The sequence below is a fragment of the Balaenoptera borealis genome, assembly GCF_965194805.1.
Source record: "Balaenoptera borealis genome assembly, chromosome: 3".
In the NCBI taxonomy this organism is placed as follows: domain Eukaryota; kingdom Metazoa; phylum Chordata; class Mammalia; order Artiodactyla; family Balaenopteridae; genus Balaenoptera; species Balaenoptera borealis.
The window spans coordinates 120328513-120827085 of record NC_138866.1 but is presented as its reverse complement, the minus strand read 5'-3'; the positions used below and the strand labels follow the sequence as shown (position 1 = coordinate 120827085).

General features: G+C 41.2%; 2 protein-coding genes and 2 pseudogenes across 15 annotated transcripts; 2 read left to right on the top strand and 2 right to left on the bottom strand.

Annotated features, from left to right (window-relative positions):
• Positions 1 to 39710: 39710 nt before the first annotated feature.
• HCN4 (hyperpolarization activated cyclic nucleotide gated potassium channel 4) lies at positions 39711 to 83438 on the top strand (the record flags this gene model as incomplete). Its single annotated transcript, XM_082385808.1, has 8 exons — positions 39711 to 40495; positions 64879 to 65302; positions 73726 to 73887; positions 75948 to 76166; positions 78197 to 78343; positions 78448 to 78688; positions 79030 to 79194; positions 79312 to 83438. 8 exons carry the CDS (start codon positions 39711 to 39713, stop codon positions 80769 to 80771), a joined length of 3603 nt encoding a protein of 1200 aa, XP_082241934.1. The 3' UTR covers positions 80772 to 83438.
• Positions 83439 to 93308: 9870 nt separating this feature from the next.
• LOC309625786 (sorting nexin-4 pseudogene) lies at positions 93309 to 99260 on the top strand (annotated as a pseudogene). Its single transcript has one exon. The product of its transcript is annotated as a sorting nexin-4 pseudogene (transcript).
• Positions 99261 to 99639: 379 nt separating this feature from the next.
• On the bottom strand, positions 99640 to 347810 carry NEO1 (neogenin 1). 12 transcript variants are annotated; one of them, XM_082386912.1, is made up of 29 exons: positions 347706 to 347810; positions 346748 to 347069; positions 276934 to 277251; positions 268662 to 268937; positions 265631 to 265784; positions 252260 to 252396; positions 210538 to 210692; positions 209054 to 209174; positions 165175 to 165394; positions 158203 to 158357; positions 153747 to 153895; positions 153232 to 153370; positions 146375 to 146424; positions 145256 to 145403; positions 142279 to 142389; positions 141005 to 141199; positions 134542 to 134637; positions 131798 to 131973; positions 131579 to 131717; positions 129595 to 129702; positions 127568 to 127762; positions 123750 to 123818; positions 118923 to 119070; positions 114423 to 114661; positions 113752 to 113844; positions 110122 to 110280; positions 105264 to 105527; positions 103055 to 103191; positions 99640 to 102260 (listed from the first exon to the last, which is right to left on the bottom strand). In XM_082386912.1, the coding sequence occupies exons 2-29, from the start codon at positions 346875 to 346877 to the stop codon at positions 102177 to 102179; spliced, it is 4365 nt and encodes a 1454-aa protein (XP_082243038.1). In that variant the 5' UTR covers positions 346878 to 347069; positions 347706 to 347810; the 3' UTR covers positions 99640 to 102176. The 12 variants fall into 12 exon arrangements, with proteins under 12 accessions (XP_082243038.1, XP_082243044.1, XP_082243034.1 ...); XM_082386918.1 differs by lacking the exon at positions 347706 to 347810 and adding an exon at positions 333963 to 334071 and having other exon boundaries at positions 346748 to 346848; XM_082386908.1 differs by lacking the exon at positions 347706 to 347810 and having other exon boundaries at positions 346748 to 347229.
• Positions 347811 to 475907: 128097 nt separating this feature from the next.
• On the bottom strand, positions 475908 to 484195 carry LOC309624907 (ADP-ribosylation factor 4 pseudogene; annotated as a pseudogene). The gene has a single exon. The product of its transcript is annotated as an ADP-ribosylation factor 4 pseudogene (transcript).
• Between the last annotated feature and the right edge of the window lie 14378 nt (positions 484196 to 498573).

The following is a 498573-nucleotide window of genomic DNA, read 5'->3' as shown; positions in this document are numbered from 1 at the left end:
CCTCAGAACTATCTCAGTGCTCCTCTCTGGCACCATCATTCACCCCAGGTCTCTCTGTCCACTCAAGCCCAAGCCAATTCAACAGGGACAAAGGCTCTTCCTCTACCTCTACCTTCCCAAGCCATTTACCTCTTCACCATTTCTCTTTTAAGCTATCCCACATGCTGTAACCAACCTCTACACCAACTCAACAATGAGCAAACTTCTCTGTTAGCCCCGATGCTCCTTGCTGGTGCCACACAAAGTTGCTGGCGAGTGGCCTTGATATGTTGGCCGTATACATCCCCACGGTAATGCTCCAGCATCAGAAAGGTCAATTTTCAAGAGCTACTCAGTGGCCTCAAGAATTCTACAAGTCTACATTTCCTGTCCAAGGTCTGGGGATGCCTACAAGAGGCACTGAAGCCAAGGAGGCTGGCATAGACATGGATGAAAGGTACTCCTTCACCTCTCTCTGTGCAATGCACAAATTCTCTACAGGACAGATTGACATATTGTATGTGGTCCACATTCCCTTAGTTAACTCAGGCTCATCATGTGACTTCTTTTAGCTTTAGTTTCCTCATCTGTAAAATTGGGATAACACCTGCCCTGGCAAAGACCGTAGATCAGCTGGTTCAGCATTCATTTCAACCATGTTATCTCCTGCCTCACTCTACCACAGAGGCTGGTAAGTGAAATACTTGAATTGTAGTTTCTTTTTCAGATAGAGGTGGCCATGACATGACACAGCTCTAGCTGATGAGATGCAGGCAGAAGGCCCCAGGGAGGCCTTCCCTTCTAGAATAAAAGGCAATGCCTGATAAGGGGGAGACTTTTTACCTCCCTCAATCCCCTTTTTTCTGCCTGGAACATGGATGGGAGGTCTAGAGGTGCAGCATCCATTCTATTTTACTCAAGGAAGAAAAACACACTAATGGTGGTAAAACATTGTAGAGAGAAGAAAACTAGTTCTTCATAATGACCTTGACCAGCCATACAGTCCTGAATTTTCTAACCTGAACATATTCATACAGGAAAAAAATAAACTCCTTACTTGTCTAAGTGGAAGGGTTTTCTAATGCTCATGGCCAAAAGCATTGTTAATACACTTACATCACAGGTTTGTGATGAGAAACAAAGACAGTGTATGGAAAGCCTCAACAGTACCTTCTGCAACTGTTAATACAGACCCCTGTGTGTGAGCCTATTGCTGTTTTAACAGACTAGAAACTTACCAAAGACAAGGCCCAAGAAAAGGGACTGGGCACACAGTGGACATAAATACAGACTGAACTGAACTGAACTGAAATGAACTCTCTCTTGGGCAAAATGTTACATACAGATATACCTGTTTTGGGCTTCGCTTTATTGCGTTTTTTACAGATTGAAGGTTTGTGGCAACCCTGCATCAAGCAAGTCTATTGGGACCATTTTTCCAAGAGCATTTGCTAATTTCATGTCTTCTGTGTCATGTTTTTGTAATTCTCACAATATTTCAAACTTTTTCATTATTATTATATTTGTGATGTGATCAGTGATCTTTGATGTTATTATGCAAAAAGATTGCTACTTGCTGAAGGCTCAAGTGATGGTTAGCATTTTTAGCAATAAAGTATGTTTCATTAAGGTATGTACATTGGTTTTTTAGACACAATGCTATTGCACACTTAGTAGACTACAGTATAGTGTCAACATAACTTTCATGTGCACTGGGGAACCAAAAATTCATGTGACTCACTTTATGCGATATTTGCTTTATTGCAGTGGTCTGGAACCAAACCCACAGAATCTCTGAGGTCTGCCTGTACTTAGGGGATCTAGCAGAGGGTGGATGCATCAAGCAGTTCAGTGCAACGAACATAAATCATTCTAAGTATTTTGTGCAGAAGGAGATTTAACACAAGGAATTAGGTATGTTTTGGGAAGAGATTTGTGGTGTGGAAGTCAGGGTTCTGCCACCAGGCTGCTGAATAAATGAACACACCACTGAAGCTATCAGGAATGCACTACTGCTGCCAATTCTACAGACACCACTGGACTTTAATCCCACAAAGCTGGACACTGGACAATGGAAGTCTGAGTCTAGCTGCTGCCATAGCCTTTAAACCCTATCAACCTTGCTTACCACCGGCAGCAGTAAGATGGCCTCCCCCTCACTTCTTATTTCCAAGTATAATTTGAGAGCATTTATTGGCGACAGCTACTTTGAATCCAGGAGCTTAGCTGCAAAGGAGTCTAAGAAACATAGCTTTTATCTTTTTCATCAATATAACTAGAAGGTAGAATGGAAGTTGAGAGGCCAATCTTCCCCAGCAGGGAAATGGCGAGGAGAGGAGAGGAGAGGGGTAATAGGAGGGGAGGGAGGGAAAGATGTGATCTGTGCTTTTCCTGCAGTTCTGTTGGAGGCACCAAGGAAAGGGGACCAACCATGGTATTTTCTAATCACTGATGATTTTGCAAGAATAACTTCTGACAGGCCAGCTGACAGCTCCTGGGAAAGGAATAAAGCAGACCACATGCTCATATGTGTCTCATTCTCTTAGTGAAACAGAAACAAATAAGCATGAGCTGGGGGAAGCCATACCAAGGAGAGCAGCCTCTGTGAATTGACATGCTCCTGTCACTTTTCTTTTGTCTGGCTCCACTGCGCTTTAGAGGGTTTGCGAAGGGAAGCCAGGGGAGGGGAGAGAGGCTGGAGCTGCCCTTTTAGCATGCTCTCTCATCCTGGGCTTGGTCAGGGAGACACTGCCTGTCTGAGACTTCTCTGGAAATTCTGTGAGGACCTCTGCTCACCTAGCATCTCTCCAACCAGAGCCCAGAGTTGCCATCATGGCTTCTGCAACACTGTGTGCCAGGCCCTGTGCTGACTGCTTTGTGTATGGGTTTCATTCAATTGTCAACAAACATTCACTTAACAAATATTGGAAAGGTGGAATGCCTTTCGTGTAGTAGGCTCTGGTCTAGATGAACAAAGGAAACAAGAATATCTGCCCTTATGATAGATGTAAATGAGAGTCAGTCATGATATAAATGAGAGTCCTCAGATGCGGGAATTTTCCCATTTCTTTATTTCCACAGGCCAGAATAAATCAGTCTCTGAAGCACCTCAACCCTTTAACATATAAAGAACTGCTCACCACGTCTACCCCAACGCTTTGGTTCCTTTTCCCTCACTATTGGGCCATACTTGGATCTATTCTTTTATTATTATTATTATTTATTTTAAACTTATTTATTTTTGGCTGCGTTAGGTCTTCGTTGCTGCGCGGGCTTCCTCTAGTTGTGGCGAGCGGGGGCTACCCTTTGTTGCAGTGCGAGGGCTTCTCATTGTGGTGGCCTCTCTTGTTGCGGAGCATGGGCTCTAGGCGCACGGGCTTCAGTAGTTGTGGCTCACGGGCTCTAGAGCACAGGCTCAGTCGTCGTGGCGCGCAGGCTTAGCTGTTCCGCGGCATGTGGGATCTTCCCGGGCCAGGGCTCGAACCCGTGTCCCCTGCGTTGGCAGGTGGATTCTTAACCACTGTGCCACCAGGGAAGTCCCTGCTCTGCTATTCTTGGTGGAGTATTGACTCACCCATTATAGCCATCTACCTACTGACCACCACTCTTGTGCCATTCCAGCCTTCCTCCAAATCAGTTTGACCTACTGCCTCGAAGGTACATGCCACCCATGACACAGTGGGGCCTTCACTTGCAGAAGGACCCCCGGATGTGGGTCTTCTGCTTGTGTGAGCATTCCTCAGAGAAATTCTCCCATTTTCTGAGTGAGAGGAAAAATGGCTGGTCAGAGAGGCAGCTGTAAAGCCTGAGGACACTGCCTCAGTGGGGCCTGATCTATATCATCGTGAATTCCAACTGCAGCTGGATAAAGAGGAAATGCACCCTGTTCTAATAGTGGTGGTCACCATCCTCCTGCATCCTCTCTAGATGAAACTAGCCTGCGTACAAGCCCATGCTGAAACTCTGAAACTCAGAACCATCAACACATTAAAGGAGAAAATTCATACGACTTTCTTAAGAGATGCAGAGAAAGCAGTTGATTCAATACCCATTCACAATAAAAAACAAAAATCCTCGTAGTGCAATAAGACTAGGAGGGAGCATCCTCAACCTGATAAAGGATACTAATCAAAAAGTTACAGCAAATGTGTTAGAAGCATTCCTTTGAAAGTTAGGAATAAGACAAGGATGGCCACCAATATGACTTCTTTTCAGTAAGGTACTGTGAGTTCCTAGCCAGTGCAGAAGAAAAAAAAAGATCTTGGAAAGGAAAAAAACATACCTCTAATAAAGCATAAGGCAATTAGTACAGAGCTGTCAAAATGTATTTAAAATGAAGAAGCAAAACCATCATTATTTACAGAGAAATTTGCGTTAGAAAATTATTTGCATAGAAAAATCCAAGACAATCCACAGTAAAATTATTAGAACTAAGAATAGAAGATGAAAATGCTCAAATATCAATTTCAGTCATATACAGTAGCACTAATACTTATAAAATATAATTTAAAAATACAAGTAAAACAGCAAAACAAAAACAAAACTAATAATTAAGAATAAACCTAACCAAAACATTCAGGGCATTTAGTGGAGAAAATCACAAAACCCTATTGAAAGATTTTAAAACAGACCTAAGTGTGTGTGTGTGTGTGTGTATGTTATGTTATATGTTTTATATATATATGTTTATATATATATAATATTTATATTTGAGTAAACCCAAAATTGTAAAGATGGCAGTTATCTCCAAATAAATATCTACAATCAATATATTTTCAGGCAAAATCTCAATAAGGTTTTCAGTGAAACAAGACAATTTGATCCTAACATTTACCTGGAATAGTGAAGGATAAAAAACAGCTAAGAAAGATTTGAAGGAGAGACTCCCCTGACCAGATATCAAGATTTAGTCTAAGCTATGGTAGCTAAGAGGGTGTGTTATTGGAATAAACATTGACAAATTGAAAATCCTACATAATAGAGAGCCCACCAACATGTCTGTGCCTATATGGATGTTTCATGTATTATACGATAGAGTAGAATTTTGAATCAGAAGTAAGTGGTTGGTAAGTACATTGGTTATACTCATGTAAAAAATTAGAACTGTAGCTCATACCATACACAAAAATAAATTCCAGATGGATTAAAAGATCTAACTGTGAAACGCAAAACCTTAGAACTTTCAGAGGAAAATATAAAAGGGTATCTATGTGACCTTGGAGTAGAAAAGGATGTCTTAAGTTAGGGAAGAAAGGCATCAACAATAATAAAAATAAGATAAATTCAACTACATTAAGAATAAAAACTTTTGCACAAAAAAGATAACTACTGAGAAATCAAGTTTTTGACTGGGGGAAGAGCTATGCAATACATAAAACCAACAAAGGGTCAGTATATAGACTATACAGAGAATTTCTACAAATCAATGAGAAAAGGACCAACCATGCAAAGGCGAAAAGGAAGCTTCAGTGGCCAATACAAGGGAAAAGATGTACAGCCTCACAAATAATCAGTGAAATGCAAAATTAAAACAATATGGCGTATCATTTCATACTCAACAGATGGGTAAAAATTAAGAAGTCTGATGTATACAGCAGAAACTAACACAGCATTGTAAAGCAGTTATACTCTAATAAAGATGTGTAAAAAAAAAAGAAGTCTGATGCAACACAGACTCTTACACAACTGCTTTGGAGAGGAGCTGCTAAATATAAGATGCGTACATCCTAGAAATCAACAATTATTTTATTACCAGCTATATAGAAATCCAGCTATATACATGTGCATGAGAAAACATAAAAAATTTTCATTTTAGCATAGTTTGTGTTAGAGAAATGTTGGAATCGACATAAATGTCCATCACCAGAAGAATAAATGAATAAATGTGATATAATCAGGATCAACATAGATAAATCCTACAAAACTGTGAGTGAAAGAAAGCAAATTGCCAAAGGATACTTAGGTGTGATACCATTTACATAAAGTTTAAAAATATGCAATCCACAGGGAGATCAGCTCAGTGCTTTGTGACCACCTAGAGAGGTGGGATAGGGAGGGTGGGAAGGAGGCGCAAGAGGGAGGGGATATGGGGATATACACATATAGCTGATTCACTTTGTTATACAGCAGAAACTAACACAACATTGTAAAGCAATTATGCTCCAACAAAGATGTTAAAAAATAAATAAATAAAATAAACTAAAATAAAAATATGCAATGCAGTACTAATTATCATTTACAGATACGTACCTATGTAGTTTAGATATTAAAACGTTCATAGGAATGATGAACACCAAATTGAAGCTAGTGGTTACCTCTGAGGAGAAAGGGAATTGCAGACCATTCATGAAGGCTTCAGCTGTATCCATAATATTTTATTTCAATTTATTAAAAAGGTCTGAAGAAAAGATGGCAAAATGTTAATATTTGCCAAGCTGAGTGGTAGGTACATGGATGTTTGTTCAACTATTTTATATACTTTTTTTGGTTCCTGAACTTATCTCCTAATTTTTAAAATTATATGGAAAAGAGCTACCATGCAGGTCAAGCCATAAATTCTCAGTAACTCTTCTGTCATCTGTCATCCCAGTCACGCTTGATCGTCTAATCCCCAGTCTTCCTGGTGTAACCTGACCTTAAATAGAACCCTCTTTGTGGAAGGGAGGGTTGGAACAGTCCACATCAAAATAGCCATACCATGTGTTGCATGCACAGCTGGAATCCTGGAAAGGACTCATTAGTCCTTTACTTCAGGTTCAAGTGCTATTATCCAGCTTTTATGAAGCTGGTTAGGAAAGTTACTTGCGTCTGGGGCCCTTCATGGGTGTTCTTGCTGCCTTCCTCCTGCACTCTCCGGGAGAAGCATGTGGCCACCCTCCCAGGAGGCAGGCATATCTCTGCCTCCCCCCCATCTTCTTGTCCTTTTCCATTTCATTTTATTATTTTTAACTTTGTATTAGGAAAGATTTCAAACATATAAAAAGTAGAGTGACTGGTGAAATGAACCCTCATATCATCACCCAGCTTCAACAACTATTAATATTAATACTTTGCCAATCTTATTTCATCTATCTCCATGATTTTTTTTTTTTTTGCTGCAGTGTTATAAAGCAAATCCTAGACATCATTTCATCCATAAATACTTGTGTTAGCAGATGATTTTTAAAAATTACCATAATACCCTTACCACACCTAACCAAATTAATAATAATACCTCAATCTTCTAATATAATAATATAGTATTACTTTCAGATCTGAACAAGTCCCTGTTCTTTAGAGGTTCCCACATATTTCAAACACACAGAACATAAATTTATTAAGGATCACAAGGGCACCTCTACCACTCTGGATACAGCACTGAGGTCTGGCACAAGTGGCCCAGAGCCCTAACATCCACTCTTGTAACTAACCAATTCAGGTCCCAGAGAATGGCTTATCCACCCTTCTTGCCCCAGGGCCTCTAGGTTAAAGGTCTGCATTCAAACACTCAGTAGGCTTCTGAACTATGCTGCTCTTAAGGTTGGAGGTGTGTCCACTGCCTGCAGGATTTTAGAAGCAGAAGCACTTAAGTAGAGAAAAGACAAATTAACTTGTCAAATCCTTCCTCTTAGAGAGCATGAATGCAGTAGATTTTGTGTAATGAAGTATCCTTCCTAGTAGTGCCAAGAGACCATTTTCTTGCTTCTCTTCATATTCTAGTTCATGGTTCTGGAGTCACTCATGAATTACAGTATTTGCAATAGTTGTATATGGTGACTGAGGAATATTTTGCAAAATTAAAGAATTCATGTTACTCTTAAATTTGTATGTTAGATCTAGATGTGATACCCCTGAAGTATGATGCTGATTCTTAACTCTGGCAACTAGAAAGACAATGAATGCTAAAATTTTTAATTGTTTTTTTTTTTGGCTGTGCCACAAGGCTTGCGGGATCTTAATTCCCCGACCAGGGATCGAAGCTGGGCCCCGGCATTGAGAGCGCCAAGTCCTAACCACGGGACCACCAGGGAATTCTCATGAATATATTTTTTTAAATTTTATTGAAGTATAGTTGATTTACAATGTTGTGTTTAATTTCTGCTGTATAAAATTCTGAATATTTTTAATAAAAATACTTAAGATATAATAAAAAATTTAAAATAAAATTTCAGCTTTAGCTAAATAATTTGGATTTAAACTCCTGATATATGATTTGTATTTTTTCCTTTTAGTTCAGTAGATAATTTAGAATATTTCAGACCAAGGGTTGCAAACATTTTCTGTAAAGATCCAAATACTAAATAGGTTACATATAGCATACAGTCTCTGTCCCATATTCTTTGTTTTTGTTTGTTTGTTTATTTGCTTTTACAACCCTTTAAAAATGTAAAAGCCAACCACAATGAGATATCACTTCATAGCCACTAGGATAGCTAAAATAAGACATACAGACAATAACAAGTGTTGACAAGGATGTGGAGAAATTGGAATCATCACACATTGCTGGTGGGAATATAAAATGTACAACCTCTTTGGAAAACAATTTGGTAGTTCCTCAAAAAGTGAAACATGACCCAGCAATTCTACTCCTTGATGTAGACCTAAGAAAACTGAAAACGTATGTTCACACAAAAACTTGTGCATGAATATTCACAACAGCATCATTCATGATAACCAGAAAGTGGAAACAATCCAAATGTTCATCTACTGATGAATGGATAAACAAAATGTGGTATGCCATGGTATGATAAAAAATACATTTGGTCTTTGTCCCCCGTTCCTGGCACAGAGCTCCTAAAACTCTTGGAATGTCCTGAGTGATAGGAATGTCTTCTGTTGTTCCTTAGAGCCCTTTTAGACCACACCTGATTTTATGCTAATGACGTGACTCAAGGTGGGGGTCTCTAGATGGCTTCAGCATGGGAGCTGGTCACCCAAAAGACCAAACACATGATTAGAGGGTGAAAACTTTCAGCCTCATCCCCTGACCTCCAGGGAGGTGTGAAAACTCTTGAACAAGGAGATTCAGAGAGCTTCTGGGTTAGTGAATACATTGACATACTGAGAAGATGGCGCCCCCTAGAGAGGGCATGAAAGCGCCATGCCTCACTCCGGACCCCCTATACCTTGCCCTATGCATCTTTTCCAATTGGCTGTTCATTTGTATCCTTTATAATAAGCCAGTCATTATAAGTAAAGCATTTTCCTGACGTCCATGAGTTGTTCTGGTGAATTACTGAAACTGAGGGGTAACAGCTCCTGAATTTGTAGTCAGACAGGCAGAAGTGTTAGTACCCTGGGCACTCTGTTTGTGGCTGGCATCTGAAATGGGGGCAGTCTTCTGGGACTGAGTCCTTAAATTCTGAGGTCTGTGCTAACTCAGATAGTTAGCGTCAGAATTGAACTGAACTGTTGACATGCAGTTAGTATCTGAGAATTGTTTGTTTTTGGTGTGGGAAAATGACATGTACTTGGTGTCAGAGAAAAACTCCACACATTTGGTATCAGAAGTGGTATCAGAAAACACCACATCTATATCCATACAATAGAATATTATTCATACACACTACATATATGGCACATGCTACAGCATGGATGAACCTTAAAAACATTATGCTGAGTAAGAGAATTCAGGTAGAACAGCTCACATATTGTGCAATTCCATTTATATGAAATGTCAAGAATAAGTAAATTCATAGAGACAGAAAGTAGATTACTGGTTGTCAGGGATTGTGGGGATGGGCGATGGGAAGTGACTGCTAAAGGGTACAGATTTCTTCTGGTGATGATGAAATGTTCTGGAATTAAATAGTGGTAATGGTTGTATAATTCTGTTAATATAATGAAAACCACTGAATTGTACACTCTAAGAAGGTGAACTTTATGGTATGTGAATATCTCAACAGAGCTGTTATTTAAAAATGTAAAAACCATTTTTAGCTCAACAGCCATACAAAAACAGGCCAAGAGCTGAATTTGACCTGCAGACTGGAGTCTGCTGACTCCTTTTTAGATGACAAAAACGTTTTTTTGAAACATGAGAAAAATAATTTAAATTTCTGCTCTTAACCCAAGCTGTGTAAATGTAAGGGATGTTCCTGATCCAATATCTAATCTATTTTCAAATTTTCTTGATTTTTTTTCAAAATGTCTTTAACACATTCATTCTCTCCTCCCAAGGTTCTGTCCTGTCTTGTGTCTCCCTCCAGAGCCGGTAGTTGGTCCTTCCCTATCCATTGTTTCATCTGATTCCATACCAATGGAGGAAGAAGAGACATGGGGAGAGGTCCTGGATCAAATATCTAAAACACAAGCAGACCTATCACACTGTGGAGATTCAAAAGCATAAATCCTCCGTATTTTATGGAATGATGTAATTAAGGGGATGATGGGAACAGGGTAAGGGTGGTCAGGGGTGGTGATAGTGGGGAGGATGTGTTGGTGGTGCCGGTGGTAGTGGAGGACAGAGTTCTGATGCAGATAATAGCAGTCCATAATGGGACGATTACCAAAAGGGAGATTTTGAGAAGAGTCCCTTTTTTCCTAGCAATTTTGCTATTTTCTCTCATTTTAGAGTTGGCCTGGAAAATGAGTCTTTGCCAGGGTCTGGGCAAGTAGGAGTCTGCAGTAATATTTAGAGTTCTATTTTGTGATTTTATGGAACTGCTGAAAAGGTCAAGGACATTTCTTTAAATGCCAATGGCCTGAGGGTCCAATTACCCAGGGGAGGACATGCTTGGAAGAGAAGCTTTGTGAGTCTAGCAGAATGGTGTGGGAGGAGCTCAGCGAGCAGGGACCCAAGGAGTGGCCCCAGGCTTCCCAGGGAGAGGGTCCTGGACAGGGAAGCAGAGGGAGGATGGGCTCTTGCAGAAGCTGTTGCTGCATCCCCCCGTGGACAGAAAAGCCCAGTAGAGCTTCCCTCTCTGAGTAGAGCACACTGCCCTCTCCGCCCTCCCTCTAATGCTGGGTCCACAGAGCCTACCGGAGCCTAAGGAGCACCTTTCTCCCAAACGTCAGACTGTGGAGTCCCCAGGGTCCTTTGTGCAGATCCCTGGGACTGACCTAAGGAAGGCCACGTGTTCAAACCCCTGAGCAAGTGTTTTCAGACTTCAGCGAACATAGGTCTCTTCTGGAGAATGTATTAAAAATGCAGAGTCCTGAGCCCCACATGGATTCAGAGATCTTACAAGGAGCAGTATTATTATTTTATAATGGGAAAGGAAGTTATTTTCATGGGAGTTAGGCAGCTTCCTAATATGCATATTCCCAGGCCCCCAACCCCATTGAATCAATACCTGGAGGAAGGGATGCATGGAGGGAGGTGATGGGACCCAAGAACTTGCATTTTCAGCAACTTCCCCGGGGGATTTTGAGGCTGGTCCCCTCCAGGCCTCCCTCTAAGAACCAGTGCATTTGACTGGAGAATCCTTCGTCCCCTTTGGATCTCTCCTTCAGAAAACTATGTCTGTTGAAGTACCAGGTGGGCAGCAGGATAACAGGGCTTTGAAATCAGACATATCTGGGATTGAATGCTGGCTCTGTCACATTCTGTATGACCTTGGGCAAGTTACTTAACCCTTGAGCTTCGATTCCCTCATCTGTAAAACAGGGATACTAACGCCCAGATCTGGGGGTCACGGAAAGTATTCACTGAAATCGTGAAGGCAAAGAGGTTAGCCCAGAGCCTGGCACATGCTAAGTGCTCTGTAAATGCAGCTCAGTTACTATTATTAAGGCATCTGGGAGGCTTCAGGTAGAGCTTCTGGTCCTGGCCATCTGTTTCCCTCTGCACACAGGGCTGGCAGTGTGTGGGTGCATGTGTGTGCCCATGTCTTTGATCCTCCTTGTTGCACCTCACCCCCGACCCATCACTACTATGCCTACCAGCTGGGAGCTCAGGGATGCTGGCCCAAACAAGGCACTGGGATGTGTTTTGCCAATATCCCATACCTGGTCATGGCCAGCTCCTCAGAAGGGGCATTCTGTGCTTATACACAAGGCTGATTTGAACACAGATGCAGACCGTGGCCCCATGGGACCCTGCGTTCAGGGTTTTCCCCCTGGCCTGAAACATTTGGAAGCTGGAGCTTACTCTGGACAGATGTGGCCAGGGTCCCATGCAGGGTCCTTCTCCCCTGATCCACTCTGCTCTCAGGACAGACTCTGGGGAATCAGTCCTTTCGCTGAGGCCAGTGGCAGGCCTGAGGACTTTCACCTTGTCTTTGGCATTCTCCCAGCAAACAGGGAGCTCCCCAGAGTTGGCCTGAAGGGACGTGTGTGGACTTAGCTGGGGAGGGGGATTGAGGTTCCCTCCCTCAGCCTGCATTTGGGAGCCTGGGACTGGAAGACAATCCCCACCACCTTTCCCACCTGCCACAAATAGCTCCTGCTCAGATACAGTGGTCTTGCTGTTTGAAAAAGGAGCTGCGAAGACTCTACACCTTGTCATGGCTTGTTTTCAGGCTACCACTTATTGAGTGCTTACTAGGTGCCCAGAGCTTACATTTCCTACCTCTTATAACCTGTACCATAACCCCGTTGATTAGGTACTATTATCATCTTCATTTTACAGGTGAGGAATCAGGACCTCATAGAAACTGTTTAAGATCCAATAGGTAGGGAATTCCCTGGCAGTCCAGTGGTTAGGACTCTGTGCTTCCACTGCAGGGGGCCTGGATTTGATCCCTGGTTGGGGGACAAGGATTCCACAAGCCGCGCGGCGCAGCCAAAAAAAAAATATCCAACAGGTCGTAAATGGTGACACTTAATTCAAACTTCAAATCCCAGGCTTCTGTCTTTGGACTTTATTCCAGCTGCTAAGTAAAGCTGACCAAGATGAGAGGATGCCAGGGCAAGATGGTAGGTGTGGGTTACCAGGGCCAACATCTGGGGTGACAGGTAAGAGCAGTCCATGAGTCAGGATGACAAGTTAGGAGGTGTGAAGGAGGGAAGGAAATACATCCAGCTTGTCTGTGGCCCTAGCAAACCAGAGCTGGTGAGAGTAATATTCACAAAACTTCTGTAATAGGACCTGCAAATATATCCCATAGTCCTCCTGGTGAGAGAGCAGGTGAAGTAGATACCTACTCTCCATCCCCCCTCTCAGCTTCTGGGGAGGGCCCCCCTTCTCCTAGTAAATTGCTCCTTCCCCCTGTCCACTGTAGGGTTCCCATGGGAGCTGCCATTTCGTTATTTGGTCCCCTGGCCATAGTTGAGAGCGCCAGGGGCAGGAGCACCCAAGCTGAGCCAATCAGACATCTTTGCTGGGATTTTTTGAACTGGTACTGAGATAAAGAGCCCATCTCTCTCCAGGAGCTACAGGTGTTAGGGGAGAAGCTCAGGAGGTGTAGGAAGCTGATCTGTAGTCAGATGGAAGCAGAGACAGGGATAGAGGCGTAATGTGGAAGGCAGATTCCTAGCCGCATTCGAGACTTGAGTTCAAACGTTCCTGAGGCCCAGTGGTATTCCTGCTCCCCCTAGATTGACTGTTCAACACTTCTTTTGGTTGGGATGTGTTTGCCAATATTCCCATACCTGACCCCAGCCAGCTTCTCATAAGGGACAACCTGGCACCACCACATATACCAACAAAGTCCCTTTTTGTGCACAAGTTAGTATGAACTGGGTTCTGTCCCTTGCCACCAAGAGACCTGATCAATCTATCCCCTCATCCATCACCACTGCTTGAGGAAGACACAGCCAGCATGCTCCAGAAAGCTGGGGCAATGAAGCCAACCAGAGGGGCCCAGGTGCTTGATGGTGAGATGGGGCCAAGTGCAGGAGAATCTCAGGCCTGGAACAGCTGGCCCCAGTTCTGGGCTGCAGAGCCCTGGTCAGAAGCCAATCTTCTGGGCCAGGCTGGCTCCTGGTACCCAAAATGGAAGCCAAAGGGGCTGGGCTTAGAGGTGGCCTCTTTAAATTTGTCATCACTCAGATGCCTGAGCCAGAAATGATGCTTTTCTTCTGACCTGGGCAGCAGGGCTGAATTTCAGGGAATCACTGTGAAATGCACTGGGCTTTCCCTGGGAGTCCAGGGCCTGGACAGATCCTTCAGGAACTCCTCAGCCAGACGTCCCTCAGAGCCAACATGGTTGGGAAGCAAAGAAAGGATGGGAGGGAGAGAGGCAGGGAGGAGAGGAAGAGGGGGAAATAGGTACTCTGAGTAGGGAGAAGAGAAGAGAGACAAGGAAGAGGAATCTGCAGAAAAATCTATCTTTATTTCTTTTATCAGCAGTTCCCAAGAGGTGCTTCCCCCTTTCCTTCCTCCAGCAGACACCGTGGACTTTATTTGCCTTTTAAGAAAGAGCTTTTCTGCTCAGCTAGAAGGAGTGGTCAGGAGTGTAGGGCTGAACAGCAAGGCTCAGCAAGGCTCCTGAGTACCCCTCTGGGTCTCAGCTACCCCCAGGGGCTTTAGGTCCTAGGGGAAGGTCCTAGAGGACGCCCATTTTAAGATGGAGAGAGCTGGACCCTGAGACTCTGCAGCTGGCCCTCCTGTCCATACTGGAGACAGAGCTGAATATTTTGGCCTCAGTTTGCTGCCTGTGAAATGGGGATGGTGTGAATAGGGTCCAACCGCTGTTGTCCTAGTGGTTCTCCTGTTGAGGGTTCAGGGCAGTAAAGAAGTGCCTTGCCATCTCCCGCATACTCACTACCCTACCCCAGTCTCCTTTTGGCTTACACTAAACTTCCTGTTGTGTTTTCTCACGGGAGGGTCACAAGAGTCCCCAGAGGAAGGCCAAGCAATCGCCAGCATCTCTACATCTCTACATTTCTGGAAGGATATGTAGCCAAAATGGGAGGCTCCCTTGTTCAGAGCTGCTCAGCACATCCCCAGAGAACAGAGTTCTGCCCACTGCACCATTCTGCCCTCTCCTGCAGCCCTGTGCCCACCTCTCTGCGGCCCCGCAACTTGGCATTCCCGACCTAGTCACACATCTTTCACCGAGCATTTCTAGCTTTTGTCATGGGCTAACTTTCTACGCATTATGCTCAGTCTCTTTGACTAGAGTGCACTTGCAGAGGTTCGAGGCTGTGTTTCACCGTCTCTCTGTTCCACTGTCTCTCTGTGCTCCCACCCCTCGCCCCTTCCCCTCCAAGAGCAGCCCCTGCCTGAGGACACAGTGGAACTCTGAAATATTAGGGGAAATGCAGGCTGACTGGCGGAGCATGCTGTGCTGTGAAAAGCTGTTTGGACCCCATCCTAGCCCCTCTCCGCTTCCTCTCTAGCCTTTCCAGACACCCCTGAGGTCTCTTCAGGGCACACCAAAAGCTGGTTAAGCCCCAGGGTGCTTGGGAGGTAGGGAGGGGAGAGGAGACTGTTCATTAAAATTCATATCAAGAGAAATAACTAATCAGAAGCCGTTTGTGGCTTAATTGGTTTTAAACTTCAGGAAGATTTCTCATTAGCCTAGGGGTGACCTCTGCAGAGCAGCCCATTTGGGAATTGGAGAACAACAGGTGGCGGGGAAGGAGGGAATGAGAGCAGAAGCCCCTTCCCCTGCCCCCTTCTCCCCAGTTGGGCAATAAGAGATGGTTCTGCACTTCCTGCAGCAAGCTCCCAGGGCCAGGCTAGGCTTTGCAATCTTTCTTCCTTCAAGTCCCCCTCTTCCAGGAAGCCTCCCCTGACTAGCCAGGGGGATAGCTCCCCAGACTTGAGCTCCTTCTGCACTTACAGTCTGTGCCATATAAGCTGGGTACCTTTTAAAGCAGTTGATTGTGTTTCCCAGCCGGAGAGCTTCCAGAGAGCCGAAGCTTCCTCCCCATTCTCCTCCTCATCTCCTTTCCTTCTACTTCCTCTGCTTCCCTTCCTCCTCCCACTCTTTCCTCTCCTCTCCTTCCTCCTCTTCACCTTCTTCCCTCTGCTCACCCACATTCTCCCCCTTCATTGTCCTTCCTCCCCAGTCAACTCCCCTTCTGTGGCTAAGGGAAACATCAAGTTAGTGACCAGCACAAAGGGATACTAAAGCCCCCATTATTTTCATCAGCATTCCAAAAGCTACTTCTCAAGTCTGGCCCCCATTCCGACCTCTACCAGATTGCTGCCTTCTGCCCAGGAGGAGGAGGGGGGTTGGAAATCCATTGTACTCAGAGAGATGGAGGAGCTAGAACAACTTTGCTTGGAGAAAAGAAGATTGGGGAGGCCATAGTGACCCTACATATCTGTGAGGGGCTGGCTCAGCAGAGTGAACAGCCTTGTCTTGTGCAGGCCAGGAGGACAGAGCTAAGGCTGGCACTGGACTCACGGCTGTCAGAGGGACAAAGAATCAGGCCCAATGTAAGGAAGAAGAGTAGTGAGCATCCACTGGTTTTCCACAGGCTTCTAGAAACAGCATTCCTCCCTTTGCAGATCCTACCCTCCCACACTCCGCGTGGTTCCAACATGGCTACCTTCAAAGTACTCTGTCTCCCATCCTCTGGTCATGTGACAAAGCCTGGCCAATCATGATTGTCCATGGCCCTGCCCCCAGTGATTGGCTCAGGATGGGCATGTGACCCAAGGCTGGCCTGTCTTAATCCTCCCCTGGGAATTTATATGCGGTCACTGGGAGAAAGAAGCTCTCTTCTGGTTCACTAATATGTGATGATATATGCTGAGAGTTGTTGATTGCCTTCTCCCCAGTCACATGGAAAAACAGAGCCAAGAGCTACAGAGGGAGAGAAGGAAAGTCCTGATAACATTGTTTGGATCTCTAGAGCCCTTGAGGTCACCTCCATTCCTGCCCTTACCAATTTCTTGGGCCAATAAGTCCCTTTTTTGGTGAGCCATTTGAGTTGAATTTCTGTCACTTCAACTCAAAGAGTTCCTGACTGATGTAAGGATTTTCTCACAGTCAGAACTGTGCAAATGGGGGCTGGGCTGCCTCAGGACATGGCAGCTCTCCAGGCAGAGCAGGACAACCTCCTGCCAGGGACACTGTAGAGAAAATTTCTGGATCCAGTTGTGCCAGATAACAGCTAACATTTATCGAGTGCCTGGCGCTTTATAACCGTTACCTCAGTTAATCCTCACAACACCCCTATAGGGAGGCATTATTCCCCCCATTTTATAGATGAGGAAACAGAGATTCAGGGAGGTTCATCAACTTGTCAAGGCGGCACAGATCCAGGGTGAAGAGCAAGTCTTTCTTGACTTTAGGACTCATGCTTCTTCCTGCAAGCCCAGAGATTCAGAGGACTATTGCCCACACCCCACCTCAAAGCCTGGTCACCTCTGGAGGGGGCAGATGCAGACCCGGTTTCTGCAGTCAGTTCAGCAGCTCCTAAATAGGACAGTCGATAGAGGCACAGTGCTGTGTCCAGGTGAGCAGAGAGGCACATGGCCCCAGCTGGCTCTGGGGACAGGCTGCTGGCAGAACCACGGGAGTGGAAGAAACCCAGAGGAGGGGGGGAGGGCCTCAAGAGAGGGGGCAGGCCAGCTGGAGGCAATTCTTCCTCCAAAGACCTGGATGAGGGGCTCTGCACCTTTTTGTGTATCACAGATGCAGGGAACAAAGATACATGTGCAAGTATGTGATGTTTTGCACACAATTTCAGGGGCTTCGGAGACTCCCCTGGAGCAATGCGTGGAACCCTAGTAGCCCAGTTAAGAACTCTTGATCAAGAAGCATGAAAAGTGCTCAGGGGCCTGCCCCAGGCCAAGTGGCAGTAGCAATAACATCTCAGAATAACGGATCTACCACAGACGATTATTTTAGCCAGCAAGTCTAACTAGGGAAGGCAACCAAATGTCTTTGTCCCATTTCCCTTAGGACCCTGCCCCCCACTATCTTACTGACCCAAAGTTCTCCTACCTCCAAGACTGTTCCTGCCCAGGGGAAGGTGGAGGGATGTATCTGATGAGCTTCTTCAGTCTGAGATGGGGAGGGCAGCTGAACGCCCCCGCATGTTTTCTCAGTCCATGTCTATCCCAACCTGCAGTGCCATGACTTTTGACCATCGATCCATTCTCCCCAAAGTTTTGCAGGCGGCAGAGTGACATGGGCAGCATTTCTTCCCTCCAGAATCCAACAGCCAAAGATCCACAGAGTAAGGTCTAGACCTGTGTGGTCCAACAGGGTAGCCACATGTGGCCATTTAAATGAAAATGAATTAAAGTTAAATGAAATTTAAAACTCAGGTTCTCACTCAGTCACACAGGCCACATCTCACATGCTCAATAGCCATGTATGGCTAGTGGCTACTGTACTGGGTAGTATGGATATAGAATATTCCCATCACTGCAGAAAATTCTATCAGACAGCACTGGTTTAGACAAACAGATTCTGAACAAAGACATAGACAGAACCACAATCCAGGAGTCAGGCTGCCTTGGTTCAAATCTGTACTCTACCATTTAGTAGCTGAGGATCAGGGTAAGTTCCTTAACTTCTTTGATCTTCAGATTCCTTCTCTCTAAAATGGGGATAATAATAATGCATGCCTCATAGGGTTGTCATGGTCATTAAATGAGATGACCCACATGACAGTTTAGCACGGTGCCCCGCACATAGTCAGATGAACTGGATAGCTTCAGTGTGCCCCTGCAGACCCACTCTCTGTACTTTTCCACCCTACTGTGGAATGCCTGAGAAGCTGACCTTTTGGACTGCATCAGTGGATTTCCTTGCCCTCTGGCCTCTGGTTGGATTTGGTGATTGGAAGACACCATAGAAGACCAGAGGGCAGGTTGGGGTATTTGTTCCATGGCACCCTCCCTGCCAGGCCACTGTGGGTGGGCTCTGTCCCTCTGTGAGAGCCCACAGCTTCTGTCAGGTGGCCCTCTTTGGAGAGGTCCTCACTCCAGGTTCCAGTAACTGCTCCTTCCATTTGTCCCTTCAGGCCCAGGGTGGAAGCCACTTCTCGCTGTTTCTCAGTGGGCTGCTGCACTGTCCCTTGTTGGTTTCCCTTTATAAATACTCTTTTTAAATTTTTATTTTATTTTATTTTTTTATTTATTATTTTTTAGCTGCGTCGGGTCTTAGTTGTGGCATGTGGGATCTTCGTCGAGGCATGTAGGATCTTTCCTTGCAGCACATGGGCTTCTCTCTGGTTGTGGAGTGTGGGTTTTTTCTCTTCTCTAGTTGTGGCACACAGGCTCCAGGGCACATGGGCTCTGTAGTTGTGGCGCGCAGGCTCCAGGGAATGTGGGATCTGTAGTTTGTGGCACGCGGGCTCTCTAGTTGAGGTGCACAAGCTCAGTAGTTGTGGCCTGCGGGCTTAGCTGCCCCATGGCATGTGGGAGTCTAGTTTCCTGACCAGGGATAGAACCCACTTCCCCTGCATTGGAAGGTGGATTCTTTACCACTGGACCACCAGGGAAATCCCCTATAAATACTCTTTATTAACCTGTCCTCCATGACCTAGTGTGAATACGTCTTCTCTGTCCTGCGGGGCCCCTGACTGACACAGAGGCTCCTGTCTTGGTTAGCCCTCCTGCTAGGGCTAGGAAGGGGAGGAGGAGGAGGATCATGGATGTCCCTTTTTCTCCATCTCTGCCTCTGCCTCCAAACTTTCGTTTCCCAGAAGAGACTGAGTTTCCGGAGCTATCCAAAGGAAGTGTGGAAGGAATGGCTCAGGGTGAGCTGATGAGGCAGGAGGGGCGAGTTGCTAGTGAGATGGAGAGGCAGCAATGGGAGGATGGAGGTGAAAAAGGAGAGAAGGGAGATGAGGAGACATCTAGGACCTCCTAGAGAAGCTTTGGCTTCAAAACAAGACAAATTCGAGGTTGAAGAGCAGAACCCAGTTTGACTTCCTGGGGGTGGGAGGGCCTGCTGAGAGGGTCCTGGAGCTCAGGCCTCTGCTGTGGGGTCCACACCTCCCCCATCACATCCCCTCAAACAGGACAGTGGGTCCTTTCCTTCCCAGGGCCTCCCTCTGGAGCCTGACACCCCTGCCTGAGCCCCCTGTATCTGAGCAGACTGCCCTGCTTATCTGTCCCCTTAGACTCTGAGCTGTGACTCTTATCTGGATGTCTGGGCCCCTGGAGCCGGGCATTCTCAGAAAAGCAGGAGACAGAGCAGCACAGGAATGCTGGGGGTATGCCCCTAAAGAGACACTATCTAACAGGGTGTCTGCTCCCCACCCTAAGCTCCCCCCACCCAACCCATCACCCCAAATCTGTGCTTCCCTAGCCAGGTGCACCTCCCTCATCATAACTGCCCATCTCTTCTCTTGTCATGGCACTATCTAATTACCATTATATCACCAGCATCTAGCAACTTGCTTGACACATAGTAAGTATGCAGCATATAGTAGGTGCCCAACCAATATCTATTTATAAGAGAAGCTGCCTTTCCCCTCCCTGCCCAGAGCAGAAGACCCCAATCACACAGGCATGGAGGGTGGAAAGAGCCCTGCAGGGTGGGAGCCAAGAGACCTGAATCATGCTTTCACTCCATCAGCCTGGTGGCTTTGGACACTCCCTTCTCTTTCTGGACCTCAGTTTTCTTATTTGAGACTTGGACTTGATTGGACTTGAAAATCTACCATTCTTGTGCCAAGGAAAGATTTTGTAAAGTATCATGATTAATACATAAAGATGATTAATACATGAAAGTTTTGAATCACAGTCATAAACCTTGGCGTGTTGTTAGCCTTTCTTTTTTACTCATGGCCAAGAACCATAGGTATTTTTATCTACCCTCCCCATTCTAAAAAGAGTCCATCTCCTCAACCATCCACGTAAGGCCTCTGTGCCCACAAAATTAGGTAATTGATTAATTCACTCCCACTCTCATTTCATTCAACAAATATTTATGGAATGTCTGTCATGAGCCAGGGATGAATTGTGTATTTCCTTCACTGTCTCTGTGGGAAGCTCAGAGAGAGCTAGTAGGTACCAAAGATGGCATAGAATTTCATATGGGCATGGAGGTGGGTCAGGGGAGGGCCCTCCCTCATCACCTGCCCATTTCACTCCTTCTGTTGTTTAACAAAGGTGCTCTTCTTGGGAGAGATGGCCCTGTTGCACTGAGCAGAGGTCTGGCTGCTTCACAGGCTTCCCATGGGGCAGGTGGTGACATCTGATTCAGGGATTAAAAGCTCAGAAGTCTGGAAAGAGCAGAAGGCCAGGTAACCTCCAGACCTTTCCACATGGCCCAATGGAGAACCACTCATATCCATCAACTACACATACCAGCCAGATGTAGGTAGGAAGCATCATTAGGTTCCTCTCCAATGGGGCTGACCTGGAGCAAAGCCTCTGAGCCCAGGAACTGCCCAAAGGATTTTCCTGAGTCAGACTCACTGATGCGTGGAGGATGGACCGACAACCTAAGGCAGGATGAACGTGTTCACCTTCCTACTCAGGGTTGAATGCTAAATAGGACCCACCAAGGACTCTGGCTAGAACTGAAAGGGCCTTCCCTCTGAGTGCTGGGTTCTGGTCTGGCAGCGTGTCTTTCTCCCACATAGCCATGGAAACTATCTGACAGTGTCCTCGTTCTTCTGTCCACAGTCTGTTGGTACAACCATAGCTTCGTACAATGTGGCAAACACAGCATTCACATAACCAGAGTCACAGCCACAGCAAACAGCAGTCTATTCCTTCCAAGAATCCCTTGGATATTTCAGCCTTCCTAAAACCTCCTCTCTCCCTTTGGTCTTAGGTACAAATGGGCTCAGAATAGTTTGTCCGCAGGGTGAAGAGGAGGGGAAACTTTCATTTATGTCATCCGGGTTGAAGATGCCAGCTCAAGGGTGGCGGGCTGTCTGTGGACCCCAGATGGGGAATGTAGGGCAGCTCCTCCCGACGTGTCCCATGGGCGACACCTAGCAGCACTGGGCTAGGTGCATTGCTAAATTTGGCCAGGTTGTTTTCCCTTTGGAAAGAGAAGCTGCTGAGGGCAGCTGGAGAGAGTACACCCAACCGCATCCACTAGCCCCTCAACAGCTTCCTCCCTCAGGCTCAGGTTGGGGTCCTATGGCTGCTTGGCAATCCTTTTACAAAACAAGTGTTATTCAACTTACCAAAAAAAAAAAGGCAATACAAACACATCATAGAAAATTTAGAAAGTCAAGGTAAGTAAAAAGAAAAATCACCCTTGATTCCACATTGCACCACCCAGAAACAGCCACTGCTAACTGGTATATATTCCTACAATCTTATATCTGTCCTTATATAGACATATTACATACTCTTTTCAAAAATCAGATTGTTGGGTTTATACTAGTTTTTCAATTAATGCATCCCGAATACTTTTTCATTTCATCAAATTAATTTTACTTTTCAATATCATTTTGAATGGCTGTATACCATTCTATTACATGAACCTGCTTTATCAAGTTGGGGTATAAATTAGATAAATATTTCATAAGTATTTTTTTTCTTTTAGCTGCACCATGGGGCTTGCAGGATCTTAGTTCCCCGACCAGGGATCGAGCCTGTGCCCCCTGCAGTGGAAGTGCAGAGCCCTTTCCCCATCATAAGTATTTTTAATTAACCACTTAAGACCATCTGAAGTAACAAGAAATGCAGTATCTCTCACTTGGGTTCGTCCTCCACACTGAATTGCTCAAGCACATCAAAGACTTCCTCAAAAGGGCGGTTCATCCAAGGCCAGGTGACAAGAGCACTGGAGCCTCTAATTAGCTGTGGCTTCTCTTGCTACCCACAACATGTCCCTGTAGAATCTGGTCCTGTATAGTCTCAGTGACTTTGTCCACCAACACAGTGATGTTCTCACTGGTTCAGATTTCTAAGAGTTTTCTAAGGTAATTCTCCAATGGAGGAAGACCCCCAGTGTTCCAAAGTGCCTAGGATGGGAGAAGCTTCCAGCCCCATATACACACCAGCCAGAAACCTGCCAACTTAGTGCCTGGCACTGAGCTTGGACAATCTGTCAGTTCCCGCCACCAGTGGACCTTATTCAGAACCATCCTTATCTATCAGAGAGGGTCTGACCATGTTGATCCCCAAGGGAAGGGGTGAAGTGTTTCCAATCCTTTCCTTTTGGAGGCTTTTTGCCCTATATGGATTTGCCCACCTCCTTCTCAGCAACCATTCTTGAGAAGTTAAACGAGTTTCCTCAAGTTTCCTCTCTGCACCTCAACTTTTTGCCGGTTTGTCATGCATTCGTTTACTTGCCTCTCATAACAGAACTATCCTTCCTTCTCTTCCAAGCTAAACTCATGTCTTGCATAGGCTCTTGATACTGCTTCCTTCCCCTCCTATATGTCCTCTCCTTATTATTTATCCTGTCTGTATCATACATCTTCAATCTCTCCCTCTTTACTAAGTTCTTTTCCTCCCCAAACAGACAAATTCCTCAAGACTGCAAAACCAACAAGCAAATAAACCCTTCTCCAATCTTAATTTCCCTGCAGCTATGACCCAACTCTCTCCTTACTTTTCTGGCCAAATTATTTTATTTTATTTTATTGGAGTATCGTTGATTCACAATGTTGTGTTAGTCTCAGGTGTACAACAAAGTGATTCAGTTATATGTATATATTTATTCATTCTTTTTCAGCTTCTTTTCCCATATAGGTTATTACCCAAACTTCTAAAGAGAAGAAGTGAGAATCTACTGTTACTGTCTTGACTCTTCAAACCCACACAACCTGGGCACCTCAGCCATCATCCACTGAGATCACTTTCTCAGGGGTCAACGCTAATCAGGGTCACCATGTATCCCAGTTTACCAGGAATAATCCTGGTTTATCCTTGTTGTCCCAGAGTCTTCTCCAAGTGTTCCAGTTTAAACACTAAGTGATATGGTCACCTTACCAGTAACCAGCTACAACCAACACAGCCCACGGCTCCATCACAGCCATTCTCCACAAACTTCCAGCAACACTGGCCTCTATTGACTATGCCATTCTTGAACTTTCCTCCTCCTCTGGCTTACTTGACACCTCTCCACTGGTTTCTCACCCCTCCTTTCTGTTGTACTTGCCCTCATCCACATCCACTGCATTCACTTCCCCCATAAATGCTGGAGCTTTGCAAGCTTCTGTTCCTCTCATTTAGCATTTACTCTCCTTCCGAATTTCACCCGCACCCACAGCTTTAGCTCATCATCCCTGCCTTAGCCCTCAATTCAGTGCAAATCTAAAGACTTCTGGGAATCATGGTGGCTTAAATGCAGGTTTACAAAACTACCCTCTCCGAACTTGACAGAAATGAACAAAAAGAAACAAAAATGAGGCCTGAAACCGTGGCAAGATTCTCCTCAGACACAAAAGAAGATTTAAATAGAGACAGACCTTCCTCTTGCCCTGATATAAAGATATATATTCCCCCTAAATTAATTTATAAATTCAGCACTTTCCTAATCAAAGTACCAGCATGATTTTTAACATGATCAAATAATTTTACAGTTAATCTGGTAAAAGAAATAGCTAAGAGAATTCTAAAAGAGATGAGCAGTAGAGGAGAGAGACTCCCTTATCTGTTTTTTAAAAAGATAACAGAAAAAAAAAAAAAAAGATAGTACATTGCAGTAATTTGGAGGCGTGGGGCAAGGAGTGATACTGGAATGGCAAAAGGAAAGGAAATCATGGAACAGATATAGAATTCAGAAATGTATATAGAAATGTAGTAAATGAGAAAAGAGACATTGCTAATTAATGAGGGAAGATGGATTATATATGTATATGAAAATGTATTTATGGACGAGAAAATGTAAGTGAATATTTCTTGAGGTGGGGAAGAGCTCTTTAAGTATGTTGTCTAGGTCAGAGATCATAAAAGCAAAGTCTGATATGCTTCAATATATAAAACTGAAAATTTCTGCATGGCAAACACTTCATAACAGAAGTTAAATAACAAATGAGGTGAGAGGGAAGAAATATTTGTAGCAATAAATGATAGAAAAGGGAATATTCTCCCCAATATAGAAAGTGCTCCTTCAACTCTATAAAGAAAAGATGAAAACTGGGCTTCCCTGGTGGTGCAGTGGTTGGGAGTCCGCCTGCCAATGCAGGGGACACAGGTTCAAGCCCTGGTCCGGGAAGATCCCACATGCCGTGGGGTGGCTAAGCCTGTGCGCCACAACTGCTGAAGCCCGCGAGCCACAATTACTGAAGCCCGTGCGCCTGGAGCCCGTGCTCCGCAGCAGGAGAGGCCACCACAATGAGAAGCCCGCTCACCACAACTAGAGAAAGCCCGCACGCAGCAACGAAGACCCAATGCAGCCAAAAATAATAAATAAATAAAATAAATAAATTAAAAAAAAAAAAGAAAAAAAAAGAAAAGATGAAAACTAAATGGAAAGGGGGAAAGGGGATGAAAAGGGTTTGTAAGTCATTATTTGCTTAATCAGCCACCTTGTATAAAGGCAGGGAGGGTGTAGTCAGCTGGAAGAGCGACAGAGCACAAATGTTATCAAACCCTCCCAGTCTGGGACTATAAATAAAGTTCCATTAACATCCATCACCCAAAGTTCCTGCTGTTTCTCTTCCAGCACCTACAGGACCTCTGCCCTCTTCCTCCTCTGCCACAAGTATTTCTGGGAGTTCCAAAAAGGGAGGCCACATATGCTGAGGCATCACCCCGTCAGCCACAATCCCCATATGGCTTCTCCGGGATTCTTCCTCTCCTGTCCTAGTTCAGTGCCGGCTGCCAGCAAAGCCATTCCGACAGTGACCTGCGTGTGACTACTGCTCTGAGGAGGCACCTCCCTCCTAATGTTCCCAAAGCCACCATTCCCTGGAACCAGAGGGCACTGAGCCCCAGGTAGAGGTGAGGAGGATACCTCCTCTATCCCGCCTCCCTGCTAACACCAAGGGGATTAATCCAACTCAGGAGGAACGGGGGTGGGGAAGGGGGGCGGGCACAGAGAGGGAAGAGGAAAAAGGACAGCATGAGTTTCCTATTGCTGCTGTAACAGATGACCACAAACCTGCTGGCTTAAAACAATACACTTTTATTCTCTCACAGCTCTGGTGGCCAGAAGTCTGAAATCAGTTTCACTGGGCTGAAATCAAAATGCTGGCAGGCTGCACTCCCTCCAGAGGCTCTAGGGGAGAATCCTTGCCTTTTCCACCTTCTAGTGTTGCACTGTGTTTCTTGGTTCTTGGCCCCTTTCTCCATCTTCAAAGCCAGCAGCATAGCATCATGCTTCAGGGGTCACGCTGTCTTTTTGTTCTGTGTCAGATCCCCCTCTGCCTCCCTCTTATAAGGACACTAATGATTGCCTTGAGGGCCTACCCAGACAATCCAAAACAATCACATCTGCCAAGTGTCTTTTGTCACATAAGTTAACACTCACGGGTTCCAGGGATTAGGACGTGATTATCTTTGGGGACTATTACTCGGACCCCCACAGGGGTAGATGCCTTTACATCATCCTCCAGACTGCTCATCTCTTTTCTTCCTAGCCCCCAACCACCTTCCCCATTTTAGGAAAATAGCCTCCATGCATATTTATAGATGCAAATATATGCTAATATTGGGGGTGTTGTCCATACAAGGAGTATCAGATCCCCAACCTGGCAAACCAAGTAAGTGCCCCATGATGGGGGTCAGTCCTGGACGTACATGGACAGTGGGTGGCAGGTCAGTGCTACAGAGTGAAGCCTCTGAAAAGGACAAAGCACCCCATCGGCTGATCACAGACAGAGTCACAGCAAAGAGAGGGCTTGGGGCACCAACTGACTGGAGCCCCTTTTCTACAGTCCCGTGGCTGACCTTGTCTGTCTCCCCACCAAGTGCTGATGGTAGCAGCATCTTTACGTTTATCATCTTGTTCCTCTACCTTTGTTGCCATTGCTGCTCCTTCACCAACATGCTGGGCCCAACTCAAGGCTAGAAAAAGATGGACATTGGATGTAGGTTCAGGCTGATATCCAAGAGTCAACATAGGATGATAGCCTGGGCCTGACCAGAGAGTCCTAAAACAACCCTAAGGGAGATGGTTCTGAGACGGGCACACATAAACAAACAGGAGACAGGACTAAGAGAGCACTGTGGGATGGGGTCTGCCTCCAAGGACTGCCTTTGAAATGTGGTGGGCAGTGTTTTAAAGTCATCACCGTAATTGTCAACAACTGACATCTCCATAATCACCAGTGCAAGGGTGTCCCCATCACCATAAGCAGAAAGCCTATGAAAGTACAGGGCTGTAGAGTGCCAGGGTAAGGAGGGTACTGATGGGAGGGAAGGCTGGGGAATTACTGTCAGCCAGGCTGAAAAGCAGCTTACTTGCCAGATTAGAGAGTTTGGGTTTTATTCTAAGTCCAGTGGAAGTCATTGAAGAGTCTTCAGCAGACATGGCCAGTTTTACATTTTGGAAAACCACTCTGGTAGCATCATGGATAATGGATTCTAGCTACACAAGGCTCGAGGCAGGTAGGTCAGTTAGGAGGCTGCTGTCATAGCCTAGGCAAGAAATAATTTAGAGTTGTGTCAGTTGTGTCAGTGGGCATGGTAAGAAGTAGACATATTTGAGAGATATTTATGAAGGAGAAATAGCAAGACTTTTGAATTGATTGGATGTGGGAGGTGAGGGGGTGGAAGAAGATGTCAGGAATGATGCCCAGGTTTCTGGCTTTAGCCACCAGAGGGATGCTGGTATCATTCACTGAGTGGGAAGAACAGGGGGTCTTTGGAGAAGAGCACGTGGAGGGGGAGGTGCTTGTAAGACATCCAAGAGGCCATTGATCAAACAGGTCTGGAGTCCAGGGGAGCGGTCTGGGCTGAAGGCAAGGATGGGAAGTGAAGCCAAGGGCCTTGGTGAGAGTGTCCAGGGAGAGAGATCACATGAGAAAAGAAAGGGCTCGCAACAGAGTCAGGAATAATGCCAACAGGTGAAGAGCCAGCAGAGGAAAGCTTCCTCCTCACATAAGGGAAACTGAGGACTGGCCAGGGATATAGAAAGAAAATCAGAAGAGTATGTATTCCTGAAGTCAAGGGAGGAGAATGGGGGGAGGGGAGGTGGTCAGTAGCATCACATGATGCTCAGGGGTCATGTAGAGACAGGAATGCAAGGTGGATTTGGTCTTGCTGAAGACACAATGGGTAGCAAAGCCTGGTTTCCGTGGGCTAAAGAATGAGTGGCAGTTGAGAAAGGAAGGCATGTGAAGTCCACCCTTTTAAGAAGATTAGATGTGATGGGAAGGACAGAAAGGGACAGTGGGGTTCAAGGAGGACCTTTTTTGGAGAGAAAAGATTTGATCAGGTTGAAATGTGGATGGGAAGGATCCTGCAGGAAGAGGTTGGACACTGGGGAGAAGTGGTAACTGATGGACAGGATGAAGACAAGGCAGATAGGAAAATACAATGGGGTTGCCAGGCAGGCAGCACCGAGGCACACTAGATGATGAACTTGAGGAAGAGCAAATCTGGGCGGCTCTGTGATTTTTCCCTGATTGCCTCAGCAGGGCTGCTGTAGCCCATGAACCTCAGAGAGGGCTGGTGGTTGCATTGATCCAGGGCTGGAGTTTCCAGGTGGATAAACAAAAAGGATTGTGGGGCTGGAACAAGGGAGCAGAGGACACTGGAGGTGAAGGTTGAGGTGATGGATCTTGGAGTCTAAGCTGGGGAAGGAAGGGACTGAGGCAGGAGGTTGGTGGACAGAGCTTGCTCTACCCTCAAAGAGCAGGTGTAATGGGGATACCCAGAGAGGGTGGAAGGAGACGAGGCTGAGGTCGGACTGGGGAGCCTGAATTTCAGATTGTAGAAGGTGGAGCGGCGCTACGTGTTGGCCATGGAGTGGGTAGCTGAAATTGAGAAGAAGGGCTCTGAAAACCCAGAGTCAGGGCCAAGGTTCAAGCGCAGCCCTCTCCAGGACTTAGGTGGGGAGGAAGCCAGGTGGCAATGATCCCTGGGTGACAGCCCTGAGGGGGCTGGGTGTGGGAACCTCAGAGGAGCAGGTGGGTGGAGGAGTTTTATGGGTGGTAGAGGTCCCAGTGGTCTGGGAGAAGCCGTAGGGAGTAACCATGTCACTTCCTGACCACGGGGCAGGGGTGGTCTGGGAGAATGAGGAGCCATCCCTCAAGGACAGCAGAGGAGGGGGTCTCTGTGAAGAGGCTGAAGGGCCCTTCCTCTCAAGGGGCCTGGCAGAGAATTTCCTTTCTGAACATGACTCAAGAAGCGTGTGAGACAAGGGGCCATCAGAATAGCCTGCAGAGTTAGCACAGCAAGAGAGGACAAAGACTCCTTGGCCAGAACTGTTTATGACCCACGTTGGTCAGTGAGAGCCTGACCGAAAGCTGCAATGACAACCATAGCCCTTGGAATCGTTATAGCTCTTCTGTGCTCTCCTTTGGTAGAAAATCATGTCCTGCTCATCCCCAATTCCCAGTGCCTTGTGGGGTGGGGTGCAGAGAGGAGATGAGTTCCCCAAATGCCCATGGACTGAAGGAATTCTTCCCAGTAAGTCCCAGCCAACTGGAGTACAGGGACCTCTTTTTCACTAAAAAAAAACACTTGACTTTGAAACTTCAAAATACATCTGACATGGGAGCAGTTGTGATTGAGAACATTGCCAGTGGTGGATGAGGGTAAGAGACTGGGTCAGACACAACTGCCAGCAAACCCTGGCTCTTCCTCTAACCGTGGGAGTCTGGACAAATTAGTCAACTCCTTGAGCCTCAGTTTAATCATCTGTAAAATGGGGATAATACCACTTACCTGACAGGCCTCTAGCAAGGATTACATGAGCTAATCCATACTAAGTACTTGGCGTGGTGCCTGGCACAGAGCTAGCTCTCCTTAAACGTTAGTTATCATGACTATGAATTCAATTATGCTTTAAAACAAATGTGTGTTTTTACTCATCACACTAACACCCACACATGGGGTAAATGGTTGTTCATATACATGGAAGGCGCATTTCTTAGTCAGCGGGCTGTGCTTGGGGAGACTGCGGAGGTTCAGAGACCCCCCTGCAATAACTTGGAGCCTCACAGGTCAGTCCATGTTAGCCCTTATCTCACTCTGCGATCTGATCTCTCCCCAAGGCAGGCATTATCGGGGAAACCGAGGCCTAGAAACTTGCCCCTGGACGGACGGACAGCAGTGCCCAGCAGAGCTGGGCGGGAACCGGCCTCACTCACCTCCCTCTTGCTTTCTTCCTGTGGCAGCTCCAGCCTGTTGGCGTTTCCACAGACGCTGGGCCTGTGTGTTTGCAGTGTTGCTGCTGTCACCGCCAACCGCGCTGTCGGCCGTGGGAGTGTGGGCCTGGGCTCCAGGAACTGTTGTCCCAACTCTGCCTGTGGTTCCAGACTTAGTCACGTTTCCTCCTCAGCCCCTACCCAGTCCCTGCCCAGTCCCTGACACAACATCTGTCACAGTGAGTGTCACAGCCTTTGTCACAGTCTCTATCACAGCGTCTGCCATAATCCCTGTCACAGCCCCTGTCACAGCCCCCATCACAGCCCCGTCACATTCTCTGTCACAGTCTCTGTCACAGTCTCTGCCACAGTCTCTGTCACAGTCTCTGCCACAGTCTCTGTAACAGTCTCTTTCACAGCCCCCATCACAGCCCCGTCACATTCTCTGTCACAGTCTCTGTCACAGTCTCTGTAACAGTCTCCTTCACAGCCTCTATCACAGCCCCGTCACATTCTCTGTCACAGTCTCTGTCACAGTCTCTGTCACAGACCCTGTCACAGCCCCCATCACAGCCCCGTCACATTCTCTGCCACAGTCTCTGCCACAGTCTCTGCCACAGTCTCTGTCACAGTCTCTGTCACAGCCCCTGTCACAGCCCCCATCACAGCCTGGTCACATTCTCTGCCACAGTCTCTGTCACAGCCCCTGTCACAGCCCCACCACAGCCCCGTCACATTCTCTGCCACAGTCTCTGTCACAGTCTCTGTCACAGTCTCTTTCACAGCCTCTGTCACAGCCCCATCACAGCCCCGTCACATTCTCTGCCACAGTCTCTGTCACAGCCCCTGTCACAGCCCCCATCACAGCCCCGTCACATTCTCTGCCACAGTCTCTTGTCACAGCCTCTATCACAGTCCCTTCACATTCTCTGTCACAGTCTCTGTCACAGTCTCTGTCACAGACCCTGTCACAGCCCCCATCACAGCCCCGTCACATTCTCTGCTACAGTCTCTGTCACAGCCCCTGTCACAGCCCCATCACAGCCCTGTCACATTCTCTGCCACAGTCTCTGTCACAGTCTCTGTCACAGTCTCTTTCACAGCCTCTGTCACAGCGCCATCACAGCCCCGTCACATTCTCTGCCACAGCCCCTGTCACAGCCCCCATCACAGCCCCATCACATTCTCTGCCACAGCCCCTGTCACAGCTCCCATCACAGCCCCGTCACATTCTCTGCCACAGTCTCTTTCACAGCCCCTATCACAGCCCCGTCACATTCTCTGTCACAGTCTCTGTCACAGTCTCTGCCACAGTCTCTGTAACAGTCTCCTTCACAGCCCCTATCACAGCCCCGTCACATTCTCTGTCACAGTCTCTGTAACAGTCTCCTTCACAGCCTCTATCACAGCCCCGTCACATTCTCTGTCACAGTCTCTGTCACAGTCTCTGTCACAGACCCTGTCACAGCCCCCATCACAGCCCCGTCACATTCTCTGCCACAGTCTCTGCCACATTCTCTGCCACAGTCTCTGTCACAGTCTCTGTCACAGCCCCTGTCACAGCCCCCATCACAGCCCCGTCACATTCTCTGCCACAGTCTCTGTCACAGCCCCTGTCACAGCCCCATCACAGCCCAGTCACATTCTCTGCCACAGTCTCTGTCACAGTCTCTGTCACAGTCTCTTTCACAGCCTCTGTCCCAGCCCCATCACAGCCCCGTCACATTCTCTGCCACAGTCTCTGTCACAGCCCCTGTCACAGCCCCCATCACAGCCCCATCACATTCTCTGCCACAGTCTCTGTCACAGCCCCTGTCACAGCCCCCATCACAGCCCCGTCACATTCTCTGCCACAGTCTCTGTCACAGTCTCTGTCACAGCCCCATCACAGCCCCGTCACATTCTCTGCCACAGTCTCTGTCACAGCCCTTGTCACAGCCCCTTCACATTCTCTGTCACAGTCTCTGCCACAGTCTCTGCCACAGTCTCTGTCCCAGCCCCTGTCCCAGCCCCTATCACAGCCCCTGTCAGTCTCTGTCACAGCCTCTATCGCCCTCTCCCTGACTCTGACTCTGCTCTGGACCCTGCAGGGTGGCCTGTGGGGCTCAGCTTTCATTACACAGCGGAACTGTCTCTCCCTGGAAGGCGTCCAGCAGAAGCCTCATGTAATAGCAGGTTATCCTGATGTGCAGGGCTTGCGGGAGTGAGGCTGGGCCATGGGGTTCATACAAAAGATGTGCTTTGCAGGGAGCTGGAGAGCAGATCTCCCCAGCAGCCGCCTGGCCCTGGCTGTGGCTCACTCCCTGCCCCCAGGGGTCGGGGGTCCAGGTCTCTGTCCCTGGGAGGATGACTAAATGATCTCGTGTGACCCCACTGTGAGCCTCCAAGAGCAAGGACTGCCTCTTATTCTTTTCTCACTCCCTCACTGCCGAGCTGAGCATAGGGCTGGGCTCCCAGGGCACCACCCGATGGTCATGCCCAAAGTCCTGGCTTGTCTTGAGTTGGTTCCAGTCACTTCCCTTTGCCTCCAGAACGAAGCCACCAAGGGTCCTTGTGCTCACTGCTCTGGACCACCAGGGCTGCGGTCTCCCAGACCCATCCAGTGCACGGGGTCCCCGGTGCCTGGCGCTCCCACCTCTCTGCCTCCACTCTTCCGAACCACATGTGCCTTCTTCAGAGACCAATTCAAACATGACCCTCTCCCCTGCTCCCCTCCTCTACGCCCTTCCCCCTCCATCCTCTGCTCTCCAGCCACTTGTCCACATCACAGGACCCTCATCCCTGCCTTCCAGATGGGAGTTTCTGTATCTGTCTTATTCCAGCCACAGCCTGAGGTGCCTGGAACTTAGGGGCTGGACCTTATAGCATCATATAGAAGGTACTCCACAAGTGGGCTAGATAAATAAACGGGTGAATGATTGAATAAATAAAAGGAGTGATGTGAAATTGGCGGAAGGAGAAAATGTAGAGGGGTGGGGAAGAGGACGGAGGGCATGTCAGGGAGGACAGCATGGGCAGGGCTTGGCGGTGGGGGGGGAGCCCAGTGCTCATGGGGGGCTGTGAGCCCACTCCTTGGGCCACCTCAGGGTTCCCGAGTGAGCCCCATCTCCCCAGGTCTCCTCACTCCCCCTCCTTCCACCCTCCATCTTGCCCCATTTGCCAAGCCTCCTCCCTCTTACCCCTCTCCCAGGCCATCCTGTCTCTTCCTTCCCTCCCTAACACCTCCAGCCCAGGCTGTTGAAACCACCCCCGGGGCCCCTGTCTAAACTCACTTCAGCCCTGATAGATGGTGAATTCCAGACATGGGGCAGAGGAGAGTCTGGTCCTTATTCCTTGGCAGCTCGGCTCAGCCGGCACCTCGGGGGCCTCCTCCTCCCCCAAGTGCCTCACTCTCCAACCTGGCTCCGAGTCCAGGTGGCCCAGACGTCCTGGAGCCCCAGCAGGACACAAAGACACAGTCCAGGACTGGCTGAGCCGTCAGCACATCTTTCTTCTGCCTCCCTGGGAGGAGAGGGGTATGGTGTCCCGGCCAGGGCCCTGGCAGAGCGCTGGGGGAACAGCTGGGAGTGCAGGATGGGGAGACTGGAGAGATCAAGGGCAGTGGAGCCAGGGTTGGCCTGGAGATGAAAGCCCTTTGGGCTCTGTTGGGCTCCGGGCACTCCCAGATGGGGTCCTGCACAGAGGCAGGGTGTGGAGAACAGAACAATATAATAGTTCACACTCGCAGATCCTAAAGAAACCAGGTAGAGCTGAGAAGAAAGCAGGCAGCAAGCCCAATAGGAAGTTGAACCTGTGGGGGCTTTCTTTCACTAGTGCCTTAATGTCACTGGGGAAGGGTGGGCATGTGGGCTCCCGGGGCATTTTTGCAGCCAGAGTCTGGAGGGGACGATGTTGGGAAGGAGGGGATCAGAAGGACCCAATACCCTCCTTCTATGGGGACAGCAGACTTCCTCCTAGGGCAGGCTTAGGGCAACAGCTTAGTGGTCCCTTAAGGTGGACCTTTACTCTAGCCCTGCCCTCTGGTGATGCCTCGCTTACCCCACTGAGAGAATGCAGCAGGCCTCACCCCTACCAGGCTGTTCCACTCACGGTTTCCCCCATAACATACACACACACACACCAGTAGAAAACCCTACTAGAAAACCCAGTCCACTTTCCACCTCCTCCAGGAAGCCCACCTTGACCATACATACTCAGGAGGACAATTGCTCTGAGCTTCTGAACCACTTACTCTGACCCTTGATTACAAACCTCTGAGATAGCCTTTCGCTGCCTCAACCAGACTGGGAACTGCCCATGCTCTGCCTTCTTGGCCTCCATCCATGTGTGGCTGTGCTCAGGGACGGAGGCTGAGACTGGGTGGTTGACTTGTTCTTTTCATACATCTACATCCAACTGGGCCAGCTCCCTGTGTGCCCCGTCCCCCTTCCCGTTTCTTCATCAGGAACCCTCAAGACAGGAAACCCGAGGGAATGTAGTGAACTCTCAGGGGCCTAGTCCCCAGGTCAGGACTCCCAGCAGCAAGTTGATATGTCCCTGCTGCAGCCCACAGAGCAGACCTGCCTCAGAGCAGAGCAGAAGGTGCACTGGGAGGATGATATCTACGCTAAACAGAAAGATGAAGTTGCACCTGTGTCTGGTGGGGGTCTCGAGCACAGGGTCAAGGGTGTGACCTCTGAGTCAGTTCCCTCTGATCCCACTTAGGCAAATGCCCATCCCAGAGAGAAGAAAGTCTGCCTTCTGGACACCTGGCCAGGGCATATCGAGGATGGAGAATTCAGAAAAAGCAATCCTGTATAGCAAGACAACCCTTTCATCCCAACAGCAATTAAGATGAATATGACCTAAAATCAGATTCCAAAGGCCAAGTGTCTCCCCCTCTGTTGGCTAACAGTGGTTTCATTCAATATTCCATTGTTCAGGGTTTATTGAGAACCGACCACATATGAGAAGCCATGCTCGCCACATTCGTTTTCTCATGTAGTCTTTATAATAACTTAGGAGATACATATCATTAAACCCATCTTACACACGAGGAAGATTGAGGCATACACAGGCAGTAAATGACAGACATATTTCATTCTAGAGCTTTTGTTTTCCAGTTTCATGCTCTATCATTTATAGCAGGGGATCCCAGACTTTTGGAATACACAGACCAATAACATTTCAAAAATGACTTTGGGAACAAACACAGGACCCTGTGCCAACATTTTATTTAGCCAAGGACACAAAAAATACCCTCTCCCAGCACTATGATTTCATAAAAGGGCATTTTAACACAGAAAATGCGACAAGGATATAATGGTAGAATAAAGACAGCCTTCTAAGAAAGGACAGTTGGCAATCTTACCCTAAAATATCCTACATTGTTCTCTCTTTTTTTGGTTAAATTTCAAGCAGAACTGGCCAAAACCTTGGCATTACACAGTGTGGGAGCCAAGAGCTGCCTCTTTAAGCAAGAAAAATGCCCTCAGACCACGAGCAAATAAACTTCCAGAATTTCCCATCCCCATCTGCCCATCCAGGTTGCCACCAAGTAAGACCTGAGGATGATATATAATAATCAGCTACATCCCCACCCCACCCCCAGCAGGTCATCTGAATCTCACTGACATTCAGCGTCCCTTCCAGGGAAGGAAGCCCATCTTTCCCAGCCCCTTCTCTCTTAGACCCAGCTCTTTTCTGGGTTTGCATTCCAGGAATACCCAGGCCCCCTGCAGCCTGGCAGGAAGCACATCTGTCTCCCAGAGGTACTCAGTTCCCCATTGCAGATGATAGCCACAGATCTTCTCCCTATCTCAGTCTAAAGGCAGGGCCTTTCCCTTGCTAGGGTCCCCAGGTCCTGTGTATTGTGTTACAAGACCAACCAGAGCAGACCTCAGGCTTTCTAGGCAGTGCTGGAAAGGAGAGGGTGTGAGACCTGAGTGGAACAATGGGGAGAGCACAGAACTGGGGGGGGGGGGGCTCCGTTCTTTACCTCCTCTCTGCTTTAGCCATGCTAGACTCAGAATTGCCTCTCCCTCCGGTACATGGGCCTGTTCCCACCCCATCTGTGTGAGTCACCTGGGCAGCAGAGAAGAGCCTGACCTGTGGAGCCCTTGGCTGGAGTTCCAGCTCCACCATTTTCTTGCTGTGGGACATTTAGCAAGTCACTTAACCTCTCTGTGCTTTAGTTCTCCTGCTTGCAAACAGGAGTAAGAATGTTAGGTTTAGGGACTTCCCTGGTGGTGCAGTGGTTAAGAATCCTCCTGCCAATGCAGGGGACACAGGTTCGACCCCTCGTCTGGGAAGATCCCACATGCCACGGAGCAACTAAGCCTGTGTGCCACAACTACTGAGCCTGTGCTCTAGAGCCCATGAGCCACAACTACTGAAGCCCACGCACCTACAGCCCGTGCTCCGCAGCAAGAGAAGCCACCGCAACGAGAAGCCCGCACACTGCAACAAAGAGCATTCCCCACTTGCCAAAACTAGAGAAAGCCCATGCGCAGCAACCGAGACCCAACACAGCCAAAAATAAATAAATAAATAAATTTATTTAAAAAAAAAGAATGTTAGGTTGAGCTATGTGAAACTGGAAAAATTTGACCATATTTGGCCCACAAAAATTTCACGTGGTTTAACAAATGAAGTGTGAACTGTAAAGTGCTGGATACATGTCTCTCATCAAATCTGACCCCTCCTCCAGGAAGTCCTCCCTAGCTATCCACAAGCCTCAGTGAGGTCCCCCTCCTCAAATCTCATTGGTTGAGGCATGATTTAGTACACACTTCTTTTCTGTCTTGAGTTTTATCCTCTTTCCTGAACATGAGTGTAGATTCCCCACAACTTGGATCCCATCAAGGGCAAGATCTGGGTCTCCCTCTCTTCTTTCCCCCAGATTGCTGGCATGCCACAGCTATCCTCCATTATGGTTTTCACAGAGAGGAGACAGGAGAGACCAGGCCTCACAAGGGGTTCCCATGTGCCTGCTTTATCAAACGGTCATTTCTTCACCCAAGGGTGGTCCTAGATGGTCCTGAATGGCTGGTGTTAATTAAATTGAGAGGAAGTGAGGTGCTAGAGGGAGAGGAATTAAGGGACCCTGATCCCTGGCCAGCCTGTGGCACCAGTGTCCCAGGAAGCGGAACCCTGGTTGTATCCAACATCTACTTCAAGGAGCCCCATTCAGTGGCATTAACTAACTCCCGGGGTCCCTCATTCATGTGTTGAGTTGACATTTATGGATTTTCTCTCTGTCCCCCCTGAGTTGGTGTGGAGGTCCCTGAGATGAATCAGACCTATCCTCCCCTCAGGGAGCTCAGTCCTGAAGGGGACACAGACTGCACTGTGTAATCAGTGCTCAGGTTGATGGGAGATCCTGGGCCATGGGACCCCAAAGGGGGGACATGGCCAAGATTTGGGTGGCCAGGAAGAGGTTTCTAGAGGAGGAGATGTCGCTACCATGGGTCACTGGGAAGCCTGTCTGGGTAGGGCAGCCTAGCTCCTGGCTGACACAGAAGCCCAAAGAAGTGAGTTAAATGGAGGTCTTCCTCCTGTGGCTGGCACACCAGGGCAGGCAGGGCTCACCGCTGGTTAAGAACACTCTTTCTCAAGGAGACCCAAGGACGTTCAGGGATTAGGCCTCCCAGCATCTGTGCAGAGAACTGTCAGCTCAGAGCTGCTCAAAAGTAGAAATGCCAGCAAGCAGTGATGTCATCACCCTAGTCATTCCCTCTCCGCATGGGAGGTCCTGTGGTCCAGTGGGTAGACAGCAGAAAAGCTCCTGCCAGGCTGCCCCCAACCCCCAATCTTGCTTCCAAAATTTCTGCTCTGAATGGGGTGGGAGAGATGGTCACTAGTGGGCTAAGAATGAGAATAAAAAATTCTTTGAAGAAAAACTTCATGTTATTCCTCAGAGAGATGGCAGGGCTAGGGGACCTTTTTGCCTCCCTCCTGTCAGACTTCGCTGAAAATCCACCTCAACATTAACCCAGACTCCAACCTTCCCCAGCCAACCCCTTTCCTCTAATGACCCATCCCCACTTCTGAGCTAATCTGGCATGTTGGCCCTGACAGGATCTGAGTAACCCCTGCGCCATCTTGGCAGCCCCCAGGCCAGGGAGAGGGGGTCTGGCAGCCCAGCCTGTGTGGATGGGGGTTGGGCTGTCAGGCTGTCCTAGAGCGCTGGAGAGGAGCAGTGCTGGTGGGATTTGTCCATAAACCCGAGGCTGCACACAGAGAGAGGACCACAGCCGGGATGGCCGGCTGCCCTGGGGGGTGGGGGTGAGGAGCGGACTCAAAGGGAGTGGGAGCTGTGCAGCTGCTTGGGGGTAGGGGGCCTGGGTGGAGCAGGAACTCCCCTAGCGTTGGGTGTCACAATTTGGATGAGAACCCAGGGAGAAGGAGGTCCACAGCTAGCCCCAGAGTGCCAGGTCGCCCGGAAGAGCCCGCCTGCTGGCTCCTGCTGCAGCCGGCTAGTCTCCGAAACCCGCATCGGAACCACCCCGGGAGAGGTGCGTGCGGGATCGGACCCCGCATCCATGACTGCTGCAGGCTCATTTCCTCGAAGTCTTACCTCGAACGGCTTGGGTCTCACCCGCGCGCCCTGTGCCTCCCGGAGTTCCCCCACGCCCTCCTGGCCGGGTCGCTGCGAGGCTCCGCAGGGGAAAGACCAGCGGGGGATTTGCCCCCTCCTGTGTCACAGGAAAACCCCAGGAGCAGCCCCGACGCAGTGCCTTTCCCGGAAACCCCCCTCTCCAGGCGCGTTGCGGGAAGGCCCGCAGCTCCGCATGCAGACGACCCGCCTCCCCGGAGGAGGGTCGGAGACCCAGCTGAAAAGCATAACCGCCGGGGAGAGGCGAGCCCCGAGCTCGGAGAAAGAGAGATTGGGAAACCCCGCCCCACACCCCTGTCGGAACCCTAGGCTTGGGATGGGCTCCCAGCCTTTGGCCAAGGAAAGACACTCGAGGGTTGAGGATTAAGGACGCCTCTCACCTCAACCCCTAAGTTCCGGCGAGGGTCCACCCTGCGCCCCCCGCCGGGCCCGCCTCCACCCCCCTCCCGGCCCCCGGTCCCCGGCCCGCGCGCCACTGCCCCTTTAAGAAGCCCAGGTAGGCCGGCCCGGCTGCGGGAGCCGCTCCTATGGCAACCCGCGAGCTGCGGCGGCTTCATGAATATTCCGGGGCGCGGGAGCCGGGCGCTGCCGGAGGGCGCTCCGGGGGAGGCGGCCGCTGATGTAAGCCCGGCGGGCCGCTGGGCTCCGCTCGGCTGCAGCGGGAGCCCCGGGACGGGCCGGCCGGGCTCGGCCAGAGGAAGCGAGGCGAGCTCGCGAGTGGCTGGCCACAAAGCACGGGCGGCGGGACAGACGGACAGCCCGCCTGCCCGTGGGACACACGCCCCAGAGGAGTGCTGGTCGTGCGCTCTGCGCTCCGGCGCGGTTTTCCGAGCGCCGCGGCCGCAGCGCCGCTTCAACCCGCGCCCATTGTTCCCCGCGGGGGCGGGGCGCCTGGAGCCGGGCCGCGCGCCGCGCCCCTGACCGCGGGAGGGAGGGAGGGAGCGAGAGAGAGCGGGGTCCCCGCGCCCAGCCCGGCCCAGGAGGAGGCGCAGCGCGGCGAGCCCCGGGACCCGGAGCCGGACTGGGAGCCTCCTCGCCGCACGCAACCTGCCCAGCATGGGCGCCTGAGGCGGCTCGGCGCCGGCGGCGAAGGACAAGTCCCCGCGGGCGGACTGACCGGCGGGCGGACCTGCAGCCGGTCCGCGGCGCCGCACCCGTGCCCCTGCCCCCGGCCCCTGGAGCCATGGACAAGCTGCCGCCGTCCATGCGCAAGAGACTCTACAGCCTTCCGCAGCAGGTGGGGGCCAAGGCGTGGATCATGGACGAAGAAGAGGACGCCGAGGAGGAGGGAGCTGGGGGCCGCCAGGACCCCAGCCGCAGGAGCATCCGGCTGCGGCCGCTGCCTTCGCCCTCGCCCTCGGCGGCCGCGGGCGGCACAGAGCCCCGGGGCGCGGCCCTCGGGGCGGCAGACAGCGAGGGGTCGACCCGCGGCGCGGGCAAGTCTAGCACTAACGGCGACTGCAGGCGCTTCCGCGGGAGCCTGGCATCGCTGGGCAGCCGGGGCGGCGGCGGCGCCGGAGCGGGGGGCGGCAGCAGTCACGGGCACCTGCATGACTCCGCGGAGGAGCGGCGGCTCATCGCCGAGGGCGACGCGTCCCCCGGTGAGGACAGGACGCCCCCGGGCCTGGCGGCCGAGACCGAGCGCTCTGGCGCCTCGGCACAGCCCGCAGCCTCGCCGCCGCCGGCCCAGCAGCCGCCGCAGCCGGTCCCCGCCTCCTGCGAGCAGCCCTCGGTGGACACCGCGATCAAAGTGGAGGGAGGTGCGGCCGCCGGCGACCAGATCCTCCCTGAGGCCGAGGTGCGCCTGGGCCAGGCCGGCTTCATGCAGCGCCAGTTCGGGGCCATGCTCCAGCCCGGGGTCAACAAATTCTCCCTGAGGATGTTCGGCAGCCAGAAGGCGGTGGAGCGCGAGCAGGAGAGAGTTAAGTCGGCCGGGTTTTGGATTATCCACCCCTACAGCGACTTCAGGTAAGGGGGCCCGGCGATCATCCTGTGGGTTGCCTGAGCCGTCGCAGGCATGCTTCCTCTCTCTCGGCCCTGCCTCTCAGCCGGAGTTAACTTTCCTTCCTCGCGCTGGGAGCTTGAGGCGTCTCTAGGCTCTGAGACACCCCCAGACTTCCTCTTGCACGCTCTGAGAACTTTCCTCTGTGCTCAGGCCTCCCAACCTCGTCCTCTCCGGGTCTGGGCCGCATTAGAGGCAAGCTGAAAAGGTGTTCTGAGCCTGGCCTAGCCCTGCCCGCAGCCAAGATGAGGCTTTACCACCTTAAGCCCCACATTCCACCTCCCTCTTCTGGGCTGCAGAGTCAGGGTGGACATTCTAAAGGCTGCTCCAGGTCTTTAAGCCTGCAAAGCAGGGCGCAGAAGAGAGACAGACCTTTTGGCAGCTGGGCCAGCTCTTTGGGCGCTAACCCCAGGCATTAATATCTGCCTTCTGGTGTCCTGGGAAGCTGCAGCTGGGGAGGGAAAGCTGAGCTCCTGGAGGATTGAAGTCCAGGATAAAAACCTTCTGCACCCACCTTAACCCTGGCCCAGCCCCTCATGCCAAGTGGTGGGCCTGGAGCAGGCACCCTGGTCAGCTGACATCCAGACTAGCAGGAGAGCATGACCTTGCTTGTAGTGGTCAGTGAAGATGCCTGGTGTCCTGACTGATGAGCAGTTGTCCTGTGCCCCTAAGCCCGTCCTGTGCCCCATTCTCACCCCAGCAGCCCAAGCTCCAGCAGCTGCTAGGTCTTTCATGGGTCAGTGGTGGGTCCCCAAACAAATGGTGTGACTACCAGTCAGGGAGAGGGACCCCACCCCCTCCTCATCACCTGAGTCAGATGCCACTGAAGAGCAGATACCACTCGGGGCCTGTGGGGGTATCTGTGCAAAAAGAGATATTGGTGATTGCCTCTAAAGTTGGGATCAAGGATGCCTCTACCCTAATCAAGATCTTGGGGTCCCTCAGTGCCTCTCTGGGCTTTCCTGATACACAGGATTGAAGTGAGGGTCTGAAAAATGTTCACGCTTTTGAGCTGGGTTTGATTCATCCTCTCTCTCTCTGGGCCCTGCCCCCTATTTAGCTCTCTTCCCTGCCTACCCTGTTTGCCTGCCAATATAAATGAGCATTTTGCCAACCCAGAGCCCTCTTTGCAAACTTCAGGGAAGCTAGGTTTGTAATGAGAGCAAAGCCGTTTTCCATCCAATGAGAGAGATTTCTGGTGCTGGGAATGACCAGTCAGGCAACACTCAAGGGCTTAAAATAGGTGGTGAACGGAGGGCCCCTACCTTTTCCTTTTTTGACAGATTGCTCTGCCTAACCCTAATATCCAGGGTTCCCATTCCCAGAGGGCATAGGGGGGCCAGAGGACAGACTAAACAGACAGCCACCGACCTCAAGTTGTGTGAGCCGATGTGAGACCCTCTCATGAGGAACTGTGGCTGGTTCCCGGTGCCAGGTTCCTAAAGTGTGACCTCCCCTCTGGTCAGTACTAGGACCTGAGGATCCCAGCCTGAGCTAGGGAGGAGTGGGCAGGCGCTGTTGTCTCCTGCACCCCCTGGGGGTGCCCTGGGCTCCTCCTCTCTCTGAACTCCCTGGTTGTGATGGCAGGTAGGCCATGTCAATATCAACCTCCCTTCCTTCACTCAGCTCCCCTCTGGCTTTGTTGTCTGAAAGCCTCTGTTCAGGGTTCTCACCACCAGCCTCATTGTCTGGGGTGGGAGGCTGCAAGAGGCCAATCCGAGGCATGCCTAGCTTCCGTCGACAACAGGCATTGATCAAGCACCTTCTGGGAACTGACCCTTGCCCTCCCAGTTGCCCCTTACCTTGGATGGTGAAGGGCTGGGGCCCGGCTGATTGCATCTATGGGAACCTCTCCCGCCTTCCTGATCTTACTCTGCCTATCTTGGCATGTCTATCTGCAGTCCCCTTGCTGCAGAATCTCCTACTAACTGCAGGCCACCCGGGACATGGCAGAGGGGAGGGTGGTAGGGATAGGGAGGTGTGGCTGCAGCAGGATTGATAAACGGGCAACAGAAAAAGGGTCAGACTGGGCTTTGAATCTGGGTTTGTGCAACAAACAACGGGAACTGGTAGCTGGAAGCATACACCTTCTGTGTGCAGCCTGATGCTGGGTGAGGTGTAAAAGAAGAAATCCAAGAAAGACTATCTGTGTGTGTGTGGAGGGGTTGTGGTCATGCCTCTAGGACAAAACAGCTGGTCTCATCTTCACAAGGTCAAAGAGGCAAGGACTTGGCCAAGTCTTCTAAGCTTAGAAAACCCACCAACTCAACCCAGCCTCACCTCCCTGCCTCCCCCTCCCCCCCGCCAACCCAGCACCCTAAGGCTCAGTCCCTCAAGTTTCAGCCACTAGCCTTTGGCTTCTATGTGGAGCCAATCCCCACCGTCCAGCACAGGCTTCACAAAAGCTTCTGCAAGCATTGCTCAGGCCAGTTGAGGGTTTATTCATCATTTTCATGGGCAGGAAGCATTGATCCAACAGAACTGGTTTAATAAAGAATCGCCCATGATAGATTGAGTTTGCGGTTTGGAGTTCAGGGCTTGCTGTCATGGGTTGCTTCTGGCATCTCCTGTTCTTGGGGAGGGGAAGGTTGGGTGCCTTTTCCAAGTGCTGGACTGGGCTACACTCTGAGGGACCCACGTAACTTGGGCCACGTATATAGTAGGCTTTTCTTGGCTGCCTCTGCCTCTCCTCACCACCCCCTTGACGCACACACGCCATGCCCTGGCTACCCCCATGGCTCCTCCAGTCTCCACGAGCTTGTCTGGCCTCCCCTCCCCTTGCACTCCACATTTGCCTTTTGAACCTGTATTTAGGGTTTGGTAAGGGAAGAGGCCAGAACGTGCAGCCCCTCAGGATATTGGTCCCCAGGCTCCTGCCCAAGGCTGGTTGGGCTCTTTGGTCCTGGGTGGGTCCTTTCTTCCACATGAGGCATGTCCTAGAAGCCAAGCTTGGTGGTGGGAACCTGGAACAAATAGAAAATAGTATCTGTGTGATCTTGATTTTCTAAGAGGAGAGGAAAGGAATGGGGACCCCCACTGAAGATGTATCAGGTTTTGTTCCCAGAAGCTGGTCAGGCTTTCAAGTATCAGGCTCAGGGGTTTGTCCTGGGTATGTGACATCTAGGTGTCTGAGCAGGTATCTTGGGGCTGTGGGGTGGACATGGGGGCTGGCAGGGAAGTCTCTCTGTGGGATGTCAGCTCTAGGGCTACTCCTGTGCCCCAAACTCTAGCTTGGCCTTGAGAGTGGAAGCAGGCAGAAGCTTGACCCTGCTTATCCCTCTCCCCCTTCCCTTTCCTAGCCTGAGCCTTCTGAAGCTGTGAGAAAGGGAAGGAAACAGAGGGCCCTAGAGGGTCCTTTACTTGCGGACAGAAACAGCTGGGCTCCGAAATCATGGAAACTGGGCCAGTGGCTCGGTAGGTCCCAGGGTTGGCCTAAAACTAACTTCCTGTGCTGGTCCATGGCCCCAGGCACTGCCATTGCCCACCTCACATCACTTCCCAGCTCTGTCTGCTATGGGGCCCTGCTTGGGTTATGAGCCTTCTCTGAGCCTCAGTTTTCCCATGTAGAAAAATGGGAATCCTGTTGCCTATGGCCATGTCAGACACAGATTGTCCAACTGTGGTCACCTGGTGGAGGTGAGGTGCACTGTCAGAGACCAGTGATGCAGTCGTGAACCACACCGCCCTGCCCTCACTGCTGCCTTCCCTTAGTTCTGAGCAGACCAGACGGGCTTCTGACCTTGGCTCAGGCCAGTGGTTATGAATCTGTGTCAGAAAACTAACTGAGAACCTGCTGGAACCTATAGAGTCTCTATCCAGAAAGATACACGTATCCAGACACTCAATATTACACTCAATTTCTGGCGTCTGTGGAACCCCTAAGTTGAAAGCCATCTAGGTTGTGAACCCCACTCTGAGCTATCCCAGAAGAGAGTCCTGGCCTGGGAGGGGCAGGTGCTAGCCTCCCAGAGCCTTCCCTGGGGCCCTGTAGTCTGAGGCTTGGGCTTCCCATTGCCTGCAGGATGGAAATGAAAACGGGGGCAGAGTTAGATGCCCGGAGAAGGAAGGGTGCTCTGCTGGGGGACTAGTTACTTTTCTGTTTCCTCAGTGCCATGCCCATCTCTTTCCCTTCCAACCATGGGAAGGGCTGTTCGGGTAGGTGGTGAGGAGGAAGAAGGCAGCAGCTGGCTCTGGGTCTGGGGGGTTCTGGGGCCTTCCTGGGGGCATTGCCCAGGAATGCGCTTCTGCTATCAGTGTGAAAAGCCAGGCCAAAAAGGTGCTGCAGGCCCCTGTGGTGCTAGGGGAGGGGGAAGGGTGCCTTGGTGCAGAGGGGAATTCCAAGGTGAGCTGCCTGGGCGGTGCTGTCAGCTGGCACAGTGGGCAGCGGGATTCTCCAGTGATGAGAGAATCTCATCACCTGCTAAGACTGGAGCAGGTGAAGGATGTGCTGCGAAGGCCGGCATCCGGCTCGGGGCCGAGGTGCTCCTGGGATGCCAGGTGCACAGAAACCCGATGGGGCCAGAGGGCCAGGACCCTTATATTGCCCGGGTGGAAAGGCCTGGGCTCCAGGTCCTCCCCGTTGCAAGGCTTCAGTTCCTGGTCTGGACACTGAATGATGAGGCTGGGGGGCCTCTCCCCTGCCCAGCCCTGCTCCATTTGTTCCCCTAGCTGCTGTGAGCCATGAGGCTTTGGGCTGTCAAGTGGCCTGTCTTACACAGTGCTGGGCTGTCTGCCTTCCACGTGTCCTCTTCTCCCATGCTTTAGGGCCCCCGGGTCTTCTGGGATGCCCTCTCAGGCCACTGCAGCCACCATCGTCCATCTCTCCATCCCTGCCCATCGCATGGCGTTAGGATGGAGCTCTGTGTTTGTTACAATGTAGTGTTTCTCACAGTGTCATGTCATCCAGCTCACCTGGGGATCTGTTAAAATACAGATTCTGACTCATTAGGTCGGGGGTGGGGTCTGAGATTCTGCATTCCTATAAGCGCCCAGGTAATGCCGCTGGTGCCCAGCCCAGAACCATGCTTGGAGTACTGAGGGTTCAGACCATGTGTTGTTCCACGCTTAGCCTGGGCTCCCTGACTGAGTTCCTGGAGGCCAGAGACTCTGCCTTCTCCTCTCGGCCTCTAGCAGAAGCACGGCAGGGTGAGTCCTGTGAACTGGGATGAGCGGCTCTCAGCCACAGAGGTCGGTGCTAACTTGGGGGAGTCGGCCTTCCTCCCTTCCCGCAATGCTGCTTGGACCCTGCCGGTCCTGGATGCTGGCTGTTGCGGTGGGGTGAGCAGGAGGAGGCCAGGGGGCCAGAGGGCCCTCAATCCATCCTGTCCCACTGCTTTCGCAGCTTCTCTCCCATTCAAAGGGCCAGAGGGGCGGCCGGCTGGAGAAGTGGCAGGGAGTGCAGTGACTGCTGTGCTGCACTGGGATTTCTGGGAAGGGACAGATGTTGTCAGTGAGAGAGTCCGGAGGGGCCGGGCAGGAGAGCTGGTGTGAGGCGGCTCTGACAGCGGCTGGCTGGGAGGAGGACAGAGGCATCCAGCGGGAGCAGCCACCTTAGCACCCGGAGGTTGCGGTGGGGAGGGGGAGGTGCCTGAATCTGCATGCCCCCTCCCCCGGCCCAGACTATGCCTAGCAGCCCCGCTGTGGGCTGGGCTTGCCTGTCGCTCCTCTCTGCCCCTGCCCAGCCTGGAAGGCACCAGTCTGCCTACAGATGACAGGGCTGACAAGTGTCCTAGCAGCCTGAGTGGCCCGTGTGCCTGCCACAACACTGGCCACCGCGGGGGAATTCACCCAGAGCAGAAGGTCCAGCCCCAGTCCCCGGGGGGACTTGTCATGTAACTGAGGAGGCAGCCAGCTCCAGCACACACACACCTCTTGGCTCAAGGGCTCTCACAAAGCTGCTGTTGCCAGTTGCTAATTAATAGAAGGGCTACAGGAGGCCAGCCAGGCGGTCCTGCTTGGGCCCAGGGGATGTTGAAGAATCCACATTTCCCAGCCAGAGCGGGCTGTGGGGAGGGCAGGGGCACTGCCTTGGCTTCAGAGAGGATGTTCTCTGCCAGCCAGGCTTTACTGAGAAAGCATTGCCAGGGCCCTGGAAATCTGTGATCCCAGAGCCTAGGAGGCCACTCAGAGACACTCTCTATCATCAGCACCTGCCCAGAGCAGGGGTGGGAGGCGGCACAGAGAGGTGGTGAGCTCCCCGTCACCGAGGGCACTCAAGATGGGACAGCAGGACTTACAGCAGAGGTTGCTAAACAGCGTCCTGTGGACCATATACAGTACCCAGATGTGTTCTGTTTGGCCAGCACAGTGTGTCGTAACAAGCCTGAGGCAATGTTTAAAACGGAAAGATGTAAGGCAAAAATTTGGCTTTCTAGCGTCTCTTGAAAAATTAGAAACTCTGGCAGCTCTGGCCCCACAGTGCCACCCACAGCAGGGAGCTGGATCACACTAGAGGCTTTAAACTGGCTTTTGCTCTCTACTTGCCCACAGTCCTCACCTGTCCCTGTGGTGTCTGGCCATGCCACCCCTGCACATTTAGCCGCCTGACCCCTTAGGCTTCTAAGTGATGAAACTAAACAGCGGCTCAGACCAATAGAGACTCAAGCCAGGTGGACTCACAGATCAATAACCACCATTTATGAACCATTACCATGTGCCAGACTGTTCTAGGAGCTTCTTTTCTCATGTTTTATTTATTCTTCGTAGTGGCTCGAAAAATAGGTTCCATTATCCCCAGTTTACAGATAAGGAAACTGAAGCTCTGATGGGAAAAAACAAAAAAAAAGATTTGCCCGAAATCACACAGCTATGAAGCACCAGAACTGGAATTTGAACCTGTTCTCTAGGACTCAAAACTCACACTTGTCCTTTCTCTCTGTTCCTTCTTTCTTTTCTTTCTTTCTTTCTTTCTTTTTGTGTGTGTGTGTGTGTGTGTGTGTTAGCTTTTAAAAGCTAAATTACCAAAGTAGTTCAAGAAAACATTCTCCTGAGAATGAAAACATTGCAGATAATGCTGGACACATATTATCTGTGTGGAGGGGCTCAGCGGGCACAGGAAATTTAACAGGTCTCAGAATACCAGATCTGGACAGGGCTTGGCAAAGCTCCTGGCCTAAAGCCTTTATTTTATACATGGGGAGCAGAGCACCAGAGAGGGAAGGTGACTGGCCTAAGGTCAGAGAGTAAGTCCAAGTCAGAGATGAAACCAGAACCCAAGAGGGTTATGTAACATATGGCTCAAAGGTCTTAAGGCTCCACAGTCTACTCCACCCCCAGCCAGAGGGGTCCAGAGAAGGCTTCTCCTGAATGGTCTCATCCCTGGAGCTTTGTCTTGTCTCCCCAGCCCCATGCCTGAATTTTGAAGTGTTAGGTATTTTCAGGGTCCCGTCTTAATTTAAGCTCATCAGTGAGAAGGGAGTCTTTCCATACCTGAAAATGCAGCCTCTGGAGGCTGAGACGTGCCTGTCCTAACCCCCAACTCTGGGGCTGCTGCTCCTGGGGATCCAGATCAGGATGCTTGCCCACGTGCTCCCCCGACGCCGCGGCATGTCCTGGCTGGCATGGAGACCTTTGGGATTGTGGAGCCACATCCAGATGCCATTGACACACCTGTTCCTCGGTAGGAGTGTTTGGGGTTTAAAGGGGAAGGGAACAAATAGTCAGCGGTATCTGTGTTCTCTCCACCAGAGAAGTAGGTGGTCATGTGGTCTGTTCATTACATCTATCGGAGAAGTAAGGAAGGGGAGTCAGTCTCTGGTTTAGGGCTCAGTGTGTGTCCAGGGCCGAGACTCAGTCTATGCTCAGGATCAGGGTTCAGCCTGGGACCAAGATAAGGCTTTGGTCTGAGGTCAGGAACTGGAGCCCTTGAACAAAAGCTTTGAGCCAAGCCCAGTGCCTCCCTGAGGCACCGGGGCTGGGGGCAGAGTGGGCATGTTGCCCACTCCATCCTATGCCCCCCACCCAGGAAGCCCTCCCTTCCTTTAAGCTCCCTGAGCTCCTACGCCTCTTAGCATCCCGGCCAGCTGCCCTTGGTCTTCTCGGGGAGGTAAAGTACAAATTGTAAATACACAGCGGTGCCACCGCTACCAACGCCAGAGCCACCAAATCTCACACGTGACCACTCCTGCCCTGCTCTGGTCTCTTATTGTTTTGGGGCTGTGTCTGTCTTTCCAGCCAGGCAGCCAGCTCGTGGCTCCTGCAGAGCGGCGCTCGGGGCTGGACAGAGAGGTGTGCTGGCTTGGTAGAGGGACTCTCTACTCCCCATTGCTCCCCCAGCTCTGGGTTCCCACAAATTGCGGAGCAAGCAGTGGGGCCTCCAGTCTGCTCACCGCAGCTGTGGGGGCCTGATAATTGGCTGCTGATGATTTTGTGTCTGTCTAAGCATTTACCCGTGTGGGTGGATGTGTTATGTCTGCACGAACGAGGCTTTCAGAAATTAATACATAATACGGGGCTGGCTAATACATTATCTTCTGGGCTTGGGGAGGGGCAAGCTAAGGGAGGTCGTACCCTCTGGGAGACCAGACACTGCATTCCATGACTGTTTTCACCCATTATGATGGGGGTCACTCCCCACCTGGCGAAGAGGAGAGTAGGACTTCAGCTCCTCTTAGGGTCCCCCAGTCTGATTAGGGGGAGGGCAGACAAGAGGTAGACCAGTTTGGACTGATGGTCAGGGAAGGCTTCTGGAGGAAGCAGAGCTGAGCTGGATCTGAAGGAGAGAGAGAACCATTCTGCACACTTTCTTGGAGGCGAGTGTCTGGGAGCTTGAGCCGCCTGGCTTGGGGGGGTGTTGGCAGACAGTGAGGATTACTCAGATTACTCAGAACCTGCCGTTTTGGACCTGCACTCCTTAAGCTTTGCCCTTGGGGACTCTGACCCCACGGCCCCCCGTCTTGCCCCTGATGCTGCCTGAGTACGCGTGTGTGTGTGTGTGTTTGCATGTGTTTATATGTGTCTCTCTCTGGCCTCTCACCCTGGGTCCTTGAAACCCAGGGGAGCTCTCCCAAGCCCTGGCCCCAGCTGTACAACCTCTGAAAAGACTTCCTTCTTCTGCCATCCTAGGCCCAGAAGGCAGGTGTTGCCACTGCAATAATGTCACTGAGTGTGTGGCCTGGAGCCCAGAAGTAATTACACTGTGGTTCCCCATCGCAGGCTGGAGCAGCCCCTGTCAATGATTAACCCGAGTCCCCGACCACTTGACGCCAAACCCAGCCGTGGGCTTCTCCCACCTACAATTTGTCAGATATGATACGGGGCACTTATCCCCTTCCCCAGGGACAGGAAAGACCCTCACCCTCAGGTCTCATCAATGTCACTGGCAACTTTTAGGAGAAACTTGGTCCAGCAGGGGAGACTCTGCAGCTGTGGCCTGTCCTCATGCAACATCGGGGCTGGCCCAGCCTGGAGCCCTGGGCCTCTCATCCCAGCGTTCCCAGCTTGTAACTGTCCACCCCTCCCACGCTGAGTTCACCCTCCTGACCCTCATCCTGTTCTGCAGTGTGACCTCAGCAAAGTCCTTTCCTCTCTCAGTGTCCAGCGTCAGGGCTCAGTCTGAGGCTGAGAAGGGAGCAAAGCTAATTGGCCAAATAGGTATTGAACCCGTAATCCTGACCCCATTAGTACACATTGAGCCAGCAGGGCAGGGACAGCACCGCTGACAAGTAGAGCTGATGAGAATCTCCCTCCCTCATTCCTGAGACTCTGCCGAGGCCCATCCAGCCGTGATCTTGGATTTACGGGGCCCCTGTGCTCCCAGAGTGTGTGGGGGATTCCTTACCTCCTGGCCTCTTTCTGCAGAGTTTCTGCCAGCCCCTATCCTGGGGCTCAGGGCGGGGGGCTCCTTAGCATGTTGTGTGCTTATGCTGTAACCCGTCAACCCCTGTGGGAGTGGAGATCAGGCTTTCTTTTCTTTGTTCCCTGGGCAAAGGCCCCCACCCACTCCCTCCTCCCAGCCACCTCTTGTAGGGGGCCACTGTCCCCTCCTGGAAGCTCCAACCTGGCCTTGGAAGAGTTCAGATGTGAGGATCCATGGAGACCACAGGTCACACTGGACAACTATGGTTGGAAGAGTCCAAGGGGAAGACCAGCAGGACCATCACCTTTGGAACTGGCAGGGGAAGGAAATGTGGCAATCTGTCCCAGAGGCTCTGGGGAATCACCCTCCTGCCATGTTGCACTGAAGCTTCTGCTGACAGAGCCGAGGGGGCTGGCTGTGAGTAAGAGGCCAGTTGAAGACTTGGCTCTGCCCCATCCAGCTCTGTGGGCTGAGCTGAGCCCTCACCACCCTGGCCCTGCTTTCCTCATCTGAAAATGGGACCAGAGATTGGGTTTTAACATGACCCCAAATCTGAAATTGGTGGCTGTATAGAGTCACGTGGGAGCTTTATGCAATTATGGATGCCTGGGTCTCCGTGGGTGAGGCCCCGGGCGGGTATAAGTTTGGGGAGCACCCAGGTGATTCTGCTTCTGTCACTTCAGGAGCCAATGAGCTGGCACCCGTAGGGCCCCTTCTGCGCTAACAGTCTGCGGTTCTCTGACTGCACGGCATTCACCGTAGCCCTTCAGCGCTCCCCAGAGCCTGGGAGTGAAGTACATCCAAGCCATCCATGATGGGCCCCTCCCCAGGGAGTCGTTCCCTTTTCTTCCTCGCAGGTTGTTAGCAAAGAGAACCATAAAACTCCGGGGCTGGCAGGACCCCAGGGAACATGCCCCTTGCTTAATGTCCTTGTCAGACTGTGTTTTCCTGGAGGGAAGGTGGAGTCCTGTCCGGCTCAGGTCCCCAGAGCCCAGGCACTCCCAGGAGACCCACAGCCTAACAAGAGGGCCACGTAGAGACCCTCCCAGAGTCAATATTTAGCCACCTTCTATGGGACAGCCCTCCCCTGGTGTCCTCATTAGCCCTGTCCGGCACCAGTGCTGCTTGGCCTTAGGGAGTTCTGCCCCAAATGCATCCCGTTTCCTCCTTCACAGGAGCGCGCCCTTCCCGCAGGAGCAGGTGAGCTCTCCTACCTAATTTCCCCTGAGCTTGTGCTCACGTGCTACTCCACAGCAATATTCCATTTTTGCTTCATTCTCCTAAGTGGGGAGAGCAGTGTTTGAGCCTTTTTTGTTTCTTGTAAGCCCAGGTGAAGAAGTTCTCCAATTGCTGGTCCCCTCCACAGTTTTCCCCAATAGTCTTGTCAGCTGAGTGAAGCTCAGAGAGGTTAGGCCACTAGCCTGAGGGAACACAGCATCCTGGCAGTTCCGGGCGGCTGTAGAGCAGGTGACCTCTGCTGTATAGTTTGATGTGTGTGCGTGTGTGTTTGTGTGCACACTCTTATGCTCGTGTGTCTCTGTGAGTGCACAGATTTAGGGTCTCCAGAGGAGGTCTAAGACCATGAGAGAAGCAATGGGTTGACGTCTTGGTGTTCCTTATGGCCAGGCCTGTGCTCAGCTGTGCCACTGAGAAGGTGCAGTTAACAATCCTTTTCCTGAGGAGCTCTTCCTCCGCAGCCTTCATGGATCCCCATGTCCCCAGAAGAGTCCTGACTACTCAGTCTGGCATTCAAGATGGTCCCATCTTTTCTTCAGATCAGTATTGGGTTGGGGGAGGGGGTGTCTTGGTTTTCTGAGATGTGCATTCTTCTCTCAGCAAGCTTTGCATCTGGCCAGCTGCCCTTGGCTGGCCTCTTTAGCCTCTGCACTGCGGAGATCCATGGAATCGGCGTGTCTTTAGAGATTGTCTGGCTCCATCCTCTCATTGTACCAATGGGGACACTGAGGCAGGGATTGTGAGAGGCAGGGCATTGTTCAAGGGCACACAGCAAGTTAAGAGACTGAGATGGGTAGAACCCAAGACACTCGGGCCCCTGGCCTAGCTTCCTTCTGCTGTGTAGCAGGGACCTCCTTCCTGCAACCACAACGCCAACCTTCCTGACCAGTGGGCACTCTCAGGCCCCCTCCTCTTTGGGGCTTTTGTGCCCAACAAGCCATGCTGCCCCCCACCCCCCAAGACTGAGCGCTCTTTGACGTGGGACCAGTCCACACACTTCTGGATCCCCATAGTCCTCAGATCGGGACCTGCATCTTAGTGGTTACAAGAATAATAATGATGATGATAACAGCCAGTATGTACTGAGTATTTGCATTGTGTAGCATATTATTAATATTATCTCACTGAATTCTCTCAGAATCCTGTGGGGTGGGATCAATGTACTCATTTTGTACATGAGAAAACAGATTGAAGGCTCCCATCCCCGCGCCCCACTGGATTGCACTTTGAACCATGGGAGTGGAGAGCTGGCAATTTTGGAGAGAAGGGATTTGGAGATTCTGCCATATGGGACTGTAGAAATCACACGCTCCCCAGGCAGGGAACCCCAAACTGAGGGTGTGGGAGCCCTTCCCTCGGGATTGGGTGTGACTAGTGGAAAAGAAGTGCGCGGATTCTGCCAACATCCCCGGGTGGTTGGGCACAATCCCCACGGCCTCCCTCTGATCCCCAATTAGAGCCCCCAGGTGCCCCTCCTCACCTTGAAGGGTGGCGGCCCTGCAGACCAAAGAGAAGGGGGGACTAGCCTGCGAGCTCGGGAGGCGGGAAGGGGCATCATGGCCCAGTGACAAAATCATTGGACTTGGATGCTGCTGTCTCCACCGAACTCGGTTTTCCCTTGTAAGTGCCCCTCCCCCATCTGCTGCCTTCATATTGACGGTTTTTGAGTTTTATTTTTTGTTTTCGGTCTTATTTTTCCTTCCCTTTTTTTGTTTTTGTTTTTCCTGCCATCCCTGTCGTAACTTTTTGTGTTAGAGGGTTTCATTATCGCCTCCTTTGCCCAAGTTGAAACAGGGACCCATCATTGTGTCTGTTCCCAGAACAGTGCCTTGGTCACGTCACAACCCCCAGACATTTCCCTGCCCCTCCAAGTACCCCCAAGCTGTGTCCATGAGGGGGTGTGTGGGCGGAAGTAGTGGTGGAAACCAGAGACAGACACCGGTGCTTGAAGGGGTTTTTAAATTATATTTAAAACAATTGTTTTGTATAAATAAAAGAAAATGGGAAGTGAAAAAAAGAAAACAGATTTCAGAGAGGTTAAGTGATTTGTCCAAGGCCACACAGCCAGGTGTTCAAACACTAGAGTGCTTAACTACTGTACTGTCTGCTACAGCTTAGCTACTCCAAGTGTGGTCCCTGGACCAGCAGCCTCGACATCACCTGGGAGCCTGTTAGCAATACAGGTGTCAGCCCTCACCCCACACCCAGAGAATCCGAGTCTGCATCTTGGTTAAGATCCCCCGGTGATTTGTGTGCAGATTACAGTTTGAAGAAGCACTGTGCTACGTGACTGAAAGATCACAGAAGGCAAAGGGAAGATTCTGGCAGTTCCAGCTCTCACACAGCTCACCTTTTCCTTGGGGAATGGCCGAGACTAGCCCTCACGTTGAGGGACTAGGGCCTCAGCCCAGGACGGTGACTGACCAGGGAAGAGGCAGGGGTAAAGGGTCATTTTGTTCGGGTCTTCAAAAACAGAAGCAAAACCAAATTTTGTTGTTCCGGTAATAGGTCATCCTTATAGAAAAGTGAGAACCTAAAGATACGCCAAAATCCCAACCACCCCCCCCATAAACCCAGCGCTAGCTAGATGCCCTTGGCTCTGAATCTGTTTGGGAGGCCGCTTCAGGCGGCCGAGGGAGCAGCTACCTGGGAGCCCTGTGATTCTGAGTCAGAGATTTTTGAGGTGGGTTAAAAATAGAGCCCTAGTGGCCAGGCGGGGGTGGGATGCAGACAGCCATTCATCTGCTGTAGGGGGGAGACCCCAGGGTCGGGGAGGAGCAGGGAGGGGAGGGTGGGCGTTTCCCCTCAGAGGCGCGAGCGGAGGGCGGTGGAAGGCAGCGCTTTCCAGCGTGAGGGGGCGGGGAGGCTAAAATGCCAGACTCCTGCGCCCCGCCCCCCTCGGGTGGGTGGAGCGTGGGGAGGGGGCGGGGCCGCAGCTCTGCCTCCGAGGAAGATAAAAGGAGAGCCTGGACGCGCAGGGGTGGGGAGGGGTAGGTCGACGCTTCCCAGCAGCTTTACTGATTGTGAGGGAGCGAAGGCAAGGAAGGTGGCCCACGTGTGTGCGTTCCCACGTGGGTTTTGTGGGCAGGCACGTGGTCTCCTTTGCCTATTACACCTGCCCTTCAAATGGCCTCCCTCTGTCTCCTCCTCCTTAAGCGCCTCCCAGGAAAAATGCTCTTCCTGCCCTCGCGTCGGACAGCACCTTTGTCTACACGGGCCGCCTGGGAGTTCCCCGGGGACCCGTGTGTCTCTCCCCTGACACACGTTAGAAGACTCTTTACAGCATGGGACACTGGTCGGTGGTTACTGGTGGATTTATTTTTCTGATTAAAAGGTAATATTTGCCCATTATGGGGAATTTAGAATATAAAGGTGTAATGGAGAAAACAAAAATCACCCGTAATCCCACTACTTAGAAATATCAATGTTAACATTTTAGTGTATTCTTTTTTATTTTTATTTTTGCTAGTCTCCACCACCGCTCCCCCCCAGCAGCCTTTAATCCACCCATTTATTTAACAATAAGACAGTTTTGCTGAGGACCCCCACTCCTCCCCCTCCGGGCCCAGCTCTGCGTTTACATCTTGGAAAAGGAAGAGAAGTCATTTCTGCTCTTGGGGAGCACACAGCAGGTTTGGGGAGATGAGACTCATCCTGGGTCCACAAGGTGGGGACGATGTCGGGAGATTCTAGGGGAGAAGTGGAGCTGCCTCCTCTTGCCCTCCCCTCCCCTCCACCTCCTGGATCTCTGGGCCAAGCCTATTGGAAAGAAGGGAGCATCCTCAAAGTCCCCAGCGAGGGGGCGTGCCTGTAACAGAGGGGGCTTAGTGTGTTGTGTCACCTTGGGCCTGTGCTGGTCAGGCTGGAAATACAGTCATGGCCTCTGTTGACTTCTGTAGCCTCGGTGTCCCCCCACCAGCCCCCTGTCATCCCACTGTGTCAGAACCCCAACCCCATGTTTCTCCTGGCCTGTCTCTTGTTCATCTACCCCCCCCCCGCCCCCTTCCAACTCCTCCCTCCTCCTCTGTGGCTTTCCCACCATCATCTTCACCAGGTGGGGGCCATTTGCTAGTGGATGTTGCTGGGAGTCTTCGTGCCTTGGGTGTTCGGATGGGATAAATTCCTCCCTGATCATCGGAGGCCTGTGACAGCCTTGTGGGAAGGAGCTGGGGTGTCAGAGGGCTGTCCATTTTGGGTAGCTTCTCCTGGGCCTCCTGCCACTCAGCCTTTGGCTCCCAAGGGATTCAATCATTCATTTATCACTCTTCCGCCCATTCCCATATTTCCACCCATTCCCATGTTTTTTGGACCTACCTCATAAAAAGCACTGTGCCAAGTTCAGAGAGTCAAGTGGCCACAAGATAGACAAACATGCAATTCCATCATAGTGTGACAAACACTATGCTAGGGCAGCACAAACAAGGGACACCTAGCCAGATTTCCTAGGAGACAAAGATGGCCTCCCAGGAGAAGTGATGGCTCCTCTGAACCAAGTGGCCTGGGGTGAGCAGGGGTGGGGAGGAGAGCTCCAGGCAGATGACAGTATGTAGGAAAGCCCAGAGGAGAAGGGAAGTGCGGTGTGTCTGGGGCACTGAAAGCTGCTGAGTGTGTCTGGAGCAGAGCATCTCACACAGGGGAGGCATGGCGAGAATCAAGGCAAGAGAGGAGGCTGAGTCCAGATCAGCAAGTGCCCAGGAATGACAGTGAGGAACTTGGATTTTAGCTGGGAGTGTGGAAGGACTTTGGACTTGGCAAAGCGTGGAGAGGTTGTGGACCCTACCCTGGACCCTGAGGTCTGTGGGGTCCTGGGAGAGGCAGAAGCCCAGTTAGGAAGCTGCTGAAGTAAGCCAGGTGGTGAGTTGATGAGCCGTGCCAGATCCCACATGACTGAGTGTTGGAAGGTAAACGAGATGGGAGAGTCGAGGATAATCCCCAGGTTTCTAGGCTAAGCATTTGGATGCCTGGTGGTATCACATGCTGGAAGCACAAGTCTGTGGGGGAAGCTGCTAAGTTATATCTGGCTATGTCAAGAGTGAAGTTCCCATGGGACATCGAGGTGTAGATGTGTAGTCAGCAAGTGAACACATGGCTATGGGGCTCAAGGGAGAGGTCTGGTCTGGAAGCCAGTGGAATAATGAAGCCTTGGGAGTTGGTGAGGTCACCCAGGGAGAGAGTAAGGAGGGAGAGGAGGTGGGGGCCCAAAGGAACAAAAACGTTTAAAGGTCATGCAGGGGAAGAGGAGCTCCTGCAACGGGAGGGAAAGGAGAGGCAGAACAGAGAAGAGCCAGCGGAGCGGGGTGTCTCAGCAGATATGGCGCACAGCGTCAGATGATGCAGAGGGTCAAGACGGAAACAGACCAGAAAGTGTCCGCGGGATTTTGCAGCAGGACGTGTGCATCGGCAGTGTTGCTGGAGGGTTGAGAGGCGTGTTGGGGACGGACGTGGAAGTGGGGAGAGAGTGGGGATGGTGACACATCTTTCAGGAAGCTTGGTTCTGAGGGGAGAAGAGATAAGACAGTAGGGATTCAGGAGAGATTTTATTTTTTTAAGTGTAGAGAGCTTAAAAGCTGATGGGAAAGGATGAGTAGAGAGGGAGATTGAAGATATGGGCGAGAGAGAGGATAACCTGTAGATTAAGCTTCCTGGGGAGGAAAAAGGGAACAGTGTCAAGAGGGCAGGTGGAAGAGTCACTGATTCCCTTGTGACTGGGGAAGGGAAAAGTGGTGAGGAAGAGACAAGCAAGGGAGTAGTCTTGTGGTGGGAAGAGGACGGGGACATTCTGGGGGCTTCTGTATTCTCTGTGAAGTAGAAGTGGTGTTATCTGCTGGGAGGGAGAGGGGAAGTGGTAGTTTCAGAGCTTTGAGGAGAGAGGAGATAATTTGGAAAAGCTGCTGTGGGAAATGGGTGGGAAAGGTCGTTAGGGTCCCCTGGAGGATGGGCTGGTAGAGGTGAGGGCCCAGCTGAGCATGGAAACCCTGATGAGGAAATAGAGGCACAAGGAACTAAGGCACTTGGTATTTAGTAGGACTGGTCTGAGGTCTGAGGTTTTCTGCACAGCCCCCCATGTAAACAGGAAAAGAGCTGATGATGGTCCTGAGCTAGTATTGTGATCTGGTGAAGTGGGTGCCAGAAGGACGGGGCGAGAGAGGTTGATGAGCAGGACCATTATGCCTGGGGGTGATGGGAGGAGGCAGGAGGGTTCTCATGGGAGAATTAGAGGGTCAGCCAACTTCAGGCTCCTGGGACACTAAAGAATAGACTTAGCATGATTGGATAAAAGAGCTGGAAGGAAAGGAGGTTAGGGTGAGAGAGCATTGAGATTAGAGATGGACCAACTGGAGATAGTGACCCGATCCAGGGTGTGCTCTTGGAATGGACTGGAGTGAAGACACTAGAGGCAGGACTTCAAGCCACTGGGAGGCTGGGTGTTTATTGTTGGGCTGACGGGAAGGAGTAGAAGTCACCCATGATGATGGCAGGGTTCGGAGTGGAACAGAAGGTTGTGAACCAGGTGCCAGCATCACCAGGGTCCCCAAGGGTGGCAGATGGATGCTGGAAAGATGGGCAGCAAATGACAGGATGCTCAAAGGATCTCGTAGACATTCCTACCACAGACAGGAAGGGGCATCGGTGTGGGGGGGGGAGGGTGCTCACTCCACCCTCTGGGGTTTGGGAGAGTGACACAACTAAGGTTCGCTTAAGGGAAAAAGCAGACGGGTTAGGGAGTGAAGAAGCTGGGGATGAAGATGCCGTGGAAGAGAGCACAGGAGACAGGCTTGGGAGGGAGAGGTGGACTAGGAGTAGGCACAGGGTTTGGGAGAGAGAAAATACTACCAACCAGGTTTATATTTGTATAGAGTGGTTAGAAGTGGGACTCTGGAGTCAGGCTGTTTGGGTTTGAATTCCTGATCCACCATATACAGTAAATTTCTCAACTTCTTGTGCCTCAGTCTCCTCAACTGCAAAATGGGCATAATTATAGTATTTACTTCATAGGGTTTTTATGAGAATTAAATGAGATAGTCTATATAAGGGACTCAGGTGAGTGCCTGGCAAATAGTAAGTGCCCAACAGATGTTGATGGCTGTCCTCCTCCGTTCTCATCGTCTTCATGAGCAGCTTGGGCAGTTATCTATGCTGGGCCTGGAATGGAGGGTGAAGCTCCCAGCTCCCATCCATTTCTCAGACACAAAAGACTCCTGGCTTCCTTGTTGATGGGCTAGAAGGAGAGTTCGGTGGTGCCTGATGAAAGGGGCAGGATGTGACGACTGCTAACATAGACACACTGCACAGTTAGGCGAAGCTCATGGAGAAGGAGGCAGTTGAGCTGGGCTTTGGATGAGAGAAGGGATTTCAAAAGATGGGGGTTCAAGAGGTAGGGGTGGTTCTCAGGAGGAGGAACCAGGAGGTGGATGGAGATGGGGCCAAAAGTTGGGTGTCCAGTTGACTCCTGTGAAGGAAGTGGAAGGGAGAAGAGGGAAGAGGGGTCAGGGGATGCCAGACCAAGGAACTCGAACCTTCTTCTGTAGTCAGTGGGAGTCTACCAAAGGGGGGTTCAAGCGTGGAGTGACATAATCATAATGCTATTCGGCCAGATAACCCAGAGAGCATGTGGCTTGGAGGGAAAGAGGGAGGAGGCTGAGGCCAGGTGGGTGGCAGGGGGCAAGGGTCCAGATGAGGAGTAGTGAGGAACTGATCTAGGACAGAGCAGTTGGGGACTGATTCAGAAGCTGTCATTGAAGAGGCCAGACAAGACTTGGCCACTGCTTGGGGGGCCTGCAGGGGTGGGTGGGAGGAAAGAGAAAGCAGCTGAGGATGGCTGTGAGGTTTCCAGCCCAGGTGATTGAAATGCTGACTGTGCCATTCAGCTTTGAGGAGAAAGATGCTGAGCTCAGCCTTGGACTTGTTGGGTGGAGGGGCCAGCAGGCCCTCCAGGTGGCAGGTGGGAATGCAGTCCGGTGCTAGGAGCGGTCTGAGTGGGAGCCGTCTGCGCAGAGGGGAGGGTACAGGATGAGGCCGTGGGTGTGCTGCTCACCCAGGAGAAAGCACGGGGGACCCTCCCGCCCCCCCATCCTGCTGCCAGCACTGCAGGGACACAGGCGTGTCTGGGACAAGGCTCCTGCCCTCAAGGAATCCACAGTTTTCTAGGAGATCCAGAGCCAGAGCTCAGGCTGGGCTGTGGCTCCATCAGTGAGAGGTCGGGGAGGCCCAGAAGAGGTAGCACTTCAGGTGAATGTTGAAGGATGGAAAAGATCTTAATGGGCAAAAACCAGACGTTCTCTTTCTTACAGCTGACAGGATTCCCAGTGGATATCATTTGTGTCAAAATGTATGCAAGTGGGTGTGCAAGAAAGTATGCCTGTGTGAAAATGGATGTGTGTACGAGGACAAAATTTAACAGGGGTGTGTAGATGAGAGTGTGTGTACAAATATGTGTTCATGTGTGTGTGAGAGAGAGAGAGTATATGTGCTCAGAGGCAAGCATGGGCAGGTGTGGGCAAGAGGAAACTAAAGGAGGTCATCCCTATTCCGGGACTCCCACTTCTGCCTCCGTTTTATCACCCTTCACATCCTCTTCAGCCTCCAGGGAAGGAGAGGCCCCTTGGTCTGGTCCTTGAGTCTCCGAGTTCAGGATCAGGAGCCTTCTATCTTCTCTTCCCTCAGCTCCCTTGAGGCCATAACCTTCCACTCAGACCATGAAATGTTCCAGGTATCCGTGTAATGGGCTGTTGGGCTTTTTGCCACCCCCTTCCTTCTGCCTGTGGGCCCCCCCGCTCCTCCAAAGCTGGCCCACAGGCCACTGCCTCCTGCTGAGAGGCCATCACCTGCCTAGATGGATCTGTTGGTCCAGTTAGAAAGTAAGGTCTAGAATTGAGGGAGAACAGACCTGGGGTCCAGGGACAGGGCTTCCAGAGCCCAGTTGGTGTCTTGCTGGCTAGGACTTCCTCTCAGCTTAGAGAACACCGGGATGGGGAGGGTCATCTGGCTTTCGGGAGACCAAGGCCTCTAATTCAGGGCTGTGCCAACTCCAGCATGCCCGAGTCTGGCCATCCATTGCTTCCCCCCAGGGCCTGCCACCTGCCACTATGGATGCGTAGCCTGGATCGTGGGATTTATTCATGAATGATTCTAGGGGTAGTGGGGGCCAGGGGAGCACTGGGCCTCCAGGTTGAGGCTTTGGAAATGTTAACTAGTCCCTCTTGGTGGACCTTACTTTTCCTTTCTACAGGATGGGTACAACTGTGCCCGATTGACTGCTGATGACTGGGGTGCTTTTAATGCTTGAAAGGTGTGTTAGTTTCCCCACCCAGAAAGTACCTTAGAAGGCCTGGCATCAGGAAGATAAGTCCCCTTGAAACCTCTTTGCAACCTTCTCTTCTCTCTTGTCTCTGGGGCAGGGGCCGTACCTGCTGTGGTAGGCTACCTCCACAGTGTGATGCAAATGTGCCAGAAAGGCTCGTCCACCTCCCCACATCCCACTGAGGTGCCTAAAATCCCAAGAGGTCAGACTCTGGAGTTCCACAGACCTTTCTGAATTAGGGGTCTGCTCCTTACTAGCTGTGTGATCTTGGGCAGATACTTCTCTCTCAGTGTCATCATCTGTAAAATACAGATAATAGCAGCCACCTTAGTGCTGGTGTGAGGAATAAATGAAGTAATGCATTAAAAGCACCAAGTAAGTGCTTGATACATGTGAGTGTTTTGGGGTCTTTTTGAATAGAGCCTTTTCAGTCACCAAGGAGTCCCCCATTGAAAATGTGCAGGGACATAAAGGAATCACTGGAGATGCTTCTGATCACTAGGACTGAGGGAGAAGAGGGGTCAGAGAGCTGCGGATGCAGTGGGGAGGCTGTTGCTACTTCCCCTGGCTGGGCCGGGACCCTAGGGCTGGCAGGCACACCGGGAGCTGTCCGTGGTGCTGAATATCAATTTTTGCTCTCTGCCGGCCCAGCTTTCAGAAATCTGCAACCGTCTGGCAAAGAGTAAGGAAGCATAGTGTACAAGGCCAAGGTCAGCTCCCAAAGCCTAACTTCTGTTACCTCCTCCAGGAGCACTTTATGACCTCATCCTTCTAGGCCACCAGGAGCCCACTTTTTCAGATGCCTGGGCTGCTGCCTGGGATGGTTTCTTACATCATTGCCCAACTTGTCTTCTGTCTAAGCCTTGGACCATGAGCTCCCTGAGATCAGGGCATCTCTGTGCTGAGGTAAATAGGTTCTGCCGTCCAATTATCCAGGGAATATTGTGGGCCCTGACTTCCACCACTGGCTGTTATGGAACCATTATTAAGTTCCCATCCACCCACCCCCTGCAGATGCTTTGCTTTGGCTCTTCCCTGGAAGATTTCATCTACCTCCCTCACCTCTTTCCTGTGAATTTTTTGACTTGAATTTCTTATTTACTCATTTAAAAATATGGGCTAGGCATAGGTCAGAGCATTTTACAAATATCAATTCATGTCGTTCTTATAACAGTTCCACTAGTTAGGTAATGTTATCCTCATTGAGCAGATGAGGAAACTGAGGCTTGGAGAGATTAAGCAACTTGCTAGCAAATGATGGAACCAGGAATCAAATTCAGGTGGGTTGGCCTGAGAGCCTGTGCTGCTTTCTTCCCACCATATTATGCTGCGTTTTGAATATCTCTTTGATGCTCCAGGACAGTGGTGTGTGGGAAGAAGTGCTCCAGTGTTCCGGCCCCAGCCCAGATCAGGCACCAGAAATATTCCTTAGCATCTGGAAACTCATGATTGAAACAATTAGTCAGAATGCAAGGAAATGGGTGTTTTTGTCTCATGTAATTTGGTTTTGTGAAGACCACTAAATGGAAACATTCTCCTGTTAATTACTGTCTCAAATTTGGTCTGTAATTGAGGGAACTAGAGCTTGGGAGAGTGTAGAAACCCGCTGGAGTAGCAGGCCTGCCCGAGTCAGCATTCCAAGCTGCCTTGCACCCGCTCTGTTAATTTTAGAAACTCTCCCAGTCTGGGTGTATTATTAGCTTTATGTACAGAGGCCACAAGGCTCTCAGTGGCCTTTCTATGTCACAATTTTTTGTTTTGTTTTTCCCAAGAGATTAAATAAAAGGAACGATGGCCATGTGTACATAGGGGTGTTTGCACACTGTGTGTGTGTGAATGAGGATACCTGTGTATGGCATCTAATGAGTGTCTGCAGCTGTCTTTGAAGGGTGTGCATGAGGCTGAGTGGAGAGTGTACACAGCTTGAGAGCAGCATAGAAGCTGAAACCATTCTCCCAGGGCCCACAAGTCATTATCAGGATGTGCTGTGTTCTGTGTAGTGGGTGTGAAGGCTGGGGTGGGTTCTCCCAGATGGCACAGGGGGAGTACGGCTGATGAAGGGGTGGCGGGCTGTGGGGCAGGGAAGGAGCTATAGTTGACCTCTTGGCACCAGACTTAGAATGAAAAGCCTTAGCCCAGTGAGGCTCTGACTTGAAGTCCCGTCTTGATGCCCTGAAGAACTTGGCTTTCAGAGGAGCTGCCAGAAGCTGCCTTTCCGGAAGCCACACTTCCCTGAGCTGTGTGATGTGGGACAGCTCTCTCGCCCACCTTCACTGAAGCAGGCCCTGCCTTCTCCTTGACTCAGAGCACCATTCTGAGGCTGACAAAGAAAGCAATTTGCTGTGAAGTAATTTTTTTCAAACTTGGAACTCTTCAGGCCGGGGCACTTTGGTTTTGCAGTGGGACCCACTGAAGACTCGAGGAAAGCTTATGTTTTTGTCTCCCACTCCCTTCCCCCTGGCTTCCCTGCAGTAGAGAACTAAAGATGGCTGAGAGGTTATTTCTCTTGGGAGAAGACAGGCTTATTTCTGCCCAACATAATACCTTTATCTGTCATTGTGTAACTGTCTAAATTACTAGCAGAGAGAAACAGCTCTGCAGTGCAAGTTTTCAGTTTTAGGGCCAGCCCTGGGGTGGCTGGTTCTTGGGCAGGGTCCCTGGTCATGCCTTCTAGACATAGGGTCTCGCCTACCTGTGCTATCTGCATACTCCAGAGGGGCCCTGCTGGGCCAGATAGGAGACCTGTGAGTTGGTTTTTACCTCCTCATATTGCTTAACCTCTCAGAGGCTTCACTCTGAGGGTCCCTCCCCACCTCCCCAGGAAATATTAGCAGTTGCTTTGAGGCCTTAGAAGAAGTGATGCTGGAAGCCCCCACTGGTCTCATTCTGTTGAATTGAGTGGTACCTCACTGGTGCCTGAAATCCCCCCGTTAACACTGCCTGTCACTTTGCTGTACACCTGAAACTAACACAACATTGTAAATCAACTATACTCCGATAAAAATTTTTGAAAAAATTTTATCACAGAAACTTTGTTAACTGAAATAATTATTCTACCAAATAATGTTTAAAGGAAACTTTTTAAGAAAAAATGAGAAAACATTTGCAATATTTTATTGTGGTTAATATATTGATTATTCAATCAGTATTTATTTAAATGTGTACTTGAACATCAAAAATATCTACTTTGCTAAATATAAATTATTTGCTGGAAAAATAAAATAAAATTGTTGAAATATATTTTTAAAAAAAAGAAAAACACTGCCTGCATTTGAAGATATCACTGACCTTCCCTACCGCTGTGTTAGAAGTAAACCTCTGGGGGAGAGAGATGGTCAGACATTTTCTGACTATAGGGGATAGACTAAAGGGAGGCCCCCCGAGAGCCAGTGTGGGAGAAGGCCAGATCAGAATTACAGGACCGAGTGTGGAGGCCCCGTCCCTCATTGCACAGTGGGGAAACTGAGGCCCAGAGTGGGGAGGGCACCTGGCTGTCAGTGACAGAGCTAGGACTGGATCCCACGCCTCCAGCCTCCCAGGCTCCTGCTGTGCGTCTGGACCTCCCCTGTTCTCTGGTCACGGTCTGTGGCATGTCTGCCTGCCAGCCTGTCTCAGGCCACAGTTGACCCTCAGGGAGGATGGAGCATCCTGGCCTGAGCCTGGGACGGTGCGGGGTGAACTACTTCTGCTCCTAAAACAGCCTCTTGCCTCTCTCTGGATGTCATCATTTAGTTTGCTTTTCAGCCTCTCACTGGGGCATGGGGATTGGAGTAGGAGGCTTGTCATCGGAGATCTCACGGAGGGGCAGGCAGAAGGCATCCCCAAGGATGACTAAGGAAGAACCTGTTTCTATGACAGTCACGACATCTTGCCCTGGTACCCATGCACCTATCTCCCGCAGGGTCTCAGAACCTCTGAAGACCTCTCTCTCCCACCTTTGCTGTCTCTGAGCTTTCTTGTAGTCTGTAATTCATTCTCTCTCTCCTCCTATGACTGACCTATGTGTCTCTGGGCAGATTTTACTGGGACCTGACCATGTTGCTGCTGATGGTGGGAAACCTGATCATCATTCCTGTGGGCATCACCTTCTTCAAGGATGAGAACACCACACCATGGATTGTCTTCAATGTGGTGTCGGACACGTTCTTCCTCATCGACTTGGTCCTCAACTTCCGCACAGGGATTGTGGTGGAGGACAACACAGAGATCATCCTGGACCCGCAGCGGATTAAGATGAAGTACCTCAAAAGCTGGTTCGTGGTGGATTTTATCTCCTCCATCCCCGTGGACTACATCTTCCTCATTGTGGAGACACGCATCGATTCGGAGGTCTACAAGACTGCCCGGGCCCTGCGCATCGTCCGTTTCACCAAGATCCTCAGCCTCCTGCGCCTCTTGCGTCTCTCCCGCCTCATTCGATATATTCACCAGTGGGAAGAGGTGAGTGTTCAGATCCAAACCTCTTCAGGGAAGAGGTATCTTCCCTCTAGGGGAGTGAGGGACCAGCAGGTAACCTCAGATAGTTGGATGTGGGCTGTCGGATTGTAGCAGGCACATCTCTTCCAGGAGGACAAATATTAGTAACTTCTTGACTTCTTATTATGCGCTAGATACTACACGAATCACTTCACAGGCAATATCCCATTTAAGTCTCTAACAACCATAGAGGGTACCATATAGGTAGGTATAAGTACTCATATTTTACATGAGGAAATAGAGAAATAGGAAGAGATTTATATAGTGTCACAGAATTATTAATTGGTGGACCTGGACTCCAGAGCCTGCATTGTTAATCACTGCACTGTACTGTGGAGGCTGCAAACTCAGAAGCTTGTGGGGGCCAGGCAGGGAATATGAATGGGTGGAAAGGGCCATTTGGAGGACAATAGGGAGTGTGGTGGACGGGGGAAAACTGGAGAACATATCTTCCATCTGTATCAGGCAGCCTCTACTCAGCTCTAGCCACTGTGGCCAAGTGAGAATGGGCTCAAGGTTGCTAGATCTACAGATTTATCATGAGAAGCAGAAATCTGGATTTTTGTGCAAATTTTGTTGGCAACTGTCTTAGGTTGGGTTCTTCTGGTGCAGACCCTGAGATGAGGATTTGTATGAAAGTGATTTTTTTTTTTTTTTTTGATGGGGAGCAAAGTGTTTCCAGGAAAATCTGGTAAGGGACTGGGGAAGAGGGGCAGGGAAAGGAAGGAAAGGAATAGGAAGAAGAGGAATTAGGAAGGAAAGGAATAGGAAGGAAAGGAAGGAAGGAAGCCAAACAAGGATGACACCAAGCAAATCCTGTGGGGAACTCCAGGATGGTGTACACCACACCTGGGAGTTGCCCTAATCAGGGCAAAGGAGTTGGACTTTTTATATCCCCTCACCTGTCAGTCACTGGCTCAGGACCCTTCCAGCCCTTGGTGCTAGCAGGCAAAGTGGTTTCCTGCAGCCAGGCCTCTGATAAAGAGCCACAGGTGCTAGCTGTAGGGAGTGCAAGCCTGGCGCTTTCCTGGAGTTGTGTGAGCACAAACTGTAAAGGGATCCTAGGGGCTCTGGGCAGAGCACTGACTATAGAAACTGAATAAAAAATTGTAAAAGAACTAGGTGGCCAACACCATTCTGAACAAACCTAACTCATCTGTGGGCTGAATGCAACCATCTATGGGAGAAAGAGAGGACTGCAGGCTGGGGTTTGAAAAAAGCAGGTGACCTTGTGAGGCTTTCCGCTACCACCAAGTACCACCTTTTGGAGGCAGCTGCAGGCAGGCCAGCCTGGATGTACCAGGGTGGGGGGAGATGTGTTCTGTGAGACTGTCCGCCTTGGGGTCTGGAGCGGGCTGTGTGGCCTAGGGAAGCTTCCGCAGAGGTGCATTTCTTGCCATGGCTCACTGCTAGTCTCCTGGTCTCTGCACGATTGGATGGAAATTCCCACACTCAGGACACGAATCCCCCACCCCACTCCCAGCAGCAGCCTGGGCCCTGGGCAACAGCACCCATGGCTGAGAGTCGGGGCACTGGCAAATCGAGGTCAGAGGTGTCACGAACACCTGTGCTGCAGAAGTCCCTACACCAGCCTGGCAGAATCACTTCATGGCAGAAATTCTCTTTGGTTTGGAATTTGAATTATTTCTGCTGGTAGGAGGAGCCAATGACTTGTCCAAAGTCACGCAGCAGACCTCTGGCAGAGCCAGATCAGACCCCAGTTAGCACTCTTGACTCCCGGCAGGGACCAGGTGTGGTGGAATGCGTGTGGGCTTTAGGGCTAGGATGACACGTGAGACCTGAATTAAAATCCAGCTCCACACTGCCAGCTGACTGACCTTGGGGCCACCTTATCCCCTGAGCCTCAGTCTCTTATCGGCAAAGTGGGTAGAAGTCGTACATTCAGTGGATTGTTGTGAGGATTAAAAGAGATAATGTTTGTAAAACCCTTAGTGTGAAACTGGGTGCAGAGAACTGTTTAATAAATGCCCCTCCCCATTCAGTTGCCTTAGCAACCCCCTGTGCTTCTATAGGGTGTTTACTTTTCTCAAATACTTTCTACCCATGATTTCATTGGTTGCTCAAACCTCGCTGACAAGGTCAACAGGGCAGGATTTATTACCTGTATTTGTCAGGTGAGGAAACCGAGGGTGGAAGGGTCAGCTGCCCCAGTGGTAGGATCTTGACCCAGGCCTCCTGACTCCTAGTTCCCTGCCCTTCCCACTTTCTCAGGTGGCCTGAAAGGAGGCTGCCTGGTCCTGTTACCGCTCCCTCTGTTGGGGACGACTCCCCGCTGAGACTGGGGAGGCAGGCAGTGTAGGGTCGAGGGGTGGGGTTGACTGGGTTTGAGGAACCTGGGGGACATGTAGGTGCAGAGAGGTTGGACGTGGGTCTGAGCTCAGGGCTGAGAGGGGACAGTGCCTGTGGGGGTGAGGGTGCTGGTAGCCAGGGCCCCTCTGAGTGGCTGCAGAGGGAAGATGGAGGCATATTTCCTGGAACGCCCTGAGGGGCTTGTCTCTTGGTTTCTGTCCCAAGTGGAAATTCAGAACCTCGTTGGCTCCCTCAGTCCCCGAGAAACCCCCAACCTTCTGTGTGTCTTGGACTTAACAGCTAGACAGACTGCTGTTAAAAGCAGAGTAGTCCCCCTTTCCCTTCTATAGCGTCGGTTCGTGTCTCCAGGCCCCAGCCCACTGGGGGCCAGCCTTGCTCCCCACTTACACCCGGGCCCTGGAGGCCATGGTATTTTGGGGAGATTTGGCAGAGTTGCCGGTGGGTGGGAAGGGTGGGCCCTGGGACAGGAGCTAAGCTCTTCTTTTACTGTCCCCACTGCCCCTCTGGCCTGGCCACCCTCTGGGCTATCCAAAAATGGCCAGGCAGGCTCTGACCCTGGACAGAGGCCCCAGGTCAGGACCCTGAACTGGACATCGCTACCCTGTCTTGTGGGCAGGAAGGGAGATCCCAGGAGGCCAGATGGATGACTCCCCGCCCCCTCCACACATACACCCTTATCTTGCCTAGCAGCTGGGAAGGAAGTTGCTTTGAGCTGCTGTCTGCTGGGCACACTGCCCAGCTAGGGGCTCCCCCCGGACCCCTGGGGTTGGATTGGGGTTTCCCAGCTGGCCCCAGGAACCCTGTCTCCAAACCCTCAGTAGCCTGCCCCACCCTCGGGGCTTCTCACAGCCTCACCTTGGCCTGGAGGCAGCAGCAGGGAGACCCTCGGAGGCCTCAGGTCTATACGAGACCTGGGGAGGGAGGTGTTTCGTAGAGAAGACCCTGCTCTATCTCCTCCTCCAACTCCAGTTCATGTGAATCTCTTCCCTTCTTTAGGCCTCAGTTTCCCCGACTGTCAGATGTACTCTGATGTCCTCAGAGGCTGGGCCTCAGTCCCCACTCCAACCTCCCTCGGCGAGGATCATGTTAGCTGGTCATTCTGAGGACACGGTGGTGGTGCTGGGTGAGGGCTGGGGAGTCGGCCTCCCATGGGGAGGGAAAAGCTTGCCCAAGATCCCCTGGTGAAGCTGCAGAGATGCTGGATTCCTGACCCTCAGCCTTCAGCTGCCTCCCCGAGCCCAGCTCAGCCCAGCCCAGCCTCCCCGAGCCCAGCCCAGCCCAGCCCAGCCCAGCCTCCCAGGCGAGAGTTCCCGAACGTTAGTAGCAGCTCTTGGGAGTCAGCGTAGGTGGAGGGTCTCGGCAGGCGTAGACGACTGTCTCAGAGGACGCCAGCCTCTGCCTGCATCCTGGGCGATCTAGGTCAGCATCTTCCCTCCCAAGCCTCTTCCAGCCAAGCCTCTTCCCTCCCTCTGAGGTGCGAGCTTGTTACAGGCATGGAGGCTATTGTTAGAAACCGTGGTTGCCCCCCTTCAGATATTCCCCTGCAGGGCCCAGCACCCCAGTGACCCATCCCAGAAGCGTCTTCTTTCCCTCGGCAGCATCTTGGCGTAATGGGAGGGGCTGGAGGCAGGAAGTCAGGCCAGGGGGGCTGTGCAGCCCCCAATGAGTCTCCTCTCCCTGTGGGCCTCAATTTTTCCACCTCTCTCAGTACTGGGAGTTTGGGACGACACAGAGGCATGGTCCTGGGGGGCAGGAGCTGGTCCTCTCTACGGGCCCTAGGAAGGGACCTAGCGTGACCCTCCAGTTTGTACCCAGGATACGCATGCACCAGCCACTCTCTCAGGACCCAGATTGCTGTTCTCAATGTGGCCACTTGTTCCTGAGACAAAGGGAGGAGTTTGTTCTTCTTCCCCGAGGAGAAAACAAATCCCAGGAGGGAACTCAACAAGGCCCCAAGAAGAGGACTTGGCAGAAACTCCAGTTTCTGGTCTCTCCCCAGGACTGAGAAATCAGCTCTTTATTTTGAGGGCTGGGAAAGAGACAGAAGGAAAGGGACCAACATGTGCTGAGTACCTCCTGTGTGCCAGCTGTGGACGTCCTCTCCTGATCCCCAAGACAGCCCTGGGAGCTGGCAGTTATTGACCCATTACACAGATGAGGAAACTGAGGCTCAGAGCAGAGAAGGCACTTGCCCAAGGTGGGAGACGGTGAGAGACATGTCTCCCTGCCGTTACCCTGTGGTCCAGAAACTACAGAAGGGAATAGGAGTAAGAGCTTCCCCCAAGTGCCATGCTGGGCACAGAGAGCAAGCTGTCCAGGCCACCTGCCTGGCAAGCCTTGTGGGGCCCTTGAAATGAAGACAGTCAACCCCGAAAGTCAGAACCAACATCATAAAAGGGGGTTTTAATGAGGTATAAAGAGCAAGACAAATATTTGCGCAGTGCAGCTGACTTGCGGGTGGCCTATGGCCCCAGCCCACAGTGGGGACACACGGGTGTTTAGCAGCCTCTCCCAGCAACATCCAGCCTTGCTCTCAGCAACCACGCCTGGGTGCTGTAGAGTGTTGGGGGTGGGGTGAGTGTCCACCGTCTGGGGTACCCTCCTAGCCTGAATGGATATATCCCCCACCAACTCTTTGCAGAAAGCTCAGACTTTGCCATGCTGGTGCCCCTGGCTTTGTGTGTCTGAGAGCCATCCACAGTACCCCTCACCACCACCAGAACTACCACCACCCCACCCCTACAGGACACTCCCAGCATCTGCATCATTCAACCAATATCAGGCACGCCACCACCACCACCACGCTCTCTGAGGATACATGAGTCTGTGCCACCTGCAGGAAAAAGCACCTTTTTTTCTTCCTGCGAAAGCAGGTTCCCTGTGGGCTGTGCCTGCCCAGACTGGGGCTTTTTTCGAATGCCACTGTGTATACTCGTGGCAGCCCTGATCACCATCATCCCCACCACTGTCTTCATCACCTTCACCTTCGTCACTTAAGCACTTCTCAGTTCCTGAGACCCTACCATGTGCTCTGCATACTCGTTGCTGAGATCAGTATAAAGGCAAAATTATACAAGGACCTGATCTTGGAAGAAAATTAGTTACAAAGAAAAGAAAAACAAGGATGATAGAAAAAGGAAAGAACACATTGCATTCAAATGTGCCAACCTTGATCTGGTCTTTAAGACCCAGAGTAATACACAGAAAGGAGCAGTTATTGCAGGCTGTGGAGTCTGGGATGCTTTCTAAAAGTGGTCCAAGTCTTCCTTCAGTGTGGTATCTGGTTTTGGCTGTTAGAACAAGATACCACAGGCTGGGGGGCTTAGATGACAAATATTTATTTCTCACAGTTCTGGAGGCTGGAGGGATGAGATCAGGACGCTGTCATGGTCAGGTTCTGGTGAGGGCCCGCTTCCTGGTTTGTAGATGGCCGTCCTCTTTCTGTGTCCTCACGTGGCCACATATCAACTCTCCTGTGTCTCTTCTTATGAGGGCACTAATTCCATCCATGGGGGCCCCACCCTCATGACCTAATCATCTTCCAAAGGCTCCACCTCCTAATACCATCACATTGAGAGTTAGGGCTTCAACATAGGATTTTGGGGAGATTTCAGTTCATAGGAGTTGGGAAATGAAGGAACTTAATAATAATGATTCCCCCCCTCCACCCCACGTGTATGCGTTCAGGGCCCAGAGCACTTTCTTAGCCAGTTTAATTTCTTGAACCGCCCTGAGAAGTGGGGGCAGATGTCTAGCTTTGTTTTAGTTGAGGGGACGCTGAGGTGTGGAAGGAGGTGAGGACAGGTGTTAGCCACCTCTGAGACTAGGCAGTCCCATGTCACTTGCCCCCCGCATCCCCCCAGAGTTGGGGAGCTGGTGGCATTCTGGTCAACCAAGACTTTGCAAGGTTAGTGGGCCCGAGGTCATAGAGCTACTGTGTTCACCTAAGCAGCTGCTTTAGAGGCAGAAGTGGGATCTTCCCTTGGAGCCACAGCTGGGGCGCTGGTACTCAGGAGCTACCTGCCCTGCCTGGTCTCTAGTGCCCACCCCTCCTTATACAGAGACGTGTCCGCTAAGCTGGGCAATGGCATGCTGACAGCCCTGGGGCTGGTTTCTGGGCCCCAGTGGGGCTGGGCTGCCAGGCGCACAGCTCTGTCTACAGTATTACGCTGTGCACCAGGCTTACAGAGGTGAGATGCCGGAGAGTCCCGCCTGGCCCTGGGTCCAGCTTGCTGTGTGGATCTGGCCACATCACCTGGCCACTTTGGGTTTGAGTTGTTTTATTTACAAAACGGAGCTACTGAAAACCACCCTTCCCGCCCTGGGCCAATCTAATAATTTGCAGGCAGCCCTGGGTTCAAATCTGCCCCTTCTGCTGCCACCATGACCAAGGGCAGGTCCGTTTACTTCTCTGAGCCTGGGTGTAAAAGGGTTAACAACATTTTCAGCAAAGGTTTGTTGTGAGTTTGAATGAGATGATGACTGTGGGACTGTGTGCCCGCCCCCTCAGGTTCGGTGTTACTGTCTCTCTGTTGCCAGGGACACAGGGGTGATGGGACAAGCTAGAGCTGCCATCCTCCAGGAAACTTTCCAAGGTCTGTTTCATCCTTTCAGCTGGTACATCCAGAGTCATGCTACTAAGGGGGCCACAGGTGGGCGCAACCCAGGGGGTGATAGACAAGTAGTATTCATCTTTGGTTTCTCCAGACCAAGACCCAGGCTAAGCCTATATTTCAGAAGGGGAAACTGAGGTCTCAAGTATCAGAATATCCTGCCACCAGCTATGGGGCTGTTGCTAAAAGACCACTAGACAGGGGTTGAAATATCTAGGGTCTGTTTCTTTGGGTCTCAGGTTCCCCCATCTGAAATGCGCTTAAACTAGGTCTCTGTGGCATTCGACAAGTCTTCATGTTTGGCCCAAAGCCCCTCTCCAGGAAGGATCTGTACCTGGGAATAATATGGAGGGCAGAACTGGGGGTTCGGGCATCTCCAGAGTCTCCCAGGCCAGAGGCAAGGCCAGAACTTCCAGAGACCTCCCTCTAGACTTCTTTCCATTTCTGTCCCCTCCCCATCCTGTCACCATGGTGACCCCTGCTGAAACCGGACCAAGAGGCAGCTTGGGGAGGAGGGAGGTGGGGCACGGATGCTGGGATGTACGCACCCTTGGCACTGCCCAGCCACACCTCAGCGTCTCGCTTGGAGCCACAGGAGTGGAGATACATGGGTGGCCATGGTTGCTGTACCTTATTAAACTGTACAGGAGAGCATTACTACTCATACATGTTAACTAATCATAAGGATTAATTATTAATAACTTATCAATTAATAATGGTTTGCAATTTATTGAATACTTCCATACCCAGTACTAAGCACTTTATATGTATAATTTAATCCTTTTGACAACCCACTCAAGGTAAGAAATTTTATCACCATTTTCCAGATGAGGAGACATGATCAGAGAGGTTCAGGAACTTTCTCAAGGTCACACAACTAGGAATTGGGTAGGAGTTGGGCCTGGGATCAAGGTCTGTGTGAACTTGGAGCCTAGGTGTCTGTACTGCTCCCCCTGCAGTTCCATGGCTGCCTTTGGCAGAGCCCGCTGCCCCTGGGGGGTCCTGAGAGTCTAGTGACAGATTTAGGGAAACACCATGTCCCTGGTGTGACCACAGACCCTAGTACCCCGAGGAGCCTCTGGTGGGCTGGCTCTTCTTCGTGTCGTCCTCACAGCCCAGGTGAGCTGCCCGTTTCCAGGCTGTATGGGGCTCTACGTGCCCTCCCTTCACGTGTCCGGCCTGGGTGTCTGGACTCCCCACGGGAGCCCACCCCCGTATCTGCACGGATCCCAGGTGGAGTCCCTCTGGAGCCCACAGCCTGCAGGCTGCTTCTCCCAGGGCCAGCCTGATGCCTTCCCGCCCTCGCCACGGCCGGGACCTGCACCAGGCTGGGCGCGCTGCCCAGTGTGTGCAGAGCATCAGGGCCTGCCAGCAGCTGCGGGGTCCGCCCGGGAGCGGGCCGGCCCCCAGCTAATTGGGCCAGTCTCTTCCCTCTGCCCGCAGATCTTCCACATGACCTACGACCTGGCCAGCGCCGTGGTGCGCATCGTGAACCTCATTGGCATGATGCTCCTGCTCTGCCACTGGGACGGCTGCCTGCAGTTCCTGGTGCCCATGCTGCAGGACTTCCCCGACGACTGCTGGGTGTCCATCAACAACATGGTGGTGAGTGCCCAGCCCTCGGCCCTCCCTCCGGGTGCGGGGGGAGGGGACCGACGAGGTGCAGATGGGCAGAGCAGGTCACGTAGGGCCCTCTACTGAGTCCGGGAGCCCTTGGCTCTGTGCTGCTACCTCTGCCACCTTACAGCCTCCACTGCAGTCGGGAGCCTCGCTATTTGGCCCTGATTGCACCCAGGGAGACTAAGACCAGGGCTTCCTCAGATTGTATCAGGTGTGGGGATACCGGGCTGGTGGCTCCCGCCCTCCTACCTCTGCTCCCCGAGGCTGACCAACCATTAAAAGCCAGCCTAGTCCTAGGAAGGAGAAACCAGTGAGGGGCACTGTGGGCAGCCCGCATGGACTCCCAGATCACACGTGGCTGCCACTTCCTGCTCCAGTAGCAGAGCTGGGCTGTGCCTCTGCCCCCTCCTCCTGCCCCACCCCACAGACACGCAGCCCGGTCCTAGGTGGGGTCCTGAGCAGGGAAGGCAGGTTCGATGGCGCCTCATCCCCTCCCTGCCCCTCCACCCTGTGGGTGGGTGAGAGGAGCCGTGGGGCAGGGTTCCCCAGCCTCCTGTGAACAGGGCACGCTCCAGGCAGGGTGGCGGGTCCCCTGGGCCTATGGGCCTTTCTCTGGCTCTTCGAACCCCTGCGTCCTCCTCTCACTCCCAGTCAGTTTGGTTCGGTCTCTAGGCAAACCCTCAGGGCCCCAGGGGAGGAAAACTGGCTTTGAAAGAGGTGAAAGAGACCCTGAGGCATCTTTCAGCATCAAACAGGCCTTTGCAAAACAGCCTTTTGATGAGCTAAGTGTAAATGAATCGGCCACATGGATTGAATTTCCCGGTCCCCAGAGGCTCAGCGGTAAAGCCAGAGCCCTGGCTGGAGGCAGCTGGGGGCTGCCTGGGGGACGGGGAGCCCAGGCCCCCTCTATCCCTGGAGATCAGTCCCACAGACCTCCCACCCTCTGGAATGAGAGCCCCTAGACTAGCTCAGCTGTGTCCAGGATGGTCTGAGTGACCTTGAACTTGGCACGCAGCGCCTGTGCCTTCCTCCAGGTGCTGGGAACAACCTGGTGATTGCGGAAGTGCTTAGGGCTCTAGGCAGGGGTTCTGGGCGTCATGCGCATGGGTGGCTTTCCACATTCATGCTAACGCATCTGCCTCGTGAGCAGAGAGCACTGGGGAGGTGGGTTTATCCGGTGGCCCCTTCATTTGGGGCAGTTTCCTCTGTGGGAGGGTGACAGGCCCACACATGCCTTAAGTTCAGGAGGTGGCCCTTCTGAGCGCAGCGTTCCCACACTGAGCCTTCCTTGAGACACCGACTGGCTTTGGAGACAAAAATAGCCAGGAGCCTCGCTCCCTTTCTCCCTCCGCCGCCCCCAGCACTGTGTGTGTTTCAGGCCATCCACCTTTGGGGTGGGGGAGGGTAACTAGTGGCCGCAGCCCTGGATGGATGCAGGCCGGGTTCACACAGGAGGCGACTTAGCTCGGCGGCTCTTTAACTTTGCTCACCCAAAACGAGGACAGCGTTTTCGGCTCAGTCTGCCCGAGCTCGTCCCCCCAGGGGAAGCATATCTGGTTTTATAATTGAGGTCAGTGGGGAAATGGGCTTCACTTGGCAGTAGTTTGGTGCGGAGAATGGAGCTGCTTCGGCGAGCTCAGGACAGCAGGGTGGCCCAGCCTGGAGCCCTGGCTGCCGGGGAGGCTCCAGGCTGCCCCCGGGCTGAGAGGTCCCGGGGTGTGGAGGTGGTGGGGTGTTAGGCTGGCGCCCATCCCTTCGCTGGGGCTTCTGGTCTGAGCCCTGCCCCTCCACTGCCAGAGAAAGGTCTAAGTGAGGGATTCACTTGGTCACCATGGGCAGCCAGTGTGGGCCTCCCTGCCCCTCACCCAAGGCTTTCAGCCAACAGCAAGGTTGTAAGCCCAGGCCTCAGCCACTGGGAAAGTTAGGCTGAGGGGTGGGAGGCAGCAGGGACTTTTCTAGCTCCTCGTGAGAAGGGCCCGCCCTCTCCTTGGCCCGGGTCCATCCCACCCCTCCCCCAATCTGTCCACCTTTGCGTCTGTCCACAGAACAACTCGTGGGGAAAGCAGTACTCCTACGCCCTCTTCAAGGCCATGAGCCACATGCTGTGCATCGGGTATGGCCGGCAGGCCCCGGTGGGCATGTCGGACGTCTGGCTCACCATGCTTAGCATGATCGTGGGTGCCACCTGCTACGCCATGTTCATCGGCCACGCCACCGCCCTCATCCAGTCTCTGGACTCCTCCCGGCGCCAGTACCAGGAGAAGGTAGGCTGGAACGCTGGGGTCCACCCTGGGCTCTCTCAGGAGAACCTGCCCGTCGCTCCTTCCCACAGGGAGCACAGGCTGCCAGCCACGGGGCCCCCGAGGGTCCAGCCCCCTGTGATGGGGGCTCCCGTGTGGGTGACAGAGGGGGGGGGAACCCCTCCTAGGTGAGAACTACTTCAGCTCCCCAGCCTTAAACCTCTAAGTGTCTTTTTATTTGTACCCTGCTTTACTCCTGCTGAAACTGGGGGCTTGTCTCTCCTGACGGAGGGCCCCTTTCCCTCCTGACCTCCCCACCCCGTGCCCACTATCCCCTCCAGCCTCCTCCTCTCTGAGGGCCTTCCCATCAGCATTGAAACTTGCTCTGTCTCTCCCTTCTTATAGATGTCTGTCCCTCCACCGTCATCGGGCTTTGCCTGCTATCTTTTCTGCTGTCTGCCTCTTTTTCATGGACAAATTCCTAAAACCAACCGACCAACCAAAAAACTCGCATTGTTTATGGCTGCTGAATCCACTTGCTTCTCTCAGCCCACTGAGTCTGAGGTTACCTCTACCCTCCGTGTTGCTGAAGGCAGTGGGTCCTTTGGGGTCCTTGTCTTGCTTGGCCTCTGACAGTTTTGACTCCCTGCTTGGCTTCGCACTTGTTTCCATGACCACGCACTCTCCATTCTCTTCCCTGCTCTCCTTGGCTGGCTCGTCTTCTCAGTCATCCCACATTGGGCCCCTGGTGGCGTGGGCCCAGCTCTCTGCTTCTCTCTCCCCCATCTTCCTAGGGGCTGCTCTTTTCCCACCTCACCCTCACCCCACGCTCTGTGTCCATCTCAGTGCAGTGGGACCCAAATAGTATAATCAGCCCCCACCTCTTTCCTCAGCCCCAGACTACCTGATGCCTCCCTGGACCTCAGCCTCACCATGTCCAAAATGAGAACAGTCTCCCGCCTTCTCCACTGCAAACCTCCACTCTCGTCTGTCTTGTTAGTGGATACAGTGGCGCAGACGCCCAGGCCAGAAACCAGGAGCCATCTTTGATGCTTGTTAATGGCTGCCCCCGTTGTCACCTCCCTCCCCTTTATCCTGGCCAGCCCCTGCCTGGGTCACGGCAGCTGGAAGAACGTTAGGGAACTTCAGCTCCCAGCTCTCAGTTCCTTTTTGTCATCTCTCTGCAGCCGTGTCCCCACCTCTTTGGAGCGCTAGTACGTGAAAATAGACTCCCGTTTCTGATTGTTCCTGGGGTACAGGGACTTCCCTTACATCTCAGTGCGGGGAAAATCTGTTCTTGCCTGATTGTGCCTCCTGTGCCAGCCATGCTCCTGAAGATCCCCGCTCTCCACCCACAATCCAGGGATGGCTGGAGCAGCACCCACCATCACCCCTGGGGTGAACAGGAGCGTTTCTTATTTGGTTAAGCCCTGGGCACTTAGGTTCACAAATCTCTTGTCCCCAAACCTCTTTTTAAGGCCCCTGGTCTACCCAGCCCCTCTCCTGGGCTGGAGTTGCTCTTCAACAAAAGACAGCCTCAGCCGAGGCCATGTTTGGATACATGCCCCACCTGATGGGTCAGGCATCCTGGCTTCAGCCTCCAATCCCTCTAACCCACTGCAGCCCATTCTGCTGCCTCTGCCAGTTTGTTCCAACTGCTGGGAAACAGCTCCTTCTAGAGTCTGTGGGTGAGCCCTCTCTGGTCCACAGTGTAACACAGAAGAGACCGACATTTAGAGGAAACTCGATCGACCTCCTGGTCAGTGGGCCTCCTGTAGCTGGGAGGTGGAGAGTCCCTATTGTCCCCCGGCCATCTTCACAGTATTGAACGTGGTGAGGACTGGACGCTCTGATGGCGCCCCTCCTCCACTCCAAGCGGCTGGGAGTCAGGGCCACACCCACACCGAGGACCTCAATCTCACAGGTCGGCCATAAAGGCCCACAGGGTCTGTGCCAGCTCTGGTCACCAGCAGCCGAGACAGGGTGGTGCGAGCTGGGGCAGTGGGGCCGGCTGGCTAGGAGGTAACGCCCTCTCCCTCTCTCCTGGGACTCAGTACAAGCAGGTGGAGCAGTACATGTCCTTCCACAAGCTCCCGCCCGACACCCGGCAGCGCATCCACGACTACTACGAGCACCGCTACCAGGGCAAGATGTTCGACGAGGAGAGCATCCTGGGCGAGCTGAGTGAGCCGCTGCGGGAGGTGAGCTTTGTGGCTGCCGGCCTGGGAGGGGGTCCAGGCCTTCCTGCTGGGCGGCTCCCCTCACCTCCACCTCCCTTTCTCAATCCACCCTGTCTGGGGAGCAGGAGATCATCAACTTTAACTGCCGAAAGCTGGTGGCCTCCATGCCGCTGTTTGCCAACGCGGACCCCAACTTTGTGACCTCCATGCTGACCAAGCTGCGCTTCGAGGTCTTCCAGCCGGGGGACTACATCATCCGCGAAGGCACCATCGGCAAGAAGATGTACTTCATCCAGCACGGGGTGGTCAGCGTGCTCACCAAGGGCAACAAGGAGACCAAGCTGGCAGATGGCTCCTATTTTGGAGGTGAGGCAGCCAAGGGGCCCTGGGGGGACAGGGCAATGGGCTGGAGAGACACCGAGGATGACATCGCAGACCCTCACGCCACTGCCTGGAGGTGGGTGTCCGTGAGCCCAGGACAGGGGTGGTCCCAGAGACAGGAAAGACAGTCTGTCACCCATTTGGTTGGGGGCTGGCATCCCCGATGCGGTCACGGCCTAGGGGTGGGGCCTTGTGAGCCTGTCCAGCTTCTGTCCCAGACAACAGGGCCCCAGGTCAGGGTGGGTGGGGTGGGGGATCCTTTGGAGTCTGCCGGGGACCCCACCACCACACCCCCTCCCCCCCCATGACTCCTGCCGTCCTGGCAGAGATCTGCCTGCTGACGCGGGGCCGGCGCACAGCCAGCGTGAGGGCTGACACCTACTGCCGCCTCTACTCGCTGAGCGTGGACAACTTCAACGAGGTCCTGGAGGAGTACCCCATGATGCGGCGGGCCTTCGAGACGGTGGCGCTGGACCGCCTGGACCGCATCGGTGAGGCGGCCCGGCGGGAGGAGGGCGGGAGGGCGGATTTCCCCCGCCGCACAGGCCGGGTGGGCTCCCCTCTCCTCCGACCCTACCCTGAGCTCCTGCTCTTGTTCTGTGGCCCAGGCAAGAAGAACTCCATTCTCCTCCACAAAGTCCAGCACGACCTCAACTCAGGCGTCTTCAACTACCAGGAGAACGAGATCATCCAGCAGATCGTGCAGCACGACCGGGAGATGGCGCACTGCGCCCACCGCGTCCAGGCCGCCGCCTCTGCCACGCCGACCCCCACGCCCGTCATCTGGACCCCGCTGATCCAGGCGCCGCTGCAGGCCGCCGCCGCCACCACCTCCGTGGCCATCGCGCTCACCCACCACCCGCGACTGCCCGCCGCCATCTTCCGGCCTCCCCCGGGGCCCGGGCTGGGCGGCCTCGGGGCCGGGCAGACGCCCCGGCACCTGAAGCGGCTGCAGTCCCTGATCCCGTCGGCGCTGGGCTCCGCCTCGCCCGCCAGCAGCCCGTCGCAGGTGGACACGCCGTCTTCCTCCTCCTTCCACATCCAACAGCTGGCTGGATTCTCTGCACCCGCCGGACTGAGCCCGCTCCTGCCCTCGTCCAGCTCTTCGCCGCCGCCTGGGGTCGGCAGCTCCTCCTCGGCACCCACGCCATCCGCCGCGGCCGTGGCCGCCGCCACAGCCGGGTTTGGCCACTTCCACAAGGCGCTGGGAGGCTCCCTGTCCTCCTCGGACTCTCCCCTGCTCACCCCGCTGCAGCCGGGCGCCCGCTCCCCGCAGGCCAACCAGCTGGCGCCCCCGCTGCCCGGGGCCCGGGGCGGCCTGGGACTGGCGGAGCACTTCCTGCCGCCCCCAGCATCGGCCAGGTCCCCGTCGTCCAGCCCCGGGCAGCTGGGCCAGCCTCCCGGGGAGCTGTCCCCGGGTCTGGCCGCCGGCCCACCAAGTACGCCAGACACACCCCCGCGGCAGCCTGAGCGGCTGTCCTTTGCGGCAGGGGCCTCAGGGGAGGCCTCTCCTGTAGCCTTTACCCCCCGAGGAGGTCTCAGCCCCCCTGGCCACAGCCCAGGTCCTCCAAGAACTTTCCCAAGTGCCCCTCCCCGGGCCTCCGGCTCCCACGGTTCCTTGCTCCTGCCTCCGGCATCCAGCCCCCCGCCACCCCAAGTCCCCCAGCGCCGGGGCACCCCGCCCCTCACCCCGGGCCGCCTCACCCAGGACCTCAAGCTCATCTCAGCCTCCCAGCCGGCCCTACCCCAGGACGGGGCACAGACTCTCCGCAGAGCCTCCCCGCACTCCTCTGGGGAGTCCGTGGCTGCCTTCCCGCTCTTTCCCAGAGGCGGGGCCGGCAGCGGGGGCAGCGGGGGCCTCGGTCTCCCCGGGAGGCCCTATGGTGCCGTCCCTGGCCAGCACGTCACTCTGCCTCGGAAGACATCCTCAGGTTCTTTGCCACCCCCTCTTTCTTTATTTGGGGCAAGAGCCACCTCTTCTGGGGGGCCCCCTCTGACTGCTGCTCCCCAGAGGGAACCTGGGGCCAGGTCTGAGCCAGTGCGCTCCAAACTGCCCTCCAATCTATGAGCTGCGCTCCCTCCCTCCCTCCTTCTCTCCTCTTTTTTCTCCTTTCTTCCTTCAGGTTTAACTGTGATTAGGAGATATACCAATAACAATAATAATTACCATTAAAAAACCCACACCAGAAAAACAAAAGACAGCAGAAAATAACCAGGTATTCTTAGAGCTATAGAATTTTGGTCACTTGCTTTTATAGACTATTTTAATACTCAGCACTAGAGGGAGGGGGGAGGGGAGGGGAGCAGGCAGGGCCCAAATGCAAAAGTGAGAGGAAGGCAGGTGGGTTCTCTGGGGCTTGGCAAGGGTGGGGGTGACCCATGTTTGGGGTTCCTAGAGCAGACTTGTCATTGTATTCATTTTAGGGCAATAGCCACCACGGGGCCCTTAGCTGTGAACCTGGAGCCCCACTCTGCTGGGGGTCATTTCATTCCTCCAGGAAGGGCTGCCCTTGGGTTTGTTCCTGGGGAGCCGCAGTCGCCTGAGTCCTTGGGACAAACGGGCCAGGGCCCTGAGAGTCTTGCATTTTTTCTACTGCAAACTTAGCAAGATATGTATATGAATATGTATATGTATATATATGTAAGATGTGTATATGTATAGTTATGTAGTGCTCTGTAGAGCCATGTAGATAGCCACTCACACGTGTGCACATGTGTGTGCAATCTAGTTTAACCCCATGTTAAACACCCCCATGCCAGGACACCCAGGTCACCTTACATCCAGCAACCTGCCTTGGCCCGCAGGTTGGGCACCACAGGGCCTGGGGGGAAGTATTCTCTCCAGTCCTCAGGGAAGAGGACCCCCCGGGCCTCTCAGCAGGCCCCCTCTCTCCCCATCTCTGGTCTCAAATCCAGTCCCAGCCCGACCTCCCACGTGGAAGCAGAAGACTCCAGGCCGTGCCTCTCCTTTCCTGTAGGGCCTCAAGCACATCCCATCACCTCTGTGGCCCTCAGTTTTCCCATCTGTACAGGGGGAGGTGAGGGAAGCTTCTATTTATTGAGTCTGCTCTGTGCCAAGCACTGGTTTAGCACTTTACACACGTTAACTTCTTCAATTTTACAAAGGCCAGGAGGTGTAGTTACTTTGATTCTTCCCATTTCACAGATAAGGAAACCAAGTTTTGGTAATTATTCCAGAATCACATAACTACAAGTGACAGAGCTGGGACTGATCTGAGATTGTAATCCAGGCCTACCTGAGGCCAAAGCCGATGTTCCTTTCATTAGAAAATTGTGTTGAGAGGGGCTGAATTCGACAGACCAGATTTTAGAGGTAATCAGACCTGACTTCGAATCCCAGACCTGCCACTTCTTAGCTGTGTGACCTTGGGCAAGTTAGCTGAGCTTTCTGAGTCTGTTTCCCCATTTGTAAAATGGGAATACTTATGGTACCACCTCACAGGACCTATGAGGACCAGATAAGAAAAGTAGTACGTGTGAAATGCCCAGCCCAGCGCCTTGCACATACCATAGTAGGTGCTCAGTAAATCATGTTTCTTCTGCCCCATTCTGATGTGCCCAGCGCATTGCCCCAGCGAGCTATGGTGAGAGCCTGGGGAGCTTTGGCTGCGGGCTCCAGGGCTTATGATCTCAGGACACAGGAGGTGGCTGGAACTTTCTAAGGGCCTAAGGAAGGTGTGTGGCCAGTGGTGGGCTTGAGCCAGGCCTCCAGGTGTGGGAAGAGTTAGAGGGCGGGAAGGAAGGAGGGAGGGAGGCAGGGGGTCGGATGGAGTGCACAGTGGGGACATGACTGAGGTGGATGTGGAGTTGTGGAGTCAGGGGCTTTGGGAAGAGATCCAGAGGCTGGATGGTCAGAGGGAAGGCCTTAGATGACAGGCTAAGGGGACTGACCTTGATTCTGAAGGCAACTAGGAGCCAGAAGCAGGTCCAGAGTGGGGGCCATTGTGAAAGCAGCTCAGACAGACACCTGCCAGAGCCAAGGCCAGTGGTCTGCCCACTGCCTAAAGGGCAGGAGGAGGTTAGGCTGCCAAAACCTGATTAATGAGGAGGGCTGGTACTGCCTTGTCCATCTAGAACCCTCCTCCATACTCTTAAGCCGGAATGTTGACAAGATCAGGTTTTGTCCTGGGATGTGGACAAAATTTCTCCATAGATGGGTCACAGGGAGTGTGAGGCAATAATCCAGGGAAGAAGAGAGTGAAGGATCCTGGGATCTTAGGGAGAGACGAGGAGCCACCTGGTCTTGGTCTCTACTGGGCAGGAGAAGCCCCCTTGGGCCCAGGGAGTTCTCAGAGCTGGAAGTAGCAGTACACTCAACTTGAGTTCTGCACCCACCTCTGCCCCCCAAGGAAGGCAGCAGGACTTGATCCAAACTCAGTCTAGTCCTGGAGGGGGCAGGGGCGGGGAGGGAATAGGAGTTGGGTGGAGGGTCCAGGCCCATGAGTAGTGGGGACCCTCCCTTGCCATCAGGGCTTGTCCTCACCACCCTCTACACACACACGCACGCACACACACACACACACACACACACACACGAGTTTATAAAAAGCTCTGACTCAGCCCAGCCACTCCAGAGACTGGGAAAGCCAGGTCCGGTCAGTGGGCCCTCCCATCCCCAATCCCCCACAAGCAATTTTCAAATCTTCCATTTTTAAAACAGAAAACGGTAAATGCGCCAAGTTGTATATTTTATTTAAATAAAAAAATTTCAGTAGATGCTGCCTTCTTCTAGGGCCCAGGGATTGGGATGGGGGGAATTCGGAAGCCTCAGGAGCCAGGCCGTGGAGGGCAGTGGGACATGGTCCCTAGAGCGCGGGGCGCTTGTGTGCACAAGCCTGTGCCCGCAAGAGCAGGGAGGCAAAGCTGCAAGGGAGTGCGAGGTCTGGCTGTGGACAGAAGCTCGCACTGTGGGCGGGGCTGACGAGAGTCATTAAGGAGGAGGGTGAGAAAGAGAGTATGTGTCCTTTGTCTGCTGGTGTGGGTGCAAGACCCTGACTCAGGTCCTTCCTACCGCAGCTGTGGGGCTGCAGAGTCCCTGGGACTCCTTGGTGCTCCCTGAAGGAGGAGGGTAGTCAGTGTGCGTGTGAACTGCAGTTGGATACTGAAGAGGGAGATGCCCTCTTAGCTTGATTAGATGGGCCCTCAGAAGATGAAGGGTGGCTGGGGGACAAAAGGTGACCAGGCTGGGGGGCGGATGTCATGGCCAGGACAAAAGGTTGCTTTTCAGAGCGGCCATAGAGGGGCCACAGCCCATGGGCTCCTGCTGGGGTTGGGGAATCTGAGAGGCCTCACTGTTAGGAGGTGTGGCACCTACTCCCCACTGCGGTAGGAGGGGTAAGCCTGACCCCCAGACCCTCTGCAAAGCCTTCAGATGGCCGCCTCCCCCACCCCTGGCCACAGAGGGTCCCCGAGGGCCCTTGGAGCTGGACCTCGCCGTGTAGGAGAGAGGCAGTGATCCTCCGCTGGAAAAGCGAAGTCCCAGGGGCTCCCAGCGTGGCGCAAAGATTGCTGTGTAGCCCGCGCTCCGGAGGGGAAAGTCCTCAGAAAAGGGCAGGGAACCCGTCCCCATCCCCATCCCCATCACTGATTGCTTAGTCGATGCTGTTGCCACGGTAACCGGCCTGGGAGTCCCGTTGCTAAGGAGGCAGCTCAGCAGGCCCTGCGTCCCCATGACAACTGCCCCCTGCGGCCCAGGCAGCGGTGGGTCCTCGGGGACGTGCAGGGGGAGGGCACGGCAGGATGCAGGCCTGGCCTCTGGGTCTATGGGGAGGACTTTGTGGACAGACAGCAACTGGGGGGTGGGAGGGATTAGCTGCGGGCCCAGCCAAACCGCAAGGGGTAGATCCAGGAGACTCACCCCCACCGACCCTACGCTGGATCCACCCCAGGCCCACACAGGACCTTGTTCCTCCACTGGGGCCTGGAGCAACACCAGTCACTATCTTCTCTGTTCCCTGACTTCAAAAGGTCAGCAGTCTGCTTAGTAAGCACCTACTGTGTGCTAGGCACTTGGTGCTTTCCTGTTCTCTTATTCCATCCTCACAACAACCCTAAGGGGGTAAGAATTAGCCTCAATTACAGTGAGCCAAAGGGCACCGACTCAAACCTTGTCCCTCCCATTGGTGGTACGTACCAAGGGCTGGGTGGTAGGAGCAGTCTGTCTGTGCAGGCAAGAAAAGGTGCATAGTCTGTAGAGAATTTAAAAACAAGAATAAAAATGACTAAAAGTGGTTTGCTTCCTCTTATCTTTCACCATCACCAGCTACCAGCGATTCTGAACAGTCAGTGATAAAATACTCCTCCCCACCATGGCAGACAGCCAGCCCCCCCTAGAAATGCCACCGAACCCCCTGCTTTGACTCCAGCGAAAACCTGCCATGCTTAACAGTTGCCAGCACCGGGGGAAGGTCTGAAGGCATCCTCTCTGCCCTAGTAGGGCTAAACCAGATTGGGATTTTTAAAAGAACATTTAGAAGTTTCATAAAATCCCTCCCTTGACTCCATGTCTCTTCCCAGCTGCCGCTCCCATCTTCTCAGCCAAACTTCTTGAGATTTGTCTGGACTCCCCACCCTCATTTCCCTTCCTCTGAGTCACATCTTCTTCCACTGCAATCTGGCTCCCACCTCTTCTACACAGAACAGCTGGGTCCTCCATGGCCCTCACTGTGAAATCCAGGGCGGATTCCTCGGCTTTGTCCTGCTGCCCTCCCAGCAGTGTGCGGCCTGCTGACCAGCCCTCCCCAGCTTTCAGGACCTGCTCTCCTCTCGCTGCTCTGCCTTTCTGTTCAGCCTCAGCCTCAGAAGTAAGGGTTCTTTCTCCTGAGGCTCAGTGCTTCTGGGCCCCTGGCTGTGACCCCCATCTTCTCACTCCACATGTGCTTCCTGGAAGCCTCACCTGTGCCCATGGCTTCCCCAGATTTCCCCCTCAGTTCAGGCCCCCACATCCCCTGAGCTTCAGCCTGGGTGTCTGCTGCTGCTGCCCCCAAGCGGTTCCTCACCCTTTTCTGGTCAACCATGATCCTTTTACTCTTTCTTGAGTTTGCAGCTCCCAGTGCATTACAGAGTGAGTCCTCTCCAACCCGGCCCTCCCCCTGCTGATTTTGCATTTTCAGTCTTCTCTCGAGGGTGGAATATTTCATACACACAGAAGAAGATACAGATAAACACGATAAATACTTAATATTAAAAATGTGATAAACAGCCATGCACCAATCACTTGGTTTAAAAAATAGAACATAAGGCATACCTTTGAAGGCATCTGCTGGTCCCCATCTGAATCCCTCTCTCGCTCTCCAAGAGAAACCACTCAGCTGAACTTTAATTTTAGCACCCTGTTACTTCTCATGATACTTTTTACTACAGAAATAAAATGTCTCCAAACAACGTGCTCAGTTGTGTACCAAGGTGGAAGGGTGGGGATTGGAAGTAGTTGTCTTTGTGGGGAGGAGAGTTTTGTCCACAGTATTGCTCAGAATTGCTGATGCACGGGGATGAGCAGCAGCAGATTGAGTTAGTCCGTTTTATTATTGTTTTAAATTTCTTTACAAATAACGTACCTTTTCATTGACTGCACCGGGGTGGGCCATACCTCTTCCACTTTCATATACCACTGAATGTATTGTAAATTTTCAAACTTTATGTAAGTGGCATCCTGCTGTATGTATTCTTTAGTAATCTGCTTTTTTTTCATTCAGTCCTGTAATTTTGAGAGCTTGTTGATGCATGGAGCATAGTGTACTCATCTTTACTGCTGTATAGCATTCTGGTATCTGAATACGACACCACTGACATATGTGTTCTTCGGGAGACAGATATTTCAGTCATTTCCAGTTCTCACTATTCCAGACACTGTTGCTACAGACGTTCTTGTTTGTGGCTCCTGGTACAGATGTGTCAGAGCATGTAAGCTCCGCATCTAGGAGTGGAAGAACTAAGTCATAGGGTGACTTAATCTTCACTTAACAAGATAATGCGAAGCCGTTTTAACTAGTTCTAACAATTTACACTCCCACCTGCAGGGCATGAGAGTTACTCTTAATCCACATTCTTGCCAATGATTACAATCATCAGACTTTCTTATTTTTCCCAGTCTAGTGATATCTAATTGTGTTTTAATGTGCAAATCCCTAATTACTAGTAAGGCTGAATTTTTTTTGCATATTCATTTGCCATTTATGTTTCCTCTTCTGAGCAATATTTTTTCATGTATTTCGCCTGATTTCCTGTTTTTGTCTTTTTGTTGATTCGTAAGAGTTTTACACACATACATCTATTTGTTCATTGTATGTGTTGTAAATATCTTCTTCCAGTGTATGGCTTATATTTTCTTTCTTTTTTTTGGTGTTCTTTGATGAATAGAAGTTTTACATTTTAATGAGATCAAGATTAGTGATTTTTTTAAAAAAAGTCTAGTACTTCCTTAGTGCCTTTTTTGCTGGTTTAAGAAACCTATCTTCCTCTGTTGTTTTAAAGATATTCTTCTATATTAATTTTTAAACCTGTGAAGCGTTGCTTTTCACGTTTACTTAACCTACTTGACCTAGACTTTGGGTATGATGTCAGGACATGGTTCAATTTCATTTTTGCCCCATATGGACAACCAATTGTTCCTACCAATTTACAATGTTACTTATATATCACATCTGGGTCTATGTCAAAGCTCTCTATTCAGTACCATTAGCTTGTCTATCCTTGTTCAAACTGTCTTAGCTACTGTGGCTTTATAAAGTGTGTAGATCTTAGTAGAGCCACCTTCTTCTTCTTAAGGCATATCTTGGCTACTCTAGTCTCTTTGTGCTACCATATACTTTGTACAATCAGTTTGTTAAGATGCATGAAGAACTCAGTGGACTTCTGCTTTGAAATTACATGAACGTTATTATTAAAATTTGTATTCCTATGGATGAATGGGGTACAACTCTCCCCACATTTGGGTCTTCTTTAATGTTTCTTTTGTATTAGGGCAATTAGCACTAGTGACCCCAACAGAAAAAGCCCAAAATTTCAACGGTTTAACACAATGAAGATTTATTCCAGCTCAGGTAAATTCCCCTTCAGGCCAGGCAACCACTATCCTTATTGATACCAACTTGATCCTGTGGTCTCCAAGATCACGTGGAAGAAGAAGAGAGAACTGGAAGAGATGACGGATTCTGAACTACTTCTCTCCGGCCGTGACACACCTCACTTCCTCTCATGCTCGGTCATCGCCTGGCCACAACGTAACTGCAAAGGAGGCTGCTCTATATGGGGGGAGCACATGGAATATTTGCTGGGCATTAACTGTCTCTGCCAAATCTTTCACATGGCTTTATAGTTTTCTTCATGAAGGTTTGTGCATTTTGTTAGATTTATTCCTAGTACCTTTTATTTTTGTTGCCATTGCTAATGTATCTATTTATATTTAACAAAAGTCACCACTTTTCAGTGTACAGGTCATTGGGTTTTGACAAGTTTACTCAGTCCTTAGAACCACTTCAACAGTTAAGATAATGAACATTTCCGTCACTCCTCCAAATTCTCTCCCGTCCCTTTGCAGTCAGTCTCCTACTCCTGACTCCTGGCAATCTGCTTTCTGTCACTAAAGTTTTGCCTTTTTTAGAATTTCATATAAATGGAATCATAAAGTATGTCATCTCTTGTGTCTGGTTTCTTTCATTCAGTCTAAAGCCTTTAAGGCCTGTCCATGTGGTTGTGTGTATTGTGGAGCAACCTTCCCTGGCACAAATATGCCAGGATTTGTTTATTCCTTTACCCACTGGTGAACAGTTGGGTTGTTTCCAGTTGGGCTATTAAGAATAAAGCTCCTATGAACATGCACGTTCAAGTCTTCACGTGTACACGGATTTTCATTTTTCCCTAGTGGCACTGTTGGGTCATTTGGTAAGTATACGTTTAAACTTTGTAAGACACCACCAGATTACCTTCCAGCGCTGGAATACTGCTTTGCATTCCCACCAGCAACTGCATGAGAGTTCCAGTTACTGCAGATCTTTGCAATACTTGATCTTGTCTTTTATTTTTACCATTCAAGATGGTGTGTTATGTTAACTCCTGGTTTTAATTTCCATTTCCATAATGACTAAAGATGCTGAGCAGCTTTTTTGAGCGTTTGTTTGCTATCTATATGTGTTCTTTGGTAAAGTGACTGTTCAAATCTTTACCCATTTGTTTTCACTGGGGCATTTGTTTCTTATTATCAAATTATAAATAATATATTCAAGATACAAGTCCTTTATAAGATATATGTTTTGCAGGTATTTTCTCCCAGTTTATGGCTTGCCTTTTCATTTTCTTAACCATGTGTTTCAAAGAGTAAATATTTTTAATTTTGATGATGTTCATCTTATCAAACTTTTCTTTTATAATTAGTGTCTTTTGACAAGTGAATTAAAAGGGTACACTAAAAAATATTTACTTAACACAAAAGAACGCAGTAACAAATTAACAGAGGGACAAAAAATAAATACCTATAGAAAACAAATAACAAATTAACATAAAATGTAAACAGATTAAGCACTCAAAAGGCAGAAATTGGCAGGATGGATTTAAAAAACGATATAAGTTTGAGATATATATCTCTCTCAAAATTATATCACATAGTTTTAATATATAAATACATAATTATAAATATATTAACATTAGTCATTAATATATTAATGAGAATGCTATTTGTTGATATATTAATATATATTATATATTTTATATGTATTATATATATAATCCAGTTATGTACTGTTTATAACAGACACACTTGATATTCAAAGACACAATAGGTTGAAAGAATGTGATAAGATGTATCATATAAACATCAGCCAGAAGACAGCTGGAGTGGCTATACTAATATCAGACAAAGTAGACTTTAAAACAAAATTGTTGCTAAAGACAAAGGCTATTTTAAGATGATAAAAGGATCAATCTGTCAAGAAGAATTAACAATTATAAACATATATACACCTAACAGCAGAGCCCCAAAATTCATGAAGCAAACCTGACAAAATGGAAGGGAGAAATAAATAGTTCAGCAGTAATAGCTGTAGACTTCAATACCCCATTTTCAATAATGGATAGAAGAACTGGATAGAAGACCAGCAAGGAAATAGAAAATCTGAACAATATAAACTAACAGGCATCTAGAACTCTCCACCTAATGACAGCAAAACTCATACTCTTCTCAAGTGCACATGAAATATTTTCCAGGGTAGACTATGTGTTAAGCTACAAAACAAGCCTCAGTAAATTTAAAAGGATTGAAATCATACAACATGTGTTCTCTGACCATCATACAATGGTGTTAGAAACCAACAACAGAGGGAAATTTGGAAAATTCACAAATATATGGAAATTAACACACTTCTACAGAACAAGTGGGTCAAAGAAGAAAGCACAAAAAATATTAGAAAGTAAATTCAGATGAATAGAAACAAAAACACAACATACCAAAACTTAGGGGGTGCAGCAAAAGCAGTGCTCAGAGAGAATTTTATAGCGGGAACCTCCTATATTTAAAAAAAGACCTTAAATCAATAACCTAAACATTCACCTTAAGAAACTAGGAAAAGAAGAGCAAACTAAGCAAAGCAAGCAGAAGGAAGGACTTCATAAAGATTAAAGCAGAAATAAATGAAATAGGTAATAGAAAGACAACACAGAAAATCAGCAAAATCAAAAGTTGGTTCTTTGAAAAGATGAACAAAATTGACAAATTTTGACAATTTGACCATTGACCCTCTTGGAGACAGTAAGGCAACTGAGTACATTTCCAAAAATGATGTAACAGAAATATGTACTCTCTTTGCAAAACACACATGCTTTTGTATAAGGTGGATGGACACAGTATTAAAGTGCTGTCAAAACTCTTAGCTAGAAGAACATTCTTCCCCCTGGTAATTATGACTCTGGGATAGAATTGCTGTTACCGAACCAAAATTTGGGTCCGCTCACCCACAGCATGCAGTAAAGCCAATCTACAGGCACTAGGTTGTGGTGAAGGAAAGTGTAGCATTTACGGTAAGGTGCTGTACAAGGAGTCCGGGACAGTTAGTGCTCAAAAAGCCCGAACTCCCTGATGACTTTCAGCAAAGCATTTAGCATCCCAGCGTATGTGATCAGCTCATGTACAATCCTCTAACTGGTTGATCGTGAGGTAACAGGGTGGTGTCACAGGGGTTAACATCAGTCCTTAGGTGCTAGTAGGTCTGGGGTCTACCGTGCTCCTGGTCATCAAGTAGTTAATTTCTTCCATTTGGTGGGAGTTTTAGCATCTGTGAAACAACTCAGGAAATGTGCATCAGATACTGTCATCTAGGTACTTCAGAGAGGAGTTAAAGCAGAGGATATGGGGTAAGGGTCTGCCCCACAGGGAAGGCCCCATAGGGTCCCGCTCGGTTACCTTGCCATTTTGAAACTTCCCAAGTAACAAATTTTTTGATTTCTGTGAACTTGAAATTGCAGTTTCTCTGATCTGACAGTCCATAAAAAAGATCTGAATAAGTGTTTCAAGGAAAGTTTTCCTTGAATATATATGCAAATATTTCAATGTTACCTCATTTGGGGGACATCAAATTAACTCTGTTAATTCTTTTTTTTTTTAATAAATTTATTTATTTATTGTCTGCATTGGGTCTTCGTTGCTGGGTGCAGGCTTTCTCTAGTTGCGGCAAGCGGGGGCTACTCTTCGTTGTGGTACGTGGGCTTCTCATTGCGGTGGCTTCTCGTTGCAGAGCATGGGCTCTAGGCGCGTGGGCTTCAGTAGTTGTGGCTTGCAGGCTCTAGAGCGCAGGCTCAGTAGTTGTGGTGCATGAGCTTAGTTGCTCTGCGACATGTGGGATCTTCCTGGACCAGGGCTCGAACCCGTGCCCCTGCATTGGCAGGTGGATTCTTAACCGCTGTGCCACCAGGGAAGTCCAACTCTGTTAATTCTTTATCGAAGAAAATAAACTTGCTACTTGCACACACACACACACACACACACACACACACACATAAAGAGAGAGCTTGACTGCCAAAAACCAAAGGACAGAGATAGAGAAGACTCAAAGTACCAGCAGGAATGAAAGATGGAATATTACTATTAACCTTTAAGAAGTGAAAAGGGACATAAGGGAACTCTATGAACAACAGTACACCAACAAATCAGATAACCTAGATAAAATGGACAAATTCTTAGAAACACACGAACTGCCAAAACTGAATCAAGGAGAAACAGAGAATCTGAACAGACCTATAACAGGTGGAGAGATTCAATTCAGAATAAACTTCCCATAAAGAAAAGCCCAGGACCAGATGGCCTCATTGGTGAATTCCATCAAATGTTTAGAACCACAAACACCAATCCTTCACAAACTCTCCCAAAACGTAGAAAAGGAGGGAAAACTTTCTTTACTCGATGAAGCCAGTATTACACGGATACCAAAACCAGCTAAAAAAGTACAAAAGAAGAAGACTACAGACTGATATCCCTTATGAATATAGACACAAAAATCTTCAACAAATTCTCAAGGGAGGTGAGGAGTTCTACATATTTTTAAAATACAGCAGTGCCAGTCAGGCTTCCTTGGTTTCGTTTCCTGACAGGTGGATTTCTCCTGGGCCACCCTCTCACAAGTTTCCCTTCCAGGTCCCAGGGCTCCTCTCCCTGCTTCCAGGTTCCTGGTATTAGGCTTTTCCCCAGGGAAGCACTAGCTTCCCTTTTTGTTTGCCACTTGGGTTGTTTCTTGTCCTCTGTTGGGGAAATTCCTTACTTTCTTTTGAGCAAATAACTTACAAGTCTTTCTGTTGTAATTTCACCAGTATCTGAATCTTTCCTCCTTTTCAGATCTAGTGCAAGCAGTGCTGGAAGAAACTCTGTTTCCTTTCTCTAGTGAATTCCCCACCATTCTCACAGGTACTTACTCTGTGACTGGCAGAGGCTGCAGTCATGGTTGGAAGTTCCTTCCTCACTTTGCCAGATCACTTGGTCAGGTCTCCTAGCACTTTTCATGCTGGATGGTAGTTTCTGTCTGTTAAATGTCTGTGTCCTCCTCTAGACTGTGAACACATCAATAGAGACAGTCGTACTCATTCCGCATCCTCAGTGCCTGGCATGCAGTCAGCCTTCGGGAACCTTTGTGAAACCATGAATGATTTCCAGCTTCTAGGGTGAGGAACTGGCCCTAGAAGCTGACTGGCCCGTAATATTCCTTCTCTCACACCACCCACCCACCCACATGGAGATCCATTTGGCTTTAGTTCCAGCCAGGTTCCCTCCTGTGTGTTGGTCTAGAATGTTCATCAGCTGGTTCTCTTGCCATTTCCTAGGCAACTTTGTCTATGGGAGGCTGATCCATCATTCTGCCTTCGAGAATAGATCCAGCCCTTCCTGTCCGCTTACAGAAAGCTGCCCAGAATTCTCAGCTGGGGTTTGAGTTTATGGAAAAAACTCATCTTATTCTGAACTCACTAGGACTGACCCCCACCTGTGGCACCTGGCCAACCAAATGCAGCTCGACTGGGCCCAGCATTACCCTTGCGGTGTCCCAGGGATTTGGGGGAGCACAGCAGCAGCTCTGTGCATCCTCCATATCCTGGGGCCCCGGCACCTAATCCAGTGACAGGAGGCCTAGCACAGTCCTGGAAACCCCAGCGCCATGCAGGATGGCTGGGATCTGTTCTCAAGGTATCTGATGCCCATGTGAAGCGGGTTAGCTTCCTACCTCTGCACTGGCCTCCTCCTCCCTCCAGATAGAAAGCCTCATTAATTCCTAGACTCAGCTCAGCCTTACCTCTGCTGCAAAACCTTTCCGAGTACATGCTCTCGGGAAGGATTAGGATTTTGTCAAATTCCCCCAGCACTGGGCCACAGTGACTGCAAGTCCATCTTCCTCACCTGTCAAGTTCGTTGAGTCAACACCTCTAATGTGCTAGGTACTGGGACGGAGAATACCAAAACAAGCATGATTGCTTTCCTTAAGGAGTTCACAGTGTATTAGAAGAGACAGAGGACAGGAACAGGAACCATCAGGTTCAGCGGACTGAACGGTTAGGCTGGGTGTTTAAAGATAAATAGAAATTTACAAGGCAGAGAAAGCCAGTACTGAGGGTAGGGGGTAGGGAGATAATTTGAGGCAAAGGGAATAGTACAGAGGTCAGACTGCATGGCTTACTCTGTAAGTGCAAATTGGTCTGTATTGCTAGGGCCAAATTTGGATCAAAGGGCAGAAAGTGGCAAATAAAAGCCAAGAGGTAGACAGGGCCACACTGGATTCTATTTTGCGGGGCAGGTGAGAGGGGAGCCATGGCACAATGTTGAGCAGGGGAGAGAGGCCAGATTTGAGTTAGAAAAATCAAATCAGGCCACGCTGAACCGCAGCCATGGAGCACACACCTCCCGATCCCGAGCGGCTTCTGCAGCCTGAGCCCCTAGAGCTGGGCCACCCCGACACTGGGCTGGAGTCTGTGGTCAGTGAGGAAGCGGAGGGGGCCCGGGACGAGGGCCCCGGGGACGGCACAATGACAGAAAATAATTTTTGGTTGAAGAAGCTAGAAATTAATGTTTCAGAAGCAGAAAAGCAAACTGGAAGAAATGCCATGAACTTGCAAGAAACATATACTGCTTACCTCATTGAAACAAGGTCAGTTGAACATATTGATGGTCAGAGTGTCCTAACAGACTCACTATGGAGGCGGCAGAGTGAATTTGAGTTGTTGAGAAACTACCTTTTAGTTTACTATCCACATATTGTTGTGCCACCTCTACCAGAAGAAAGAGCAGAATTTGTTTGGCATAAACTCTCTGCTGACAACACGGACTAGGATTTCATGGAAAGACGACGAAGTGGTTTAGAAAACTTCTTCTTGAGAGTTGCTTCATATCCCGTCCTCTGTAGAGACAAAATCTTCTATTTGTTTTTAACACAGGCAGGTAACTGGGAGGAGACTGTGAATGAAACAGGATTTCAGCTGAAGGCAGACTGCAGGTTAAAAGCGCTTAATGCAACATTCGGAGTGAAAAACCCAGGCAAGAGATTTACCGAACTAAAACACTACAGTGATGAACTACACTCTGTCATCGCATATCTTCTTCGAGTCAGAGCGAGAGTAGCAGATCGACTGTACGGTGTATATAAAGTACATGGGAATTACGGGCGAGTTTTCAGTGAGTGGAGAGCCATAGAAAAAAGAAATGGGTGATGGACTGCAGAGTACTGATCATCATAGGGATGTGTATGCATCTTCTACTGACGATATTTTGGAAGATGAAGAACATTATGCAGATCAGTTAAAGGAGTATCTTTTTTTATGCAGAAGCCATGCATAAAATGCGGGCTGTGTGCAGGAAACATGAACTTATGCAGTATGACTCGGAGATGGCTGCTCAGGACTTAGCATCCAAGAAGCAGCAGTGTGAGGAACTGGCAACTGGGACCCTGAGAACATTTTCTTTGAAGGGAATGACTACCCAGCTCTTTGGTCATGAAACTCCAGAGCAGAGAGACGCCAGAATAAAGGTGCTAGGAGAACAACAACTTAACTCTAAAAATCTGGAAGGCAGAGAATTTGTCAGAAATGCTTGGGCTGATATTGAACGCTTCAAAGAACAAAAGAACCGTGATTTAAAGGAGGCCCTCGTAAGCTATGCAGTCCTGCAGATCAGTATGTGCAAAAAGGGAATTCAAGTTTGGACCAATGCTAAGGAATGCTTTAGCAAGATGTAATCCTGTGAAATGAGTTTCTCTTCAGTCAAAGTGCCCCAAAACAGAAACACAAGTAAATAAAAAAATTTAAGTTCCTACCAGTATACGCAAAAAATATATAATAATTGAGTAAATTCAGCTTTAATTTGATTGTTGTGTTAATACAGCACGAAAGGATGTATTTGAATGAAGATTAAATATTACAATTTGAGGTTTTGGGGACTGGTGCTGATTCTGAAACATTAATTAGATAGAATATACCAAAAAATTGTCAGGCTTCTGAACCAATGACTGAATATCAAGATGTTAGGTAATTTTTAGATGTTCATTTTAGTGCCCACTGTTTCAGATCTGCTTATGTAGGGAGGTAGGGAGTTTTTTCCTAAGGTTGAATTCTTATCTTTATTTGGTAAGACCCACTAGTCTGTTATAGGGGGGTTAATTTTTCTTGCCTTATAGTTGAGCTGTTTGGTTTGACAAAGCTCAGCAGAAACGTAGTGTGACATCTAAGAATTTCTCCCACATTCTTTAATGCCCCCAAACATTGCATACACTAGAAAACGCCTTCAATGTGTGTTTTACCAGAATTTTGATACTGGTCAAAAATTTTACACTGCCAACAAAGAAGACTCAACTTCTCAGATATATAGTGAAATGCATTGTTGTGATCTAGGAATTGGTGTATAGCAAGTTTTAATTGAGTATGTTACATACAAGCATTAAATTCTCAGATAATTCTTAACCTCCGTGATGAGCCTAAATTTACTCTGCCTGGCTCTCTACACATGGCATTTCAGGGTACAAGGTGTAGCATTTCAATGTATAAGATATACGTAGTGAACATACGTGTTAGTATCTTCGTTATTAACATCCTTTTTTATTGCTTGGCTGTAATTTTTACAAAGATAAATTATATTGCTTTTGTGTGTTTGTGGTATATGTTCAGAAGCTAAGCCATCCTTGGTATTTTGCTAGCTTTGCAGAACCCTACCTGTGTACTCATTATTACTAATTATGTAAAAACAGATTTCCAGTACCGTTCAGCGTTTGACATTTTTACATGTTTAAAATGTTGCTGAAGTTTTGTACTGTTTGCCAAACTCATGCAATAAATAAATGAAGTATTGTGATATTTAAAAAAAAAAGAAAGAAAAATCAAATCGTGTGGAGGCTGGATTGCCAGTGAGGCTGAGGTGGGGGGATGGGTCGATGAGGAGTCTGTCCAATAGATGACCAACAGGAGCCAGTTTGGAGACACTTGAGAGACAGAGCTGCAGGGTTTGCTGAGCCATGTACTGTGGTGTTGAGGGAAGAGTTTAGAATGGCTCCCGGAATTCTCCTTGGCGAGACCAGCTCCACAAAGGTAGAGCCACTAATGAGGGGCAGGCACCTGTATGCACACCTGTGATGGAGTGATGGGGCTTTGCTGCAGGACACTGAGGTGGAGGGTGTGGAAATGTAAGATGACTGCAACCCAGACACCAGCTGAGGTCAGTCTGCCTACTTAAACCTGGATAAGGCGGATTGGGATTCCCATACCTTGATGTGGGAAAGGTCTTGTGCCCTCCTGTGCCCCGATTTCTGCGAACTCTCAGGTTTAAACTCTTTTGGTCACTTCTGGCTCTGAGCCAATCCCATTTTTGGTCACCCTCAATCACCATGCCAGACTTGTGGTCTATCCATCACCACGTCGACCCAGATGCCCCTTTCTTTGAAGGGAGAAAGCCAGTAATTTGTGCAAGGCCTTGTGCACATGGCAGACGTTATACAAGACTTGGGGAGTTGGATGGGTTTACGTCATGGAGATGCAAAGAGCAAACCGCACTAAATTACCTCTCACATCTTCTCATTTCAAAACATTCTTTGGGGCACTTTAAGGGCAGCCACTTCCCACTGCGGGCATCCTCCCACCTGCCCCTCATTCTCTCATCTTCTTGTTGATATACCCGCTGCCTCTCCACCCCCAATTATTTCAGGAAATTCCAAATTCTTCTCACTATAGCACAGCAAGAGCTCCCTCTCACCCCTTCTGAGCTTAGTTCTAGGCCCATGTTTTCATTTCACAAACCAGTCAAATCCATAGTTGAGTAAAAGAGCATCTTGAGATGAACATCATCCACTGTGCTCAGAGGGTAATTATAGTCACAGATAACATTTTTTCAACATTACATACTTTTAAAAGATTATGGAAAATGTAAAGTACTATTTCCTTGAATTACTCTCTCCCACCTCGTCCCCTCTCCCCCTCCCTGGTGAACTCTCTCCTTTGGTAGCTGGAGACCCAAGGTGAAGAGTCAGGCACCTCCTGTCTGACGCCCCTCGTCTATGGGTAGGGCTGGCCCTGCTTTTCTGTCCCCTGCCCCATGCCCCCTCGCCATCAGTTTGACGGCTGGTTCAGTGCTGTTCTCCAGTCTCTCCTGATGACACCCCACTCCTGGCAGGAAGGTGTCTAAATTCGGGAGGGGCTGATAGACTGGGGAAAGAGGGCATTTCTTCTTCATATAGAGCTTTGTTCATAGTGTTTGTCTTAGAACCAACTGGAGGACAGTCCTTGCACCCAGTTCATCATTGTGGTATCAGCCTCATTTCTTATAACTGTGCCAGGCAGACAGGTCTTTGTTATCTTTCAAGTTCACCCCAGGACACCAAAGGGCCATGGCTGCTGGAATGGGAGGGTCCTGGCACCAGTAACACTAGGGACCTACAAGGATCCCTCTAAGGGAGCGGGAGTGGGCGTGTGTATGCGGGAAGCCTTCCCACACACTCCAGGCCATGAGTCCTCCAGCCTGTCTATCCATCCTTCTGGGAGACAAGCATCTGCTATTGTCAGAATCTGCCCTTGGCATTAGGCCTTCATAGAGTGAGAAATTGTGTCCCCACTGAGTCCACAGCCCAGTGGAAAAAGACTCAAAACAGATAAATCACTGTAAAATGTGCCAAGAGCTCCGTCTAGGGATGCAGCGGAGGGTCCCCACCGGTTCTCTGGCGGTTAGAACACGGGGGTAGTGGTGTTCCGGATGCAAAGACTGAAAGGCGTGTCCCAGGTTGCCTTCCTCTGCTAGACACCGGGTGCACAAGGAGACAGCGTCTGGCCTGGGGCTGCGGCAGACTGGCACAGGCTCTGGCACTGGGAGCTGACTCCACCCTGAGGCCAATGGGGCATGGCTAATGGGAATGATGGGATTTGGGTTTCATAAAGTACACTCGGCTGCAGAGCAGATGAAGTCCTGGGGCTGAGGGAGCAGTTAGTAAGGAGGCTGGGCTCTGTATCCAGCCCTCACACTACTCCACACTCATGGAGGGCAGGCCTATGGCTGCTGTGCTCCCCACTCACTATTCTGAGCCCAGACTCTCACACACTGTGAGAAATCTTACAGAGTGTTATGGACCGAATGTTTGTGTCTCTCCAAATTCACATGTCGAAATCCTAATCCCCAGTATGATGGTACTTGAAGGTGATTATTAGGCTATGAGGAGCCGAATAATGGGATTAGTGCCCTGGTAAAAGAGACCCCAGAGAACTCTCTCACCCATCTGCCACATGAGACACAGTGAGAAGACAGCATCTATGAACCAGGAGGTGGGTCCTCACCTGACACCACATCTGCCCTTTCCTTGATTTTGGACTTCCAAGCCTCCAGAACTGTAAGAAAATAAGAGTTTGCTATTTAAGCCCCCTAGTCTATGGTATTTTTGTCACAGCAGCCCAAGCTGAGACACAGTGAACACAGTCACAAGTTGAAACAGCCTGGGAAAGGTGGGGCTCCTTGCAGACACCCGCTCTAGGCATCACACACCTGTGCGAGGTGGGGGCGGGGAGGCCCGGGCCTAGCGTGGGTCCCAGGCTGTGCGCCAACAGGACGAGCTGCTGCGCAGGACGCTGCCACAGCAGGGACGCGGCCTGCACACCATTCAGGAACGGCTGCGCTTTTCTGCCTGGGTGGGGGGGGCCGGGGCACCTGGCTCTTTCTGACAGGTGTCGTCTTTGATCCTTCGGGCTCTCAGTCCCTGCAGGGGAGCAATGGTCATGGGGGTGGGGACAGGGACAGGGCTCGTCTTTGGGGCTGGAGGACACCCAGATCACCGCCTGGCTCACCCGCTACAGCGCCCTGGGCGCCCCTCCGAACTCCTGCCTTTACAGTGACGAGGGCAATGGTGAAGTCCACTTGAGGATGGGAAACGGGACCCCGAAGTTCTGTTTTCCTAGGGAAAAAGGAAAATAACACTTTGTCCAGACCAGAGTTTGATTGGATTAAAAAAAGTGTATTGGATTTCCAATACTAAATAAAAACATGAAATTGTTTTTCAAAAAGCCATAGAGTTTACAGCATCAACTACAGAAAAGGCCAAACAAGTGTGTACAGAAACTAGTCCCCAGCAGCCCTCCAGGTCCCTTTCCAGCAGGTGACAAGGCAACAGACACATTTGCTCCAAATCCTCCTGAAGGAATCTGCTGGTCTGCAGCTCTACTAGGACATTACAAGACACACAATGGTTTAATTTCAAAAATCACAGGAAAATGTAAGAAAATGTATTAAACTGTGAAAAGGTGCAATACAGAATAACTTTCCTTTTTCTTAATTTAAAAAAATCCCCCAACTTTGAACAGTTATTTAAAAATAGGCCCCTCCCCCCACCCCAGTTCTGTGGCAGTATCCAGGTGCCAAGGCCCTGAGGTAACCGAAGTATCAGGGTTCATGGGAGGGGACGCCCCGAATACCGAGCATGTTTCTTTGGGCAAAAGGTAAGACAGTTTCTGGGGAATCTAGCCCTCCTGGTGTCCAGAGTGCTCTGAGTGCTCTTTTCAGGATCAGTTTAAGTGCACTGGGTTTCCAGAATCCGGCCTGGCACTATCCTCCGTGACCAGCTAGCAGGGCAACAGGAGTTCCAGCATTGCACTTTTCATTGCCCCCAGTTAAGAAATAGAGTTCATCTTCTAGAAAAGCAAATGTGTGATAAGACCTAAATAGGGGAAATAACCAAGGTACAAAGGCAAGTGGGGTGCCTGTGTGGCCAGGGCAGAGCACAGGCCCCGGGGCAGGCGGGTCCGAGCGCCCACTGGTGTTCTCAGCAGCTGACCTCTTCTTGGCTACAGAACCAAAGCTCGATCTGCCTTCTGCACTGCCTTCCACACTCTCTTCTGGGGATTTGTTGGGGAGTAGGGGAAGATGCCTGAGGGTCAGTCCTGTATTTTTTCTTAATAGATTCTTAATATTAAACCAAAAAAAAAAAACTCAGCTCCTTACATTTTTAAGAAAAAGTACACAAGAACCTCCTGCAAAGGCAAAGGCTTCTTGTGTGGCCAGCCTCTCAGCACACCTCAGAGACCTCCTGCTGCCCTGTTCAAATCAGGGGCTTAGCTGAGCTGCTGGGATGGTGTGCGGGAGTTGGGGAGGCCGCTGTCCCCGTCCCCTGCTACGTACAGAACAATGTTCAGAAAGAAGTGGGGAGCCCCACTGGTGCTGCACCCCCTGCCTGCTTCATTCTTGCTAACGCCTTCCCCACGGGGCTCTGAGGCGTGGAAGTGAGAGCTGGACTGGCTGAGGACAGGAACTAGGGAGAAGCAAGGAGTCCTACATGGGAACAAAGCTCCCTCCTTAACTTCCGACTTCCCCGAAGGGAACACACGGTAACAGCAGGAAAGGGTCTCTATCCTCTTCTCTGATTTCCCAGGAACTCGGCCAGGCTCGTGCCCTGTCCTACATCACTCCTGCAATACAGCGCCTGACTCCTCAGCGTGGACATTCTTATCAGGATATGACCAAGACACCAGGGCGGCTACATCCTCGAACCCACCTATTGCACAGAAGAAATTTTTAATTAGATCCAAATGAAACTCCAGTTGCAACTTAGTGACAATAGAGATGGACATGCCAGGACAATGAAGAAGATGCTTCCATTCTCTGCAGGCTTCTGGAAGAAAGTACAATGACTGAAACATTCACAGGACCTCAGCAGCCCCTCAATTTCCAGTTCCCAACCCCCCCAGCCCCCCCCACCCCAATACTGCAACTGCACAGAAAGCAACAAACAAGTCTTTTCAATGTTACATTTCATTCAGATAGATCTGTAATCTCACAGTGATGAGAGGAGAAAGTCAGGCCTTTAATAATTATAATAAAAAAAATAAAAAAGCTTACAAACAGCAATGCAACATTTCCTCCCCCCCCCTCAAAGTGATGGATTAACAGCTGGTAGAGGATGCAATGACTCAGAATCAAAAATAAAAACAAAAACACAAAACAAGCCAACCCCTGGAACAACCCACACTGTCAATGACTTTCCATACATAATTCAAACAAGTAGTCAAATGTCAACCACTTGTGGAGAACACCACAGACTTCCTTGGTTGTTGATAGTGTTTTTCTTTTGAAGGTAAAATAAAATAGGACACAAATAAAATTGTACATAAATGCCAACATCTACACTCCATAAAGGCGATGCCGTCGCAGCATGAAGACACAGCCTGACCACAAAGTGAAACAGAGGTTGCACTTCTTGCCTCTTCCCTGGACACAAAATTTTGGCCCATGGTGCCCAGTCCTGCAGGGTATCGGCAGGCAAAGGGAAGCTGCCTTGACATGGCGTCTTCCAGGCCGACCAGGAGAAGGCAGGCGGCCAGGCCTGGAGCTGGCCCCACGCGGGGGTGCTGGCTGGGCGGCCTGCTCACTCTGTGTTTTCAAGTGCTGTCCTCTCGTGCTCTGTACAACTCCTTGTTTTCAAGGCTAAGTCCCAAGACTTCTAGACTCAGGTCCGGAGTCACGTCCCGGTCCAGGTCGTCATGCTGTCGTGATGGCGTTCAGGTCCTTCATCAGTCCTTCCAGGTGGGCCATCTCTTTGGTCAGCTCATCTGGTTCATAGCTCTACAGAAAAGAGAACACTGTTACCAGGCACAGTCCAAGCAGCCGTCCAGAAGGAGGGCCCACAGAGAGACGTCAAAGCGTCAAGTGGTCAGTGACAAAACTGCCTGAGAGACTGGACCACCCAAGCCCCTGCTGGCCCGGCAGCATCAGAGGTTGCAGGATGTGCCCAAGCCAGCAACCACCATTTCTTTCCACTGCAGAATACCTTTCCTCCAACCCACACTGCCAGGGTCACGAGGACCTCACAGGCCAGAGGCCCCGCCACTCGTCCCTTCTAATCTCTGTTGGACCCAACACAGTTGGTATGTCCCCTGTACCTCTGGGCCCCAAGCTCTCCTCCTAAGAGAGTCCTGTACCTGGAAATGCAGAGGCAGAACATACTTATTGGAGTGTGGGAGTGAAAGATCAAGGAGAGACCCTGTTGGTTTTTGTTTTGAGAGCAACCATTCAGGCACTTTCCTCTCCAGCATCCTGCTCAGGAAAGGTCATGAAGGGGGACTAAGGGGAAAAAGAACACGTGGATGGTTCAAACCAAGACAAGAGGACCAGAGAGACAGGACACAGTTAAAAGGAAGGCAGATGGGTGGGCTGGTGTGACAAGCTAATCCAAGCAGATCAAACCCTCAGCACAGTCCCAGCTCACAGGAGCTGCTCAGTGCTCGCCTGATGAGTGACTGAGTGACTCTGCCTCACACTTCTGGGCCAGCACAGAGTATCAGCGTGCCCAGTGCACTCTCAGGCCTTGGGACATGCACCTAGTCATCCTGGCGGGGCTGGTGGCCCTGGGAACTCACACTCTCGGAGTCTTCCAGCATCCTTGTGGTCTCCTGCACTTCAGGGGCACTGGGAACCACCACTGGCATAGGAGGCCGGCTCCTTCCTAAAGTCCCGATGGAGGCCGTCTTCACCGAGTGAATGTGATGATTTAGAGCTGAGGGGGAAAGGGCACCATCAGGTGTATGGCTGAGCCTGCTCCCCTAGACCTCACAAAGGTACCCAAGGTCCAAATGCTGCTAAGGGTGAGGGACGCACCCAGTCCCAGGGCAGGGATCCTGCTCTGAAAAGGCACTGGAACAAGATGGCAGGAGGGAGAAAGAAGGGCATCCAAGAGGCCAAATGTTCCATTTGGCTTTAGAAAGCTCATCTCCTAGTCCAGTTGCTCTCAAAGTGTGGTGGCCCAAGGGCCCCTGGCAGGATATCTGGGAGGTCAAACCTCTTTTCATAATAACGCCAAGACAGTTTTTGCCCTTCCACCAATGGTACAAAAGCAACAGTGGGTAAAACTGCTGGAGCCTTAGCACAAATTAAGGCAGTGGCACCGAACTGTAAAGTTATTCATGGACATGCATACTTGTAAGTTTAAAAAGAGCCAGTTTAAGATCATCGTTAATGAAGTAGCAAAAATTATGTTATGAAATCTCAACCTTGATTACACATCTTTTAAATATTCTAAAATGAAAATATGGGTAAAATACTTCTGCTGTACACCAAAGCATAATAGCTGTCCTCAATAAAGGCACTTGTAATTGAGTTGTGAGCTGAACTGCTGCTTTCTTCACGAAACATCAATGTTAGTTCAGAGAAAGACTGACACACAAACCGGTTATTCAGACTTGAGCATTTGGCAGATATTTTCTAGAAAGTGAATGAAGTCAGTCACTTCAGGGAAAACAATGGACAGTATTTACTTTCAATGATAAAATTTAAGTTTAAAGTGAAAAATTAGAATTTTGAAAAACTTGTATCTGCCACCATGCGCTTGAGAGTTTCCCAATACTTACAGACGTTGGTGATATTAATGAATGTATTTTTAGATACTGTTTAACAAAATGTATCAAAATGTATCAAAATTCGGAGGATCCGTATAACTTAGTGAACCATTACTTTCCAAAGACCAATATGTGATGTTCAGTACCACGCATTCAAAGTACAAGATATATGGATTTACTGGAACAGAGTACAAGTAATTATATGGTTTCTGATTCCACATTACAAACAAACCTATAAGAAACTACAACTTGTTGAGTTTTGCTGTAGTATCAAAAAAGAATATTCCACAGTTGTCTGAAAAGGTGATAAAAATAATCTTCCCTTTTCCAACTACATATCTGTGAGGCCAGATTTTCTTCAACCAAAACAACATATTGCAACAGATTAAATGCGGAAGCAGGTGTGAGAATCCAGCTGTCTTCTATTAAGCCAGACATTAAAGAGATCTGCAAAAATATAAGACAATGCTACTCTTCTCACTATCTTTTTATTTTGAAATATTTTTCATGAAAAGTATGCTATTTATCTTAACATGATAGATTTACTGCTATTTTTAAATGAATAGTTTTAAAATCTGTTTTGATTTCTAATATAGTAAATAATGATAGGTACAACCCATGTGAAGAAAAGCTCTTGTGCAGCTTCAACAGCTTGTAAGAGTTAAAAAGCGTCCTGAGACCAGAAAGCTTGAAAACCAGTGATTTGTTCTGAAACAAACCATCATAATAGAGAAAAATGTTAAAGAGTAGGAGACAGAAAGCACGCCTTTGAGGTGAGAGGGCTTTTGTTGAGCTGGGTGAACTCGAGGAGTTAACTTTCCTTCTGCAGGGTTATTCCTCCACCTTAAGGTTCTTCCTTGTTTCCAAGTCTTGGCCTCCCTGACCCTTCTCCAGCTGGCAGGAACCCTATGGAGTGAGGCAACTCTGGGAGGAGGCTGGGCGGACCAGATCTGTTGTTCATACCCATGCCACTGGCTTTTACCACCAAGGACTCTGCACCCAAAACACAATTCAGAAAGTCAGCCCTTGCTCCCCGCCAAATTATTCTCTGGTTTATATATGTTCCCAAAGGAGGAGCCCTTATACTCCCTGCGAGGGGCAATGCACCCTGCGACACTAAATTGCAGGGATAAGCTTGGAGGACATTTGCTTTGTTACTCTGCAAAGAAGAGGTGACTTGTGCCATAAGCCAGAGCCAAAGGGCCCCTCCAGTGGTGCTGCTGTCCCCACTCACCTTGCTGGGATAGTAATGGTGTGCTTGGCAATGCTGGATCATAGGTGGGAGGACCTGGGGGAGGGATTGCTGGCACAGCAAAGCTCTTCAGTGGGTGGGAAGGGCGAACGTGGGCTGTAGGAAGACTCTGGCCTGAATCTTCCTCTTGGGAGCTGGCCAAGTAAGAGGAGCTGGTAGCACCTTCAGGATCCTGGTGATCAGTACAGCATGTTTGAGACGAGGAGGCTGGCATGGTGTCAGTGCTGGGGGTGTTTCGAACAGATTCTACAGCAGGAAAGTCCAAATGTTAGCATTTATTTTACCATTGAACATATGCACATTCCAGGGTTCTGGCTACCTCTAAGGGCTCCTGAAACCAGCTCAATAAGCACTTAGGATCAATGCTAGTCCAAGGGAACATGAATTAGCACCACTGTCAAGGCTAAGTAAGAACAGTCTAATCTAAGAGTCCCCAACAATTCTGTCAACCAGATGCTGGATTTGTTTCACCTACACAACCAAGTGGTCACAATTTTATAGATTTAAAGTTCTTCTCAGTACTCACTATGGAGCACATATCAAGGTTCCTGAGACGTTGTCTACTAAGATGTAAATAAGAAGAAAAGAAGGGACTTCCCTGGTGGCACAGTGGTTAAGAATCCGCCTGCCAATGCAGGGGACACGGGTTCGAGCCCTGGTCTGGGAAGATCTCACATGCCACGGAGCAACTAAGCCCGTGCACCACAACCACTGAGCCTGTGCTCTAGAGTCCGCGAGCCACAACTACTGAGCCCATGTGCCTAGAGCCCGTGCTCTGCAACAAGAGAAGCCACCGCAATGAGAAGCCCACGCACTGCAGTGAAGAGTAGCTCCCGCGCGCCGCAACTAGAGAAAGCCCGCATGTAGCAACCAAGACCCAACGCAACCGTAAATAAATAAATAAATAAATAAATAAAAGGAAGAAGAAAAGAAAATGGAAAATTTCACTCACTGATTGACAGTCTCAGAGACTAGCCTTTCACAGACAACATGTCTTACCACCAAGACTGGCTGGGTACCTGACCAGGACCAGCTCCGCCTGCGAGGCCTGGTGGTCACTGCACGCTCTCTGGCTACTGTGCACACCCTCCCCAGAGCAACAGCCCCACAGCTCAAGTGAGACCTGGACAACCAGACAGTCCAGAGGTCTGTAAATGGCTTTAAGATCATGCCATGAGGTATTTGGGGGTCCAGAGAAAGAAAAAGCCTGGAGAAGGGGAAAACTCAAGAAGAACATGACAAACATCTCAAAATATGTGAAGAGGGGGCTTCCCTGGCGGCGCAGTGGTTGAGAATCTGCCTGCCAGTGCAGGGGACACGGGTTCGAGCCCTGGTCTGGGAGGATCCCACATGCTGTGGAACAACTAAGTCCGTGAGCCACAACTACTGAGCCTGCGCGTCTGGAGCCTGTGCTCCGCGACGGGAGAGGCCGCGACGGTGAGAGGCCCGCGCACCGCGATGAAGAGTGGCCCCCGCTTGCCGCAACTGGAGAAGGCCCTCGCACAGAAACGAAGACCCAACACAGCCATAAATAAATTAATTAATTAATTAAAAAAAAAATGTGAAGAGGGGTCAGAGTTGTTCTGGAAGGCAGCATGGGGGGTAGAAAAAGCACTGGCTTTGGAGTCAGATAGACCTGAACCCTAACCTCTACATACGAGCTGAGCGAACTTGGCAGTCACCAAATCTCTGAATCTGTTTCTTCACCTATAAAAATAGGGAGAATAACACATAATTCACCGAGGATTAATTAAGAAAATGTATGTGAAGTGGTAGACACAGGGTTTGAGTAATTGATAAGGTTCTTTTCTTCGTAAATTACCCGAGTGCTTACTCTGAGCCAGGCACCATGTTAAGTGCTTTATACTCATTGGCTCATTCAATCCTCCTCGTAACTCATTAGACACTGGGAGGTTAAGCACGGCCCAAGGACACAGAACCGATGGGGCAGGATTCCGAATCCCTGCCCGAGTCCCAAGTCCATGCTCCAGCCACTACACATCACACTGCTCTTCCATGCCCAATACCACCCGTCCCCCGACTCTGCAGGGGCAGAAGCAGCACCAAGTCCCAGGGACACCATATGAGGAAGACCTTTCAAACAGTGTGAGCTGGTGCAGATCACCATCCCCACCCTGAGGAGGGGTCTGGAGGATACCAGCTCAGGGCCATAGGCTGCACCAGGTAGCCTGAAGGAGGGCCTCCCTTGATTCCTAGAGTCCTCAACCTTATCAAGGAAAATAAATGCTTTTAAGCAGTAATGCATGAGCAACCTGCAGAAATCCAACCTTTCCCTGCCTTTGTTGCTGAGATAGCAATGAATCTGTTCCCTTGGGCTCTCAGGAGATGGGCCATGGCAGTCATGAGTGCTACTCCCTTAACTTAAAGGCCTTGGGTCCCAGCAATGAGGGACTCATACACCCTCCCCAGGTGTTGAGAGCCTGGCTGTGATAACCCTCCCAGGCCTAGGTCACTTCTCGTCCTTTCCAGGGTGCACTGAGGATCCCACTTCTTATGCTTGCTCAGGTCAGCTATCGCCACACCTGGGGAGCTGCTGGTCCCACCCTGTGTGATCCTGGGCCGGGTGGAAGCTGGTTAGCGAGGGTAACAAGGATGAGGAGAGAGAGAGCAGGCTCTAGCCTGGACCATGTCAGATTGTACTGGCAGATATGTTAGGTCAGCTCTGGGCACACAGGCCTACCCTGGATGCCTCAACTGCCTTAATTTGATGCATACGCTTCTGAGGGCCAGAGATGGTGGGAAACGTGAAAAAGGAAAAGAGGGTTGCCTACATGAATCAGAGTGTGGAGCAACTCCAGAGGGCACCAGCACACTGTATTCTCTGTGAAGGGTGTGCCCTGAAATTGTGCAACACCTCTGGCCCACGAGGGAAACTATGCTGTAACTAAAACTTCTGCTTTGGTGAGGGACCTACTTCCTGACTGACCTCTCAGAGTTGTCTAAGACACACAAAGTGCACAGTGGCCGAGCGCTTGGGCAAGTGGAAAGCACGCTTTCTGCATCAGGTGGTAGTGACATAGTAAACGTCCAAGGAAAAGACACAGCCAATGCCCTCTAGAGCAAAGACGGCCCTGGACAAGGTCTAGTCATGCCAAGCCCATATCTACAGGTCTGTGGTAACACTGGGCTCTAGAAACACAGGAAAACACAACAGGAGGAGAACTTTGATCACTTCTAGATACCTGCTCTACATTTCAAATCCATCTTCAGTGGCTCCATTACAAGTTTTACCTTCTTTTATCTCCTCTGGTCATTAAAACAAGGAGCCCTTTAGTGGTACAAATAGTTACTTTTCCTCTTTTTGCTTTCTGCCTGAATCCATACAGAACCAAGCTTTTATCAACACTGGACCACTTGGACAAGGGGTGGGCGGGAGCCCTATGCTTCTTGCCAACCTTCAACCCCCTCCTTGTCCAAGAGGGAGGAGGAGGGGGCTGATCTGACTGGGAAGACCCTGCCATGCACTTAGGTAGGCCCATATCCCAGCGGGTGAGGTCTTTCTGCATTAAAAATGGAGAAACAGAGTCAGGACACAAAAACCACTTTCTAAGAGCAGGTTTGGAGGGCTGCTTTCTTGTCTGTTCTATCTGAGATTATGTCTGTGAGGCAGCCTTTGGTTCTCCATAGCCTCCTGTAGACTGTCTTTCCCTAAAGGCAGGACCCCACACCTGGATTTGGAGGGAGGGAGAGGCCAATTTTAGACATGAGTTCAAGCAGCATTCTCCAAACCAAGTAAAGGTTTGGGAGTAGATAACTTTCAGAGTTATCAGGCATCTCTTAATAAGCTTTGACCTCCATTTGATGCTTTGGGTATGTTTATAATGGATCAAAACGTAAAGGAGGAAGGGATGTTACTGGCAACCCAAGCTTCCAGCATGAAGTTTTGAGGTTCTTTTAAAATGGAATTCACTTGAAATTCCCTATTTTCCAGAACTACCAAAACTTAGTTCTACTAGTAACATATGTAAATATTAAAAGACAAGTTTCAGATGATGGAAAAAGAGTACATTGTATAGATGAGAAATGGTTTTTTTTTGCACCTTAAAACTGAGAAGATGGAAATTAATTTTCAATTAATGAGGAACAGTATTTATTCCATTTGCTGTCCTCTCACCTTCACTTTTTCTTCCTTAAAACTGTTTTGATAAAGCTGTTTCTTAAGATTTCCAAACTGGGGCATGTTAGTCTGGCAATGTATATCTTTAAATACACTGCAGATCGTCAGGCTAATTTCCTATCTATTTTTAGAGATGATCTATGCCTGTGAGCCCTTTCTAATTTCAGTCATCCACTAGGCAACCTGAGGTTTACAATATGCATAAGCTCAACATGGCCACTGGCCCTGCTGTCCCAGGTGTTGCTCTTACTTTGGAACACGGCAGAAGTAAGTAATTAAGACCCAACATTAGAACTACCTTATAGCTGCCCTAAGAACCTTCCCAACATTAGGCAAAGGCAACATCTAGTGTCTGAAAATCACCCAGAATACATTTTCCTTTCAAACTGGAGGATTAAAAAAATAAACAAACTGAAAATATGACAGAATTAAGATGCAAGGTGAGGAAACAAGACATGGTTATGTGATTAGAGTTACGTTTTTACCAAAACAACACCTTGCCCTAAGCACTTAAAACTTAGGGGAAAAAAATGGAGTGAATTTTATAGAAACAAATTTGAGTCAGTAACAGAAACGTTATGATAAACAAATAACACTGAAAAAAAATTCCAAATCGTTCTAAGCAGGGCAAGTCCTCCCCATTGCAGCCTGCCGATGCTTTTCGGAATGCTTTCCGCCTGGGGCTCCATCCTCATCTCTCACCTGTGGAATTGGCCCTGTCTGAAAGGGACATGGATGTGCCAATGGGCCATGAGCTGCCCGGGTGGTAGAGATGACTGCGAGCTGGAGAAGCGAGGCTGCTGGAGTGGAAATGATGGTGAGGGTTATCGAGGGAATGGATGGGATGGGCACTAATCACAGCTGTGAATGAACACAAGACAGAGAAATGCTTAACATGCTTGCACAGACACACACATATCACAGTTCAAGAGCAGTTACCCCGCGCCCCCCTCCCATACTGTACGACCACTTCCTTGGCTTTTTGGTGGCAGCTGGCTGAATTTGGACAATTAGCCATGGGTTTTACACTTGCTTTAAAAAATCAACACACTCCTATGCATACGTCTCTAGATATACACAGAAAGAAAAAACCCTGAAGATTTTTACTAAAATGTTAACAGTGATTATCTTGTGGGGAAGAGTGGTGAAGAATTTTTTAAAAAATTTCTTTTGGTTTATCTTTATTTTCCAATTCTTCTACAATAAATATGGATTATATGAGTTATTATATGAGTTATTAAAAATATCTACTTGAATATGTCATAAAATATAAATCCATAAGCAAACAAATGGTGGTTCGGGTATCTATTATTTTTTTCTCTTGCTTAAAAAGACAGAAGTCCCTTTTCCTTTGAGTATATTCCTAATTCATTCTGTCTTTTCTTACTTGCTGAATGAAGCATGAAATAGGTATTTATAGGCTGAATGAATAGTAGCTGTTTAATCAGTTTTCATCTTAAAAGGAATGCAAGTGGAACTGAACTCTTACGGTCCAATCTAGAACTAAAAGCATGAAACACAGGCCTAGGGCACCATCTCTTCCTGCTTCCAGTCTGGGAGCTCAGCCACATCCATTCACATATTAAAAGATAAATGGATTTTTCCTAAATTGCCTCTTTCCTTCCCACACTGGCTAAGGAATTCAATTTGCTGCATTTAGCAAACAAATCCAAATTTTCACACAGATGTTCCACATACAACTTTCTATGAAGACAAAGTGCTTCTTTAATGAGGCTTCATTATCGATCCCACAGATGCAAACAAACAAAATCAGAAGCCCAGTTGGGATATAAACTTTTCTTAGGTACTCCCTTAGAGTAGCTGGAGAAGCAGAATGTTTAACATCAAGATAACCAGCTCTAAATCCCCCAAACAGGTAAGCAGGCAGGGTTGGCTAGAAACACATGGGATCTTTTTATTCTTCCCTTTAAGCAAGGACTTCACAAACTTTGTGATAAAACTTAATTTGCCTCTGGAGTCTATTAAAATGTCTTGTCACCAAGAATCTCCCTAGATCTTTGGGGAGCCACTCAACATGACTTTGGTGAAGAAAATCCCAGTCAATAAAATAGAGGCCTTTATTCTGCAGCTTTCTCTTTGCCACGTGCAAACAAGCAGGTGGCACAACCAGCCAGGGACCCTGGAGCAGTGCTACCCCTCCCCCGCTCAAGGCCTGGGAAACTAATCCGGGGCTTTCCCTGCCTTCAGGGATCAGAAGCTGCAGGTGGTCCCTTGGAATAAAACACAACTTGGAAAACCTGGCTGAGGAGAGGTCTTAGGGCACCTTGGCAGTCAGCATCTCCTCCAGGGGAAGACAGGTAGTTTTCAGAAGTAGGGCGTTTCAGAATCAATGTTTTCCAGAATTAAGGCTAGGGTGAGGGGAAAAGCCTCCTGATTTTTATCTAAGAAGTGCAACTTGAAAGTGTTTTAGGTACAGAGAACTCTCACAAAAGAAAAACAAAGTTGACTTTAAGGCATTGCCAGTTTTTCCAAATTAAGTAAATTAAAAATGTGAAAGTGCCTGTCTAGAATACAGTTGGCAATCATTAGCTATTAGCTGAATCAGAATCCAATGCTTCTGGTGCAAGGCCTTTGATGGAACCTCATCCTGACACCACCAAGCCTTTCTCAACAGTGCTCAGACATTTAAAGCCATGGTAGGTGGATGGGGGATGCAGACTCCAGGGAATCCCAGCTTGTGAAAAAGGACTGAAGCCACGTGGGGAAAAGCATATCTCTAAACCTGAAGATCACAAGTATATTTGGGAACCTGGTTTCAGATTCTTGAATTAAAGAATCCACTCACTCATCCAACTGTTGAGGCACAAATTAAGTAATACTGTACATTTATGCATACTCCTTCCCACACCAAAAAAAGAAAAAAAACAGGAATGCCATCAACTAATACAGCACATCTTTTCTGTGTAACATATTTAAAAGTAACAAATCTAGGAATAGGGGTAGTCAAATTTTACAAGTTTTAAAAATAAGCCAGTTCAGGCAAGAACTAAAGTCTTATATAAAACAAACAAGTAAGTAGACAAGCTACCATCTTCTTATAAATCAAAAGCAACTGGAATGGAATAATTTACTCTTTTTGGACACTTCTAAACCTGGGGAGCCCGTCCAGGGCACCTCTGATGAGAGGGAAACCGGTTTTCCTTGCACACTTCCAAGTACAGGCCCCTCTTTTTTTTTATCATGGACCCTAAGCAAAAACTACTTTGTGCAGAAATGACCTATTAGCAAATCGGCCCTTTCCCTTTCAAAGCTGATTTTTAGAATCTCATGCAAGTGACAGCGTGTGTGCAGACATTTACACTCTCAGGGATTCCACCAGTTTCCAAGTATATGGTGCCATCTTCTGTGTGTAGGATATCTGTGATTATTTAAAATCTCTGTCACTTGTTAACAGGGACGGCTAACAGTTCTGAAATGGGACATCTTTTAAGAAATGAATAAAAATCCAAAAGCTCATTTAGGTTAAACTAAAAAGTGATCTTTCAGGATCTGAATCTAGGCATCTGACAGTGTTAATGTTTACTAACCTACTGTTCAGTCCAGAGCAAATAACTTCAAGATCAAATAGTTTTTTAAACTTGATATTGGTAGGCAGGTGGCTTCTTATCTCTCTAGAATGGCACAGAGGACCCTCAACCGGAAGTCCCATTGTGCCAGCTAATCTGAAAGGCTTCCCCACCTTGAAAACAGTAACAGGGAGAAGAAACACTAGTTTAAAAATATAATTGGTCTGTCCCATTGCTTTTTGGTTTTTTAATCATGACAGTTAACTTATTTTGAGTTTAAAATATTATTAAAGGAGGCTGGGCAATTTTCATGCTTATGAAAGTGAAGCATGGGTCAGATAAGGTTGAAAAATATTGCTTTAAAAACTCCATGCTGTCCACCTAAAACTCCTCTAAAATATAACGTCTATTAACTAAAAAAAAAATTCCGCAGGTGCCTATCAACACTGATTATGTATCGGGAAGCCTAAGGAATACTGTGACATCTAGCCATCTTCAGCCCCATCTCTCCTGCAGAGACTCGATGTACTTTTAAAGAGACTGGTCACTTCCCTAATGCCTGGGAGACTTGTGGAAATTGGCTTCTTAGCTTATTTGCACTGAAATTAAAGAAGCTACTTGCAAGAATAAACATTAATTGCAAAATATGGCAAATGTTTGATACTTATTCCCTCAAGGTGCCAAAGCTTTGGTAGATTATTTTTTGTGTTAGGATCAAGTGAGGTCAAAGAGATCATTGATAGTTGTTCCCCAACATGACTGGATAGATTGGCAGCCCTCGGGAAAAGACAAGCTTTTAACTTACGCTGGGGTGGCTGGGAGTCAAAGGGCATCATCATTTTTGGTCTCATTCCCCGCCTTCCAGCCAGTGTAGACATGCTGTCCTCTGATTCATGCCCTAGACATTAAATATGGAGGCTGGTTACAAACACGTGCCCTAGGCCAACGAGCAGCCTCAGCAGTAAAACATGTTCAAGTGGGGGATTCAGGACTCACAAACAACAATGGGACAAGGTGTTTCTGCAGAAAGTGAAATAAAGAGGAAAATGACCATTAGCGCATTACAGGAGTCCCTGTTGAGTCAACTCAGTTTACACAACGCTGACTACCATGCTTCACTGCAGGTCTGTGAGGAAGAGCAGCCAGACCAAGAACATGCTGAACACCACAATGAGAGCTGGGGTCCAACTGAAGGGACTGAATGAAATGCACAGACATAGGCTAGGTTGTCTCAAATGCTTGAATGTCAGGTTGGTGAAGCATGATGAGAGACGTAACAGAGCTAGAAGACTGTCTCATCTGGGTATAGAACCTCTCCCCCCTAACAAGCTAGCTATTCTTCATCAGAGGTTGATTCTGTAACACACATTTCTTTAACCCTAACCTCGTATAGGAATCACCAAATTAAGGCAACCTTACAAAATGGAAAATGGTTTAAATGAAAATAGTCTCCAAACATTTGGGAAAAACCTGCACCTCTATATGAATTCCGCCTTTGATGGATGTTGCTGTCCATGGAGTTGTCAACCGGTGTGATATCTTGAGAGTTACGAGGAATTGGAGTATCAGTCATGATGGGGTTTGGGTCTGGAGACTTATCAATGGGTTTCAGCTCCAGTCTCTCATGATGGATCCAGAGGTCTGGGGGTTTGACATCTTTGGAGTTCCCTTTGTACTTGTGGGAGCCATTCACTGATTTGCAAGCAGCTCGTTTCCTAGGTACAAAATTAAGAGGATTTTTAAAAGTAACTCTTGAATATTATTAGTCAAAAGGTTTGAATGATTAAAACTTCCCTTCTGAGAGATGCTTCAAGCAAAATCAGAAACAAACAAACAAGAAAAACAGAGTCAAGAAGTTTCCTTCTGGGAATAGTAAGTGTATCTCTGCTTTGTCCACATATATTTAGAGGTATGTACATGGGCATATTTGAATATTGCCTTGTGACTTTTTTTTTGAGTATAAACAGATTAGACAGCATTTTTGAATCAAATAATCTCTAAAGCAAAAGGTTTCTCCCCAAGTTTCCAATCAATAGAGAAAGGACCCCATTAACTAGAAATATAACAATGGAGTAGACATAGAGTCTGCTTATAAAGGAGGAAGGGAACTACATTTTAGGTAACTCAAACTAGGACCACCAACTGGGTAAAGTCAAGAATGGGGATGACAGTGTCGACTTTTCTGTGCCTTAGTTTCTCCGTTAAGTCACTCACCCAACTCAATAAGCATTTATTAGGTACCTACTGTATGTCAGGTCCTATGCTGGATTGCTGTACCCTCAGCACTTCTGGCCAAGTGAGGAAGACAGACACTGAACTATTATTTTTAAATGTTCTGAGCTTAATGAAATGCCAAGTGTTATAGTAACCTCTTAATAGCTGGACATACAGTGGACAGGAAAAATGTGAAGGAAAAAGTGACATTTAAGCTAAGACCTAAATGGGACAGGGCAGAAGGTGCATTCCAGGTGGTAAAATCAGATTATGTCAGAGCCCTGAAGCACACAGCAACAGCCTGGTGTGTTAGAGGGACTGTAAAAAGTCCTGAGTGGTGGGAGTGTATGAACCATGGGGAGAACGATATGAAATGATGCTGGCAAGATGGGCAGGGATTAGATCATAAAGGGCTTTTAGAGCCACGCCAAGAGTCTGAAGTTCCCTCTATGAGTAAAGAGAAACCCCTAAATGGTTTTAAGCAGCAGAGTAAGGAGATGAACTCTGAGTTAAAAATTTAAACCATCTGGGATGTGAAGAATGGATCTGAGGGGTAGGGGACAAAACAGGAGGGCCATTAGGATGCAACTGCAATGATCTCAGCCATGACTGATGGTGGCCTGGGACAGTGAGAATGGAGGAAAGAGGGAGATTTGGCGGTCATTTAGGAGCCCAAAATGACAAGACTTGGTGAAAAAATGGATGTGGGAAAGGATAGGAATAAAGAAACAAGAGAAATAAAAGATTATGCCGAGGTCTCTGGCTTAACCCATTTACTAACACTGGGGAGAAGCAGGTTTGACAGAAAAGATTATAAATTGTTTTGGACATGCTAAGTGGCTCTGAGACACTAAAGATGAAACATAAAACAGGTAATTGGTTCTGAGACTGAGGCAAGCCTGAGACTCAGAAGAGAGAGGCCTTGGCTAAAGAGAGAAATATGGGAGTAGCTGAAATTCAGAAGTAAATGAAGCCAAAGGAGCAGGTATCACTAGGAGAGAGCGTAGAAAGAGAAGAGAGTAATTCTAGGACCAGGCCCTGAGGAATGTCTGTATTTGATGGCTGAGTAGATTGGAGAGGCTGCGAAAAAGAACACACAATCACGGAATTCAAGAGAATGTTTCAAGAAGGAAGGAGTAGTTGACTGTGTTCAGTGTTGAGAGATTAAGATAAGGACTGAAAAATTTCCTTTGCCTTTAGCAATATGGAAGTCACTGGTGACCTCAGCAAAAGCAATTCTGCTGAAGCAGTAGGGGCAAAATTTGGATTAGAAAGGAATGAAGTATGAATGGGCAGTGAAAAAATGGACAAGTGAGTGTAGACAAGTATTCGAGAAATTTGTGGTGAAGGGAAAGATAGAGATTTGTAAGTGGTTGGTGGTAAGGACCACGCAACAGAGGAAGGGTTATAATTATTTCTTAAGATAGAAGAAGTTTGAGCACACTTACATGCTGAAGGGGCAGAGCCAATAGAGAGTGAGAGGTTAGCTGTGCTGGAGAGAGGGACAACCACAAGTACAAGGTCTCAGAAAGCAGGAGACACTGGGATCCAGACGGTAAGTGGAGAACTGGTCTCCGACAGGAGGAAGGGGGAGAAAATGATTATTCCCAACATGGAAAGGTTTTTAGATTTGATGGTGGTACACTGAGGTAGTTCTTGTCTGTTGAGAGTGAGGGGGCTATAGAGGGATGTGCTGAGAAACTACAAGGGGCTAGACTCTAAATACTCTGTCAGCTTTGAGGTTGTAAGAGTCTATAAACAACTACAACTGAAATGGGAGGTGCCTCAGGTATTAAAGAGGAAGAAAAGTACTAAGAAAAGCTCACATATTTTCGATGGTCAATGGAACACTTGGAAAGCAGGTCACTGGGGGAGGAGGAGGGGAAAGCTCTATGAAGACTTGATACAATTCTTTTAACCAAAGGGACACAAATTATAGGACCTGCAGATGCAAATACAGAGTACAGAGCCTATTACAAACTCATTTTCCTACCTCTCAATCTGAAGACTAAGTACTTTATTTTTTATTTACTTTGAATTTTAAATCCCCCCAAACATTAAGGAATTCTGTCATTTTGTTTTTTCAGATTCTTTTAAATAAAGATCTCAAGATGTCTAAAACTAGATGTAAAATCAAGTCCATAAAGATAAATGGGAAATGCTGGAAAAGAAGCTTATAGAAAAGTTGTAGCATAGAAAAATGTAATCTCTGAGGTTTTAAAGAGAAACAGTTTTCTACAATCAAAGGTAGGTAGGGAAAGCTGTAAGAGGCAGCAATCAAGAGGCTTATAAAGGGAGCCCCCATTCTCTTGGAAAAATGATGAATGTAAGCTATAGAAAGCTATTTTATTTGGGCAAAAGAAAGATTAAAAACATCACATAACCTACAGAAAATGACATAAAGCCATTACTAGTAGCAGTTAGATGGTAGCTTGTACTTGCCCTCTATTTTGAAAACAAACAGATTTATCGTTATTAAATACACGCATCCTTGCCTTGGGCAGACCAGGTCTGATGATAATCACACAGACATGAATTTCTCTTTTCTCTTTATGGAGCAATACCTCCATCTTACGATCCTTTAGGATACTGCAACTAAAGTTGTTCTATTACCCATACTGTGTTTTTGCTATTAGGGGTAACTCAAGAATCTCCTTTTTTATGGCATCTGTCTTGCTGGCCAGAGATAGGAGTAGAATATGACCTAGGGTCAAGGATTCTCTCAGGTTCAGGAGTGTAGGCTGTTATCAAGCACCACATTATGGAATCACCTTGCTATCTCCTCTAGACAATTAGCCGCAAGCCTCAAAATCCCAGAGGCGTTCAGAGCTCGAAGCCACCTGACCTCTCTGCTAATGTGATATGCTGATTCTAAGTAATCCTTTCTCGTTCATTTAGTCAATACATCTCTCCACCGCATTCCCCCCACCCCACCTCCTGCAGTCCCAACCTCAACTTCTACACTTGGTAGCACTTCTTTAAAAATACTCTTAAGCTTAGATTTAGAGTCTATGGTCTATGGTCTCCGTCCATCTCAGCTGACATTTGTGCCATGAAATTCCACAAACTCCTGTGCATCTGGTTCACTGTGTGCACAGAGACAGACAGTCTTCCAAAGGGGCCCCCAACAAGGCTGGACAGTGTCCACTTTCCTCTCCAGATCGATTGTCTACTTGGCTCTGTGACTTGAGAGGCTGAGTTAAATGAACTATATCTACATGGTAACTCTGTCCCTGGCTTCCAGTTGCTTTGGCAGGTAGAATGCACAGGCCAGACACCGGAAGGTAGGAGGTATTTTCTCTCCTGCCCCCTCACTGCTGGGCTACAGGTTGGCAGTAGTTACACTCCTGCCACCCCACACGGTTCCCGTCGCAAGCCCTCTCCCGCTGCTTCAGATCCCTGAAAACAGCTCTCTCTTCATCAGAAAAACCCCTCGCCCTTTTAAGGGTGATGGTGGCCTATCACTGCTGCTGGCCCTTGAACGCTGCTGCCTGACGCTAACCCCACCTAGGACGTTGTAAATGGTCCCTTCATTAAAGCCTCCCTCACCCCCTTTCAGTGTGCCACCTCTTTCCTGCCAGGACCCTGAATGACACACACTTAATAAGAGGAACCATTCTGCATTTCCTTTAAAAATATTTAAAACGTTGCTTTTCACATATTTTATGTTTTAACTCTGTGTACAGCTCCAGATACAGAAGTCACATAGAAGCAAAAGAATACATACAAAAAAATGTATGGGCTACAACTGGGGCTCCTTACTTTTTCTGGTGAGAAGTGGTACGCCTGGTGCAAAAGACAGCGACGATCACGACCACCACGATGGTGATGACGCCAACGGAAACGATGATGACCAGCAGCATGTTACTGTCTAGAGGAGAGGTGGGGCTTCCATGAGGGCTGTTACTGCCTGGAAAGGGAGAACCGTACGCTTGCTAGCATTAGAGAATTCTAGCATAAGGTCAGGCTACAGAACCGTCATGTGAGTATAGATACTTCTGTGAGCTTCTTGATGACAGTCATCACCGTGCCTTGTATAAAAGTGCCTCGTGAACGCGGTCATCTCCACTAGATTATGAAATCTAGAGAGCGGAGTTTCTGCCCTATGCACAGTACCTTGCACAAAGCTGGTGTTCAATAAAAGTTTCTCAAGTTATACTGAACACTGTGCTTGGACAAGTAAGGGCGTCTGTCTCCTGGTGTCTTATGTTGTATGTAAATTCATTTTATAGAGCACCATTTGTGAATCATTTTAGTTTTCTGACTTGCAAAACTATTTTAAAAATGTACATTCATAGAAAACAAAAGGTTTTTTCCAACATATAGATGTCTGCCATCACAAAAAAATTACTTGAAAAATAATGTCTCTCTTTTTATAAATACACAGTCTATGCAGAGTTAATTTTCTTATTCAGTTTTAGGAAAAAGTAAGTCTGTATATATGCATTAATTTGACAAATATTTATTGAGTGGTTACTACGAGCCAGGCATTGTTCTAGGTACTAAGGATGCAACAGTGAACAACAAAGATAGGTAGGGGTGGGGGCAGACAATAAACAAATAAGAAATTATTAGTTTGTAATAAGTGCTACGAAAAAATAAAATGAAGGTATATGATATAGAGTGACTGGGTGGCTATTTTAGATTGAATGGATGGGAAACGCTTCTCTGAGGAGATGGCATTTGGGCTGAGGTTTGAATGACATGAATGATCCCACCATACAAAGACCTGGAGGAAGAACATTCCATACAGAGGGAATAGCTAGTGGAAGGATCCTATGGCAGGAATGAGCTTGGCATGTTCAAGGAAGAGAAAGGCAGCCAGTATTGCTGAAGCAAAGAGAGATATGCAAAGTTAGAAGGAAGTGAGCAGAAAAAACATGAAGGTGAGGCTGGAGAGGTGTGCAGAGGCCACATCATTCAGGACCTTGAAGAAACAGATTTTCTTCTTCTTCTCCCTATTATTGTTCCCTCACTGCTCACAGGATGAGGCTCAGCTTTTTATCAAGGCCTTTTGTAGTCTTGTTCTTCCATTTTCTGAAACATAGTTCTTTGCTTCCCACCTCGTTATAAAAGTTATGCATGTTCATATTATAAAATATGGGAAATCCCTCTACACAGATCTAACCACCATGGATATATGACATCTTTTCTTCTAGTTACTCTCTCTTATTGCCCTAATAATCAAGCTGTACAATAACAGAATGAGCTGTTTTGCTTAACTATTGCTAGTGACTAAGTATTTAGTCACTAGAAGAAGTACTTAAGAAGAGTCATCCTACCCGTCTGGGATGTTGTGGAAGAAATTCCTACCATGAAGGTATGGCCTAGGAACCTGTGTTCTTAGAAAAGCTCCTAAAGTGATTCTCACATACAACCTGGCTTATAAACTTACGATCTAATCCAAACTATACTTATTGTGGGAATCCCTTCCATAACACTGGATTAGCGGACCTTTCACTTTTGATTCTATGATTTTATAGGCTACTAAGCACAGTCCTAAATGTGAGATAATTTTGACAGCTTAAGAGCTTATTCTTCTACATTTGCTTTAATCACTTTTGTCCTTCATTTCTGAGAAAAAAGTCAGCAGATAGACAACTTAAATTGTACACACTGACCTTCAACAAAATAACATTTTTATATTTGGGAAAGACTATGGAACTGGGAGCCAATACAATTAGACCATACTAGGGCTTTACATAAAACTTTTATTAACAGCAGTGCTGAGTTACTGGGTGGGCAAGTGGTGGGGCAGGCACTGCAAATCAGAGGCTGGGGAGCTGGGGTGTGGGAGGCAAGCAGAGGTGGTGGCGGCAGTTCTTTCCTGCATTCAACACAGACAAATTCTCATTTAATTGCAGTTGACCTCTAACTTCTGAGCTGGCCAAAAGCTCCCTTTTAAAATAGAGTAAGAATGAGCTGCCAATGGGAGCATCAACCCTCCTACCAGGGACATTAAGGCTCACCTGGACTATTGCAACAGCTTCCAAACCACTCTTTTCTGACTTCATACTCGTGACACCCAACTCACTCTCTGCTGTCGTAAGGGTAACAGTAGTAGATACTCAATAAGTGGAAGTCACAGTTTACCAGTAGTATCAGACATCTTACGTATGTTACTTACATGAGGAAGCTCACATTTCTTAGCATCAGCGCTTGAGCTTTTGACAGGCTGGTTCTAACCTACCTTCTCTAACACGAGACTCTCTATCCTGTCTCTAGGCAGTGTGATCCCTGGAGAAAGCAGGTTTTTAAAATTTTTTTTTAACATCTTTATTGGAGTGTACTTGCTTTACAGTGTTGTGTCAGTTTCTGCTGTGTAACAAAGTTAATCAGCTATAAGTATACATATATCCCCATATCCCTTCCCTCTTGCATCTCCCTCCCGCCCTCCCTATCCCACCCCTCTAGGCGGTCACAAAGCACCGAGCTGAGCTCCCTGTGCTATACAGCTGCTTCCCATTAACTAGCTATTTTACATTTGGTAGTGTATATATGTCAATGCTACTCTCTCACTTCGTCCCAGCTTATCCATCCCCCTCCCCGTGTCCTCAAGTCCATTCTCTACGTCTGTGTCTTTATTCCTGTCCTGCCCTTAGGTTTGTTAGAACCATTTTTTTTTTTTAAGATTCCATATATATATGTGTTAGCACACGGTATTTGCTTTTCTCCTTCTGACTTACTTCACTCTGTATGACAGACTCTGGGTCCATCCACCTCACTACAAATAACTCAGTTTAGCTCCTTTTTATGGCTGAGTAATATTCCATTGCACATATGCGCCACACCCTCTCTATCCATTCACCTGTCAACAGACACCTAGGTTGCCTCCATGTCCAAGCAGGCTGTTTTAAACTGTCATGCCTCCACACGTGCTTTTATTGCGTCCTAGGATGTTCAACCCCCTCCTCAACATTTAGCAATCTTCTCTGTGCCTTTTAAAATCTGGGTCAGAGATCATCTGTTCTACAAAGCTTTCTCTTTTCTCTATCAGGTAGTTTGTTACTCAATCCTCCTGCTCCTACAGCCTGTTACATAGAACCTGAACCTTTAGAAATATGTGTGAATAAATGAATGAATGCATAAATGAAAGATAAGACAAAGAAATAATTGCTTTTCTCACAGCCTTGAATATTATACTGTGGACAGCACAAAAATGTAACATATGCATCCCAGGAGGAGAAACTCATAAAGTCCTAGAACTCAGAGCCTAAAAATTTCTTGAGGGCTTCCCTGGTGGCGCAGTGGTTGAGAATCTGCCTGCCAATGCAGGGGACACGGGTTCGAGACCTGGTCTGGGAAGATCCCACATGCTGCGGCGCAACTAGGCCCGTGAGCCACAACTACTGAGCCTGCGCGTCTGGAGCCTGTGCTCCGCAACAAGAGAGGCCACGACAGTGAGAGACCCGTGCACCGCGATGAAGAGTGGCCCCTGCTTGCTGCAACTAGAGAAAGCCCTCGCATAGAAACGAAGACCCAACACAGCCAAAAAATTTAAAAAATAAATTAATTAATTAAGAAAAAAAGAATGAGGTTCTCATTTAAAAAAAAAATTTCTTGAAGCAAGCAAATTTGTCTGGCTCTCCTAAGAACTGGCTGATTTCACAGAAGTCTGGGCAATACCACTTTTTATTTAAATAGATACTGGAGACTGAGATAATTTTATTTCCACAATTAGATCAGGAGTTTCCAGAGGACTAGAAACTCTTTTCCTTTCTCTTCCATATGTTTCTTTTTTTTTTTTTCTTATTGGAGTAAAATTACTCTACAAGTGAGGAGACAGTAAGGGTCATTTCTAGTAACTACTTTTGTGGACATTTTGCCATCCTGGATTCCCACATCTGGTATAGAACCCCATGCCTTTCAGGCTGCGTGTGACAGTGGAAAGGGCACAATCTGAAGTCAGAAGACCTGGGTTTTGGTTCTAGGACTTCCAGAATATGTGGGTGGATCCAGGCACATTACCTCTCCGCTGAGTCTCTTAATGTATAAAATGGGAATAATGATACTTGTTCTCCCTGCCTCACCACGGTGTTATGAGGATCAAATGTGATTTCATGTGTGAAAGTAACTTACAAATGGTGACGTTCAGTAGAGAAGTAGGTGTCATCATTTAAGTAATTAGAAAGCATCAGCTCTTAGGATGGCTTGGAGACTGGTAATAATTTTTTAGAATTCCCAAACTAAAAACACTGCAGTAAGTAGTGTGGGGAGAAATTATTGATTCCAAAGCATTTCTCTGCCTTGTTCTAGATGATAGCTAATCCCACTAAAGGGTTTATTTTTGAAAGCAAGATTCTAATTATTTTCTAGAGGCAGTGGGCAAAAGGAAGACTTGTTTGTTTAGAATTATTTTAAGCTGGATATGTGGGGAAACAATTTTATTTCTGGATCCTATAATGAATGAGCTTACAGTAATTCAGCAAACATTTGCCAGAAAATGCCTAAAGCCAGCTCTATTAAATAAAAAGAAATGAGTAACATGCTATAATCCACCACACAGGAGCTACAAAAAACATTTTAAGATTTCAAGCACAACTGCATCATGCCCATAGGAGGCCAAAAAAGCCACAGGAAGGGCTTTACCGCTCATCGGAGGTTTGTAGTCGGATCCTAGGTCTGGCAGACGGCTTCCTTTCCCTGCAGACCCTGAGGCTGAAGAAGAAGAACTCATGTCAATAACAACCCAATCCATTGGTGTGACAAGTCTACTTCACAGCTAGTGAGTGTTTTCTACAAAAAAAAAAAATATTTTCAGTCTACTCTGTCCATGAGAAAAGGAAGTAGCACGCACACAACAGGGGAAAATATAGCCTATTTGTGCAAAACAAACTAAGGTATAGCTTTCTATGCAATGAGGCATCTGAAAGGCTGACACCCTTGTTCCATGGCTGTATCTAGGGTGTAACAAAGCTGCCCCTTGCTGTTAAGGTTTCTCTAGCCCAGGAAACATTTGCTGAAATACTACCCAGAGCACTTATGGCAAAAGTAGCTTCTCGTGGAAAAGGGACTAAGGGGACCAGTTAGGCTAACTTCTGCATTAAAGAAATGGACTCTTCCAAGGGACCGGCTATGTTGATCTGGCCTAGTGGGTGTCAGTAGTATTTGGATTCTTTTCTCAAAATATAAAGCTGCCTTTCCAAATATAAAGTTACTCTAAGCGGGAGCAGGAAGGCAACTGGACGTTCAAACTGGGTTCTCAGTTCTCGCTCAGTCAACCTAAATATCCAAAGATAAAAAAACAGTCTTCCCTCTAGTTGCTCACAAAAGACACTGTCTCCTAATCCATCATCATGGAACATAACAAGTGAGGCTGCTGACCTTGGGCTTGGGACCACCTCATAAGCAGGCCTCAGAAAACACAAATATCAGTTTTTTAGAAATTTATATTCTTGGTCTTGAATTTTATTCTTCACATTTATAGAAAAAGCTGCCTTGTAAAGCAAATATAAGGAGTCCGTCCCCAGTAAAGCAAAGGTATTCCTCAATCCAAAGTCTGGGGCCAGAAGGCAGTCTCATACTTCTTTTGAAGAAGTTTGCAAGAACTGCAAAGTAGAGCTGTTCCACATAGTTAATACAGCACAGTGCATAACAGACTGCCTGCACCGGAACACTGGCTCCATCATGCACTACCTGTTTGACTTTTGGCAAGTTATTTAGCTATTATTTTTGGGTTTTAGTTCCCTCATTGTAAAACAGTGATAATAGTGGTACCTACTTCATGAAATGGTTGTGAGGATTAAATGCAAATTTAATCCTATAAAGTATTTTGAATACTGCCTGACACACAGTAAATGTTCAATAAATATTAACTACTAAATAAATCTTTAGGGAAGAATACTATCTTATCCTTTGCAGAGGTAAAGAGCATGAAGCTTCAGAAAACACTTATAAATGAGAGTTATTTCTACAAAATAAAGCTTGACTGGAAATGCGTAAACCAGACGTGTTGCTGTAAAACATTACAGCTAATATCAAGTACTGCTATAAATTATCAGACTTGGAGGAAATGGAAGAAATTAAAATCTGAAGGTTTCTGTATGTAGTTCATTTAACGAACTACATTCATTTCATTTCTAGAAATGAAATCAGTATTTTCTATGTTTCCAGAAGCTCAAAACCCCCGAAGGTAACAGAAGTTCTTGGGTATCCACAAGGGCATATTCTAGAATTTAACTCACAGTCCTTGACCCTTTCCCATTGTCCATACTCATTACTTTATCCCTTTACTTCTGATGCCGTCATTCCTCCCAAATGGCACACACCATATGTCAAGATTCCAGTTTTTCTTTTCACTGTGATAAGCTGGCAGAGATGAAACAGCCCTTGTAAGGCTCTTCATATTTAAGTGTACTTATTTGTCAGGTAGCCCACATTTAAGCCAAACTATCCAGAGTAACATATTATGTAAATAATCGCCAATGAACACACTTTGCCAAGAAACCGATTGGCTTAATTCCTATATTTCTTAACATTTTTCCTTTATATTTAACCTATGAACAAGAAATTCCAGGGATTAGTCAAACACCAAAAATAAATATGGGCAAAGAATTTTAAATACCAAAGGTGCGGTGTAGCTGAGAATTGCACCCTGGCTTATGGGGTGAAGTGAGGGAAGAACAGTGAGCACATTTATATTCTGTGCATATTCAGTATAGTTACTTTTTTATTCTCATGCTTAAGTCAAAGGTTCTACCATGATTAGGGTGCCTTACACACAGACACACACACACAGACACAGAGGTATGTTTGCAGTTTCTCTAACATACAACAAAAGGCTCATTGAATGCAAACACATTTCCAAAGCCCTAAAACTTGAAACTTCAAATTCTGAATCTTCCTTGCCATTAACCAAGATCCAAAGACTGTATTTCTAGTAACTACTCCTAAAGAATAAAAGCAACCATCAAATTTACTTTTACTGCTCTTAGTATAGAAAACAGGTACCAACTTTAGCTGACTTCCCAGAGATGAAAATCACAAAGTATAGTTACCTCTCCACCATAGCAATTGCAGTGAAGAGACTACACTGACAATTTCAAGAATGGTGACACTGAGGCCCAAGCTTCCTAAACTTCCACTGTAAACTGTCTCTATCCTCTTTTAAAATAAGCAGATATATTTAAGAGAAGAAATGGAAAAACAGCTCTGAATTAAGCTTACAACAAGAGAATAGAGACCACTAATTTTGTCACAGATAATCATACAATTCAGTAGGGTACATCTGTAGATTTTCTGTTGAGGGGAGGAAAAGAGGGTATTCACTGAATTTGATTAAATTTTTCACTTAGAGATGTTAATAAAATTCTAGATGCTACAAACATGACAAATTGGTATGCTTGTTCTCATCATGGCCCAAATCCCTATCTGTGTCACAGAATTTCAGTATCTTAGCGCAAATGATAATCTGGCCCACATTTAAGGCCAATCTCCTACAGCTGCAGAAGTCTGACTCAGTTTTTTTCCTGCCAGTCTATTTAGCTCCTAAGGATCAATAGATTCCCCAACTTTTCAGATACTCCAAGTGCCACAAACATGGACTCAACTCTACTGTGGCCAATAAATATTTGATTTTTAACACATGGTACTGGTACTGATTTTCAGGAAAAGGAAAAACCAAAAAAACCAAAAAGCTAATAATAGGTCACAAAAGAGAGGAAAGGAAAGAGAGGCCATCTACTCATTTACCTTGATCATTAGCCATTTTATCAGAGGAGTCCGCTAACAGGCCAAGCACAGGGGAAGAAAAAAACAAGAGCAAGGATCACAAGCTTTGAAGATGGGACAGGCAGAATTTTTAAAGGAAAAAATAAAACCCCACAAACTTCCAAACACGTTGAGTCTTGTTTTTCATACTAACAGAAAAGAAATCCATGTATGGTTTCCATACTTCCAGACTCAGTCCCCGACTTACTTTTATTCCTAAGCTTACTTGGTTCAATATTTTACCTTCACTTTCTTATCTAGAGTTTTCTCTAAAGGGCCCCTTTTAGTCTCTTTCTCTCTACAAAGGTCCATGAATAAGCCTTTCAGGTTAAGAGCCTGCATGTGTTGAAAGAGAATCATCCATCACAATAAACATGCTACTCTGCTGTATGGGAACCAAGAGAATCCCATCTGATCTGACTGGTAAGAACTTTTAGATCACTGCGATTCATCTGCCTCAAACAGCCCGAAGTCAAGAGTTCCCCTGTAAATTATATGGTTAGGTCAGTAACCTAGGGAACACTGATTTGGTAGTCAGTGGGTGGGATCATTTTGAGATAAATGCTCACACTGTGGCTCATAAGCACACCATCAGGACTTCCTGTATCATCCACAGTCTCTACATGCTAAAGTGACATGTGCATGCATAGCTCCACTCAAGAGACACACAATGAAACACTCTGTTTGGGAGGCTTTACCTTTGGGTGTTCTGAACTGGACAGCTTCAGACATGGGCCCCATGCCCTTTGAGTTCCGAGCTTGGATTTTGAAGTAGTATGGTGTGTCAAGTGTTAATTCTTGTATCTGGTGAGTCAGCCTGTTTCCCACAACAGGCTCAATAACCCAGTCGTGTATCTCTGCATTCACATCCGTACTGTAATATATGATGTAACCTATCCAAAGGAATTAATGGGAAAAGAAATCTTATTCCTGCTTTTTCTTTTGCAATCAGTTAAGTCAATAAAGATATATGTTACAGCATATACAAATAGAGAACTAGTTACAGATTAAATTAGCAATGGTAAAATGCATTTTAAATGCTACACTAAACATAATATAGAGAAAACCACAATTTCAACAGTGCCAGACTGTAAATTACCATCTATATCTGCAGCTGAAATAATAAAAGTAAAGATAAAAATATAGGGTTAAATATTCTCATAAGCTAGGAAATTATATAAGGAAAATAACCTAATCATCATTCCAACATCCTATACTTCAAGGGTCTACAATTAACTCAATGCAGTTTTGAAAACTAGTAACTAGTAACGTCCTGACAATACTATATATATATTTTTTTAAATTTATTTATTTAATTTATTTATTTTTGCCTGCATTGGGTCTTCGTTGCTGCGTGTGGGCTTTCTCTACTTGTGGCAAGCAGAGGCTACTCTTTGCTGTGGTGTGCAGGCTTCTCATTGCGGTGGCTTCTCTTGTTGTGGAGCATGGGCTCTAGGCGCATGGGCTTCAGTAGTTGTGGCACGCAGGCTCAGTAGTTGTGGCTCACGGGCTCTAGAGCACAGGCTCAGTAGTTGTGGCGCACGGGCTTAGTTGCTCTGTGGCATGTGGGATCTTCCCGGAGCAGGGCTTGAACCTGTGTCCTCTGCATTGGCAGGTGGATTCTTAACCACTGCGCCACCAGGGAAGCCCCACGATGCTATTTTAACTCTCACCAATGTGATTTCCCAGGAGAAAAACTCCTAGGAGATGCGCAGCCACCTCTGCTAAATTCTCCCAAACTTGGGGTGGGTAAAGTCACAGTGAAACGTCACCTGATATATCCACCAGAGGGCACTCAATCTCCATGGTTGAGGCAGGAAGAACCACAACCACAAGCCTACCTGACCTACACAGTGCAAAAATGCACTGCATCATTACTGGTTTTAAAGACAAAACAAAATGTAATCCATGTCAAGTCATGCTTAATTCCTTTATGGAAGAGGCACATTCTAAAACCTAAATTAAAAATTTCATAAAGACTTGGGATTTATGGAAAGGGATTCCTATTGAAAGCCAAGGCAGGGCAATGCTAAGAAAGGCCTTCAGTTTCCTTAGGCTGCCTTATTCATACAAAGAAACTTCAGGAGGCAAACTCCTACTCCACAACATACACCTACCTGGAGCAGAGGCAGGTTTTCCCTCCCTGATAAGGCCAAGGAAGGCATAGTGCCCTCTACTCTGAAAAAATTCAAGGTCCCTTCAAAGGCCTAAGCCAACTGGGACTTTTAACTCTAGTTGTAAGAGCACAGGAAGCTGAAGTAGCAGCTCTGGGTGAAAAAAGAAACTAAAAGCCTAATGGGTTTTTTTGGCTTCTGGGTAAAAGAACTGAGTTTATATTTATTGGGTATTATCCTGTAGAATTAGGCAGGGTCTTTAATCTCAAAGCTGGTCATCTAGTCAGAGATAGAGAAGAACAGCTTTCCTGAGGAAAATAAATATGTCCATAAGTTCCACTATAACCAAAGGCTGTCTAGTGCAACCCATGACCTTCAGACTTTCATGCAACATGGGTCAGAACAACCAGCTAGTGAATCATTTTTATGTCACTAAACAGCACGTCCTTGCTCCACCTTCCAGGACCATCATGACTCACAGCACCTCATAAAATGGCCAAGACAGCCTTAAGACCCCCACTTCTCCTAACAAGGAGGCACTCTCCTGGAATGCTTCTGCCAGGCAGGGACAGGGAACAGTCACACACTCAGAGTCATCTTAGGCCTCTTACCTGTAATTTTGCCATTGGCTTCAGAGGGAGGCTGCCAATTTACAATTATGGTCCTAGGTTTTCCCTCTTTACTCACAACTGTCACATCCTTGGGTGGAGAAGTAGGAACTACAAAATAATAATACTTTCAGTAATTCCCATCCATTTCAATTTAATTCACCCTTTCCTCAACCCTTTCCATTTAGAAGGCACAATGAGGGGCAGAGGCAAAAAAGATAAAGCCTCCTGGCTTCAAAGAATTCATTGTCTATCTATAAATAGCTCCAATGAAAAGAAGAATATGCAAAGTACCAAAGAGGAAATACCACACCATGAGGATACAGAATAGGCATCCAGATGGGGAGGTCAGGGATATACAGGCTAGTTAGGGAAATCAAAAGACATTTGTAGTCCCTGCTTGATAGATCAGGAGACTGAAAATGAGAAATGTTATATAATGTGCCCAAGATGACATTTTCCCCCCAATTTGGATTGTTTTGTTAGAATACTTTTAAGTATAAAGTAACTTTCTCTCTACCTATAGTTGGCTCTCTAAACCAAATACAATGTTTGAAAACCACCATTCCCCCAAAGAATAAATGATTTACAAATTGATGCTTTTTTTTTTATGTTAAGTTTACGCTGAAAAGATACTGTCAACTATTGAAGGTTACTGCTCTGAAATGTAAAGCTGTTTATGGAACAGAAAAACCAATAAAATAAAAATGACAGTGCATCTGTATTTCCATGTTATGGCTGAAAACTTTTAATGTACTAGTTGGAAAATGAGCAAAGTAAGTATATCCTTAAATTTACTCTTCTCTTCCTAAAATACTGGAATTCTCCTAGTATAAAACGGAAGGCAGCCCAGTGAAATGCAAACTCCTGATGGAGTATCATTTATTACCTAATGGGCTGGAATGAAAGCACAAAGATATTCTTAAAACTGGCGAAGAAAGCAAACTCAAGGTCTATTTAAGCTTTTGTGCATTATATTTCTTTCTCTCCAAATCTATCCCCTTTTCTCTGCAGGAAATTCAACCAACTGTGAAGATAAAAAGACATTAGGGCCAAACCCAGTCTACAGAGACTTTATAGCTCCATTTTTTCCATTATTCATTTAAAAGAGAGAAAGAAATAGAAGGGTGGAATAGACAGAGCCTCCCAACGGTAACACACCTCCCCATGCTAGGGAAGTACAAGGGGCAGAAGGGTAGGTCTATAAGTGAGCAAAAAGCAAGCAAAATCTTAAAATTGGATGGCTTGCTTCCCCCTTGATTTACTTAGCTGTCTTTTTTCTTTCATGTTTACTTACAGACAAAAACCCTAAGAATACTCCAGTGGGAGATTTTATAAGACACTAACCAGTTCGCAAGAAAGCTCCTAGGGCAGGCTTGTGGGGCTCTGGTAAAGTGCTGAGGCTCTAGCAAGCATAGCATTGGTGAAAGGCAGGCCACTTCATCTTTTCTATCTCAATTTCCCAGTAAGGCAAGGTTAATAACCGTTAATTCCTTACATCTACACAGTGCTTTACAATTTACCATGTACTTTATTTACAGGGTACTTTATTTTACCCTATAAAGTAGGAAAGGCAGAGATCACCCCTCTTTTATAGATGGAAGAAATAGATTCAGAGAGGCTGGATGACCTGCTTATGATCACAGTCAATAGATGGTTGACCTTGGAATTGAACTCAAGTCTCATGACTCCTAAAATCTAGTACACTTTGCATTATATTGTCCTGCTATTTGCTGATGTTCTTGTACACGATGAAAAAACATAATTCATCAGCTGAAAAAGCAAACACTGAACTCCAGCTGTAGCTGCTCACTGTGTTCTGTAAATATGTCAATTCATGCACTCAATTCTTTCCTTGGGTAGTAAAAACAGGTGATGAGATGTCTTATGACTTGAGATATGGCCCAACATTAGCACGGACTTTCACTGGCTTTCACATCTTGCAAAGAGAAGAAATGCCATGTGACAAAGTTCTGACAACACATACCTAATTCAAAAGTGGTGCCATGTGCTGTCATACTCCATGTGCTTGATCTTCGACCTTTGGTCACCATCACAGAGAATTCATAGAGCGTATTTGGTTTTAAACCAGTCACCAAATAACTCAAAGTCGTTGCATTAGCATTCTGGAAATATATGAATCAAGAGCTTCAGAGTCAGAAAATATCAAGAATTAGGTTTTCAACCAGAACAAATGTGCCAGTACCTTATACTTGGTGTTTGCTGGGATGTTGGTTTTCCATCGGACTGTGTAGTATCGGGAGTCTGTAATCTTCTGGTGTTTGGGCAGTGAGTTGTCTGCCCATGTAATCCTTATGGTGTCATGACTCAGAATGGAAGCCTGAACTCCCACTGGTGGCATCATGGGAGTAGGATCTGGCACTGGAGTGTATGGAGCATTAATAACAAATAAATCAACTTCAGAAGTGTCTGGGTAAAAAGTAATTAAAAAATGGAAGTGGCATTTTAACATAAACAAAAATAAAAGAAAAGGGAAATGCAGGGTAATATAATGGAATGAAAGGTGAGAAATGGAGAAAGAGAAAGAGAATCCAGAGTTAACAGATAACCACCATTCATTTAAAAGAATATTTCCACTTGTGTTCTTTCAGGAAAAAATTGCAGGAAAGCATCTAGAGAAACAGTAATTAACTATTTTCTTCTCCTGTATTCTGTATATATATTGAATAAGTATATAAAATTTGGTAATCCAGTGATTATATTAATGTATTCAAACTTGAATTTTCTTTTTCCTAAGAAGTTTTCTTTAAATTACTTGAAAATTCTACCTCCTGTCCAAAAAGGATCAGTAAAAGATGAAAACTGCTTTTAACATCAAGGGTATTCTTTCTAAACAAATAACACAAAGCTCATGATCTGTTTTGATATTTCAGTGACTATGGTTGAATTTTGCGGACATGGCTTATCAATGGGTATCACTGGACATGTAGGGGTCCCTACTCTAAAACATGAGTCCTGAATATCAGCCAACAGCAACTTAGTCTGGCCTTGGTATTGGGCGTATCTGATACCCATGCAGGGTCCAGTTCAGATCTGCTGATGTCCTGGGTCTAGAAGAAGTGCAGCAACATGGCTCACATGCAAATAAAGCAAAGGGAACTCAAGGGCATTACTCTTCGTAGAGGAAAGGTAAGCTGACGCCACGCAGGAATATTTCCACACTTTCTCCAGTAGACTTAGAACAACCCACTGATGAATCCCAATCAGTTATGGGAAATGCCAGTTATTAAGGGTCTAAGTGACACAGCCTTTGAACTTTAGAAATCAGAGCACTTATTTGATAGAAAGGAAAGTCTATACTCATGTGCTGTCCTGCACCATATGCAACAGACACATTGTCTAAGCTTCATTGTCAAAACAAAGGCCAGAATGAGCACAAAGGCACCATGAGCCCACGGCAATAGAGCAGCATCCATTTGGGCTTTCCCAACTCTTGGCCAGTTTTCTAAGTATATACACACTGATTTATTTTAAGTGAAGGTTTTAAAGTGGGTTTCCCACATAGTTACAGTGACTAGTCCTTTCTATAACCTAAAATCTGAAATGGCATGGGCCTCGTTTATGAATAATTGCCAAGCTAAAGAAATAGTCTCCATTTGTGTATTTCCTACACAATGAAGACTAAAAATAACACAGGAACAGCATACGTTATAATCAAGGGCTTTGTTCAAAGATCAGGACACATGCCAATTAGTTACAGAAAAGGCACCTTCAGGTGCAAACATCACCAAGACTTCTTTGAGAACTTTTTTCTTATTTGTAACAACTCTTGGAAAAGATAACTAGGTTACATGACTTATGAACATTTCCCCTTGTATATTTCTAGCCATGCTATATTTTTAAGTCACATAAAAGAAAATAATTCCGAATTTGTTTTTTTTCTATTATAGACTGATTTAAGAAAGTAGCAAACCGCTTAAATATTCTTTTTCACCTTAACTTTTTTTCCTTTCTGAAATACCAAAGCTATCTTTAAGAGAACTTATAAATTGTAAGCACACAGGAGCAGAAGACAGGACAGAACTATCAAATATGTAGCAATGGTGCTGGTGTTTTTAAGTAAAAGCATAAAAAAAGGGGACAGATTATCTTTTTAAAACGAATAATGCCAAATCCATACTACTATGCAAAGTATCCAGAATACATAGCAGGCAATACAGATTCACAATTTTGAGAAACAAATAGAAAAGAGCATTTCTGAAAATGATAAATTCTTCGGTTTTCAGTACCCTTTAGAAAACTTTGCAATTCTAATATATTCACTTCAATGAACTTTCTCATTCAAATCTAAATCACGTTTTACATAATCTACAGAAATTTTACATCATTCTTTTAAAGATATTTTAAATAGATTAAATTACTAAGAAAAATAATAAATATTTGGTCTCTTTTGTAATAAATGTACAGTTGATCAAATGTATAGTACATATGACTTCATACTTTCTATAAATATAAAAAGCACATAGAAAAATACCGTCCCAACTAACTCAGGTGACTAATAAAAAAAATGTTGGATTCATCAGTCATATACATTTATTCCATCAGTAACCTATATATTTCCTCAGAGATATGGAGATCCTTTCATTTTTTTTCTCATTTTAGTTATAACTCACATGACCAAAAGATGAAAAATCATTTTTATTTCTCTCACGACTATGCTTTCTAGATCCCAACATATTAAAAACATGTGTTACACATTTACATAGATTTGTTTACATGACAGGACTGTTAACATTTTCTAAAAAGCAAAACAGGGATTCTTAGAACTTTCCATTTTTGAAGCCCATTTATTTTCCTATTTGAAGCCTGTACCCTAAATTGCCATATACTTTTCCTTTCACTGATACCTATGGGGTAGGCCTCATGCCAACATTCTACTTAAGCTGCTGGAAAAAATGCTGAAGACCAGAGATGCACGGGGTACCTTACCTGTGTGAGGTCTGGTCACAGCACTCTCATAGAGGGGGATACCTTCACCCACATTGTTAAACGCTTTCAGGGTAATCACATAGTGAGAGCTGGGATCTGAAGGAAAGAAACAAGTGGAAGCACTTAAAAAAATTCTCACTACAGAATTAAAAAAAATTCACGGGTGACGATGCATAATCTTAATTGCAAAAAAAGCCAGGAAAGATTTTTAAATTTTTTATGTGGGATTATTCTGGGGGTGGGGAGGTATGGAGATGGCAGCATACAGAGTATATAGAAAAACTGGCTGGGATAAACTTCCTGGAATTAGTCCCAGGAGTCAGGTTGACTGTTCCTGAATCCTCTCTTGGCTTCAACTAATCAATGGTTTAGTGATGTTATTGTATAGTGAAGAGCTTGGATTAAAATGAATAAATACGATTTTCATGTGCTGGAAGACCATAGGTGGAGCTTGGAATCAAACAAATCCCTTTTCTTCTCAGGAGGACAGCAATTGGAACAGTCAAGCTAGACAAGTAGGAGATAAACTGTTAACTCAGTAACTGCTGAAGATCCTTAACTCTCTGGGGTGCCTCCAAATCCAGGAATGCCAACTTAATCTAGCCTTCATGCAGACTTCTTGGTTGGAAAAGACATGGCCCAGAATTTCAACCAGCTAGGAGGTGATGCTGCAGGAAACGTAAGACTGAAAGAAACACTCCTCCAGGTGATCATATAAAATGCTGCTAGTTAGACTTGGTGAAAAAGAGAGGTATTAAATAGTTGGAATAGTATTCATTCTCCTACTGGCTAAGGCAAATCAAGAAGACTCTATCACATTCCTGATCCAGGCAAGGTTTAGTATGGGTACTTCAAAAGTCTAGCTTCAGAAATGAAGACTTGGGCTCCACTGAAGTGTTGCAGGGGGAGAAGCTGACCCATAACACTCACTTCTGGCAAAGCTGGGTAGATTTCCAAAGTGGCCACACCTCAAGTGGCCTGCATTACTTTAAAAGCTGCTTGGTGGCCCGTCCTCTAGATACCAGTGAGCAATATGTAAAGGCACCTGGTCTTCCAATGTGAGAAAGAATTGACAACAAATGGAATCAACAAGACTTAGTACTTGACTGGCAGGAAAGGGTGCTGATATGGGCAACATGGTGGAAGGTGATGTCATTCACTGAGATTGGGGACAGAGGCAGAGCAACTACGATACACATTTTCCAGACTTGATTCTAGGCTCCCTTCTATTCCTACTCTTCACTCTCTCCCGATGTGCTTTCATTTATTTCCTTGGTTGGATTAGCATGTATGTGCCATCAAGTGCAAACTAGTCCTGACTTTTCTTCTGAGCACCGGACCTCTATGTTCAACTGTCCGTCTGGATTTCCACATGGATGTCTCAAATCTCTCTCTCTCTCCCCTTTCTCTGCTCCTTCAGCTGCTCCAGTTTTCCCTAGAGTTCATAAATGGCATGACTATGCATCCTGCTGCTCAAGTCAGAAACCTGGGAGTCATTAAGACCTCTCCCTCCTCCCCTACGCAAATGATCAAGCCTTGGTGATTATACCTACTTGCCTCTCACCACTCTGCCTTGCTCCCTGAGCTCCATCTTTACTGGCCATCTCAGTTCACTGAGCACTATGTGCTCTCTTACTACTGGGCTGCAACATGTGCAGCTGTCCCTTTTGCTGGGGACACATGCCACCCTTCTTTACTTAGACAATGCCTATTCATCTGAAAGGACTCTTCCCAGACTGGATTAGCCTCTCTAGTTACGTAGCCTGTGGCACCTCATTTCTCTTCCTCAGCACTCTAAACAATTTCAATTATTTAGAAATTGTATTATTTCTAATAATAGGGATCATGTCTGTTTGATTCTTTGCTCTGTCTCTAGCACAGGGTCTGGGGTATTTGCTGATTGATTGAAAGTTTGCAGAAGATACTAATTTTAATTTTGATTAAATTATGATAGAATATGGGACATATCCCAGTGCAAATACCCATCAAGCAGATGTTTCTATGGATCTGAAGCTCAGGAGAGAGCTCTTGTGTGAATAAATGAATTCCTAAAAGTATTTCTCAACTGCTGACTTTTGTTCAATATTATATGCATCTAAGCTCTATCTGTGATGATAAATACAGCAAGCTTATTTTACTTTACGCAAAATTAATTTTTTGCTACTTCTCAATGTACACTCTCTTTACTAATAAAATCTGTTTACTGTTTTCAGCACATGCAGTGCTCCTTCTCATCTCTTCTTTTCAACCACTCTTCTGACTCAGTCTTTCAAGTACAGGTCAAGCTTCTTCCCTGACTGCTCTACTGTGCCGTACCACCTTTTCCTTCTCTGAACACACTTCACTTCAACTCATCTCATTGTTTCCTGTGTTTTACATTTCTTCTCCTATTAGACTGAAAGCACCTGAAAGTCAAAGACCACGTACTGCCTGCACTGCAGAGGATTTTCATTTCAGTAGTTTCATAAAGGAAACAGTAGGAGTGGGTCACCACAGAGATATTTTTATCCTATCCTATTCTTTTGCTCTCCTACAATTGCCTTATAAGACTGTTCGTGTGGGGAACACTTCCTAGGTTAACTGTGCTGTTTCTTCTTGAAAGGAAAAAGAGAAAGGCTACTCTGTTTTTGAATAAAGCATTAGATTGCTGCTTATTTTCTACCAGAAAAGATGAAGGTAAGTAATTTGTTAGACACCTAAAATTGTCCTTAGGAAAGATATTTACAAAGAAATGATGTGAACAAAAAAGTTGTTCAGGGAAGATTCTGAATTAAAAGGCAAGTCTTTCAAAGAAAGATCTCAATAATGATATAATCCAGTTTGGAAAAGTAATTATACCTACCCAAATCAATTCATTTTATATTATAAAATATTACCTATATCTCAAAATTTTGGCTTTGTAATTCAACTTCGAGGCATAATTAATATAAACTAAAATGTACCCATTTAAATGTACACTTTTAATTTTGACAAATATATACACCTGTGTAATCATGACCACAATCAAGATAGATAATATTTCCAACATTCCAAATAATTCCCTTATGCCCCTTGCAGTAAATTTCCACCACCCCAATTTCCAGGCAACCACTCATCTTGCTGTGTCACTATAAATAAGTGCTGTCTATTCTGTAATTTCATAAAAATATAATAACACAGTATGTATTCTCTTGTGTTTGGCTTCTTTTGCTCAGCATAATGTTTGTGAGATTTGTTTTGTTGCGTGTATCCATAGCCTATTTCTTCGAATTGCTGAGTAGTATTCTACTGTATGGATATAGTATAATTTACCATTTACTTGTTTACCCCCTTTAGATTATTATAAATAAATATATTATGAACATCTGTGTAGAAGTCTATGTGTAGATATGTGTCTTTACTTCTCTTGGTTAACTATCTATGAGTGGGAATGTTGGGTTGTATGGTCAACATTTTAAGAAACCTCCAAACTGTTTTCTAAAGTGGTTGTACCATCTGATATTCCCACCAGCAACCGTGAGTTCCAGTTCTGCATCCTTGCTGATATCTGGTATTATCAGTCTATTAAATTTTAGCAATTCTAGAGGTTGTGTAGTGATATTGCATTGTGGCTTTATTTGCATTTCTCTGATGATTAATGAAGCTGAGAATCTTTTCATGTGCTTATTGTCCACTCATATATCATCTTCTTTGGTGTACTGTCCATCCAAACCTTTTGTCTACTTTTTTACTGGATTGTTATCTTCTTATTGAGTTGTTAGAGGTGCTTTTTTTTTTGTTTGCTTGTTTGTTTTTACATCTTCTAGACTGAAATTCTTTGTCAGGTACTTGAATGATGAGTATTTTCTTCTAGTCCCTGGCTCACCTTTTCATCTTATTGGTGTCTTTCCAAGGAGAAGTTTTAAATCTTGAGGAAGCCTGATTTATTAAGTTTTTATTTTTAATTTGTGCTTTTTTGCATCCTAAGAGATCCTTGCTACCCCAAATTCATGAAGATTTTTTTTCTGTTTTCTACTAGAAGTTCTATAGTTTTAACTGTTGTATTTAGATCTGTTTTTGTGTATGGTATGAGATAAGGGTCAATGCAGGTTCTTTTTTCTTTCCCATACAGATATCCAATTATTCCCACACCTTCTGTTGAAAAGACTATGCTCTTCCCACTGAATTATCTCAGTATTTTTGTCAAAAATCAATTGACCATATACATATGGATCTATTTGTGGACTCTATCCTGTTTCACCTACCTTTTACATAAACACTATCACAATGTCTTGGTTACTGTAGCTTTATAGTAAGTCCTGAAATCACGTAGTGTGGGTCTTCTAAACTTTATTCTTCTTTTTCAAAAGTGTTTGGCTATTCTAGCTCTTTCAATTTTTCATGTAAATTTTAGAATAAGTTTATCAACGTCTAGAAAAAAGCCTACTGGGATTTTACTTGGGATTGCATTGGAGAGGACTGTCATTGTAATATACTGTTTTCCAATCCATGAACATGGTATCTCCATTTATTTAAGTCTTCTTTAATTTCTCTCAGCCATCATTTTCTACTCTTCAGTGCACAGATCTTCTATATATATATATATATATTTAAAGTTTATTCCTAAGTACTTCATATTTTTGATGCTATTAAGTGGTATTGTTATTTTTTAAAATTTTTACTGGAGTATAGTTGATTTACAATGTTGTGTTAGTTTCAGGTGTACAGCAAAGTGAATCTGTTATACATATATATCCACTCTTTTTTTGATTCTTTTCCCATATAGGCCATTACAGAGTATTGAGGAGAGTCCCTTGTACTGCACAGTAGGTCCTTATTAGTTATCTATTTTATATATAGTAGTGTGTATATGTCAATCCCACTCTTCCAATTTATCCCTCCTCCCCCTTACCCCCTGGTAACCATAAGTTTATTTTCTACATCTGTAACTCTATTTCTGTTTTGTAGATAAGTTCATTTGTACCCCTTTTTTTAGATTCCACATATAAGCAATATCATATGATATCTGTCTTTCTCTGTCTGACTTTACTCACTATGACAATCTCTAAGTCCATCCATGTTGCTGCAAATGGCATTACTTCATTCTTTTTTATGGCTAATATTCCATTGTATATATGTACCACATCTTGTTTATCCATTCCTCTGTTGATGGTGGTATTGTTAATTTAATTCCAATTTCCAATTGCTTATTGTTAGTATGTGGAAATACAACTGTTTCTATATATTGACTTTGTATCTTGTGACCTTTTAAACCCAGTTATAGTTTTAGTAGCCTTTTTAATAGATTTCTCAGGATTTCTACCCCAGTAACAATGAGCATGTATAGTGCTCAGATACTGGTTTCTAAATATCATTTATAAAAATCAGGAGCAATAGCTGATTCAAGGGCAAAGGCTAGGAAAATACCAGATAAGCCTGTAACATCTTACTGTGTCAAAAAGAAAGTGCTCAAAGAAAGATGGGAGATGTCAAACGGACAGAGAAACTAGTCATAAAGAGACTCCCATTGGCCATTCTTTCACTATGGAAGAGAAGGAAAGCTCTTTCTTATCAAAGAATGCTAATAAATGTAGAAGAAATAATGGAATTAGGAAATCACCACTTGGGAAACACCACAGTAATAACTGTTAACTAAAGATTCTAAAACTAGTGAGTAAAAGTTCGACAAGAAACAAGATATTTACAAAGATTCAAGGTACCTCCCCTACAAGGTACTTTTTAATTATGAAGGAAAAAAATAATAACTTTATAGTGGAGAAATGTGGAAGATACCATTTTAACCAAGCGGTTAAAGTTAACATCACTAGCATTAGACTCTCATGTCCCTCCTGATATGATGTACTGACAAGAACACATGCATCTATGTCACTCCTTCCAAAAATGCATAAGCTAAATGTAATGAGGAAATATTACACAAGTCTAAACTGAGGAACATTCTATAAAATATAAATGGTCTATATGTATTTTTCAAAAATGTTATAGTCATGAAAGTCAAAAAAAAAACAAGGAACTGTTTCATATAAAAGAAAACTAATGAGAAACAATAAATACAACATGTGATCCTGCAACAGAAAACAATGTTTTTCTTTTGTTATAAAGGACATTAATGAGACAACTAGTAAAATATAAAGTCTATAGATAGTTTCACAGTTAATTTGCTCATTTTGATAACTGCACTGTGGTTATATTAGAAAATGCCCTTATTTTAAGGAAATGCAAATTAAAAGTAAATATGAGTGGATAGAGGGGCATCATGTCTGCAACTTACTCTCAAATGGTTCTGAGAAAAAAAAAAAACAGGTACATATAGCAGATAAAGCATATGTGGTAAAATGTTAACCTTTGGGGAATCTGGGTGAAGGATATATAAAAATTCTTTGTACTATTTTTGAAAGTTTTCTGTAAAAATAAAATTATTACACAATAAAAAGTTAGAAAGAAAGAAATCACATGTGCGATTACTTCCTCTACTTAGCACACATACCCAGATTTTCGATGGTGTAATAGCGTTGTTTATAGTCCACTTTTATGGTCTGGGCATGAGGGCTGCCAATGCCATAACCAATGGCATAACCTCTGACCACAATGTTCTGATTCTCCGGAGGCGTCCAGCTTACTACGATGCTAGTGACAAGTGGGCGGACGTGAAGAGAACTAGGCACTTCGGGGACACGAGTTTCTGGGAAGGAAAATAGAAAAGCAGGATGATATCCAGGGCCACTTTCCTTTAGAATATTTCATCATGCTTGGGAAATGGTGTTCAGCCTTCTGCCAAATTATTTGGGGCTTAGTTTTTTCCATTTTGCCCAAGAATTCAAAGAGAATCTGTATGTACAGTAAACTATGGCCCATGGTTTTACTGCAGTCTAAGAAAACAAACTCAAACAGCCTGAAATACAAAACACTGCAGTATTAATTTGGAAGGGAAGAGAAAGAGATCCAAGAACGTCTTCCCAATGGAGAAAAACAAATAAATTGTCTTTCAATTGTTACCCATTCCTCTTGGTCCTACATCTGATTCCCAAACTCTACCAGGTGGAACGAGAAAGGCACAACATCAACTAATTAGAAGCCTGCTGTCAACAGGTGATCAAGTATCATATTACAGCAATGATATCAATTATTTACTACCCAAAGTAATATGGTAAGTCAGAAAATATGAAACTTTAGAACCACAAATTGATTTAAAAGGTGGGAGACTAAGAGGCTTTAAAAGGTGGCAATTTACAGTATTGTTCACATACATTATTTCAAGGCATAAATTTCTACCACTATTTAAAAATTAGTAAACAAAGAATTAGAGTAAATACCCAGGTCTTTTGTCTTTTAAGTGCAGCACCTGTCTCTGATAAAGGTACATACACACACCCACATGGAGTTACTGAATAAACAGGTGAGAAAAAGGGGAAGGTTTCCAGGACTAAGGGAAAAGGGAAACTGTAACTGAAATAAAGGCACAATTTATGCGGTTCAGCCTTAAATTTTAGATCATTTATCTACTTGATGGGCTTGGTAAAAAACCAGACTTAAAGCACTTGTACATTTTTACTTGTGCTGGTTCTGCTTAAAGGGACGGTTCTCTCTAAAAAAAAAAACATTCCAGGAGACTTCCTGTATTACAGGAATGACAGCAAGATAAATCCACTAAAGTTCACAGATTTAAGCCACATACACCCAAAATCTGTGCCTTTCCAGTTTGACTCATTTGACTTCGATTAGTACCTAGCCTGTGCCAATCCTGCCGATTGTTGTTCTTACCATCTAAGTCACTTTCAAAAGTTTCAGCAGACAGCCAGTCAGTAGCAGGGCCTGTACCATTGATTGTTAGAGCAGCCACTCGGAAATTATATTCAGTCCCTCGATCAAGACCTGCAACCCAAAGGACAGAAAAAAAAAAAAAGGGCTGAAACAAGAGCTTTGGAAAAACAAAAGATCAGCAATCTCTCATTAAAGCAAATACCTCATCCACCAACTTAATACAAAGCTACTATCTTGATAACATTTCAGTTAAAGTTAATACAGAACAAGCAATACATAAATACTGCACAGAGGAGCTCCTACCTCTGAAGTAGAGGCTAAAGCCCACACAATCCAAGAGGAAAACAAAATGAGTAAAGCTCCCAGGAGACTTCACATCTTTTAAAAGAGCCTAAAGGCATCTTAGAGATCACTTAATGCAATCCCTTCATTTTGTTACTAAGGAGGCCAAGGCCAAAAAGAGGCCAAAGGAATGAAAGAGTTACAACAAAGGAACAAAGTCAGTTGGTGTCAAAAGACACCAAAGATCAGAAAATAATGCAGAGGTATAACACCTACCAGTTTACCTCTGTTCTCTGGGCCACCCCATAACCACAGTAGAAAAAATTTTAAACATCAAATATGGCCTAGAAATCTATTTCTCAACAGCCTATTGCCCATAAGTATATACTATAAGTAAAAGAGAAATAAAGCCTTTCTACTATGCGATCTTTCATATTTACTATCAGCTAACAAAGTACCTGATAAGCCAATGTACCAAAGGCAACAAAGATCTACATGTAAAAGTCTACCTTACAAAGTGGGGTAACAGTCAATAATATGGTCAGCTAGTCATATATTCATGCTTCCATTTTTTTCTCTTTTTATTGTGTTAAAATACATATGACATAAAATTTATCATCTTAGTCATTTTTAAGTATACAGTTCACATGCATACATTTTTAGAGCACTTAGATTCTAGATATTGTGATAGGTCTTGTAAGGGTTATGAAAAATTATCCTACCTCCCCATATTCAAATAACAGCATCTCTGGCAGCAACATAGTATAGAAACTCCAAAGAGAGAGCTACTGAGAGAGAAGTTGGCTGATGCAGGATGAGCCCTTGCTCAGTTAATCAATCCTGTCACGTGGTGTGAGAGGAGAGATGGGAGGTTCTGTTCTCTGCAGGCCCATCCTGATTCTGTTTGTCCACAAGAAAGCAAGAAGCAAGACAGGAGGAGAAGCAGAACGGCTGGGGCAAAGTCAGTTTACCTCTCTGTCTCCTCCCTGCACACACTGAACAGAAGTGCCAGAGTGGGCTACACAAGCATTTGTAACTTTAACAGACAACAAACATGGTTCAATTGAGGACCTGGAAGGATTCAACCAATCAGATTATCATTCCCTCTCCTCTGGGGAGTTGGAATGTAAAGAGAGGGAGAGAGCAAGTGAGAGAGAGAGTGCACATAAGCAGATGCAAGTGAGAGAGACACGTGAGTATAGAGGCTGAGCTCCTCTCCCTCAAGATAAACTAGAGAGCTCATCGACTAAAACCAAGGCACTCAATTCATATTATAAAGATATGGCAGAATGTGTTTAGTGCTGTAAGTGGTACAAAAAGAAGACACAACAATTACTTCTGGCTAAAACTTAAAATCCTATAATTTGTTGTTCAGTACAGGATCTTGGGAACGCATACTGTTCTCTAATACTTATCAGCTTCAAGTTAATGCTTCAAGAGAATAATGATCTCCACTTTTGCTCATCATTGTATACTCAGTGCCAGTACCTGCTAATAAAAGTTCAATAAAGTCTATTAAACGAATGAATCTAAATATGATTTTAAAATGCAAGAATTTTCTTGAAAAAGAAAAGGCTATTTTTATGATGAAAGTGGTACTCTGCTTATACATCAAATGTTCCATTGAGAAAACGAATAGTCTCCTCATGGGCAAGGACTGTATCTACTTTTATTGATTAGAAACAAGAAGAGTGCCTGGTATACAATAAATATCTACTATTAAACATTCAAAATAAAAGCCTTATCTTTGGGAAATGTTATTTATCTGTGTCTGGAGTAAAATCTGACTGACTTTTAAGAACATCTGTGACCAATTTTGCTGTAATGCTCCTTTGGTGAGACTTCTCAGCAACACCCCTACAGCCATATTTACCTGCTGCAGCTTAGAGCTGTGTGGTTCATAAGAGGAAACTAGAAGACTGAAAGATACTCTTGAAGACAAACATTCACCTTTTCCTATTTTGAAAGAAGTCAATCTAATCCATGAGGTGAGGAATACAGAGAAAACTTGCTGGTTTACTGGAGTACAGTTTTTCACTGTCACTGGCTCTCCAATTTTCAGAAACCTATACCTATACAGATTATATGGATGAGGGTTCATTTTTATCAGGTGTGCCACTTGCTCTGTGCACACAAAGGGAGAACTATACAAAAGAGCTATCCTTGACAGAATTTTCTACAATTTTATCATGTCTGTAGAAGCAAGAATGATTATTGCATGGCTGTGGCTATTCACAAATGTTGTTTCAGGCCACATATACCTGAGTGGTGTCAGTGTTACAGAAGTCATTTTGTAGGCCTCTGCTACCAACTAGACTGAGTGGATTCTTTGCTTATATAGCTTTGTTTTACCTTTCTTTCAGATTACAAAAGAGTTATATATATGGGTATGTGTGTGTGTGTGTATGTATATATATATATACATATATATATTCAAAAAAGAAAACATGGAGAACACAGAAAAACACAAGTAAGGCAATGAAACTCAAACGCAATTTCACCAGAGATGGCAGAACCCGTAAGAGTGTTTTCCACTAATTTTTATCGTCAGAAGTAGACTGAACTCTTACAAATTGTTTTAAACCATTTTTGCTTTGTGTAAGTCAATGGCCCAGAGCAGTCATTAGACTAGCACAATTCAATGTTTGAGAGAGACACCAGCTCCTAGCTTTCGCCTATGTGCAAAGCAGCTTACCTTCAATCAGCTGTGACAGCTGTGTCCCAGTCACCAAGGTCTCAGTGACATCACTCTTTCGGGAGGCCTTTCGGTAGCGAACCTTGTAGCCAGTGATCTGCCCGTTTTGTGTGGCCGGAGGAGGTGGCTGCCAGTGAATCACAATACTCTGGGAAAGACAAGGTTATAGGGAAAAGACTGAATATATCAAATCTTGGTCCTGTTTTATGTACTATTACTCTGAATCCAGTGTGTAAGAGATGGAACCATAAAAGCAACAGAGTGTTCAGACAGAGTTTTACTAAGTTATTTAATAATCACTCAAAGATAGTGTTTAATTTTAAAACCATCAAAGATCAAATGGGAAGACTGTATTTGTGGGCAGTATACGCTGGGCACTTGATTTATTTTGCCAGAGTGAAGACATTGGGCAAAAGTCTCAGGAAAGTTTTTGAAGGAAAACATAAGGTCAGAGGCATGTGGATTAGGAAGTAAACTACTGTTAGGTGTAAGGTTCTCTTCTACCTCCACTGCAGCAACAGCGAAATTAGACAATTTCTGTCTAAAACTTTTCAAAGAGGGGACTGTTAATCAACAGCTGGCTGTTTCTTAAAGGAAAAGGAGTCCCATAGTCCTTGTTGAAAGAACTGACTGTCTCAGTTGTCTATGCAGCCCAGGAGGGGTTCTGGGCATCTGAGAGGCACACATGGCCTTCAGTGCACAGTGAACTTGACCAGGAGGGACAGCTTCAGCAATGCAACCATCTGACAGACGTCTGCCTTTGATTCACACTGGGCTCACCTCACAGTACTAAACAGGCTATGGTATCATAAACAACAACTTACTTCTTTCTACCTGTCACCAAGGTTCCGGATGGTTAACATCTAGGATGTCATGATTTTCATAATAATAGCAATGTACTTGAAGAAAGGCTAAAGTAATTTTTGCACAACAGAAAGGCAGTAAAGTTGAACAGAATAAACTAGAGTTGGCTTCTAAGCCCAGCTTTAAACTGGCAAGTGTAATATCTATGTTACTTTATTTCTTTGCTTGATTATGATTGTTTTGATACGGAATCTCCCTCTCTATTTGCCCTTCTGAGGAAAATAGAAAATGAACAACAGCAATATAAAGTTTTACCTTTGAATTTCTTACTTCTAAAGACAGATTCTGAGGAGCAGCACTGGGAACTGCACAGGCGAAAAAAAAAAGAAAAGAAAAAAAAATTTCAATCACTCAGGCATCACCCATCATGTGACTGTTCTTGGCTGGACTTTATACAAATGCACATCTGAAACACTGATATACAACCTGAAGGTCTAACCCAGCAGCCAGTGCCCTCATGTTGATAGTATCTGGACAAGGTGTGGGGCCATATTTGATTCATTTAAAATAATGAGACCCCTTCACATATGCACCCATACCCAAGTCAGGCTGTACCTTTGGGAAGTCAGGTACTTATTTCAAGGATATGATAGAGACTGTAAACTTTTCTAGACCCCAAATACATTCTGAATCTTTAACGTATTCTTTTGAATATTCTTGGGAGTAGCATATCTTTATCTTGGGATACATTTTCTGGAAACAAGTCTAATGACTATGGCAAGTGAATCAACTGGGTAATATCACTATGAGTCCAAAATGTGATGTACACAAATCAATGAGCTTGGCTTTCTTGTGGGGTCCTAAACTGGTTTTAAAGACAATTTCCAAGTAGAGCAAAGAGATGTTTAAGCAATGACAGTCCAGTTAAGAAACCATCTGGCTTCCCAAGGCAACTATGCAGCAGGGAACACTCATTCAGATGTGAGAAGTTTGGGACCGTTGGTTAAAAAACAGCTGTATAACTTTAGCTTCTCACATATTAGAACATAAGACAAGGGTATCTCAAAGTTTATGGTCCACACACCCTCCAGTGTCTCCTTTTGTAGTAATTATAGGAAGCAAAGAAAATTTAAGTAAACCTGATTAGTTTCTTCTCCATCACAAAATGCTAACCTTGGCTTTTCTCTCCTAATCCATCCATGGAAATTTCTCCCTCCCATTCTCTGACATTTGGTGACCAGGCGTATAACTAAGTGCCCACTGCGCTACAGGCTTCTGGAGGACAGAGACTATTTCTTATTCGCTGTTGAATCCTGTGCTAACCACAAAGTACATCAGGCCTCAACCAAGAGATTCAGGCACAGAGGGTCTGGAGAAGGACTTAGGAACCTGTGTTTTGAAAAAAGTCCATGGATGGTTTTGATCATCTCCCTGTTAAGAACCTCTGACTTAGCTGCAAAGGCACCAACATAATTGTTGTTGCTGTCTTCTTCTTCATCATCATCACCACTGCCACCATCATAGCTAAGATCTGCTGCGTGCTCCTACACGACAGGTACTTAATCCTTAAAACAATCCTACAAAGGAGTTTCTATTATTATTCCCATTTTATAGATGAGAAAACTATAGATGCAGCTCAGGAGAGTTAACTTGCTCAAGGTATTTGTTTCAGCTGGTGTAGGAACTAAGATTTATCTTACTCCGAAGTGCTGCCCTTAACCACCATGCTGAGACACATTCAGTTCCCGTGACAGGCACTGTAGTCAGCATGCCAAGCCACTTAATGCAGTTAAAAGTGGCTCATGGGTAGATTTAAGAGCCTACCTCAAAAAACAGGGTAATGTAGTTGGCTAACCAAACTACAGTTTGCATTTATTTTTCCCAACTTTTTATCCTGAAAAATTGCAAGCACAAAGAGTGACAAGAAGAATACAATGAACACCATGCATTCTTTTCCTGGATTCACCATTTGTTAATATTCTGCCAAATCTGCTTTATTTCTCTCATTATATTTATACAAACATGTTTATCTATCTACATATTGTTTCTGGATGGCTGAGAGACAGTTACAGTCGTCATGATATTTCACTCCTAAATACTATAGTATGTATCTCCTAAGAACAAAAACATTCTCCAACAAAATGATAATACAATGATCACATTAAAAATCTAATCAACACAAAAATATTACCTAATATACCTAACAACATATCTAATATTTAACCCTGACTGATACTATACCAACCTAACATTAAGTAATTGTACCAAGAGTGTCCTTTTTAGCTGTTTTAACTCCCAGAATCAAAGATCACACATGTTTTATTTTATTTCATGTGTCTTTACTTTCCTTTAATCTAGATTCTAGAATGACTCCCCTACCTTTTTTGTTTCTTTCATGAGACTAGTATTTTCTAAGAATTCAGGACAGTTTATTTAATTATTTGCAGAATGTCCATCAATTTCAATATGTCTAGTTATTTCATCATGATCATATTTAAATTAAACATTTTTGGCAGAGATACAACATAGAGGTGAAGTTATATCTTTCTCGATGCAACATATCACATGATGTCAGTCTGCTCCTTTGTTGGTGATGTGATGTCTGACCACCTGCTTAAAGGAGTCAAACTATAGCTTCTAAGGCATGCTTGTTTATATATAAGGGCTATAGATATATACACACATTTTTAAGAAAAAGACATTTTTGTTAACACTTGGATTTAGCTGAGTTTCAGGACGTAATACATACACTAAGTGCAATAAACTGCTATTTTCTGTTCTACTCTAAAAACATTTTTTAAAAATGCTGGTCTTGACCAACTCAATCTTGTTGGCAGGCTGTACTTTGAAAACGACTGCTTTAGGGTCATGGGTATAAGCAAATATTCAGTCACAGGTGAGAAATAAACTGTCCCCAAATCCTGAGGAATTTAAAAGACCTATTTGTATGCACCCAACATAGGAGCACCTCAAAACATAAGGCAAATGTTAACAACCATAAAAGGGGAAATCGACAGTAACACAGTAATAGTAGGGGACTTTAACACCCCACTTTCACCAATGGACAGATCATCCAAAATGAAAAAGAATAAGGAAACACAACCTTTAAATGATCCATTAAACAAGACTGACTTGATACTTATAGGACATTCCATCCAAAAACAACAGAATACACTTTCTTCTCAAGTGCTCATGGAACATTCTCCAGGATAGATCATATCTTGGGTCACAAATCAAGCCTTGGTAAATTTAAGAAAATTGAAATCGTATCAAGTATCTTTTCCGACCACAAAGCTATGAGACTAGATATCAATTACAGGAAAAAAATCTGTAAAAAATACAAACACATGAGGCTGAACAATACACTACTAAATATCCAAGAGATCACTGAAAAAGTCAGACAGGAAATCAAAAAATACCTAGAAACAAATGACAATGAAAACAAAACGACCCAAAACCTATGGGATGCAGCAAAAGCAGATCTAAGAGGGAAGTTTATAGCAATACAATCCTACCTTAAGAAACAAGAAACATCTCAAATAAACAACCTAACCTTACATCTAAAGCAATTAGAGAAAGAACAAAAAACCCCCAAAGTTAGCAGAAGGAAAGAGAACATAAGATCAGATCAGAATTAACTGGAAAAGAAATGAAGGAAACAATAGCAAAGATCAATAAAACTAAAAGCTGGTTCTTCGAGAAGATAAACAAAATTGATAAACCATTAGCCAGACTCATCAAGATAAAAAGGGAGAAGACTCAAACCAATAGAATTAGAAATGAAAAAGGAGAATAACTGACTTTGTATTTCTGACACTGCAGAAATACAAAGGATCATGAGAGATTACTACAAGCAACTATATGCCAATAAAATGGACAACCTGGAAGAGATGGACAAATTCTCAGAAAAGCACAAGCTTCCGAGACTGAACCAGGAAGAAATAGAAAATATAAACATACCAGTCACAAGCACTGAAATTAAGACTGTGATTAAAAATCTTCCAACAAACAAAAGCCCAGGACCAGATGGCTTCACAGGCAAATTCTATCAAACATTTAGAGAAGAGCTAACACCTATCCTTCTCAAACTCTTCCAAAATATAGCAGAGGGAGGAACACTCTCAAACTCATTCTATGAGGCCACCATCATCCTGATACCAAAACCAGACAAAGACGTCAAAAAGAAAGAAAACTACAGGCCAATATCACTGATGAACATAGATGCAAAAATCCTCAACAAAATACTAGCAAACAGAATCCAACAGCACATTAAAAGGATCATACACCATGATCAAGTGGGGTTTATCCCAGGAATGCAAGGATTCTTCACTGTATGCAAATCAATCAATGTGATAAACCATATTAACAAATTGAAGGAGAAAAGCCATATGATCATCTCAACAGATGCAGAAAAACCTTTTGACAAAATTCAACACCCATTTATGATAAAAACCCTCCAGAAAGTAGGCATAGAGGGAACTTACCTCAACATAATAAAGGCCATATATGACAAACCCAGAGCCAATGTTGTTCTCAATGGCGAAAAACTGAAACCATGTCCACTAAGATCAGGAAAAAGACAAGGCTTGCTAAAAAGACAAGGCTTCTCTTTAGCCACAGCAATCAGAGAAGAAAAAGAAATAGAAGGAATCCAAATTGGAAAAGAAGAAGTAAAGCTGTCACTGTTTGCAGATGACATGATACTATACATAGAGAATCCTAAAGATGCTACCAGAAAACTACTACAGCTAATCAACGAATTTGGTAAAGTAGCAGGATACAAAATTAATGCACAGAAATCTCTTGCATTCCTATACACTAATGATGAAAAATCTGAAAGAGAAACTAAGGTAACACTCCCATTTACCACTGCAACAAAAAGAATAAAATACCTAGGAATAAACCTACCTAAGGAGACAAAAGACCTGTATGCAGAAAACTTAAGACACTGATGAAAGAAATTAAAGATGATACAAATAGATGGAGAGATATACCATGTTCTTGGATTGGAAGAATCAACATTGTGAAAATGACTATACTACCCAAAGCAGTCTACAGATTCAATGCAATCCCTATCAAACTACCAATGGCATTTTTCACACAACTACAACCAAACAATTTCACAATTTGCATGGAAACACAAAAGACCCCAAATAGCCAAAGCAATCTTGAGAAAGAAAAACGGAGCTGCAGGAATCAGCCTCCCTGACTTCAGACTATACTACAAAGCTACAGTAATCAAGACAGTATGGTACTGGCACAAAAACAGAAATATAGATCAATGGAACAGGATAGAAAGCCCAGAGATAAACCCACTCACATATGGTAACCTTATCTTTGACAAAGGAGGCAAGAATATACAATGGAGAAAAGACAGCCTCTTCAATAAGTGGTGCTGGGAAAACTGGACAGCTACATGTAAAAGAATGAAATTAGAACACTCCCTAACACCATACATAAAAATAAACTCAAAATGGATTAAAGACCTAAATGTAAGGCCAGACACTATCAAACTCTTAGAGGAAAACATAGGCAGAACACTCTATGACATAAATCACAGCAAGATCCTTTTTGACTCATCTTCTAGAGAAATGGAAATAAAAGCAAAAATAAACAAATGGGACCTAATGAAACTTAAAAGCTTTTGCACAGCAAAGGAAACCATAAACAAGACAAAAAGACAACACTCAGAATGGGAGGAAATATTTGCAAATGAAGCAACTGACAAAGGATTAATCTCCAAAATTTACAAGCAGCTCATGCAGCTCAATATCAAAAAAACAAACAACCCAATCCAAAAATGGGCAGAAGACCTAAATAGACATTTCTCCAAAGAAGATATACAGATTGCCAACAAACACATGAAAGGATGCTCAACATCACTAATCATTAGAGAAATGCAAATCAAAACTACAATGCGGTATCACCTCACACCAGTCAGAATGGCCATCATCAAAAAATCTACAAACAATAAATGCTGGAGAGAGTGTAGTGAAAAGGGAATCCTCTTGCACTGTTGGTGGGAATGCAAATTGATACAGCCACTATGGAGAACAGTATGGAGGTTCCTTAAAAAACTAAAAATAGAACTATCATATGACCCAGCAATCCCATTACTGGGCATATACCCTGAGAAAACCATAATTCAAAAAGAGTCATGTACCACAATGTTCACTGCAGCTCTATTTACAACAGCCAGGACATGGAACCAACCTAAGTGTCCATCGACCGATGAATGCATAAAGAAGATGTGGCACATATATACAATGGAATATTACTCAGCCATAAAAAGAAACGAAATTGAGTTATTTGTAGTGAGGTGGATGGACCTAGAGCCTGTCATACAGAGTGAAGTAAGTCAGAAAGAGGAAAACAAATACCGTATGCTAACACATATACATGGAATCTTAAAAAAAAAAAAAAGAAGTGGTTCTGAAGAACCTAGGTTTAGGACAGGAATAAAGACGCAGACATAGAGAATGCACTTGAGGACATGGGGAGGGGGAAGGGTAAGCTGGGATGAAGTGAGAGAGTGGCAGGGACATATACACACTACCAAATGTAAAACAGATAGCTAGTGGGAAGCAGCCGCATAGCACAGGGAGATCAGCTCGGTGCTTTGTGTCCACCTAGAGGGGTGGGATAGGGAGGGTGGGAGGGAGACACAAGAGGGAGGAGATATGGGGATATATGTATATGTATAGCTGATTCACTTTGTTATACAGCAGAAACTAACACACCATTATAAAGCAATTATACTCCAATAAAGATGTTAAAAAAAAAAAAGACCTATTTGGCAGGCAAATATGATTACTAAGTAGAGCAAGCCCAGCCTTCCAACAGCCCTGGGATGGTCTGTGCTATAAACAAGCAATAATATTTACTTATACAAAAGCATCTAGTAAAAATAAAAATACGGAGAAACTATTTAGTACCAGGCACTACATGTTCTATGCTCTCTCACTGGATCTTTATAGCAACCCAATGAAGTTGGTATTATAAATTTCACATATAAGGAAACATGCTCAGACATGTGAAGTGACTTGACCGAAGTCACACTACTAGAACTGGTATCTGAACCAAAGCTCCTTGACATCAAAGCCCATGATGTTGCTACTATGCCACCAGCGCCCCCAAGCATGGTATTTTGTTCCAGAGGAAGAAAGACTCACCATCTGAAAATGTCTGAACAGCAACATCTTGTGTGGAGACTCCAGGACCATGTTTATTGTAGGCCACCACTCGGAAACTATACTCTGTATATTTTTTCAACCCGTTAATGGTGTGGGAGTGACTTGAAACATCAACATCCTTGAATAAAATAAAACAATTTATATATACACAACTCAAGCCAAAAGAAATGCTGCAAAATAAATAATTAACTATACAAATTCTATATTTGACATAATGCAGATTTTTATCCCTTTTACAGAATATTATTTAACAGTTACAGCAAATTAATCATAAGCACTGCAGTTTGCTGAGAAATACTCCTTGATGTTTAGGAACCCTTGCTGGCAAAAACTACAGAATAAACCTTTGTACCAAGAAACAGAATCTATCAACTTTTCATTTCTTATACATATTTTTTTCCTCAGATTTCTAGACAAACAGGTATTGAGTTTTGGAAATATATTTCAACTCTACTATTCCAATCAATGCATTAAAAAATGGCTTCATATTATACCTGTTCTTTGTCAGTTCCTTTTTCCATGTAGTACAGTTTGTAATTCTGAATTTCCCCATTTCCAGACAATGGTGTTTCCCAGGTGACAGTAATGGAAGTAGGTGAAGTTGCATACGCTCGGATGTTAGGTGCTGGGCCAGGGAGCTGAACTAGAAAGAAAATTTCAAGACAGTAAGACATAAATAAAATTTACTGCATCCTTCAAGACCATTCTCAGCAATAATGGCACACTATGTTGTTTTTTTATTTTATTTTATTTATTTATTTATTTTTGGCTGCATTGGGTCTTCGTTGCTGCACGCGGGTCTTCTCTAGTTGCAGAGCAGGGACTACTCTTCATTGCAGTGCGCGGGCTTCTCACTGAGGTGGTTTCTCTTGTTGAAGAGCGTGGGCTCTAGGCACGCGGGCTCAGTAGTTGTGGCTCGCAGGCTCTAGGGTGCAGGCTCAGTAGTTCTGGCACACGGGCTTAGTTGCTCCGCGGCATGTGGGATCTTCCTGGACCAGGGCTCGAACCTGTGTCCCCTGCATTGGCAGGCGGATTCTTAACCACTGTGCCACCAGGGAAGCCCTGGCTATGTTTTTAAAACAATAAAAATGACGAAAACAAGTGATCTGACTGAAGTGGTTTCAGGATAATATATAATTAAATGATTTCCCTCTTTATGACTGAAAAACCAAAAATTATCTGTGAAGTATCTCAAATTTATTCAAAGAAAAAAGTGAACAGTGCAGAATTCTTCTTGTGGTTTATAAAATCCTAGTTTTGCAGTGGGACTGCAGCACATAAAAGCAAACATCACAAAAAGAGAGCCTTCTTTTGCCAGGCTCTGGGGATACAATGAATGATGGACAGAGTCCCTGCCCACAAAGAACTCCCAGTCTAGAGGGAAGTCAGACATATAAATAGTTACAAAGAAGGTCGTAAGTGCTGATAGATTAGGTAACGTCTGTAATGAAAACTGAAAGAAGAGAGTACACAATTCTGCTTTGGGTGGGGATGGTTAGGAAAGGGAAGGATTGGTGAGGACTTCTGGGGAGCAGGAAGAATGAGTAGTTTTCTCAGACACCAAGGGGGAAATTGATCCAGTCAATTTGGACATAACAGGTGAGGAGACAGTGTCATGTGGTTCAGGTTGAAACAAAGAATAGATATGGGAGAGAGAATGCTGCAAAGGATGACAAGAGCCAGATAAAGGAGAACCTCTAAGGTCCTGCTATGAGTTTGGATTATTTCTTGTAGGTGTTAGGTAATTACTGAAAAATTATGAGCAGGAACATGACATGACCAGATCTGCATTTAAAAAGAACATGTGAACACATGCACGGAAGAAAAACAATAATGGCACAAGACTAGATAAATAATAATTTAAAAAATAGCCACCATTTATTGAATGCTTGCAATCAGTCCAGCATTAAGTGCTTTACATTTATTTAAATTACATCTTATTTAATCTGTGCACTAACCCAAATGAGACGGATACTGTTATCATCCCTACTTATGGATGAGGCTGAGAGGTTAAGAACCATTCCCAAATGATGGAAAAGTTGGAGAGTGGTGGAGCTAGGAGCTGAGCACTTCCTCGTTCTAAAACGTGGACTCAGGAAAACCAGTCAGGGGATTATGACAACACCCTCTGTGGGATGATGTGACTGGAAGATCCCATGATTGGTTGACTGATTGTCTGCCCAGCTCTAAATCCTACAACAGCTCACATCCTTTTTTACTATATTCTTTTTGTCTGACTGACAGGTTCCAGTCCCAACTTATACACAAATCCTGGCAGGTACCTATATCTACACCTTGGTGGATACTCTATATCTGAAAACCATTTCTCTGGTGCCAGTGCTTCTGTAACAGACATCCATTAGATTTAAGGAAAGGGGAAAAAACTAACAAAATGTAAAACAAACTGGCTTGCTTAAATAACAGCATGACAGCTTAAGATTAGTTTTCCTACCAAAGCAGAGAAAGCTGAATACGGTTTTCTGGCAGTTGTTTGCTTTATTTAGGCATGAATCATGTTATTCACTTAAGAGCATATTTTGTGCAGCCTAACAGGTGGGATTTGTCACACTTCTGCTGCTATGGAAAACTTTCCCCTAACTTTTTAAAAGGGAAGGAGAACAGAACAAATTCCCTTGAAATCACTTTCAGTATATTCATTGGCTAAATGTAGGCAAAGATGATCCTAAAAAAGGCGCTAGTAAATTCTTTCATTTCATCTGTACAGTGGCATTAAAAAATGGAAAAAAATTTAAGTTGGTTTGAAAAGCTAAAAATGTAAACTATTTTCCCAGGGCTGACTCCAACACTTACGGCCCCTCCCACCTGCCCCCAGGCTGAATACCTCCAGATAAAATGCAAATCTCTCTCCACTAACTCCTCTTTTGCCAAAACATGTTATAGTCACTCTCTACCCCTAAAATACTCTCACCAGAATCTGTTGCCCCTTCCATCTATATTCTTATTTAGCTACTTTCTTTTAATCGAATTCCTTGAATAAATGATTGTGCTGCCTACTTTCCCTGTGATGACTGTACATCACATTATTGCCCGTTTACTTGTCTGGCGCTGGTACCAAACTGTAAGATCCTTGTGAACAGAAGTCAAGTCTTACTCATCTTTACATCTTGCTGCCTAGCACGGTGCCTGGCACATGACAGGCACTCAATAAATCTCTTCTTTCATCTCTAACTTGACAATGCCCCTTGTAGTCCAGTGGTTCTCAATAGTTTGACTTGTAAGTTCTGAAATGATAATGAAAACCACAGGCTCTTTCCCAAGGAAAATGTGAACATGTACAGACACACAAATACTTTCATGTATCTTCAGAAGGTTCATGGCTCCAGGATTGAACCCTTGCACTGAATCAAATTCAGTGGTCTTTTCCTTCATTTTCATCATGACTCACCTTGCATGTGCACTGTTGTCCTATTTTGGGGTTGGGTCAAGCAGTGTCCTTCCCCAAGAATGCTTGCTCTAAGCCAAATGCTTTAAGGCCAACCTCAGGTCTCATCTTTTCCTAGGAACCTGACTTAATATACCTAACTTTTACAGTAACTCTTCCTTGTTCTGTATCCCATTATCTCTCATGAATGACGCCTGTATGTGAGAGTTAATGAAGGAAAATTGAGTTTTGCTTCGTGGCTTGAGTTTGAAATCTAATAGATTGTTCCTGCTCTCATCTGAACACAGTAACCATGAAATTCAACATCCTTTCCCTGCAGCGAGAACACATTCTTTCCTTAAATCAACGCCCCGGCTCGCTATTGGCCCTCTTGTTGTTGCTTGGGTTTGATTCCTGATCTTTAAGCTCTATTACTGAAATGATCAATGGCCTCCTATCTTGACTGCTCATTCTTTAAGGGGAGAATTCCTATCTTGTCCATCCCCTGCATCTCTAATAGTTTGTGCAGTGCCTGGTAGGGGAGGTCCTCAGTAACTGTTTGATGGGTGAATGATTTGCTACAGCATTAGAAAGTGAAGTTCCACAGCTTCTTGACTTTACTTATTCTACCCATCAGGCAGAGTCCTTGAATTATTTCCATAGTTTCAGCGGTAAATTCATTTAATATGTTTAGTTCCCTGGTCAGTAGCTTTCACGAATTTATCTCCCATGCTCCCTAGCTGAAGTAAAATTTTTGTTACTGCAAGTTTGTTAATACAGAAACACTAGTGCAGTTAACAGTAAAAGAAATCTGGAGAAGGCTCCAAGGAAAAACAGTGGCTCATGTTAAAATGTAAAAGTGTAGAAGAAAGCCTCATGAGATAAGCATTAATTCTGATTTGACTGCTTCTTGTCATTTCTGGCCTATAGTTTAAAACCAAAATTTAAGACACAGAAGACACTTATAAGATAAATCAACTTGACACCCATTTCAGTTGGAGAAAATCTTAAGAAATGTAAGTGGAAGTAACATTATTTAGCACAAAAGACAGCAGGTCCAAAGTAAAGCCCTGAAGAGATTCCAAAGAGTGTGGTATGTATAAAGATCAGGGCAATCCTGTTGATAACAATTATCAAATAGCTACTTCCTGTGTGAGGCACTGCATTAGATATGGTGGGAAATAAAAGGATAACAAAGACTCTGTCTTTGCCATAAAATTAATGAGATATATTCATAACCATAATTCAAGGAAGAAAATGATAATGTATCTTAGGACTGTCGAGATACAATATTAGATAAGATCAGAGGGAAGATTCTAAGAAGGCATCTGAGCTAGGTCTTAAAGGATCAGTAAAATTTGGGTGTCTATCAGCAGAATTATATTGTCTTACACTATTTGCTACTGCTTGATATGAATTAATTTGATCTCCCGTAACTATTTTGTAAGGACCTTGAACGTGAGGAACTGTTATCTTCTGCACTCCTATGGTATGCCAGGCTATACATAAGGTAGCCCTTCATACAGGCCTCCCTACAGGTGGGGCTGACAGAGAGGTGGGAGACTTACCCTCAGGCTGTGTTTCTACTCGTAGTGGAGCTGAACTCTCTCCGGAGCCATGTTTATTTTGAGCCATAACTCTAAAGATGTACACAGTCGCTGGCATTAGGTTTTGGATGGTTACCTGCATTTCTCCGGGGCGACTGGTATTTTCAACACGTTCCCTTTGGAGAAAGAGGGATCAATTAGGAAAATTTCCAGAATGTGCAGTTTCATTTTCATTGTAATGCCTATAGATACTGTATGACATCAAAATCTTAATAAATCTAAGTCAAATTAACTCTCAAAAAAGGAAACTTTTGGGGGTGGAACAGTGCACAGAATATGGACACTGGCAAAGAGCAATGTCATACATGTCTGATAAATCGCTGATGTTCTTGCTTAAACATTACTGATATTGCTGGCCATAATCACAACTTCCTTTCAGAAAAGACACAGAGAGTCTTCTTGGTGCCATCTCAAATGGGGCAGCTGGTCACCAATTCTGTACGCTTTAGGAATCACTGAATTTTAAGGGGTTATCCTCAGGGAGACATATAGAAGGTGATTATAGGTATGACCCAATTTTCACAGACAGTATCAAAGAATGCTGTGTACCTTCTGGATAACAGACTCTCAATAAAAAGAAAATTAGAGATTATTACTTTCAAAACTGAGAACATTAAAAATTCAAATGAATCCAGGCTATAAAGTAAGCTAATCATGACTCTGATTTTTATAATTTATTTCTTAAAACAAAAACTCTTCTTGAATGATTTTCAAACTGATTTGAAATGTTTAACAAATCTTATCACAAACAGTACAAATGGCCAGTGGTCTAGTGTTATGAGATGAAAACATAAAAACAGTTATCAGTTAGGTTCTTTAAAAAGGTGGCCTCCAGGCTCTATTTTGGGGGTCTGTGTGTCCACACTTGGGCCCATAATTATGCTCAGTATACTGTACTCACTATAACAAAAACCAGATTATATTTGCTTTCAACATATATTGTAAAGGAAAATACTTGTTTTAGACAAATAGCTGGTCTTTAAAAATTACTGATCATGTGAGGAAAGATCTGTGTCTATCTTGAGAGAGCAATAAAAGGGCCCAAAACTACTCTGTGGAAGAAATTATTTTAAATTACCTAATAATCTGTTGAATTAAATTCTTACTTTAAAATACTGATAATTTTCCCTGAAGCTACTGATTAAAATTTGTTTAGTTCTACATGACCATATGCCAATTTGTCTGCTTGTGTGTGAACATTTGCATTTCGGAGATGTAAGCGTTTTTCAGTAGTTTTCTATAGTTCTTTAAACTACGTTATTTTAATTAAAACAAACAAACAGTACCCACACACAACGTATTTATAAAGGTTGTCTGTCTACAGTCAGTTAGGTCCATTGGAAAAGAATATCATGGTAACAAAAGTTATTGCTCAGAGACACTTGACATATCTATAGATATTATTTTCTCTTCAGCTAAACCTCTAAATCACAAGATTTAGAAGGAGAGTATCAACTGATTTCTTATGCTGTGAGGTTTCTGACACTTGATCCAATCACAAATGCTGTCTAAAAGGAAGTATGGTATTTGACACTTCATTAAACTAACAGCTCCACGCCAGAGCAAAGAATAGTCTGTTGCGCTCACTGTACATGAAAGTTTAAACAAGTTCTCTCTCAGAAGGACAGACGGGGGGAGGGGGGCACTATCTTATTTTAAATCAAAGTGAAAGAGTGTCTCATCCATGTTCACATACCACAGAAGCACTAGCAGAAGGCTCACACACAGAAGTAGCATCGCAAATGTGTGCTGAATGAATGAATGGAAATTTGCCTTTTGATGTGTAAATCTGATATAGTAATGATATCACGTTTCTTTTTGTTTGTTCCTATGTAAAAGGGGAAAATACCTAGAACAAATTTCTACAGAAGCATTACAATAAGAAAAAATCAGTAGTAGGTATGATTCCCTAGGATGAAACATCTAGCACCTGAAAAGGCTTCTAACAGTAGATTGGTCTGAGGTCCCAGAACCAAGTCTGTCTAGAAAAAAACTTTTGACTTCAGGAAAGATCCAGGGTGAGTTATGAAGGACAATTCTCATAAATGTGTGAGGTTATCATGGGTCTTAGGTTAGAATGTCTTAGTTAAGAGTCAAAAGAGAAAGGAAAAGATACACTTTATACTAAGACAGTGCTGGGCCAGAAGTTAGGAGCTCCAATTCTAGTTCTGGCAACACTACTAGCTTGCTAGGGGATCGCGGGAAAGTCACCAATTCTTTCTGGGCTTCAGTTTCTTCATGTATTAAATGAAAGAATGAGCCCAGGGTGGTGAACTTTTTCTTAAAGGGCTTGATAGTAAATATCTACAGGCCAAGATGCCAAATGAAAAATATTACCAACCATCTCCACAGTTAAAAATCCAAGTATAACTTTAGTTGGTCCTCCCTATCCACGGCTCTGCATCTGGGAATTCAACCAACTGTGGATCGTGTAGTACTGTACTACGGATTTACTGAGAAAAACCCACATATAAGTGGATGTGTGCAGTTCAAACCCGTGTTGTTCAAGGGTCAACTGTAGTTACTTGTATAACCTATTAAAATGTAACCGTTTGAAAATGTAAAAACTATTCTTAGCTCTTGGGCCATAAAAATAAAAAGTTTGATTTGGCCCAGGGTCTATAGTGTGCCAGCTCCCGGAGTAGACTAACAGATACGTAAGGCTTTGTCCAACTCTAAAATGCTATTAATTTCTGGAATAACTTACTCTGTACTTTCCATTTGGTGGCTAACAGAAAATACTGCTGTTTACATTAAAGGCATTGAAAAAAAAAGGTGAGCATTTCATAGGTGAAATGGCAGAGGAAGGACCCTTTGGAATTTCGGGAAACTCAGGTACCCAACAGAATTATATAGCTCATGACCAAGGCACATAAGGCCACCTGGTGGTTGAATTATCAAATGCAGGAAGTAGGGGAATTTGTAAATGCAGGCAGCGGCATATATCCTCACATCGAAACGTTTTAAGTCTATGAAGATAATGTATTACCTTCATTTTTTAGATTAGAAAATTTAAACTTATAAAGGTTAAATAAATTTTGTTTATAAAACAAGTAACAGGGATCTAGTCTTTGACTTAGTGTTATTTCTATTCCTTCATTGCTTCTATTCAGAAATCATAATCTTAAAGTAATAAAGCGACAAAAATTATTATTACAATCTCCAAGAATATTCCTTTGAAATATTCCCCAGATTTATTCTGTCTGTTCCAAGTCACTGCTGTCATCTTCATCAGGGCCTACTGCATGCCTAGATCAACCTAACTACTACTGGTCTGTCTCCCTGACTCCACTGCTTTTCCTCTCTAATCTTATGCAGTGCTCTCCAAGTACTGCTAATAAAAGCTATTTAATAAAACCACAGTGTACACTTGCTCAGGAGTCTAAAATGGTCCCTTCTTAACTGATTATGTCAAAATTCCAACACTTGGCTCCAAACTTCCACTTTATTGTAATCTCTTACTAATTCTGACCAAAAACTCTAGGCCAGAGCTTTCTTACTTTCCCATCCTTCCAACAACAGACAACACAAATTAAATTGGATCTTCCTTGCATCTCCTCTTTCTTCACATATACTTGCCCTGTGCTCCTGCCCCTGCCAATTTATCTTCTACATTTTTTCAATTCCAACTTCACTTATTAATCATTTCTGCTTATTTCAACACATGATTCACTAATAAGTGATAGATTTTCATTAAAAACCAAAGTATATATAATTAAAAAAATTAGAAGTCCTAGTTTTTCTCCCTCCTTAAAACCTGTTCCACCCTGAGACCTAAAGGTGGCATGTAGACCTGTATCTTGACATTTTGGGCAGGATAATTCTTTGTTTTGGTGGGTGGAGGGGAGCTGTCCTGTACATTGTAGGATGTTTATCAGCATCTCTGGCTTCTACTCACTAGATGGCAGTAAGCATCCCCTCCCATCTCAGTTGCAATAACCAAAAATGTCAGCAGACATTGCCAAATGCCCATTGGGAGATGGAGGGCAAAACTGTTCCTGGTTGAGAATCACTAATCTAGGCATTTATATACACATCAAAATACATAGATATAAGTCATTAAAAAAATTCCTGCATCATACTTCATATGGATATACATATATTAAACTATATGCCCATTCCTCTACCAATGGACATTTACTTTCTTTCCTTTTTTTAATCCTTACAAATAATGCTACAATAAACATTTTTTATGAGTGCCCTATGTGTATGTATATTGGCATATCTATAGGACAGACACCTAGAAGTGTAATTGTTGGGTTGAAAGGAATGTGCATTAAAAAATTTTTTTAAAATTCTGCCGAATCACCTTCTCCAAAGGCTCCTCTAATTTATACTGCCACCAAGAGCCTAGATTGGATTTAATCCCAACATTCATCTCACTTAACACTGGATATTATCAACTTAAAATTTCTGCCAGCCTTACAGGTGAAAAATGGTAACTCATCATTTTGTATTTCCAAGATTGTTAGTAATGGTGAAAACTTTTTTTTTTAACTTTAATGGGCTTTCCACTACATTCTTTGAGGCACCTACTTATACCATCTGCCTCATGAGATATCTTTTACTTGTGACTTGTAAAAGTTCTTTATATAGACTGGGTATCAATACAATCTTCTACAAATGTTAAATTTTTTCCCAGCTTACCAGTTGATAATTTGATTTTGTTTATTATGTTTTATCACATGGAATTTTACAGTTATATAATAAACTCTGTCAATCTCTCCTATATGGTTCCTGAATTTTCTGTCTTCCTTTAAAAGATACGTTAAGTGATGAAAATAGTTTCTATATTTTCTTCTAATAGACTTAGAAGTTTTAAAAATACGTCTTGATACATCTATAACTTGTTATACATAAGACAGAGATACAACTTTTATTCCTTCTATTAAATGGAGGTTAATTATCTCAACATTATTTCTTGAATAATTATTATTTCTCCATTCATTAGAATTACTCACTTAACAAGTATCTATTTAGTGCTACTTATAAGCCAGGCTCTGTTCCAGGTGATGGTGATACTCCACTGAACAAGACAAACACCATGAATGCGTTAATAAGAAGAGAAAATTTCTGAGTATTAAGTGTTCTGAAAAAACACAACACAAAAGCTAAAAAACAGAATACAGTGGTATGTTACAGTGATGTTCTGGTAAATGTTTAACAACTGGCTCTGGTTTGTAGCACTTCTCACTGTAAATACTCCCTCTATGCCCAATTTTGAGCTACTGAGCCATGTCATCAGGTTTGCAAAATTTCCTGAAAATTTAACAACTGGCTTGGGAACAAGCCACCAAGTGCTCTGCTGTGTGCAGTGACCAAGGGGCTAAGCTGGGTGGGTAGTCATGGAAGACCTGAGAAGGGATCATCTGAGGATGACGGACAAGAAGCCAGACAGTTATTTGTGAGGGAAATGCAGTTCTGGTAGAAGGAACAACAAGGGCAAAGGCCTTGTGATGCACATAAGCTTGCTTCTGAGGAATTACTAAAAGCTTTTTTCCTTCTGTGAAATCCCATGATGTTTGCAATGCGATCTAAAAGCCTACTGGAAACATTTTAAGACAGGTGCTGTTTGGTAGTAATATCTTGCCTTTCTGGGACTAGCTCTCTGTTTCCTTATCTTTGTAACTCCCCAAACATCCAGTGCGGTGTTCGGATGAACATTCTATTACCCTGGGAGCAGCTCCACCTATCTGACTCAAATTATGTCACTCAGATGTCTCAAGAGTGTTAAACCAAGGGGTACTGACTTGACGAAGGTGCCTATACTTGCTGAACTTGCCAGTCTGGTATTAAATACAATATATATCAAATGTAAGCACCCTTGTAGAAATACAAGCTTTATTTCATGGGTTAGGGCTGTAACCAAAACAGATTATTTTAGTTTTCTTATTTTGGTGTGAAGTAACAGCACAATGAAGGAATCTACTCAGCAATACTCAGAGTACACAGTCAGCATGTGGCATGGTACCTCCCAAAGAGTTTATACCCTGGTTGGGAAAACAATACAAATACACATAAAATAACAGAAGAGTAACAACTATGGTAGTATTAGATCATGTGTTATCATAATTAAGTGCCAATATCAGTGGCACATACATACAAGAGAAAAGCTGTATGTGCTGAAAAAGGTAGAGAAAGATTTATGAGGGCTTCATGGGGCTTAGTCTGGGCCAAGAAAGATTAACTGAATTTTAGTTTTAGTTGAAAAACCCTTTTTTCAAGGTGGAAGTGACTGAAGAGAACAGACTGGGAAAAAAGGCTGCATAGTGACAGGAATTAGACTGGTTTCATTAGAAAGTGAGCTAAACTGGGGTTAAAGGAAAATAAGGTTGGATAGATAAAACAAAGGTAGATTGTGGAGTAAAGCAGCCTGGTGATTCTGGAGAATCTCCAAAAGCAATGGAGAGGCAACGTGAGTTCCTGAAAGAGGTGGAGATGGAGAGAAATTTAATGAAATGCTGTTTTAGGAAAATGAATCACTAAGTACTCTTGTGTCATCAAGGAGACCCCCCCCCCCACCCCACCCCAGAGCTCAGCAGCCCACATCCAGGTAAGGGTGCAGACAGATATTCATTAAGATTACTTTAATAACTACCTTAATTTCTAGAATTTGAAAGTTCTAAGAAAGACATAGCCTATGGGTTGTGCTTGACTGAATCTTATGAAAAACTGGTAGCCCTGGTTACATTTTAATACTTCTAACTTAAATAACTCTCTCCCCAAGTCATCCCAGAGAGGCAGGAAAGAATACCAGGACTTCACTCTGTTTAGGAATTTACTTTTAATGACCTAAAACTAGGTCATCTCGGTGATCATATATTCTGGACTGAAAGTTGGTACAGATTCTACACAGTAAAGAGTCAGGGTGGGGACGTCTGGTTTTGGGTGGACAAGATGCAACCAACCGGCTCCAGACGTACAGGCACTTACCTAGCAATCCCCTCCTTGGTGTAGAAGACAGAGTAGGTAAGGTTGTCCCCGTGAGGATCTGATGCAGGTGTCCGCCATGTCAATTTGATGAAGCGGGTAGAGACCAGGGAGGCCACGACATCCCGAGGAGCTGAAGGCAGTGGTCCAGTTGTGGCTGGTGCTAGATGGTCAGTAGTGGCACTGGTCAGTGAAGTGGGAGGTAATGTTGGGATGGCAACATCTTGTCATGTGCAAATATTGGGGAATATGAAGGGCAAACCACGACGGTTTTAAAAAAGAGAACAGAAAAAACAAAAAACAAAAAAGAAATAAACAAAACCACGATGGGAAATAAAATAAAATGAATGAACATAAAAAAGGCCATTAAACTGAAGGCTAACATGCAGGCCAGGGGTAACTACTGAAAACTAATGGGCACTAGTCAAGGCACATCACTGCAGAGCAAGCAGACTTTCTGGTCACTATAATGGTTGTGGGCAAGGGACAGGGAGTGTGACAGCTAAGAATAAAACATTTCACAGAAGGACACATCAGTGCCCAAGTAATTTTCTTTAATTCTGAAAGCAGCATGCAACATCTGTCGAACTTTGCACATAAAAGTCTTATATATAATAAAACCTCAATATTTTTTTCCCACTTTATCAAAATATGGAATAATGTGTGTAGTATGGATGGGCCTAATTACACTCAACATAGGCCCCAGACTATCATGACCTCACTGCAGAGCTGTGTGTGCCTTTAGCTCTGCAGGAGATTCAAGACCCAGATCTTCAACTGGAGTCTAATATTAAAGTTTGCTCACTGTATTTGGCAATACCCAGGGAAGTCTGATAACCTTTCTCAATTCACTAAGTTATAGCTCATTTCATCTTATCAATTCATTTGACTACAACAGTATAAAATTGTGCATCACAAATTCCAAAGTCACACAAATATAATACTTATTAGGTAGCATATCTGTTTGGTACAGTCCTCACTGCAGTAATAGATTACGACGGCTTGCAGACCTCAGGGACTTGATGGGACAGATGAAGCAGTGGCAAATCAGAGCTCTGCAAGTCGAAAGCCTCTGTCTGTATGCCCGGAGTCAGCCCATTCTGTTGTTGGACACTTCTGACTTTAGAAGTCCATTCCTAATATTAACCTAAAATCTCCTTCACCTTGGAGTATACGTTTAATCTCACAATTTTCAACTGACGGAATTTATTAGAATTCTGTCATAACCTTAATGGGGATATTAGAAGAGGGGCAGAGAGGAAAGCATGACAATTCTGGATCTCGTTTTCAATGAAGTGGTAGGACAACAACCTCCTGAAAATGTCTATGATTACAGGAGAATCTTTTAAAGTGAGGCAGTCTAAATAAATATGCCACAGAGAATAAATTCTCCAAGGGAAACGCAGAGGAAGACCAACGTAAAGTCTCTAGACAGCTACCATTTATTGAGCACTTTCTACATGGCACTCTAGCTCTTTACATGGACTCATTCAATCCTTACAACTCTGTGAAATAGGTACTATCATTGTATCTCTATATTATATATGGAGACTGACATTTAAAAAGGCTAAATCACCCTTCCTAGGAATAGGAAGTGGTGGAGTGTTAAAATCAGCCATGGTTTCTAGCTTAAGAGGCCTCTGGATTTAGCCAATAGAAGTTTTTAGTCCTTGTTGTGCCACTCAGGGTTATGGGAGCAGTCAAGGACTCTTGTTTGTTTCTGTCAATTCCCCTTGCCCCCAAGTCCCGTGAAGGCAATGCAAAGGGCCCAGGATGAATGCCTGCACATGCAGTAGGTGTTACAGGAGAAAAACCCTGAGCTTGTGGGATTTACCACTTTCATAGCAAGGGAAAGCAAGCTCCAGACAAAGAATGGACCTGCTGTGGATATCTTTTTTTTTTTTTTTAACATCTTTATTAGAGTATAATTTACAATGGTGTGTTAGTTTCTGCTTTATAACAAAGTGAATCAGCTATACATATACATATATCCCCATATCTCCTCCCTCTTGCGTCTCCCTCCCACCTTCCCTATCCCACCCCTCTAGGTGGTCACAAAGCACTAAGCTGATCTCCCTGTGCTGTGTGGCTGCTTCCCACTAGCTATCTATTTTACATTTGGCCGTGTATATATGTCCATGCCACTCTATATATAATTTAATTCTGTTGTGTCTGGAGACATACTTTGTATGGTTTCAGCCTTTTAAAAGGTACTGAAACTTGTTTTCTGTCCCAGCATATAGTCTATCCTGGCAATTGTTCCATATGTGCTTGGAAAAAACCTGTATCTGTAGTTGTTGGGTGGAGAGTCTACGATGTCAGCTAGGTCAAGTTGACTGACAGGATTGCTTAAGTCCTCTATACTCTTTCTAATTGTTTTACCAGTTTTTGAGAGTAGGATATTGAAATCTCCAACTGTTATCATTGATTTATGTATTTCTTTGAATATACCAATTATAAATGCATATACATCTAACAAAAGAGCCCCAAAATATATGAATCCAAAGAAATCTGTGAAAACCTCAAATATTTGGAAATCAAAAAACGCACTCCTAAATAACCCGAGTCAATGAAGAAATAGCAAGAAAAATTTTTAAAAAATATTTTTAACTGAATGAAATGAAAATACAACATATTAAAAATGAAGGGATGCAGTTAAAGCAGTGCTTAGAGGGAAATTAAAATACCTTTACTAGAAGATAAGTCTCACATGAATTACCTAAGGTTCTACCTTACTGAAGAGTGTAGACCTTAAGCTTTTTTTCTTTTCTTAATATAGCAGGTTAAGCTTTTTCACACACACAAATAAAGGTAACCATGTGAGGTGATGGATGTGTTAACTAACTTAATTGTTGGAATCCTTTCACAATGTATATGTATCAAATCATTATGTTCTACACTTTAAATATATTACCATTTATTTGTCTATTATACCTTAATAAAGCTGGAAAAAATTAAATTAAATTTTAACCACATTCTTAAAAAAATACAAGGGTAAGAAATTAAGAGAAGATGTAAGTTACCAAAATAAAAAATAAAAGAGGGGACAATGTTATGAATCCCACAGATATTAAAAATTATAAGGGAATATTATGAACAAATTTATGCCAATAAATCAGACAACTTAAAGGAAACAAACACGTTCCCAGGAAGACAAAAATTACCAAACCTACTCAAGAAGAAATACAAAATCTAGACAGAACTATAATAGATAGAAAAATTTAAATAAAAATCTTCCCACAGTGAAAAGTCCAAGCCCAGACGGTTTCACTGGTGAATGCTATCAAATATTTAAAAGAAGAATTAATACTAATCCTTCACAACTCTTTCAGAAAAAGAGTAGAAACACTTCCAACTCATTTTGTGAGGCCAGTATTACTCTGATATAAAAGCCAAAGATACCACATGAAAAGAAAACTACAGAACAACCCTCGTGATCATAGATACAAAAATCTTTAACAAAATATTAGCAAACCATATTTGGTAACATATTAAGAGGATTACAAACCATGATCAAGTAGAATTTATCAGGAATTCAAGACTAGTTTAACATCCAAAAACCAATGTAATATATTAACAGACAAAAACCTGATAATAGATGCAGAAAAAGCATTTGACAAAATCAAACACCTATTCATAATAAAAACTCTCAACAAATTAGGAAAAGAAGTAAACTTCCTCGACCTAAAAAACCTATGGTGAACATTATACTTAAATGGTGAAGGAATAAATGCTTTTTCCCCAACGTTGGAAATAAGGACGTTAGCTCCTGCTTCTTATATTAAGCATTGTACTGGTCCAAGCCAGTGCAAGAAGGCAAGAAAAAGAGAAAAACTGAATAAAGATTAAAAAGGAAAAAGTAATACTGTTTTTATTTGTAATTAATAATTAACTGAGTAGAAAACCCTAATGAATCTAGCAAAAAAAAAAAAAAGCTACCAAAACAAATAAATATGTTTAGCAACGTCACAGGATACAAGGTCAATATATAAAAACCAACTCTATTTCTCTATACTAGGAATGAACAATCCAAAAGTAAAATTAAGAAAACAACTCCAACTACAACAGCATCAAAAAAGAATAAAATATTTAAGAATAAATTTAATGGAAGAAGCGTAAGATTTGTACCCTGAAAACTACAACTCATTGCTGAGAGAAATTTTTTAAACTCTAAATAAATAAAGATCTAAATGAAAAGATCTAAATAAATAAATGTTCATGGATTAGAAGACCTAATGTTGTTAAGATGATAAGCTGCCCCTAAAATTTAATATTAAGATCTGCAAAAGATCTAGAATAGCCAAAATTATTCTGAAAAAGAAGCAAATGGTTGGAGGACTTGGATTACCCAATTTCAAAACTTACTATAAAGCTCTAGTAATTGAGACAGTCCAGCATATGAATAGGCATATAGATCAGTGAAAGAGAATTGAGAGTCCAGAAGTATGCCCCTATATTTGTGGTCAACTGATTCTCAGCTAAGGTGTCTAGAAGTTTCAATGTGGTAAGAACAGTCTTTTCAACAACTGGTGCTGGTACAACTACATAACCCCATGCAAAGCAATGAACTTAGATCCTTACTTAACACCACATACAAAGATTAACTCAAAACAGCTCCTAGACTTAATAGAAGAACTAAAACTTCTGAAAAAATATACAGGGGAAAGTCTTTGTGTCTTGGGTTAGAAAAGTATTCTAAGACATGATAACAAAAGCACAAGATACAGAAGAAAAAAACAGATAAGTTATATTTTATTAAAAATAAAAACTTCAGCACATTAAGGAAAACACAACTAAGTAAATGATAAGCCAGAGACTGGCAGAAAATGTTTCCAAAGCGTGTATCTGATGCAGGACTTGAACATATAATTCAGAATATATATTCAGGATCAGAATATATAATGAACTTTTATAAATTAGTAAGAAAACAAGCCAATTTAAAAATGGGCAAAAGACTTGAAAAGTCATTTCACCAAAAAGAACATACAAATGGCTAATAAACATGTGAAAATGTGCTCAACATCAATGTCATTAGGAAAACATGAATTAAAATCACAATAAGACACTACTACAGGGACTTCCCTGATGGCGCAATGGTTAAGAATCCACCTGCTAATGCAGGGGACACGGGTTAGATCCCTGGTCCAGGAAGATACCACATGCCGTGGAGCAACAAAGTCCTTGTGCCACAACTACTGAGCCTGTGCTCTAGAGCCCATGAGCCACAACTACTGAGCCCACAAGCCACAACTACTGAAGCCTGTGCGCCTAGAGCCCGTGCTCTGCAACAAGAGAAGCAACCGTGATAAGAAGCCCACGCACTGCAACGAAGACCAAACACAGCCAAAAATTAATAAATTAATTTAAAAAAAAAAGATACTACTACACACCCACTACAACGGTTACAAACAAAAAAGGTACACAGTACTTAGTGTTGGAAAAACTGGAATCCTCATACATTGTTGGAAATGTATTAATTCTTTCAATTGATGAACACGAATTGTCTCCATTTATTACTTACATCTTTAATTTCTTTAAAAAATGTTTTATAGTTTTCTGAGCGTAAGTTGTGAACTTCTTTTGTTAAATTTATTAAGTATTTTATTCTTTTTGATGCTATTATACATTAAATTGTTTTCTTAATTTCAATCTCAGATTATTCCTGCAAGTATATATAAATACAAATGATTTATGTATACTGATACTGACTTGCTAAGCTTATTTATTAGTTCTAATAGTTTACTCATGGATTCTTCATGATTTTCTGTATACAAAATGATGTTATCTGTAGAGAGTTTTACATATCATACTTCAATAATACTGTTGAAAAGAATGAAATGGCTTAGACTGACTAGTTGCAACAACTAAACAATATTTTTTTTCTAGTGTAAAATAGCAATAGTTACTGAGTCCTAGGACCTTTCTGTTGCTCAAAGCACCTGAGCTTAAAATCAACCTATCTGAAGTCATCACAAAATTAAAATGTCCAGAAACTACTCAAAGGTTTCACAGGTATGCCAACTGATTATCAAGGATCCTAAAGCATAAGTGAACTATACAGATATCTAGGCCAAATGTAGTAAAAATCTGTTACTTAAAAAAAAAAAAAAGGTCTGATTATATTAAGAATTAGGCTGGTTGCTTTTCCTTCTGCCACCAGAGTTCATTTGTGAAAATAAAAGATCTGATGATGTGCTCACTTTGGCAGCACATATACTAAAATTGGAACGATACAGAGAAGATTAGCATGCTCCCTGCACAAGGATGACACACAAATTCGTGAAGGGTTCCATATTTTTAAAAATTCTCTAGAAGGGATCAATAGCAGAATAACTGAGGCAGAAGAATGGATAAGTGACCTGAAAGATAAAATAGTGGAAATAACTACTGCAGAGCAGAATAAAGAAAAAAGAATGAAAAGAATTGAGGACGGTCTCAGAGACCTCTGGGACAACATTAAACGCACCAACATTCGAATTATAGGGGTCCCAGAAGAAGAAGACAAAAGGAAAGGGACTGAGAAAATATTTGAAGAGATTATAGTTGAAAACTTCCCAAATATGGGAAAGGAAATAGTTAATCAAGTCCAGTAAGCACAGAGATTCCCATACAGGATAAATCCAAGGAGAAACACGCCAAGACACATATTAATCAAACTATCAAAAATTAAATACAAAGAAAAAATATTAAAAGCAGCAAGGGAAAAACAACAAAAAACATACAAGGGAATCCCCGTAAGGTTAACAGCTGATCTTTCAGCAGAAACTCTGCAAGCCAGAAGGGATTGGGAGAACATATTTAAAGTGATGAAGGAGAAAAACCTACAACCAAGATTACTCTACCCAGCAAGGATCTCATTCAGATTTGACGGAGAAATTAAAACCTTTACAGACAAGCAAAAGCTAAGAGAATTCAGCACCACCAAACCAGCTTCACAACATATGCTAAAGGAACTTCTCTAGGCAGGAAACACAAGAGAAGGAAAACACCTACAATAACAAACCCAAAACAATTAAGAAAACGGTAATAGGAACATACATATTGATAATTACCTTAAATGTAAATGGATTAAATGCTCCAACCAAAAGACACAGACTGGCTGAATGGATACAAAAACAAGACCCGTATATATGCTGTCTACAAGAGACCCACTTCAGACCTAGGGACACATACAGACTGAAAGTGAGGGGATGGAAAAAGATATTCCATGCAAATGGAAATCAAAAGAAAGCTGGAGTAGCAATTCTCATATCAGACAAAATAGACTTTAAAACAAAGACTATTACAAGAGACAAAGAAGGACACTACATAATGATCAAGGGATTGATCCAAGAAGAAGATATAACAATTGTAAATATTTATGCACCCAACATAGGAGCACCTCAATACATAAGGTGAATACTAACAGCCATAAAGGGGAAATCAACAGTAACACAATCATAGCAGGGGACTTTAACACCCTACTTTCACCAATGGACAGATCATCCAAAATGAAAATAAATAAGGAAACACAAGCTTTAAATGATACATTAAACAAGATGGACTTGATATTTATAGGACATTCCACCCAAAAACAACAGAATACACTTTCTTCTCAAGTGCTCATGGAACATTCTCCAGGATAGATCATATCTTGGGTCACAAATCAAGCCTTGGTAAATTTAAGAAAATTGAAATCATATCAAGTATCTTTTCCGACCACAACACTATGAGACTAGATATCAATTACAGGAAAAAATCTGTAAAAAATATAAACACATGGAGGCTAAACAACACACTACTTAATAACCAAGAGATCACTGAAGAAATCAAAGAGGAAATAAAAAAATACCTAGAAACAAATGACAATGAAAACACAACGACCCAAAACCTATGGGATGCAGCTAAAGCAGTTCTAAGAGGGAAGTTTATAGCAATACAATCCTACCTTAAGAAACAAGAAACATCTCAAATAAACAACCTAACCTTACACCTAAAGCAATTAGAGAAAGAAGAAAAGGACTCCAAAGTTAGCAGAAGGAAAGAAATCATAAAGATCAGATCAGAAATATATGAAAAAGAAATGAAGGAAATGATAGCAAAAATCAATAAAACTAAAAGTTGGTTCTTTGAGAAGATAAAATTGATAAACCATTAGCCAGACTCATCAAGAAAAAAAGGGAGAAGACTCAAATCAATAGAATTAGAAATGAAAAAGGGGAAGTAACAACTGACACTGCAGAAATACAAAGGATCATGAGAGATTACTACAAGCAACTATATGCCGATAAAATGGACAACCTGGAAGAAATGGAGAAATTCTTAGAAATGCACAACCTTCCGAGACTGAACCAGGAAGAAATAGAATATATGAACAGACCAATCACAAGCACTGAAATTCAAACTGTGACTAAAAATCTTCCAACAAACAAAAGCCCAGGACCAGATGGCTTCACAGGCGAATTCTATTAAACATTTAGAGAAGAGCTAACACCTATCCTTCTCAAACTCTTCCAAAATATAGCAAGAGTGAGGGACACTCCCAAACTCATTCTACGAGGCCAGCATCACCCGGATACCAAAGCCAAACAAAGATGTCACAAAGAAAGAAAACTATAGGCCAATATCACTGATGAACATAGATGCAAAAATCCTCAACAAAATACTAGCAAACAGAATCCAACAGCACATTAAAAGGATCATACACCATGATCAAGTGGGGTTTATCCCGGGAATGCAAGGATTCTTCAATGTATGCAAATCAATCAATGTGATACACCATATTAACAAATTGAAGGAGAAAAACCATATGATCATCTCAACAGATGCAGAGAAAGCTTTCGACAAAATTCAACACCTATTTATGATAAAAACCCTCCAGAAAGTAGGCATAGAGGGAACTTACCTCATTATAGTAAAGGCCATATATGACAAACCCACAGCCAACGTCGTTCTCAATGGTGAAAAACTGAAACCATTTCCACTAAGATCAGAAACAAGACAAGGTTGCCCACTCTCACCACTATTATTCAACATAGTTTTGGAAGTTTTAGCCCCAGCAATCAGAGAAGAAAAAGAAATAAAAGGAATCCAATTGGAAAAGAAGAAGTAAAGCTGTCACTGTTTGCAGATGACATGATACTATACACAGAGAATCTAAATATGCTACCAGAAAACTACTAGAGCTCATCAATGAATTTGGTAAAGTAGCAGGATACAAAATTAATGCACAGAAATCTCTTGCATTCCTATACACTAATGATGAAAAATCTGAAAGGGAAACTAAGGTAACACTCCCATTTACCATTGCAACAAAAAGAATAAAATATCTAGGAATAAACTTACCTAAGGAGACAAAAGACCTGTATGCAGAAAATTATAAGACACTGATGAAAGAAATTAAAGACGGTACAAATAGATGGAGAGATATACCATGTTCTTGGATTGGAAGAATCAACATTAGGAAAATGACTATACTACCCAAAGCAATCTACAGATTCAATGCAATCCCTATCAAAATACCACTGGCATTTTTCACAGAACTACAACAAAACATTTCACAATCTGTATGGAACACAAAAGACCCCGAATAGCCAAAGCAATCTTGAGAAAGAAAAACGGAGCTGGAGGAATCAGCCTCCCTGACTTCAGAGTATACTACAAAGCTACAGTAATCGAGACAGTATGGTACTGGCACAAAAACAGAAATATAGATCAAGGGAACAGGATAGAAAGCCCAGAGATAAATGCACTCATATATGGTCACCTTATCTTTGACAAAGGAGGCAAGAATATACAATGGAGAAAAGAGAGCCTCTTCAATAAGTGGTGCTGGGAAAACTGGACAGCTACATGTAAAAGAGTGAAATTAGAACACTCCCTAACACCATACATAAAAATAAACTCAAAATGGATTAAAGACCTAAATGTAAGGCCAGACACTATCAAACTCTTAGAGGAAAACATAGGCAGGACCCTCTATGACATAAATCACAGCAAGATCCTTTTTGACCCGTCTCCTAAAGAAATGGAAATAAAAACAAAAATAAACAAATGGGACCTAATGAAACTTAAAAGCTTTTGCACAGCAAAGGAAACCATAAACAAGAGGAAAAGACAACCCTAAAAATGGGAGAAAATATTTGCAAATAAAGCAAATGACAAAGGATTAATCTCCAAAATTTACAAGCAGCTCATGCAGCTCAATAGCAAAAAAACAAACAACCCAATCCAAAAATGGGCAGAAGACCTAAATAGACATTTCTCCAAAGAAGATATACAGATTGCCAACAAACACATGAAAGGATGCTTAACATCACTAATCATTAGAGAAATGCAAATCAAAACTACAATGAGATATCATCTCACACCAGTCAGAATGGCCATCATCAAAAAATGTACAAACAATATATGCTGGAGAGGGTGTGGAGAAAAGGGAACCCTCTTGCACTGTTGGTGGGAATGTAAATTGATACAGCCACTATGGAGAACAGTATGGAGGTTTCTTAAAAAACTAAAAATAGAACTACCATATGACCCAGCAATCCCACTACTGGGCATATACCCTGAGAAAACCATAATTCAAAAAGAGTCAGGTACCACAATGTTCATTGCAGCTCTATTACAATAGTCAGGACATGGAAGCAACCTAAGTGTCCATCAACAGATGAATGGATAAAGAAGATGTGGCACATACATACAATGGAATATTACTCAGCCATAAAAATAAATGAAATTGAGTTATTTGTAGTGAGGTGGATGGACCTAGAGTCTGTCATACAGAGTGAAGTAAGTCAGAAAGAGAAAAACAAATACTGTATGGTAACAGATATATATGGAATCTAAGAGAAAAAAAAACAAAGTTCATGAAGAACCTAGGGGCAAGATGGGAATAAAGACACAGACCTACTAGAAAATGGACTTGAGGATATGGGGAGGGGCAAGGGTAAGCTGTCAGAAAGTGAGAGAGTGGCATGGACATATATACACTACCAAAAGTAAAATAGATAACTAGTGGGAAGCAGCCACATAGCACAGGGAGGTTAGCTCGGTGCTTTGTGATCACCTAGAGGGGTGGGATAGGGAGGGTGGGAGGGAGGGAGACGCAAGAGGGAAGAGATATGGGAACATATGTATATGTATAACTGATTCACTTTGTTATAAAGCAGAAACTAACACACCATTGTAAAGCAATTATAATCCAATAAAGATGTTAAAAAAAAAAAAAGAAAAAAAATACACTTTAGTTATAAATGAGATTTTGTTTAAGGCCTTTTACAGATACTGAGATACCTATTTTTTTGGTTTGTTTTCTGTGATGTAATATTTTATGTTACATCAATTTGTTTTAATGTTGAAGTGTACTCATATTCACCTCCTTGGTAATGTATTGTTATCATTATTTTATTTTGCCATTGTATATGTTTTGCTAAGATTTTATTTGGGACGCTTGTATCTATATTCATTCAAAAGGCCAGGTCAGGTGTTTCTATTATGATTAAGCTGGCTTTCTAAAAGGACACGAGAAATTCTATATTTTTTCTGTGCTGTGCAAGAGTATAAATAATTAATATGAGAGTAATATAAAAATTATCCATAAAGCAATTCAGATCTGGAGTCCTAATGCGGAAGGATATTCATCAACAATTCTAAAAAATCCTGGTTGTTATATTTAGATTTTCTACTATTTCTTGAGTCAGTAATTATTCCTTAAAATCATTCATGAGAATTTAGATCAATATAGTAAAGTGAGCATGCTCATTACCTTATGGGGAGGAAAATAAAGGAAAAAGTGTAACAGGTGTAACAAGTAGATCAGAAATGTTGCAGAATGCATGAAAGCAAGACAGAAGAATAGAGCAGATATAGGGAGCCAAGTGCTACCCAACATGCTGTAGGGCAGCGGTCCCCAACCTTTTTGGCACCAGGGACCGGTTTTGTGGAAGACAATTTTTCCACAGATCGGGGCGGGGGGGAGGGGGTGGTTGGGAGGAGATGGTTCAGGCGGTAATGTGAGCAATGGGGAGCAGCAGATGAAGCTTCACTTGCACGGCCCAGGGGTTGGGGACCCCTGCTGTAGGAGACGCTGTCGCAGAGATGAGCGTGGTCCCGTGTAGTCCCAATGCCATAGTCAACAGGTGGGTATAAAAAGTGGAGGAGTAACTCCTCAGGGTGATGAAGTGGGAAGCAGTGCTCAACCTCCTCCCTCTGCCCCTCCCCCCCCACACTGCTTGCAGTGTGGCCCAGCAGTGGGAAGCCCTCAGAGGTTCTGGTTCACAAGGCGCCAGCCCACCCCACCCGGTAACCCTATCGTTGACCAAACTACACAGAAAAGCATAGGCAGAGAAACAGAGGGTCTTACAAGCCTTGCAAAATATGAATTCGCTGTTTTTGTAGGTTAGAAAATAGTCAGACATCAGTAATAACATTTGGTTAACCTGCTTTGAACCACCAGGAAAGATCGATACTTAATTGCATTAAAAGAAGGAACAATATCCACAGGTAAAATTGCAAAAAGAAACAAAAACAGCAAAAAACACTTTTCAATAAGTAAAATAAATATTGTCAGTGATGATCAAGAAGACCATTGCATTCACAGAAAAGAATCAACTCGACTTCTGCCTTAAGATTGAAATTTCTTCACAGAAAATCTCTTTGCCAATACCTAAAGAAATGAGTAAAAATTAAGAAACAAGCTACCTCTCTCCCATTACAAAACGTATCAGGAAGGAAGGAAGGAAGGAAGGAAGGAAGGAAGGGAGGGAGGGAGGGAGGAAGGAAAGAAAAAGAGAGGAGACCTAATTCAATTTGAGCAGAGCTGGGGATAAACTTGACTGCTCCTATGTCTGTTTCAATCCCTAGAAACCATTCTGGTGAAGAGACATAAACCTGAGAAATTTTACTAATACTCCCAAGTCTGGAGAGATGAAAACTGAGGAGGCAGCTTTATCTTTTGACTTTTCTGATCAGTAAGTAATAGAAATTACTGGGGAGCAGTGAAAGCATGAGATATATTGCTGGGTGGCCTCATCCAATTGCCAGAGTAAAAACACTGATGATAGAAAAGATTTTCAAGAATAAGCAAAAAAAAAAAAAAATCTAAAAGAGTAATGTGAAAAGTATATTGGTGTTGACTTTTAGGAAGGTGAGTTGCCACCCTCTATCAAACTAGAAATGATATATCCTTCCAGGAATTTATGCTAAAGAAATACTTGCACTTGTGCCCAAAGATGCAGAGATGATCAATTTCCATGTTGTTGATAACAGCAAAGTTGCTAACATCCTAAATGTCCATCAACAGAGACGTGGTTAAGTAATTTAAAAGGCTACCTTCCCAAGGAACACGGTGAAGCTGTAAAATTGGCTGAGTTAGATCCACATGTCAACACTAGATTTACCATCAACTCATTTGCTTAAGTGAAAAAGGAAGTTCCAGAGCAGCATGGATAATATTATCTCACAGGTAGATTTTCCCACATGACACCGAAGACATAAATACACACATATGTAAATGCCTCAGTGGGGGAAAACAATGAACACTCAACCCTTGGCGGTGGTTATCTTTAAGAAGAAGAGTTCAAGAGATATGGAAAGGGGGATTTCTTGGTTTTGCTGTACTTAATTGTTTGATTTCTTTCTATGACAATATGCTCATGTTTCACTTGTATAATATTTGCTTAATAAACATAAAACATGCTAAAAAAAAAAAAAAAAAAAGATCTGATGATCACATCACTCCCCCAAACTACCTACAGAATAAAGTCCAAACACCTCAGCACAGTGTTCAAGGTCCTCTACAGATTGGTCCCATCCAGCTTTCCAGTCTCATTTCCAGGACATGCTGTGCTCTACGTTTGCCTGGTTACTGAACAAGAATGGACTTTCCAGGTCTGTACCTATGTTCACACCACCATTAGGTTTAGAGCGATGAACAACATGTAAATCTGACTCGAGTCAAAGACAACTGGGAAATTTGTTTGAGAAAAGGTATTATACCTTGAAAATTTGAACATCAAAAATGCTGTTAGCTTTGACCTGCTGCTCAAACGCTTGGCAGTAGCTTCACGCTGGCACTTTCACTGATACCTAATGATCTCAATCAGCTCTTAAGTGGAACTAACTGAAGTGATCTATGTGAGATCCTGAAGGATTTTGTTTCTCCTGATCTAGCTTTTTGTTACTTGAATTAATCATCAGAGCTACTCTTCATTTTTCTGAGAAATCACTTTCAAAATCCAGCTACATTGTGGTTGATGGCTCCAGTTTAATGATACATTAGATTTGTGACAAAGTGTCACTTCTAGTACATTATAATTATGAGCTTAACCAATAGATCTATGCACTTAAAACAGTTTCTAGGTAGAGATCATTAAATTCTGTGCTGGGCACGTTGCTCTCGGTTAAGTGGATCCAGTTATCCTAATTTGACACCCACTCATACCAGCCAAGTGAGCTGTGAGCAGGCACATTTAAGTTTTCTTTTGAAACTCTGCTTTGAAATTTTCAAGATTTGTTTTAAAAATTTGTTTCTTTTTCATAATCTTTCTTTGAAGACAGATTAGTTTTAGAACTTCTTTCAAAATCTTCTCAACTCCTTCAGAAGTTAAGAAAGTATCTTGGGGAAAATGTCTCTTTTGCTGCCTCCACATTTCCTTGTGTAAAGGAATTACTTTGTATTCCCCAAGAACATCCACAGCAGCATTATTCAGAATTCAGTGTTCAGAACTGAGTCAGATTTACATGGTGCTTATTGCTCTAAACATAACAGCGATGTGAACACAAGTACGGTTCCACAGAGTATTTCTTTGCGGAAACAATCATATTTGGAAGATTGTGGAGATTGGCCATGCTTATCAGCATGTTGAAGACTCACAGCAATTTTGTAGGAGAAAAACCAGTTCAGTTTGTTAACCTAGCATTTCTCATTCTTATTTGATCATGAAATCCCTTTTCCCCCAAACAGTAATCCAGTTTGAGCAATACTGAACTAAATGATACGTGAGCTGGTACCTAGCAGAGAGATCCTTTACAAGAGCCCCTGCCTGAAAACCTCCAGTCATTGTTCAACTGCTTCGGTAGATAATCTATTTCATATTTTTTAATTTAAAAATCAAAATGCGATAATAAGCTTGTTATAAAAGTTATTTATACATTACATAAATATACAAAGTATAAGAATCAAAGTTTCACTTTTCATCATCTCCAAAATACCACTGTTAAAAGTCTGGTGCATGTTCTTCCAAATATTTTCCTTTTCATGATACACTTATACATACACATAAGTATGAGAATGAAATTATACCAAACATGTTGCTTTCCAAACTGCTGTATGATATAATGTATCTCTAAGAGCTTCCCATTAGTATATATAAACAGACCTGAATATTCTCAATTGCTGCATATTATTCTAAAATACAAATACATCACAATTTTATTCATCATTTCTTTATGTTGCTTACATTTATGCTGTTTAATTAATTAATTAAGGCTCCTATGGGCAATGTTTCTTAAACTTTCCTATACATGTATCTTTGTGTACAGGTATACACATTTCTGTAAGACAAATTCCTAAAAGCGAAAATGTCAAGCCAAAGGTTTGTAAATGTGAAAGCTGAGAGATGAAGGTTATTTTGGCTTCAGTTTTAGGACAAAGGGCCAAATACATTTCTGGGTCCACCACTTTATTAAAATACCCCAGACAACAAATAGGACAAGAAAGAGGAACACAAACTCCATTTTGGACGAAACTGAGTGATATCTGTAATCCCAACCCAAAATATATGAAAAAAGAAGGGAGAGAGAAGAGAAGTAAATTAATTAACGGAGCAAAGTCAATCTAAGTGCCTCCAGAGGGACACACTGTTGAGACTCAAACCAACCGACCTTGAGGAACTGGCAGCACTTCAGGAGACAGGGATGATGTGGGGGTAGAGGACTTAAGAGCTTTTAAATTTCCAATTCACCCCTGAAGATGGGAGGTTTACACTCAGGAGAAACTAAATCAGAGAGGCTGTGGGCTCAGAGGAGACCATCAGAGGGATTAAGACCACATACTAAAAACATGGAACTGCCTATCTCCCTCCTCAACAGGTTCCAGTAGGTTGGCAACCAGGTAGGCTTACTATCACTAGGTAGAAGACTGAAGCATCCCTCTCTGAATAAACTGAGCAGAAGCAGAGAAGACTCAGAAATACTGCTATCCAGTGAGGTCCCAGCAACAGTTATAGAAAAAAATTGGCTACCCAATTATTCTATAATAAAGCTCAGCAGTTAAAAAGCTTTACCCCCAAAATGGAAAACAGGGTATTTACACAATCTCAAGGTGTAACATCTAAAATATTTATTAATTACAAAGAGAAAAATTATAACTTCCCAATGGAGAAATCTGGCAGAAACCACCATAACCACATGATCAAGTTGACATTACCAAATAATAAGACATATTGATATCATGTACCCCTGATTTGGATGTATTGAAAAGGGCACATCAATTCTGTAGTATTTGTCCCCAAAAAAGTCCATACCTTAATGTAATCATGAGAAAACACCAGACAAATGCAAACTGAGAACATTATACAAAATACCTGACCAATACTTTTTGAAAGTGTCAAGGGTAGGACAGACGAGGAAAGACTGAAGACCATTTGCAGATTGAAGGAGACCAAGGAGATGTGACAACTAAATGTAATATGCAATCCAAAAGTGGATTTGGAACAGAAAAAGGGCATTAGTGGAAGAACTGGTGAAATCAGAACAAACTTTGTAGTTTGGTTAATAGTTAACTGATGTCAATTTCTTAGTTTTGTTTACAGTATCAAAGTTATACAAGATGTTACAGTATCACAGTTATATAAGATGTTAACATTAGATGAAGTTGGTGAAGACTATATTATAAGAACTCTGCACAATCTTTGTAACATTTTTGTAATTCTAAAGTTACTTCAAAATAAAGTTTTAAAAAAGGCCCATTTATATAAACAAAGCTTTCAACACTTTTTAAAATACAATACTTTCAAATATGAATGAATTTCCAAAGACTACTTTGACAAGTATTTGGGGGTAGTTCTCTTATTTGATCAAATTTCCCCAGTTTTTTCTTCTGTTCCCTTTATAATATGGTTCCAGAACCTTTTTATAAACTCTCAAAACAAAGTTGCCAAAACATACACAAAGATACTATCTATTTCTGTTCTTGTAATAAAAATTAAGAAAGCTTCCTGGCATCCATATCACACTGATGAAATCTACAGAGCCAGCAGTAACCTAAAAGCCATATGATTTCTCATACGTGGTACTAAGAAGAATTTCACTATCCTATACTGCAATTATGTAATTATTTAAAATTAATTATATACTGCTTGTACAGAGCTATATGAAAAGAATGTTCTGTGTAGAGCTGTGTTAATAGTGATTATATTAGCATTAACTTACATGAACCTTTAGGCACAGTTCAACAAGATAGTTGAAAAGAGAAATTTATATTTGTTAGCATCATTGCTTTTCCTTAATTCTGGCAAACTTCTGCTCCTCCAAGGGTTATTTCAGATATCATATTTTTCCATACTAGAATTTCCATTTAGTTCTTTTTTACATTTCCATTTCTTTACTTAACTACCATTTGTTTCCTCACTATGTTCATATTTTCCTTTATATCTTTGAACACATTTATAATAGCTGCTTTAAAATTCCTTGTCTGCTAAGTTCATCATGCCTTCCATTTCTGGGTTTGTTTTCTACTGACTGACTTTTCTCCAGATTGTGGTTCACATTTCATTTTCCTTTTTTTTTTGGCCACTAATTTTGATTATATGCTAGACATTGTGTATGCTACCTGTTGGTTGTTTGAATTTTGTCATTTTCTTAAGTAGAGTGTTGAACTTTGTTCTGGCAGGCAGTTAACCCAACTTGTTCCTTTCAAGGTGTGTTTTAAGCTGTTAGGATGGTTCTACAGTAGCCTTGAACCTAGAGCTGTATTAGCCCTATTCTTAAAATACAGCCTTTCTATAGTATCTGCTGAATACCTGGTGTGTTTTATGAGACCTCTCTCTACTCTAGTTGAACAGAATGTGAATATTTCTCACCTCTGTGTATGCTCCAGTAATTTTTCAGCTTTCCAGCAGCTGTTCTTTCCTTAGTAGGTGTTCTTTGGACTGTGGAGAGTTTTGCTCTGTTTATGTGCAGCTTAGTATTTAGTAAAAGACCCAAGGGGAACCCTATACAGTTTTCTTGAGCTTCTTTGCACATCTTTCTTCTCTCCAGCAGCCTGCCCCACAAATTACACTACCTTTCTAGCCCTAAACTCTGTTCTCTGTCTCCTTAGCTCACTGAGACTGCTAAGCTGCCTGCTCCCCTCTCCCAACCCTGTACTCCAGTCTGGAAAGTGCTTCCAGGAAGAAAGCTGGGGGTCATCTCTTAAGGATTATGGTCCTGCATATTTTCAAATGTCTAGAAACATTTATTTCATTTATTTTGTCCAATTTTCTAGTTGTTTACATGAGGAGGGCCAGTCCAATACTGGTTACTCTGGAATGCATACTCAGAAAAGTATAACTTCCAAGTACTTTTAAAATATTAAAATAATACCCTTACAAAGAATTGTAATTAAAAAAACCCATTGTATTAAAAGCATTTCTAAGCTCTGATCATTATAGGAAACATTTATGTATTTTTACATTAATTGTTGTATTCATTTGTTTCCTTTGCAGGAACTAATATCTACTACACATTCAATAAATATTTGCTCAGTGACTGAATAAATAAAAACTAAGGAAACACTTAAGAACAAAAATATGTAATTGTGGGGATATGAAGGACTTTAAAATATACGTTTACATCATAAAGAAAACTTCTGAAGCTGAATTTCTAAAGAGGACTTATTTAATTTACGTGAAAATAAAAACTTTTAACTACAGAAAGCTAGGCAGTTTCCCCTAACATTCTAATCTAAGTAATTCTCTTATTAGCCAAAAAAAGCCAAAATGATGTTTGTGTGTATATAAGTAAACATATGCTATTCAACTTGCAAATTAATCTCAAATTATTTTTCTCTAATTGGTAAAAGTTTCACCCAACTTCTTTGCTTTATCAAATAAAAGTTACATGTATTCAACACTCAATTTCACAAGATAGGTCTTCAAGCTTTCTTATTAGTAAGTAGTTTTGAATTCATATAACGTTCTAGAATTCCAACTCCATTACACCATAAGCACAGTAGTTGGCCCAGGATAGGGTTAATGAAGTACTCAATGGTTGTGCTAATGAAGCCCAACCTGCACTCTGGATTCCTGAACAAAAGGAAAATTGTTCTATGGCTACAGGAAATACTTCTCATCCCAGTCAGGTTCCTGGGAGTGGATGAAGGAGTGACCAGGATGAAAAGTATCACCACCTCAAGAGCAAAACCAAGAAACAGCTGTCCTAATGATGCATGAGGCACTGGATTCTTGTAAAAATGCAGTTCATAATTTCTCAATTTTTCAATAATTCTTTTTCTTCCGCCTCTTGTCTTACCTTACACATTAAGTCTGGTCTCCAAAAAAAATTAAAAAAAAAAATGACAGTGAAAGCATCCTGGCATTTCAGATAGTAACTATAAGGTAATGTCACCATAGTACCATTGGGCCAAAGAGATAAGCTATTTTTATAATTGCCGTTGGAAAGTCAATCAAAATTGCCATAAGTGCTTGTCCCATTCTGAAATTATCATAAAAATATATGTATGAATGTTCAAGTATCACAGTGTTCATCCTTAAAATTTCTCTACTGGGTCCTACTTCACAATTCTAACAGAGAAGTTCATTTTCCCCCACTGTAGATACCTCAAACAAAGCAATCAAAAAATCTTGAAAGCATAGAAAAACAACGAGAGTCCAATAAAAAAACAATCTGTTCCTTCAGATTAAAAACATCCAAATGAAGCATTTACACGCAATGGGGAAACAACAATTATATGAGACTATTAATCACAACACTTTATTAAAAATAAAAACACTAACACAATGTGAAAAGAGCTGCAAATTATTTGCTCCTGAGAGTAATCTGTCACATAAAGGAGTCATTGAAAAATATGTGGCAGTTATAATGAGTTCAAGGCTGTATACTGGTTGTTCCCAATGGTATCTCTCAACAGATTAGGCATATTTCATGAAAGCTCATTAGTGAGAAGCATAAGAAAAAGATTTCTCCCCCCTTCTCAAACTAATATAATTCATTGTTATTTTCAAATTTAAAATATAATAATATTGAATTAAAGAAAGCTAAAGCAAAGGAGTAATGCTACACCACGGTGGTGATTTAGGCTCAGCATCCTCTTGTACTGTCACAATCTGATTTATAAACACCTGCTTTCAAGAGACTCATAAAGAAATAGCTGTAGCTCCGCTACCTATTGCCCTATCCCATTCTGCTGGATGCCCCCACGTGGGAGTTAGTGTTAAGAATCTTAAGATTTTTATAGATTCTAAAGGTTCAAAGTACAGCTTTAGAAAATAGAGGCAGATTTTAGTTGAAAGGAAGGAATAATTTTTTAAACATAAAATTCTATTCAACAGTAGAATGGGACGGATGTCTTGTGAGAAAGAATTCCCTATCACTGGAAAATAGTTAAGGGTGACTGTAAAAACAATCACTGTATAGGTAAAATTTGTAACTCTAAAATTCTATGAATTTCTGAAACAGTAAAAAATGGTCTTCCCAATAAATCTCAAGGATTCTATGCTTAACACATCACTTGTTTGAAATGGCACAAATCTGATTGTTATGTACTATTAAAAAGATACTTTATAATCAAATTGCTTTGTGAAATTGTGACATGAATTTAAGAATTGACAAATATATACTATTCTCCTTCTGGGTTTATTGTGACAGAGACTGACTTATTTGATGCCTACTTTTGATCTATGAATCATGTTCCATATTATGATTCATATTATTTAACTTCTAGAAGCAGAAATCAAAAGGTTTATTTCACATGCAAACAACTTCCAAATATCTTGAATCTCCTTTATATATTTACGCAAATTCAGATACCTTTATCCATACCGGTATAATGAGGAGCCTCTAATTAATTCTAAAACTATTTGTCATTTCCCGAATATTCATAAATATTAATCCCAACAGCAGGATTAAAGTGGATATGCTCATGATCCCTACTCATATTAAATAAAATCCACACAAATACTTATAAGTCAACAACCCTGATGTAGAAATTGATTTAAAAGGATCCATTTATAAATTAAAGACACAAATTGAACTGAATAAATACACATTATTTATTAATAATATTTACCAAAATGGTACATATCAGGCAATGCTGGGAATCATAAAGATAAATGACACAAATGATAGAAGACACAAATCCTTTTCCCAGCGATCTTACAGTTTAGTAGAGAAGAAATTGTATGCATCAAATGACTATATTATATATAAAGTAGGAAGCAGACAGTGTTAGGAAGGAGATCAAACAAATGTAAAATGAGGTAAAAAGTAAGATCTATTTTTGCTGGAATATTGTCAATAGCACTGCAGCTGAGGTGGCATTTAAAACTGGATCTTAAAAAATATACAGGATTTGGTCCTGCTAGAGGGAATTTTATCTTATGAACAAAGCAACTTAAGTGATAAAGTATAAGGTAAGTAAGGAACTGAACTTAATTGAGCTTGGTGGGGTAGAAGCTATACGTCCACAGAATTACCAGTGTTTAAATGGATCTGTCAGTCAGAAAGGCTAGGCTCATATCCTGGTTCTCACACATATATTAAATGTGTTATCCTAGGCAGGTTATTCTGTGGTTTTTAAACTTCATTTTTCTTAAGTATACATACAAATAATAACAACGTCCACTTTACTGTGTTGATGTAAGGATTAAAAGAGATAATATATTAAAAGCATTTAGCATGTTCCCTGGCACAGAGTAAGTGTTCAATTCATATTAACTTACTATTATCAGTAGTAATAATTGACCTATTTTGTTAATTGAAAGTGAATGATATTGGAACAAGTTGAGCTGAACACACATATTTACCTTCCCTTCCAACCAAAATCCCTTGAAATTACAGAAAAAACTACTTGAATAAGAAAATATGCCATCCTTAAAATTAAAATGTTGAGGAATTCTCAAAAGATATAAAGTGGTTTGGTGAAAACAAAAGAATAGAGAAAATCTACAGCCAAACCTCACAGAGGAGAAAATAATTTTCAAACGAGCATGAAAGAGTAAGACCAGACATGTTCCATAGATTAAAGACATGAGAAAGCACGTGGGTAATTAAGTAAAAAACTATCTTTGAAATACCTTGGCCAGATATGTTTTCTCTTCTGCTCATACCAAGCCACATATTGCCTTGGTTTTACCCTTGATCTAAAATGTTAAAACCCCTTCCCCAAAAAGAGTACTTGGGAGAAACTTTTATGAATAGACTCTACATAGGTCAACAACAGGCAGACAAGGATAAAGATAAATACGTATAGAAAGCTAAAGCATCTGGAAATAACACAATAAAAGAAGTTTACAAAACTCAAGAAGTAATAATCAAGGGAACAGAATAAATCAGGAAACAGGAGAAAACTTCAAAAGATGTTAAAGATTTGAATACCATAAAACAAGAATAAGTCATTATTTTAAGAACTTTTAGATATCTTAGAAAATAAAAATAAATGCAGGAGAGATGTCTGGTTTTGGTTCTGGCATGTAAAGAGCTTGAAAGTCATCATTCCTGTCCTTACAACATGAAAAAGCTGGGGAAACTTACAATGAATGACTTTTCTTGGATTTTCCGAGCTTACAAGGCAAACTGCTGCCCCCAAATCTGGTGAGACAGGTGCATCCAATGACATACAGCAACCAAGATCTGCTTACAAGAATCAGAAGCCACTGGAGCCATAAACTGGTAGGAACATTTAAACGGTAATTTTGAGGAACTGCTGGAGGTTGAGAGGAGACTAGTGTCAGAATAAGAAATTCCTAAGGGCCACAGTCTTAGTATTTTTATGGGCTTTCCCTATAGGAACTCTACCAGGTTCTCACCAGGAGGATGCAAAAAAGATCCCCTCCTGTCTCAGGCAGGGGCTGTGAAGGAGTAACCAACCATTGTGAAACATGCTGAGAGCCTTTTCCATAACAAAAGCCTACTTTCCAGAGGAAAAGATTTTGCTGGAGAACAATTCTGAAACCTTTATTCCAGTTGGAGGAAAGGAAGTCCTACCCCCTCCAACTTCTTCTAGCTTTCCTATTTCACCTAAGGGGAGAGGGGGGAAATACAACAACCGACAGTCAACACGGGACAGAGCTTCCATGTAGACTGGGAACACTATAGGCAGGGAAGGAAGCAAGGAGGAAAAAGCTATACCACTACAGAAACACCTGTGAAAGTCACAGCCATGAGACACAGGCCCACTTAAAACCTGAGACTTAACCAAAAGATTATAAAATAATGGTCCTCCTTCTCCACAGCATAACATCACACAAATGAGGCTCAGGTATAACAGTGGATTATAGGTGAAAGAACTGCAAGAAACGCTCTCTCTGAGGAACAGAAAATAGGAAAGTTTCAAAGTCAAGAGTAGAAGCCAAAAAAAAAAACCAAGTACGCCTCGGAATTTGAAGTGTGTTATCTGTAGCTACAACAAACATTAAACACAACTCAACTCCTAACTAGATTAACATAAATTCTCACACTAAAGGCCTATTCACCTTAGTTCCCATTACCTGATACAACATGCCCAACTTTCAGCAAGAAATTACAAGACATGCCAAAAGACAAGGAAAAAACCCACAGTCTGAAGAAACAAAACAACCCTCAGAACAACAGACACAGATGTTGGAATTACTGGGTAGGGAATTTGAAATAATGTTGACTAATACACTAAGGGCTCTAATGCATAAAGCAGATAACATAAAAGAACAGATACATACGCAGATAGAGAACTCTAGGCACAAAGATAGAACTCTAAGAATCAAAAGGAAATGCTACAAATAAAAAACAGTAACAGAAAAGAATGCCTTCAACAGGCCCATCAGTAGACTTGATATGGTTGAGGAAAGAACCAGTCAACTTGAAGATAGGTCGAAGAAAACTTCCCAAACTGAAATGAAAAGAGAAAAAACCAAAACAAACAAACAAAAAATCCAGAAACTGTAAGGTAGTATCAAAAAGTATAACATATGGCTAATTGAAATGCCAGAGGAGAAGAAAGAGAGAATGGAGCAGAAGAAATATTTAAATAATGCCCAAGAACTTTCTAAAAACTAATGACAAACACCAAACCACAGATCCAGGAGGCTCAGAGAAACCAAATAAGATAAATATTTTTAAAATTCATACCTAAAACACATATTCAAACTGCTGAAAACCATGGAGAAAGAGAAATTCTTGAAAGAAGTCAGAGGAGGAAAAAAAAAATCACCTTACCTGCAGAGAAACAATAAAAATTACAATGAACTTCTTGTCAGAAACCACATAAGAGAGTAAAATGAAATATTTAGTGTTGAAAGAAAAAAAATAACCACCAACCTTGAATTCTATATCCAGCAAAACTATCCTTCAAAAGTAAAGGAGAAAGAAACACTTTGTCAGCAAACAAAAATAGAGAACTCATTGCCATCTGACCTGCCCTGAAAGAGATGTTAAAAGAAAGTCTTCAGGAGGAAGAAAAATGAAATAGGCCAGAAACTTGGGTCTACATAAAGAAAGGAACAGTGTGAGAGAAGGAATAAATGGAGGTAAGATAAAAATCTTTTATTTTTCTTGATTGATTTAAAAGCTAACTATTTGCTTAGAGCAATAATATGGGTAAGTGAAATGAATGACTACAATACACAAGGGATGGGAAGGAGGAATTGGGAATACTGTTACAAAATACTTGTAGTACAAGTGAAGTGTTAGTAGTGTTATTTGAAGATGGACTTAAATTAGTTTAAAATGTTTATTGTAAAATCTAGGGCAACCACTAAAAAAATATTAAAAGAAGTAAAACTGACACACAAAGAAAGGAGATAAAACAGAATCATATAAAATACTCAAAACCATAAAAGGCAGAGAAAAGAGAGGGGAAAGAAACAAAAATGCAATGAATAGTAAGAAAACAGAAACACAGTAGATATTAATCTGACCACAGTAATAATCATATTAAATGTAAATAATCTAAATACATCTGTTAAATGACAGGCTGTCAGAATGGATTTTAAAAAAAACAAGAAACACAACTACATGTTGTCTACAAGAAACTCACTTTAAACAAATTCAGATAGATTAAAAGTAAAGCGACAACTACCTCACACCCATCAGAATGGCTACTATAAAATGACAACAACAACAAAACAGAAAGTAACAAAGTATTGGTAAGGATGTAGAGAAAATGGAACCCTTGTGCACTGCTGATGAGAATGTAAAATAGTAGAATGGTATAGCTACTGTGGAAAACAGTACAGAGGTTCCTCAAAAAAATTAAAAATAGAATTCAAATGATCCAGCAATTCCACTTCTGGGTATATACCCAAAAGAACTGAAAGTAGGGTCTCAAAGAGATATTTGTACACCCATGTTCACAGCAGCATTATCCACAATAATGAAAATGTGGAAGCAGCCCAAGTGTCCATGGGTGGATGAATAGATAAGCAAAAATGTGGTAAACATGTACCATCGAATATTGCTCAGTCTTTAAAAGGTAGGAAATTCTGACATATGCTACAACATGGATGAAGCTTGAGGACATTATGCTAAGTGAAATAAGGCAGCCACAAAAAGACAAATATTACGTAAAAATTTCTGTTTGCCAAGGTGAAAAGAGTTCTGGAGATGGACAGTGGTGATGGTTGCATGACAATATGAATGCCAACGAGCTGCGCACTTAAAAATGGTTAAGACAGGGCTTCCCTGGTGGCGCAGTGGTTGAGAGCCTGCCTGCCAATGCAGGGGACACGGGTTCGAGCCCTGGTCTGGGAGGATCCCACATGCCGCGGAGCAACTGGGCCCGTGAGCCACAGCTGCTGAGCCTGCGCGTCTGGAGCCTGTGCTCCGCAACAACAGAGGCCGCGCGCGATAGAGGCCCGCGCATCGCGATGAAGAGTGGCCCCCGCTCGCCGCAACTGGAGAAAGCCCTCGCACAAAAACGAAGACCCAACACAGCAAAAATAAATAAATAAAAAAAAAAAAAAAAAAAAAAAGGTTAAGACAGTAAACGTTATATGTATTTTACCACAATAAAAAATTGGGAAAAAACACTTGCAGAAGATAAGATAGAGACAAGGAAGAAGAGGACAAGAATAGCTAGAACAAAAAACCAAATTCTAGTTTAGGATAATATTCAAGGGATGAAGCAGCCATGAACAGGAAGCAGATTACAAATTCTCTTCTTAAGCACTGTCAAAGGAGGCTGAGTTACAAACATCTTTTTGTTACGGATTAGAACAATGACTTCAAAATTTTGAGTAGGAGGATCCCTTCTTACATAAACATATTTTTGAAGAACTTCATGTGTTAGTGGTTATTGTTTAAATATCTTTTCTTTATAAAACCACATAATTAAAGGTTACAATGAATTCAGTGGAAAAAAAAGTAAAGAGATGGAAAATGATATACAATGCTAACACTAATCAAAAGAAAGCTGGAACAGCTAGCTGTATTAATTTTAGACAAAGTGGACTTCAGAAAAAGGAAGACTGCCAGGGATAAAAAGGGATATTACACAATAATAAGGTTATCAATTCTCCAAGATGACATAACAATCCTAAATGCATATGCTTCCAACAAAAGAGTGCCAAAATATATGAGGCAAAAATTGATAGAACTGCAAGGAGAAATAGATAAATTCACTATTAAAGTTAGAGAGTTTAAACACTCTTCTGTCAGTAAATTATAGATCAAGCAGGAAGAAAATAAGTAAGGATATAAATGATCTGAAGAGCATCATCAATCAACTTGATCTAATTGACATTTATAAAACATTCCAACCAACAGTAGCAGAATGCACATTGTTCTTAAACTTAGATGAAAATTTACCAAGAGAGACAACATCTGGGCCATGAAACACATTTTAACAAATTTAAGAGAATAGAAATCACACAAAGTATGTTCTCTGACCACAATGGGGTTCAACTAGAAATAAGTAACAGAAATAAATGGAAAACCCCCAAATATTTGGAAATAAACACACCTCTAAATAATCCATGGGTCAAAGAGTCATAGGGAAAATGAAAAAAATACTTTGAGTTGAATAAAAATACAACTTATACAAATTTCTGGGAGGCAACAAAAGTACTGAGGGAAATTTATAGCATTAATGCACATATTAGAAAAAGAAAAAACATCTACAATCTATAACCTAAGTTTCCACCTCAGGAAACTAGAGAAAGAAGAGTAAATTAAACCTAAAACAAGCGGAAGAAAGGAAATAATACAAATTAGAGCAGCAAGTAATGAAAATGAAAACAGGAAAACAACAGAAAAAGTAAGACTAAAAGCTGCATATTTGAAAATATCAGTAAATCAAGGAACCTCTAGCCAGGTGCCAAGAAAACAAAGCTGCAAATCACTGATAATGGATATGAAAGAGGGGCCATCACTACTGATCTCATAGGCATTAAAAGGATAATAAGGGAATACAGATCTTCCTCGACTTACAATGGGGTTATGTCCTGATAAACCCATTCTAAGTTGAAACCACTGTAGGTCAAAAATACATTTAATATGCCTAGCCTACCGGACATCATAGCTAAGCCTAGCCTACCTTAAACGTGCTCAGAACTTTTACCTCAGCCTAAGTTGGACAAATTCATCTACCACAAAGACTAGTTTATAATAAAGTGTAGAATATCTCATGTCATTTATTAGATACTGTAATAAAAGTGAAAACCTGAATGGCTATATGGGTAACAGAATGATTGTAAACGTACTGGTTGTTTACCCTTGTGACTGCATGGCTGACTGGGAGCTGTGGCTTGCTGTTGCTGCCCAGCACCATAAGAGAGTATCGTGTGGCATATTGCTAGCCTGGGAAAAGATCAAAATTCAAAATTCGAAGTACAGTTTCTACTGAAAGTGTATTACTTTTGCACCACTGTAAAGTCGAAAAATCTTAAGTTGGGGACTGTCTGTACTTCAAACTCCATGCCCACAGAATTAAGGAAACAGACCAATTCCTTGAAAAATATAAATTATGAAGACTCACACAATTAGAAATAGATAACCTCAATAGCCCTATATCTATTAAAGAAACTGAGTCAATAATTAAAAGCCTTCCGTAAAGAAAGAACCAGCCCCAGATGGTTTCACTGGTGAATTCTACCAAACACTCAAAGGATAAACAACATGAATTCTCCATAATCTCTTTGAGAAAACAGAAACAGAATACTTCCTAAGTCATTCTATAGAGAAAGCATTATCCTAATATCAACACCACATGGATATTGCCAGAAAACTACAGGCCAATATATCTCATGAACACAGATGCAAAAATCCTTGAGAAAATATTAGCAAGCAAACAAACAAATAAATAAATGGGGGGAGAACAGACAAATCTCCTGTGCAGGAAAACTGCAAATAGTTTATGTACTCTGCTACAAGAAGGTGGAGCATAGCTCCCTACTCCTTAAGTGTGGGCTGTGTACCGTGACTTCCTTCCAAAATGTATAGTATGGAAAAGGGAAAAAGGAGTCACTTCACAGTGGACATACCTGACAAACACTACCTCAGCCAGGTGATCAGAGTCAACACACACAGTGATCAGTCATATTGATAGTATATACCTTGACATGATGTGATGAGAATGGAAATTTACCTCTTTGGTCCTCCTCCCCAAAGTCCATATTCCCACTATAATCATGAGAAAAGTATCAGGCAAATCTTAACTGAAGGACATTCTACAGAATACTTGACCAGTGCTCCTTGAAACTTATCAAAAATAAGGAAAGTCTGAGAAACTACCACAGCCAAGAAGAGTCTAATGAGATGTGATGACTAAAGGTAATGTGGTATTCTGGATAGGATCCTGAAACAGAAAAAGGACATTAGATAAAAACTAAGGAGCTCTGAATAAAGTATGATCTTTAGTTAATAAGAAAAAGCATCAGTGTTGTTTAATTGTGACAACTATATCTTACTAATGTAAGACATTAACAACAGGGGAAATGGCATGGGATGTAGGGGAACTCCTTATACTATTTTCCTAACTTTGCTATAAATCTAAAACTAAATTCTAAAATAAAAAGCTTATTAAAAATATAGGCAGATAAGCAAACTGGACTCAAAGATAAAATTAGTGGACTAGAAAGTAATTCTAGGGATTTTGCCAGAAAAAAAACACTTAAGGACAGGAAGTGGCATGTAAAGGGAAAGTTTAAGAGGAGTTAACAGAATAAGCAGCAAGAGCAACAAATGTCAAATACATACCATCATAAAAATTTTCTGGACCTAAACAGATGTCTGTTTTAAAGGGACCACTCAACACTGGACAATATGAATTGGGAGTGGAGGAAGAAAGAAATCAGCATCATGAAACTGCAGAATTCAAAGGGTAAAAATTCCAAAAGCTTACAGAGACTAAAGCTTTAGACTACTATCTAAAGATGAACAAGAAAGATTCCCAACAGATTCCCATTCATTGCCAAAATACAATGAAACCTTAAAAGAGAGCAAATAATACATTTTCAAATATGCAGTCTTGAAAATTTACTTCTCACACATCCTTTCTGAAAAATTTACTGTAACATATACTTTAGAAAAATAAATTAAAAACAACAATTCCAAGAAAGCATAAATTGTAATCCAAAGAATATAACTGGGGGGAAGGTACAATAAATGAGCAAGAAGGCAGTGAAAGCAGCGTGATGACGTTTTTTAATTATCTGGTGAGGGTAAAGATATCATGATTAACCCTAAGTGCTGCTAGAGAAAAATATGGGTAAATATCAATATGTATGTCAAATTTCAAGGATAACTATTTGAAAAATAGAAACAAATTAAGGTGGGTTGGCAGGACTCATACAGATGATAAGTGTAAACCTGTCTATAGTCAATAACCATAAAATAAAAGGAGAACAAACGTTTGAAAATGAAAGACTAGAAAATATACATCAGGCAATGCTATTAAAAAGAAAGCAGGTATAGTAATGTCAGTATCAGACAAAACACAGTTGAAGGCAACAAGAATTAGGGCCTTCAATGAGTGTTTCCTGTTGATAAAATAAATACCATGTTGTTTTGATTCTAAGATGCACTTTTCCCACTTTTTAACATGTCTGAAATCAGGATGCATCTTATAATCCATGGTGTCTTAGATTTGATGAAACACAGTAATCCACCAGGAAGATAAGTTATGATTCCTAATGCATTGACAATATAGTTTCTGAATATATAAGGCAATGATAGTTAGAAACACAAGAGCTGCATAAATCTATAATCATACCTTTCTTAGAAATATATTTTCTTAGAAATTGGCAGATTCAGTAGACAAAAATTAGGTGAAGCTCTAAAGGATTTTACAACCATACTTAACAATGATCTAATATTTACGAACCATAATATCCAGCAAACATAACACCCATAGAACTGTCACCAAAAAACTGACCATGCATTTTATCACAAAAAGAATCTCAAATTCCAATGAATTGAGAAATGCAGTCATCTGCTAACAGTAAGGGAACAGTAGATTTAAAATAACTGCTATACAGGGAAGGAGGAGGGAGTAGACGAGAAAAACTTAAAAGGATTTCCCAGCAGTCTGAGGCCCAAATGAAGCTGGTACGTATGAATTCAGTACTGGTCTTCCTGGTTGTGAGAGAATAACATACTCCAAAATAAAATAATGCAAAACTATCCAAATACCTGAAACGTCCATTAGCACCGTTGCTGAATAGCTAAGAGACTGGTTAGGGGCACAATGCAGTGTGAACACATACTCACAAAAACAGCTGGTCAAGGCTACTTATTTTGAGTATTCAGTTTCAAAGAAAGGGAATAGAGTTACATGTGAATGTTCCCACAGACTTTAAAGCTCCCCCTCTGAGGAACTAAGTCCCAAAGGTAGAGCAGAACTAATCTGATACCAGAGGAAGGCACTCTATTGGACAGTTTTCGTAGGCATATGTTCTGATAAGCAGCCCTGGCAGTGAACTGCTGCTTTAAACAAATGACTTATATAAACAATTGAAGGAAGTTATAAAACAAAATGAACACAAAACATTCCTCCCATTCTTGTGTGCAGGAGAGATGTTTCAATTTTAAGGAAGTCATCTGACATTTTCCTGACATCAAAAGCACTCATTAAAAAAGGTGTGCCAGTTGCTGATGACGCACCTATCACAGCAGTGAGCCCAGAAAAAAGACAGCCTTCTCTCCTTTCATCCTAAATCAACAAGGATGAATCTTAACAAGATTCCAAAACCCAAGAGGAAAGGAAAGACAAAATGTGTAAAGGTATTTCTGCTCATTACCCATTTAGACTAACAAAAAGGGAAAACTGACTGTGTTCCAGTGTGCTTAATGATTAACATTAACTCTAATCATAACCAGTTTTCCAAGACATTTGAGTATTAGCATTTTTTAAAATTCAGATTCAGAAGTCCAAAGTCTAACCGTTTTTATTTCCTCTGATTGTGTAAAAAGTAACAGAATACAAGTAGTACCTAATCCAAATCTTTAACAAAACTACTTGACAAGAAACTACATCTACTCAAATTTGTAAAGGGGTGTAAACTGAAGAGGAGCTCTAAAAATTAGGAGACAATTGTCATCAGACTAGAATCCAGCTAAAAAGTCAGGAAACGGTCAGGAAGAAACCGTGTAAGAGGAAACTCAGAGAGTAATTCTGCTGGTGAACAAAGGCTGTTTTTTAAAATATGTATACAGCTAAAATATTAGGACATTATAGTAGTTATGAGGCAGTAGTAGCATTTAAAATGCTAATACTATAGACAACATTTCTCAAAATGCATGTCAAATTATACTATACTTTTTATGTCTGGTGATCTCTTAAGCATGCATCAATCAGGAGATATTCTCAACATCAACAACACTAAAATCTAAAATGAAAAACACTCTGATCCAGTACTGAAACTATATGAAATCAAGGCTATAAGCAGCCAGATTGTCAGTGATGTCTTTTAGACCCAAATGATATTCTGCCAACTATGACATTACTGTGTAATTTAGCATCTTTTAAACATAGCTACCAATTAAAAGATATTCAGACATACTATCTTCCTTCTGGTGTTTTAGCACTGCATAATGGATTCTTTCTTTATAACAAAATAATAGCGACAATTCAAATTCAAGCCTGCTCTTTGATAATCTCTAAATCCATTTTGTGTCCAGAAAGGTCATCTGCAAAACTTCTACTTAACTGCTAAACACCAAAAATTATAATTAAGGCACTAAGTTATTACCTGGACCTCACAAGTCCTGGTCTTAAATTCATGACTTTTGACATAGATGAAATGTTAAACATTAAACAAACTAATCATACTTTAATTTCTATTTCTACCTCCCCAGAACTATCTAAGAACAGAGCAGCAATTACAGCACAACTCAACAGTAATGGGGACAAACTTTCCTAACCTAAGTAGACTAAGATCATAACCTTGATTTATACAGAGAATCTCTCTACTTGTATTTAGTGTAAAGCTTCAATTTTTTCCTCTCCCTTATCTTAAATATCCAAAAAAATCACAAATCTTATCCTATCTTCTTTGTAGAAACATCCAGCTGACATTTAATAAATATTTACCATGTATGAGCCATTGAGAGATAAAAAGAATTTCTCTTTCCACTGTCACCACCTAGTTGAGGGTCTCAAACATCACATCTGATTTGGTAGAAAATTCTCCTAATCAGTATCACAGATACGATTATTTTTCTCTCTAAACGCATTCAACACATTTCGAATACACTAATCCTCCTAAAGTGCTACTGTTTCTTCATGTACCTGAAAATTGCTAGGGTCTTCCAGCTACTCAAAAAATTCCAACCTTTTGACTTGGTATTAAATAATCTGTTTAGACACATCTTCCAGGATGTACAATCTTGTATTTATACTTTTCTGAGAATGCTGAACTGTACTGCTTTCTCTTGTTCAAATGCAGTTTGAGTCTTCTTACTTATACACCTGAAATGTCATTCTTTTTTCCCCTTTGTGTAACATTACCAATCTAAAATCCCATTCATCCTGCTATGCTCAGTTTAAATGCCATATTCTTCAAGAAGCCTTCCTTGTTTGTCAAATCTAGCAGAAAGCATTTCTTCCCATTCAGAATTACAGTACCACTTTGGCATTTAGCACAGCTTGTACTGCAGTTCTTTAGATTCATAATCCAAAACCTCTACCCTATTAACTATTTAGAACCTTTTAGATTCAATAAATTAGCAATAACTGGAGTGACTTTAGAACATATTGTCCACACCCAGATAACTTGGAGAGTGAAAAAAAGGCACTTTTGGTAATTATGTTGGGACAACAGACATAAACTAGGACTGTCCCTGGCACACTAGATGCATGGTCATCCTTGCAAAATGATATACCTGACCAACCTTATCAATAAGTGTAACCACAGTAGACTGTAGATTTAAAAGACTAAACTTGAAATTCAAAGAACGTAAATGATCTCTGTCTTAAAAACATTAAACTAGGGACTTCCCTGGTGGCGCAGTGGTTAAGAATCTGCCTGCCAATGCAGGGGACATGGGTGCGATCCCTGGTCTGGGAAGATCCCACATGCCGTGGAGCAACTAAGCCCGAGCGCCACAACTACTGAGCCTGCGCTCTAGAGCCCGCAAGCCGCAACTACTGAACCCACCCGCCGCAACTACTGAAGCCCATGCACCTAGAGCCCGTGCTCTGCAGCACGAGAAGCCACCGCAATGAGAAGCCCGCGCACCACAATGAAGAGTAGCCCCCACTAGCCGCAACTACAGAAAGCCCGTGCACAGCAACAAAGACCCAACGCAGCCAAAAATAAATTTAAAAATTAAAAAAAATACTATTACCTTAAAGTTAGAGTACTTACAATTTACAAAATACTTCACATATATTATTCTATTTGTCCCTCAGGTGTGTGCTATGCAGAGATTATTGTTTATACTTATAGATAAGAAAACCGATGCTCATAGAGATTACCTCATCTTAGTAGGGTTGGGACATAAAGCCAATACTTCAGATTTTGAGCACCAGGTTTGTTTTGTTACACTCTGTGGCAGGTAACATAAAATTATTAGCTGGCAATGCCTCAATCTTTTTGCAAACAATGTATCTATTTATTTCAATACCTAGACAGAAAGAGTGTTCTGAAAAGCATCTTATACATTTAATGCACCTATTTCTAAAACAACTGCATTTAATAGATTATTTGAGTGATGTGGGGCCTCAGAGATCATTTAATTCCTTAATTTTAAATAAAATTTAAAAATCACAGAATTTCAGTGCCTGATCCAATCACTCAGCAAGTTAATGGCAGATAAGAACCAGAACCCAGGCATTGACATTAGATGCATTTTCAATATTAGAAAGTTCCTAGACATGGAATTCATGCTAAGAAGTCAAATTTCATCACAGTTGTCTTGAGTTAAAAGTTTTATTAAAGTTATAATTACTGCTACAAAAAAGCAAAATAACTGATTAGAATTTATCCTTTGATTAAAATCAACACCTACTATCACACATTCTAGTGCTTCAGATTTAAAATATTCCACTAATGACTAACAATTTCCTGTTATCTAGCCAACTTTTAATCATGCCAGGTCATTAGTCACTTATTCCAGAACTTCTACTATTCAATATTTACCTCAGATACTATATGGAATTTTTTACAAATGTTTCTGTCAAAAAAAAAAGTAAAGCTCAGTAACCTTATCTACCACAGCCATAATATCCTAGAAGTCATTTAATTAGTTGGTAAAATATGAATTTCCTTTACTACAAACAAGTTCATATTACTCCCTTTTCACCAACCCATTTTCCCTTACTGGAACTAAAAAACTGCCAAATATCAGACTTGACATGAATGAATGTACAAAGAAAAATCGTACTTGTGTTTTTATATTTCAGTCTTACATGATAGTTTTGGAATCTATTTTTAAATTCCAACTGACACGAAGAAAGGATAATAAAAAGTTAACAGACAAAAACACATTTTACCTTAATTCTTATTACTCATACTTGCAGTACTTTATATGCCAATACTTAAAAAAATCATTCAACAGATGATTATAAGACAAAGTATATTAGCATAAAATGACATAATTTGAACTAGCAGCAAATAAAAATAATACTGTTATGTTGAGTTAAAATATTTTAAAAGCCACAATCTTCTAAAATCAAGAGTTGCTGTTCCTAAAAATGCATAAGAGTAAAGTTAAATACTAAAAAATGCATTTAAAATGTTTTAATTAAGGAAGTATGTTTGACATCCAACTCAGAGAAACAGAGAATAGAATGGTGGGTGCCACAGGGTTGACGGATGGGGGAAAAGGGGAGATGCTGGTCAAAGGGTACAAACTTCTAGTTTAAGAGTTATACGTTCTAGGGATGTAATGTACAGCATGGTGGCTATAGTTAACAATTCTGTAGTGTATACTTGGAAGTTGCTATGAGAATAGAACTTTAATGTTCTCACCATAACAACAACAAAATGGTAATTATGTGAGGTAAAGGATGTGTTAACTAACTTTATTGTGGTAAACATTTTGCAATATATACATTCATCAAATCATCACATTGTACACCCACTGTTCATCTTAAACTTATACAATGTTTTATACGTCAATTATACCTCAATAAAGCTGGGGGGGGAGGAAGTATGTTTGAGACATACTCATTCTCAAATTCTATTTCCCAATTTGATTAGAAATACTGTTTTCTAGTGTTGCTGCACAGATGTTTTATATATTTTAACTATAATTATGAAATTTCATTTAATGTTCATAGGTGATAATTAACTTAAAAGCCATGCTGTCCAATTATATCACAGGCCAATTATGGCTGCTTCAAAGTACATTCTTGCAGCCAAGCACTAGCCGAAAGGCTGATGACCAGGATTTATAACTAGACACTTCCAAGAAGAATCAGAAAATTCCCTCTACAAAAATAAGACTGTGTAAAAGATGCTCAAATACTTTCGGATTATTATTAAACAAGGTACGGGAAGATAAGCACCATCGCAACAGGTTTTCTTCCACTTTCCATAATTTACTCCATGGTGCTTCTAGTGCCTAAGTGTCGCAGAGGCAGCCATGAAGATGTGGTAGCAAACTCTCTCTAGTTCTTAGTTCTTCACTCATAGCTCCTCCTTGGTGTCAGTCGTCTTTGCGCATCTCCTAGTTATCCACATACCGTGTTTAACTTTCTTCTCTTGTCCTTTTATCTTCACCCTCCTGCCCCTTCTTCTGCCTTTTTCCACCTACCCACACTTATTTATAACATTTAAAAAAAAAATAAATTTATTTATTTATTTTTGGGGCCGTGTTGGGTCTTCGTTGCTGTGCCCGGGCTTTATCTAGTTGCGGCGAGCAGGGGCTACTCTTCGTTGCTGTGCACGGGCTTCTCACTGCGGCGGCTTCTCTTGTTGCGAAGCACGGGCTCTAGGCATGTGGGCTTCAGTAGTTGTGGCACACAGGCTCAGTAGTTGTGGCTCGCAGGCTCTAGAGCGCAGGCTCAGTAGTTGTGGCGCACGGGCTTAGTTGCTCCGCGGCATGTGGGATCTTCCCAGGCCAGGGCTTGAACCCATGTCCCCTGCATTGGCAGGTGGGTTCTTAACCACTGCGCCACCAGGGAAGTCACTACCCACACTTATTTAAATTTAGAAAGTTTTAAGTAAAACAGACTTTCACTGACCAGAAATAACTCAGAATCACAAACTATCAGGGCTGAAAGATACATATCATACAGTCCAGTGTTTGGCAAACTTTTTTCTATAAAGGGCCAGAGAGTTAATGTTTTAGGCTTTGTGGGGCATATGGTCTCTGTCTAAACTACTCACTTCTGCCATTATAGAGTGAAAATGACTGCAGACCGAACATAGACAATCTGTGAACAAATGTGTGTGGCTGTGTCCAGTAAAACTTATGCACAAAACCAGGAGGTTGGCTGGATATGGCCTGTGGGCCACCGTTTGCCAACCTTACTCTTGTCCATCCTCCTTTGAATAGTCCTACATCAACAATTCCCAAATTGCACCCTTTAAGATGTTAATGAGTCTACTTAAAAAAAAAAAAACAAACAAAAAACTCCATGGTCAAATAGGTTTGAGAAATGCTATATATACTCTTGGAGATTCACAATGCTATGAACACAAAGGAAAAAAGGCTACAAGTGGGCCAGTCTCCATCCTTCTCCTGCAGGCTGCTTTCCCTCTAGTCCTTGTCTCACTAAATCAAAGGTATCAGTGAGGTCTACCAAAATTTGCTCTGTTTACTTCCTGCCACACAACCCACCTCTCTTGTGAAGGGAGTTATTTGTAACTCTTAACTTCTATCCATGATGTTTTTGGCAGAAAGTTCTCAAAATTATGTGTTTGGTGTCTTTTCTAAATTGCAGCACTGACTGAAAGATGGCTTTACTATTAAGTTAAAAAAGAAAAACCTTTACTGATTATAAAAGTAATATAGGGCTATTTTAGAAAACTGAGAAAACATCACTACCCAAAGATAACCATTGTTATCTTTCCCACCATTTTGGTGTGGGAATGTCTAAATGTGTACATACAATTTTTTCAACTAAATTCGGATTATTTGTTATATATAATTTTGTATTTTACTTTACTACTTGACATTATATCCTGAGATTTTCCTGATATCATTAAAGAGTGTTCAAAGACATGGTTTTTAACGGCCAAACAGCTTTTCCATCATAAGGCTGTACTATACTTATTTTAACTACTTCCTCTATTTGGTACATGTAAGTCATCTCCTACTCTTTCTCTCTTTATCCCTACCTTTTTCTTTTTTAATTACTAATGCTGATATTAATAGTCTTTGTCCAAATCTCTGATTCCTTCCTTAGGGAAAAATCCTAAAAGAACAATTAATGGGTTAAGTCAGTAATTTTTAAGATGTAATTGTCAAAATGGTCTTAGTAAATGATATAACAATTTACATTTTCACTAAGAGTGAAAGAAAGACACAAACATAATTACACCCTAACCAGTCATTAAAAATGAACATTATATTTCATTAAAATATATAAAATCTTTATTAGGTAAAAATGACATCTCACTAAAAAGATTTAATTTTATATTTTTAAGTGAGGTGGAACATTTGTCCTGTATAGAAACTATCTTTATCTTTGCTCTATTGTGAATTATATGCTTATGTTAGTCACTTTATCACACCCATTTGTGTGCATTCTTGTTACATTCAGAACACTAAATTTCTGTAATTCTTATGATATTCTTCCCTAGCTTGTCTTCCTTTAGTTAAGGTATTTCTCATACTTTACATACAAAACATTAAAATTTTTATATCCTAAGATACCAAAATTTTCATCTGTATTCTCTTTTATTTCTTTTATAAGTAAAAGTAAATGGTGATAGATTGGAAATAATCCAAATGCCTATTAACTGGTGAATGAATTAACAAATTGTGGTCTATTGTAAATGGCGACACTCTTCTATCATCTTTTCAACCTTTTTATGGATTTAATTTAAATTTTAACTCTATTTTATTTTGATATAAGGTAAATGTATAATTTAATTCTTTCCAAATCACCAACAAATTGTCCATGTTCCATATAATGTATGATCCTTTCAATCTGCACTGATTTGTGATTTCACTTTTTCATACATTCAAAAACTGTGAAGTGTTATTTCTTCTACATAAGCTTCCTCTCCCACATTCTTTTAGGCCATCATATTTTTTAAATGATATACATAAGACTAAGAGTAAAGAGAAGATTTTAAAAAATCAGCAGGATAGATACAGGTTCTATTAGAAATAATTTAAATAACTGGAATTGATAAGGAAAAACGAGTAAGGGAATAAATTCTATCTTTAAGTAGATAAAATAAGACGTTGAGGTGTAAGTTCACATAAAATAGTGGTTGTTTAAGGCAGAAACAAGAATGAACTCCTAACCATTAAAAATTATATATAACATGGCAAAAAAATTATCAAAAGATAATAGTGATGGTATCTACGGGGATCTTCAAGCGAATGTTCAGGGATGAACTTCAGATGACTGAGACACTCCTCTGAAGGCAGAGAAATAAGACTTGCAACTCCATTTACTGAAGAGAAAGTTAAGGAGTTTTAATTTTCAATAGTGTGAATGACTGCAACATGACAACTGGGGACACAGTAATCTCTACATACAAGAAAATAAAATACAGTTAGCTGCCTTAATTTATAGCAAGAGAAGAGTTCGGTTAAAAATCTTGAAATCTACCAAAACCAAAACTTGTTATTTTCTTCCTCAATCTCTTTTCTGAGCTTCTGACTTCCCTCTGATTCTAGACATTTTTTTTTCTGGTTTTCTATTATAACTCAAACTCAACACATCTTAAATTGATGCTTTACCTCCCTAAACAAACCAGCTCTACTACCTTCCTTTTCAAAATTTTTGGCATAAAGTTGTTTGTAATATTCCCTTAAATCCTCTTAAAATCTACAGAATTTGTAATGATGTCCTCCCTTTCATCCCTGATTTGGTAATTTGTGTTTTTCTCGATCAGTCTGGTTAAATGTATTCCATTTAACATACTTTAATAATTAAAGTTCCTGTCTCATAGTTCCAGTATCTGGGTTCCCTGAATTTGATTATATTTGATTGCTTTATCTTTCTACAATGAGCTGGAGTTCCCTTGCTTCTTATGTTTCTGTCCAATAATTTTTGACTGAATGCTGAGCATGATGTACAGAAAAGCAGAGGCTGATAATTATTACTTACACTTGGAAACTGGCATGTCTATTCTTCTGTCAAGACATTAGCGCGGAAGAGTTTAGTCAATTTAGACAGGAATTGAACTTGGCACGGATTTTACTGTTATTGTAGCTACCTTCAGCACATCACAGGTTTCAAATTCTTCTACTGGTAGACTACCATTGTCTTGTGCTTAAGGTGAGAGATGAGGAACCAGACAGTTTTTCTCAATTTTCCTATTTTCCTCGCAGCTTTCAACCATTCCTGTATACTTCTGCCACAGAGGGATCTCTCTCTATGTTCTTGACCTTCCCTGCTCAGCAGAACGCTTTCGTGTGGTGGTAAGCTCATGGCTGCGGCGGGTGGGATTTTCAGTTGTCTTGGTCCAGCCTCAGTATTAGATAGGCCCAGTGGCTCTCCTTCCTATGGCAGCCAAAATCTGCTTTGCACTTGTGTTGGTCTCTAGTGGTAGTTCCCTATTCTTCCTCCTGTGGTAAAAGACCTCTCCTAGGTATTGGTATAGGATTCTAGGGCCCAAAACGGTTTTATGCACTTCTTTCAGAGGTAAAGTGTTTTCTCTTCTACTCATCCCCCAGCAGCAGTGGGTCTTTGCTTGTGTCCTGGGGAACAGAGGGTTCCTCCCCCAAGTAGTAGTTTTGCTTCTAATTTCCTCCAGGAATTTATGAAATAAGGTTTTCTGCCCCTCTCCCATTGGTTTGAGGCTTAAGGGACTCTGAGTAAACAGGAGGGGCTTTGCACCTATGTCGCAGCAGCCGCAGATCACCTCCTTCACCTCTACTCCACCGAGGTAACTTTTCTCGATTCCCTACCTTGCCCCCAGCCTTAATAGTGAGCATCCTCTGGAGCCCCAGGGAAATATATTTGCAAGCAAGTATGAACTCTCCTTTTATCTGAGGCCCCCAGAGATTCCAAAGTAGTCCATACTTGGTCTTTAATATTCAGTTAAAATTTTAGCTGATTTCTTATCCATTTTTATGACAGCCATCTCTTTCTCCTGTGTTCTACTAAAGGTGAAACAATTCATGATCCATTCTTTGGGAGAGGAGGGTTGTCCAATCCTTTCGAATTTAGGTTACTTGGTTGTTCTGCAAGCTCAGCTCTCTGATGAGCTCACAGAAATTATAGTTTGGTAGATCATCCAGCTTTTTATTGTAGGTTGAGTGTGGGATGTTCTGTGAACACTCTTTACAGCTTGAGTAGAACTTCCCTTCCACTTCAATTCAGCTTCCTTTTCTATTTTTGTAAAGGCATCACCATTCTTTCAGTCACCCGGATAAAACCTTAGAAGTATATTTCATTTCTCTACAATATTGTTTAATATCCAATCAGTTGATAAAGTCTGAATTAGATAAATCACTACCATCTCTTAATTAGGATCCTTTCTTTCTATTTCTCTAGTACAGTACTACTTATTATTTCATCATGGTCTCTTATAACAATATTCCTTCAACCACTCTGTCTTCTAATTAAACCTGACTTTGTCATCAGACTGCCTTACTATAGTATTGCTTTGACTGTTTATAACCAAGGCCATGATCAATCTGGTCCTGTTCTGACTTTACAGGCCACCTTCCTACAGGAACAGATATTCTATTGTTTCCATACTGAGCCATGTCCTCTTATTAACATCTGGAAATCTTATCATTTGAGGTCTATTACAAAGGAAACACTTTCCATGAAAAAACTTCCCTGTTGACACAGAATTCATCTCTTCTGAATTGTATGCTGCCTTATTTATACTATAAAAATAACACTTATTATGGACTAGTATTAATGTCATACACATCTCTTACATCCCTTACAACATCATAAACCTCAGAAAGGCAGAGATCAGATCCTATAAACCGTTACAGTCTCTCTTTTAGTTTTCCCACATAAATATTTATCTTACAAATTAAAATAGCAAAATTAATAATATGACATTTACTCTCCTTCCTAGAATCTGTGCATCCTTAATGCATCCCTGACAAGGTCACTAAAAATTTTCACCAGCTCACAAAACATCGTCTGTTTCTGAAAGGTTGTTTCAAAAAGAATAAAACACACACTATGACTCTAATTATTATGCCATCCAAGCATTTTCAGAGGAAAGTCCAGTCAGGATTAGTTTAGCATCCTCCTAGCAAAGCCACCATTTATACTGTTAGCGTTAAATCTATAATGGTAATCACAAACACAAATATACTGAAGTCTCTTTATTTAGTTCCATGGAAATAACCCTAGGAGAGCCATGACATTTACTAAGGAAAAACACTGTCACTAATAAAAAGAAATAAGCCTATCTACCTCACTTATTCTGTTAATGCCTTATTTGGGAATCATACTCAGGCATCTTGCCAAAATGGAAAAGTGGCATGCTTCTACTATATCATTTTCAATGTAAAGGGAAAGGTAAAATGACAGACAAACATAGGAAGAAAAAGAGCAGTTCTACTATTTTATGCCTTTTTATAACAGTACTCTGAAATACATTCTCAAGAAATAGCATATAAAAATCCTACATGCTATTTTAGTGAAAAGCCAGAGTAGCTTTGCCCATTAGCTTCCCTGACCACAATGCAACCGGAACTTAAATTTGACTCAGACACCCAATGAGATGTCTAAAGCAGCCTCTTTTTCATGCATTCTTGAGAAACACACAAAATGAAAAATGCTTTTCTTGCTAAAACAAATAGTACACCCAACATTTATCCTTATCAATTTCATACAAAACTGTCATCCAACAATTCAACTTCTAGTAATTTAGTATGAGAAAATAATCATATAAAGAAGTTCAGCATAGCCTCATTCATCATAGTAAAAAAACAGGAAACAGTGTAAATGCTAACCAATGGGGAATCATTTATATAAAACAAAGTGTATATTTACTATTCAACAATGAAAAATGTTGACGCAGATCTATACTCACTGACATGGAAAGATGTCCACAGCATGCTGTTTTAAGAAAATAGGTTATAAAACCATATACACAACTGTGTGTGCTCATATGCAGTACTCCTAGATGGCAGGGTTTGAAGCATGTGCTTGTAATCAATTTATTCTCTTTCAGCTCCAAATTCATACTTTACTGCCTGCTCTGCAGAAATGAAGCTGGGCCCTTTACATATTTTTCCTTTGCTGACATGTGTTAAAACTTTATCAGTACAGGGTGCTGGTGAGTAGCTTCCCTCAATACCCCAACCCCACTGGTGGTTTTTTAGCAGAATACCTTCACTGAGACACCTCCTTGTGAACAGCTTTTGCCCAGCACACTAGACAGGAGGTTTTGAACAAGCTTCTATGGGATGGCAGCACAGCAACTCTCCATCATCCATTAAACCATGGCCACACCCTCTCTAACATGGTTTGGATCAGCCCTGAGAGGGGTCTTTTCCTGAACATTCTCAGACCTACGGGTTGGGGCTGCTCCTTATGTCTGCCATTCTTTTATATTCATTAGAATTCTCTTTACTCTTCACTAGCCAACCCCTTGCCACGCCAATCCCCGGTTACAGTTAATAATTTTTAATAAAGAATACTTAATTCTTTAGTTTTTGCTCAAATTACTGTGTGGTTTCCCCAGAACTGACCCTGACTGATGTGAGTTTTTTTTTCCCTTTTTACTTTTCAATGTTGTCTGAATTTATAATAAGCATTTTTTTTGTGTGAAAATCAGAAAAGTTTATTTTGGAAAAATTAAACAAAAATTCACTACTAAATAAACATTAAGTAAAGTTTTTCTACTTTAATAGATCAGAAATATATTTGTAAGATTAAAATGACTGAAATCTGAAGAACATTCATTTGTGTAAGACTATAAATGTTCAGTTTTTCTTTTCTTAATACCAATTTCTTTTCAACATTATCCAAAATTGTGTTTCTAGGTCATTTAAAAAAACAGAAATGATTTAGACTGCTATTTTTTTCTCTCTTAGTTATGCCATATATTAGCCTTACAAACAGGTTATTAATCACTAGGTATCCTGGAATGATAGCTCCTGTGATAGGTCCTAGTTCCTCAAACACAGTCAGCCTCTTTCATCTTACTATTTCAGCCCCTCTTACCATGTTCAAGGATTATCAGTTGGGCTCCAGCTTGTGCATTTCCAACATCATTTTCAGCAATGCACTGATAGAACCCTTCATCTGATTTCACCAGACCCAAAACTTGAAGATTATGTTCCTTCTGAGGAAGAAAAACATAAATAAAATTTTATGATTTAACTGATAAACATTAGTTCAAAATCTCAAGGATATGCTCTTTCTGGAGAGGAAAAACAAGTAAAATTATATGATTCAGTTACTGAATATTATCTACCTATGAACCTGTTAATTTTATTGACAAGATACTGACTCAACTGACTAGAAAAGGAAACACTGTCATTAACAATTACGAACTCAATCCTTATAGAAAGTCTTATCTGCAATGTATGCAAACTTACACCTTTGCTTGGAAAAATATCTGGCGTGCAATACCATGTGACCATAGTGAGAGTCTGAATTTGTGAATTCAAGGCATTTTCTTAAGATTATCTCTAATATCAATAGTTCTAACAGATAAGTTAAATGAGGCCACATATATAAAAGCTTTTCTTAAACTATAAAGTACTAAATGAATGTCAACTATAGTTATTGTTATTGATATTTTTAAAATAGTATGAAAATAATGATAAAAGAGTAAAAATGCTAATTTAACCATAACACGCTGCTTTTTAATTAGGGTTAAATACTTCTGAATTACTTTTTGTAACATATGAGATTATGTACTTTAAAAATAGAAAATGTATTCCTATGAAGAATGAATTAGTTATGAGAAATTTGTAATGAGACATTAAGTCTTGAACAACCATAATTACTTCTGATTATGTCTATGAATGTCAGGTATGCATCCTAAGATATGTCATTAATCTTTATTACTAAAACCTAGATAATTCTGTTAACAGGATGTTAGATAATGATAATAATAACAGTGGATAATATTTACTAAGCATTTCCTATATACATATGAAGTAAAAAGAAATAATGACTGAGTCTTCTTAAGTAGATTTAAGGCTACTTATTTACTTTTGCTTTACTTTTTAAAAGAACCTTTATGTTTATTTTCACAACAACTGTCTAACACTGGGTCACCCTTATTTTGAAGGGTCTGGGTATCAGTATAAGAAAGACAGACTTCTGCTCCTTGAATAGACAGCTATGAAGACAATTGGTACAAGTGAATACACACACAGGATAATCATTACCTAGAAAGTGGTGGCGGCTGTGTTAGAGTGCTAGTACGTCCGAGTAGGACTAGACTGTTGGTCAGGAGATGTGGACTTCAGGCTGAGTTCAAACACTGTGACTTGCTCTGTGATCTTACATGAGCTACCAAAATATTTCTGGGCTCAGCTTTCTCATCAGTCAATGAAGAGATTATATTCTAAGCAAATTTTTCTATCTTCATCTTATATACACCAGTTCATGTACTACAGATAACAGATCTCTTGGTGATTACATTTAAAGATATTTAAAGGTTTCAGAGATAAGTTTCTTTGAAAAATACTTACTACAATCTTAAAGTAATCACTTGGGATAACCATATCCCCATTCTTGACCCACTTCACAGTTGGAGTTGGCTTCCCAGTCACTTCACATTCAAATACAATATCCATAGATTCATGAGCATATATATTAGTAGGCTGCTTCAGGAATTCAGGTTGAGCTTTAAAACAGAAAGAAAATTAAGATATTAATAAAAATAAAAATAGGTAGCTATTTATATTTCAAGCAATTTTTAAAAATCATAGAATTCATAGGATTTTTAATTATTTGAGGCTTTCATACGTTTTTAGAAAAACATAACAAATACATATTTAAAATATATGTTAGGAATGTAATATCTTTAAAAATTGATATTCTGGCATAATTAACTGGCAGAATAATTATAACAATAATTTCTGAGTTTCTCTGTTGAGAAATATTTACTAAGTTGACTGTTTTGAAGAAAATGAAAATAGGAAAGTTCTAAGCTGTCCAAAAATTGAATATTAAAGTCTATTTCCCTAACTTCCATTAGTAACATCCTTCATTACACGCAATGGTTTTTTTTTATTTTTTTATTTTTTATTTTTTTATTTTTGGCTGTGTTGGGTCTTCGTTTCTGTGCGAGGGCTTTCTCTAGTTGTGGCAAGTGGGGGCCACTCTTCATCACGGTGCGCGGGCCTCTCACTATTGCGGCCTCTCTTGTTGCAGGGCACAGGCTCCAGACGCGCAGGCTCAGTAGTTGTGGCTCATGGGCCTAGTTGCTCCGCGGCATGTGGGATCTTCCCAGACCAGGGCTCGAACCCGTGTCCCCTGCATTAGCAGGCAGATTCTCAACCACTGTGCCACCAGGGAAGCCCCCATGCAATGGTTTTTAAGGGTGGGAGGTAGAGTGACAGAATCTTTGGGAGAAAGTTAAATGTATTTGCAAAAGCTTGATTATCCCATTGCCTCCCTTTCCCCTTAACCCAAAGTTGTAAATTACTGACTCAAATAGATTCAGTAAGATTTTGAATTTAAAGGGTAAAAGTAGATCATCTAGTCCAACTTCCTACCTAATGCCATAATTTCCTATTCCTGCTACATCCATGACAAGTGGTCTTACAAATCCCTGTTTGAAGTTCCAAATGACAAGGAACTCCCTATATCATAATGATGATGACAACACCAGTTTGTTTTTTTTTTAAACAGTTGATTTAAATTTGCTCAGCCTGCTGGAATTTTGATTGGGACTGGGCTGAATCTGCGGCAATTTGACACCTTAACAATACCGAGTCTTCCTTTCCATGCACATGGTTTATCTCTCCATTTATTTAGATCTTTGGTTTCTCTCATCACTGTTTTATATATTTCAATATACAAATTTTGTTCATACTTTATTAGCTGTATCCCTAAGTATTTTAAATTTCTTGGTGCTACTGTAAGTGGTACTTAATTTTTTTTTTTTTTTTAGTTTCTAATTGTTCACTGCTAGTATCTAGAGATGAAATTGATTTATGCATATTGACCTTTTATCCTGTGGTCATGCTAAACTCATTCATTAGTTCTAGCAGCTTTTTATAGACAATTCTGGGATTACCTACATAGACAACCATGTTGCCTGCGAATAGAGAGAGTTTTATTTCTTCCTTTCCAATCTTCTTTCTTTTTTCATTTTTTTAATCTATTGCACTGGCTAGAGGGGGCAGGTCCTGGGAAGAAGTCCAAACTAGCTCTATAATTTGGGTAAATGAAGAGTAAGAGTATAGAGAGCAGGTAGAACCCCAGGTAAGCAGTAGAAGCCAAAGATGGTAAGAATGGAACACAGTGATGCAAGATCAAGAAAACATAAGTGTACAACTAGATGAAGTAAGGGAACTCTATTAGCAGTGAATTTAACTCTCTTTTCAAACATTGGTTAGTCATCTGTATTTATTCTTTTGTGAATTATCTATACACATACTCTGCTATTTTTTCAATTAGTGTTCACAATTTTCTTATCTATATATAAGAGCTTTTCACATCATGCCAGTTATTAATTTATGGCCTCTCAGCTCCAAATCCACTCTTCTTTGTAATGATGGATGTGGACCTTTGCCAGCTGATGCAATGTTAGACTTTGTGAACAGAGGGCACCAGAGGGACATTGTAAGGCATGGCAGAAGAAAAGGTTTATCTTTCGGGTTGGGGTGTGCTGTTCTTCTTGTCCCTACGGTGTGGCAGCTAGAAGGTATGTGGGAGACCCATTGGTGATCACCCTCCTGCAAGTTTCTCTGCTCAGTCTCTGGTAAGTTTCTCCAGTTTACTCTAGCAGGTAGCTTTCTGTGCACGAGCTCTGACCGCTAGCATGCCATCAAACAGCGTCCAATATATCAGCTCTGACTCAAGGCACCCCGCTGGGGAACTTCCTGCTCATCATCAGTCAGGCCCATGGCATCCCAGCAGGCGGCTTTCCACACACCAGCTCAGGCCTGTGGCATCCAACAGGTGATCTCCTGTGGACCAGTTTCGCCCATGGCTGTGTTCTCTGGCAGTGACTACACTCTCTCCAAGGTCTGAATTGCAACCTTGAGTAAGGGTGCCCTCTTCCAAGTTCGTTCCTTCTTTTGGATTCTCTCCCTCGGCTCTTGAGGTAGTAGCTAATTCTTATATTTACTCTTTCTTTATTCTTTAGAATCCTACTTTATCCTATTTAGTAGTTAAAACACCTTTTATTAGTTAATAATTCTTTATGTTAAATTCTCCTTGTTCAAATTCCTGGTGCAATTTCTGGCTCCTGACTGGACCCTGACTAATATAGTCAGATATTAATCCTTTCTCTTACATGCCAATATTTCTTCTCAGCTGTTTCTTCTGTCTTTTTAAATTTAGGATGCCTATTGTACCAAAGTTTTAAATCTGTATGTGGTAAAATTTATTAGTCCTCTCTTTTTTTGGCATCTGTATTTTATTATTCTTACTCCAAAGGGTTTTCCTTGCTTCCATACTATAAAAATATTCACTTACTTTTTCTTCTAGTATGTCTATGAAACAATCTTGACTTCATTAAGCATCCAGCTTTATATTTTTCTAAACAGCAACTCCAGTAGTCCCAATCAAAGTAACTGATTTGAAAGTTTTAATATCTAAATCCTATATACTCTTAGGGGTTTATTTTGCATATTAAGTGGTTCCATTGACCTGTTTATTCCTGGGCCAGAACCACAAACTTAATGACTGTTACTATATAGTATTTTAAAAAATTTGGCAGAACAAGTACTCTCCTAATTTATTCCTTTATTTCCTCAAAAATTTCCTAACATGTTCATTAAGATGTTTTTTCCCAGATGAATTTAGACTCATCTTTGGTTATGTTTCTCTGTTCCTTCTCAAAGAAAACAAACAAACAAAAGCAACCTGGAGTTTTCATTTGAACTGCAATAAATTTTAGATGCTGGAAAAATAAACATATTTGCAATCCTGAGTGGTCCTATTTAAGACTAGGTATTTAAGTTTATTTGGATATTATTCAGTAATGATATATTGTAAAGACATTGTAATGACTGAAGTCAAGAGACCTACAGTTGAGTGCTAGTTCTACCACTAGACATTCTGCTGACCATGGGCTTCAAAAATCCATGGGTTTCAGTTTGTTCCTATACTAAATAAGGAACTCAAGCAGACTATTCCTAAGTAACTAAGATCTCAAACCAACTGTGATTTTATGATTTTAGTTTATACCTTTGTTGTATAGTAATTAGTAGCTAACATTCACGAGGGCTATCCACTTATTATCATTATCAATTCATGGCCAATACTGTTTCATCTATACCCCAAACCATCCCATGGCCTTCCCAGATTACTGTGAAAGCAAACTCCAGGTTTTATATTATTTCACATATGAATACTTAATTAAGTACCTCTACAAAACAAGAACTCCTATTTCTAAGCAAAATCATCATCAGGTTGGTATCTATAATAATTTCTTACTATAATCAATTATCCAGTTAGTATTCACATTTCACTAACTGGCCTATTTTTTTTAAAGCTGATTTATTTTATTTTAATTGGGCAAACAAGGTACATTCATTGGCATTGTTTCTTATGTTTCTTTTAATCTACAGGTTCCTCCTTTATCTCTTATCTTTGTTTGCAATGTGTTTGTCCAAGAAGGCATTCGTCCTGCAGAATTTCCTGCAGTCTGTCTTTTGCTGACTGCATTGCCATGGGGTTATTAACATATTCATCCTATATACAGGCAGTTAAATGTAGAAGCTTGATTGGAGTCAGGCTCTTTTTTTTCCCCCAAGACTACTTCATAGGCAGTGCCTTGTCCTTCCATCAGGAGGGTTCATAATGTGTGACTGTGTCTCTTGTGATGTTAACAGTCTTTGATAATCATTGCCTACACAAAAGGAGTTGCAAAATAGTAATATTCTTATTCTATCATTCCTTCTATAAAGAGAAAAATCCCCTCAACAATTATTTGGTTACCCTTAAGTATAATTCTTACAGAAAGAACAGGATAATGCTCGATTCTTTCCCTTTGCTTACCAATTCCCAAAACAATGATCTGGTTCTCTAATATCATCTCCCAAATGTGATCAATGAAGGCTTTTTAAAAGTATCATTATGAGTTCACAGATTAAAATATATTTGGTTTGTTTCAATCCACTGAAGTTACCTTTCTTTTCATTTTCAAACTATCCCATCTTTGACCAATGGAAGCCTGAGTCCACTGGAAGTTCCTGAGTCGTTTTTGACATGATCCAAGTGGTCTTTAGTATATTCTGGTCACTGTTTTTAGGTCCTATTCGTGGACAAAGCCAGGAAATCTGTACTTTTTAAATATAAAATTATGATTTCATTCTGGTCTCTCCAGTTAAGTTTGAGACTATAGGTTTTAATGGGATCCTATTCATTTTACATCTCTATTTCCTTTTTCTCATGCCAAAAATCTCTGTTCTCAATGACGCCACCTTAATTATTTATATGCTTTATCTTACACTCAGTCTCAGAATAACAATACCAACATTTCCACCAAGAGAAAAAAGTTGAAGATTTCTGGAGTTCTTTTTGTCCTTGAGAATATTCTACTAGGTATATATAGTTTAATTACTATTTTAAATTTATTTGGAACAGTAACTTTCACTTGGAATTTTAACTTTCTGTGTGGCTATACTACCAACTAGTTACACATATAGAGTCATTTGTTTCATTTTACTTCCCCTTTTCAGCAATTTAAAATCTGCAAAAAAGGGTATATTCCAACAAGTCCTGCTTCTAACCCTGTTTTCTCTACCCTTTTCCCTCCCTTCTCCTATAGGTAACCATTAATTTTTTTTGAATGATTTATCTTTCATTTCAAAAATTATAAGCAAACACAATTTGTACCCACCCCTCTTCTTCAGATTAGTTATGTACTAAACAATTTTTTCTACCTTCAAAGCCTTCAATCTTAACCACTATGGTACCATGTTTCTAAGGAACTGACATATGCCTTAAGTCTAAGGGACTGAGGCGCCCCCTAAAGCAGAGTATGTAATTCTGGAAAACAGCAAAATTCTCTTCAAAAGAAAATCCAATTAATATAATTTTAGTATGCATTTTCAGTAAACAGACTTTCAAAGACTATTAGAAAAAAATCAACACAAACAATGTTCAATTCATCATTTACTTTTCCCTTTCATGAATTATAAAATAATGCCTTTAAAATGTTCTCCGGATTTTAACTTCTCTGTAGATAGTATTCACACCAATTAAACACAATGTAAGAGCAGATGTTTGTGGTTGGGAGGTTAAATTGATAACCAGAGAGCAAATGAGTCTATTACCATAAGAAAATAAGCATCGTAATGGAAGATTATGCATTTTGTTACCAAAGAGATAATTAAGCTTCAAATTCTCTTTGACAGCTCCCTATCCCTTCTAATGCCATCATCATTACAAGAATAATTTTAATTGCTAAATGCACAAGTAGAACTTAATACTAAAACATATTACACTTGCCAAATTTCCTTACTGGAAACATCACTTAATTCCATAACTGTTAGATAATGATGAAATTGCCACTCAATTCAAACAGAAAACAATATAGGGCCAACACCAAAGTTTCAAGGTTACTTCATTATGCTGTTATTTAGAAGATTATAACCGGTTTCATTTACATTAGCTCTGAAATGTTGGAGTTTCTATTGTTTGATTTTAAAGGTTTAGGCATTGAAATTCTTAAAAAAGCACTTTAAGCAGAGAAATAAAGCAACTTTGTCCATTTTATGTTAAACTGCACACTTGCTGTTCTTAAGCTTCTTTTCAATAATTCACAAAATTACATGCAAGTCCTTAAAAAAAATCCCAACAAATAAAACCCAAGCATTTTTAACAGTCTGAAATCCCCTCAGGGATGTTGTCTGACAGTCTAATCACAAGTCTGCTGTAAGTACTGGCTCAACTAACAAAAATACATTAGAACCCTCCAATACTTCTTGAGAAAGCTTCTTGTTCCAATGAAGGTGAATGTTTTCCTTAATCTCCAGGTGAAACAGGTGAAATCAATTATGAAGCAACATTATGACAGAGTTGCCACACGACCTTGAAATTACATTTCTATCCTATCCCTGTACCTCCACGTCCAGTTGCACTGCATTTCCTTACCCCTACCTCTCAACTTAGCTAACAGGTACTCATCCTTCAGATCTCTAAAAACAATCCCTTAAAGAAGCTTTTCCTGATCCATAGCCCACCCCCACTTTTCCTCCCCATTCCTAGGTCATCACTGCCCTATTTACCATTGAAACCCCAGTGGCCTAAACCATAATAGGTGTTCAATGCATATTTGTTGAAATCAATGGTTACCTGAATTCTACAAATTCCATTAATCGGCACTATCAGAAAATTAGATGTTGAGAATAAGAATTTTTTCAAGGACTCTCAAGCTTCTCAAGGATTTAATGTTTTATACCACTACTTCACCAATAGGAATTCATAAATCTAATCTTTGCTGTGAATTTTCTGCATAAGTTTTAAAATGTGCTTTTAAATGTTTATAATATAAAATCTTAATAATCATATAACTTCAGCACTCATATTTATGTTTATAAGTTGGCTTTTGTGACTGTAGAATTTAATCCTAGTGCAATGTTTCTCAAACTTGAGGTCTTAGGGTCCTTAAAGCTCTTAAATTTGACAAACAGCTCTACACATGGTTTTTTTGGTGAAGAATTCACAAAAATCTTTATTAAATATAGGTTCCCCTTCCCTGACAAGACTGAACATACTTATTCTTTGTATGATATCCCACTATTATCATGATGAACATTAATTGTGTGCCACATTTACACAGAGAAGGTATGAAGGCCTCATGGTTGATTATTTTCACTTAGTATTATACATACATTAGATATGCTCCCTAAATAGCTAAACTCAATTTGTAAGCCCTCTGCTTTTCAGCATTGTAGGAGCATACAAATGACTTAAAGAGATTCATAGACTATTTGCAGAGATTTGCAAAGATACTTAGAAAAATGTTGGTTGTTGGGTTTCACCACACATGCTTGAGAATTCCAAAAGATAAGGCCATATAATTATCATCTTAACAATTTCTCCCAGATTGTTCTATCATGCTAAGTGTGAGAACCGTGCATTAGGGGGTCACTAAAGGAGATTACTGTATACCTCATCACCTTTTTATATACACAGAGAACTCCCCAATTCTTGTGCCTTCCAGGACCACAGAATTCATTTGTTTGCTCAATTATTAAACGAATATTTAATAAGCAACTACTAAGCTACAAAGACGTTTTACTGGATGCTGTGAGGGAGAGAGATAATAAACACATGTATTTAATAAACTGTAAAGTAAGATAGAAAGGTATGATATTTTAAGAGAAGATGACAGTGTTACATAGATGTGAATTCAAAAGGAAGAGATATAATTAGCTATTGATGCATAGAGGGATCTACAGAAAACTGGTTCAGCGGTTATCTCACAGGAGGGTAACTGGGAAACTGGCAATTAAGGAGAGTGACTTGTTACCATATACTTTTTCCCTCAACTTTAAAAACTGTGGTAAAATAAACATAAGATAAAATTTAGTATCCTAATCATTTTTAAGTACACAACTCAGTAGTATTAAGTACATTCATATTTTGGGGCAACCATCACCACAATCCATCTTCAGAACTCTTTTCATCTTGTAAAACTGAAACTCTATACCTATTAAACAGTAACACCCCACTCACCGGCCTCCCTCTAATCCCTGGCAACCGCCATTCTACCTCCTGTCTCTATGATTTGACTACTCTAAGTATCTCATATAAGTGGACTCATATGGTATTTGTCTTTTTGTGACAGGCTTATTTCACTTAGCATAATGTCTTCAAGGTTCATCTATGTCATAGCATGTGTCAGAATTTCCTTCCTTTATAAGGCTAATTATATTCCATTGTATGTACATACCATGTTTTGCTTGTTCATTCCTCTGTCAATTAACACTTGGATTTTTTCTAATGTTTTAGCTATTGTGGATAATGCTGCTGTGAACATGAGTGTACGATTACCTCCTAGAGATCCTGCTTTCAATTCTTTTGAGTATACCAGAGGTAGAACTGCTGGATCATATGGTAATTCTATTTTTAATTTACTGAGGAAATACCATACTGTTTTCCAAAGTGGCTATACATTCCCACCAACAGTGCACAGGCATTTCAATTTCTCCATATCCTCACCAACACTTGTTATTTTCTGGTTCTTTGTTAGTAGCCATCCTAATGGGTGTGAGGTGGTATTTCATCGTACCATTATGCTTTTGTACCATCTGACCTTTTGCATGTTCATGGATTGTCTATTTAGAAATTTTTACTGACTACTGGATGATTTAGATTTGTCTGCTCCCGGCTACTCCTTAGTATTCTTTCACTTGGTTCTTTCTGTTAGCTTTTGCTTTCTTTTCTCCATCTTCTTTTTTATCATTTTGAATAAGTATTCAGTACAAAAGGTATAAAGAATACAGGAAACATAAAATCCTCCCCTTTATCAAGCCCAATACCACTACCCTCCTCAGAGATAAACACTACTAATATTTTTGGTGTGTGAGTCTTGCAAATTTTTTCTATGTATTTCAAACACACTACACACATACACACATTTTAAAGATATAGACTGGATCAGCTGATAAATACTCTTCTGCAACTTGTGCTTCTCTCTTAGTAATCTTACATATCAGTATATATGGCCACCTCTCTTTTGATAGCAGCATAGTGATCCAGAGTCTGACTATATCACAGTTTATTGAATCACTCTCCTGCTAATGGACATTTAAGGTTGCTTTTAATTTTTCTATTACAGGTAATGCTGTAATATGCATCTTTGCATATAGATCTTTGTACACATGTGTAAGAGTTTCAGAAGAATAGAATTTTAGAGGGAATAGCTAGTCAAGGTGATTTCATATTTAAAAATTTTGTAAATATTACCAAAGGCTGTACAAGTTTTATGTTCCCATCAAAGAATCAGTATCAATAAGACTATTTACCATTCTACTGGAGGTCCTAGCTAGTGCAATTAAGAAAAAGAAAAATACAAATATAGGGGTGGAGTTGGAGAAATCTCCTGTTCCCTCACACAAGCACACCATGGCAATGACTGTCTACTAGAATACTCAAGAAATCTTTCATGGAAAAATTCCAGTGTGCATTGTCATACTATTTGTAGCCAAGGGGAAACTTCAATGATTTAATCAATTGGATAATAATTAAACTATGGTACACCTAGCTGAAGGATATGTTATAGTCTTCCCATTCAGAGTGTAGGAACAACAGCACTGGCATCATCTGGGAGCTTGTTAGAAACACAGAATCTCTATCCCCCACCCTAAACCCTCTGATTCAGTATCAGCATTTTTACAAGATATCTAGTTGACTCACTGCATGTTAAAAGTTTAATAAATAAGCACTGCTTTGAGCATTTAAACACTGATGTAGTCTACATGTACAAACATGGAACAATCTAAAGATTAAAAAGTCAAAAAGCAATTTGCAACACAGATGGGATGATCCTATTTGTTAACAAAAAATATATTTCTAGATGTACACACACGTAAATGCTTTTTAAAGACATCTAGAATTATATACACTAAAATGATGACAGTGGTTACTTCTGAGGAAAGGGGTAGGGATGAGGAAGGGGCAATGAAGGAGATTTAACTTGGTTAACACGGTTTGATTATTTAATAATGGTATTGTATTACTTATAAAATTTAAAAAGGAAAAATAAAAGCCAAAACAATAAACTGAGAAGCTATTAGAACTAAATCTAAATTTTTTAAACTAGCAGTATAAATGATTAACATACTTTTCTCTGTCACTCATATTCTCATACAATACATATGTACAATTTTTAAAATATAATTCACAATAACAACAAAAACAATTAAATAGATATGCACCTAACAAGGAAAGTATAAAACCTTTAAGAAGAAAACTATAAAACTTTACTAAAGGACATAAAAGAAAGTATAAAAGAATGGAGCCACAAATATAGACCCAGGCATGTAAGAAATTCTCATGACAGAAGTGACACATTAAATCAGGGGGAAAAGATGCCTAACTCAGTAAATAATCCTGGAAACGATGTAGCTATTTGGAAAAGAATAATGCTGGATTCATGCCTTACTCCTTATACCAAAATAAAGCCCATATCTATCAAAGATTTAATAGTTAAAACAAACAGACCCATAAAAGCACTAGAAGAAAACATGAGATTTTTAAAATAATCTTGGAAGGAGGCCTAAATATGACACAAACCAAGAAGCCATAAAAGATAAACATACTGTGCTACATAAAAAAATTCAAATTGTGCATGATTAAAAACTATCATTAAGTAAAAAGACGGGGGGGAAAGGGTACACAGAGGTCTAACTTCTTTAAAATATAAAAGTTCTAATAAAGTAAAAAAACTCAACATCCAGTTAAAAAATGAGAAAAAGATATGAATATACAGTGCATAATAAATACACTTCGAAATATATGAAAGGATACTAAACATCACTCGTGTAAAAATATGCAAATAAAAATGTCAAGATACTATTTTTTACCTCTTAGGTTGACAAGAGTAGGAGAAATGGACATTCTCATATATCTTGATATTAATACAAACTGATACAATCTTTCTTGGGTAATCAGTATCTATACAGTATAGATATATGAAGTATAGTAAAGCAAAATCTAAGTTGCATATACTCTTTATAATCCAGCATTTCACTTTGAGAGATTCATCTAACAGACAGACTCACACATTTACACAGATATGAGGGTATTCCCTGCTCGCTGTTTGAAGTAGCAAAAGACTGGAACCACTAAAGAATAAGCTATTTTAACCACAATCCATTAAGACATCACTGTTTTTTCCATTTTTACTTCCCTTCATGTTGGGTAACAGTGGAGTGGCTGAAGGCGTCTTTGAACTCAAGGCAAGCCATGAGGAAACTGAACTACATATACCTTTAGTTGGTTTAGTGGGATGATGTATTTATGTGATTTGCCAAAGCATCCATGTATACTTAAGCTGTCTCAGTATAGAATGGATTCCGAAATATTCCTTCTGCCCACTGTACCAACATGACCCAACACAGAGACATAAAGGTGCAGAGTCATATTCATGTCACCATAGCCTAAACACTGGAGCAAAAAGACCAAATTAACTTTCTATTCTCATAGAAAATGACCTTAAAAATCATTGTCATATGAGGAGACAATCAAATAAAATGCAGCCAAAACAAACATTACATAAGTGTCAAAAGTCAAAAAGAAATGTTATTTTTCTGGAATTTTGTGTTGTTTGTAGTGATTATTAGTTTTTTAAAAAACTAATTTGTTGTAGTTAATTTTCTCATTGTAAATAACTACTCTATTCATTTTCTTACACAAGGTTTCCAAAATAATTTTCACTCCAGGCCCCAGAAAAGCTGCATCTGCTCCTGATGACAATAATCTCTGACCGCTTGTTATACCTAATGTCATTTCTGCACATATTTTTGCTTGACTCAGAACAGAATCTCTCTAGAGGGATATAAAAGAAATTAATGGTAGTGATTGCTTCTGTGGAGGGGGGGCTAGGACACAGGGTTATATTTCATTATATATATATTTTTTATCCTCTGTATATATTACCTATTAAAAATGTTTAGCTAAAAATAATAAAAGTGGAGAGACATACATACACCTGGCTGGGCAGATTTGATTTTGTAAAAAGGTCAATTATAATTCTTTTGAAGTTAATCTACAAATTCAATGAAATGCCATTTGATATCCCAAGAAAAATTTTAAGAAAATTTGACAAGCTGATTTCACAGTCTATTTAAAAAATGTGAGACTCTATATGTATAAAAGAGAAACAGACTCACAGACATAGAAAACAAACTTAACAAAGGGGAAAGTGGGGGGAGGGATAAATTAGCAGTTTGAGATGAACAGATATGAACTACTATATGTAAAATAAACAACAAGGATTTACTGGATAACACAGGGAACTATATTCAATATCTTCTAATAACCTATAATGGAAAATAATCTGAAAAAAATATATATATAACCAAATCACTTTGCTGTATACCTGAAACTAACACAACATCATAAATCAACTATATTTCAGTCAAAAATTTTGCAAAAACATTTTCATAAAGAACAATGAGGGACTCTTAACAAAATATCAAAACTAACTCAAACGGTACAGTATTGATGTAGGAATAGACAAACTGATCGACAAAATAGAGTCTAACAATAAGACCCATATAATTTTGGAAAATGGGATTATATAGAGGTGATATTTCAAATAACTGCAGGGCAAGAATAGTGTTGGGGTAACAATCCATTTGGGAAAATACAGAGTTTGATCTCCACTTATTACCATATATTTTAAAAACTCCAGATGGACCACAGATCAAAAAGTAAAAATAAACTACAAAAGTATTAGAAGAAAATGGGAAAGAATATTTTTAATTAGGGGGAGGGGGAATTGTGCAGCCTAAACAAGATCCAATTCCAAAAGGAAAAATCCCAACATAACTGACTACATAGAAACGAAAATTTTCTGTATGATAAAATACACCTTAAAATTAAATGTAAATTATAAGAATGTTCATAGCAGCTTTATTTTAAGTAGTCAAAATCTGGAAACAACCCAAATGTCCATCAAAGGTGAATGAACAACTGTGATATATTTATACAACAGAATACTACTCAGCAAAAAAAGGAACTAGCGATACATGCAATAGTGTGGCTGAGTCTCAAGTATGTTGAATGAAACAAGACAAAAAAAGAGCACATACTTGTGTAATTCCATGTATATAAAACTTCAGAAAATGCAAACTCATCTACAGTGACTGAATGCAGATTTGTGGCTACTTGGAGATAAGGAGTGTGAAGGGCAGGTGGGAGGGATTACTAAGAAGCATTAGACAACCTTTGGGAATGATGAATATGTTAATTATCTTGACTGTGGTGATATTTTCAAGTGCGTAAACATATAGAATTTATCAAACTGTACACTTTAAATATATTAAGTGCATTGTACTGTATCAACCAATTACCTCAATAAAGCTGTTAAAAAACATACGTGAAATATCTGAATAAATTATTTGCAATTCATCTGTCAAAGAATATTTAGAATACATAAACAATTCTACAAGTCAACAGAAGACAACTCAAAAATTGTCCAGCAAGAACAAAGAAAATAAAAGTCAACAAAAATCTGAAAAGATGTCCAACCCCCCTGTGAATTAAAAAGCAAAATAAGATCTCTTTTTTCCCATCCCATTTGCACAGACTAAAAAACTTGATGACACCAACACAGGGGAAATTGTGGGGAAACCAGTATTTCCACACTACTGGTAAGTAAATAAAGTGATACCACTTATTGGAAGGGCAACCTAGCAAGATATATCAATATTTAAAACATTAATACCTTTGACTTAGCAACAGTAGTCCTAGAAATTATCATAAAAAGATAAACAAGTGTACAAATGTATATGTATAAGGATGTTCATAAAAGTGTTATTTATAGTAGTAAAACACTAGAAAACACCTGCATTATTTATTAGGGGCCTGGATAAAGAAATGAAAACACTGGAATACTATATAGCAGCTGTCAGTAAATTAAGGGCCATTTCCACAAATAAAGTTTTTTTGGAATACAGTCATGCTCATTTGTTTCGGTATAGTCTACAGCTGCTTTTCTGCTGCAATGGCAGAATTGAATAGTTGTGACAGAGGCTAAGGCCCACAAGACTAAAAATCTGGTCCTTAAAAAAAGTTTGCTGACTCTGCTATAATTCCACTATATATAATATAGATTTGTATGTCCTGACACCGAGATGTGACCACAATACCCAATAGAAAAGACACAGAAAAAAACCAGAATGAATGGTATTACTTCATTTTAAAAAAAAACATGAATTTGTTCATGAAATAGTTTGAAATATATAAACTAAAAGGTTAACAGCAATGCTATTTGTGGGTGATGAGATTATAGGTGACTTTAATTTTTCTTCTTTCCAGATTTCTTTTGCTTTTGTAGAGGGAATATAAAATATCAATTATTCTTATAATCTAAAAAAGCAATAAAATTATTTTTGTAGTATCAATTTACAGTCTGGAGAAATAATTTTGTAATCTTATTATGAAAACCTTGAACGAATGTAGTTCCCTGAATAATAATTCAATCAAAACCAGTAAATGATCATTAAGCTTCTTCTGAACTAATTCCTCATTTCCAAAGATGAAAAGCTTGTTCTTAAACATGTTCTTTATTTATCAAACTGTTACTGACATATTTATTTTTCACTCCTTACCACTCATGAAAATTCTCCAAATTGGCCTAGCAGAGAAAAATCTCTGTATACTTTTTCCAAATGCAAATTAAAGTATATATGCTTGAAAATTCCACAGAGCAGCTGAAAATGAGCATTTTAACTCTTAGGAGAAATTCAGTAAATCTCTGAATTTGCTGCTCAATACAAGCTCCAGCAGTTCAATACAAAGCAGAATATTTTTCAAACTGTTCACCCACTGGTAAGCCAAGGGCAGTCCAATAGTCATAGTCAATTTGGGTGCAGGCATTGAAGAAGTACATTGTCCATACAAGGTAAAAACAATAACTTCAATATTTAAAACATTAATACTTTCGACTTTAGTAACAGTAGTCCTAGAAATTAACATAAAAAGGTAACTAAGGAAGTTATACACTAGCACATACTGATGTTTTTCCATCAGTAATGTGCCAGCAATTCTCAACAATGTCAGTGATTAGATACTCCTCCCAATCAGAGCGGACTACTCCCACCCCTTTGTCAGCTGACCTATCAATGTTTCATGAAATCAATTTTTTAAAATATGGAACAGGAAAAGGCAGGATGAAGTGGATTAAGAAACAGTGCACCTCATATAGTATGGGTAAATATTGCTCTGTAAAACTTATTTCAGAGACAGACATATATATGTATATTAGATTGTAGCATAAAATTATTTCTATTTATAGTAGTTAAAAATGTTTTAAAACCACTGGAAGAGAATAGAGACCTAATGAATTGGTAAACACTGATGAAAGTGTTTAGATTAAAGACTACTAGACCGGGAATCAGAAGTTCTGGGCTTCGCCTTCAAATGTGTTTTGTGATTTTAGGGAAATTACTTTTCCTTAAAAGGATATAAGAATACATACGTATGTATGTAAAAACACCTTGTTTGTTAGTACAGAAGATATTTAAAGAATATTCCAGGTAGATCAATATAACATAAATGTGATAAAGTATACAGACTATACTTTGTGAATAAAAGTTGCTTGATGATATTTCTACTATAATAAAATTTCTTGGCAAATCAAAATGGCTCATAATTCCACTGCTGTCACTGTTCCATTTTTTTTTTTAAATGCATGAGCCAACTATTTTCAGCATGCCAAGGAAAAAATTTAAGAGGAAAATATAATTTGGGGACTTTCAGAAGCTTTATCAATCAGTAGATTAGTAACAATACCTCTAAAGGGTTTTAGAAGAGAAAAGAGAACTAAAATCTGTTGAGTATCAGCTATGAGTCAGGTATTGTAACATGTACTTTATTAAATCTCTTTAAAGTCTCAAAATGTAAAGCATATATATGTAAAGTATAATTCTGTTACACAATCACTGAAAATCAACCATTATGTTGCTACTAAAAAGGGCTGAAGATAACAACTCTGGCCAATGTGACAGTTTGCTTACATATTATTTTCTCACTTTAACACACTAGTGTGATATGGTCTAGATTCTATAGTTTTCTTTGACTGGACCTCAGGGCCAATGAATCACAAATAATTTACCTACAAGCGTGAAAAGCCAAAATTCCCCAGGGTTTTGGCAAAAAGGTGTTTTACCACTGCCAATGCAATGACTAGATTTTGTAATTAGATTTTTTAAAAAACCTTGTAATTAGATGAAGACTAATATACTAAGCAAATTTAAGTATTTACTCTAGGTACAGATACTATCAAAGAGCAATATATGAAAGCAAACATATCTGGGATCAATTTGTAAATTACTGACATGTCACAGCACATTTGACATTATTCCTTTGTTACTTCAAGAGAAATTCAAATAGCTATCCTGAGAAAAATTTCAAATCCAAAAATAATAAAAGTAGAAGTGATGGAGAGCTAAGATTCAACTATTTCTAAAGACATGTAAACCAAAGGCCTGAAATTATATCAGTGTTTTAATTTTCCTATTGGCCATTTCTTTCAGGTACCAATAAATGGACAATTCTCTAACACAACACTTTAAGAATTCTCTTTAAGATGACTGACAAACCCATGTACCATCTACAGAGAAAATCTATGTTTAGAAAATCTAGAAAATATAACCTCACAAAGGAAGATACAGGAATGACCAATAAGCAGATGGTAAAGTATTCAACATCATTAATCACTAGGGAAATGCAAATTAAAACTATAGAGAGATACCACTACACAGTCACCAGGATGACTGCAATTAAAGAGACTGACAACACCAAATGCTGGCCAGGATGTGGAGCAAAGAGAACTCACATACATTGTCTGTAGGAATAAACAACCACTTTGGGAAAAGGTCTGGTATAATACTCAGAAATACTACTCAGCAATAAAAAGGAATAGACTGCTAATTATGCAACACCATGGATGAATTTAAAATACATTATGCTTTGTGAAAGGATCCTTACATAAACAAGTATAGATGACATGACCGCATTTATATGAAGCTTTAGAAGAGGCAAAACTAATACACAGTGGGAAAACACCAGAAGAGTAGATGGCTCTGGGGTAGTAAGGACAGGATTTGCTGGGGAGGGAACTTTCTGCAGTGATGGCACTAGTCTGTATCTTGATAGGGGTTTTGGTGTATAGTAATGCATATTGTTGAAACACTATGGTCAGGCCACCTAAGATGGCTGCTCTCTTGCTCTCTATACATCCCCTGCACGACCAGTGCCTGCTTCACCTACAGCCTACTCACATGACTGACCTTCCTACATACTTGCCCTAGGCCCCAGCTACTGCTGTTCTAGCTTTAGAACAGAACTCTCTACTCTGGGGCCAGTGAGGGGCGTGCCCCTCTGCTGGTTTCCCTGGTAACTGATGAGCCAATCTGACGTCAATTCCCCCTAAAACTGGTAGTCTCCCTATCCCCCACCCCACACCCTCTGCCCTGGAAGCGAAGACTGCCACCATGTCCCGCCCTGCCATCTGATGCACATGATGGGGTGTTGCTCCAGGACCTTGCTTCAGACATGTGAGAGCTCCCATCCATTAAACCACTGAGGTCTTTGCTGCTGACTCTGGGCTCTTTCTTCAGTCTTGAAGGGGGGCAAGCGCAGCCCAACAAACACATTAACAGTACACTTAAGATCTGTGCATTTCACTGTATATAAATCTCACCTCAAAAGAAAAAAAACCCACAAACTAAATATTATGCCTAGTTAATATGAACTGAAGTATTTGGGGGTGTCTACCATTTACTCTGAAATGTATCAAAAAATTCAGATGGATAGATCGAGTGATAGACATGTGATACAGCAATTACAATAAATGTCAATTGTAGACTCTAGGTAGTGGGTGTTTGCTGTAAAATTCTTTCAGCATTTTATTATGAAATTTCCCCAATACAGAGAAATGTTGAAAAAAATGGAAAAGATTTTTTCTTTAGGAAAAAAATATTCTTCACCACCCCGTCATTCTTACTACTAGAAAATTACTATGATTAAGGGTTTAAAAAGAAAAGAAGTGCTACCAGTTGAAAAATAGTTGAGAAAAAAGAATAATACCATATAAGACGGAAGTAGAAATGGATGGCAAAGATCAGCATCTTGCCAAATGATTTGGTTTTGACAATGACACAGAACACCCAACTGACCCCAGTCATTTCTTAGTATTCCAAAGTTCACAAACCAAATTTTGTCCATTCTGTTTCTTCAAAACTATAGAAGAAAATAATTTAGGCCTGTGATCATTACTGAATTTTACCTTTCACATAAATATTCCTTTCTTAAACTTTTACTGAGAAATAATTCACATATAACATTATACTACTTTCAGGTGTACGATGTAATGATTCAATACATGTAATATTGCAAAATGATCACCAAAACAAGTCTAGTTAACATCAAAAAAAAAGTCTTTACAAATATTTTTCTTGTGATGAGAACCTTTAAGATTCACTGTCTTAGCTATTTTCAAATATACAATCCAGTATTGTTAACTATAGTCACCATGCTATACATTATATCCCCAGGACTTATTTATCTTATAACTGGAAGTTTGTACCTTTTGATCTCCTTCATCCATTTCACCCACCCTCCACCCCCGACGACCACCAATCTGTTTTCTGTATCTATATGTTTGTTTTTGTTTTTAAGATTCCATCTATCAGGGCTTCCCTGGTGGCGCAGTGGTTAAGAATCCGCCTGCCAATGCAGGGGACATGGGTTCGAGCCCTGGTCCAGGAAGATCCCACATGCTGCAGAGCAACTAAGCCCATGCGCCACAACTACTGAAGCCCTCACGCCTAGAGCCCGTGCTCTGCAACAAGAGAAGCCACTGCAATGAGAAGCCTGCACACGGCAATGAAGAGTAGCCCCTGCTCTCTGCAACTAGAGAAAAGCCCACATGTAGCAACGAAGACCCAACGCAGCCAAAAATAAATAAATAAATAAATTTATTTAAAAAAAAAAAAGATTCCATCTATCAGCGAAATCATATGGTATTTGTCTTTCTCTAACTTATTTCATTTAGTATAATGCTCTCAAGGTCCATCCATGTTGTCTCAAATGGCAAAGAACAATTAAAAAAAAAGTTTGGACTCATTTTCCTTTTCTGATTCACAATGTGATGTCAAAAATTCAAGGAATAAATTTATCTGTTAAAAACATCGAGTGTCATTTTTTTCTACTTTCTGAACAAGAATCACTGAAATCAACTGGACAAGAATGAGTCTCAAAGACATGGCTGACACATAATAATGCAGCTTTTGTCATTCTGGGCTAGAAATGCTTAATTACTTTTCTGTGTTGCCTACTGTATCCTTGAGGATGAGAACTGCATCCTATCTGATTCTATCTCCAGTGAAACTAGATTCTGCCTCTGCCTAATTTACAGTAGATACTGAATAAATACTGCTTGAAAAATATCTTTGATATTACTTTTAAGATAGTCATTGAAATTCTGTTTTTGTAATCACAGACCAGAACAAAATCTAAATAAGCAATGAAGGGGATGGTGTGAGGAAACTCTACGCCCACCCTGCCCAGCCTCCAGTAGAGTAATGCCATGTTTATCTATCAATATTTTAAATTTCTGGCTTTCAAAATGAGATTTTACTTTTTAGTTCCTTGCCTCCTGCACACCGCCCGCCCCCCCCCCAATAAAAAAGTTTGAAAATCTCTGACATGATCTCAATCTAAGAAATCTTTCTGGACAAAAAGACCAGTAAAATGTTGGTTATCATTACAATGGGGATTGGGAAAAAGCAGAATAGATTTAGATTCATATAGCTTTTTGGCAGTTATTCCGGAATGTAGATTACGATTCAAAGCAGTTACATTTCAGATAAATTAAGGGTAACTGTGTTTTACTGAGATAAGATACTCCTGTTGGGGCAAGATCCCATCCCTGTGTATAAACTGGGTTTATCTGAAAGTGTCATCAATAAACAATGGTAGGGGGTGGGACTGTGTAAAGGTGGAAGAAATCTGCAATGAAGAAGAAATATGTTCTAGATATTCTTCTCACTAGGAGATTATCTTTCTACTTCCCATTTTGGAGCTTCTGAGTTCAATTTTTAGTAAGAGGTTCATAAAACTTCTGCTGCTCCCAATTCTGGCTATCGTCTCTTTAATGAAGAAAGAGAAATATAACTAAAATTAAGAGAATGGGAGTTTAAGAGACGTAATATATTTAATATGAGAAACTTACTGACAATATGACTAAAATTACTGACATTCTTCCTAGCATGGATCTCTGCAACAAATTTGGTAAATTTGATAGCACCCCTTAAAGTAAAAGAAATATTGTTCAATAAAAGTAAGATAGTAAATACCATATAGAACATATTCCCTCAGAAATACTGAATATATCTAAAATCAATGAATAGGAGACCCGGAGTGGGCTAAGCTTAAAATTCTGAGGTCAAGACACGTAATTTAGGAAGTAGAGTAGTAATGCCAAAGATGACAGTCAAACTTCCTCACTTATTTCTGGGCTAGAAGGGGATGACTTTGCCCTAATATTACAATTCTTATGTTCTTTAAATAAAGACTGAAGAATGCTTATTAATATTTTGTCCAATCTGCTCATCTAGACAAGCAAAAGTCCAGCATGCACTAGACTGGGCAGAAGAGTGAAGTGTGACCGGCCTGGCTCACGGACTGCAAAATATGGTGCAAAGGTCAAGTGATGGTTAGTGGCATGCGACAAAACCAAAACAGAAAGTCTTCTGAGATGTCAATCTGAATGATCCAAGGAAGAAGCAGAATCTAGGTAAACAGGCAAAAAAGAACCAAAGAAAGTAGGATCAAGTGAAGAGGGCTTAGATAGAAAGGAAAGATTCTTTGAACCCTGGGGACATTAGCTGAGGCACATTTACTAAATGCCTACAATGCATCAGGTGCTATATTAGGCATCTTCTTTACACCATCACTACAAAGAAGGTGTTCTCATCTTCATTTTACAAATAAGAAAAATGAAGCTGAAGTAAACTATACAAGATCACATGGCCAGAGACTGGAAAACAGCGACATGCCACCAAAAAGATCTCTCTTTTCATCATACCCTATTCCTTCTATGAGGTTCAGTGCTGATCTCTCAGTGGTTTTATAGAAACCAGGGATCCATTTCTATACCACAATTCCTGCTTATTTGCCCCACAAAGCTTCCCCCTGATTAGGGTCACTTGTTAACATAAAATCACAATAGAGAGTTGAGTTCTTCTCATGCTGTATTTTGACTAATGCACAAACAACAAGCAGGTAGAATCTTCAGGCATCTCAATGGCTCTTCTATTCTGTAACATTTTCATGGTCAAAAACCGTGCACCTGTATTCCACATAAATCTAGGTTCTAACCTTATATCACATTTCATTTTATTTCATGTGGATATTCCTTGTCTTTTCTAGAATACCTGCAGGTTCTCTCCTGAAGGTGGTTAGTTACCATGGAAATGAGGCTACTGTAGTTCAGAATAAATTTACATAACTATTAGAAAATTACTTCAAGCTTGTAAAATATGGGATTTATCTGAAAGCTAACATGACCACTGATGCGATAAAAATCTAAGAATTGCAAAACCAATCCAAAATGATTCAGGTCCCAACACAGGATTATAAAACAATTGTAAATCATTCTTAATTTACAGCAAGGACTTCAAAAATATAAAGTTTATAAAGTGAAATTGTGAAATAGTCTGGATAAAGACAGCAAACTATAAAAATGTCCCAACATCTCATCCACTAGTTGTCAAATACGCAGTGTCATGCACTACATTAGGTACTAAGGATCTAAAAGTTGACAAGACCTAGTCCTGTCTTCAAGGAACTCAGAATGGTAGGAGAGAAAGATACACAAAGTGAAAAGAAATTTAAATGTGACAGGTAAAGCAAGTAAGGTATGTATAAGGTATATGTACAAAACTAAAAAGTACCTAATGGAAGGAGGTGGGAAGAGGATGGGCACAAGAGATGGGAGTGAGCAGGGCCAGAGTTTCAGAAATTTCTGAAGAAAGCCAGGCAAGAGGGTGGGAAGAGAAAGATTCTAGGCAGAAGGGACGGTACAACAAAACAACTGTATGGGGTTTCTCAGCAGCTAGCTGTTGCCCTTGAAATTAAAATACTTTGAGAAGCAGTGGCAATATTGCTCAGACTCAGACTCTCGTTCTCGCTCTGCTTGGCATTTGGAAGAAAAATGACCCCTTCAAGACAAGTAAGTATCCAGTATTCTGAAAATTACAGGGAGGAGACCTCACGAGAAAGATATTTAAGGCTTTGTGCTATTTGGTTTGAGGTAATTTTAAGAAGAAAGTCAAAGAATATGACCCAATTTACACCATAACTTTATGACACAAATCATATCTCTCACATGGTACTTTGGCACCTTACTTTTCCTCATTTAATATATTCAAAGCATTTTATCTTGTCATTTAATAGTCTTCTAAAATACGATTTTTGCTGGATGCATAGTATTCTGATATATGAAGAGACCATTATTTATTTAACCAATCAGCTATTGTTGGCCATTTAAAAGGTTTACAATTTTTCTCCATTAAATATCTATCATTCCAATACATACATATCACTGCAATTTCTATGCATATATCTTTACACACATCCAGGATTATTTCATTAAAGCGAATTATTAGAAGCAGAACTGCTGGTCAAAGTAGGTGCAAATTTTAAGCCTTTTTAATTATATCATTAAATTGCTCTCCAAAAAGATTAAATTTGCACTACTACTACCAGCAATGTAGGAGAATCCCCATTTTACTGTAATTTTGCTGGGTAGGTTATTATTTTAAAACTCTCCATATAGGCCAAAAAAGGGGGCTACATTAACCTGCATTTATTCCACTATTAGCAAGGCTGAACTCTTTTCAGGTCAACTGTTCAGTTTCATAAACAGACTATTTTATCTTTCCCTTTTCTTCAACTGAGGCTTTCTTTCATTCTTATTAATTTATAAGTGCCACTTATATCTGCTGCAATTATTTTTCCAAGTTTTTAATTAAAGGATTTTGATCACTTTAGCCACTCTGAAGAATGGATTTCATAAGGGACCAGGTTAGAACAAGAGAGACCAGTTAGGATACTACTGCCACTGTCTCAGAAAAAGACTAACTACACTTGAACTAGGGGAGTAAAAGCAAGGAGAAAGAAAGACTAAAGAATTGGATGTGGGAAGAAATTTAGAAGATTGGAATGATCAAGAATTATTCCCAGATTTCTAGCAAAAGTGAATAGGTGGGTAGTGATACCACTGAGATACAGAAAAATCAGAGGAGAAAGATATTTAGGGAAAAATGTTACGTTCAGTTTTGGACAGGTGAAGTTTGAGGTACCTAGGGGCATCCAATTAGAAATGTCTGAAGCTCAGCAGAGGGTCTGGTCTAGGAATCTGGCAGTTACTGTTATGTAAGTTATATCTGAAACCGTGAGCGTGAAGAATAATAAGTTGAAGACAGAACTTTGTGGAACACTAATATTTTAATGAGAAAGTTGAAGAAAAGATGCTCATGAAAACAAAAGAAATGGACAGGGAAATAAGAGGAGAAACAAGATAAATACAGTGTTATCAAGCCAAAGTAGTGGAGCATTTCATGGGTTGTAAGTAAAGATGAAGGGATTCAATGCACACCAAGAAGGCAAATATGGATTTTAAGGGTTTTAAAGCAGCCATTTGGAAGAAAGCTTATCTTTAATGACTTCAGTATTTTTTTTTAAGTTTTATGGTGACTGTGGAAGACCTCAAAAGGTCAAGAATGGGAATTAATAAAGATGATAAAGTACTGTTTGTGAACATATGTGTATATGAAGGTGACAATTATGACCTCAATAATATAAATGAGGGTAATGGTTCATCTTCCTCCAGAATAATCTTTTAGTGATTTTAAAAAAAAACCGCAGTTGCTTTTCACTCCCTCACACCATACACAAAAATAAACTCAAAATGGTTTAAAGACTTAAATATAAGACATGACACAATAAAACTCCTAGAAGAGAACACAGGCAAAACATTCTCTGACATAAATCATAGCAATGTTTTCTTAAGTCAGTCTCCCAAGGCAACAGAAATAAAAGCAAAAATAAACTAATGGGACCTAATCAAACGTTAAAGCTTTTGTACAGCAAATGAAACCATAAACAAAACAGAAAGACAACCCACGGAATGGGAGAAAGTATTTGCAAATGATGTGACCGAAAAGAATTAATTTCCAAAATATACAAACAGCTCAATATCAAAAAAACAAACAGCCCAATCAAAAAATGGGCAGAAGACCTAAATAAACATTTCTCCAAAGAAGACATACAGATGGCCAACAGGCACATGAAAAGATGCTCAATTTCACTAATCATTAGAGAAATGCAAATCAAAACTACCAGTCCGTATGGCCATCGTCAAAAAATCTACCAATAATGAATGCTGGAGAGGGAGTAGAGAAAAGGGAACCCTCTTACACTGTTGGTGGGAATGTAAATTAGTGCAGCTACTATGGAAAACAGTATGGAGGTTCCTCAAAAAATTAAAAATAGACCTACCACATGATCCAGCCATCTCACTCCTGGGCATATATCTGGAGAAAACTATAATTCAAAGAGATACATGCATTCCAATGTTCATAGAGGCACTATTTACAATAGCCAAGACATAGAAGCAACCTAAATGTCCATCTAGAGATGAATGGATAAAGAAGATGTGGTATATACATACAATGGAATACTACTCAAGTAAGTCAGACAGAGAAAGACAAATATCATATGATATCACTTATATGTGGAATCTTAAAAAATGATGCAAATAAACTTATTTACAAAACAGAAACAGACTCAAAGACATAGAAAACAAACTTATGGTTAACCAAAGGGGAAAGGGGGGAGAGGGATAAATTAGGAGTCTGGGATTAGCATGCAAACTATTATACATAGAATGGATAAACACCAAGGTCCTACTTTTTACCACAGGGAACTATATTTAATATCCTGTAATAAACCATAATGGAAAAGAATATGAAAAAGAATATATCTATGTATAACTGAATCACTTTGCTGTACACCAGAAATTAACACAACATTGTAAATCAACTATACTTCAATAAAATAAATTTTTAAAAAAGATGATGTGGTGTACACACACACACACACACACACACACACACACACACACACACACAATGGAATACTACTCAGCCATAAAAAAAGAATGAAATAATGCCATTTGCAGCAACATGGCTGGACCTAGAGATTACCATACTAAGTGAAGTGAGTCAGAAAGAGAAAGACAAATATCATATGATATCGCTTATATGTGGAACCTAAAATATGATACAAATGAACTTATTTACAAAACAGAAACAGACTCACAGACATAGAAAACAAACTTATGGTTACCAAAGGGGAAAGGTGGGGGTAGGGATAAATTAGAAGTTTGGGATTAGCAGATACAAACTACTATATATAAAATAGATAAACAACAAGGTCCTACTGTATACCATAGGGAACTATATTCAATATCCTGTAATAAACTACAATGGATAAGAATATGAAAAGTATATATATGTATAACTGAATCACTTTGCTGTACACCAGAAACTAAGACAACTTGTAAATCAACTGTACTTCAATTTAAAAAAGTAAGTAAATAAGTAAATAAATAAAATCTCAGTTGCTTTTAAAATACTAAAAGTCTATGAAAAGCAAGGTACAAAGGAAAACATGAATAATAAAGTAACCACAAACATAAAATCGTTCTAGTTGTCATATTTCACGGTTTCAACACAAAGTTTCATTCATATATTCAATAATTATTTGCTGATAATCTACAATGATAGAAAATTATTAAGACCAGTCCCTGTTGATAAGGACCTCAGTCTAGCAGTAGTGGGGAAAGGCACATAAACAAATCAGTGAGAAAAACTACTGGTAAAAAGACAGCTATTTTAAGAGACATAATAATTACCTGAGGGTAAGAGAATGGTTATGAAAAGCTTCAAAGAGCAGTGAGGTGAACTATTCTTTAAGAACTATCTAGAAATTTTAGCTGTGGGTGAAAGGATACAGGGAACAGAGCCATCAAATTGCATAGTATGTTCAGATCCTAAATGCTGTCTGATAAAGATGAATCCATTTCCATGCAAGGTTCAGGTGGAAGAGTGCCAGAAGTTTATTTAATTAACCCTTATAATAACTCATTTAAATGATAAAAGAAATGAAGAAACACGTAAGTTAAATAACTTGGCCAAGTTCACATAGCTAAGTGACAGATGTAAGACTGGAACCCAGGCATGCTGGGTCCAGAGACTGCTGTTAACTGAGAGGTACCACAGAGAAGTAGTTAACACATGAAGGGTCTGGGTGTGTTCTGTATAATGCCATAACGAGTTTGCGGTTATCCTAAGCCAAGAGAACTGAGAGTTCTAATAAATGAGAGCAGAACACTGTAATTAATCATGAAGTAAAGGAAAGTTAGATCACGAAGAAGACTGGGAGAAAAGGGGAGACCAATGTCTTAATGTGGACAGAGATGAGAGTGAGCAGAATAGAAGGGTAGGAGCAGTACTGGGTTGGCCAAAAGGTTCATTCGGTTTTTTTCCGTAAAATGTCTCTAGTAGCACTTAGTGATCTTTAACTTCATTCAAAACAATTTTGCTAGATTGTATTGTGACAGCTGTCATATCAGCATGCATTAAAAAAAAAAACTTATCAAAATTGGTGAATTTTTGTAGAGCCATCTTAATATTGAAGACAGAAGGAAAAAAAGCAACATTTTTGGCATATTACACTTTATTATTTCAAGAAAGGTAAAAACGCAACTGAAACACAAAAAAAGATTTGTGCAGTGGATGGAGAAGGTGCTGTGACTGATCAAATGTGTCAAAAGTAGTTTGCTAAGTTTCATGCTGGAGATTTCTCGCTGGACGATGCTCCATGGTCGGGTAGACCAGTTGAAGTTGATAGCGATCAAATCGAAACAATAACTGAGAACAATCAACGTTATACCACACGGGAGATAGCTAACATACTCAAAATATCCAAATCAAGCTTTGAAAACCATTTGCGCCAGCTTGGTTATGTGAATCGCTTTGATGATTGGGTTCCACATAAGTTAAGCGAAAAAAACCTTCTTGACTGTATTTCCGCATGCGATTCTCTACTTAAATATAATGAAAATGTTCCGTTTTAAAAACAAATTGTGACGGGCGATGAAAAGTGGACACTGTACAACAGTGTGGAATGGAAGATAGCGTGAGGCAAGCGAAATGAACCACCACCAACCACACCGAAGGCCGGTCTTCATCCAAAGAAGGTGATGTTGTGTATATGGTGGGATTGGAAAGGATTCCTCTATTATGAGCTCCTTCTGGAAAACCAAATGATTAATTCCAACAAGTACTGCTCCCAATTAGACCAACTGAAAGCGGCACTCGCTGAAAAGCATCCGGAATTAGTCAACAGAAAATGCATAATCTTCCATCAAGATAACGCAGCAAGACTGCATGTTTCTTTGATGACCAGGCAGAAACTGTTACAGCTTGGCTGGGAAGTTCTGATTCATCCGTCATATTCACCAGATATTGCACCTTCGGATTTCCATTTATTTTGGTCTTTACAATATTCTCTTAATGGAAAGAATTTCAATTCCCTGCAAGACTGTAAAAGGCACCCGGAACAGTTCTTTGCTCAAAAAGATAAAAAGTTTTGGGAAGATGGAATTATGAAGTTGCCTGAAAAATGGCAGAAGGCAGTGGAACAAAAGCATGAATATGCTGTTCAATAAAGTTCTTGGTGAAAATGAAAACTGTATCTTTTATTTTTAATTAAAAACCGAAGGAACTTTTGGCCAACCCAATAGGGTGACGTTAGGGTATGACTTCAGAGAAAGATGGTGTAATTTAAAATTTCAGTGATAGAATTGTTATGAGTATTGACAAAGTCAATTTAGAATTTATCAATTTGTCTCACAAAAATACAAATGGAAAAATTTATTCTTTTGGGGGGGAGGGAGGATGTGTATCATAGGCAATTATGAATGTTTTAAGAGAAAAGGAAAAATCCCTGTTTAAAAAAAAAAACTCATGACCCATTTTATGTGTTATCGACAATCTGAGATGACAGGAAATACACGATGAGCTAATTCACGTCACAGCATGTGTAGAAATCCCAGGAGTTAACGATAAAACAATAAATTTGAAATATTTAACAGATGAAGACTGAACTTATAACCCTTTCTGCATTAACACTCACTAAGGCATTTCCTGTAGCTGTAACTTTTTAAAAAATAACAGAAATCAGACAGCTATGACTATAAATATAACTATATAAATAAATACACATATATAACCTCCAACCATTTCTCATAAACTGCTTTCCCCATCAGAAAAAGAAATAAATACTTCCAGTTATGGGACAAGATTCAAAATAAAATTTTCCAAAAATTTTTTGTACATAGTGACTTCCTATCTATAAACTAAAAGAGAAGGCCTCATGTGACACACATTAACATTACAGCTTGAATTACTGTAAATACCACCTAGATTATGAAATAGAACATTAACACACCAGAAACCCCATTGTGCAATAGTCACTACCCTGCCCGTGTCCAAAAGTGATCACTATCGTGATGAATTGGGAGACTGGGATTGACATATATACACTAATATGTATAAAATTGATAACTAATAAGAATCTGATGTATAAAAAATAAATAAGATTAAAAAAAAATAAAACCATAGGTTAGTTTTGCCTATTTTTAAACTTTATAAAAATGGAATCATACAGTATGTATTATTTCATGCCTGGCTTTTTTGATTCAGTGGTATTATCCATGTTGTTGAGCGGTGGTCTGTCAATTTTCATTGTTGATAATATGCCACTGTATGATTAGAACACTATCTATTCTATGGCTGATTGTTTCTGGTTTTGAATTACTGTGAATAAAGCTGGTGAGAACATTATCATGCATGTTTTTTGATGCATATAGTTATATACTTCTGATGTGTATACTCCTAGGAATACAACCATTGTAAAAGATAACGTTTGTATGCAGTTTTAGTAGAGTCTGCCAAACAGTGATTAAATCAATGTATAGTCCTAACAGCAGTATATTAGAGTCCCCATTATTGTTCCTCATCTTAGCCAACACCTGGTATTGTTAGTCTCTTGAGTTTTAACCACTCTGGTGGAGTACAGTGGTACCTCATTGTGGCTTTATATTTCTCTAAGAACTAATGATAAGAACCTCTTTTTCAAATTTTTAATAGTCACCTGGAGACCTGTGAGGTAGCTGTTCAAGACTTGCCCATTTTCTACTGGATTATCTGTCTTTGTTTACTTACTGATCTATAGTTCTTTATAGAGTCTATATCAGAGGTTGAAACTTTTTCTGAAAAGGGCCAGATACTACATATTTTAGGCTTTGTGGGCCATGTGGTCTCCACCACAACTACTCAACTCCTTTGCTGTAGCATGAAAGCAGCCACAGTCAATACATAAATGAGTGTGACTGTGTGCCAATAAAGCTTTATTTATGGACAATAAAATCTGAATTTCATAAAATTTTATATATCACTAAATATTATTCTTCTGATATTGTTCAACCATTTAAAACTATATAAACTGTTTTTAGTTCACAGGCTGAATAAAATGAAGGGGTTGGCAGACTTGGTCCACGAGCTGTATTTTGCTGACTCCTGGTCTAAATAAAGACCTTTGTCAAGTTATATGTAAGTCTTGTCTTGTTATTCTTTACAAGAATCAACTTCTGGCTTTGCTGAAACTCTTTATTTTGAATGTTTGTTTTCTATTTCATTAATTTTTGCTCTTATGATTACTTGTTTTCTTTGGGTTAAATTTGCTATTCTTTTTTAAGCTTTTTTGAGATAGATATTTATTTATTTTATTGAAGTATAGTTGATTTACAATATTGTGTTAGTTTCTGGTGTACAACAAAGTGATTCAGTCATATATATATATAATATATATATATTCTTTTTCAGATTCTTTTCCATTATAGGTTATTACGAGATATTGAATATAGTTCCCTGTGCTATACAGTACAGTACCAATTATCTATTTTATATAGAGAAGTCTGTATCTGCTAATCCCAAACTCCAATTTTTCCCTCCCCCCACCCTTCCCTTTTGGTAACCATAAGTTTGTTTTCTTACGTTTGTGAGTTTCTATTTCGTAAATAATTTCATTTGTATCACACTCCAACTAGTATGATAATCTCTAGCTCCATCCATGTTGCTATAAATGGCATTATTTCATTCCTTTTTATGGCTGAGTAGTATTCCACTGTGTGTGTGTATACCACAATTTCTTTATCCATTCATTGAGATATATATTTAAATCGCTAAATTTTCAGCATTTCTTCCCTTCTAATGTATGTACTTAAGGCTATAAATTTCCTCTAAGCATTCCCTAAGTTTTGAAAGGTTAAGCTAACAGAGATATGACCTATTTTTAAATTTTCATCATTTCATTTCTGACCCATAGATTATTTCAAAGTGATTCACTTAAGTTTCAAACACTAGGAGATCTTCAACTTATCTTTTTTTTTTAAGTCACTTTTCTGTAATTAGTTCCAACCTTAATTCCACAGTGGTCAAATCTATAGAATTTCTATTCTCTCAAATTTAAGATTTGTCCTGTAGTCAGTATATGGTATATTTTATTGGGTGGGCCAAAAAGTGCCTTCGGTTTTTTAAGTAAAACTAAAAGATACATTTTTCATTTTCACCAAGAACTTTATTGAACAATGTATTCACCCTTTTGTTCCACTACTTTCTGCCATTTTTCAGGCAACTTCATAATTCCATCTTCCCAAAACTTTTTATCTTTTTGAGCAAAGAACTGTTCCAGGTACCTTTTACAGTCTTCCAGGGAACTGAAATTTTTTCCATCGATTCACTTTGTAATAAAGTAGAAACTAACACACCATTGTAAAGCAATTATACTCCAATGAAGATGTTTAAAAAAAAACAGAGAATATTGTAAAGACCAAAATAAATGGAAATCCAAAGGTGCAATGTCTGGTGAATACGACAGATGAATCAGAACTTCCCAGCCAAGCCGTAACAGTTTCTGCCTGGTCATCAAAGAAACATGCAGTCTTGCTGCATTATCCTGATGGAAGATTATGTGTTTTCTGTTGACTAATTCCGGATGCTTTTCAGCGAGTGCCGCTTTCCGTTGGTCTAACTGGGAGCAATACTTGTTGGAATTATCATTTGGTTTTCCAGAAGGAGCTCATAATAAGAGGACTCCCTTCCAATCCCACCATATACACAACATCACCTTCTTTGGATGAAGACCGGCCTTCGGTGTGGTTGGTGGTGGTTCATTTCGCTTGCCTCACGCTATCTTCCATTCCACACTGTTGTACAGTATCCACTTTCATCACCCGTCACAATTTGTTTTAAAAACGGAACATTTTCATTATATTTAAGTAGAGAATCCCATGGGGAAATACGGTCAAGAAGGATTTTTTCACTTAACTTATGTGGAACCCTATCATCAAAGCGATTCACATAACCAAACTGGCGCAAATGATTTTCAACACTTGATTTGGATGTTTTGAGTATGTTGGCTATCTCCCGTGCGGTATAACGTTGATTGTTCTCAGTTATTGTTTCGATTTGATCGTTATCAACTTCAACTGGTCTACCCGACCGTGGAGCATTGTCCAGCGAGAAATCTCCAGCATGAAACTTGGCAAACCACTTTTGACACGTTTGATCCATCACAAAACCTTCTCCATGCACTGCACAATCTTCTTTTGTGTTTCAGTTGTGTTTTTACCTTTCTTGAAATAATAAAGCATAATATGCCAAAAATTTTGCTTTAATATTAAAATGGCTCTACAACAATTCACCAATTTTGATAAGTCTTGCTTTAAATGCACGCTGATGTGACAGCTGTCACATACAATCTAACAAAATTGTTTCAAATGAAGTTGAAGACATCTAAGTGCTACTAGAGTCATCTTATGGAAAAAACTGAAGGAACCTTTTGGCCCACCCAATAGTAACGGTTCACAGGCACTTACAAAACACAGTTTATTTGTTTGGTGCAATATTTTATAAATGTCAATAAGGTCAAGTTCATTAATTGTATTGTTCAGTTCTGTATTATAACTGTTTGTGGTTTTTATTTTGTTTGTACTTATTTGCCTTGTGCTACATATCCTATCAGCTACTGAAGTGTGTTAAAATTTATCATTAGGACTGTGGGTTTGTCTCGTTTACTTCTCCTTGTAGTTCTATCAGTTTCTGCCTTTCACATTTTGAGATTATGTTATGAGGTAATACATACTTAGAATGGTTTTATTTTCCTGGTATATTAACTCTTAATAATATGAAATGCCCCACTTTATCTGTAATAATGCATCTTGCTTTTTTGCTTGGTATCTACAACAGCTTTTTTCCAGTTAGTTTAGGCATGGTTTACCTTTTTCCATCCTTGTAATTTTCAATTTTCTGTATCCTTGTATTTAGTGTGTCTCTCACACAAGTAATACATAGTTAGGTTTTAATTTCTTTCCAATCTGACTTTTAATTAGAGTAGTTAGTCCATTTACAATTACTGATATATTTGTACTTAAACCTGCCATCCCACTATTTGCTTTCTATTAGTCCATCTTATTCTATGTTCCTTTCCCTTTCCTTTCATACCTTCTTTTGGAGAATTTTTAATTTTATTTTTATTTTCTTCTTCTATTATCTTGTTAGTTATAGATTCTTCTATTATTCTTTCAAGGCTTCCCACAGAGATTACAGTACACATCCTTGCCTTATTAATCTCTAATATAAAGTAGTACTTTCGCCACTTCCTGGAAATTTTAAGAACCTTAGAAGACTAACTCCGTATCCTTACTCCTGACTTATACGTTTGTGTACTGTATTTTAAATCTCATATAACGTTATTATTTTACATATTCAATATTCACTTAGATTTACCCAAATATTTAACTTTTCCTTTGCTCCTCATTTTTCTTTCATCACCTGAACTTTCATGAAAAATACCATCAATTTGCGACATGATCAAAGTCATCAATGTTTTACGTCATGATTTCTGCATCTAAAGTTTTACCCAAATTAATCTTTTCCTGCTCCTAGGTGACAAAGTTATTCTCCTACATTTTCTTCTATTAACTTTACAGTTTTACCCTTCAAATTTCAGTCACTATTGAACGAAATGGAAGTCATTTGCATGGTCATTGCAACACAGAAATTCAATTTTTTTTCTCTCCATTTTAGGAAGCCATTTCCCCCCAAACCATTTACTGAACAATTAGCCCATTCCTCATTCCTTCCACTGGTCTATTTCTCAGTTCTTGTGACAATACTTTCTTTAAAAAAAAAAAATCACTGTGCCTTTTTAATACGTTTAAATATCTTGTAGAGCAAGCTCTCCACTCTTTTTACTTTCTGTAGTAAACCCAGTAGTTCACAAACCTTTATTCTTCTATGTACATTTTAGAAGAAAACTTCCAGGTTCATCAAAAAATCAACTAAGAATCTTGATTCGGGCTTCCCTGGTGGCGCAGTGGTTGAGAATCTGCCTGCCAATGCAGGGGACACGGGTTCAAGCCCTGGTCTGGGAAGATCCCACATGCCGCGGAGCAACTGGGCCTGTGAGCCACAACTACTGAGCCTGCGCGTCTGGAGCCTGTGCTCCGCAACAAGAGAGGCTGCGATAGTGAGAGCCCCGCGCACCGCGATGAAGAGTGGCCCCCGCTCGCCGCAACTAGAGAAAGCCCTCGCACAGAAACGAAGACCCAACACAGCCAAAAATAAATTTAAAAAAGAATCTTGATTAATATATGCCAAATGTATATTAATTTGGAAGGATGAATGACATTTTAAATATTATATCAACCCATCCAAGAGCATGAAATATCTATTTTGCCATTTATTTATCATCTATGTTCTCTACTGGAGTTTTAAATTTTTCTTGACAAAGGTCTTGTATATTCTTGGTGAGTTATATTTCTAGATATTTTATAGTTTTTTCCTATTGAAAATTTACCTATTTTAAAATATTTTTTCTTTTTAAATATTTTCTATTGATTATTGCTGGTACAGAGAAATAATTCTGATTTTGATAAATTTATCCTGTATGGCAAACCTGCCCAATGTTGTTTTCTATTATATACTAGTTTGCTGATTCTGTAGGTGATTTCAGGTGGACAATCAAATCATCTGTCAACAGAACAATCTTATCTCTTCTTCCAATTTCAACACTATTATTTCTTTTTCTTCTCTTATGGTACTGGTAGAACTATGTTATTAAATAGTAGAGGTAACTCTGGCCAACCTAAACATTTCTGTCTCTTCCGTCATTTCCTGAGAGGAGTATGGTAAACTCTCTTAACAATTGTTGATTTATCTATTTCCCTCAGCTGTTATTTAGTTTTTGTTTCATATATTTTGAGGCTGCATATATATTTATGTTGACTATATAGTTTTGTTTAGCTTTCTTTTATTTATTTTTTAATTACTTTTTATTGGAATATAGTTGCTTTACAATGTTGTGTTAGTTTCTTGCTGTACAGCAAAGTGAATCAGTCATACCTATATCCCATGTTTTTTAGATTTCCTTTCCATTTAGGTCACCACAGACCACTGAGTAGAGTTCCCTGTGCTATACAGTAGATCCTCATTAGTTATCTATTTTATACACAGTAGTGTATACATGTCATTACCAATCTCCCAATTCATCCCACCCCCCTTCCCCCCTTGGTAATCGCAAATTACCATACATCTTGACTCTATTTCTGCTTTGCAAATAAGTTCATCTCTACCATTTTTCTAGATTCCACATATAAGTGATATCATACGATATTTTTCTCTTTGACTTACTTCACTCTGTATGACAATCTCTAGATCCATCCACGTCTCTGCAAATGGCACTATTTCATTCCTTTTTATGGCTGAGTAATATCCTAGTGTGTTACATATATCCTGTATATATGTAACACATCTTCTTTATCCATTCCTCTGTTGATGGACATTTAGGTTGCTTCCATCCCCTGACTACTGTAAATAGTGCGGCAATGAACATAAGGGTGCATGCATCCATTTGAATTATGGTTTTCTCTGGATATATGCCTAGGAGTGGGATTGCTGGGTCATATGGTAGCTCTATTTTTAGTTTTTTAAGGAACCTCCATACTGTTCTCCATAGTGGGTGTACCAATTTACATTCCCACCAACAGTGTAGGAGGGTTCCCTTTTCTCCACACTCTCTCCAGCATTTACTGTTTGCAGACTTTTTGATGATGGCCATTCTGACTGGTGTGAGGTGATATGTCATTGTAGTTTTGATTTGCATTTCTCTAATGATTAGTGATGTTGAGCATCCTTTCATGTGTTTTTTGGCAATCTGTATATCTTCTTTGGAGAAATGTCTATTTAGGTCTTCTGCCCATTTTTGGATTGGGTTGTTTGTTCTTTTGATATTGAGGTGCATGAGTTGTCTGTATATTTTGGAGATTAATCCCTTGTCAGCTGCTTCATTTGCAAATATTTTCTCCCATTCTGAGGGTTGTCTTTTAGTTTGGTTTATGGTTTCCTTTGTTATGCAAAAGCTTCTAAGTTTAATTACGTCCCATTTGTTTATTTGTATTTTCATTTCCATTACTCTAGGCGGTTGATCAAAAAAGATCTTGCTGTGATTTGTTGACTATATGTTTTGTGTTATATCTTCTTGATCTATGATTCCTCTTACGAATAAATGTTCCTTCTGCTATTTTTGTCTTTTAGATGGCTACCTCAACTTTCTTTCGTTTTGCCTATTATGTCTTTTCCATCCTTTTATTTTAAATCTCACTGTCTTATTAGTTTTATGCGTATCTTTGCAAACAACATATTGGGGTGTTTTTGTAATCCAATCTGCTTTTAATTGATGAGTTTGACCCATTTACATTATTTTAATTACCATCATATTGGGAGTTATTTCTACATTTTATTCATACTTTGTCTTTATAGGATACAATGTTTATTTTTCCCCCTTTTGTGCTTTCAGTTGGATAAACCTTTCTTCTGCTGTTTAAAAGTTATATGTATATTCTATTTCGTTCTGTGGTAACTGCCCTTAAGTTCCAAACTCATATTTTATTTCTTAATATTTATATCTATACGTATACAGATATTAGTATTTCTAGCTTTCCCCTAACAACACACATACACCTGTCTACACCCACTACTTGGTATTGTCAAAAATTTTAGTAGTGGGCTATCATTAGCATACTTTTTCTTTACTTTGATTCTCTCCTTTTTAAAAAAGAACAATAGCGAATGTTCCCAAGTTACTAATGCTGCACAGCAAACGCCAAAACATAAAACAACCATTATTGGCATAAAACTACCATTATTTTCTTATGCTCACATATCCTGTAGGTCAGGAATTACGACAGGGCACAGCAGGGATGGCTTATCTCTGCTCCACAATGTCTAAGAAGACTTGAATGTCTGGGGGTGACACAGAAAGTTGGGGGCTGAAATCAACTGAAGACTTCTTCATTCACAAGTCTGGTTCCTTGGTTAGATGACCTGAAAGTTGGTCTCAGCTGGAGCTGTCTATTAGAGCACCTACAATGTAGGCTTTCCTCGTGGTTTGGGCTTCACACAGCATGGTAGCTAGGTTCTGAGATGGAGATCCCAAGAGGAAGTGTCTGGAAAGCACTAACTTCAAGAGAACCAAGAGGACTCTACATGGCTTTTTATAAGCCTCAGAAGTCATGTGATATCTCTGTTGATTCAAATAGCTCTAAGCCCACTCAGATTCAAGGACAAGGGGTATAATAAACTCCAGCACTCACTAGGGGGACTTCAAAGAATTTGGGGGCTACATTTTAAAACTCCCATATCTCTTACAGCCTTTCCTGAATGTGTCTCTTCTTATTTGAGTATTCATTCCAAAAGTGCTTTCAGTGTGTATTTTTGTGTAGCAAACCTTCTTAGGTCTTGCATGATGAGAATTTTTACTACGCCTCACATTTTGGGTACATATAAATGCTATGTGAATTCAATGTTCTTTTCCTTTAAACCTTTAAAAAATTACTCCACCATCCTCTTGAAATCACATCTCTCAAAATCAACACTAGGTGCAATCTAATTCTTGTCCCTTTATAGGTGATCTGCTCTTTGTCACTGGGAGCTTTTAGAAGCTCTTTTTGACTTTGATGTTATCAGCCACTGTAAATGAGTCTAATGGTGAGTGTTTTCTCCTCTCCAATATTTAGCAGTCATTAAAAGCCCTCTCAATCTAAGGTCTTCCATTAATCTTTAATTCTGAGAAATTTATCTTAATTATTTCTTCAAATATTTCTTTCTCTCTTTTTATTTCATATCTCCTCTAGGATTCCTATTTATCTGGATACAAGCCCTTCTACATCTAACTTTCACATCTCTTGGCTTTTATTCTATGCATTCTCTCATTTAATGCTATGTTCTTAGAGAGTTTCTCAATGTAATCTTCCAACTCAGGAGTTTGTTCATCAGCTGTATACCTTAGACTATTACTCAGTCTACCGTGTTCTTTATCTTCACTACATTTTTCATACCTAATATTTCTACTTGGTTCTGTTTTCACATTTTCCAGTTCTTGCATTATATTGCTAATATCTTTCTTATCTCCTTAAATGTATTTATCATGCTTATTTTAAATTCTTGGTCAATTTTTCCACTAATTCTCCATCAGATGGTATATGTTATTCACTTGGTTGTCTTTCTCTGAGAGCAGCTGTACAATTCAGGGGAGTAGTTTGGCTATAAACTAATGTTCTTCTGGTGTACCAGCCACTCTATCTGAGAACATGCATGGTCACCAGGCCCTAACTGTAGGAGGATAAGCCCTGGAGCAAAGAGCCCTAAGGACCTCAGAACTACTGTTTTTCATTCCAATTTGCTGGGCATTCCACAGGTAACTCCTCTGGTCAAGGTTTCATATTTAAATTCTTAGGTAGAAATAGCACTGGCCTCAGAGTCTTCCTAGGTTAAAACCTACAAATCTGGGAGTTTGGAGGCAGTGTGGGGGAAAAAGTTGAAAAGTGATCCCTTAAGGGCAGTCAGGCCATACCAGTTTCATTAATGCCATCAGAGCCCCAGTAGACCTTTTGAATGGACATGGAAGCCTGGGCCATTCCTGTTCATTTCTGCTGTGAAAAGACAGGCAAAGATAGTCTCAAGGCAACACCAGCGAGTAAGATAAAATTTAACAGCCTCCTTCCAATCTACTTTCTCACTGTTACCGCTGGCAGTCCTTCATCCCAGGCTGCAGTCACCACTCCCACAAACCATCTTTCACTCATCCATAAACACATACAGGTTCATAGTGCCTCAGTCTCCCCATAATTCCCTCTCACTCCTCTAGGTTCTTCAGAGTTGATTTTGGGTGAGGGAGTCAACAGCTAGAATTAGTTTGACAGAAAATGGAAACCAGCCTAGAAACTACTTTCTTCATCAAAGGTGTAGAAGTCTTGCTCAATTTCAACCACTCCCAACCCAGTTCAAAGATTTCCGGCAAGCAGATGAATGAAAAGTTAATATTTAATAGAACATCTTACTGCCAAAAAAGCTACCTGGGGCATCTAGTTTAGAGAGTAATTCTTTCATGGATAGAGATCTTATGCCATCTCTAGCTTCATACCTTTGAAAACACCTTTTACCTATGTTTTCTAAATATTCATCAACCATAGACTTATAAAGCATTCGGTGTAAACTTCTGGGTGAAATAAAAAACAACCAAAACTCTTCTATTGGTCTCACTAAGATTTTTGACCTTGAGATATTTTTAAGCACCAGAGTTCCCCAGTCATCTACTGAAAATCAAAATCATGGCAGACACTCTCAAACACATATGTACAACTATTAGCCTCAAGCCAATCTGAAACTATGTTAGATACAGAGAAGTTAGCAGATAGGCTGCTATTTCAATAGTAGGCAAAAATGGAAGGACCTAACATAGAACCTTAGACATTCTCCCCAATTGAGGCTGGGGAGGAAAAGAAAGAGTTGGTGGACTACTGATAAGACTTGGTAAGTAAATGAATTTGGTTGCTCCCTAAAATAAGGGTATCAAAAAAGCTAGTTCAACCTTAAATTGTATTATGGAATACAATATCTAGTAGCAAGGAGGTGATGTTTTTGCTCTGTTCTGTACTGGTGACATGGTATCAGTAATACTTTTCAGTTCTGAGCACCACACCACATTCTCTGAAGGTCAAAATCTTTTTAATTTTTGCCAATATGATGGTGGGGAAAATGGTATCTTTTAAATTTGTATTTTTCTGACTGCTAGTAAAATTGACTATCTACTGATGAAGAAATGCAAATAGCTAATAAACTCCTGTGAACTGCCTGTTGGCAGTCTTTATCAGCTTTCTTTAGGTTATTTCTTTTTAAAAAAATCTCTTTCTGAAAGGTCTCTTTATTTTAATGATTCTGACCCTTTCTCAGTTATGTGTTACAAATATTTTCTCCCGGTCTATCATCTGCACAGGGTTTTCCTATAACTTTTTAAAAAATGTGTATGTTGTCAGAATTTGTTGGTTTTTGCTTGACATGCCATTTTCTCTTTTTCCTAAGATAGTCTCTCCCATCAGAGATAATACAAACGCTATCCCATATATTCTTCACCTTTTCACATTTAGACCTTTGAATTGAAGTAGAGATCCAACTTTATTTCCTTCCACTTAAAAGTCTTTTGTACCAATACCCTTTAATAAATAAAACACTTTTTCCCTCTGAATTGAAGTACCACTTTGATAATATTTTAAAGTTCCATAATTACTTGTAACAGCTGGATCTTATTCCTTTCTATTGTCTAGTCTATTCTTGGGCCAATGCCATGCTGTTTCGATTAGAGAAGGTTATTTAATTTTAATATCTGGGGTTCTTCACTCTTACTCTTTTCTCAGTTTTCTAGAATGTATTCACTTAAAGGGCATTTTCTTTAGGCACAGATGATAAGATGGAACAGGATACAAAGTACCAGATGTATGTGTTATCCTGTAACTAAAAACTGCAGTTAATTAAGCTAATAGACAGAGTCTTAATTAGATTCCATACAATGAATAAAAACAAAGAGTAGAAATTAACTGCATGGACAAATGTAACTAATACATATGGCAGACACTATGCCTCCCATTTGAGGCTAATAACAAGGTACCTTACTCTGGAGGAAACTGAGGCACAGGTAGAAAAATGGAGAGAGTATCAGGCCAAGAACCTGACTAACAAAAAAAAAACAAAAAGAGAAAACATCCACCAAGGGAGGCACAGAAGCCAAGTAAGAGGGAGTTCACTAATATTTTACTTGTCCAGTTCCATTTACATAGAGGTAAAGAAATTGGTCATTCTACCACTGGTCTAATCCTACTTTCTATCTAGCCAGAGCAATGGTTGAGCTCAAGTGAGGTAACAGTTATATGAACTCTAAGGCCTGCTCTTTTGATTTTTCAGAGATTATGAATCCACCCACAAACAGCAATACAGAATATAAACATTCTATGCCTCTGCCAGCACAGAACCCCAATGTGCTCCCCAATTCCTATCAAACAGAGTAGGAATGTGACTACTTTCCACTCTGAAACCCACAAAATGTACCAAGAGAAAGAAACCTTCATATAAAACACGAGATCACCGCAAACCATGTATCAGGAAGTATTCTATCAAATACAATACACTTTGAGACAACTTGATAATGAATATCATGAGTTAATATATACCTCTACATATCCAAGCAGTGTTGGCTTTCCCTAAAAGTAACAGAGAAGATCTTAAAGATTTTTATTTGAAACAAAGACAGATTTGCAGACAATTCATAGGAGAGAGAGCAAATGTTCCTCTGAGGGTACATTTCCATATGGAGGAAGAACAAGGGAGATGGGGAGATTATGTGTACATGCCATGGTCATTTTCTTTGACTTCCAAATCAGAGAACCTATAAGGGAGATGCTGCGATGGTCAGCATTAGTTGAAAAGAAAGAAATCATCAAATCAAACAGGTGTTATGTTGAGAGCCACAGTGCACTCCTTCCTAGGAGATCTATTCACCCTAAAGGAGGGAACACCAATGCTTAGGATATGTGGTTCTGGGTCAGAGAAAGAGAAAGCATTTTTGAGACAAGAAAAATGAACTGAACCTTCCAGATGCCATAGATCACACCCTTCCCTACCCTACACTACAGATAATAACAACAATAACTAACTTTGAGTTTTTACCATATTCTAGTCACTATTCTCGGAGTTTTACAAGCATTACTCTTCTAGTCCTGAAAACAACTCCAATGAGGTAAGTACTCTTATTATCTCCACTTTACAGATGAGAAAAATGAAGCTCAGAGAAGTAAATTTCCTATAGTTATATAGCTAGGAAGTATAAGACCCAGCATTTGAACTCAAGTAGCCCATTTACTTTTAACTATTATGGTGTATTGCCTCTTCCACATTAACGTTTAACAATTACAAACCCATAAAGTACATAGGATTTTTAAGATTTATAAAGGAAATATTTGCATACCTTGTACTGTAAGCTCTGCTTGAGCTTCAATTGTCTCATTTCCATTATCAGCTATACAAAAATAAGTGCCAGCATCATCCTCGGTGACATCACTGATCTCCAGACTACCACCTGCCAGCAATACCAATCTTTCAGAGCTGCATTAAAAAATATTGATACATTTCAGAACCAGGAAAATAATATCTGAAAAACACTCCACATAAAACAGATAAAACACTTCGACAGTATTATTTATACAGCTATAGATGGACTGAGACCAACATAAAATATCAGAATTTAATTTAGTCCAATTTGCTTTGCTCGTATTTTACATGCATAAATATCACAAATACAAATCAAAATGTTACAATGAATTATCTCCGACACTTTAATTATTCTCAAAGGGATACCATTTTTGTGACCAATTCCACTCCCCACAATCCATCTCTGCTTCTTTACTCTGCCCAGTGTTTTTTTTTTGCAAATTACGTAATTTTCAAGTCTGGTATCAATCTGAGAGTCACACCACCACACCTATGCCATACTCAAATGACTAACAGAGAGGGCAAATGTCAGATCAGAAACAGTAAGTCATGGGGTCACAGTGCCTACTGAAAGTTTCCGACGGTGGCTTGGCTAGGAAAGGGAGGAAAAGAGGAAGGGAAGGGAGAGAGAACAGTTGCCAGAGAGCAGCTTCCTGGGTGTGGTAGCTGGGCATGAACCAGCCACCATCACGCCATTATCAACAAGGATGCTGATCATTACTAACCCAGCTCTACAGAGTGACTTAAGTCTATTTAAAGAAAATATATATTTTTTATTTTTGTACAGGTAAAGTATTTTTATAAAGGAATTTTGCTATATGTAACACTGAGATGTATTATATATTATTTGAAGTTATCCTTGGAAAGGAAAATAACTACCAGAAGAAAATCTCATTTCCTCTCCCCACTCCCTCCTTCCCTTTTTCTCTCCCTCAAAGAGAATATTTAAAAAGAAAGCCAAATGATCCTATAACATCAAGGAAGAAATCATAAACCAACATTCTGATGAAATTTTTATAAAGTGAATAAGTTTAGTTAAATTTGGAGATTTTAGAGAGTTACAATTTTATTTTTACTTTGAGGTTCTACATCTAACTGATTTTCATAGGTAGATTTCTCTCTCAAATCTTAATATTGTTATATTTCCTGTCTGTATCTATGCTCAACAAAAAAGTTCTGATTACAATTTGGTTTTTCATATGGAATTCTTGACAGGGAAAAAAGTCAGAGGAAACGACTATTCAGTCTGTGCCACACTTAATAATTCTCATTGTAAGTAAAGTGCTATCTTGGCCTAAGTTTCAGTACACTGTGGGTTTGGGTAATTAGTCTTCCTGAATCTGATAGGCAAGATTAAGTTTCTGGACAAAGAAAGGAAAACCAGAATCAGATTTGGTGACTTCTCTAAGAAATACCCTGCAAGATCATGACTAAACTTTATCAAGTGGCCTTCCAATGTGAACTATCTTAATTATACCCTCAAATTACAACTTTATGTGATAGAGAAGCCAGACAACATATAATGGAAGAAAGCAAGAATGACTGGGATAAAAGAAACAGAGATAAGACAGGGTTTGGGTGCCTCATAAAATAAATTTACAAAAATTAATATCCTACATATTACTCTTGGACAAAATCACAACTAAGTTTCATAAATGGAAAACAATGTTCACAAAAGGGAAACCAGCACTATACACATATGATACCCAGCTGAGAGGAACATAATTTGAAACACTAGTTGGTATGGTACTTTTGAAATTGAGGTATAGCAATTTATATCTAATAGTTACACTAAAAAATATTCCTGACACTTGCTATGCCTCATATTTGCCATAACTGAGTACAAGTACAAGAGAAGTCAATCGTTCTTAATGGATCTTATTTTACTTCCCTTAAAAGAAGGCTGGGAGGAAGAACGTACACTAGCTTATCAGAATGCACTTAACTTGTTCACCTAACATATGGTGGCTTATACTAAAATGGCAATCAAGCTTTTAAAGCTCCAAAATTCAAAAATGCAGGCAACAGAAACAATAAGTGAAAAAGCAATCATGGTCAATGGACCCAAACTGAGTGTTGCTGGACACAGGAGTGTATGTATATATGTGTCTCTGAGTAGCCGGGGGTCAGTTGAGGAGAGCTTGGTGTGCTAAGGCAGGGGTCCCCAACCCCCGGGCCGCAGACCAGGACCGGGACCAGTACCGGTCCGTGGCCTGTTAGGAACCAGGCCGCACAGCAGGAGGTGAGGGGCGGGTGAGCAAGCGAAGCTTCATCTGCTGCTCCCCATCGCTTGCACTACCCCCTGAACCATCCCCCCCGTTGCTTGCATTACCCCTGAACCATCCCACCGCCCCACCCTCCCTGGTCCGTGGAAAAACTGTCTTCCACGAAACCAGTCCCCTGGTGCCAAAAAGGTTGGGAACCGCTGTGCTCAGGAGACATTTCTTTAGCAAAAGGGAAAGGCTTTTGAGCAGATCAATAACAAGATCAGATTTAGTGAGGAAAAAAGAGGAGTAGGGAAAAGATTAGAAGTTGCAAAGTTAGTGTAATGGTTCAGAATTAAAGAGGATGAATTATGGCAGTAACCACAGGGGTAAAGAGAAGGCATAAAGTAATGACCACTCTTAAAAAGCTGGATGATGAAGTTAAGGAGAGGGATTATCATTCATTTAACAATTATTTATTGGTGTGCCTATATATATGTCAGGTAGCAGCTGGGATACTGCAGTGAACAAAAACAAAATCAGTACTGTCACGCAACTGAGTGGGAAAGACAGACATAAAAAATGGTAATTCTACAAAATGGTATACCAAAAGAACTTGCCAGGAAATTAGAAATAGACATTTCCCTGGAGAGAATGGAAAATAATAATATCGAGAGCACAAAAGGACTTCTTACACACCCTCTTCCTCTAAAACAGCAGGAAAGGAAGGGTAGGTGAAAGCTAATCTTACATGCTCTCATTTTTTTTTTCTTTAAACTTTTTATTTTGAGGTAACTGTAGACTCACATGCAGTACTAAGAAATAATACAAAGAGATCTCATGTACCCTTTACCTAGTTTCCCTCAACAGTAACATTTAGTAAAACTACAACCAGGGGGCTTCCCTGGTGGCGCAATGCAAATCAAAACTACAATGAGGTATCACCTCACACCAGTTAGAATGGGCATCACCAGAAAATCTACAAACAACAAATGCTGGAGAGGGTGTAGAGGAAAGGGAACCCTCTTGCACTGTTGGTGGGAATGTAAATTGATACAGCCACTATGGAGGTTCCTTAAAAAACTAAAAATAGAATTACCATATGACCCAGCAATCCCACTACTGGGCATATACCCAGAGAAAACCGTAATTCAAAAAGACACATGCACCGAATGTTCATTGCAGCACTATTTACAATAGCCAGGTCATGGAAGCAACCTAAATGCCCATCAACAGACGAATGGATAAAGAAGTTGTGGTACATATATACAATGGAATATTACTCAGCCATAAAAAGGAACGAAATTGAGTCATTTGTTGAGACGTGGATGGATCTAGAGACCGTCATACAGAGTGAAGTAAGTCAGAAAGAGAAAAACAAATATCGTATATTAACGTATGTATGTGGAACCTAGAAAAATGGTACAGATGAACCGTTTTGCAGGGCAGAAGTTGAGACACAGATGTAGAGAACAAACGTATGGACACCAAGGGGGGAAAACTGCGGTGGGGTGGGGATGGTGGTGTGCTGAATTGGGCGATTGGGATTGACATGTATACAGCGATGTGTATAGAATTGATGACTGATTAAAAAAACAAACAAAAAACATAAACAAACAAACAAAAACTACTACCAGGAGACTGACATTTCCACCACCACAAGGATCCCTCAAATTGTCCTTTTACATACAGCCACACCCACTTCCCTCCCTCTACCACCTCCTCATTAACCCCTGGCAATCACTAATCCGTTCTCCATTTCAATAATTTTGTCATTTCAAGAAGAATGTTACATAAATAGTCATACAATATGTAACCTCGGGGGATTGACTTTTTCCACTCAGTATAATTCTCTGGAGATTCATCCAGACTGTTGCAATTATCATTCCTTTTATTGCTTAAGAGTAATTCCATAGTATGGATAGACATCGTTTGTTTAACCATTCACTCAGTGAAGGACATCTGGGTTGTTTCTAGTTTGGGGCTATTATGAATAAAGCTGCTATAAATATACATGTACAGGTTTCTGTGTGAACATAAGTTCATTTCTATGGGATAAATGCCCAAGAATGTAAAATGTTAGGTCATACGGCAGTTGCAACATATTTTTTCAGAAACTGCCAAACAGTTTTTCAGAGTGGCTGTACCATTTCACATTCCTACCACCAATGTCAGAGTGATCCTGTTTCTCCACATATTTGACAGCATTTGGTAGTCACTTTTAAAAAAATTTTAGTATTCTGATAGGTATGTAGTGATATCTTGTAGTCTTAATTTGCAGTTCCTTAATGGCTAATGACGTTAAACAACTTTTCTTGTGCTTATTTGCCCTCTGTACATCTTTTTTGGTGAACCACCTATCCATACCTTCTGTCCATGTTCTAATTCAATTATATGCTTTTTTTAATACTGAGTTTTGAGACATCTTTACACATTTTAGATAATACTCCTTTGTTAGAGATGTGGTTTGCAAATATCTTCTCCACTCTGTAGCTCATCTTTTCATCCTCTTAACAGGGTCTTTCACAGAGCAAAAGGTTTTAATTTTGATGAAATCCAGTTTCAATTTTTCCTTTTATAGATTGTGCTTTTGGCGTAAAATCTAAGAACTGTTTGCCTAGGCCTTGATCCTGATTTTCTCTTATGTTTCTTTTCTAAAATTTCATGTTGCATATTTTACATTTAGGTCCATGATCTATTCTGAGTTAATTTTTTACATAACGTATGAGACTCAGCTTGAGGTTCAAGTTTTTGTCTATGGATGGGTGTCCAGTTATTCCAGTAGCATTTGTTGAACAGGCTACTTTTCCTCCACTGAATTGCTTTTGCATCTTTGTCAAAAATTAGTTGGAAATTTTTGTATGGATCTATATCTGGATTCTCTATTTTATCCCACTGAAATATTGGTCTATCTTTCCATAAACACCATATAGTCTTGATTACTGTAGATACATAGTAATTCTTAAAATCAAATAGACTGATTCTTCCCACTTTAAAAAAAAAAACTGTTTTCAGCTTCCCTGGTGGAGCAGTGGTTGAGAATGTGCCTGCTAATGCAGGGGACACGGGTTCGAGCCCTGGTCTGGGAAGATCCCACATGCTGCAGAGCAACTAGGCCCGTGAGCCACAACTACTGAGCCTGCGCGTCTGGAGCCTGTGCTCCACAACGAGAGGCCACGATAGTGAGAGGCCCACGCACCGTAACGAAGAGTGGCCCCACTTGCCACAACTAGAGAAAGCCCTCGCACAGAAATGAAGACCCAAAACAGCCAAAAATAAATAAATAAATAAAAAACAAAACAAAACAAAACTGTTTTAACTACTCTAGTTCCTTTGCTTTTCCATATAAATTTTAGAATAATTTAACCTATATTTACAAAAAATCTTATTGGGATTTTTGACAAGAATTGAGTTAACCTGTATATAAATTTGAAGAGAACTGACATTTTTACTATGCTGAGTCTTCTAATCCATGGACATGGTATGTCTCTCCCTTTATTTAGCTCTTCTTTGATTTCTTTCTTTAGCATTTTATAGTTTTTAGTATACAAATTTAGCAAGTTTTGTTAATTGACACTTAAGATGTGAGTGACTGCAAATGCTACTGTATTTGCAATTTGTGTTCACATGTTCATTGCTAGAATACAGAAATACAATTGATTTTTATGTTTATCTTGTATCTTGTGACATTATTGAACTCACTTCTTAGTTATAAGTTTTGTGGATTCCTTAGGATTTTCTACATAAACATAGCTGCAAATAGGGACTATTATATGTCTTCCTTTCTGACCTATATGCCTTTTTTTTTGTCTTATTGAACCGGCTAGAACTTCCAGCACTGTGATGGTGAACTTCCTTAACTGGTTCCTCATCTTAATGGGGAAGTACTGTCGTTTGCCATTAACTATAATGTTAGTTGTAGGTTTTTGTAGATGCGCTGAAGTTATTTTTCTAAGGGTTGTTTTTTCTTTTTAACATAATGAATGGGTGTTGAATTTTGTCAGTAGCTTTTTCTCCACTGATTAATCTGATCAGGTTTAGGTTTTTCTTTTTTTTCTTTAATTCTGGTGGATTGTACTGATTAATTCGGGGATACTAAGTCAGCCTTGCATCCCTGGAACAAACCACACTTACAGTACATATAACTTTTTATTTATTGCTGAATTCTATTTGCTAATATTTTGTTAAGAATTTTTATGTTCATATTCATGGGGGATACTACTCTGCTGTGTTTCCTTTTTGTACTATCTTTCTCTGGTTTTGTTATCAGGGTAATAATAGCTTCAATTCCTTCTCTTCTATTTTTCGGAAAGATTGTGTAGAATTGGTTTTAATTCTTTAAACACTGGTAGAATTCTCCAATAAAACTATCCGGACTTGCAGACTTTTGGGAGGGTTTTAAAATTACAAATTTAATCTACTTAAGAGTAAGAGGGTTACTCAATTTATCTATTTCATATTGGGTTAGATGTGGTAGTTTGTGTTTTAGAGGAAATGGTTTGTCTAAGTCATCAAACTTACATGATGTATAGTTGTGTATAGTATTCCCTTATTATCCTTTTGATGTTTGCAGGGTCCGTAGTGGCATTCCTGGTTCAGTCCTAATACTGATCATTTGTGTCTTCTCCCTTTTTTTTTCCAGTCCACTGATTCTTTCCTCTGTCCCATCAGTCTCTTGCTGAGCTCATCTATTGAGTTTTTCTTTATTTTGGTTACTGTCTTTGTTCAAAATTTTCCATTTAGTTCCATTTATATTGGAGTATAATTGCTTTACAATGTTGTGTTAGTTTCTGCTGTACAACAAAGTGAATCAGCTATATGTATACATATATCCCCATATCCCCCTCCTTTGAGCCTCCCTATCCCACCCCTGTAGATCATCACAAAGCATCAAGCTGATCTCCCTGTGCTATGCAGCAGCTTCCCACTAGCCATCCATTTCACATTTGGTAGTGTATATATGTAAATGCTACTCTTTCACTTCATCCCAGCTTCCCCTCTGCCCCCCCCACCGCAGGTCCTCAAGTCCATTTCTACGTCTGCATCTTTATTCCTGCCCTGTGACTAGGTTCATCAGTACCGTTTTTTTAGATTCCCTATATGTGCGTTAGCATACAGTATTTGGTTTTATCTTTCTGACTTACTTCACTCTGTATGACAGACTCTAGGTCCATCCACCTCATTACAAATAATTCAATTTCGTTCCTTTTTATGGCTGAGTAATATTCCATTGTATATATGTTCCACATCTTCTTTATCCATTAATCTGTCGATGGACATTTAGGTTGCTTCCGTGTCCTGGCTGTCGTAAACAGTGCTGCAGTGAACACTGTGGTACATGTAACTCTTTGAATTATGGTATATGCCCAGTAGTGGGATTGCTGGGTCATATGGTAGTTCTATTTTTAGTTTCTTAAGGAACCTCCATACTGTTCTCCATAGTAGCTGTATCAATTTAAATTCCCACCAACAGTGCAAGAGGGTTCCCTTTTCTCTGCACCCTCTCCAGCATTTATTGTTTGCAGATTTTTTGATGATGGCCATTCTGACCGGTGTGAACTGATACCTCATTGTAGTTTTGATTTGCATTTCTCTAATGATTATTGATGTTTAGCATCTTTTCATGTGTTTGTTGGCAACCTGTATGTCTACTTTGGAGAAATGTTTATTTAGGTCTTCCGCCCATTTTTGGATTGGGTTTTTTTTGCGATACTGAGCTGCATGAGCTGCCTGTATGTTCTGGAGATTAATCCTTTGTTGTTTCATTTGCAATATCTTCTCCCATTCTGAGGGTTGTCCTTTTGTCTTGTTTATGGTTTCCTTTGCTGTGCAAAAGCTTTTAAATTTTATTAAGTCCCATTTGTTTATTTTTGTTTTTATTTCCATTACTCTAGAAAGTGGGTCAAAAAAGATCTTCCTGTGGTTTATGTCAAAGAGTGTTCTGCCTACGTTTTCCTCTAAGAGTGTGACAGTGTCTGACCTTACATTTAGGCCTTTAATCCATTTTGAGTTTATTTTTGTGTATGGTGTTAGGAAGTGTTCTAATTTTATTCTCTTACATGTAGCTGTCCAGTTTTCCCAGCACCACTTATTGAAGAGGCTGCCTTTTCTCTTTTGTATATTCTTGCCTCCTTTGTCAAAGATAAGGTGACCATATGTGTGTGGGTTTGTCTCTGGGTTTTCTATCTTGTTCCATTGATTTATATTTCTGTTTTTTGTGCCAGTACCATACTGTCTCGATTACTGTAGCTCTGTAGTACAGTCTGAAGTCAAGGAGCCCGATTCCTCCAGCTCCATTTTTCTTTCTCAAGATTGCTTTGGCTATCCGTGGTCTTCTGTGTTTCCATACGAATTGTAAAATTTTTTGTCCTAGTTCTGTGAAAAATGCCATCAGTAATTTGATAGGGATTGCATTGAATCTGTAGATTGCTTTGGGTAGTATAGTCATTTTCACAATGTTGATTCTTCCAATCCAAGAACATGGTATATCTTTCCATCTGTTTGTATCGTCTTTGATTTCTTTCATCAGTGTCTTACAGTTTTCTGCATACACGTCTTTTGCCTCCTCTAAGATCAGGAACAATATAAGGGTGCCCACTCTCACCACTATTATTCAACATAGTTTTGGAAGTTTCAGCCACAGCAATCAGAGAAGAAAAAGAGATAAAAGGAATCCAAATTGGAAAATAAATAAGACTGTCACTGTTTGCAGATGACATGATACTATACATAGAAAATCCTAAAGATGCCACCAGAAAACTACTAGAGCTAATCAATGAATGTAGCAGGATACAAAATTAATGCACAGAAATCTCTTGCATTCCTATACACTAACAATGAAAAATCAGAAAGAGAAATTAAGGAAACACTCCCATTTATCACTGCACCAAAAAGAATAATATACCTAGGAATAAACCTACCTAAGGGTGCTCTAAAAATCTCTGTCAGGTAATTCAAAAACCTGTCATCTCAGTGTTGGCATCAATTGACTGTCTTTTCTCTTTTGAGATTTTCCTCGTTCTTGGTATGAATGAGTGATTTTCAACTGAAATCTGGATATTTGGGGCATCATATTATGAGACTCTGTATTTTACTAAACCTTTTGTTTTCAGCTGGCTTCTTCTGACACCCAGAGGAAAGGGGAGGTGCCACCTCATTATGTCAGGTGGAGGTAGAAGTCCAGGTTCTACACTCAGTCTCCACTGATACCTGACGGGGAAGGGGGGACTCCTCTTTACCCCTGAGCAGGGTTGGGAGTTCTGGCTCCTCACCAGGCCTCCACTGATACTGCCCCCCTGGCTGGGTGCAGTAAGAGTAACTCATTACTGTTCCCCACACGGCATCCAATGACACCATGAAGAGAGGGTGTCGATGCTACACGGTGCTGAAAGTCCTGACTCTCCACAGGCCTCCTCTGATACCACTCCAGTGGAAAAGGGAAGTTGGGAAGGAGTGTCTCTTATTGCCAGGTGGGATAAAAGTCCAGGCTCCCCGTGTGTCTCCACTGATACAGCAGGGGTGGGGGCCTCAATACTTCCCAGTTGGGATGAAAATCTTGGCTCTCTACTTAGCCTCTGACACCATATAGCAGGGAGGATGGGAGACCTCATTACAACCTGGTGAGGGTGGAAGTCTAGGCCTCCCACTTGGCCTTTGCTGGCATAGGAGAGGATGGAGCCACAGTTTCTTATGTGGTGTTTGGCTGGAGTAGGAGTGATTATAGTCTAACAGTTTTTATCTTGCCAGGCTGCCTCTTTCCTGGTCTTTTGGCTAGAGAGAGCACACCTTTGGTAGAGGTTTTCTGTTTATGCCTAGTGGTGTTTCCAAGTTATCAGCTTCTTCAGCTCAAGCTGGGACATACGAGGAAAAAACAAAAACCAGGGAACACACCATCATGGTGTTCCTTAGGTCTAAAGACCCCTAGCCAGTCAATCTTCCTCTCTCCACCTTTCAGAGTCTTCTTATGTTTGTTTTACATATAAGGGCCAGAGTTTTTAGTTGTATTTAGCAGGAAGAATACAGAAAAATACTACTCAATCTTCCCAGAAATGGAAGTCCTCTACTTGTTTTTTAAATACTCTAATTTTTCTACTATTGTCAATTGTAATAACATTAAGCATCTTTATAACTATAACCTGTTCTTTTGCAGCTGGGTTCTAATCTATCATTCCACTAAAACATAACATTATTTAATTACTAAATTACATTTTCCTGTCAGTCACCTTGCACTTTGGCATCTGTGTTTTCTAAATTCTCCCCCTTTCAAATAAAACTACTTAATTAATGGGATACATTTCCACCACCACCCCCACTTCAATACCTATGCTTGGTTTGGATCTGAACAAATCTGATCAAAAGATTAAGTAAATATATCAATTCTTAAGACATTTATAAAAGCCATGGAAATGTTTTAAAATATTCACTTTCAAAGAGGTCTTAAAATTAACGATAGGGCTTCCCTGGTGGCGCAATGGTTGAGAATCTGCCTGCTAATGCAGGGGACACGGGTTCGAGCCCTGATCTGGGAAGATCCCACATGCCACGGAGCAACTAGGCCCGTGAGCCACAACTACTGAGCCTGCGTGTCTGGAGCCTGTGCTCCGCAACAAGAGAGGCCGCGACAGTGAGAGGTCCACGCACCGCGATGAAGAGTGGCCCCCGCTTGCCGCAACTAGAGAAGGCCTGCGCACAGAAACGAAGACCCAACACAGCCAAAAATAAATAAATAAATAAATAAATAAATAAAATTTAAAATAAAATAAAATTAATGATAGAGAAGGATGTCTAATAATTTAAGATTTTTTTTACTAGAGCCAGCCCAGTTACTACCTGGATTTCTAGCCACTTTTTTCTTTCAATTTCTAAATTTCTTTCTAATTTGAGATCTAAACAATTTATTAACTAAGGTCTATCTACATATCTCATAAGGCTCTGGGAGAAACAGAGATATTTTGAGTAATTACCTGCATCTAACCTGAAGCACTCTTGTGTTCCATTCACCTACTTACATTTTCCTATACTACATTCAGATATTCAACCAAAATATATTGGTCACCACTATCCCTACCCAATTATATGCCAAGCACTGTGCCAGGGTCTGGAAACATCAATGTGAACAACATCAACACTGTCCTGCTCTTATATTCTTCTGAAGCTTCCTGAGACAGTGATATATCAAAGCAATGCTTCTCAGACTTTTCTACCATATAACCCAAGTATTCAGAAGCCTACAAAACTCAAGGTTGGAAACAGTCTACTCAATCTTATGTCTCCTATTTATCCTTAAAATTCAGAGTAATATTACTAGGAAATTACTAAATTTGTCTTAATTTTCTTCATAGCACTTATCATAAACTAAAATTTCATATGTTCATATGATTATTGCCTGACTCTTGAGCACTGGAATATGAGCTCTGTAAGAGCAAAAACCTCTATCTGGTTCACTACTCTATTCCCTGCTAGAATAGGGCCTAACATAATCAGCATTCAATAAATATTTGTTGAATAATTACTGAATAAACAAATGAGAAACACAGAAATTCTCACTTCTATTTCTTACCTAAGAAATCAAACTCTTATATCATTATTTATCTTCAGAATGTACTTCTATGATTATAAAATATAAAAGTTTTAAAAATAACCTATCTCAGCTTTCCCATTCCTGATACTTTGTTCTAACATGCAGCCAATTAAAATTTCTTCTCTAAGAGCTTGAAATTTGTATCCCCTATTTTAAGGTTCCTTATGTTTCAGGTAGCGTAAGTTTAAAATAATTCCCTTGAAGTCTTAGAAATTCTTTGCATAATATTTAGCTGGGAAAAAGAGTGGGGAAAAAAGGAGGTAAAATACAGGCAGAAGTTGGTGACTGCATAGGTGTTCAGCAAGAAATCAGATGATACTGAAGATGATACTATCAGTTTTGCTAATGGAACATGTGAGGAACAATCTGATTGTATTCTAGCATCCCCACTGATCAGTAAAGGTTGATCACCAAGCTGACTAGTCAGATATCCCTTTCCATGTCTTATTTACTGAACGACACAAATTAAGATTATCGCTTAGTTTAAATTACTCAACTGGGAAGCTCTATACTTGCTCTGTCCAAATCAATAGCCACTAGCCACATGTGGCTACTGACACTTGAAATGTGGCCAGACTGACTCAGGAACAGAATATTAATTTTATTTAATTTTTATTTAAATGTAAAAGTTGAAGCAGCATTAAACACAAACTTCACTGTTTTGGTAGAACTAAATTTCCCTTTCACCTGTACACTGTATAAATTAGTATATTTAGTAGTGCATGTATACTAGAAATTTTAAAATTATATATGTGGCTTACATCACATTTCTATTGGAAAGCACTGCTCTAGGACAATGGTTCTCAACTGGGGACAATTTTGTTCCCCAAGAGACATCTGGCAATATCTAGAAACATTTTTGGTTGTCACAGCTTGGGAGTGCTATTGCATCTCATGGGCAAAGGCCAGGGATGTTACTAAACATCCTACAATGCACAAAATGACTTTGTTTTGTAAACAAAATATACCTAACTACCACCACCACCACCACCTCAGTTCTCTTACCAGAATACAACTGAGAAAAGTGTCCATTACCTAAGGAAGTAATGAGGGGGGTTGGGAGAGATGACAGGGTGGTTGATGTCAACAGAAAAGGCTGGTGTGTAAGATGAAAAATTTGTGATCATAGAAGGAAGCTGGTATGATTTTAAAAGGCAAAAACAAAAGAATGAGGAATACCTTTTCTTTTACTGTTTAAGTAAAGGAAAACACTACTATCGACAAAATGCATATGAGAATAAGTGAGACGTCTCAGGTAGTCAGGATCAGAAACTCTTGCAACAATTTAGGGAAGGAGGTCCTAAGGCCTGAATTTAAGTGTACTGCAGCTCAGAAAAAAACCAATGGAATAATTATCCCTTAATATCTTAAAAGCATTTTTTTCTTTAAACATCCTAATCATATACAGCAATATAAACATATTTCAAGAATGATAAATGAGCATCATGATGTAGTTAAATAAAAATGAAAGATATAATCATTTTAAAGTTAATCAATAGTCCCAAATAAGATCAGACCAAGTCTCACACTAAGGCTGAAAAGGCTTTTAGGCAGACATTTTTACCTTTCTGTGTCAAGTGCTTCCTCATTTTTCATCCATCTAATGGTTGGAGTAGGAAGTCCCGAAGCAATACATGGTAACACTGCACTCTGACCAATGACTCTGACTAAGGAAGAAGGTTGTTTCAAAAATACCAAGTTTGATGTAACCTCAGGATCTAAAAAAAAAAAAAAAATTAAACAAAAGACAATAATTAAGAACACTTTATCACTTTAATGATAAAGAATGGCAAATTCCTATTCAGTCTGTGTGGCTTTATACAACAAAATAGTTTAAGCAAAAGTGACAAGAAAATTCCATTTAAATTAGCAAACATTTCTTAATAATTTCCATGTGCAAAACTTTGTGCTAGGCTCTCTGGGGACCTTAAAGATGTATAGGTTATAACTCCTGCTTTCAATGTGCTTACTGGTCACCTGAGTGAGATCTGACATGAATCCCCTTCATTTTAAAAGATAACATAAAGTAAATGCTTCATGAGTGGTACAAATAGAAAAAAGACTGAGCAAGCTCAGGACCCTTAGCAGTATCCTCCCCACTCACAGGGTTTTTCCTTCCCTACACCTGTGTGTTACTTCTGAAACTCTTTGATCTTCATCGCTTTGACTTTCTCACTTAGACTGTCAAACCTTTGATTTTATAATGGTGCAACTAACAGGCTACCACTATACATGTATTCACTTCATACAGCTGCCCTCTTATGAGCATATGAAAAGGCCATACGCGTAGGGTAGAAGATAGGGTTCTCTACTAGATGGGGGTGATATTTCTAATGTTAAGTTTTGAGAAAAAAGACTGTTCTCAGGCAAAAAGATGTGACTCTTATCCCCATACTCTTAGAAAAAGATGTTCTATAGCCATGGTAACAACCACCAGAGCTGGCTTTAAACTTGTGTAACCAACAGATGACAGTTCTGTAGCTATGGTAACAAGTAAACACCGTCTAATAGTTCAGTACAACTCGCTTCAGTGAACATGCCTTTGAAAGCCAACCAATGAGTTTAACCAATGCCTTTAAAAGTCAGCCATTAAGTGGTGGAATCCCTTGCTTCTAAGGCTGACACTGCTCTCATCTCTGTAACCAACCACAAAACATGCTTCTATTACTGACATCAACCCATCCCAGCCTCCTAACCAACACACCAAGAACAATGTCTTCCCAAAAATTTTACAGGAGATTAGCAGTTTGCATTATTCAAGACAACTATGCTTCACAAGCATAGCTCTCCCTTAAGTAAACAAAACATTCTGTACTTTTTGTTTCAGATATTTCATGGTGGCTCATCCTTTTGACACCAAGAATCTTATTTACTTGAATCTGGTTTTAGGATTTGCTTGACTGCTACCACAGATTTAGAGAAAAAAATATGCCCTCTGTCACATAAAAGCAAGTCAGGAAGTAGGCAGGAAGACATCTCTATATAGCAATAGTTCTTTTTCACCTTGAACTATTTACCTAGAATTAATCAAATTTTGATCAAAACAAACAAATCTGTACAAATATTTATTGGCTTCTATGTGCCAGTTACCATTCTCGGCAGCAGACAAAATTCCCTGCCCTAGTTGAGCTTACATACTAATAAGGGGAGAGAGACAACAAATAAAAGATACAGTATGTCAGATGGTGATATGTTCTCAAGTAAAATGAAGGGGGAAGGAGAAAGCGCTGGGGCACAAATGGAAGACTGTTGTTTTAAACAGTGGTCAAAGAAAGCTTCACTGATAAAGTGGTATTTGAGCAGAGAGGTAAGACAGTGAGTCAGACAGAGATATCTGAGGGAAGAGGATTCCAGGCAGAGAAAATGGCAAGTAGAAAGACCCTAAAGCAAGAGCATGTTTGGAGTGTTCTAAAAACATAAGGTGGCAACAATCACAGAGTGAGGGAGAGAAGGGTATGAGATATAAGAAGAGAGATGGGGGAGGGAGGTGGCATTAAGGTTATACAAAACCTTACAGGCCAAGGACTTTTAACATTTGCTCTGAGATGGGAAACCATTAGGAGGTTTTGCGCAAACATGTGACATGATCTAATAAACATCTTAAAAGATAACTGTGGCTGCTGAGCTGAGAATACACTGGGATAGGAATGATAAGGGCAAGAACGATGATGACAAAGAAAGAAACCGCATTTTAAAAAATCAGTTCAAGGCCCATTAGGAATACTCTCAAGAGTGGCTGCTCATAACATTGGATAACATTGGCCTCCCTCTGCAAGCCAATCCATAGGCTAAAAACATTCCTACAAAATGGTTATATATAAAAACTGTCCAAACAATGTAGGGATGGTCCAACTCAGATTTGAAATGAGAAATATGGAAAGAATCAGGCATGTAGCAGTGGGAATAGAAGCTGAAAGGTCATGAAGCACCAAGAGGGTAGAGGGACTATGATGAGCCACAAGTGAGAGGACGTCATGAGAAAGCAGAAGTTACAGAGCTGAGAAAAGATGCACAAAACAGATTATGAGGAAAGCCAGTAAGGGCAGAAAGAATGAGAACCCACAAAGAGACAGAAAGACAGAAAGAGAAGCGTTCATTAAAAATGCGGGAGCATCACAAAGATCCAAGAACTCTTGCTCACCAGTGTCTCTAGAGATGCAGTACTAACAGCTACTACTCTGCCCATCCCTTATATGAACCAGCCTGAGTCTCTGATTCTTATAAGTAAAAAGACTTAACTATAAAAACAACCCTATTACAGGGAGGTAAGAGAACTATAAAAAGTATGCTATTGGGGGAGAGAGCAGAAGATAGAGGTTTGACAAAAGACACAGAGCTAATGTTTCTTTGGCCACGAAGAACGCCACAGATACTGAACATTATTGCTTGGTAAATTTTTACTGACCAACACATTTGCTAAAAATCTGTCTGGTATGTTTTCTTCTTTTCTCTCCCTGTAAGAAACTGAAACTCTTTATGCTGACATTAATATCTCACCCCATACCTGTAACAGTGTTTATTAAAAAAAATTCTAACAGAACAATTTTTATCCATTAATAAACATAAAACCATCAGTGCTGATAATAAACTAATACCTGGAAGAACTTTTAATTCAACTTCATCACTATACTTTGGTGGCCCACCACTTTCAACTATGCAGCGATAGAGTCCCCCATCTCCTTCAGTTGCGTTGCTGATAACCAGTGTTCCACTTGGAAGTTTGGTAAGTCTATCATCCAGAAGAAGAGGCTGTCTGTTCTGTTCCCACCTCACAAATGGGACCAAATCTGCATTAACTTCACAATTCAGAATCGCACTGTTCCCAACATAAACCGAAGAAGGTTCTGGTTGGCTGGAAAATCTTGGAAGACCTAGACAACAAAGAAAACGAGAAAATAAAAAGTAGTTAAATATTACTTTAAAATGTAGTCATAGGAACCAGGAGCAAGTCAGCCTGTGTGGCCACATGTGTAGTGGAACCAGGGTCAAGAAGGTCCATGGGTCAGGAAATTGGCTACATACAGGGATACAGATCAAGTAAATAAATGTACTAGGAATAACTGGAGTCAGATTCCTCACAGTTGAAGAAACAAGGTACAAATATTAATAGCAGAAGGGTAGAATAAATCCCATGGTATTGGACTAGAACAGAGGTATCAGTGTAAACTTAACAGTTTTATAAAACTATAGATGTATATAGATAGATGTATATCTGGATATAAATGTATATGCGTAAAATATATATACATTTCATATACAGTTATTACAGATACACACACACATACTAACTCTGTCCAGAGAGCCCAGAATCAATGTCACTTCAGTAGCAATGTGTACATATGGTGATCTAATCATGATTTCTAAATACTATTCTCCACTAATGCAGCTTGGAGAAATGGCTGATTTTAGGACTGGAGTAGGGAAAGAACAATATGAGTCTGGAAAATCTTGTGACATAAAGTAAGGAAGTATCTAAAGAATAACAGGGACATATCAAAAGGACACAGAAGTCAGATCAAAAGGAGTTTCCTCTGGCTAAATCTGGGATAATGATCATTAATGCAGGAAGAATCAAGAATAGATGCTAAAACTAGTAAGTGAAAGTTGGATGGAGAATATTTACAGAGTATCAAATTACTTCTTCCCAAAATACTTTTTACTAATTAATAAAAGTACAAAATATTTATTAACTTTAGAGTAGAGAAACATAGTACAGACAATCTTAACCAAGTAATAAAAGTTAACATCACCAGTAATGGAACAAAACACCACATGCTTCCTGATACGATGCACTAATAATACAGCATCACTTCTGTGATATTTCTCCCCAAAATGCAAAATCTGAATCTATTCATGGAGGAAAATTAGAAAATCCAAAATGAGACAAGGATAAACTGAAGAATGGTTTGAGATCGTAAGAATCTAAGGAGAGAACTACTAAGTAAAACTTGTAACCCTGGACCAGAAAGGAAGGGGGATGATGGGGCAAAGTTTCTGCTTTTGTTTTTTCTGCTACTAAGAACATTATTGAGACAACCAGTGAAATATGAATTGTATCTATGGATTAAATGATAGTATTTTATTAAGGTTAATTTCCTAATATTGATGGATGTTTACTTAGGAAGAGGTCCTTGTTTTTAGGAAATACACACAGAAGTATTTAGGTTGGGGTAACATCTGCAACTTACTCTTTTTTTTTTTTTTTTTTAAACATCTTTATTGAAGTATAATTGCCTTACAATGGTCTGTTAGCTTCTGCTTTATAACAAAGTTAATCAATTATACATATACAATATGTTCCCATATCTCTTCCCTCTTGCATCTCCCTCCCTCCCACCCTCCCCATCCCACCCCTCTAGGTGGTCACAAAGCACCGAGCTGATCTCCCTGTGCTATGCGGCTGCTTCCCACTAGCTATCTATTTTACATTTGGTAGTGTATATATGTCCATGCCACTCTCTCACCCTGTCACATCTCACCCCACCCCCTCCCCATATCCTCAAGTCCATTCTCTAGTAGGTCTGTGTCTTTATTCCCGTCTTGCCACTAGGTTCTTCATGGCTTTTTTTTCCCTTAGATTCCGTATATATGTGTTAGCATACTGTATTTGTTTTTCTCTTTCTGACTTACTTCACTCTGTATGACAGACTCTAACTCCATCCACCTCATTACAAATACCTCCATTTCATTTCTTTTTATGGCTGAGTAATATTCCATTGTATACATGTGCCACATCTTCTTTATCCATTCATCTGTCGATGGACATTTAGGTTGCTTCCATGTCCTGGCTATTGTAAATAGAGCTGCAATGAACATTTTGGTACATGACTCTTTTTGAACTATGGTTTTCTCAGGGTATATGCCCAGTAGTGGGATTGCTGGATCGTATGGTAGTTCTATTTGTAGTTTTTTAAGGAACCTCCATACTGTTCTCCATAGTGGCTGTATCAATTTACATTCCCACCAACAGTGCAAGAGAGTTCCCTTTCCTCCACACCCTCTCCAGCATTTATTGTTTCTAGATTTTTTGATGATGGCCATTCTGACCGGTGTGAGATGATATCTCATTGTAGTTTTGATTTGCATTTCTCTAATGATTAATGATGTTGAGCATTCTTTCATGTGTCTGTAGGCCATCTGTATATCTTCTTTGGAGAAATGTCTATTTAGGTCTTCTGCCCATTTTTGGATTGGGTTGTTCGTTTTTTTGTTATTGAGCTGCATGAGCTGCTTGTAAATCTTGGAGATTAATCCTTTGTCAGTTGCTTCATTTGCAAATATTTTCTCCCATTCTGATGGTTGTCTTTTGGTCTTGTTTATGGTTTCCTTTGCTGTGCAAAAGCTTTTAAGTTTCATTAGGTCCCATTTGTTTATTTGTGTTCTTATTTCCATTTCTCTGGGAGCTGGGTCAAAAAGAATCTTGCTGTGATGTATGTCATAGAGTGTTCTGCCTATGTTTTCCTCTAAGAGTTTGATAGTGTCTGCCCTTACACTTAGGTCTTTAATCCATTTTGAGTTTATTTTTGTGCATGGTGTCAGGGAGTGTTCTAATTTCATACTTTTACATGTATCTGTCCAATTTTCCCAGCACCACTTATTGAAGAGGCTGTCTTTTCTCCACTGTATATGCTTGCCTCCTTTATCAAAGATAAGGTGACCATATGTGCGTGGGTTTATCTCTGGGCTTTCTATCCTGTTCCATTGATCAATATTTCTGTTTTTGTGCCAGTACCAAACTGTCTTGATTACTGTAGCTTTGTAATATAGTCTGAAGTCTGGGAGCCTGATTCCCCCAGCTCCATTTTTCGTTCTCAAGATTGCTTTGGCTATTCGGGGTCTTTTGTGTTTCCATACAAATTGTGAAATTTTTTGTTCTAGTTCTGTGAAAAATGCCAGTGGTAGTTTGACAGGGATTGCATTGAATCTGTAGATTGCTTTGGATAGTAGAGTCATTTTCACAATGTTGATTCTTCCAATCCAGGAACATGGTATATCTTTCCATCTATTTGTATCATCTTTAATTTCTTTCATCAGTGTCTTATAATTTTCTGCATACAGGTCTTTTGTCTCCTTAGGTAGGTTTATTCCTAGATATTTTATTCTTTTTGTTGCAATGGTAAACGGGAGTGTTTTCTTAATTTCACTTTCAGATTTTTCGTCATTAGTGTATAGAAATGCAAGAGATTTCTGTGCATTAATTTTGTATCCTGCTACTTTACCAAATTCATTGATTAGCTCTAGGAGTTTTCTGGTAGCATCTTTAGGATTCTCTATGTATAGTATCATGTCATCTGCAAACAGTGACAGCTTTACTTCTTCTTTTCCAATTTGGATTCCTTTTATTTCTTTTTCTTCTCTGATTGCTGTGGCTAACACTTCCAAAACTATGTTGAATAATAGTGGTGAGAGTGGGCAACCTTGTCTTGTTCCTGATCTTAGTGGAAATGGTTTCAGTTTTTCACCATTGAGGATGATGTTGGCTGTGGGTTTGTCATATATGGCCTTTATTATGTTGAGGAAAGTTCCCTCTATGCCTACTTTCTGCAGGGCTTTTATCATAAATGGGTGTTGAATTTTGTCGAAAGCTTTCTCTGCATCTATTGAGATGATCATATGGTTTTTCTCCTTCAATTTGTTAATATGGTGTATCACATTGATTGATTTACGTATATTGAAGAATCCTTGCATTCCTGGGATAAACCCCACTTGATCATGGTGTATGATCCTGCAACTTACTCTTAATGGTTAAGAAAAACTTTTATGTGGGTACGTGCATATTAGATGATAAGCAGATGTGGTAAAATGTTAACAATCGGGTAATCTGATTGAAGAATATATGAGATTTCTTGGTTTCATTCTTATGACAATTCCACAAATTTATAATTATTTCAAAATAGAATATTAACCAAAAAAATGTAGTCATAAATACTTTGTAGATGCCACAGAATGTAATGGTTAAGAGCAGATATACAAGGATCAACTGCTCCACATCCTCATTTGGTACTGGCATACTTTTTGACTTTTAGCCACTCTAACAGGTGTGAAATGGTACCCCATTGTGATTTTAATTTGCATTTTCCTAATGATTAATGATTTTGAGCATCTTTACATGTAATATCAGCTATACCTACATTTTCTCTTATTAAATGTCTGGTCAAGTCTTTTGCCCATTAAAAAATAGGGTTGTTTTTCTTTTTATTGTTGGTTTGTAGTAGTTATTAAAAATATATTGCAGCCATGAGTTCTTTTTTAAGCATATACTGTGAATATTTTCCCCAATCTGTGGGCTGACTATTCATTTCTAAAGGTGCCTTTGATGAGCAGAACTTCTTCTTATAATAAAATCTAAATTATCTTTTTTTCTTTAAAAAAAAAAAAAGAGCAGATATACAGAAAAAAACAGTGGTTACGGGGGGAGAAGTGGGGTGGGGATACAGGGGAGGGGGAGTGGAAGGTACAAACTATTGGGTATAAGATAGGCTCAATGATGTATTTGCACAACATGAAGAATATAACCAATAATTTTATAATAATTGTAAATGGCAAGTAACCTTTAAAAATTGTATAAAAATTTTAAAAAAATTTTAAGTGACTCTGATATGCTCAGAACACAACAAAATGTTTCTTCAAAGACTAGCAAACATTAAATAATGAGAAACATAATTCCAGGTTTTCTAGTTCTATGATAGTCAACTAGTCTATATGGAAATGACACACAGGTTGTCTAGCTCTGCTACAAATTTTTTCTTATTTTTTATTTCAAGAGGATTTTTGAAGGAAAGAAATAAAGATAAAATTAACCAAATATCTACTTTTCAGAAATCGGAAAATTAGAAGCAAGAATTAACAAAGATAAACAGAAACTAATAAAGTAGAGGAAAAAAGGAATCAAATAAAACCAAGAACTAGTTCTATTTTTAAAAAGTCAAAATATTCTCCCTCCTGTGCTCTCATGAAAATGAGTAATTTTTTAAAATATAAACCCACAACAACATATGGGAAGTTGGCAGACAAGAGATTTCAAAAAGTTTCTGGATAGAGAAAGCAGATGGAGGAACTAGTAACTGACATATCGAGGCAGAAAATGCTGCAGCTTCTTTTGCTCACAAGCAGGAGGCCAGTTTGTCCTGCTGTCTTTGGAGAATTGCAGGAGAAAAAAGAGAGAGTGGGAGTGAGGCATGGGATTGACAAGAAGGGATTAACAGTGTTTGTATTTAGACTACCCAGTTACCCCACCTTTGGGCACAAAACACCCACAGACAGGGGACTGTCCAGGCAGTAAAAGAAAAATTTCTGCTGTGGAGATATGAGACAGCCCAGAGAAAAAGACCTCTCATATTTAATTCTATGAGCTATCTACTTAGTGTGCTTTCAAAAATTCCCCTTCTTGTTTGACTTAGCCGGAGTCAGTTTCTATTCCTTGCAAACAAAGAACTCTAACCAATAGTTTTTCAGAATGGCAATTTAGCAGGAGCATATTTTTTTTTTGGCAGCTTTTTTTTAAAAATAGTTTTACTGAGGTACAATTTATATATGATAAAGGCTACCACTTAAAGTCCACAATTCAACGGTCTTTAGTATACAGAGTTGTGCAACTATCACTATCATCTAATTTTAGAACATTTTCACCATCCCCCAAAGAAACTTTGTATTCACTTGCAGTCATTCCCGTTCCTTTTACCCACCCCTTTCCCACCCCCTTCTTGCCCTCATTCACCCCATCTCCAGTCCTATTCTATTCTATAGAAATAAAGATTTGCAAAAGTTTGTTCACTATACTACTGTCTATAACATCAAACAATTTTTATCCATTAACTATTCATCAAAAAGGGAATTTTTAGATAAATCACAATATATACAAATACAATGGATACTATGCAACTATTAAAAAGAACTTCTATTCATGTCTTAGCTTAGATATTATTTCCTCCTGATACCCAGGCCAAGAGCAGGTTAAACAAATCTCCTACAGAATGTTGTTTGCAGCAAAAGAACTTGGGTTTTGTATTAAAATTGCCTATTTACTTAGATATTAGGTCAAAAATGTTGCCTAAAGGATATGAAAGCTAAAAGGAATGATGAACAAACCTAGCAGAGGAGAAGGAAAAGAAGAAAAGGTGGAGGACAGGATTAATAGGCAGTGAGGAAGCCATGAACAAAGGCCAGAGGCAGAGGATGAAAGGGAAGTGAAAACATTCAGTACTGCCAGAGCCTAAAATGAGGTGAGCGTGGCGATGGTGGTAGGGGGGCAGGGACAGAAGCAGAACGGAGTGTTAGGAATGAAGCTGGAGAAGTGGAGGTCAGCTCACGAAAGGACTCAACAGGCCTGTTAAAGAGTTTAGACATTAACTTGATGTCGTTTACTGGAGAGCCACTGAAGGGTGAGAAAGACTGCTCTGACCACAGAGTGGAGACTGGGTTGGAGGAGGGAAAAAATGAGGTGGCAGACAGTTACAAGGTTGTGATGAGGGATGACCAGGAGTAGCCTCAGGAAGGAGCATGTGGATCAAGTACAGAGGAATTAGGAAGCAGAATTCACTGGATTTGGTGATTGGACGTGGGGGACAGCTGAGAGGAAGGAGTCAAGATGAAAAGCCCAGCTTAAGAACGTGAATGATAAACAAAAGCTGACCTAAGTGACATTATAGGGGCAGTCAGTCATAATGCTAACTTATTTATCAACATGTTGGAGAAAGTATGGCAAAAAGATTTTTGAAAGAAAGAGAAGAAAGAAAAAAGAGAAAAGGCAAACTGTCAAAAGGCCTGATTCTTTTCTCCTTTTATTTTTCCATCCTCAATCTGTGATTATGAAATAATTACAGTGGCTGTACATCACACTCAAATTCAACTTTGAGTATTTGGCTGCAAAGAGAAAAAGAGCCATCACACTCTGAATGAACAAGCAAATACAACCTGTAGTGAGCAGGAAGTCGGGAGCCATGATCCTAGAGTGGGGACAAGATGGGAAACTACTGTCTCAGTCATATTCTTTGTTCACATGTTAGCATTTCACTGAGAATAAGTTTAAGACTTAAAGATAAAACAATTTTTGTACAATCTGACCCTTAACAGAAACTTACTTCATCTGGTTCTCAAGTGTAGAAACACTGATCTGAGGACTATAATATCTACTACAAACAGTATGACCTCTTTAGGAACCATAGCTTATCTTTCTAGATCTTTAATTGTTCTTACACTTTCCAACATTTTTCAAACAGGAATGCTCTAAAAGAGAGTGAATTTTTCTCTTTACAACTTTCTGCTCTTTATATATATACATATATAACCTATAGATTTTGTTTTTTTTTTTTTTAATTTTTGGTGGGCCTTCTCTAGTTGCAGTGAGTGTGGGCCACTCTTCATTGCGGTGAGCGGGCTCCCCACTACGGTGGCCTCTCCCGTTTCAGAGCACAGTATCCTACAGATTTTTAAATAATCCAATTAAATGTCATTTCCTTGGTTAAGGCATAAAGAACCAAGACTGACTATACTACAAGTTTTACAAAATCATGTAAATGGTTATGCAGGTAGGATAAAAGTTCACAATCAAAGTGACAATTTTCCTGCACAACTTCTTTTGCCATTTCCAAGTTAAAAAGATAAAAAGACCTGGCTCACTACTTCTGATAGCAACTTTAAGCCATCTAAACCATTAGAAAGTGGAAAAGTGCTGTAGTTTACTCCCTACAGCACTGATCAAGTCCTAGCATAATCCTATACACCTGGTATATGCTCAACAGATACTTGTTAAATGAGTGTATTTGCTGTAACCAGTTTAATGAAAACTCTAAGATAATACTGCTTTTATCAAGATTTGCCCTTTATAAAAAATTTGAAAATACAAATAAATTACTCAACAAAACTTACCTGCTACTGTGAGCTTGGCTGTTCTGCTGACAATAGTTCCAAGACTCTCAACAGTGGCCACACACTGATAATAACCTTCATCAGGTTTATTGTGTTTGGAATGCACCACATTGCTGATAAATAAAGACCCATCTGGGAGAAGCTGGCGTCGATCGTCTGACACTAAGTTTAAAAAAGTTCCATCTTTTTTCCATTCAATTTTTGGAGAAGGCTCAGAATATGCTGAACAGTTTAGTATAACAGAAGAGCCTCTAACTGAGAGGGTATCCACTGGTTCCACCAAAAAATAAAATGGAGTGAATGTCCGAATGCTGAATCCTGCAAAAATAATAAAGAAAAAGAACAAAGTTAAGCAAAACTTTCCTCTACTACTGCTGTAAGAAAATATAACATGTCCAAAAATTATTCTTAAGTGGTTTCCCCCTTAGGTATGATACACAAATACAGTCATTTCACTATGAATATCTAATAAATAAAATCTATTTTTTATTAGGAAATCAAAATTTGACCCATTTAGAAGAACATTAGGAAAAAAGACCCTGCTAGCGGAGATAATCCAACCTTGTTAGATGATATGAGTATCTAGTAAAAGTTTTATTTCAAACCCTACAATGGGATTTAGAAATACTTAAAATTACAGTATTCAAAGTGAAATTTTCTACAGAATGTAAAGGAGGTAGAAAATTGAAATGATTCTTTGTTAAGACGGTATCTCTTCTATGTTTACCAGATGTATTTCTTTCATAAATTCACTATACACACCCTTTGTCCATTTTTCTAGTGGATTATTCATCCTACAATTTTTGGACATAGCTATCAAGTTTTGTAAATGTTCTTTTTTCTACTTTGATATTATGATTTTCTGTTATAAGAAAATACATTTTAACTACATAAAAGTAAATGTGTTACATTTAAAAAGGTTTTCTTTATCGCAAGAATATTTTTTAAAATTCAGCTTTGTTTTGTGCTAGTACTTTTGTGGTTTCATGTTCTATATTTAATCTTCATCTAGAATTCATTTTGATGTAAAGACCACTGGAAGGATCAGGTTAATTTTTCTAAGTCTTCAGCCAGTTCTTTGAACATGGAAAAAACATAATTTAAAGAAAACATTTGCTATAAACCCTATATTCTCAGCCAGAGAAAGCTTTCCAACTTAGTTTTACCTCTTTTTTTCACGAGAACTACTGATCAACTCCTTTGTGAACAACTCAAGTTGGAATCAGATTTCTTCATATGAACAAATGAAACCAAGACTTTTTCAAATATATCTACACAGCCTTTTATTTATAGGTTACTTACATTATGAATTTAAGTATGACACTAATTCTTTATTACATAATAAAAGAATAGTTATAAATAAATATGAAACACACTGGCAGAGGAAAGGAAATAATATTCACTTGGTTTAACATTTTCCAACACTTACAATGATAAACAAATTCCAAATAGACTAAGCACCCTTTCCCAAACACCACGAGGGGTTTCAATCCCCATTTGATGAACATGAAACTGATTCTTCAAGTCCTAAAACTCTTGAAAGTGAGCTTTAGGAATTTTTCAGAAGTAACCTACAGTAATTTGCTTCTTATTACTATAAAAAGTTTTATATTGCATTAATTTACTGGAACTGTAGTAAAATAAATCAAAATATAAACTTCAGGGCAGTAAAAAATGGTTAAATAAGAAAAATTACCTTTATACCTTTTCTGTATAACTATTAAGTCTTCATTACACCACCCAAATTTAAACAACTCAGAGATGTATTAGATTGGCAGTTAAAATATACAAATTAACAATTTCAAATAGTCATTACCTATATTAATAAATAAAATTAAAAACTTGGACAAAGTCTTTGCCATTTGACAAAAAATACAAAAAAAAATTACACCAATATAAATATTTTACAGTTTAATGTTCTATCTTGATTTTTGATTTTATTTCATTTAAAAAGCCTATGCCATATCAACCAAGTTGAACAAAAGAGTATGTGTTCAAAAAAAAAAAAAAAAAAAGAGTATGTGTTCAAAAAATTAAGAAAAAATTATACTCATGAAAGTTTACAAATGCCTTTGAAAAAACCAAGGCACTTCAAAATTTTACCAAAAATATCCATCCATTCAGTATACTTAGAATATAGCATTGCTTAAATATTTACATTTATCATCTTTTATTTTATTCCCTCAGCAGGGGGTGACCTAAGATATTCTTCCTTCACTTAAAATCTCTCAAAGGCTTGCCACTACTTTTTATTAAAAAAAAATCTAAATAAACTCCTTAACTGGCTTGCCACATCACTCTGTGATTGGCCTCTGCCTACTCTCTAGGCCCCTCCACTTGAATCGCTCTTCCTTCATCCGGTAAAGCATGCTGCGCTCCTGTCAGTCTCATACAACATCTGCCCTCTTCACACAAGCTATTCCCACCAGCACCCCTCTCCAATTAACTAGTCTTCCCTCAAGCTCAGCTTAAATATCACTTTCTCAGAAAAGTTATCTGTCCCTAAAGCCCAGGCAAGATTAGTTTGTCCTGTTACAAGCAGGCATGGTATACAGTAATCTACCCACATAGCACTTCAAATGTATTCATCTTTAAATGTTTGTAATAATTTGTTAAGGCAGAGAGAGTCGCAAATTTTCTTGGTTCCTGGTACCCTTATTTGTTCAGCAATTTTTTTCATGAATTCCTTAGGCTAAAAGAAATACCTAAGAGTTCTGGTTGTTAGGTTCAAATGAATGAATAAATACTTGTGTCTTAACAAGTTAGTACCCTTTTGAAAAAATAATACACATAAATTGAAAAATATTTTAATTTCATCTTTCAGTATCACAATTACTTATTATGGGATGTGTGCACCTACTGGGCTTTGCACAACTTCTCAAACCTTGAAATCCCTTTGGATATTGCCATCCTCATTTCCTGTTCCACACATTTCTGCATGATACTTGCTTTTTATCACAGTGACCACCAAAAACCCAACTTCACGAAGATACCGCAGCATCAAGATGAAAGCAGCACAATCAAATGTTGAACTGTGAACTACCTTGACCTAGAAGTTTACATGGTGTCTAACAGATATGTTTCCCTAAAAAGTCTGAAATATTCCTGTAAGTTCACTGAGGTGCTGCGGGGTATCTCAGGGTACAGTTTGGGAACTGCAGGCTTACAATCTATCTTTCTCCAGTGTTTTTATTCACCATATTCCCAGTGCCCACCTAGCACAGTGGATGGTATCAATCTTTAGATTATACAACCAGATAACTTCTAAAAACTTCCACTGCTTAAAGTATTAATGAGACCACAGGTTCCATTCCAATACTAGGCAATTAGTATCACTCTCTTGCATAATAAAACTTACTAAGAAGCAGGGTTTTCATTAATTTTGATGATTTTTTTTAAAAAGTTACATAGAAGAGCAAAGAAAACCAGGAAGAGCCAAAATAATTTAGAAGAACAAAGTAAAATAACTGCACTCACTCATCAGTTACCAGTATTTATAAAGCTACAGTAATTAAGCCACTATGTTCTGAAACAGGGAAAAACAGAGCCACATAACAAGCTACAGAGCCCCAAAATAGAGCTATATATATTTGGAAACTTAATATGCAGTAGAGATGGCATTTTGGGAAAAGGATGAATTACTCAACAAATGTTACTAGGGCAACTAGTTATCCACAGAGGAGAAAACTGGGACATCTACTCACAACATATAATAATAGACATGTGTTTCTGTGTATCAGGCACTGTTCTAAACATTATTTACATACTAACCACACAATCTTCACTACTACCTTATGAGATAGGTACTATTATTATTCCCATTTTAAAGGAGGAAACTGAAGCACAGAAATGTTTATTAACTTGTCCAAGGTCACACAGATATAGTAAATGACAGAACCAGACTCTGTGATCTTAACCACACTACACCACCACTCATATACATATAGAAAAATACATTCCAGACTTATGAAAAAATTAAGGCATAAAAATTTTAGGAAAATACAGGGAGAGAGTACCCTGGAGTTAGGCAACCTTTTAAATCAAAATAGGAAACCTCAAAGCTAGAAAAGATAGATCTGCTTTACTTCACTGTGTTTAAATAAAAAACAAAACAAAAAAACTCTTGTATGGCAAAATATCATAACAAAGCAAAAGAGACCAGACTGGAGGAAAATATATCACATATAACAGATAAAAAATTTAAAAGGTCACACCACTCAACAGAAAAATGGGTGAAACTGTGTTCCAATAAAACTTTATTTACAAAAACAGTCAGCAGGATGGATTTGATCCATTGGCTGTAGTTTACTGATTCCTGCCTTAGAATATTTAGCAAGCAAAAAACGAGTAAGCTATGTTTCAATTGATCTGAAATGAGTTCTGTGAAAAATGAACAATGCAGACATATGCATATGATTGTAGGAGCACTGAGAAACATAGGAAAGTATACACCAGGTTGTTACGACCTGTTACTGGGAGGGGAAAGATAGAAGGGGACTGGTGGGGGATGGGGGGATAGGGAGGGAGGATAAAAATCCCCAAGCACAAGTAAAACAATTTTGTGATAAAAATCAGCTTGTATGTAATCCACTGATAAATATTATAAACATGTATGTGGTAGATATGGGTGTATGTTTACACTTGTGTGAATACTTAAAGGGATAGACTTAACTAGTCACCAAAATGGGGATCATCGCAGTGTGGTGAGATTTCTGTTGCTTTTTAACTATTTCTTTCATCTTTGGTACTGTCTGAATATTTTACATTAAAAATAGTATTGTTTCTTTAAGCAGAAATAAAGCTATTTTCATCTTTATATTTAGTGTACATAGGAGGGGACAATATGAAAAGTCTGGGGTATATTCATATACTTAGACTGAATGATTGTCAAAATACATATATTTGTTAAATAAAAAACACTCAAGTTTTAAAATGTGTATAAGATGACCCCACTTACATTAAAATATATGTACACAGGTATATATATATGTGTGTGTGTGTATGTATATAATTAAATGTAAATATAGATGGAAAAGTCTGGAAGAAAAGTCAACAGACTTTTCTCCTGGGGAGAGTAGCAGGATTGAGCTGCTGATGGAGAGCGTATAGGGAGAAGGCTTTTTACTCCATGGATTTCTGTATTATTCACTTTTAAAAATATGAACAATTGCTTATGCATTCTTCTTGTCATCTTTTTATTTTCTGATAAAAAATTTTTTGTTGGTGGTGGTGATTAATCCTTTGTTGAGGACAGAGGTTTATTTTTCAAAAGATCCATCACCATTGTCTTTAACCACTTTTCCTTTGTCACAGTAGAAGAGTTATCAGACACTCACTCCCTGGCTGACTTTGTATAAAAACTGTCCTGTACTTCTCACCAGGGTCCTGATTCCCTATACACTTAAGTTTGCTTAATTTTAGTTTACTACAACCAGAGTCACTGTACAAATTATTCTGAAATAGGCTTAATGATTCTATCTGATCTCTTCTACGTTCCCAGGTCTCTGCAAATTTCTCACTTCTTAATGGAATAGCTCTCACTTCTTGATAGACTATTCCTCACTTTTTGATAGAATATTTCACACTTCTTGACAGAATTCCATCTTATGAAAGGAAAATATCCACAGGGAACTCATTTCAGTTGGAATCCCCCCACCCCCAAATATCAACAAATCATAACACTCACTGCACACTTTAATTATGTGGCCAATAATTATTCTAAAATTTACTGTACCCAGCGTAAAGAAAAAAACAACAAAACACCACATAGTATATAAATACTAGGAGAAATAAAATGATATCTAGCTGTCTTATTGCCCAAAGAGGTTCAAAGTTATTGACAGTAGCAGAAATACAGAACAGAAGGGTAGGCAAACATTTTTATACACCTACAAATATAAGCATTCTGTAGAATGTTATTCATCCTAAGAAATTTATCTGTTCACTATAAGCTAAGAGACTAATGTTGAAGGACTTCATATTTCTTTTACTCCTTAACATTACTTTTGATCATCCCAACCCATCCAGTCAGTCTCTAAATCCTCTATTTCATCCTTCCTGAGCTCTTGGTGTCCACTATCTCCACAATAGCTCAGGCTCTCTTGCTTCTAGTTCTCAATTTATAATTAAAACATTTAAAAATTAGAAAGTTCAAATAATTCAACATTCTAAGGGCTCAACCAAATACATTCATGTTATCTATTAAGAAGAACAAACAACACTTAAGAGTTAAATGTTTTCTACCCCGTTTTGCTATACAGCAATCAGTGCTCCCCTCTGCCTCACACAGCTAATTCCTCCTCACACAGCTAATTCCGCTAAACTGAATCTACTGAGCATGCAAAACTCCTTTCCTGGGGACTTCAAGTAAGATAAGTGGTTAGTAGTTAATATTATATGGATGATTTTAACTGTGTGATAAACACATATGTTTTGAAAAACTTTTATGGTACAGATATACCATAAAAACAGCAAATGTAAACTTCTAATCAAAGCAGGATCAGAAATTCTTTTTCAAGATCATAATATCCTAATAGCTAACATCTGATTGTTCTAATTTACAGCATCTACCTTCCCAACCACTCCTCAAAATGAAATATATGTGAATTTATTCAATAAACATTTATTATAGTAAGAGTGCTTTCCTTTTCTTCAATTTTCAGCCTTCCTCCTCTTGCCCTCCCCCTGCGAAAACAGCCATAGTGGAAAAAAACTTTGGTAAAATGCAGTCAGGCAGACATGGTTTCAAATCCTAGCTCTGCTATGCTAGTTAATTTCTCTCTGTATCCAAAATTTTTTCCCCTATAAAACAGGAAAAATAATGGCTTCCTTTTAAGGAAATTTCTGTGAAGACGTGTAAAAGCACCCACCTCATTACTTGACCCTCAATAAATAGTAACTATTCATAGTTCAAAAGCTTACAATATTTCCCCCCAAATTGCTAAGATCTAGGACCTCGGTGTTCACCAGTCACATTTTAGAAATTGTTATGCATAAAATATGGACCTTATTTTTCTACTTTTAGTCACATTTTGACAATTATGTATAAAATTATGTGAAGTGATCTTAAAACTCAAGTTTGGTCATCTTTCTTCTCTGCCTAATCTTTCAACAGCTCCCTATTACAGCTAATATAAAATCCAAATTCATTACCACGGCATTCAGAAGGGCTACAGGATCTGGTTCCTGCCTCTCTACAGCCTAATCTTACATCACACTCCTTCTAACTCAATAAACTCTGGCCACATAATTCAATTTCTTGAACAAGCAGTTTTCTTTCCAGTGCTGAAGTCTTTGCATTTGCTCTCCCTCTGCCTGAACACCAGCTTCACACCACTCTACTGTCACAGGGCTAGCTTTTTCTCATCCTTCACGTTTCAACCCAACTGTCACTTCTACAGAGGCCTTCCCTGACAACTCTCTCTGAAAAAGTCTTTTATCCTGCCCTACATGTGCTCTTCTCAGCAATTAACTTTGTTTTTAAGGCCTATCTTCCCAACTAGAAGGCGAGACTACAAGAGAGTATTAAAGTGACCCCTGGTTTGTCACTGCTTCTTTCTATTTGTACCTTGGTTTGTTTTTGTGTTTTGTTTGTTTGTACCCTTTTCAGAATCCTACAGGTTTGAAGGGTGGGTGGGCCAAGATGGAATTCAGTATTAGTGATTCTGAGTGACTCTGCATAACATCAAATCTCCACTGTTTTTTAAGATCAGCCTCATTCTCAAAAATTTTATATTTAGATGATTTCAAATTGTCCTTTGTAAAAATGTTTTAGTATCACTTTTTAAAGTGTCATAAATAAATAATATTAATACCTTATAACTTCCACGTGATCAGCAAGAAGACTAGGTACAATCTGATAACCTACAAACAATACCACTAATGTTATGAACAGTTACCTGAAAATTCTCTAATTCTTAGAAAAAGTATGTTAATAATAGTTAACATGCCAACAATATTAGCAATACTTATATTACACATCAAAATAGAGGGAAAATCTGAATTGGTCAGTTTTCATTCTGCTAGATGAGAAAAATATAATAATTTTTATATTAACTATATAGAACTTCTATTAATTATATAAACCTTCATGTTTAGATAGTTATCTAAATATTTTATAAGCAATTTTTTGTTATTTGTGGCCAGAAGATTGTCCTAAGAGTAATACATCTCACCCAGTACTTGATGGGTCTTCTGAATTTCTCAAACAAGAGTTTTTTTCAGTTCCATTTTTGCATATTATACTGAAGAAAATGTAAGCTCAATGATAATATAATGCGAATATTAACTTGGAGGTGAATCCAAAGATCTGAATGGTGACAGTTTTACACTGTAATTCAATACTTCTTTGATTGTTATGGTTCACACTTTTCTATCATGAGCAGTATGTTACTAGTGTTCTGACTACAAAATGTTTTATCACAATAAATTGTCAAGTTTTTTTTAAACAGGATATCTCCTTCGTAAAACTTCATTAAATACTTTCTTTCCAATCATCTACAGTTATTCTGACCTAATACAAAAATGGAGAGTAATCTAATTTGAAACACATTCTAAATAACTCTGAACTGGATACAACTATACTCATGAATATTCAATATCACCTCTACTCCATATGCTAATGATTTATCTCACTGCTACAATTATATAGGCTTTTGTAATAGAGAGGCATTTGTGGGTTTTACAAAGAGAAAGGCAACAACAACCCAGTTTACTGTAGCTGTCAATATTTTGTGGGTTTTAAAAAAAGTCATAACAATAAATCTTTTATTAACTCATTGCCATTTGCAGAGTTTTTGGGTTTTCCCATTAATTTCACCAAATTATAGTAACCAGAGGAGTGAACACTTGAAACCAAAACTGTCCTGGAAAATCTAGTTCATCTTACTGGTTTATAAAGTCACCACAGAAGAGGTAAAGCAGGAGACTGAGGGCAAGAAACAGTCTGATACAAAACAGAAGTCAAGGGATCCAAGATCTAGTCCTAACTCTAACAAAATACAAGGATATTTCTAAGACAAAATAGTAATTATGGGACCAAGTCTAAAGTAATTATGGGACCAAGTCTAAAGGTACTATAATAATACTTAATATTTACTGCACAGTTACCATGTGCCAGGCATTATTCTAGTGCTTTACCTATATTAATTATTTCAATCCTCCAAAACTAGTGGTAGTAATTATTATTAACCCCATTTACAATGAGAAAACTAAGCCACAAAGAGAATAAATAATGTTCAAAGTCATGACGCTACCTATGAAGAAGGCAAGATTCGAACCAAGTTAGTCTGGCTTCCCTGTGCCCAAGATCATAACCACTAAACCAATATCCAACTGGATATTGCAACTATCCTATAGCGTAGCCACTTCGTGATGTGGCTATTGAGAATTTGAAATGTGACTATCTAAATTAAGATTTCATAAAATACAAACCAAACTTAGAAGACTTAGTGTACCACACACAAAGAATGCAAAATATCTCATTAATAATTTTTATACTGATTACATGTTTAAATATTTTGGATATATTTAAATAGAATATTTAAAAATTAATTCCACTTGTTTCTTTTTAATTTTCTAATGTGGTACATAGAAAAATTTTAATTATGTGGCTTACACTATATTTCTATTGGTCAGCACTGCAATGGACTATGCTACTCTTCATTAATATGCTTTAAAGCAAACAAGCAAGTTCTTTCTAAAAAAAAAAAAGCTGCATTGTTTCTGCAAAGGGTAAAAGACTATGAATCATGACAGTAGATATGAGGGATCAAAGCAAAGCTCTTTCTGGCTGTCAAATATAAATATCTGGTCTACCATATCTAAATAGTAAAAATTAAAGAATCTTAAGCAACTATCAGCACTCTCTCTTCGACACTTACTCAGAAATGCCTATTTAGAAATGAAACGTTTTAGAAACTTTTAATTAAAAATTGTAGTAATAATTCATTATTGATGAATGCTCAAACTATTGGATGAAGGTTTCTGAAAAAAGGATAGTCACACAATTTCAGAGTGTCATCCACAAATTACTGATTATCTATAAAGAGGAAATGTACCCTCATAATGAACAGATCTGGTGGTCATCACCTTAACTAAGGGATCAAATTCAGTATTACCAGTAGTGAGACAGCCTGACATCATATACTCCCTGACGGCATACAGTAAGAAGCATTGTAATATTCATGCTAGAAGCTGAATCTAAATCTAAGCATGAAGGAATAATACACAAATTCAGAATGTGAAACATTCCACAGGACAAATTCCCTGGACTCTTCAAAAAGGAGTCAATGTCATGAAAGACAAAGGCAAGAGAATTATTCTAGATGAAAAGTGACTGAAGAGACAAAAACAAATGCAATGAGTGAACTTTTATTGAGTCCTGGGCTTCAAAAAGCATGTAGGGAATATTTGGGTGAATTAAAATTTTTAGTATATTAGATAATACTTTAATTTTCTTAGATGTGATTAATGGTACTGTTATGTAGGAAAATGTCCTTACTCCTAGATGCTTTTGCAATATAAAAACATTAAGAGCAAAACACTCCACTGGATTGTTGATTGTCTAGGCAATTACAATATATCAGAAACTATGCAACATGAAGCATATACTCTTAGGCATAAGGTCTCAAGAAAATTCAAACAGGTAGAATTAATTATACAACCCAGAAGAGTTATAATTTATAGAAAAATAATCTCTTTGACCTAAATGATACGGTAGACACTTGTTTGGTTCTTTAGTTTTTCCACTGATCCTTTAAGCTACCCCACATCATTCTAATAAATTTCTTTTTTGCTGAAGTTAGTTAAAATTTGTAATGCTTGGAATAAAAAATCTTAATTGATACTCTGGGTATATAAGATTTTAAAATAAATTTAATATCACTTTTTCATATAATTAAAGAGTTAGAAATTAATAAAGTGACAGCATTTTAAGAAAAGTGTTCCAAATATTATGTCAATTTCAGTTTAACTTAACCTACTGACTATCAAATCTATATTTTGGCTATTTAAGGAGAAATTTTTCTAATTTTAGGATCTAGGTCTTGACCTTTATAAAAAACAATGCACATAAAATATCCTCTCTTAATAATAACATAATTTATTATTTTTGTATTTTTGAAGTTTACTACTCAGTGCTATTTCTAAAGTGACCTCTAATAACCTTTGATACCGCAGCTTTGTTCAGGGAAATTAGATAAAATAAAACTAAGATTAGGTAGAGTAAAAGTTCCTGAATAATAAGCTAATTACCACAGATCACTAGGTCCAAAAGGGTTATTACGTTTTTAGAGAGCAGAGTTTCAAGAGCTTAAATTAATAACAATGACATCATAGATTTCTGGACTTCAAGGGCTCTTTAAAATAGTAATTTATACAATAATTCTTTCAAACGTATTACTAAGGATCTACTATGAATAAGAATAAAAAATTCTTCTCTTGTTGTTTATTGTTTCTCACTCCACCCTTAAGCTATTCCCAACCCCACAATCCAATGTAAGCTTGATGAGAGCAGACACCTTGCCAGGCATTTACAGTAGGTGCTCAATAAATGTTTGTTGAATGAATGAAAGATGATAAGCACCTAAGTTACAACATTAGACACTAGTACCCACCCTCAGACTGCTTACAGTGAAGACACACAATGATATAATCACAGCTCACACAAATACAACCACAGAACAACATGGTGGGAGCCACGACAGGATATATATAAGCTGCACACAGAGAGGCAAACTCACCTAGAAAGTCAGGGAAGACATACATGCAAAATGTGATATCTGAGAGGAGGAGCCAGCCAGTGAAGAGCAGAATGTGCCCAGCCAAAGCAACAGCAGGTACAAAAGCCTAGAAACAAGGTGGTAGTGGAAGAGGCAAAGCACTCAAAGAAATTCAGAACTGGGTGGGCAGGGACCAGGTCATGAGGATTTTTATATGCTAAGTTAAGAGGTTAAGAAGTTTGGCAAGGGCTTTAAGATAAGAAGTGAAGATCACATTTACTTATTAAAAGGGTCATTCTTGCTGCAAAATGAAGATTAATTTAAAGAGAACAAGACTGGAGATAAGGAAAACAGTTAGGAAACCACTGCAGTGATCTCAGTTAAAACCTGATGAAGTCCTATTTAGACAAGTAGCTAGAGTGACTAAGAGAAATGGGCAGATTTAATGAATTTTTAGAGTCAAAGCAATAAGCTTTGGAGACTGATTAAATGTGGAAGTGAGGTTAAGTATGGAGTAAGGGCGATGGAGGAGTCCAAGATGACTGACAAGTTTCTGGCCGGAACAATGGCTAAATTGAAGTGCCAGTCACTGAGGAAAAGGACACAGTAGGGGGATCATGGTGTCTGTCATAGAGATGGACAGTTTAAGGACGTACAAGCTTGGAACTCAGTAGAGATTCAGGATGGAAATACATGTTGAAACTGAAGTTACAAGAGAATATGAGATAGACTAAGAAATGTAAAATCTGAAGAAAGCAGAGGGCCAGTTTCTGCAGAATACCAACATTTAAGGCAGAGAAAAAGCCTGCAAAAGTCACAGAGGTCAGAGGGTAAGAGAACATGTCATCCCATGAGCCAAAGGAATATTTCAAGGAGGAGGATGAACTGCTGAGAGTAAAATACAGATGGACACTCATTCACTGGATACATTTTGAGAAGGTCATCGATGACCTAAGCAAGAACAGATTTAGTATAGTTAGCAAAGACAGATGCCAGACTACAATGCACTCAGGAACAAGACGGAAAAATGAAGAAACAGAGCCTGTAAAATGTAGAACAGCACTTGTCAAATGTTAGTGTACAGACCAATCACCTTGTTATATTCTGTTAATATTCAAATTATCATTCAGTAGTTCTAGGGTGGGGATTTCTATATAACAAGTGTCCAGGTGGTGCAGATTCTGCCATTTCACCAAACAACACTTTTGACAAACAAGGATATCAAGACCACTTTCAAAATGTTTGGCTATAAAAGGTAGAGGAGAGACAGGGTGGTAAATAAAGAAAATCTGAGCTTGGTCTTCTTTTATATTCTTTGTTACAGAGGAGAGACTTGAGCATGTTGAAAGATAGAAAGAACCAGTAGAGGGTAAAGTAGAATATTCAGACAAGACGAGGGTAAGATTAGGATCCAAAGTAACAGGGACTAGACTTACCCTCCTGCCTTAGACAACTAGCACACTAGACAAAAATCAATGAAATAATGCTTTTCAGACAATGGACAATAGGCAGCACAGGACTATGACCCCTGAGAGAAAGTAAACAAACAAGATGATTTCTAAAATTATCCCACCTTACACCCTATAGATATCCCATCTTTCCAAGCCTCAGCTTGAGGAAGAGGAAAGCAGAGGGAGTTCCAAAATCACACAGAACTGAACAGACAGAGGTCAGAGTTGGGGAGGCCAAAGTAACTACAATTTGCGGGGCAGAGTATGAAAGAGGAGGAAGCTGCAGAGAGAGGGAGGGAGGGAGGGAAGGAGGGAGAGAGGAACTCCTGAGTTTGGCATAAGAGTCCCCTTAAATCTTTGGGTGACTACTAATGTGCATATGAGGGAACTGAAATTGTACAAAGTATGTTTTCCAACCATAATGGAATTAAACTATAAATCAATAACAAATATCTGGAAAATCCTAAAGTATTTGGAAATTAAGCACCATACTTCTAAATAACCCATAGATCAAAGAAGAAATCACATGAGAAATTACAAAATATTTTGAAGTTAATGAAGATAAAAATACAGCATGTCAGATTTGCACAATGTAACTAAAGCAATGATTAAAGGGAAATTGTATCAATAGCATTAAATCTATAGTATAAAAAGTATATAGTGTAAAAAGACATGTAGGAGGGTTAATTTTGGATCAGACGAAGGACACTTCTTTTGTTATAACAAGAAGTTAGGATAAGATTATGAGTAGGCTTGGCGGTAGTTAGTTAAGGGAGTCATTGTTAATTGCTTGTATAGTCTCTTAAGCATAAGGTGAGTACAACTGTTGATGGTGTGGGTAGGCTGGCGGGGTGTGAGGAAGGTGTCTGCTGGTAGTGATAAACACCTGAAGCAGCTTCAGTGAGAAAGGAAGAGAGCACAAAAAAAGGGAAAATAGGATTACTCAGCTACACTGAAAGCTCAGTTACGGTTGGTAACTGTATTTAAAGAGGTTCAAATAAGAGAACATGATTTTGTAGAGTATAAAGGGAAGAGAAAGTTTAGACATTTAAAACTGAATTTTTCTAGGCAGATGAGTAGAAAGTGACAATGAAATAGAGCTGAAGATATCAGAAGGTGGTTGTCAATGGAATCTAAGACAGATAGGAAAGGAAATAAACAGGAGTGAACTGTGATGGGTAAAAATGGTGCCAGTATAATGTGAGAAACCTGGAAGGGCAGGAGACTGTGCTGAGACTGTGATACTATTTCAGTATTTCAGCACTGCTGAGTGATGACAAGGGGTAGGGTGCCATTGTGGAAGCTGATGCTTGAAGTAGCATAAAAGAGAAGTCACTGGAGATGAGGAAGTTAAAGTACTGAAAGTAATGAAGCTGCTATTAGAAAGATAAGCCAAGCAGACACACAAATCATCCAGAACAATGACAGACTTGGAATGAAGGGGAAGATGGTAAAACAAGACGTAAAATTTTCAGTGAACCAAAGAGAATAGTAAGGACACAAATGATGGTGAACAAGAAAAAGAGATAAAATTCAGTGGCCCACATCTTTAAAGAGGAGAAATTTCTCTGAGTAATTATTTCCCATTTCTGAAAGCTATTTTCCATTATACTTCAGAAATCAGCTATGTTTTAGAGAGCTGATGTTGCTCTAAATATCACAGAGTACTTTTCTCATATGGAAAACAAGCATTACAGATTTTATTCAAGTGCACTGTACACCATATGTCTACAAATTGTTACCAAGTTCAGCTTAAAAAAATCCTGCATAAAGATGCATTAATTCTTGAACATAGAAAACAAACAGCATATGAATAATTTATTGAAAGCTTTTGCTGTCAGCAGCTTTACTAACAAAAGCAATATTTATGAAATCCCACAGGACAATCTAACAACTTAAAATATATACAAAAGAGAATAACACAAGACTACAAATCCTTAATAATGAACCTTATAGTATCAAAGCTATTTTCTGCAAAGAATGTTGTGCATGTACAAGCTCTCATTGCAAAATAAACAGATGTTTCAGAAAAACCATGTCATAGTCTCACAAGGTCTGTAGACTAGGTTCTAGAATTCTTCTATTCAACTGTGTATTTACTGATGAAAATAAACTGAATTCAAAGGCTTGTTAACTCAAGCCTGCATTAGTAAGCTGTCATGTTGTCACAGATAAATTCATATTTCATTCACTGATCTCTTAATCTCCTGGTAACACACTTGTGATGTGAAATAATCTTGGGGGGAGGAAAAAGAGGTGAAGACCTCTAAAATCTAAGAGAGATGTTAACAGTATCAGAAGGATAAGACACGAGCCCCAAAATCCTCACAATGAAGCCACATATGTGCGTATGTATAATAACCAAACAGTTGTAAATACATTTGTGGGAGTAAAATAAGACTTTTCTATGCTACTATAATTGCATACCACTTTCACACAGATGTAGAATTAGACTAAAATGAAATGCAAATGGTCCTCAATCATTTTAAAAGATGCTCAACCTCATTCATAATAAGAAAAATGCAAATTAAAACTATGCTGAGATACAATTTCTCACCTATCATAATGGCAAAAATCCAAATGTTTTCAACATACTCTCCAGGCAATGGATAGGGAAACAGGCTGATAGGAATGCAAAATGGCATACCCACTACAGAGAGGAGTTTGCAACACCTAGCACAATTATATATGCATTTACGCTTTGAATTAGCAATCCCACGTCTCTGAATCTACCCCAACAACAGACTGGTCAAAATATGAAAAGCAAGACTAAGGTACAAGCACGACTATTCATTGCAGCACTACTTGCAGTAACAGCCTGGAAACAATCCTGATATCTATGAATAAGGGCCACACTGAACAAACTATGGTACACTGACACAATGAGGTACTATGCAGTGGTAAATAGGATAACAGAGTAACTTTATATATAGTCTACTACAGAGTGATCTCTAGAATAAATAAGTGAAAAAGCAAGGTTGGAGAAAGTGGGTATATTTATCTAAGAAAAGTAAAATATTAATACATACACACAATTTTTAATCCATTTAAAGAGAAAAAATATGATTACAGGAGACTGGAATTTAAGCTGGATGTCTCTGAATAGATCTTGTTCATAGATTTGACTTTAGGACCATGTAAATACTTTACATAGTTAAAAAACAAAAAATTAAAATTTCAAAGCCCCTAAAAATTAAAAGCAGAAATGAAACAAACCCAAATCTCCAGCTGTCCTTTTAACCACACAGAAAGAAACTAGTCTAAGAGAATTTAGGAACACAATAGCCAAACTGTACACAGTGGAATATACCCTAAGGACCAAAAGAACTACAAAAGTTTTAAACTGTTTTAATAACCATTTTGTTGCAGTTGCTATTGATATTGAGACTGTGTGTGTGTGTGTGTGTTGGAATAAAGGAAATGAGTAAATTAACTGAGGTCACAGAGAACAAGATTCTCAGTGTGCAAGAAAAGCAATACAGATGTAAAATCAGTAAGATTAGGTAAAAGCCATGTATCATCCCTCAGTTTTGCCTGTATGTAGGTAGCAACACGAATTTGTATTTTATTTATTTTAAAAACATGTATTTCTTAGTGCACTTCACTGAAAAGGACTAGTGACAATGAGCAACCCAGTATCACTAAATACTTTCCATACCCAGATTTGGCCTCTAAATTCCATTTTTCCACACACAATAACGTTCAAATAAACTAGCTAATTCTAGGTTTGCAACTGGAACATGAGATGAATCTGCAACATCTTGTCACACCAGAAAACACAAAGTTATCGATGACTACTAGGGTCATCCTAAAAAACCCAAGAGGCTCTTACCGGCCAAATATGGGACATTTAAGCATCAATCACCATAATAACATAATAAACTGAAATACTCAAGTATGCTGAATACCATTACTTTATAATGACCTAAAAAACAAACAAACAAACAAACAAACACTAATCGGTCAGCTTTGGAGAATGTTACAGAATTAAATCATTACTTTGAAAAGTGTCATGTAATTGTTTTTCCTAATCAAACTGTTCCTTATGGCAATAAAATTGTTGATCAAGTAAGTTTCTGTTTATAGAAGTAGTCCACCTAATAATGAAGGAATGACACAGTATCACAATTTTGCAACTCCTAATGAATTAGCAGCTCTGGGAAATAAACATCAATGGCCCAGGAGTCAGCAACTTTTTCTGAAAAGGACCAGATAGTAAGTATGTTAAGGATTTGCAGGCTACATACAGTTTCTGTCACATATTCTTCTTTGTTTCAAAAAAATTTTAAAGACTCTTTAAAAATATAAAACCCAACTTTAGCTCATAGAATGTACAAAAACAGGCCACAAACCAGATGTGACCCATGGCCACTGTATGCTGAACTCTGGTGGCTAATAGCAACAGGGAAACAGACCCAATCACACATTATATGCCTCTTGATGAAAGCATACACCATCACTACCTATGTGGTAGTCTCAACAAAACAAAAACAAAATCCTGAATCAAGTCTCTAGATCCAACTACAAATTAAGAAAAAATAAATAAAAAGGACAGAGTAATATGGTGATAGACACCATGGGGATGCAATCAACATCATACCAACTGAGAGAAAATTCTTTAAGACAAATGACCCAGTTACTTCAACAAATAAATTACAAGGAATAAAGGGAGGTAGGGGGGATAATTGTTAACTTAAAAGAAACTTGAAACACATACCAAACAATTGTGTAGATCTTGATTCAGATTCAAACAAACAAAAAACAACCTTAAAAAGAAATTATTGTATACAAACATACATAGCATTATTCATAATAGCCCAAAAGCAGAAACAAAAAAACAACCCAATATCCATCAGATGACGACTGGATAAACACAATGTGATATATCCGTACAATGGATTATTATTCAGCCATAAAAGGGAATGAAGTACTGATACAAGCTACCACACAGATGAACCTTGAAAACATTATGCTAAGTAAAAGAAGCAATGTGCAGAAAGCTACACACTGTATAATTTCATTTATATGAAATGACCAAAACAGGTAAATCCAGAAACAGAAAGCGTTACCTTGGGGGGTGGGGGGTGCGGATAGGGTATGGGAAGTGACTGCTAACGGGGTACAGGGTTTCTTTCTGTGGGGATAAAAATGTTCTAAAATGGACTGTGGTGTAACTACACAGTTCTGTGAATATACTAAAAACCAGTGAACTTACATTTTAAACAGGTGAATATATGATACGTAAATTATACCTCAATAAAGCTGTTATTAAAAAATAAGTATTATGAAAGTAACCAGGCCTCTGTGGAGAAATGGCTAATTCTAGGATTGGGGCAGGAAAGTCTGGAGCATCTTGTAGTGACAGAAAGTAAGAAGTACTTAAAAATACAAAAACAAAGCAAAACAAAAAAAACCAAGATGGAGCTTTATGAAAGGGACAAATGAACAAATAAATGTTTCCAATGCCCAAAGATGGAACAATCTGAGCAACAAAATGAAGTGGTATTATAGTATAACCCAAAGTACAAAACAAATACCCATTAGTCATACTGATATAAATAAATGGTTGAATAAATATAACAGTAAAGAAGAAAAGACAAATCTCCCATATACAAGAACTCCAAATAATTTATACAGATCCTCTACCCTCAAGGAGGAGGAGCAGAATCACCACTCTTTAAGTATAGGCTGTGCATAGACCTCCTTCCCAAAAGAGTATGGTATTGGGGTTGGGGGGAGGAGGTGGTGCTAATTTTACAGTGGAGAAACTTAACATTAACTATCTTAGCCAGGTGATTAAGGTAGACATCAATAGTGATAAGTCGGTTGATATTATATACCCTGGAAATGATATGATGACAACAGTTAGCACTTTACTTCTATGGTCCTCCTATTAAAACCATAAACCCAGTCAACTCATGAGAAAAACATCAGAAAAATCCTAACAGAGGGACACTATAAAATACCTGACCAGTACATCTCAAAACTGCCAATGTCATCAAAAACAAGAAAAGTCTGAGAAATTCTCACAGCCAAGAGGGACTAAGGAGACATGACAAGTAAATGTAGTATAGTGTGCTGGATGAGATTCTGGAACAGAAAAAAAAAAAACTGGGTGAAAACTAAGAAAATCTGAACAAAGTATGGACTTTAGTTAACAATAATGCATCAATATAGGTTCACTAATTGTAACAAATGTACCATTCTAATATAAGATGTTAATAATTGGGGAAACCGTGTGGAGTATGAGAGCTGTCTGTACTACCTTGGCAATAATTCTGTAAATCTAAAACTAATATTAAAAATAAATTTATTAAAAAGTAATAATTATGACATTTAGAAAACAATTAGAAATGTAAACACTAAGTGGGTATTATATGACAGTAATTATTTTCACTTTTCTTGTTTTATATGTGAAAATCTTTATGACTGACATAAAATATAAACCCAGGATAATAAGATAAATGAAAAAGAACAGGTACAGAAGTTATATGGTATAACCAAGTACCAACTATTATACATTCAAGATCAATGGACTAATGAACATTTCCAATGAAAGTGTCATCAACTAAATGCTATAATAAACGCAAAATTTTTGTTGAACGATTAGAAGTGCCATCAAAAATAAATGATATAATTTAGCAAAGAGGATTCTAAGATATTTGTTAGATAAAATAAGAACAAAACATATTGTTAACAAGTACCTAGAAATCCAGAAGGTGAGCTTTAAAATAAAGCTCTTAATTATCTCCCTCAGACCAAGACAGCAGCTGACACTTGTCTAGTACCCAGATTTCTCTATTACATTGATACTCTATATCACCCAAAGATAAAAGAGCAGTAACTAACCTAGATCCAGGGAACAGAAGTCAGAAAGCCATCTAACCCCTCCTACATTACAAATGTGACTTCTCTGTAAGAACCCTGTAATTTTACCCTATTTCAACATAAGCATAAAGGCATATTCTAAAGGCAAACAAAAGATTTGGGAATTATCCACATAATCTCTCCATTTGAACAGATAATTCAACTTCATGCACCTCCACTGAGTAATCACAAATCATTTTAAGTGTTTATTTAAATACCTTTTCTTGCAGGTGTCATATGAAAGAATATAATAGAGCACAAAAGAAGAATCTGTGAAGGCACCAAACACAGTGCTGAGTTCACTGCTGATTTTTATTAAATATCAATACTTTTGTTATTTAAGAGAAAAATATTGTTTTCCATAGGACTAATTCTTTAAAACAGTGAAACTAATTGGAAAAAACACGGTTATATAAACAAATTTTTGCCTCGTATACTCCACTTTTCAGGAATGTAATGCATAATGCAAGGTCAAATAATACTAAACCATAACTGCATGTATGTAAACCAATGCCCATACAGGTTCCTGCAGAGGAGGCACCAGTTTGTTTAATTAAAAACTTCTGAGGTTCAAATTTTAAAGCCTATAAACTAGCTATGTAACTAGAATGGCTAAGTAAATTACGGCACATTGATATTATAAAGTCACTGAAATATTGTAAAGGGAGGCAACAAGAGTAGTGCATAACAGCATGCGTTCAAGAGTCAAGCTGCATGAATTCAAATCTCATTTCTATCATTTGCTAATTATGTGGCCTTAGGCAAATTATCTAGTCTCAGTTTACTCACTTATAAAATGGAAATAAGAGTCACTGCCTCATAATGCAGATGGGAGGGTTAAATCATATAATACATGGAGAACATTTAGAACAGTGCCTAGCACATAGTAGGCATTCATAAATGCCAAGTACTAGATTGTAGCAAAAAACTATGCTACAGAGTGTGACTTTAAAAAAAATATGAAATTATATCTGTGCTCTGATTATAACTATGTATAACTATGTATATACAGATAGAAGGAATAAGAAAGAGGTAATATGAAAAACTTATTTATTTGTAATGTTGGAATTATAGTGATAACTTTTAAAATTTCCATCAGTACATTTTAAAAAATGTAATAAAGTTATTATTTATACAAGACAGAATAAAACAGTTATAATTTTTATGTTAATAGTTATTTTATTAATGATTTCTAGTTTAAAATTATAGAATCTGCTGGCAATCAACAGTTCCCTCCACTTTGTTGTTTTTATTAAAAAAAAAAAAAATCAATCAACATATGCCCATTCATGGGGTTACCACCTCTCTCCAGAGGTTACCTTATTACCAAATTAATGTGAATCCTTCCACACCTTTTTAACAATCCTGTCTGTGTCTTTCATTCACACACACACACAGTTTAGGGGTTTTACCTTAAAAAATGAAAGGGACAGTATATATAATTCTGCAACTCACTTAACAATATGTCTTGAAAATAGTTCCATGTCAATGCATATAGTTCATTCTTTTTAACAGACACATAGTAATCCATGCTATTAATGTGTACTTATAACATCTAAATTACCATCCAAACCAGGACACTATTGAGAGTGAAAGAGAGTGCTCTTAAAATTATGCTGGTAGCACAGGTATAAATCAGATCCATCCCAAGCTCACTGGGACATATGACCACCCTACACAGGAGAGCTATACCTACTGGTTAGCATTTAAGTCATCTCAAATTTTTTGCTACTATGAACAATGCCTCAATGAGCATCCCTGTACCTATAACTCTTTGCAGATGTAAGAGATATCTGTAGGGTAGGTTTCTAGAAACAGAATTACTGAGTCAAAAATAATATCTATCTTAAATTTTGATAAATACCATCACCTACAAGAAGGATGTATCAGTTTATAATTCCTGTCAACAGTATGTAAGATAACTTTTTCCTTTTTCTTTTATCAAAATTGGGTAGCTTTTTAAAAACTTGTTTGAACTTGCACTTCCCTCAATATGGGTAAAGCCAAGCATCTTCTTAACACATCTTCCATGCATTATATAGTTTTATTTGACTGCTTACCAAAGTCTTTATTCTTTTTTTCTAAAAGTACTTTAAAAGTCAAAATTACAGAACTAAAAATTGTTTTAATTTAAGACAGGAAAGAACCTTAACTACACCCTCATTCTATGCAAGGTGACATAGATGTCTAAGAAGTCAAGTGACTGTCCACTAGTTGGTCCTATATCATATTTCAAAACATTTATAACCAGAAAAAACTGTCTTCCTTATCAGACATTTTTTCTCTAAGATATCAAGAACAATAATGATACTTTATCAGGTTATTTACAAATCACTGAGAAAATTAATCCTAATCTGTACTCCCACTCCTTTTACTACATATTAATATGCTCTGTCTTGAAAAAGCAAAATTTCCTACTTCTGAAAAGGGGACGAGGGGACAAAAGAAATTTGCTTTTAATGAAACAAAATTTAGTTTCATAATTATAATCAAGAAGCAACAACACTACAACAACATGGATGGATCTGGAGGGTATTATACTCAGTAAAGTAAGTTAGAGATAGACAAATACTGTCTGTTACCACTTATATGTGGAATCTAAAAAATAAAACAAAAGAATGTATAACAAAACAGAAACAGACTAACGGATATAGAGAACAAACTAGTGGTTACCAGTGAGGAGAAGGAAGGGAGGAGGAGCAAGATAGGGGATTAAGAAGTACACACTACTATATATAAAATAAGCTACAAGGATATATAGTATAGCACAGGGAATATGACCAATATCTTATAATAACTTTAAATGAAGTATAATTTATAAAAATTCTGAATCGCTCTTGCACACCTGAAACTGATATAATATCATAAATCAACTATACTTCAATAAAAAAATATTTTAATACATATGAAGAGGGTGGTAGAGTCAAGATGATGGTGTGGGAAGATGCGGAGTTAGTGTCTCCCTACAACTAGGGTGCCTGCCGGCCGCTGGTAGGGGACCCTGATGCCCAAGGAGACAGGAGGAACTGCCAAGTGAACCAGTTGGATGTGGGGGGACTGAGGGGGGAGGAGAAGTGGAGGCCAGACAGGATCAGAGCCCCTCTAGGCCGCATGGGTCCTTGGGGTCATAGGAGGGAGGCCGGGGAGATCAGGAGAGGCAGGCGGGAGGAGCCATCCAGGAGAAGAGGGAAAGGAGTAGAGGGCATTTGCCCCGCCCACTCAGGCAGGGGAGACTGTTCAGCTCCCAGACTGGTCCACCACCCTCCAAGGCCCACCTTCCCTCCGGCTGCACTGATCCTTGGGGCATAGGAAGGAGGCGAGGGGAGAACAGGAAAGGCAGGCAGGAGGGGTGGGAGAGGAGCAGAGGGCATTTGCCCCGCCCACTCAGGCATGGGGAGCTGCTGAGCTCCCAGGCCCGTCCCCTGCCCTCCAAGGCCCCCTCCAGGCCGAGTAGGTCCTTAGGGACATAGAAGAGAGGCCAGGGAGATCAGTAGAAGCAGGTGGGAAGGGCCCTCCAGGACCAGAGGAGGAGGAGGAGAGAAGAGGAGGGCATTTGCCCTGCCCACTCCAGCCCAGGAAGCCAGCTGGGCTCCCAGGTGAGGTCCCCCACCCACTGAGACCAGGGGTGGGGGGCAGGCCTGGGCCCCTTCTGTTGCTTGAGCCTAAGCCGCACCCCCCACAGCATCCAGGGCCTTTCCCAGCCCTGTGGGTCCTAAGCATAGGTCCCACCCACCACCCAAACCACACCCTTACTTAGGCCCTGCCCTCCACAGCCGAGGCCTTCCCACCCCCTTTTTTTTCCTTTTTTTTTCTTTTCCCTCCTCCTCTTTTTTACTATTGTGGTACTGATGTACCTCCCAGTTTTTGATTCATCTATATTTTTATTTTTATATTCTTTCTAACATATCTGTTAATTTTCCAGTCTAATTTTATGTTTTACTTTGTTACTGTTCTCTCTCTTTTTTTTTCTTCTCACCCCATGCAGCTTGGGGGATCTTGGTTCAAGAGCTGGGGGTTGGGCGAAGCTCCTGCAGTGGGCACTCTGAGTCCGAACCACTGGACTAACAGAGAACCTCAGATCACAGGGAATATTCATCACAGTGAGGTCTCACAGAGGTCTTCATCTCAGCACCAAGACCCAGCTCTACCCAACAGCCTACAAACTCCAGTGTTGGAAGCCTCAGCCCAAACAACCAGTAAGAAAGAAACACAATCTCACTAACAAAAAAAATTTTAAAAATGAGAGGGCAAAAAATTATGTCACAGATGAAGGAGCAAGGTACAAACCTACAAGACCAAATAAATGAAGAGGAAAAAGGCAATCTACCTGAAAACGAATTCAGAGTAATGATTGTAAAGATGATCCAGAATCTCAGAAATAGAATGGAGGCATGGATTGAGAAAATACAAGAAATGTTTGACAAAGATCTAGAAGAACTAAAGAACAAACACACAGAGATGAACAACACAATAACTGAAATGAAAAATACACTAGAAGGAATCAGTAACAGAATAACTGAGGCAGAAGAACAATTAAATGAGCTGGAAGACAAAATGGTGGAAATAACTGCCGAGGAGCAGAATAAAGAAAAAAGAATGAAAAGAATTGAAGACAATCTCAGAAACCTCCAGGACAACACTAAACGCACCAACATTCGAATTACAGGGGTCCCAGAAGAAGAAGAGAAAAAGAAAGGGTCTGAGAAAATATCTGAAGAGACTGTAGTCGAAAACTACCCTAACATGGGAAAGTAAATAGTCACCCAAGTCCAGGAAGCACAGAGAGTCCCACACAGGATAAACCCTAGGAAAAACTCACCAAGACACATATTAATCAAACTAACAAAAAATAAATTCAAAGAAAAAATATTAAAAGCAGCAAGAGAAAAACAAAAAATAACATACAAAGGAATCCCCATAAGATTATCAGCTGATTTTTCAGCAGAAACTCTGCAGGCCAGAATGAAGTGGCAGGATATACTTAAAGTGATGAAAGAGAAAAACCTGTAGGTTTTTCTGTAGGTTGTAACCAAGATTACTCTACCCAGCAAGGATCTCATTCAGATTCGATGGAAAAATCAAAAGCTTTTCAGACAAGCAAAAGCTAAGAAAATTCAGCACCACCAAACCAGCTTTACAACAAATGTTAAAGAAACTTCTCTAGGTGGGAAACACAAGAGAAGAAAAAGACCCACAAAAAACAAACCCAAAACAATTTAAAAAATGGTAATAGGAACATACATATCAATAATAACCTTGAACGTAAATGGATTAAATGCCCCAACCAAAAGACACAGACTGGCTGAATGGATACACAAACAAGACCTATATATATGCTGTCTACAAGAGATCCATTTCAGAACTAGGGACACATACAGACTGAAAGTGAAGGGGTGGAAAAAGATATTCCATGCAAATGGAAATCAAAAGAAAGCTGAAGTAGCAATACTTGTATCAGATAATACAGACTTTAAAATAAAGACTGTCACAAGAAATAAGGAGGGACACTACATAATGATCAAAGGATCAATCCAAGAACAAGATATAACAATTATAAATGTTTATGCACCCAACATAGGAGCACCTCAACACATAAGGCAAATGCTAACAACCATGAAAGAAGAAATCGACAGTAACATAATAATAGTAGGAGACTTTAACACCTCACTTATACCAATGGAGAGATCATCCAAACAGAAAATAAATAAGGAAACACAAGTTTTAAATGACATAACAGGCCAGATAGATTTAACTGATATTTATAGAACATTCCACCCAAAAGTGGCAGAATACACTTTCTTCTCAAGTGCACATGGAACATTCTCCAGGATAGTTCACATCTTGAGTCACAAATCAAGCCTCAGAAAATTTAAGAAAACTGAAATCGTATCAAGCATCTTTTCTGACCACACGCTAGCAGACAGGAAATCAATTACAGGAAAAAAAAACTATAGAAAACACAAATACATGGAGGCTAAACAGTACACTACTAAATAACCAAGATATCACTAAAGAAATCAAAGAAGAAATTAAAAAATACATAGAAACAAATGACAACGAAAACACGATGACCCAAAACCTATGGGATGCAGTAAAAGCAGTTCTAAGAAGGAAGTTTATAGCAATTCAATCTCACCTCAAGAAACAAGAAAAATCTCAAATAAACAATCTAACCTGACACTTAAAACAACTAGAGAAAGAAGAACAAATAAAATCCAAAGTCAGTAGAAAGAAATCATAAAGATCAGAGCAGACATAAATGAAATAGAAACAAAGAGAACAATAGCAAAGATCAATAAAACTAAAAGCTGGTTCTTTGAGAAGATAAACAAAATTGATAAACCTTTAGCCAGACTCATCAAGAAAAAAAGGGAGAAGACGCAAATCAATAAAATTACAAATGAAAAAGGAGAGATTACAACTGACACTGCAGAAATACAAAGGATTATAAGAGACTACTACAAACAACTATATGCCAATAAAATGGACAACCACAAAGAAATGGACAAGTTCTTGGAAAAGTACAACCTTCCAAGATTGAACCAGGAAGAATGAGAAAATATAAACAGACCAATCACAGGTAATGAAATTGAAACCATAATTAAAAATCTTCCAACAAACAAAAGTCCAGGACCGGATGGCTTCACAGGTGAATTCTATCAAACATTTAGAGAAGAGCTAACACCTATTCTTCTCAAACTCTTCCAAAAAACTGCAGAGGGAGGAACACTCCCAAGCTCATTCTATGAGGCCCCCAACACCCTGATACCAAAACCAGACGAAGATATCACAAAAAAAGAAAATTATAGACCAATATCACTAATGAACATAGATGCAAAAATCCTGAACAAAATACTAGCCAACAGAATCCAACAACACATTAAAAGGATCATACACCATGATCCGGTGGGATTTATCCCAGGGATGCAAGGATTCTTCAATATACGCAAAACAATCAATGTGATACACCATATTAACAAATTAAAGAATAAAAACCATATGATCATCTCAATAGATGCAGAAAAAGTTTTTGACAAAATTCAACACCCGTTTATGATAAAAACTCTCCAGAAAGTAGGCACAGAGGGAACCTACCTCAACAGAGTAAAAGCCATATATGACAAATCCACAGCAAACATCACTCTCAATGGTGAAAAACTGAAACCATTTCCACTAAGATCAGGAAAAAGACAATGATGTCCACTCTCACCACTCTTATTCAACATAGTTTTGCAAGTCCTACCCACAGCAATCAGAGAAGAAAAATAAATAAAAGGAATCCAAATTGGAAAAGAAGAAGTAAAGCTGTCACTGTTTTCAGATGGCATGATACTATACATAGACTATCCTAAAGATGCCACCAGAAAACTACTAGAACTAATCAATGAAATTGGTAAGGTTGCAGGATACAAAATTAATGCACAGAAATCTCTTGCATTCCTATACACTAAAAACAAAAGGTCAGAAAGAGAAATTAAGGAAACAATCCCATTTACCATCACAACAAAAAGAATAAAATACCTAGGAATAAACCTGCCTAAGCAGGCGAAAGACCTGTACTCAGAAAACTATAAAACAGTAATGAAAGAAATCAAAGATGACATAAACAGATGGAGAAATATACCATGTTCTTGGATTGGAAGAATCAATATTGTGAAAATGACTCTACTACCCAAAGCAATCTACAGATTCAGTGCAATCCCTATCAAACTACCAATGGCATTCTTCACAGAACTAGAAGAAAGTATTTTACAGTTCGTATGGAAACACAAAAGACCCCGAATAGCCAAAGAAATCTTGAGAAGGAAAAACGGAGTTGGCGAAATCAGGCTCCCTGACTTCAAACTATACCACAAAGCTACAGTAATCAAGACAGTATGGTACTGGCACAAAAACAGAAATACAGATCAATGGTATAGGATAGAATGCCCAGAGATAAACCCACACACATATGGGCACCTAATTTATAACAAAGGAGGCAAGAACATACAATGGAGAAAAGACAGCCTCTTCAATAAGTGGTGCTGGTAAAATTGGACAGCTACATGTAAAAGAATGAAATTAGAACACTCCCTAACACCATACACAAAAATAAACTCAAAATGGATTAAAGACTTAAATGTAAGACCAGACACTATAAAGCTCTTAGAGGAAAACATAGGAAGAACATTCTTTGACATAAACCACAGCAAGATCTTTTTTAACCCACCTCCTAGAGTAATGGAAATAAAAACAAAAATAAACAAAAGGGATTTAATTAAATTTAAAAGCTTTTGCACAGCAGAGAAAACCATAAACAAGACAAAAAGACAACCCTCAGAATGGGAGAAAATATTGCAAATGAAACAACAAAGGATAAATCTCCAAAATATACAAACAGCTCATAGAGCTCAATATCAAAAAAACAAACAATCCAGTTAAAACATGGGCAGAAGACCTAAATAGACATTTCACCAAAGAAGACAGAGATGGCCAAGACGCACATGAAAAGCTGCTCAACATCACTAATTATTAGAGAAATGCAAATGAAAACAACAATGAGGTATCACCTCACACCAGTCAGAATGGCCATTATCAAAAAATCTAGAAAAAATAAATGCTGGAAAGGGTGTGGTGAAAAGGGAACCCTCCTGCACTGCTGGTGGCAATGTAAATTGATATAACCACCTTGGAAAACAGTATGGCAGTTCCTTAAAAACTAAAAACAGAACTACCATATGACCCAGCAATCCCACTACTGGGCATATACCCTGAGAAAACCATAATTCAAAAAGAGACATGTACCACAATGTTCACTGCAGCACTATTTACAACAGCCAGGACACGGAACCAACCTAAATGTCCATCGACAGATGAATGGATAAAGAAGATGTGGCACATATATACAATGGAATATTACTCAGCCATAAAAAGAAATGAAACTGAGTTATTTGTAGTGAGGTGGATGGACCTGGAGTCTGTCATACAGAGTGAAGTAAGTCAGAAAGAGAAAAACAAATACCATGTGCTAACGCGTATATATGGAATCTAAAAAAAAAAGGTACTGATGAACCTAGTCACAGGGCAGGAATAAAGATGTAGACATAGAGAATGGATTTGAGGACACGGGGTGGGAGGGGGAAGCTGGGGTGAAGTGAGAGTAGCATCAACATATATACACTACCGAATGTAAAATAGTTAGCTAGTGGGAAGCAGCAGCATAGCACAGGGAGATCAGCTCGGTGCTTTGCGATGACCTAGAGGGGTGGGATAGGGAGGGTGGGAGGGAGGCTCATGAGGGAGGGGATATGTGGACATATGTATGCATATGGCTGATTCACTTTGTTGTACAACAGAAACTAACACAGTATTGTGAAGCAATTATACTCCAATAAAGATCTATTTAAAAAATACATATGAAGAAATGAAATGATGGCACCAAAAGCAAAGGCAAAATAAGGCAAAACTATGTTAAGTGGAACTACGTTAAACTAAAAGGCCTCCATACGGCAAAGGAAACAACAATGAAAAGGCAACCTATGGAATGGGAGAAAATATTTGCAAATCATGTATCTGATAAAGGATTAACGTATAAAATATATAAAGAACTCAATAGAACTCAACAGCCAAAAAAAAAAAAAAAAAAAAATCCAATAAAAAAATTGGCAGAGGATCTGAAGAGAAAGTTTTCCAAAGACATACAAATGGCCAACAGGTACATGAAAAGACGCTCAACATCACTAATCACCAGGGAAATGCAAATCAAAACCACAATGAGATCACCTCATACTTGTTAGAATGGTTATTATCAAAAAGACAAATAACAAGTGTTGGAGAGAGGCTGTGAAAAAAAAGGAACCCTTGTGCACTGTTGGTGGAAATGTAAATTGGTACAACCACTATGGAAAACAGAACAAAGGTTCCTCAAATAATTAAAAATAGAACTACCATACGATCCAGCAATTCCACTTCTGGGTATTCATTCAAAGGAAATGAAAGCACTATCTAAAAAAGATATCTGTACCCTCATGTTCACTGCAGCATTGTTTACAAAAGCCAAGACATGGAAACAACCTAAGTGTTCACTGATGGATGAATGGATAAAGAAAATGTGGAATATACATACAATGTAACATTATTTGGTCATAAAAAAGAAAGAAATCCTGCCACTTGCAAGGACAAACTCCATGGCATTTATGCTAAGCGAATTAAGTCAGAAAGAAAAAAACAAATACTACTCTGTGATCTCACCTATATGTGGAATCTATTTTTAAAAAAAACTGAACTCATAGATACAGAAAACAGATTGGTGGTGGAGAGTAAGTGAAATGGATTGAAGGTGGTCAAAAGGTACAAACTTCCAGTTATTAGATAAAGAGGTCATGGGGGTGTAATCGACAGTTTAATGACTATAGTTATCAACACAGTATTACATATTTGAAAGCCGCTAAGAGAGTAGATCTTAAAAATCCTCATCACAAGAAAAAAATGTAACTATATGTTAACTAAACTTATTCTGGTAATCATTTTTTTTTAATTAATTAATTTATTTATTTATTTTTGGCTGTGTTGGGTCTTCGTTTCTGTGCGAGGGCTTTCTCTGGTTGCGGCGAGCGGGGGCCACTCTTCATCGCAATGCACAGGCCTCTCACTGTCACGGCCTCTCTCGTTGCGGAGCACAGGCTCCAGACGCGCAGGCTCAGTAGTTGTGGCTTACGGGCCTAGTTGCTCCGCGGCATGTGGGATCTTCCCAGACCAGGGCTCGAACCCGTGTTCCCTGCATTGGCAGGCAGATTCTCAACCACTGCACCACCAGGGAAGCCCTGGTAATCATTTTGTAATACATACATACATCAAATACATTGTACACCTAAAACTTACACAATGTTATATGTCAATTACATCTCAAAGAAACAAACAGGTGTAGCAAGATAAGGGGTTTGAAAATATAGGACACTGTTGAATTACTCACCAATAAAAATAAAACTACCTTTTCTCTGTATTTTCTCAAACACTTTACTCATTTTCCGAACTTCAACTATCAGCTGTAACAATGGTGCACAAATTTGAATCTCTTCATGTCAACTCAAGCTCAACAAGGTAAAACCTAACACTTCTCCTTCCTTATCTTTCCAAATCTTTTTAGAAAGAAACATCATTTATCTACTCCTGTAGTCTCAAAACATTATTACCTTCTATCTCACCCAACTCCATCCCAGATCCAATTAATTTACCAAATTAATGATCTCTTTTGAAGGTGCCCATCTTCTCCACTCCTAGCGCCTCTCCTTTATGTTGAGACCACTGCCTCTTGACTTATCTTTGTCTCTTGACACTCCAGCCTCACATTCCATGCAGTATATATCCCAAGCCTTTTCGCTGTTTTATGGCCTGAGCCCATTCTATTAAGATGACCCTGCCTCCTATTTGACTGAGAAAACACAATCTTCTTTATATAAACTGGATTTTCCTTTATATCAGTACTTCAAAATTTCTTTATTTTCATCTTTTCTCTTCACATTCTGTCACAAACATCACGTTAAACCATTTGAAATTACAAATTTTTTAGGTAAAAAATTGGTCACATATCAGCAATCTCACATGGTTTAACCCTAAAAGGGGCACAAGTCCTCTGCTCCCTCCATTTGTCTCCTTGGTGTCATTTTCCCCCCATATTTTCATCTAGATCTTATTTCATCATTTGGAGCAACTCTCTTGCTCCCCTGCTCCTGTTCAATCTTTTCTTCTATACTGGATCTTTGCCCTGATCCACAAAAATGCCCCATTTGTCAAATGAAAAAAGAAATGTTTTCTTTATCTTTCCCTCATTCTTGCAAAAGCATTGAGATACTCTCTTCTCACTGTTTCCTTTCACTGTCAAACTTGTTAAAATAGCAGTCTGTACTCCTGCCTTCATCTTCCTCACTTCTCATTCCTTAACATTTTACAACCTGGCTTATGCACTCATCAGCTCTACTGAAACTTTTTCCAGGGCTACCAACACTCTCCATTTTGTCAAAAATCAAAGGCCTCTAACTTCTAAAGCCTTCAGGTGTTTCATGCTGACCACTCCCCCTCCCTTGGGGCTCTCTCCTCTGTCACAGTGCACTTTCAAAATTCTTTCTTTTATCTCTACTTCCCTGCCACCTTCTATGATTCTCTAGATGAAAGTATTTCACAAAGATCGGTCCTCTTTTCTTTTTCTATACTCTTCTCCTTCGGAAATTATATGCAAATTTTCTGCCCTCGTGATAGTTGAAGGGTTTTTACACAACTCTGGATTAATGCTTTGGAAGTATCAGTAGAAAGTTAGGACACTTGCTGTTCTTTGGACATCAGGATATAGAGAAATGACAAGGATTGTCCATGGGGAGCTAGGTTTCAGTTAGGAGAGGAGAACTATGAAAATTTCAGACTGGACTGGAGATTTGAACAAGAAATTTTACAATTTGTCGGGAAACACAGAAGACCACAAATAGCCAAAGCAATCTTAAGAAAGAAAAATGGAGCAGGAGGAATCAGGCTCCCTGACTTCAGACTGTACTACAAAGCTACAGTAATCAAGACAGTATGGTACTGGCACAAAAACAGAAATATAGATCAATGGAACAGGATAGAAAGCCCAGAGATAAACCCACATACATATCGTCACCTTACCTTTGACAAAGGAGGCAAGAATATACAATGGAGAAAAGACAGCCTCTTCAATAAGTGGTACTGGAAAAAATGGACAGTTACATGTAAAAGAATGAAATTAGAACACACCCTAACACCATACACAAAAATAAATTCAAGATGGATTAAAGACCTACATGTAAGGCCAGACCTATAAAACTCTTAGAGGAAAACATAGGCAGGACACTCTATGACATAAATCACAGCAAGATCCTTTTTGACCCACCTCATAGAATAATAGAGATAAAAACAAAAATAAACAAATGGGACCTAATGAAACTTCAAAGCTTTTGCACAGCAAAGGAAACCATAAACAAGATGAGAAGACGACCCTCAGAATGGGAGAAAATATTTGTAAATGAAGCAACTGACAAAGAATTAATCTACAAAATATACAAGCAGCTCATGCAGCTCAATATCAAAAAAACAAACAACCCAATCCAAAAATGGTCAGAAGACCTAAATAGACATTTCTCCAAAGAAGACATACAGATGGCCAACAAATACATGAAAAGATGCTCAACATCACTAATCATTAAAGAAATGCAAATCAAAACCACAATAAGGCATTACCTCACACTGGTCAGAATGGCCATCATCAAAAAATCTACAAACAATAAATGCTGGAGAGGGTGTGGAGAAAAGGGAACCTTCCCACACTGTTGGTGGGAATGTAAATTGATACAGCCACTATGGAGGTTCCTTAAAAAACTAAAAATAGAATTACCATATGACCCAGCAATCCCACTACTGGGCATATACCCAGAGAAAACCATAATTCAAAAAGACACATGCACCCCAATGTTCATTGCAGCACTATTTACAATAGCCAGGTCATGAAAGCGACCTAAATGCCCATCGACGGACGAATGGAAAAAGAAGAAGTGGTACATATATATAATGGAATATTCCTCATCCATAAAAAGGAACGAAATTGGGTCATTTGTAGAGATGTGGATGGATCTAGAGACTGTCATACAGAGTGAAGTATGTCAGAAAGAGAAAAACAAATATCGTGTCTTAATGCATATATGTGGAACCTAGAAACATGGTACAGATGAACCATGTTTCTGTTTGCAGGGCAGAAATAGAGACACAGATGTAGAGAAACAAACATATGGACACCAAAGGGGGAAAGTGGCGGGGCGGGGGGTGGTGGTGATGGTGGGATGAATTGGGAGACTGGGAATGACAGATATACACTAATATGTATAAAATAGATAACTAATAAGAACCTGCTGTATAAAAAATAAATAAAATAAAATTCAAGAAAAAAAAAAGATACATGTACCACAATGCTCACTGCAGCACTATTTACGATAGCCAGGACATGGAAGCAACCTAAATGTCCATCAACAGATGAATGGATAAAGAAGATGTGGCACATATATACAATGGAATATTACTCAGCTATAAAAAGGAATGAAATTGAGTTATCTGTAGTGAGGTAGATGGACCTCAAATCTGTCATACAGAGTGAAGTAAGTCAGAAAGAGAAAAACAAATACCGTATGCTAATGCATATATATGGAATTTTAAAAAGCGGTACTGATGAACCTAGTGGCAGGGCACGAAAAAAGACAAAGACACAGACACAGAGAATGGACTTGAGGGCACAGTGGGGAAGGGGAACCTGGGATGAAGTGAGAGAGTAGCACTGACATATATACACTACTAAATGTAAAATGGATGGCTAGTGGGAAGCTGCTGCATAGCACATGGAGATCAGCTCGGTACTTTGAGACGACCTAGAGGGACGGGATAGGGAGGGTGGGAGGGGAAATGGGGATATATGTATACATATAGTTGATTCACTTTGTTGTACAGTAGTAATTAACACAACATTGCAAAGCATTTATACTCCAATAAAGATGTGAAAAAAAAAGTTATTATAATACTGAGATTTTGATTAAATGTAAGCCTACATAAGAACTCACATAAAATGTGTAAGCAAGAACAAATGAAAAAATGCGCCTAGGTTGATTAAATTCCAAGCAAGACTTGCACACATCTATTCTGTGTAGTTTGTGTAAATTATACAGGAAAGTGTGGATTCCTATCACATCACACCAGGATATTGCAGTTTTAGTACTTACTTTAAGCTTAGGGTACTTAATTCCTAATTTTAATAGAGTGTATGTTTAAACGTTCTGTCTTCCCCACTAGACTATATGCTCCGTAAGGACAAGAACTATGTTTATCTTATTCAGTGCTCATCCCCAGAACCTAGAATAGTACCTAGAACACAGTACACATAACATAAATTTGTTAAACGTCCATAGTTTTGTGTTTTGCAGGTTGTATTTGTTTTCTAGCTGTCCTGAAATAGAGTGTTCTTTGTATATGGATTCCTTTTTCATTTTGTGAATCTTGGCAAAACACCTGTCACAAATTAAGCATGGCTTAACTTTATTTTTTGAGTCTAGACTTTTATCTATACATACCAAGATATGGAAATTAAATTTCTGCTTTTTGCACTACCTCAAAGACCTGAAAACATAGTCTATAGTGGGAGGAAGCAATAATTGTTGTCCTGTTACTTTGTTAAAGGGAACTGAATGAAACTGAACATACATTGAGAAAGCGAATTTTAAAATGTTGGTACACAAATACAAAATCAGATTTTTTCAAAACTGTCACTGGAAAACCATGTTTCACAAGGGAGTGCCAGATGTCAAAAAACGCCATTTTTCTTGAGCACACATAATTTCCTAAACACCAATCTGAAAGTTCCTTAGCCGGTTAAACTTGGTTCAAAGCTTTTGACAAGTTTATATTCTGAAAAGGCCCAATTTACTATAAATACAAGGTGATTATATAATTTATTATCCAAACCAGGACATTTCTTGAGAGAGGGAACACTAAAAATAATTATACCAGCAACAACAGGTAAAAACTGTCCTAAGCAAACCATGACTTATGTTAACTACATATATGTAACCTTGCTAAAATACACCTAAAATCAGATTACTGACTACTATTTTGGGAGTCTTCTCTACTTTTACACCAAAGGAAACTGTTTCACTAACCTTGTAGATCAAGATGTCTACCTGACACAAATGACATAAGTATTTCCTACGAAAAATTTAAAGCACATATTTTCAAGAACAATTTCATTAAAGGTATATCATGTAAATTACTCGGTAAAATCAGTAGAGAATAATATTATGGAAATTGTGAATCACAGGTCACACCGTTAGCATGATCAGAATTAATTTCTTACTGATATTTTTTCACAGTCGGCACTTAAAAGTTTTAATTTCTATATCAAAACTATCTCTGTAAGTGTGTACACTTACAAAATATACTCACAGTCATTTGAAAAACTAAACTTTTAAGAATGGTACACTCCAGTCCTTAAAATTTCTTAAACTATGTATATACATATTCATATATTAACCTGTATTTATATGTATTTATATATAAAATGTAAATATATATACACACAAACATTTCTCAAGTATCCATTAGAGAGAAAAGTTTATACATTCTTTCTAGAAAGCAATTTGGCAATGTCTATGAAGAGTCAATATGTCAAACTCTAGTTCCAGAAATAAATCTTAAGTAAATTGTCAGGAAAAAAATTATAAAAAAGGCATTTATCACACTTAAATGTTCAACATTAGAATACTGTTTATGTAAAATTATGGCATACAATGAAATTAGGAAGCCATACTGGGTCCAGGTATAAAATGACATTTGTAATATTATCCCAAACTTTGTTTTAAATACACACACGCACTTATATGCATTTAAAACATATACAAGCATATATGCAAAAAAAGAAAACTAGAAAAAAAAATGCCAAAATGTTAACCATAATCATCTGAATTGTGAGGTAAGTGATTTGGGTTCTCTTAATCAATTTCTATAGTTTCTAATAATATTTTCTTAGCTTTCTCCAATAAATACACTGCTATGCTGATTATGAAAGTTTTTATATTTCACATTTAGTTTCAGAATTGAATTTTACCAAATATTTAAAGAAGAAATAACATTTTACACAATCTCTTCTAAAAAATAGAAAAGGAAGGAACATGGCACAACTAATTTTATGAGGCCAGCACTACCCTGATATTAAAACCAAACAAAGACAGAACAAGAAAACTACAAATCAAAATTCCGCTTTAATATAGATGAAATAATTTAAGGAAATATTAGCAAATAAAATCCATCAATATATTAAAAGAATACTAAGTCATGACCAAGTGGGAGTTTATCCCAGGAATGTAAGATTACTTTTATAATCAGAAATTAATCAATGTAATCTACCAGAGTAACAGACTAAAAAGGAAAACTGCATGATCTTACCAAAAGATGCAGAAAAGTCCTTGACAAAATTCAGCTCCTATTCATGATAAAAACTGTCAGCAAACTAGGAATAGAAACTTCTTAACTTGATAAATGGCATCCACAAAAACTCTAAAGCTAACATCATATTTAATGGTGAAAGACTGAATTGCTCTCCTAAGATCAGGAACAAGTCAAAGATGTCGATACTTACCATTACTATATCACGCTTTACTGGAAATCCTAGCTGGTGTAATATGGCAAGAAAAATTAATAAAAGGCATACAGATCAGAAATAAAGAAATAAGGGTGTCACTAGTTGCAGACCGTATTTGAAAATCACAAGGGATCTACAAAAAAGCTTCTAAAACTATTAAGTGAGTTAAAGCAAGGTCAAAGGACACAAGGTTAACATACAAAAAATCAATTATATTTCTATATACTGGCAATCAACAATTAGAAATTAAAATTAGAAAACAAAACCATTCACAATAGCTCTAAAAACATGAAATATTTAAGTATCTGAGAACTATAAAATACGGATGGAAGAAATCAAAGGTGACCTTAATAAATGAAAAGACATTTTGTTCATGGACTGAAAGACTCACACCGTTAAAATGTCAATTCTTCCCAAATTGTTCTATGGATTTGATACAATTCCAATCATAATCCCAACCAGAATTTTTGTAGCTAAAGACAAGATGACTAAAATGTATGTGCAAAGGCAAACAAAGTAGAATAGATAAAGAATTTCAAAAATTAGGAACAAAGTTGGAGAATTCAAACTACCCTATTTTAAGACTCACTACAAAGCTACAATAATAATGAGGTATTAGCAGATGGACAGACATATAGATCACTGGAACCAAAGACAGAATCCAGAGATGGACTCACACAATTATGGTAACTGATTCCTGACATAGATGCAAATACAATTCAGTGGAGAAATGACAGTCTTTTCAACAAATAGGGCTGGAAAAATAGAACATCCATATGCCACAAAAAGAAAAGAGGACAGAGAAACTTTATGTAAAAAATAACTCAAAATGAATCATAAACCTAAATATCAAATGTAAGCTATAAAATTCTAAAAGAAATCAGAGAAGAAAAAATTTTGTAAAATTGAATTAGACAAAGTGTTCTTATATATAACACTAAAAACATAATTCATAAAGGAAAATAAAATGATAATTCAAACCTCATCAAAGTTTAAATCTTTGGCTCTGTGAAAGACTGAGGGTATGAAAAGATAAACAAAAGACTGGGAGAAAATATTTGCAAACCATTAACAAAGAAAACTGTAAACAGGCTATATAAGAACTGAAAACTCAACCATCAGAAAACAACCTAATTTTTTTTAACAGGCAAAAGATTTAAATGGATATTTCACCAACAATGGCAAGTAAGCACAGGAAAAGACGCTCAACAACATTAGTCACTAGAGAAATGCACTTTTTTTTTTTTTAAGAATCAATTTTATTTATATATTTGTATTTGGCTGCGCCGGGTCTTCGTTGCTGCGCACCGGCTTTCTCTAGTTGAGGCGAGCAGGGGTTACTCCTCGTTGCGGTGCGCGGGCTTCTCAGGCTCAGTAGTTGTGGTGCATGGGCCTAGCTGCTCTGCGGCATGCGGGATCCTCTTGGACCAGGGCTCGAACCCATGTCCCCTGCATTGGCAGGCGGACTCCTAACCACTGCGCCACCAGGGAAGCCCGAGAAATGCAAATTTAAAATACAAGATACCCCTACATACCTATTAGAATGGCAAATAAACAAAACAAAACAAACAAAAACTGACAATAGCAAGTACTGGTAAGGATACCGAGCAATTAGAACTCTCATATACTGCTGGAGAAAATATAAAGAAGTACAGCCACTATGGAGAACAGGTTGGCAGTTTCTTATAAAGTTAAACACCTACTACATGGCCCAGCAATCTCACTCCGGGATATTTACCCTAGAGAAATGAAAACATGTTGACACAAAACCCGTACATAAATGTTAACAACAGTTTTATTCATAATCCCCACATACTGAAGACAATCCAGTCATCCTTCACCAAGTGAATGGTTAAAGGAATCCACCATACACTGATAAAACTCATAGAACTGTACATGCATGCAAAGTTAATTTTATAATATATTAATTTAAATTTTTAACAGAATTAATTATCTTTACCCAACCCCCACTCTTGCCCCAAACTTTCTCATCACCTATGTTTCCTACATCAGTAAATAACACCACTATCCATCCGGTTGCTCTGATGCTCTATGTAAGAGCATCTTTCACAGAGCTTATGAAAAGCTCTATGGTTCAGCTAAGTACTCAGTATATCTAGTTGACAATTCTGTATCCAATGCCTAGAATATAGCAGGTACTCCGATAGATATCTGTTATCTAAATGTGAAATCTGAAACTATTAAGGAAGAAAAGAATGTAGGAGACAAAGGGTCACTAACACAAAAATGCCCAAAGAGTAAAGTGAAATTTTAAAAAAACAATGGATTTAACCACATGAAAATTAATTATTTCTGTTCAAAGGACACCACGGGCAAAGTAAACAAACAGATGACAGAGAAAAATGATTTGCAACGTCTAGAATCAACAAAAATGATATCAGGAATGTACAAAGAACTGCAAATTAAAGAAAAACTAGAAACCTGATACAAAAATGAATATAAAATGTAAATTAAAAAGTTACAGAAGCAGAGAGCTGAATGGTTGCAATCACTACAAGACTCATTAGTTATCAGGAATATAAAAAGAACTGCAAATCAACAAGACAGACCAGAAATCTGACATAAAAATTCATACAGGATGTAAATAGGAAAGTTAAGGAAGCAGACAGCTTAATGGCTGCAATCATCGCAAGACCCATTAGTAATCAGAAAAATGCAAATTCAACCAACACTGAAATAACACTATACCTGTGTCAAAATGGCAGGTTAGAAAGATTAAGTCCTATCAAATATTGGCAAGGATAGAGGAGATGGTAATTCACATGTATTGCTGGTGGGAGTATAAATGAATACAAACATTCTGGAAAACAATCAGGCCATATTTAGTGAAATTAAATTATAAGTATGCTGTATGTATGCCTCCCTTGCTAGTTTATAAACTCCACAAGGACAGAAGACACTTGGGTTGTTATTCACGCCTTTCTCTTCTATACCTAATACAGCGCCCAGTATATAATAAATATTTATTTGTATTAATAAACTAATTTAGGGCCATTAAATACTGTTAATGTGTCTGCTTAAAAAAAAACTTTAAAATGCCTCTGGCTGTTTTTCAAAGTGAATAAACCGAATGCTTTATTTCTCTCTCCAAAAAATTGTCTTTGTCCTGTTATCCTTTTTTTTCAGAGTCAATGATTATTCATATTAAAAGTTTTAGAATAATTAACGACAAACTTTTCGTCTCAAAAAGCTCATCTCTTTCGAATTCAAGGGGAGTACATTCTCATAGTGATTGGAGTAACTATTTCAACTCAGTAATAAACAAATTTCATAAGCCAGGAAGAGTCCTATACAACGCAGTCAACAGAAATACATTAGTCAAAATTTCCCTGTTCTGTCATGTTTAAGTAACTTTTTCTCATTCAAAAAAAACTTACAGGAAGAAAATGTCATATCTAAAGAGGCTAAGTAGACTCTAAATCTAAACTCTCATCAAATATTTAGTGCTTGCTGTAATATTTCACCACCAGGTGGCAGATCCATACAACTTTCTAGAAATGCTCTTATCAGTCCTGAGAAGTTAGTCCAATTAGAAGGAATTTTAGGAAAAGTGAAATAATTTTAAGCATATTTGAACCTGAGCCAGTTAACCACAGGCTAGATGGGATTGCTCCTTAGAACATTACATATCTATTTAACTGTAAATCTGTCTCCAGGCCATGCAGAGCACACAATTATCTTTAAAGAAAGCAGAACACTAAAATACAATTTTAAAATGTGGTTATCCACAGTCCAGTCATTCAAAACCCTCAGAAGTGTAAGAAAGAGCTTTGAATCCAAAAGTAAGGAAAGCAAGAGACGAAAAGAAATTGTGAATAAAGACATGAGTAAAGAAGAAAGGACAAAGAGAAGAAACACCTACCAAACCAAGAAGCTATCAAAACCCAAGTTATAGCAACCCAAAAAAACAGTGACATTTCCGTGTTTTCAGAAAAATATTCTGATCAATAAACACTAATCTCAAGTGAATCAGTTAATTAAGAAATTGACTTTTCAAAAATTTTCATTAAAATGATTCTTAAATTCTAAAAATGTATTAAATTTCAAGATGAAATATACTACCTTGGAATGACTCTTCAGTTATTTTAAGATGCTATTGGAAACACTTCTTGCAAATCCATCTTTTCAATCTAAGGAGAACATCCTCACCTGCTCACCACCCTGGCTGTGGCAAACCCTCCCCTCTACCTCTCCTCCTCCAGCCCTAATCCAACTTCTCTTGCCTCTTCCTGGCCCATGTTTGCAGAAGCAGCAGCCATGGCTCCTGACACTCAGAAAGAGACTCCTGGCCACTGCAAATACCAGGCAATAGCTCAGCTTCCTCACTAATATTTCCTTCCTGGTATCCTTCAAATCTACTTCAGCCACAATTAGAAATCAATACCCAAGCTGCCTCATGAACCAGGGCTGATCTGAGTTTTGTGGGGTTTGAAGAATATATAATTTGGGGGCCTTTTGTAAGAAAAAGAATAGGGAAAAAGTCTCACTTTTGCAGACTGTACAGAAATATATGAGTACTTAACACATTGCTAGAGCCTCTCCCAGACCCTAAAGGGGGTCCCCCTGCAAATGAGGGGATGCAGAACTCATCAACTTGCGGGTGAATCGTCCTGCCATGAACACATGCTAAGGAAAAACAAGCCTCTTTTTAAATACAACAACTGGTACATCAATTCCAGCCAGTAAAAGGAAAAATACTGCCTAGAGAGTTACCGTGTTCTTAGTTACTTTAGAACAAAATGGCTAAAATTAAGGACAGAGCCCAACAGTCTAATGATGACATGAGAACAAAGCATGAGGAAGAAAAATTGTTAGTAGAACCAAGGAGGGGAATGTAGGGAACAGTTTTCCCCACTGGGCTCTTATTTACATAACCCAGCTTCAGAAAGCTCTCACTTTTCTTCCCTGACAGAAACACTCAAATAGAGAAAAAACAATTCTCAAACAACTTTGCTTTGGGAAATTTTTCTTTCAACTTTGCACCATACACCCCATCATTCTATAGTCCACAGTCCCTAACACTATCAGAAGAAAGTTGCCAAACCTCTCATTCCTTCCTCTAATACAAACTGTTCTGATATACACAAAGGTCTCAGCAGCTTATCTAAGTGAACAAGAACACAAGTTCTCATTTCCTAATAACTTCCTGAATATTTTATTATCGTTTCCTCCCAGGAAATTTATTCACTCTATGTAGCTCCAACACTAACAGTCCATTTTTGAAGGGAAACTATTCAAATATACCAGAAGATCATACAAAAGATTACCTCCACTACTAGGTTATTGTTTGACATATGTCTGAGTAAAAAAGATATGACTTGAAAATACATATGAATTTCATAACAAACACACAGGAAACAAAGGGAGACAATTATTTAAATCAGAATATATTTTCACAAACCAATTTAAAAAATGCAAAAAAATTAAAACTGTATATTCATACTGATTGACTAGTACACTTAAAATATACATCTACATTTCAACTATATCTACATTTCAATTATACCTCAGTAAAAAATTAAAATTAAAAAAAAAAAGATCAAGAGTAAGATTGGGTAATTTCATCCACTAACAAGAAAAATTATTGGCATTCTTTACTAACTCTAGTTTCAGGGAAAATGCTTCCTAGAAATTACCTTGTTTTAACACCAGAATATTTTTAATACACAATTTGTATTCCTAGGGTCACAATTTGGGGCCTACTGTATGGCATAACAGCATATAATACATGCCAAACTTCACAGCAAAACCTCTGCTCTTTGGAGCAAAGGATTTGGGGCAGTAAATAACTAGTAACAGTAAGACTCCAATAATGGGCATTCTCTTCACCATATACATTCTTGAACAATTTAAAAAGAACTTCTTTCCTTTCTCATTGGAACAGAAGAAGTAGGTATGACTAAATAAAGAGGATGGAATGAGTGCACACTAAAGAGTTAAAGAGCAATGGTAAATGGGAGTGTTTCCTTAATTTCTCTTTCAGATTTTTCATCATTAGTGTATAGGAATGCAAGAGATTTCTGTGCATTAATTTTGTATCCTGCAACTTTACCAAATACATTGATTAGCTCTAGTAGTTTTCTGGTGGCATCTTTAGGATTCTCTATAGTATCATGTCATCCGCAAACAGTGACAGTCTTACTTCTTTTCCAATTTGTATTCCTTTTATCTCTTTTTCTTCTCTGATTGCTGTGGCTAAAACTTCCAAAACTATGTTGAATAACAGTGGTGAGAGTGGGCACCCTTCTATTGTTCCTGATCTTAGAGGAGGCAAAAGACATGTATGCAGAAAACTATAAAACACTGATGAAAGAAATTAAAGATGATACAAACAGATGGAGAGATATACCATGTTCTTGGATTGGAAGAATCAATATTGTGAAAATGACTATACTACCCAAAGCAATCTACAGATTCAATGCAATCCCTATCAAATTACCAATGGCATTTTTTTACAGAACTAGAACAAAAAAATCTTAAAATTTGTATGGAGACACAAAAGACCCCGAATAGCCCAAGCAGTCTTGAGAGAAAAAAACAGAGCTGGAGGAATCAGACTCCCTGACTTCAGACTATACTACAAAGCTACAGTAATCAAGACAATATGGTACTGGCACAAAAACAGAAGTATACATCAATGGAACAGGATAGAAAGCCCAGAGATAAACCCACGCACCTATGGTCAACTAATCTATGACAAAGGAGGCAAGGATATACAATGGAGAAAAGATGGTCTCTACAATAAGTAGTGCTGGGAAAACTGGACAACTACATGTAAGAGAATGAAATTAGAACACTTCCTAACACCATACACAAAAATAAACTCAAAATGGATTAGAGACCTAAATGTAAGACTGGACACTATAAAACTCTTAGAGGAAAACATAGGAAGAACACTCTTTGACACAAATCACAGCAAGATCTTTTTTGATCCACCTCCTAGAGTAATGGAAATAAAAACAAAAATAAACAAATGGGGCCTAATGAAACTTAAAGCCTTTTGCAAAGCAAAGGAAACTACAAACAAGACGAAAAGACAACCCTCAGAATGGGAGAAAATATTTGCAAATGAATCAACGGACAAAGGATTAATCTCCAAAATATATAAACAGCTCATACAGCTCAATATTAAAAAAAAAAAAACAATCAAAAAAATGGGCAGAAGACCTAAGTAGACATTTCGCCAAAGAAGACATACAATGATGGCCAAGAAGCACATGAAAAGCTGCTCAACATCACTAATTATTAGAGATATGCGAATCAAAACTACAGTGAGGTATCACCTCACACCAGTTAGAATGGGCATCATCAGAAAATCTTCAAACAACAAATGCTGGAGAGGGTGTGGATAAACGGGAACCCTCTTGCATTGTTGGTGGGAATGTAAATTGATACAGCCACTATGGAGAACAGTATGGAGGTTCCTTAAAAAACTAAAAATAGAACTACCATATGACACAGCAATCCCACTACTGGGCATATACCCTGAGAAAACCATAATTCAAAAAGAGTCATGTACCACAATGTTCACTGCAGCTCTATTTACAATAGCCAGGTCATGGAATCAACCTAAGTGTCCATCAACAGATGAATGGGTAAAGAAGATGTGGCACATATATACAATGGAATATTACTCAGCCATAAAAAGAAACGAAATTGAGTTATTTGTAGTGAGGTGGATGGACCTACAGTCTGTCATACAGAGTGAAGTAAGTCAGAAAGAGAAAAACAAATATCATATATTAACGCATATATGTGGAACCTAGAAAAATGGTACAGATGAACTGGTCTGCAGGGCAGAAATAGAGGCACAGATGTAAAGAACAAACGTATGGACACCAAGGGGGGAAAGTGGTGGTGGGGGTGGTGGTGGAATGAACTGGGAGATTGGGATTGACATATATACACTAATATGTATAAAATGGATAACTAATAAGAACCTGCTGTATAAGAAAATAAAGTAAAATTCAAAAAAAAAAAAAAAAAGAGTTAGAAAGCCAGCATTCCAGGAGGGAACACTACACTGTTTAGTATATTGTAGTATAGCCAGCTGGTTAACAGCCTTGCCTAAATTAAATTCCTGCTTGTCACTTACTAGTTATATAACCACAGAGTAAATGACTTGTTACACGCGATGCACTTTTTTAAAGTCTCTGGCATAGAGAGCTTTCCACAATGAGAAAACTGAGGCACAGAGAGGTTAACCAACTTGCCTAAAGTTCCCAAAACCTTGGGAACACCCAGCACTGCTAGTGAGATTTACAGAAAGACAAGGAAAATATAGCCAACTGTATCTTACACAGTAGAAACATAGGGCATCTCCTATACCTGTATAACCAACAACTGCTCATGCCACACCCTACTCCACAGTGTCCCTAAAACCTTTTAAGAATCTTTTACTGTGTGCTGGACTTCTTACTAAGCAGCAAGGTAGGAAGCACTGCCGTTATCTAAGTTACACAGAACCCTCCGTGGAATGAGAAGAGGGGAGTGAGGCTAGCCCAATCACCTACACTGCTGCTCTTCAATCATCCTTGAAGGACATCATCATGAAAAACTGCAACAAATTTCAACGGACAAAATCTATAGAACACTGGAACAGCCACTATTTTTAATACAGCAACACAACTGAAAACAGTATACCACAGAAATCATTCTAAGATATCAATATCATTCTCCCTCTCCTAAGGAATTCTCTAACTTATTTGAGCAGAGAATACTTTTTTTTTCCACAATAAAACTAATAACTTCTTGACTAGAGGAACAATGTTCCAAGAAACACCAATTTTTGGTAAACAGCCTAGACTCAACCCATTCCTCCAATTCATAGCATACCCCATTGCCAAATCAAGCACCCATCCCTATCTTGTGCCACTTCACATTAACACTCCAAACCTCAAAGTAAATTACTTTCTGTGCCCATATCACAAACGCTTTCTTACTCATAGGTGTTTGCTCATTATATTTCCTGCCCCCCTTCCCATCTCCATATACTCTACTCAGCCAGGGCCAACAGCCTGTGTTCCGATGCAGGGACCATGTACTCAGGCCCTTCACCATCCAGCTCAAATTCTACCATTCCTATAAAGTTTACCCTGAGTTACTCTGTCTGGAAGTAACGTCTCCATTTTTAGAACTCTTAAAGCACTCTGCACCCCTTTTACACATCATCACTTGCTACACAGCATTTTGATTATTTTTATGTATGATATGCCCTTTAACTCTTATTTCTCCCATCTCTCAATACCTAGGCACAGTGCCTCACACACATTAGCTACTCAATAAATGCTTGTTGAATGAATAAATGAGTCTGAGAATCTATTTCCCATTGGAGAATCATAATTAGTTTTTAGTAAACAGAGTTAAATAGACTGGACTTCTCCCTCAGAGAACACAAACTATTTGAAGTTGCCAAGAGCTACATCTTAAATCAGAGAAAGTCACTGAGCTATAGAGCAGAATTTCATTCACACAAGCTTCCTTGTACTTACTTGTTTATGTGTTCTTCTCTGTGAAACAGGCCTTTATACTGCCAAAATTGAGGAGGGTGGAGAACATAACTAGTTTAATTTGTGTTTAAAAAAACGCAGCCAATTAAAATGTAGTTATGACAGCCTGAAAATGTGGCTCAAAAATTGCTATGTTATTATAAGATACCACCTATCTTACAGAATTTTCCTCTTAACCATAGATGTTTTGGAACTTTTTCTGATAACTCAGGTCTTTCCCAGATAGTGCCTCACCTCCTCCTCAGGGGAAGAGGGAACTAGGACCTAAGAAAACATAGTCACCTTATAAACCAAAACATGATCCTTCTAAATCCTAGGAGATAAACAGCAATGACTTGGGAAGAGAAGAAGAAAGGAAGAGTTAAGGAGATGAACAAAGCAGTGGCAAAATAAAAGTAAGAGAAGTCAGGCTTGCTTCTGAAGGAAAAAATCAGGTATCAAAAGGAAGAAACAGCTTCAGTATTTGAAGAGGTTGGGGGGTGGGGGGAAGTGTTGAGATCAGGAAGAATCAGAAACACAAAATTGGACAGAATGAAGTTACTTACCCTTTGCACAGTACAAGATCTCAGGCCTTCTCCAACTGCCATAGCCCTCAAGAGGCCCCCTTATGTTTATTGTCAGTACCTTCTATTTATCCATCGACCAATACTTACTGAAAATCCACTATGTACGTGGCACTGTTCTAGACATTGGGAAAATAGTAATGAGCATTCATCTGGCACAAAGAACAAGATATATGCTATTGTTATTTAACTTTTTCAGGTCCTTTAACCCTCAATCAGACTACAAACCTTTTGAAGGCAATATATTTCAACTAGATTACAAACACCTTGAGAGTAAGGTAAATATTATGTACTAAATGTCATTATCTTCATAGCGTCTTATATCTAGATATGCCACAGGATCTATTCATACCCCCGTGTTGCTACCGATAAAAAGGAAAATATTCATCATGACTATCTGCAGGTGAAGTTATGCCATCACAAACCAAAAGCAGCCAAAAGGGAGACCAGAACTGTACCTAAGTTCCTGGTTCTCTGTACTTCTGATAAATTCACTGGAATCAATATTTCACCATTTCCCTCCCAGATTTCTACACTCTCTTTCCACACTCAACTACTCCCCAAACAGTGAAAATATGAGAAATCCATTTTATACGTGGCGAACTTTTTGCTAAATTTAGTAATAAAGGAAAGTCAGAGAGAAAATAAGCTACAAGAGAAAGTGTCATAGTGCCAGTCACAGCTCAAGTAATGGTGGATCTAATCAAGTGGACCAGAGAGAAAGGAAAGGGTGACGCAGATGGTCCTGAAGGTCCCCTTCCAGTGGAAAAAAATTCATGAGTTCTCATATATGCACACATATGTGGACAAAATAATTTTACAACAGGACTGAATTCCTTATTTGGTGACAAGGCATCATATGACACAAAAGAATCCATCAACCAGCCTGGTCTCCACATGGACAGTTTACACTGAGCAACACCCTTCCATCGTCTCCATCAAGTAGACAATAATCACCAACATGTACTTCCAGATGTAGAGTTCTCCCAACTCAAATCTGTTCCCACTTCTAGAATAGCAACTGAAAATACATATCTTCCTAAAGATGGATCATGAGCATTTTTTTCATTTTATAAAGTTGGCACATATAAAGGTGTACCACTTACTTGGCATTTAATCATATACCACTTTGAGACATATTGATTCTTACGCTGTCTCATGTTACATCAGAAAAGTTCCTTAAGGGCAAAAGCTGTCTACGTCTTCTGCAACTCTGTACCTGCCATATCACAGTATCCAGAAAATATAGGCACCAGAAACAAAATGAAACAAAATAAAAAAACACCACCACCAACCCGCCCAACACAGACACAGACACAGACACAGACACAGACACACACACACACACACACACACACACACACACACACACACTGCTAGATAAATGGCTGACTTTCTATTTAACTTGGGATTCCTGGAAGGGTGTAATTGCATATTATATTCACTTACCTCTCTGTATGGTCTACAATATAATTAGCTACGTCAGAGGAACATAAATAGCCACTACTGAATCTAAGCCTCACATTTTTCATCCACAAAAGCAGAAAGATAAATTAAATAATTCCTCCTATACTCTGATTTTGAAATAGTCTTTCATTCAAAAATAAAATATTTCTGGAGACATAATATATGCCAGATACTGAGGCCCTGAGGATACAGAGATAAAAGTTTAGGCCACTGAAGATACAGAGATAAAAGTTTAGGCCACTACCTAGAGGGGCATGGTCTAGTGATCATAATTTGAATTCCTCCATCTGGCCTCTGCACCCTGCGTGACCTTGGTCACACTCTGCCCAGGTCACCAGATGACAGCATTTCATATGTTTGCAAAGCAATCCATGTAAGCAGTGAGGAGGAGGAGGAGGCTGGGGATGTCTATGGCTATGGATAAGACTGACAGAAAGGGGACAGCTACTAGGGAGGGGTGTGAAGACAGACACAGAGAAAAGGGTTACTCCCCAACCATAAAGAGCCATATGCCTATATGGAAACATAGGGAAATAATTCTATCTGCCTGGAACTGTTCATTATCTCTATCATCTAAACAAGATGAGGGTTTCCCTCACACACTGAAAACCCATTTTATTACACTGAATACTGCAGTCACTTCTGACAGCTTCCAATGGACCACAGAAATAAGACAAAAGAAAAACAAACTAACAAGCAAGAGAGCTTCATTTTGGTCATTAATTTATCTACTTTCTAGGCTTTTCTCCTCCTTACCTTACCCATGAGCTTAGAGTAACAAAATGCCCAAACCAAGGGATAGGTTAGAAGGGGAGAAACAAGGAGACTGCCTAATCTTGAGACAAATAAACTACATAATTAGTCTCTGAATAAGGGGGAATTGGTTATAAAAGTCCCCACTTTTAGACACAACAGGTTTTTAGAGATGGATGTCTCAAAAGTGAATTGCCCTGAGGTGAAATTCTGATTGCATTTACAATGTATCTTAACTATGCCTGAGCTGTTACCTTTATCTGTTTAGACATGGATTGAGTCCTCAAATGAGCAAAATCTGCTGTGTAAATCAGCTACTTAATTAAAGAGAAAAGTTTAGTAGGCTGCAGGGAGAGATTTGTTGAAATGGTGTATTAAACACCGTTACAGGAAGAGGCTTCCTTCACTTATTAATTCTATCATTAATCTACAAAATTTAAGTCAGTCAAGAGTAGTTGCTGTTTATGCATTTTTCAATTAAAGATAGTAGTTTAGGGTAAATATTTACTGAGAACCTACCATCTCCAAGGTGCTCAGCTCATAAGCCCCTAGCAGATGAGGGGAGAAAAGGCATAGAAAACAATGTTATCCCCACAGAATTTAAATTCATGGTAAACCTAGTACAGTATATTCTCATATTAGTACTTTTTAAAGTATTGACAATCCTAACTCTGGTCTGCTTGCTCACCAACTCTCCTGAGAACTGTTTCTTGCTTTTCAAACCTCTACATGCACAGCAGAAGACCTCACTTCCTTATTAAGAATATTGACCTATTCTACGCTCCTTCCCTCCAGTTAAAGAGTAGCCTTATCTCTCCTCCTCTCTGATCTACTGTAAATCTTTCTACTTGTGCTCAGAACCAACCCCATATTCTCCCAACCTTCTCAGGAAACTTATATTATTATTTCGTTTTCCTTGTATATTCAAACTACCCCTCTCACATAGTCTTCCACTGCCTTTTAAACATGCTCGAGTCTTGCCCATTAAACAAACACACACACACACACACACCATTCTTATTAGACTCAACCACTGCATTCAGTCATCCTCAATCACAGCTAAATTTCTGGAACTTTTCACAGTCTTCATTTTCTCCCTTCCCACTTGTCCCTCAACCTGCTTCCAAATTCCACTTAAAGCTCTTAGTAAGGTCATGGGTGACTCATGGGTAGCTAAATGCAAAACACATTTTTCACTTCTCACCATACTTAATCTACCAGCAAGTCTGATACTCCCTTCTTGACTTCTACGATACAATCCTCTCCTGGTTTCCCTCCTATTTCTCCACTCCCTTCTCTGTCCTGTAACAGCCCATCCTCTCTACTCAACCATACACTCTAAGCAGATGACTCACAAACCTACAGCCCACGTCTTTCACTACACTCCGGACTGTAACAAACTGCCCCCTGGGTAAGGCATATCAAAATTCATTATATCCAAAATTAAGCTCATGCTCTTCTTGTCCCCCATAAACTTATTTCTTTCCCCTCAAAAAATAACATCAACTATCCTGCTATACAAATCCTAAAGAAACTTAGCAATCATCTTGGACACGTTTCTCACTGCAAAATCCAATCCATCACCAAATTCTATTTTATCACCTAAATGACTTCCCATTCCATAAACTTTTCTGCACCTCCATCATTCTAATCCAAGAAATCATTGCACACTGCCCAGACTACCGAACAGCCTATGAGGCAACACTAGCACTACCACCACACATGTATACACACTGTGGTTTTTTTTTCTTGCATGTAATATAATGGCTATTTAAATACCCTCTACTGGAATTTCAAATTCTTTAAAGTTAGGCAATGCACAAATCATTTGTTTATATAGATACATATATATATATATATATACATACATATATATATATATATACACATACATATACATATATATATGTATATTCTTTCCCTATCTCATTCCCACTAAAATGAACTTTATCAAAACAGGGTTTAAGTTTGAATCATCCTCAACACCCCAGCACAGAGCCTGGCATACAGCATGTACTCAATAAGGGTTTACTGAATGAATAAGTCTGAAATTCACAGTTTTGGAGAAAGAATTTTTTAAAGTTTATATACATAAGACTTTCAGTTTAACTTTTCATTTATGTTCCTGCTTCCAAAAGTTGAAGCAGTTAACAAAGCAAAACTAAAACTTTTAAAAATGTATTATAACTTTGAATCTTCCAGATATTACATTAATACAGTCCAAATTCTAATAAATTTCACATTTGAAAAATCATTTAAAGCCATTAGATATGATTATTCCCATGGAAAAAACAAAATAAAAGACTTTCAGCGAAATGGCAATTCTTTTCAATATTCCAAATGTTCGTAGCTATAAAAAGACATTTCCTAAATATAAGTGAAACAGCAACTACCTTATCATATGAATTATATTCCCTTGGAGAGGAAGTTCATTCTAAAACACTACTTCTTTTAAATTCAGAAGCAATATTCTGGGGTTTTTTTCAGTCAACATTTAGAAAATATTTCTCAAGCTTTGTGAGTAAGAAATCTCACAGATGCTTCTTAAAATGCATATTCCAAGGCCTCTGGAGCACAGATTTATCTCAGTATATGTATAATGATGCTCTGAAAAATACTGACTATACTTCAGGCATCACTTAGGCATGCTGCCATTGGCTAAAGCAACCAGCCCCTATCAAGATCTCAACTAATCTTAAAAGATACTATAAACTATTGATTTGGGGGAGGAGGTGGGGGGAGGGGAACCTTACTTCTGTTTTCTTCTACCTCTTCCATAATTCATTTTCATCACGAAATTATCTTGTGTTATGGTACACAACAAATATTGATTAAATATTTCTTCAATTGAAACTGAGTTGAACCGCATTCATATGTCATATTTACAGCTTGCAGAATTATCCTTCATTTGTTTAATGTAATTAAAGGTATTAATACTTCACAATTACCTCACAAAGCACACCACTGCTTCCAGATGTTCTAACAATTGAACAAGGGTAAAAGCCACTGCATTAAAAACTGAAAACCTGGCAGCAAGTGTACTTCGTCATATCAAGTTTATAACATTACATAAATAATGTATTTAACCTAAGATGAACATATGAGGAAAATCAACTTATATCATAACAAAACATTAGTCAGGAAGATTCAATTTAAACAGCTTTTCCTAAATTGTACTATTCTTGTTGGATATAAAGTGAAGACAGCCAACATTCCTTATAGTGTATTTTATGTCTATAACAGAAATAACGTTGTCCTTCCTGAAACAGCATAATGAAGCTAGCTATTTTCTTTTCCAATCCACCCTGTGGCCTCAGCTACCTGCTTTCCTATTTCCTTCTACTACACCTAATCATTCAAACCACTTCCAAAGAATGATTTTCAGACTGGCAAATTCTAGATTTAAGACTGAAGCAGATTCCTAACTCTTCTTCCCGTAAGTAAAAGGTTGCATAATGAATATATAACACTTCTACTTTTCTGTTTCATGTCCTACCTACCTTACTGAACTCTGAATTCCTTATTAAAAAGAAGTCATGCCGTCCTACTTTCCATATATGTGTTACATATGAATAAATGCAATAATACATGTAACATAAACCCTTATTATTTGATATAATCACCTGGTCAGAGAATACACTGAAATTTACTATATATGGAAAAAAATGAGTAACACAGCCAAAATTATAAATAAGATTTTAACTGGAATATTTTCTACATACATTAAGAACTATTATCAATACTTTGTACCCATTTATATTTAACAATGGGTAAAAAAAATCAAAATTTTAAGAACACTCCTGCTGTCATTCTCCCGAGGAAAAGTCTTTCAGCCTCAGAGAAATGTATCTCTGCCTCAAGGATAGGTATATAAGATTGAGAGACTTGCTGAAGTCTGTAATCCCAAAACCTAACAGTCCTGAAAATATACTCAACATTCACAAAAATGTCTGTGGAATAAAAAATACCCCATTCCATAAGAGTTCGTATCAGGCAAGAGTTAATTAGCCTATTAGAGTCCTTCAGAAATTGCATTATTATAATCTATATGTACATAAAAGTAAAAAGAAAATAATAAAACTATTCTTTTTTAATTGGGTCAGACACCAAACTAAACCAACTGAAAAAGAGAAAACACACACAGTGTAGATTATCAGTTCAAGATGGCAAAACTGAGCTCATAAATGTAATCAATGCCTACCCAACACTCCACCCCCAATATCCGCTGAAATAATCAAAGGAATAGATTAAAAGAAAAACCCAGGGGAAAAATCTGTAGCCCACTGAAAATCACAGAAGACTGCCAACCATATGTGGGCCTGGGGTGCCTCCAAGAAAAAAGCCTGGCAAAGCACCTGGCAGAGCATTCACATTGCAGATCATGTGTGAAGTAAAGTTTTGAGACAAGGGGCAGAAAGAGAAGAGGCTGCTACTGCTAGTTCCACAGCCAATTGCCAGCATTTAAATTGTGAATTTTTTAATTCCAGCACTGAAAACAAACACGGTAGCAGTAAACCTATTTCACAGCAGTATGACTATACCTTGCACCCCTACTCCCTACAAACCAATGATCTAGCAACACAAAATTACTGCAAGTCTAAAATTTTCTCCTTTCATCTAGACCTGAAACATTAGAACACAAACCCACGTAAGTTTAAAAGAGTCCATCTCAACCAGCAATACTCTGCACACACAGACACCATCCCATCATCACAAGTACCCATCAACAGACACTTTAAAAGACCCAGGAGCTAAAGGAGCGATTGTTCTATCAACTGAAGCAAAATTTTTCACCTGGAAAATTTACGAGAGAAAACTTTAAAGTACTAGAATTCCCAACTACAGAAATCTCAACTGTAGAAATCCTAAAAAAACTTAAGAGAATACCATGCACATGAAAAGAGAATAATCTGAAATCAGGACAGACTGCTTTCAGCCACAAAACAACTGAATAATTTTTCAAAGAAATACAACAGGGGCAATAAATGCAGATTGCACATGACAAAAAACCAGACAAGCGTGAAAATTTCTAACAGAACATAAATAAGAGAAAAGATGAAAGGGGCATTGCAAGAGTTCAGCTTCCAGGAATGACGGAGTAGGCGGTTCGGACCAACTCTTCCACTAAGGAGAAATAAAGAAACTAGACAAAATACAAAAGATCTGTGTGAGGGCAATCAAGGTCATGAGGAATTAAGGGACCAAGATCTAGAAAATGAGAAAATCAAAATAAATAAACCTGGTATTTGGAGCTGTTTTTTATAACCTAGAGGTATCTGTGGATTCTAAAGGCCACTACTGCTGAAGAGGGTGAGAAGATGAGCATAGCTCTTGACAGATGTAAGCCCTGAGGGGACAAAAATTGGAGTGAGGGCCTGCCAAGGAGGAGGATAAACCTCTTAAACTGTGGATTAGGACTTCAAAGGGCTACATACAAGAAATAAAAGTAAACCCAAAATATTTCAGCTCATAAGGTCTGAAGCCTGATTTTAAATCATCTCAATCCCTGAATGGACTAAAGTGACCTGAGATTATTAGTGACTTCATATAACCACATTCCAGAAGAGAAGCAAAGGTAAATCCTTTCTGAGAGAAGATAGTAGCATTCAGATTATGTCTATAATTTTTCATAAACAATCCCTGGCACTCAATCACAAATAAACAAGCACATAAAAACACAAGACAACCCCATAACCAGGAGAAATAACAAATATAAAAGCAAACCTTCATGGTAACACATATGACAGGATGGGTTAAGGAATAAAGATACAGTATGGAGAATTTCGGCAGAGACCTAGAAACTATAAAAGAAAACAAAACAGACATTCTAGATCTGAAAAATACAATAAATGAAATTAAGAAATCAATAAATGGAGTGCTGCCTCTGGTTAGAATGCAGAAAGTCATAAGAGACTGTCACTCTTAGCTCAACAACCAAAACAACACAGATAAACTACAAAAACCATAGTTTTTCTGAACCCATCAGAATGACGAGTATTCAAAGAAGCCTTAAGCCTAAACTCCAATGGGGAAGAAAAAATATTTGAAGAGATAATGGTCAAGAACTTTCCAAAAATGATGAAAGTAATCATTCCACAGATACAAGAAACTCAGCAAGAATGATAAATACAAAGAAAATCACAACGAGGCTCATCACAGGCATATTTCTGAGAATCACAGATAGCGAGTAAATCTTAAAAGTGTCCAAAGGGGGAAAGAGGGAGGGAAGCACATTCCCCACAAGAGAGTAAAAATAAGACTTATGGCTGATTTCTCATCAGAAATGGAGTTCAGTGGACAATGGAATGACATTCTTAAAGGGCTGAAAGAAAAAAACTGTCATCTAGAATTCTACATCCAGCAGCCCCCACCAAAAATATCAAAACTGAAGATGAAATAAAGATGTTTTCAGACAGACAAAAGCTGAGTGAATTCATCTCCAGCAGACCTAACTAAATACTGAAGGATATTCTCCAGGCAGAAGGAAATGACCCCAGATAGAAGCTCAGAGATGCAGAAAGAAATGAAGAACAACTGATAAATAAAAGCAACATGGGTAAATCTAACTCAATAATGGCTTATAAAATAATAATGTCATGTGGCTATCAAATATAAACAGAACTAAAATACATAACAATAATAACAAAAATTAGAAGAAAAGGACAAACAGAATTAAGGTGTTCAAAAGGTCTTGTATCATCCAATAAATGGTAAAAGTAATAAGTCAAAGATACATTTAACACATTTTTGACCAGAGACGTATTATGGCCACAGGCGTTAGTGTCTGCAAAAATCCCCCAGTCAATAATGTGTTAAGAACCACTAAATGAATAGTAAAAGAATATATAACTGGTAAACTAAAAGAGAGGGGAAAAACTGCATAACTGAAGATAACCAAGCCATCAAGAAAAAAGAGAAAGGGAACCACAGAACAGGCAAAGCAGTGAGAAGTAAATAATAAAAATGGAAGATTTAAAGCCATTAGCCATTACATTATATGTAAATAGACTAAGAGCTCTAGAAAAAAAGGCAAAAATTGTCAGTCTAAATAAAGAAGAAAACCTAAGAGTATGCTACATACACAACATAAATATAAGACTATAAAAACGGCTGAAAATTAAAGGGTGAAAACTCTTAAACACTAAGCCAAACAGCTGATATAGCTATATTAATATCAGAAAAAGTAGACTTTAATCACCAGAAAGATAGCAATTCTAAATCCGTATGCATCTAATACTATAGCCTCAAAATATATAAAGCAAAAATTGACACACCAAAAAAGGGGGAAATAAAGTGTCATAGAGAAAAGAGACAGAGAAAATACACTTATGTGGAATTCCAGAAAGAGAAAACAGTAAAGTAATAGAAGAAATTTTCCTACCCTAAAATAGACTCGTGTGTTCAGAACAACAACAAAACTCACTAATAAGAGAAATCATATCATACACACATTTAAAGTTAAATGAATTCAATCATACATGAGAGAATATGAAATAATTTAAATAGAACCATTCTACCTGCCATTCAGTATAAGCATGCAATATGAGATATGAACTTGTTGTTCTCCTAGTTGAGCTCAGCTCCAGTGTGCCTCTCTTAGTATGTGCATCTCATCACACTTCAGTTCTAGAGTTAAAAAAAAAAATGATTTTGAACAATACAAATGCAAGTCTTCGTCTTTATTTAGTAGTCAACAAAAGAAATAACTTATTCCAAGACTAAGAAGAAAAGTTATCTAAGCCCAACTTACTGAGATGAAATATCAGCCTCCAATGTAAAGTCTTCCTAAGGTGTTTAAATGGGAAAATGATAATATGCAGTTTTCACATTACTGGCTGAATTTAAACCTAATGCCTAACCAAAAATGCAACTCCACTGTACCATTCTTTAAAAAGAAAAAAAAAACAATGAATAAACTTCCATCTAATCATATCCTGATGAAATTTCTAAATCTCAAAGTCCACGCACACACAAAATTCTACAAATATACAGATTTTTTTAAAAAGATGAGGGTATGAGAGTACCTAGTAGACATTAATACTATGTACAGCACTAAATTTGGAGGGCGGGGGGGCTGTCCAGTGAGTTCTAAAAGAAAAAGGAATCTTTTATCAAGGTCAAATTATTATGCGTATGCAGAGGCAAATCTTAAAACAATTTTGAACAAAGTGGAACTACATACCAAGTTAGTACCATAATATTACCTGATATTTCTTACCCACGAACATTAATGACTGATAAATAAGGCTGATTCTGAAACTGCAATATCTCTACCTAAATACACCTACTCTGAAGAAGGAAGTGCACACTTCCACAAAATTTTTTTAAAATAAGGATTTCTTCATGAAGTAGCAAAAATTAATTCCTCAGTACTTCCCAATACACATCATCCTGAAGCTTATTTCTGCCGCTCTGAATAAAATCCAGAGAAATCAATGTTTTGTAAAAGATACCCACAAAGCCTAACAGGAAATAAATGACGTTTTAGGAAGCAAATATGTAATGATAAGGTTAACTTTCAGGCATTAAGAATTGGAACAAGCACTACCTCCAGCTTCCCTTCTAGCATCACAATCTTTAAAAGATTACCTGGCCTATGATTTCATCATCTAATAATCATCCCTCTGTTTCATAACAAAAGATAAACTTCAGAAAAACAAAAGTGAGCCTTTTCAAGAAATAGTTTACTGATAAGAACATTTTTGTTGCCTTTGCCTTTACTCTGCCTCAACTCATACTGCTCTTCATTTAACTCTCCTTGCCAGAAAATCCTGCCCATCTAAAAAGCCTACTCATGCCTTCAAAACCAGCTCAAGTCCACATCCTCGAAGAAACTTATGAACCAAATACTCCAAACTAAACAAATCCTTATCCTTCCCCACATAAGCTTACTCATTTAACAATCTAATTATACACAGCCATCAGATAATATAAACCAAATTATATAAGTTTTATCTAATTTTCATGTATTTTTAGCCTCTCCATCCAGTTTATAGAAATAATAAAAACAACAACAGTTTACATTTAATGAGTGATTAAGATATACCAGGCTCTGTTCTAAGCACAGACACATATTAATTCATTGTTTACCTCAGTTCAGAGTGATAAATTATTACATATGTTATTTATAGTAAAGAATTGGGGGCACTTCCTGGTGGTCCAATGGATAATACTCCGCGCTCCCCATGCAGGGGGCCCGGGTTCGAACCCTGGTGCAGGAACTATATCCCACATGCCGCAACTAAGAGTTCACATGCTGCAACTAAAGGATCCTGCATGCCACAACGAAGACCCGGCACGGCCAAATAAATAAATAAATAAATGTTTTAAAATAAATACGTATCTTACAATTCTTAAAAAAAAAAAAATTGTTCAGAATTGCCTTTTAAGCTTCCCCTCTCCCTGCCTAGCACTCTAACCCAGGGCCACACCATGCATGTAGAAGGGAAAAGAACAAACATTATGTTAGCACTATCCCATTTATTCACACAGATGTTTCTGAATAAGATATCCAGGGGCAAAATGAACTTTTATCATTTTACATAGCTCTAATTCTAGGTACTTATCTTGTTCTGCAGACAGAGTAATATTTCCTTCCTTTGGACACCCGATGATGGGTGTATATTCAAGTCTTTGCCCTAGGTTTTTCTTCTTCCTTCCTCAGTGAAATGATCTAGTCTCACGGCTTGAACTATCACCTCTATCAGATAATTCCTGAACCTATATTTCTAGCCAGAGGTCTAGAGAGACCTCTCATCTGAGCCCCAATTCTGTAATACCTTTACAGAAATGATCTGCTGACATCTCAGGCTCAGGGTATCCAAAAATGGAAATCATATCCTGTCCCTTAAACTTGTCTTTCCTGCTACATCCTTAATCCATTTTCCACTTCAAACCACCTCAATATCTTGAGTCAAACTGACATGCAAGTATTTGATTAACTGAACTTACTCTAAACTAAAATTGCTCTGTCTTAAAAGAGGTAGTAGCATCGGTTTCAATTCCTATTTTTCACTCAAATCAATGAGCTTTTTTCCCTTCAAAATAGAACAGTTTGAAAGTTTATGAATCCATATCAAGCAAACATGAGCAGTGGTTAGCAGAAGTCAGGTAAGCAGACTGACTTGACTACTCTATGCACTTCTCATTACCTGAAAAACCACAAGTAGCCATGGGAGTTTTGACAGTTATAAGTTTTAAATTGTTCCTATTCTTAATTATATTGTTTAATTTACATTTATAAATGAATCATTAATTCAAGACAGGATAAAGGAATATGAACAAAAGACAAATAGACAATTCTCAAAAATAATATAAACCATTAATAAAAATCTGAAAGACGCTCAATTCCATTAATAATTTTAAAATATAAAATTTAAAGAGATATACATTTTCATCTATCAGATTGGCAGAGACTATGAGGTCTGAAAATAACTAGTATGTTGGCAAGGGTGTGGGGAAACAGCACTCTCTCATTTGCTGTTGATAGAGAAAAATCAGCTTTTTGGAGAACAACTTGGAAATAACTAGCAAAAAATTTAACACACATGCTCTTTTACCCTACAATTCCACATTTACAAACTTATTCTATACTATATTTGAACATGTGCACAAAGACATTTTGTAAAAGTGGGTTCACTGCATATGTTCGCAATAAAAAATTTGGGAGCATCAAAAGGAATTGGTTAAATAAATTATGATACATCTATAAAATACCATGTGGCTATCAAAACAACTGTGATAAACTTGTATGTACTCACATGGGAAGATGTCCTAAAACACACTGGAAAACAGTATGCATAGCACTACGTCACTGTTTAGTTTTGTTATACATGTATATCTTATATATTTTAAATATTTAATTATATATATAAAACAGAAAGTCCATAGCTATTAAAAGTGATTATCACTGGGGAGAGGGCTGGAATGTATGATCTCACTTTTTATTTTACATGCTGCTTGAAAATTTTTAATATTTTTTATTTTCTTAAAATCAAACCAACAATTAATTTTACCCCCAAATTTAAAGTTGACATACACATTTTAGCCATCAGGGTTAAAAATGCTGCTAACAGAGAAATTCTATGGCTTTGAGGGGTAGGGATTAGCAGAGAAGGAACCCTGCCCTGGCACCTCACCTCTTTTCCTATTCATATTTCCTTTTCTCCCACCTTAAGTATCAGCCTGGACTCATACTAATTTGAGGTGAGATGGGACTCCAGAGGTTTCTGAGGGAAGATATTTCTACCCAGACGGCAACTGTATCTATAGGAGGAGGGGCAAAAGAAATGGCCAGGGGCAGGAAATACCCATTGGCAGTGATGGAGAGGAAAAGAAACTTTCCTCAACCTGGCTGAGACAACCATTTCTGTTTAAGGAAGATCTTTGTGTTCTTATGTTTATTATAAATCTTCTTCCTTACAAAGGTGACTAATTGCTGTTGTTAGGGGGCATTTCAAGACAGTCTTTCTACCACTTCTGATCAACTATGGACTTAGAAATAAGACAATACAGTTTGTTAGAACTACGTATGAATTAAAGATAAATAGGCTCTAAATAAAGACTTTTGGGACTCTGAGAAACTTATTTACTTTAATGTACAGACTTTGAAAATTATTTCTCTTATTCCCTAGTCTTCAGTTACGTTCTGGAGGTGAGGGTGCATGATGGTTGAGTTCTATGTAGGTGGGGTGCTATTAATAAAGGGGTTATCGCCATAGGAAGTGTACATACAATCTCCTGGACACACAACACTGTGTAAATTTAAAACTACTAATAACCCAACTTCAAACCAAAAGCTTTCAACTATTAACCAAAAAGATCCTCAAATTTTAGTTTTTACATTAAAAGTCATGCTATGAATAAAAATTATAAATAAAACTTATAATTTGTTATTCTATTCCCTGAATTTGTATATGATAACGCTATCATCTTAACTAGACCTTACATATAAAGATATATCCTGGTAAATTTTTTTTTTTACTCATTTACTTTGCACCTGAAAAACAAATGTTCTGTATTCAGTTTCCATGTGGTATCACTTTAAAAATTCACTCTGCTCAGGACTCCTCAGTAAGTTTTACTGGCTATTACTGACCAGTAATAAATCCTGAAAACCTGTACGATCAATCTCCGTATTTCCTGAAGACATGGAAGTAGCTGCACCCCCAGATGGCTCCATTATTAGCATTCTCATATATTCAACCATTCCAGTAATCATTTCACATAGAGGAAATGAAAAATAACTCCCTCTGAGAGTTCTAGTCTACTGACCTGTTAAAACTAAGTTGGGACTACTCTAAAGACATAGAACCAAAATTATGAGAAAAGTAGTACTATTACTTGATTAATAGTAACACAATGATTCCAGAATTTGTTTCTCCACCTACAGCAGTAATTACACTTTCTCTCTCCAAATTAAGTTATTATCTCTGCCATTAGACCAAGGATAGAAAACATGTCCAATTCATCTTAGTATCTCCACAGTGCATGGCTTTGTGCATAATTATACCTCAAAGATAACATATTTGCAACTAGTTAAAATTACCTAAATTTCTAGTTTTGGCTACACAAGAACTATCTGACTACAAAATTAAATGTGAACATTCTTGCCATAAAACAAATTAAAAGGAGGTTATTTCTTAATGCCATCCGCAGCAACATGGATGGACCTAGAGATTATCATATTAAGTGAAGTAAATCAGAAAGACAAAAACAAATAACATATAATATCACTTATGTGTGGAATCTAAAATATGACACAAATGAACCTATTTACAAAACAGAAACAGACTCACAGACATAGAAAACAAACTATGGTTACTAAAGGGGAAAGGGGATGGGAAGGGATAAATTAGGAGTTTGGGATTAGCAGATACAAACTACTATACATAAAATAGATAAACAACAAGGTCCTACTATATAGCACAGGGTATCCTATAATAAACCATAACGGAAAAGAACATGAAAAAGAATATATATGTATAACTAAACCACTTTGCTGTACACCAAAAATTAACACAACCTTGTAAATCAACTATTCTTCAATAACAAATTTTTAACAGGAGGTTATTTCTCATGGTTCTTTTTAATAGGAAAAGCAAAGACGCAATCTGAAATTCAGACTGCCCAACTGCTAACTCCTTAACAAGAAGAACTCAAGTACTGATTTTAGTAAAATAGGACATATAAAACCACTCACTCCCTCTCTCTCTCCTTTCTTTACATAAGGAAGTCGAAGGCAGAATCAAAAATATCAGCTAGATCAGTAACCTTGCCAGTTTACTTTACATTCATTATAAGCCTGAGAGTAAGTATCTAATATTTCAAGTAGTACTGCAACTTAAAATATCTCACAATTGCTTAACACTGAAGCTTATTTCTTGAAATCAGCCCTAAAGCTATTTTTACACATATAAAATAAAATCATACACGATCATTTACAGGCAACTTAAAAGATTTTCCCAATCATATCCGACTTCACACTAGGAAAAAAAAAGATGCATAGTAACTTGGGCTTTAGAGAATGACAAAAGGTAATTCTTGAATCAAAGAACAGAAATGATCAGTGTTCAAACACAAAACTTAACAGAAGTCATTTAGCTGAGATGAATCTACCACTCAATTTTATAGACTTCAGAGTTACAGAAACTTGGAGATAGAAGGGACCTTTGAGATTTCCTATTATTAATTAATTCCTTCAGTTAACAGATGAAACAGAGAAGCTATGGGACCTGCATTTTAAAATAATGGCCTTAAGGTCACAATTAAAGATGAAAATATCTTGAAGAAATTGTAAAAGTACTGGTCAATGAATGGTATTACTCAATGGTATCATTACTCTTCTAAAATAAATGGAACCCTGACTCCCACATACACACACAAATTATCTTTTCACCAACAATCCTATACAAGGGAATCCAAAATACGGAAGGAAAGACTACATGTGGGAAGATGTTCATTACAGCATTCTTTATTAGAGCAAAATACTGAAAACAACGTCAACATCCATAAAAGGAGAATAATTGTTAGCAGCAGTATGCAGTATAATAAAGAGTACAGGCTTTCGACCTGTAAAGGACTGGATTTGAATGCCGACTTTTCCACATGAGAGCTGTGAGGCCTATGACAAGTCACTTAATATTTGACACTCAGTTACCTCAACTGTAGAATGGGGAGATATTACCATTTTCCTCACAAGGATGTATAAAGGATTAAATGCATGTAATAGAGAGTGGTACAGTGCCTACAGCTCAGTGAGTATTCAATAAATACTACTTTTATTGGCCACTATTAATATTATATTCATTCACTGGAATAGTATACAGACATTTTAAATAATGATTATAGGAAAATCTGTATTCAGTGGCATGGAAAGATCTCCAATGCATTGTTAAGTGAAAAACAAGTTGAAAAACAATAAGTAGTATGATCCTGCTTATGTGTAAAAAATAAAACTATACACACATATGTAAATACAGAAGGAAAAGTATTAACAGTGGCTATGTATGGGTTAAAAAAGGAATTTGTTGGTGGAAGTTTTACTTTATGTACTTTCTTTTTACTTCAAACAAACATGTATTTAAGTATTTAAAAATAACTTTTTTTAATTGATGATTTAAAGATAGTGCGGCAACAAAGAAAAATGGAATAATGCACATATAAGGTTGTACATACACCATGATTACAACATAAAAATGATGTGCCATATAGACAGTCACTAGAAAGAAATATACCAAAATTATACCAGTGGGTCTAAATGAAATTTTTTGTCTGTTTCCAAAATGTTTAGTCAAAAAACTCCTTTGATTCTAAACAAATCCAAAACTGGGGTTATATTTTAATATCATCTTTCACTGGCTTGTGTCCCATGACAAAGTCAATTTTTAAAAATCATAAACACAAGACTTTTCCTCACCTCATTAGCTCTCTGGGTCAATAATATCCTACCTATAGTTATTTCCACTGACTGTTCTCTTATTGTTGATGCAATTTTACCTAGAAGCCAAAATGCCTACCAATGGCATGGTAAATACCTCCCAACCACACAAAAGTCAGTAATAAAATGAAGGGCTTGGCAAGAAAGACTATGAAATAGATAAACAGAGCTTCCACATAATGAGATTAATGTTACCCCTATATTTTATATTAGCATAGAGAAAACTCGTAAAGAAGAAACCAACAATGATCAATTGCTGGAAAAAAAACTACACTTTCAAAAAATTTAATAGAATTATACTATATTTTTAAGTTCACAAAAAAACATTAAAACCATTCTATACAGACACTGTACTTTACAGTTTATAAGCAGTTTTACATTTCATTCTTCTGACAACTCAGTTAGGTAAGCAAGGTATTATTCTTGCCTGCCTATAGCCCCCAACAGATATATGGAAACGTGTAGAACCATGAGTCACATCCAAATCCTCTACCTCCATATCCTAAGTCTTTTTTCACCATTCTACATATTAACTTTCATATGGTTTACTAAAAGCGGTCACATTTCTTATCTCCTTTGAACATTCATCCTGAAAATCTATGAACTCCTTTATACTTCATCCTGTTAGGCAGGCAAAGCAGGGCATCGGTCTCTGTTTACAGATCAATTAGTATGATCACTGATCCTTCCAAAGATGACAAAACTAATAAATATTAAAATCGCAGCATATCCAGAAGACGATGACCAAACTCACAAAAGGTCAAAAACTAAGTAAGATGAAGAGTGGCTGAAGGAATTAGGATGATTAATTTAGAAAGGAGAGAGCAACACACACACACACACACACACACACACACACACACACAAATTTTGTCCTCAGACATGTGAAGGACCATCATATAAAGGAATCAGATTTGTGCTGTAAGGCCCGGGAGTTAAAAGAAATTCAATATTCATTCAATAAACAATTAATGGGGATCTACTCTGTGCTAGATGCTTGTTCTACACCACGTAAGAAAAGTCCGAATCCTCAAGAGGGTCACACTAGTAGAGGAGACAAGAAATAAGTAACACAAGTTGAAAAGGACTCAGAAAGCTATGGGCACACAGAGAATGATGACTCCAACTCTCTTTGGGGGAGGGGGCTAGGAGAAAAAAATGCACTGAACAGATGAGTAGGTGGGAAGTGGCATTAACAGGAAGAAAGGGACTTCTCTGGTGGCGCAGTGGTTAAGAATCCGTCTGCCAATGCAGGGGACACAGGTTCAAACCCTGGTCCGGGAAGATCCCACATGCCACAGAGCAACTAAGCCCGTGTGCCACAACTACTGAGCCCGTGTGCCACAACTACTGAAGCCTACACGCCTAGAGCCCGTGCTCCACAACAAGAGAAGCCACCGCAATGAGAAGCCCGTGCACTGCAACAAAGATGAGCCCCCGCTGGCCGCAACTAGAGAAAGTCCAAGCGCAGCAACAAAGACCCAATGCAGCCAAAAATAAATAAATTTATTAAACAAACAAACAAACAAAAAAACAGGAAGAAAGAATAGCATGTGCAAAGGCCTGGAGACCTGAAGCTCTGCAGTTAACCTGGAGTGGTGGAGCACCAGGTACACATTAGAAGTGCCAAGAGATGAGGCTTTAAGCTGGGAGTGTGGGAGGCCTGTAGTAAGGAACACAAAAGGCCTCACAATCTTCATGCCAAGAAGTTCAGACTCCAACACTCAAGCTATAGAACACTAATTAAGAGTTTATAAGTAGCAGAATGGCATGCTCAGAAAAATATATAAGAAAGTTCATTCTAGCAGGAGGACAGACTTCTAGAGGCTAACAGCGGAGATAAAGAGTTTAATTACAGAGCCACTACTGTTACTCTAGGTGGAGTGATGATGATTCGAGAAATATCTAGGAGGTAAAAAAAAAATCAAGGAGAACTACTGGCTATGGGAAAGAGGGAAGGAGGAGAGTCCAGGATGACTTCTAGATCTCAACTTGGTTGAGTGATTAACAGTGATGTCCAAGGTGGGTAACAAAGGAAGACAAGTTCATGCAATCATTCAAACAATGTGAGAGTCCTGGACCAGAAATTGGTTTGTTATTGTCTGGAGAGAGGGGATGAGGGAAGAGGTACAAAGATGAGTTTACCTTTGGTCCTGTGTAATGCAAGGTACCTCTTCAGTGAAGCTACAGAGTGACACGTGAAGCAGAGTGGACTAGGAGAGTCATTAGCTGACAGTAGCAACTGAACACAAGTAAAGTATACAGAATGAGATCAACCTTAGATACCAATATTTGATGAGAAGATGAAAGAAAAACCTGAAAACAAATGAAGAATTGATCAGAGGAGTATGAGATGAATCAGGAGATAGGGTGACGCCAAAAAAAGGCAGAAGATAAAAAAATTCAAGAAGGTGGGGAGGGTGAAAATTAAAGTTAAATGTACTACATAAAGCAAAGTTTACTAAAAGAAGTTATTCAAAACAGGAATAGACTACCTTGTGAGGTAATGAATCACATCATCAAGTTAATGATTCAGGCAGACAGAGTCACCTATGCCGGATGTTGACAAGAGGATTCTTACCTTAAATGAGAAGTATAGCTACATGACCTCTATAGTACACCTCTGAAGTCTAGGTCAAGGCTAGCCTCAGCATCATTAGGACATGAAATGTTCTTTTGCAATCTGATCAGAGAATTGGATATTTGATTATTCTAAAAAAAGTTTTAAAAAACAATTTCTACATATTTCATGTAACGCAGAAGCAACCAATACTGGATTAAAACTTTTCACTATTTCTGCTCTTGGGATACAAAAAATTGATTCTGAGATGGTAGAAATAGCTGATCTAGTCTACTTCAAACTGATTTCAAATAAGCTCTCACATTGCCTGCCTAACGTTCTCCATTCTGGCATCCCAATCCCACCTGAGCACCATTCCTTAACCTGTTCACTCTGATTAGAGAAGACCTGCAATGCACGGGTGGTTTTGTCATGTCATCTTTCCCTAGGTCCCTGCATATCTTTTCAGTAATCTGCCCCTCCTTGCTTCCTAAAGCCAGACTGTGTGCCTAATCATTTCCAACCCTCTGCCACTGCTGACCATTTTCTATCACTAGTCCTTCTCTCTTTCCTCCACCTCCTCATGTCTACCCAATGTTGGAAAAACACCCCATTTATCCTGTTGTCCCACATCCTATTGTTCTCCTTTTACTACCAAATATCTCCATACCCTACCACCTATTCACTGTAATCCCCTACAGAAAGGTATCTCAGCTACACCTCTACAGAAATTAAAAAATTAAACCAGTTACGAATGACATCTGATTTATTGAAACAGCTTGTTCCATTGCTGCTTACTCCCTTCTCAATCCCCTTGATGTCTCTGCAGCTTGCGAAAGAACTGACTGACCCTTCCTTGCTGCAGTTATTCCTTTCCCTTTTGCAGTGAGGCAGAATGGTTTGTGGAAAGCACTCTGCACAGGATCAGAAGATCCGTGCTCTAGACCCAACCATACCACTAATTAGCTGTGACTCTCCTCACCTCCACTCCTACTCAGATCTCACTTCTGAGACACCCTGACACCCAGTCTAGGTTAGGTCCCTGCAGTATACGCTTTCTCAAAACCTACTCTTCTCCTCAGTAGTGCTTATCACAACAACTTAATTACTACATAATTAGTGGCTAAATGGCTATCTTTCCTACCCACACGCCAGACGGCAAACTCCATGAAGGCAAAGTGCACATTTCAGCCATGCTTTACACCTCTCATCAGCACAAAATAAAATTAATTAAATAAGAATTAATGTTGAGACAGATGTTATGACTTCCTAAGAGACTTATTATTTTTATTAATCTATAATTACTAGCACTTACTTACAAAATTATTGACAAAACTTTAAGCAGTAACACATACATAATAGGATGAACTACATATAAAATTTTACATGTAAAATTAAATAAGAGTCTTCCAAGATAGTTACATTTTTCTTGCCTATCCACAAGAATAGAAAGGGTTGGATCAGTTACCTACATTTCAGGACCAACATGTGTACTCTAGGCTGAACGTGCACGTGCAAGTGTGATACTAAAACACTATTGTTTATGTGGCTGTTTTGATAATACCCATTGGTACTTCAGGGTTAAAGCATTTAACACTGGCAAAAGCCGTGTGCTACATATACTCTGTAAGTATCAAAAGAAAGCTTTTATCAGCCAAATTACATTGCAGTGTGATTTTAAATATAAACCAGTGAAAAACAAGTAATGGTTTAGTGAGTAGAAGCTGCTACTGTGCCTGACAAGATGACTTTCAAATACAGAAATTTCAGATCTCATGCAAGTAGGTGAAAGTTGTCAAGTTTTATGATACACCACCTTGGTCAAACAATTTAAACAGATTACATGCTAATTTGCCCTTCATTTGCTGAGTGTGTCCCGCTCCTCAATTACACTGTAAGGTCCTTACAGGCAGGTTTGGAGTTTTGTTAATTGGTCCCCTTAAATAAATAGGAATGCAGGTGACTTCAATAATCTATGATATAGAAAACCTGAAAATGGCTTTTGCAGCTAAATATACTTAAATATTCCCACTTGAAAACAACGTACAAGTACTTAAAATCCGATGCTTAGACAATTCCCTAGGTTAAGAGCGGTTAACAGGCTGTATAGTTGTAATTCCCAGGAAAGAACAAGCATTTTCATAACGGAAACATTAACAGATAGAATCACTTGGAGCTGTTCTCCAAGGCGCCCTCATCGTTAAGTCAACACCACTGGTTATGAGGGGACAATCGTGTCCCTCGGACACCCTCTCTCTTCCACAGCCTCGGGGCTACAAATCCTGCACGAGGAGTCCCTCGAGATCAACCAGCGCTTCCCTGAGACTTCAGCTGGGAAATCCCTGGCCAGGGAATGCGGAGTTCAAGCCCCCCTCCCGCTTCCTTTCCTGAAAATTAATGAATTGGCCGTACGATTGTTTATTTAATGAGGTGTGTAGTGGCCTCTACTGGTGCTTGTGTGAGCACAAGAATGTCCCACTCTTACAAGTGGGATGAGCCTGGGGGAGGGGAGGGAGTCGAGGGGTGAACCTGCCTCCGGGTACAAAGCGCAGAACTGTAGCCCGGAGCCCCCGATGCGCCCCCACGGCCGCCCCTCCCCCGGCAGCGCCCCCGCCTGCCCACTTCACTCTCTACCCTGCGCGACCCCCTTTCTCCTCGGCAACCCGAGACGAGGCAGAGAAGTTCCTACACGTTTCCTTCTGGATCCTAAACAAAAACACCGCAGCGGCCGCCGCCGGTGCCGGTGCCGCGCCCCCGCCCCCACCCCGCGCCTCCCGGGCCCGCACCCCACGGCCGCCGCTTACCTGGGAACTGCGGCGGGGAGCCGCTCCTGGCGGCCGCGGCGCCCGACGCCCGGCGCTCGAGCAGCAGCAGGCAGCAGAGCCAGAAGGAGGAGGTGCTGAGGAGTCGCCGGGCTCTCCGCTCCGCCGCCATCTCTTCCCCGCGAGCGGCGGCGGCGGCGGCAGCGCGGCGGAGCCCTCGCCTCCTTCCCTCCCGCGCGCCTCAGCCGGTCCCTCGCTGCAGGCTAGGCTCCCGCGGCCGCCGCCGCCGCCGCTGCTCCAGCCCGGCCCGGCCCGGCCCGCGCGGCCCCTCTCGCGGGAGGGGAGACTCGGGGGCGCCTCCCTCCTGCAGCGGGGAGGAGAGAGGAGGAGAGCGGAGAGCGGGGAGTCACTACATTCCGGGGCGGGGAGGTGGGTCCTTCTCCAGGTTCCAGGCGCCGCCACCCACCGCCGACTCCGGCTCCACACAGCAGCGCAAGGGGGGCGGAGACCACGGGCGGCAGGGGTGGGGGGCGGGGACCCGGAGCGCGCACCCCCGCGCACGCGCAGGCGCGCGCCTCCCTCGCCCACACCCCCTCGGCTCCGCGCGCGGCCCGCCCCCGCTCCAATCCCGGCTGCCGCCTCGCGGGCCGCGGCGGCGGGCATGCTCCCCTCCCCCTTCTCCCCGGAGCCGGGGACAGGCGCGGGGAGCGCGCGTCGAGCGCTGCTGCTGGCGTCAGGGAAACCCCGGAGAAGCGGATCCTCCTCCTCCTCCTGCCTCCTCGCACCGGGGAGAAACTCCCCCCGCCTCACCTCTCCAGACGCCTCTGGCTACGGAGACCTGAGGGCGAGAGGCGCTCCGAGCCCGGGCTTGTCCGGGAGGCCGGAGCAGGCGCGCACCTCTTTCAGCCTGGGCCCAGGGCCCCTATATAGGGCCTCAGAGGAAGCCGAATGGCCTCCGGGAGGAAACCTGGGTGCGCAGAGGGTCGGCGTGGGGACTTACGTGCCAGCCAAAAACAATAGCGATCCCTCCCGGCTCTTGCTGGGACCTGGCGCGGCTCCCGTGGGAGGGGGCCCGCCGCCCCGCCGCTGACCTCCCGCTTCCCGGCCGGGCCGCCCTCGCCGCGAGCTTACCCAGGACAGTGCCGGGTCCGCCCGGACCCCTGGATCCGCCCCCCCACCCGCGGCTCTCCGCTCGGGTCCAGGGAACCAGGGCGCAGACAAAGGTGCCGGGTGTCCATTCCACCAGCCAGTGCGGGGATCTAAGCCGAGCCCCATGACTCCCCAGGGCTGATCCTCGGGCTGTAACTGAGACCTTTTACCTCTACTTTTGCGGGCCACCTCGCATTTTCGTACCTGGAAATAACGTCTCTTCGCTGGTAAAGCGGGAGCAGGAGGGATGTGATTTTAAACCACTTGGTAATCGTGAGGCAGCACCCAGGCTACCCAAAGTTAGGAGAAAGCAGTTTGGAGTTATACTGCTGATGAGAATACTGAAAATCTTATAAGTTACACCCATGGAAAATATTTTGAGAAAATTTTGTTGTGTTGGTTATGCACTTGGAGAGTCATGTTTGATTGTTAATATGAGTTGGATTTTTATTCACTGTTCCGTATACCCAATAACCAAAATGTGTTGCTTTCCGCAAGTAGATGGCTAGTTCTCTGACTTCCACAGCCCTCTGTGCCTTCTCGTAATTACTTTCTTCAGTTATTTTCTTTTATTCTCAAGTGGCAGAAAGCAGTGTGAGGTTTGCGGTAACATTGGGAGGGATAAGCTCAGAATCCTCATAAAACCTCTCAGACCATCAAAACGGTGGAATCAGGAACCCTTTGAAACAATTGACGCTTAAAAGAGCAAACACAGCCTTATTGTTTTCCACTAGGGAAACAATTTAAATATCTTTTTGTTTTGGTTAGACTTGTTAACCAGCAAAAATATTTCCTAAATACCCCTGATTGACCAGTTACGTTAGAAATAGATTACCTCCCAATTACTTCACAAGTATTTGCTTAATTAACCTTTAATAATCACATCATTATTCAGTTTTCTGAGGTAATTAATGAGAAAGCTCTTTGGAAACTGTAAATTGCCTGGCAAATGTTAATATTCAGTCATCTTTTCTAAGTCTGGAAAATTTTCATTGTATCATAAGTATAAAATGCATAATGTGACTTTGAAAAGGAAACTTGCATTTATCTCCAAGTTTGAAAAATAAATGAGTTGTGGCTAATAAAGTAATCAGATTGATTTTCATGTATGACCTTTGTGAACTCTCTAGTTAATTTATCAGTCCACTGTGTGTATCAGGGTTAAATCAGAAGTTTAAAGCACCTTCTGTAAAGTAGGGTGACCGAATCGTATATTGCTGGCTTGTGCTTAAATCACAGTTTTAACAAAACCCACTCTAATAAACCACTAATAAATGAAGCCGCAGATTAAAAATTACAGATTTTATAACAGTTCAAGAGTGAGATTGTAAAGTAACCCAGACACACACTTGAATTCAGATCCTTCACCTTGTTTCAACATAACTGACATTGTAGACATTCCCTTTAAAAATCATCATTTGGAGTAATTAATCTCTCCTTTCTTTAGTAAGGCATCTCTGAGAAAACATTTTCTTAGGCACCTTATTTATCATTTTCATTCTCCAAACAAGATTTCCAACTAATACATCAATCCACATTTATACGGCTAGCCAACGTATTTTTATGTAGTCTAAACTATTAATCTACAAAGTGATATTAAACCATTCATGAAATTAACACTTTTTTTCATCTAAGTAAAGTTAGAACGTGAGACCCATGTTCAAGGAATAGTGCACAAAGAAACTTTTACAGCAAAGAAAACAGACTGGCCATTGTGTTAGTGTAAGTTATCAAAGTGCAGGCCAAAAATAACTAGAGCAAATATTCTTGTGAAATTTATTCTAAGTACTATAATATAAAAATTAAAAATTAATAAAGCCTATGAATATAAAACTTGGTAAGAGTCTTATTCTCTATAGTGAAAGGCTTATTTTCCAACTTTAGAGAGGCAATATAGTTCAGTGTTTAATTGCTGGCAGTAATTAGATTCTGCAGCTGATTCCCTGGCTGAATCCCAGTATCCAAGGTAGAGAAGAAAGCTAGCTCCCTGACAAGTAGATCCCAGTACAGAACACTCCCAAGTCACAGCAGTTTTAAACTAGGAATTACCCAGGTCTTAAGAACATGATTTTCTTCTGCATAGATGTTGACATTTTTACATTTGCTCTTTACATTCCACTAGGTAAGAATGTTTATTTCTCCCTTTCTCTTCCAAAAGCCACCTGTTCTAGGGAGCCATCTCTAATTAAGCCCAATTAAGAAGGATATGTGCTCCTTAAGGACAAAGCCTTCACAGTATTAATTTTGCTTGTTACACGTTGCTTTAGTTAATCACACATCTTTAGTTCAACAACAATCTATTGACTCAAATATTACTGAGGACCTCTTATTTGCCAGATATGCTGGGTCCTGGGATAACAAAATTATTGCTTCTTTCGTTTAATATTTATAATGCACTTCGTATGTCTCCGGTCCTGCCCTCTCTTAGGGGAATGCAATGGTGAGGCAGATAGACAAGGTTCCCGGCCTAGCAGGAAAGATAAACAATTATAACAAAGAAGTGTGAAGAGTGTTATGGTAGGGAAAGATAAGGAGTGTGGGAAAACATAGTAAGAGCATCTAATCTCACTAAATTGTGGGGGGGGGGGGGGCGGTGCTAGGGAGGAAAGAGGAGGAGGGCTGGGGAATTAGAGAAGCAGCATGAGTCTCTAAACTGAGACGAATGTGGAAGAAGAAGGGAAGGAGTTGACTACCCCTGCAGTGGGAATTGACATCAGATTTGCATTTTAGAAGGATTACTCAGGCTGCTTCAAGGAGTGTAGGGTAAAAGGAGACAAGACCAAGAAAACCAGTTTAGATTTTTGTTAACGGTAGTCTGGGGAGGAAATGTGGGTGGCCTGGAGTAAAACAGAGGGAATTAAGAGAAGCGAACAGATAAGAGAGAGATTTAAGAGATAGAAACCACAGGGGTGTGTGGGAGAGAGGCGACATGGGTGATAGATTTCAGCTTGGGCCACTGAATGAAGGTGGTGACATTCACTGAGAAGGGACCAAGGAAGAGGAGTAGATTGGAGGCACTGTGAGTTTAACTTTGGACAAGTTTAAGTTGTCTATGTGATATTTGAGGAGAAATATTAGTAAACTGTTATTTGCGTCTGTAGTTTAGCAGGGAGAACTGGGCCAGAGAGAGAGGTGAGTCATCAGTTTATACCATATATTCCCAGATATAAGGTGCCTTTGAATACAGGGAGAGACCCCATTTTCCCAAATAAAATCCATCCACCTAATACAACTTTGTGGTCAACTTGCATGTATAAATTTTTAGAGATATAGATGAAATAATCAAGGATCCACTTATAATGTTCACTGTATTAATTTAATTATACTTAAATACTTTAAGTTACATATTATATAAAATGTAATTTTTAAAATAATTTTATTGAAACTCCTCACAGTGATTTATGATCACCAGGGTCACATTTTGAATCTCTGACATAGTTCTTAAGGACAGTCATCTTCACTTCCACCTAAGTTTTTGACCCTATATGTGGTGTTGTCACTGGGAATTTTATTCCAGGCCGCTGTATCTAATCACATTATATCATTCATCCTGTAATTGTATTCACTATCATATCATCTTTCAAAGGCTTGTTTACAAGGACATCAAATATTTGCAAATGTGAAGGAATTTCTCTAGAACTAATTTCTAAATCTGTGTTAAATTTCCTTCTTTCCTTTCTTACCAATTCTGTCAGGTGACTTCTATATGAACATTGAATGAGATCATTGCATGCTAATGTGTATTCCCCCAAAGAGCATTTTGTTATTCAAGGACTTTTTAAGGGTCAGAAAATAAGGTGACTCCCTCAAGAGATTATTGTGTGCTGGAAGAAGGCAGGTGTTGGTCTTATATTCAGGTATGTATGGTAATGCCAAGAAAGTGGTTGAGATTGTCCCAGGAAAGTTGAGGACAGAAAGGAGGATTGAGGACTAGGACCAAACCCAAGGAACACCAATATGTTTAAAGTATAGAACAGAAAGAGGAACTTGCAAAGAAACAGACATGTAAAAGAAAACCAGAGGCATATAGTATCACAAAAGCCAAGGAAAGAAAGTGTTTCAGGAATACAGGAGCAGTCAGTAGTGTCATGTGCTCCTGAGAGGTCAAATAAGGTAAGACCTGAAAAACACCCATTGAATTTGGTGATAAGGTGGTCATGGACAACCTTAGTAAGTGCAGTTACAGCAGGGAGTAAGGCCACCTGATTGCTACAACTTGTCACTGAGTATGAACAACTTCTTCAAGGAAGAAGGAGGAAGAAAGAGTTGTGAAATCTAGGATTTTGTTGAGAGGGCTGTGGACTTCAATGCTAATATAAGGAGCAAATATAGCGGGAAGTGTTGAAGATTCAAGAGAGAAAGGGAATAATTGATAGCTGTAGAAACAGCATAGTAGATAATTTGGCAGCTGTAATTCAGTAAAGCCCGTGATTATCTGACCTCAGTAGTCTCAGGCAACTGGCAATAGGCAAAAAGGACTTCAGAGAACAGAGTTACACCCTGGCCTTGTGGTTTCCAGGCAGCTTTCAGCTGTATTTGAGCATGTTCCCTTCTCATGACACCTTAATGAAGACTGAAAATAAGAGGCAGTATTCTGACATTCGCTACCCAGTCCTCTAAAATTCTATCCTCAAAGTATACATGGTTGGGTTCCAACAGACAGCAGTCAAAAAACAAGGCAGTCCAGCTTTCCAGTAAGAATGACAGGATCTTGCTTTTTGATTGCAAGTAACAAAAACCTAAAACAAAATGCTGTCTTAAGCAGAAAGAACTTTTAATGGAAGAACCCTGGAATCTTAGAGCAAGGATGCAGCCGGACCTCAGGAATAGAACCAGAGCCTAGAGCACCTTAAAGAACCCAGAAAGTCTTCTTTTGGAAAGTGCCTTGCCTCTGTACATATCTCTGAATCTGCCTCAGCTTCACTCTTGTTGCAGAATGGCTTTCTGCGTGTCTTGGTCCACATCACAGAAAACGGCCACTACCATCAACTTCCAAGTTACTCTGTTGCCGTGTGATGCTGACTGTCAGTCCCAATTACAAATTTCCCAGTGAAAGGATTGATTGACAGTCTTGGTTTAGATGCCCACTCCAAATCATTCGGGGAGTAATATGACAGCTCCCATTGTAACCAAATAAATAAAGGAGGAATGTGCAATTCATGGAAAAGAGGTGCCAAACAATTCAATAGGCATTATGGCAGCTGGGTTCCATTTGTCGCTATATCTCAATTGCCCAGCCTGGTACCTGGTGTTTAATAAACATTTGTCTAAGGAATAGATATTTGATGTTGATATAAAGATTTTTTTAATTATGGAAGGGAATTTAGATATAGGTCAAGGGATTTGCTTGGATGGGAAGAGCCAGAAAAGAAGGAGGCAAAGATGGGTATAGGCAAATAGGGTTGTAAGAAGATACAAAATTTGTCCTTGAGTGTCTTGATATTCTCCATGAAGTAGGCAACAAGGCCATCTGCTGCAAGAAGAGAAGGGTTGTGGTAGGGTGTTTGAGGAGAGTGGTAAATGTTTGAAAGAGTCACAGAAGGGTTTAAGAGAAAGAACTATATACATATATGAGCCCAGCTGAAATTATCAGTAGTAATAATATATTTGTGATTTTTCTCCATCAGGCAATGCATGGTAAGAAGAGAGATGGTAGATGGTTGCAATGACCCAGTTTCTAAGAGTAGGTGAAGAAGCAAAAGGACAAGGGACTGAGGCACTCAAGGATTCTGAAAAGTGAATTTATTGAAGTGGTAAATCATGTGGTTTAGTCTACATAGGGAAGGAAATAAATCGAAAATGGGCAGAATGACTAAGATAAAAGGAGAGTGTCCAGGAATTGTAACACTCAAGAAAACCGAAGAGTAAATGCACTATGTATGAGAAAGGAAGCAGGAGCATAAAAGAGAAGATTATGTATTCAACACTAGAAGTTTACTGTTTCAGAAGAGTTAAGGAAACCGAGAAACTTTTAGATAGTAGTCTTCGGTGCATTGCCTTGGGGTGCATTACTCATATGTGTTGGAAGTGTTGGGAGTTTCTTTCTTACTGCTCTGGACTCAGCTCCATCCAGTTGCCTGCATTGAGCTTGCATATGATAAACACACACACACATACCAAGCTGCTTTCCACAAAAGATTTGAAGTGGCCAAAAAAAGAGATTACCAGAGGTGGTGATGTAATTAGATAACAGAATTAAGCGGTGACTCAAGCAGAGATTACCAGGCTCCTTATTCCAAGTTATAACCCCCGGCACGTGCACAGACAGCTCTCCAACACTAGGAAGCTGAAGTAGGCAACATTAAAAACCCCAAGAAGCTTATTTATTCCTTTAGCTTATGTTCTATATAAGGGTCACCTGTGTTTTGGTCCCTTTTTCTCAGCCCTGCTGGGCCATCCTGAGCTGAGAAACTCCCACACAGAAGACACCCTCAACCTTACCACTAATTGGGAAACAAAAGAGAGTTGCCTCTTTCCAGGTTTCAATGGGAGGAAGGAATCAATGGGAATGCTATTCTGTATTGGTCTTTTCCTGCCATGCAATCTCCTCCTAGGTGTTGAAGGTGGTGGGGAGGGAGAAGGAGGAGAGCAGAGGCAGTGTCGCCAAGAGATGGGTCATCCACAAGGCCAATGAAGTCACCCAGGATGCTAGGCGTGGAGTGGAGAGAAAGCGTGCAAGCCACTCTACACATAAGATATTTGAAAAGTGACTCAGATGTCAGTCATTAGATGACCAAAAAAAAAAAAAAAAAAAGACAGTGAACTAGCTGCCTGGATGCTATGATTCTCAAAATCAAACAGAAGTCCTGTTTTGCTTGGGATTTTTTGTTTTTGCCCCAAAACATAAGCAAAATGTTGAGAAATGACAGTGGAGGCCCAGGTGAATATTAACACCACCTCCTGGTCACTTGAGGTCTGAACAAATGAGGTCCACAGAAGTGGCCTCAGGAGAGACAGTCAGCTTTCAAATAAAGCAGGAGATAGAGGGAGACCCTGTGCAGAGAACGGGGGAATGGAGGCATTTGTTTACCATCCAGTGGGACTTCCAGGGGAACAGAGGAAATGGTTAGGATGGAGGGTCGGCACTGAGAGCTTGCATCAATGAGGAGGAAGCACAGAACATTTTAAAATAAGCCTGCAGGACAATGACCATTGGGATGAGGGGTTCTGACTCAGTGGTGACACTAAGCCGATGTATCATGTTGAGGTCTGTGGATTGTGAGGAGCGCAGCCCAGCCTGACACAGCCTTTGGTGTTTGGATCAGTAGGTGGAGGCCCAAGGGCCAGAGGAGGGCCAGTCTGTTGGCTCCTCGCATGAGGGTTCTAGATCCCTCACACACACCTTCAGGTGGACAACCAAGAACTATAGCAGCTGGGGCAACACTGCAGGAGCAGTAGTGACCCAAGGGCAAATGTAAGAGAGGTTCCTCCACCCCAGAAGTCCAAGGGTGCTGCTCCTAGGAGGGAAAGCCTCCCTACCACTTAGGTCAGGTAGTCTCAAACACAGAGTCACCCAGGGACTGTGTTTAAACAAACACAGATTCCTAGACCTCACCCCAATCCTCTTGAATTAGAAACTCCCAGGGGTGGGACCTAGGAATCTGTATTTTTGAGAAGTCACTCAGTGACTTTCTGTATAGGAGGAACTTAAGGGTGGTGATGTAATTAGGTAACAGAAGTAAGCAGTGACTCAAAGTATAATCAGCTTTATAGATTTTCATATGCTTAAGCCCAAACTTATATAATTATACTAAAATAAATCAAAACATTCTCTTATAATTCCTTATTTTTAGCACTTTTGCTTTTTCTCCTCTCTTTATCCTGCTTGTCATTGTTTTCATTTGAAATCATACCCTCTTATCATTGGTGATTTTAAAAACTGTCCCTTTTGGTGTTGCATTTATCATATTTTCCAATATTAAAGAAATGCATCTTATGGAACACCTGAAAATGTCAAAAGTAAATAGAAGAGGAAAATCACCTGTAGTCCCTTTTCCCACACCATTCTGAAGGTTTAGCTGTATCTCCTTCCATTTTTATTTCTCTACACAAAGTTTCTTTTTCTACATTTGTAATCATAACATATATAGAAAAAGAAACTTTATAAGCTTTTCTATATGTACTTTCTTAAACTAGTTTCTAATTTTGCAGGAAACTAGCGTAGGAAAATTCGTTATCCTTACATATGTATCCTGTTCTCTTAAACTTATTATTTCATCATAAATACTTCCCCATGTTATACATTATTATTCTTAAAAATGTAGGTAATAGCTTCACAATATTATATTAGGTAGGTAAATCATGATTATCTAAACCATTTCTTACTGTTGGACATTTGGAGTTGTTCATTCATTCCACAAATATTTATCAACTTCCTGCTATGTGCTGGGCAGGGTTCTGGAGCCTGGAAATATAGTAGTAAAGAAAGTAGGTAGGGACTTCCCTGGTGGTGCAGTGGTTAAGAATCTGCCTGCCAATGCAGGGGACACGGGTTCGAGCCCTGGTCCAGGAAGATCCCACATGCCGCGGAGCAACTAAGCCCATGCGCCACTACTACTGAGGCTGTGCTATAGAGTCTGTGAAGCACAACTGCTGAAGCCCGCGAGCCGAGAGCAGAGAGCCTGTGCTCCGCAACAAGAGACGCCCCCGCAATGAGAGGCCCGCGCACCGCAACAAAGAGTAGCCCCCGCTCGCCGCAACTAGAGAAAGCCCCCGACGCGCAGCAACAAAAACCCAATGCAGCCAAAGATAAATAAATACATAAATTTATTATAAAAAAAAAGAAAGAAAGTAGGCACATTCTCACGGGGCTTACATTCTAGTGGGGGAAGACTGGCAAAAAACAAAAGTCAGATGATAATAAATGCCATAAAAATAAAACAGGGAAAGGGGGCTAGAAGATGACAGGGCTGATATTTTATAGAGGACAGTTAGCACAAATAATGCTGCAGTGAGTAGATTAATTTACAGTACTTTCAACTTCAAATTATTTTGTCACAATAATTTACCAGTGAAAGATTTACTGCGTCAAGAAGTGTGGATATTTTCATATTCTTGATACATACTCAATTACATTCCAAAGGGTTATGGCAATCTGTATTCCCACCTTTGCAGTGGCATCACTGAGTTTTTACACTATTTTATAATCTTTGCTTATTTGGATTTCTTGTTGATTTGAATGATTTTAAAGAGCACAAAATTAACTTTTATCATATTTGCTGCAAATAACATTTCCAGATTCTTGATTGACTCAATTTTGGTGGTGTGCTGCTTTCTCTTTCCATAACCACCATTTGTCCCAACACTCTTTGCTGAATGATATTTTCCTCATACATTGATTTGTGCGGTTACATTTATCATATACAGTACTAACATTTTAAGTACATCAGGATCTGTTTCAAGGTTATTTACCTTGTTCATTTATCCGTCTATTTTGAGTTAATACCACACTGTTTTAACTATGCAAGTGTAAGACATTTTAATATCTGGCCCGGCTAATTCTCCCTCATTATGCTTACCTTTAGTATATATTTTTTGTTTTCTTTATAGTTTTTCTTCTAAGTAAATTTTATACTAATTTGATCAAATATTCATCCCAGTCTGCTCCCTACCATTTTTGCATTTTTGATGCCATTAGGAGTGATATTTCCTTTTTCATCACATTTTAATACATTATTGCTGTTACACAGGCTACCTATTGATTTTTGTGTATTTATCTAATCCTACCATTTTATTGAACTCTTTTTACCAATTCAAATAGCTTTTTAATGGAATCTCTTTGGTTTTATAGATATATAATTCATTTTCCCTTCTCTTTCTAACAGGTTTTACTCTGTGTTCTTGATAATATGTTATTTGATGTTTTAGGATTTATTACTGTTATGTTTTTATTTTGAAATACACCTCTTATCAAAATAACATTAGACTCTTTACTGAATGGCTTTGGCTTTGAATTTTACTTTCTTTATGTTTATTTATGCCTAATATATCTTTGTTTTGCTTTTATTTTTAAATTTTATCCTTTTTGTTTTAGCTTTGTATAGTGGACACTTGTGGGAGTGCTTGTCATTCACCCATTCTCTTCCAAGCACTTGGTGCTACCATGTTAGTTCAGTGTGACCCTATTTCCTGGCCACAGCTGACTGGGCTTGACGTAGACAGCTCACCTGAGATTGGCCAATCATGGCACCCTAATGCACTGGCCATATTTGATTGGTTCATGTATGTGTACCTGACCTAAATGGAGTCCATAAGGGACTCTTTGACTTGAATCCTGAAAGAATGAGTCTAGTTTCTTTCTGGTGGTTTAGAGTCTAAAATTCTAAAACCAGAAACTGTCCAAGGCCATATTTTTCAGCATGTGTCCAGCAAGAGAGAATGAAGCTGATATACAGAAGCTCAGCAACAATGAATAGGTGAATGTCATCCAAGTCCTCAGTTTCTGGTGTTTCTGAGGTACAGCTGCATCTCTGCACCTAGAGTTGTTCAACAATACTTGCAATCAAAAGATTCCTAGCTAATATAATATATACCTTTGTAACCAGCTGAGATTCACTGTTGAAGCAGGAATGCAAGTGAGATAGCTTTCCAATTTCTCAAGGTGATAAATAATTGTTTTTGATGTTATATTGGCCAGATCAGTTCATCAGAGAACTAAGAGAGGGAAGAATACAATACATTAGTTTAGGTTAACTAGGTCCCATTCCCCTCACCTCTTTTTCCACCAGTTCTCCCACTGGATCGAGGTCATAGGTGGTCTGGTCACAATGTGACCACTTTTCCAGAGCACATATCTGGGCAGCAGCCAGTTAGTTTCATGGCCTCTGGATGAAGTGAGAGGAAAAGAGACTAGATTGATAGCCTTTGAGAATAACCTACTCCCCTTCTAAAACATGCCCTGCAGTGCTATCTCCAGGACTGTCAGCTTGTACCTTTTGCCAGATAAAGGTAGTTAGAGAAGAAAAAGAATCACTTCAGGGAATTGACTTTCCAAAAGGAACATCCGTCCTGTCACCTCCTAACATTCTTAGGGAATTGATGGTCAAAGTCACACTCTCCAGGCACGTGACACTGAGGGGTACTGATCCTAGATGAAAAAGGAATCAAAGACTACCACATTTCCCTGACAGTTAAGCCACCAAGAATGTCAAGATCTGTACGTCTGCTTTCAGGACGATGGAGTCATCGTTTTGATAGTTTTAGTCCTTTACTAGCAGCTTAGAAATCAAATTACTCGGCTGACTGCCAGAGGCTTTAGCTCACCGACTGAACCACTAAATCAGACTAATTGAGGTAGCAAATATGCCTGAATAGTGCTTCCTTGAGAAAACGCAACCTTCAGAAGCCACAACATTTACTTGCGACTTGGCTGGACATATTGACAGCTAAGCATTTCTGAGGCTGCCTTTCACTTGTATTGATTAAAAGAAATACGGAATGAATTTTAAGAGTCCAAATGTACCTTTGCCCTGATTCAAACACAAATGGAAACACCAGATGGAAATTTGTAAGTAGAATACAAACCTAGCCCAACTCAGTAACAATTGAGAGCATTTATTGCCTGACAGCCACTTTCAGACTCATATGAAATGATCTGAGGGGTTTGGTGTAGTTCATAATATACCAAATGTCAATGGCACAAATGCCTTCTAGAAATTATTACAGTTGTTTGGCTACTGTGTTGACAGTCTCAGCAAGACAAATAAGAAGTATAAGGTTACCAACAGCATACATTCCTTTCTCAGTCTTAGATGTGGTGCTCTGAAGACAAAAATGAGGTGAGGACATACAACTTTTACTATTTCAGCCAACTTGACGGATATCTTCAAAATGTTCAGTTTAGCTCTTTTAATCACAGTGAAGCAAACATTAAGGGAGAAAAATCAGAGGATTCCTTTAATAATTGGATTGTAAAGTTAATGGCAAGAAGGAAATGTTGTAATATAATTCAATATGATATAATGCAAAAGGAATCCACTGGAAGTGTGTGATGGCACACGGAAGGAAGACATTTTCCTGAGGATTGCCATGTGCTGTTATTTTCATCAATGCTTTGGACCCTAAAATGAGGCTCAAAGATGTTTAGATTTTATTTTAAATTTATTATTCATACGCCAAATAGCAAATTAAAAATAACATTACTGCCCAATCCTTTTTCGCCAACACAAAAACTCTAAGAGAAAGAAAGGGTAACCATGGCAAGTAGAATAGTTCAGCCACAACTCAAAAGAATTGAACTTTTTGTGTGCCTAGCTTTACCACTCACTCACTAGTTTACTTTCATAGATTACCCAAATTCCCTGTAGCTACATGTGCCAGATTCCAGAGATACTTCAACAACTATGAATGCAATGAGGTGGACCATATCAATGTAGAAAGTAATCTACGAACTACATAGTTCATTTTTCTTCCTCTGACTTTGGTACTGAAAGATACTTTATGAGGAAACATGATTTTCTTCCAGGGGGTCAGCCCTGAATATCCGCAGCTTCCTTGATCGGCCATTATGAACTATTTGCTCATTTTTCTATGTCCTGAGAGAGTAATTCTCCTAAAGCACAGCTCCAAGAGGCAGCATGGATGAATTAGAGGAAAAGAAGGTATAACACAAGTCAGGAGGCCAAAGCTTGGCTTCCTGCTCTACTCTAGTTGAACTTGCTTATTATTACTTCATCTGTTTCCAATACAGCTAGACTCTGAGTGCCGCTGAGGCACGAAGAGTATCTCCACTGGGTTACAGGTGAAGCTGAGATGCTGATTTCCTCAGCCCTTGGGGTGCCTGAGTGGTCACAAGCATACTCAGTAGAATGTTCAACCCCAGCATGTTGTAAACATATTATCAGTTTCTGTAAGATCCAAGATATTAAAAACACTGGGTTTACTAATATTGACATTTCTCAGTCTAGAAATACAAAGGCTAAAATAGGACCAAAACTTTAAAAAGATATGGTGTGAACACAGTGACAACTCACCCTTCTTGGGTTTCCTGTTCTGCTCTGACATTCCTCCTGTCCATTTTCCTTATAGCCATCATAAAGATGATTCAAAACACATGTCCTCCTTCAATCCCATCAGTGATGCCAATTGTCTACAGGGAAATGTCAAAACATGGCCTATCAGATCCATCTTACTCTAGCCTCCGTCTACTTTCCAAGGCTCATCTCCAATACTGCCACCCGAAACCCTGCAGCACTATCACATAGCTTCTAGCTCCTTAGTTATCCCATGCTTTTTCACGCCTCCATGCTTTTGCTCAAGCTGTGCCCTCTGATTAGAATGTGTATGCCTGGTAAATTCCAAGTCCTCTTTCATATATCAACTCTTCTAGGAAGCTTTCCTTGCCCCAAACCCCATACTCCCACAATCCCACCATCATACAGCTCCCTCCTTTTTAGTTACCATCTTGAACACACTTCTGTGATTGTACTTTTTGCCATATTATGATTTGCAGGTCTGGCTCTCCCACTAGGGCAGGGACCACGCCTTATATTTCTCATTAATTCTGAGGGCTGGCACTGTAGATGCTGGGGTAACGTTTGTTGGGCAGATGGACACACCAACAGATGGTTGAATGGATGAATGAATTCAAGTTAATGTGGCCTTGTTCACAAAATCTCAAAACTCTGGTACAACAGCTTTATGAATAAAAAGAGGTAAAATTTGATATAATGTACACTCATTTGGCACTTAACATGTCACAATTTATCCTTTTATATTAATCTCCTGTTTCTCCCAGGAGATCATAACTTACCAACATACATACCGGTGAGGCATGCTGTATGTAGCAAGAGACTTGATTCTTCTCGGACTTTGTATTGCAAGTGTCTGGTCTCCAAGACAAGTCCAGCCACTATTGTCCCAGGGATCCTCCTAGGAGCAGCATTATTTAATGGGCAACCAGTTAGAACCGTGTGGAGCTTAAGATTTGTTGCCAAAGCCAAAGGCCTGCCCTCCTTCTAATCTCTGGAAGTGTTCCTATGAATTAGTAAGAACACTCCCTTATCTTTACTTCTGAGCCCAGAGCTTAGCTGAGTAAAGTAAACAGAGCTAGAATCAAATGGCTGAGTTTCCTCTCTAATTCAAAGCATCATCCCTGAATAGAATAATGAAGTTTCATTAGGGATTTGGGTCTTTTACAGTGATTGCCAAAAAAAAGTGGTTGCTACAGCAAAGAAAAATATCAGAACAAAACAGGACTCAAATTGAGCAAGACTCACCTTTCTATTTCCTTCTCTTCCTTTCAGTGCTGGGATTCAAGAACTGTGGTGATTATGTAGATTAGTAGTATCTACTGTTATTCTTCTCATCTAAATCAGAGGCCCCAAATCATGGAAATGCAATTTGCTAGGGAAACAGGACGTTCTGCCGTTAAGTAAAGCCTCTGTGATGCCCCTGTAAGAAAGCCCTTGGCTTTTTAGCCCTCATCAGCGCAGCCCTTGCAGTGTCAGCTTTCAGGAAATATCAGACTCTTCTAAGTTTATGGAGCTCCTGCTTTCAGGAAGCATTTTTTACTGCACAGCTAGAGAGTGTCTTTTTGAGTTTGGACTTCCTAACCTTGAGAAGGAGTTGACGTGCTTCTTCAGAGTGTGAAATGAGCAGATGGTGTTGTTTCACTCCAATTTGTTTTGCGTGGAGTGAGGAGAAGGCTGTGGGGGAAGGGATAAATGTGTTCCATTCCTGATTGCTAAACACAACTTATTGGCACAAAACAGCCGCTTCACTGACGTTGGATCATCTACTTCTTAATAATGACTGGCACTTTACTTACTCCACTTCAGTCTGGAAGTCATTTTCACGGTGGTTTTTCACTTTATCCAGAAGGGGTTATACTCTCATTACAGCAAAAAAACAACATATTTGGACTGCTCAAGCTGATAACTGTGAGTCCTTCGAGGTTATGAAGTCAACCAATGCATATTCTTTTTTAATAGTAGTTACCCCTCTCCAGGTATGTTCACTTCATTTTCAACCCTACATTCAGCTCACCAACACCCAAAGATGTCCCCAGTGAATCAAGACAAGGAGCCTGAATACACTCATGGAAAAGTTCATAAATTTCCAATGACCCTCAGCTAGCTGACCCTCTGTCAGCTGTCACCATGTGTGTGCTCTATTTCTACTACACACTGCTTTGATGTAGCTCTAGCAGCTTTTTATGCTGTCCACCAACCCTGTTTCATCCACTGGCACAAAACCTCAGTAATTAACGTAAACTTTGCTGACGATTTCACTGGGGGAGAGAGAAGGAATGGAGAAGAGAAATAACATTCATACCACTCAGAAACACCCCCCAGACATCATCATCTACATGTGCATTGTGTTTCTCTCTACCCTTCATCCATACAGCTCTAAATTCAGCTCTGCCCCCTGATTTGCAGAGTCCCGTCAGTAAAAGCTTTGCAGTTATTGGACCTATCACCCTCTTCAGAAGGCAAATTAGTAACCATTTATTATTATATAAGCCTACCCTCTGGGGGTTTCACCCTCACTCAAAGAGACACTGAACAACACCAGTATTCTCCCCAGTAAGTAATCTTGTTAATATAATCTTCTTCACCTCCTTGTGCCAGCTCCAGCCCAGTCTCCAGAATTCACTAAGGCTACCTCCTACTTTGTTTATTTAACCTGCTACTCCCTACTGTTGTCTCCAGTTTCTTTGACCTCCTTTGTTCTCTGCCCCTTGGCAACCAAGACTCATCTTAGCCCTTCCTTGCTTTGGTGATCTGTTTTGGATACCCTTCTTCAACCAGGTCCGCCCATCTCCCTAGAACAAGGATGCATGCACTGTTGCCTCTTTAGGGGAGGGCACCCCCCCCCCCACACGCTGCTTCCATCCTGCCTGGACCACTCGCTGAGAGTGGTGAATTGGGTGACACCAAATCCCAGTTCTTAAATGAGATCCTGACATAGCATACAAGGAATTTACAAATGTGTTCATCCTCCGCTAATATCTTTAACTCTGAGGGACAGGATACTAGTAGCCACAGAGACTGACCATAAGCTGGAGATGACTGATCACAGCCCAGTTCTGGAATTCTCCCTGGTCTGTGCTCTGTCGGCTGTTTGTTGAGTTTAACACTTGCAACCGCCTTGCTGGTTTGACAGCTGTCCATTTGGGCCCGGCTCTGCCTTTGGAATACTAACCCTCGGAATTAGAGCCTAGCCTCTGCACCTCAATGTCAGGTTTGACGTTGCCTGGGGGCTCCCCTCCTATAACTTTGGTGGCCTTGCCTTACCATAACTGTGGGAAGACTCTTACCTGGAGACCTGCTTCGTGGGCATCTCCCAGTCCCCCTCCCCCCCAGTCACTAAGGTGGCACAAAACATGTTCAAAGTTTCCAGGAAAAGAGCTATATGAACTTACAAAGTTATAATAGGTTTGCCAGGTGTCTGGTACCGAACCAGACAGTCTGGTACTTTAACTTCCTGTCTAGTTAAAACAAAACAAAAAAAATTTTTTTTAAAAGAAAGCACATATTTCTGAATGCTTACAAGATAAAAGAACTATTTCTAAAATGTTATATATATAAGATGCTACACAAATGATAAATACAAACATTTGAAATAGGCAGATAAATTATTTAAATCAGCTTTTATATCATCCCTTCTTCCCTCCAAGTCCCACCCCAAATGCATGTTTGGTACGTTTATAGAAAAAAACCTAGAAACCTAAATTATTATTGTTGAATGCTGAACCTCCTCTTTTTTTAATTTAAAAATGTACTGTTAAAAGAAAGTACAGGGCTCCCCTGGTGGCACAGTGGTTAAGAATCCACCTGCCAACGCAGGGGGCACGGGTTTGAGCCCTGGTCCGAGAAGATACCACATGCCTAGGAGCAACTAAGACCGTGCGCCACAACTACTGAGCCTGCGCTCTAGAGCCCGCGAGCCACAACTACTGAGCATGCGTGCCACGACTACTGAAGCCCGCGCGCCTAGAGCCCGTGCTCCACAACAAGAGAAGCCACTGCAATGAGAAGCCTGGGCACCACAACGAAGAGTAGCCCCGACTCGCTGCAACTAGAGAAAGCCCGCGGGTGGCAACGAAGATCCAACGCAGCCAAAAATAATTAATTAATTAACTATTTTAAAAAAGAAAGTACAGTAACTTGCTCTGCCATTTTTAAAAACAAACTATGTATGTTAGGAAGATATATAGATAACAAAAGTATGTGTTCAATCAACTATTTAGAATTATTTTCAAATGTTTGGTTTTCAACAGAATACAAAATGTGGTCTCCCCGAAATTTGTCTCCTAATCTTTAAAATACAGATGGATTTCAAAGGATATTTAATCATGATTTTTATTCCTTTTTCATTTAATGATGTATTTTTAAAGTGCTATTTGATATCTAAGAGAACCTCATGAATTCTTTTAATAATTTCTTCTGTTTTGAGCTAAGAAGCATTTTTTGCCAAAAAGAGCTGGAACATACAAAGCTTTGGGACTATATTAAACTGTACTGGTTTTTCATTTTTTGAAAGCTTGCCAGAATGTTATCTTCTCCAGTTTATGATTTTTTCCTTTTTTTCCTCACCTAACAATTGAATAAAAGTTAAAAGGTCACATCTTTCTCATCGTAACACCACAGTAAACATTTCTCCAATTACCCATAAAGGGCAGATGTTTCCAAGGAATTATTTATTGTATATCAGCAAAAAGGCACAGGCTGTAATAGAAGGCTCTGTGTCACACATATAAGTTCTTAGCAATAACAATAAAGTATCCCCAAGCCTAGGAGGAAAAAAAAAAAAAAGAAATCCTGCCACATTGACTATATTTCTAAGAATGTGTTACCCAACTGGCTGCTAAAATGCAACTCTATTGTGGATCTGAGGAATTGCTTCTTGTAAGTATCACCTTCACAATTCATTTGTTTCACAAATGTTTATCGCCTGGCACTGTTATAGGCACCAGAAATACAGCAACAAACAAAATAGAGGAAAATCCCTGCACTCTACAGCTGTGAGAAGAAAGTCGCAGTTCCTTTAACAGTACTAGCTTACTAAAAGTATATATAGTACATGAAAGATTACTAGAATCCAAAGAAATCCAGGCTTCCACAGTCAGATTATAAATTTCTTTCTGGGTGGTACCCTCCTGGAAAAAAGGACTGAGAAGTATCCCTCTCCAAACTCTTCCTCTGCCCAGATCAGTGTTTGTCAAACCCATCAGTAATTTGTTGAAACCATTGATGGTCCATTTCTGGACAAAAAACTTCTGGATCCCTGGAATAATTTCTTTATGTAAATAACCAACATATTTTTCAGGTTTACCTGATTGCCGCATGAAACAACCATTCTTCACACGTCTCTAGTAATATAAGAAAAAGTAGTTTTGGTCTTTGAAATTTAATCAAATCAAATAAGGAAATATTCTCATATTGTTGCATGTAGGTTTGTCTTACAAGTACAATGCTATAAAATGGCATGTATTATGTAGCCAACTGGGAAAAGCCAGGTAAGTCCCATCCACCCGCACTCCCCTCTCCCTACCCCAATTTATCTCTTCTACCCAGATTTCTCACTGCAGGAAAAAAAATCCACCATGGGACTGTACTGAATTGCTTTCTCTAGGTATCATTTTTTAAAAATATGCAGACACCTCTTGGAGGAAGTTATCATACTCTGCTAACAGTCACTACATCCAGAAGATTGAAGGGAACTAACACTGAAAGGGTTCACACTGCGTGCTAGGCACCTCACATGTCACGTTGGTTAATTCCTACAACAATCTCTAAGAGAAGGTTTTCTCATCTTACTGATGAGGAATCTGGGGTCCAGACAGGTTAAATGACAAACTGCCAGATCACACAGCCCTCAGTGTAGGAGCCAAGAGTCAAATGTGACCTTTCCCTCCCTCCGTCTGAATTCATTTATCAAATCCCTCTCCTCTGTGGCACAGCAAACCTAACCATAGCCTTGAGAGTGATGACTGCCTGGCAAGAGGGTTGAAAGTGAGGGGAAAGAACAAAGAAATGAAAATAGAGACAAAAAGGAAACATTTTGCTGACTTTTCCGTTTTCTAGGAGGTCAGATTCAGCACAGAGCTACATTCTTACTGCTTTGATAAAATTCCTGATCCTCAGAAATACTGACTTGGCAGGACCTTAGAGGTCATCTAGCCCAACCCACCATTAAAAGCTTTATTCAGTCATTAAATCACTTTATTACTGTTGGTGATCTGGGAAGGAGTGTCACTGACTTGGCAAGTGAGAGCATTTCTCTGGACCACAATTTTCCACTATCTCATTGTGGGCTGGTCTGGAGAGATCTGACTTTAAATTATAAGCATTCTTTACAACTATTTAGCTTTTCACAATTATCAAAAAGCCTTCACATACGTGATGCTCTTTAAACCCTCATTTCTGTGATACAGGGAGGGGGGTTGTTTTACAGGGGCAAGAGCCCAGACCTAGTCCGGGTAATCAGGGTTGAAATTCTCACTAGCAACACACTAGCCATGGGAACTTGGGGGAGATCATTTAATCTCTTTAAGCTTCCTTGGGAAAGTTGCATTTTCCTTTAAGCCTCCAAGTCCTCATCTGTAAAATGGGGACAATCATATCCCCCACACGAGGTTGAACTTAAGTGAGGCCATGTGTGTAAAGTGCTTGCTCATGGCAGGTGCTCAGGGTTGGTTGCTTTTCTCTTTCCCGCTCTTCTTTTTACAGCCCAAGAGCTGGTGGTAAGAAGAGGTCAAGCAACTTTCCCAAGATAAAACAGCCAGAGATTGGTGAACAGAGGCCAAGCCCTTTTTCTGCAACTCTAGGGCTCTTTGTACTATACCTTCCTGCCTGGAATAACTTTCTCTTCCTTCTCTGCCCTTTGGATTTGTACACACCTGACTCTTTTTACCTAACTCCTGATTTCTTTGTACAGTACTAGATTTCTTCCACTCCCTTTCTTTATGCTAGGCCTTCTGTTTTACTGTTTTGGAGAGCTTGCCAATTTCTGTGCATATTGCCTCTTTCTAGTTTCCTGTATGATTTATATGCTCTTTGGAAGTTTAGGACAAATGGACAGGGTGCTTTCAGCCATATCCCTCAAATGTGAAATCTGGTCCTCATACAGGAGACAGAGCAGCTGTGGTGGCATTTGGGCAGATGGGCTCTGAGTCACCTGGCTTCTGGTGCCCAAGTATGACGTGCTACCGGCTGCCTTCTGGATTTTGATTACCGCTCCCATGGCACTGCAGCTTCCCAACGCTCCTCCAACAAACTCTGATTCAAACAGCCCTACACTCAGCCTTTCACATACCCTTGTAGCACACGGAACCAGTGCAGCCCACTGGGAGACCCTCAAGTGAATCGCTGCCAAAGGAATTGGTGTTTTTAAAGAGGTCATGGTTAAACAGAAATACATCCAAGTCTTAAAAACTATCTTTATTTAGGTAGTTTTCGAAATGCACGGTCACAGTATTGCACCAGAGTGCGAAATAAATGTGTAGGCAAGCAGATTTACGATACAGCGTGCATACATAACGTGGGTATTTATGCAGAGCACATAATAAAAAGATACTTGTCACTCATTTCCTTTGTCATAAATTCAAGTAGTACAATTGGAATATTACCCAACCCAGAGAAAATATAGTATCATAGATCTGAGAGAATTCTCAAGAGATCATCTTGTCAACCTACCTATCTGTAAGCAGAGGAAATGTCTAAACTAATCAGAATTGAGAGTTAATGTTCCCTTATTGTAGATCTCTATTCTGCTATTAAGCCTATGTGCATATCTAAAATTGTTTTCTTACAGCAAACAAACAACCCCTTGGGAATTGCCACAAAAAAGAAGGATCATATTTGTTTTCCTTCCTAGGGAAGGCCCTAGGGATATGATCTTAGAAAATCTGTCAAGAAATTCAACATCACACACCCCTTAAGTCCACAGGGGACTCTATTCCCTCCAGGCTCCCTCTCTCCCTGCCCTGAAGGGTCCTCAGGTGTTGGCCCACCATGACCCAACTTGTGCAAGGCTGATTGCCTACTTGATGCCTCTGGTCCCTAGGACCACAGGTAATTTCTAGAAATCTTAGTTTTCTGGGAGGTCAAAACAAAAATAAATTTAGCTGTTGGCAAGAGTTCTATGCTCTTCTGGGCCCCCATTAGAACTAAAGACTCTCACAGTCCATTACAAACCAGCTTCACTCTTACGCTTTATTGTTCACTGCCCTGGAGCACCAGCCCATCCCTCAAGGAATGAGAGAAGAGAAGGGGAAGGACAAACTGAACAGCAGGAGATGGAGATGGTCTTGGTCACATGTGTCCGGTCCAGTGTGCCCTTCCCCTCACCCTCTGCCTTTCCTCGTGTTGGTCCCTCCTCCCGCGGAGCAAAGCAAGCAAAGCAAAGCAAAGCAAAGCAGACAATGCAAAACTGCAGACCACATATGGAAGCCTGTAGGACACAAGCAGCCTTTTCTGCACCCTGCCTGTCTACCACACTCAGCATGCTCTTAAACTTCTTCACACAGTTGCCAGAATTCATTTGAAAGGGCAACTGGAGTTTATCTCCCTTTCCCTGGATTCCCATCTCTCCAGAAAAATCCAAAGATCTGTGGAGTAACAAAATAGCAATATTCCCCCAAACAGTTTTAAAATATGCTTATAAGCAACATTGTAGGAAAGAGGGAAAAATAAGTATGCACAAGAGCTGGCTTAACTATTTTGTGAGCCAATTATAAAAAGAAATCTAATTTTTTTTTCTGTGAGAAGACAGGGAAAGCAAATAGGTTCTATTCAGCCTTAAGAATTAGAATCTACAGCCCCACTAGGGCAAGTCCTCACCAGGAGCTATTCACTTCCAATCAATATAGAAATTCCACCCCCAGCGACTCTTCCAGGGTCCCACCAGCCCCCAAGACTCTAACATCCACTCTCTGTGAACCCTGCCACTGGCTCAGAGCTAATTTGGAACGCAATTGCTTGCTCTTAGTCTGTAAATCTAGTTAGAGCCCCATTCACCTCTAGTGTTATAAACATGAACACACACTATCAGCCTTTTACCTTCTCTTGTTTTTCTTTCCTAGAGTACTTCCTGTTCCAGGTCAGGGCCTGAGACTTTGTGAGCTTCTTTCTGGCCCAGCCCAACTCTGCACAGCCCAGCCCAGCCCAGCCTAGGTGCTCACACTATGCCCATTACCTGCAGTCTTTGTCCTGCACCTCAACATCTTCCCGTGCATTAACCTGGCTCCATAACGTTTCAAGCAAGAGATCCTTGTTGGTGAGGATTGATTGTCAGCAGAGTTAAGAATGTGGGGTCATAAGGGACGTGTCTTCTCAGCTGGACTTTCTGTCTAGATTCCAGTGCTTCCAACTGTACTGTGAGAGATCCAAACCTTGCACTTAGTTTCCCCAAAAGGGAGAACTGACTTGGGTGTACATTAGTCTGCGAGGGCTGCCATAACAAAATACCACACACTGGATGGCTTACGCAACATAAATTTATTTCCTCACAGTTCTGGAGGCTGGAAGTCGAAGATCAAAGAGTCAGCAGGTTTGGTTTCTTCTGAAGCCTCTCTCCTTGGCTTGCAGACAGCTGCCTCTTGCTGTGTCCTCACATGGTCTTTCCTCTTCGCGTGCACGCTCATGGTGCCTGTCTGTGTGCATCCAAATTTCCTCTCCTTAGAAGAACAAGAGTCAGATTGGATTAGGGCCCACTCTAATGGCCTCATTTTAACATAATCACCTCTTTAAAGGATCTGTCTCCAAATTCAGTCACATTCTGAGGTACTAGGGGTTAAGGCATCAGTATATGGTTTTGGAGGAGGAACACAAGTCAGCCTCTAACAGGTGAGTTTGCCACCTTCCGATATGAAGTGCCCTCACTGGGCAGATTTTATGCCACACTATGTCAGAGGCAGTTACCATGTCCAGCTCATGGTTGGCTGCCTTTGGCTTGGCATCTGTGTCTGATGAAGCCAGTTATGGTGAGGGTAATGATTTGGTTTCACTCAAAACATGGCATAAGCAATAGCAACTGCCACAGGAAAGAACCGGTTTGGGCCACTTTCCTGAAAGGTAACTTCAGGTGTTCTCAGACTCCTGTAGCACAGGCTGAGAATCCATGTGGTTGCCAGCTGTTGGCAGCATATCAGGTGCTTCCTCCCTCCCTCCCCATCAGACCAGGTCTCAGCCTCTGGGATCTGAAACCCAGGACTGTGTCCTCCCCGCCCAACCTCACCTTGGCCCTCTCCAGCCTGGAGCCAGTTTCTATATCACTGGCTCACCTGGTTTGACTCTTCTAAACACACACACAGCCCTCCCCTGGCAAAATGGCAGCTCTCTCTAGTTTCTTTGTTATCTACCCCTTGACTCATCTTCCACTAAAGCTTCTTATAAATCACTCAGTTCTCTTGGCTTCTAACCTCACTACAACATCCTCATTATTGCTTTCAGATCTTCCCTTAACTCATCAGTCCCATGACACTTGTTTTCCAGGTCACTCTTGACTTGGACTCCAGTACTTCTCCATCAGTCTGCTCCCCTGAGGCAGCTCCTATCTGATTATTCTAGGATGGGGACACGAACCTGCACACAGTATCTTGGGCATGAAGGTTTGATGAACTTGGTGGGTCAGGGCTCAGGTTTTGGCTTTTGGGGAATGCAGTGCTGAAGCTTCTGACATGGCTAGAAGACTTATCACCCTACATACTTTGTAATTCTTAGGGTAATTGAGAGAATGGCTCTATTAGTCAGGGTTCTCCAGAGAAACAGATATACATACATTTAAAATGGGAAGTTGGCACATGAGATTATGGAGGCTGAGAAGTCCCACAGTCTGCCATCTGCAAGCTGGAGACCCAGGAAACTTAGTAGTATAATTCAGTCTAAGTCAAAAGGCTAGAAAACCAAGTGAGCCAATGATGTAAATCCTAGTCCAAGGGCAGGAGAAGATGAGATGAGATGTCTCAGGTCAAGCAGTGAGACAGTAAAAAAAAGGGACAAATTCCTCTTTCCTCTGCTTTTTGTTCTGTTCAGGGCCCCAGTGAATTGGGTGATGCCCACTCACGTTGGGGAGGGCAATTACTTTACTGAGTCCATTGATTCAAATGTGAGTCCAATCCAGAAACACCCTCACAGTCAGAAATTTCTTATTATTTCTGAGGCACACTCAGAAATAATGTTTAATCCGAGCACCCCATGGCCAGTCAAGTTGACACATAAAATTAACCATCACAGGGGCCTTTCTGGGTTTCCACCTGCTGGGGGGAGGGTAAGAAGTGGGTCATCTTCATGTGCAGCTAGACATGTAAGCATAGATAATTTATTTGGCAGTCTGCTCCCTTAGGCATGGCAAAAGTTAGTCAGGCCCATACTGGAGAGGGGGAGATGGAGAAACAAATGAGACTCTTCCCAGAAGCACCTCCAGCCATGGACCAGGTGGCTAGGTTATGTGTAGGTTGAGACGCTTGGGCCAGAAAAGACCTGGACTGCTGCCATAGTAACCCACACCTGGGCAGGCGTTCCTCCTGGGGGACCTCTTACCTTTCTCCCCTCCTGGTACCAGGATGACCCAGGACAGACTGCCTCCCAGGGAGCAGAAAGTCAAGGAACTGCCCCCGTCTTTAGTTTTCAATTAGAGCCTTGCTGCAGACTCAGCCCCAAGGTGCCTTTTTGGCCTAAACTCAGCTGCTTCTGCTAGGGTTCTGGTGCTATTCGAAAGGAAAAAACATCAACCAGTGAGTGAGCTGAGCTTCCATCCGCTCACCAGGCCTAAATGCAGCGTTTGCTGAGAGCTGATACTGGCTCTTCCTCATCCATCTGGTGAAGGGACCCAAGGTTCCCAAAGCTGAATCTTTGAGGGGAACAGCCAGGCCTACAGAATCATGTTCATTCACCGAGGAAGGGGGAGAAGGCATCTCCCAGAGCTACTTGGCTCTGTAGATTCCACTGCCGAGCAGGAGACATTAAGTTTGCCCTTTGGGACCCAGGGGTAGTGAAGGTATTCAGGTATTTAGAGAAAACCTGGAGAACCACCTGATGACAAGTCCCTGGGTCTCCTCTTAGGAGACGTGGCCAGTGCTGTCAGAGCGACCCAAGTCCTAGAGTGATGTTTCTTTGAAGTTGCAAAGCTACCACCACTTTACCATAAACTTCTGAAGAAGTACAGTTTCACCTGGTCTTCGAACTAAGGTGTTCAAAGACTCCTTTCATGTTGTTTTGTTTGGATTATGTTTTTGTCCGCCAGGCATCTTTCATCTTGGAGAAATGTCCCTCCCTCACACTGTGTGATTCAGGGGAAGCTACAAATTAGGGGCACCTGACCCTTCCATCACAATCCCTGGTCAGACCCTCTTTCCCAGGTATTTGAACCTGGAGTGGGAACCCAGAGAGTCATAAGACAGATGGAACTGGGCTTTCCCCAAAAACTGTTGCACTGGAGGAAGGCAGCACCCCTCTTGTGTTAAAGATGAGAAAACTGAGGGACTTCCCTGGTGGTCCAGTGGGTAAGACTCCGTGCTCCCAATGCAGGGGGCCCGGGTTCGATCCCTACTTAGGGAACTAGATCCCACATGCTCACCGCAACTAAGAGTCTACATGCCACAACTAAAAAAAAAAAAAAAGTTCCCGCGTGCTACAACTAAAAGATCTCACATGCTGCAGTGAAGATCCCGTGTGCCACAACTAAGACCCAGAGCAGCCAAAATATTTTTTTTAAAAAAAGAGTAAAATTAAAAAAAAAAAAAAAGATGAGAAAACTTGAGACTCAGAAGATTAAATGTCTTGTCCGAGGTCCCACACTAGTAAATGGCAGAACCAGGATCTGAACCCAGGTCTGTGCAACCCCAAAGCCCATGATTGTTTTGTTCATCGAAAGAGTCTCCATATACAAAGTACTTATTTCCACTTTTTACAATGGCGAAATTAGGGGGAAATGGCTATAGTGCTTGGTACTTTCATTCAGTGAGCTTGATGTAGAAGCATACATGAGATTCAGTTATTTCTCGTTTATATGCATAGTATCATGGTATTTCATCTCCCCACCTTGCTGCAATTCCCACATCGATCATCCTTGTGTTTCTCACACCTCCTACCATTAGCCAATGAAGGGTTTGCAGTCTTTTAGAAGGACGCTACTCTCAGATTTCAGATCTGCCCTCATCTTCACCTCCATTAAACAGGCACTGTCCTATGCATGTGCTTGATTTTCCTGAATCTTTCTTTTCTCACCCAATTACTGTGCCCTGTTGGAGTCCCCCCACCCCACCCCAACTGCCTGTAAAAGCAGGCTGGAAGCCAGCGTGTCCCAGTAAATACTGAAACTGTTCTTGTGTTTTGTCATTAGACATTACCCTTTAACCAAATAAATCATGTCTGCTGAGGGCACAGGAACCTCTTCAGAGATGGTTTATTTTCATACCACCTGCGAGCTTCTTTCTTCCTGATAAATCAGCACTGTTGCTTTACTCTCAATGCTCCAGCAGTAACAAGGCACAAAGACTGTCAAGCTTCAGCCCATAAGTGACTCTAAATGCACCTATTATTCCACTGTTTTTCCAGCTGACTCCTCCTGAGTTCAATACTCTGTTCTAGGCAGTTGTAAGCATCCCTGTATCTTGCTGAGGGCTCACAGGGTTGGAAAAAGCATTTGATTTCTTGGGTGTGCTGCATGCTTTGGGAAAATCAAACCAAACAAACAATTCTTATTTGAAAATCATATTCTTTTCATAATCCTCAAAGGGAAAACTTAAATACAGTGTCAACCTCATCCAATTAGCCCAGAAGCATATGTCAGGCTGTTTCTGTGAAGATAAACTCCAGAAGAAAGGACCCGCTTGAAATACCCCTTGCGGACTTGAAAAACAGTTTCAGCGCTGTGTAGCCATTGGCCTTGATGTACTTAGAAGCAATGGAAGGTGCACTGTAATTTAACATAGCTTGAGCACAATTATTTCCTCTTTGGGGTCTAAGGGTCATGATCAGTCGTGCTTGGGTTAATTCTTGCAGTCACTTCTCTGCTTCTGCTATGGACTCTGTCAACTCTTGCCTCCCCCCAACCCCCATCCCCCTTTTATTTAAAGTGCCTGCCTTTCTAGGCACGGTGGGGAGGGAGACACAAGAAATGGCCAAATAGATCCCTTTCAAGGGCCTCTCAATACCAGTAATGTAAGCAGATTGTATCGCTGGTGGCTGGACCCTGAAGAGAATTTCAATTCTATCAGAAGCAGACGGAAATAGGCTTTTAAAATCCTTCCTCGCCGAATTCTAACCTGCTTGGGAGCTGGCTGCCCACTTTTGCCGGTCTCCTAGCAACCAAGACCCTTTCTCTGCAGGCACTGCTGCTGTCCACCAGGCCAGACTTGGGAGACTCAGCCTCTCCCTGCTCTCCCCAGCACAGGGCATGGATGTCACGGAGGGAACAGGTGTGAGCACTTGGAGAAATTGCTAAACGATCTGTAAATTCACGGTGAGGACGGCAATCTAAACAGGGCCACCTTTCACACATTTTCAGGGGATCTTGGGATTTAAATTCATCCTTCTGCTTCCTTCCAATAATAGCTTGCATGGGTGGAATGCTTTGTATTTTACAAAATCCTTTTGCATCCATTACCTCATGCAATTCCTCACAAGAGCCTTCAGAGACCTCTACAGTGGGAGAAAGCATAGGGAAATTGTATAAGTTCACTTTTAGATGCTTTTAAAGGACCCAAGAAGAAACTCCAGGTCATTCAATTAGTAGGATAAAAAAAAGTGGGGAAAATTCCAAAGACCAGTCTTTATTATTATTACAGTAGTAGTAGTAGTAGTAGTAGAAGTAGTAGTAGTACTAGTAGTAGTAACAAGGTAGTGTTCTGGCCAGCTAAACTTTGCCGTGTGCCTAGGAGTTTGAGTAGAGCCCAAGAAAGGTGATGTATTTTCTATCATTCTTGTCACTTCCCCAGCAGCCACTATTGGGATTAAAAGTGATAGAAGTCCCTTTGTTTATAATGGCCTTATTCTGAGTTTTACCTATAACATTCTTCCCTTCCGGTGAAAAGAGGAAAAGCAGAAGGGAGAAAAAGCTCTATATTAGTCTGCTCAGGCTTCCATAACAAAATACCACAGATGGGGTGGCTTAACCAACAAAATTTATTTCTCAGAGTTCTGGAGGCTGGGAAGTCCCAGATCAAGGTCTGGCTGGGTTGGGGTCTGGTGAGGCCTCTCTTCCTGTGTTACAGATGACTGCCTTCTCACTGTGTCTTCACATGGTGGAGAGAGAGCTCTGGTGTCTCTTCCTCTTCTTATAAGGGCACCAGTTTTATCAGATCAGGGCTCCACCTTTATGATCTCTAACAAAAATCACCTCCTGAAGGGCCCCATCTCCAATACAGTCACATGGGGGGTTTGAGCCTCAACATATGAATTTTGGGGGGACACAACACAGTCCTTTTTAAGCTCCTTCATTCTTCTGCAGGATAGAGGGAAGAGAAGCAAAATCTTCTCATCTATTCAGAAACCCTGCAAAATCTCCCTTATTTGGGGTGGAGGCAGTCTTTAACCTGTGGGTCAGGAACTTTGGCCCAGTGATAAAAATGTTTGCTTGTGTTTCCTTGTCTCATGTGTGGATTGGAACCCTTTGAAAGAAGTCATTGATTCTCTGTGGTTTACAGCATCTTTATCATTTTAATAGTGTTCAAACAACTAGCATGATTGTTCTAAAAGACTCTGCTATTAAAGATGGGGTCTAAGAATACCATTGAGGAAGATGCTACTGCCATCTCACTTATCACAGCACAGCTACCAGCAGCCTAAGCTCATTGGGAGAGATGGCAGCAGCTGGAGATCTCAGAGTGACCCCTTCTAATGTGACAGCACGTTAGAAAGCAGCAGCTGCAGTGATGGTGGTACCCCAGGTGCCAGGAATACCAGAGACGGTGGTCTTCCGGGAAACACACACTCCCTCACTCTTGCCCTGGCTGTTGATGTCATCTTCTCACCAGTATTTCTGGTTGTCAGACTGGAAGGAGAAATGAGAACTCTTTGCTGTAGCCACAAGGTTCTTCATCATATCATAGAAGGCTCTGGATAAAGGCAATCAGGCTAAACAAAGTCCTAACTTCACTGGTTCACAATCTTGAAAAGAGACAACACAAATATAAATTTTTAAAATAAACTTTAAATTTTGGAATAAATTTAGATTTACAGAAAAGTTGCAAAGACAGTGCAGAGAGTCCCCATATACCCCTCAGCTATTTTCAGTGTCCCCTAATGTTATCTTACGTTACTAAGGGACATTTGTCAAATTAAGAAACTAACATCAGGACATTACTGTTAACTATAGTCTAACTTTACCCAGATTTCACCAGGTTTTCCATTAAGGTCCCTTTTCTGTTCCAGGATCCAATTTTGGGTCTCACATTGCATTGAATTGTCATGTTTCCTTAGGCTCTTCTAATCTGTTGCAGGTCCATAGTCTTTCCCTGTCTTTCATGCCCTTGATATTCTTGAAAAATACTGGTCAGGTATTTTGTAGGATATTTCTCAATTTGGGTTTATTCTGATATATTTTTCATGATCAGACTGAGGTTATGGCTTTTTTTTTTTTTTGGAAAGAATACCACTGGGGTCATGTGCCCTTCTCATCACACCATATCAGAGGGTACCTGATAGCTACATGACATCAGTGATGATGCTAACCTTGATCATTTAATGAGGGTGGTGTTTGCCAAGTTTCTCCACCATAAAGTTACATTTTCATACTCTATTCTTTGCAAGTGAGTCACTAAATCCAGCTAATCCTGGATGGTGGGGGATGAGAGGAGAGAGTATCTATATATGTTATTTGGGAAGATTTGTCTCTTTTTCCCCACTTATTTATGAAATATGCATTTTTAAAATATCACAATACATGCCCTGGAAGTTCAACCCTTCTGGTCTGAAACAAAGTCAAGTACTCTCAGGCAAGAATACCAAAAAAAAAAAAAGAATCAAAAAATAGAAGGCTTAGATCCCATTTCAAACTCATGGAATTTTGAAATTGTTAATGGAGTCTTTCATTTTAAAAAATGCTTTAAAATACCCTCTCTTTAACCACTTTGTAATACATACTAGTTATTAGAAAAGATATCAAACCACAAGATTTCCACTTCAACAGGCCTTGCTAAGGACTGGGAATTACTTCTGAATTGAGATCATAGAGGGGAATTTTCAGGGCAAAAATGATATTGTCTCTTGTGAAAGGTGAATGTTAATCTTCAGGATTAAAAAGAGAAGAAAAGGAAGGGTACAAGCTCCTTCACAAACCGGAGAGCAGAAGCTTGACAGGGTAGTATAGACCTGAGATAGCACCTCTCCTGTTTGGAAATGCAGAAAAAATTGCAGTATCGATACCATAGGCAGCCTGGAGGGTCTCTTGAAGAAAAAGTGCTTCTTTCTAACTTGGGGTTGGGAGAGATCAATCAGCTGGATTTGCAGAAACGAGTTGTCCTTTGGAAAAGTCCAACAAGGCCAAGAATCAAGCAACAGAGAGCCAGAGGCTTCCCAGGTCAGAGCAGAATCAGTGGGGAGGCCTAAACCCAACATTCATTCTAAAACCAAGGCAAAAACATCAACCACCAGCCAAAAAAAAAACCAGGAAAACCTTTTTTTAAATGTTTACTTTTTAATTTTAAAATAAAAATTATATTGCAAAACTAAAGTAATCAAAAGTGTATACAATGAAAAGGAAGTCTTCTAATTTCAAATCTGTGGGCCCATTCTTAAAAGGCAACCTCTATTCATGGTTTCTTATGTTTTCAAAGATGCCCACTGCAGCATTATTTATAATAACAAAAAGGCTAGAAGTTACCGAGTGTTCATTGGTAGTGACTAGTAAAATAAACTTTTAAAATTTATTTAATACAATGGGATGCTATGTAGATATTACAAAGAATGAATTCATTTTAAGCACTTATATGAGGAGGTCTGCAGAACATATTATTAAGTGAAAAAAAAAGCAAGGTATGTAGAACATGACTTGTCTTTCTGATTTAGGTCACATGAGCTATATTTAAAAGTAATTGCCCCAGCATCACCACTAAGGTTAGTCTTATCAGAAAATGGGAAAGAAGTCATAGACTTGGCAACAGTATGTTGGAGAAGCTTGTACCTACTAAAATGATGTTACTACTGCATTGTCTTGAATCTAAATGTCACCAGAAATTTTGCCCTTGACATTAACATGGCACTTCCTGATGTAACTCATGGCACACTGCAATAACTTGTTATGAATACTGTGTTTCAATGGTTCTAAAACACTCTTTTTGTCATATTTTAAGAACTCTGAAATCAGGATGCATCTTAAAAATCTCTGTCTTCCAGGTAGCAGTTGGTGAGGGGGCTGTCATTGCCTGCATGTGCACAGCAAAATTTGGTCAGGGGCTTGGAAGAAAATCTAAGAGATGTTAGTTCTAAAATTCTAAAAGAAATGTTGCATCAGCAAGGGTGATACTCTGTGTGTGTGTGTGTGTGTGTGTGTGTGTGTGTGTGTGTGTGTGTGTGTGTGTGTAAGGAGGGGAAAGGAACAGTCTTAAAAAAACACTAATTCAAAAAATAACTTACCAGAACCAAACTCTGAATGTGAAAAGTTTTAACAACACTGTAACCAATTTATTTTGTCTAGATTTTTCCTTTTTATGTACACACAAGAGTAATGTAGGATAAAAATCTATGTCTAAATAAATTTAAAGAGTTCTTTCAACAAGTATAAAAAATTCCAAGCAATAAAACAGCGTGATATCAGAGTTTAATCGGCAGCCTTTATTATTTCTTAGCAGAACATAAAACAATGGCATGTCTTACAAACAATGGTATTTTAGATTCAATGAAACATGGGGTATGTTTCTTATTCTTTTAAAAACAAGACAACCTGCTGAGGGATTCAGAATACACAGCTCATATCTTTGGTGGACCCTGCTCTTAAATAAATTGGTTGAGCTTCAGGCACTCTTCTGCACCTATGAAAGGAAAGGTTGGGATCTGAAAAACGTTGTTTGGGAAAGGACAAGAGAGAGGTGGTTAGTAAAAGTGAATGTATTCTTTCTTTACCTATAAATTGTCTTTTTCATCATAACGAGAGTGTATTAACAATCACTCAGGGACTTCCCTGGCGGTCCAGTGGTTGGGATTTCGCCTTCCAGTGAGATACCTGGGGTGTCTCTCATGCACCTAGCAAGTATGTTAGGTCCACTGCATGAGGTTCTGTTATTTTTTTCTTCTCCTTTGGTCTGTTGTCCTTCCCTTGGGAGTGCTCAAGTCCACTCAGTGCTGGCATTTAGCCAGGCACTGCTGCTGCTTCCTCTGGCTGCTGCTGGTGCATGGTTGTCCCCATGTTCTATTGCAAACTAGGGAAAATAACTACTGTATCTCCCTTTTTGGCTTACACTATTGCCATGTTTTCAGTCCTCTTTACTGTCTAGGAATGGGCAAGTGACCTAAACTGAGCCAATAAAGGCTCTTCCCTGGAATTTTTGAACTTGGGGAACTCAAGTCTCTAGAGTGGTAAATCTAATGTGAACTTGGGAGTTGCTGGCAGATAAGTTTCTAGAACTGGTTTGAGTCAAGAAAGCCAGCATGGAACTTCCACATTTCACCTTAAATAGTTGTATGCTATATCTTCCATATTCTTTCTTCTAAATAAATAATTTCCTTCTTTTAGAATTTAAAAAGTTAGTTAAATGAGAGAATGTGCAGTTTTTCATGTTTAATCTTAAGATCCAGACTTCTCTGGTGGCGCAGTGGTTAAGAATCCACCTGCCAACGCAGGGGACACAGGTTCGATCCCTGGTCTGGGGAGATCCCACATACTGTGGAGCAACTAAGCCCGTGCGCCACAACTACTGAGCCTGCGCTCTAGAGTCCACAAGCCACAACTACTGAGCCCACGAGCCACAACTACTGAAGCCCAAGTGCCTAGAGCCCGTGCTCCGCAACAAGAGAAGACACCACAATGAGAAGCCCACACACCGCCAAGAAGAGTAGCCTCCGCCCGCTGCAACTAGAGAAAGCCCACGTGCAGCAACAAAGACCCAACGCAGCCAAAAATAGGTAAATAAAAATTAAAAAAAAAAAAAGAAAACCAGCATGCAGAGAAAAGCAGAGATCTGGATTTCAGGCCCGGCTGAACCCTTGCCCTGCTTTGTGATTTGGTTACACGAGTCAAATTTGCATAAGCTAGTTTAATTTGGGTCCTGTTACTTGTACACCGAAGTATACTCACCACACCGTGACACTCCTCATTCAGTATTCACACCTACCCTTCTTCGTACTTAAGTCCACGGTGGGTTGCAGTGGGAGATAAACCCAGGTGAGAGACCCTGCGTGGAGCCATCACTCACTAGCTGCATCAGCCAAAGCTATGGTCTTGGGTTAAACTGGCTTGTGGCTAAACAGTTTAGCTTGCGGCTAAACTGGCTAAACTCTCCTATGATAAATTCTCTACCTGACCTTTCATCTTTATAAGCTCGGTACTTCCTCTTTGTTACTCAAACTCTATTTTTCCCCTCCCTCCCAAACCCCATCTCTTTTCCTCTGATGCTCCCATTCTTTTATTACCAAATTCCTTTATATCTTCAATATTTTCCTCAAATATTTCCTGCATTTCCAGTCTTCACTGGTGCCAAACTTTTTCCCAGAGACATCACTTTCTCTGCTGCCCTCTTGAAAGGAGGCTGCTTGTTTTTATATGCTTCATGTTCTTCAGCCTCAGAAATTGACATCTTGTCCTCCTTGTTCCAAAAGGCTGCTTCTAGAACATTATCTCCTTATTCTGTTGTGAAACTAAGAAGCCCATTTTTAGCCCTACTACCCTCTCCTCATCTTGATGCTGCCTTTTACTGCCCTCTTAGTATCTCTCCTTCATTTACTGGTGACACTGCCCCTGACTCACAGACTCTCTCTCCATCCCAACGCATGCCATCATCCTGGGGAACTTCAAGGTCTCCACAGGAACAACCATCCAAAATCTTGGTCTCCCAGTCACTGACTTTTTCACTGCCAAAGGCCTTCCCTCTGACACCACCGCAGACATCTCCTCCCACTGTTTCTGTTTGGATCCTGTCATTTCCCCAAAACTGTACTAATGTCCTTGCCACTAATTTCAACATCCTGCTAATCTAACCACCACTTCTTACCTTATCTTGCTCATCCAATGACTCACCGTTTCTGCCCTTCAACAATATTGGGGCCTCATTGGAGCTACTCCTTTGACCTTTCTGCTTTCTCCTTGTCTGTCAGCTCCTTTAGCAGAAACGGCATTCTAATGCCGTTCTAATTCTAATGTCACTAATTCAGAGACATTGGTATCAGAAGTGGTCTCTGGTGCTAGAGATGGCATGATGCCATGTCCAGCAGAGATGAAAGCAGAGCTATGTTTGATTTCCCCACATTCTTGACATCGCTGAGGAGTATTAGTCTTTCTAGGCCTTGCCAATATGATTTAAAAAAAAAAAAAATCTCCTTCACTGATTACTTAATTTGTATATCTGATTACTAGTAAGGCTAAACATCTTTTTGTATGGCTATTGGTCATTTGTGTTCTTTTGTGAATTGCCCATTAATGTCTTTTGCCTATATTTACGTTTGGGTGCTCATCTTTTGTTATTAATTCATAAGAACTCTAAATATTAAAGAAATTAGTTCCTTGTTATATATGTTGCAAACACATATTTGTCTTTTAACTTTTATTATGGAGTGGTTTCCCCTCTCTGGAAATTTTTAATTTTAAGATAGTTACCCTAGTGGTCTTTTCTTTATATTTCCTGCCTTTGATGGCAAGTTTCAAAAAAAACTTCCCCATTTGTTCTCTAGACATCTTTATGGTTCAAGTTTTTACATTCTAAATTTGTAATCGTCCATGAATTTACTTTGATATGAACAAGTGCAATGTGGATCTAGCCATTTTTTTCCCCACACAATGGCCAGCAAGATGTCTCAACATCATTTATTGAATGTTATCTGATTTCCAGTAATTTGAATTCTATTCCATTGATCTGTCTTTCCTTATGCCAGAACCAGACTGTTTTAATTTCTATAGCTTTATAAAATGTTTATAATCTCCTAGAGTAAGTTTCTCTCACCTGCAAGATATCATTATCTTGATTCTCCATTAGGTAAGTGTTTTCTCATGACCTCCAAGTAAAGTTTTTGTTGTTTTCACAGAAACTAAATGTATAAATTTATTTACATCTTTTGCCAAAGGGATTATTTTTTATCAACTTGTTTTTTGCTTTTTGTGTTTTAGAGGTATTTCCTTTGTTTTCTATATTTTATTCCATATTCTATGTTGTATTAACAACAATAATGGGAATGTTTTTTAATTGAAATACAGTTGATGTACAATATTATATAAATTACAGGTGTACAATATAGTGATTCACAATTTTTAAATGTTATACTCCAATTATAGTTATTAAAAAATATTGACTATATTCCTTGCATTGTGCAATATATGCTTTTTTGGTTTTTTTAAATTGAAGTATAGCTGATATATAATATTATATAAATTACAGGTGTACAATATAGTGATTCACAATTTTTGAAGGCTACCCTCCATTTATAGTTATTATAAAATATTTGCTATATTCAGCATGTTGTACAATATATCCTTGTAGATTATTTTATACCTAATAGTTTGTACCTCTTAATCCCCTACCCCTATATTACCCCTCCTCCCTTCCCTCTCCCCACTAGTAACCACTGGCTTGTTCTCTATATCTGTGAGTCTGTTTCTTTTTTGTTATATTCACTAGTTTGTTGTATTTTTTAGATATAAGTGATATCATACAGTATTTGTCTTTCTCTTTCTGACATTTTACTAAGAATAACACTCTCCAAGTTTATCCATGTTGTTGCAAATGGCAAAATTTCATTCTTTTTATGGCTGAGTAGTATTCCATTATATATATATATACACCACATCTTCTTTATCCATTGATCTGTTGATGGACACAGGTTGCTTCCATATCTTGGCTATTGTAAATAATGCTGCTATGAACATCAGGGTGCATGTACCTTTTCAAATTAGTGTTTTTTGTTTTTTTCAAATGTATACACAAGAGTGGGATTGCTGGATCATATGGTAGTTCTATTTTTAGTTTTTTGAGAAACCTCCATACTGTTTTCCACAGTGTCTGCACCAACTTACATCCCTACCAACAGTGTAGGAGGGCTCCCTTTTCTCCACATCCTGTAATAGGAATGTTTTATTTGCTTGAATTATCTGTGGTAATTTATAATTCAGAAGTTCTATTTAAACTATTCTACTAATGTCTTTCAGCTTAGAAAAGTAATCCTCAAATCTTCATTTCTTTATCAATGGCAAAAGCGTAAATCTTTTCATAAAGCTCATGTTGTTGTTTTATAATTATTGTTTTTCCTTTTTTTCTTTTTTAAAAATCTTTATTGGAGTATAATTGCTTTACAATGGTGTGTTAGTTTCTGATGTATAACAAAGTAAATCAGCTATATGTATGCATATATCTCCATATCCCCTCCCTCTTGCATCTCCCTCCCACCTTCCCTATCCCACCCCTCTAGGTGGTCACAAAGCACTGAGCTGATCTCCCTGTGTGATGCAGCTGCTTCCCACTAGCTATCTATTTTACATCTGGTAGTGTATATATGTCAATGCTACTCTCTCACTTTGTCCCAGCTTACCCTTCCCCCTCCCCGTGTCCTCAAGTCCATTCTCTACATCTGCATCTTTACTCATGTTGTTTTTTTTCTGTTTAGTCATCAATGAATGAAGTAAGTAGATTCAGACTCAGGGTTTGCCAACAGACAAGATACAGGAATTTGCTTGACCCTTTCTGCTCGAAACCCATAGATAGGATTGATAAAGGAGCTCCCAGCAGACATTTTTTGGCATATTTCTGCTGGACCCAGAGACATACTCCAATCTACCTGCCATCCATTCCAACCTGTAAATTTTCTAAACAAGAGGGTCAGATGCAGTTGGTGGCTTTTCTCTAAACAGTGTCAGACTGAAGGCCGCACACCTCCAGCGATCTTCCTATTTCCACTCCTGCTCTCACTGTAGAGGTGACTCTCTGTCCAGGATGTGGTGCTTCTCGGCTTGCCTCCTGCCACTTGCTGCTCTATTGCATGCTGGGAGTTTCAGTCTCCAAGTGCCTGGAGAGCAATGTGAATGCTGGTAGACTGACAGGAGGCTGAGCCCAGCTCATTCAGAATGTGACTCCAGAACAGTTAGGAAATGGCAATTTGTTTTTCTGGATTGTCTGGTCTGCACCTGAATTATGTTTAGATAATGAAGGAAGACTCTAAGTAATTCCTTCTTTCTCTAGGCCATCTGCCCTGTTCTCCTTCAGAGGTTAGAGCATGCAGGAGGCAAATCAAATAATATGCTTCTTAATCCTTCCTCTTGTCTGCCCCACTGCAGGCCTATGACATGGTCTTATTTATAGTTTCCAATGCTGTTGCTAGTTTTGTATCACGGTCTAGCCTCCTGGCATTTTAATGGGAAGGCAGGGGGAACTGTATCAGGAACAGCACTCTGCTGCCAACCAGAAGCCATCTATATATCTTTTTTTCAAAGTAAATGATGTAACTTAAAACCTACCCAGTTCAGGAAATGCAAAATTTGCAGTTCTTGTGGGAATATTATATCACCATCTTTGCATTCACTTAGGGTGTTTCACTTAAGAGGCAGAGTAATAATCTAAGGTATTTCATACTTTACATGTATTAATGCAATAGTCACAGGTTAATATTTCATTAGGACTGAATTAACTATTTACAGATGTGCCTATTAAGGGGGACTATCTTAATATTATACTGGTGGGGGGATGTTGACAAATCTATCCATTTCAAAATGATTCATACTGACCATAATGGTGTCTCATTATAAGAAAGTATAGTATTGTATTGGCACATTTCTCCTAGTGCGATATTAGTAACTTTCTTTTCTTAAAATATTTATTTATTTATTTATTTATTTATTTGGTTGCACCGGGTCTTAGTTGCAGCACGCATGTGGGATTTAGTTCCCCTGCCAGGGATCAAACCCAGGCCCCCTGCATTGGGACCATGGAGTCTTAACCACTGTGCCACCAGGGAAGTCCCAGTAACTTTATTTTCTAAGGAGTCCTGCATAGTGCCTACAAATGTGAAAAGAGATTTTTTTTAAGTTAGGGGCAGGGAGGAGGGCAAATGTGTTACTAGGACAACAAAGAGGAAAAAAGGAGAAAATAACATTTTAATTTTTTTTTCTTAGCCTTCGCCCCCACCAAACTGTTGTTTCTTTGCTATGAAATGCAGCAGCCCTAAGCTTTGTTATTTCAGCATTTGTTCTGCCTCTACTAACTGTACGAGCCTGGACAAGTCCTGCCCCTGATTTTTCATAAACTATAGAGTGAGGCAGGGATATGTCGGGCCAAGGAAATATGTTACATGACAGCAGGTGTAGCTGGGGTTTTTCAATGAACCACCGGGTCTTGTGGGTAGAGAGTGGGAAGCAAACATTTATTAATCTCTGTTAATAGACTCTGGCACAAGAAATCTGTGATCCAGATCCTGCCGGACTCAGGACCACAACGGAAGCATCGTGTTCACATCCAGGCCCTTCACTTTAAGAGAGACACACTACACTGAGAGAATGCAATGTGCCTGGGAAAAAGTATCCAGGTGGCAGAAATTAAAATGAAAGAAAACACACCACACACACACACACAGACACTCCATGGATGGTAGGAGAACATATTGAAAAAGGGGCAGAATAGTTTAGAATTAGAATATTTTAAGTGGCACTATGGAGAAAAGATGTTACAATTTGCCTCTGTAGCTCCAGGGGGCAGGACTAGGAAAAATGCCTGGAAGTCTCAAGGGGACAAATTTGACTCAGCGAGAGGCAGGATTTTCTCACAATGGGGGTTATTTAGCTCTGAGAGGGGCTGCCTGCTGAGTTGTTGCATTTCCTTAGTACTTAGAGTTCATATGTTAAGTCAGGGACTCAGAGATATAGGTCAGTGTTCCTACTTGGAGGCAACAAATAATTAGATGATCCCTAATGTAAGATTTCTATTCCACTTTCCTGTTATAGTCTGGGATTATAATTGGAACATTACATTATAATATTTAAATTCATTAATACTTTTATATACCATCAGACCATGCAGCAATAGAAATGCATGTCATGGAGTGATTTGAATCACAAGGAAATCACAAAGAGGCTTATTCTTTGTTCCAGAATTTCAGAGCTAAATTTTTATGACCCAAGCTTTTGACGGTTAAAAAAATATCCTGGTTCTTTTTCAATGTATGACGGTATTTTCAAAATACCTCTCAGTGAAGGTTAAATTATTTTTAAGCCTCTCTCTCTCCTGCCCTCCCCACTGACTGTTAAGGCTTGGCCATAAGGCTGAAAGGAGGAGGGAAAGTAGGGAGGAAAAGGAAGAGGGCGCCCACCTCTTCTGGCCAAGGTTACTGAGAAGGAGTCCCAGGCAAACAGGAAGAGGAAGTAAGAGAAACACCCCCTCCTCTGGCCTAGGAGTCTGGAACAAAGAAAGAGAACAAAAGCAGGAGAAACGAGACTGTGCCCAGAATTCTTCAGGGAGACTTCAGCTCAGAGTGGGGAGGAGTGTTAGTCGGGTTATGGGGGATCCCAGGTGGGGGCAGATGTTTTTGACACTCTGGAAAGAGTTGTCTCAAAGGCTGCACTGCCCCAGCCTTTGGGGGTTACATCAGGGTACTGTTCGGTGGGGCAGCACGTTTTGCAGAAGGAGTTTGGTTTTTCTGAGTAGCTGCTGGTTTTGTTGAGACATGGGTAGGACCTAGAAGTTTCCACATGCCCCTGTGCGAGTGCAAATTCAAGACACAGCTGAGCTGGAGGCTGGGGGGCCTGCAAGAGAGCCTGTGATGGTGAGGGGCAAAGAGTAGGACCTGTCCAGGAATTGGGGGGAAGCCAAGGCAGAACCTCAGAGGGGTCCGTGATGCCCACAGGAGCTAAGGAGACAGTCAGCCAGGGAGCTTCTCTGTGGCTTGGTCAGGCTGAGACCAGACCACAGACAATGGCAGAGGAGGCTCGCAGAGCAAATGAAGGTGTCAGAAAGAGACACCATTGCCAGAGAGGCCAGTGAGGATGCGGAGAGCCACACAGGAGCACAGATCTAGATCTAAGACCTTCTTTCCTGCTCACAGGCACTGAGCCATGCCCCTTTCTCACACACCTAGGTGCCATCTTGCAGAGGAGCAGGGAGAACAGCTGGATATCTGAGAGGCAGAGCATTTTTACTTAAAAGGGATTGAGCATTTTCTTAAGGACATCGTTTAAATGATTGTACCACTATACCAGGTTATAAGATTGGCCTAAAATTTAAAAGTTTTTGCTGGCTTCCCAGTAGGTGAGACCTCATCAAAGATTTGTTGTGGACAACCTAGAGAAGCAACATTCTCTTTGCATGTCTGAGTTGGAGCACAAATAAATTTTTGACTCCATTACAAATGTCAATAGCGTAAAAATTGTGACACTGAGCTTGCAGATAGACATTTGTATTTCCGGTGCCTAGGGTGGTACCTAGAACGTAGAATGTGCCAGATAATTATCTGTTAAGTTAATAAATTAATTAATAGCCAATTTTCAGTAATAGGGTGAAAGAACATCTTTACAAACTCAGATGTATTATTGTAGAAATATCAGTCACTTCCTTGGTTCAATGCAGGCTCTCTGGGGGAATCTATATAATTCAGTCTCTGTCTGAAACAGGACCAGCAAGATAAGGTATCTCATCAGGGAGAAATTGAAAAGACGAAATGGAGTAGGAGGGACTAGCCTCAGAAAGGACTGTGTAATAAAGGTCACTGAGAGGAGATGGAAGAAAAAATCAATAAAGAGCTGCAAAAGACCAAAAAAAATTTTAATAGCTGAAGATAATTTAAGGCAATGACAAATGGAGTTGAGTTTGGGTTATGTATATGAGATCTACCTCGTATAGTCCATTTTATTTTTATGCAATCTCCTTAATACTCCATGTCATAAAGCACTTAACATAAAACACTCAATAAGAGAACCAGTTACAGACTGGAAAAGACATAAAAATAATTTAACATTTTTTCACATTGCATTTTCATACCAATTAATTTCAAAATGAGTTGCTGTGTTTGTTGATCTGCATATTTACTATTGAACACAAATCTCCTCTTTGCATCAGCATAGCTCCATACAGTCATGGGATAGAATCAAAGCCCCTGGGGGTGATGCTTTCATAATACTTTATGATAGAATTTCTGCAAGGCTAAAGACGGTCCACTCATCCTAAACACCTTTTTCTTCCTTATCCATCTCTTTCGATTCTTTTTTTACATTATTAACACTTCGTATCTCAGATCTACCCCAGTTCAGACTCTCAACACCTCTTGTCTAAACCAAGGATAGAAGATATAGTTAACTCCTGTGCCATTTCAAATGGTGCTGTATTGAAAAGGATTCTGAGCCCTCATCCAGGTACACAGGGAAAGAATATCAAGATCATTGGGTGATGTCTACTGTGGATGTGGGAGAAGGAGGGCCAGTATGTCAACCATGCATGCACCGTCCCTGGCCCAGGTGTTTTAACAATTTCCCCACTATCTCTTCATATTCAGTCTCTTGCCTGCATAATACTATCTTCCTAAAATAGTCAGGAACATTCACTTTCCCCCTCTTACACCTTTCATGGCTCCTTATTTCTTACTTATGGGAGTCTAGTCTCCTTAGCATGGTGTTCAGGGCCTTCACAGTCTGGCTTTACTTTCCCAACTTTCTATTCTGTTATAGCTTTACATCCCTTTACTAATTTCCCCACTTTCCAGCCACTCTGGACTCTAGATTCCAGGAGTATGCCTGCATTCGTGTTTTTCCCTTTCTATGAAATAGCCTTCACTTGTATATCCTCTGTATCTTTTGTGATTTAGTTCAAATGCCCACTGCTTTGAAAAACCTTCTCATGTCCCTCCCAACCAGTCAGATTTAATTGATGATTCTTGGAATATATTGCATATCCAGATGAAAATGAGTTCAGATAAACACTGTGAACAAGAAGCTACTTGCCAGGTTTTGCCAACTCTGGGTCCCAGGGCCTTTATTGTGATAGACAGAGTAGTAGCCTCCTAACCAGAAATGTATGTATTGTAATACCAGGACAGACTTTATAAAAGAAATGAAGGGAGACTCAGTGAACCCATATTCTGGAATGAGACTAAATACTATTAATTTTTAAGCCTAAATATATTTGATGAGCTTTGAAATTAAGTTCTTAGCACAAACGAACCAGTGGAAATCTTACCCAGTCTCTGTTCTGATTCAACAGCAATGAATGTAAATATAAATGAGATAAAATTACCTATTAAAGGTAAAAGACTCACTGGGTTTTTATTTTTTAAATGACATTATATGGGTTATTTATTTGAGATATTTTTACAACATACTGACTTTGAAAAATGGAAAAAGGAAACATGGGAAAATATGTGCAAGGAATGTGAGCAAACCAAAAAAACAAAAAAAACAGATTACGATATTATTATCAGATAAAGTTGAATTCAAAGCAAAAATTGCTAAATGGAAAACATTATGGCCATAATGAAATACAAGAGTAATGAATATTTTTGTACTAATCGACATAGCAGCAAAGTTAATCAATGGGCTATACTAGTGAGAACAAATGAAAATAAGTCTTTCTGTGAAGGCTGCACACAGAAAGGCCCAGGTAACTCTTGTGAGATCCAGACTTCACTGATGTCAAGCTACCTACTAAACATCTTCACTGGATGTCTAATAGGCATCTTAAGCTTAGATTTTAAACACAAATTATTAATTTATCTCCAAATCTGTTCTTCTGGCAATCTCCTTCCATTCTTCCAATTGCTCAAGCCAAAAATCTTGGAGTTTTTCTTGACTCCCTTCATTCTTCCACAGCTCTCATCCATTCCTTCAGCAAATTCTGTTCTACCTCCAAAATACAGCCCAAACCTGATCACTTTGTGTCATATCTTCAGTTGCAACTCTGGTCCAAGCCATCCTCACCTTTCATCTGGATTATTGCAATACCTTTATAGCTGGTCTCTCTTGCCCTCACAAGAACAGCCAGAGTGGTCTCTTTTAAACCCAAGACTGTGTCATCCTCCTGCTCAAAGCTCTTCAATCACCTTCCGTCGACTCCGGAAGTCCTTACTCCAGCCTGCAAGGTCCTACATAATCTGGCCCCCACTTACTTCACTTTATCTCCTTTCACTTTTCCCCTTGTCTCACTGTGTTCCAGACACACTGACCTCCATGCCACTCATAAAATAAGTGAGGCCTGTCTCTGCCTCTGGAGCTCTGCCCTAGCTGTTCCCTCTGGCTGGAACACTCTTGCCTGGAGAGCAGCATGATTCACAGGAGGTACCTATCGAAGGAGGCCTTCCCTGATCACTCTCAATGAAATAGCAATTCCCCTCATTCTCTGCCTTTCCCTCCTCTCTCACTTCCCATCTTCTTACCTGCTCTGTTTCTCTACATAGTCCTTCTCACTCTCTGACCTATGATATGTACTTATTATTATTATAGTTTGTCTGCTTTCTGCAGCTCCTCCTTCCACTCTAGAATGGGCCATGAGGCCCACTCAGGGATTTTTTTGGGGGGGGGGGTGGGAAATGAGTTGTTTGTTTGTTGCTCTAGCCCCAGAATCTATAACAATGCCTGGCATATGGTAGACATTTAATAGAAGGATTGAATGATTGGCCTGTTACCCTTAGTTATCCCTTGGAACTCAGGAAGGATCCATGAAGGCCAGGAAGAGGTAAAGGTGGTTGGCCGAGCTGGCCTAGACTGAACCCTCAAGGAGGGGCCTTGGCTCTTGGCTCCACCTCAGTTAAGGGAGCAGACGTTGTTAGTTCTTGCCTTGTTTGCAGGACCTCTACGGTGTCTCTCTTGGCCTTTCTTGCTTTCACTTCCCTCCCTTTCCTCTCACTACCATCACCGTCACCCTGGTCAAAAAGCCTTTCTAAAGGCTTTATGAAGCACTTTCTAGTTCTAGGGCATCTGCTGTGAGCAGCTGTGGGGCTCCAGGGTGTGGACTGCCTGATATTTTTAGGCAAAGAGAGTGTTTAGCAATGAGCTCACCCACATGAACTGGAACAGAATAGGGTCAAACCACCTGCCCCAGCTCCTGCAGTGTAACTGATGCCTCCAGGTGCTGTTAGCACACGATTCAATTTGTGCTTGTACTCGAAGGTCACATGTAATTAGTTCATTAATGAAGAGGTTAAGAGTATGGACTTTGACAGACCTGAGTTCAAGCTCTGCCACTGAGTAGCTCTAAGACCTTGGGAAAGTCACTTGAACTATGTAGGCCTCAATTTCCTCATTCATGAAATGGAAATAATAATAGTACTTGCTTCAGAGAGCAACTATTAGGGTTAAATGAAAACCCAGGTCAAACATTTAGCACAGTAGCACAGTGCTTGGCCCACAGCAAGGACTCAACTAGTACCAGACGCTGCTGTTACAATGGCTGGTATTTCCACCCAAATTATATAGTGAAGCACATGTACCGTGAGAGATTCCTGACAAGAGGAAAATCTCTTAACTCTCATCCTGACCCCAAATGCTTAATATGGACCATTTGAGCTCTGAATTCTCAGTAACTGTGTTATGTCCTTGAAGTTGCTGAGTAGCTAAAACTGGGGAGGGTCCGTGAGACAGAGCCTGAGGGATTAAGAAACAAAGTAAATGTTTACCTGCATTTTATGTGCTTGGTCTGTTAAATAGCTCTGTTTTCATTGACTTGGCCCAAATTGATCAGTGATTCACAGGAGACCTTAACTATGCTCTCCTATATATAAAGTTGATTTAGCTGTTTGTTTTGTAATGGTATTGGTATTTTTGGACTTTTAGAGTAGACTTTACCATTATTATCAACTGAAAAGTAATGTGCCCTGCTCAGTATGGATTTCCAATCACTACTGAAGGAAATATGACCAGATCTGTGTTTGTGTGTACCATGGGCTAGCTGCTATCAGACACTTTTTTCTCTTGCTTGTTGTATGTCTTTGTAGTTTTGGTGTACATGTTAACCTGGAGACCCCTTTGAGATGAAAAAAATAAAAATAAAAATCTGGGGTTTTCACTTTCTTTTGTTCTCCTCCACAAAATTTAGTTGTGGTCTGTTCAGTGAGAGATTTTGAACAGGGGAAGTGGTTGGATGCCTGAAGAGTGGGTTCCTGACTCCCATTTGCATTCTGCCATCTCAGTGTTTTTTGGAACCCAAGTGGCCTCTCTTTCAATCCCTTAGGACTCATTCCTTCACATTCTTAGCTCTACAGGTCTCTGTTTAATATGCATTTGTGTATGTGTCTGTGTGTATGTGTGTAAGATAGAGAGAAAGACCTGTCCTTGACATGCAGTGAGATTCAAACATATCCAGGAATGTCTGATGAACCAAAGGACAGATCCACAAGAAGGAGTTGATTTATATGAAGGTTTAGTATGAAACGTAAGGCATTGGTTGGAGCTTATGAAGGGAGAGCTAGTGTCAGCTGGAAACTTGTTCCACGCTCCTCTCCCAAGGACTCAGGCCTGAGGTCTGTGGAGAGAGGGACTGGAAGAAGGAACCATTTCCACAGGGACTTGGAACACCCAGAGATCACTGGGTAGCTCCCACGCAGTAAGGAACTCTGCTGGTATAGGCCTTCTTTGGCAACACTGGGAACCCAAGGAGAGAGGACTTCAGGACAAGCAGTAGCATTCTCACAGAGGACCCAGCAAAGGTGGCAAGGATGAGGCACCCCTCCCAGCAGCTTCTTAGATAATACCCATCACCCATCGTAATGGATGGGAACCACACCAACATTCTTATCCTCATTGTTAACATAGTGTGCCCTTGTGCCAGGCATAGTGCAGGGCACATTTAATCCCATTTTACAGATTAAGATAGTAAATTGTCCTAGGTCACCCACACAGCATGTGATGTATTTGATTTTAATTTAGGCAGTTTGACCCCAAACCTCTTGCTCTTAATCACCCCTTGATACATCTCCAGGGTTGTATGGAGCAGAATAGAAAGTCCAGAAATAGACCCAAATACATGTGAGTGTCTTGTAGATGACAAAGGGCCTATCTTTAAAAAGTGCAGGTAAAAAAGGATTTATAAATAAATGGTATTGGGGCAAGTGTGCAGCCATCTGGAGAAAGGTAAAATTGGATCCCTACCTCACACTGTACACTAGGACAAACTCCATATGGATCAAATATATGTTTCAGTATAAACATAAAGTCATACGCATGCTAGATGAAAACATGGACAAATTCCTCGATAACACTGGGGTAGGAAAAGCCTTTCTAACAGGAATTCAAAAGTCATACATGAAAACCATGGTAAGTTCAATCATATAAAAGAGTCAGAAGACAAATGACAAAAATGGAAAAAAATGAACACATATCAGAAAAAGGACTGCTCTGTTTATATAAAGAAGTCTAAAAACTGAGAAGATAAAGACTGTTTATTCAATAGAAAACTAGGTAAAGGACATGGACTGTTGACAGGAAAAAATGCAAATGATTCTTAAATATATGAAAAGATTCTCATCCTAACTCATGATAAGAGAAATACAATGAGATGTCATTTGAAATGATGTTGAGATACCATTTTTCACATATCTAATTGGCAAAAATCCAAACATTTGACAACATATTCTGTAGGCAAAGTTATTTGGGAAAACAAGCATTCTCCTCCATACACCATTGGTGGGAGTTCACAGTGCTATAACCCTGTGGTGGGCAATATGAAAATATTTATTAAAATACAAATGCACTGACTTTCTAACCCAACAAGTCTATTTCTGGGAATTCATCCTACAGATCCACCTGCACATGTGCAAAATGACAGATGCCTAAGTTAAGTCATGACAGCATTGTTTGTCTTGGCAAACTGGAAATAACCCAAGTGTCCATAATTTGGGATCTGATTTAACTAGGCTAAAGACACACAGTGGAATACTGTGCATTTGTAAAATGAAAGGAAAAATACATAGGAACCTCTCTAAATATTGTTTTGTCAAAATATACAGGCCATATTGCAAAAAAAAAAACAAAAAAAAAAACAAGGCACAAAAGAAGGTATATAATTTGTTACCTCTTAAGTAAGAAAGGAAAAAACAATAAAAATATATTCGCATTGGCATAAAGAAATGGAGGGAAATGTAAAATAGTTAAAAAGTGTCTCTTGGAGCAGAGGAATGAAGAACAAAGTGGTGGGGTGTGGGAGAAAAACCTTACATTCACTCTATAACTTTTTATACTGTTTTGATTTTTAACCATGAGAATACATTATTGAAAAAAAAAGAACTAAAAAAACTTACTTGTCTATATATTTATGTTTGTTGGCTGCTTTCCTCAACACTGTGTGCTGATTTTAGCCTTGGTTAACAGAGGCTGACCTAGTTTTGGTCTATCTTCAAAACAGTGAACTGATCCCAAAGTTATCAGCCGTGCAAATTAGAACCAGGTCAGTTGTGTTTGGTCCAAGAGTGCAGGCAGTAGCAGCTGAGCAGGACAATTTCTTAAAGATTTTTGGAAGAGGCTTATAACTGAGTATTATTAGGCCAAAGAATGACAATAACCCAATTTAAAGTTATAAGTAGCCTACTCCAAGAGAAATGCAGTTCTCCAGACTGTTCTAGAATCGAGACGCAGGTCGAAGTCAACATGGGGCTCTACTGTCAGCTCTGTGGTATCCAGGAGTCCTCTGCATGGCTAACCCATCTGACAAGAAGGGGGAAGTAGGTCTCAGAACTGGAGGCATGGCCAAGGACAAGGAAAGTTGATGTATACCTTTAGCCTCCACCATTCGTTGAATGACAATAGAGGGGGTTGAAATTGAGGAAAGATATAATTGAAGGAGAAGAGTAAGTGACCTGTGGGCAGAAGAATCTGAATAGACATTTTTCCAGAGAAAACATACAGATGGCCAACAGGCACATGAAAAGATGCTCAGCATCACTAATCATCAGAGAAATGCAAATCAAAACCACTATGAGATATCACCTGACACCTGTCAGAATGGCTATCATCAAAAAATCCACAGATAATAAATGTTGGCAAGGATGTATGGAAAACAGAACCCTAGTACACTGTTGGTGGGAATGTAATTTGGCGCAGCCACTATGGAAAACAGTATGGAGGTTCCTCAAAAAACTACAAATAGAGCTACTATATGATCCAGCAATTCCACTCTTGGGTACATATCAGAAGAAAACGAAAACACTAATTTGAAAAGATACATGTACTCCAATGTTCATGGCAGAATTATTTACAATAGCCAAGATATGGAAGCAACATAAGTGTCCATCAACAGATGAATGGATAAAGAAGATGTGGTGTATATATATGCGATGGAATACTACTCAGCCATAAAAAGAATGAAATTTTGCCATTTGCAACAACATGGATGGACTTGGACAGTATTATGCTTAGTAAAATAAGTCAGGCAGAGAAAGACAAATATTGTATGTTATTACTTAAAAATGGAATCTAAAAAATAAAACAAACTACTAAATATAACAAAAAAGAAGCAGATTCACAAACAAAGAGAACAAACTAGTGGTTACCAGTGGGGAGAAGGAAAAGGGAAGGGGCAATATAGGGGTAGGGGATTAAGAGGTACAAACTACCATGTATAAAATACATAAGCTACAAGGATATATTGTACAGCACATGGAACATAGCCAATATTTTATAATAACTACTAATGGAGTATATTCTTTAAAAATTGTGAATCACTATATTGTATACCTGAGACTAATATAATATTGTAAATCAACTATACTTCAATTTTTAAAAAAAGGATAAATGACCTGAATCAAGAAGGTTAAATAGGGGAGAGAAGGAAGGAGAAGGGAACTAACACTTTTTGAGAGCCTACTGTTTGCAAGTATTTTGTTATTAAATCCTTCCAACAGCCCTGTGAGGTAGGTTTTATTACACATATTCTAAAGGCGAGGAAACTGAGGCTCAAATTGTTTAACTAAGCCAAGCTCAGGAAGGTAGTAAGCGATGAAGTCACAGCTCTTTGATGCCATAGTCCATGCTTCTGGTTCTGTAACTTTCAAGTTCATATTTAGCAACAAGTTTTTCAAGTCATTGTCACCCTTTTCTAAATAGCCTTAGTTTCTCCTGGTATCCCCAGCCCCAGCTTCCACCAGTAGAGAAAGCTTTGAAGCCTTCCAAGACCTGCCCTTCAGCTGCCAGAGCTCCCCCGGTCACACCTTCCCTTGGATATTTTCCTGTTGGTCCTTGATCTCTCCCTGCCCTGGCCAAGGCCTCACATAGTCAGTGTTACAACTCTGAATGCCTACTGAAAAGATGACCATCCACTCTCAAGGTTTTTGTTTGTTTTTAGAGCTTTTTCTCTTGAGGAACTTTCCCTGGTTCTGTCGATTCCCAGTTCAAGTGGTACCACCTTAGGTCAAAATTCAAGTTGCCCTTTGGTACCTAGCATTGCAGGTGGAGTCCAGGCATCCCCATTCCCCTCCCGCTGATTGGTCTCTTGCTTACTGTTCCAGGGAACTCTGATGCGTTAGGAAGAAGCCTGTGCCTTCTCTTTGACTTAAAGGTTTTATCTTGAAGTAGAACGTCTTTCTGACTTCACCTCCTCTTTAGGGGATCGTGGGTCTTGATGTCAACTCTTAAGGTGCCGGGTTGTATGGCCAGATTTGCCTTTAGTCTATTTGCCTTTGAAGTCTATATTCAGATAAGCCAGTAGCCATATGGGATCTGGTCCCAGATGGTGGTGGCTAACTCAAGCATTTCTCTCCAGGCCCAGGACTTCCCAGCCGCCCAGCGAGGCAGCACATCCTTCTCTTGTTTGCAACCTACATACTGCTTTCTGCCTGCCCATCCCTCCTTTCATGTGCCACCTCTTCTAGAACCAATAAAATCTCAAATACACTTAATCACTTAAATAGCAGTTTCGTGGTGCTATTCATCTGACTGAGGTATAAACATACATGTATATACATGTGTAAGGCACACCACGTGCTGGTGTTTACCCAAGTTAATATGCTGCCATTCTGAGGCGTTGTGCACCTTTTTTTTTTTTTTCTCACTGAATCTTTCAGTGACAGCCCAGTGACATTTTTTCTGAAACAAGGCCGTAATCTGTGAAGTTAACTTCCACTGCTGCACACATTTTGACTTGTAAGTCATAAAGGGACATCCACAAGACCTGACTCTTTATAGATAAATTTAACACATACATATGTATCTTCCCCGGGCACCTCAGATTTGAGGCCTTTGGAAGAACACAGTGTTCATTTTTATTCCTCTCATAGCTGGAAGCTGCATTAAGCCGTTACTTTTTTATTGATGAGCCTAGAGCCCAAAGGCTGGAGAGTTCTGTCTCCTGCCGGTCACTCCTCCCCTTTAGGGAGCCTATGAAAGCTATTTCGCATCTTGGAATAGCTAAGAGTCCTGTGTAGAAGCGTCCAGAAGAGATGCCACTGGCAGCTACAGTCCATGCTTGAACTCTGGGAAACAAATCACCCACTTTCCAAACTGTTGCAATTTACTACAAGTCTTAGCATTAACAGTCCCTGTTTCAGACTGGCACCCAAATGGCTGGGGTTTGGAAATTTATAATTGGTACTTGAAAGAGCCACCAAAACTTCTTGGGAAAAAAAGGTTGAAAGACTTTCTCACAAACATCGGTATTTACGCTTGCCAGGTAATTTACAACGATGGTCCACTTGCCCATCTCTCCTTTAGAAAAGTGAGTACCCAGTTTCTCTGTGGGACAGCTGTGCCCCTTGACAGCCCCCCTTCACAGCCAGCTTTGTATGGCTTTGCTTCCTTCCGCTCTGGAAATCGCAGAGGAATGACTTGGAGATTCAGGTGGGAATGTTCAGCAGGTACAAATGAATTCTGCCAGCCATCAGCGCACGTTCCTGTTTGCATACAAATATCCCCGAAGATTTAAAAATACTGAAGTGAGATGTGTAAGTCAGTGATTTTCTACCTTCTTCATAAGGCTTCGTGTTGGGTAACTGACAGGAGGAAAGCTCTCCGCTTCAGCAGATGACCCAAGCATACTTAAATGTATGCCTACGTCTCTCTATTTAAAATTTAACCCTTCCATTTCCTTTTATTTCTTTTTTTTTTTTTTAATGGTTTACTAGTTGTAGGAGTTAGTTCCTGAGTCTTTTTTTTTTTTTTTAATTTTATTAATTTATTTATTTTTGGCTGTGTTGGGTCTTCGTTTCCGTGCGAGGGCTTTCTCTAGTTGCGGCGAGCGGGGTCCACTCTTCATCGCGGTGCGCGGGCCTCTCACTATCGCGGCCTCTCTTGTTGCGGAGCACAGGCTCCAGATGCGCAGGCTCAGTAATTGTGGCTCACGGACCTAGTCGCTCCGCGGCATGTGGGATCTTCCCAGACCAGGGCTCGAACCCGTGTCCCCTGCATTGGCAGGCAGACTCTCAACCACTGTGCCACCAGGGAAGCCCCCATTTCTAAATAGTTGGTCAATAAACTTATTTTTATATGATGAAAGTGATAAGGTTATCTCTGTATAATTTTTGAAAAAGTCAGAAATAAAACGTGGCAGGGGGGGACTCCCAATCATCATCCTACCATCCAAAACCAAGTGCTGTAACATTTTGTTGTATTTTCTTCCAATCTTTTGAAAGCTTTGGCTTTCAAGATTTTGCTCTTTTTTTTTTTTTTTCCTAAGAAACTGATTCCCTTGCCAATATTTGCCTCACCAAATACAAAGTAAACCTTATAAGACAACTGTACTTTTCTCATTCACCACTGGGCCATGTAGACAGCCCTGGGGCACTCTTCCTCTCCCACAGCCCTTTCAAGAGATGGGACTGAACTTCTTCACAGCTTGGGAAGTAACCTTCCCCTCTCTCCTTTCGGAATCTATACATTAAGGTTTTCGGGAGTGGGCCCTGCTTTCCCTTTATGTAATTCTCTGGTGATTTAGCCAACAGGCTCTGTCCCCCTTCCCTTTGGACATGGTTTAGCAAACACCCCCCATCACTGCCCCCAGGAAACGTTATTTACACTCAGTCTGTCCTCCAAGCTCAATCCCGGGAGTTAGCAACTTCCTTCCAAGGGAGAAAGATGTCCCCTTAACAGCACCCTCAGTGAGCAGGAAGCCCGAGAAAGGTGGCAGGGTCCAAACAGCCCACTGTCAGGATATTTCTGGAGGCAGTTCTACTTCAGAAGAGCTAGGCTTAAACTTGACAAGATTAATAGGCACGTTAAAGAAATCTAGACACGGGCTGGAGGAGTGCCACAAAAGTCATTAGCACATGAACACACACAAACTTTTCTCTCTTTCCCCACTCCCTCTTTGCCATCAGATTCTGGATGAACTTCCATTTGGTTTTTGCTCAAAGTTGGATGAGAAGGCCTTAAGAAGATGGGTTCTGGGGTATCTGTAGGAATAGATACCTAATTTGTGGGACACAATGCAAAATAAAAATGCCTGCCCTTTGTTCAAAAAGTATTAAGAATGTCACAGAGGTGACAGCAGGGCATTAAAACAAGTACAGGGTCTGTCTGAGCATGGGGTCCTATGTGACTGCACAGGCTGCATGTACGATTCATATTCTTGTAAGCGTGTATCCATGGGCCTGTTCTGGTCTTAGGGATCTGCTTTGCATGTAGAGAACACTACTTCACTTTCTTTAAGCAGAGCAGTAGAGATGGCCCGTAATGGAATAAGCCAAATAGGATATTCCTGGGCCCATTCCTCTAATAAGCTCAGCTATTAATGATTAATTCAGGGTCTGGAATTAAACCAGCAAGTGACTGAAAGGGAGAATATATTGACGAGTGACATGTTGTTGGTTAAGAGAACATGAGTAGCTTTATTTCTTCCCATTATTATCTCAAGTACATGCTCTCCCTATGTTATCACACATTTTATACAAAAGATACCGATTCTGGTAAATCCTTAGGAGCCAGGTCCGTTTTGGTTTCACTTCTAACTCCTCCAAGGCACTCAGCACTGTGCTTGGCAATGATATTGAGTGAATCAATTCAGGAATGGCCAGAATGTCAGGTTTTGGAGAATGAAGGGACAAAGGGAGACCTAACGCCTTTATTTCTTTAAAAAAAAAAAAAAAAAAGGTTGAAAATACAGGAAATGTTTCTTCGCTGGGCCTGGGCAGAGCAAAGAAAGATTGAACCGCGTTCAAGGTTCGGCGGAAAAGAGTAAACAAGGGAGAGATTATACATAATTATAGACAATCATGTTTTGGGGGATAAACAGCAATCAAAAGCAAGGAGGTGCCGAGGCCTGGCCCATTTCCAGCCTCAGCCAGGACCCAGTAGTGGAGAGAAAGCCGTGGTAGGAAATGCTCCCCTGAGACCTGTTTTCAGTTAGTTAGGGGACAGCCTGTTGAGCTATTTTGTGTTGTTTGGATTTTACTTTTTCTGCACAGGGGTGGGGTGGCAGTTATGGAGTTGCGGTGGCTGTTCCTTTGGCACTTTGAAGTTGATTTTTCTTTTTTTTAAATTTTTGTCCTAAGGCATTACCAAAAAAAAAAAAAAAAAAAAAATCAGCTCTCCAAAGAAACACTGAAACCAAAGCCAAATCATTTGAAATGCTTGGCCAGTACAGAGGAAAAAAAGAATTTCTGAACCCAAATCTCTCCATTTGTTTAACACATCATAGGCCAGCACACTAAAATGTATTCTTTGCAAAAATCAAACAGTGACCAAGTTACTGCAAGAGACAAAACAAGAGACCAAGGAGATGTTGACCACTCAGACCCCAAAAATACATTTTGAGAAAATAAAATTACATTTCATTTTGCACATTTTGTGGTCAAGTTATCCAAATAATTACACCTAGATCTCTGCTGCGTGTTATCTATGGGACTCCACTGTCTTTTTTCTGAGCTTAAGCCCCTAGAGGCATTAAGACTTGATTGGATGCTGTAAAGACTGACTTGGGAATCGGAGAGCCCAAATCTTGAGAATCCTACCAGCACCAGATGGCTATGGCATAAGCCTAGGAAGGAACAGCTCTAACCCCCTGTTCAAAACCTGCTCTTCGGGCTTCCCTGGTGGCGCAGTGGTTGAGAATCTGCCTGCCAATGCAGGGGACACGGGTTCGAGCCCTGGTCTGGGAAGATCCCACATGCCGGGGAGCAACTGGGCCCGTGAGCCACAACTACTGAGCCTGCACATCTGGAGCCTGTGCTCCGCAACAAGAGAGGCCGCGATAGTGAGCGGCCCGCGCACCGCAATGAAGAGTGGCCCCCGCTCCCCACAACTAGAGAAAGCCCTCACACAGAAATGAAGACCCAACACAGCTAAAATAAATAAATAAATAAATTTATTTTTAAAAAAAAACAAAACCTGCTCTTCACACCCTTAGGCCCCTGAGTACCATCAGCGTAGTCTTTACCCCTGTGTTTAAATTAAATATGTATTTCACACATAATCATAGGGTACTATGGGACTTCCAAGATGGTATCCACCTGAATTAATCATGTCAAGCTTCTACACAGGTAATTAACTGGGTAGAAATAACCTGGGGCATTGAAATAACCAAAACTGCTTCGGTGTTGGGACATTGAAATATCTTCAGAAGCCTAGCAAGGGTGAGGCACGGTAGTTCTTAAAGTGAACATGCATTAGCATCACCTGGGAAGCTTGTGTAACATGCCGAATCGAGGCTTCGCCCTCTGAGAGTCTGATTAGGTGAGCTGGGGTGGGGTCCACCAATCTGCGTGTTATAAAGCCAGGTGATTCTGACTAAGGTGGTCAGAGGCCCATGCGTGGAGAAGTATGCTGTAGGTTTTCAAACTTGAGCAAGCATCAGAATCACCAGGAGGGGTTGTTAAAACAAAGATGCTGGGCCCCACCCCCCCGAGTTTCTGATTCCGGAGGAATTTGTGGAGCGCCTGAATTTCTAACAAGTTCCCAGGTGATCCTGCTGCTGCTGCTGGTCTAGACATCCCACTGTGCCACCCACTGCTTTAGACCCTTAATATGCAGAATATGGTTCCTAGAAATCAGCAGCATTAGCATCACACAGAAGCTTGTTAGAAATGCAGAATCTGAAGCACCATGCCACACTTCATGAATCAGGATTTGCTTTTTACTAAGATCCCTACGTGATTCACATCCCATGAAAGTTTGAAACGTGTTGATTTCGATAATAAGAGCAGTTTACAACCATCAGTACACATTAGAATCACCTGGGAAGCTTATAGAACGGACTCATTCCTGGAACCCAGCTCTAGAGAGTTCTGGTTTCATTGCTCCGGGTACAGCATCAGGATTTGTAAAAGCTCTCCAGGTGATTTGAACATACAGTCAAGATGGAGAACCACTGCTGAAGAAGACACTGGGTGAGTATTTGTTGCATGATTGTTGATGGGAATTTCTAGCAATGCCGGGGAGATAACTGCACTTTAACTCGAGTCTTCTTCCTGCCGAATTGCCTGTTTGTAAACAGGGTGCCCGCCACACTGAGCATTCACAGCCCTGACACGAGCGGCCAAGGCAGAAGAAAAGTCTCTTAAAATGTGAGTACTCTGGGCATGCATAGAAACTAATACAGAAAAAAAGAAGAGAACTTAAAAACACACACACACCTCTAGTTAGCATTCTCAGTGAGACTTGGGAGGACATTACAGTGCTAAAATAGAAAAAAAAAAAAAAACTGCCATGAAAAAGGAGCAATCTGAGAACGAAAGGTTCTTAGAGATGAAAAACATTGTTAAAATGCTCAGTAGAGCAGTAAATAACAGAATGGATATTATAGAGTGAGGAATTAGTTATAAAAGTGGTTTCTAAATGCCCAACTAGCTGAATTAAAGTCAGCAATCTTCCAGTGTACTTTAATATTTAAAAAGTCTCTGGACCCTACCCTAGACTTGTAGAATCAGAATCATCAGGTGGGGGCTGGGAATCCGTATCTTTAACAAGCTTCTGGAGGTCATTTTGATGGGCTACCAGATCTTAGAACCATTCAGTCAGAAGACAGGCTTAAGGGATTCTCCCAGAACCCTTAAGAAAGAGACAAAGGGAAAATTTGAGAAACAACAAACAATAAGGGGCACAGAAAGGGCCATAATGTTGCAAAACTCTGTTGGGGCAGCAGGAGTGGGGTAGGGGGGTGGGATGGGAGGTGGGTTGCTTGTGCCCCTTTCACCACCTGTGAGTGGTGGCTTCCAGGTTGTGTAATGTTGTGGTCTTGAATGGAGGATGGATGTTGGAAATATACTATATGTAACAGAAGTTCCAGAAGTAGATAAATGAACAAGTCCAGATGAAATTATCAAACAAATAATAGAAGATCATCTTCAGATCAAAAGGCACACCAAATGAGAGGCTGGCTCTATTCTGTTAGAGGTTTTATTGAGATATAACTCTCATAGCCTACAATCACTCATTTAAAGTGTACAATTCAATGGTTTTTAGCATATACACAGTTGTGCAATTATTAATTATAGAACATTTTCATAACCTCAAAATGAAGCCCCATACTTATTAGCAGTCATTTCTCATTCTCTACCTCCCACTGTCCCACCCCCCAGACTTAGGCAACCACTAATCTACTTTCTATTATTTGCCTATTCTGTACATTTCATATAAATGGAATCATAAAATATTGGTCTTTTGTGACTGGCTTCTTTCACTTAGCATATTTTCAAGGTCCATCCATGCTGTAGCATGTTTCAGTATTTCATTTCTTTTTGTGCTGAATAATATTCCATGGTATAGATATACCACAGTTTATTAATCTATTCATTACTTGATGGGAATTTGGATTGTTTCCACATTTTGGCTGTTATGAATAATGCTGCTATGAACATTTGTGTACAAGTTTTTGTGTGGATGTATGTTTTCATTTCTCTTGGGCATATACCTGGGAGTGAAATTTCTGCATCATAGAGTAGCTCTATGTTTAGCTTTTTGAGGAATTACCAAACTGTTTTTCAAAGTGGCTGTACCATTTTACAATTCACCAGCAATACATGAGCATTTCAATTTCTCCACATCCTCAAGAATAATTGTTATTGCCTGTCTTTTGATTTTAACCATCTTAGCGGGTATGAAATGACATCCTGTTGTGGTTTTCATTTGCATTTCCTTGATGGCTAATGATGTTGAGCAGATTTTCATGTGTTTATTGGCCACTTGTATATCTTCTTTGGAGAAATGTTTATTCAAATTCTTTGCCTATTTTTTAATTGGGTTGTTTGTCTTTTTATTGTTGAATTGTTTGTATATTCTAGGTCCTAGACCCTTCTCAGATATATAATTTGCAAATATTTTCTCCCATTCTGTGGGTTGTGTTTTAATTTTCGTAGTAGTGTCCTTTGAAGCACAAAAATTTAAGCTTGCTTAAGTCCAATTTATCTTTTTTTTTTTTTCATTTGTGTTTTTGGTATCATACCTAAGAAGGCTGTCTAACCCAAGATCACAAAAATGTACTCCTTGATTTTCTTCTAAGAGTTTTATAGTTTCAGCTCTTTAAGTCTATTATCCATTTTGACATAATATTTGTGTATATGGTATGAAGTAGGAGTCCAACTTCATTGTTTTACATGTGGCTCTCTAGTTGTCCTAGCACCATTAGTTATAAAGATGATTCTTTCCCCCATTCAATTGCCTTGGAACCCTTTTGGAGAATTAGTTAACTATAAATGTAAGAACTTATTTCTAGACCTCAATTCTGTTTCATTGATCTATATATCTACCCCCTGCCAGTACCACACTGTCTTGACTACTGTAGCTTTGTAGTAAGTTCTGAAATTGGGAAGTGAGTCCTTCAATTATATTCTTCTTTTTCAAGATTGTTTTGTAATTCTGGGCCTCTTGGTTTTCTATATACACTTTAGGATCAGTTTGTCAATTTCTGGGGGAAAAAAGGCAGCTGGGATTTCGATAGGGTTTGTATTGAATCTGTAGCTCAATCTGAGATGCATTGCCATCTTAACCACTTCCAATTATGTCTCATTGGCCAGAGCTGGTTACGTGTAGGTTTGCCAAAAATACAGGATTCCCCATTAGAGAAATGCAAATCAAAACTACAATGAGGTATCACCTCACACCAGTCAGAATGGCCAGCACCAAAAAATCTACAAACAATAAATGCTGGAGAGGGTGTGGAGAAAGGGAACCCCCTTGTACTCTTGGTGGGGATGTAAATTGATACAGCCACTATGGAGAACAGTATGGAGGTTCCTTAAAAAACTAAAAATAGAACTACCATACCACCTAGCTATCCCACTACTGGGCATATACCCTGAGAAAACCATAATTCAAAAAGAGACATGTACCACAATGTTCATTGCAGCTCTATTTACAATAACCAGGACATGGAAGCAACCTAAGTGTCCATCGACAGATGAATGGATAAAGAAGATGTGGCACATAAATACAATGGAATATTACTCAGCCATAAAAAGAAATGAAATTGAGTTATTTGTAGTGAGGTGGATGGACCTAGAGTCTGTCATACAGAGTGAAGTAAGTCAGAAAGAGAAAAACAAATACCGTATGCTAACACATATATATGGAATCTACAAAAAAAAAAAAATGTTCATGAAGAACCTAGGGACAAGACAGGAATAAAGACGCAGACCTACTAGAGAATGGACTTGAGGATATGGGGAGGGGGAAGGGTAAGCTGGGACAAAGTGAGAGAGTGGCATGGACATATATACACTACCAAACATAAAATAGATAGCTAGTGGGAAGCAGCCACATAGCACAGGGAGATCAGCTCGGTGCTTTGTGACCACCTAGAGGGGTGGGATAGGGAGGGTGGGAGGGAGACACAAGAGGGAGGAGATATGGGGATATATGTATATGTATAGCTGATTTACTTTGTTATAAAGCAGAAACTAACACACCATTGTAAAGCAATTATACTCCAATAAAGATGTTAAAAAAAAAAATACAGGATTCCCAGTTCAATCTGAATTTCAGATAAACAACAAATAATTTTTTATCATAAGAATGTCCCAAATATTGACTAAGACATACTTTTACTAAAAATTATTTGTGGTTGATCTGAAATACAAACTGAACTGGGCTTCCTGTGTTTTTATTTGCTTAATCTGGCAACCCTATTCACATGGCCACCCAGAGCTGTATGGGGTGTTGGAAAGGTGAAGTGAATGTTTAGCTTTTCTAGCCTCTGTATTTAAGGAAGAAAAAGATGAAGGGGTTGGCAGTTGGTGTTAGATTACCTAAAGAATAGTATCTGCTCTCGCCTTGTTCTTTTAGTCCTAAATTCTTCTTTGTCTAAAATTAGATTTCAGACCCAGATTTTTGTTTTTTATTTTGACCTGGAATACATTTGTCCATCCGTCTCTTTTCAAACTGGCTATGTCATTTTGTTTTAGGCAGAGCTCTAGAATGTAGTTGACAGCTCATTTCACCTTTAAAAATGATCCCGACCTCAATCTTTATCTTTTAATAGAGAGATCCAGTCCTCTTATGTATTTTATGGCCATTTGCCTTCTTAATGTATTATTTTTTGTTTTGCTTCCTTTCTTCTTTTTCTGTCACCCTGACCTCTCATAATGGCTTTGTTTCCTCTCTTTTTTTCTTTTAGGATTTGAAATCTACATATTCTATTTCTGATTTGCCTATGGTTACCTTTATCCTACAATTTGTAACAAAAATATTTGAGCCTATGTTTCTCTGAGTTCCCTGCTCAACAAGAAATGACAGTTGGCAGTTATCAATTCTTACCTCCTCTGCTACCTTATAATCTTGTTTAAGAATTCCAGAGTACTACTGATTTTGTTTGACATCATATGTCCTTCTCCGTAAAGAAACGTTTAAAAAACGTTTGCATTGTAATTTACACTGAGAGTATCAGTATTTAGATTTAACTGTTTTTCAGTTTTTCATGCTCCTTCATCCTTTCATTCCTTTATTCCTATTTTTCATTTGGATGAAATTCTTTTTCGAGAAAAAGTTTTGAAAGGGTACATGAGTGACACCCTTCCCAAACCTTTGCATGTCTAAGCATGTTTTTCTCTCTCCTTACACATGAATAGCCATTGGTTTGCCATAGACTCTTCGGGCCTAATCCTCTACCCTCAGAAGTCTGTGAACATTGTCATCTCCCGATATTTAGTATCACAGAAGAAAAGTCCAGCACCAATCTACTTCACTTTTCATGGTGGCAAATGTATTATTTTCTGACTAGATGATTTTAAGATGTTCTTTGTTCCTTAGAATTCATAAGGTGTGAGGCTTAAAGAAAAAAAATCAACCCATTGTTTGTGATAAGGATACTCAAAGTAGAAATACAAGGTGTATTCATTCTGTATTGTTGCTGTAACAAATTACCACAAACTTCTGGCTTAAACAACACACGTTTATTGTCTTACTGTTCTGAGGTCAGAAGTCTGACACTTGTGGGCTACTGGGATAAAATTTAAGGCATCAGCAGGGCTGTGTTCCATCTGGAGTCTCCAGGAAAGAATCCATTTCCTTCCATTTTCCCTCTTCTAGAAGCTGCCTGCATTCCTTGGCTAGAGGCCCCCTTCCTCCATGGCAAAGCCAGCAACATAGCATTTCTCTGACCCTGCTTCTACTGTCACATCTCTTTTACTTTTCTGCTCTCCTGCTTCCACATTTAAGGACCACTGTGATCACATTGGGCTCACCTGGATATTCCCAGTGACTTGCCCTATTTTAAAGCCAGCTGATTAGCAACATTAATCACATCTGCTAACTTAATTCCTGTTTGCCATGTAACCTAACATATTCACAAGGTCCAGGGATATGGGCCTGTTTGGGGATCCACTATACTCTATTCTGCCTACCACAGAAGGGAACTTCTTCAACCTTATAAAGTACATCTGCAAAAAACAAAACAAACAACAAAAAAACATAGCTAATAGTCATACTTAATGGTGAAAGACAATGTTTTCCCCCTAAGATCAAGAATAAAACAAGGATGTCTGCTCTTGTGGACATTGTGCTGGTGGCTCTAGCCAGGGCACTTAGGCAATAAAAAAGAAATAAAAGGTATCTGGATTGAAAAGGAAGAAATAAAACTATCTTTATTTTCAGATGACATGTTCTTATAAATAGAAAATCCTAAGGAATCCACTAAAAACTGCTAGAACTAGTAAACAAGTTGAGCAAAGTTGTAGGATATAGGGTCAATAAAAAATAGTCAATTGTATTTCTATACACTAGCAATGAAAAATATGAAAATCAAATTTAAAAAACAATTCCATTATAATAGCATCAAAAAATAATAAAATAAAAATGAATTTAATAGAAGTACAAAACTTGTACCCTGAAAACTGCAAAACGTTTTTGAGAGGAATTAAGGACAACCTAAATAAATGTTCATGGCAATGCTGGTGGAAATGTAAAATGGTGTAGCTGCTATAGAAAACATCCATCTCCAGAACTCTTTCCATCTTACAAAACTGAAGCTCTATACCCATTAAACAATAAATCTCCATTTCCCCCCTTCCGTCAGGCCCTGGAAACCACCATTCTACTTTGTATCTTTATGAATTTGATTACTCTAAGCACTTTGTGTAAGTGGAATCATACAGTATTTGTCCTTTTGTGACTGCCTTATGTATGTGACTGGCTTAGTATAATGTTCAAGGTTCATCCATGTCATAGCATGTTTCAGAATTTCCTTCCTTTATAAGGCTGAATAATATTCTGTTGGATGCGTAGACCACATTTTGTTCATCCATCCATCAAGGGACATTTGGGTTTCTTCCACCTTTTGTCTATTGTGAATAATGCATGCTAACTGGGTCAACACCCTTTAAAAAGCTTTGCCTGTAGCCACATCTTATGACTGTTATTTTTGGTCAGAACTGAATCCTACCTGCAAGGGAGTCTCAGAAATATAGTTTCTACCGGGGTACATTGAGTCCCAAAATAAAGTTGGAGTTCTATAAGGTTACTAGGTAAACTAATAGCAATCTCTGCATCAGATTGTTAAGCCTATAAAAAGTGAGTGTAGAGCAGCTGGCAGTCATCATATACAGCATATGGAAAGAGCCTACCAAGAGCTGGGGAGACAGAAGTCAGACATCATTTGACTCCTTGTTCCAGCTGTACTTTAACCTCCCAGCTATACCAATACATTCCTTTGTTTCTTACAAGCTAGTTTGAGTTGGGCATTTGTCATTTGCAAGAGAAACAGTTCTGAATAATGCAAGGATCACCAGGAAAAGATTGGTTAAATAAATTCTAGTACATCCTTAGAATAAAATGCATATGTCTATTAAAATTAAATGTGTATAAAAATATATATTTATCTCTATCTATATATCTCTGAAAAAAATTTTTAAATACACCAAAATGTTCATGGTGATTTATCTCTGAGTGATGACACTTTCAATAATATTTACTTTCTCCTTTATATCTTTCTGAATGCTGCATAGTGAACATGTATTACTTCTAAAATAAAAAATATATACGTATTTTCTTTTGTAAAAATGAACAGAATTTATACAATGATCTTATTTTAAAGTGTGTGTGTGTGTGTGTGTATTTGTATTTGCATAGAATAAAGTCTGGGAGGATATTCACTGAGAGGTTAGCAGTGATATCTCTGGCTGGTAGGTCTCCTGGTAGTTTTCATTATCATATTTTCTATTTGGAGTTTGTCTAAATATTTTGCATTAATTACCTATTTACAGTGTGTGATGGTTAGTTTTATGTGTCAATTTGGCTTGGCTATTGTCCCCAGTTATTCAATCAAACACTAATATAAGTGTTGCTGTGAAGGTGTTTTATAGATGTGATTAATTTCTATAATCAGTTGTCTTTATTAAAGGAGATTATCTTCAATATGGGTGGGCCTGATTCAATCAGTCGAAAGGTCTTAAGAGCAGAACTGAGGCTTTCCTAAAGAAGAAATTCCACCAGGGGCCTGAAGCTTCAGCTTGTGTCTGAGGGCTCCAGACTGCCCCTCCTGAAGGCCCACCGTATGGATTTCAGACATGCCCGGCCAGCCCCAAATTATACAGTATAAGCCAGTTCCTTGAAATTGATCAACCTCCCCCCTTTCTTCTTGTGCTCTCTCTCTCTCTCTCTACCTACACACACACACACACACACACACACACACACACACACACACACATTGTATACCTATGTGTGTGTATATATGTATTGTATATATAATTTTTTTAACTGGTTCTGTTTCTCTGGCAGATCCCTGACTGATACAGATTTTGATAACTTGAAGTAGAGTGCTACTGTAACAAATGCAGTTCACCTTTGAACAACAAGGGGTTACATATGCTAACTCTCTGCACAGTCAAAAATCTGGGTATAATTTATAGTTGGCCCTCTGTATCTGCGCTTCCTCTGTATCCATGGTTTTGCATCATGGATTCGATCAACCTCAGATTGTGTAGTACTGTAGTATATAGTTAGTGAAAAAAATCTGTATATAAGTGGATCTGTGCAGTTAAAACCCATGTTGTTCAAGGGTCAACTGCACCTAAAAGTGTGGAAGTTACTTTGGAATTGGAAAATGAGTAGAGGCTGGTAGAATTTGGGGGCACATGATAGGAAAAGCCTAGATTGTCTTGAACAGACTGTTGGTAGAAATATGGTTGTTAAAGACTCTGCCCAGTAAGGGCTCAGGAGGAAGTAAGGAACATGGTAGAGAAAGCTTGTATCATCTTCGAGTACAACACGTATCATCATAAATAGAAGGTTGGCAGATATATGAATATTAAAGGCACTGCTGGTGAGATTTCAGAAGGAAATGAAGAACATGTTATTGGAACTTGGAAAGGAGATCTTTCTTATACAGTGGCAGGGAGCCTAGCTGAATTGTGTCCTACAGTGATGTGGAAAGCAGAACTTGTAAGCAATAAACTTGAATATTTAGCTGAAGAGCATTCCAAGCAAAGTGTTGAAGATGCAGACTGGTTTCTTCTTATTGCTCCTATAAAATGTGAGAGGAAAGACACAAATTCAGGAAAGAAATGTTAAGCAAAAAGGAACCAGTACGTAATGATCTGGGAAATTCACAGCCTGTCCAGATTGCAGAAAATGCTAATATTAAGAGATTAACTGTTAGGAAATTGTGCTCTGGAGAGAAAGCCAAGGTTATGGCTGGACAACCTTTTGCTAATGCTGAAGCATTAAAGGTGGGACTCATGGAGCCACTTAATAATCTCAACAGAAGCCAGAAATAGATGTGGGATGAGCCAGGGGTCTGTGGAGCACCCTTCTATCTAATGGCATGAGTCTCTGAAATACAGGGGGGACTTACAAAGTTTTTGAGCACATTAAGCCAGCAGAAGTACTGCTAACTTGTTTTAAAAAGGGAGAGGATGACATAAAGGATGGCTGTCAGACTCCCAAAATTCTATAGGCAGGAAAACTACTCAGCTGCAAACAAGGAAAAGGAAGAATAACTCCTTGGGCCTTGAACCCAGAAGTCAAGAGGCCGAAGTCAGAGCCCTGGCCCCAGAGGGAAGACTCTTGAACAAGAGAGGGTTGCTCCCAGGCCTTGAAACCTAATGGAATTTTCCTTGCTGGCTTTGGAAATTGCTTAGAAGCAGTGATCCCTTTATTCCTTCCATTTTTTTTCCCGTTGGAATGGGAATATCTACAACTATTATACTATGCCTGTACCACCATTTTACTTTGGGAACAGAGACTTGTTTTTTATTTTCACAAGTGCACAAATAGTGAAGAATTTACCCCAGGATGGATGATACTTAATCTCACCCATACGTGATATAGATGGTGAGATTTTAGACTTCTGAACCGATTAGATTTTGGACTTGAGTTGATGCTATAATGGGTTGAAACTCTGGGGATGTTGGGTTAGGGTGACTGTATTTCTCATGTGTGACAGGTATGAATCTTTGAGGCCAAAGGGTAGACTGTGGTAGGGTGGGAAAAAAATGATCCCTTCAAAGATATCCATATCCTAATTTATGTGAAAAAAAATGTCTTTGCAGATATGATTAAGTTAAGGATCTTGAAATGGGAAGATTATCCTGGATTATTCAGGTTGGCCCTAATGCAATTCTTATGCAAGGGACGCAGAAGGAGGGAATGTTTACACACAGAGAAAAGGCAATGTGATGACCTCAGCATGGAGAGAGAGATTGGAAGATACTCTGGGTTTTGAAGATGGAGAAAGAGGCCATGACCCAAGGAATACAGGCAGAAATGAGAAGCTGAAAAGGGCAAGGAATATAGCTCTAGAAGTTGGGAAAGGCAAGAAAATGGATTTTCTCCTAGAGTCTCTGGTTGAAGCGCAGTCCTGCAGACACCTTGGTTTTGGCCCAGTGAAACGAATTCAAACTTCTTGCCTCCAAAACCATAAGAGAATAAATTTGTGTGTTTTTAAGTCACCAAGTTTGTGGTGATTTGTTACAGTAGCAATGGGAAACTAGTGCACTATATGATCAGAGACATAATGTAGCAATATTAATTTGACCTATATGCTATATATAAATACTACTGAGGTTGAGTTCTAAGATTTTATTTGGAAAGTTTATATTGGTATTCCTAAGAGGGTTGGTCTGTACTTTTCTTTCATGTATTATCTTTGTCAGGTTTTGGTGTCAGGATGTACTAGTCTCTTAAAAAGAAATGGGGTGCCTTTCCACTTTTTCTAAGTTCTAAAACAGCTGAAATAGCAGTGGAAGCAGTGAAACTCTGTTTGCAGTGTTCTGATGAGGGCTGGTTCCTTGCCAACATTCTTAATTTCTTCCATGGTCTTTTTAAATTTTAATAATCACAGCAGTGCTTATTTAATAATTTAATAATCACAGCTTGTCAGTGTAAATCAGACAAGCTGTTTACATATATCTTTTTAAATCTCCACATAATATTTCCATGGGGTAAGTTCTATTGTTTGTATCATTTCACAGATAGGGAAAGTGAGGATGAGAGAGGTGAAGTAATTTGATAAGGTTACACAACTCCCATAGGGCAGAGCTCAGACCTGAAATGAGGATTGTCTGGCTCCAAACTCTGTACTTTCTGCCTTTGCTTTGATAATGTCTCCTGGTTCTATACTTCTTGCATGCTTTTTACCAGTCTATATTTTCTTAGGAAATCTCTCATTTCATTTAGATTATTAAATGAACAGCATAGCATAGAAAGTATTCTTTAAGTTCTTTTAAATTTCATCTGCATTTGTGGCTGCATCTCCTTCCTTATTCTAAATTTTGCAGAGTTATGCTTCCTCTCTCTCTCTCTCTCCTTGAATTGACTGCTTTATGGATAATCTATTTTATTGCCCTCTCCCTCCCCATCCAGCTATCTGACTTAATTCTTTTTGTTGGTTTTCAAACTAGTAATTAAGGTTTTAAAATGTTTTCTTTTATCCTATTTGCCCTAACTATGTTTTGTTGTTTTTCTCTAGTTTCTTCACTCACTAAATGTTTATTGGTTACTTAATATGTGCCAGACATATTCAATTGATTACTTAATTCATTTTCATTTTTTTCTAATTTGGTAAGCGAGGTGTTTAAGTCTACACATTTCCTTCCAAGTACAGCTTTGGCTACATCCTAAAAGTTTCAAAGTGTACTGTTCACAATATTAATATTTACCAAACATTCTGTATTTACATTTTTGTTCCAAGAAGTTTTTGGTTATTCTCCCATTACCTATTTATAGTGGCACTGAATTGTAATCAGAGAATATAGTTTATTTGTACATTTTAGAATGTCTCATAGACCAAGAGATGAAGTTTTGTTAATATTCCATGGACATGAAAACACTGTGTATTCTCTAGTTACCAGATCTGGAAATCAATATTAGTATTAATATTAATCAATATTAGATCATCTTTGTTCTTTCAATTATTCAACTCCTTTGGATTTCTCTCTATTTTGCCAGCTTAACAGACAGCAACTGAAAAGGATATGCTAAATACAGAGGATTTTTTTATTCAACAGGATTTGTTGTATATAGGTCAGTTTAACAGTGATGGTATAGGCTGTCAGCCAGGATATAAAAATAGAGTTCAGCAGTATCCTGAGACTCGCATACCCTGCAGAATGTCTCTTCAGTTTGTTTTCCCAGTAGAATCCCTCTGGGTTTTTAATACCCAAACTTTATTGAACACATATATTTGTCAATATATTTTTGTCTGATGTTTACATAGGAAAAAATTGTATTTACATACCAAAACCTCAATTCAACATTTTTAACAAAACAACATACAGAGAAGTCTTAACTTACTTTCCAAATGTAAATGGTAGATTATCAGAATCACGTACGTTCACAGGGTCATGGGAACTACATGTGCTACTGCACATGAAGCAACTGGCCTTTGCTGCTTTTGCTGCTGCTGTTTTTTACGGTATAATTTATATATGGTAAAATATGCTCTTTTAAAAAAAGTGTACAGATCTGCAGTATCGACAAACCTCACTACAATCAAGATAAAGAATATTTATTTCATTCCAAAAATTCCCCTCTGTGCCCCTTTGTAGTCAACTCCTCCCCCACCCCTGCCACCCTGGCAAACTCTGATCTGTTTTCTGACCTATAAGTTCAGAAAAACTATAAGTTTTACCTTTTCAGAATGACATATAAATGGAATCATACAGTAGGTGGCCTTTTGAGTCTGGCTTCTTTCACTTAACATTATGCATTTGAGATTCATTTGTATTGATGTGTGTATCATGGTTTGTTTCTTCTTATTGCTAATAACCTTCCATTGCATGGATAGGCCAGTCCATTTATCCATTCCGCAACTGAGGAACATTGAGTTGTTTCCAGACTTTGATTCTTATGAATAAATGCTATAAATTCACATACAGGTTTTTGTGTGAACATATATTTTCATTTCCTTTGGATAAATATCTAAGAGAGGGATTGCTGAGTCATGTGGTTATTATATGTTTCTCTTTATAAGATACCATTGAACTGTCTTCCAAAGTGACTGTGCCATTTTACATTTCCACCAGCAATGAATGAAAATTCCTGTTGCTCCATGTCCTCGTCAGCACGTGCTATTGTCAGCTTTAAAAAAAAAAAAAAGGTAGCTATTCTAATAGGAGCATAGTGCATTTCTCTGATGACTAATGAGGATAAGCATCTTTGTATGTGCTTTTTTGTCATCCATATATCTTCTTCAATGACATCTCTGTTTAAATCTTTTGCCCATTTAAAGTTGGATTATTTATATTTTCTAATGTTGAGTTCTGAAAGTTCTTTATAGATTCCTGAGTCAAGTTCTTTATCAGATGTGTACCTTGAAAATATTTTTTCCCCTGTCTATGGCTAGTCTTTTCATTCTCTTAACAGTGTCTTTGGAAGAGGAGAAGTTCTCAATTTTGGTGATGCCCAATTTAGCAATCTCTTTTCTTTTATAGACTGTGTTTTTGGTGTCATACTTGAGAAATTTTTACCTAATTCAAAGTCAGAAATATTTTCTTTTAGAAGTTTTATAGGTTTAGATTTTTCACTTAAGTGTTAGATCCTTTTTGATTTAGACTTTATAATTTTGACAATCAAATGATGGTGTCTTAAGCATTTAACAAGCAAAAATGACAGTTGTTACATACATAGGCATTTTGCTATATTTCAGTTATGTTTTAGGAAATTACTTTAGAGTTTTGGGTTGTTACAGAATGGATTATCCCCATTGAAAATAATGATCAGTGTTTGGGAGCAGAACTTCTGGTTTTTCAGGAACATACTATTGATGTTAAGTGAGATATGCTTGGTTTTTTGTTTTAAAGATTCTTTTTTATGTGGACCATTTTTTTAAAGTCTTTATTGAATTTGTTACAATACTGCTTCTGTTTTATGTTGTGGTTTTTTGGTCGCAAGGCATGTGGGATCTTAGCTACCTGACCAAGGATAAAACCCACACCCCCTGCATTGGAAGGCAAAGTCTTAACCACTGGACCACCAGGGAAGTCCCTAGATATGCTTGTTTTTGTTAAGATGGGATTGTACCTCTCTAGCTCTCATGCAAAATGTTATTTTATGGAAGCATAAACTCTCTTTTCGTAATTATTATTCAATAGCAGGGTCGGAATAAATAAGAATGGATGAAACTGTACTCAGGTCACTAAAATATGAGTTTATTTGCTTCATTTTAGTCCCACTGAACATCCTTGCTTACAAAACCAAGCTACTTCTCTAAAAAATGAGTGAAATTTTAATAAGCTGGAGGAAGCAGGTTCCCAGGGGAGAATGGATCTGTTGCACTGTCAGAAAACCCCTCTGCCAGCACACACACAGATAAAACATGCACGGCAGAAGGAATGAAAAGAATCAGCCAGCTAAGGAGACTCATACAGATTGTGTTTGCACCTGACAAAACCGTGAGTGGGCAAAGCATTAAATTCTTTTTTGTATTCATTCACTGTTTTGTTTGAATTTTTTACTGTAAGTAACTCAGCTTGATGTGTTTCTTGCTGGAGATTTTCAATAAATCATCAAGAACTACACATACAATCAGATAATTCCTCATGGCATTTATTCACTTATTTATTCTTCCATTTACTTAATATATACTGGCACCTACTCCATGCTCGACATACAACAGTGAATAAGGAAGATGCAGTGCATTGGTTCAAGGGCACTTAGCAATTTGAGAGTGATGGGCAGTGGACAGAAGATTCAAACCTGGAGGATCTTGAAGAATATCTACCATAATCACTAAAGGAATGAGGGTCTATTGATAGACACATAGTCATTGTAGAGTTGCTGGGGGCTCTAGGAGCTGCATCCAGCACAGGTTGTGCTGTGGTCCTGGCAAGTTTGGGTGATGGGCTCCTGAGAATGCTCAGGAGCAGGAGTGCATTTTCCCTTGTGTATTAGTTTTTTACTACTGCTGTAACAAAGTCCTACAAACTTGGTGGCCTAAAACAACACAAATATATTATTTTACAGTTCTGGAGGTCAGATGTCTGAAATGGGTCTCCTGGGCTAAAGTCAAAGTGTTGGCAGGACTGTGTACCTTCTGGAGGCTCTAGGGGAGAATCTGTCTCCTTGCCTTTTCTGGTTTCTAGAAGCCACCTGCATTACTTGGCACATCATCCCCTTTCTCCAACTTCAAAGCTAGTAGCAGAGTATCTTCAAACCTCTGACTCCAATACTCTTGCCTCCCTCTTTCATTTCTAAGGACATTTGTGCTTACATTGGGTCCATCCAGATAATCCAGGGTAATCTCCCCATCTCAAGATCCTTAACTTCATCACATCTATAAAGTCCCTTTTGCCATCTAAGGTAACATAGTCACAGGTCCTGGGAATTAGGATATAGACATATTTGGGGGGCCATTCTTCTGCCTACTAAACCTTGGGCTTCCTGGGCCTATCATTTGTCTCATGCCCTACAGATAGGCCTTGCATCTTTCGTGATGCCCTGCACTCAGAAGTCCAGGACACTATTCTGGGTATCTGGAAGGAGGCAGGCCAGGAAGTCCATGGATATGTCATTAAATGGATAATCACTCCTGGTCCAAGAGATCATGTAGGAGCTTACCTAGAACTTCAAGAAACCTGTAGAAGGCTGTCTTCCAGGCCACCCTAGAGAGCCACTTTGCCCCTAAGCATGTCTTATCTGTGTATCGGTCAGAGTAGTCTAGGTTATGTTGTGGTAACAAATAATCCCCAAGTCTTGATAGCCTATAACAACCAAGGTTTACTGGGTAAACCTGGTAAATCCATATCCATCATGGATCAGCAGGACTCTGCTCTGTGCTCCTTACTCAGAGACCCAGGTGGACAGAGCAACCACCATTGCAAACATCACGCATTGTCATGGCAGAAGGATGGAGAGAGATCACGGTGGGGGAGGAGTGTCTTGCCCAGCAATTAAACACCTGGGCTTAGATGTGACACATATCACTTCTGCTCACAATTCATTGGTCAAAGCTAGTCAACTGGTCACACTAAAACACAGTGGGATCAAGAAGAGCAACCATGCCATGTGTCCAGAAGGCAGAGAATCAAGAGTATTTGGTGAATAGCATTAATGACTACTAGCTTAGTGTTTTCCACTGGTTCCTGATTTGAATGAGGCTTTGCTCCCTGCAAGGTCGCCTTTGTGAATCCTAGGAATGATCTGAGATAATCCAAAAGTTGGTGTCAAGTAGTAGCAAATGGTAGCCCCATATCATCACCATGTCCACTCCTTGCAGGCATGGTTTATCTGGAGCTTCCCCTGCAAAAAAGCCCCAGGATGTGGCAAAAATCTGATGTGCCCTTGAGCTCCTGCAGACCTGGGTATGAGGCTTTGAAAACCAGTCCTTATACTTGGCAAGGCCTGTCCCAGTACAGCTCAGAGGTTGCAAGTTTGCTTGGTTCTTATCCAAGTGGGCTATGAGGGTATTTGCATGGTCTGTTGATACCAGGACATTGGAGTAAAGCTGGCAGAACCAGGGGATTCATTCCAGCTACATCTGATTATTAGCAGGAAATAAAAACATGAACATAAGGTGAGTGACAATACTAACCTCTCTTGGGTCCCTCCCGTCCAACTCCAGCCACCCACCTCAAACTCCACAGGTAAGACTCAAAGCATCTTATAGGTGAGAGGTTCCACTCCCACTCCCTACTAAACTCTGCCCCAAATATGGATGCTCGAAAGATAGCAATACATTCACCTGGACTGGGACCAGCTTGCACTGGGTGGTTTATGGGTGCTTTTGAGCCAGAGTCCAGCTCCCGAATTTGGAATGGATGGATTTTAACTAAAATCTCCTTGCATTTTGGTGAGTAGTCAAAACACTCTCTGGATCAGAGAGGAACTTGAGGTGGTTCGTGAAAATCTCAAGTAGAGCTGGTTAATTCCTCTTCCCACATTTCTTCTAGAAGGACACAGGGCTCACCCAACTGGGTCCCCAAGTACCAAACTTCACTATGGTAGTCAGGGTAGATGGTACCCAGCTCTACATCATCATTGCATTCTCTCTGGGCTGACTGCTTGGGGCTAAGAATAGAAAACCTGCTGTACTCCTGCCACTACTTCTCCTCAAACCCCTAGTAAGGCAACCCTGGTCCCAGTGCCTAGTAGCGTTTTGAGTCAGTGGCTACAGTCCAAGCTGGTTCACTATGGCTCGCTCCTCAGAGATCCTGTTGGTGCAGCCAGCTGGCCTGGCCCTGACAGAGGGCCCTGGGTGCTGAATGGCATCTGCTTAGGTGGATCTCTTGGGAATCCAAGAGCCCTTGTGTGAGCTGTTGACAGCTTATGCAGGAAGACCCACCTCTAGGTTCCCCCATTAGGTGTGGGCAGACAAGCCTCTATTGGTATGATCTGATGGAAAATGACCCAGGTGCAGCCTACAAATCTCCACAGTTGCAAAGAAACCTGGCTAGAAGGACTGCAGAGCACAGAGTAGCAGGGGCTCTGATATTGGAGCCATCATGGTCAGTGGGCATGGCTTATGGGTGGTTTAAGGTAAGCAACTGGACCCTGGCCTCACCCTTGTCCTCAGCTAGTGAAGGCCTCTCTACATGGAATTTATGCTTTCCTCCTCCTCAGAGCCTATACTGAGTACCTCCAAATCCTAGGATAGATCTTCCTTACCATGCAGCCAATAGGACAACCCTGGAATGGTGGGTTCTTGGCTCTATACCCTATGTGAGCTCCAGCTCTGAACTCTGGAGGGGTGAACTTGAGTCTCTAAAAACTTAGTGGAGGAGATTTTTTTCTGAATAACTGAAACTAATGTATATTTTCATATTGGTAAATGCAGAATTTACAGATATTGAAGCAGGGCCAATCTCTTGGCTGGCAAATGAATTTTGAAATATCTTTGAAAAAAATGGACATAAGTGGCCCAGGAAAAAAATCAGTTTCCTCCTGTGGAATCTACCACAAGGTCTAGGGGACACTGGCCACAAAGCTCTTTCACATTCTTTCTGTGTAGACTACAGTTTCCAAGCAATGCGTGAACTAAGCGTAACCAGTTGGTTGATGGAAAGAATTTCTCTTTATGGAAGCATTTTAGCAAATAAATGAAAACCAAATGATAGAAGGTCACCATTTTGCAACCCTTTATAAAACAGACGAAATAGTAGATCAGACAGTGACACTCAATGGCTGTTAATATCGCACACAAAAAATACAAACAGAATTATGTACTCCCTGATGGAAAAACACAACACCATTTATAAAGTATTCTTGTTTAAAAAAAAAAATCAAACCTGAACTCATTGAAGCTCTTTACCAAATGAAAGAAAATATAAGGGACAGAGGAACATGCTCAATAATACCACAGGGATGCAATCAGCAAAATCCAGGCTGCAGGAAACACTACAATTCAAATGGCTGAGTTTCTTCAATAAATAAATTTTGAGAGAAAAAGAGAAGCTACATGGAAAAAAAAAAAAGACTTCTAAGCCACATAAACCAATTATGACAAATGGATCTTATTTGGATCCTCACTTGAGCAAATATAAATATAACACATTGGGAAATTTTAACACTGACCGGACATTTGGAGACATTAGGAATTGTTTGTTGTTATGTGTAATAATGGGATTGCATCCAAAAAAGTCTTTCTCATTGGCAATATATGCTAAACTATTTGCAGATTAAATGATATCTGAAATTTGCTTCAGAATCATCCCAGTAAAATGAGAGATGAGGAGTGGAGGTGAAAGTAAGTGGGTATAAAATTGAAACAAGATTGGCTATGAATTGATAATTGTGGGAGCTGGGTGGTGGGTTTATGGTATATGGGGGATCATTTCACTATTCTCTCTACTTTTGTATATCCTTGAGATTTTCTAGAAGGAGAAGGAGAAGAGGAGGAAGGGGGAGGAAGAATGAATCAGGTGGTAGTGCAGGGGGTCTAGCAGAGGAGACTGGCAGCAGGGGTGGGGTTGGGAACTGTGAATTGGCAAGAGGCTCATGGGGTTAGACTCCAGAGATCGGCGCCTGTGGCCTTCCACGCTGGCTGGGCGGTGCGAGAGGGCCTGTAAGACTGGAAGCTCTCCTCCCACCTTCTCCGCAATAGCAAAGCGGCTCTGAGTCTGTGTGAACAGGAAAAGCCTGCCATCTGTACTTCCATTTCAAAATGAGAATTAACCACCTTTTTCCCCGGAAATTACCAGCATGTTTCTCCCAGGTGGGGACTATCTGGCTCTCCCTTTGCAGAATTTTCAGCCCTGGGCTCTCAGAAGAGTCGATCATGAATCCAGAAAAATTCTCAGTAGAACTGAAGGCAGCTCAGGGCCCCTTGATAAAAAGTATTTGAAATGCAGGGAACTGAGAGAAGGAAAATCAAAGCCTGAGACTGAACCAGGAATTAGACCAGCTCCTGGAATATATTTAAGTCAGATCAATCCACGAGGGAGTTTTAGTCACGGCTCACTTTTTCTCTCCCACAGCCCATGGCTGGGATCCTAGCCCTTCAATCAGCTCACCAGAAATGCAGCAACATCCATCTTCTAAAATGCTTTATCACAGTTTTGTAAAGTCCTAGTATATCCCCACCCGCCTCCCTTGTGTGTTTATTTACATATTGATTTGTTTATTCCTCTCTCTACAGCAGCAAGCCTCTTGAGATTATACTATTTTTTTTAAGATTAAAAAAAAATTTTTTATTGAAGTATAATTGATTTACAATGTTTCAGGTGTACAGCAAAGTGATTCAGTTATATATATACATCTATTCTTTTTAGCTTCTTTTCCATTATAGGTTGAGATTATACTATTTTATTTACAAAGATATTGAGGTCGTGCATCCGGACCATGGAGTCAGGGAGAAGGCCAACCTTTGCATGTGCTGAGCTGCACAGATCAGTCTTGTCAAAAATCACGTGTAGGGAGGGAGTGTGAGGTTGCAGCCTCCAGCCTGCTGACTCCCTTGGTCATTTTGCTGCCAAAGGAAAGGGCTTGCACGAGAGGGAGGTCCAGGAAAAGAAAACGGGAATGAAACAAGCAAAGTGATAGCAAAAGCAGCAGGGAGCTCTGGGTAGGACCTCACCAGGACCCCACCAGGCTGAGGAGTCGGGTCTCGCTACTGCAACCCCAAATGGTCCAGTGTCCCCAACAGCAGAGAGTCTGCCTCATCTGCTGTCAGGGCCTGCGCAGTGCAGGCCCCTCTGATTCCCCACAAATTGCTTCCCAGACAGAGAGGACTGCTAGAGGAAAGAAGAAAGGAAGCAAGAGAAAAGGAGAACACACAAGAAAAGGGCCTGGAAGAAACTGAGATGAGGGAGAGAAATCTGTCCCCTGGCAAAGGCCCCGGGCTGCATGAAAAAGACTTCCAGCACTTTTTATAGACGACCTTTTTTTTTTTTTTTTTTTTTTTTTGTGCTAGCAAAGCAAATACTGGAAAAGTCCCTTTATTCTGATTAGCATTCTTATCACTACATTTCCTCTCTCCTCTCTCTCAGTCTCAGGAGCACTTTTATTTTTAAGGGAAGGATTAGCTGAGACACAGAGATGACATCTTCTCAGGGATCACAAAGGAATTCTCATTGGCATTGTGTTGGACAAACACATGCTGTCCACCGCCACTGCTTCTGGCCAGCTGACTGGTCAGACTAGAGAAGCTGAGGGTGCCCGGAACTTGGCTTTCAACTTCCTTCTCAGGGTGTAGGCTCTGAGACTTCAATGTTTAAAAGGAGATGTTGTGTTTGCGTGGGATGGGTTTGAGGAGGACAGCCTTGTAGGAGGACGTCAACTCAAGGCTGGGGCAGCTTTCTGGGCAGGACGTATGTGTTCCAATTGTGGTTTGAACTTCCAACTGAGGTTTGGAGTTGGAACCCGAATTTGTCCACTTCTTAAAGGGCCAGTTCTCACGCAGCACCAGTGGGACAGTCTGATGAACTCAGCTGTCTTGGCTGAAGGCTCTGAGACAAAAACCTTCCCCACCAAAGGCTGCATTCTTGAACCTGCTGCCTCAGAGGTTTGAAGGAAAAGTAGCAAAACGAACCTCATCCAGGGAAAGTTCAAGCTAATACATCTTGGCAAACATAATGAAAAACACAGACAGTTGCTTTAAGAGAGGAGCCCAGAAAGAGGTCAAGTTCTGCTGAGAGAGGCAGAGCAGCAATTAGATGGGAGCTTATGTTGCAGCGTGGCGGCAAAGGGGTCAGAGAGAGGGTAGGACATTCTGCATCTGATTTCAGGAAGGGGGCACCTCGCCACCCTGCCACAGCAGTGCTGAGCTCGGTTCTGGGAGAGCAAATCTGGAGCCGCAGAATCCCAGGGCACTGATAGGGCCGGGATGGAGAAGCACTGAGTAGGGCTGGATTTATGGGGCCACGTTCAAGAGCTCAGGGTGGCTTGTGTTGCTTGGCTGAGAGGGGAGTCAAGGTTTTATGCTAGTGATGGGTCCAGCCACATGTATGCAGGGAAGGAGGAGAGTTACTTTACTCTGATTCGAGGTTTCAGAATGAAGAGTTCTCATTGGAATGCATAAAATAAAATTTTCAGCAAAATCAGTGACACCCCAGCATTCTATCAGCTTGTGGAATACTCTTCCGAGGGAAGTGCTGGAAAAACGTTAGGAGATATTTCCAATTATAGAGGGGAAATTAGTACCAAATTCACAAATTACATAGCCAGGACCAGCTGGAACATAATAGCCACATGTTATCTTAGATATAGGATCAACCAACTGGAGAAAGAATCTGAGGCATCGAGATCAGAGGTGTGATTTCCACCCAAGCAGTCTGGGTAACCGCCACACTCCCCAGCCCCCCAATCCCTCCACAGGCTTATGCTAAGACAATTACTGGGACCAGAGAATAGAGGAAAGCCCATTTATATGCTTTGCTTTGACTCTCAGTATTTTTTAATTTGCTGCTATTTACCAATAACTTTTTTTTTTGGAAAAATTGGTTCTTAAAGGGAAAGAATTATATATCTCTTGTTCTTCCATTAGGAGCTATATTTCAGAATAACCAAATAGCCCCAGTTGAGAGGCAAAGCTCTTTTTTACAGAAAAATGCAAGCTTATAAATTAAAAAGGAATGATAGAATTGGAAAGTTTCCATTTTGCAACCCCCTATTGGGATAATTGATTCAGACAAAGATCATCAGTGGATGCTCAAACCATCCAGAGAAAGTTTGATAGTGAATTACATATTGACAAGGTACCAATTATCACCCCATAGCTTACTTGCTAGTTCCAAGGAGGGGGAAACCTTACTTTGCAGTGAAGGGATCAAGCCATCACCACTTTAACCCAGTGATCAATGTTGGCATTACTAACAGTAGGCCAAGCCAACATTACAGTTGACCCTGAGAGGTGCCAAGCCCAGTGCAGTGGGAAATCCACGTATAGCTTAATTTTTTTTGATATCCCTAGGCTACACAGTTCATCGGTGAGTTTTTTCCAGTTGTCATAAGTCTCCAAAAAAAATTCCAATATGCTTATTGTAAAAAACACAAATAAATTGACCCACACGGTTCAAACCCATGTTGTTCAAGGGTCAACTGTATATGCCTCCTGGTGGGATGCAGTGCTAAGTACACAGCACCATCTATGAGGTTTTCTGGATAAAAATATTTAACCTGAATCACAACAGGACTTTAGATTTAACTTCCATCTCAGGAGAGAAACAGGGGAGGCAGGAACATGTTAGGTGTCACCTCAATGAAGCAATGAGGCAAATCCAAAAGATGGGATATTCTGCAGTATCTTCAATAAGTCAGTGTCATAGAAAAAAGGAGTGGGGTGTGAGTTCTCGATCAAAAGAGACTTAGAAGAGCTAATTACCAAATGATCCTTTATTTGGTCCTGGAGTGAGCAGATCAGCTGTAAAGGGTATTTTTAGGAATAAGGAAGAAATCTGAATACAGACTAGGTATTATATGATTTTTAGGAATTATTGCTAACTTTGTTGGGTATGATAACGATATCATGGCTATGGAGGAAAATGTCCTTTTTAGAGAAGCATACTATATATCATATCTAGGAATGAAGTGTTATGACTTTTATAATGTATTACAAAATACTTGAGAAAAAAGGTAAGCAAAATAAAAAAATGTTGCCGCTGACCATAGGAAACAATGAGAACAAATTCTCCCCTGCAAATATTTGTTGGCTACATGTTGGGTATATAGCAGTGAACAAGATGGGCACATGGGTCCCACTCTCATGAAACTTAGAGTTCAGAGGAAAAGGTCAGGAAAACCCAATAATGATAATAATAAAGACAACCATTATTTAGCATTTGTTATGTGCCAGTGTAAGAGTGCTTACCTGCAGGACCTTATATAATCCTCCCAATCGCTCTATGAAACGGGTACGCTTATGCTTCAGCAATTGGAGCTCAGAGCGGGATGTCACGAATCGCAAGGCACAGAGCTGGTGAGTGGCTGAACCAGCTCCTAAATCTTAGATTTGTGTGTGCTGGTCCTGGCTGCTCCCCAGGTGTGTGGCAGGAAGTCCCTGCGACTCTGTAATGTCTGAGGGTGGATTTACACTGCCTCCTTTTCTCTACTTCCACCTCTTTTCTCTTGTAGTTGTTGTAAAATGACCTCGATCTTGGCTGTCAACCAACAGATAAGTGCTGTTTCACTTATAGAAATGATACAAAAAGTAAAAGAATAAAAATGCAGTGCTTCTCATCTCTAAACTCTTTGAAACTGCCTAGATTCCTCCTTGGTCTCTGCTAGAACCTACATTTTCAACTTCCTCTAGTTAAGACCGCTTTCTCCTCAAACACATTAAGATAAATATATTTAAGACTAAGTATTCAGTTATTTAATGCTATGGATGGTCTTCAGTTATTTTACTTGCTAGCATTAAGCAAAATTGTTTACCATATTGAAAAAATATGCGGCTTTTCTCTACATTACGCCTCTAAGAGCTAGAACTGGACCTTGACCTCCACTTGGCCGTCACTGGTTATCAAATATTTATTCAGTATCTACTATGTGCCGCGTACTACACTATATTTATAACATGGTTTCCTTGGCCCTCCAGGTTCCTCAGGACTGCTTTACAAACAAGGTTTGCAAATCCTGGCTTATTTGCAAATTGGGAATGGCCTGAATACTGACCATATATGTGCTTAGGGTTAGCACTCAGTGTCCTCAGGGAAGTCGGGTTTTATGAGCCTGTCACCACTGCATGATGCATTGCCAAGGGCAGACACCTTTATGACATTATGGTAACTAGTTTCTGCAATAGAGGCTCCTTCTAACAGAGGAGGTGTGGTGGGTCCCAGGCAGCTCCCAAAAGCTCAGCTGTTCCCTGGGCACCGACAGCAGTGTTGCAGTGAGAGGGCTATGACAAGGGGCACCGGGAAACCCCCCAGCCAGGGATCATTGGCAGTTCAATTGGAGACGGATATGTAGTGTCCCCATCCTTGGGCATCTAAAGCCACCTTATTTGTGGCTTTTTTTCTCTTCCGCTTATGCCCTTAGGAGCTCTATTGATGTTAGTGGATTTCCATATCCGAGAGGGACTTGAAGAGCTCCAGAGGTTAAAGGATTTATTCCTTGTTAGCCAGGAAGTCCGAGGCAGAACCAGAAAGGCACAGCTCAGCACTCCGGCCGTGCATTAGATTCTGTCTTAGTTACAGCCGGAGGACTCCAAGTTCCCTTGTGCCATTAAAGGAAATACTCAGTGGGGCTGCACAGGCTTTGGCATGTGTGAAATTTCACACCTCAGAGATAGCACTTCTGTGTGTGTCCGGGCTGCCTTCTTGCATGTTAGGTTTTTTAAATGTGTGAGTTATTCTATATCAAGACCTTTATCATAAATTATTTAATTTCTTTCCAGAAAAACATTTCTCCATTCTCCATTTTGTTAATCACCTAGCTAGTCACAGAAGCAACTGCTGTGGTTTTTTGTGGGTTTTTTTTTTCCACTTTTAAGTTTGTTTTTTTTTTAACATCTTTATTGGAGTATAATTGCTTTACAATGGTGTGTTAGTTTCTGCTTTATAACAAAGTGAATCAGCTATACATATACATATATCCCCATATCGCCTCCCTCTTACGTCTCCCTCCCACCCTCCCTATCCCAACCCTCTAGGTGGTCACAAAGCACCGAGCTGATCTCCCTGTGCTATGTGGCTGCTTCCCACTAGCTATCGATTTTACATTTGGTAGTGTATATATGTCCACACCACTCTCTCACTTCGTCCCAGCTTACCCTTCCCCCTCCCCATGTCCTCAAGTCCATTCTCTACATCTGCATCTTTATTCCTGTCCTGCCCCTAGGTTCTTCAGAACCTTTTTTTTTCGTTTTTTTAGATTCCATATATATGTGTTAGCATACGGTATTTGTTTTTCTCTTTCTGACTTACTTCACCCTGTATGACAGTCTCTAGGTCCGTCCAGCTCACTACAAATAACTCAATTTTGTTTCTTTTTATGGCTGAGTAATATTCCATTGTATATATGTGCCACATCTTCTTTATCCATTCATCTGTCGATGGACACTTAGGTTGCTTCCATGACCTGGCTATTGTAAATAGTGCTGCAATGAACATTCGGGTGCATGTGTCTTTTTGAATTATGGTTTCCTCTGGGTATATGCCCAGTGGTGGGATTGCTGGGTCATATGGTAATTCTATTTTTAGTTTTTTTTTTTTTTTTTTTTTTTTTAATTTATTTATTTATTTATTTATTTATGGCTGTGTTGGGTCTTCGTTTCTGTGCGAGGGCTTTCTCCAGTTGTGGCAAGTGGGGGCCACTCTTCATCGCGGTGCGCGGGCCTCTCACTATCGCAGCCTCTCTTGTTGCGGAGCACAGGCTCCAGATGCGCAGGCTCAGTAGTTGTGGCTCATGGGCCTAGTCGCTCCGCGGCATGTGGGATCTTCCCAGACCAGGGCGCGAACCCGTGTCTCCCTCATTGGCAGGCGGATTCTCAACCACTGCGCCACCGGGGAAGCCCTATTTTTAGTTTTTTAAGGAACCTCCATACTGTTCTCCATAGTGGCTGTATCAATTTACATTCCCACCAGCAGTGCAAGAGGGTTCCCTTTTCTGCGCACCCTCTCCAGCATTTGTTGTTTGTACATTTTCTGATGATGTCCATTCTGACTGGTGTGAGGTGATGCCTCATTGTAGTTTTGACTTGCATTTCTCTAATAATTAGTGATGTTGAACAGCCTTTCATGTGCTTCTTGGCCATCTGTATGTCTTCTGTGGAGAAATGTCTATTTAGGTCTTCTGCCCATTTTTGGATTGGGTTGTTTTTTTGTTTTGTTTTTTTGTTTTTTTTAAAAATTAATTAATTAATTAAATTTTTTTTTTTTTTTTGGCTATGTTGGGTCTTCGTTTCTGTGCGAGGGCTTTCTCTAGTTGCGGCAAGCGGGGGCCACTCTTCATCGCAGTGCGCAGACCTCTCACTATCGTGGCCTCTCTTGTTGCGGAGCACAGGCTCCAGACGCGCAGGCTCAGTAGTTGTGGCTCACGGGACTAGTTGCTCCGTGGCATGTGGGATCTTCCCAGACCAGGGCTCGAACCCGTGTCCCCTGCATTGGCAGGCAGATTCTCAACCACTGCGCCACCAGGGAAGCCCTGTTTGTTTTTTTAATATCGAGCTGCATGAGCTGTTTATATATTTTGGAGATTAATCCTTTGTCCGTTGATTCGTTTGCAAATATTTTCTCCCATTGTGAGGGTTGTCTTTTCGTCTTGTTTATGGTTTCCTTTGCTGTGCAAAAGCTTTTAAGTATCATTAGGTCCCATTTGTTTATTTTTCTTTTTATTTCCATTACTCTAGGAAGTGGGTCAAAAAGGATCTTGCTGTGATTTATGTCATAGAGTGTTCTGCCTATGTTTTCCTCTAAGAGTTTTATAGTGTCCAGTTTTACATTTAGGTCTCTAATCCATTTTGAGTTTATTTTTGTGTATGGTGTTAGATAGTGTTCTAATTTCATTCTTTTACATGTAGCTGTCCAGTTTTCCCAGCACCACTTATTGAAGAGACTGTCTTTTCTCCATTGTATATCCTTGCCTCCTTTGTCATAGATTAGTTGACCATAGGTGTGTCAGTTTATCTCTGGGCTTTCTATCCTGTTCCATTGATCTATATTTCTGTTTTTGTGCCAGTACCATATTGTCTTGATTACTGTAGCTTTATACTATAGTCTGAAGTCAGGGAGTCTGATTCCTCCTGCTCCGTTTCTTTCCCTCAAGACTCCTTGGGCTATTCGGGGTCTTTTGTGTCTCCATACAAATTTTAAGATTTTTTGTTCTAGTTCTGTAAAATATGCCATTGGTAATTTGATAGGGATTGCATTGAATCTGTAGATTGCTTTGGATAGTATAGTCATTTTCACAATATTGATTCTTCCAACCCAAGAACATGGTATATCTCTCCATCTGTTTGTATATCTTTAATTTCTTTCATCAGTGACTTATAGTTTTCTGCATACAGGTTTTTTGTCTCCCTAGGTAGGTTTATTCCTAGGTATTTTATTCTTTTTGTTGCAATGGTAAATGGGAGTGTTTCCTTAATTTCTCTTTCAGATTTTTCATCATTAGTGTATAGGAATGCAAGAGATTTCTGTGCATTAATTTTGTATCCTGCTACTTTACCAAATTCATTGATTAGCTGTAGTAGTTTTCTGGTAGCATCTTTAGGATTCTCTATATATAGTATCATGTCATCTGCAAACAGTGACAGCTTTACTTCTTCTTTTCCAATTTGGATTCCTTTTATTTCTTTTTCTTCACTAATTGCTGTGGCTAAAACTTCCAGAACTATGTTGAATAATAGTAGTGAGAGTGGACAACCTTGTCTTGTTCCTGATCTTAGAGGAAATGGTTTCAGTTTTTCACCATTGAGAGCGATGTTGGCTGTGGGTTTGTCATATATGGCCTTTATTATGTTGAGGTAAGTTCCCTCTCTGCCTACTTTCTGGCGGATTTTTATCATAAAAGGATGTTGAATTTTGTTGAAAGATTTTTCTGCATCTATTGAGATGATCATATGGTTTTTCTCCTTCAATTTGTTAATATGGTTTATCACATTTATTGATTTGCGTATATTGAAGAATCCTTGCTTTCCTGGGATAAACCCCACTTGATCATGGTGTATGATCCTTTTAATGTGCTGTTGGATTCAGTTTGCTAGTATTTTATTGAGGATTTTTGCATCTATGTTCATCAGTGATATTGGCCTGTAGTTTTCTTTCTTTTTGACATCTTTGTCTGGTTTTGGTATCAGGGTGATTGTGGCCTCATAGAATGAGTTTGGGTGTGTTCCTCCCTGTGCTATATTTTGGAAGGGTTTGAGAAGGATAGGTGTTAGCTCTTTTCTAAATGTTTGATAGAATTTGCCTGTGAAGCCATCTGTTCCTGGGCTTTTGTTTGTTGGAAGATTTTTGATCACAGTCTCAATTTCAGTGCTTGTGATTGGTGTGTTTATATTTTCTATTTCTTCCTGGTTCAGTCTTAGAAGGTTGTGCTTTTCTAGGAATTTGTCCATTTCTTCTAGGTTGTCCATTTTATTAGCATATAGTTGCTTGTAGTAATCTCTCATGATCCTTTGTATTTCTGTAGTGTCAGGTGTTACTTCTCCTTCTTCATTTCTAATTCTATTGATTTGAGTCTTCTCCTTTTTTTTCTTGATGAGTCTGGCTAATGGTTTTTCAATTTTGTTTATCTTCTCAAAGAACCAGCTTTTAGTTTTATTGATCTTTGCTATTGTTTCCTTCATTTCTTTTTTTTAAAAATTCATTAATTAATTTATTTGTTTATTTTTGGCTGCATTGGGTCTTTGCTGCTGTGCACGGGCTTTCTCTAATTGCGGCAAGTGGGGGCCACTCTTTGTTGCAGTGTGCAGGCTTCTTGTTGCGGTGGCTTCTCTTGTTGCGGAGCACGGGCTCTAGGTGAGCGGGCTTCAGTAGCTGTGGCTCGAAGGCTGTAGAGCACAAGCTCAGTAGTTGTGGTGCACGGGCTTAGTTGCTCCGTGGCATATGGGATCTTCCCGGACCAGGGCTCGAACCCATGTCTCCTGCATTGGCAGGCAGATTCTTAACCACAGCACCACCAGGGAAGCCCATTTCCTTCATTTCTTTTTCATTTATTTCTGATCTGATCTTTATGATTTCTTTCCTTCTGCTAACTTTGGGGGTTTTTTGTTCTTCTTTCTCTAATAGCTTTAGGTTAAGTTGTTTATTTGAGATGTTTCTTGTTTCTTGAGGTAGGATTGTATTGCTATAAACGTCCCTCTTAGAACTGCTTTTGCTGCATCCCATAGGTTTTGAGTTGTCGTGTTTTCACTGTCATTTTTTTCTAGGTATTTTTTGATTTCCTCAGTGATCTCTTAGTTATTTAGTAGTGTATTGTTTAGCCTCCGTGTGTTTGTATTTTTTACAGATTTTTTTCTGTAATTGATATCTAGTCTCATAGCATTGTGGTTGGAAAATATACTTGATACGATTTCAACTTTCTTAAATTTACCAAGGCTTGATTTGTGACCCAAGATATGATCTATCCTGGAGAATGTTCCATGAGCACTTGAGAAGAAAGTGTATTCTGTTTTTTTTTTTTTTGGATGGAATGTCCTATAAATATTAATTAAGTCCATCTTGTTTAATGTATCATTTAAAGCTTGTGTTTCCTTATTTATTTTCATTTTAGATGATCTGTTCGCTGCTGAAAGTGGTGCATTAAAGTCCCTTACTATGATTGTGTTACTGTCGATTTCCCCTTTTATGGCTGTTAGCATTTGCCTTATGTATTGAGGTGTTCCTATGTTGGGTGCATAAACATTTACAATTGTTATATCTTCTTCTTGGATTGATCCCTTGATCACTATGTAGTGTCCTTCTTTGTCTCTTGTAAGTCTTTTTTTTTTTTTAACATCTTTATTGGAGTATAATTGCTTTACAATGGTGTGTTAGTTTCTGCTTTATAACAAAGTGAATCAGTTATACATGTACATATATCCCCATATCTCTTCCCTCTTGCGTCTCCCTCCCTCCCACCCTCCCTATCCCACCCCCCCATCCCACCCGTCTAGGTGGTCACAAAACACCGAGTTCATCTCCCTGTGCTATGTGGCTGCTTCCCACTAGCTATCTATTTTACATTTAGTACTGTATATATGTCCATGCCACTCTCTTTGTCCCAGCTTACCCTTCCCCCTCCCCATATCCTCAAGTCCATTCTCTAGTAGGTCTGCATCTTTATTCCCGTCTGGCCCCTAGGTTCTTCATGACCATTTGTTTTTTTTTGGTTTTTTTTTTTAGATTCCATATATATGTGTTAGCATATGGCATTTGTTGTTCTCTTTCTGACTTACTTCACTCTGTATGACAGTCTGTAGGTCCATCCGCCTCACTACAAATAACTCAATTTCATTTCGTTTTATGGCTGAGTAATATTCCATTGTATATATGTGCCACATCTTCTTTATCCATTCATCTGTCAATGGACACTTATGTTGCTTCCATGTCCTGACTATTGTAAATAGAGCTGCAATGAACATTTTGGTACATGACTCTTTCCGAATTATGGTTTTCTCAGGGTATATGCCCAGTAGTGGGATTGCTGAGTCGTATGGTAGTTCTATTTTTAATTTTTAAAGGAACCTCCATACTGTTCTCCATAGAGGCTGTATCAATTTACATTCCCACCAACAGTGCAAGAGGGTTCCCTTTTCTCCACACCCTCTCCAGCATTTATTGTTTGTAGATTTTTTGTTGATGGCCATTCTGACTGGTGTGAGATGATATCTCAATGTAGTTTTGATTTGCATTTCTCTAATGATTAATGATATTGAGCATTCTTTCATGTGTTTGTTGGCAATCTGTATATCTTCTTTTGAGAAATGTCTGTTTAGGTCTTCGGCCCATTTTTGGATTGGGTTTTTTGTTTTTTTGATATTGAGCTGCATGAGCTGCTTGTAAATTTTGGACATTAATCCTTTGTCAGTTACTTCATTTGCAAATATTTTCTCCCATTCTGAGGGTTGTCTTTTGGTCTTCTTTATGGTGTCCTTTGCTGTGCAAAAGCTTCTAAGTTTCATTAGGTCCTATTTGTTTATTTTTGTTTTTATTTCCATTTCTCTAGGAGGTAGGTCAAAAAAGATCTTGCTTTGATTTATGTCATAGAGTATTCTGCCTACGTTTTCCTCTAAGAGTTTGATAGCGTCTGGCCTTACATTTAGGTCTTTAATCCATTTTGAGTTTATTTTTGTGTATGGTGTTATATAGTGTTCTAATTTCATTCTTTTACATGTAGCTGTCCAGTTTTCCCAGCACCACTTATTGAAGAGGCTGTCTTTTCTCCATTGTATATTCTTGCCTCCTTTTTCAAAGATAAGGTGACCACATTTGCATGGGCTTATCTCTGGACTTTCTATCCTGTTCCATTGATCTATATTTCTGTTTTTGTGCCAGTACCATACTGTCTTGATTACTGTAGCTTTGTAGTATAGTCTGAAGTCAGGCAGCCTGATTCCTCTAGCTCCGTTTTTCTCTCTCAAGATTGCTTTGGCTATTTGGGGTGTTTTGTGTTTCCATACAAATTGTGAAATTTTTTGTTCTAGTTCTGTGAAAAATGCCAGTGGTAGTTTGATAGGGATTGCATTCTATCTGTAGATTGCTTTGGGTAGTATAGTCATTTTCACAATGTTGATTCTTCCAATCCAAGAACATGGTATATCTCTCCATCTATTTGTATCATCTTTGATTGCTTTCATCAGTGTCTTATAATTTTCTGCATACAGGTCTTTTGTCTCCTTAGGTAGGTTTATTCCTAGGTATTTTAATCTTTTTGTTGCAATGGTAAGTGGGAGTGTTTTGTTAATTTCACTTTCAGATTTTTCATCAATAATGTATTGTCTCTTGTAATAGTCTTTATTTTAAAGTCTATTTTGTCTGATATGAGAATTGCTACTCCAGCTTTCTTTTGATTTCCATTTGCATGGAATATCTTTTTCCATCCCTTGACTTTCAGTCTGTATGTGCCCCTAGGTATGAAGTGGGTCTCTTGTAGACAGCATATATATGGGTCTTTTGTTTTTGTGTCCATTCAGCCAGTCTATGTCTTTTGGTTGGAGCATTTAGTCCATTTACATTTAAGGTAGTTATTGATATGTATGTTCCTATTACCATTTTCTTAATTGTTTTGGGTTTGTTATTGTAGGTCTTTTCTTTCTCCTGTGTTTCCTGCCTAGACAAGTTCCTTTAGCATTTGTTGTAAAGCTTGTTTGGTGGTGCTGAATTCTCTTAGCTTTTGCTTGTCTGTAAAGGTTTTAATTTCTCTGTTGAATCTGAATGAGATCCTTGCTGGGTAAAGTAATCTTGGTTGTAGGTTTTTCCCTTTCATCACTTTAAATATGTCCTGCCACTCCCTTTTGGCTTGCAGAGTTTCTGTTGAAAGATCAGCTGTTAACCTTATGGGGATTCCCTTGTATATTATTTATTGTTTTTCCCTTGCTGGTTTTAATATTTTTTCTTTGTTTTTAATTGTTGATAGTTTGATTAATATGTGTCTTGGCATGTTTCTCCTTGGATTTATCCTGTATGGGACTCTCTGCGCTTCCTGGACTTGATTGACTATTTCGTTTCCCATATTAGCGAAGTTTTTGACTATAATGTCTTCAAATATTTTCTCAGTCCCTTTCTTTTTCTCTTCTTCTTCTGGGATCCCTATAATTCGAATGTTGGTGCGTTTAATGTTGTCTCAGAGGTCTCTGAGACTGTCCTCAATTCTTTTCATTCTTTTTTCTTTATTCTGCTCTGTGGTAGTTATTTCCACTATTTTATCTTCCAGGTCACTTATCCGTTCTTCTGCCTCAGTTATTCTGCTATTGATTCCTTCTAGAGAATTTTTAATTTCATTTATTGTGTTGTTCATTATTGCTTGTTTGCTCTTTAGTTCTTCTAGGTCCTTGTTAAACGTTTCTTGTATTTTCTCCATTCTATTTTCAAGATTTTGGATCATCTTTACTATCATTACTCTGAATTTTTTTTCAGGTAGGCTGCCTCTTTCTTCTTCATTTGTTTGGCCTGGTGGGTTTTTGCCTTGCTCCTTCATCTGCTGTGTGTTTCTCTGTCTTCTCATTTTGCTTAACTAACTGTTTTTGGGGTCTCCTTTTCGCAGGCTGCATGTTTGTAGTTCCCATTGTTTTTGGTGTCTGACCCCAGTGGCTAGGGTTGGTTCAGTGGCTTGTGTAGGCTTCCTGGTGGAGGGGACTGGTGCCTCTGTTCTGATGGATGAGGGTGGATCTTGTCTTTCTGGTGAGCAGGACTGCTTCCGGTGGTGTGTTTTGGGGTGTCTGTGACCTTATTATGATTTTAGGCAGTGGGTGGTGTTGTGTTCCTGTCTTGCTATTTGTTTGGCATAGGGTGTCCAGCACTGTAGCTTGCTGGTCGTTGAGTGGAGCTGGGTCTTAGCATTGAGATGGAGATCTCTGGGAGAGCTTTCGCCGTTTGATATTACGTGGAGCCGGGAGGTCTCTGGTGGACCAGTGTCCTGAAGTTGGCTCTCCCACCTCAGAGGCACGGGCCTGACACCTGACCGGAGCACCAAGACCCTGTCAGCCACACGGATGTTTGAGGGGAGTGGTTCCGTACTGAAGGGTCATGGAGCTCCCTGTAGTTGGCCACATCAGACTCGGAGCAGAGCTTAGACTTCTGTGTTCTGTTTTATTTATAGAGAACATCATATTGTAAGCATGCCCTTTCTGTCAAATAATTTTCAAAAACATTATTTTTAATGGCTGCATAATTATTCAGTGATTGAATTAACCATGATCGAAATTTAACCAACCTCTGACCATGTAGGTGGTTTCTAGTATTTTATTATCATAAAATATACTTTGTTGAACACCCTCAATATGAATTTTTGCCCTACCAGGGTTATTTCCTTAGAATAAATTTCTTGGGTGGAATTTTTGCATCAAAAGGAATGCACTCTTAAAAGTCCTTTATCCTCCAGAAGCCTTGGTAACTCACCCTTCTGTCAGAAAAGTGTTGTCCATTTGATGGTACTAGGCCATTTTACAAATATATTTTTTAAAGCTCTCCCAATTTAATAGACATAAAATGATGTCTCTGTATTGTTCTAAGACTATTTGATTATTGGTGAAGCTATGCCTTTTCATACCATAAGTTTCTGAGCAGAAAAAAAAAATCCTTTCAAGCTTTGGTTCTATTTTATCATTATAATTTATTACAGGGTTTATTCTGAAGTTCCCTGTTATAAAAATAAGGAAATGTTCAAAACTATTACTTAAAAAGTGTTAATTATGGAGGATTTTCAAATGTTGCTAATTATCATAGACATGTTTAGGTTCATTCAGCAACAATTTTCATACATAGGAAAAATGCCCACAATATTTTTGCAAAGACTATTAGTTTGCTTTTGAAAACACTTTCCCCAAACACTTCATAGGTGATCTTGCTTCTGGGGTTTCAAATGTAGGTTTTCCCCAATGTTCTGCACTCAGTCCTCTCCTTTTGTCTTGAAATTAAAGTCAGTAAGCCGTATCTACCTGCTATTTTGTGCTTCACCAAAACAAGACAAGACATGGGCCTTGGCTTATAGAGGCTTACAATCTATATAGATGCCAATATATAGAACTAAATTAAAATGCCTATAGTGGCAAGTGTTTTTGTAGGGGTATAAGATGCTGGAAGGCCACTGGAGGGTGTGTTACACCACCCATGAGGATTCAAGGAGGCTTCTTATGCTGGATTTTGGAAGACAAGGCAGATTTTTTTCCCAGAGTGACTAAAAAAATATTTCTGGTCTCATATGCTCTTGTAGAACGTTTGCACTCACCTATGAAGGTTGGAATCTATGTCCCTTCCCCTTGAAAACCTGAGTGGTCCTTTGTGATTGCTTTGAGGAACAAAATGTAGCAAAAGTAATGTTGCATGACTTCTGAGGTTAGGTCATAAAAGGTGATGTGGCTTTCTCCTGGCTCTGTCTCTCTTGAGACATGAACACTTTTGGAGCCACCATGTGAGAAGTCTGGCTACCCTGGACACCTGAGCCACCATGCTAGAGAGATGACAGAGAGGGGGTGAGGTGGAAAGAGAGACACCTGAAGAGCCCCTGCTGTTCCAGGCCCCACCTGTGGGATTCTTCCCAGCCTGAGCTCTAGACGTGTGAGGGAGAGGAACCACCTTCATTATTAGGGATGATTAGTTCATCCCTAATCACCACCTGATTACAACTATAGTTGACCCTTGAACAACACAGGGAATTAGAGGAGTGGAGTCAAAAATCTGCCTATAACTTATAGTCGGTCCTCTGTATTCAAGGTTCCTCTCTATCTGCAATTCAACCACCCATGAATTGTGTAATGTTCACTGTTGAAAAAAATCAGCATATAAGTGTACCTGTGCAGTTCATACCTGTGTTGTTCAAGTGTCAATAGTAGTTGAGACATCCTGAGCAAGAACCACCCAATTAAGCCCAATCAATCCACAGAACCATTAGAGTTAACAATAAAGTGACTGTTGTTGTTTTAAGCCGCTAATTCTGAGGTCACTTGTTACCCAACAATAGCTAACTGCCCCACCAGATGTGGGAGAAAGAGCATTCCAGGCAAAGGGACAGTCTGGGTATTTTTCCCTGTCAGCTTGCTTTCTGTTTTGTTTCCAACTGTCCTTTCTATGCAGATAACTCCTATAGCTGCAACTTCAATTCTCCCCTCTCCCAAACTGATGTGCAATAGTCCCACCTGCTTACTGGACAGCTCTATCTAGGTATCCTACCCGAACTGCCAACTCAGTATACAACAAAAGGAACTCAAAATGATCTCCTAGGAACATATTTTCCTATGCTCAGTATTTTTATTAATGGCACCACTACAGTCCCAGTCAGCTAAGCTGTTCACTTTGGTGTTTTCATTGATTTTTTTCCCGCTACCCAAATTTGACATCCAATCCCTTCCTACATCCTGCAATTCTACTTCCATAATACAGTTGACCCTGAACAACATGGGTTTGAACTGTGCAGGTCCACTTATATGTGGATTTATTTCAATAGCAAATAGTACACTACACGATCCTAAGTTGGTTAAAACCATAGATGTGGAGATGGAGAGTCAACAATAAATTATAATAAATGTGGATTTTCAACTGCAGCGAAGTGTTGGTGCCCCTAACCCTTGCATTGTTCAGGGGTTGACTATAATTTGTATCTGTAGTAATACCACCATCACCATGTTTTCGTACCTACTTCAAGTTTATTTTATTTATTTATTTATTATTATTTACTTTGGCTGTGCTGGGTCTTAGTTGTGGCACATGGGATCTTCGTTGCGGCATTTGGGCTTCTTAGTTGTGGCAATTGGGCTTCTTAGTTGTGGCATGCGGGCTTCTTAGTTGCAGCATGTGAGCTCTTAGTTGCAGCATGCATGTGGGATCTAGTTCCCCGACTAGGGATTAAACCACAGTCCCCTGCGTTGTGAGTGCACAGTCTCACACACTGGACCACCAGGGAAGTCCCTTAACCTACTTCAAGTTTAGATCCCTCGCATGGCCCAGACCAATACCTCCAAACTGGTCTCCAGTTTCCTCCATTCTCTGCTGCCACGATGGTTTTACCACAAAGCAACTCTGATCATGTCATATTTTGCTCACAAGCCTCCAGTAACCTCTTACTCCTTCTCCCCCACCCCAAAGGTCTTACCAATGTATGGAACAAGTAAGAAAAAACAAACAAACAAGGAGGATGTAAGGCTTCTGATTTGAGCAGATAATGAAATGATACTCCGTTGGAGGGTAAGGAAGGCAGATTAAAAAGTAGAAGGCCTTCTGTATTTTCTGTCAGTCTCCACTCACCCCAGCATTGCGTAAGTGTCCTACATTCCTGGGGATTTGTCACCTGCCTGGGTCATATTCCTCCTAGTCACCAGTCATTCCCTCTTCCATCTACATGGCCAGCTCAGGGTGGGACTGGAAAGGGGTTCTGGGAAGAGCATGGAACCAACCTTGAATGGTGGCTGAAAGCTAGGGAATAGGAATGGTCTGCAGTGTACATCCAAGGGTCTAGCACAGTCCTTGGAAGAAGATCAGTGCCAGAGAGGCATAGCAGAGAGTCAAGAGCAAGATCCATAGGAAATACAACTAGGTCTGAGGTCAAGGAGAGTGTGGGTAGAGAGTGAGATTATAAGCACAGGGTAGTTGCCTGGGGTGGAGCAGAGGAGACGGCGGGGTTGAGTAGGGAGTCAGTGATGGTCCATGAAACAATGAGGTGGGTGAGATTCACTGCCTAGGGCATCAGGCTGGGCTCTCTCCAGTGAATCTTGACACGCTCTTCCGTCTGTGTCTTAAAGTGGAAGCTGCAAAGCACCTGATCTCATCCTTATTCTTTCTTGGATGAAAGGACTGAGTGGTTGGCATCAGCAGAGCAGGGCAAAAAGAGTAAGAAGTGGGATGACAGCAGAGTGCCAGGAGGAGAACTAACCAGCAGGCTGGCCAAGCATTCCAACTTCTAAGATAAACCGTCAGGCCCACAGTTCTGGTGCCTTCAACAATTTGAAGAAATGGCAAGAAACCTTCCTCCTCTGGTTGAGTAGGTCCTAGGAAGTTCCAATATGGAGCACCCAATATAGGGGTCAGATTATGTGAGGCAGGGAGAGCTTGCAGGAGACTCTGTACAGACCATGACAAAGGTTGTCCTTCTGAAAAATGCCATGCCTGGGAAGCTTGAGGTTAGCAAGGGCTATATGGATGGGGTGGGGGGGGGGCATCTGCCAAGGGCTGGGTAGGACGGGTATTTCAATCATTTAGTACTCATCAACAGCTTTTAGCTGACTTCTTACTGAGCTACATCCTACACCAGTCTAGGGAAATAATGGAGAAAAAGCACAGTCCCTGGCCTCAAGAAATTCAGTGTATTAGGGGAGTCAGACCAATAAAAAGTGATTTCAGTGCAGTATGAGGCAGGCAGGGAAGCCTCAGGTGGGACACTTAACTCTGACCTGGGTGTCAGTGAAAACTTCCTGGAGAGAATCTTGATAATTTCTTGAACCCAGGAAACCATCTGTGTTCCACTAACCCAGGTTAGAAATTTCTCAGCACAGAAATTTGGCACCAGATTTGGTCTTTGCATTTTAGGAATTTAGGATGTCCTTGACATTTCAGGGAGCAACTCACCCCAGCAATTACAGGCCAGGAGGTCTCAAAGTAGCTGTACCATTGCAGGTCTCTGGCCGAGTGGCTTGCACTGGGTGATGTGTCCCTCCACTGGTGGGTGTGGTCATCTCGAGCTCACAGTGGCTGGGCACCTGATTTTCAAGAAAATCGGGCTCACAAACATGTGGGTAGATAAGCACCTATACCGTCCATCCCCAGAAATCTGGGGGCAGCCACTGGATTAAGAGCAGAAGTAGATGAAGGCAGGCCCGAATGAAATAGCCCATGGTGTACTCCTCACACGCCAGCACAGCCTCTAACTCCTTCCTGGCTCCCCACCTGGCCCAGAGGAAGAACAGTTGCTAGCCTGACAGGTCAGAGTCCAGAATATTCATTGGGCCACATTTTATTGACAAGCAAGGTTACTGTTCTTTAAAGGCACCCACCCTGGGTTCCACTTTCTCTCTCTTTCTTCCTGTCTTGGTCCTAGGAAGGTCTTCGTCTTTGGGGCCTACTGTGCTTGTGCTTCCTGCCTGTATGTGGTGAGCAGCCCCAGGACAAACCTGGCCACGGCTCTCTCTCCCTGAATAGGTAAATGAGTCAGATTCGGCCCGCTCACTCTTTGGCATGTGTACCTGCATTTGCTCCCCCTAGATTTAGATTCAGGAAGAGGGGAAGTGGAGGATCTTGTGTAGACCTCAGCCATCTCATACAATCATCGTTGCACCAGCTTCTTCATTTTCGTATCTGCCACGAACAAGGCTGATTTTTAAAGTGACACTTTTTAGTTCTCATCCTTCCACTCTTCCTTATACGGGCTCCAAAGGAGCAGGCTGATTGGCGGGATAGTATCAATATTTTAGCCTTCCTGGGTCCCTGGTTATAATACCATTATAATATTTATAATTCCACTGAAAACTTACCCCTGGCCTTTAAGGGTAAAGGGAAGGCAGAGCTTTCTGTTTATGGGCACATTGGACCAAAGCCCAAAGTCCTTGGTATCCTCCCAGGCATACTGGCTCAGCTTCAGGAAACAGCAGTAAGCAGACAGATTGGGCAGCTCAGGGCCTGGGGTGAAAGTAACAGCCTTGCCTTCAGCTCTCCAGAGGCGGGAGACTGTGCCAGTTGCTCAGCCTTTCCTGGAGCGTGATGCACTGTGGCATGAGTCTGGCAAGGTTTTCAGCTGGGAGGCCTGGACCAGTTGGTCCCGGGGAGGTGGGTGTGTGTGGAGAGGGGGGTTGGGAGGTGGCAGGAATCATGCAAGTCTTTCTTGGACTGATCTCTGAGGGGCCTTTTACTCCTGAATGAATCCTGGCCAAAAAGGTCATAGTAGGCCAAATAATGGCTTCCAAAAATGTCTACACCTCATCCCTGGAACCTATGAATATGTTAAGTTATGTGGCAAAAGGGACTTTTTATGTAGTTAAGATTATTATCGTTTTTAATTAATTAAGATGTGATTAAGGTTATGGATCTTAAAATGGACGATTATCCTGGATTATCCAGGTGGGCTCAATGTAATCACATAGCCCTTAAAGTAGAAACTTTCCCAGCAGAAGAGAAGGCATGAAAGATAAGGCATGAGAAGGATGTGAACTTCTGTTACTGGCTTTGAAAATGAAGGGTGCCATGAGCCAAGGAATGTGAGTGGTTTCTAAAAATTAAGAATGACCCCTGGCCAATGGCCATCTTTCCTACAACTACTTGCAACTGGATTCTGCCAGTGACCTGCACAGGCCAGAAAGGATCCTCCCCCAGAGCCTCTTAAGCCTCTTGTGGTAATTTGTCATGGCAGCAATAGAAAACCAATACAGAACTGGAAGGCTAAGAGATGTATTACGGAGTCAGTCCGTGACCTTGGTCTTGGAGTGCACTTGGCCATCTGCACTTCCTTCAAGAGCTGGTAGATAGGATTCCTAAAACACAGGCTGATTCTCATTGGGATGCCCTACCAGCCTGTTGGGGCTCTGGTTCTGAGCAGTGAGCTCTGCGTCTTTCTCATACACTGTTGTCATGGATGTTATCTGGGCCCTCCTATGGCAGTCCTGGTCCCATTCACTTGCTGACAGATGGCTTTCTGAGTGTGGAGACCCCACAGTTGCCCTGAGGCCTTCCAAGCAGAAGGAGTGGCAGGGAATAGGTATGTCTAGTGCAGCCAGGGACGGCATACTTTGTGACCCAAAAGGAGAGAGTTGTGATGATCAAAGGTAGTATCTTGTCTTTAAGGGTATAGTTCTAGACCCTGAGGACAGACATATCAGCTGAGAAGTCTTTGAGTCCTCCTGGAGACCAGGTCAGAGGGAATTATGTCAGCTCTGAGCTGTGGGATCAGCCAAGGATAGGCCTAAACCTTCATGAGAGGCCCCCTGGCGACAGTGCCTGGACACAAATGATCTAGAAGGTAGCCTTGCTCAGATTGGATCCAATTAGCCAGAGGATGTTAGTGCAGCTGGGTTTTTACTGTATTTGTCTCAATTGACCTGCTCTCTTTATTAAAGAGGAGCAGATTCATCTGATGAACCACCAGGTATTACTCACCCGACTTCTCACCTAAGTGGACAGCCTTTGCAGAAACCCAAACAGCCCCAACTTGACTAAGTTGTCCAGGTGGCAGAGGTGGTAACAATTTAGGAGGGAAACCAGGGTTCTATCCTTTCACCAAGTCTTTCTGGCAAATTAATAAATTGGGAGAGGAAAATCCCAATTAGATTTTAGCCTTTCAACTCAAATCCTAAAAAGGAGATCCTAACAGTAACCAAACCAACAGGGAATGGAGTCAAGGAGATTTCACTCATACTATTTTTTAAGCAAATGGTAAATCCTAATAGAACTGCTGTCAATTAAAGATAAGTAAGCAGCAAAAAACTCAGCATGGCACCTATGCAAAAAAGCACCTACAATAAAAGACTACAGTAGACAAAAGATGAATGAAGAGAATTCTTCTGAAATTTTACTCGAGGAAGCAGAAGAATGACAAAACCTTGGACTGGTGAGAGGCAGGAGCTCAGTCCTTTCATGCTCTGCTGGTGGTGACATAAATTGGCCCAGCCTTTCCGGAATGCATGAGGATGGGAGGAAGGAACATTTTAAATGAGTGTACCTTTGACCCAGCAATCCCACTTCCTGTAATTTTCCCCAAGACAATAATTACCAAAGCCTACAATGAGCTACAGACAAGGGTTTCCATCTCGGCTTTGTTTATAATAGTAAAAAAATGGATGGGTTAAATCATTGGTTAAAGAAACTATAGCACTTCCATATAGATAATGTATAAATGATGATGTAGCTCTTTATTTGATGACATGGAAATTTGCCTATGACACATGTAATTGAATGCAAAAAGGGGGATAACAGAACAGCATGGTCCCACTTGTAAAATATTTTAGTAAGTGCACATAGAGAGAGGTCTGGAAGGATGTTTACCTTAACAGCTGAATTTTACTTTATTCTTTGTGTATTTCTTATTACTTCAACATTTATAATGAGCATGAATCTTTAACAGAATAAAGCTATTTTCAAAATAAAAGAAAAAATGTGATGGAAGTCGACTCGATCTACTGGAAGTGATGAAACCCATGGTTGACAAGCTGGAAAAATGTCAATTACCGTGGGGAATCACAAAGAATGACATAGGCATGTGTTAAACATTTTATTTCCATTTAAAACACATAAATGAACACCCACTCACTGTTTTTTGATATAAGGCTATGTGTCATAAAACTACAATCTCAATGCAGAATTCTTATAGATTTCTTCCCCATAATATCTGCCTATATTTAATTTGATACTGTTTTTAACTCCCCTTTATCAAGGCAGTACTCATTCCTATTTCTCCTCTTCCTTGCTTGCTTCTAGATTAAGAACAAAAAAAGCTGAAAACTTGTTTTTTTAACCTGCTGTTTCGCAGGTGTGACCATGTGGCAAAATTCTGGTCAATAAGGCATTAGCAGTCTACTGAGGTTTTCTGGGACCGCTTCATTTATTTTTTTTAATTGAAGTATAGTTGATTTACAATGTTGTGTTAATTTCTGCTGTACAGAAAAGTGATTCAGTTATACATATATATACATTCTTTTTTTAATATTCTTTTCCATTATGGTTTATCATAGGATGTTGAACATAGTTCTCTGTGTCATACAGTAGGACCCTGCTGCTTATCCATTCCATATAAAAAAGCCTACATCTTCTAACCCCAACCTCCCACTACATCCCTCCCCCGATCCCCTACCACTTGGCAACCACCAGTCTGTTCTCTATGTCCATGATTCTGTTTCTGTTTCATGGATAGGTTCATTTGTGTCATATTTTAGATTCCACATATAAGTGATATCATATGGTATTTGTCTTTCTCTTTCTGACTTACTTCACTTAGTATGATCATCTCTAGTTGCATCCGTGTTGTCGCAAATGGCATTATTTCGTTCTTTTTTATGGCTGAGTAATATTCCATTGTATATGTGTACCACATCTTCTTTATCCAGTCCTCTGTCGATGAGCATTTAGGTTGTTTCCATGGCTTGGCTATTGTGAATAGTGCTGCCATGAACATAGGTGTACATGCATCTTTCTGAATTATAGTTTTCTCTGGATATATGCCCAGGAGTGGGATTGCTGAATCATATGGTAATTCAATTTTTAGTTTTCTGAGGAACCTCCAGACTGTTTTCCACAGTGGCTGCACCAACTTACATCTGGGACTGCTTTAGCTTTCAGCCTTCCATTTAGCTGTCCAGGCAGCTACTAACATTTTGATCCTTTACTCCTATTCTGAGTTCTTTACTCCCATCTTTACATCACTGGACCCACCACACCCGCTGGGCATTGCTGGTTTTGCCAGACATCACTGTGGATACAGTAGGACTCCCTGACCCCATCGCGTTAATTGGAAACTGACATTGCATCTGCTGGGCACTGCTGTAGCTTGCGTGCATGACTGCTGTTGCTCCTGTCACCTCTGCCATGTGTTGCTGCCATCGTCATAAGCACCACTGTCAATACCCCAGGCCCCAAGGTGTCAAAGCTGTACAGTGGTCTATAGCAAAATGGGGAGAGAGTGCTTCTACCCCTTGATATGTCACACTCAGAGGATCCCCAAGGGAGGACGGCTTATACCCCTCTGTCTCTCTGAGTATTCGGCAAAAACTCCCTTTCCATTTTATTCACGCTCTCTTGCTGTGACCTGAGCCACAAGAGACTGGCTGGGACAGGTCTGAGTGATGGGCACCCAGCTGTATTTGGAGTTTTCTCTCCTCCCTGAAAACCAAGGTTCCGTTAATGGGTCAGCTTGGTATATTTGACTTCTGTGCTGAGTGAGTTCTCTCCTAGCAGACTCTTCGACTCCACATGCCAAGAGACCCCTCACAAGTTCTCTAGACATTTTTATATTTTATGGCTAAGTACATTTGGACTCAAGCTGGGTTTCCCATTGCAGATTTTGGCAGCAGGGGAGGGGGAAGCAGGTAAATGTTCTTAAGTCTTTTTACTTTTAAACAAATAAATCTTCTTTTATGATAAAATTAATAATACTCTTTATGAGAAGTAAAATACATAGAGAAAAAAGACACAGTGAAGAAAATAAAACTCACCTGTAATCCCACTACTTAGAAATAATCACAAATAATGCTTGGAAGGTCTTTATTCCCCCATTGTTTTTCATTACTAAGATCACACTGTATATGTAATTTTTCAGGCTGCTTTTTCAATGACTCACCATTGTATCATAAGCATCCTCCCTTGACACTGAAAATTATTTATAAGCAAACTTTTAATGGCTATATAATATCCAATGTTACGTGCATTAGTCTTTTGATTGAAAGTCTCAGAAATCTACTCAAGCGAGTATAATTTTTTTTTGAATGAGAGACATTTATTATGAGGATCAGGGATGTTTCCTGGAAACTAAAGGCAGAGATGCAGCCAGACCTCAGGACTAGATTACACACCGAGGCTGGACTAGAGTGTAGGAAAGCCAGAAAGCCCCCTACCTCCAACTGGCCTCTGTTTTCCCCTCTGCTTCTTCAGTTTCCTCTGCTTTCATACATCAGCTTTTACAGGAAACATGGCCATTGACTCCTGAGTTTACATGTCCAGGAAGTCCAGTGAGAAATTAATCTCTCTCAGCTCTAGTGGCAAATCTTTGGGAAGCCTTGGTTGGCCCAGTTCTGATCAGGTGCTGACCCTGGTCCAGTCAACAGCAGGGAGGGGACCAGGGTCATCTGGTGGGAACCTGGCTCTTCCAACTGAAATATGAACATGAAGGGTAAAGAAGAGGGAGTTTCTCCAATGCTGGGACAGGCAGAGTCTGTCAGACAACCAATGCTGATATTCCATAGTTTACCAAAGCATTGTCCTGTCATGTTAATCAATTCACTCCAGCTGATACTGAGCTGGGGGTGAGGGTTGATGTGTTACCTCGCTCCTCTCCCCAAGAGCAAACAGCTCCCAGACCCTGCTCGGCAGAGATACCAACTTACACTCATAGACGGGTATTAATGGAACGAACAGAGAGAACTCTTCTAGGTTAGCAAAGGCCGTCTCTGGACATCTCCAGACCCAGGCAGGGAGCGTTTGGTGTGCAGTTCTCCCTTCCTGCGAAAGCTTCAACTTGTCCATAATATGAGAAGTCTCTCATTTAGTAGAGTTAATGACTGGCATATTTTAACAAAGGAAAGGAAATGTATCTTTTCATCATGAATAACCAGCCTGCAGCAGGGGGTAATTGTGTCGGAAATAAGGCTGAGATTTTCGAAGGAGTTGGATGGTTTTATGATCGTTAATAACATTCACAGTTATGCATGCGTGGATTTCATATTTCATGGTATGAGCTGATTGCCTGGAGGGGTCAGGAAGGCATACTTTCTAGGATTACATGAGTGGGTAGGCCCATTATCAAAGACTTTAAAAAAAAAAAAAAAGACCTTTACTTTCTTCTGAAGCATTAATTGCTGGTCAGTGACTTGATGAAATGATCAGAAATGAAACAAACAAAGCCCTATGGATTTATGTGCTTCTCTCTGGGCTTGTTCCCGAGGTCTCACTGACTTACCAAGAGCCTTGGGGGACGCTCCGGTTCAGTGGTGCTGGCTCAAGTCTGGGAGGGACTGATACTGAGACCAGTATCTCTTGGTTCCATTCTGATTTCCACAGATTGAGAAGTAAAAGAATTTCCTGCCTCACACAGGAAGGAATCTCCCCCAGACACCCCCCAACCACCCTGCCCCCAGCCATGGGAATTCCCTTCGGGCTCCAGTGGCGAGGACTGACTATTGCATCAGTTCCCTTGCTGTACAGGAGGCTGGCAAACACGGCCCTTGGGTTCCCTTCTTGACACCGTCCTGTAGGGAGGCTGGTGGGGCCAGCGAGAAGGGTGTCACCATTGGGTGGGCAACCGGGCAACCGTGTGTCCCACCCTGCGATGCACAAAGCCTGGTGCCAGGTGTCACAGTGAGACACAAAACAAGTACAAGCTGTGGCTTCCACCCTCAAGGAGCTCAGTATCAGTCAAGTGCAACCAAAACGATGATACTGACTCTGAGTAAGAAAAGAAATAAAAGGACGAAGAGACCAGTATGTGCTGGAATAGTTGGAACAGACTTTTGGAAGTGGTGAGACCAGAGCAGGAGCCTGAAATGGATGGTGGGATTTTTTAAATGGAGAACATTCCAAGCTGGGGGAGGACACACAGGCTAATAGATGAAGCACAGGGCACCACGGGGTGGAGGCATCCGGGCTGAGTGGAAGGGGCTCCGTGGCACCAGCCCAGAAAGAGGCTGTCTCCACAGACCGGCTCGAGGCCTCAAGGCCCCGAAAGGTGGGCAGAGAATTTGTACTGAGCGCGGAAGTATTCATGACGCATTGGAGGTTCTTGAGCCAAAGGAAGGGCCCTTTCAGGAAGAGGACCGTTTACTAGTATGGTGCCGGGTGAGAGGGGAGAGAGGCTCAGAGAAATAGGTTAAGAGATTGTTGCAGTGATCCGGGTACTGGGGGGGGACGAGAAAGGCGCCTATGTCATGTCCTGAAACTGCAAGACCAGGGTTCCAGATAAGAAAAGAAGGTTTCCGATTAGGGTGAAGAGTAGGAAACTCAGGGAGGGACTGATAGGGCTGATTGGTTATACAGGAGGCCTGAGCCTGGGAGGATCAGCCTTTGGGGGGGGGAAGCCAAGGGCAACTCCAAATGCATCCTCAACCTAGGACAGTCCTGTAGGGCCAGAGGAATCCGTAGCTCAGGAGAGCTGCCATGAGGTCCTGGCTGTTGGCGACAGCCTCAGGCTGGCAGCAGAGGAGAGCCTTGCACTGCTCAGAACCCGGGGTCCTCGAGGTAGACCTGGTCTGACATCTCCCTAGAGCATCCGGGAGGCTCAGCTGAGGTAGTGAACTGGGACTGGCTGACCGTCAGACCAGGGCAACGGCCTTGGAATCTGAGTGGAAAGGGCAGGTCCAGGGGGCCCCTTGAGACTCTCACCTTCTGAACAAATGTCAGGGCAGAGCACAGACATGCAGCCTCTCGCAAGGAAACCATTCATCAAGCATTGAAGTAAACCCTGCAACAACCTCCGGGAAAGGACCTCAGGGATGTCCTTTTGTCACATGGCCCCTTTGTCATAGAGCCGGGGGGACAGGCCCAGAGAGCAGGGGCACTTGCCAAAGATCACAGATGAGTCCTACCACCCATCCTAGTGCATGGGGACTCTGAGGGGCAGCACCCAGAATACAGTGAGTCTCCCTGCTGTCTTCCCAGCACTTGTCTACCAGCATGGACGCTGGAAGGCTGAGCCTGTGTTTGCCACTTCAGCCCCCTCTCTGCCAAGAGACTCATTTGTCCCAGTGGTGTAAGCAGCTGGCTTCTCTTCCTCAGATAAATCCCACATTGCTCTGAGCGGGGTACTCCCTTCTCCCTCAGGGGACACCATCTCTTCCTCCCACTTGGCATCCTGCCAGGACTTTACCCTGGGGGCAGCCAGCATCAGGCCTCCCGGGGCCCTCAGAGGGCAGGGGTTGCACTAACAGGGCTACAGCTGTGCTGAGAGGGTGACGGCCAGGTCCCAAGCCCTTTGGGGTGTTGGCCACTTCCCTTGAGCCAAGCCTGGTTCTTGGCACTGAGTTGAATTGTGAATGTCCAGAGACTTCTCTGGGGGCCCAGGTAACCTGCCCTTGGCTCAGTATTTGGGAGAGAAGAGGCTCAGATACACACACACACACACACACACCCCCGCCCGCCCCAAGTACACCTCATAACAGCACTCGGAACTGCTGGGCTGGAACTTGGCATAATCAATGTATTCACAAAGCACGGGTTTTAATAATGAGACCAGGAAATTGGAGCACTGGCTTTCAATCCTGGCTGCACACTGTAATCACCTGGTAAGTTTTTAAAATTCTGATGCCTAGACCCCACCCCAAGAGAGTCTGATTTCTGTGGTCCAGGATGTGGCCCAAACATCAGGATATTTAATACCAATGTTCAGCCAGGAGTGAGAACCCCTGAATCAGAGAGATTGAGAGAAGTTCATTTTACATTGCAGGGAGTCAAAAATATGGCCTCTCATCATCCCAATTTTTATAGGCGCTACAGGTTCATCTGTGGGTTTTGCTTTACCTTCTAGTAATTGCATAGCAACTTTCCTTTGGGGAACCATTCTTCTCATTTCTGCCCACTCTCTCCCAATCCTCCCCAGCTTCTGGAGTGGGTACAGGGTCCAGATGGATTCAGCGAGGCTCAGTGAAACAATAGGCTGCTGACCTTGGACTTTCCCTGAAGCTATCAAGAAAGATAAACTCTCTCTCCTGGGCTTGAAGCTCGTAGCCTGTGAGCCTCAGGTTTCTGGGGTCACCATGAAGAGAGGGTGGGCCTGGAAATGAGGCCAACACAGGGAGAGCAGAGATTAAAAAAAGAAAAGGCACAGCACTAGTGACAACATCTAAGCACCTGGATCCAGCTCTGTTTGAAGATTCCACTGGGTTTCACCTTTATTGAGTCAATGGAGTACAGATTTTGTTTAACCCAATTGGATTTGAGTTTGCCAGTTGTATCTATAAGAATCCTACCTAAGAATATTTCTCAAAATCTTAAAAATAAGCTCTGATGGACGTAAAGTTGTCTTTCTTCCCTTGTATTAGTTCTGCCTAAATAAGTTAATGACCAGAGCAAGGCAATATTTTGGACTTAAATAGATCTGGCTCTAGGATGCCTACCTCACAGATCTGTTGTGGGGAACCACATGAGATAAAACTTATGTAATGAGAGGTCCAGCCGGGTGTCTTACCAAGGTGTTATGATTTGTTGTTACGTTTTGGTTTGTTTTTTTAGAAAAGCTGCCAGCCACAACTCAGTCTGGTTGGGGGCAGGGATCACCTCACCTACCCCTCTCAGTTATGCAAACTGTCAGTCCAGCCCTGGAGAAAAGATGTACCAGGACTTTTATTTGATGTGGCAAAGCCAGACAGTACCCTGAGTAGCAGAACTTCGGGAAGCAGGAGAATCAATTTGCAAAAAGCACCCAGAAACCCTTCTGGGAGGATTGAACTGATAGCCCAGCTCCTCTCTGAGACCCGGGCTGGTCCCCTGACCAAGGCCCAGTGCCAGAGAAGGGCAAGAAGAACACTGAAACAAAGCTGCCATGAGAGCAGAAATGGACCTGCAGGATGTTCTGTATGAGTCATAAATGAGAAATAATGGGAGAGAATGGTTCTAGGTTTAGGATATCAGGCATGCTGGAGCCTGCTGTGTTTCCCTCTTCTAATGGAGACCTCCACCTTGCAGAAGCAGCAAGAAGCAGTCACTCCCCACCATGGTAGCAGCAGTCATAGCTAATGGGTGTTAAAGTGCTATGCTAAGCTCGTTTATATCATTACCTCCTTTAATAATCCCAAGAATGCTATGAACTTGGTACCATTATAGTCCCAGTTTACAGATGACAAAGCTAGGAGAGGAAAGATGAAGCACTTTCCCCCAGGGAGTCTGACTCCAGAGCCCACATATCCCACCATTCCTTGGCCGTCTCCCTATAGACAGTCTGATGAGTGCTTCTTGCCCTCTATCTCTGACCTCCATGATAGGCAGCCTCACTGGAGTAGACTTTCACCCTGGTCAAGGCTGGGGGAAGAAATGAGTAGCACTATGGCTTCGAGGGCCTTGGCCATTTTGGGGTGGAGCCATGATGATACTGGAGAAGTGGAATCACCTCTACCCCAAATGGCCTGTTCCATGGTAGAAGCCAGAGAGGACCAGTTACTCTACTTGGAAGCAGCTCCTCTGCCCCAGGCAGCTTCTCCACAGCAGCTAGATAGAGCTCCTTCCCTGCCTGGACAGCACAATAGATCATGGCAGAGAATGTGTTCTTTCTCCCTGGATCCCTTCTTACTTTTTTTTTTTTTTTTTAATTTTATTGATTTATTTATGGCTGTGTTGGGTCTTCGTTTCTGTGCGAGGGCTTTCTCTAGTTGCGGCGAGCGGGGGCCACTCTTCATCGCGGTGCGCGGGTCCCTCACTATCGCGGCCTCTCTTGTTGCGGAGCACAGGCTCCAGACGCGCAGGCTCAGTAGTTGTGGCGCACGGGCTTAGTTGCTCCGCGGCATGTGGGATCTTCCCAGACCAGGGCTTGAACCCGTGTCCCCTGCATTGGCAGGCAGATTCTCAACCACTGCACCACTAGGGAAGCCCCCTTCTTACTTTTAGTAACAGAAATGCCCCAGCAAATCTTAGCCAGCCATGTGGCTGCCCAGCTAGAGACTATATGTCCCAGACTCTGTTGCAGCTAGGTATATCCAGGTGACAAGGTGTTTGGCCAATGAGACGTGAGCAGAAGTGGTGTGTGCCACTTTTCGGTCTTAGCTTAAAAGGTTTGGGTTTCCCTTTTCTGTTTTGGGTGGGAAAGAGTAACAAATGGGTCATATGCCTTGGACCCAGACCGGAAGCCACATATTCAGGACGCACCTCAACAACCCTGTATTGCTGATGTATGGACTTTTATGTGTAAGAGAAATAGGCATCTGAAACTTCTACCTTAGATAAGTCACCATATTTTTTGGTTCGTCTACATCCTCAGTAAATAAAACTCAAACCGACTGAACTGTCCAACCCCCTAAGAAAAACAAACCCCCAACACTTATAGGACATGGAAATTCCTAGACAAAGATTTTGCTAGGGGAGGGGAGTCTTGAAGGAGGTACACTGGATTTCCTGATATTACAAGCATGGCTGGCCATTAACTATAAGGAGGGTTATTAGTTAGGATAGACTAGGTTATGCTTGATTAATGAGCAACACCCAAATCTCTGTAACCTAATGCACACATGTTTATTTCTTACTCATGTAAATCCACCCCAGGTCCAGATGATTCTTTAGGGCACCCATACTCCATGTGGTGACCCAGTGACCTGAGCCCCTTCCATGTTTTGGCCCTGCTGTCTTTATACAAGTCCTTCTCCAATACCGCTGCAGCAGAAACAGAGAGCCTTGGAAGTCTCCCACCATCAATTGCATGCTTTGGTCTAGAAGTGACACATGTCACATCCATTTACAACCAATGAGTGACCAGAGCTGGCCATACGGCTCTAACTGCTGGGAGGCTGAGCAGTATCATCCTCTTGGTGCCAAAAGAAGAGCACAAATGGAAGTCTGCCCCATAGAGGGCCTCTCCGATCATACATGTAACATGCCCAGCACAGGGGCTACACGCTCGATAAATAGGGCAAAGTGGGGAGAAAAGGCCCAGAGCAAGGGAGGAGGAGAGAAGAGAAGAAGAACAAAGAGAGACGCATAGAGGAAATTTATAGAAGGAAATTAGATCCAGAACCCAAAGCAAGGAGGCCCCAGGGCCAGCCAATGGTGTGCTAAGATCCGGCTCACACACCAGCTCATGAGAGTCGTTTGCTAAATTTTCAGGAATTTGGCAAGCCAGTTGTTAAACACAGTGATTATTAAAAATTAAATTATATCTGGTTACAATTAAATACATTATATCAAAGATGAAGGTAATAAATACTCAGAATACATCACTTCCTCCTTCTCTTACTGCATTTTATGACTCTCTCTGTTCCGGGGGTTATTCCCATCTATTACAGCATGGTGTGCTACTGAACTCCTCTTCCCGACTCTGTCCAGAGAAATGATTTGGTAGCTGGTGGGAGTATTTACCACATGGAAATCAGCAAATGCTACAAATCGGGGCTTTTGTCCCCTAGAGAGCTGGTGGTTGAACATTTATCAGCCTGGGTCTGGCCTTCCTCTCCCAGGACATCTAAACTGGGAGTTTCAGTGAAGCCAGCAGTTGTGCTCTGACCTCTCCGGAGCAGTGTCGAGGCAGGAAATTCCCATTTGTCACCAGTGATGGGTTGAGGGCAGGGAGTTTCGGGAGTACTGATGGGTGAGCATTTGCATTTGGAGTTCCTATGGGAATGGGCTGTTGGGTCAGCAACCCTAGATCATAGCATTTTGCAAATACAGACATTCCCTTCCATGTCTGCAAAGCGTGGCGCTCGCTCAGAAGCCTAAAGAATTGTTTGGTTCCCAGGAACCAAAAGCTGGTGCTGAATAGTAATAATCACCTGCCAGGAGCCTATTGACCAGGAGGACTGCCTGCTGCCTGTAACTCCTGGTAACAGGGAGCCCTTCTGAGAGCCATCCTTGCGCTGGCTCCACAATGAGATGGTGGTGCCTCTTTCTCTCTTGAAGCGTTTTGTACTGGGTCTCTAAGACAGTAGCTGCCAGAACTGCAGCCAAGGCTGGCAACTCAAACAGGGAGAGGCCTGAGTTTACTTGGCCAACTCAGAATCTAGCTGTGCGTGCATGGGGCTTGTTTCTATAGCCACCGTAAAATTCTCCTTTCACTGGCTACTTCACTTTCCCCTGAAGCCCTGAGCCCTCTCTCCTCCCCTTCGCCACCCAGCTCAGCCATTACTGGCCACTTGCCCTCCTGTGTTCACGGTCCCTTTTAAAGCACTATTAGGTGTCTGGACGGTTTATGGATCTCTGGGCTTCTGACTCCATGTACTGCATTACTGTAAAAGCTGGACCATCAGACACAATTGCAGAGGGGAAAGTTGGAGGGCACAGTGCGTGAGTTTAGTTTTTAATGCGTGAATGTATTACACCAAATGGATGGAAATGCTATGCTGGCAATTTTTACTTCTTTATAGGTTTCTGATTTTTAAAAATCAATTAGCATGTTTTTAATTATATTAACTCACATAGCCTCAAGATCTTCAGTCTTTTGGAATCACCACTACTCTAGTAGCCAGTTAAACTGCTCGAGCCTCCATCCCATGTGCCATGGCCATTTACCGCCCTTCCCACGATTTCTGAGGGATCCCAAAAGGTTTCACATCCTCCTGGTCTACAAACTCAAATTCAAATTCCTAATCCTTCTGAATTCCTGATCTTTTCTTGTTGCCTGCCTTTGAGTAACAATTTTGTGTTCTCTTTGATTTTCTAAAGCTCCACTCACATAAAGTTTTACATGTGACAGACTCTTTTTTCTAAAGGTTTGAGGATAACTGAGGGGTCTATAGTATGGTACGGAGCAGGGAACAACCTACAGTGGAATTTTAGACCAATGGGATCTTACAGGCCTGGACCATCCCCACCACCAGGATGTCAGTGGCCAGCCTTTCCTTGAGCCCCAGCATCTGCCATTCCTTGGACCTGCTCTCTTTCTTACTATCTCCTTTCTAGAACTTTCTCCCATCCCAGGGCCTTGGAGACTCTGTCTGCCTGATTGCCAGGACTAAACTGGTGACCTTTTTAGAGTAATCTAGTCCTGTTTGGTTTCCATTTTCATCCATTTAGACTATCCCATTCATAACCAATGAGCCCATGATGGACTATTTTAATCAATAACACCGTCCACCCCGGCCAGTCGTCCTGGGCTGACACCCCCAGCAACACAGAGAACAGGGGAGAGGTTTTGAAATTTTCTTTTTTTTTTTTTTAATAAGGAAAGCCAACGTTGGGGGAAGATGTGGAATCTTTTTTTTTTACTTAATTAATTAATTAATTTTTATTTTTGGTTGTGTTGGGTCTTCGTTTCTGTGCTAGGGCTTTCTCTAGTTGGGGCAAGTGGGGGCCACTCTTCATCGCGGCGCACGGGCCTCTCACTGTCGCGGCCTCTCTTGTTGCAGAGCACAGGCTCCAGACGCTCAGGCTCAGTAATTGTGGCTCACGGGCCCAGTTGCTCCGCGGCATGTGGGATCTTCCCAGACCAGGGCTCGAACCCGTGTCCCCTGCATTGGCAGGCAGATTCCCAACCACTGCGCCACCAGAGAAGCCCTGAAATTTTCATTTTTTGAAAATTTACCTAAGAAGTACCTGAACACCTCCTCGGTGTAAACAAAAACAAACAAACAAACAAAAATCAAACCACACTTTCCCTTAACACTTCCCACTCTCTCCTACGATCCTACTCACCCCCGGCCCCCAGATGACCACTGTTAGTGCCAGGGGTTGCCTGCCAGACTCCTTTCTATGTGTTTCCACACATTTGGAAATATACGTAACTTTTATTTGTGTGAGAAATTTATTTGTAAATTCATGCATGTTGTTTTGCAAGTTGCTTTTCCATTGATAACAACGCGTGTTTTAGATGTTTTCATGCCAGCATCGTTCAGAAACAGTAACGTTCAGTTAGGAAACCACCCACGTGCCCATCTATAGGAAGAAAGTAAATTGTGCTCCGTGAGCACCTTGAACCTCCGTGCAGAAGCAAGACACCCCACACCAGCAGCCAGGACTGAAGGGAAGCAGAGAAGAGCGGTGTCAGAACCCGCTGCCTCCACGTGGGATTTCTATGCCAGGCCCAGTGTCCTTCCTCAGACTCAGACCTGGCCCCTCCTGCTTGATTCTGGAGTGAAGGACAGACCCCTCCACCCCTCCCTTCTTCACTGACCTGGAAAAGAAGCCCAGGAGCCCTTTGGATTGAAGAGTGTTACTGCTATTTGCCTTGGAGACACAGACCCCGACCCAAACTCCCAGCATGGACAAATGCTCAGGTCCCTGGTCAGCGGTTCCTAACTTCCTCCGGGATGATGATTCCCGGGGAGGGGGGGAGGGGTCGTCCCCACCCTGACCGCAGAGTTTCTTTTCATGTTCAGGCCCCGTGGTCAGCACAACGGTTCAGGTGGGCAGATTGTGTTCCTGAGGCCCGCAGGACTGAGCCATCCTGGGTCCCTCCACCCAGCCCCGCCCAGCCTGAAATGATTACTTGAGGACGTTTTTTCAGGGCCCATTGAGATCCAACCTGGCGGCTGAGCTTAGTGCTGGGTGTAAATCCCAGCAGGACACTGGGGAGGAAACAGGAGCAGAAGCCCAGTGTGTGACCGGGCCAGGCTGAGAGGTCTGGACTTGTCGGGTGTGGAGGATCCAGGATGTGCTCCTGACACAGGGAGGACTCTCCAGCGTTCTCCCTTGGGCTTGGGGAACACAGGGTGAGAGGGTGGTGGGCAGGGGACAGGCTTCCGGAGCAAGTCAAATTTGGTGGTTTCCTCACCAGGGCAAGCTAACCTGGTGCTGACCCAGAGTCATGGTCAAGTGGAGCCAAGATGATTGCTGGTACAGAGAGTCAAGTCTGAAGATGGGCTGAAGATGAACAGGCGTGATCCAGCTTCCCTGGAGACCTCCTTCACACCCTTCCCCCGGCTGTCCCTGCCTTCCTGGGCCCTCACTTCATCTGCACTTAGCACCTCTGGATTATGATTGTCTGTGTGTAAACAGTTTGCCAGGTTGTGACTTCCTCCCTCACTGGACTCAGTGACGGGTGTGCAGAGAACATGGCTCGGTGCTGACGCTCTACGTGGTCAGCACAGCTGCTCCTCCTGCAACGACTGTGTGTGATGGGGTCCAAAGGAGCGAGCATGGCCGATGGACCCACTGGCTGCCAGGGTTGGTGGTCTGAATGCCCAGGGCAGGCCAGGGTGTCAGTGACATCGGTGTCTGTGGCTGAGGGACCTGGGGTGGCGGGAATGTGGATGAGAACGTGCCTCTTTGCCTTCCTCTTCTACTCGGCTTCCTGGCAACAGACCCAGACACCTGACCATTCTCTTGCTTTATGCCTAACATATAACCTCCCGGACTGGCTCTGCGTTACCTGGAGGTTATACACATGTCATCACGGAGGTCCCAAGCCCAAGTATCACCTGCTCAGGCCTCTCCTGATCAACCTAAAAAACACTTAGCTCACCTCCTAGTTACTCGATATTACACTAACCTGTTTTATTTTTTCATGTTACTTAGAACCGCCTGAAATGATTGGTGGACATGTTCAGTGCGTGTCTCCCTAACGAGGAGACAAACCCTATGGGAGCAGGAGGTTTGCCTGTCTTATTCCCTCTTGTAACCCCAGAGCCTGGCGCATGCTGTGGGGGTGAGAAAGTGGGGGATGAATACGGAGGAGTTGGGGCAACCAGTTCATGCCCACCCGACACCCAGGTGCAGAAACCAACCCTCACCACTGAGTTCTGGTTGGATATGGGCCAGGACTTCCCACCCAGGCCTACTTTAAGAGTAATATCAACTCATCTGCTAGAGCTACACAAACACATATTAACTCCAAAGGGGAGGAAAAGCTGGGGAAACAAGGAACGGCTGTCATAATGAATCACAACTTGTGCTATTTATCACACACCCACAACAAACACACAAAAATGTTGAAAACTGGTGTTCGCAATGGTCCTGTTCTCCCCTTAACTGGCGTTGGCACTGGTGATGTCAGCCCCAGCCCAACTGGAAACAGAAGAACCCCAAATGGGCCCAACTGGTGCATTCCTGAACTCAGTGAAGGGAGGAGACTGGGGTGGGAGACCTAGGAAATTTCCCACTGACTCCTGGGATTTTTTTTCCCCTTAATAAAAATAGTCACAAAAAAAACTAAAGAAGAAATTCACTAAGTCTTTTTCCTTCCTTAAGTCATCACCTTCTTGAGCTCACTGGTAAGGCTGGCATGTTGTAAGGTGCCCAGCAGGGATGACCTGGAAGACACAGGAAGGCAGTGCCCCCTGCTAATAGGCGGGAATGTCAGCTCTTCTTCTCCTCCCATTTTACCAGGCCTTCCTTTCCAGGGGCAGTCACCTCCAGGGCTCCTGGGGACTGCTCTGAAACAAGCATGGTTCTGTTTCTGTTTCTAATGGAAGACTGGCATTCAACCCACAGGAAGGAGATATTAATCACCACAAATGGATGCAGATTGCCCCTCTGAGCTTTGTAAATTCCACACCACCTCTTGTTTCACTGCTGTGGGCCTCGGTTTTCAGCGCGCCCTGCCACAAATGAAAACCTTTCATCAGTGGAGAAGCGGGGCCTGGCTGCCTCTGTGTTTGGGCTACAGAACTGAGGTGGAAAGTGTTATTTTAGGGTGTTGCCAAGAGCGAGAGCTGTGATTCGAGCAGCAAACTCAATTAGGCTCACCTTTTCACTTTTTGAAAATAAGAAATAATGTTTTAGGCCAAAATTTACCCTGTTGCTATTTTATTTATTTATTTGGGTCAGGAGAGGTAATTTAAGTTAAATTCATTCAGTGGACTTTGAGTTATGGGAAGAGGAAAAATAAACTTTCTGTTACCAGTGGGATTTTGTGTGTAAACACACACGCACGTATGCACACACAGATGCAACACACACACACAGCTACAACAAGTCAAACAGAGACACATAGCTAGTCATTTAGGATAAAAACTCACTCTGTAAGCTGCAAGAGAAGGTTATTTAAAATAATAGAAATAGAGGCAATTTCAATGTAAATTTTCAAACATTTTCCCACAAGATAAAAATCAAAGTATAACAAAGTGGTACTATATATGGCTAGGATATCTGGAAACTTGGCCTTTTAGTCAACAGATCATTTGTAAGGACCTACTGTATACCAGGTCCTATGTAGGCTCTGTCTCTACTGAGAGATGAAAAATACAGACCCCAACTAGCTTGCCTTCAGTCCTGGGGACAGGATGAGGGAATGTTTTGGATATTACATGAAAGGTTGGCAGTAGGAGGCAAGTGAACCAAGGAGAAGCTTATAGGGAGAATGACCAGAAGTTGCCTGAACCAATAGAATAAGAAAGAAAAACACATGCCTATAAGGTGTCATCAATTGATGAGAAAATTTAAAATATTAAAAAGCAAGCATTTTTTTGAATGAATGAATAACAAAGAAGAGCCAGTTCTTAAGATGGGTACAGTGGGGCACCCGTCGTCCGGGACAGGCCCCTTTCTGAGACAAAGGCAGGGTATCCGCTCACAAACAATGTGACTTCTCAGAAAGGTCCCATGCGGCCCTGTGATTCCAGGACATTTCCCTAACTACTCATAAATGTGTTCTTTCCAGCCATTAAAAGAAATGCAGAAGATTGGGGGCAGGGGGGATGAAATACAGAAATCTTAAGCTTTGAAATCTTTTGGGATGGAGGAATCTTATGTATAAACAAGAAGTCACAGCTGAGCAATGACATGCCGTGTCATACGTGCACAAGAGAAACAATATTCCTGAAAAGCAAAACTGTGGGCAGACAGTTCTGGCAATATCTGAGTTGCAGGAATTCATTTCTCGCATCCAATAAGTGCTTTAGGCTTGAGTTATGGGGACAGCCTCGTCTGATCTGACAACGTAGCCTGTCACCATCTGACAGAAGCAGCCTGACATTTGAAGGTTTTGTGACTTGATATTATCCATCCCTTTCTCTTCTGTGTTTTCAGCTGGTTGTGAATTGGCAAACCGTGAATGTGACGTTAGTTTCCTAGGGCTGCTGTGACAAATGACCACAAACCTGGTGGCTTAAAACAGCAGAAATTTACTCTCTCACTGTTCTGGAGGTGAGAAGTCCAAAATCAAGGTGTCAGCAGGACCATACTCCCTCTGGAAGCTCTGGGAAAGAATCCATTCCTTGCCTCTTCTAGCTTCTGGTGGCTGCCCGGCCATCCTTGGGTTGTAGCTGCATCACTCTGGTCTGTGACTCTGTCTTCCCATCAGAGCCTCTTCTGTCTGTCTCTCCCCTCTGGGTGTATGTTATAAGGCCACTTGTCGTTGGATTTATGGCCCAATGACAGATAATCCAGGGTGATCTCCCCGTCTCAAGATCCTTAATAACATATGCAAAGACCCTTTTTCCAAATAAGGTCACATTTTCAGGTTTGGGGGATCAGGATGTGGACTTATCTGGGGGGTCACCTTTCAGGCCACTACGTACACCATCACATAATTGTCCACGGGTGCTGGTAAATCTTTCAAAGAGGCTGACTTCAAGGGGATTCTGCAAGAAACAGAGGGCGCACAATGCAGCAAAGTTCTTCTGGAGGTAGGATGACAGTGGTTCCAAATGTGAGCAGCAAGACAGGGGCCACACTTTAAAGAGTATCTTGGCTTTTCTCTCAGTCTTTGGCCAGGACTCCTCACCCTTCAAGTGTCTGTCTGCTGAAAGTCAGAAGTATCTCCGCTAAATTGAAATCCACAGTCTCTCAACTATGAAACCATTTCAACTCTGCCTGCACAAACCTCCCTCCCTGACTCCCATCCCAGAGAGGAAAGGATTTAGCAGCTGGCGTGTTTTTCAAATGTCAGAGGCTTCCTTTTTCTCAAGAATGGGTGTGTAGCTGGGGTGAGTGAAGACACTTCACGCTGCATTAGGCATTGTACACTAAAGAGAAGCTGATAGGAGAAGAATTAATTACAGTTTAACAATAATAATAAAAAGCAAAGCCAGAGATTGAAATGAAATAGCCAGGGGAACAAATGGGTTTCCGGGAAGAATGGTGTCTATTCACCATGGAGAATTTATATGTAGAATAAATGCTGGGAATTGGAACACAGAAGAGGCAATCAAAGGCCTGAGGAGTCTCCAGCAAGCTGGGGCTGCTTTCTATTGAATTGTCTCATTAGCTGGCTGGAGGTATAAATAAATTCCTCCAGTGTCTTTGTTGTCTGACAAGATGGAAAGCAGAATGAGTCTTGACCGGGCAGGGGGTGGGGGGATTTGGGGAGAGGGAGGGTGACCCTGACAGCCCTAGGAACCAAGGGAAGGGCTGGGAAGGAGTCTGCAGGGAGAAAAGACTAGCCAGCGGACGGACGAAGGTGTCTGCTTCCTTTCATGGTAGAGGCAACCGGCAGTGGGCGGTACTGAGGGCCAGGGAGGGGCTAGGATTCCCAGAGCCCAGAGGCTTTGTTCTGAGGCCAGACACAGGGCTTTATCATGGCAAACCCCACTTTACATCACCACAGCTTACACTGGGAGCAACACTGGGAGCCACAAAGCCTTCCTCTGGGTGCCCTCAGCCACCACCTTCAATCACAGAACCCTCCATCAACGGCCCTGTCGTGCTTGTTTGCAAGGAGTTTTACGTGAAACTTGTTACAGTGAATAGAAGTACCAACATTTGTGAATAATTAATATTTTTAAAAAATAAGAGGATACTGGGAAGGTGGCAGAGGTGGCAACATAGTTGCTATTTTAGTAACAGCTTTATTGAGATATAATTCACATACCATACTACATGATTGTACTACATAACATACTGCATTCACAGAGTTGTACAACTGGCACCACAATCGATTTAGAACATTTTCATCACCCCAGAATGAAACCCGGTACCCATTAGCTGTCGCACTTCATTTCCCCCCCACTTTCCCTAGCCTTAGGCAACCACTAATCTACTCTCTGTCTCTATAGATGTGCCTATTCTGGACATTTCATATAAATGGAATTATACAATATCTGTCCTTTTGTGTCTGGCTTATTTTACTTAGCATAATGCCTTCAAAGTTCATCCATGTTGTAACATGGTTCAGAATTTCCTTCCTTTTTAAAGCTAAATAATATTCTATTGTATGTATATAGTACATTTTGTTTTTCCACTAATCTGTTGATGGGCATTTGTGTTGTTCCTACCTTTTGGATATTATGAATAATGCTGCTTTAAACATTCGTGTACATGTTTTTGTGTGGACATATGTTTTCATTTCTCTTGGGTATATACCCAGGAGTAGAATTGCTGGGTTACATGGTACCTCTATGTTTAACATTTTGAAGAACTGCCCGATTGTTTTCCAAAGTGGCAGCAGCATAATTTTTGAACTCCTCAGTTTCCTCCATAAGAAGAGACAGAACATGGGAATTCCCTGGCAGTCCAGTGGTTAGGACTCTGCACTTTCACTGCCAAGGTCCCAGGTTCAATCCCTGGTCGGGGAGCTAAGATCCCACAAGCCTCGAGGCAAGGCCAAAAAAAAAAGGAGAGACAGAACAGAAAGGATAGCAAAACAAAAAGCCCACAAACATCAACAAAAAATGGTTCTAAAAGTGGGGTCTCCAAACCAGAAGTATCTGTATCACCTGAGAATTTGTTGGAAATGCAGATCCCAGAGGCCACACTAGACCTCTGCATCTGTGTTTCAACAAGCCCTCCAGGAATCTGGTGATGCTGATTCTCAAGTTCGAGAACCACTGATCTACAACTGAACCAGGTGACAAGATATCCTAACAAACTCCAAAGTACAAGCAGGTGGGTACAAGCTACTTATAGCTGCAAGATCACGTGATTTTGGCAATTTGGTGGGAGGAAGGTGAGAAAAGGAAATGGTCCAGTGGCCCTGAGAACCAGGGAGCCACAGATTGCCTTGGGAATCTTGGTCGCCCAACCTGAGAACATCAGCCAAGAGCTGGAGGAAGTTCAAAGTCTCCAATTTGCATGTGAGTGCAAGAGGATCCCAGGAGGTGGAAGGTGCTGGAAGAGTCCTGGCTTTCTGAATGTTCTTAACTAACAAACCAAAGTTTTTTCTAGGGTACCTGCTGGGAGTAGAATTTAAATTGAGTATCACAGGGACGAAAAAAGAGAGAGAGGGGATTCAGGTAGACGTGAGAGAGAAGAGCAGTGGAGACACAGCTCAGAAAATACTTGGAGAGAGAGAGAGAGGTTGATTGAGTGATTTTCACAAGACTTAATCATGTTGTGAAAACAGTGAAGGAGAACTTCCAAGGTAGTGAATCTAGGAAAGTTATCCTAGCCTATCTTTCCCTCCTAAAAGTACAAAAATTTCTCTCATTAAAATGAGCAACAGAAAATGATCGTGAGCCAATCCCCCACCAAGTCACTCTAAGAGAAAAGAAAATAAGGGGCATAATACTGTCTCTGCAGATGACGAAGGCATGCTAGAAAGACATGCCTGCAAAACAGATAAACCTTGTAACCTAATACATGAAATGAACTAAAATAAATTAAGAAAAATTATGTTATGAAAGAATAGTCCTAATACTATTAGATTCTAATAAGCTTGGAAACACTTAGAGATGAGGTAATTGAGAAAAGAAAGGTTTGAAAAGAGAAGTGACAGAACTCAGAAAAGAATAAGAAATAAAAAACAATTTTGTAAATGAAGATTAAAATGGAAGGGACACGTTCCAGCTATCTACTGATACATAATGAATTACCCCAAAATTTAGTGGAAGAAAACAATAATTGTATGGGGATCATGGCTTCTAGCCTTAGCTGGGATGACTTGAATGGCTGTAGGCTGAGACAGCTGGGAGTTGAAGGTCTACTTCCAAGACAGCCTCTTCAGTTTCATCTCTGGCACTTGGGCTTGGCTGGCTGGAGGGCGGGTTCAGCTAGGCCTGGCGGCTGGAGTGCTGACAGGTGGCCTGTCCTGCATAGCCTTCTCAGGGTAGTCAGATTTTATACATAACGGCTCAAGTTTCCAAGAGTGAATGTCCCAAAGACCAAGGCAGACTAGCTGGGACTTTTCTGACCTAGCCTTGGAAGTCACATAGCATCTCTTCCACTGTGCTCTATCAGTCAACACTGTCACAGACCTACCCAAATTGAAGGGAGGAGACGTAGACTCTATCTCTTGTTGGGAGGAGTGTCAAAGAATTTTTGTCCGTTTTTCTCAGCTTTATTAAAGTATAATCTGCATACAATAAAATTCATCCATTATAATCATGCCGTTGGATGACTTTGGATGATTATATATAGTCTTGTAACCACCAGCACAGTGAAGATATAGAACAATTCCCTCACCTTAAAATGTTTTCTCATGCCTCTCTGTGGCCATGTTTTAAAGCCACCACAGAATCTAAATATGACTGAACACTAGTTGCAAAGGATCAAAGATTTTTAAATAAAAAAGGAATGAAGAAAGTGAAAAATGATTCAAGAGAACATGGTGTGTGCACACACATTAGGCAATGAAGACCTAATGCATGTGGAATAGAAATCCTGAAGATGAAAACTAAAGCAACAGAATGAAACAAATACAAAGATATTTAAATTAAGAAAGTTTTTCTGAAATAAGACTTGAAAGTTCATAGTGAAAGGTCCATCTCATATCTGGGAAAATCAGCCTACAGCAGCCAATATTTTAGTAAAATTGCAGATAATGACAATCAGAAGAAGAAAATCCTGGTAAAAAAAAAAAAAGGCATTTCATTTTGTTTGTGAGACCACTTGGGGGTCATCTGGGATAATAATTCCTTGCAAGGGGTGGGGAGATGGTATTTCTATGTAAAAAATATAAAACCAAGTCCAAGTTTCTTATAGGTTCAGGAACACAGAAGCGCTGTGTTATGTCCTCCAGGAAGCAGACATCAATAGAGATTTTTGGAGTGATACCTGTAAAGAGTAAAGAATAAAGGGGGAGAAAGAGGAGGCAGGGAAAGCTTCATATTGCCATGCCAGTCTAACACCCGTGGAAGGAGAGGGAAAGAGGAATGGCTGGGTGGAAGAGTCTCAGACTTTGGGGCAGCTTTGAGAAAGCTGTCAGCCCAGTAGGGAGCTCTAGCACCAAGGGCACCCAACAGGACTTCAACGTGGGGCAGCAAGAGTGGGAATTAGTACACCCTCCGTGCTGGGTCATTGCCAGGGGCTGCCCAGGAAGTGCACCTAGAGCTTGGGGCAAAAGCTCCAGTGAATCCCCAAGGCACTATAGCCAGAGGCTGTCAGCTAACTGCACTCCTCATAATGATATCAAGTTCTTTCTTGAAGGGAGATCCAAGTGGCACACCTCCATGGCCGCCACAACAGGTTTTAGCAACATTTCCATCAACAAAGGGTTATGATTTTTTTAAATTAAAGCAAAGCACGTGTATCATAATCATTTTAAACATGTAGAAAAGTATAAAAAGAAATTATTGTTATCCCACTAGAGATTTTCTATCTATAACATATACAAATAAGATCACGCTCTACATACTGTTTAAAACTTTTTACACTGAAAATACATTACGAACATATTCATGTATTCATGTTCCCTTTTAATTTACATAAATCTGTGTATTTTCTAATGATGGCATAGTGCTCCTTTGTATGACTGGACCTTAACTTGTTTAAGTGGTTTCCTATCGATCAGCACTTCAGATGTTTCAAGTTCTTTGTAACTGTAGACCTCATAGCAATGACAATCCTGGCACATGTGCTCTCTTCTTGGTGATCTCCAGGGATTCCAGAGCCTGCCTCAGTGGTTCTCTCTGATACTGCATCATCTTGACAGGATGTTGCCCTACACAGGGGCTCCTCTGAAACATTGCCAAGGGTGCAGGAGTGTAAAAATAAGGACCCCCAAGAGAAAGGCAACTGTGTCAGGTGGGTCTGAGAGCCCTTGTGGTACAAAGAGCCAGGTCCAGCATCATGGCTCAGGGAAACCAGATTCCTTTCCTCCTGATATGTTCCTGCCAAGGATCATGGCCCTATTGGGCTGTTTATTTTATTTTGCTGTCTTGTTTTATATCCACCTGCTGCTTTCAGAGATTTGGTTCCCCCAGTTCCAATGAGAATTAGGGGAAGAAAATCCTCAGAGGTAGAGGGCCATTGGCAGCCTTCGTAAGAGTGGCTTTCCCAGCCTTTACCTGGGAACAACCTCCATCTGAGCCCAGCATGAACAATCACAGTATCTTCAGTTTCCACGGCAATTTGCAGGGCTAGCTCCCATGGGGAAGCCCGAAAGATTCTACTTCTGTCCCTCCAGCCCTCTCAGGTACCAGGGCAGAACCCAGCCGAGGTACCAGCAGAGGCTGGTGGTTGGTGTACCTGAAGCTGGAGATCAAAAGCCACAGAGAGCTAGAAAGAGAATACAAATCAGACTCTGGTGTTCTTTGTTTTCTTACAAGTGGACTTAATTTCTGTATCAAGCACCATTCTACTGCTCTTACGATTTTCTCCTGAATCATTTCAGGAGTTTCCCCCTCCCCTTCTTCCTGGCGTTGGAAGTAAGTTCTTGGGCTTACAGAGCATCAAGTGGGAGAGTTCTTACCCATTCTCAGTCTTTGTTGTTTGTCCACCAACATCTGCTGAGCTGAACATCACCCCTGCTGACCCCACACAGATGTCTGCCAAGACTTGTACACACCCCATCTGCCGGGCAGGCCACAGTCCGTGCTGCTCACTCCGCATCCTTCTCTTCCTTCTTTCCTGGATTTCTAAGTTTTCTGCCTAAACATTGTGCTGCTTTTGAAATTAGACGGAAAAGTTACTAAAATACTGTTATTTAAATGTATCTTTCGTATTGCTGAATGTTGCTTTTCTGTCTTTTTTTTTTTTAATTTATTTTATTTATTTATTTGGCTGTGTTGGGTCTTCATTTCTGTGCGAGGGCTCTCTCCAGTTGCAGAGAGCAGGGGCCACTCTTCATCACGGTGCGCGGGCCTCTCACTGTCGTGGCCTCTCTTGTTGGGGAGCACAGGTTCCAGATGCGCAGGCTCAGTAGTTGTGGCTCACGGGCCCAGTCGCTCTGCAGCATGTGGGATCCTCCCAGACCAGGGCTCGAACCCGTGTCCCCTGCATTGGCAGGCAGACTCTCAACCACTGCGCCACCAGGGAAGCCCTGCTTTTCTGTCTTAAAAGTGTGCTTCTGGGGTGGGAAATGGGTAGGGTTTAGAATAAGCTCTAGATAAAGGTCATCACTTGAAAGCAAAACTAGGACAGTTCAACCTGTGATAGATGCAAAGCAAACCCTCCTTAAGATGTGTTTATTAAGATGTGTTGCTGGGGATTCCTGAGTGATGCCCTGGGTCCACGGAGGAGCCCTGGAGTTACATGCAGGAAGGTGTGACCGGAATGTGACTGAAAGCAAACAAAACTGCCCTGCCTGTGGCTTTCTGGCCCACCCGGCTGAAGCAGGGCTGTGTTATAGGGCAATGAACCCAAGGCAGGCTGGATCAAAGGAGCATACAGCCTTCCAGGAGAACCCTGACTAGGAATATGCAGATATACAAATGTACTCCCTCCTTCCACTCCCTCCAAACGGAGTCCTAGTTTTGAGAAAATGGTTACTGTAGCCAAGAAAACACTTCTGTTCTGTGTGTCTGACATTGTCCAGAGAAGGGGATGATCTGGCCAGCCTGCACAGATGTCCTGGTTTCGTTGGCTGGCCCTAGTGTGGAAATGGGTCTTTAGACTAGTGGAGTTTGATGATGCCACTGTCCATTAAGATAAGCCTATCTGTTACAAAACTTTCTAGAAAGCAATAATGGCAAGTTGTATCAAGAGCCTTTACTAAGTCTATACACTTCGATCCAGCAACTCCACTTCTAATAATTGTCAGAAATTCAAACAGCTTTATGCACAATGGTGTACATTAAGGTGTTACCCAGAGCGGTAACAAATGAAAACCTCAGTGTTTGACAATAAGGGAAGAAGGTTAAATAATTGTATACCCATACGTTGGACTAGCATGAAGCCATTACAAGTGATTTTCAGATAATTGTATTGGCAATGGGAAATGGTCATAGTATAGCAAGTTTAAGAATTGGGATTCAGAGCTGTGTATCTAATATTATTTTAATTTTATAAAATGATTACATGCATATTCCTAAGTAAAATATTAAAAAGAAATATATCAACCCTTTAGGTATTCATAGCTGGTGATCTTTATTTTCTTCTTTGTATCCCTCACCAAAGAGACAGCTTTTTGTTGTTTATAAAAATAACTGGATAAAGCAATTATACTCCAATAAAGATGTTAAAAAATAATAATAATTGGATCTATTTGTTATTCTACCAAACTCACCAATTTATCTTACGACAGTAATGTGGAATTCAGAGGTATAGTAGAAAAGGCACATATCCAGCTAACTGCAGGTTTTAGGCAAGTCATTTCATTTCTCAATACCCGAGTTTCTTCATCTGTATGATGGGAATGATAATGTTTACCTCCCATGGCTGTTTTGATTATTTAATAAGGGGAATATAAAGTGATGAGCACATATTAAGTGTTCAATAAATATTGGATTCTTTCCCCTGCTTCCCCCCTCCCCACTCCTATTTTCATTTTTACCAATAGGAAGTAATAAAAAGAATGTGAGTATTTAGATCTATGTACCATTCTATTATTCATTATAAATTAATTGGATGGCCTGATAGTTGTGGTTTTTAAAAGCACATGTTTCAGAAAGGAGGAAAATCTCTGTGCTTGAGGAAGATGGCAGGTAACAAGGGCAGGTTTCAGAGAGAACACAGACGTTCTTAACTTCTATTTTCATCTGTCTCCTTATCAAGGAGAAATGCCATCAAACCAGATTGGAGGAAACTGAAGGCCAAGATAGGCGCACAGATAGTGGGAAATGACTTTAACCAAATATACAAATTGGACTCTGCCTCACTCTTGGCTGCAACATGAAAAGAAAAGTTGCATTCCGTGGGAGGCCGCTGTTCAAATATTGCATAAGTGTCTTTGATCTGGTGGAATTTTTCTTGAACCCCTTAAAACCACACTGAGAGCACTGAGAGTCAGGGGGGTAGAGAGGGGAGAGGATTTGGGAGAAAGAGGTCTTTGGAGAGAATGGTTTGCCTGCTGTGGGTACTTCCCCTTCAACGAGAAAGAGACAGAGAGAGAGGCTTCAAAGGAGAGCAGTTGGAAGGCAGAGGCTGAGGACAGGACACAGGAAACTGGGATCTGACTCCTGCCTGAAAAATCTGAAGAATGAGAAGGCTTGAAGCACTTGCCAGGCTCAGGGAGTGAAGAGCTAGTTTACAAAAGTACGAGAGAAGAGCTTCCCTACCCTCAAGACTTCTCAGCACCACCCCACCCCAGAGGAGTCAGAATTCCAGGTTAGCACGCTGAAGTAGGAGGAAAGGGTAAAAAAAAAAAAAAAAGATGCCTAACACACAGTTTGACCAGCTGTAAGCTTCCTGCCTGCAGCAGGCCCAGGCTGATGAGGAAGATTTAACTTGAAACAAAGCTCACAGTTCTCCTTATGTAGAGTAGACTTCTGTATCTAAATGGAGACTGTATTTGGTGACTTAAAGTGATTATAGAACTTTCATTTATCATGAATGATCGGAAAAGTCACGGGACTGATGAATTTTCATCCACAAACAGCAGAAGGATATCCCCCACTGGATTAATTTTGAGAGACAGATGGAGATGAAATAAAGTTGCTTTCTGCTTATACCCCAGAAGTTCACTTGGACCAAATACACTACCTAGCTTGCTTAAATGAGTGTAAGTCAGCTGGTCCAGAAAAACGACCTTCCAGACAGCCACAAGAGTCACTTGTAAAATCTTTGCGATGTCCTGGAAAATGGAGAGCATAGCCAAAAAAAGGAAAATGCCCTGATTTTTAAATGGGGTGATAGATGAAATTTACAACCTGGCTGATGGGTGCCACCAACGCCAACACAAATCTTGGCAGGATTATTAAACAGGTGGTTTTCTAAGTACTTTAAAAAGAAAGTGTTTTTGCCAGGAGCGAGTATGCAGTCACTAAGCACAAGTCTAACCTGGTTTCTTTTTTGTATGAATTATTAGATTAGTGGCTCAGGAGGATGTCATAGGCTCAGTGTCTTATTTCTGCGAGGCCTTTTACTAAATCCCTCCTGATTCTCTTGTGCAAAGGGAGAGACCTGTCAGTGGGGACTGAGAAGTAGATTTATAGTTGGTTGAACAATTGCTCTGCAGAAGTGTTGATGAATGAATCCCTGTCATCCAGGAGGGGGGTCTCTGGAGGCACTCCAGTGGGCTTTGTTCTGGCTCTGTCCAGGTTAATATTTTTTATTAATAACTTGGAAGATGACATAGAAGTCCATTTTATCAAAAGTGTGGGAGACACTAAGGCAGAAGAGATAGTGAACACACGTGAAAGACTATAAATTTTTTAAAATTTGCAGTCGTATCTGCTGACAGTTCGGCAGTGAAGGTTGAAATAGCGGCAGCCAGGGCAAAGCCTGCTGAGGGCTGATTCAAGCCATCTTTTCACCCTCTCCAACAAATGCTAACTTGCACAGCCCGCTGAGGCTGGGGCCCCTCTTGGTTACCTAGTTGCCTATGCCACCATCCCCAGGGTCAGCCTCTACCTTATTCTTCTCGTTAACTTAATGACACCCCAGCTCCTCCCCACAAATGGGTCCCAACATTGACAGGCAAAGCCCACTGCTGCACTTGAACTCCATCAAGACCTTCCCGGCTTAGGCCCCTGTCCTGACTCAGCCACGTTTTAACTCTCTGGGCATCCTGCCAGCTCATGGCCCATTATCAGTCCCTCAGAGCTCTGTGAACAGGGCCAGGAATTCCTTTCCCTCCTTCCACCAAGTGTCTACTTGTTTCAACATCTTAATCCCATATATCCATGGGCATAAATATATATGTACTTCCCACCGGTATGCAATCTCACAGGGATGAATGTCAATTCTGCATTGTTTAAAAATTCAATTATACCAGTACAGAGTGGGGGAGACTTGTCTTGACAAGACTCTACATTGAGCCTTTGGACCAATTTGCCTAAGACCGTCAATTTGCCTAAAGTTCCGGCTGTTGAAAATGTATATCTTTTTTTTTTTAAGATTTTTTTCTTTGGATGCGGACCATTTTTAAAGTCTTTACTGAATTTGTCACAATATTGCTTCTGTTTTATGTCTTGGTTTTTTGTCTGCAAGGCATGTGGGATCTTAACTCCCCGACCAGGAATCAAACCTGCATCCCCTGCATTGGAAGGTGAAGTCTTAACCACTGGACCACCAAGGAAGTCCTGAAAATGTAAATCTTAAGAGCACATTTGTGGCTCTTAAGAATAAAATCACTCTGTCTCTATACAGCATTTTGAGTGTTGGATGATTCCTCCTATTGTAAATATTTTGTGAATTTGTAAGCTAATTTAAGGGACTTCTACTTTTATGTCACATTTTTGTAAGTTATTTTTAAACCTACAGTATATCATTTGGCAGATTCTAATAATATTCTATGCCTAGATATAGACCCTAGAGAAACCAGCGTATTTTTACACAAAAAGACTTGTGTAACACGTATGAGCAAAAAAGTTCATTCCTGTTTTATTCATAATAACCAAACACTGGAAATAACACAAGTATCCATCAACACAAGAATAAACAAATTCAATTATATACATACAATGAATTACTACTTCATGCAACAACATGGATTAATCTCAAAAACATATTGAACAAAAGAAGCCAGGAATGCATGGGTATGATGCCATGTGTATGAAGTTCAAGCAGAGGCAAAAATTAAAATATGGTGGAAGAATTGGTACAGTTCTTATCAGGGAGTAGGAATTGACTGGGAAGGAGCGTAAAGGAATTTCCTGGGGTAAGGAAACGTTCTATGTCTTGATCTGGAAAGTGGCCACATATGCAAAAAGTCATACATACACAAAAAGTCATAAAGCTCTACTCTAAAGATTTGTGCATTTTACTAGGTGTAAATTAACACCTCACTAAATTATTGTTTATCTTTCTTTATATTTCATATGTAAGTTTCCACTCAAAAGCACACCAAGTTTGAATATTTTTACCTCTGGTTTGAAGTTTAGTGAAGTTTTTACATACTTTTGGGGGGTAAAATTTTAACTTTGAAGGAAAATTAGCACACCTTCAGGTTGGTACCTGTTTAGTGAGCTCGCTTCATTTGAATAGTAGACATGTGCTACATCCCTCAGCATATTCAACTCCATGACAGTTTAATTTTCATAACATCTAATTGGAAAAGTCATGCCAGGTGATGGATCTGAACACACACGTCAACACACAGCATCCCGAGTTCAGGTAATTGTGGATATTTGCATCTGGGATTGAGCCACAAGCAATTTTCCACAAATTGTCCTCAGTCTTCATGCCCTTGCCCAAAATAGACAGCTCTCACCCACCCACATCCCATGCTGATCCCATCGGATGGTTGGCAGGCACCAGCTGGTGTCCTGCTTCCATATTCCCGTTAGTTTGGAGCAAGGCCAGCCCAATGGGCAGGCTTTGAGTAACTCTAACTGCCTTGAGGTTGCCAGAGGAACGTAGGGGTTGAACTCCTTGTACCATCTCTCAGGGAACAGCTCTGCAGGCCCCACCTGCATGCCCATTCCAGGTCACTCAACTTCTCCTAGAATGAGAGACCCTTACAGAAGCAGCAGCCCAATCCCCCATCCTCTCTCCTTGACAATAATGTCAAATACAGCCCACATGGAAGTAAAATCAGAATATTCCTCTGTAAATATCCACTGGAAGTTTTGTTAATACATGAGTAGTGTTGCTATGGGCAATGCTTGGCAAAATCCCCAGCTGCATCCTGGGCCCCCAGTTCTGGCCATGTAACATTTTTTCCCCTTCTTAGGGGAAGGGAAGGTATTAATAGATTAGACCTATTGTTTTTAAGCAAGGTAGACTGAGTCCCAGAGCTCTTTTTTGTAAGATGTCTGTCTGGGAGCCCTGGGGAGAATGAACATTATCCCCTAATCCCTGGTTAGAGACCCTTTTGTGAAGGAACCCTGTTGGCTTGCTCTTTTGTGCCATAAACAGGTTAGGGAGAATCATGTTCCTCTGTGTCCGAAATAAGGTAAAAGGAAGGTGTAAGTAGATTGTATCCTGAGCCATAATACCTGGCCTGGGAGAGAAGAATGAGAGAAATAAGGACCCCCTCTCCCTTTTCTGGAAGAGTAGAAAACAGTGTGGATAATGCTTTCATTATTTTATTATTATTTGTTTTTTGATGGTACATTTGATAGAGATTAAAGGGTTTTGGCTAGTCTCTCAAAACTCAGCTTGGCTTTGAGGAAGAAAGCCCCCAAGTTTAGCAGGCCCTGAAACAGATGTCGCTAGTGTCTTAGCTAATAAACCCACCAGGATGTTGGGTGAGTGAGCAGGCATATCAAAAAGGTTAGAAGCGCAACCTCTGGAGTCAAACTGACCAAGGGTTGAATCCTGACCAGCCATTTTACCTCTAGTTTACAGGCCTCCTCTACATCTCATGGTGTAGAGTTAATAACTACACCACCAGGTCATTGTGAGAGTTAAATGAGATAATACATGTAAAGCATTAAGAAATAAGTCTTAATTATTGTTGTTCTCACGATAACACACAGGAGGTGCTGCATCCCATTTTGGGGGTTTGGAGATTTAAGAGGAAACATAAAGTGGGAACTAGTCTATGACAAAATGTCAGGACATGGGAGGTCTGGAAATCTTGAAATATGAGGAACAGTTAAGGAAACTAAGGGTGTTTTGCTTGGAAGAGAAAGAGTTGTCTACTTGAAGGGCTACATTGTATGCCAGTAGTGGCTAAACAGCCACCTGACAAGGATGTCCTGTGCTGGATGGCACCTTTCAACTCTAAATGAAATTCTGATCCCCAAAAGGCTCTGCCCTGAAAGCAGCAGAGACTGGGGGCGGGGGGGGGGGCGCGGGGGGGGCAAAGGCTGTGACGCATGGGTAGCAGCTGGTGATATCCAGGGCCCCCGGTCGGAACATGCTGAGCAGGCACAAGCCTGGCCCTCTGGCTGGGCCAGAAGGACCTGGGACCCAGAACAGCCCAGGGAGGGAAGCAGGTAGTGGTTTATCCCAATTGAACCAGAGAGGTCTTTTGGAAAGATCCTAACACTATTCCTAGTATTTTGTCCAGTTTCAGGAGAGGCTACCTCAGGTCACAAAAGCACTCCTCCTGGGTGGATTGGAGTTTGTTTCCTTGTGGTCTGGCCAGGAATCGCCCAGCTGGGTGGCCAAGAGGCTGGCTGCCTTGGCTGGAAGGCTGAATGACTGGCCAACTGGTGCGTCTCCAGGGAGCAGACTGATCCGCCTCGACCGGCCGGTCCTCCAGCCGCTGTCGCTGCCTGCAGAGCGTCCCCCTCCAACCAGCTGCTTTTCTCATTGCGAGGCTTGTAAATGGCGTGATTTACGACTGTGCTCATCCACGCTGGCCCCCGGGTATACACGTTTTCCCTTCCAGGCTGGAAAGTGAATAATGAACTAATCACCCTGCTTCGAGTTCAATACGGAGCTGAGTGTTTGCAGATCTTTATTGTAGTGTGCGAGCCAAGTCAAACCGCTCCATTTACACTCCTAATTCATTTAAGTCTGTACAATTCTGCCTGCTCTTGGGGAGTTGCGGCCTCGTGGCTTCTTGGTCTTGGGGAAAGCCTCACGTGTCCCTCCCAGCCGTCCTCTCCCCTGAGAGTGGATGCCGAAGACTCCTGGGGGCTCAGAGAAGCCAAGCCACTTCCTGAGAGACTGCTCTCTGGGATGTCTCATGTCCCAAATGGTGCTGTTTAGGGCATCTCTCAGCATCAGCAGAGATAGCTGATGCCAGCTGGTGTGTGTAGCACAGAGACGGCACACAGGAAATGTTTGTTGAATGCAGGACCCTGGCTCCACAGACACAAAACTAATGTTTTGCAGTCAAAACAAACTAATGTTTATCAAAACTAATGGCTTGCAGTCATGGCTGTTCTGGTTTCTCTTTTCCCTTGTTCAGGTTCTGTAGGACTTTAGAGCAGAGTTTTCACTAGGTCTCAGATCTGTTGAGATCTGAGTGATGAGATGGGGCAAATTCTTTCTCAAGTTCACTGGGAAGCAGTAGGATGTCAAGTCTGCGTTTGAAGATTTGGAGCTTTCCCAGCTTTGGCCACTTTTCTTCACCTCCCAGAAACCAAAGTCCTAAGCAGGTACCTTTACCCAGTGCTTGAATAAGAAAAGCAGTAGACCTCAGGGCTCTGGACAGAGAAGGCTGATCTGGGCTTCATCCTGATGGGCTCCAAGAAAGGGACACGTGTAGTCTGAAGACATATTCATGTCAGACTGCAGCTGAGATGCTGCCTCGTCCACTTCATGATCCAGCCTTCCCACTTTGCACACCCTGGTCCTACAGCCCAGCAGGACCTCCACACCCAAGCTTCTCTTTTGTGAAGCTTTTGTTCACATTGTTCTGTTCTCTGAGCCCTTGCTTCCTGCCCTGCTACTTGCTGGGGTGCCTTCTCCCCCCCACTCCTCAAGAGCTGCCTCTACAGCTATCTCCCCATGAAACCTCCAGGCTTCCTCCTATCAGTGTGGTCTCTCTTCCTTTTGGTCTTAGCCACATTGGTGGCTTAGCATTTGGTCTAAATGCTCATCCCTCATTTAGACCTTCTCTAACTTTCCCCCATTCCCTTGTCTCCTGACCAACTGGGCACAGCTTCTGCATTCTCACTCTAGTCACTGGTAAAGTGTGAGGACAAAAAGGAGCTGAGGGCAGCCCCACAGCCACCGTTAGGAACCTCATTACAGACCAGCCGTGACTGCCTTCTTTCATCCACTAAACAAAATCATTTACAGTGCCCCTGTTCTGCCCAGGCAACAATGAACATGGCTTCACCTCTTCTGGTTTCTCCCCTCCTCACTCCAGCCACATCAACTTTCTATATACCCTCAACTCCACCTTGATCCCTCCTGCCCCAGGGCCTTGGTATATGTTCTTCTCTATGCCTGGAGCATTCATACTCTCCTTCTCTCCTAGTTTATTCATTCTGATCTTTCAGAGCTCAACTCAAACACCAATTCTCCAAGGGAGACCATCCTGGAACCACCAACACCAGTGATCCTGTCTCTTGCCCCTTGGGCTGGATGTTTTCTCTGAAACTCTAATCACAACTCTAATGACAATGATTAATTATGTAATCAGTTGTTTAATATTCACCCCACCCCACCCCACCCTGAGATGTAAGCTCTCTGAGGGCAGGGCCATGTCTGCCTTGCTCACTGCTCTGTTTTTATTGTCTAGAACAGGACCTTATACACAGGAAGTGCTCAGTAAGTACTATTTAAATAAATAAATGCAATGTATAGTGAAAGACATTTAAAGATCTCTTCTTACATTTCAATCTAGTAAACCTATCAATAGGAGAAATGTGGTCAGTAGGCATGATAGCCAGCCATTGGTGGTCTCCATTCCTCTTGCCATTCCAATTTCCAGAAAACAGCAGAGCAGGAGGTAGGGAAGGAAGGATGCTAGTGATGGTGCTTTTCCTCTTGCAAGATGTTGCTCACATAGAACACTGCAGGCAGAGTTGGAAACAGGAGTCATCCTGGGAACAATGCCTACTGGAGATTAGAGTTTTTCATGCACTCCATCATAGAAGATCCAGGGGCTACGTCTTATAAGATTCAGACAGACATGGGGTGAGCCGTGCATGTCCACCTGCTGTCATCTGAAATCAAATGGAGTGTAGAGTAGGGGCATGTGTAGAACTTATGAAAACATAAGATTAGTAGAATATTATTTACTATAAGAATCAGAAAAGAATTAGAAAATCATTTGTCATCTTTAACAGGATGCAGAAAGACACAATGTCTATAAAACTGGAGTATTAGCAGAGCCTAAGTGATCTAGGGGAAGGGAAATACCCACCTCCAGTTAGCTCTAGCCTCCCATGTGGGAGGCTAGAAATACACAAATCCAGCCACTCTAGCCATCCTCTCCCACCTAAAGAGGGATAAAAACTGAGAAACACTTGTGAAGCTCACAGTTCAGAGGCATACGCTCACTGAAAGACTGAACCCTAATCACAAGACTATAGAATGCTTCCCCTCCCCCACACCTCCCCACCACATTACTAAAGGCCTCTATTCAGCAGTTCCTTCTACCTGGTACATCATGTCCAGCTATCAAGAAAAAAAAATACAATGCATAATAACAGGCAAAAAGCACAATTTGAAGAGACAGAGCAAGTGTCAGAACCAGTCCTGGCAGGGATGTTGGAATTATCAGACCAGGAATTTAAAACAATTATGATTAATATGCTCAGGGCTCTGATGTATAAAGTAGACAGCATGCAAGAACACATGGACAATGTAAGCAGAGAGATGGATATCCTAAAAAAGAATCAAGCTAGAGATCAAAAACACTGTAACGGAAATGAAGAATGCCTTTGATGGGCTTATTATTAGACTGGACACAGCTGAGGAAAGAATTTCTGAGCTGGAAGATATATCAATAGAATGCTCCAAAACTGAAAAGCAAAGAGAACAAAGACTGGGGGAAAAACCAGAACAGAATATCCAAGGACTATGGGACAACTGTAAAGGTGTGACATACAATAGTGGGGATACCAGAAGGAGAAGAAAGAGAGAAAGGAACAAGAAATGTTTGAAACAATAATGACTAAGAATTTCTCCAAAGTAATGTCTGTAAACCACAGATCCAATAAGCTCAGAGGACAGTAAGCAAGATAAATTCTGGGGAATAAAAATCCAAACCTAGGTATATCATTTTCAAACTAAAGAAAGTCAAAGACAAAGAAATTCCCTGAAAGAAGCCAGAGAGGGGAAAACATCTTACAAACAGAGGAGCAAAGATAAGAATTACATCAGACTTCTCCTCAGAAACTTCTTATGCAAGCACTAAGAGAGTGCAGTAAAACATTTTTTTATTTTATTGAAGTATAATTGATTTACAATGTTGTGTTAATTTCTGCTGTACAGCAAAGTGACTCAGTTATATACTTTTTTTCTTTTTCGTGTTCTTTTCCATTATGGTTTATCACAGGATATTGAATATAGTTCCCTGTGCTATACAGTAGGACCTTGCTGTTTATCCATCCTATACATAATAGTTTGCATCTGCTAATCCCAAACTGCCAATCCTTCCCTCCCCCACCCCTCCTCTCCCTTGGCAACCACAAGTCTGTTCTCTATGTCTGTGAGTCTGTTTCTGTTTTGTAGATATGTTCACTTGTGTTGTATTTTAGATTCCACATATAAGTGATATCATATGGTATTTGTCTTTCTATTTCTGACTTACTTCACTTAGTATGATAATCTCTCGGTCCATCCACGTTGCTGCAAATGGCATTATTCCATTCTTTCTTATGGCCAAGTAATATACCATTGTATGTATATACCACATCTACCTTATCCATTCATCTGTCGATGGACATTTAGGTTCTTTCCATGTCTTGGCTATTGTAAATAGTGCTGCAATGACCATAGGGGTGCATGTATCTTTTTGAATTACAGTTTTCTCTGGATATATGCCCAAGAATGGAATTGCTGGATCATATGGCAACTCTATTTTTAGTTTTTTGAGGAACCGCCATACTGTTTTTCATAGTGGCTGCACCAATTTACATTCCCACCAACAGTGTAAGAAGGTTCCCTTCTGTCCACACCCTCTCCAGCATTTATTATTTGTAGACTTTTTAATGATGGCCATTCTGACCAGTGTGAGGTGATACCTCATTGTAGTTTTCATTTGCATCTCTCTAATAATTAGCGATGATGAGCATATTTTCACGTGCCTATTGGTCATCTGTGTCTTCTTTGGAGAAATGTCTATTCAGATCTTCTGCCCATATTTCTACTGGGTTTTTTTTTTTTTTTTTTGCTATTGAATTGTATGAGCTGTTTGTATATTTTTGAAATTAAGCCCTTATCAGTCGCATCATTTGCAAATATTTTCTCCCAGTCCGTATGTTGTCTTTTCATTTTCTTTATGGTTTCCTTTGCTGTGCCATAGTTTGTAAGCTTGATTAGGTCCCATTTGTTTATTTTTGCTTTTATTTCTATTGCCTTGGGAGACTGACTTAAGAAAACATTTGTGCAATTTATGTCAGAGAATGTTTTGCCTATGTTCTCTTCTAGGAGTTTTGTGGTGTCTTGTCTTATATTTAAGTCTTTAAGCCATTTTGAGTTTATTTTTGTGTATGGTGAGAGAGTGTGTTCTAACGTCGTTGGTTTACACGTGGCTGTCCAACTTTCCCTACACCACTTACTGGAGCGACTGTCTTTTCCCCATTGCCTCCTTTGTTAAAGATTAATTGTCCATAGGTCTGTGGGTTTATTTCTGGGCTCTCTTTTCTGTTCCATTTATCCGTATGTCTGTTTTTGTGCCAATACCATGCTATTTTGATTACTGTAGCTTTCTAGTATTGTCTGAAGTCTGGAAGGGTGATGTTTCCTGCTTTGTTCTTTTTCCTCAGGGTTGCTTTGGCAATTCTGGGTCTTTTATGGGTTTGTATAAATTTTAGGATTATTTTGTTCTAGTTCTGTAAAAAATGTCACTGGTAATTTGATAGGGATCACATTGAATCTGTAGATTGCTTTGGGTAGTATGGCCATTTTAACAATACTAATTCTTTTTTTTTTTTTTTTAGTGTTGACTTTTTTATTAATTTTTATTGGAGTATAGTTGCTTTAACAATATTAATTCTTGAGTGGAGTAAAATATTTAAAGTGTTGAGAGAAAAAAATCTCCAGTCTAGAACTCTGTGTCCTGCAAAATTATCCTTCAGAAATGAAGGAGAAATAAAGACTTTTTCAGAGAAACTAAAATTAAGGGAATTTGTTGCCAATAGACCTGCCTTGCAAGAAATGTTAAAAGAAGTTTTTCTAGAGAATAGGTAAACAATATAGTTCAGAAATATGGATTTACATAAAGAAAGGGAGAGCACTGAAGGAGAAGTAAGTGAAGATAAAATAAAAACTTATTTTTCTTGTTCTGAATTGATCTAAAAATAATAATTTGTTCAAAATAATAGCAACAATGTATTTGAATATATATCTATATATATATGCTTATGTATGTTTATACATAAGTGAAATGAATGATGGCAATGATACAAGGGATGGGAGGGAGAAATTAGGATCCTTTCATTATTATAAGGTACTCATACTACCTACGAAGCAGTAAAATGTTATTGAAAATGGACTTGTAAATGTGTATTACAAACTCTAGAGGTACCACCAAAAAAAAAAGTTTTAAAAAAGAAGTATAACTAATATGCTAAGAAAGGAGAGAAAATGGAATCATACGAAATGCTCAATTAAAACTACAAGAGGCAGAAAAAGAGTGGAAGACAAAAATAGGAACAATAAACAAGGACAATAAATAGAAAATAGTAACAAATATGGTAGATAGTAATCCAACTGTATCAATGATCACTTTGAACGTCAGTGGTCTAAATGCATCAATTAAAAGACAGATTGTCAGAGTGCATCAAAAAACAAGACCCAGCTAGATGTTGTCTATAAGAAACCCAGTTTTAATATAAAGACACGTATAGATTTTTTTTTTAATAAATTTATTTTATTTATTTATTTTTGGCTGTGTTGGGTCTTTGGTTGCTGCGCGCGGGCTTTCTCTAGTTGCAGCGAGCGGGAGCTACTCTTCTTTGTGGTGCACGGGCTTCTCATTGCGGTGGCTTCTCTTGTTGTGGAGTGTGGGCTCTAGGCACATGGGCTTCAGTAGTTGTGGCTCATGGGCTCTAGAGTGCAGGATCAGTAGCTGTGGTGCACAGGCTTAGTTGCTCCATGACATGTGGGATCTTCCCGGACCAGGGCTCAAACCCATGTCCCCTGCATTGGCAGGCAGATTCTTAACCACTGCGCCACCAGGGAAGTCCCTAAATACACATATAGATTTAAAGTAAACGGATGGAGGAAAATATACCATGCTAACAATAATCAAAAGAAAGCAAGAATAGCCATATTAATTTCAGACAGATCAGACTTCAGAGAAAGGAAAGTTATTTGGGATAAAAAGGGCATTACATAATGATAAAGAGATCAATTCTCCAAGAAGACAGTACCAAATTCTGGCAAGGATGTGGAGCAACAGAAACTGATTCTTTGCTGGTGGGAATGCAAAATGGTACAGCTACTTTGGAAGACAGTTTGGCAGTTTCTTACAAAACTAAAATATTCTTTTTTTTTTTTACATGTTTTATCATTTTATTAGGAATAATTCCAGATGGGTTACGAATAAAACTTATTCACTGAGTTTGATGAGTTTTCCAAAAACTCTTAATGAAGACATGTTCACCAATAAACAATAAAACATCAGCAGAACTATCATATACTGGGCAAAGAGTCAGGCTGATACCAAAAGCAACATGCAACATAAAAAAGATACAATATAAAGGAAGACAATCTGCTGAGTATTAAAAATCATCTCAATATGAACTCTTTGCAACTAGCACAGCACTAATTAGCTATTAAATCCAAACCACACCAAGGTAAGCTTGGCTGATAGAAGCCAGGAATCAATAATGGGGGGAAATATAAGCTCCTCAGTGCAAAAGAATTGAATAGTGTTTTGGAGCATTTCCCTGGCTGGTACAAGCAGTATTAAAAAATCTTTTTGAAAAAAAAAGTCTTTTTGGCAAGGGAGAAAAATAAATACAAATGGAATGCTACATTTTTTAAATCAGCAGACTGTCCCAGGAATGATAAAGGTATCAGTAAAGTAGCAAGGGGATAACTTTAAAACATTATTTGTTGTGGGCTCAAAAAAGCATTCAAAATGGATTTATTTAAAGGTGTCACATTAGCTACGTCCAGGCATTTAGGCTTAAGGAAAGTAAAATTAAAAGAGGACACTTTTTTTTCCCAAGTTAAGAGAATCTCTTTAAAACCAAGCCTATTGCTAAATGGCAACATTCTACTTGGTAAACAATAATTGGCAACAAAATAAGTTTAAATGGTGTAATATTCTGCCCAAACCAGTCCCAGATACTGTTTAATAACCAAGATGCAAACTGATTTTGTTGTAACAAGCCTAGACCAATTCCATCAAACATGTCCTTGGTTAGATATCCAGTTTCATTTAACGTTCTGAAAGCTCATTTGACAGCCAGTCAAGTCCCTCATACAGACCGGTTCCTTGTGTAGCACAAGTGGCTTGAACATACCATGTTCTGTTACGAAGAGACTGAGGACCTAATTTATCTGTCATTTCACTAATGGCCATAGCATTCGGCAAATCCTGTTTGTTTGCAAAAAGCAGAAACATGGCATCTTGCAGCTCATCTTCCTGAAGCATTTTCTGCAGCTCTTCTTCTCCTTCCTGAATTCTTTCACGATCATTGCTATCTACCACAAAAATAAGACCCTGGGTATTTTGGAAGTAATGCCTCCAGAGAGGCCTAATTTTATCTTGACCACCAACATCACATACTGTGAAACAATTGTTCTTATATTCTACTGTTTTCACATTAAAACCAATGGTAGGAATGGTGGTGACTATCTCTCCTAACTTCAGTTTATACAGAATGGTCGTCTTGCCAGCAGCATCCAATCCAGCCATCAAAATGCACATCTGCTTCTTGCTGAAGAGACGGGAGAAGAGGGAGGAGATGGTGAAGCCCATGGTGGTAGTGGCACTTGCTATGGGCAGGAGCAGAAGGGGTTTGGGGCAACCCCGGGCCTTCTTCCACAATCCTGGCAAACTCAGGGAGGAAAGAGGAGCTGAGGGCCGCAGGGACGGCTCGCTAGCCAGTGTGTACGATGGAGCTCCCCTCTGGGACGGGAATTAGCAGGCTGATGACCTGCTCGACGACTCTAAAATACTGTCATCATGTGATCTATCAATCTCACTCCTTGGTATTTACCCCAATGAGTTGAAAACTTATGCCCACACAAAAACCTGCACACAGGTATATAATTTATAACAGCTTTATTCATAATTGTCAAAACTTGGAAGCACCGAAATGTCCTTCAGTAGGTGAATGGATAAATAAACTGTGATACATCCAGACAATGGAATATTATTCAGCGCTAAAGAGAAAGGAGCTATCAAGCCACAAAAAGACATGAAGGAAACTTCAATGCATGTTACTTAGTGAAAGAAGCCAATCTGAAAAGCCTACATACAGTATAATTCCAACTCTATGATATTCTGGAAAAGACAAAACTATGAAGACAGTAAAAAGATCAGTGCTTGCCAGGGTTTGTTGGGGAGAGGGATGAAAGGGTGGAGCACAGAGGATTTTAGGGCAGTGAAAGTATTCTACGTAATACTGTAATGGTGGGTACATGGCATTTTACATTTGCCTAAACCCATAGAATATACAACACAAACAGTGAACCCTAACGTAAACTGTGGGCTTTAGTTAATAATAACATATCAATATTGGTCCATCAATTGTAACAAATGTACCAGACTAATGCAAAATGCTAATAATTGAAGAAGTTGGGGTTGGGAAGTGAGGGGAACTCTCTGTACTTTCTGCTCAATTTTTCTGTAAACCTAAAACGGCTTAACAGTTTTTAAAGTCTATTAACTAAACAAAACAAGAACATCAACAACATGGAAGTAATGACATTAAATGATTGGCAAGTCATCTTGGATCCTGAATTCAGTTGAACTGCATGTACTCAGGGACAGTCTATAAGCCGAAGACAAAGCTAGACCCCAAAGTGCTTCCTTGGTGAGTTTTCTGCTGTTTTCTTTAAGCTGCAGCCATGTCTGAACTCTGGTTTTGCCATCTCTCTACAACTTGCCCCATTTGACAACTTGAACAATCGCAGCTCTCTTCTGGCCCAGCACTTACTAACAGGGGTTGCATCCTTATGCTGTTGGTATCATATGCTGGGAAAATTACTAAACACATTTTTTATCTTTCCCTTTACAAAAGTAGAGGTGCATAAAGTGACATAGCAATCATTTTCACAATTAGGGAACTCGAGTAGTCAAGAAGCTAATCAATTACACTGTACAGTGCTCAAAGGGCTCAGAAATTTGCAGGACCGGATACCTCTGTTAGTAGGAGTAAAGGTAGATCTGAAAAGAGAAAGGTAGTGAAAGTCAGCTAAAGAAACAGTTAGACTCTCCCCTGCCCCACCACCGACCATGCCCTCATCCACTTAGCTCAGCTAGGGAATAGCCCCTGCCTCACTCTGCAGAAAACTGTAGGTTTATTCTCTGGAGAGCACAAAACAAGTCCTAAGAAACACCAGACTCGATTGAAGGCAGGGATTACATACTGGAAGTTGAAGCATCCTGCTCTCTTCTCACACTTGGATTTCAGAATCCTAGAAACCATACATGGCTTCAGGCAGGTTTCTATGGGAAATCTAACCAGTCTAAGAGGGAAAAAAAAAACTAAGAAACTGATAACAGAACTCTCTGCAATGGCCCAGGAGGATTGCTATTCAGTGAAGCCTCAGTTGACAAGTCTTTCACACTGGCCTGATTATCCAATCATCTTTTTAGTGCCCTACACCTTGAGCAGAGCATATGAAGACAACATCATTAATTACCAAGGAAATGTAAATCAAAACCATAATGAGGTAACATTACATACCACTAGAATGACTAAAATTAAAAAGACTGTTAATACTAAGTGTTGGTAAAGATGCAGAGCAGTTAGAACTCTCATACATTGCTGATGGGAATGTAGAAACAGTGCAACCACTTTGGGAAAACAGTTTGACAGTTTATTTTTATAAAGTTAAGAATATCCTTACCCTAAACCCCAGCAATTCTACAACTTGGTATTTACCCAAGAGAAATGAAAACATTTGTCCATACAATACGTTGTACACAAATATTCATAACAGCTTTATGCCTAATAGCTTCAACTGGAAACAAACCAAATGTCCATCTCTAAATGAATGGATAAATAAATTGTGCTCTATTAATGTAACGGGATACTATTCAGCAATAAAAAAGGAAGTAAACTACAGATTCACGCATCATTAATGAATCTCAGAAACATTACACATGAAGTCTTTTGTATGGAATTCTAGAGCAAGCAAAACTAATCTATTGTGGCATAAAGCAGATCACTGTTTGCCTAAGGTTGGAGTTGGGGGAATAATGACTATAAAGGGTACCAGTGGTGATGGAAATATTCTACATCTTGATTGTAGTGATGGTTACATGGGTATATACCTGTAAATACATGTTAAAATTGGTACATTTATTGTATGTAAATTATACCAGTGGAATGAGAATACAAATTATATCTCATAAAGTTTACTTTTTAAAAAAAATTCATTACATATTCAAGGATCATTGAACATTTGAGAAAAGCATTTAATATGGGAGAAAGAGACCAAGAGAAATAACCAGAAAAAGTAAGCTGAAGAAAACAGAGACTGTGTATGGGCCAAAAAATATTTTTAATGAAAACTTACCATTAATATCCTCATAGATACTTTGCTTCAAAAAAATGATACAACACCTACAAAATAAGAAAGATTGCTATAGTGAAAGAATATTCACAGAACAAAAAAAGAGCTCTTATAAATTAAAAGTACAATAGCAAAAAAATTTAACTGAATAGAAATGTTGGAAGATTATCTTTATTCATTTTTTATATTGGAGTATATTTGATTTACAATGTTGTGTTAGTTTCAGGTGTACAGCAAAGTGATTTAGTTATACATATACATATATCTATTCTTTTTCAGATTCTTTTCCCATATAGGTTATTACAGAATACTGAGTAGAGTTCCCTGTGCTATACAGTAGGTCCTTGTTGCTTATCTATTTTATATATAGTAGTGTGTGTATGTTAATCCCAATCTCCTAATTTATCCCTCCCCCTATCTTTCCCCTTTGGTAACCATAAGTTTGTTTTCTAAGTCTGTGAGTCAGTTTCTATTTTGTAAATAAGTTCATTTGTATCATTGTTTTTTAGATTCCACATGTAAGTGATATCATGTGATATTTGACTTTCTCTGTCTGACTTACTTCACTTAGTATGATAATCTCTAGGTCCAACCATGTTGCTGCAAGTGGCATTATTTCATTCTTTTTTATGGCTGAGTAATATTCCATTGTATATATGTACCACATCTTCCTTATCCATTCCTCTGTCGATGGATGTTTAGGTTGCTTCCATGTCTTGGCTATTGTAAATTGTGCTACAATGAACATTGGTGTGCATGTATCTTTTCAAAGCATGGTTTTCTCTAGATATATGCCCAGGAGTGGGGTTGCTGGATCATATGGTAGCTCTATTTTTAGTTTTTTAAGGAACCTCCATACTGTTTTTCATAGTGGCTGCACCAATTTACATTCCCACCAACAGTGTAGGAGGGTTCCCTTTTGTCCACACCCTCTCCAGCATTTATTATTTGTAGACTTTTTTATGATGGCCATCTGACTGGTGTGAGGTGATACCTCATTGTAATTTTGATTTGCATTTCTTTAATAATTAGCAATGTTGAGCATCTTTTCATGTGATTTTTGACCATCTGTATGTCTTCTTTGGAGAAATGTCTATTTAGATCTCCTGCCAATTTTTTGATTGGATTGTTTGTTTTTTTGATATTGAGCTGCATGAGCTATTTGTGTATTTTGGAGATTAATCCCTTGTCAGTCGCATCATTCACAAATATTTTCTCCCATTCTGTGCATTGTCTTTTCATTTTGTTTATGGTTTCCTTTGCTGTACAAAAGCTTTTAAGTATAATTAGGTCCCATTTATTTATTTTTGTTTTTATTTTCATTACTCTAGGAGGTAGATCCAAAAAGATACTGCAGCAATTTATGTCAAAGTGTGTTCTGCCTATGATTTCCTCTAAGAGTTTTATAGTATCTGGTCTTACATTTAGGCCTTTGATACATTTTGAGTTTATTTTTGTGTATGGTGTTAGGGAGTGTTCTAATTTCATTTTTTAGATGTAGCTGTCTAGTTTTCACAGCACCACTTATTGAAGAGACTCTCTTTTCTCCATTGTGTATTCTTGCCTCCTTTGTCATAGGTTAATTGACCATAGGTGCGTTGATTTATTTCTGGGCTTTCTATCCTGTTCCATTGATCTATATGTCTATTTTTGTGCTGGTACCATACTCTTTTAATGACTGTAACCTTGTAGTATAGTCTGAAGTCAGGGAGCCTGATTCCTCCAGCTCTGTTTTTCTTTCTCAGGATTGCTTTGGCTATTTGGGGTCTTTTGCATTTCCATACAAATTTTAAAGTTTTTTGTTCTAGTTCTGTGAAAAATGCCATTGGTAATTTGATAGAGATTACACTGAATCTGTAGATTGCCTTGGGTCATACAGTCATTTTGCCGATATTGATTCTTATGGAAGATTATTTTTAAAAAATCTTCCAGAAAGTGGGAGGGGGGAAAATACCTAAAAATATGGAAAATAGAAAAGAAAATCAAGACTCAGTTTGGGAAGTCTGTGATATGAATTACAGAAAGAAAAACAGGAGGGAATCATCAAAGAAATAACTCAAGAAAAATTTTCAGAACTGGAGGGTAGGTGTTTCCAGATCAAAAGAACCCTTTGAGTATCTAATGGGTAAAAATAGAGGCACACCAAGGCATGTCATGATAAAATTTCAGAAACTAAAAACAAAGAGGAGATGTTTCCAGAAAGGGGGAAAACGTCTTCATACAAACAATTAAGAATCAAAATTGCTTTTTAGGCTTCTTGATAGCAACATTAGAAGCTGGAAGACAGGGAATAATTCCTCCAAAATTCTGAGTAAAACTTGTATACCTGACGTAGAATCCTAATTCAAGTCAAATTGTCAATTAATGGTTAGAGTTTAATAAAGACATTCTCAGAAGTACAATGTGTCAAAAAAGTACATGTTTGTTTTTTAAAGAAACTACTAGAGGTTGTGATTCATCAAAACAAAGGACTAAATATAGAAAGAGATGGGAATCAGGGACAAGGGGATCCAAAAAAGGGATGAGGGAACTCCCCAAGACAATGGTGAAGGAAACCAAGATCACATCTGTATCACAACCAGCCCATACCAGAGCAGATTAGAAGGCTCCAGGGACAGGTACTTCCAGAAAGTGAAACTGAATGTACATCTGATGCATCTGGAGCAATCATGAGAAGATTTAGAGAATTGGTAGAGGATTTGGGGTTGAATTAGCGATAATAATACACACAAGAAAACTAAGCAAATGGAAAAATTAAGACAGTTAATTCCAGGGAAAGTAAAACCTTATGCAGGAAGGGAAAAGTAATCTTAATCATAGGACACTCATAGTTCAACCATGAATAGTATTTACATCACCATAATAATGTAAACATTGAATATTGAGGTAACCAAATTTATGATATAAGTGCACTGAGAGCATAAGGAGATGGGAAATATTCATGCTTGTGAAAAATCTAGAAGTAGCAGCAGAAGCATGTTATTTAGTATTTCAGAGGTAAATAGAATCAGTTAAAGAGTTGAAAGTATAATAGTTGCCTCTGGGAAGCAGGAAATTAAGGGAAGAAGTGATGAGTTTACAATTTTGTAATAAGCCATGCAGAACTCTTAAAACTAAGCACACAACACCTGTCTCCTTGGAGAAAAGGCTGATCCCAAGGCTAAGGCAGGGTGGGTACAAGATGAGCCTAGAACAGCTTGTTATTCCAGAAAGTAAGGAAGTACTTAGAGAATGCTGGGGTGTGTCACAAGGACACAAGAACCAGCTTGAAGGGATCCCCACTGACCACATCTGGGACAGTCTGCCCAAAATACTTAAGTGCAGTAATGTGTTATAAACCATGGAAAAAATAAGAGTTTGTGAGCCTATGCTGAAAACTGATAAATAACAAATAATAAATAAATACATAGGGGTGGGAGTCCGGGGGTGTGGTCTCTTGAATGTCAAGGAGGTCTCTTGAAGAATGTCAAGAGCCAGCTGGTGAATGTGGAGGGAATTCTAGAGTTAGGAAAATCCTCATTTTGTAATCATCATTATAAAGATTGAATCAGGCAAGAATCGTCAGTGGATACTAATTCTAGGGGAAGTTCTGATGAGAAGCAGGATACTTATATGGTCTTAAAGTGTCTATCTACAAGCCGCTTATTAGTTGCAAGGGAGAGGCGAAGAACTAATTCTATAATGACAGAAATAGGGCAACACCTTGGCAGAGTGATTAAAATTAACGACAGCTAGGAGGGACAGGTGAACACTGTGTGTTTCCAAATGTGATACCCTGAAAGGACACCACATCTCCAATACAGTATTCTGGTCATGAAGTCATAACCACAATTTAATCAAAATGAGCGTTTGTATATATGAGGAATATTCTAGTTTAAAAGATAGGTGAGAGGGACTCTATTCTTAACAAATGTCAATGTCATAAAAATCAAAGAAAGGCTGTGGAAACGTTCTAGATTAAAAGAGGTTAAAGAGATATGACAGCTAAAAGCAGTACTTGACCCTTGACTGGGTTCTGTGCTGGAGGGGAAAATGCAATAAAGGACATTATTAGATCAACTGACAAAATTAGAATACAGACAGTAGATTAGATAACAATTACTGTAGCAATGTAAGTTGTAAGTATATGAAGTTGATAACTATACTGTAGTTATGTAAGAGACTATTTCTATTCTTAGGAAACACCAAAGGATTTAGGGGTAAAGGAATATGAGGTATATAGCTTACCATCAAATGGTGCAGGAAAAAATTTTGGAGAGAGAGGGTACATGATAAAGCAAATGGGTTTAAAATGTTAACAATAAGTAAATCAGGGTATATGGATGCTTCTTATTCTATTTTTATAAATTTGAAATTATTGCCAGATAAAACGTTAAAAAGAAACTAAACACATCCTTATTTTTTTTTTTTTAAAGGTTAACAGATTTTCTTCTTTTTCTTGGCTGCATTTGGTCTTTGTTGCTTTCTCCAGTTGCGGCGAGCAAGGGGCTACTCCCTGTTGCAGTGCGCGGGCTGGGCTTCTCATTGCGGTGGCTTCTCTTGTTGTGGAGCACAGGCTCTAGGCACGCAGGCTTCAGTAGTTGTGGCGCACGGGCTTAGCTGCTCTGTGGCATGTGGGATCATCCCGGACCAGGGATCGAACCCGTGTCCCCTGCATTAGCAGGCGGATTCTTAACCATTCTGCCACCAGGGAAGTCCCTAAACACATCTTCATGTCCCCCGAATTTTAATTAAAAAATAATAGTACAATAAATACTATGTATCCACCTTAAGAAATAACATATTACTAATTGAAAAAATTTACCTTGAGCAACCTGAGTATTGATATATTTGTGGGGAAAGACTAATAAATCACAGGTTCCACAGATACACAGAAGACATAGATTAGATATATATGTAGATATATTTCCGTGTCCCTCCTTCTAGTATCTTTCATCTAGAGCCTGCTAACATGTGTTCCCAATGCTTAAAGTTCAGCATGTATTGTATGGTCTCAGTGATTTAAAAAACATAAAAGTATGGTTATAAAAATTATACTATGAGGAAATACACAAAACTGAATTTCATTTTCTGTTTCATAAACTTATGTATTTTCCAGACTTTCTCTAATAACCATACATAACATTTATTTTATCAAAATAGTTATAGTTTTAAAAATCAGTCTATATAATTTTGCATGTATCATATGATCACAATCAATAAAACTATAGACAACAAAAGAATGAAAAGGAAGGTACCAAAAATGATTAGTTCTGGGTGATGAGAACATGATTTTTTTTCTTCTTTCAATCCTTCCCTATTTTCCTAATTACTGCTATAATAACAAAACACCAATTTTCTTTTTTCATCAATGAGAGAGTTACAGATTATTTTTTAAATGAGGTCCTCACACCTCACTATATGCACCAAAACTAATTCCAGGGATTTTAAAGAATTAACTTTTCAAATTGTACAAAACTTGGAGAATATGAAATCAAACCGCTTGAAGGGGGTAATTTTCTAAACGTATGAATACTAAGAGAAATCACAAAGAAAAGGATTTGCTGTATAAAAATTCTGTAATATTGTACAGTCAGAATAGTATCTCAAGTCCCAAGGTTGTGACTTCACACTGATAGAAATGCTAACATAAGCCTCCTTAACCCTTCAGCCCTTTTGACGTAATCTCTCTCCAGGCCCCTCTCCTTGGTGGCTCAGATTGGCCCGTTTATTCATTTCCACTCCCACCTCTCGGGGAAGACAACCTGAAGGGCTCTAGTGCAACAAGCTCCTTTCTTGCTTGACCTTGACATAAAGCAGTAACAATTCTCAACACTCTCCATCCGTCTCTTTGCTTCCTGACCCTCCTAGAGATGAAAGCTAGAGAACGCCTTTTTCCCTCCTTTATCCTATTTCCTGGCAGAAGGCGAGAGGCTTCTCTCCCAGGCTTGGCCAAGGACTCCTGCAGAAGGGCCAGTGTGGCCGTCCTCTCTCCAGGATGGCGTCTTTGTCTATGATTGCTGTTCCATCTCCAGCAGCGAGGCAGACCATCTGCTGATGCCTACACCAGCTGCCGTCTCGTCTTAGCTTTCTCGTCTCCCCTGAGAATTCCCTGATTCAGGCACATGGTATTCTCTCCTGCCCTTGCTCAGCCTGGGTCCTTATCTTTAGGGAGCTTTCACAATCTCTCTCCTTCACTTAGCATCGCCCTGGTTTCCCCTTGGGGACTGAGGTCTGTAGCCCTCCCCGAATGAGTCCCCTAGTGTTATATATGCCACCACATGGGACCATAGAAAAGGGAGTGCATCCTGGAAAGTATTTGAGAGAGCTCACAAGGGACATATAGCTTCCGCCAGGAGGAAAACAGATCCCGGGGCTCTCAATCCCAGGGGACCTTAGTTTCAGTTCCCCATATGGAGTCTCAGACCTGTGAATCATGCCCAAGGTTGAAATTTTACTTCGGTATAGTTTCACGGAGAAAAAGAAAAAATATAAAAAGAGCTCATTCATTTAGATAAGACTCTTTTTCCACCTAGAAAGCTCTCCCCCACATGTCTCCACATTTTTAAATCAGACACATCCTTCAGGGTCAGGAATAAATGCCATCTCCATTAGAAAGTCTTCTCTGATCTTCAGATGAGTATGATCTTTCCTCCTTCTCAAATCCTTTAGTCCTGTATTCGTATGTCTCCTGGGCAGAACAGGTGCTTCCCATCCCCTGCCACAATGCCCATGCCCTGCCTTTCTCAGCCTACTGCTGAGTCCTCAGCACATGCAAGGCCCAGCTTGGTCAAGTTACAGCATGAACTGAGTTGACCTGAGCGGAGCTGCTGGCAGCCCTGAATCATGACAGTAATAATTCTCTGCAAATGGCTGCTGGCTGGCTGGCTGGCTGCATAAACCTCTTACCCAGACCACAGAGCTCTGTTTTCCAGAGCTCTCTTGTGCCCTGCGCCCCTACTCTCTCCATCACGACCTGGTCCATGCCAGGCCCAGGACACTTGAGCCCAGCATGGTTCTTATAACACTAATGAGTTACACAACTCATTTTCCTTCTTCCCTTCATTGTCGGTCAGGTCCCTCAAAGCAGAGACCGAGACGGATTCTTGGACAAGTGATGTATTGAGGGAGTACTCTCAGGAGAAACCTGTAGATGAGCGAAAGAAGCAGGAGAAGGCAGGGGAGGAAGCTTTGCAAAGATGTCAGGGGAAATCTAGCCACAGCCTGATCAGTGGAGAGCCCTGGGTCACCAAGGGTCCAGAGGCAAGGGGGCTGGGCTACTAGACTCGCCCACTGGTCAGCCCTTGGCCAAGATGCCTCCTGAGTGGGTGAGATTTGTAACCTCCTCCACTTCCAGCTTCTATCAGCCAAGGGCATGCCTCCAGGCAAGAGTGCAGGTGTGAGCCGTTAGCAGCCAACACCCACAGCAGCCAGAGGTTGGGTGCACCAGCCTGGTACTGGGGATCTGGGTGAGACACTAACATCTGTTACACCTCCGGCTATGGAATGAATATTTGTGTTCCCCTTCCCCACCAAATTCATATGTTAAGGCCCTAATCCCCAATGTGGTAGTGTTTGGAGATGGAACCTTTGGGAGGTAATTGGGTTTGGATGAGGTCGTGTGGGTAGAGTTCCCATTATGGCATTGGTGCCCTTCAAAGGCAACGAAGAGACCTGAGCTCTCTCTCAGCCGTGTGAGGATACAGTGAGAACACAGCTGTCTATGAGCCAGCAAGCAGGCCCTCACCATCACCCAACCATGCTGGCACCTGGATCTGGGGCTTCCAGCCTCTAGAACTGTGAGAAATAAATGTTTGTTTCTAAAGCCATCCACTCCACAGTATCTTGTTACAGCAGCCCTAACTGACTAAGACATGCCCCCTTACTTTTTCTCTTCCTGCGCATATTTTTTTGGGGCAGGTCTGTCACTTTCACTTTTTTTTTTTTAAACCTTCATAGTTGGACAGGAACACAATCACCTAATTCCAGTCTTGATCAACATTACTGAAACCCCAGACTACTTGCTTCCACAGATTGGACAAGGGGTCATTTTGAAGTTTCATCACAGAATCTTAGAGACCATCTACTGTTGTTTCTTCATTTCATAAATGAGGAAACTAAGGCACAGATAGACAAGATTTACTTTGTGCAGCAAATTTTGTAGCAGAACCAAGCCTGAGGCTGCCTAACTTTCAGGAAAGAGCTATTCCACCATACCCCCATTCCTCCTTACATCATTGCTTTATGACTGTTTTGCTAAGATTTTCTAATTAATCATTATTGGAAATGATCATTAAGTTCATTGCTTGGGAAAAAGTTGCATGCCAGGAATAGTCTTCCTTCCTGTGGTTTATGTCTTAGATGAGGACATGGAGTTAAGCCAGATATAGAACCTACTTAAAACCTTACAGAGTTTTAAACCAAACTTGAACCTTCTGGAGTTCGTTTATTCATTCTTGGCAACTTCCTGCTTCCTGATTCTTGGAAAGTTGCTGGCTCATTTAGAAGAAAAATCATGAGATTTCTTGTGCATTGAGTAGCTCTTACAAAACAATCTTTTGAGGTGTAAAGTGTAAATGAATAAGAAACAGAAGACTGAAGTTCTCCTAAAATACACATGTATGTAATCATTAAGGGAACAGGCACACTAGGCAAAATGCATAATGGTTTCTTGTGCAGAAAGAGTATTATGCCCAGCAAATCCCAAACACGCTAGAGTTTTCCCTTTGTCTGAGACTCTCTTTGTCAAAGGATATTAGAGGGAGCATGGTCAGGGCTAAACCCATTCTACTCTCTCTCCCAAGCATTTCTCTTGAAATATGCTCTATGAATAAGGGTTCTTTCTGCTTCGCAATCCAAACTGGTCAGAATAACCTATCACGGAATCAGAGCCTTTAGGCTAAAAGAATGTGGTCATCCAGTTTCCTGACCATCATGGGCCAATTAGGACAATTGTTTTTCTGTATTTAAAGCTCTGAAGGTTGAATGCCACGGAAGAGCGGTCGCCTCAGAACACACATGATTTCCATTGACACAAATAAGACATTTTTGTTTCTTCTTTGACCTTCAGTCACCTAGAAGGCTGGCTGGTCTCTACCCTGGTCCACACTCCAGCTCTCTCCTAGCCCTAGTTCAGTTTAAGGCTCAATAAGATTTCCTCTTATACAACAGTTCCTCTCTGTTGTATATTAGATATGATGGTCCTCCTCCTTAATAGCTGGTCTATCTGTCAAAGCAAAGGGCAAATATAAGCAATCGTCTAATGTCTAGAAACTCCGTTTGGTTATTCTAGCCAATTGGCTCCCACTTCACCCCACACATCACTCTTCTTCAGCATGATGAATTAAATTAAATTCTCCCTCCACCACACCAGTAGGATGGAGCATCGCCCCTTCCACACAACTACAACAAATTTTCAAAACAATTTTCAATTCTGTTTACCAGCTTTTAAACATTCCAGGTCTCCCTACTCTTTTGAAACATGGCAGATACAGCATAGCTGAGTAGATGGAGCACAGCCTTTGGAGCCAACTGACCAAGCGTAACTCCTGGCTCTGCTCCTTATTATCTTTGTGGCCTTGGGTAAGCTACTTGACATTTCTGAACCTCAGTTTCCTCGTCCATATACCAGAGTCACACTGGTTAGCTTGTCAGGGAGTTGTGAAGGTCGAATGAGTTGATGTTCAAAAATACCCAGCCCATAACAGGTGCTCAAAAACTGGGAGCAATTGCTATTATTACTGTTTTAGTGACATCCGTTCTTCATTGCAGATTGTGAAAAATCACCCCAATCTTACTGAAGGTCCTCTTGCTGACAGCTGGGACCAAGGTCCAAACCGTTCCTGGAGCCCTTGTTGCACTTTCTCTCCTCCTGCCCCTCAACCCCAGACAGGGAGAGGAGAGTGTAGACTCATGAAATTGCTTTCTCAAGGTTTCCCAAGGTGAAGCAGGACCTCCCAAGTAAAGAGACGCTTGAATTATCATTCCTTGCTTGTTATTCCTCCAGGTTTTGTTTGGTGATGGGGGAATATTTTGAAGCATCAGCTCTTCTCCTTCTCCCAACTTGCCTCTACCTCTGACTTAAAAAAAAAAAAAAATCAGCCGTTTGCTGCTGCATGATCTAGCTCTCCCCGGAGGAGTTAGCCAAATTTCCAGGTATTTCCAAATATATATCAGGCACCTGGAAATGTGGGTCTGGAGTTTGGAAAAGGGTTAAAAGATGGAGACATGGATTTAGACATTGTGTTAGTCAGTTTAGGCTGCTATAACAAAATTACCAGAGATTGGTGGCTAAAACAACAAACATTTAATTCTCACAATTCTGGAGGCTGGTAAGTCCAAGCTCAAGGAACTGGTAGATCCTGTGTCTGGTGAGGGCCCACTTCCTAGCTTGTAGACACAACCACTTTCTCTCTGTATCCTCACATGGCAAAGAGAGAGAAGGCTAGCTCCCTTCCTCCTCTTATAAGGACACCAATCCCCATCACAGGCTCCACGTTCATGACCTAATTACCTCCCAAAGCCCCACCTCCAAATACCATCACACTAGGACTTCAACATAAGAATTTGGGGGGAGACACAAACGTGCAGAATATAGCAGACATCCTCTACCTGAGCTATTCATTGAACCCCAGGGGGTGAGTGCAGTCTCTGAGGTGCTAATACAGCTCATGTGCTCACAGAGCCAAGAGATGATATGTAATAGGTAATATCATCTATTATGTAATAGCCAAGAAAACTTCGAAAAAGGAAAATAATAAGGGAGGAGCTCACCTTAGAGGATGCTAAAACATATTATAAAGGTAGTTTGAAAAAAATCTAGTATGCTACCCAATAGAACAAAATAAGTAGTCCAGACCACAGTGCACACATAAAAATTCATATGTGATCAGTAAATGCTGCCATGTAATTGGTTGGCTGTTTGAAAAATCGAATTAGGTCTTCAGGCAGCAGCAGTTAGCTCTTACCCAAAATTCTACACGGTCCCCCAACTGGAAGCAAAAGACTGAGATGGTAGAATTGGAGGCAGAAGCAGCCTGGGTCCCTGAGTCACCACTTGGAAGAACACACTCAGGAGTGCCACCTGACCATTACTGGGCTTGACATCAATGAGAATTGAGGCTTTGTTGTGTTAAGTCTTTGAGATTTCAGGGTTTAACAGTTGTAGCAGCTAGCTTTAATTATCTCAAATACAACGCCTTCGCACCTTATGCCACACATCAAAATCAAAATAAATTCCAGATAGAATAAGAAATTAAATGTTAAGAAATGGAAGAAAATAAAGATGAATGTTTATTTGACCTCTGGATAAGGTTTTTCTAAGGCCTAAAAGTGGTAGAAGACACTACAAAAGAAAAGATCCATAGTTTAACTGCAAAGAAAATTTAAAATTCTGTTTACAACAGATTTGAATTTAAAAACAGAATTGAATAACAAATGGGAAGGATATGTTTGCAGCAGCTATGCGAAAGGGTTAATAGCCCTAACATATAAAGAGCTCATAAAAATGGAGGCCGGGGGAGAGAGAAAGGATTATCTGAAGCAAAGCTTTAATCATAGCTGGCTTGTCCTGATACCTAAAATGTTTCTGAGTTCCACTGGTTCTGCCAATTGATTTGTGTTCTGTACATGCAAACTGTATTTAACATTGGCTCAAACCCAACCTAATTAGTAAAGTCAATCTGCCGCAAAGAAAAGATCATTATGATGCTTCTTACAGCCAAATGTCTGTGATATTTCTAGAATGTGCTATTGGAAGTTCTCCACATGACTGCTCCCCTCTGTTGGTGCAAGAAATTTAGAGCTGGTCATACCACCCTTTCTGGGAGCTCTACAGTAATGGTAGGACTGTCCCTAGGAACAGAGCTAGAGCAGACGATGAAGAAATTGAAGCAATTTAAAAAACCAATCCTGCTTGTATTCATTGGGTCATACAGTCATTGAATTATATTATTGAGCCCATTACCTGGTACTAGTTATTTTGTATGCATTATCTTATTTAATCCTCACAACAACCCTGCAGCTAGGTCTCATTTTTTCCTCTTTTTCAAATACGGAAACTAAGACTCAAGTGGGTGAAATAATTTGGCCAACATTACACAGGGAACTGGCAAGGCCGAGATCTGCGCACAGTATGTTTGACTCCAAGGGCATGTCCCTAATCGCTGCCACATTGCCTCCTGCTGATCTGAAGGAAGGTTCAACATAGATGACATTTCTGGCAAGAGCGGGGCTTGAGGGGACAGACAAGGGAATGGAGAATGGATAGAGTGAGGCAAGGGTATGGATTCTGCTGCCAGCTACCATCTGGCCTAGAACAACTAAGGAAAACCCAGACAAAATATATGAAACAACAGTTTTCAAGATACTAGATATCAGAAAGAGAAGGATGGTGATCCTTGGGAGATGGGAATAAATGTAAGTCCTATGATTGTCCCACCTAACTGCCCAGAGAGATTCCAGGCCACGTTGCAGGAAGCGGGAGCCCAGGCAGAACCCAGCAGTCTCCTGAGTTGAGGAGATGGAGGTGGGATGGCAAGGAGGCTACAATTCACAGGCCAGCAACTGGGAAAGAGAGGGCTATACACGGAGAGAGAGCTCTGGAGATCTGCAGAGGGTCTTCTTTGAGTCTTCAGCTAAGTTCTCATCAGTACCTACATGTGAAGAAACAATCCAAGACCATGGAAAGAGAAAAGATTAGAAGGAAAAATTCCTGGGGCTCATGCAAGGCTAGAAATGATTCTTGTTTTCAACAGCCAGACTGGAAAGCCTCAGAAATCATGGGACATT

What these genes read in the sequence shown, in the direction of transcription:
- NEO1 (XM_082386912.1), bottom strand. Translation starts at nt 346,877, where the DNA reads ATGGCGGCGGAGCGGAGAGCCCGGCGACTCCTCAGCACCTCCTCCTTC. An exon ending in ACTGATAATCCTTGAACATG is followed by an intron (nt 165,395 to 209,053) that starts GTAAGAGGGGCT and finishes GCACATGACAAG; the next exon opens with ATGTTGCCATCCCAACATTA. An exon ending in GCTGTCACAGCTGATTGAAG is followed by an intron (nt 142,390 to 145,255) that starts GTAAGCTGCTTT and finishes TTTGGGTTGCAG; the next exon opens with GTCTTGATCGAGGGACTGAA.